Source organism: Chlorocebus sabaeus, chromosome 14, assembly GCF_047675955.1.
Source record: "Chlorocebus sabaeus isolate Y175 chromosome 14, mChlSab1.0.hap1, whole genome shotgun sequence".
NCBI lineage: Eukaryota > Metazoa > Chordata > Mammalia > Primates > Cercopithecidae > Chlorocebus > Chlorocebus sabaeus.
This window is the reverse complement of record NC_132917.1, coordinates 30,426,600-30,988,971: the sequence shown is the minus strand read 5'-3', so window position 1 is coordinate 30,988,971 and position 562,372 is coordinate 30,426,600. Positions and strand designations below refer to the sequence as shown.

The following is a 562,372-nucleotide window of genomic DNA, read 5'->3' as shown; positions in this document are numbered from 1 at the left end:
TTCCTTTTCACTTGCTCCATGGGCTAAACTATTGAAAGACTTACCAGGTCTGCTGGTATAGACTATGTCAGGTAACAGCTCCATGACTATCAATGGTTTAACAGTGAAATGATGGAGTTTATGTCTTATTCAAGGCATCTGTCCAGTGTAGGTTGGGAAGGGGTTTTGGCATGACCCAGGACTTAGGCTGCATTTTCACACTCACTCCCACACACATTCCTGGAGAGGCAGGAAAAGTAGAATGCGGCAAATTGCACATTTGTCTCTGCAAGGAAGAGACATGTTGCTCACACACCTACTTCATGAGCTAAAGCAAGTCACACAGCTCACTTACTTCAAAGGGAGAAAAGCACAGTCCTCCCAAGAGCCAGAGGACAGGAGAACCAACCTGTGGTAAACGGCACTAATTAGGAGTCTGTGCCCATGATGTGCCCCCAGTGTCCTCATCACTCGGCCGGGATAACTGACGTTCTTCCATCACCATTTTTCTTTCCCTCCAGGAACTTAACATTTCAACTTTAAAAATACTGATACAATTTTCACTTGAAAATGGCTTATGAAAAAACAGCACAGTCCCCAGAGGCAACATTCTAATCGTGCTTTTCCACAAATACTTCAGTGGTTCTCAGTCTGTCTTGATTTAGTGGGCTGAGAACGCTCTGTGTTGTGTTTTATGTAAAAATTCTGCCTGTCTTCCTTAGATTAGGAAGGAAGAAAACAGGCCCAAGAGGTTGGCCCCAGATGGTTTCTCAGTTCCAGTGCCCACCCTGCCACAGGCTTTCTCTGACCACCTTCTCCCCAGTTTGAAGCCATTTTTGACTTTCTTGAGCAGCCCCCTTTCATGTTCCCTCACCGTATTATCAATGTTTGCATAAATGCCTCATCCCCCCTACTAGGCTCTGAGCTCTTTGATCCATATAGAATAGTCTCTACTCTCAGGTGGACTTGATTGAGTGTTTTTGAATGACTCAGCAATTAATCTCTACATTCTCCTTCAGGATGTTTTCTGTAAGAGGTGCTCAGCATCTTTTGAGTGAAAAAAAGATGGACGGATGAATGGATGGACAAATTAAATAAAGGATTGAGGATGTATAGACTCCAGTCAGCATCGCATAGGGAGAATAAACAAGCCTATTCTCTTCAGGTCATTCAGCAGATTCTGATGAGTTGACTCATAAATACAGGTTTTAGAACCAAATGGAAGTGGGGATGACTCAGGGCAGCCTCTCATCACTCTGCAAACTAAGGCCCAAGCTCTGCTATGGTTCAGTGGTGTCATCTGGAAATATTCACGTAAATGAGCACCCCATTTTTCTAAGAGGTGTTTTCTTTTTCCCCCTCTCTTCTTTTCTCCATTTCCTGGATTCCCAACTTCCTACGTAGCCCTTTAGAAATGCAAGTATAGGCCTGGCGCAGTGGCTCTCGCCTAGGCCTGTAATCCAAGCGCTTTGGGAGGCTGAGGTGAGCAGATTACTTGAGGTCAGGAGTTCAAGACCAGCCTGGCCAACATGGTGAAACCCTGTTTTTACTAAAAGTAAACAAACAAAAAATTAGCCAGGCGTGGTGGTGGGTACCTGTAGTCCCAGCTACTTGAGAGGGTGAGGCAGAATGGTGTGAACCTGGGGGGCAGAGGTGACAGTGAGCCGAGATCGTACCACTGCACTCCAGCCTGCGCAACAGAGTGAGACTCTGTCTCAAAAAAAGGGGAATGCAAATATAACCTTTCATCTCCCCTTCATTAGACATTCCGTACAGGGCAAGTTCATCTCTCTGCTCCAAAATAGTCCTCCAGAATTGACTGCCAATTTGTAGACGAAATCATGCCCTTCTCGAGCTTTCACCTCCAGGGGTTACCTTGGAATTCTCACCTCCAGGGGCTGCCTCAGGACTTTCATTCGCCAGGAGGGTATATCTAAAGTATGCCTACTTGGCCACTTTTACAATTTATTTTTGCCCAGGAAGGCCCGACTCAGCTGTCCAGTCGATAAGGTACCATGCTATCAGGCGGACCCTTGCTCACTTGCTCCCTTACCTTATAAAAGTGTCTGCTTTCTGCCCCAAAGGGGAAGCGGCACATTGAAAGGCAGGACGTTGTGTGCCCCTCCTCCAAGCTAGCTTCGGAATACATTCACTTTATTGGTATCAGACCTCACTCTTGTCCATGGGACTTTGCGTACATTCAGCAACTAACCCACGTTTCGGTTACATTCGTGTCACACTTTGGTCATGGTTTAGCTCTCTGGTACCAGGGGCAGGCTTTGCTTGGTCAGTAGCATAGGGTGTTGCTGTGTTTATTGGATGGATTCCATGGCCCAGACTGAGTAAGGTGGGGGCAAGGAACAGGACAAGTGCTCTAGAAATTCCTGTCTGCGGGGCTGACATGGCATGTCTCTGCTCTCCTATTAAATGTTTCCTGGGTGAGGCATGAGAGCTCCCAGGCCCCTGAAACCTGAAAGGGGTCAGGAAGCCAAGGCAGCAAGGCCAGAGGGCACTGCCCGGGAAAGTGACCCACATCTGTCCCCTGAAACATCAGTTCCTCTTTCCAGGGAGATGGGAGTTGTGCAAACATGGAATTCCCACACCTCGCAGATCTCTCCTGGGTGGAGACTTCAAGAAGAGAGGGAAGAGAGGCAGTGTATGGAGAAGGTCAGGAAAGTGACATGTGTGTCCAAGTGGCGGTGAAGAAAGGGGCTAACAGATATCTCCCTTTCCTATAAAATAAAAAGACAGGAACTTTGCCTACCTCTGCTATTTCCTTCCCATTTCTCCTTCAGCTCAAAGAAAGGTGTGGAGCTGAGAAATGGTCCCTAACCTGCACTTGGCACTCAAGGGTTTTCTCCATAGCAGGAGAGACCCCTTTGCCTGGCCTTTGTCTGTCCTTCACTTCATGTGAAAGAGAAATGTGTGCTTGCAGAAGGAAGCCCAGGGGCTAGGGGAACATCTTCACTCCAGAGGGTCAGGGAGCTGTGGCTCCACCAGCTTCGCCTGGGTTGGTCACTGGGCCTAGAGAAACTCCAGCCCGCTGGGAAGCTGGTTGTACATGCTGGCCATTGGGTGGCACCAGTGAGCCCTTTCCAGCCAAAGATTCCACCAGGAACCCCAAGTAAGAACCCAGTCCCTCTCCCTCAGCCTCCATTGAATGATGCTCTGTGGCCAGGCAGGTACCAAAGAATAAATGTACTGTATTAACATGAAGACTAATGACAAATGCACTGCAGTAGTAAGCACATCATAGATACATAGAATATTCTCTATATAATCTGAATATGGATATAAAATAAGTTATAGTCATTTAGTTTTCCATCACAGTAGGAACATAGCATACAAAGTGACTGGTTCAATGGCCATGAAGCAAGCCAGGGGAGAGACCATAGAGGAGGCTGTAGGGCATGGAGTACAGTGGGGATTTGCGAAGGACACTGCAGAGTCCCTGGGGACCCTCTAGGGAACAAGGCCCCAGACCTCTCAAGTTAGCCTTCTGAGAATTAGCATGAGGTCCCACTTGACAAGAGACAGTGGCTGCATCTGAGCTGGGATGATTCAGGCAACTGGGTGGGAGGCAGAGCAGGGACAGGCACGAACAGCATCCAGCAGGCCAGCCCACTCTCCTGCTGGTGCTGTTGGATGTCTATGATGCTGGGAATATGGGGCGCAGAGCCAGAAGGCACGGTTTGCTTCTGTGACACGACAGATGGCCAGACTGATGGCCTACCAAGTGCTGGCCAGCCCTCCTCCCTTGCCAGCCTGTCCTGGGAGGCTGCCGGGGTCCTGCATGCTTTGTTGTTCTCCATAGTTTGTCACTGGGTATCAATGCTGGGATCCTGCACACGTCATAGCACAGAGAAGCGTGTGAGGGTCTGAGGCCCTGGCTTTAAATCCTCTCTCCATCACATGTGACTTCTGTGAGTTTCAATAGGTTGCCTAAACCCTTCTGAGGCTACTCAGCCTCTTCATCTGCAAACTGGGAAGGCTAATGCATACTTACCTGGGACATCAGTGAGGGCCACATAGAATAATGTATATAAAGTGCCTAACATAGCTCCTGGCACGCAGGAGGGGCTGGGTAAATGTGAGTCAAGTATGAACATCTAAACATCACAGGCCAGGTGGAAAGAACATCTAACAAAATCTATGGACTAAAACCACCTTGACTGGTTTCCAGGAGACTACAGGACAGTTTCCTCATTCTTTCTACCAATTTTTTTCTCTTTTCTCTCCTGCTCTGGGATTCTTTAAAATGAAATACTGGCAGAGTTCAAAGCAAGGTTTGCCAAAGAAGACAGAGGCTTAGATTAGGAAAGAACAGAGCTCCTGGGCCAATGTCTCTAGAAGACGCTTCCTCTTTCACCTCTCCTCCCTGCAGCTGTCCCCATGCCCTCAGATCTCCTGGCTCCTGAATGGATTTCTTATTAGGAAGCCAAAGCAGGTATGGGAAGCACAGAAAAAGAAGTGAATTGTCTACTAAACGAAAAGTCTTTTCCATCTGCTCAGAGCCCACATGTGGAGGCACTGGGGAATCTGGAGGTGGGTGGGCCATCTGCACAGGCAAGTGAATTGCCTCAGGTCTCATCTCTGGGGAGTGGCTGATGAGGGGGGTAAAGGGATGAAGACTCAGGCTTAGACTCTGGGGCCTGGGAGTGCTCTTGTCCTTCTACTAATCTCGAGAACTTGGAGGTGTGCCCAAACAAGTATCAGTTGCAAACGTGGGCATCATGGTCCTCTCTTACCTACAGAGCAATGTCAAGATCTGCGCATGTGTGTGTGCATGTGTGTTCATGTGTGTGCGTGTATGTGTGTGTGTAGTCACTGCTCCCATCTCCTCCTCTAACACTTGCCCATCTGAATGTCCCCCCACCCCCATCACTCGGCAAGTTTCCTCTTGGACGGGGGCAGGAGGTGGGCAGGCAGCTCGTTGGGCAGCTCGTGCCCCTCCAGCTTGACTTTGATGAGGTGGTTGGCCAGTGCAAACTCCTCATCATCCAGCATGCCATCCTTGTCAATGTCGGCCAGCTTCCAGATCTTGCCCAGCACACTGTTGGGCAGCTTGGAGCGCACCATCTCCTTCTTGGCATTAGCGCCTGTGATCTTGCCATCCACCGGTGACAGGGTGTAGAAGATCTCGTCGTACATGGGCTTGTCCCTGGCCACCACCCACTCAGCATCATCGATACCTTCTCCAGCCCCCTCCCCATAGCCATGCCCAAAGGGGCCGTGCAGGGTGCCCTCGAACGCTCCACCCTTCACCATCTGGATGGGCCGCTGTGACTCCTCCTGGCGCACTAGCACCATGAGCTGGGCAATGTCGTGGGCCAGCATGTCATCCACTACCTCCAGCAGCTTGCTCTTCAGCGGCTGGAACTTGCTAAAGTCCTGGGCCTGCAGCTGGTCCTGGGAAGAGGAGGAGAGAAGATGAAGATAGGATACAATGAAAGGAGAGCCCTCTACTTGTCACGTGCCTCCTATGAACACCAGAATGTTCACAGTCGATCCCTTTCTACAATGAAAGATGTGTGACCTAGAGGCTCAGCTGATGGACATCACGTGGTAATTGAAGGTATGAGAGAGGAGGGGAATAAAGGCCCACTGGGCTGATGAGGGGATTTTTCAGGAGGGAGCAGAAGAGTTGTAGGGGCTGGGGAAGAAAGGGAAATTTAACAAGTATTGGCATGATCTATTTATTTCAATCCCCTTTAATGTCATTCCAGAGAGGAAATCATTACATTTCTCTTTAAGTCAGTTTTGGCTATTGAATCTGTCTCTTGAATGCTGTACCTCTGAGACTGGGTCATGTGGGCCCCTACTTTAATAAGGGTTACACTGTACTTGAAAATCACTGCAAACACCTGCACTACATTACCTTGGTCACTCCCCCAGTGCCCTTCTGAGGTAGGAAAATCACATTCTATCCCCACTTAGTGAAAACAAAAACAAAAACAAAACAGGACACAGGCTACTAAAACCAAATCATAACAGAAGCCAAAGGTCATCCCCAAATTATGGTTCTTAATCAGGATGCTCATCGGAGTCACCTGAAGATAGTTTTCAACATACAGTCATGTGCTGCATTACAATGTTTCAGTCAATGAGGGACCACACATACGACGAGGGTCCCAGAAGATAATAAGGGAGCTGGGAAATTCCTGTTCCCTAGTGACATGGCAGCCACTGTACATAACACAACGCATTATGTGTTTGTGGTGATGCTGGTGTAAACAAACCCACCACGCTGCCAGTGGTATAAAAATCTAGCACACACATTTACATAGAGTAATACCGGATAATAACAACTATGTTACCAGTTTATGTAAATATTTACTATACTGTACTTTGTATTGTTATTTTAGAATGTATTCTTTCTACTTATTTAAAAACATGGTAACAGTAAAACAACCCCAGGCAGGCCCTTCAGGAGGAATTCCAGAAGAAGGCATTGTTAATATAGAGATGACAGCTCCATGTGTGCTACTGTCTCTGAAGACCTTCCAGTGGGACAAGATGTGGAGGCGAACACAGTGAAACTGATGATGTTGACCCTGTGTAGGCCTAGGCTAGCGTGGGTGTTTGTGTCTTAGTTTTTAGCATACGCAAAAATAAAAAAGTAAAAAATATATTTTTTTAAATAGAAAAAACTTATAGAAGAAGGATATAAAGAAAATATTTATGTATATAACATATGTTTTAAGCTAATTGTTACTACAAAAGTCAAAAAGTTTGTAGGCAGGGCACGGTGGCTCATGCCTGTAATCCCAGCACTTTGCAAACATTGTACAAACTTCCCAGAAGTTGCAAACATTGTACAGAGGGTAAGTGCTTTGTGCTCAGCACCCACCTCCCTCTGCCCACCTAGTGATTGCTACTGTGTATTAAGGGCATAGTCTGTCTGGCTTTGTGCTAAGGGCTTTGCAAATATTATCTCAGTGATGCTCACAACACCTGTATAAGGTGTGATTTTGTAGCTTCAGTTTACAGATGAGGAGATGGAGGCTCACAGAGGATCCAGTCAATGTGGTGGTGTGGTTTCCTGCTTGGACTTTTGGGCACAGCTCCTGGCTTTTCTTCTTGTGGTCTATGTGAATGCTACACTCAGAAAATACTGAGACCTCAGTTTCTTCTGTAAAAAGGCAGATTCAAAATGCCTCCCTCTGAGGAGCACTTTGGGGAAAACCGTAAGAAAGCATGTGTGATGGCCACTGGCCCAAGACAGGCACCTGCAATGTGACCCAAAGATGACGAGCTCCTGTGTGCACTTCTGCCTCCCTGAAGCTTGTGTCCCAAGTTGCTCATAAGGGGGACCTCGAATGTAAACTCAAGCACTTTAAGAGCCTGGAGAACCTTGGTCAGGTGACCCATCCCCCGCACCAGAGATAGTGGGGATGTCAAGTCTGTGGTGGCCGTGACTAGAGAAGGTCATTAATTGGAGGTGTCAGCCCCCCAATATCACCTAACACACCTGCATCACTGGGGTGGTGGGCTCTGTGTTTCTCCCCAGGCCCAGACATGGCCCCTGTTGGGCCAGTGACGGTCCAGCAGGGAGAGAAGATCCAGGGCCACCGCCTTGCCTACAGATTCTGGGCTGGGTTCTCCTTGGGGGGCTCCAAGAGTGGCCTCCTCCATACTCAGACTGCTCAGCCAGCTCTCAGGACACTGTCCCTTGTCTTAGAGCCCCCAACCCTCACTACCTGCATCCTCTTCAGGTTGGGGAAGTCCCCAGGTGAGATCTGGTGCTCCCGCTCGATCCGGCCATAGATTTCGGCCAGGTTGTTCACCAGCTCCTTCTTCTTGTTGTCCTTCCCGAACACTGAGGGCATCTCCTTCTTCAGAGAGCTGATGATGTAGGCGTGGACCTGACAAACAGGACAAGAGAGAAGCCTTCACGTCAAGACCCTGGATGGTCCCTTCCTTCTAGGATGGCTCTCACACCATTTGTTCCCCTGCATCCCTCCTGCCTCCTCCTGCTCTTACTTCTGAAATACTTTCCATCTCTACCCTCATGCCTCCACGGGGCTTGCAGGGCTGGGCTGTTTCTCCATGTTACACAGGCAAGGTGAGGCTGTGGGGAGCTACAGTCAAGGCAGGGTGAGGTGGTCATGTTGCTGCTGCTGAAGACAATACCAAGAGCTGACATTTGCTGAGCCTCTCTGAAAGTGCCAGACATTGTGATGAGAGCTTTGAGACTCTTTATTTCACTTTATCCTCTAACAACCCCTTCATTTTACAGATGCAGACAGAGGCACGGAGAGACTAAAGGCCTTGCCAAGGCTGGGAATCCCACAGACAGTAAACAATGGAGTCAGTTCCAATCTGGCCATCTGACCTCAGAGCTTGTAACCATGGCTCCCGCACTGTCCTGCCCCTTGGTGTCACACATATGATGCAGTGGCTGCAGGACACTCTCCAGCCCAGCTGCTGAAGGCAGCAACCCTCAACTCCTGCAGCTGACCCCGAACTCTCAGCCCCTGCCCAAGTTGCCCACCTCCCAGGGGGCTGCCTCACCTTGGCCAGCCTGGCCCTTTTGATGAGGTCATTGAGCTTGCGCAGGGCAGCATTTCGGGGCAGACTCTGGATGTCCCTGAATAGGTCCTGTTCCTCAGCCTCAAAGAGCTTCCGGTTGTCAGGGATGAGGAGGGGGTGGGACCAGAAGGAGCCGATGTAGACCCGGATCACCTCTGGGGTGTTCACGATCTTCCCCAAGGACCACATGAGGGCCCCATACACCCGCATGAGCTGCTGCGTCTCGATCTGGTCAGCTTTGTTCAGCACCACCCGCATCTTGTCCTCATGGTTCTTGAGGGCTTTGATGACTTCTGAGAACTCATCAGAGATGTCCAGTTTATGGGCATCGAAGAGCAGAATGATGCGGTCAACCCGCTCGGCAAACCACTCAAGGACAGCTGCAAAGTCATACCCTGCCGGCAGAGGGACAATCAGGGGCTGGGGCCTTTGGGGTATAGGGTAGGGGTTTGGAGAAGCAGTCGGGTGTGGTAGAAATAACACAGTCTTGGGAGTCAGATCTAAGTTTAAATCCTGGCTCCTCCACATTTTAACTGTTTGGACTCCAGCAAGTTACCCAATGTCTCATAGAATTTTTTTCATCTAAAAATACTATTAAATCCTAAAATAATATAAATACCTAATTAATAGAACTATAAAGGTTAAATACTCTTAGAATCCAGCACTTAGTAGGTGCTCAGTAAATGCTAGTCACTTTTTTTTTTTTTTTGAGACGGAGTCTCACTCTGTCACCCAGGCTGGAGTGCAGTGGCACCGTCTCTGCTCATTGCAACCTCTGCCTTGCGGGTTCAAGCAATTTTTCTGCCTCAGCCTCCTGAGTAGCTGGGATTACAGGAATGCGCCACCATGCCCATCTAATGTTTGTATTTTTAGTAGAGATGGGTTTAACCATGTTAGCCAGGCTGAGTCTTGAATTCCCGACCTCAGGTGATCCGCCTGTCTTGGCCTCCCAAAGTGCTGGGATTACAGGTGTGAGCTGCCGCCCCCAGCCAGCTACTGTGCCTGGCCTAGTAACTCTTATTAACCTCATTATTTCCACAGGACACAGCCACTATCCAGCTCCCCTATCCATGCTTCTGTATTTAGCAGCCTGCTGGAAAAGAAAGTCTGGACACCTAATCTGACACAGAGACTCAGAAATTCTTTCTAAGGTCTGGAAACAATGAAACAGTAAAAAGTAGATACTGATGATGGTTCAGACCATGCCTATCACTGGTCTGGAAGAAATCTGCAATTCTTGTCATAAAAACATCTTCTTCTCACTCAGGCTCTTTCCTTTGTAATCAGCTGCAGCACAAAATGCCCAACTCTTGAAACCACAAGAGGTTTCTTCCTTAGGATGTGACTGGAACTGTGGCCACCTGCACCTTGGTTATCTAGCACTAAGCTGCTTTAGGTCAGACTGGTTCCAGGAGCCCCAGAGGAGTTGTTCTGCTCAATCCGAAGTAGCTGTGGATTCAGTAGGGGCTGAAGCAGGAGGGTAGACCAACAGTGTGTCCATTCACTGACACCCAGAGCCCCAGTAGGTCTTACCTCTGTGTCTCAGGCTCCTCTCACATAAAATAGGAAGACAAGAGATAAGGAAGTGGGCTCAGAGAAGTCAAGTGATTTGTCTGAGGGCACACAGCCCATGAGCAGCAGCAGTGGCCTGAGGATGGAGGTGTCAGGCTTTCCCATTCTGAGTCTGAGCAGGGTTCTCAGCCTCTCCTCCTGCTACTCCCCCATGGCATACCTCTGGCACCGAGGTAGGAGCCCTTTCTTGGGCACTAAAGTGATCAACCGCCTTGGCTCCCCATAGCACAAGGGTTCCAAGGCCACACACACTAGGGACCCAAAGCTCATTGTCACCATCAAATGGGAAACCGAATCATTAGGACAAAGCCTGTCCTGCCTTACAGAGGGAGGCTAGAGACCAGGCAAGATCATTAGGCAACTGCCTTGTAAGTGAGTCAGACTTAAGAAGCTCTGATTGTCTGTAACAGGGGTCCTAACTTAGCCTGCATCAGAATCCCCCATAGGGCTTCTTAAAACCCAGATGGTTGGACTCCATCCCCAAAGTTTCTGATTCAGTAGGTCTGGCGCAGAGCATTTCTAACAAGCTCCCAGGAGATTCTGATGCTGTTGGTCCAAGGGCCACACTTTGAATACCACTGGTCCATAAAAATAACAATAGCATTCAAAAGGTGTTCAGCACTGACCTAAGTACTTTATAATCATTAATTCCTTTAATCCTCACGATGACTCTATACAGGGTCATTAGATGCTAATATCAGCCCCACTTCTCTGAGGAGTAACCAGAGATACAAATGGATAAAGGAACTTGTCTAAGGTCACCCAGCTGGTAAGCAATGGGCTGGGGACTCAAGTCCAGGAAGGCGGCCCTGGAGTCAGGGCTATGAACCACTGCACTGAGTTGGTTTTCAAAGGCTGTCGTTTCAGACTAAGTAGCAGGCATCGATGGGGTGGGGGATGAGAATAAATGGAGCCAACAGAGCTAGGTTTAAAAAGCCTTTCCCCCACCCTGTGGCATCTAGTGAATGCCCCAGTGGGGTACATATTTAGGACATGTGGAGGCACTGCCACAGGGGGTGGGGGGATGGCATCAGCATGGTCAGGAAAACTTGCTGCCCTAAAGCTTCCTGGAGGACCCCTGTAATGTTTTTCTGGGGTCTGTAAGAGAATTCTAACAAAGGAAGGTCAAACCCTCCTTTGGTTACCTGGATGCCAGCACGACTCCATGTTCAACTCCTCTGTCTTTGGGAAATGAAGTGCTTCTAAGCATTCCCGTTCCCATGTGATTTTCTCCAAGATCTGTCAGCTGCTCAATTAATATACATCTCAACTAACACACAAGTCTTCTTCCCCTGCTCCTGTGGGGGTAGATGAGGCTACGAGGAGCTTAGCAATCAATGGTCCTCCCTGATTTACAGATAGGGAAACTGAGGCTCAGGAAGGGGCAGAGCTGGCTGGGATTGTCCACCCTGAGGACAGTCCCTGCTTGGTGCATCATTGAGGGCTTGGTGTGAACTAGATGTTGCCTTCTCTCTCGAAGACAGGTGCCCTGTCTTGGCTCAGAGACAAGGCCCAGTGAAGTGCTTCAGAGGCTGCTCTGCCCAGTAGGCAGGGGCACCATCAACCCTCCCTCGGAGATGTTCACGCAAACTCTCTGAGGTTAAGTGACTCAGCCAATACCACCCGTGAGATACGACCCCTAGCTCTCCAACTCCAAGTTCAGTGCTTGCTGCGGACGGCAAGATGTTCATGTCATTATCTCATTTCACCCTCATGACACGCTCTGAGGCAGGCAGCGCAAGGAGTATCGTTCTCACTTCCAGGGGAGGAAACTGATGTTCCGAGAGGAGAGAGTCAAACAGCTGGCGAGTGGTGAGGCCAGATGACCCAGCTGTCAGCCATCCTGCCATTCTGCACCTGGCCGCTCCCTGCCTCCCTCTCTCCTTCCCTCCCTGGCACGCAGGCCCAACCAGCTCCTCACTGGAGCCTGGGAGGCCTTAGCATTCCCACTCCAGGTGAAGCCTGCAGCCTGCACTGCACTACTCCCCTCTTTCCTACATCCCTTTGTCCCTCCTCCCCAGGGATAGCTCCAGCCTATTTTTATCTTCCCTTCAGCACAGCCCATGGCAAGGCTGCTGTCACCTCCCAAAGGCAGTCCCTCAGAGCTGTGGGTGGGGAGGGGCAAGAGGGCTAAGAAAGTCAGGGCAGCCTGAGCCCCCTGCCCCAACCCCCACCTCTGCAAACAGCTCACCACAGGAGGGCAGCGGGGCCCCTCCACAACTCCCTGCCAGGCCTCTGGCCTTCTGCTGCTCCTTATTCCCCAATCTGGATTCCAGCTGTGGCAGCGCAGGCTGAAGGAGGGGCTGCTGGGAGGACTAAGACTGAGCTGCAGCTCCATCTCACCTGTCCAGCAAATCTCAGCCCCAACGCATTGGCTCAATGGCTCAGAACAAGCTAAGGCAGCCAGGCAGCCAGGCAGCCAGTGTTGAGTCCTATGCTGACAAGGTAATGGAGGTTTATAGAGGGTGAGAGACAGGCCCAAGGCCATGCAATGCTGGGGGGTCAGAGCCAAGACCTGAACTCTAAACTCAACTCTTACACTGTAGTCATGCCTGCACCAGGCTGGGGTAAACAAAGGCACCAGAGAAGCTGCAGAGAAGAGAAGAGGCTCTGTCCCTGCAACTTTGCTGTAATCCCTGGTGACATGAGCGATGTAAGAGAAGGCTGTGTCTGCAAAGGTTGAGGGGCAGCAACATGTCCATGCTGCCGGAACAGGATAGGCCCCTGCCCACCCCTGGCCCTGCCCTTGGTGGTCTTGTAGCATCATGCATGCTCCTGTTCTGCTCTTCAGCTCACTGAAATCATCCTCACTGCACCGGGAGCTGGGCAGGGCAAGGGCAGCACCTCACCCTTCTGGGCTTCCCCGGCACCCAGCACGGTGTGTGCCACACAGCAGGTGCACTATCAGTATTTGCCAAACAGAACTGAAATGGGAGGCCTGTTCCACGTTTTGCATCTGGGAGACAGTAAATGAGCAATCTCTGGGCCTCAGTTTTATGCTCGAGGAATCAGTGACTCAGTCGTAGGGTTATTGTGAGGATCTAAACAAATCAGAGGATGCAGGTGAAACTGCTGAGCTGTGACCTTGGCTGTTCTTATTGCCCTGCTGTTTTTTATAAAGCACTCCTTCTAAGCCCTAGTTTCTATGAGATGGGATGTGCTCTGCAGGGGTCATCAGAGGAGCACTGGCCTGGGTGAGCCCACCTCTCGTTTCTGCTTAGCCACTAACTCACTCTGTGTCCTTGGGCAAGCAATCTCCCCTCCTCTGTCTCTTTGCCTGTCAAATCAGGGGACTGAGCTGGACAACCTCCGAGCTCCCTTTCTCGGTTCCCAATTCTCTGCATCTGAGACCAGAGGTGTGAGGGTGCGGAGTACAGTAGGATGGATGGAGATTAGATACAAGGAACCCTTTACAGGCACAGCAAGAGAAAGAAGCTGCAGACTGCTGTCTTATAGTCCTCGGACACGCCTGTGTGAAGTCTGCCTCTGCCTGAGGACAGGCCAAGGGCTTCTGGGAACTCTTTCTATGATTTTTATAAGCAGAGGCCTCCTACTTGCTCTGGCAAGCTGCTATCCAATTACAGACTCAGTAATGCCAGAAGCTTCCAGCCAGGTGTGGCGGTGAAGACCATGATCATCAAGCAACGAATGACTCCATGGGTTCCTCTGAAGCTCAACCTCCCTGCTCCTGGTTAACCCTGAGACTGTGTCACCTGTAGGGTGGACATTTAGTTGTTCACTTGGCCTGGACTTAGGAGAAGATCTAGGAATGGTGGTATCTCAAAGGTATGGACTGGACCCAGTAAGAAAAAGGGTACGGTAGAGGATTAGCTTTCTCATTTATTTGGCAAATCTGAACCTCAGTTTTCTCAGCTGCAAAATGGGGATAACAAATGACTGAATGAGGGGTCTGTGGTAGAGCTGAATCAGGGCTCTGTGGTAGAGCCGTGGCAACATGATCTGACAGCAGAGACTCTGCCTCAGCAGCTGTGGTGAGTGCCATGGCCAGTGACAGGCCCCCTTCCCCTCTCTGGTCCCAGCAATGGCTCTGAGACCTACAACAGTAGCTCTTGAGCACCTGCAGCAGCCCAAGGGTTCATGAAATATGGACTAGTGAGTAGGGGGAGATTCAAGCACTGAGAGACAGAGCAGAGAAGCTGCCCTTCCTGGACTTCATAGCACAAGTCTGCTGGCTCTAAGAGGTCTAGTCAGCCAGCTCTGGGCCTAGAGACTGGGCAGCCTGCAGGGATCTGCGGTCTCCTCCAACCCGAGGCTCCAGAGGACTGGAAAGAAAGCACTTTGAAGTAATGCCAGGCAGGAGGAAATCGATCAGACAAACGCAGTAAAGAAAGCCACCCCTTCATCACCGTGGCTTCCTTCGTGGTCTGACATGCAGTGCCGGGGCCCTCACAGGGCAGCACACTTCTTTGGGTTTCCAGCCAAATGACCTCATTTGCTCTTCGTAATTCTCTGTATTCCAGGAGGTAAGTAGGGCATACACATCTTACAGGACAGAGAATCTGGACACAAAGAGATTAAGGGGCTTGCCCAAGCTCACACAGCCAGGTGGTGGCAAACTCAGGTCTGGAACCCAGCTCCTTGACTTGCAGCCCACGTTCTCTTTCTATAATAGCTCACAGCCATGTGAGCCTGAAACTCAGAGGCCGAGCCCTCAAACCGGGCACTTACTTGTGGTGGGTACATACAAAAACCCCATCCTTCCCCGCAAAAATCTCTGTCAAGATTTAAAGACATTTGAGCAAAAGAGGAATAACAAGGCATCAATTTCCAAAATGTGGGAAGAGTTTGGCTGACAATGGGGAAGAAATGTCACATTAGATGTTTCCCAGAAGGAACAGTGAAGAGCGGCCCAAGCAGATGGTTGGCAAGGCCATTTGAAGGGCGTCAGGACTTGGTCGCTCTGCTCAGGCACGGGAGCGCCCACACAGGTGTGACTGTACCGGCACGTAGTCTGGGAAGACCCAGAGGCCTTTCAGTGCAGGCTCTGCTCCAGTGAGGGTGCCCTGGATGGGCTAGGAATGTGAGGCTGCAAGGATGAGCCCAGATCTGCCAAGGTCTGAGTCCTAAAGACCCCTAGAGGAAACTTGGAGATGAGAGGTTTGCCCTCATTCCTGCCCGCTGCGCTCTTCCTGGGCAGGTGATGATAATGTGCTGAGAGTCCGCTGGACCAGGAATAGGGAGACCAGAGTTCCCAATCTAGGTGTGTGATCTGGGCAAATTTTCAAGCTGCTCTGGCCCTACTGAGCTCACCTGTGCGGGAAGGGGCCTGTGAGGAGGAGGTTCAAGCTGTGCAGTCTGTGATGTGAGCACAAAGCCCCGCCCTGCTTTCCTAAGGTGGCGCCTGTGGGGATTTCTAGCTGGGAAGCAGCCAGGAAATGTGGTTCCTAAGCTGAAGACACTCAGCCTTCTGGAGCCCTCCCACTCCTGCTGCATCCTCACTTCTTCCCAGTAATGAGCCAGGCCGGGGCACATCCTGCCACTTCCAGGAACCACCTCCCTGCCTGCCTCCCCTGCCCACCCCAACGCATCTGCATCCAGAGACAAGTGCTGGCCCAGGACCTCCTAGAATCAGCTTCCCGGGCACCCCACCCTTCTTCCTACGAGACACACCAGCCCCAGGCCCAGTAGAGGGTCCACACCCTGAGCAACGACGACCCTTTGCCACCCTAGTCCAGCCTGGGGCCCGAATGCTCCTTCCTGTGAAGCCTGAGGTCTTGGAGCCCTTAGAAGCAGCTCACTTTGCAGAACAGGCAGTCTAATGTGGCCAGTCGGGGCCTCTGTGCCGACTTGATAACCATGCCCCTTTTTATCTGCTGAGACACAGCCCTGCGCCAGGTATCAGGCTCAGTGAGCAGAAGGTGGGCTGAATTTCAGGCTCTAGACGCCCTGGTGCAGGACATAATTGGCAGGACTATCCCAGGGAGCAAGGGTGTCTGGTCCTGGCCTGAGCTGGCTGGAGTAAGACAAGAAGCACCCAGTTTTCTCTGTGGCCAAATCCAGAGCTCTTGGAGGCCCAGGCAAGAAGCCATGAGAAAGCAACTTTGGTTCTATGCACACATTTGTGTGTGTGTGTGTGTGCATTGCGAGGGGGGTGCTGTGGGGAAGACGGGAGTTGTGTATATGTGTGGGGTATGTGTGAAGAGTGTGTGTGCATGTGTGAGTGTGGGTGTGTGTGTAAATGGAGGGATGGGTAGGGGAGGGTCTATGTGTGTCAGTTTAAACTGGAACTATGTGTTCTAAGGCCAATTGTGAGAAAGAAAGAGGTGGGGCTCTGCACCCTGGAAACTTTCCTCATTTGGGGTACCACAGATAACTGAGGGTGTCTGACGCCCTTCCCCCAACTCTCCTGGTCTCCTCAGGGTGCTGAGGTCAGCACGGCTCCAGGCACCAGCAGCCCAGTTCCTAGTTCTTGTTTTTAACACAGGCTGCTTTTGCCAGCAGCTGCATTTACAGTCTGGACTCAGGAAAGCAGAAAACAAACTGGCCTGCAAAGCCACTCCTGGGCCCATCACTTCTCCCAGAGGTAGGGGGACCTGGCGCTTAGTCAATGTGGGGTGGGAGGCATCAGGAAGTGCAGGCAAGAACACCAAGGACCTAATTTGCTTAAGGCAGTCACTGAGGTCCAAAGACAAAGGCAGGAGAGAGGTAGTGAAACCCCGTCTCTACTAAAAATACAAAAATTAGCTGGGTGTGGTGGCGCACACCTGTAATCCCAGCTACTCAGGAGGCTGAGGCAGGAGAATCGCTTGAACTCGGTAGGCGGAGGTTGCAGTGAGCCAAGATTGCTCCACTGCACTCCAGCCTGGAGACACTCAAAAAAACAAAAACAAACAAACAAACAAAACACAAAAAAACAGAAATAGGAAAAGAAGGGAATAGGATAGGAACTGAGGAAGGCAGGAGTCCCTGGGAACCAGCCTGCCACAAACAAGCGCACAGGCTGTGGACTGCACAACTGCAAGGGGAACCATTCACACAGATTACTCTGGGACTGTATGATAGGTAGGGCCAACTGACAAGGAGGGAGGAAGGAAGGTAGCTCATGGTGATCCAGACCCAGGGCTATGGCCCATGTTTTCATATGGTCTATGGACCTCACAAAAAGGCTGTGGGATGCATATCATTACCCCTTGTTACTGAAAATGTGACCTGTTGAGACACACAGAGGTTCTGAAGCCCAGAACTCTGAACTCCTAGTACAGTGTCCTTGGAAACCGCAGAGGCTGGAGTCCTCTCTGGACCCGCCGGTCAGCCTGCACCGGCCTTGCAGGTGTACATGTGCACATCCACCAGGGAGTTCACCCTGGGGAGGGATGGCTTTCCTCAGCCTTCCTGGAGGAGTCCTGAGCTGCCTGAGTGAAACAGCAAATCCCTTTCAGTCCTAAACGCAGGGTGAACCCCAGATGAACCACTTGGGGATGGGAATAGGTGGGGTAGGAGAAGGGGGGTGCTCAGGGAAACAAACCAAAGCAAGACAGAGAAACTACCCGCGCTGTTCCTCCACAGGGCCCTGAACAGGGAGCCAGGTGCTTACAGCATGTGTGCGGGCTGGTAGGAGGGAGGCTCAGACATCCCTATTTTCCCAGACCAGGGGTTCCAGCTCCCTATCACCTCCACCATACAGCCCAAAGACAGGGAGCCAGGGGATCAAGTCTTCCAAGACCCCCTTCCCAGGGTGCACTGTGATGTCCCAGATTTCACAGGCCACCAATTACAGGAACTGCTAATACAGTTTCCCAAGTCCCTCCTGACTCAGCTGCTTCATTTCCCCTCTTCTTCCTAGGTCTTACCTCCTAAGCAAAGCAAGAGGTGGTGAGGAGGCAGGGCAGGGCTCTCCTGCTCAGGATGTTCAGCCTCCCCTCTCCCTCCCACCTGCGACAGGATGAGGACTCCAGGCTGTGTCTTCCCTGGAGGCCTGACTGGGGTTAACCTGGCCCTTGAGCAGGCTGCTGACCTGGATAGCCTCTCTCACTGTCTTCCCTCTGCACTCCCAGCCAGGGCAGGCTTGGTAGCTCACACACAGCCATAGTGTAGCCCCAAAGAGCCGAGCCTGGCCCTACATCACGTGCCTGCCCGCATCAGAAAAGAGCTGCTCTCTGCAGAGAGGACACCAAGGCAGCTCCCAAGGGCACTGGACAGAAGCCCAGGTCTGGCACTAGTGGCCTGCACCTGGGCCAAGGGCCTGCACCACTTGGGTCTCGTCAATACACAGCTGCAGGAGCACTGGCCTGTCACGCCATGAGGCTGTGACCTCTCCTCTGAGGAGTCTGGGGTGAGCAGTGCTGGCCTGGGCAGGCCATGCTCTTGCAGAAAGAGCAAAGGTTTCTGGGACCCACTATGGTGGCACAGACATGGGCAGGGTGGATCTGTGTCCCAGTCGGAGCCACAGAGCACAGAGGGTAAAGGCACATGCAGACAGTCACCTACCTAGGTCCATTCAGGCAAGAGTTCTAGCTGCTTCCCAGAGATCCCCAGCGGTTCAAAGCCCTCCCTTGCCCAGAGTCTGACTTCCGAGTGCAGATGTGGCGCCAGCCCTGGCAACTAGCTCCAATACTGGGGTGGACGTGGCATCATCTGATTTTCTTGTCGGAGATACAACACATGGCACAGAAAGGGTAGGGGGCTATGCAGGACACTCAGCAAACTGTGGCAGGACAGGCTGGGGGTGGCGGCCCAGAGCAGTTGTTTTTAGCTTTTGACAGCATCTGCGTAGCATTTTAGAGTTAGAGAAAAGAAAACAGGCCGGGTGCGGTGGTTCCTGACTGTAATCCCAGCACTTTGGGAGGCCAAGGTGGGCGGATCACAAGGTCAGATCGAGACCATTCTGGCCAACATGGTAAAATTCCGTCTCTACTAAAAATACAAAAAATTAGCTGGGTGTGGTGGCGCATGCCTGTAATCCCAGCTACTTGGGAGGTTGAGACAGGAGAATCGCTTGAACCCAGGAGGCAGAGGTTACGGTGAGCCAAGATCACGCCACTGCACTCCAGCCTGACAACAGAGTGAGACTCTGTTTCAAAAAAAAAAAAAAAAGAAAACAATGATAATGATGATGATCTATAATACCTCATGGTTACTAGGTGCTTGCTATGTGCCAGCCAGAAAAGGCTTTTCATCTAAAGCATTTCTTTTAATCTTCAAACAGCTCTATAAGATGGATAGTACTATTCCCACCCCACCCGCCCCCGCCACCCCACACCATTTTTCTGATAAAGTAACTGAAATAAAGAAACCTGCCGAGGATCACTGTGCTAGGAAGTGGCAGAGGCAGGCTTAGAACCCTGCCAGCCTGACTCCAGAGTTCTGTCTTCTAACCACCACACCAGGCAACCTCCTTTAATGAGCAATTACCCCGTGTTTTTCTGGAGTGAACAGTTTTCGAAGTGCTTTCACTACCTGATTCTCTCCTCTTATGACCCAGAGCACTGACACCATTGAGCTGAATTTCTCTGTATGCCTCTGGCTGCCCTGCAGAGCTGCAAGCTCCCCAGGAACTTAAGAAGCAAGCCAGGGTCAGGGCCATAGAAGGTGCCTCTTGTAGCATGAATAAACCCAATGAGGTGAGGCTGATATTGATGTCTTCATTTTACAGACAAGAAGACAGAGGCCAGCTGTCTCCTGAGCTACAGCGGACCTGAATTCCTCTCCCGACCCCTGCCTAGGACTGCCCCAGGTAAAATGATCCCATACAGCACAGGAGAAGTGCCGGCTCGCCAAGGTACAGCATAGCCCTGGGTGCTTCTCTTCTGGTATGTAAGAGAGTGAACATGTCAGAACCATGGAGCCAACACCCCTCAGGCAGGCTGCTTACCCCGGCTGATCCTCTGCTTCTCCCCGGAGAGGATCCCTGGTGTGTCGATGACGCTGATGCTCTCCAGCACAGGGTTGGGTAGCTGGGCACACACGAACCTGCACGGGCAGAGGAAACCTGAGTGAGTACTTGCCCGCCTTTTGTGACCCAGCCCCATGACTCCAACCACCTGTCTTGTCTCTCTCAGGTGAGCTGCAGGTGCATCCTGAAACGTTCAGTTCACCACGGGCTTGCCCAGCTCAGGGCGTGGCTGACAGCTGACCCAGGGCTGAACCCCTGCCTCTCCCCACATCCAGTGTTAGAGTGCCCTGCACCCGGGTGTGTTTGGTAAAATGCTTTGTGACTAGCAGGGCTATTCCATAGCGACATCCCATCTTCATGTGTGATCAAAGCCTGGGTCTAATTCTTATGGCCCCAAGTCCTTAGTTTGTCCTTGGTCAGCTATCTCCCTGCCTTGAGTAACTCCACTTAGCTTGGCCCTTTCTAGGAACCTCAGCTTTTTTAGATAAACAATGAGAAGACACCCTGCCTGGTCTTCATATGAGCCCCTAGGGACTAGCGGGGCAGGAGGGACTTCACGAATCTGTCCGAAGCCATCACTGCACAGAGTCAGGGTCTGAGGATCCTCCTTCTGATTTGATCCTCGTGGGCAAAGTGGCTGTGCTTCCCTGTATATGTCCTCATTTGTACATAGAGTATCATTCAACAGTAACTGAAGCCCTACTCTGTGCAAGAAAGCAGGCTGGGTGCCATGGCAAGAGGATGACAAGCCTGGCTGGCTTAAAATGCAGACTCCCAGGAGGCAGGCCAGAATCCCAGCCCCAAAAGTAGATCTCACTCAGGATCTATGCTTTGAGGAAGCTCCCTGGATGATTGTGAGGCAGCCATGGTTCATGCTTGCCAAGTCCTGCTGCGGGGGACACTAAGATGTCCAAACCTCGATCCCTGTCTCCAAGGAGCACAGCCTGGTGCAGGACAGGAGGCCTATACATGGACAACCAGAATACACAGTGCAATGGGACCAGCACCCTGAGAGAAGTCAGATGAAGTGTTTGGAAAATTCAAGGCAGAGAAATGGCTTCCAGGGAGGGCTTCCTGGAGGAGTAGGCACTGGAGCTGGCCTTGAAGAATGGGAACCACCCAGGAACATTTATCTGGATATCTAAAGGCCAAACATCTCTATTAGGATGGCAGTCAAGTGTCATTCAAGAGAAGCGAGGGAAGGGGAGCAAACAAGGGGTGTGAAATAAGACCACTCAGCAGCGCAGAGACAGGAACCTGGAAATCTAAAACGTGCAGCACCTTGTGCGGACTGCAGTGAAGCCGGTGGCACGTGCAACAGGGCTCCCATCATCCCTGCTGTCCTTTCAATGGACATGCCTAGCAGACCCCCAGCCAACCTAAACATCCACCACTTTAGCTGTTGTGTGCTCCTGGAGAAAATCTCAGAACCTCACGATTTCATAGGTGCCTGCAGGAAGCCACATTCTTTCATCATTCTTCTCTGGCGATGCATATTTTCTCTCTCTTCTCTCTTCAGTATTTTCTGCTGGGAATGTCCTCTTTTTTTACTACATTTTTGGTGTCACTTCACCCATTAACGTCAGGGTCAAATGGCAACTTTCCCACAAAGGCCTCGTCAGCCCTGCTCTTCCTCTTGCCTGGGTTTTCACTGGCTCTCTCCAAGCCTGTGTCCACTGGACTGGATCAGCCTTACATTCCCCCACAAAACAAAGCCCAAGGCCGCTAGGGGCCTGGTGTCTGTTGAAATAAAACATGAATTCTATCCCTTAGCAAGGCACCTGGGAGGGAGGCAGGAGACACAGCCCCTCCTGCGGCCACATTTCTTTCCTTGTCAATGTCTGCTCTCCAGGCCAGACACGAGGTCACTCTGGAAATGCAGGATCTTGCCTGAGTCACCTTCATTTTATTCACTGAAATCACAAATATAGAGAGAGATTCCTGACCCCTTACTAGTATCACCTTTTATGTGCATGTTATTTGTTTCACAACACCTTCCTACATATTTTCTTTATACTTTTTGTAAAATACATGCACATGGTAAAAAACAAACAAACAAACAAACAAACAAACAAAAAAACAACCAAAACATGGTCCAGCAAGGCATAAAATGAAATAGGAAGGTGTTCCTCTTCTCCATCTGTCTGCCCTGCTCACTTCCACTCCCTAAATGGAACCCCTGTAAGCCGGTTACAGGCTCACACCTGTAAACCCAGCACTTTGGGAGGCCAAGGTGGCTGGATCACTTGAGGCCAGGAGTTCGTGACCAGCCTGGCCAACATGGTGAAACCCTGTCTCTATTAAAAGTACAAAAATTAGCTAGGTGTGGTGGCACATGCCTGTAATCCCAGCTATTCAGGAGGCTGAGGTGGGCAAATTGCTTGAACCCAGGAGGCGGAGGCTACAGTGAGCTGAGATCACGCCACTGCACTTCAGCCTGGGCGACAGAAAAAAAAAAAAAAAGTAACCACTGTAAAGAATTATGTATTTTTTCCTTTCTCAAATTTTCTTCACACATTTGCAGGATTAGATTATGGCAATTTACATTTTATCACTTTCTAGATGAAGATAATAATATTGAAAGAGGTGTCTTTACTTAAAGTAAACCACCCCACCCAACCTCACCCACAACTCCTGGTTTCAATAAATTTAACAATGGAGTTAATGAGACTTGCTGGGTTTGATTAATGACATAAGGGCGCTCAGCTTTCAGGAATACACCCAGCATATGATGGCAATCTCTTAAATTCTGTTATCATAATAGGCTATACGCTATTACATATAATACAGTACACTATATCATTATAAGCACAATTATCCCAAAATGGCATTATTCACTAAACCTGTACTCCTCTCTTGTGATGAGCCCAGTTTCCTCTTGTCTCTCCCCGGCTTTTCCCTCCTCTCCCCTGGGGTCTAGCTCCTCCTCTCTGCCTTCAGATAGGATGATGCTCCTCAGCTGACTCACCAGCATTGCAAACTCAACCTGTCCAAAATCAAATTCATCGCCAACCCCCTTGCTCAGATATCCGTTTCTCTTCAGCTCTGGTGATTCATTCTCCTGAATCATGCTCATCCCACCCCCTCCATTTCTGCATTTTAGCATTTTGGGCATCCAGAACCTCCTTACTCAGTTCCAGGTATGAGAGACACCCCTGGACTCCAGGACGCCTGCCCCACTGCACCTTACCACCACGACCTCCTCATTCTTCCTAAACTGACCTCGGTTTCATTCCCAGGTATGAGAGACACCCCGGATTCCAGGACGCCTGCCCCACTGCACCTTACCACCACGACCTCCTCATTCTTCCTAAACTGACCTCGGTTTCATTCCCAGGTATGAGAGACACCCCGGATTCCAGGACGCCTGCCCCACTGCACCTTACCACCACGACCTCCTCATTCTTCCTAAATGGACCTTAGCTTCATTCCCAACATAAACCAAACCCCATGCCTGGGCCTCTCTACCAGGCCAAGTTCCTGAGATTTCTCAGCATGGCCCTTCCGCTGCTCCCTACTCTGGGTGCACACCTTGGCCACTCACAATTTCACATTTCATTCATGTGGTTGTTTCCCTGTCCCTGTCTCAGACTGTTATTGACTCCATGCCACTGTAAGAAAGGTCAGAAACAAGTTCATAGGTTTATAAAAAATATTATTTGGGGCTGGGCATGGTGGCTCACGCCTGTAATCCCAGCACTTTGGGAGGCCAAGGCAGGTGGATCACCTAAGGTTGGGAGTTTGAGACCAGCCTGACTAACATGGAGAAACCCTGTCTCTACTAACAAAAAAAAAATACAAAATTAGTCAGGTGTGGTGGCACATGCCTGTAATCCCAGCTACTTGGGAGGCTGAGGCAGGAGAATTGCTTGAACCTGGGAGGCAGAGGTTGCAATGAGCCGAGATCACACCATTGCACTCCAGCTTGGGCAACAAGAGTGAAACTCCATCCCACCAAAAACAACAACAACAACAAATATATATATAGATATAGATATATATATATATGTATGTATGTATATATATTTAGAATAAGAGACATCGAGAATCCTTTGAGCAATGAGCCTCACCTTCCACAACTGAAAAATGGCCACAGCAGATGCCTATTCCATTCACTAAACAATTAAGGAATCAAATGAAACAAGACATAACACTATCACTAACTAACCTGTTGGTTACTATGTGCCAGGCACGAAGTGTTTTCTGTTCACTGTCCCACTTATTTCTCCTTTAACTCCTATTATCCTATTTTACAGATGGGAAAAGTAAGAAACAAAGAAGGTTTGTAACTTGTTCAAGAGCCACAGTATTAGGCAGGATTTGAACCCAGGTCTCTCTGAAGGCAAAGCCCGTATTCATTACCTCTACTCTAAACACCTCCAAGTAGAAAAAGTAGTTTTAAAATTATTTTCAAAGTGTTTACCATGCACATGTGAAACTGGATTTATAAGTGTAATAAGTGTGAGCAGGGGATCAGCCTGCATTCTGGTTAAACAGAATAATTAATGCGAAGGCCCAGATTAGTTTGCCAAGCATTCCTAGAGCTTTCTCCATGCAAATCATCATGATGATCTTGGTATCTGCAGGGCTGAACTTGTCCTGGGGGAAGACAGGTGACCTGTGGATGCTCATTTAATTTAGTAGAAGAGTCAGTGCTCAAACCCAAGGCTTCCCTCTGAAGTCCGGGGTTCTTCCCACCAGGTAGAAACAATATCCGTGAACAGAAGAGAACCTTCGTCTGCCTCCTTCCAGTTGGATGCAAATCCCAGCCACTGCACGTTTAGGCAAATGCTGGGAACTACATGGAGCATCCTCCTCCACTTTTACTAGGGGTAGGTGCAGGGTAGGGGAATGTGACCTAAGTCAATGCTGTATCCTTCCTTGCTCCCTGAGAAGGAGGAATCGGCCCAGCATTTGTAGCTGCTGCATCTCACAACTGACTCAGTTACACTCTCAGCAAGCAAGGGACAATCTAGGTATGGAAAGATTGACAGGAGACTCTAGGCACCAAGCCTCCCAAGGCCCTGCCTATTGTTCTTTCACCCCCCATACTCGAAGAAGAAGAAAAGAGAGCACCCGAAAGTGCTGTGTTTGCCTCCACACTCACCTGTTCAAGAAGGCGTTGCCAAAGGCGTTGAGTTTCCTGAAGGGTTTCTTGGGATCCACCACCAGGGCGTTCCCAGGGATGATCCCCTCCATATCTCCCTGCATCACTGCAATGAAGGAGTCTGTGGTGGGCTCGGGCCCAATCCTCATGCCTGGGAAGTCCTGTTCCAGCAGGTACCTAGCAAGAAGGAGCACAGTCCTAACGCAGGCATTTTGCTCAAAGATCAACACGGCATGTCTACTATAAGGCAGACAACATGCGAGTCAGAGGGGAGGGCAGAGCCACAGCAGCAAGATCTCATGGCCGGGAGAAATGCCTGTTAGATAATGAGTCCAGAGAACTTTGTAGAGCAGGTGGAATTTCAGCTGAACTTAAAATATTCTGTTTTTTGGTCCTTATCTTTTTCCCTTTCTCAATCAGTTGGGGGCTCGTGGGCGGGCATGGAAGGAGCAAGGTTTAGGCTCAGAAACAAAGCATGGATTGAAATGATTCTTACACAGAGTATTACAGACTCCATAACCGAAGGTAACCTGCTGAAGTACCCACACCAAGGCATGGTTAGAACTAAACTTTCCATAGACTCTGCTGGCTTTTCATAGGTCTTTATTTAACTGGTTAGTTCTTTAATATAAAAATAGCTCATATGTGATACAAAACACAAACAATATAAAAGGTACACTATGAAAAATGAATCTCTGGCTAGGCACAGTGGCTCATGCCTGTAATCTCAGCACTTTGGGAGGCCGAGGCAGGCGGATCATAAGGTCAGGAGTTCAAGACCAGCCTGGCTAACATGGTGAAACCCCATCTCTAGGAAAAAGACAAAAATTAGCTGGGCGTGGTGGCAGGAGCTTGTAATCCCAGCTACTAGGGAAGCTGAGGCAGGAGAATCATTTGAACCCAGGAGGCAGAGGTCACAGTGAGCCAAGATCATGCCATTGCACTACAGCCTGGGCAACAAGAGTGAAACTCTATCTCCAAAAAAAAAAAAAAAAAGAAAGAAAGGAAAAGAAAGAATAATGAATCTCCATCCTATCCTACACCTCTAGTATCTGTATTTTGTATCCTGTATCCTTCCAGAAATGTCCCATGCTCACAAGTACTATGTTATTAAGTGTTCACACAGATCTACACATTTATGATCTTATTTATTTTGTTGAGATGGAGTGTTACTCTGTTGCCCAGGCTGGAGTGCAGTGGCGTGTTCTCAGCTCACTACAACCTCCACCTCCCAGGTTCAAATGAGTCACCTGCCTCAGCCTCCGGAGTAGCTAGAATTACAGGTGCCTGCCACCATGCTTGGCTAATTTTTTTGTATTTTTAGTAGAGATGGGGTTTCCCCATGTTGGCCAGGCTGGTCCTGAACTTCTGAACTCAGGTGATCCACCTGCTTTGGCCTATCCCAAAGTACTGGGATTATAGGCATGAGCCACTGTGCCTAGCCACCTGATCTTATTTTTTAGCACAGAAGCAACCTGCACACCTTTCATTCTATTTTTCTTGTCATTATCCATTTAATTCCAACTTTCAAAGAAGAGACTACATTCAAAATGCCTTGTATAGCACCTGGCAAAAACAGATATGTTCAACAAATGAGTCCTCCCTTGTGCCCTTGGGTATCCCAGATAGAGATTATAATTGTGCTATGTTTTAAAACATGTGTTTGGTTTTTTACCTGCACTACCTAAATAGGTGTCAAAAAGTTACCTTTTATCTGTCAATGCCTTCCTTCTGCACCCAACACCCACACACACACCCCTCCCCACAACGTGCGCATGCTTTGTAACCATGAAGGATGTTGTAATGTGCACAAGCAGGAATGTACAGATCCTGTGATGATGACACGGATATTATCAATGCACGTGTTTCTTTTTATGCTTAATATGTTTAGGACATAGCAGGACAGATCTATTGCTCCTAATGACAACGTAGAATTCCATTGTATGGGTTACTACTGGCTAATTTAACGGCCACATTGCTGACCATTTACAATTTTACAAATAACTTTCAACTGTTTCAATTCTTCCTAGCTGGAAGACAAATGGCAGTTTGTCTGACAAATGGGAGTTTACACATTATCCCAACCAGACAGGTGAAGAAGAGGAAGGGGGTTTGTTTATTTTTGTGGAATGGTTTTTAACATTCTCTTTCTCTTTCTGTCCTTCCGTGTGGGCCAGGAGGGGGCCAGAGGTCCAAGATCTGGTCCTGTTCACTCACTGTGCAGCCTCAGGCAGGCCCCCTTCCCTCTCTGGGCCCCATCCTCCGTTCCCTTTAAGAGGCTAAACAATGTGACAGAACAGGTGCCTCCTGTTCTAAAAGTCTGTCCCTGATCTGCTGCCTGAAGCATGCATTTCTGACACAGGTGGTGCCCATCTGTGTCACTCACACCCACACAGCTCTGCCCCTCGTTGGTGGCCACTCCTGAAAGGACAGGGGGATGGTGAGCGGACTATTCCTCTGAGCTTCTGGCTGTGGCCCGGGAAGGCAGGTGACTCTCTGCTCTTCTCCGAGCCTATGCGGTGAGAGCCCAAAGTCCCCTCTCTCTCTATCAGGAGTAGGGCCCTGGACACTGCTACTTCTCCAAGCTACCCAGCTGATTCTACGTCCAGCCAGTGTTGGTAACCTGCTCTGGACCCAGCCTTTCATTTGACTGAAATAACTGCTGACATCCCATAGCCTTTCCACGTGTCACACATTATGCTAAATGTTTTGACAACAGCATCTCCTTTGGTTCTCACAGGAGCCCTATAGATAGGCAGGCACTGAGGAAACTGAGGATTAGAAGGGTTACATGGCTTCTCAAAGTTAAACAGCTAGTAACAGAGCTGGAATCCACATGCACATCAGTCTGACCAAATCCTTCATTCTTCAACTGTCTTCTACCCTGAGGAAACCACTGCCCAGCGAGCTGATAAGGTCCCACAGGCCGACAGGGCAGAGCTAGTACCAGAGGCCACATCTCCAGGGCCCATGCCCTCGCTCTCTGCCCATCCTGTGACTCCCTAAGGCAGGCCAGCGCAGGTGGACTGCAGCAGCAGGCCTGGTCTGCACAGAGGGTGGTGGCCAGGGAGGCTCGCCAGGGCTTCCTCCCACTCATCAACATCCCATTTGTGCCTTTGAGCAGCGTTCTGAGCTGTGAATTCACTCTGCGGTTCCATGATAGTTAAAGTCAGGTTGCTATGGGCTCCGTCCCCAAGGGGGAGCCTCGGCAGCCAGCCCTGGAGGAAGCTGCTGATCCGCTGAGAGTTGGAGCCCTCCTGTCCAAAGGCCACCTGCCACACAGGGCACAGATGGCTTTCAGGTTGTCTTGGGAAGCCCCTCATCCCTCCAGATCTCAGCTCAGTGATCGGAGTGTGAAGGCAGGATTTCCTCTGGTCAGAGGATCCCTCTGAAAGCTGGCACCGAGGTTGTGATGAGAGTGAATCCTAACAGCTGTACCCTTGGCTAGCACTTCCTGCCTTCTCAGAATACCTTCTCCTTCAGGGCCTCCTGGGAGAAGCTGGGAATCTCAGTGGCCTGGGGCCAGTCAACCTGCTTCCTCTAACCTTGAGGGCTATGCTCTTCAGGGGGTACTTAACTCAGGGAACCTCAGTACCTCCCTCCATAACATGGCGGGTAATTGTTCAAACTGACTGAGCACCTGCGATGTCCTGGATGTTATTCTAAATTTTCCATGGATTATCTCATTTCACCTTCCCATATACTATGATGTCAGCACTATGCTCTTCCTCATCAAATGGACCTAATAAGAAAACCTATCTCACAGGGTGTTCTGAGGATTAAATTCATTGCAGAAGTTAAGCTTTTAACCAGTGCCTTAAATTACCTAGATTATCATTCCATTTGAAGGAAGAGATAAAGGCTTAATGATGTGCCCCAGGTGATGCACTCAGTAAATAGTAACAGGGCTAGGATTTGAACCTGGCACTTGGATTTGAGTTCATGCTCCTAACCACTACACTCATTCTCCTTTCCTGCCTTGACCAGGAAATGCAGCCCTCTTTAGGCACAGGCCAAAAGGGTTGAGCTCCCTTTTAGAACAATGAATGGGACAAGAAGGCCACAAAGAAATATGGTTTGGCAGGAGGTAGGCAGGGCCAGGCCTTGGAGGGGAGGTGAGGCTTTGAGGCCCACAAATGCAGGAGTGTACTCATCTCTATAAATATCAGCTGTGGAGTTCCCTGCTTGGCCTCAGTGACTGGGGTGTGGCATCCCAAAGCTGCTGCTCTCACGTGATCAGAGCAGGTCCCTGACCCCAAGGGCTCTAAAAGGACACTTTTGGATTTACAAACAGTCGGGCAAGATTACCCTTCATGAGAAAGATTCTACCCTGATTGGGAAACCCCATTTATCTTTGCTTGCCCGGGCAGCTGACCTAGTGAGTGTGTGGATGAGAAGCCCTAAGCGGGGCTCTGCAAGGGAGCAGCAACAGTGGATTGTGGGAAGTAGGGATCAACAAAGGCTCCAGGGACAGCTGAAACAGAGAGGGCTGAAAAGAACCATTCTGAGGCAGCCTCAAAAATGCCCAGAATGAACAGGGCCAAACAGCAGTGATGAAGGATCGTCCTCACACAGGCATCTCAAATTCCACCCCTGAGAGGGACATGGTGTTCTCAGCAGACGAGCGAAGGCTTCCTAGCCTAACCGGGTGGCTTCCGGAGAAGTTACAGGACCGCAGCCTGAGGTGGTCAGGCAAGGGCCTGGGGTTTGTCCTGCTAAACCCACATGACCCAAAACTTGCTGGCCACACATGGGTCTGGGGAAACACTGAGTCTAACGAGGCCACCAGCAAGTCCAGGCAGCACAGTCGGGTGGGGTAAATTCTCAGGGACATTTGGGTATGGCTTACAGCAGCGGGTGCCCCTGCAACAAAGCCACCACTGTGTCCAGAAAGGAAAAATCTATTGAGGAATCTCATGCACTGATTCTTTATGGGGAGCGATACAGATTGCCTCTGTTGCCAGGAGGAAACGTTCCCACAGCCGTGTAAAAAAAGAAAAGTTAATTCAGGCCAGGGTGGGAACAGCGGAGACAGGGACACACGAGAATGAGGGGAGACAGGACAGACTGAGTCCAGGATGATAATACTCGCCTTGTCGGCCTCGTGGGTTTGAGGGAGACTGTAACGCACCCCATAGACACAAGCGAGGAAGTGGATGGGAGACTCCACAGCAAAGTTGAGGCATGAGTCAGCTCCGTGTTCCCTGGAGCAGCTATAACTGGCCCTGTTGAAAGCACCCTCAGCCACGTGATGAAGGGATTCCAGCACGAAGGAGAATCTGGTGGCCAGACAGTCCAGCCTCCTTGCGACAGGCCAGCCCGCCCAGGGCACTACTCGGCAACATCCCCAGAGCTCAGCGATGTGCCTCTCCTCCAGCCCTCCCCTTCGTGCTGGAGAAGGGCCTTCCCGCACCTTCCTGAGAGCCTGCCTCTAAGCTCATATCAGAGTCAGCTCGAGAGAGGAGAGGAAATGATAAAGCCCCATGCGCAGGGCCTGGAGCACAGCTGGTGCTAAACTGGTTCTGCCTCCCCCTGAATCCGGTCAGTAATGCTGTGAGGCAGTTATTACTATTCGCATCTTATGGATAAGGAAACTGCGGGTCAGAAAGGGGAGGTGGCCTGACCTCTGTCAGACCTTCCTAACCAGGTCTCTGGGCAGGAAGTGGTGGAGCTGGATTCTGCTGACTTGGACTGTGTTCCATGGCCTTCGTCCCACTGTCAATGGGAATGGGAGGGAGACCTTTCCCCAAAGGTCTTTCTCCTCCCAGTAAATGTTTTTCCTGATGACTTCCAGGCACCTGACTTACAAGGCAGCCCCTAAGCCAGGCTGAGGCACGTAGACACAGTTCCTCTGGCTTAAGGCCTTCTGCTCCCTTGTGTAACACTTAGGCCTTGTAAGAAGCAGGTGGATTTTCACCCAGGCCCCTGTAGACAGTCAGCAGATCAGAACCCTGACAGACTAAGGACATCCCCTGGCCTCGGTGGGTGGACAGGGCTGAAGGCGATGCAGGGGCTGTGCCTGGCAGGATGGACTTTGCAGTGAGTGGGTCCACTGGGGTGGTGGTCCTCTTACTTTATCCCTTTGGCTTTCTGGAGAACCATCTTTCCCGGCGCGGTGGCGCTGTAATGTCTGGGGTGGGGATGTCAGGGTGGTGATGAGAGCTGGTGCAGCCACAGCAAATGCCAGGTCACCTTTGGGGTGGGAGGTCGCAGTCTCCTGAAGTGGGAGAAGCTGAAAGGGTCAGCTCAGTAGCCCTCAGGGTGGACTCCCAGCAGCCCCACCGTGTGCTCATGCCTCAGAGTCCAAGTCACATAATAGAAGGTCCGTGCAACCCTCGAGACCAGCTCAGCCTCCCTGTGGAGCCCAGGGCAGCCTAGCTCTGCAGCCCCAGGTCCCACAGCCAACCCGCTAGAGCCCCTATCTCAGCTCTGCCAAGGTCCTGGGAGGCCTCCCTCATGGCCCATGGAAGTACTCAGGCCTTTCTCAGCCCCTGGATCAGCCAGCTACTCACCTCCACTACCTGCAGAATAAGGGGCCACAGAAGTAGGCAGCGAGAAGGAGTGACCAGGGGCCAGAGGATCTAAGGAAGGAGGGATTCGAGGCTGCATGCCAGGCAGAGAAATAGCAAAGGGAGAAGAATAGCAGAGGCAGGAGGAAAGGCTGCCAGGGCCAGAGGACACAGAGCTACTGTACTCCAAAGAGGCAGCCTGTGTTGGAGAGGGCAGCCGCCAAGCCAATTTACTGTTTATTTTATTACTCTGTGTTGCCGGGCCTTAGGCCAGGGAAGTTATTTCAGGCAAAGATCACAGCACATTAATTAGTTATTAGAAGAATGTCCTTTTCTGTGTGTTCTTCCTGAGACAAGAAATAGACCCCGTGGCAAGCACATATAACAGAAAGTGGATGGACCCTCAGGGGCAAAACGCCAAGAACTGGGGGAATGAAGAGGCAAGTCTTTGTTTCTGAGGAAAAGGCCCCTCACAGGTTCAGGCCTGGGATAGAGACAAGAATCAAGGCGAGAAGCAGGGATGGGAGAAGGGAGGGGAGGAGGCCTTCTGAGACGTAGGCATGGACGCACTTATCCACCCCAGAGCAGCCTCACTCGCTCTGGGGAAGGGATGCAGTGTCAACTCACCCTCTTGGAAAACAACTGCCAAATATGACTCTTAATCCAAAAATTTTAAAGTTAAAAAATAATTTAAACAAAACTCTGCCCAACCTTTGGCCTAGCAATTCCACTTCTGGGAATCTCAAAAAACAAAAAACAAAAAACAAAAAACCACACATACAATATAGGAAAAAATATTATACACAGAGATATTCAGAATTATTCTACAATAACAAAAAATTAGAAATAGCCTAAAACATCCAAGAGAAGTAGATTAAGTAAATGAAGACTCGTATATACACACAATGAAATAGTATGTAGCTGTTAAAAACAATGCTATTCATTAGTTATTATTCATTAGTTAAATGAATAATTGTATATACAAACAGTGAAATAGTATACAGTTGTTAAAAATAATGCTTACAAATAATGCTTATAACATGGGAAATGTTCACGCTATAAGTAAGAAAAACTGGCCAGATGCAGTAGCTCACGTCTGTAATCTCCAGCACTTTGGGAGGCTGAGGTGGGTGGATACCCTGAGGTCAGGAGTTCGAGACCAGTCTGCCTAACATGGTGAAACCCCATCTCTACTGAAAATACAAAAATTAGCCAGGCGTGGTGGTGGGCGCCTGTAACCCCAGCTAGTTGGGAGGCTGAGGCAGGAGTCGCTTGAACACAGGAGGCGGAGGTTGCAGTGAGCCGAGATTGTGCCATTGTACTCCAGCCTGGGTGACACAGTGAGACTCCATCTCAAAAACAAAAACAAAACAAACAAGCCAGCACACAAAATTATATGTACAGCATGATCTCAACTGTGCTATAACATAGCTACAAATACTGGAAATATATTTTATATATAAATTATATGCTTTATATATAAATGTTTTATATGTAAATTAAAATAGCTTCTCCTAAGTCATGGGATTATGGGTGACTTTCTTTCTTCTTTAAATTTATTCTTTTCTATATTTTCCAATTAAAAACAACTGTTTATTGGATTTTATGAGAAAGAAGAAAAGTACACGATTTGGTTCTGGAGGGTTCCCTGTGGTACGACCCCTCCTACAGTGCTGGCTGACATTCCCCCAAGGGGAGACAGCTTTTGATGCATGAGCTAAATTCAGCTGCTGACATGAGTGGGGAGAGGGAACTATTGCACATGGAGGATAAGAAAGAAGAGAGATCTGTCTCTCCCGGTCTTGCTGTCTCCCTCAGATAAGGAATCATCTGTGGCAATTTGACTCTGCCACTTTCTTAGACCCAGTTAACAGCCAGCGATGACTCAGGCAAAGCCAGGAGAGTGTCTCAGACAAAAGGCACTTAAACCTGTCTGCTGCTTGGGGATCCTTGCCTCTCCCCATCTTCCCTTCCATTCTGCAAAATGTCTGCTGGGAACCTCCTATAGCTGAGACCCTGGAAGAGGCCCCGGAGATGCTAAGGCATGGATGTTGTCTTGTCAGTGATTGTACTCCAGGAAGGAGAAGCTACAAATAATGTAGGAAAGGTTATAAATACCATATGTGCAGAGAGCCAGGGAAGACTGAGAGGGGGCAAGGGACATCTGCAAATGGCCTGCATTTCCCTTGAGGCATGAATGGGCCAAGTGGAGGCCAGGGCTCACAAAGGAAACCCTGCACACAACCCAGGCAGCTCTGAAGTACCTTTGGCAGCAATGGGTGCTTAATAAAACAAGGGGCATGGCTTAGATCAGGGGTTCCCACCCTAAGTCCAAAGATGGCCCTTGCACCCCCAACATTATATGCAAATTTGAGATGTATATACATTTTTCTAAAGATAGAAAGTTCAGAAGCAATGGATTAGATTAATCTCAAAGGCCTCTTGCAGTTCTATCAATACAAAACATACAAGAGCCAACAGGCCCATCACCTCCCAAACTCCTTCAGAAATCACTTGGCCTCTCAAAGCTGCTGAGCCCTAGGCTGTGCACTCCACAAGGACAAACTGAATGTGGTGTTGTGTTTAGACATGACCTATTAGCATGGTGCTACTTCCAGAAGGCTTGCGTTACAAGGTCGATGTTAGAGAAAATTAGTACCTAGAAAATTAGTAACTAGACTGTTAACTTTTCTGCTCTCCGCACCAAACAAAGCACAGCATTTCGCATGCTGTGGATGCTCAGACAGCCAAGGAATAGGAACACGGATACCCCTGCTTTCCAAACCCTCTGCAGGAGATGAGCACGCTTGACTTTGGGGGGCCACCAAACTCCATTCTCAGTCTGTGGGAGCCTGACTCTTAAGACAGAGGGCCACAGCATTCTCAACAGCTTGGAATGGCTGTAAAAGAGGCCAAGAAAAATGGCCGGCCTTGAAGTTGGGAGGATTGACGACTGGAGAGAAGCCTGTTATCTAAAGATAGGAAGGGCCTCTGGTGGACCTCTCTGAATGCAGGGTGAACAAATTGACTTCTTGAGCTTCTCTCCAGCCCAAGGATTCTGTAATTGAAGGGAATGGATGACTCACTCTCAGAGTTACAGGCGTTTAGCCAACCATCTCCTCACATGCATCTAGGACTTAGATCCCAGGTCTGCTGCCCACTCTTTAGATGGCTCTGCACAATTCATTTAACTTCTCTGCGCCTCAGTTATCTCACCTGCAAAGTCAGGAACTGGATGAGACAATGCCAATATCCCTTCCACCTCTAAGAGTCTTTAATATTATTATTGAGCCATTAAGATCAAATAAGAGAAAGGAAAAAAAAAAAAGCATTCTGCTTCTGGACTCTGTCCAGTCTCCAAGATACATATATACACACACAGGAGCTCTGCTTTAGAGAAGGAAATGATAAAAGGAGGACAAGTAGCATCCCCAGGCAACCTCCGTCCCCAGGCCTGCACCCATCAGAGCTCAGCTGCAACTGTGAGGCCCCCACGTGAGTGCCAAGCCCCTTGAAAAGCAAGGGAAGAGCTTTTGCCCGTGAATGATGTTTCTAAAAAGTGAAGATGCAAGACATTCCCACCAGCATGAGGTGCTCCAGAGACCAGGAGCTCTTCCATTGTGCCTCCTGGGGCTCGATTTCATCATCTATAAGATGGGGAGACCAGGAATGGCTTTACACTTGAATACTTCAGGTTGACCACTAGAGCCAAGGGCCAAGTAGAGTGTACAGGTATTGGGTAGCATGGGAAGGGGGACCAGCAAAAATTATGGGGTAAGATTTTGACGCCTGCACACACACAGATCTCTTCAGAGCCCTCAACTGAAGGCTTCCCATTGGTCCCCTGTCAGGAGTGGAGCACCAGGAGTGACCAGAGGGACTAGGCGCTGGGCTCCGGGGTGGGCTGCTGGGACCCTGGGCCGGCTCACCTGATGAAGGTGGTCTTCCCAGTGGAGTACTGGCCCACCAGCAGAACCATGGGCTTGTTGTCGAAGTCGGCATCCTCCAGGGCGGGCGAGTGGAACTCGTGGAAGCGGTAATGCTCTTCCAAGGGCAGCAGCTTGCTCTTGTAGAGTTTCTTGAGCCCCTCACTCACCGTCTGGAAAACCTCGGGGTCCTTCCTCCGGCGGTCGTCCGTACCCAGCCAGCTGAACATCGCGGCCGCTGCTCGCCCCCGGCACGCAGCCCCAGGGGAAGACTCCTCCTCAGGGAAAGATGTCCCGTAGGACCGGTCCGCCGGGCTCCAAGCCGCGCCGCCGCCTCACCCAAGCGCGGAGCTCAGCCGCACCATGGCCCGGGCACGCGGCTAGGAGGGCCGGGAGCGCACTCTCCCTGCTCCTGGGACCAAGTCCAGCCGCCGCTGCATCCAGCAGCCCAGGCCGGAGGGAGGATAAATGATCTGGGCTAGAGGAGGAGGGGTGCAATCTTGGAAATTAAAGTCGAACCTGCAAGGAAACTGCCAGATGCCGGGGTCCCCGATCGGCCCCCAGCCCTCGCCTGCTCTGCCCTGCGTGCAGCAAGGGATGCTTCGGCTCCGCTCCTGCCGGACCGAGGCGGCTCAGGGGAGGCGGCGACGCTGCCCACCCCGCGGACAGCTCCGCATCCGCAGCAGCATCCTGCAGCCCCAGGCGCTGGTTTAAATGCCAGCTGGGCAGGAAGCCGGCGCGCGGAGGAAGTCCCCGAGTACTGGCAAGGCAGGGCCGGCCCCACGGTCCCGGCGACGCGAAGCCGCGCAGGGCGCCGCCATGTTTGTGGGCAGGCGCTCAGCTCCAGACCTGCGGCCGCGCGGGGAGAGGGATGCTGACCCAGTCTCGGAGGAGAGCGCCGGTGTCTCAGTCCCCGCCTCTGGGGCTTCGATTTGGGAACAGCGCCCTCTCAGGGACGGCTGCGAGGACAGAGTTGACCTGTTCATCACCCTCCCTGCATTGAATCGCCTCTCCTTCGGTTGCTGAGGTCAATTCCCTAGGAAAACAGGTACTCTACTATTTGGGATTTTTTTTTTTTTGGCATAGAAAGAAGGATCCACTATCAGGTTCCACAAAATAACCAAAACTGTCACTACCCAAACTTTTAGCTAGGCTTAGGGTGAAGGCATAATCGTTCCCTTTTATTTATTCATTCATTCCAGCAAAACAAAACAAGCCAACAAGCAAAATCCCTGCAAATATTGGGCATTTATTATGGGGCAGATACAATTTTGGTGACTGTGGATACAGAGATGAGTGCTGAACAGACTCTTCCTTCCAGGAACTCCAGTGAAGGCAGGCTTTAAAGAGGAGGCATGAGCAGAGGGCCATGGGAATACAGGGAGGATTCACTCCTTTTGTGTGGCTAATTTGAGGAAGGCTTCACGGAAAGCATGACTGTAAGCTGGATCCTAAATGATGAATTGACATTCATTATTCTAGCAGCATAAGGAGCATTTGCAAAGGCTTGAGGAACATGGGAGAACTTGGTGTGTCTAAGGCAGAGTAAACTGTTTGGCATAGCTGGAGTGTAAGGTTTAGGAAGGTGGAAGAGAGTGAGGGAGGCCAAGCGTGGAAGGCTTTGCCAGAGATGGGGAACCAATAACAATGCTATTACTAATCATTGTTACATTAACAAAATGCTCAGCATGTGCAGGGGCGTGGGCTGAGTTCTCAGTGAACATTGCTTTATTTAACCTTCATGGCGGATCATATTATCTCCAGCATCATACCAAGGAGAGTGAGTGGGAACACTGTTCAGGTGTAGGCAAAAGCAGAGCATTGTGTGTAGATAATTTAAACCCAATAATAAACTGGCTGAAAGTTGATGTGCTTTGTATTGGCACCATTCTAAACAGTATAGTGATAAAACACTCCTCCCTGCCCAGGCTGATGGCTCCCACTACCCTCCCTTCCACAGATGAAGAAGGAGTAGGCTATGGACCAGGCAGGGACTGGAATGCCAAGAGCAGTGTTGGGGGCAGGGACTGGAGGAGCAAGAAGTTGGAGATTGATATGGTTTTGCTCTGTGTCCCCACATAAATCTCATCTCTAATTGTAATCCCCGTAATCCCCACATGTCTAGGGACAGAGCTGGTGGGAGGAGATTGGAATATGGGAACAGTTTCCTTCATGCTGTTCTCATGATAGTGAGTGAGTTCTCGTGAGAGCTGATGGTTTTGTAAGGGGCTCTTCCTGCTTCGCTCCTCACACTTCTTTCTCCTGCTACCTTGTGAAGGACGTGTTTGCTTCCTCTTTTGCCATGATTGTAAGTTTCCTGAGGCCTCCCTAGCCATGCAGAGCTGCGAGTTAATTAAACCTTTTTCCTTTATAAATTACCCAGTCTTGGGTATTCTTCATAGCTGTGTGAAAACAGACTAACACAGAGGCCAAGAGACCATTTAGGAAATGATTTCAAAACTTGACAGCAGCAATGGGATTGGAGAAGAGGTCAGACTCAAAAGATTTTTTCATGGAATGGAATTGTCAGATCTTGGTACGTGATACAAAAGAGGACATAAGGGTGAGGCACAGTCTAGGATGATTTTGAATTTTCTACCATAGGGGATAGGATCGTCAGAGAAGCTCTTCTACTAATTAGGGGAGGCACAGAGAGAGCTGATTTAGCAGACACAGATAATGTATTTAATCTAAAACATGTTGCATTTGAAGTGCCTGCAGGAGCTTCAAGAAGAGTATGGTGAAGCTGCAGGGATTTCAGAGGAGGGGGGATTGATCAAAGGCCAGTGCTGAATAGAATCTCCTTAGTTACATCTCAGATCTCCCGATTCTGTCCTTGAAACCCAAAACTGATCACCTCTTGTTGAGAATTCACTCAGATTAATATTTCACCCTTGGTATTTAGTTACTACCAGCATACAAACCTAAGGAATAATATTAAAGATATTTAACAACTCACAAGGTATGAAAATCAAACACCCAGAACAGACACTGGCCTTCGCAGTGGAACAAGACTTGAGCCCTGTGCCATACCTGGTGTTAATACAGTGGTGTCTGGACCTTGGAGAGGTCTGGGCCCGTCCCTGGGGAGAGGTCAGGATGGCCAGCGTGACAGGAAAGAAATCAAGGGGCCCCATTATGGAAATATTTCAAGAATTTTGTAATCAGTACAACCATGCCATTGTCTGCTGAATGTCTGTTCTGAATATCTAATTTGCTGAGTGCCTGTTGACACATCTACTCCCGTCTGAATCTTGAGTAGTTGAAATCTATCTGTTTAAAAAAGGAACTAACGGAGCATTTCTGTAGACTAGCGATAAAAAGCCATAAAAGATAATATTTAAAAAAAATACCGTTTTCAAAAGAACAAAAACCTAGGGATAAACCTAACAAAAGATGTGCAAGATCTTTATGTGAAAAATGATAAAACTTTATAGAAAGATGTTAAAGAAGTTCTAAATAAATGGGAGAGACATGTCATGTTCCATCGTGGAAAGATTCCGTGTCACAAACATGTGAATTCTTTACAACATAATTGATAAATTCAATAGTTGAGAGATATGATTGAAATCAAAATCTAAATAAGGTTTTCCATGGAAATTGACAAGGTGATTCTAAAATGTATAGCATATAGAGCAATAGTAAAATATAGCTTAGATATTCCAGGAGAAGAAAGAAGATAAGAGGAACAAGGAGGAGGAGGAGGAGAGGGAGAGGTGGAAGGGGAAGGAGGGAAGAAAAAGGAGAACAGGGAAGAGAAGAAGACAACAGTAACATAGCAATGTCAACAACTAAGTGAGGAGAACTTGCCCTAGTGGACATTATTATAAAGTTGCAGTGGTTAAGATGGTTTTGGCACAGAGACCAAGAGAATAACGACACAGTAAATAGCCAGGAAATTTGGAAACCTGATATCTACAGAAGTTGCTTTAGAGATTGCATATATGTCACCACAAAGTCAGGAAGAATTCTTTAAACAAGATACCAGAAGTACAAACTGAAAATGAAAAAAACTAAGTTTAGCACTAGCAAAATTTTAAACTGTCATTCAACTAAAAATAAAAAAGTGAGTGAAAAGATATTTCCCATACACAAAAACCCACAAAAGCATATCCAGAATATAGAATTAATGCCTGTACATTGATAAAAAAAGACAAACATTCCAATAGACAAAAACTTGGCAAGAGCCACAAAAATGTCTTTTACAAGAGGCTACATGAATGTCCTATAAACACAAGAAAAGATGCTGCATCTCATTAGTAATTAGAGAAATGCCAAACCACACTAACACTCCATACCTACCAAAATGGCAAGAATGAAATAGTTGGATGATACCAAGGTTGGTGAGGATGTAGAGCCATGGGAGCTCTCATAAAATGCTGGTGGGTGTGCAGGCTGGCACAAACACTTTGGGAAACAATGTGGCATTGCTTCGTGAAGCTGAAGATGTGCATGACCTGCCATTCTATTTCAAGGCATGATCTAGAGAAACTCTTGCACATGTGCATAGGGAGATAAGTCTAAGAATGTTGATGGTAGCATTATTTGTAGCAGCAAAAATATATAAACAACTAAATGTCCTTCAACGAGTAAATGGATGAATTGTACTACATTCATGTAAAATATATAGCACACTGGGGTCTAGTTGAGGGTGGAGGATGGGAGGAGGGAGAGGAACAAAAAGCAAGACCTATTGGGTACTAGACTTAACACCTGGGTGATGAAATAATCTGTACAACAGACCGCCATGACACAAGTTTACCTATATAACAAACCTGAACCTGAACCTGAAATAAAAGTTACAAAAAATACATACTCTACAGATGAGAAAAATGAGGAAAGTGGTACTACCGATGCCAAAATATAGTGTTGAGGGAATAAAGCCAGAAGTAGGCTATTATGCATAGAATCATACAATTTCATTAATGTTTTCGGTCATGTGAAAACCACTATCTGTTGTTCATGGATGCATATGTGTGCATTGAAATTTTTTAAAAGAGAAGCAAAGGAACATAAAACACTAGTCAGGAATGAGGTGTTCTCTGGGGACTAAAATGGGAAATGGCATTGGGGATGGGTACACAAAACACAAGGAGCTTCAACTATATATACACTGTTTTCTTTCTTTTTCTTTTCTTTCTTTCTTTCTTTTTTTTTTTTTTTTTTTTGAGACAGGGTTTTCCTCTGTCGCCCAGGCTGGAGTGCGGTGGTGCCATCTCGGCCTACTGCAACCTCTACCTCCTGGATTCGAGAGTTTCTCCGCCTGCCTCAGCCTCCGAAGTAGCTGGGACTACAGGCATGAGCCACCACGCCTGGCTAATTTTTGTATTTTTGGTAGAGATGGGGTTTCACCATGTTGGCCAGGCAGTTCTCTCTCAAATTTGATAGTGAGTACTTGGCTATTCATTTCTTATTCCTTTTATTCTTTATTTTAAAAAAATCTGATCCTTGGATGCACAAAGTTGGAATTTTTTCATAATTGTGGTTCAAGACAAACTATACCTGGCTCTTTTATTGTATTTTTTAAAAACTTTAACACATATTTATGTAATGGACCCTTGATGAACCCATCATTCAAACCGAGGACTAGAAAAATTAGCAGTAATTTACATTTACGTATGTGCTCCTCCCCATCCTGTTTCCTGCCCCTTCTCCTTCTTTCTAGAGGAGCCTGCTATCCTGAATCTACTGTGTGTTGTTCCCTTACTTCTTAATTACTGTTACACACAAATGCAAACCGAAAGAACATATTGTTGAGGTTTAGTGTTTTTGGACTTTTTATAAAAAGCATATCCTGCTACATGTAGTGTCTCTGGAACTCAACTTTTCTCCCATTCAACATTTGTTTTCAGCCCCATCTGGCTCCACAGGGCTCTCTCCCACCAGGTGTCTCTTCCAAACCCAGCACATGCCTCCTATTTCTGTCACCTGCCAGGTGCATGGGGGTTCCCAGTCAGACAACCTGCAGTAGATGGAGTCCCGGTGTCCCCGTGTCTTTGCTGTGTGAGCTTGGGGAAAGTGGCTTCACTCTCAAGCCTCAGCACCCTGGTCTCTGAAATAAAGATCGCAATAACGTTCTTTTTCAGGATTAAAGGGACAATGCATGTAAAGTGCTTAGTGCAGGGCCTGGTCCATTGAGAGTGTTCAGTATATATTAGCTCTTAATATTATAATCATTATTACCTGTATCTACTACATGGCACTGCCTTACATCCTATTTAACAAGCTGTTGAATAAACTATTGAATAAGCTTAGTATTTAATAGCTGTAATATTTAATAACCTATTTAATAAGCTAGCACCTAATAAGTTAGTGAGCAACTTCTTTCAGTTCATTTGCGTCTTAACTGAGGATGGCTCATTAACTCAAAGGAATATAATTGTTAGTAGTGATGTCTGTGGCATTCACTATGGGTTCTTGGGGATGACACTATGAAACAGAGGACTTTTCCATCTCTTCCGTTTCTCCCACTCAGGCACTAACCCAGGCCAAACCCTCCTTAGCTTGCAAGATTAGATGAGATCGGGTGCATTCAGGGTGGTATGGATACAGACACTTCCCTTTCTCATCCACAACCCCAGAGTCTGGCCAGAAGTAAAGGGAGAAGATGGAAACTGTAGCAGCAACCTGGAATACAAGTTTGAGCCCTGGCTAGGGGAGTTAGTAGAATCAGGAAGTGGGGCCAAGTGTCCACAATCCTAGGAATCCATGGCCTCTTTCAACCTGGCCCAACTTTGATTGCATCCGAGTGACCTGCCTGCAACCACACAGGCATCCATGCCTTCACAGGTGCTTCCCACTCCTCATCACGTGGGCTCCTTTGCACACCCTGTCCTCAGCCTCAGTCTTCCCTTCCCCACCTTCTGCCTGGTAGGCACCCACTCATCCCTTAGGGCTCAGGGCCATGGTCCGCCCTCTGAAGAGCTGAGTCAGCAACTTTCCCATAAGAAGGCTGTGCCCCTCTCTCCACTTCCAAGCTACCCCACGTAAACCTCTGTTACTGCATTCATCATATTTTACTGTAATTACGTGTTTAAATTGTTTGCCTCTCAACTAGACAGGGCACATCTTCAGCCTGGTGCTGTGTTGTACTTGTTCTGTTTACTTCAGTTGGAGGCGAAAGTGCATCAGCTCAGCCAATTCCTACTGCTGAGATCAGGCCGAGTTCAAACCTCTGTTTATGATAAGGTCCTCATTGGTGAAACCACGGTAAGAGAAACACCAAAGGCAGAAAAGTGTCAGTGACACTTCACAATGTTGTTGTGGGGATAAAATGAAACAATGTAGGTCAAGGACTTGATACGTTTTTTATAAGTCTATAGTAAGCGCTCAATAAATAGTTCCCCTTCCCCTTGGATGAGTGAGTACTGAACGTGCACAAGGAAAGGGAAGTCTGGAATAAAAATACACAGGTGAGGGAACTGTGCTCAGGAAGTTTATAAGCCAAAAAAGAGGTGAAGAAAGAGGGTCTGGCTGAGTCTAGTTAATGGTTTGTCCAGGAATAACACTCCCCCTTCATACCATCGGTACCAATTGCTGGGATGCGGCTCTCTCATACATAGCAGCTCTCCTCGGCAGAAAGTCAGTTTCATCCCTAGGTGCAGCAGGAACAGAGCTAACCTGAGAAATCCAACATTACATAGAGGAAAGCCCACACCATGAGAGGCAGTGGTGTGTGTCTGGTTTTAATAAGTTGCCTGCTTGATGAACCTCCACAGCTCAGTTTCTAAGAACCTCAACTTCCAAAGGCAAGACATTTGCTACCTGCAAGATGTGAGCTATAATTAGAAAATCTCCCAATTATGGTCAGTGTCTGCTTTTGTAGCACATGTGTTTCCAGAGCATGGGCATCTGGTCCTCACGGCAATCCTGAAGAGGCTAGGGATGTTTCCCAGAGGGAAACCCAGGTGCAGAGAGGCAGGAAACTGCCCATACAGGCATCCTTGATTGAACTATCAATCATCCTACTCACTTTCCCCTCAGTCCACAAAAAGTGGGAGGCGCTGACCGAAATCTCTTGAATTCTAAAAAATAAATGAACCCTTGAGGCAGCTGATATGAGGGGAATGGGCAGGTGGGTGGTACAGAAATATCAGAGAGAGGTGAGCAAGAGGCCTCCACAGGTGAGCAGCCATCACATTGGGCTCTGAGCTGCTTGATCAAAGCAAAAACAGAAATAAGTTATTAGTTCCAAACCCAAATATATCAGTCTGTCCCTGCCAGCAGGATCTTGATTGCACCATCCCCCACAACAGCCTCGCTTGAGTAAGAGAAACACCCAAAGCAGAAAAATCCAGTGCTGAAGGACCCCAGGACCGAGACCAGTTCCTGAGCATCTTTCCTGGGCTTTAAATGTTGTTTATGTGTGTGTCTCTTTGCCAGGGGAGATAGAGGAAGTGCCTTGAGCAGAAAAGCTCTCTTTTAACCTTGCACAGGGCTGGTGCAGGCACTGACGTTGACTAGTTCCTGATGTGGCTTTTGACAAGCAAACAGAAGGATTAGAAATGTGAATTACCTGTAGTTGGCCAATTATTGTAACCTTATATGTTATAACAGATAAGTCTATGACTACAAAAATGTCTGTGAGCACAGAGAACCTGATAAAGGCAGAAGCTATGAGTGTGGGTTATTTAAAAATACACAGGCAGACAAAGTGGGGTATTAAAGTTTGGGGTGATAATCCATCAGGAATTATTTCCACATTCTTTACTAGTTCTTTTGGTTCAATGATCTTCTGTTCTCTTTTGATTTGTCACGTCTTCTTAAAGATAAATTATTATAAATTATTGGGTAACATAATCCTTATTTTAGAGTTATCTATTTTGTTTCCATGAGTTATTTGCCTAAATTAGAATTATGTCATTTAAATTACAGCAACTTTTGTTAAATTTTAATATCTGGTATGAATAGTCACCCTCCCTTACTAGTATATTTTTAAAATTTCTTAGATATTCTCACTTTCTTCTTGTTTTCGTCATTGTCTTCCTCCTCCTCTCCCTCTTTCTGTCTTTTGTTTTTTCCAATTGAAATTGAAAAGTAATTACGAAAATCTGGGGGTAATTTTACTTCAGTCTTTTCTCTTGTGCACATATATTTAACTTGCCGTCTGATATTTTCCCCCAGTCAACACCATACCACCAGTATTTTTACATATCCTGAAATATATTCCAATAATTAAATTGAAATGAATGCTAATATTCAGCTATATGGAAATTCTGTAATCTAATTAGCTATATTCAATGATGGACAGATAAGTCATTTGCAAAATTATTGTCAACAATAATAAAAGCTCTATTTCAGAGTTATCTATCCTGTTTCTGTGATCATCATTGAAAGATGAACATTTTTGTATGTAAACATTCATCCATGGTTTTATTTTCTTTGTACATATTTAATAAATGAAACTACTGAAAATATTACTAATACTTTTGATACTTATCACCAAATTGCTTTCCAAAAGAGGCACATCAATTTATACACTTACCACAATGATATCAGAGTTCCTACATTTTTTCTGTCTCTCCAGCCCTGTATGTTACTATTTTAAAATATTTTCATTTTATTAAATTGTAGTTATCTCTCATTTAATAATCTAAACCTTATTATTTTAAAATATCCATCAATTTGGGAAATGAGAAATGATAGACTTTTAAAAATCAGTATGTATTTTACTATGAAAAACTTTTGAAATTGTTTATTAACCATTTATATTTTTCTGATTGTCTATTTTTTCCCTCATTTTTCTAAAAGCATTTAGTGTTTTTCTTATTGTTTTGAAAGAGTTTTTAAGTTTTACAGTAAGGATATGATTAATCTTTTGTCTGTGTCTAATCCAAGTTAATTTTAATGTTTTGCCAATTACCTTGTCCTTGTCTCTTCTCTGTCTTACAAAACAGAATCATTGGGATCTCTTTATCAGAATCTCATTAAAACTGTGAATTAATTTTAGGAATGACATCCTTTTAATACTTAATCTTTCCCTCCAGGAATATGACATGACTGTCTGTTTATTCACCAATCTTTTATATCTCTATAAACTTTTTATAGTTCTCCTCAAATAGTCAAAAACCTTCCTTGATTGTTCTCAGATATTTTGTAGTTTATTATTATTGCAAATGAGATATTTCTATTATGGTAACTTCTAACAGCTTATTGTTATATATAGGAATCCCATTAATTTAAACAATATATATGGTTATTTTATTTACTACTTATTAATTTGATTTTAGTTTATTCTTTGTTTTTCAACTTATATAAAGATTATCAACTAGTGCTTTTCTTTTTTATTAATACTATGTTGGTTTGTAATGTATATTTCGTATTTTGGCTAGAATTTTCAGAACAATGTTGAAAATAACAAAGATGTCAGCTTTCTTGTTTTGTTCATGATTTCAATGACATCCTGGTACCTGTCTGGATTCTTTTTTCTCTCCTCACCTCAACTTCCCCACCCCTTGGCTTGGGTATGATGATCTCTTTCAACACTTATTTTTTCCTTTTGACTGGATAAAAAAACATTCTACTAAAGCAAAGCATCTGGTATGTAGTATCCTCTCAGCTTTAACAGGCATATGTATTTGTGGGTATATGGAAGCCTTCATACATAAATGTGTATGTGTGTTGTGTACTGAGTGTTCTTTCCTGGGAGCCTGGGTAGATGGTGGTGCCATCATTGGAAGACCATAGAGGAGTCTCAGGAGCAAGCAGTCAGTTTGAGGAGTTTTCTACTGATAGCCACAAGGATACTAAAGCAGTGCCCCAGGCTCTTCTCAAAAGGCTTTTCCTTTACAGGATGGGACAAAATTCGCATGTTAAACAGACAAGATATTTAACTGATGACACACTCAATGTGGATCAATACTGAGATGTAGTTGTGAAAAATGATGATGAGATTCAGGCTGTATGAAAACAAATATAGGAAAAAAAGACTATCAACATTGATGGAGAGCCTGTTATATGTCATGTGTTACGCTCAGTGTTCTTAAATAGATGACTTCATTTCATTTGCACGATGACAGCTCAAAATGTCATTATTCTCCCAGATAAAGAAACAGAAGTGGCCAGGCATGGTGGCTCATGCCTGTAATCTCAGTTCTTTGGGTGGCCAAGGCAGGTGGATCACGAGGTCAGGAGTTTGAGACCAGCCTGGCCAACACAGTGAAATCTCATCTCTACTAAAAATACAAAAAATCAGCTACGTGTGGTGGTGGGTGCCTGTAGTCCCAGCTACTTGGGAGGCTGAAGCAGGAGAATCACTTGAACCTGGGAGGCAGAGGTTGCAGTGAGCCGAGATTGCCCCACTGCACTCCAGCCTGGGCAACAGAGCAAGACTCCATCAAAAAAAAAAAAAAAAAAAAAAAAAGAAAGGAAAAGAAAAAGAAAGGAAAAGAAACAGAAGCTTAGTACTTGGAATGAGGCAGAGTAGAGGAGGTATCATTGTCTTTCTGAAGGGTTGGATGTTGAACTGACTTATGTGCTCCAGATGTGGTCTGATGGGACATATTTAACAGTGAGGGAACTGGTCACACTAAACTGTGTTGTGTGAATAATTTAAGGAGCTAAAAATTTTGAAGTTATATTTGAAGGGCTGTCACATGGGCTGGTGAAAACTCTGAATAGAGGGTGAGCCAAAGGTAATCAATTTACTACCATATTATCACCCACTTGCAAGATTTCCGCTTTTCTCTGCATCTGCATGCTGCTAACCTTAAACATTCCTGTCTCCCGTTTACACTTCTCCTTTTGTCTTAGTCAGTTTAGGCTGCTATGACAGAATGCTGTAGATTGGGTGGCTTGTAAACAATAGACATTTATTTCTCACTGCTCTGGAGGTTGGAAGCCCGAGATCAGGGCACCAGCATAGCTGGGTTCTGGTGAACCAGGTTCTTCCAGGTTGCATGTTGTCAACTTCTTGTTGTATCCTCACATGGTGGAAGGTTGGCAGGAGAGCTCTCTGGGGTCCCTTTTATAAGAGCCCTAAGCCCATTCATAACTCCCATTCGTAACTCCCATTCATTGCTCCACCTTCATGACCTAAGTACCTCCACAAGCCTCCACCTCCTAATATGATCACATTGGGGGTTAGGATTTCCACCTGTGAATTTTGGGAGGATGCAAACATTCACTCCATAACACTTTGAACTCCAGATCTATTTCTGACACTTTCACCTGGATATCCTATAGACCAATCACACTTAGTCCAAGGGGTTAAAAGGTTCTCAAAAACCTCTCAGTAAGCACCAATCATTAGTGAATAATCACAATTATGATTTTCAAAAAATGTATTGAGTGCATATTAAGTACCCATTTAGTCCAGCCCCTGGATTAAATGTTTTATATTCATTACAATACAAACAATTGAATTTTTCCACTAATCATGTAAAGTATCTATCATTCCCATTTTGTGGATGATAACACTGAGGCGCTTAGAGGTGAGTTGCTATCTTGAGGCTATCCGACTAGTAAGGAGTAGCGTCGGGGTCAAACCGCAGGTTGATCTGGCTCCAAACATAAGGTCTTTCCAGGATGCAAACTCCACATAATTCCAGAGAGGGCAGGTCAAAGTGGAGGGTGCTATGTGTTCGGGAGGCGCAGGTATGAAGGCCACCTAGGCGACTGATGTTTTCAGAGCTGCTTCCTCTTTCGAAAAAGCCCAGACTCAAAGACTTACCAGATATCATGCTTTTCAGTTGAGGGGAAGTTTGGTCTTTTATGCTTTGAAAGGCACAGATAAACCTTTCCATGGAACCATAGGAGGAAAATGCATTTCAACATAAGTCTCTTCCATGTTCTATTGAAAAGTTTTGCCCACTCAACTCCATAAAAGTGTGTTATTTTCTGTATATAGAGAATCCCTCTATTTTAAGATAATGCAAGCCTTAGGATGGCTATTTGACATAGTTGTTAAGGTAAGAAATTCCTTTGACTGACAGACCTGATGCCTCCATGCTAGATACATTGCTTCAGAGGGTTATGTGTGAAAAACTCCTAGGAATTGGGGCTGCTACATTGGGAACTGTGCTAGAGTCCTCACTCTGGCTGGGGTGCTGCTGACTTCGAGGCCCTTTGTACCTCTTTTCTTGCATCTCCTGGGCATCAGTTGCCATGTCTTATTCACTTTTGTATCCTTGAAATTAGTCATGATTTATTTACCATCAGGGCTTCTTTCCAACTATACCCCAATGACATGAAACAGAAACCTTGCAACCGTCTCTCGGGAGGAAATGCAGAAACCACGCTGTTCTCCCTGGCAATCAGATTTCCCTCTCATGAGCATCATAATGGCAAGTACAAATACTTTTCTGCCAAGAAAGATAGGTAGTTTACAGGTCAAAAGGAAAACAAAGCCAAAAATAAACCGAAAAAACCAAACCCCAAAAAGGCAGATAAACAAAGGTAAAACTGTGAGACACTTGGAGAAAATGGTATCAGGAACAAAGAAAGGGTCAAGAAGAGAATGGCTAGAAATATGTTCCTTAGTAGTGTATTGATTTGGACCCATTAAACAATGCCAAGTACACAATTAAAATAGAAGCAGAAAATAAAAAAAACGTGCACTGTACCTGCCTTGCCTCCCTGATGGGCATGACTCACGGCGCTGTCTCCAAGCCCTCCCCAGACAGAGCAGTCCTTGTCAATCAGAGTTCACTCAAATTATTTGTTATGAATAAATGTTATTGAAATTTTAATTAGTTCTCTGAGAACTTAGGAAAACACCCTTCTGTTGAGAAAATAGCTTGTCTGTGTTTATTTTCAAACTTCACAATGAATTTCTTAAAGAATATTTTCTATGACATTCTAAAAAGATTGTGAATGTGAAGGATTTAATAACTTAGGTCTTGGAATTTACTTTGAAACCTTGGCCATGACTTTTCATTTATGAGATACCCCACAAAGCCTCTTTTTATTATCTTGGTTCTTGGATAGATTTCTAATGCTTGAAAGTTATATATGGAATCATCAATTTTTCCTTTCATTCTTCTGAACTTGTTATTGCCCTTTCTCCCACTCACAAATCAAAGCCCTTCTCTTTTCCTTGTTGGATCCTGGTTTTGAAAATGTATAACCAAATGAACAAAAATCAGGTGGAAAAAAACATCAAGGAATAGCATGACTTGTCGGTTAGTGGCATGATCTTGGCTCACTGCAACCTCTGCCTCCCTGGTTCAAGTGATTCTCCCGCCTCAGCATCCTGAGTAGCTGGGATTACAGATGCATGCCACCATGCCCAGCTAATTTTTGTAGTTTTAGTAGAGTCGGGGTTTCACCATGTTGGTCAGCCTGGTCTCGAACTCCTGACCTCGTGATCCACCTGCCTCGGCCTCCCAAAGTGTTGGGATTACAGGCGTGAGCCACTGCACCCGGCTGTCAGTTAGTTTTATGAAGCTTTGGTGCTGCTGCAGCCACCACAGCCTGACATCCCTTGTCTGTGGGGCTGCCAGAAGTAACCCTGGCCAGGGTAATGATACCCCATGACTTTCTCGCTTTACTCTTATGTTGGCAAAACAGAGAATCAATGGTTAGAGCTTAGCCATAGGCGTTTCAGTAGTTTTTCTTATTTACAGTTGTGTTGGATACAAAACAGTGTTACTTGTTCCTTAATGTAAGTCTAATGAAGCCCCATAAATAACCTGCATGCCCATGAAAGGTCACCTTGGAGCAGTCACTATTTACTATCTCAGGTACTCTATTTTATTCCTCAACTGGATTTTTTTTTACTTCTTATTTCAATGCCCCAAATTCCAACAGTCAGGGATTCATTTGGAAAAGGAGTTTTCTATTTTAAAAAATGCAAATATTATGGTGAGGTTAAGGACTTATAAGCTATTCACACAGTAGTGAGACATCAGGAATTCAATTCAATTGCTTTCCCATGCCCTGAAGGAATGAGAATTTTGATTAGAGGGAAAGGAAGGAGAAACTTTAGAAAGCAATTAGGTTTGTGGGAGAGGCAGATTATTTAGGGCACTTGGACTCTTCTAGAAGAAATGGAAAGTAGGGCATTAGAAGGTGCCACAGACGCATTTGACCTCCTTTGAATGTTTGCTCAAGGCTGGTCCCAAACAGAATCATACATGTTGTAACAGAAAGTAGAGAGAGGACGAGCACAATTGTGTTTCATGTGATTGAGTCCCAGAAAGAGGAAATGGCTTGCCCAGCTTCACAAAGTTAGTGAACCTGCATCTGTGTTTCTGACTCTCGAGCTAACCCTTATTTTCCAGTACTCCACTGCAACACCAGCCAAGGAACACGTTTCCCTCTGCTTTGCCTCCAGGACTTAGGATTCCAGCAAGTGCTCCGGTTCTACTGCTCCTGAGCCTGTGAAGACCACCAAAGCCTTTCTGGGAAATTCACGACTCCTAAAATCTTGTTTCCACAGGAAAGTAAATTTCTGGTCATAAATCACAAACTTGCCAACCCACTTCTGGTCCACAGCCCACTGTGGGTCAGGACTGCGTGTGCCTTGCAGAGACAGAAGGCTCATCACCAGATGCACTTGAGTTCACTGCCTTTTTCTCAGGCATACTAGTCTGTCCTGGGTGACAGTCGGAAGCCTGGGGAAGGGATGTATGACCTCTGAGATGTCAAAAGGCCACAGTGCTGCTATGCAAGGCTGGTGAGCCTCCCTGGCCATCTGTTTCCTGTCACCCAGGACAATAACTTTCAAGAGTTGTCACGGGAGGAAATGGCCCTTGGGCCTTACCCTCTGCGTCTGGATGGCTCTGTGAATCCGCAACACAATTTATAATAAGCCCAGTGGTGACCATAGCAACAACTCAGACATAGAGTGAGCCTAGCCCTGTACCAGGTGCAGGGTGCTGTCCCAAGGGATGAATGGAAGCTCCTCACCTGGAGTCCCTGAAAAGATGATGAATAGAAGGGGGAAGATAACTAAGGGCCAGGATGAGGAGATGAAAATGAAAAGGTTATATCTGGGAGACAGATCAATAATAATAATGGTCTTCCTAAATCCACTTCTTCTACTATCCCCATAACACCTTCAGACCTGTGCGAGGAAGGGTGGCTATTTGGTGCATGAGGCAGGGGGAAGGCTCCAAAAAGTGTTGCACACAGGAAGAAAGCTTTGGATTTGATTTGGCAGTGGCAGGGAGACAATTCCTTGACAAAGATGAGAAAAAGTTAGTGCAACCTGACTCCCTGGGACTTTAGCCCCATCTCTGCTGTTTACCGGCTATGGTTATCTTGGGTGAGTTGCCGTGCTGTGCCTCCGTCTTCTTTTTGTAGAATGTGGATAATAATAGCACTGCCTCACAAAGTTGTGAAGATTCCATGAGATTCTGCATGCAATGTGCTTAGCATTGTGCTTGGCATGTCATAAGTGCTCAAAACATGTTGGCTGTTATTATCAATATTAGTTAATTTATCAGTACTAATAAAATGGGTGGAGTGATAATCACACAAAATGATTGAGTTGCAGAGATTAGAGTCAAGGCAAATGCCAAGAAGCAGGCGGGGTGGAAGAGGACAGAGGATTTCCATAGGGAAGGGACTCTGATTTCACTGACACATATTGAGCACCTCCTGGGTACTAGGTATGGGGATCCTAGGTGTGCAAACGTGGAGGCCGGCAAGCTGGAACCGACTAAGCTGCTATGATGAAAATCTGTGCAAGTGGTGGCGGAAGCCTAGGAGAAGAATTTGGGAGTGGTGGGGGGCGGGGAGTGAAGAAGTCTAGCGCAACCACAGGAGGGCCAGGAAAAACTTTAAGGGAAGAACAACCAGATTTGGAGCAATGGGATCCAGGGTGAACTGTGAGGAGACAACCAATGGGAGGCAAATGTTCTGAGTCCCAGATGGCCAAAATGGGGGATGTGGAAAGTAGATTGGGAAGGAAGAGGGAGCTATCTCAATAGCACAAATGAATCACAAATTTCCTCCTTAGCAGGAGACATCCCTAAGTGCTGCATCAGACTCTGACAGTCATAAAAGAAAACCCACAGCCACCTCTTGAAATACTTTCTAGGCTTCTGTCAATGTTAATTTAAACATAGGGATGTACAGGAATCTCTGTCTTGGTTCTTTGGTGTCCTGGGAGTGGTGGGGAGGTGAGCAAATGGGGTCATGTGCTCCTGCAGTGAGATGCTTTTCTAGGTCTCACCTGAAAATACCCTCCCCAGGGTTGAAAGTGAGAAGATGACTAACTCTCTCATCAAGACATTACTGGAACAGGTTCTCTCTGTATGGTGTTCTAAAGAAATAATTGGATTTGTGTAATCCAGTCACAAAGCCCTGGGTACTCCACACCCTTCCAGAGAACACACACTGGGGAGGAGCCAAGGTCCTGGGAGGTGGGGTTGCAAATTATTGGCCAAACACCATGTGTAGAAAGGACCCATATATAAGAGGTGGTCTCAGGCTACCGGCTTCTGACTGCACCAGGATTAGAGCCTACCCAGGTGCTTAAAGAAGCAAAATCTCCTGTGCAGGTAAGTTTCTTTAGTTCCAAGGGTGGGTCCAAGTTAGCCCAGAGGCCCTATGAGACTCTACAGGGTCTCAGTTTAGAAGGTGAGAGGAAGGTATTTGCTTCTCCTGGTTTGAGCTTTGTAGGTGAGTATATACAGAAAAAGCCCTGGAGTCTGGAGATTTCAATTTTGTCCTCAGTTTTGCCATCACTTATTAGTGTGACCTTGAGGAATAGACTTCAGCTCTTTGGCCCCAATCTCCTCATTAAAAAAAAAAAAAAAGGTGGGAGTATGTTTGGGCCTGGGTAATTTCTGAGGTCCCTCCAGCTCTGGTTTCTCTCGAAGTCATTTAGTAGAGTTATTGATGCGGCTAGGTGCTGTCATTTCCCAGAACACAGGCCATCCCAGTGGTCTCCTGAGCCTCCTGGTGAGAAGGAATCTGGAGGCAGCCAGTTCCTCACTGAGGCCTTATGGGATCCTCAGAGTCAAGGAGGCTGACTGCTCTCTGGTTCTAATAAGCAGTGGGGCTGGGCTGACTTCCTCTATGAAATTAGATGTGAAGAACATGCTGGAACAGTGACCACACTGTAAGAGTGAAATTGTGCCTCAAATGATAGCTGTCAGTGTGGTGCTTGGCACGGCCCTTGCCTAGACAAGAAATCTCAAAATTGCCCTTGTCTGGGTGGTCTGCTGGCCTATTGGCACTAGAAATCACTCATCAAGGCTCTGGAGGACTCCGGAGTGAGGCAGTCGGCTCTCAGTTCCGCTTATAACCCTCTTCTATGGAGGCATAGGATGATAATGTTTTGGTGGGTGGCACCTAGGTTTTTCAGCCTGGGTACATCTTTCAGGCCTGATAGGGTGAGGGGTACCTTTGATTTTCTAGGGGGAGAATTCTTGGATGAGTTAGGTACTGGCCATTTCACAGAGTGGGCACCTCATCCTGAAGAGTGAAGGCCCTTTCTAGAGTGTGAACCTGGTCGTTGGACTGTGACTTCCTCGGGGGCAGAAATTCTGTCTAATCCGTCCTGTACCCCTACCATCTAGGGCAATGCCTGGCCGACGGGGAAGCATGCAATGCAATAAAGCCTTGTTGAAATGAATTGATTCTCCCACTTTTCAAACTCCCTTGTAAATCTCTCTCCTGACCATCAAAACAAGCAGTAGAAAAGGAATGGAATTGATGTAACTATCAGTGGTATAATTGGTTTGGTGATAGATCGCTCGACCTCAAGGGTAGCCACTAAGCTAATTTATAACATATACATTGGTTTCATCACTTTAGAAAGTTATGTAAATGGAATCAAAGAGTTTTTGTGTCTGAATTTTTTCTACTCAGTATTGTTTGTGAATCTCATTCATATTGCAGTATGTAATTCTTGTTTGTTCAGAGCTGTGAAGTATTTCATTGTATAAATGGATGTGATATCCATTTATGTGGATATTATTAATATTTATCCATGTTCATGGACATTTGGGTAGTTTTCATTTGGGGATATTTTGCATATTTCTCTTGTGAGTATTCTTGCACATATCTTTTGGTGCATAAATTTAAGCATTTCTGTTGGGTAATAACTAGGAATGGAATTGTATCATATAGTTTGTAGGTGTTTAGTTGTAGTATTTACTGTCAAATAGTTTCTTTTCTTTTTTTGTTTTTTAAGATGTTTCTAATTGGCTTACTTTTTCCAAAAGTTCTCCTGGGTTTTTAACTGCATACCTTGATTTTCTGGAGTAGCGTTAATCAGAGCCTAAAATGACTGGCCGAGTCTTCCAGCCGGGGAGTGGGCTTGGTAGAAGAGGGGGCTGTTAACCAGCATCCTCTCCCCAGTTCATGAGTGTGAGCGAAGGGCAGGAAAGCCCCACAAGAAGAAGACAAGAGGTTTCCAGAGAAGGCTCTGGAGAGGAGGGGACATTTGCCCTGAGCTTTGAAGGATGAGGGAGATTTGAGGCAGAAGGGGTCAGGAGGAAGCGACATCTCCTTTGTAAGTCTGGACAGAGCAGAGGGTTTGTGGTGGGGGTTTGTGTAGACAGAAAGGAACTAACACACCAAGAGCCTGGCCATTTGGACTTGACGCCATGAGCTGTGTGGTTTTGAGGGTATGATGTGAAATGGCCAGTCATATGGCAAATGCAGGATCAGAGGAGGAGAAGAGCTACCTCAGTCTGACCGCTCATCTAGCTCAAATTCCATGACTCTCTGAAGATGCAAATGCCCCTGCAAAAAAATAAAAGGAATGAATTTACATCTGCTTTAAAACTCTTTCCTGTCCAAATGTGTTGTCAAATGTTCAGAATCATTTGATATTTTGTTTTGAAAAATCGGAAGGGTTGGCTCTTTGAAAGTGTGAGAATGGATAGAAAAAGAGTAGGGGATGACTCTCAGACTAGGGTCTCACTACCTCTTGGGGTGAGAAGTGTCAGAGCGGGCAGCTCGAGGGGAACAGAGTGACCCCACTGAAGTCATAGTTTAGGAGGAGGCTGTGCAAAGAGGATGTGCCTGTGCTGGAGAGAAGAGATGCCCCAGGGCTTCCCCCACAGTCAGGCTGAGCAGGCCATGCCTCCCTGGAACTGCTCCGAGGTCCTGTCTGTACATGGGGGCACTGAATGGGATGACCACTAAGTTCCTTCTAGCCTCGTATTTGATTCAGCTGCAGTGAGCGACGCCAGGGTGCAACTTCCACACAGGCTGAGTGGATGTTCCTGTGCTCAGGGAAAACTGTGTCCAGGTCATGGCAACTTGTGCTCCAGGGAGTCTTCTTCTCTGCAAAGATTTGTGGCTATGCCGTGTCTCATAAAGTCAAATGGAAGTGGGGTGGCTGTGGGTGAGTAGGGAGCTCCACCAGTCAAGTTCTTAGACCTCCATAGAGGCATGCAGTCAGCCCAGGGAATGCCCACCCTGGGATTGCCAGTTAAGGGACTTCCTGCGTCTTCTCCCCCACCTTCTCCCAAGGTGCATGTTCCCTTTGGAGACTCCTTTTTCTTCTAGGTCTGACCTTGGTTTTACTTCCCCGGGTTGCTTTGATGTGGATCCCACATACCACCCAGGAAAGGAGCCCTCAGGCAAGCCTGGATGAACCTTTCGGAGGGGAATGATGTTCAAGAGGCTCCCTCAACCTAAATCAGGCCCCAGCAATGTGATCAGACTCCAGAAGAGCAGTCAAGTGATTGACAGTTCACAGGAAGTCTTTAACTTCCCTTATCTCAGTTCGGCTTCATAAGAGGGGAGGGGAGGGCATGCTTTATTGTTCCTTACATTTTCCAAGTGAAGGAACATTCATCCCTTCCATCAGTGAGTCAGCTGGCCAGCATTTATCAAGCATCTGTTTATTCATGGTATTATGTGACTAGAGATTTAAAAAAAAAAAAAAAGCCTATACCATTCTTGCCTTCAAGAACTCATAGTTGGGCCACATTCGTCATTGTTTCCTGAAAGGCAAATGTCTGCTCTAATAAATGAAGAATCATGCTTGACGTTTTCTGTTAGAAACTTGATCTACATGCAGACAGATGTCTAAACAGCAAAAAAAAAAAAAAAAATAAAATAAAATAAAAAATTAAAGTCTTTCAAACCATTAATATTACAAAATCATTTCATCTTTTATGAACAGGTCATGATGTATACATAGAGATGCTGGTTTTCCTGTTCATAATCAGTAACCACAGAACCACCTGAAAACTGCCCAGGAATGCCTGATGTTATCACATCTAAATAAGGGATTAGATGCGAAACTTTAGCAGAGGGAAACTGCAGGCCACATTTGCAAGTGTTTTGAGACATGAATGCAACTGTAAATGTTAAGGGTCTATTAAAAAGTCAACGAATCAATTAGAGATAAAACTGTTGCATTAAGATAAATTCTTAATGATGGATTCAACCAAGCACATTTTAATCTGTGAGTTTCTACTTGGAGCTTACCCCTGTGCTTAGCCCTGCAGCAGCAATCTACCTGGTTAAATAGTGCTTTAGAGCGGTGCTCAGCAAACTTTGCCTGTAAAGGATGGCATAGTAAATATTTTAGGCTTGTGGCCCCTAAGAACTCGGTGGCAATGACTCAACTCCACTGTTGTAATGCAAAAGCAGCCACAGACAATACCAGACAGATAAGCATGGCTGTAGTTTCAGTAAAACTTTATTTATCCAGACTGTAGTTTGCCAACTCCTACTTTAGACTTTCATCAAGTCTTTTCACACGGTTACGTCTTTTGAGTTCTGAGAATAGGCACGGTACACGTCATTCCGTGTTGAGGGTGAGGCAGCCAGCTCAGAGAGGGTAAAGGAGTCAGCACACGGGCATACGGGAAGAGGCGGCAAACCCACTTGCCTTCTGGGTTTTCTAATTCCAAACCTAGCACTCCATGGCCACTGCACATCGCCTGTTACACAAAGAAGTACAATCCCTGCTCACGATAAATCAAGCAAAGCCTATAGTTAGTCTTGTTCTTTTGTTCCGACTGTCGAGAACAAGGAATTGATTGTTTTTCAATCTGGTGCTTTTTATCATGTAGACAGAGTCTTGTACAAAGAGCCTAGGTTTCGACTCCAATTTTGCCTGAGACAACTTAGTGGGTTGTGGCAAGATGCCAGAGTTCTCTGGAAATCCATCATCCCCCAGGAGGATTCTACAGGTTCATGTGAGTGAGTGCAAGGTACTTATTTCTTTAGCTTCGTTTCCAGAGACCTGACTCTACCCCTATAGGTTGATCAAAGGCCAAGTGTTATGTTCCCATCCTGAGACATACTGTCTAGCACATAGTAGGTGTTCAGTAAACATGTGAATGAACTGAACATCAGGGCAAGGACTCAAGACACTGTATGGACCCCTGGGAATTAGTTCCTATTTTTGTATTCTGGTGAAATTACTGGGAAGCTCCTTTCTATGTCTTACAGTCTCAGTTCTTCCCACTTTAAAATGGAGCCTACAATCCTCAACTGCTTCAGAGGTGGTTGAAAAAGTAGCCACCACCAAGGAAAGCCAGGATTTGGACAGATATTATTATTCCAAATCAAGGCAGTAGTTCAGCATGATGATGCCAACGGGACAGGAGTCAGGCTGATCCCCTGGTTTTTCTATATAAACTTAAAATTTTAATTTGAAACAACTATATTGAGGTATGATTATATATAATAAACATGTACCTTTTTTTATTTTTATTTTTGGAGACAGAGTCTTACTCTGTTACCCAGGCTGGAATGCAGTGGCGGGATCTCAGCTCACTGCAACCTCCACCTCCTGGGTTCAAGCAATTCTCCTGCTTTAGTGTCCTGAGTAGCTGGGATTATAGGTGCCTGCCACGATGCCCAGCTAATTCTTGTATTTTTAGTGGAGATGGGGTTTTGCCATGTTGGCCAAGCTGGTCTTGAACTCTTGACCTCAAGTGATCTGCCCACCTTGGTCTTCCAAGGTGCTGGGATTACAGACGTGAGCCACTGTGTCTGGACATGTTTTTAAGTGTGTTGTGCATAGTTCATTGAGTTCTGATGAAAAAATATACAGATGCAACCACTACAGTCAATATAGAACATTTCCATTACCCCAAAAGTTATTTTGCACTCCTTCCCAGGCAATTCCCTCTCCCAGTCCCAGGTAACCACTGACTTGCATTTTTTATGTTGTATTTTTATTAAACACATTTTTTTCCATGATAAAAGTAATACATACTAATCGAGGAGTCCAGAAAATATAGAAAAGTTTAACAAAGTAAAATAAAAGTCTTAGTCACATTATGCAGAGATAGTTCATATTCTTATTTATATGTATTTTCTTCCCATCGTGTGTGTGTGCACGCATGCGCGTACGTGCATGTGTTTAATAATATTGGGGCCATGATCTATACACAACTTCATTGGTGATTGCGTATGTGTCTATGATGATTGTATCTAAAATCATTCTGCTCACAGAACCTCTAATTGACTCCTGTATTTGATTAATGGCACCAGGTTACTCATACTGGTAACCTGAGTTGCTATGAAGAATAGATCTTTGTTTCCTAATACATTTTCTAGTTAGTTGTTGCTGTTATAAAAAGAACACCACTGAGTTTCTGTATAGTGTATTTAACTTTTATTCATTGACCTTCTTGAATTCTTTTATTTCCTATAGTTTTAAAAAAAATTTCTTAGATATTCTACACATAAAATAATCTCTTCTGTGAATAATAGTCATTTTTCTTTTTTGCTTTCTGATTTTTGTGTTCCTTCTTTCCTTCCTCCCTCCCTCCCCGCTCTTGCTCTCTTTCTTTCTTTCTTTCTTTCTTTCTTTCTTTCTTTCTTTCTTTCTTTCTTTCTTTCTTTCTTTCTTTCTCTCTCTCTCTCTCTCTCTCTCTCTCTCTTCTTTCTTTCTTTCTTTCTTTCTTTCTTTCTTTCTTTCTTTCTTTCTTTCTTTTCTTTCTTTCTGTTTTATTGGCTTAACTAGGAATTACAATTAAAAGTGATTAAGAATGGTAGTAATCAGCATTCTTATCTTCTGTTTATTTTAAGGAAATATCTTTTATCTTTCCTCAGAAAGTATGGTGTTCCTCTAGATTTTTTTAGTAAATATCTTTTCTTAGGTTAAATAAATTTCATTCTAGCCCTAATTTATCCTAGGAAAATAATTAGGATATGCTCAAAGACATAAACTCTAGTAATACCGTCACTGTTTAGTTAAAAAGAAGAAATAACATGAAATTCCAGAAACAGTAGATTTTAAAAATAAATTTGGGTTGACCTATGATTTGGCATACTTTGCAATAATTAAATGTGTTCTTGTATATTCAACTTATTGGCAAAGACAAGTATTCATTAGATATTGTCAAGTAAAAGTGTAAAACACAATGTATAATATTATATTCACTTTCATTAGAAAATAATTAAGCATAGAAAATTTTTTCTAAAAGTATACATTAAAATTTTAACTATGGCTATCATTGAGTAGTGGGAATATGGGTAATTTATATTTCCTTTCTTTCCCTTGATTTTTCCACAATCAATATATGTTATTTGGATTTTAAAATGAAAATAAGTCAACTCCTAGCTAAGTGAAAACTAATTCTTCTGACTTTAAAGTGATTAGAACAAATATATAAAAACCTGCAGTCTGACTGAACATTTAATAGCAGGGATATAGTATTAATTTCTCTCCAGTTTGTCAGAGTCAATGTTTTCACTGATATCAACCTCTCTTTCCAAATGAGTTGTAACACCACCCTTTGTAAAGCCTTCACAGATTCTCACCAGTGGCTATGGACTCTCTATATTCCTGGACAACAGGGAAACTTCCAAGTGGACAGTCCCATAGGACCAGGCAATCTGCTATCTTAAGGTTGACCAGTGCTGTGCTGGTAATATTCAACAACTAGCTCTCAATTTTTTTTTTTAAAGGCCAAGGAGCTCTGATTTGTAGCATTTACCAGTTCCATGGTATGGACACTCTCATGATGGCCAATTGCAAGGTACTAACATGGCATGATGGAATACAGACTTGGGAAGAGATGTGCACAGCTGGCTCCTGTCATCTTGCTCACACTGGCTACTGAAATACCACTGAGACCCACCTGAAGGAGTAAATTTTGACACAAGGTGTATCTAGAGTCTGTTCCTTCTCCCACATTTAAAATGTTCCCGTGTACCTTTTAATAAACACTAACATGTTAAATAGGCAGTGGGTTATCAGGAGAGATGAGGAAACCCTGCCTGCATACAGGGATTGGGGTTTGGAGTTTGCACTGCTGGCTGGTGTATTCCCAGGTGTCTTGTCTGGTGATGCTCCTGATGTTCATGAGCCAGTTAGCGTTCAAAGGCCTCCTCCTCTGGATCAAGACACTTAGGTGATCTGAGCACCAGGTTATTTGATACCTCTCACCATCATAATGCCCTCCCTAGCACCCAGCATCTATAGATAAGGGGAGAATAGCCAGCATGGAAGAAGTGAAGATTGAAGCCTGACTCTCTATTTACTTCCTGAGTATAAATAAATTTTGGACAGGCACGGTGGCTCATGCCTGTAATGCTAGCACTTTGGGAGGCTGAGGTGGAAGGATCACTTGAGGCCAGGAGTTAGAGACTAGCCTGGGCAACATAGCAAGACCTCATCTCTCCAAAAAAAAAAAAAAAAAAAAAAAAAAAAGGTTAGTTGGGCATGGTGGCATGAACCTGAACCTGTAGTCCTAACTACATAAGAGGCTGAGGCAGGAGGATCCTTTAAGCCCAGGAGTTCAAGGCTGTAGTAAGCTATGATCATGTCCTTGTACTCTAGTTTGGGTGACAGAGTGAGACCCTGTCTCTAATTTAAAAAAAAATAATAATCCTGACATGCAAAACACTGCAGAACAGCCTAGCAGCTTATGGGGAGCCAAGGAAAGAACTCTGAGGCCCAAGGAGGATGCTTTTAGGCTGCACATTCTTAAATAGCTTGAGCCCCATTGACCTTCACCAATCTATTTGCATAGTCTTATTTTGTGGACCTGCTCCAACGCTGCTCACTTACAGTAGTCAAAATGAATTTCCAAATGTGACCTAGACCCATCTGGCCCTTTGCAGAGAGCTGTGCCAATCTGAAAATGAGCCCATTTCATCCATGGTTTGTAATATATAGGAAACATGCAAGAACTGCCAACTGGTTTCATCTGGGCCTATATTCTCCCTAAGGTGACTTAGAAATATTTATTTAAAAATAAGGTGTGTGTGTGTGTGTGTGTGCGTGCACACGTGTGGCCTCTTTCTAAACTTTGGAGGGTGAGAAGAACCTTTGTCTCCTGAGCCCATGATGTACTGTGCTTGTCACGAGATGTAGTATTTAATCCAAGTGTGACCCAGCACTGGGTAAGGAGGGCATGAGCCTGAGTGAGGTTCTGAAGCCAGGGGACCCTCTATCATTTTTCACAGAACAAGCAGTAAAGGATTGTTGTAAAGGCTTGAAGGGGTAAAAAGGGAGACCTTGCCTTTGTGAGGTCTCAAGTTTGTTTATAAATGTACGGTGGTAGAAGAAACTTTTTGGGAAGAAAATGGGGTAAGCCTGGGGGAAGCTTTACTACTCATCCACATTAGGAAAAAAAAGAAACTCCAGGGTAAAACACAAGACCTGAGTAACAGCTTTTGAGTCTCTGTGACCTGGGTTAGAAGGGGGCTAGGTCTTCCTCCAGGAAGTACACAGGCACCCGTGACAAATAAGAATAGCCAGGAATGGACTGCCCTCAGGTCTCAGAGGTAAGGGTGTGAGACAAACAACATTCCAGCAGTGCTAATCCTGCAGGGGATTCAAAAGCCAGTATTAGGCAGAAGAGGCTTCTATGCATGCATCACTCAGAGCAGAACCACAGTGGGGCCACTCCACCAACCGGTCACCAGCAGTGCTTGGTGAGCCACCTACAAAACTGACAGCAAGTGTTTAGAAACTTTTATAGCAATTGATCAAATAATTTAAATTTAATTTAATTTTTGTTGGCGCTAATTTTTTCTTTTTTTTTGAAACAGAGTCTTGCTCTGTTGCCCAGGCTGGAGTGCAGTGCCGCCATCTCTGTTCACTGCAACCTCCACCTCCTGGCTCAAGTGATCCTCCGGTCTCAGCCTCCCAAGTAGCTAGGACCACAGTCATGCACCACCATACCCAGCTAATTTTTGTATTTTTACGTGGATGAAGCTTTGCCATGTTGCCCCAGCTGGTATTGAACTTCTGGGCTCAAGTGATTTGCCCACCTTGGCTTCCCAAAGTGCTGGGATTACAGATGTGAGCCCTTGCACCTGACCTGAAAAAATTGTAAAGGGGGGCTTGATTCTATACATCTTTTGAAATTGTGTGTTTCTATTTATTCATTTTCATTAAATTTCTATGACAAATTGGAAATAAAAGAACATAGGCCCTTCACTAGTGATAATTTGAGAAGCACCAAGACAGTAGGGTGCCCAATGGGGTAGACAGTGGGTCAATAGACAGAGGGGGTCTCAGTGAATGCCAGGCACTCAAGGAGGGCTTCCTGGGGAAAGGACTAGTTAGACTTTGGGGGATGGGCAGGACCTTGACAAATGGAGAGGACCCCAGGTCACTCCTACAGCCATGAGGGAGTACTCACACTCAGTATAAGCATGTTTGCGAGTTACTTTTAGTGCATGTACATTCTGTCCCAAACACTGTGCTGGGTGTAATAGGCAGTTTGTAGCACTGAGAGCTGAATATTGTTATGGGAGTCAGGGCTCTGGGTTCTGGATACAACCCTTATAAAATCTCCTTGTATAGCACCAGAAAGATATTTAACCCTTCCCGCTCTCCCAGCCTCTAATCTGTAAGAGCCATGAGGGCAGGGACTGTCTTTGGTGAGCAGTGCCTAGCTCAAGCCTGACAAATGGTAAGTTCCCAGTAAAATTTTTGATGAATGAATGGACAGGTTTCAGTTGTAACACCTGAAAAATGGAGGGGTGGGGGTGGGGGGTGGGGCTGGATAAGATTCATGGTTTTGCAACTGTAAAATGAAAAACTATATTGTGTAGCCAACCTGTCCTGCAAGAAGCTCCAGGAAATCAAGTTTTGTAGCCAGGTTATCAAAACAGGAAATTCTGTTAACAAGGAAAAAGGGAGAATGGGCATGTACCGGCAATTGTTGGTATTTGCCACAATATGTGTGTGTGATTTCTTTCCCCCTTTTACATTAGCAAGAAAGTCTTCAACGAAGGATTTCTTTTTAAAGAGAATGTAGGCTGGGCATGGTGGCTCATGCCTGTAATCCCAACAGTTTTGGAGGCCAAGGCGGGCTGATCACTTGAGGTCAGGAGTTCGAGACGAGCCTGGCCAACATGGCGAAACCCCATCTCTACTAAAAATACAAAAATTAGCTGGGTGTGGTGGCAGGCGTCTGTATCTGGTGCTCTGCTGGCCTGCCCACGCCAACCTGCAGCCCTGCCAGGGCCCGCAACTGCCCATGGGGGCCTTCCATGAGAGACCAACGCACCCTGTGCTGGAGCCTGGGGCTTTACCCCGACCCGGAGCGCACCCAGGGGCTCCTGGGATGGGAGAGACGTCCTTGGGAGGCCCCCGCGCAGAGGCTGCTGGCCCCCAGCATCTCCTGCGGCCTTGCTAATCCCAGCTACTTGGGAGGCTGAGGCAGGAGAATCGCTTGAACCTGGGAGGCAGAGGGTGCATTGAGCTGAGATCGCGCCACTGCACTCCAGCCTGGGCAACAGAATGAGACTCTGTCTCAAAAAACTAAAATTTTTTTTCTTAAAAAAAAGATAATGTAGGAGGAGGTTTTGCAGGGAAGAATAAGGAGGACGTTGAAGCAGGAGGAAGGCTGTGTGTCTGTAGCTGGGAGGCAGGAGCTGGCAGGCCTGGTGGAGGCCCTGAGCAGACAGCCACTACTCCCCACTACCTTGGCAGGCACAGGACCCTCCAGCCCAGGGGGCTGAGCTCCAGCTTCCTGCTTCTCTTCTCCTGCCTCCCCACTAAGCAGAAGGGACCCCTGTGACATTGGGGCAGTCAGGGGCCTAGGACTCAGCCCTGAGGCTTGAGAGACCTTTCCCTTCTGTAAGCTTTTGCCACAAGATCCCTGATCCCCCACCAGGTCCTCAAGCGCTTGAGCAAGTGCTCAAGGACCCCCACTGTCTGGGACAAAATCGAACCGCCTGCTTCTGTCTCTTTCTCACCAGCTGACTTCTCCGCTCCCATTCTCTCCATCCTTCCCCTCCTCTCTGTGGCAATGGCAAAGCACAAGCAGGAAAGGAGGAAACTGACCGTCCTCTGTCCATTTCAGGAGCAGGAGAGACTCCTCAGGAAGACTCACAGGACTGTACCCACTGCCTGCCATGTCTCTGTGGCCACCTTTCCGATGCGGATGGAAGCTGGGGCCAAGGTACTCTAGGAGGGCCTCTCCACAGCTCCCCCAACAGGACTTCGAGGCCCTGCTGGCAGAGTGCCTGAGGAATGGCTGCCTCTTTGAAGACACCAGCTTCCCGGCCACCCTGAGCTCCATCGGCAGCGACTCTCTGCTGCAGAAGCTGCCACCCCGCCTGCAGTGGAAGAGGCCCCCGGTGAGGCAAAATGTGTCAGCCCAGACCCTCCTGCCCCAGGGTTTAGGCTTTCAGATACTACACCTAAGTTATATGGGAGAAAAAAACCAGACTTTTTCCTACTCTCTCCTCTCCACTCAACACAACACACTCTTCTAACACCAGATGTGTGGGAGGTTTTCCCCATATGCCAAGCAATTCTCTGGTGGCCACCATCTGGGTATTCTGTAATGAAATTTAATTCCGACACTGTCTACCTAGAGACAGTGTCAGATCTCGCAGGTTGAGTGTTCATCCCATAAGACTGTCCCCACTTCAGATGCCAATCATAAGTCCCAGGTTGTGACCTGTACTTCTCATGACCGGCCATAAATCAGGACTGTGGTTCCCATGATCCCTTCCTTGGGTTTGATTAATTTGCTAGAGAGGGTCACAGGACTCAGGGAAATGCTTCGCTTACATTTAGTGATTTATTATAAAGGGTATTACAAGGATGCAGATGACAGCTAGGTGGAAGAGATGCATAGGGCAAGGCATGGGGAAGGGGTGTGGAGCTCTCATGCCCTCCCTGGGTGTGCCACCTTCCAGGGACCTCCATGTGTTCAGATATCCAGAGCTCCCTACACCCTGTCCTTTTGGGTTTTTATGGAGGCTTTATTACCTAGGTATGATTGATTACATCATTGGCCTTTGGTGATCAACTTAGCCTTCAGTTTCCCTCCCCTCCCCAGAGGTCAGGGGGTGGGGCCGAAAGTCCCAACCTTCTAAACCTGCCTTGGTCTTTCCAATGACCAGACCCTATCCTGAAGCTACCTAGGGACCACCAGTCACCAGTCAATCATTAGCATACAAAGGACACTCTTACCACTCTAGAGATTCCCAAGGTTTTAGGAGCTGAATGTCAGAAAACTGAGTAAATGAAGACCAAATATGTATTTCACGATATCACACCAGGTCTTACTGTCATTGATCTCCATGAGAAGGGAACTGGGTACATTCCCACATTCTCATTTTCCAGATGGAGAAAACCAGGGGTGATTTTGAGAGTGGTCTAAGATGTAGCCCTCCCTCAGTCCTGCCCAGAAATATGCAGAATAGCTATAGCCAAAAATATATCAAGGTATTGTTTAGCTTCATCTGAGATGGCAAGGCTTCCTGAGTCACAGCCAATACCATCTGGCAGAGAGATAAATTTTAACATCTCTCCAAATTACTCCCCCCTAAACAGGCTCATGAAACATGTAAATTAAGAAGCTATTAATCACTTTAGAAAAATATTCTTCACTCTATAAAATGCATCAATTCCTTTAAAAAGCAACTTCTTAATGTGTTCAAATGTAATCCATCTCCCTGAAACTTCACTTACATACAAGATTTCAGGAGCACGCCTAGCGAATAGGGTAAAGTTCAGCCTGTGCCACAGAGTTTCCTTTTCTCTTCCCTACTCACCCATCACCATCGATACCTGCAGCCCCAGACTTGTGAAGTCCCTACTGCGTGTAAAATCTGCAGTGAGCCTCCTAAACTACATGGCAGCCAAGATCCCACTTCTCTCAGAAAATCCTGGGAACTGCTGACATAGAGACTCTGTTCTACAACTGACTCTTGGGGAAACTGTGTCCACGCAAAGACTGAAGGATATAAATCTTGCCACGGAGCAGAAACCACCCCCCTACCACCCCACCCCAGGCTGCATCTCAGCAGGAAAAGCCAAAGAGACCATCTTATTAGAGGTCAGGAATAGGAAGGAGGAGTAGGGGAGAGTAAAGAGAAAGAGAAGATCTCTAGGAAAACTGAAAATGCCTCCTATAAAAGTGTTTCCATTTTTAATAGAAACTCTAAGAAAAGGCATTTTTGGTATAAGTGCTATTTCTCAATATCTACAGAGTCCAGGGCTCTGACTTACACAAGCTGTAAGAAGGAATGAGAAATAAAAAGGACAGAATTCTGTATCCCAGATCTTCTGGGACAGCACTGATTACACATATATTCTGTATCTTTGTCCCCATAAGTCCAGTTTGGGGGTGTGGGAAAACATGGTCACTGTAGCTCCAGGAGCTTTTTTGTTCCAGGTCAGAATGACAGTTCCGTTTGTCTCCCCCAGGAGCTGCACAGCAATCCCCAGTTTTATTTTGCCAAGACCAAAAGGCTGGATCTGTGCCAGGGCATGGTAGGTAAGTTTGCACAGCCCTGGGAGACAGACACTAGGCTGCCTGCTGGCCAGGCCTGGCCAAGACAGAGTGGATGATGAAGAAGAGAATCCAGAGATCCCCACTGGAGAGAGGCCCAAAGTGGCTATTCACTGGCAAACCCTGAAGGCTACCTGGACGTGCTCTGTTCTTTGCTGTGAAGTTTATAAAAACTGGTCCTCTGAGGATGCGTGGGAATGCATACCCTGCCTAAGTCCTCACATAATCCTCATTACCAGTTTACAGGTCTAAATTCTAAGTTTGGAAAATGTGCTCACTCTATTTTAGCTCCTACAGTGGGACCTTCTTAAGACAGCGTCATTAGCCTCCCCAGAATAGGATCAAAGCAGATCTATCCTCAACTCTACCTTTTTACAATAGTAAATTGGTCATCAGGGAAGGCCCAACCAAGTCCAGCGATATCCATTTCACAGACAGGGAAATAGGGTCCTGAAGGGTTGAGGCTTTCCCAGAAGAACGTAAATCAGTTTCAGAGGCAAGATTTGGAAAAAGTGGGTGGAGTTCAGGTCCAAATTCCTGAGGCTAGAGCATTCAGGAATCTAAAAGCTGGTCCAGGAACATGGCTCTGGTTTTGGTGTCAAGTTGGATTTCAGCCAGTGCTCCCAGCCTCCCGCTCTGCTCACTCATCATCTGCCTTCCCAGTATATAATTCCCTTCTCTGAAACTAGGCTACAAGCCCAGAGACGGTAGCCATAGGGACCGGGCATTTCCTGCAGGCATGAAGTCCCCAGTAGATTCATGCAGATGCTGTGTGCTGTCTGACTTAGGAGACTGCTGGTTCTTGGCTGCTTTGCAAGCTCTGACCTTGCACCAGGACATCCTGAGCAGGGTTGTTCCCCTGAATCAGAGTTTCACTGAGAAGTATGCTGGCATCTTCCTGTTCTGGGTGAGTGTCTTCCCGGGCCCTCGGCCTGGAGGGAGCCATAGGAAAGAGGGTTCCTAGAGGACCATGTCTTCACCTTCTGGGCTGATCACCACCTGTAGCAGTCCTCATTCACCCGGGGCCACTCTCTCCCTCCAGTTCTGGCACTACGGGAAGTGGGTTCCTGTGGTGATCGATGACCGCCTGCCCGTAAATGAGGCTGGCCAGCTGCTCTTTGTCTCCTCCACCTACAAGAACTTGTTCTGGGGAGCACTTCTGGAAAAGGCCTATGCCAAGTAAGAAACCAGCAGAAATATCCCCCTTCCTATCGCTTCTTTTTCTCTCTTTCAATGTTGAAGGAAGGGAGTGGAGTCAGGTAAAGTTTATGAAATGAGATCCTGAGGCATGTCTCAGTCGACATAGAAGTGACAACGTATTCAGAGTCTTTTAGGTAGGGGTCACCTCTTCTAAACCTGCATTCAAGAGTTTTGCCTTTCCCTAATGGATGGAATTAAGGGGGATAGGAGCTCTGAGTGTCTATTCTCTCCTTTGCTCCTGGGATGGAAGGTAGGAGTAGTAAGATACACCCAAAGAATACCTAAGCAAAGGTTTCACTTCTCATTCGGACCATCTAATCTACAGTTTAAATGCCCCTTCCTTTTGTTTTGAATGAAACTCTCAACCTAGAGATCACTGCTGTCCCCAGCAGCTAAGAGGCCTGGATGAAGGAGCAGCAGGAGGGGATCCACCTGCTTGGGTCCCTGTGGGGCAGCCTGATCATCAGCGGTCGGATTGTGGGCACAGCTTCAACCACACAACCGCAACATGAAAGTTTAAGAGTTTTTCATACCTACAGACCCTAGAGGGTACTTGGCATGCATGGAGGGCACATACACACACATGTATGCACACACAAATGCACATACACACGAACACAGATATGCATACACACACATGCATGCACACACAAATGCACATACACACGAACACAGATATGCATGTACACACATGCACACACATACACACACACAAACACACACACATGCACACCCACACATGCACACACACAAACACACACATGCACACACATATATGCACACATGCACGTGGAAGTCAGGGAGCCCAGGCAGAAAGAGGAAAAATGGACCCGTGGTGGACCCATGCCTTTTCTTGAGTCCAGGGTGTTGTCCAAAGAGGTTTCCCGTGAGCAGCTTTAATTGATAGGTTCAAAGCAAGCAGGCACTAGTTCCAGGAGATCTCGCTGTGTTGACAGGTGGTCACTAAGTTCTCAGGCAAACATCTGAGTGGTCCATTTAAAGGAAGTGGTGGGAAAGAGGGGTTCCCAGTCTTCTAGGCAGGAGAGATGCCTCTAAGTTTTGTCTGTGACCATCAGCTGAAGCCACTCAGGATAGGTATGGTATTGGAAACTATGTCGGGGTTGCCAGAGCTCTGCTTTTGGTATGAGAAAACTAAACTCCTGTTTAAAAGTGGATGCTGAGGCCACATAAAATGATAAATACTCATGATACTTTTTCCTTTCATGTTTATTTCTTCCCTGGCTAGGCTTTCTGGTTCCTATGAAGACTTGCAATCAGGACAGGTGTCTGAAGCACTTGTAGACTTCACTGGAGGGGTGACAATGACCATCAACCTGGCAGAAGCCCATGGCAACCTCTGGGACATCCTCACCAAAGCCACCTACAACAGAACCCTCATTGGCTGCCAGACCCACTCAGGGGTGAGACTGGGCTGCCACTGGCAGAATGTCCTCTTCTCCTGCACCTATTCCCTCCATCAGCCACCATTGCCCTCACCTGGGTGTGGGCTCAGGACCTCCACCCAGCTCCTACTGCTGAGGTCCTGGTGTTCAAGCCAGAGCAGCAAGGCCAGGTGCAGTGGCTCACGCCTGTAATCCCAGCACTCTGGGAGGCTGAGGCAGGCAAATCACCTGGGGTCAGGAGTTCGAGATCAGCCTGGCCAATATGGTGAAACCCCATCTCTACTGAAAATACAAAAATTAGCCAGGCATGGTGGTGGTCACCTGTAATCCCAGCTATTTGGGAGGCTGAGGCAGGAGAATCACTAAAACCTGGGAGGCGGAGATTGCAGTAAGCCAAGATCGCACCCTTGCACTCCAGCCTGGGCAACAAGAGAGAAATTCTGTTTTAAAAAACAAAACCAAAAAAAACCGGAGCAGTAGTGTTTGGGGCCTCAGGACAGGCGAGACACTAGGAAAAAGAACATGATGTGCAGAGAAGGAAGCTAACAATTATTAAGTGCCAGCTACATGCAAGACACTTTCCACATCCTATTTGATAACAACCAAAACCATGGAACAGGAATAGGAAGCCCTCAGTTCAGCCCTGCCTTCACTAATGGCCAGATGTGTCACCTCACACATTTACTCAGCAACTCTAAATAGAGTTTGTCCTCTGTAAAATGGAGGGTATGACATGATCACTGCAGAATGGCTCACTTATTGAGAGGGTGGAATGAGACTATGGATACCAAAGAGCTTTGAAAACTGCAATGTACCATACCATGATTATCTCCCACACTTCTCTCCATAAACCCCTGCTCCAGCCAAATACAGAGTTTTTCATACGTTACTAAAATAATAAGCGGTACATAACAGAAGACTGATCAGAACCTCTCTTGTCTCTGCAGAAGGAGAAGATTCTGGAGAATGGGCTGGTGGAAGGCCATGCCTATACTGTCACAGGAATCAGGAAGGTGGGTTGAGTTCGGCCGCTTGGTTTCCCTCTCAGCCTTGCCCTTCCCTCTCTGGGCCCTAGCTTATCTTGGTGGATTTAGTTTCTGCACCATCTGGAGAGTGAGTAAAGTCTTTGGTGGGTCCCTGTGCCTCTGCACCTATTTCCTGGGGTGAAGTGGTGGGTCCATCCTTTGCTAATGCCAGTGCATCATCCCAATCTCATCCCCTGGGGCAGCCCTCAGCCAACCATCCTCCCACCCTGCTGTACCTCACAACCCTTCCTTGAACTTTGCTTCACTCTGGTATGCCAAGAACAACCATTTCGTCTGGTTCTTCCTCCCAAATTTCTACTCCTCTCTCACATGCTTCTTTATGACCGTCTCCGCTGCTATCCATCTTTTGAGCTTTACTAGGCATTGAGAGGAAGATGCACCAGGCAGGACCTGCCTACAAAGGGCTTACAGTCAGGTATGGTCACAAACCATATCTGAAAATGAGGAGGAAGCAAAGTTGAAACTGAGAGAAGAAGGTGTAGATGAAAGACTTTAGGAATTCATGGATAAGAGAAAAGACCTCCATCGAGTTGGGTTGGGGAGAAGTCAGAAGAGTCTCTTACAGGGGAGGTGACATTGAGTTGGTCCTCGAAATAGGTAGATTTGTATGGGGCAAGAAGGGCATTCTGGTGGAGGGAGCAGTGTAAGCAAAGCATGGAGATAAGAAGTCAGCAGGTTTAAGTTAAAGAACCTCTGATAATCTCTAGAGGGCCCGACTCCTCCCAAGTCCTCCAATTTCCTTTAACTCTGTTTCAAATTTCTTGGATTCAGTTCACACTTAAATTCTTCCTTCTAGATCTCCAATAACCATATTGGTCTGTGTGCCCAGAGCTTTTAATTTATTTCCACATTTATTAACAAAATTTATACAACACTTACTGTGTGCTAAATGCTGTTTAACTGCCTTACAAATGTGGACTCATTTCACCCTCAGAGCAATACTCTGAGTAGGTTGTGAACCCCAAGTATCTGAGACATGTCTCAGTTAATTTAGAAAGTTTATTGTGCCAAGGTTGAGGATGCACGCCTTTAACACAGCCTCAGGAGGTCCTGACGACATGTGCCCAAGGTGGTCAGAGAACAGCTTGGTTTTATAACATGAGACATCAATCAACATATGTGAGGTGAACATTGGTTCCATCTGGAAAGGTGGGACAATTCGAAGCAGGGAGGGGGCTCCCAGGTCATAGGTAGATAAGAGACAAATGGTTGCATTCTTTCAAGTTCTGTTAGTCTTTCCAAAGGAGGCAACCAGATATGCATTTATCTCAGTGAGCAGAGGGGTGGCTTTGAGTAGAATGAGAGGCAGGTTTGCCCTAAGCAGTTCCCAACTTGACTTTTCCCTTTAGATTAGTGATTTTGGGGTCCCAAGATTTATTTTCCTTTCACAAGGTCTACTGGTTTCCTAAGGTTGCCACAACAAATTACCATAAAATGTCTGGCGGAGAGGAACTTGAAAACAACAGAAATTAATTTCCTCAGTTCCAAAGGCCTGAAGTCTGAAATCAAGGTGTGAGCAGGGGCATGCTCCCTCTGAAGGCTCTGGGGAAGAGTCGAATCCCTTCTTGCCTCCTCCACCTTCCAGTGGCTCTAGGTATTCCTTGACTTGGTCTACATAACTCCAGTCTCTGCCTCCATCTTCACGTGGCCTTCTCTGTGTCCTCTCCTCTTCTGACACTTGTCTTTGGATTCAGGGCCCACCCTAATCCATAATTACCTCATCTCCAGGTCCTTAATTTAATTACATTTGCAAAGATCCTTTTTCCAAATAGGGTCACGTTCACAGGTTCTGAGTGTACGTATCCTCTTTGGGGAGGGAAGATCACCATTCAACCCACTATCGTAGGTATGACTATTGACTTTATTTCACAGATCGGGAAATAGAGACACAGAGAGGTTAGGTGACTTGCCCTAGGTCTCACAGCTTGTAAGTACAAGAAGCAGAGCCACTTTCTCCTCTACTAGCTCTCTCTGGGCCTGTGATTTTCCACTGCAAGTGCTCAGCTCCAGGCCCGAGTCTCACTCAGCTCTCTGAAATGCTTGCACTCAGCCTGGCCACCTAAACTGCCTCTTGTTTTATGCAGGTGACCTGCAAACATAGACCTGAATATCTTGTCAAACTACGGAACCCGTGGGGACAGGTGGAATGGAAAGGAGACTGGAGTGACAGGTGAACTTTGGGGACATCTTGGAGGGGTGAGAACGGGTAGGTGTAGGCAAAGGAGGCTGCCATTCACGCGCAGATTCAAATGTGTGCTTCCTTTGATCTTAGGCAGGATCAGGAAGCCTTCAGACTGGGAGGCTCAATCCCTCACATTTATAAGATGTTTTATGGTATATAGACTGCTTTCTCTTTCATTATAATAATTAAAGCTAATGTTTATTTGAGGGCTTGCCAGCACTGTGCTAAACCTTTGAATTTTTATTATCTCATTTAATCCCCCAACAACGCTATTACAAAGTAGATAGTTTTATCCCCATTTTACTAATAGAGAAAACTTGGATTAATTGAATTGCCTAAGGTCATACAGCATGACTCAACCAAGGTCTTTGGTGCCTGGGTTCAGTGTCTTTCCCTGGCATGGTTCAGTACACTCCTGGGTTTGCTGAGTTAAAGGTAGACAGATTTGGATTGGACTCTACACTCTGATTACTGATTAGATACCTACATTTAGGTTGTTTCTGCCTAATGGCAGCCCTAAAGAAATGCAGGTTTTGCAGGCTAGACACTGGCTGTAGGGTACAGGCAGAAAGGGAGGTCAAGTCCTAAAGTCCTTTGTTCTGTCATTATGAAGATTTATAATACTTAATCCTTTACAGGTCTTTAGAGTCTACAAACATGTCCATATACACATTATCACTTAATCATTTTTACATTGAAAAAATGAAGGCTTAGAAACATAAGTCAAATATTCCTCTTGATAAAATATGCTGCATTTTATTTGTTACACATTAGTAAACAGAGTTGTTAGAGGAACTGGATCTATGTGGGAAAATGTCATCTAAGAAATACTTAAGTTTTAAAGTGTTACAGAAATCTAGCATCCTATTGTTGCTGGTGGCGGTTTCTTTCATAGAGGAACAAGCACTGAAATCAGAGATAGATGATGGGTAAAATTACAGTGTTGTCACTGCCTAGCTGTGTGATCTTAGTTCAGGCAAGCTTCTTAATTTCTTGGATCTAGAGGTATAGTGAATATCAAAATGATGAGCTTTTATTTTGTAGTGTATAATCTGCTGTTAATCCCATCCAGTATATTTTTCATTTTAAATATTATATTTTCAATTCTAGAAATTCCACTTGAGATTATCTTCCATTTCTCCCTTTTTTATGTCCATGTTTCTCTTGACATCCTTGAGAATATGGGGCCCTTTTGTAATAGCTGTTTTAATGTTCTTGTCTGCTAATTCCATCATCTCTCTCATTTCTATGGTGGTTTCTATGGACTATTTTTTTATACCTGGTCACGGATCATATTTCCTGCTTCTTCATAGGCTAATAACTTTTTATTGCATGCTGGGCATTGTAAATTTTAGTTTCAGAGTACTGAATTTTATCGTATTTCTTTAAAGAGTATTGGACTTTTCTTTTTAAAGTAGGTGGTTACATTGCTTAGGGATTGTTTTGATACTTTGAAGTTTTTAAGCACTTTTAGGGAAGGTCAAGACAAACCTTTATGTCAGGGATAATTTGATTCCACTACTAAATTGTAGACCCTCTGGGATCTCTAGTAAAGATTCCATGTATTCAATGAAGTCTTTTGGCTGGACACGGTGGCTCACGCCTGTAATCCCAGCACTTTGGGAGGCCAAGGAAGGCAGATCATTTGAGGTTAGGAGTTCAAGACCAGCCTGGCCGACATGGTGAAACCACATCTCTACTAATAATACAAAAATTAGCCAGGTGTGGTGGCATGTGCTTGTAATCCTAGCTGTTTGGGAGGCTGAGGCAGGAGAATTGCTTGAACCCGGGAGGTGGAGGTTGCAGTGAGCTGAGGTCGCACCACTGTACTCCAGCCTACGTGGCAGAGTGAGAGTCTGTCTCAAAAATAAGTAAATAAATAAATAAAGTCTTTTAACTTTGTCTGGTGGGAATGCCTGAGATTCCCAGCACTGTGTCCTGCTTATGGTCCAGTCTTCGGGAGTTTCACTTTAAGAAAGCACAGATTAAAGCTCAGCCAAAGACGCAAGGGAACACCTGTGAAGTTTCCTGGAACTCCTTTTTTTGTGTAGCCCCCTCTCAGATACTTTGTCCAGCAAATTCTGGCTATCTTGATCTCCCTGAACTCCAGATTCTGTCTCCTCCACTTAGCCCTACTGATAGGTTCTTTTTTGAGTCCCTCTCCCTGTAGCACTGGCCAGGAAATTACCTTCAGGAAGAAAGCCTAGGTGATGTTAGGGCTTGCCTCATTTGTTTCCAGCCTCCCAGGATCATGGACCCCTGTTGCCTGCTGTCCAATATCTGAAAACAATTTCAGATGTTACCTCTGACATTTAATAGATTTGTGACTTCAAGCAAATGACCTAATCTCTCTTAACTTCAATTTCCTAATCTCTAAAATGAGAACAACAAAGTCGTTGTTAGCCTTGAATGAAATAATGTATGTCAATAACCTAGCCCAGCGCTTGGCTCATAGTAAGCTATCAATTAATGCTCATGCTACTGTATGATATGAAATGGGAAATTTAGTTGTCTGAAGTAGTATGAAAATAATAATAAATAATGATACTATAGAGCTTTTACTAAAGAATTTCTAGCATGCCCCCCACAAGCTTTTCATTCCCTTTTCCATTTTCAGTTCAAGTAAATGGGAGCTGCTGAGCCCCAAGGAGAAGATTCTGCTTCTGAGGAAAGACAATGATGGAGAATTCTGGTATTGGACTTGGGGACTTGGACAAATGTCCTGGCCTACATTTGAAAACCCATCCAGCAGACATTTACTGGATGCCTCATGGGTGTCAGGAACCTCATGTACAGAGATCAGTAAGGCACCATCCCTTTAGGAGCTCACGGTCTAGCAGGACAAACAGCGACTATAAATAAATGGTCACTGTCTCTGTGATGAGAGTAGAGGCCACTGGGGTGGAGCTCAGCGAGGGCTCTGCCAGCCTGTTTCCTCCTCTCTGGCTTCCTCTCTGCTCTCTTGCTCAATATATTCAAAACAGGTTTTGCCTTTTTGTCCTGAAAAGGCCGTGAGGTAGGAAGAGACTGCAAAGTCTTGCCATAGGATAGGCCCCCAACCAGTGCCCTCTGGAGCAGAGTAACACTGCCACCCACTCTGGAGCTGCTCATCTCATTTTTTGAAAGGCCACCAAGACATCCTGAGCTGATGCTGCTTCTAGGTGTCTGAAACGGGCCCCATCAGTTCTCCTTTGCTTTTGCTCACCACTGTTACTATGAATGTCAACCCTCGTTCCGAGGACTCTCCCCATTAACCATCCAGTACAGCCTGCCGCAGCCCTCTCCCTTTGGAAGGTCTTTCACTGAACTCAAGCCCTGCAAATTCCTGTTTTTTCCACTTTATGGTTAAGTAAACTGAGCATCAGACAGCTTAAATAGAGTGTTGCAGGCCACAAGTTAGCAAGTAGGGGCAAAGATCTTCATTAATTAATGATTAAGAACTGATATGTAATTCTTACTGAACATTTATAGATAAAACAAACGACTAGTTAGCTTTGCCTTAATTCAGCTGCTATCACCGTGATTCCAGAAACAGGAACATCTCCCCCAGTCAGTCATGTGGCCAGCTCCTTCCAGCCAGAGGGTGGGGCTTCTCAGTAGCTCCAACTCCCCACGATGGACCCTCACAGGGATCCAGCCAGCCCCTGCTTATGTGCCCATGGCCAGCTCAGCTCTGCACAAGAGCTGGTGTCTTTGTCCATGAGATGGCTGGGATGCCCACTGCTTCGTCTCACCCTCCCCATGGGTCCTGATGACTAGGCGTTATCTGGTCCATCCTTTGTGCTTTTCCTTCTTCCTCTCCACAGGATGACGCTGCAGGACTTTAAAACACATTTCGTGCTCCTGGTTATCTGTAAACTGACCCCAGGCCTATTGAGCCAGGAGGCGGCCCAGAAGTGGACGTACACCATGAGGGAGGGGAGATGGGAGAAGGGGAGCACAGCTGGTGGCCAGAGACAATTGCTGCAGGGTGAGCATGCGCACAGGAACAGGGGTCTCAGAGTGAGGTTGTGGGCGGGGGTGTGAGGGTGACTGCATAGGTGGGTGCAGCGTGAATTCTGCACTGGCTGAGTGGGGAGGAGGCTTTGTTTGCCTCAGTGTGTGCTGGGGCGCTGGGCTATGACCACAGGGAAGACCACAGGGAAGACCTTTGATCCCAATGTGCACCAAGGCAGAGTCCTCTCAGTCAAGCTGCCAGCCTGTGGGGCTGCATCTTCCTGAAGGGTTGCCCTGTCCCTCAGCACTGGGGGATCACAGGCACACAGGCGTGGTAAAAGCAGGGGCAGGGGAGAATCTTTCTTTAGTTTTGGACAAGGCCACTGAAAAGACTGAAAGAACCACCCCCTAGCTGGGCAGGATTGAAATAGAAATTGTATCGGGTCCTTCTCACCTGGAGCCTGGGAGAAACACAAACCCAGGGCTTCCCAGGCTCCCTAGATATGGGAGACAAACCTGTGTGGACTCTCAAGACGGGGCAGGTTTGGTGACCCTGTCCCTTCCTCCACTTTGGAGATAATGAGCCATCCCTTTTGAAGGCAAGTCCTGTGGGGTGTGACCTCAGTAGGCCAGGGTGGCCTTAGCTCTGGAGTCCCCCTTTTGACACAGTATTTCCCCCCAAATCTGAAGCTGACCTTAAGCTAAGGTTTTGCCTCGATTAAAATGCAAAAGCCCCTAGGATCATGGTCACCTCCCCAGGGAGTGAATACGATTGCTTACTCAGGTAGCACATGCTGTGGGGTATAACACCTGGGCCAGGCACTGAGCAAGACAAAGAGGCTACAGTGATGGGACCAACTCCAGTCAGTGTGTCTGGAGAAGACCTCCAGATGGAAGAGCAAGGTGGGAGGGCATAGAGCCAAGGCTGAAGGGACCCCGACCCTGTCCCGATGGGCCTCAGGGTGGAAAAGGCCTCCAGGTGGAAGAGCAAGATGGGAGGACATAGAGTCAAGGTTGAGGGGACCCTGACTCTGTCCCAGTGGACCTCAGGGTGTCAATCCTGGCAGAGGCACCCTTGGACTGTTCACCTCTTAGTGGTTCGGTGAGCAGGATGCTTGGGGATCTGGGGCCCATTCTCACCTTGCTGTGTTCTGCCCCAGGCACATTTTGGAAGAACCCGCAGTTCCTGCTGTCTGTTTGGAGGCCCGAGGAGGGCAGGAGATCCCTGAGGCCCTGCAGCGTACTGGTGTCCCTGCTCCAGAAGCCCAGGCACAGGTGCCGCAAGCGGAAGCCTCACCTCGCCATTGGCTTCTACCTTTATAGGGTAGGTGGACCTCTGAACCACAGGGGCATGGGACCAAGCATGGGGGTCACCAACAGTTACCATGTCTTCCTGTTTCTTGTCTTCTTCACCATCTGTCTCTGTTCACAGACCTGGGTTTTCAAATCCAGGCTCTGTCCTTTAGGAACATGTGATTTAGAACAAGTCACCTTCTTGCACTAGGCCATCAGTTTCTACAGTGGCATTTAGGGAAAGGGGAGAATAAAAGAGGATTATGTGGTAGTGCTTGCTATTGTGCCTGGCACATAGTATAATCAATATTGGCTTCCTTTTTCTCTCCCCAAAAGCCAAGCATTCTTTCCCTCCCTCTTTTCCAGAAATTCCAATGATGGATTAAAATGTCACTGATAGAAGAGCAGGTCTTGTGGGAGGGGACAGGGCTTCTGGGTAGAGCCTTGTATGTCAGCTGCTATTCGGGTTTCGGCTTATGGAGGAGCCAGATTCCCTGCCTAATGAGATCTCTCTCTTTTTATTTTTGTTTTTGTTTTTGTTTTTTAGGTGAACAAGGTGAGTTCTGCACTTGACCGGGTGGCCCTAGTTTGGGGTGATATCACATGTGGCCAAGCCTCCACGGGATTTAGTTAGACTGGAGCAGGCTTATACTGTGTAAGAAGCTATGATAATGCCTGATAATGAGAATGTCTGCCAACGGCCTGTGTGTATATGAAAGTAAAGTGTATCTGTTAATCTTTTTTATCCGAAGACCCCCAAGAGATCCTCATGCATCTGTGGAAAATCTCAGCGCCTAGCATAGAACCAATACATTTTAGAATTTATTGAATTCCTACACAAATACCTACGGCTAATATTGAAGGCCACCACAGCATAGGAAAGATGATAAATTACAACCTTGACTGGGTTATGACACCCAAAATAAAATGGATTTAAAACATACAGGACATCAAAGACCATGCAGCCCGCCTCCCTAGGGAGAAGGGACAAAGGCTTGGGGACGTGTGGCAGGAGCGTGAGTAGAAGGACAAGAACACCTCCGTGCTTCAGCTGCTGTGGCAGCCAGGAGGGGTCAGGGAGGAAGGCCCAAGGAATCCCAGCTTCTGAGGGAGGCAGCTATTATTTTATTTCCCAGAGAAAACAGGAGCAAAATGCTTAAATTTCTCAGGTTGGATTGAATCGAGTAAAAGGATTATTGTAGAGAAACCATTTTACACCGGGTCTTTTTTTGTTGTTTTTCTCGCAGGAACACTGAGTACTCTTAAATTTGCCTATTAATTTCAAAAGACAAAATTATTTATGTCATGCCTACTTCTAAATAGAATTTGGGTCAACCTACAATAAAAAGGTGTGAACAGAGGAAACCTGCAAATCAGTTACAAAATTTAAAAGCCATTAAAAAATAACAAAGAGCTGAGGGTTAGGTAGGCAGTTGCTTCTACCAGGAAAACTAAACCCAGGACAGCTACTGTGGATCATTGTACAATTTAGCTCTGAGATTCCTAGTAGCCCATGGCAAAGAGGTCAATTGGATGATTCCCTAGTTCTCTTGTCTCATAAAAGAATGCCTACATTATCAGGATATGTATTTTATTTCCCAAATGTTAAGGAATTTGCTATATATCTGTTTATGTGGGTAGATGATGTCTTTGTTTGCAGTTGTATATAAACTGGAGAGAGGATCCTGGTGTGGGTCTCCTCTCCCTCTGTAGCCCTGAGTGAGAACAAAGGGGAGAGGAAGCACGAGAGAAAAATAGGGAGAGATGGAGAAACAAAGGAGGCAGAGAGAGAGAGAGAGAGAGAGGAGAGAGAATATGAATCAGATAAAACAAAGCAGATACCCAAGAAATGTCGGAACAAGAGCCCTGATTCGGGTCTTCCGAGCTCTTGCCCAGTTCTCTTTGTCCTTTACAAGGGTGTTTTCCCTGAGATGATGCAGAGTGCCAGCTTATCTATGTGTAGCTCTGTGCTGTAGGTGGGGAGGTGGTGGTGGTCCATCTGTATCTGACCATAAGTCATGCTACATCACATACATGGAGGCAGCATCAGGAAGGGTAAAGAACAGGAGCATTGGAACTCAGCTGTCCTGAATTCTGATGAGGCTGGGACTGTAACCAGCTGATGACGCTGGGCAGATAATCTCACCTCTCTAAGCCTCAGAGCCCTCAGCTGTAAAATGGAAATGGCAGGCACAGGGACATTCCTCACATCATTTAGTGCTGGTGTTGTTTTTAAGGTAAGTCTCAAATCAAATGACATGTGTTTATGTAACCCCTGATAGGTTCCAACAGCGGTGCAGCCCTCCACACACATATTCTGGTTTTTCCTTCCTTCCCCACTTGTTTCATCCTCCACTGGGGCACATTGGATTTGGCAGAGCAGGGGCCACTTTAGTCCTGGCTCAGAGCTTTGAGGGCCTCAGGCCTGGCCACAGCCCTGGGTCATCACCTCCCCTGCTGTTCTTCTGTCCTCTACCCACAGTACCATGATGACCAGAGGAGACTGCCCCCCGAGTTCTTCCAGAGAAACACTCCTCTGAGCCAGCCTGATAGGTTTCTCAAGGAGAAAGAAGTGAGTCAGGAGCTGTGTCTGGAACCAGGGACATACCTCATCGTGCCCTGTGCATCGGAGGCCAACCAAAAGTCAGAGTTCATCCTCAGGGTCTTCTCCAGGAAGCACACCTTTTAGTAAGGACACAAGGTCTCTCCTAGAGGGTGGGGACCACTTGGGTGAGAACAGGCAAGGAGGGCAAGGTTGGAAATGGCAGAGACCAGGGTCTCTGCTGCTGAGACAGAAGAGAGATGGGGAGAGCAGGAGACCAGGTGACTTTCTGCATGGAGAACATCCCTCCCATTCCTTCCCACCCTCTTTCCACTCACAAATTAATGCCATGCTAGACGTTAGAGAGAAAAAGATAAAACACGCATGGCTCCTGCCCCACTGAAGTTCAAGGTCTGGAAAAAACACAGATATATGAGCAGTTATTGATCTTCCAGTGCACCCAGTGTAAGCATTTTGTATGCACAGGGTGTTATTGTTACAAGATACTCAAGGAGGAGAATTTGAACCAACTCCCATGGTCCTGGGGGAAGCAGGAGTGGCTTCAGGGAGGGGGTGACTATTAAAAGATGCATAAGGGGTTGCTCAAATGAGGGGAGGCTTTCATGAACTAGCAGGGTTCCATTCTGCTACTGTATCCAGTTGAATTAATGTGCACATATCCCAACCAAACATATTATTTTGCCTATGATTGTTTTACCTGCCAGGTTTTGTGTTTTTTTTTGGTTTTGTTTGTTTGTTTGTTTGTTTTTTATGTTTCGGCTGCAGGTAGTTTGACTTGATCTCAGGCAGGCCCCAATGCCATGTCAGACCACTAAGTCTCATGCTCATCTGTTAAGACTAGTTAGATGAGGGTGCAGGGAATTACAAGCAGTGTGCTGTGCACATGGCTGGAATGTACACTTCAAGGGGAAGCAGGAGGTGAGGTGTGAGAGCTGGGTGGGCCCTTGTGGTGCCTCAGTGAAGGAACATGGAAGACAAGCTCCCAGGAGAGGGGGAAGATTGGCCAAGAAATTCCCAAGAGGAAACTCTGAGTTTTTTGTTTTTTTGTTCTCAGTGAAATTGGCAGCAATTCTGGTGTCGTCTTCTCGAAGGTGAGTAGTCTGGTAGAATTCCATGTGGCTGGGACTGCTTTCCAAGATGAGATGTTGAGTTTCTCTCTTCAAGTTAAGGAGTCAGGGGAGGAGATATGCAGATCCTTACAGACCCTGTTCTATGGCAAACATTACCCGTTGTATCCTAACAGTACCCGGGCTTTGCTGTTTTTGCACCAACAAAGAGTAGAGAACTACCCTTCTGATCAGGTCCTTGTCACTGAGGGTCCAGAGCCCCGGCTGTATGAGTTACATCTCTACTTTCTTCTGCTTCTCTTTATGTGGTATTTCTTTTGTCCATTTCACTGTTTGTGATTTCCCCAAAGTCAGGGAAAATTGGAGAAGCAAGAGCTGTTTGTAAATGCTATGGTGTAAAATTAAAGACAATGCAAAGTCAAGCTCATGGTTTTCAGAAGCCTGGAAGCCATGAGACATTAGGGTGTGCACGAAAGTCCATTTATACAGGTGAATAATTATGTCTTTCTATGTGTCTCTTCCTATAGGAGATAGAAGACCAAAATGAAGGGCAGGATGAATTCTTCACCAAATTCTTTGAAAAGGTTAGTTGAACAGGTATGGTGGGGGCAGGGGGTTGGGAAGAGCAGGGGAAAAAGTGGAGCATATAATTTTATAAAGTATAGGTTTGTATCTGCTTGAGGCTGCGTAGAAACTGTGATTTAAGGCTACCTATTCCCCAAACTGCCACTTTCTATTAAAGTCCTCAAGTTTTTAGACAAATGAGTAGAGCCATTGTCTAGAAGTCTCCTGCAAAATGATTCTCTGTTCTTGGAAGCTGCATTGATTAGTTGTAGGGAAAGCAACTGTAATCTTTCATCCCTGAAAACATGGGATATAGCAGAGTAGAGTGTCAGAGTTGGGAGTAGGATGGGGAGGAGGGTGCAGAGCATGACAATGACAAGCCCTGGGGGCCTTGGGGAGGGCCATTGGAGGGGAGCCCATGGAGAAGGGGCCCTTGAGTGGTCACCAGGAGAGGAGGTGGGACTGATAAGAAGGGGGAAGGCCTGGGACACACACTTGGTCTCTGCGGCTTCTTCCCTTGGGCTGACCCAGATGTGAGTCTAGCAAGGGCTGATAGTATGAGTGCAGGGCTCTGGAGGCCACGCTGTTCTAACCTGCAGGACACTTAGAAATAGGGTGAGAAACATACTGGAAATCTGGGGTCTGATATTTGAGCAATGTCACTAAAACAGAGAACATGAGCTCCTTATGTTAGTGACATTCCTGATTTAAAGTCACAATTTACCTGCCTTGCCCATCTGGAATTTTGTTTAATGTAGCTGGAGAGGATAAATCAGAATCTTATATGTATTGTTTATTAAAGTTTTCCTCCATACCAGTGGTTTCCAGACATTTGATGCTGCAATCCTTTTATCAAACGAAGTCGCATAGAGAATCCCAATATATATGAAATAACTAAAAATTGCATATTATGAATATGCTTCAGTTTTTAAAATTCAGATGTTTGATACTTATATTTCATTGATATATTTTAAAATCAAATGTTCATATAAAGAGTTTCTTTTAATAAACTCTAAGATTAAAATCTGGAGTTTTGACTGATGACGTTTTATTGAGAATGAAATTCAAACCAAATTGTTGACTAAACTTCAGAAGCATCTGGATAGCACCTTTGAGAATCACTATTCTCTATAAACCTACCGAAAAGTCATGCTCTGCCAGGATTCTCTGGGGTTGGCACCCAGTTAAAAAGCATTGTGAAGTTCTTAGGAAATCCCAGTTTAATTTCATAGCCAGTCATATGACCCTTCTGCTATCTAATGAGCCTTCAGTAACAGTTATTTTTTCTTGCCAATCTGCTTTCTATTCAGTATCCAGAAATTAATGCAGTTCAATTGCAGAACATCCTGAACCAGATGACCTGGTCACGTAAGTGTTTTAGAGCCATTCTGTAGGACTCAGAGGGGATGCAACTTTTCTAAACTCTGGCTTTGTTTCTCTTTCCCTTGGTAGGATGTATGAATTACTGAGCACTGGTCTTAACTGTGGCTGTATTTTACACAAGGGCGGATTATGTGATCTGAAAAAGCAGTAAGGAAATTTATGCAGCTTTGAAAATCATTATTATTTTGCTTACTTTGGGTATAGAGATATATGGCAGTGAAAATGAAGATTCCTGCCATTTTGCTAGTCAGAAAGGAATAACTGAGTACCTCTTTCTTGGCTTATCAGTTCTATGTGGCATATCAGTTCTCTGCACCCATTTCCTCAACCTGGGATATAAATATTAAGTATTAACTAGCTTACCCAGGGAACTGTCTGATGAACTCATGTTAAATTGATCAAGCTATAAAACTCTGGAAGGAGAGCACACACCACCTAGAAGAACTGCAAATGGGTAGCGTGGAGGCTTTCACATGAAGCCTGGGATAAATTATTAGAAAGGCTTAAAGTCCATATAAAATATTTTGTACATATATTTGGAGTGAGAAGAACACAGAAGAAATAGGCTGATTTCTCCAGGGAGACGAATGAACTTCAAAGTAAAAAATGTAAAACAACTAGAGTATTTGCTACCAAAGTTAGATGATTGCTTCTTCTTTCTATGAAGCCAAGATTTCAAATCCAGACAAATTACAGTCCTGGCTATTGTGTGATTCAGGGTTTGAAAGAATTTGCAGAAGGCTTCTCAAAGCCAAATTCAGTTATCAGTAAAACAGGCAGAGGGAAGACTCTAGGAATTGTAGAACGTAAGACTCCCCCTCCCGGCTGAAAATAAATTCTAGGTTCATTCTAGGGAAATTACCTAGAAGAAATGTCTTGTGCACATTTAAAAGTTTTTAAAGGCCTTGATTGCATATATACAAAATGGTTTTCCAAAGCATTTATGAACAAATTGCTTTCATTTAGTCATATGAGAGGGTTCTAGATGGATAGATCAGAGAAATACTGTAGATTTTGGCAAGATATTTGGTGAGTCTCCCATGATAAATGATAAAACGTGAATTGGAAAACAATAATAGTAGATGTATTTACAACAAATCTTATCACCATTCTCAAGAGTTATACAAATATAAAACTAGAGGGATAATTCTATCCAGTTACAGGCAAAAGTCTATATGCTTAGATGTTTAGATGAGAGTTCTTAAATTCCATCTGCCCTTGGTCCTGTTCATTTCCCCAATTTTTATTAATGTCTTGGAAGAAGACATGGAATATAGGCTTATTGGAGCTGCAGATGGCACAAAGCTGGGAGAAATCATTAATATAATAGATAGCAGAATTGAAATTCAGAATGTTTTCAACAAGCTGTGCCCAAACCAAAAAGATGAAATGCAGTCAGGAAGATAATAAACCACTGCCATTTTGATGTAGACCATTTTAAAATGGTAGCGCAAGTTCTTAACAGAAGAGACCTCATTTTTGTGGCAGTTTATGTGAAAGATATTTGGTTAATTTAGTTGACCTCTAGCTAACATGAACTAATTGTTTCAAGTTGCTGCTAAATAAGCTCATACAAATTCAGGCTGCATTTAATGGGAGCATTTAGATGAGTGTTTTTAAAATTGTGTTCCTGGAAACGTTAGAAACCAAGAGGTTAAGTAAGTGTTCCATGAAATAAAAGGGGTTAGCTTCTGTGGTCAATTGTACAATATGTACCTCACATACAGTAAAGTGCATGGCGAATGAAGAAAAGCATCAATAGATGCAAAGTATCCCACATTTCTTTGACCACAAAACTCTTTCTCTGCAGAAAATCTCCTTTGAAACATAATTTGGGAAATGCTGACTGAAAACTGGAAGTGATAGGTGTACTGTATTCTGTTCAATCAAATTGCATCTGGAAGACTGTGTTCAAATCTTGGTACCATATTTCAAAGAGATACTGGCAAAATATAGGGCTCAGAAAAGGGTGTCGAGGGTTTAGAAACCATTGCATCTGAGGAGTAGTTTGGGAAATATTCAGATGTTTAGAAGCAAAAGCAGAAGTCAAAGAAGAGACAAATACCTTTTATGCTTTTCTGGAGGTGAAACTAGGACCAGTGAGCCACTATTATAGGAGGTTCCTTTAGACTTAATGAAAGAAGTTTCTCCTAACTGAAGCTCTTCACCCATGTGAAAAAGTGAGCACCCGTAACTGACAGACCATCCATCAAGAAACCTGGGGAGGGCTGGGCGCTGTGGCTCACTCCTGTTATCCCAGAGGCTGAGATGGGCGGATTACTTGAGGTCAGGAGTTTGAGACCAGCCTGGCCAACATGGTGAAACCCTGTCTCTACCAAAAATATAAAAAATTAGCCGAATATGGTGACGCGCTCCCGTAATCCCAGCTACTCAGGAGGCTGAGGCAGGAGAATTGCTTGAACCTGGGAGGCGGAGGTTGCAGTGAGCCAAGATTCTGCCACTCCAACCTAGGCGACAGAATGAGGCTCCAAACAAAAAAAAAAAAAAGAAAGAAAGAGACAGAGAGAGAGAGAAGGAAAGAAGAAGAAGAAGAAGAAGAAGAAGAAGAAGAAGAAGAAGAAGAAGAAGAAGAAGAAGAAGAAGAAGGAGAAGAAGGAGAAGAAGGAGAAGAAGGAGAAGAAGGAGAAGAAGGAGAAGAAGGAGAAGAAGGAGAAGAAGGAGAAGAAGGAGAAGAAGGAGAAGAAGGAGAAGAAGGAGAAGGAGAAGGAGGAGAAGGAGGAGAAGGAGAAGGAGAGATAAAGAAAGAGAGAAGGAAAGAGAGAAAGAAAGAAAGAAAAAAAGAAAGAAAGAGGAAAAGAAAGAGAAAGAAGGAGGGAGGGAGGGAAGGAAGGAAGGAAAGAAGGAAGGAAGGAAGGAAGGAAGGAAGGAAGGAAGGAAGGAAGGAAGGAAGGAAGGAAGGAAGGAAGGAAGGAGAAAGAAGAAAGGAAAAGAAAAGAAAGAAAGGTTTACAAGAGCCTTTGCAAAAGCCTTGGGACCCTATGTTTTCCATTTAATAACTAGGTGGTGGCTGCCCCCATGCACAGATCAGGAAACCAGGGCTAAGGGAAGTTAAACAACATGCCACAAACTCAGCTGTCCTGTTTCTCAGCCCTGCAATTTTTCTAGCAAACGCACTCCCTTTCTAAGTGGCTAATTGTAATCAATGTTTGATCATCCATACTATAGAGAGGCATATTGAATAGATAGCCTAAGGGGGGTTGTTAAAACAAAAACAGTCTGCAGAAACCGAGAGACAGTGCAGGATTAGGTGTACAGGCATGGGACAGGTCCCAGCTCTGTCACCAGCTGTATGAACTTGAACAAAATCAGACCCTCTCAAAAGAAGGAAGGAAGGAAAGAAGGAAGGAAGGAAGGAAGGAAGGAAGGAAGGAAGGAAGGAAGGAAGGAAGGAAGGAAGGAAGGAAGGAAACCTGAGGAAAGAATCCCCCAATTCAGGTGGGAGCTTGAAAAAGTTGACCTCTTGGATCTCTTTGAGATTTGGGAGTTCGACTCTGTGATCCTGGCCCTCCCTAGGTACAAAGGGCATGTTCATTTGGCCCTCTGTGTAAGCAAACCCAAGCCATACCAGGCGTCCCCTACAGCATTTGACTTTCTCCATGGGTGTAGGAATGACCATCACCCCCTGTCTCTCTACTGCCTTCCGTTCTTACTCTTCCAAGCCCATGTACATTTTGGTCATCAGACCCCACAGCTGGCCCACGCAGCACTGCCTCCTCCTGCTCAGAAAAGGGGTGTGCAGACCTGGGGCCAGCCCCCATGTGAACTCTTTCTGCTCCTTCACAGATCTGGGGACCAGACAGCCCTTCTTCAGCCTGGAAGCCTGCCAGGGTATCCTGGCCTTACTGGACGTATCCTTTCAGGTCTGTGGGTGGATGCTTGCTGTCGGTTGAGAGCTTCACTCTGGAGCTAGACAGAGTGGATTTGAATCCCAACCCCACCCCTTGCTCATTGTGGGATCCTGGACAAGTCACTGAACTTCATTATGCATCCAGATGCTCATCTGAAGCATGGAGAGAGTGTTGAAACTTACTTGGTAGGATTAATGTGGGAATGCAAATGAGATAATACAGGTAAAATGCTGGGGTCAGAGTTATCGTCTAATAGGTGACCAATATTAGCCATCTATCACAATAATGTCATTTCCTGGGAATGAGGATGAGGCAGCTAGAAGGTGGTGGTTAGTAACAGCTCTCCAGGTTTACAAGAGCCTTTGCAAAAGACTTGGGACCCTATGTTTTCCATTTAATAACTAGGTGGTGGCTGCCCCCATGCACAGATCAGGAAACCAGGACTAAGGGAAGTTAAACAATATGCCACAAACTCAGCTGTCCTGTTTCTCAGCCCTGCAATTTTTCTAGTAAACGCACTCCTTTTCTAAGTGGCTAATTGTAATCAATGTTTGATCATCCATACTATGGAGAGGCATATTGAATAGATAGCCTAAGGGGGGTTGTAAAAACAAAAACAGTCTACAGAAACCGAGAGACAGTGCAGGATTAGGTGTACAGGCATGGGGCAGGGCCCAGCTCTGTCACCAGCTGTATGAACTTGAACAAGATCAGACCCTCTCCAAGTGCTCATTTCATCAACTAGAAGATGGGGGAGTTAATGCCGACCTCACCTGCTACAGGTGAAGTGTGTAACTCAGTGATGGATTCATGGTGAGGGCTCAAACAGAGATGGGGTGTGGTGGTACTTTGACCCAATGTCTCTGATGCTAGGGGCCTCTGGGCATGGTCTACAAAGCCAACCATTAAACTTAAAAAACATGTGAAAGGCATCCTTAGCGACCCTGTGCCTGACTCCTTCCATAAGCTGGTTTTTAAAACAATAATGAAAAAAGATTACTATTTTTAAAATTTAAATCACATCAAATTGGCCATGTCAAAATATTCTGCCTCAATACGAATGGACACTTCTCAAAAGAAGACATTTATGCAGCCAACAGACACATGAAAAAATGCTCGTCATCACTGGTCATCAGAGAAATGCTAATCAAAACCACAATGAGATACCATCTCACACCAGTTAGAATGGCAATCACTGAAAAATCAGGAAACAACAGATGCTGGAGAGGATATGGATAAATAGGAATGCTTTACACTGTTGGTGGGAGTATAAACTAGTTCAACCATTGTGGAAGACAGTGTGGCAATTCCTCAAGGATCTAGAACTAGAAATACCATTTGGTCCAGCCATCCCATTACTGGGTATATACCGAAAGGATTATAAATCATACTGCTATAAAGACACTTGCACATGTATGTTTATTGCAGCACTATTCACAATAGCAAAGACTTGGAACCCGAATGTCCATCAATGATAGACTGGATTAAGAAAATTAACATATATACACCATGGAATACTATGCAGCCATATAAAAGGATGAGTTCATGTCCTTTGCAGGGATATGGATGCAGTTGGAAACCATCATTCTGAGCAAACTATTGCAAGGACAGAAAACCAAACACCGCATGTTCTCACTCATAGATGGGAATTGAACAATGAGAATACTTGGGCACAGGGTGGGGAACATCACACACCAGGGCCTGTTGTGGGGTGGGGGTAGTGGGGAGGGATAGCATTAGGAGATATACCTTACGTACATGATGAGTTAACAGGTGCAGCACACCAACATGACACATGTGTGCATATGTAACAGACCTGCACGTTGTGCACATGTACCCTAGAACTTAAAGTATATATATTAAAAACTCAATAAAGGATGCTAAGAAGAAAAAGGTAGGAGTGAAAGGAAGAGGCAGTGGGATATGTCATATTTAATTTGTTTATGTTTAGATATAAAAGACTTCGTGTGTATTAAAAGTATGTCACTATCTATTAATACTACTGGTACTCTACCAATAATAACAAAAGGTAACATTTCATAGCATTAAAAAAATTCTGCCTCACTTAATGCTAGCTGTGATCATCACCATCATCACCTCCATCATCATCACTTCTCCCAGTGCTGCTGTGCTCTGGGCTCATTCTGTCTTTTCCTAGCAAGAGTGAGGGAGCCCTGGGCTGGACTGGCCAGCGAGGTGAGGCCAACTAGCAAAATCAGACACGATCAGACATTGAATGAGGCCATCCACAAATTGCACATCACTTTGTGGAGGGCTGATCACTGCCTCCAAAGCATGGATGAAACTCTCCCTGGCAGCTTTTACCTTAACCTATTAATCAGCTTAATGCGTCGGGTACTATGAGCATCCAGGAATTCAGGGATCTGTGGAAGCAGCTGAAGCTCTATCAGGTAAGAACAAGTCTTAACCACACCTCTTTGGAAGATGGTGTAGGAATGGCAGTTCTGCAAAGCTGTAGAAGATACTTCTCTCGCCTGCAGCCCTTTATATCCAACTCACCAAACCTCTATTCTCCCTTCAGTGAGCACTTTCTTCATCGTTCTCTTCCAAGCTCAGAGAGCTGGTTGCAGTGGTCTCCTGAAGTTTCAAAACACATATCTAATCATGCTGCTTCCTTACAAAAAGCTTTTTAAGACTGGACTTCAGAGAAAGTCCAAACTCCTTGGCACACTTGGAATTTAAAGTCTTTCATAAATTTGCTCCTTCTTGCTCTTCCAATCATTGCTCACAACTCTCCCACTTGTCTCCTAAGTCAGAAAGCTGGAATCACTTTGAAGTGTGGATAATGTGCTTACATTAAGCACATTTACCCACACCAAGACTGTCTATACCCCATGAGAAAAAGACTTTTCTGTTTTTCAGAAACCTTGCTCTGTAGGAAACATAAGGTGGTAGGATCCCAGCATGGACTCTGCCATATTCTTACCCTGGCAGCAGGCCCTGCATGTGGAGCCTCAGATATCTTCAACAGCCCCTCTGCAGTGCTGACAGGGGACACACAGGGGCTCTCACATGGTGCTTGGAAATGCCTGGCTTCCTGAACCTCTTATTTGGTTCTTTGCAGAAGGTTTTCCACAAGCAAGACAATGGGTCAGGATACCTGAACTGGGAACAGCTGCGTGCTGCCATGAAGGAGGCAGGTAGGCACAGGAAGAGCTGGAGCTGTGGGCACACATGGGCAGGGTGCACACTCACCAGGCAGAGGAGAGGAGATGCGTGGCGTGCTGAAGTAACTCTGACATGCAGTGTGGCTCTCAAAGATGTAGATCTGCAATCAACACCAACATTTTTTATCATTGTCACTGTGATCCTAGCCAACATTGATGGAGGGTTGGCACATTCAACTTCTCATTTAATCTTCAACACCACCTTGTTATAATCCCCACTTCGCAGAGGAGGAAATTGAAGCTCAGTTGCCTGGGGTTTAAATCCAGGACTACCGGGCCCCAAAGCAGGTACTTTTGAGCACTTAGCAGACTGCCTCCTTCCTTGAAGGCCAGTAACGTACTTGATGAAAAGAGCCTCATGCTGATTGCCTTAACAGGCAGGGGTGAGGAGTAGGGATTAAATAAAATAAATTGGTTAAACAATTAAACAATTCAAAATGAACCCTGTAAAAGATTTCCATGCTATCCGGATTCAGGTCCCTAAACTGGAGGGACAATTGAAGGGGCCTTGGGCAGGAGGGGAGCTGGGTGTAAGCCCCCAGCACCCACAGCAGGAACTTGTGCTTAATGCAGGAATCGTGCTCAGTGATGACGTCTGTCAGCTGATGCTCGTCCGCTACGGCTGCCCCCGCCTCCAGATGAGCTTTGTCAGCTTCGTCCACTTGATGCTGCGTGTAGAGAACATGGAGGGTGAGCTGGCAGGAAGTTGGGGAGGCCAGGTCTTCCTCTGCTGCCCCATGACTTCCCACCTGTCCCTAGTTTAAGCACGAGGGAGGACAGCTGCCATCCCAGAAACGGCAGACCAGGGAAGCTATGGGGACCTCCAGCCAAGTGCCTGTGATCCCTGGCTGCAGATACCCAAACTCATTCGTTCCCTGCCTTGTTCCAGAGACATAGGCTTGAAGTGGCTCACTTGTCATAGGTGTGGCTGCGTGTGGTCACATGTAGGCTGACATTGGGTTCCCTCACGTTTTCAGAATGGATGTGATTAAGGTGAGATATGTGGGAGGAACGAATTCATAATGTTTCCAATACACACATTAACTGTGTTCCTTTCTGCTGCATTTTCACAGATGTCTTCCAAAACTTAACCCAAGATGGCAAAGGGATATACCTCCAGAAGCCAGAGGTAAGACTTGCCCCAAGGAGGTGGCTCATGTCATCTTAGGTAGAGGTGGCCCTTGCAGGACCATGTGAAGGAGAAGGGCTCTGGTGACTTATTCTGCTGAATTTGAAATTGAGCACTACATTCATTGCACTCATTCATTCATTCATTCATCCATCAAATATTTTCTGAGCACCCACTTTGTGCCAGGCACATATGAAAGGTGTATCCAATAACTCTGATTGCAATAATGCCATGTGACAAATTTACAAAACGTCAGCAACATATATATGATAAGCACTTATTTAGCTTCTGAGTCACATGGCTGGGAGTCAGTGGATCTCAGCTGACTTGCTCATGTATCAATGGGTTAGCTGAGGGTTTTGCTGGGTACCTGAATTGAGGAAACTCTGCCTAGGTTTGTTCTTTCCAGGGAAATGGGAGAAACACAAGAAAGAGAGCTTAAACACACTAGGCCTCTGAAACCAAGGCTCCAGTCTGGCACACCTGCAAGTCATTCTGTTGTCCAAAGCAAGTCACACGGCCAAGCCATTTCCTCCTCTTTCATATCACTTTGCAGACACAGCAGGATGTGTTGAATGAATGAGGTGATATGCCTAGGAGAAGACAAATTCATGTATGAAACTGATTATCTTCCCTGATCATTCAAAATGCATTGATTCATTGAGCAGCTGCTAGGTGCCAGGTGTAGCGCTAGGTAATGTTCATTGTAAGGACATTGGAGTCTGGAGTTCAATCCTCTGCTCTTTTATTCTGCAACCCTTCCTCTGATATGGCCGCTTAGAAATGATTCAGTCAAAGCTGGAATGTCTTTCTTGATCTCAAATGTCCATTTTGTGGAATTGCTTTCCAAGCTGTAGGGACCTGCAGCCTGTGTCACCCCTCAATCCCTCCAAGATTCGGTGTGAAGTGGGATTCTACTGGAGGGCCAATGGCCAGAATTTTCAGAGCCTATCCCTGAACTGCTTAGTCCCACACTTGAGTGCTGGGGCATCACTCCTGATCCCAGGCAATCCTTCCATAGTGGCAGGCTCCGGTCTGGGAGAATAGGACAACACAAGTGTGGCACCCGAAATAGGACAGTCCAAAACTGAGCAGGGTCCAGTGGACAAAGAGCTATCACAGGAAGAGAACCGCACTGGGGTCTGAGAATGGGTTGAAGCCACAACACTTCTTGTAACTAGCTGCGGGACCTTAGGCAAATCACCTTAAATCTCTGGGCCTCAGCTGCCCACAGGTGAAATGAGTGGAACTAGGTGGTCTCTGAGATTGCCTCCAGCTCTGACCAGCTTTGGCTCAGTAAGGATCAGGACCACCCAAGGTCTGTAGGGAATGGCAGCCACCTCGTTGGATTTCACGCTGAGGCTTTCTCTGACACCGTTGGTAACTTCACTATTCTCAGCTTTATCATTCTGAGGGATTGGCCTGGGGAGTGGTTTCCCCAGAGATCCCCTCTATATGAGTTAGAGGGGTTGCTCATCACACCCACATAAAGCTGTCAGACCAAGGGGCCCATAAATGTAAACATGTAGAATATGCTTTAATGGATTTCTGCTACCCTGCCAGTTTGCACACCTGCCCAGAGCTGGCACGAGCATGCCAAATTGAATTCATGGGCAAAAAATTCATTGAGAATTGAATACAAAATCAGCCTGTATTTGGCTGTCATCATTCATAGGCACCGTGAGAAGTCAAGGCTGATTATATTTCAGATTGATTTATACTTCCTAATGGATGGTATAGTCCCTCTAGCTAAACCATCCATTAATGTTCTGTCTCCACGGCTCCCCAGGAGTGTGGGGTGGGGAGGCCCAGATGAGACATGGGTCTGAACTGACCATCATTTGCTTTCCCAACATGTCCAGTGGATGATGATGGCACTGTACTCCTGAGAAGGCTGAGTCTCGCCTGCCCTCACTGAAGACTCTGCTTGTGGCCCAAGAGCAGCCTTTGGCTGAGACCAACCCGTGCCCACCCTACTTACTGATCTTCAGGACTGCCTCACTAGTCGTCACCTTCTCAGCTGGGAATATTTCTCCTCTGCAGCCCTCCCCCTGCATGGCCAGCATGCAGAAAGGGAAGGGAGGAAGTAAAGATTGCATCAGATTTGTCAAAGCTAGCCATCCTTCCCTGAGGCCACAACCTTGTCACAAGCAGAGATATTACCTGACATGGCCTAAGCATTCTGACTCCAGAGCTAGTGTGCTTAGCCTCTATACAACACTGCCTCTGTGGCTGCAAACTCAAGTGACTTTAGACATGCCATATGTTCTCACATGTGGGGTAATCATCTAGGTTTTAAGGTCTGGAGAGGGAATGATATATCCTTAGACATTTAGTCCCAGCATTTGCAAATTAGTAGAGACATAGGCTAAGTTTCAGCTGTTTGGGGATGGAGTTAGGGATATAGTGGGTTTTCAGAAACACAGACAATAAGAGAATTGCCAGAGTCCAGATGGGGTGGGCTGGCTCTGGCATCTGAGATCATGGGGTAGTCTTCTGCCGACAATACCTCCATATGATTGGATTTGGGGGAACCCAGTAGGTTTAGAACACCTAAGTTCTCAAAGGGCTTCCTGCTTGTGACAGGTGTCAGTCTGTTCACTTGACCTATAGACTATCAGATCCATTTCAAATCCGTCCAGAAATTCTCTGACTATCTACTTCAAAGAACAAAAACAAACCCGTGCTAAATTATAGAGTCAATCAGCGGGTGGTTGGTATATCTGATTTTTTGAAGTACCACGATACACTTTGTTTGTTTCATCCCTCCGAACCCAGAATACAGGTGCAAAACCAGAACAATGGCCTTTTTCCAAAGTCAATGCAATTTATTCATAAGTTGGCACCTCAGAGCCATTTATTACTACAGGTTGAGCATCCCAGATCTGAAAACCCCAAATCTGAAATACTCCAAAATCTAAAATTTCTGAGAGTAGACATGAAACTCAAAGGAAATTGGGGCATTTTGGATTTTGAATTTTTGGGTTTGAGATGTTCAGCTGACAAATCTATAATGCAGATATCCTGAAATCTGAAACACTTCTGGTTCCAAGCATTTTAGTTAAGAGATACTCAACCTGTATTCTATTTAATCTTAACTTACAAACAATTGTAACCAACGTGGCTGTTTGATTTCCAAGTCCATAGCAGACTCAGGAAGGAAGCTGAATGAAGTGATAAAAGTGTGTCCGTTGGCAGAAGGACTAAAGGAGATTTGAGCACCTGTCACATGAGTACTGTACCGGAAGAAAGGAGCACTTTGAAAGCACAGTTTAAGAGGTAGGAAAGTATTTTATTTAGGGAAAAAACCCTTCATTTATTCCAAATGATAGAAGGTAAAACGGGTTTCCATAAAGTGCTAGATACATGAAATATTGTTGATTTTATAAAAGATGATCATGTATTTGTAACCTTTTACAGATTTTTATATCCATCTACTTATTTGTATCTTTGTCTTTAAAATCTGCCATTGTAAATAGCTGTTTTAATAAAACAATTTTGTCTTGGCCCATGAAGACAGTTTTGGAGATATTTTTGGGTGATGGGAGGGTGACACCGTGAACTTGTTCACAACATTTAGACTATAGTGTGCGGCTTGTGTTGGTGCAGATAGATCTATCTCCGTATTGTTTAAGCCTGAGAGCCTCTCTGCTGGCTTCTCAGTGGGTGGTTTGCATGGTCCTATGTCACTCAGGTGTTAGCCTCACTCTCCTGAGTCCAGTATCTGCACTGTGGCAACTCAAAGATGACCTGTCTTTGCTGACCCCCTTCCTGCAGATTCTCTCCTATACCCCCAAAGTTGAGTACTGAGTACTGAGTACTGAAGACCACGGGGCAGAGCCACCTCCCGACTCCCACCACACTTCCCCATCTTCTGTTGCTCCAGGGAAAGGGGGAGGAAATAGAGATCTGGGGCAGGAGAAACTGGGCAAGCACCAGGGTGATGTCAGCTGAAGGGCTGGGAGGTGAGCATCAGCAGTTCTGGAATATCGAAAGCAGAAAGTCTGCCATGAATAAGAACAAGTGGAAAGTGCAGCCAGGGAGGAGCGAGGAAATCACCTGCCAGTGCCAAGGAGGGTAAGGTCAAGGAATCCAGAGGTTGGGTTATCAAGTCCAGCCCACGCAGGGAGGGCATATCAAAGTGAGGCCTGTTCCAGGCTGTCACAATCTCAGGAAAACAGGACTCTACCTGGACAAGAGGGGATGAAAATAACTACCATTTATTTATCCCTGGTTTTGTTTCTTCTTTCATGTTTTGTATAAAACTTCAGTTATCCAAAGAGAACCTTTTAGATTGCAGATGGGGCCTGAAGCAAGGCAGTCCATGGCTGGCTGTAAATAGCACTGCTTTCCTGCCGTTGCTGTATTGAGTTAGAGAAATGATTTTGGCTTCCAGGATTTTCAACCTGATGTTTCCCCAATGAAGTATACGTATTTAGATTTATAATGAAGGAAAGGAGGAAATGAGTGTTGTGAGTGATGAGTAGGTAAAAGTGGGCATCGTGGAGGAGCAGGCTGTGTGTCGAGCTCTCGGGATCTCTGCAAAGATGGCCCTTTGGGGTTACTGGTCTCAGGTCCTGGGTTACCATCTTTTCTCCAGTGTCCTGAGGACAGAGAGTCTACAGAATCCAACAGAAATGAAAGAGAGGAGAGGTGGGAAGACACAGTCTAGCTGTGTGACATTGGACCTCAGTTTATCCATTTGTAAAATGGAACCCCAAATGCCTTCATCCCTGGGTCATTGTGAAGATTAGATAATGCCAGCAGGTTGTTGGAGCTTCAACCCAATGAATGAAGCTCCAATTTTTCCCCTTAGATACAATGAATAATTTCTACAGCTACTATTACTTATTGCTATTTTGGTTTTTAGAAGACATAGTGAAACACCCACGGTTTTATACTCTATTTCTCTTTTCCTCTTCTTCTTCCACATCCTCTTTCTGAATGCATCAAACCACTTCCTTGAAGTGGGGCACCAGGAGGGCCACTCCAGTCTCCAATGCAGGGACTCAGAGGCAGGGACCTCTGAGAAAGTGGCCATCTCATTATTAAAGCTCTGTCCTCTGCTTCCCTGTCACCTCAGAAGCAGCCCATTGATTCAACAGAGCTCCAGGTTGCCAGCTAGGGGTTTTCAGGACCATTGACCAAGCAACCCTGAGAGACTGAGTACTGACCAGCAGTTGTTCCAGAAACTGCTGGGAATTAGGTTGTGATCTAGAAGTGACCTGACACTAACAGTGAGAAGGCAGGATAAGAATGCAGTCTAGAACGCAACCTTTCTCCACTAGACTTGTAAGTAATTTAGGTGAATCCTGTCCCACTGGGGTTCTATCCTGATTGGCTCTGCTGATGAACTTGGCTGGCCAGCACGTGGCACTTGATGAGACCCTGGAATGCTGAGGCCAGTTGGGCAGCAAGCTTTCATCTCATCCTTCTGCCCCTCCATCCAGCCATTCAAACATTCATTTGCCTGAAGACATTTCTCAAGTTCCTGCAATGGGTCAGGCATCTGCTAGGCACTGGGGATACAGAGCTCACAGTCTCCTGGAGGGTGGGAGATGACTGACGCGTGGTCTGTGGTGCAGTGTGACGTGGGAATGCACACAGTGCTGTGGAAACACAGAGGAGAGGCATCTAGCACAACCTGAGAGGGCCAGGGGAGGCTTCCTGGCAGGTTTCCCTTTAACCATCTTAAGGGAAAGAGGCGCTAGATAGGAAAATAAAGGGACAGTGATGTTCCAGATGGAGGGCGCTCCACATGGGAAAAAAAAGACACTAAAGCAAGGGATGAAATGGAGTCCTTGGAACACAGCAAGAGATTCAGAGAAGCCGGAGCTTAACTCTGTTGTAAGAGAACCAAGGCCGCTGGGGCAGGCAAGGGCTGGTCCCTGCAGGATCTGCCATGGCATCCGGGTCCTATCCTGAGAAGCTGAACCATCATCCAATAATTCTAAGCCTGGTCATGAGACGTCCAATCCTTTCCCCTACACCAGAAAGGCTAGGAGGTTAACAGAGTACGGGGGAGGGAGGTTGAATTCCCTGCATTGGCCCTTAGTTCGGGGGAACTTGATCAAATAGCTAAACCTTTTTGAATCTCTGCAGCTTCATCAGTCACATGGTGATGACAATATCGACCTCATAGGCTGTAATGCAGGCTAGATGAGATAACATATGTGAGCATTTATGGCATTTGGCAGTGCACTTAAAAACGGTGAGCTCCACAAATTTCTTGGTGGGGCGGGCACCTTCCTTCCCACTTTTGTGGTATGTGCAGTGGCTTATGCCAACGCTAGGTGGTGCACGATCCCCACACCAGGGCATCTTCCAGACGCAGTACCACAGATGAGTTTCAGCACAAGCTAGTCTGGGAAACCCTTGCCAGCCTGACTCAGCCCAAAAGGCCAGCTTCAGCCTCACATGGATTCACTTGTCTCTCCTTGTCTCTTTTTTCTGACCAGTGTTTAATGTATGTACCGTACTCTATTTTATACATTGCATTTGTTTCTGAAATTTATTTCATTTACGTAAGCACTCAGCTTAAGTGCATCTCCTTGAGGGATATAGCAGCACCCAGCCCATACATCCTGGCATCACAGTGCCTGGTTTAGCACATAACTCATGTTTAATATTTACCAATTTAATGAATGAATGACTTTAAAGTAATTCAGGTGAATCCTGTCATTTAAAAAGTCAGTCTCTACTCAAATTGCTAACTGAAAATATCAATATATAAGGTTTGCCTAAAGAGACATGTGACTTCTCACTAAAGGGTCCCTTTCTGGTGGCCTGAAGTTTAAAGTCATTCTGATGCCAAATGGTAGTTCAAACTATCACAGATGCTGTCTGAACATGTTCTTCGTATCCTCAAATTCAAAATACTAAGGCATCACCTTCTCTTACCCGTTCAGAATTCCTTCTCCTGGGAAGATTAACCACTGGGTCAAGTTCCTGAACCTTTTGCTTTCAGGTCGCAAAACACAGAGTGAGTGGTGGGAGGTGGGTGGTCCTGGGCCAGAGCCAGGTCCCTGGTTATTAAGCCCCATGCTGACTCCTGTCTTCATCTTCATCTTAAGCCTGGGCTTGCATAGTTTCTCCTGCTTGCAGAAGAAAATTATGCCAGAAACTGCGTAGCTCAAGACAGGTAGGGTGGGGTGATGGAAAGGGCAGGCCTCACCTTGACCAAGGGTCTGGGTGTTTGTGGTTCTTAAAAGCTGTCCATGGAGGCTTCAACAAGTTCCCTAACTTCTGAATTCATCTCTTTTAAAAATCAATGTGTGGTATTAGAGGGGGTTGGACTGTATAACTTCTAAATCTGCATCTGGTCAGAGATAGCAAATTTGCCAAGAGCACAGGCTGGCCTTTACAAAGGTGCCCACTTAAGTCCAGCTGTGTCAGTTACCTTTGGCGAGTCACCAGTGTTTGACTCTATGGTCCAGAGGCCCCTGTGAGGATCTCGTGCCATCACACATATAAGCTGATTGGCATCATGCCGGGCCTCAATGTGTGGTTCACTGTTACCCTTCACAGCCATGTGAACTCCACAGGAGAGTCCCACCTCCACCCTGCAATGGTCTGGGAGGACCTTTCTTCAATAGGGGAGAAGCCAAGTGGTTTCTGAACCAGAGAAAACCGGAGGCTACCATCCTCTGGTGCCTGAAATCCAAGCTTCAGTTCTGCTTGAAAACATCTATTTGAGGCCTTTTGCACAAAGGAATCATTTCCCAGAAGGGATCTTTTGGCCAAATGAAATAATTAAAGTGATCCTTGTTTTTAGTTTGACTTCCACTAGCCTCATATCAAGTCTCACCTGAAGAGGAGCCTCACCAAGAGTGATATTCCTCCCATCCAGCTATCGAGACGCCTTGGGTCATCAGCAGCAAGAGCAAGAGGCAGCTCTGCAGAGGCTGTGCAGCCAGCTGCAGCAGCACACGCACAAGCAGCCCTGGCGGCCCAGGCTGCAGGACCCCAGGTCAGTCCCTTATACTCCTTCACCCTTAGTATTGCACACCCTTGGAGAAGTGGGCCCGTGTCAGTCCCTGCAGAAGGCTGCCTCATGCACAAACACTTACTCCTGTTTCAAGTGGCTTTGGGTTCCCTGGGTGCAGCTTTGCTGGTTGACTCATACAGAACATTCTTTCTCTGGTCCTTGACTTGCTTGACGAGGGAGGACTCAGGGATTGTTAGAGTGCCCTTGGCCTGGGGTTTAATGCTGAGAGGACTATGGTGTTCTCAGGGTGCAGATGCTCTTCTGTTCAAACTGCTGCCCTTCTGCCTGAGCAGATAAGCTTCCGGAGGGACTGGGCTGCAGGGAAGCCTCCTGAGGACTCCCTTTGTGGAATAATGACTATGCAATGAGGTCTGCAGGCATTGACTGGAATAGGCCCTGTGAGACTGCTGCTCAGGCCTGCTCATTGCTTCAGCTTCTTTATCTGTGATATGTGTGTGTGTGCATGTGTGCGTGTGTGTGCATGTGTGTGTGTGTGTCTGATACCCAGTATACCAGAAGTGAAGCTTCTTCAGATCCGACTTTACCAGGCTCAGGAGCCAGAAGCAAAAGAATTCTACAAGTTCTGCTACAAGAGTTGGGGGTCCTTAAGGGAGTGAAAATGACCCAGGGGTGGGCTGGTAAAACTGGAAACATGCTTGACCAGGGGCCAGAGGACTGGGGCTCATGTCCTGTCTGCCACCAAATGGATGTGTGCTTGTGGCCTGAGGAAAGTTATTTAACCTCTGAGTTTTAGTGTGCTCATCTTCTGAATTGGGATGTTAACTCTTACCTCATGGGACGGTGGCAAAGATGAAATAAGATTGTGAGTGTGAAAGACCTTTGCAGATTGCAATGTGGAGTTCAGAAATGGGGGTTATTATTCTAGTAGACAGACCTGGTGTAATGTGCACTGGCTGGGCTTAGAATGTTGGATTCTGCTCTGGCAAATAAAAAGAAAATCAAGGGGATAGTTGAAACTAAGAGTAGAAGCAAATGGCTTGTGAGCCATGTTAGGCATAGATAAAGGATGTGACGGGCGTGTGTGTATGCACAGATAGGAAGAGATGAAGGAGCTGAGTGGGCACTGAATATTCATGACATACACTAAATATACATGAGGCACGCAAAGCACCAAGTGTTCAGGATACATCAACCTCATGCGAGACCCATGAGGCACTCAGTATTCAGTGAGCCACCCATTGGCAACTCCATGAACCCCTAGAAATACAGATAAACACCCATGGCTTTCAGCAGATGAATTGATAAGTTACATCTGTGGCCAGTCATACTTGTCCCGTGTCTCTCTGATGGGATTGGGCCCCAGGCACTGTCCATCTTTTGGGCCCCTTGCTCAGACTTCAGCTCTGGTTCTTATAATTACACCATGAGCAGAAAGTGCTGGTGGAGTTTAGGACATGTGAGCACGGCATGACTCAGGTGACGTATGTTTTCCTTCTGTCCTCTAGTACAATGTTCTAAGTGCGTCGTCTTACCCTGTCCCTCTCCCCTTGCTTCTTGCTATGGTTTTAAATCGACCTATCACCCATGTGATCTCAGCTCCTTTGGTCTCTGAGCCCATCTGTTTGGTGACCAGAATAGCTCATTGGTAGTAGATTTGGAGGATACCATTACAGCAAGTTCATTTCCCCCCATGACACTTGGGGCCAGAACCTGGGAGCTGGAGCTTAGGGCAGTAGAGCTGTTTGCTTCCAATTGTCTGCCTTGGCTTCTGAGATGTGAGTGTTGTGTCTACAGGTGTGTGAGGGTGCAGGGGGAGGGGGTCCCTGCTGGTTCCTCTGATAAGGCCCATTAGTCCCCCTTCCCACCAGCCCTCATCACAATGGACCACCCTCCAAAGAGAACGCTGAGCAATGCCTACGACCACATGCCAAGGAGAGTTTCCCAGTGACCCTGGCTTTCCCTCCCTAGTCCTAAAAGGACAGACAGTGAAGTAATTTTAGCAACCACCTGACAGACTCTCATGCCCTCCTGGCCAGCCTAATCTATATTCCAAGAACATCACCCTCCTGTAGCTCCTCCAAATGTCATCCATGAGAAACCACCTGTTAGAGTCCAACCTCAATCTCACTTATTGGCTGTGTGACTTAAGCAGGTCACCTAAACATTTTGTGCCTTGCTTTCTTCATTAGTATTAATGACATTTAGCCAACCTCCATTAACGGAAGCAATGCACTGAACAACTTCAAGCACAGATAAGACAAGTAGTCCTTTATTTTATTTTATTTTATTTTTATTTATGTACTTTTTTCTTTAAAAAACATAGTCACAGAGGCACTGAGCTAGATCCTAGCATAGAGATGAAAGTTCATTTCCTGTCTTTAAGGAGATGGCAGTCTGGGTGCCCAGTTCATGGTGTGAGGAATACACCTGGGGTGCTCAGATCAACCTCAGAGTCCTGGAAGAGTTCCCAGAGGATGTGGTGCTGGACCTGAAGGCTTAGCCGTATCCAGGGAAAGGAGGATGCTCCAGGGAGGAGGAGCAGCATGGGAAAGGGACAGAGCATTATACTGGAACTCATCAGGAGAGTGATAGGTGGTTGTAAGACAAGTGGTTGTAATAGGACATAGGGCATTTTGGAGAAGTCGAGCTGGTAGTTTAGCAGAAGAAATGTTGGCACAAGTAGAAATAGGAAGAAGTTCAGAGAATGAATTAATAAGTGGCCTACTCTAGGTGCAGTGACAGGCCCTCATGACCTACTCTTCCTGGGCTTTCTCTGGTTTCTCAGAATCCCAGAAGGCCCTGGGATGTGTCTTTCCAATCAAGTCTGCCATCAATACCCATCCTCATGGCTGCAACACCTCATGCCGTCAGAGACCCAGATGAAGCCCGGGTAGAGAATGTGAAGGGAAGAGGGGCAGCTTGTAGTGTCGAAGTCAGCCAAGCTATCCCACTCCAACTATTCATCATCAGGAAGGACCTGAGAGAGGCAGGGGAAGAAAGAAGAAGCTTAGCCAGTTTCAGAGCTACTATTCAGGTTTGATTTTTTCCCACGTAGCTGGGAAGGCATTTTTGTTCCATCAATCTTGTGAGAAGAAATGGGCACAAGAGTTACAGCCCAAGAAGCAAATGGGGCCTTTGGTGAATGAGACAAGGTGTTCTCCACTCCGGTTCACACTATGCAAGACCAGGCCCTCGGGCAGGGGCTTTAAAAATCCCTTTTTTGCTACCACAGAATCTTAATGAACATTCAGGTCACTGCTGGACACAGGACAGGGATGGCCTGGAGGCTCCTTGTAGAGGAAACCACCTTATTGGTAGATGATAGATCTCCTTGTAGAGGAAACCATCTTATCAACCTGGTCCAATCAAGAGACAGAAACCACACAGGAAGTTGAACAACGGAGTTTAATATAAATATTTTAAAGTTACACAGAGCATTGGAGTAATGAGGGATCAGGTAGTAAAATGTAAGGGGGGTACTAAACAATATAATAGCAGATATAGGGGCATCCACTACCCTACAGCTGAGATAGAGTGACAAGGAAAGAGGTCCCTGCCCTTTACTTAGAGCTGATCCAGACTTGACTGCAGATGGCAGAGGTGTGGCTCATGGAATGGCAGGGAAGCCACTGTGGTGCCATGCTGCAGAACTTGCTGGAAATCTGTCCCCTAGGTGCTGAGGATAGCTGTTCCTGGAAGGGCTCTCAACAGAGGCACTCTGTTACAAAATTGCTCACTTTATGTGTAATTTCCTCACACAAAATATTGAAAAGATGTGTATTCAGGGGTTGAGATTTAATAAAATTAATCATTTTTACTGCATCATTGAAGACATTCTGAAATGAAATTGGCTTTTTTTTTCTCCTGTAAGTGAGTGGTGGTAGAGAACACAATGACTAGTATGGTGTGGTTCCACTGCCTCGATTTGCACACCATCAGCATAAATGCCAACAGACAAGAAAGGAAAATAACAGCTTAGAACTATTACTAAAACAGTTTTGACCTCACAGGCCCCCAAAAGGATCCTGGAATACCAGATCCAAAAACCACTCATGGAGAACTGCTGAGCTAAATGACTTGCCCAAGCTCCTAGACTAGGAAGTGATGGAGTCAGAATTCAAACATGGGACTCCTAGCTTCAAACCCTGAGATCTTTCCACAAAACCTGTTGGGCTCCTCAAGAAATCACATATCCCTTCCTGAGAGGGTGTGGTGGTAAAGAACACGTAATAAGTTGAGAAATAAAACTAAAGTCCAAATACTGTTTTTATTACCGATAGAACCAAGTTAGTGATATTACATTAGGTCTGTTAACCAAGTGGGCATGTGGACTTGATAATTCCAAACCCCGTCAGCCATGCAGCTCAGCCTGGAAAGAGGCCCTGGGGCAGTGGGAGGAGCATTCCTCCAGAGAGGCAGAGCAGAATAACGCTCTCTGTGGCTTCTCACTCCTGGGAGACAGGAAGGCAGAACTAGTCATGACCAGTTATTCCTAAATCAGTTAAGTCTCTCCACCTTCATAATATAGGGGAGAAAACTCAGCCATAGAATAGGATTCTCAGATGCTTACTGCACTCACATTTCATATTTGAAATTTTTTCCCTTCATCTCACGTTTGTATCCTCATCCTGCCCAGCCAAATAGTCTCAGTAGCCAATTTCCGGTCATTTCTTGGATGTGCTCAGCATTTCTTCTCTTGCCTTTGCAACTTTCTACAAAATAGGTTAAATGCACTCAAATGCTTTTTTAGACAGAGCATATTGGGAGTATAGAAATAACCCCACCCTTATTAAGAGACAGTGGGGAGGTGGGGAAGAGAAGCAGTCTAGTATCCCACTGAACCTCTGAGGGGCCATATTGTGATGGGGACTTCAGAGCTCAAGGCATAGGTGCTCACAAATGTCCAGATCAGGGCACCCAGAAGTGACCAGCCTCTGGAAAACTAGGTCCCCACTGGTCCTGTTCATGTCCTTGTAATATATCAATCAATCCTCAATGAAGGATGCCCCTTTAAAATGACCATATGTTTATGTCTGCTCTCCGAGAAGGGCCATTCCTGGGTACCTGGAAAAGCAATCAGATTGTTAAATGGCTAAACAGTGTTAAGGACCCAGGAGTGAGACAAGCCTGATCCCCTGCAGAACAGTGATGAAATATCCGTGCTGCCAGATGTGCACAGCCTTCCTCCCCTGGCCAGCCCTCCACAAGCTCAATGGGCTCTGCTTTCGAAGACTTCATAGTGACCAGCTGTCAGCTCCTTTCATCCATCTGCTTGTGCTTGTCATGACATCACCTTCTTCATTTCAACACATCTCCCTTTCATGGCAGTCCATGCTGTCTGGGTTTAAATATCATTTTATGTTGATTGCATTTCTCGAATGGTTGCTTCTGAGTAGCTCACTCCCAGTCACTCCCACAGCAGAATTTACTCCTGGGAAGATTTCCTTTTAGACAGTTAATCCCTATCAGGAGTGTGGATTCCCATTAGGCCTGATCTAAGTGCTTCCAGAAGACTGCCCTGCCCTTAAAGCACCACGTGTGTTGGTTTATTTAACTAATAGCTGCTGCCTTTAATGTTGCCAGGAGCCCATGGGGGCTTATGTAAATATACTTTAAGCCAGAAACAATAGAAAGTATGTATGGGGCTTAAGCAGAGCCATCCTTTGAGTTTAAGAGTTTGGGATTTTGAAACTGAAACATTTCCCCCATCTCCTTAGAAAGACTTTTTTTTTTTTTTTTTTAAAGTAAGCAAACAATTAAATGTTGTTAATAGGCATTTAAGAGCTAATCTTTAGAAGAAACAAAGCCTTAAAGATAACCCTAGGTCTTTCTGTTCAAGTGTGAATTCCCCCTTAAAACCCTGTATTTAAGAAGTTTCATTTGGAGATTATCTATTTGTTCACTGTAACTTGGTCTCTTAATTGTTTATAAGAGCTCTCACTACTAAAGCCCATTCCTAAGGAAAGTGGTCTACGAAGGAGCCAGTTTGCTTAAAAATCAGGCTCTTAACTTAATTGAGTACTTGGTTTAAAAGAGTTGACTCAATGCCCTTGGGTAAATTTACATGTTGTAAGATGCCTGGACACCTTTTTGTGTCCAATCAGCTTCCAGGATCCATAGATCCCTGGCTTCATTTGAACACATTGCACTTTCGTGTCATGTCATATTTCTCAGGTTTACAGATAACTTTGTGTTGGTTGCATTTTAGAACAGCTTGTCCCCTGGGCATGCAGGGAAGCACCTTAATTCAGCACTAAATCTGAAATTCTGGGGCCAAGATACGAAAATCCATGTTTTCACAAAAAGCTCTTTCAGTGATTCTGAAGTACATGAAAACTAGTGTTTCAGAACTTACCGGACAAATTCTGTCAGTTTTGGTTTGTTCTATCCTGCTCTAAGATGTGTGTTAGGTTTCCAGGACACATCAGACTCTTAAAAGATTTCCATCCGAAAGGCAGTGGCAACCTTGAGCTTCCAGCACAATGGAAAATGCCGAGTAGTTTGTATGAGTCTGCGTGCTTCCTCCTGCCCTGCTCCCTGGAACCTGGGCTTTCTTCAGGGGTTCCCCCAATCCTGAAAGTGGATCTGAAGATGCTGAATTCAACCTAAGGGCAATGTGTGTATGTTGTAGAGAAGAGGATAAAGAAGCGAGTGTTTGGTTTACTGGGGTTGGCATACACACATTAATTTAGGGTCTTCATCTGCTTTAGTAGACAAATCACAAACATTTCCATGAATAACCGCGTCTGTTATGCAAATTGGTTTCCGTCTGCTGGTCTGTTGAGAATAATCTTCCATAATTACAACAGCTATTTACTTACGGGCAAATCAGCTTTCTCACTACCTTCTCCATTCGAGAGAGGCCTCCAACTGCTTTCGGAGCCCATGTGATTGAAGGCTGATGGACTCTGATGTTGTGAGCCTGTTGTTTGAGTTTGTGGGTCTCAGGACAGAAGGATCCACAATACTGCCAGTCAACGAGTGGGGATTAGGCTCCCCCAGGCTTCTCTGCAATAAGATGTCCAGGACATAGTCCTCACGAGTTTTATAGTGAGTTGAGGAAACAAGGCATGTGGAACTAATGGAAGAGAATTAAGCCCTGAAATGTGTGGTTCTGCTTAGAATGGATGCAGTGAGCATTTAGCAAGGAAGATATTAGTGCGGGTTGAAGAATTAATACTGACACGGCTTCTGGAGAGAAACTTGCTCTGGGCTTATGAAGAGGGGAAGGATTCCTGGAGAAGTCTCAGATGGCAAGGACTTCCAGGCCCAGAGCAGAGGCTGGAGGAAGGAATTCATGGAATATGGCCTGAGTGCAGAGGAGGTAGGTTTTCCAACCTGGAAACAACTGACGTGCATTGAATAACTACCCTCTGACCTGTGTCATGTCAGGTTCACTTAGTTATCTGCTAACAATAGTGACATAGGTAGGGAAGCTGAGGCAGGGAAAATTAAAGTATATTGCTTAAGGTAACAAAACCAGGAAGATTGAGAGTCAATGTTGCAGATGGAGGCATGATCAGAAGACATGAAAGTTCTAGAAATCTGGGGGGAATCACTGGGGTATGACTCTGATGGATCTTGATCTATAGCAAAATGACAATGTTGGGAGCATAAATCATATTGGGATGCAGTGGGGTAGGGGGCTGGGTGGTTGGGCTTACTTTTCTGTATTTTTAAATCTTCCTTCCTCAACATGTTTTTTTCACAATGATTTTGTAAACTGAACCCAGTAAGAATATTCCCCAGTAGGACAGGACAGTATTTACTCTCCTGTTTTACAGGTAAGGGGAACGAGATTAAGAAAAATTGTTTTGCCAGCCATTTTTTATCTTTTTTACTAGTTAGTCCCAAGGTGCTGACTCTCTTGGGATGTGTTCTGTTACTCATAATTAATAATAATATTGATAACATAGGAAATAAACAAGGGAGATTCATTCCATACTTTCTTTACTATCCATAGTACCTGATAGGACACAGTTCTTGTCTCCAAACAGCTTTCATTCAAAGTTGGAAGAATTCAAAGTTTGTATTGGGCAGGAGCTTTAGGGGATGCTGCAGCACAAGCTGAAGAGCCCTCTTTGTTTTCCTGGCTTCCACCTGGGTGAGAAAGGGTCAGAAATCTGAAAGACTGAGTAAACTTCACACTGAAAGAGTGTGAAGTTATGTAAAGAGGCTGCTAATAGATAAACTAAAATTTGAATTGGATTCACTAAATATTGTCTTTCCCTGCACACTGTCTAACAGATGGAGGGCAGGATTGAGAAGAGGAGGGGAGGCTTGGAGGGAGATCAGATCAGTTGTTGAGAAAAATAAGGGGTAATGCTTTTTCTGCACAGCAGAATTGTAAGTATCAGTCACTTTGTGGCCTGATTGCACTTGAGCACAGGGAGTTTTATGGAAGGAGGGATCTGCATATTGTTCATTCACACATTTGGTCAATGAGTATTTATTGAGCACCTACTCTATGCCAGGAACTGTGCAAGACTGGCATTCAGGGATGAATAGACCCTGTCCTGGCTCTCTGTGGTTCACAGTCTAGTCAAGGAGCCTCAAGGAGCCCCAAATATCCAGGGAGTTAGAATTAGTGCAGTGATCTGATAAGGGGTGAGTATCAGGAGTCATGCAAACCCAAGGAAAGCTCACGACCCCGGGCCAGGAAAGCTTCCAGGAGGAGATGACATTTATTCACCATACTCCAGCCATGCTGCTCTTCTTGAAGTTGCACATTCCTCCCCACTCAAGGGTATCTGCCCTTGCTGTTCCCTCAGAATCAAATGCTGTTCCATCTCCTTTTGACAGTCCACTCCAATGCTTCTCCAGGTCTTGGCATAAACACCACTTTTTCAAGGAGGCTTTCCCTGACCTCCCTTAAATTTACACAATGACCGCTCTTTTATTTTTCATTCCTCATACCCCATTCCTTTCCATTACAACACAAGTATGTGTATATCTAAGTGAATTTGTAAATAACTGCTTACTTTTTTCACTAGTATAGAAGCTCCTCAAGGTAGACTTTACTCTGTGTAGTGCAGTGTCTGCCACAGAGAGAGCGCTCCATAAATATTAAAGGGGCACACGTATAAAATTACCCCAACACAGGCCACAAGGGTTCTTGACACAAGTTAAGAAGCCTACTGAATCTTAGTTTCTTCATCTGAAAAACTGGATTTATGCATCTACTTCATAGGATTTCTGTAGTGTTGTAGGCTGAACAATGGCCCCCAATGATGATTATGTTCTAATCCCTGGAACTTGTGGCTATGTCTTTGCAGATGTGATTAAGGTAAGGATGTTGAGATGGGAAGATTCTCCTGGATTACTCAGGTGGGTCTGGTGTCATCACAGGAGTCCTTATAAGAGGGAGGCAGATTAGAGGGGCAGAAGGTGAGGTGATAACAGAAACAGAGAGACTTGAAGATGTTATATTGTTGGCCTTGAAGATGGAGGAAGAGGCCAAAAGTAAAGGACTGCAAGTTGGATGAGGCAAAAAATACGTTCTTCCTTGGAGCCTTCAGAAGGAACCACTCTTGCTGACATTTTGATTTTGGCATGTAAGACTCATTTGGGACTTCTGACCTCTAGAACTATAAGAGAAAAATATTATATTATTTTAAGCCTCTAAATATGTAGTAATTTGTTGTAGCAGCAAAAGGAAACTGATACATATAGAGATCAAATAAGATTACGTGTGAGAAGACTCTTAGAAAAGCACAAAGCCAGGAATAATTATTAGTTTATGACAGCTCTCCTTTTGTTTATTCCATTTCTGCACAGTACTATGTAAGTTCCAGCTACCATAATGAGAGGAGATGCTTGAATAATAGCCCTAAACCCCAAGGAAGGATATTTTTTCATGGTTTATAATTGCCATAGAGCTTGAAAATCTTCCAGGTCTTATAGTTCTTAATTATGCTCTCATGCATATGCATCAATTACCCACATGCTCCTACCTAGTTTGTTAATGCAAAGATTGTTTAAAAAAAATTTGGAATGGTTTCCTCCGCATGCATTTCCCTCTGAAAATATCCTATGAAATATTTTATCTCCACTGCAATGATCTGCTTCAGCTGGGACTTGCTTGCCAATCTTCCCCAGCACAACGGAATTAAACCTCCGCTCTCTTCTGTTCCAGTCCTGGGGCCTGTTTATTCTACCTGGCAATCCTCTCCACAAAACTCCCAATGGCTTAATTGCAGATTTGGTTCTCTGGGTTTGTGTCTGCTTTGCTGGGTATGGTCTGCAATCCAGGAAAAACCAGGGAGCGCCTGACCTAGAAGTTTATATTTAAACGGCAGTGGAGGAGGAAGAAAGGGTGTTGATGTTTTTGCTTGCTGTTTCTCCCTGTTACAAGTGGCTTTGTTGGGTCCGTGATTCAAGCCCACTGAATTCCAGCTGAGTCTCTGAGATAGAGGGGTGGTTCCCCATGCAAATCAATGACTTTGCCACGTGAGCCCATGTAAATTTCTTGTGTGACTCTTCTGGTGACATTCAGTTCCACCTGGCTCAGTTGCCCAATCTGGAAATCAGTTCCTCCTCTTCTTTCTGCTCCATCTCTCCTTTCCTTTTCTCTTGTTCTAGAGACAACCATAGAAACTCTACCTAATTATTTGTGTTGGGGAAATCCAAATAGATCTCCCTGGGGAATTTTCATCATGTGGACCAATGTTGTTCTCTTGGTGAACTAAAGGATAGCAGTCTGCTCTCAGTTTTTGAGTGCTAGACCATATACTTTTTTAAAAATTTATTTTGTGAGAGAGGAGGTCTCACCTTTAAAATCTCTACTTTGTAATATTTGAGCTATATCATTAGGTAAACCCCTTAACTTCTCTGTATCAAGGTTTCTTTATCTGTCAAATAAAAATAATAATATAATCATTAGTCAGGGCACGGTGCCTCACACCTGTAATCCTAGCACTTTGGGAGACCCAAGCAGAAGAATCATTTGAGTTCAGCAGTTTGAGACCATCCTGGGCAACATAGCAAGACCCTGTCTCTACTAAAAATAAAAAAACTTAGCCAGGCATGGTGGCATGTGGCTGTAGTCTCAGCTACTTGAGTGACTGAGGCAGTAGGATGTCTCGAGCCCAGAAGATGGAGGCTGCAGTGACCCATGATTGTATTATTGAACTTCAGCCTGGACAACAGATTGAGACCCTGTCTCAAAATAGTAATAATAATAATAACAATAATAATAATATTATAAACATGGTATGTCATTGGGAGAATTAAAATAATATGTAAATGTATGTATTGAACATGGTTGTTCTTAGAATACTTGTTTCTTTCCCTGTCTCTCACTCTCGTTTTCAAGCTTGAGGAGGCATATGCACCCTCAAAGGAAGACTCTGGGCTTTTGGTCTACAGAGCCAGGTTCAGTTCGTCTTGGGAGAAGTCGGGGAATCTGTACTTTGAGCAAGTTTCCTAGGTGTCATTGATGCTGGTGGTTTTCAAATTCTGCTTTTAGAGACTGTTTCATGGGCTGCAAAAGCAATAAGCTTGGACCATAAGCATTTTTAGGGCATGGCCTCTGTGGTATCAACTTGTGTTTACTCACAATGCCTGTGGCAAAAGAGGTAACCAACACACACTGGCAGATATCAAATGAGTACCTCTGTACACTTTCAGTATTACCTGATTTATTTTTTTCAAGTTTTACTGCTCATGGCAATTAGAGGGCTATGTATAAAGTACACTACTGCAACAGTCTATCATCTGAGTCTTCAAACATATTCCTAAGGGAAGTTCGAAACTCCCATTCTCTCCCTGCATTCCAGCATGTCCAAATCTAACTGTCTTTCAACAAGTCTCAGTTCGAATGCCATGTTCTCTATGAAGCCTTCCCCAGTTGAAGCTAACACTGCCCTCTGTTCCAACTAGTTTCTCTATGTCATTTAAAGTGGATTAATTCTATCATTTCTTTTCTATTTGCCTTTGCTGTCTCAGCAGCTTAGAAGTTTTGATGGTTTTACCTGTAATATCTCACAAATCCATCCCCTTCTCCCATCTCAGCCACAATTGTTCCAGGCCCGGCTCCATTATCTTGCTTTTATTCACCAAAAAGCTAGTCTCTTGTTGGCCTGTCTACACCATTCTAGCCCCTTCTAGAAAATTGCTCTTTTTTGTAGCCAAAGGGGGCTTTTGAACACAGGAGTGTGATAACACCATGCCTCCTTACTTGCCTGCACTCCCACTTAAAACCCTTTAACGGCACTGCATCTCTGTGCTATTAGGGTAAAGCCTAGAGCTCCTAACATGACCTTCAGAGCTCTGTTGGGTCTGGCTGCCTCCCCTCCTTCTCCAGTCTCATCTTGCATTATGGCCTCTCACTCAGGTCTCCTTGCAATTTCTTGAATGCAACATGCCTCCTCTGGCCACTGGGCCTTTGCATATGCCTAGAATTCTCTTCCCATCCCAGCTGCTAGACTAGCTAACTCTGTTTTCAGCACTGAGTACACTTACTCAGGAAAGTCTCCTCTTGAGCTCAGTAGACAGATGGTGTAAAGTACTATGTCACTGTGAGATTTGGAGACAAATATTTTCCAGTGAGCAAGAAGGTGAGTGCTGTGACTAGGTAAGTGGAGTGTGAAGGGATAGGCGGAGTGAGAGGTATAGGGTCTCTGGATTGAGATCAGTAATACAGATATTTCATTAATGTTTATCTCCACAAGAGCAAGCCTTTGTCTGTTTTGTTCGCGCTGTCTTCTTCACCTTAGCTGGTAAGACTTAACACATACCAGGAGCTCAGTATACATTTGGTGAATGAATAAAGGAGTAATGATGGATAAAGAATGTGCAGTTTTTACTTTGAGTTGGGGCTCTCATTTTGGACCCACTGAGAAAGCATCTGGTTTCATTACATCCTGGGAATCAGAATTAGGCAACTGGTCTCTAGTTAGTAAGTCAGAATTGAAAATTTTGGGAACACTAATTCATGGCTTAACTTGGACTCAGGAACTATACTGATTAGTTGAAATACAACTATCTTCAGTAAATTTAGGTCCTCAAAATACTCTAAGAAAGTAAAATTTGTAAAGTCTGGAACAGACTTCAGGAGACAGATGGCTCTAGAGTACTATGTCGATGAGAATTTTGAAGACACAGTGTTTCAGAGAGCGAGATGGTGACTGCTGTGATTAGGTAAATGGAATGTGGAGGAACGGATGGGGTGAGAGATGTAGAGTTTCTTGATTGGGATCACATACCCTCCATCCAACACTGAAACCTAACAGTAGAATGTAAGAGTAGATCTGGCTTGGAGTGGGGAGGTGATGGGAAAATAAAGAACACATTCTGGAAAAGGATGTTCAAAAGGTGAAAAAAACATGGAAAAAGAAGGATTGAATGAAGGGCAGCAGTACCCAGAGACTACAGGAAATAAAAAGGGTCAAGAGAATGACTGGGCACAGTGGCTCATACCTGTAATCCTAGCACTTTGGGAGGCCGAGGTGGGCAGATCACCAGAGGTCAGGAGTTCGAGACCAGCCTGACCAACATGGAGAAACCCTGTCTCTACTAATAATACAAAAATTAGCCAGGCACAGTGGTGCACGCCTGTAATCCCAGCTACTTGGGAGGCTGAGGCATGAGATTCGCTTGAACCTGGGAGGCGGATTTTGCAGTGAGCTGAGATCGCACCATTGCACTCTAGCCTGGGCAAGAGTGAAACTCCATCTCAAAAAAAAAAAAAAAAAAAAAAAAAAAAAACAGGAAAGAAGGAAAGAAAGAAAGAAAGAAGAAAAGAAAGAAAGAAAGAAGAAAAAGAAAGAAAGAAAGAAAGAAAAAGAAAGAAAGAAAGAAAGAAGAAAGAAAGAAAGAAAAAGAAAGAAAGAAAGAAAGAAAGAAAGAAAGAAAGAAAGAAAGAAAGAAAGAAAGAAAGAAAGAAAGAAAGAAAGAAAAAGAAAGAAAGGAAGAAAGAAAGAAAGAAAGAAAGAAAGAGGCAAGAGATTCTAATCCCAGAAGCTGCCATTGACATAGGCGGGGTTTCCTGAACCCGCAACTAAGCTTCCTTCCCAGGTAATAGCCAGCAGCCCCAATTAAGGAGATTGTCCAAGGCAGTCATAAGTGCAATGTGCTCTTGTGCCTTATTTCTCATATGATTGCCTGGTCTAGAGCAGTTTCCTGAGCAGAAGTAAGCCATCCAGATTCTTCTCTTAATATCTGAAATTGGAATAGTGAGGAATTAGGAGTTATTTATCAGAATCTGAGCCTAAGGCATATATAGAAATGGGGCCAGAATTGGCTCTAAGGCAAGCCCAAGCTGAAGTTATGGGAGCAGAAATGAGGGGTGAGGAAACAGATCTGCAGAGAGAAGATAGCCCCGGACAGAGACAGGCAGAAATGCAGGACTGTTTGCATCAGGGAGAACAGCGGCTTGGGCCCTGTACCTGCCATTTTCTTGGATTCTGTTTCCAAGAGGCCTGCCTGACTGGGTCAAATAACTGTGAATTCTGTATCTGTTCAATAAACTCTTGTTTAAGTGGGCTAGCTTAGCTTAAGTATATCTCTCTCTCTGTTCTCTGTATTCAAAAGAAATTTGAGAAGCAATTGGTGATTGAACATGCAATGGGGCAAACCATTTCATCCTGAACTGGGGATATGCCTGAGAAGACCCAACTTTCCCAAAGGAACCAAGAACACAGCCTTGGAAGAAATAAACTGGAAATATCATGCTCATCTGTAAGTAAGCTGAAAGCTAGTTCTTGTGTGTGTGTATACAGTGGCATTCTCTATTATTCACACTTGACTTGGGGAGAGTCTCCTGATTGGACATCTGACCTAGTGTGAGTCAGGTTAATGCCCTGCAACGGAGGAACAATGCTATGGTGGAGCCCCCAACACCAAGCTCCCAAGTGGAGACTCTTCTTTGTGGCCTTGGGAGGTGGTAGTGGAAATGACCAGGAAATGAATTCGTTTGGTTTTCCTCCCCATGGCAGCCTGGCCTTGTCTAAGGGTTTGTAGGCCCTCTTTCCATGCTTTTCTAGATTATTTGTAAGGGATGGGTACCACACTGAGGCTCTTGTAAAATCACACTGGCTGCTATTCCCCTTGGACAGTGTCTCAGTCACCAGCTCTAAACGCCTTCAGATGTTCAAGGCTGCAGACTCAGCACCCACTTCGTCGGCCTACATGTTGTCAGCCAGTCAGCAAGTGTTTCTTAAGCATCCCCTGGGAGCCCATTTCTGTAGCAGGTGCTCTGTGCACTTGACTTCTACATGTGAAGAAAACAGTTAATTGACTGCTTGATGTGCTCTCCTGTTGGAAAGGTTCTGCTGCTTTGGTGGGCATTGCCAGGGCAACCAGACCAATAGTCTGTTAATTAATTAATGCAACAGTGATTGCACCCAACCTTAGCTTAACAGAAGAGAAAACTGATTAGAATAATTTGCTTCTTGGTGAGGAATGGGTCAAAGAGAAACGCAGAGTTTTACAGCAAAGTAGAAGCTTTGTCCCATTTTAAAGCTAACTGGAAAAAAAACACAGATAATGGGTGTGGAGGCAGTGATGGATGAAAATAGTTCATCTTATAATCAACCAGAAGACCAGCAGCTAAATACTGGAATGCTGCCTTCGGAAAAAAGGAAATCACAGCATCAGGAGTCAATCACAGGTAAGGCTCAAGTGCAGAGTTAGGGTTCAGACCCCTTGTAGAGGCTAGCCTTCTAATCGGGGATCCTGAAAAGATCCACTTAGAAGGGCTTTGATGGAAACAGTTGGGAATTCAGGAAGAAAGACACAGACATGTATGTTTTGTGTAATTTTTTTTTTTTTGCTTAATTGTGTGTATATGTGTGTCATAACAAAAATAATTTGTGATTGTCCAGGTTCTTCAAAGATTATTGATGGTTTATTAAGTTTATTTTATACAAAAAATAAACTACATAATGGTTTTTTACTTAAGGAAGCGAATTATTTTTCCCATAGTCCTGGCTGTCAAAGCACAAAAAGTGCTTTGAGCCTTATTCTTGAACCATAAGTTTTCTGGTGGACTCCAAAGGAACTCTTTTGTAGGCTGCACTAAGCCAATCAGATACTTTCTGTCTTCAAGATTTTTCACTAAAAAAGTAAATTAGTTAGTACTGAAAGCTTGGATAAGGTGAGAAAGGAAGTCACAGAGACTTGGTATTAGGCAGCCATTTTTTTTTTCCATGAGAACCCAGAAACAGAGAACAAGACTAGAAATAAGGAGAATTCATTCATTCATTCATTCATTCATTCATTCATTCCTTATTCAAAAGTTTTACTGAATCCCTTCTATAAGCCATACCCTCTTCTGGGCACAGATGATACAATAGTGAATAGAACAAAGTTCCTTTCCTCATGGAATTTACATGCTAGTGAGGCAAAGGAGAGACAAGAAATAAACAAACATATTTTATGCTTAGACAATAATAAGTGCTACGAAGGAAAATAAAGCTGCTAAGGCAATAGAGATTGATGGGATTGAGAGGCTGCTATTTCAGATAAAGAGGGCAGGAAGGTGAAAGAGGACAGTAATCCATGTGGACATCCAGGGGAAAGGGTGAAGTGGGTGGCTGAGAGGATTAGGGACAAGCTTCACGTAGTCCTAGGGAAATGGAGACAGGAAATCTCAAGATCTGGCCATCCTACTGCCCTTGGGTACTGTAAGATATTCTGTCATGCATCTAATGAATTGTCCCTTTTAGCATAAGCCAGTTTGAGGGTTTTTCCTTTTTTTGCAGCTAACAGATTCCATTTCTAAATCCAGAAGGTGAGTCTACAGCAGTTAGCTATGAGCTACCTAGAATTTCGGCCCAGGCTCCCTAGTCAGAGAGTGTGACTCTTCACCACCACCCGATAGCAATATCCTTGCAGCACAGGGGCCTTCACAAGGGCAAAACCCAGTTTGGGAGCCAAAGAGATGCCAAGAGATAATAACTCTGCAGCTGTTTCTTATTCCAGTGTTAGCAAATCTCAAAACTGGAAAGAATTGTATTCTTGAAAGCATTAAAAGAGCATTTATTTGTGCCAGGGTCATTCTGTTTCGGGTGGAGGGTTCAGGGAAATGTGGAGAGGTGAGCTGTGATTTTTTGAATTGAGGGCCAGAGCTGGTCCCCCTCTTGGATTCAGTTTATACAGATTACTCTTTGATGTTTCTGAATGATTCTACATGTAAACCTGGGGTATGATCTATTTCTGGCTTTCTGATTTCACTATAACTGAAAAACCAACCAATAAAATTGGAACTCTCTAGAATTACATGGATCCTTGAGGCATACATGTACTCAAATGTCAGCAAGGAATATATGCAGCAGTGTAATTGGGGGTTACGACTGCTGCTGTGCTTGTGTTCAAGGGAAATAATATGTATTGAGTACCCTGGTGCCAGACACTTGACCTACGTTATCTCCTATGCCCAAAGAATTTACCCCTTTCTAAAGATGAGGAAACTGAGCTTCAGAGAGATTCGGTATCTTGATGAATTAAAAAAAAAAAAAAATGCTGATTTGCAGCTGGGCGCGGTGGCTCATGCCTGTAATCCCAGTACTTTGGGAGGCTAAGGCGGGCAGATCATGAGGTCAGGAGTTTGAGACCAGCCTGGTCAACATGGTGAAACCCTGTCTCTACTAAAAATACAAAAATTAGCTGGGCGTGGTGGCAGGTGCTTGTAATCCCAGCTACTCAGAAGGCTGAGGCAGGAGAATTGCTTGAACCTGGGAGGCGGAGGTTGCAGTGAGCCGAGATCACCCTACTGCACCTCAGTCTGGGTGACAGAGCTAGACTCTGTCTTGAAAAAAAAAAAAAAGTTGATTTGCAAACAATTGAAGATGCGTCTGGCTGGTAAAGCAGGAACAGAATATTAAAAAGATTTTGGGGTGCTCACAGAGAACCAGGGCTAAGCTTCCAGAGGGGATCCTAACACCAGACAGCTGAACTGGTGTGATGAGGGAACCACGGCTACTCTCATAGAGAACTGCATGCCATATCTGCACCACTGCCACTTCCATTCTGGAACTCCACTGGACTGCTTCTGCTCTTGCTGCCGACACTGTGCTTCTTTTGCACCAGGAATTAGACCTTTACTCTGTCTCTAGTCCCACTTCTCTTTGGTCTCACCAGCTCTAAGGTAAAAAGTTTGGTGCCAAGGCTTGATTGGCAGAGTGTAAATCTGGGCTTTAGCCGCAAGGAAGGCTAGGAAAGGAAGTAGCTGGTATTTTTCAACTCTGTTGGCAAAGGCTGTTTCAGTCTCTCATCAAAGTGGGGAAATTCCCTCAAGATAGAAAGTGGCTCAGATGGAGGCAGCCAAACAAAAGTCACATGCCCACCAGAGCTGCAGCAGTGACATAGTCAGTGAGGAGTGGGTTTAGTGCTCTATTTCCAGAGCCCACTTCATATTTCCTCTTGCAGGGGTCCCAAAGTGGAAGGCAATGCTGACTTTTTAAGATGTTGTTGAAAAACCATAGTGTTGAGCATTTTCAATATGCCCAAAATTGTAAGTAAGATGTGAGGGTATAAAGGTGCAAAAGACGTGATATGATGGTTGCTCTGCAAGTGATAGCTTCATCTTCATCACATAGTCCTGAGCAACAGTAATGGATGACTAGTTTATTGATTACCTTCAGTACCAGGTGCTTTGTATACATTATCTCTAAAGCCTGACAACAACCCTGCAAAAAGATACTCTTAATGCCAGATGATGAAACTGAGACTAGAAAGGTTACATAATATGTTCAAGTCACACAATTAATGAGTAGCAAATCCCAGGGTAGAAAATGAGGTCTCGGCCGGGCGCGGTGGCTCAAGCCTGTAATCCCAGCACTTTGGGAGGCCGAGACGGGTGGATCACGAGGTCAGGAGATCGAGACCATCCTGGCTAACACGGTGAAACCCCGTCTCTACTAAAAAATACAAAAAACTAGCCGGGCGAGGTGGCGGGCGCCTGTAGTCCCAGCTACTCGGGAGGCTGAGGCAGGAGAATGGCGTGAACCCGGTTGGCGGAGATTGCAGTGAGCTGAGATCTGGCCACTGCACTCCAGCCTGGGCCTCAGAGCGAGACTCCGCTCAAAAAAAAAAAAAAAAAGAAAATGAGGTCTCTCTGGCCAACTGCAAACTGGGGAAACTGGGGCCAGAAAGATTCAGTCGTTTGGCAAAAGTCTGCTGTCAGTTGATAGCAGAGTTGGGATCAGAACACTAGCCTCTGACTCTAGTCCTTATGAGCTGAGCTGACTCCACACTGTGTTCAGCACCGCCTTGTCTGGCATTGCCTGGCCCCTCTTTACCTTCATTGTTCTGAATGCCTTTTGTTCAGTCCTGAGGTTTTCAAACATGTCCTTTCCAGCTCCATTGTTTTGAGGGACAGTGACCATCTCAGCTGATCCTGCCCGGGAGTGAGGAGATGTTACTGAAGCCAGACCACCCAGAGACCTCCTGAGGGCAGGCTGGAGAATCAGGGCATCAGCTAGGCAATCTGTAAGGTCACAGCCTGATCTGCTCTCCATGATGAGGGTTCCTCCCTAGGGAGCGTGACTCCTTCGTGGAGAGAAAGCTCTGGATCTTAACTCCCCTCTACGAGACTGCTGGGCTTTGTCTCAGGTGATCACCTTGACTGCTGGCAAGTTCTGTCCCTAAAGGACAAAGACAGTCAGCTGGTGATGGTGAACTTCCTAGTGAGAAAAGAGGTCTTCTGAAGAAGGAACCTGTTCAATGAGCACCATTATTGTCTCAGAGAACCTGTGGCAGGGGCATGTCATGAGTGAAGTTATGAGGGGGTTCCATGTCTGGTAGGGAGAGACGATATAAAAGAGGTCATGAGAGGCCAGGAGAAAGGAGAGATACACAGAGAAAGGAGAGAGAGAATATGAAGTAGGACAGTTGGTTCTTTATTCCACATCTTTCTTTCACACCTTGAACTACTGGCCCAGTTTCTACCATGATTTTCTAACCTTAGTTTTCATATTGCCTCTTAATGTAAACATGATCTATATCTAAGGGCTTACATATTATTATTGTTGCTGTATTAGCATCAATGGGCCATTTCCATTCAGTTTCTATAAATGGGATCTCATACCACCTCTCTGCCCCGAATTCCCCCCTCCCCTCTCTCTGTGTGTGTGTGTGTGTGTGTGTGTATGTGTGTGTATCTGTCTGTCTCTCTCTCTGTCACACACAACCCCACACACTAGTGAAAACTGCAGGGTCATTTGCTGCACCCTGGAGATTACTTCCTGTTTGAGAGTCCAAAGAAAAACCCATCAGCCGTCAAGGTTTTAATTATTTATTTTTAATCACACAAGCAATGCATGACTATGTTCTGGCTGTAAAAAATTCACACAATACATCTGAAATGAAAGTCTCCCCGAGGGAATAATTTTAAACAGCTCTGGTCCTCACCCACCAGCCCCCTGGTCTGTGGTGGACCAGTGCTGGGAGATGTCAGTGGACGTGGTAAAGGTTTAGGGAAACACTGAGCTCTTGTAATACAGGGAAGGCTAGGGAAGCAGAGATCACCTGTGAAATGAAACGGGAGTAGTTAATGGAACTTATCCTTTATGTTTAGGAGTTGTTGACTTTGCCAGGGATGTGCTCTTCGATTTTTGCAGTTTTCTTTTAAGGGAGTGAGGAAGAGGAGGCCTGGGCTCCTGTATCTCTGTAGGGACTCACTCTTTTCTCTAATGAGCTGCCTGAAGACAGCAAGCATCACAGGCAGACGCTCAGCATTCTGCTGTACTTGCCCATAGCAAGTGGTAAGATTTTTGTCAATTTCATGTGTTTCTCACCAATATACTAATATTGGGTATTTCCTTTATGACTTGATAAGCCCCTGTACAAATTTGCTATGGGGCCAAATGGAGATGAATGAAGAGTTTTAGTAAAGAAGTCAGAAATGTATTGAATGAAAGAAAGATCCAGATAGAAAGTCTCTTGGAGACCACTGATTTAGTTCTTCACTTTTTAGAAGAAGACATGAAAGTCCAGAGAGGTTTGGTCCAATGCCCCAAGTTACATAGGCAGAGTTGGGAGCACAGAGAAAACCAGAATTCCAGTTTCAGACTCCCAGCCTGGTGTTCCCTCCATTACGCCAACGTTGGAATCCAGCCACCACTGTTAGCTACCTAGAAAACCTGGACTGGTCTCAATAACCCTGGGCCCCAGTTTTATCATCACTCTATCTCCCTTAGGGTAGCATCGCTAACAGCATCCAATAAAATTGTGACTGTTAAGTACCATGCAAATAGCCAAGCAATTTTCAAGCACACACGAAAAAATGAACTTCTTTTCAGTTACTGGAAAGACACATTCTTCATTAGTTAGTTATGTACAGTAGCGTTTCGCGAAGCATTACCTAACTGGATCAAAGATTTTAGGAATCTGACCCTGGAAGCTTTGCTATTTTATTTTGTTTTGCCTTTTTAAGTTTCTTAAAAACTGGTGTTATGTGATCATAGGACATTATTTTAAATTCATTTAGGTGTGATAATGGTGCTGTGGTAATGTTGGCAGATGTTATTAATTTGAGGAATGCATGCTGAAGTACTTCTGGGTTGTTTAGGGTTATTATTTAAGTGTTGTATATTATGACATCTGTAATTTACCTTTTAATGTTTCAGCAATTATAAACCCATGCATATGTGGGCACATACATATATGGCAAAACATTAACATTTTTTGAATCTAGGTATATTACACGTGTGGGTGTCGAATATACTATTGTTCTATTTTTCCATATATTTGAAAATTTTTATAATAAAGTGGCCTAGAAAATAAATTCTTCCAATGACTCTGGTTCTCTCTAATGTTTTGAGAACCACTGATGTAGAGCTATAGAACATGTGACCAATGACAGTCTGTGAGTGGTCTCTCCACATGACTGATTATGACATGGGATTGTCTATGCTCCTGGTTCCAGATTAAGAAGAAAATAAAAGAAAATCTTTCAAATTTCCTCGTTGGTGTCTCATCAGAATTGGAACCACTTTTCCTCTGAAATAGTGGTGAGGTTCTATTTTCCCTTGCTTTTTTTGACAGTCTGATTTGTCCGTTAGTTTGAAATATTGAAACAGTACGCCATCTTTCCCATTTCCAGGAAGGCCTACAGGTGGAACTGATTGGACTTGAAGGTATTGATTAGATTGATTAGGTTCCCAAAGTTGGGTGCTTAAAGACATCATCCATAAAATTTCAGCAGGCTTAGGGTGAGGCAGTGGCATGTGACTCTCAGCAATAACAAGAGATAATTCTGATGTATATCTAGGTTTGAGACCCAGTGTTTTAAACTATGATGAAAACAGAGTCAAGGTCAGGGATTTGGTTCCCAATTTAAGAGATATTTAGCTTTTCATGAAGAAAAGTTCCATTCCATAGTTACATTCTATACACCATACTATGTTCTACCATTTTAAAATAGGGGTCCTGGTAGAAAAAAATGAACCAGGAAAAAGAAAAAGGTAAATGAATTAGGGCAATTTACAACAATGACAACAACAAATATATATATATGTATATATGTGCAAAATCATATTATATATAGATATCTATAGATAGATATCTGGTACAATAGAGCCTGGTACATTCTGTTATAGAGGTGGCTGCATGTTATTGATGAGTGAAAAGAGGTTTTTATTCGTTGTTCTTTGATTACCAAATGTATGAACTACCTCAGGAATTTTGGATGAAAAGGTAAAAATGTTTTGTCAGCATCAGTGAATCGTGATAAAAATGAGTGATGTTTTTTAATGAAGAACACTCAATGAACACTTACCAGGCAAGCATGAAAGGATAAACTGAACCTTAGGAAACAGAAAAATTAACCCCCACTCATCAAACCATTTTTATTATTATGAATTAACACTTTCTGGGGCCTCTAAAAGAAAGGAAATGCTGTAAAGGAAAACAAGAGCAGCTCTCTGGCATAGCCTTCGTTTCTGCAGTAGGAATCAGCAGGATCCTTCACCGGCACACCATAAAGCAGCTTCCCTTGTTCTTATGTAATACGTCTTTGCAGCTTAAACCTTTAATTAACCAGAGATGTCATCAAGAAAAGTTTGCCAAGGAAGAGGATGCCTGGTTTAATTAAAAAGATCTTTAATAGTTATTAAGGAAATCAATTTGGAATTCAGGCCTGAGAGCAGTGATGGGGGAAGAAATCACTGAGAGGAACTTTTCCATCTCTCTGGGTAATGGATTTTAACCCTATGATCTGCACTGCTTTAAAACCCCCAGGGCAATGGTCCAGGGCATGGAGAAGGATGCTTGTCACTCATCAGTTTTAAATCTACATCCCAGATCTAAGAGAGCAGTTCTGTCTTATACGGGAGAAGCCCAATCTTTTTGGAATGCAGTTATCCTGGCAATTGAAAGAAATAGGAAACCTTTATAAATTGAAAATCTCCTACCTCATAAGTGTAAGCTATTTTTTTCCCCAAAGAGATGCATTATTTCTCCCTGAGGATTTGCACTTGAACTGTACATCAGGCATTTTCACATTACTGCTCCAACTGGCCTTCCTCGGATCAAGCTAGAAAAAGGGATTTGGCTCTTTGGAGCATAAGAGAAATATTATTTTCACTTGTCTCATGAAAATGATGACACAAAAGGTGAAATAGCCAGAGGATGGGCAAAATAAATTGTCTGTATGGCAAAAACTGTAAAAAGAAAAGAGTTTTTATTTTAAAAAACAGCATTCTGCCAACAGGGGAATGATATTAATATCATCATCTGATGCAGCCCAGTTGAGTTCAAACGCTGAAAGCACTTCTCAAATAATCTATGTTTAATTAACATTTGCACAGCACTTAGAGAGGGAAACTGAAGACAGGTGCAGTGCATAGCTGCAAAAATGACTTTCCTGTTGCAATGTAGCTATTTCTCAGGTGGACTGAAGCGCCTCTATCTAAGACTCAACATTACTCAACAGAAACCCAAGAGGAAGGACCAGATCTTTTAACACTCAAGCCTTTGTTCAAATCACCAGCTTACAGAAGAGCTGGAATAGGCCTTATTTATTTGTATTCCTCACAGCAAATTGCCCAGAGTCTTGGTCACAGTGTCTTTGTTCATTGTTTTGCTCATTACCTAGAAACTTCTGGGCTTAGCAGCCTCCCCACCCCACCGTAGAAATGCCTCAGCTCCCTGATTCACTTGTCCTGTGAAACTTAGTGACGGATGTCACTTGGGAGCAGTGTTGGGTAATGCAGATATATTATAGCCCACAGTTTACCAATGAACTCATCCTGCTGTTGGCAGTTCATGCAATTTCTCTGGGCTCCACTTGTCTCATTTACCAAATGAGGAGGATTGAACTACATTAGAGTCCAAGGCCCCTCCTAATTTAATCTAGAGCACTCTTTCCCGTTCGTCCTGGCTGGGTAAATCTGTTCCCACATTAGAAAATGGAAACCAGGAAAACTTCAGTACTTATGGAAACACTGGTGGTTGGAGTAGAGGTTGCAAACTGGCAAGCAGCAGGCTGGATTCAGACTGCAGACCTGTTTATTTAGCCCATCCAATGTTTTGGTGGGCTGGTGGTGGGGGTGATTGAATTGGTTGATTACAGTTAAAATCCAGGAGGTTTCACATCGTTATCTGGACTTAGGCTTTTGCTGAGAGGTTGGAAAACTCTGGCAACACTTTACTTGCACTGGCAATGATGAGTTGGAGCTGATTCCTTGCTAGTCCAGTGTGGACCCCACTACTCCCTACTGTGTCCTCAACATGAAGGTTGAATAGCGGTTTCAATAATAGCAGTTGTTGTCATTGTGTTTATGTTGTTTTTCCCCTGACCCTATCCCATTTCACTCATTCATGTTACTTTCATGGCCTATGGAGGTATATGAGTGAGAGGAAGAGGTTGTTGGAAGAATGATTGGAGTCTGGTGTCAGGAATCCCTTGCCCTTCAAAGAGACAGTGTGCTGCTACTGACTGCTTTCATGAGCTGCAATGTGGGTAAAACATCTTCAGCTGGGTAGATAGGATAAGACTGTCATTGACTGATATGCGCAACCTAATTACTTCCTTAGTTACTTAAAGCTGGCTTCATTTGTCCAAATTGTCTGTTCTTTGGATAATCATCTTGCCTATTGTTTATTTAGAATAATGCCCCACATGAACATTTAGAGTATCCCAAGTTCAGCACACACGCAAAAGAACTTAAATAGCAAACCTACATTTTTACTCATCTAAGAAAAGCAAATTTCCTTCTAGAACCATCACCAGAAGTCCTTCTGTTCATTACAGTGGCCTCTAATTTATTGTCTAAAATAGAAATTTCTTGAAAGTAAAATGATGCAGTATTAATAATTATGCCAGGAAAATCAGAATAAACCAGGATTTTCCCAAGCAAACTGGGGCATAAAGCCACCCTGCTCAGTGTGCAATATCTAGTAGTGACTTGATGACAAAATCTGCCATTGGTCACTAGAGGTTATACTGGATTGTCCCACATCCACTCCTGGGGTATGCTTGGCTCCTCTTGCTGTTGAAGTCCTATCCAGACTGGAGAGGCCCCATCACAGTTCTCTATTCCTTCTTGGATCTGAGCTCTCCTGCCCACTTCTACCTTTCACTCATGCCTCTCAGCTTAAGCTTAACAGGAAAGACTGTCTTTGTCAGAGATAATGCAGGTGGCTCTCAGATTTGGCTGTCTGAAATTGGGGACCTGGGGAGTGACATCTGTCCTTAGATCCTTCTATTTCTTCGCCTGTGCTGCCCTCTTTCAGAGTCTCCTCTAGATAATTCAAGGGAAATAATTTTCTTTTTCTTTTCTTTTCTTTCTTTTTTTCTTTTCGTTTCTTTTCTTTTTTGAGATGGAACTTCACTCTTGTTGCCCAGGCTGGAGTGCAATGGCGCAATTTCAGCTCACTGCAACCTCCGCCTCCCAGATTCAAGCCATCCTCCTGCCACAGCCCCCTGAGTAGCTAGTAACTGGGATTACATGTGCCTGACACCATGCCCGGCTAATTTTTGTATTTTTTAGAAGAGACAGGGTTTCACCATGTTGGCCAGGCTGGTCTCAAACTCTTGACCTCAGGTGATTCGCCTGCCTCGGCCTCCCAAAGTTCTGGGATTACAGGTGTGAGCCACCGCGCAGGTCTCTTTTACTTGTCTTTAGGCAAACTTGGTCATACCTTCATGCTAGAACTTTGCATATTCTATGGGGGCGGGGGGATGTGGGGGAAATTTCTCAGATCGCCACAGGGCACCATCACTGAAGATCAAACCACTTTACACAACCAGCAAAGACATATCATTGTAGCAGTATTAAGTTTTACACTTGGCATTTGGGTGAGGAACAAAGAAAGTTTGGGGCATTTCAAACAGTAAAAGAAGCGGGCTTTTGAAATGCAAAGATACAGATCCCTTTCAAGGAATCGAATATAAGAATAAAAGGGAGAGGAGTTGAGGGTAGTGGGCTGGTGAAAGGAGTTGTTTAACGGAAAGAGAAAGATCCAGAAAGGTGACTGTCAGATCCCTTAGATAAAGCCACCCATCTACCCGTCAAAGATGAGAGGAAAATCCAGCTGGCTTTATTTTTTTGACAAAGATGCACCGACGTGGCAGAAAGATGAGGTAAGGGGTTGGTAATAGCTCATCCTCATTGACCACGTGGTTTAAACTATTCCATCACTCACTCTATAAGAAAGCCTTGCAGGAGACCCGGGACATGCGGTTTTGACAGGATCTACAGTGGCAAGGAAAATGGAGAGGAACACAGAGGAAAGGGGGGTTGACGTATTATTTACAGTGGAGAACTTGAACAGAGTCAACTGCAGGAGTCAGCCCAAAGACCTGTATCTGTATAACTGTGGAATAAAGACAGACAGATCTTTGAATTTTCACTGCTGCTCTTTTTGCTGCTGGGGAACCCTGCCAGGGCTGGGCCAGCATGTGTGCAGCTCATCTTCTCATTGTGCTGCAATCTGCCCTGCTACTGCTTACCTTTCCCTATGGCCCAGAAGAGGTAAAGACCTCAACAGAAAACTGTCTGGGCCTCTGTGGGCGAAATTTCATTAGGTTGGCACAGAGGGTGTCTCGCTGGTTGTGACAGGTCTAATAAGTGTGCAGATGGCAAGACGCAAACACACAGTCACTAGCGCACACACAGCCTCCCTGAAGTCACTCAGTGGGCAGAGAGGAGGGACTTGGAGAATCTGATGCAAAAGGAACAAAGGCTGCAACCTCTGCAGCGGGCTGAGCGAGAATGACAGGGAGACGGCTACAGGAAATGAGAAGCGAAGTGTGAGAATCCACAGCAAAAGCCGCCGCAGAGCATATGCATCGGACTTCACAGCTTCCTCCTGCTTCCAGCTTGCATTTGCTCCATATGCTGCTTTACACTGCTTTCCGGGCCGTAATGGGTTTCATTCCATAGTTTTTATACCAACATGAATGACTCACATCTGCTCCAGCACCCAATTTGCTCTCTAATGTCTCCGGCTGTGAGGAGAGAACAGCTTACACAGAACTCGCCAACAACAGGAGTGATAAAGAAGGTCCTGATCCAAGACAAGAAAGGTCAGAACCCTAAATGCGTCAGCTGGGAGGGTCTTTGAGAGAACATGACATTGCAGATGGGAAACCACAGACCCAGAGAAACGTGGAGCTTGGCTCCACAATATCAAGACTGAGGAGGTAGATCTGTTTTAGGGCACCAGGAGAGTCCTAGTTCAGAGTGTATTTATTTTTTTCATTTCCTGCCATGTTAAATCTTTTGCTAGGAGCTTTTCTTCCCCATATTGGCTGTGATAAGAAAAAAGTAACTTGGATTAATCGCCAATGATAGCTAATCCCCCACTGGGATCAGCCATACTCTGCATTACTTAAGCTTGTTATTTTATTTATTCATTTTTTGAGACAGGGTCTCGCTCCATCACCCAGGCTGGAGTGCAGTGGTGAGATCATAGCTCACTGCAGCCTCAAAATCCTGGGCTCAAGTAATCCTCCTATCTTAGCCTCCCAAGTGGCTGGGACTACAGACACATGCCACTTTGCCTGGCTATTTGTTGTTGTTGTTTTTAGAGGCAGGGTCTCGCTATGTTGCCCAGGCTTAAAGCTGGTTATTAAAGAGTTTCAAGTCTATTCCTGAGCATGGGGGACCCCTGGATAGACTGGGTGCCTGGAGAGACCTACAGAACTGGGCCCCACACATGGACACTCACTTCACTTCCAGATGTTTGAAGCCCCACTTGAAATCTACTTCAGTCCTAATGACATTTACTGGTTTGACAACCTAAACTGATACGATCTCAGGCTGGATCAGCTAATGACACCTAGCAAAACTGGATTCCCTTGACAGCTTCCATAGGCCCAGGAAGTCTTCCTCACTTGAGTAGAGGACAAAATAACGATTTGAGAAGAAAGTCATTCCTGGAAGGAAATTCCCACCTCTGAGACATTGCAGGCCCTGCATGGAGCTGCCTTCACCCCAGGGCCTCAGTTTCCCCATATGCCAAACAGTCAGAATGAGGCACCTCAGCATCTCAGCAGTGTGGTGGTGCTGCACCATCTCAAAAGCTTGGCGGCCATCTGTTACTCAGAAGTGGTATTACAAAGCACTGAGCAATGGACTCCTGTGCTGCAGCTTCTGCCTGGAGCCAACAGCAGCTCAGCAGCTTGCCTGGGGGGGGTCCCCTGCAGAGCCTGCAGCAAAACGCTTTGTAGGCCCAAACCTGCAGCTCCAGGGTGAGGCTCCTGAAAGAGGTCCAAGGTGCCTGGGATGCTGCAGAGGTGAGTTCTCTTGCTGCTCCCCCTACTCCTCCCACGATGGTCATTTATCTGGGCCCTTTACTGGGCCAAAGCGTTGGCTGGGGAGCCTGCTCCCATCTTTCAGTGTGCAGAGTTCTGATAAAGGCAAATGCTAGATCAACCCCAGGGTTCTGTGTGATGGTCTTAGAGCGCAGGTAAATCTTGAAAGGGCTGGCAACAGTGCTCACCTTTTCTGGGCTGTTTAATTTCAACTGCAGTTCTCAACCCCAAACTTCTTATCTACAGCTCAGTCAAGAACTCTCTGGGGTTGCGAGGCAGGACTTCCCTGTGGCTGAAAGATAAGGTACCCAAAACAGGAGGCTTTGAGTAGATGCCTCCATTTCTCAGTACATGTCTTTGGGGAGACATCTTATTGGAGAAGGAATTCCGGAGCCCTGATTTACAGCTGTCTCACCTGCACAGAGGTATGGGAGCTTCCTCTACACTGAGCTCTGTGGGGAGACAGGGGCAGGGAGGATGGTGGCTGCCACAGTGGGTGTATCATTTTCACCTCTCCAAGAAACTGGATGAAGCAAGCAACCCTCCAACAAAAATGGCATGGTTCCTGCTGCCTCTGCTCCCTAGACAGAGCAAGGTTTTCTCCCTTTGAGTGCTCAGATAACACCAGCACCTTGCATTCAGCTTTCACCACTACTCACTCATTTGCTTGTCAGAGGAGGTATTTTCTCTCCATTTTACAGATGAGGAATCGAAGGCTGGGGGAAGGTAAATGACTCACCCAAGACTCACACAGTGAGTATGACAGCTAGGTCAGTACTCTCTGGTCAATGATCTGGCCATGATTCCAGCCTACTTGAGCCTACATGGGAACTGGAGTCAGAATTTGCTCTGCTTCTAGATCCAAGCGGTTTTAATCTGCAAGTGGGAGGGGGATGCACTTCCCAAAGGACCTTGGGAAAAGGGGCTTTTGAAAGATCACCCTGTGCACCCAGTATCCCCCTGCCCAGGGTCACTTTCCAAGAATCCCAAGTGGTTGCTCCAACTTTGGACCTCTTTTTTTGAAAGCACAAAGCCCTGATGCTTACAGGGAGAGAAAACCTTCATGGGAGATAATTGCGCCTTAATTTTTTAAAGGATATCTTTAAAGTTAAATTTAGACCAGCTCAGCTTTCCTTCCATTAAGCAGTAAAAGTTACCAGGCACCTGCAGGCAGGCATAGAAACACCCTGCAGGGTTGGCTGAACGCGGCCTTGGCCCTCAATGGCCAGGCAGATGAACCGCGGGGTTGGGGCAGCAGCACTGACGGCACCCTGGGATCCCAGCGCTGGCTGTAGTAGGACAAGTACCTTGAGGGTGGGACCTCGGCTTGAGCGCCACGTGCAGCCCCCGCGATGAGCGGGAAAGTCCTGCCAGGCACAGCGCCGCCTGGCGCGAGCCGGCTCTTGGGTCCCAGCTGGCAGCTGGGGGTGGCGGGCATCCCAAGCGCACCGCTCCCCCCACGCCTTGCCCCAACCCACGATGGTCTGGGAGCTGCACCCAGGGCTCGGCGCGGGCAGTCCCGCAACAGCACCGAGCGCTTCGGTCGCCGGGCGGCAGTAGCGCCCCCTCTCAGAGCCCCGCTCACTCCCACCTGGGCTCGCTCCGAGTCGGCCTGTCTGTCGGGCCCGCCCTCCCGGCTCACTCCCTCCGCCCTCGTGCTCCTCCCGGGGTGCTTGGCACAGCCTCGGATTCCTCCCTCTCGCTGCTCGAGTCAGTTTCCCTATCGGCGGCGGCGGCAGCAGCCGCGGTGGCGGCGTGGGGGAACATCTCGGCAGCCACCGCGCTTCTCGCGCTGGAGCGGGTGTCCAGCTTGGCTGCCCTCGGTCCTTCCCTGCCACGTTTCGGGTCGCCCCGCGCCCCCCACCCAGGCTAGCTTCTCTTCAAAGTGGGAAGGGCGCCTTGTAGGATCCCGCTGCCCCTCCACCTGGATCCTAGGTCTGGCACTCCCCAGAGCGAGGCGCTCGCCAGGACTCCTGCCCCGCCAACCCTGACCGCCGGGGGGTGCCCCAGGGACGTAGCGCCGCGGAGAGGAAGAGGCAAAGGGGACCATGCGGCGCCTGACTCGTCGCCTGGTTCTGCCAGTCTTCGGGGTGCTCTGGATCACGGTGCTGCTGTTCTTCTGGGTAACCAAGAGGAAGTTGGAGGTGCCGACGGGACCTGAGGTGCAGACCCCCAAGGTAGGCGGCTTGGCAGCTCTCTGGCGCGGAGCCCGCGTGCAGGGTTTCCGGGCTCCCGGGAAACCAGGGCGAGGGTCTGGGTGCTAAGAGCAGGTAACAGCCGCCGGATGTGACTACCATGTGATGCCTCTGAATTTTAAAACGCTCGGGGGCATCTCCGGACCCGCGGTGTGCGTAAGTGGCAATGGGGTGTGGGTGGTGGGCGCGCGCTCGCCTGCGGAGCGGAGCTCCCAACTTGAGCTGCGCGCGAGGGTCCCGGGGCGGAGAGGGCGCTGCCGACTGGCGGCCCAGGGGCTGGCGGTCTCTGGGCGCTGCCAGAGAGTCGCCGGCGGTTGGGTCGGGCGGCACGGCCGGCCGGTGCTAGCGCCCGGGCGAAGTGTGGCGGCTGCGCTGACCTCCTTCCCGCAGCTGCCAGGCCCGACCTGGGGAGGCCGGAGGCCGGGTGCGCCGCGCGCGCCTGTGCGTTGTGGGCGAGCGCCTTGCAGCCTCCCGGGCGGCTGCCACCCCTGTTCTCTAACTGTTTCGACCGTCTCAGTGGCAGTGGAAGTTGAATGTGCCCAGAACACCACGAAAGAGCCTGTAAAAACAGACGCCTTAGTATTGGCGGGGAGTTGAGGAAATGGCAATCCAAATGGGTTTTCCAACTCCTGCCCAGTCAGTTCCTGTGAGGGAGCCAGAAGGTTCCCCCTATAGGTTCACTCTTACCTTCGGATTCAGAGCCCTGTAGGGGCAAAAGAAAAACTTCCCCACGGCTCTCTGAAGATTCACTGGAAATCAGTTGACAAAAGGCAGATCAATAGGCGGAAAGGCATAGTAATTTATTTGATCATAGTTTTTCGTGACATGGGAGCCTTCAGTTTTCTCTTCACAGATTTGGCCTGGGGACACCGAAGGGGGATTTCCTGGCCAGCCAGGCAATCTTTATAAACTGGGTCCAGTACAGTCGTCTAGGGGTCTGGGCAAAAGCCTTGGAGGAGCTTACGGTCGGAAATGGGAGACTGAAAAACAGGAAGATGTGGGCGGGAGGTGGAGTCTCCCCAGTTAAGTACAGTACAGAGCGCCTACTGTGTGCCAGGTGCATAGTAGGTGCCTTCCTCGTAAGTAGTTGTAGGAGTTGGGTGGTAATATGCTTGTTTCATAGATCAGGAAAACAGGTTCAGGGTCTTTAAGTCACTTACCTTAAGTCGTTCTACTGGTTTGAACGCTAACCTCCACGCTCAGGGTTTCCAGTATATCAAGTTGCCTCTTGGTTTCCCATTTTTAACAAAGTCTTTTAGCACTTAAGTTCTGGAATCTTGCCAATGCTCAGTCGATTTCAACAAGCATTTATTTAGCACCTATTGTGTGCTCAGGCAGTGTGTTAGGTGCTATGGGTAGAGAGAGAGAGAATTTATTCTCCAGGGGGAGAGGAGTTCATTGCACCAGGATGTGAGGTGTGCACAGGGCTAAGATGGTTCAGTGCACTGGGTGTCATGGGAGCCTGAGGGCTCCTTGGAGGAGGAGGACATAACAGAGCTGAGTTGAGGATAAACAGGTTTGTCAGTAGATAGAAAGGGCATTCCAGGTAGAGGTTAACTGCACGAAACAGGCTCAGAGGAATGACACAGCACGTTGTATGAGTGTGGCATAATTTGAGCACCAAGTGTGTGGAGGTTGGAGGGATAAAGTCTAGAGAGGTGTGTAGGGGTTGGGTGGGGTAGGATCTTGTGGGTGTGAGGACCCCTAGAGAGGGTCAGGCAGGGAGGTGGAGAGGCCAGATCGATGACTTCAAACTGCCTTTATAGCACCAGATCACTTTTCTCACTCAGCCCCTGACCATAGATCTGGAGAGCTTTTCTTCTTTTTCCCTAGGTGGTTCTGCTCCCTGTGATGTAGTTAATGATGCCTGCAGAGACATGAACTTTCTCTGTTTTGCTTTGACCCTCATTACCTTAAGCTTGCTTATTCTTAGTTTACACCAGGGATCTGGGATGAGAGATCTGTTTCCTTCTTTGTGCACTCTTTGTCCCTCCTCCTCTCCTGCCTCTTCTTATCCTGGCATGTGCTCAGCACACATTTATCACAGGCAGCTGTATGCCAGGCTCTGTGCTGGGTTTGGGGGCTGCTATGCTGAGCACGCTGTGTCCCTGTCCTTTGACGTGGAGATAGGGGGCCACTTAAGTTCCTGGACGAGGCAGAATTACAAACAAATGAGTGGTACTTTGAGGTGGAGAGTGGTTTAGTAGCAGGATTCAGGACATCATACTGTGCAGTCACAAAAGAGGAGGTTCTCTAGTTTTGAACCGGTTGCCCTTTTTCTTAGCATCTTATTCCTTCTTTTCCTCATTTTCTGTATCCTTCTATAACCATGAATTTTTATAGACTTAGAAAATCTTGACGCCTTTTACTATCAGGTGTCTTCTTTTTTTGTTGTTGTTGGTGTTTTTCTCTTTCCTGTTTTCCCCCTGTATGTGTGGCTTTGTGCGTCTACATATATGTATTGTGCATATTTGTGGATGTATTTTGTGTCTGGTGGATGAACGTCACTCTGTATCTTATAGTGTGTATGTACCTGAGAAGACAGGAAGAAAGACAGAGACTCCTTAGGTAACGCCAGAACAGTTTTATTTCCTGTGACTGATGTAGACAGGAAATGTGTATGACATGTCCAAAGGAGCACAGTGGTACCAAAACCCGACTGCATGTCAGAATCACCTGGAGAGCTCCATAAACATGCATATTTTGGGGCTTACTGCGGAGATTATGACTCTCTGAGTTTGGGAGAAGGTTCTAGAATTACTGTTTTTAGCAGGGCTGCATGTGATTCTGAAGCAGCCTATTGATGGTTGGCATTTGGAAGCTAGATGAAGAATAACAAGTCTGTTGACTGTGGTTGGTTGGCTCCATGTAAATATAGTCAAATGATTTTCTTCTTGAGTGTGCTCATGAACCTAACCCATGTGAGCCTATGTGCGCATATTAAATAACAGCCCTGAGCATTTCTCTTTACAAAGTCACAGACTCCATTTACATATATTAATTCATTTAATACTCACAACAACTACACAAGGGAGACAAGAGAGTACTTTTATGCAGATGACATTAAGGAGGTGAAAAATTTGGCCCAAGCTAACCAGGCTGTCCAAGTGGCAGCATCAGGACAAGAATGGAATGGGATCCCTCCTGAAACTGCCCGCTGCTTGCTTTTTCCATGCCGGTAAACCCAGAGACTGCCTGAATTGACAGAAGGAACTCCCCCACCCACTTCCCAGAGCTCCCATGGCTCATCCCTAGATCCTCACCCTTAGAGAGCTCCAACGGGGGTTGTGTAAGGGAGGTTCTAAGGCAGGAGTTACTGTAGAGGGACATCACCCTGCCCTTGGAAGGCACCATGTGGGGCACAGGAAGCTCCCCTCACTGGAGGGAGCACACCCTGATGAGGAGAGTCCCTGTGATGGGGGGTTGCAGAGGCGTAGGTTTAGGAGGCATTTGCCAGTGCAGAGATTGTTTCTTCAACAGTAGGAATTCGGATGGGACTTCTATCCATCATAGGGGAAAAAAATGGTTTTTGAGCGAGTTCTGTGCTCTAGGTTTTCCTAGCGTGTAATCATGGGGACAGGTCTTTGCCTTGGACATGCTGAAGCCTTGGAGAGGTTTTCTTCCTGCTCAGGCCTCTAGGCATCTTCCCAGCGTGGGTGAGGGAGTCAGCTTTTCTTCCAAAGCAGAGGAGTGGGCTCCTTTCCCTTGAATATACTCAGAGAAGTCTGGAAAGGTATAGAGATGGGAGAGAGCTGTATTAAGGGCTCCTGGCCTGGGGACCACCTGACCCTTAGATTCTGTGGAGCAGATTGCTTTCAGAGAAGCAAGTTCTGGTTCTGGGCCATCAGGCCATTGTTCTCTTTTCCTCATGGTCTTAGAAAATGTCTCCATTCACCTAATGACAGGATCTCCAAAGTGGGCAGGATGAAATGAAATCTCTGGTTGCTGGGCCCCAGAGCAGGTGAAGTGAAGAAGGCATGCTACACTCCTGGTTTAAGGAAATTTATTAGATTTTTTTCTTAGTTTCAAGAAGGGCTCGTTCTTTCTATTAATAGCTCAAGTAAAGAGTTCTTTAAATTTGACTTTTTAATGTTAATTTCATTCTTTTACTGCCTCCCCCCCCAATTATCCAGCAAAGCTCTAATTTCTAACTGAAAAATCACGTAACAAATTCAGTGTTTTAATTCAGACTGTATTTGAATGGTAAATAGTATGCCACTTAAAAGTAGCTGAAAAATGTTTTAATTTCTTCTCCCCCTATCATTCATTTGCCATTTGGAGAATCATACTATAACTGACTAAAATTTTTAAAATATCAGCAAATTTGTCTCTTATTTCCAAGAAACTAAATATAGTCCAGGTGCTTAGGGCTTAGTAAAAGCAAAAGAATTGTAGGCCTGAGGGTAATTTTCGAGGAAGGTATTGGAAATGTAAAGGCTTTGAATAAAATGCCTCTGGCCCATGTAAGTGTATTGGTGCTGTACTAGAAATATAACAAACACCATTAAAAAATAGCTTGTCTTTCTGTAACATTTGCATCCCACCAATGCCTTAAGTATATGACACTGTTATTTTATTCCTCATTTAGTAGATAATTTCTTCCATTAAAAAAAGTCATGAATTTTAGAGAGAGACCTTATTAATCTACTGATGCTCGGTATGTGCATATTGGACTCTGTCCAGGGAATTTTGTAACCATCCAAGGGGTTCTTGTTGCCCACTTCCTAGACAGAGCCAATGTATCAAGACAGGGGAATTGCAATAAAGAGTTTAATTCACGCAGAGTGGCTGAATGGAAGACTGGAGTTTTATTATTACTCAAATCAGTCTCCCCGAAAATTCAGAGACTTGTTTTTTTTTTTTTTTAAGGATAATTTGGGGCCAGAGAGTGGGAAGTATTGATTGGTAGGGTTGGAGATGAAATCATAGGGAGTCGAAGCCGTCCTCTTCTTCTGAGTCAGTTCCTGGGTGGGGGCCACAAGACCAGATGGGCCAGGGTGGCGCTAGCTTGATCCACCCAGTGTAGGATCTGAAAAATATCTCAAGCACCAATCTTAGGTTTCGCAATAGTGATGTTATCCCTAGGAGCAACTGGGGAGGTTTAGAATTTTGTGGCCTCCAGCTGCATGGCTCCTAAACCATCATTTCTAATCTTGTGGCTAATTTGTTAGTCCTGCAAAGGCAGTCTGGCCCCCAGGCAGGATGGGGGTTTATTTTGGCAAAGGGCTGTTTTCATTTTTGTTTCAGTGTTCTTCCCAAAGTTAGTGCAGCCTACAACCAGGATTGAACAAAGACAGCTTGGAAGTTAGAAGCAAGATGGAGTCGGTTAGGTCAGCTCTCTTTCGCTGTCCTAATTTTCTCATTGTTATAATTTTTGCAAAGGCAGTTTTGGTGTGACTCTGGCATGACCAGAAGTAGCCCGTGATTAGATGCATGCTCATCCTTTCAGTTGCTGTGCAGGTGCCTGTACAAGGCGCTGTGCTTTTTTTGCATTCTAAGGCAGTTCCCTGGAGCAGGCGTCTGGGCGGTGTTACACAGCTGGCTCCTGCAGAGGCTGTTGTGAGTGACTGAGAAACATGGAGATAGCAGGTTGGAATCCCAGGCAGTCAAGAAATTGTATGTGGTCACTTTCTAGATGTCAAGAAGCTTTTTCTAAAACAAAAACAAAAACACTGAGCCTCTATCCCGTGGGTCTGGTGTGAAATTCACTCTGGGTCATTTTTGGCCTGATTCTGGGTTGTCCCAAGGCCCAGGGGCTTGTGCAGAGTCCAGGCCTCTGGTGGTCAGCACTGAGTCAGTGGTGGCTGTGCCATGTCCCAGCTCCCTTTCACTCTCCTAGCCCACTCTCTCCCCCAGGTCCCTGCAGGAGGCCCTATCCCAGGGACCTACAGATGTCTGTTCTAGGGTAATCTCTTTTAGTCAGACTGGGGAGCTCTATGTCTCCCTAACCTTTGTTTCCCAAAGTGACCTGATGTTTTTGGAAAGAAATACCAGGAATTCCTGTCTCAAACTTCCCCAGAGGTACAGAATGATATCTACTCAAATCAGAGAAGACAGAGGGGTGAAGCAGGAAGGGAAGATCCATTAATGGCCCTGTCACAAGCCTCCCCAATCTGTCCAGAGACTAACCTTTTTCAGGGCTGCCCGTCTGGATGTATCATTTAAAAGCGCTAATTTCCACTCATCAGAGGTCATTTATAAACTAAACAGGGACAGAATAAGGCTGCCGTGGGCTAATGCCTGAAGCCCAGTATTCCTGCACAGCCCGGTTTTCATGCCCTCTGATTTTGCCTCCTGTGCCTACATCCTTCACCATGCCTCCCCATCCCAACTTTCTAAAGTGGCCTTGAGACCCAGGAACCAATTTTTGAAGACCTTCATTGCTTGAGCCCTTGTTTCATTTCTAATGTTTGCAGTATTGTCACTCTTCTATAGCATCCCAAAGTCCCCAATGCATTTTTTGGAAAATAATCTGAATTGGAAAGCAGGGCCAGATCCCCAGCTCCTCTCCTGGGGGAGTCTGTGAACCCTGCCGTGGCTTTTGAACATTCTACCCCAGAGACCCAGAATCGTAGACTCACCATCTGTTTGGGGAAGGGAGTCTGGACGTGCCCGGGCCCTCTACCACTGGCTGCAGACCCCTGCCACTTGCCTGCATTTATCCTGGGCTGGGTGTGAGCCTTTTTCCTCGCAGGGTCCTCAGAGACTCATGCTGCACGCAAGTGGCAGGAGATAGAAAGAGTCCCACCTTCTCTTGGTAGCTCCCATCTTGTCAAGATCAAGTGTGTTTTACTCTCTGAGTTTTCTGATAGACATGGCAGCTGGTGCGGCCAGTGGCAGCGCCAGGGATGATTCCTCTCTTCCTGGCTCAGTCTCCTTGACTGTGAAATGGGAGCAGCCCACTCTAGAACTGTCTGACCCCCACTTCCTTGCCAGCAGTCTGAGTCTTTTCAGGTTAGTTGTGAATAACTCTGAAGTGAGACCTTACGGCTATAAATAATTATACCTCGGATACTCTGTGCCTATTACTTATCTTTTAATTATTTTACCAGAAATGCTAGATTAACCAAAAAATAAATCAGTCTCAGTCCTCAGATGTTGAGCTGATTAAGAAAGAACCCCTTTGGGATACTGAAGAACATGAACACACACATATATACCCACAGGCACACACACACAGAGGTACCCTGGGGAATTCTGCAGGAGCTCCTGCAATGTGCTGGCTCTGGTATTTTGGTATTTCAGAATAAATGGCCTGATGTGACCTTCTGGGGTGACAGTCTTTGCATTTGGCAGTGGCTGCTGTCATCCCAGGGCCTAATGAGCACTAGAGGCTGACAGAGGGACAGAAAAGGGGACATCTCTGTGGTGTGGGAAGTGTGTGCCACCCAGCGCATCCTCTTTCCTCCTGCTGTTCGGTCCATGCTCCATCCTCCCCTTCACATTCTTCCTCTGTCCCCTGAAAAGCCAGCCTGGCTATACAGCCCCAGGGTCCTGGGACAGGGGCTCCAGTGGTGGCCAGCCCTCTGCCCTCTGCCCTCTGTTCTGTAGGAGCCCAACACTTCCCTGCAGGCCCCAAGGTCAGGAGCAGCCTCCTCTGAGAGCACTGCTCTGGACACAAAGCTAGTTCTTTCCTGAAGGAAGGAGGTTGCCACTCTGGCCCTTCTATCAGCAGGAGCCCTTATCGCTGGGAATACAGAGCTATGTGATCCCCTGCATCCCGGACAATGCTGGTTTCAAGTACAGAGCCTCTTCTGCATACCATTTCCTGGAGACAAGATGAGGTTCTTAAAAAATAATTAAATTCGCCTCATGTCACTTGTCTTCTTAACTGTAAGCACTACAGAGATCTTTCAAGGAAATGCAGGAGAGCAGGGCACACTCACCATGTCCCTGCCCTGGGATTTGAATGCCCAGATGAAGAGAACGACTACCCTGGCTGCCTTCTTCCTAACGATCCTGCAATTGCAACCTGATCTGCATGCCTGCTAGGCCAGGAGAGAGCCTGAAACATCTATAGAACTAGTAGGACCACTCTCTTGACAAGCTCTCTCCAAAGAGGTTAGCTGTCTCTTTTCTCTGTTTGCACTATGGTTTGGAAATAAGGATTTTCTTCCTTAGTTGTCTGGGCTGAAGATTTATGTAGCTTCTCTTATTCCTCAGAGAACAGTAATCATTCATGTCCCTCCCACCTCCCACCTCCCAGCCATAGAGACTGGTCCAATCAATATTTATGTGCCCATCTCTCGCAGCTGCAACATGCAGGCATAATAGATGCCAGATTCCTTGATGGCCATTGAAAAATTAACTGGTGCCTGTATTTCAGGCTCATTGTTTCCCAGGATCTCAGGGAGATCAGGCCACGTGGTCTGTGGATTAATTAAGGCACCCAGATAATTGGCTATTAATAGATGGCCAATTGATGGCTGCCAGCTGGGTGCTGAATTGACTAATGTCCTTATGGTGGGCAGGTGGTCTTTATCAGAAGAGGAACTAGCTGAAAGACTCGACTAATTAAAGGGTGAATCAGGAAAAGAAGATAAGAGGTAGGTTCTTTCCCCACCACTTGGTGTGATGTTTTACAGCTTACAAAGCATTTATATTCACAAATGCCTCATTTGATCCTTACTGTGACCTTGCAAGGTAAGTGTTACTATTATTCTTGTTTTCTGAAGTGTGATGAATCTGAGGGTATAGCGGGGTGGGGACTTGGGCAAGCTAGCCTAGCCAGGAAGTGGGCTTGAACTTGCTCTTTTGACTGTCATGCATATGCTATTTCTGTTAGAGCCACGCTCAACTTCAGGTGAGGTTCCTTTGCCAGGGAAAATGAAATATATACATGTATGTTATATATTTGTTTTCATATGGACAAAAAACTAGTACACTTGCTGAGAAAAGATGCCCTCCCTCTGTGAAAATACTAGCATTGCTTTTTTTTTTTTTTCCCCCTCTTTTTTCAGTTTTATTTTTTAACTTACAGAAGGGAACTGGAAAAGGGATTAAGGGAAATACAGAGCTTGTCTCTGGAAGGCCAACAGAGGGTCTGGAGGACTTTGGGTTTTCTTCTAGGAAAGGCCAGGTTTAACCCATGTTTGGGCCAGTTAGGGCCAGTCCACAGGATCACTGCTTTCTGGAGTGGGAAGAGCTGGGTCTGTAACAGCAGACTCGGTGGTGCGAGAAGTGGAGAGAGGCTCTCCACCCTTCCCCCTCCCCACAAGTCCCACTATCAGGTACTGACTCTGGCCTCACCCAGGAGCCCACTCTGCCCTGCTACCACCTCCCTCCTGGGCCTGCAGGGTTTGCTGGCAGGACAGGAGGCTGTGCTGTTCATTCCTAGGCTGCTCCAAGTTAGAAATCAGCAGGGTTGTGGAGTTAAGACGCAAACTGTTTGAGTCCCTTTCTTAATGAATGTGGTCCTTAAACCACTGGAAGCAATTCCCTTCCAAGAGGAAAAATGTAATTTGAAAGAACCTAACACATCCTATTTGAAATGTAAGACAAGTGCCTGGGGAAATGACTCCAGGAAGTGACTTTAGAAGATACCCAACGTCACCTTAATGTAGGGTGTCCTGCCTGCATCCCTAATGCCGGGGTGTCCTGCCCACGCCTCTAATGTGGGGGGCACCCTGCCATGTCTTGCTGGTTAGCCTTGAAAATTGATGGACGACTCCTCAGTTCTGTCTGGTTGGTGGCCTGCTGGTTCTACCCAGTACAGAGACCAGACTCTTTGTGGAGGATTTGGAGGTTGGGTTTGAGTTATGTAGTTGCTGCCCACGTATATGTTTAAACTTAGGAAAGCATAAGATCAGGAGGCTGCTGATGTCTTCCTGGATATTTTGTCTGCCGTTCCAGTAAGTTCCTGGGCCCATGGTGGTGTTTTTGTGCATGGCCTAAACAATAAAGTTGGTGCTCTGCTCTAAGATCCCAAGCAGAAACATGACTTTTTTACTCTTGTCCTTTTTCCCCAAGCGTGGCAACGTTAAAGGACACTGCATTTTTAAAAACTATGTGTGGAATAAGAATGAAAAGAAATGTAAACCTAGATGACCCTGATATTTTCCCTCTCCACTTGGAAGCCCTGATGGTTTTCTAATCATTTGCTCAGATCAACTCTCTATAATTCTCCCTGCCTGTCTTAAAACTGAAATTATGATTTCTGCTCCAGATTTTAGCTTTTCTCCTAAAATTGAGTGTATATTTTGGTAAACTTCTTGGCAGTGTCTACTAAAGCTAAACATATGTGTACATCTATGACCCTGCAATTCAACTCCTACATATAAACCCAACAGAAATGCTGTGTATTTTAGGGAATGTCATGCACTTGAATTAGAGTAGGCGAAGTTTTTCTGTCAAGGGCCAGTAAGTATTTTTGTTTTGTTTTGTTTTTTAGGTTAAATGGTCTCTGATGTGACTATTCAACTCTGCAGTTGTAGTTTGAAATACAATATGTAAATGAATTAGTGTCACTGTGTTCCAATAAAACTTTATTTATGGAAGCAGATATTTGAATTTCATATATTTTTCACATCTCATGAAGTATTCTTCTTTTGGTATTATTTTGAAAGATTTATAAATGTAAAATCCATTCTTAGTTTGTAGGATGTACTAGGACAGGTGGCAGGCCAGATTTGACCCACAGCCTGTGTGATTCCATATATATAAAGTACAAGAACAGGCGAAACTCATCTCTGGCATTGTAAGTCAGTTCGTGGTTACCTTGGTTGGGGTTACTGACTGGATGGGGACAGGACATTTTGGAGCACTGGCACTGTTCAGTTTCTTGATTGTGGGGCTGGTTACACAGGTGCATTCACCTTGTGAAATTCCTTGAGTACATGTTATTTTCTCTTTGTGCATTCTACTTCAGTAAAAAGTTCAAAAAGCAAGATCTGAACTGAGTGTGTGGCTCCTGACTCCAAGTTTTAGCACCTCATTTAGGGTTAGAGCCTAGCAGTTTCCATTCTTTCTATCGCCATTGGCTTCTGTTTCCCAAATAAGTCTTTGGAAAAGGTCTTGGTTTGAAAGTTACCCACGTCTTAGTCCCTTTTATAGACAGAGAGACATTTAACAACTGCTATGGCACAGGCACTAGCTAACCAAAGTATGTGCTGGATCATAGGAAGATGATGGGTCCTAGAGTGGAGAGACATTCAGGACAATGGGAACTGTGAGTAGAACTTTGGCTGGTATAGTAGCCCCATGGTACATCTGGGATGAAATCTACCTAGAGTTATAGGTAAGAGATGAAGGTGTGATTGCAGAGAATAGAATTATGTGATGTGAGCTATTGGCTTGTAGAAAACTAGCATCTTGTTTCTGTACCCAGAAGAACAGGCACAGAACTGACAAACTGAGCCTGTAGTGTTGGGTGCTGAGTTAGTCATCTATTCTTTTTAACAACCCTGCATGGCCGGCATTCTTAGCTTGGTTTGTCATGTGACGAACACCAAGGCTTAGGGAAGTTATGTGACATATCCAAGATCATGCTGTTTATAAGCAAGTCAGGGATCTGGATTCCATACCAGGTCTGTCTGGCTCCAGAGCACCCAGCCTCTTTCCACTTCCATATGCTCACCCCAAGCTTCCTTCCCTCCCCTCACAGCCACGTTGAGTCTGTAAAAGGCAGGACTTGAATATATTTTTTCCTTTGCAACTTGCCTTTAGAGCTGGGTTCACTGTGCTTGCCAGAGTGAACAGTTTAGATCAGAAAAATGTTGAATGAAATAGTCTTACATCAGAAGCTATCTCTTTCGGGATGAGTCATTTTAAAACAATGTTTAAAGAGAAAACTTTACAGTATTTTCAGAGAAATATGTTGTGCTTTCACTGCTATCTGACATCCTCTTATGAATGCTGTCCTGCCACAGATGACTGGGAATGTGTCTGGTCCTAGGGTTAAACTTTAAAAAAGGAAGTCTCCAAAGTATCACATTTTTGAGAGTGTGAAGGTGCTTTAGGAATACCTCAAGACGGATTAAAGAGAGGACAGTGAGGAATTAACCAACAGATGCTGAAAATACAAAGGCCATTGTGGATGGCTAAAAACTGCAGCATCACCCCTCAGAGAGGACTCGTCCTGTGTTTAGCATAACAACACCAATTATTTGGTTGTTTATGCTGAGGAGTTGAAAGCTATCATGTGCCGGGAAAATACTCAGCATGGAGCAGTAATTATGGATCAGCAATTATGGATCAGCTGATAATAAAGGATGTATTGGATTGACTGCTAATTAGATTATTAGCTGCAAAACAAATACCTGCTATTAACCATAAATAAGCTGCACTTATGATATTTTCTACGTTTTACGCTTACTCCTTTTTATAATGTGCATTTCTTTTCTTTCTGTGCCAAGGCTTCCCATTTTCCCCAGTCATACTGAGCGTATTTGTGGGTCAATAAACATTGAGCCACAATTAAAGTGTTCTTTTTTCCTTCCACTCTCCTGGAGAATGGGGTGGAGAAAGCTGACATGCACGAGCGTCACGTGTAAGGTCCTTGGTGAAGTGTAGTCTGTTTTCTCAGGGAAGAAATAAGGGCTCTTTCAAGGCTGGATCCAGGTCTTTCCTATGGGCACAGAGTGTTTGTGAGGGGTAAGATCTCTGTGAAATCAATGCTGCAGTTAATTGCCAAAGAAATGACCATGTTGCTCTTCCTTCTTGTGGCACTTTGAGGTTTGGTCCTTGTTTTTCAAGGTGGCTGGGATGAGTCCTTGGGAGCCTCAGGTGCCTGTATCCCCCACTCCTCACTACCAAAGAGGGCCTCTTCCTATAAGTAGGTTGACTGTGTGTCCCCAGCAGTGTGAGGTGCCAGCTGCTTTTCTGCCCAAGCAGGCCCTGAGTTCTGTGGGTAGGATGATCTGCCAGAGCTCCTGGGCGCACAACAGGATGTCTGGAGAGAGAAGTTGCATCCAGCAGGAGGCTCTGGCTGTGCTCTCAATAAGTGGCGCAAGTGACCGTCAAGTGTCCTGCATTCAGTGCTAGCAGAAGACCTGGTTTGTGGCCTCCGTTATTCGCCAGGAGTCCATGTAGAAAGAAGAGGCTTCCAGGGGAGAGGTGAGTGTGAGTGCCTTTTAGGAGAAATGCTAGGGGCTTTATCTGTATCAGTTATTTATTCCTCACAAGCACCCCACAAAGTGGGCAGGCTAAGATTCAGCTACTGCTACCAGTACAGTCATACTCGTTATTTAAGGCCGGTGCCTTTCTCATTAAACAGTGCCTGGGAGGTTGCAGTGAGCCGAGATTGTGCCACTGCACTCCATCCTGGGCAATAGAGGGAGACTCTGTCTCAAAAACAAACAAACAAACAAACAAAAACAAAAAAACAGTGCCTGAACCATGCTAATTGTTAACATTTTCTTTTTTCAATATTATCTCTGGATGGTGTATCGATTACCTTTATTTTTACCAGTGAGGGACTTGAGCTTCCTAAAGGTCCAATATATTGCCCAACACAACAAGGGTGACATGATTGGGGGAGGAAATCCAACCTTACAGAACAACGCCTGGTAAATATAAATGCAATTGTCAAACGTTTATCCCCATGTATCCCTGCAAAGATTCTCTTCTTTCCCTCAGCCTCACTTTCCACTTTGACTCAAAAGAGAAAACACAGCTATCCATTTTGCAGTTCCTCCCATCATGAATAAGTGGTGGAACTAAGACAGGGCATAGGATGCTAGAGCCTTGGCGGGAGTACCACTGGGGCAGTTGGCAAGCGAGAAAGATGGGTGAACTCCTTGGTTTCCTCCTTTGAGTGCCTATCAAGCGTGGGGAGACAGAGTGGGCAAAATCACCTGTCCTAGGCCACTGGATCAAGTTCATCTGAACATCCTGCAAACCCATATAGGGCGTTGCTGTGTGGGAAGCCCTGTGTAGGAAGCAGGGGTGAATCCTGAGGGAGTGTGGAGTGTGTAGCAGCAGCTCTCTGCGGGCCCCTCCCTCACCACTTCTGATTCCCGAACACTGTGTTCCTCTTAGATGTATCGCTGTATTACTGGAAAGATACAACTGTGTCTCTGGGGAGGCTGTTTAATGGAAGGAACTGCAAGCTGGATAGCTGTCTTTTCTCTCTTTTGAGTCAAAGTGGAATGTGAGGCCAAGGGGAAGAAGAGAATCTTTACCGGGGTACATGGGGATAAAAGTTTGAGACAATTGCTTTAGCTCAGAAAACTGTGTTCAGCCACAGTTTAATCTCATCCTTAAAGCTGTTTCACTAAAATAGGAACCTGTTATTCCACAGGGCTGCTTATTAGAAGAAGAAGGATTTAGGGAGGTCTTTTAAAGTCATTTTAGTGATTTTTTTGAAAGAAGCATTTGCCGGAATCCTCTCGTCCCCAAAGCATCTGCTGTTTTAGGAGCATAACACTAGTGGAAGCATAACAGGAAGGGAAAGGCAGTGTCAGGATAGGAGATAGGCTAACTGAGCAACCCACTTTTATTTAGTCAGTATAGGATGCCTGTCGTGGGTTCTATGCTGTTTTGGGCACCATAGACCAGGTAGCCCATGGGTCAAATGCAACCCCCACTTTCTCCACTGTTTTTGTATGGCATCTGAGTTAAGAATGGTTTTTAAGTTTTTAAATGGTCAGAGAAAAACTCCAAAGAAAAATAATATTTCATGACACATGAAAATTATTAATACGTGAAATTCAGACTCCATGGTTCATCAATAAAGTTTTATTGGCACACAGTAACACTCATTCCTTCACGAATTGTCTATGGTTGCTTTTATGCCACAATGGCCAAGTTGAATAGTTGTGATGGAGACTGTGTGGCCCACAAAACTTAGATCTTTACAATGGAAATAGAAAATATTTTGTGTATTTTTTATAGAAAACAAAAATTTATAGAAAATGTTTGCACACCCCTGACCTTTTGTTTCTCAGTGTGGCTCAAGGGCCAGAAGGGTTAGTGTCCCTTATAATTCATTAGAAATGCAGAATCTCACTCCATTTCAGACCTACTGATTCAAAGTCTGCATTTAGTAAGATCCCCAGGTGATGTGTGTGCAATTAAAGTTTGAGAAGCCTGCATTAGATGATGTGCTTGCTCGTGAAAAGCCTGTGTAAATCGTACTCCACAAGACCAGCTCTACATTTGATGCCACTTGTCCTTATTTTCTTGGAGTTACATGCGATTCCAGGCTCCCATTCCCCCATGTGAGGATGGGGATTCCTCTTCTACTCATGGCTTCACAGCGATTCCGGAAGCTTCCTCCATGCCAGGTAATGTGGGAAGAGCTTGTAGTCTTCCAGCTATCAGCATCACGACTGTTTCGTCATTGACTGTGCCCTTCACATTCTGCTGATCCCGGGCTAGTGGCTTCCCTGTGGTACCCGGAGCCCCCTGTGTCCAGCAGCCAGCCTTCCCAGGAGCATCACACAGCCATTTTAATTGGGCTCTGCTACCTTCTGGGACACCCACCACTCTCAGGACTGGTTGTGTTCCATTCTCCTTCCAAGCTGGAGGAATTCCCTCTCTCTCTAGTCCTCAAAGGCATTGCCCTTTTTTTTTTTTTATCACCCCCTGGGCTATTCATTCTTTCAAATAACACTGGCTTTTGTAAATGATAGAAGATGGACTATTTCCTGATATCTCTGCTTTGGGCTTAGGAATACGATCTTCCTGGAAGCCAGGGAGCATTTGGATCTTGGTTATCTGCTGAGGTCAGGGGTTGGGGCAGGGCCGAGGCAGGAGTGGGAGGTAGATGGAAGTGAGAACAAGTGCAAACAAATATCCTATTATCCTAGCACCTCTACACCATGTTATGATGCAGTTGAGGGGACACAACTAACACCATCTAGGACAGTACTGAATCTGGGATATCTTCCTGTAGAACAGGAGACAGGTTCTGTGGGAGCTTAGAGAAAGAGAGATTATTGGGTGGCAGTGGACAGGGAGGTGTCTTCCTAAGGTGGCAGGACTCAGCATGAGTGACTAGAGATGAATGGAAACCAGGAGTGGGCCAGATTGAGGAAAAGTTCAAAAATAAAGCCATTTGCTTATTTTTGTTCTAAGACCAGAGGGTGTCAGATTTCCCCAGTTGGGAATATTATACTCCACTCAGTGGGGACTTTTTCAGTAAATGTTTTGGGTTTAAGGATTTTAATTGTCTATAGTATGTTCATTGTCTTAAAGAGGCAATTCAGTGAAATTTGAACTTGGCATTCCCTTTCTCTTACCCTTCTGGCCTAAATGAGAGTAGTTGTGTATGTTCTGTATTTCTCACCAGGCTTGAGTCTGGCTTTTCTTGACCACCTGTTTTCAATTTTAATTTGTTTAGCTGCTCTTAGAGAAATTACCTGTGGGGAAGTCATCTTGCCTGTCTAGATTCCTTACAGATGAAGCCTTGGCAGGGCCATGGCCAAAGTCACTTAGAATGCCCTTGGACGGGCATGCTGGGCATCCCGAGTTCAGAAGGTCTGAGTCCATGCACATTGGTTGGAGAAAGCAAACCGTGAAGACATCCCTGCTAGTGTGACCAGGTCCTGGAAGAATTGTTTCTTGTGTGTACCAAACACAGAGGCTGGCAGATCCGCAGAGGTTATTTGAGATGTGTGCTGATCCACTGCACCTCTTTCCAAATTGCTCTCTTAGGAAGCTGAAGCAGGAAGGGTCCTAACACAGTGGACATGGAAATATACTCATCATATACCAAGTATAAAAAAAAGGGGATTCAAAATTGTGTCCATGGCCAGGCGTGGTGGCTCATGCCTGTAATCCCAACACTTTGGAAGCTGAGGTGGGTGGATCACCTGAAGTCAGGAGTAAAACCCTGTCTCTACTAAAAATACGAAAATTAGCCGGGCATGGTGGCACACGCCTGTGGTCCCAGCTACTCGGGAGGCTGAGGCAGGAGAATCACTTGAACCCAGGAGGCAGAGGTTTCAGTGAGCCAAGATCATGGCACTGCACTCCAGCCTGGGCAACAGAGTGAGACTCTGTCTAAAAAAAAAAAAAATTGTGTTCATGGTAGGATACTAATTTGTTTAAAACAAGATATATTATTGAAAAAAGTTGTAGAGAGAAAATCAAAATGGATGATTTACATAAATAGGCTATTGTCTATGTGATATTTCTCACTGCAACTTATTTATCTATCTTCTCCTTTTACTCACCATCCTCTCCTTCACCCCTTTGAGATAAGCAACATAAGAATCTGGATATGTGAACTTCAATAGCTTTCTCTCTGCATTGTGTAACCAGTTTGTAAACATGTATAAACATTTACAGATCTGTTTTGGTTGTTATTAAAAAGGAGAGTGAGAGATTGATCACATTATATATACGTTGCATCTTCTCCACTTAAGTGTATGTTCTAGAAATCCTACTGGTCAGCTAGCTCATTATTTTTAATGACTGCGTAATATTCTGCAGTGTGGATATAACTTATTTCCATTTGATGGGTATACACCTTATCTCTCATCTCTAGTTGCTACAGACAGAGCTGAAATAATCTATGTACACATATTCTTACATGTTAGAGCTTTTGCTTCTAAAGTATAACTTTTGAGAAGTGGGAATTCTGAATCAAAAGGGGTCTGTAATTTTTATATTATGTATATTTTAAGATTGCTTTGTGAAACAATCTACATTTCCATTAGCAAAGTATGCGAGTACTCTTTCCCTAGCATCCTCTTTGGTATAAATGTTGTCATTTTCATTTTGCCAACCTAAAGAGTATGAAATGGGATCCAATTATAATTTTATATGCCTCTGATTACCAGAGAGGTTGAGTATGTTCCCATATGTTTATTGCAGGTAAGGATCTGCCCTTCTATGTAGGGTCTATTCATATCCTCTGCCTATTTTTCTACTGTACTGTTTATCTTTTTGTTGCCAATTAAAAGAGCTCTTTGCCTGTTATTGATAACTCTTTATTGGTCATATATGTTGCAGATTTTTTTTTCTGATTAATTTATTAATACCACTGACTTAATGGTATATATTGCCATATAACTTTTTGGCTTTGAAAAATATAATCAACTATGTCTTTTCAAAGAATAGCTCATGAATGCCCTGTCTTGATTGAAAAGATTATCCTAAGTCCTAGATTGTACATAGAATATCCCAAATTTCTTCTTTTAAATGATTAAAAAAAAAAAACTTTTAAATCTTAGGTCCATCTGGGATTTATTTTTATGTCAGGTTTGAGGTAGGGATTCAACTCTTTTTCTTCCAAAACGAATAGTCATTTGTGTCAACATCATTAATTAAATAAGCCATCGCTTCCCCCACTAACTAAAAGACCATTTTGTCATATAATTTCCCATAAACATTGGGTTCTAGCTCTGGGAACTCCATTCTTTTCTACGGACCTATTTGTCTTTTACTATGGCAATATCATACTTTTTTACCAGAATTTTCTTATTAAATCCAGTAGTTACTTCTCAGTCTATTGAATTTCCTAAGTATAAAAATCACATCATTATCAAAATAAGTAAAATTTGTCTCTCCTTTTTGAGATTATCTTGACTATTTTATTGTCTTATTTTGTTACATTCATGAGAACTTTCAAAATTAAATATCATGGCAGTATAGGATTCTCTTGATTTTGATGCAAATGGCTTTAGTGTTCATTATTTACTGCTCACCTTCATTAGATATTCTGTATCACATTTTAACTTGCCTTTTGATTTACTTTGAGTTTTTATTAGTTTTTTTTATTTTTATCTTTTGATTGAATCATATTTCTCTTTTATTGATGCAGTGATTTATTTTGATTTTCTTGTTTTGAATCATCCTTGAATTCCTGGAATAAACCATATTTAGTTACAGTTTATTTTTATTTATACTACTGGGTTGTGCAATTCATTTGGAATTTTAACATCTATTTTCATGAGTTGGATTTGTTTATAGTTTTTTTTGGTACTTTGGTTTTAGATTTAAGTGTATATTGCTTTGATAAAATGAATTAGGGAATTTTTTAGCAGATGAGAATAGTTTAAATAACTTTCACTGATTTATTCTTTAATGATCATATAGAACTCAGCTGTGAAATTATCTAGTTCTATTGACTTCTTCAATGGTAACCCTTTAGTCACCTTCTTTGTCTCTGCCATGATACCTCTAATTGCTCACCAAATTCTGGTGTCTCGTTGTTTGGGCACACAGCAAGATTGCATTTCACATTCTCCCTTGCTTTAACTAGCATGTAACTAACTTGGGTCCAATAAAATGGAGTAGAAATGATGGGTTCTATTTATAGGCCACACCATAAAACCTCCCATGCACGCTCTACCATATTCTTCTCCTTCTGCCAGATAATGTAGGGCCACATGATGTAAGATGCTTTGGTCTCTAAACAACTGAATGGGAGAAAACTCCCCTATTGTCCAGAACACCTACCCAAGACTACTATGTAAGCAAGAACTTCTACTTGTTAGCATAACCTATCTTCCACTATTGCATATGGTAGCTGGTCTTTTCACGTTTTCTACTTCTTCTTTGGTCAGTTTGGGTAGTATCCATTTTGTTAGTAAATTCACCCATGTCTTTTAGGTTTTCAAATTTTACCAGAGTTGCACATAGTATTCTCTTCTAATTCTCTATTCTACACCTATGGTCAAATCTCCATTCACGTTTCCAATCATATATATTTTATCCTTTCTTAAACCTACTCCATCTTATAAGATGTTTTCAAAGAGCCAGTTTTTGCATTTATGTACCTTCCTATTACATTTCGTTTTTATTCATTAATTTTAACTTTTCTTGCTAGTAGTTTTCTCTATTTTTGAATATTCCTGTTTTAGAAATAATTAGGGCATGTAAGGTTGTACATTTCTTTTGCATGCAGCCTTTGCTGTGTCCCATATATTTTGACTGTCTTCCTCTTCAGTTCTTACTAGATGATTTATATTTTTAATTTTGATTTTCTATTTGTCTGAAGAGCTACTCAGGTAGGAGCATGTCTCTCAATTTCAAAATCCTTAGGATTTTTGATACTTTTAATTTTGGATTGTATCGAATTATGAGATGAGAATGTGGCCTATCAAATCTTTACTTTTCAAAATTTTTAAGTTTTTATTAATGACCAATTACATAATCAATATTTAAAGTGTCTTTTGGACATAGGAAAGAAAGCCCCTGAATATTCTTTTTTTTTTTTTTTTTCCTGAGATGGAGTTTTGCTCTTGTTGCCCAGGCTGGAGTGCAATGGCGTGATGAGTACTTTTACTTCCTTACACTTGCATACACTGTAGGCAGATAGGCTTTTAGAAGACTTTTATTCACCCTACCTTCCACTACCCCTAATTACTGGGCTTTGCTGAGATAATTAAACACTTCTAAAACTAAATGTTAAATTTTTCTTTGCAGAATCTCTCCACTTTTTCAAGTATTCTTATTTGTCACTTCCATTACTTGTTTCCAGTCACTTTAATACTACCTAATTAGATTTAACTGTACAAATTGCAAGGTTCATCACACCACTGTTTTCTCTTCTTTTTATCTCACCCATCTTGAGATTTCTGTTTGAGTTCATTTATTTTTTGATCAGAATATCTTCTTGAGATAGGGTATGTGGGTTATGTTTTCTATGAACTCTTGCATATGCAAATATTCTACAAATTAGACAGGTGAATAACATCTGCATTGGACACTCGGCAATGTATGGATGGTTTTGTGGTTTGTTTGGGTTTTTTTTTTTTTTTGTAATTTTTTTGAAACAGGGTCTTGCTCTGTCACCCAGTCTGGAGTGTAATGGCATACTGACAGCTCGTTGCAACCTCAACCTCCTGGGCTCAAGTGATCTTTCCTGCCTCAGCCTCCCAAGTAGTTAGGACTACAGGCATGTGGCACTGCACCTGGCTAATTTTATTATTATTTTATTATTTAGTAGAGATGGGGTCTTGCTAGGTTGCCCAGGCTGGTCTTGAACTCCTGGGCTCAAGTGGTCCTCCTGCCTCGGCCTCCTAAAGTATTGGGATTACAGGCATGAGCCACCGTACCTGGCCTGGATGGTTTTCCATTGTCTTCTGGATTCCAGTTTTGCAGATGGCATATGATTGAAGTCACATAGTTTTTCTTTGTTAGTTACCTGTTCTCTCTGTTTGGAGCTTGTGACATTTTCTCCTTATCTTTGGGACTTAGGAGGACACCTTGGTGTATGTCCTTTCCCATGTCTCTTGCAAGAAGCTCAGTTCCATTTGCAGACTCAGGTCTTTCTTCAAGTCAGGTAAATTCTTTACTTCCATTTGTTTAATTCTTGTCTCTTCTGTATTTGTTCCTTTTTCCCCTTCTGGGATTATTGTTATTCATAAGGTGGGTCTTTAGAGTCTGTTCTCCAAATATCTTTTTGCCCCTGATTTTTATTTCTTTGTAGTTTTGCTCGTGTGTGTGTGTGTGTGTGTGTGTGTGTTTCTACTTCTAAGCCTCTAATTTAGGTCTCTACAGCAACTATCCTTTTTATCAACTACTCTGCTGAGCTTTATAGTTTGAAAAATCATGATTTTTATTCCCAGAAAGTCTTTCTTGTTCATGTGCTGTAATTGAATACCATTAAGTGCTGCTGTTATTTTTTGTTTGAGTTGCCCTTTGTCTCCTTTAGCAGCTCTGCTTCATCAACAGCTTCCCCTTCTAAGTGTTTTGTTTGCTCATGTGTCCAGCTTCTGGTCCTCTTTGTGGGTGGCTTTTTTTTTTTTTTTTTTTTTTTGGTCCACTTTTTTCAGCTTAGGACCAGCTGCCTTCAGTCAAAGTCGACAGAGAATGGTGGTGTGTGAAAGAATTAAAGAAAGAGGAAAGAAACACGAAAGGTGGCTCACCAGTCAAGACAGGTTTGTTTTCTCTAAAACAAACCTGATAAGAGCTTCTGGCCCAGTTAGGTCAGAGGCATACTCTTTTACAGACTAAGAGTTTTTAAGGATTCCGGGTGGGGGAGTTTATTAGAGGCTTGGACTGCTTCTGTGTCTCTTTGCTGTGCTTATCTGGGAGGGAGAGTTGTGTGTCTGTTCCCATACATTGTTCTGCAGCTGCAGGCATACCCCCGCTGCTTTTAGCTTCCCTATCTTAGTGCACCTGAAGGGAAAGGAATGTGATTATTAAGGCCCACTGTTGTACTGGGGCCCATTGTATGAGGGTGAAGTTTGGCAGTTACCCAAGAGACTTTTCCCCAACCTCCCTCTGTGCCGAACTGTCTTACTTGTGTTTTACTGTCTGCTCTTTTCGGCTGCTTGTAGTTAGAAGAAAAGTGATTTCCTTGAAATGCATGAGGCTAGAAAAGGAGCTGGAACTGAAAGTGGTGGTGTTTGTCCAAGATGATGATGCTCCTGCTCTGTCAGTGTGTTGGAGTCTCAGCTCCTATTACCTTGTAGGAGCGGTACTACCAGGCAGGGTGTCGGTTCCTTGCAGCACCAAAAGGAATCCCCTGAGCTACCCTAGCTCCAGGCTACAGAGGACTCAGTAGGCCTGTTCAGCTTCCCATCCCTTCCTCTGGGCCACAGAGACAGGAGGTCCTCTCAGAACATTCTTGACAGCTGGAGTTGCCTTCCTCCCAGGGGCCTCTCCCACTCTGGGCCAAGCTTTCCCCAGGATTCAGGGACATCTGATCTTGCTCCTGTGTCTGTTCTTAGATGTCGTCCTCCAGGCTCTCTCTCAACCCTGCAATGACCTTTTCCACCCAGCCCTGCAGATCCTGAGGTCTCAGGATCTCCACACCTGAGGAGGTCTCAGACTCCTGAGGTCTCAGACTCCACACCTGTGTGCTGCCCTCAGTGGCTCCCTGCAGTTGAATTGGTGCTGAGAGACACACCACTATCTATCAGCAGGGGCACATTCAAGCCACCATTATCCAGAATTGCTTCATCGATTTCTGAAATTTCAACAGCAAATGATAGAAACTTCCAAGCAAATATTCTTTTAAAATTTAGATTTCTTTGAAATCTAAGGAAAATGAGGTTTCTACCTTGCATTTACTTCTCTATCCTGCCACAGTCTAAGAAAGGGATTTCAGTGTTAGTTTGAAAGGATTTTTATTCACTCGGAAGTGTTCCTAGAATTTTATTAGTAGCTGCATACAACACCACTGCTGCAGAGGCCTAATTCATCTAGACTGGAATTACTTCTTTACTAGGATCACTTGGGGACTTCTAGGTTTAATCTATCACAAAGTAAGAGTTCCAGAATCACATGGGGATGAGATTCCATAACCAGAGAATGGAGGACTTGGTGAAGCATGAGGATCAAAGTGAGAAGCTGGAGATGGCAAGGAGGTTTGAAGTGACGTCAGGGCAGGCTGCAGGGGGCTGTGGGCCCACCACAATGATAGTGGATCTTTGCCATTCAGGGGATAGGGGACAAAGTGGATCCTGATTCACTGGGAAATCAGTTAGCCAATATATTATCATCAGATATCCTTTCCAATGAGAAGAACTGGAATGTGACCTAGGTCATGGATGTTGGTCTTTTTCTTTGACGATCGTGACATCTAACAATAATTAGATCATGAAGAGGGATTCGAGAGATCCTCGTTTTTTAGCATGTGTTTCATACCAAACAATGTGCCTGGTGCTGTCCCATACATCCTGTAATCTTAGCCAAGACTCTTTGTTAGGTAGCATTTTCCCAGTTTACCATGAGGAACGAGCCTCTGAGAAGCTAAGGATCTGTGAGTACGAGGTCACAGATCAGTAAATGCTATAGGACATCTCACAAGCTGATCAGGAGGTTGGCTCCGATGTGCCAGTGTTGTTGGAAAGCACAGGTTTTTGTTCAGGACTGATTCACACAGTGCTTAGGCTGAGAAAGCAGCCACTGGCTGTTTGCTCTCCTGTGCCTGGAGCTGGGCTCATTGCTCTTTGGGAGGGGCATTTTGGAAGACACTTCTGCTGCACGGGCAGTAGCAGGAAGACAGGTGTGACCACCAGCCCTTCCCAGAGGACAGTTTTCTATGGCATTGGCAGTTGAAATGGGAGCTCAGTTCCCAGACTTTGGAGGGTCCTCAATGGAACAAGGAGGGATACAAAGAAAAAAAAAGCAAATACACAGTTTTTTAGTGGGAGAAGGCATCCAGCCCCATCACTAGAGGCAACAGCTGTCTGTAGGACTGTCCTGTTGGTGACCATGCTTCTGACGGCCTATTTAAGACATCAAAAAATGAATAACATATGAAAAAGAAGAAAGCAAGATGTAGTAAAAGGAGGAAAGTATCAAATTGAAATTCATCTTGCATAGAAAAATATGACTAACGCCGGATAAGGACCTTTGTCTGAAAAAAAAAAAAAAAATGTTTTAAGCAAATGTCTATTTACCTGCAGCATCTCACTTTATTTTAAAAGGTAAAAAGCTTTAAAAGGCTGAAAAGGGATGGTGCATGTCAGACTGTCACAGCGATGAAGCCAGGACTCCCTATAGGGGTGGGTTCAGGGCTGAGCTTTTTTTGCAATTTGTGGTGGTTTGTTATAGTTTATTTTCTGCTTAATGGGTTGTAGTTTAAAGCAATGGGTAAAAGCCACACAGAGGGCTTATAGGAAAGTATCCCTAGTCAAGCCAGCCCGGTAAATAAGCAGTTAGTCCTCCCTGCCTCTGCCTTTTGGCTTTCCTGTTGTTGATTCAGTGAACAAATTAAATTTCACAAATGTTTAGCAAACATCTACTGTGTGTCCAGTGCTGTGCTCAGCATTATGGCATCGAAGCCTAAGCCCTGGCCCTTTTCCCTGGAGACTTGCGAAGTCCTGCAGGCTAGCCACCCTGGAAGGTCCCTGTCCTGGTGTCCTTGGAACCTGCTGATGAAGAATCCCTGGGTCTTTGTCATTGATCCCTGCAGGCTTGTGCCCTGCAGGCTGGGCAGCTCAACAAGGTGGCAGTCCCCATCTGCATCCTCGGTAGTCCGCTGGAGCTTCACAGCTGCAGCGGGGAGGAGAATTGTGTTCTCTGCCTCAATCCAGCTGCTGTCTTTGAGAGGCCAGAGTGCCTGTTGTTTTAAATCCTCTAGCTCTGCTGAACAACCATAGGGGTAGGAGACAGTGTGTCTAACTCTGTCTTACAAATGGGGTACCTGAATGAGGGAAGACCAAAGTACTTGACTCCCAAGTCATTCAGGGATTTGGAGTTAGAGTTCAAGTTCCCACCATTTTTCTCAGACCATCTGAGTCAGGATGAGTCATATCTTTAAAAAAAAAATCTGACTTTTAAGAATGGTTTTGCATGAATCTAGTGCCTATGTGAGAGTTGATAATACGTGTCACAGGGTCATTTTCTCCCACTCAGAGAAAAAGACCAATCAGCTTTACATTAATTCCCCCCAATTTTAGAACAGATGGTTTTCTGAGCACTTAGAAAAAAAAATATGGTGATTGCTACAGGGCAAGTATGGCTTGCCCAAGAACCAAGCATGCCGTGTGAACCTTGGTTCTTCTTTCCTGTGGTTGTTTCCCTCAGAGGTCAGGAAAGGATATAGGAAGGCTGACATCTTGCCCATATGCTGCCATTCTCTTTCCCTAGTGATCTAAGTGGCTGCTGTGCCAGGATATGGCCACAGTCTTCATTGCAAGCTGGCATCATGCTTGGTATTTCTTGTTAGGCTCTGATTTTTCTCACTGGAGGTTGCCTTCTGGGTAAAAAAGGTGGTTCTTTTCTTTCTGTGACTTTTAAAATCTTTGGCATATTCAGTTTCTAAGTTGCCTAGTGTTTGGAAGGCATGGCCTTTGGAATCACTCACTGTCTACAGGTGGGACAACCACTGATATGCTTAGCCAGAGAACAGTGAACAGAGTGCCTAGAAACAAGGGTCAGGAGGAAGCTGTGTGCTCTCTGCATTTAGGGATTTAGGAGGTAAGAAAGGGAGAAGGAAGGATCTGCTGTGGCTATTTGGAGGCCTGGAATATTTTTTCAAAGAAAGGCAGTACAGAAATTAAACAAGTTTTTGAAAGATGAGGCTCAAAGACAAGGAAAGAATGGATTTGTTTTTAACGATTTCAAGTAGAATTGAGGCTGTTCCTGCGATTGTTGGAAATAAAATTGGTTAGAAAATGATGTCAGCAGAGAGTGGAGACTGTGAACCAGGAAAATAAATGAGCTCTGAAATCACCTTCTATTTTATAAATATTGTTTCTGGAGCTGAGAAAATTGAGACAGATTATTCCTTTTTCTCTCTCCCAAGCTATGGGTGGAAGAAGCCCTGAGTTTCCCATTTGGACCTTGTGAGGAGCATCTCATCTTGTCCTGGCGCGCTAAGTAGCTTTGTCTGCATTTAGACACACTCCATTTCCCTTTCAAGGACCACTATCAGCAGTAGCCAATTACAAACACACCTCATAACACATTATTGAGACACACTGCACGCAAATAAGCTGGAGAGATGTTTAATGATTGTACCACATTGCGTCCATTACAATCTGTCCGCACTGCCGCAGGACGGAGGGGCCAGTTCCTGTGTGAGTGTCTCTGTGTCTGTGTGTTTATGTATATTTCATTTTCACTGCATCCTAATTAGATATAACTCGAGCCAAGCCAGTTTATACTCTCAAGGAAGGAAAGGGAGAATCATTTCACATTCTGACAGGCTCCTTTTAAGCCAGACACTCCTTGTCTTTAGTTTTCTAAAAGTATCAGTGCTATTAGCAGCCTGAATTCATCTGAGAACAAGGGATGATGCATTTTCCGACTCAATGGGTGGCTTCCTTCTGTTATCTGTTTCTCATGGAGAAGTAAAAGGTGGGCAATTCAGAGAAATGTTACATAGGCAGTCACTTCCTCCACTCTTTCATCTGCTGGCTTGGTTTTGCAGTGAGAGTTTGCTGAATTTTATTTTCTCTGCCATTTGCCATTGCTGTTGGTTTTGAAGTAATGGCTGCATTTGGCCACAGTAACTAACAGCTGCATTCCAGGCCTGTGTGAAGTGGCAGCTGATTCACCAAGCACAAGGCCTCCCTTTATGGTGTTAGGGGTTGGAATCTGGGAATGAGATAACAGCTGGGCTGAGCGGGGGGTTTAACCAGAATCCTCACATGTTGAGGTTAGAAGCCTTTGAGTTGATCAGGTCTACTTGGCCTCTCCGTAGTTGATGTTGAGACTAGGGAGAGGAAGTTACTTTCTCAGGAGTATCAGCTGGTTAATGGCAGAACTTACCTAGAACCTGGCCTTTATGCCCCTAGTCCAAGCTCTTTTCAGTCTGCCTGTTCCAAGCTGTGCTGTGCTTGCCTCTGTAAAATCCAAAGCTCAGTAGGGAGCAGGGAGCTGCCGACAGGAATGCTGGGTACCTGCTAGACCCTCCAGCCATGACAACTATCACAGAGCATGCATATGATTAATGCTTATATAGTCCTCATTCCCCAAGGACACTATTTGTGTGCTGTAGAGGCTTCTGAAAAAGGGCATATGATTTCAAAGGATTATTTTATCAAAGGATTGTTTTTATCCTCATTCTTTTAGAAAAACCGAATGCCCAATGCTCCAACCGGTGTTGCCTTTCTTGCGTTTTGCTCTTGGAGATCTGGGCCTTCCTTGAAGGAGTAGTGTAGGGAAGAGAGAACAAACCCTGTGTTTGCCTTTAAGTCAGCTAGAGATGTTTGCAGCCTGATGGAAAACTAAACTGGGTTAGGTCTTCTAGAGCCTGCCTGTGTAGTTGAGCGGGTGACGTGTCCAGCCTCCCTAACTTGGAAAAAACTTACTGTTCACACTTCATTCATACGTTCCTTAGTCCTTGGCAAGCAAATTGCTTTTGAAGAATGTATGTCCCCATCTGCCACTTCTATTAGTAAGGGCAGTATTTGTGACTGATGTAGTGATGATGGAGTCCTGGGGCCCTGGTGATTTGATGTTGTCCATCTGTAGCCTGAAACTTCAGGGTTCATGTGGGGTCAGAGGCAGGAGTCTGGCCTTGGTATTTCCTGAATCACACTGCCTGGCTGGGGAGCCTATGTTTGCTCACAGCCAGGCAGATGGTGCCAAGTAGTGGCGTGTTCCTACTGCTACTTTTGCAGCCAGCCAGAGATATGAGACAGGACAGCTAGCTAATTGGTATTTTGAAGAATCTGCTGTGTGTTTCAGCGTGAGTGTGTGGGTTGTTGGGGAAGTGGTGAGAGTCTGAGGTGTGGGGTAAGATCCTAGTCCTAAAGAATCAGCTGTTTTTTGGCTAATGGTCTATGGGAGAGCAGGCTTCAAGCTTTAGAGGAAAGTTAAAGGAGAAACAGGACTGAGGTGAAATGATCAGCACCATGGAAAGCACCCTGTTGCTTGAAGTTTAGGAAACCCTTCCTAATGGCAGAGACTTGGCCTCACGTCTGTGCCTTCCCTACTATTCTTTGATAACAGAAGGAGATAATGAGAAGGACAGCGTTTTGTTTTGTTTTGTTTTGTTTTGTTTTTTTCCTTCCCATTCTGCTAATAGAGAGACTGAGTCTCAAGAGGTGACTCGTTTGAGATGTAGTGGTGAGTCAGTGGAACAGGCAAATAGGACTTCCTGTATAATGTGGCTGCTGCACCAGACAACCTCTTCTGGCTATTCCTCCTGGATACCATTACAGTCTCCTTATTGCTGGACACAGCAGCAAAGAGAACAATAGAAAACTCCAAAATGCTATTTTCAGTGGAATTAGAGGATAGATAACATCTGTGGAATGTGCAATGTGTGCAGGGGCTGTCCTGAGCAGGAGGGTTTGGGAGAGGCCATGAAGGGGAAGTAGAGGTTTAGGAGAGTAGCTGGTGGGCTCAGGAATAGCAGGTGGCAAAGAGTGCCAGAAAAATACGCATCCTGGATATGAGGAGCATCCTGAAGAGCCACAGCAACATCTCTTATTTGTAATCAATGCAAGTAAGGACTAGGGTGAGCAGAACTGAAGAAACGTACCTCCTGGGCCTACTTTGATTCGGAGAAGCAGAGGCAGTGCATTTATACAAAGGACCATCCAGAAGACACCTATCTGCAAGAAACAATGTTTCTGGCAGCAAATAAAAGAGCCTTCCTTCTTTCCTTCTTTAACGTGTTTGAGATACAACATACATACAGGAAAGCACACAAATATTTTTCAGTTTGATAAACTTTTGTGTAACCACCATTTAGATCAAGGTACAGAATCTTTTCAGCAGCCCAGAAATCTCCATGTGCCTCTTTCTAGTCATTAGCCCTACCCCACAAAGAAAGCTTACTTTAGTAATGAAAGTCTACTCTGGGCCCTCCTTCCATCCTCAGAACTTCCTGCAAAGAAATGGTCCGAGAAAGCCTATCTCATACAACAATAAGTAATAAAAAAGTAATTAGGGTCATTGGTAGATTAGAAGCAACGTTATTAGAGGGAAGAATGTCAGCAAGAGCCATGAAAATTACCGCCAAATAAGGAACATTCCCAGAAAAATAATTTTAGGAGCAGATGAAAATTCTAATCACGGATTTCACAGTGAATTTAAATAACTCAACAAAGCAATCATTTCTATGAAGAAAGACCCACCAAGCAGAGATAAATGTTCAGGAAAGGATGACAAAATGGCAAGAGGTGGTGAAATGTGAGCTGGCAGAACTCAAGGAGGAAATAAAAGAAAAAAGGCAAATTTGTCTCAGAAATGAAGATGAAGTTGGAAGAATCTCAAGGGAAAATAGACACTGTGGAAAATGCAGTGTGGAACATAGATGAAAGGTGAATAAATGAAACATAAATCAGGGAAGCATTAATAAAGATTAGAGAGAAAATGATTGACATAGAAGACAGGCAGTGGAGAGCCAATGTAAGCATAATTTGAGTTCTTAAAAGAAAACAAAAAATAACAGATTAAAAAAATAGACACAGAAAACACAAATAATAGAACAAATATTTAAAATATTAGGAAGGCTTTCATGACATAAAAGAAGACTTAAATCTAAATGTTGAAAGAGCACAAATTTGGGTGTTGGGCAAAATTACCCAGAATAGTTCACACCAAGATTATAGCCTTGGGAAGTTTTAGACAAGAAAGATCGGGAATAACCCCTCCCCTCCCCTTGCCTCCCTTTCCTTCTGTGAAAGCAGGATAGAAACGTGGGTGTGGAGGTGGTGGGCAGGGGACATGGCTAGAATGGTTGGACGATTGGTTAAGAGAAAGAATAATTTATTGAGCAAGTAAATAAATATAAAGAGGATAATAGGAACTGTGTTTTTTACTGTTTGAAAGGGGATTTCTAAACATGGAAAGAAGGAAGCCTAGAAAAAACCTAGCATGCTGGATTGGAATTAGAAGTGTCAGTATGTACATATATACATACATATTTTTCTTAGCTCCTTCATCTGAAAGCAATGGAACTCCAGTAGCAATGAGTGCATGCTGAGTACTCAGATCTTGGTTTCTTTTTTTCTTTTTTGAGACAGGGTCTTGCTCTGTCACTCAGACTGGAGTGCAGTGGTATGATCTTGGCTCACTGTAACCTCTGACTCTGGGTTCAAGCAATTCTTTTGCCTCAGCCTCCTAAGTAGGTGGGATTACAGGCATGGGCCACTATACCTGGCCAATTTTTGTGTTTTTAGTAGAGATGGGGTTTTGCCATGTTGGCCAGGCTGGTCTCGAACTCCTGACCTCAAGTGATCAGCCTGCCTTGGCCTCCCAAAGTGCTGGGATTACAGAGATCTTGGTTTCTAAATAGTGCCCTACACTGCAAGTTACCAGGGCGCCTCAGAGAAGTGGTTAACTTAAGGGATAGGGCAGAAAAAGTATAAAATGAACCTGAAAGACCTTGTCTTTCCAGAAAGTCAGGAAATGCTCAAGAAAAGATGGAGATGTGTCAAAAGGACACAGAAACCGGCTTCAAGGACTTTCCACTGACCAGTTGAGAACAATATGAGCATCAAGGTAAATATCAAATAATCAGAGTATTAGATTACAACCTCTTGAATAAAATAGGAATCTGTAAATCCGTACTGTTAAAAATAAGTGAATGAATAGATACATAGACAGTAAATAAATAAGTGCAGGAGAAGAGACTCTTCCTTACAAAAGGATGACAACTGAAAAATGTAGAGAGAATGATGGAGGTACATATTCACCACTTGGTCACCATAACTGTGGTGATTGGCAGAGATTGGTAGTTGCTGATGGATGCTCTCTTGTGGGTGGAGGTTTCATAAGAAATAGCATATTGGCACAATATCAGTAAATCTTCCCACAAAAGTGTAATCAAATAACATGGAAACATGGTGAAATTTCAGTGGCAAAATTTGGCAGACACCACCTTGGCCAGATGATGACGGTTAACATCACTAGCGGTGGGACAGGTTGAGCTAGTGTGCTCCTGGATGTGATGGGCTGAGAAGAACATATTGTCATTTCCACTGTGCCAAGAATGCGTAGCTTGTATTTGGTTGTGAGGAAACATCAGGTGGACATAGCCTCTACAGAAGGAAAGGCCTGTACTGTTTCAGACTTTCAAAGATTTCAGAAACAGAGAAAGACTGAGGAATTCCTCCAGACCAGATGAGACTGATGAGACATGACAACTAAATGCAACACGTGTTGGTAGATAGGATCCTGGACCTGGAAGTGAAAAAGAGACATTGTTGGGATATTTGGGAAATTCACATAGGATCTGTGGACTGGGTCTGTGCTATATCATTGTTGAGTTTTTGACAAGGAGTGCTATACGGTGATGATATAGGAGAAGGGTCCTAGTCTTTGGGAGGCATGCACTGGAGTATTTAGAGATGATGGGAACATGTGAAAAAAATCTATATCTGTTTCTATCTTCTGTCTCTGCAAAAATGGGGAAAATATAGCAAAATATAAAATGTCACCATCTAGAGGATTTGTGTGGAGGAGGTGTAAGAATTTGTACTGTTCTTGCAACTTTTCTTTAGGTTTGAAATGACTTCAAAATTAATAAAGAATGGTGAAGTAAACAATAAATAAAAAGAAAGACAGAAAGAAAGACTCCATTGGGAATCCAGGCAAAGAGATCAAGTCACTTATGAGGAGAAAAATATCAGGTTGGCCCTAGTTTTTTCTGCAGCAACTTCCAAATGCCCAGAAGACAGCGAAACAACATCTACGAGATAAGCAAAGACAGAAAGTGTGAGCCAATGATTTATATCCATTCGAGCCATCTTTTAAGTATAAAGACAATTTTTGGACATGCAATAACTCTGGGAATATTGTTCCCATGAACCCTTCCTGAACAAACTAGTAGAGGGTGAACTTCAGCCAACAAAGTGAAGATGGAGGGTGAGCACTGAATATTTTTAACTGTAAAACTAAACTAAAACTGAGTAAGACAAATATGAGGATTAGGAAAACAGAGGAGAATATAAATGTTCTGTGCCCTGGTGATGTAGAAATGACACAACCAACAAACACTGAAAGGCAAAGGGGGAAAAAGGAAGTTCTCTGAATGCCTCATTCTATAATAGCAGGGAGTCAAAAGATATAATTGAGAACTGACAAATGAAGTAATATAAGCATAATTATACTTAATAAATGGTAGACACTTAGAAAGAGGATATTATTGACTAAAATCAGGTGGTGGGACTGAGACAACAGCATTGCCGGAGTAAATTGTGCCTAGGGGCTATGTAATGTGTGTGTGTGTGTGTGTGTGTGTGTGTGTGTGTTCTTCTCTATACGCAGCTGCCATTGCATTAACATCTCTGTGCACTTTCACAACTGGCTGTCAGGATGTACGTGTCTTTCTCTCTCCACCCCAATCATGCCTTTGCTATGCTTCTGTGGGAAGAACAGTGAAAGGGAATATACCAACTTTATCTTTGCTTGTAATGTAGAGTTAATAAGTCTTGTCTAAAGACATAGGTTAATGTTGTAGTTATGAATGTTACCACTAGAATAAAAACACAAACCTTCCTGGAAGAATCACACCAGAAGAACAATCACAGAAAGATGAAAAATAATGCCAAGAAACCCAGAAGACATAATATAAAATGAGATCTAGAAATAAGCCTATTTGCCATATCACTAAATATAAATGAATTTAACTTACCTTTTAAGAAAAATTTCAGAAAGGATCACAAACCACAACCCAATTCTAAGTTGTTTATAGAGATGCCCCTAAAGGAAAGTGATACAGGAAGGTTGAAAATAAAAGGATGAGTAAAGGAACACCAGGCAAATGCTTTAAAATGTTAATTTAAAATAGAGATGTAAAAAGTAGTAGTTAGAACTTGCATTAGACAAAGTGGAATTCAGATTAAAATGCATTAAATAAGATAAAGAAAGGAACTATGTAATGATAAAAGGTATGTCTCACATTAAAAAAACACTTAACAACAGTATTGAAAACACAGAAATTTTAGGAGATACAAGGAGAAATAGACAAAAACATGCTAGTAACAGATCACTTTAATTTACATGTCTCAGTCTCCAGATACCTGGACAAAGATTAAAAATCAATATGGAAGCTCTAATTAAATAAGTAATAAAGTAGATCTGATTGATAAATAGCAAACCCTGTAGATTAAATGAAGAGAATATATCTTTCAAGGGTCTATGAAACATTCACAAATATTGACCATCTATTAGGGAACGTAGATAACCTCAATAAATCCCAAAAGGTAGAAAAAATACAGACAATATTCTCTGATTACAATGCAATTAAACTAGAAATTAATACTAAATCAGAAAAGCAAAAGGCCATTTAACTGAAAGTAAAATCCAGACAAAACAAAAAACACTCAATGCATGACTGAAAGAGGAAAAGAAAAACTGAAATTGCAGATTTTCTGGAAAACAACAATTAATGAAATCACTAAATAACAGAACAAAGGTTATATAGCTAAAGCAGTACTCAGAGGAAAACTGATGGCCTTAAATATTTACACAAAAGAATGATCAAACATGAATTAATCATCTAAGTCAAGAAGCTATATCAGAATAAAATGAAATATTGCAGAAGGAAAGCAGAAGGAAGAAATAAATAAAAGTAGAGAGTAATGAGTTAGAAAACAAAGCAGTTAAAATAAATTTCAAAGCTGGTTTGGGGGTGTATTCGTCCATTTTCAGGCTGCTAATAAAGACATACTCGAGACTAATTTATAAAGGAAAGAGGTTTAATTGACTCACAGTTCAGCATGGCTGGGGAGGCCTCAGGAAACTTACAATCTTGGGGGAAGGGGAAGCAAACATGTCCTTCTTCACATGACAGCAGCAAGGAGAAGTATGAGTGCCCAGCGAAAGGGGAAGCCCCTTATAAAACCATCAGATCTCATGAGAACTAACTCGCTGCCACAAGAACAGCAGCATGGGGGAAACCACCCCCATGACTCAATTATCTCCACCTGGTCCCTCCCACAACATGTGGGGATTATGGGAACTACAATTCAAGATGAAATTTGGGTAGGAACACAGCCAAACCATATCATGGGGGAAAAAAACAACAATAAAATAAACTACTAGTTAATCCAGTCAAGAAAATGTGGGAGCAAGTGCAGATGCATAAAATAAGGAATGATATGTGAAGAACAGTGACATAAACAGGAAACTAAAGGAATCAGGTGACTACTTTGTTCAGCTCTATGCAAATAGATTTGAAAAGTGGATTTTTTTTCAAGAAAATAAAAATTACTCAAATGGGCCCAGAAAGGAATCCAAAATTTCTAAGTCAGAAATTTTTTTAAAAATTTAAACAGGTATACACTCTTCAAAGAAAAATGCACTAGTCCAGATGGTTTTACAGAGGAAATTCTACCAAACTTCCAAGGAACAAACATTCCAGTATATTCTAGAGCACAGAAAAAGAAGAGAAACAAGCATAACTTTTACCAAAACCTGACAAAGCAGGCACACATAGAAATCCAAAGACTAATCCCACTTAAGAATATCAATTCAAAGATCATTTAAAAAGTAGCAAAATAATTTCAGCAGTATGTTTGAAGACTAATCCATCATAATCAAGACGATTTTATTCTTGGAATGCATATATGGTTTTATATCAGTGAACATTAGGAGAAAAAAAGATATTATCTTCATAGATGCTGAAAAGACCTTTGAGAAACTTCAGTGGTCATTTTTAAATTGAAAAATACACCCAAGAAAGCTTGACTGGCTAAGGTTATACTGGTGGTCCCTGACTCATGATGCTTTGATACAATCTTTTGACTTATTATGGTGAAAAAAATAATATACATTCTATAGAAGCCATACTTTGAGTACCCATGCAACCGCTCTGTTTTTCACTTTCAGTACAGTGGTTAATAAATTATCAGAGATATTTAACACTCCATTATAAAATAGGTTTTGTGTTAGGTGATTTTGCCTAATCATAGGCTAATGTAAGTGTCCTCAGCTCACTTAAGGTAGGCTTGGCTAAGTTATGATGTTCAGTAGGTTAGGTGTATTAAATGCATTTTTGGCTTATGATATTTTCAACTTATGATGGGTTTATCAGGACATAACTCTACCATAAGTCTAGGAGCATCTGTATAGTTAAGTTACTTTTTGTAAACATGCTAAAACACATTCATCTCAGGCTATAAGCCAGCATTATGCTTATTGAGGAAACACTAACGGAATTCTCACTAAAGAACAGGGATTTATGCTATTAGTACTGTTACTCATCATTGCACTGGTGATACTTACCAATGCAATTAGACAAGCAAAAACAATAAAAAAGAGAGATAGGGAGGAGACAGTGGTTGCTATATGCAGACGCTATGGTTGCGTGGCTGGAAAACAAAAGATTATTCACTGAAAAACTGTTTCAAACAATAAAAGAATTCCATAAACTAACAATGTGCAATAATTAGTAAACATAAATTAATACTTTTCATATATGCAGACACCAAACAGAATACAGTAAGTCCTCAACATTGAGGATAGGTTCTTGGAAACTGCAACTTTAAGCAAAATGGCATGTAACGAAACCAGTTTTTTTCTCATCAAAGTTATAACAAAAAGATATTGAAGGAAATGTTATTCAAGGACCTATTTTAAATCATTTTGCTTAAAGTCACAGTTTCCAAGAACCTGTCAATGATGTTAAGTAAGGACTTACTGTATATTGTCAGAGGAAGAGCCACCACTTACAATAATAAGAAATGTAAAAGAGCTAATAATAAATTTAAACAAAAAATATTCAGGATCTATATGAAGATTTAAAAACCCTACTGAAGGATATAAAAGGATCCTGAAGCAAATGGAAAGATTGCTCTTGGATGGAAAAACAATAGACATCATTATATTTAAGTTAATTTATAAATCAAACACAATCTAAATAAAAGTACCAATAGATCATTTTTAAAAAACTAGTTAAGTTTGTTTTAAAATTCAAATAAAAAAGTAAATAAAAATAGAAAAATTCTGAAAAAAATAATATGGGGGGACTGGTCTTACTAGATATTAAATTTATTATAGTGTATCATTTATTGAAACTGTGTGCTACAGAGACATACACATATAGTTAAAAGGAACCAAGTGGTTAGTCCAGAAATAGACCCAAATGCATATGATCATTTAGTATTTGATAAAGGTAGCATCTTAAATCATTGGAGGAAAAGATTAAATATGTTACACTGGGATATCTGGTAGCCCTGTGGGGGAAAATAAAATTGCATCTATGCCTCATATCATGTATACACCAAGATAAGATTCAAAATGAAAATGAAATGTAAAGGTAAAAGCCAGACTATAAAAGTACCAGAAGAAAACACACAAGGTGCCTTTCTAATGAAGACTTAAATCTTGAAACCATAAAATAAAAATCTGATATATCTGACTAAATAAAAATTGGAGGAAAAAATCTTCTAAGTAGCAAAAAGAATCTGCATAAGTAAACTGAAAAGACACACAACAAAGGCCTAATCAACTTAAATAAAGAGTTCCAAAGGGTCAATAAAAATGAATTCCAATCCAATAGAAAATAATAGGCAAAGGATATAAACAGGCAATGCACAGAAAAAGAAATATGAATAGCCCTAAATTTGTTAAAAGATGTACTTACCCTTACTTCATCAAAATTCAGTTATATAGGAATAGCATATTTTATCTATTGGATTGCAAAATGAAGAAAAAAGGGCAGGCTGCACAACAGTGTGTATTCTATACTAACTTCTATATAAAAAGTGGAGTCATTGTAGTAGAATTAGAATAAATTCAGAAAAACATGGGTTTGAACTATGCAGATTCACTTATGTACAGATTTTCTTCTGCGTCTGCCACCCCTGAGACAGCAAGACCAACCCCTCCTCTTCCTCCTCCACCTCAGCCTACTCTATGTGATGATGAGGATGAAGACCTTGATGATGATCCTGTTCCATTTACTAAATAGTAAATGCATTTTATCTTCCTTATGATTTTCTTAGTAGCATTTTCTCTTCTCTAGCTTACTAATTATAAGAATACAGTATATAATACATATAACATACAAAACATACATATGATTACAAAATAATTGTTAATCAGCTGTTTATGTTATTGGTAAGGCTTCTGGTAAACAATGGGCTATCAGTAGTTAAGTTTGGGGAAATCAAAAGTTATGTGCAGATTTTCAACAGGGCAGGGGATTGATGCCCCTAACCCCCACATTGCCCAAGGGTCAACCGCATTTATACTTACATCTATATGTATAAGAAATTCTGGAGATAATAAAACACACTAACAATGGTTTCCCTTAAGGGTTGGATTCTGACATAGTCACTGAGGTATTCATGTCAGAAAATGATGCACATCCTCTTGTCCTCCACATACAGAAAAGTATGTAAATACTTCTATTTCAACCCAGTGAAATTGCCCAAAGGTCTTCCCCCTCTAATAAGCCATGAAGGATAGAGGCAGAACTCGTTAGAGCCCATAGTGAGTTTGGCAGGTAAAATCAGCCTCATCTTGAATCACTAACCTTTATTAGGCACTGGAGTGTTTGTTTGCGGAATGTAGTGCATTTGCTGAATATGCAGTTTGGATCTCCCCTGATAATATGTATGGATCTGGATCAAGTGTTAAATGCTTGTTCTGCAGCTTTTTGAGATGTAGAATGTGATTGAGGCCAGCTTGAGATTACTCAGTTCCCAATTATAATGTAAGTTTGAGAAGCTCTGATCACGTAGAGCATAGGGCACAAAATGGTGGAGGTGGAACAGATCATGGAGATTAACTAGGCAAATATCCCCATTTCAGCAGTTAGTAAATACTCCAGCCTGGGTAGAAGGTACTCAGCTAGTTAGTGCTGAGCTTGAACTAGAAGTTGAGGTTCTGAGTACCAGTTCTGGGCTCTTTCCCATCTGTCCATTTCCCATGACACAAAGGTCTTGGCCAGTCAGTACAGTCTTGCTCTACAAACAGGACAGGGAGCTTCAGCATCAGCAGAGCAAAGGCCACCTGTGTTAGGAAGTCTGTTGGGTGTGAACAACAGGAAGTGTGACCCAAATAGGCTTAAACAAAATAAGAATTAGTGAACATAACTGAAAAGTCCAGATAATAATACTCCTGGCCCTTCTCTGTAACAAAAACCCTATTTTATTTTCTTATAGGCCACAGCACTCTCAAAAGTATTTCATTCAATTTTTTTTTTTTTTTTTTTTTTTTTGCTTGTTTGTTTATTTGGTAGCTCCATGACTGCAGGGGACTTGTCTGCCTTGCCTTCATATCTCCCATGCCTAGAGCACATCTTAGGTGCTCAAAAAATACTTGTGGAAAGAGTTAATTCTCTGCCCTTGGAGTGGAGAGTGGAGGATGGAGCAAGCATATGGTCTGAGAGTGGGGAGAGGGATTGTTTCCCAAAAGGCATTGAGATGTAGCAGTGGATACTAGGAACCAAAAGATAACAAATGTCCACTGCACCTTAAAGACTTTCAGGTAATCTCCTTTAGCTCTTTTCTCCTTCCTGTTTCCCAGAAAATGTCTTCACTGTTCTTGTATTTTCCTTTATACTGAACTTAACTCTGGAGGATGGGAAGAAGCTTCCATCACTGTATCTAGTTATCCTATCTCACACAAGCAGGAGCACCTTGGGACTACCTGCCACTGTACAGAGACCTTCTCCCTCTTCCACAGCTAGAGGCTCATGACTGTTTTTCCTTGATTTAGAACCAGGACTATGCTGATCATGTGTGGTCTCAAAGCAAGGAAAGAGGAATATGGTTGTAGGAAGGCACTTTTAATGGGACACAATTAGAGGATGGGAATCCACAGAAAGTGGGGACCTAGATTCCTGAGTTATCTTCAGGGATCAGCATCTGCCATTGCTGTGCCTCTTCATTTAGATGAGTTGTGATATGGCTGGATGGTGGTGGTGGTGCTGGTGGTAGTGTGTTGGTGGTTACCATCTTCCTCATGTGTACATTTCCAAGGTATTCAGAAAAGGTTTTCACATAGGGCACGTATTATCAGAAGACTCCAATATTAAACCAGGACTGTCATGTCTGGTTATTGGTTATTGGCAAGGCTTCTGGTGAACAACAGGCTGTCGGTAGTTAAGTTTTGGGGAAATCAAAAGTTATGTGCAGATTTTCAACTGGGCAGGGGATTGGTGCCCTTAACCCCCACATTGCTCAAGGGTCAACCGCATTTCTACTTACATCTATATGTATGTATAACAACGTATATCAAATAAATATCATTTGATAATGTATATCAAAAACATTAGAAGATAATGGCAGCATCTTCCCTATATATTTCCCAGGATTGGTGCAGGGATCAAATGAGACAAGGCATGGACAAGTGCTTTGAAGATTGTAATGCACAAGACAGAGGCTAATCTTTTAATGACTCTGTTTTATCCTCATAAACTTATACATCTTAAAGACTGTCTTAGATTAAAGCCCTCAACTTCATAGGAGGAAACTGAAGTAACAAGAGGTTTAGCCAGGGCCATATACTTAGCTAGTAGAGGAAAACTTTTCCTAGCCACTGTGAGAAGACATATACTGTAATAGGCAGAATAATATGCCCCCAAAGTTGTGCACATCCTAATTCCCAGAAACTGAATATGTTAGGTTACATGACAAGAGGAAGCTAAGGTTGCAGGTGGAATTAAGTTGCTATTAGCTGACCTTAAAATGAGAGTATCCTGGACTACCCAGGTGAGTCTCATGTAATCACAAGAGTCCTTAAAAGTGGAAGAAGGCGGCAGAAAAGGAAGTCAGTGATTCCATGTTAGAATGACTCGACTCATTGTTGCTGGCTTTGAAGATGGAGATGAAGGAAAGAGCCCATGAGTCAAGGAATGTGGGTGACCTAGAAGCTGGAAAAGAGAAGGAAACAGAATCTCTCCGAAGAGCCTCTAGAAGGAACGTACCCTTGCTGACACCTTGATTTTAGCTCGGGGAGGCCCATGTTGGACTTCTAATCTAGGCAGGATAATAAATTTGTCTCGCTTTAAGCTACCAAGTTTGAGGTGATTTGCTATAGCAGTGATGGAAAACTAATACAGGTACCATTTCTCAGATTTTACACATGAGAAAACTAGGCACAAAAAGGTAGAGAGACTTTTCTTGTCGTATGTCATAGCTACTTTGAGAACTTTTTCTAGGGAAAGTAATTGATTTGTTGAATGCAGTATATTCAATAACCGTTCTATGGGAATAGCCTGGGAAAGATTACGACATCAAATAGCTGGCCTTGGAAATAAAATTTCCTCTCTTTGTAGCCAGCCTGCAGTACCCTCATGGAGGGTCAAAAGCTTCAAAATTTCTTTTTCAGTGATCTAGTGTCCTGATGAGTAGGAAGTGACTTTTTATAGGACCCAAGAACATCTTAGGGGCAAGTAAAAAGTAGAAAGTCAAGACAGGGATCGCTTTTATTAAATGGAGTTGGAGACTGGCATATGCCCCTTTGAGGGATGATTTCTTCCATGTCCAATTATTGCTGAGTGGGAAAAAAGTGGCTTAATACAGAACCCACGCTATGTCAGATACTTAGCTTGCAATCGCTCCTTTGTTAGGGTTAATGCACATTTGGTAGCACAACTGGAGCAAGGTTGAAGTTTGTAGACTGTGAGAGCTGGGTGGGATCCTGCTGGTCACCCCATGTTGTCTTTGTGTTAGTGACATTAAGATATCCAACAACAAATCTCTATCAAGACTAATTCACCTCTGTGTTGTCTTCTCTGGGTTGTTGCCACCTGGTTTACTTTTTCCACTCCCACTGTTGTTTCTATGACTTGACTCTGCTTCTGGTACCTCTTTAACTCAGCTCATCACTGGTACTCTTAGTGCTCTGCTAGAATATGTTCATTGACTCCACTCCAGACTTGACATTTTTGTGGTTATTCTTGGGTGTCAACTCCTAGCCTCTTCCTGATTTTGATCTTGATATTTCTATCTTGTAGCTGTGACCTGGCTCCTGGTCCAATCTGTTCATTGGATAGAGGAGTTACTGTGGTCAGGGAAGGGAGATGACTTGCCTGGATCCCAATATCACTGGGGCAGCAATGGGTCCAGAGCTCAGTTTCTCCTACTCTATTCCCTGCCCCTCATCTGGCATTCCCCTTACAGTGAGTGTCTGTATGGGTCAGAAACAGCCTATGCCTTCCAATCTCAAGACCAGCCTCATGTTCTTTGTGAAAATTACTTAATAGTGTATGTCCATTCTCCATGTGCAAAATGGGAAGAGTAGAGAAGAAGCAGAGCAACACTTGGTGAGTGGTGAAGTCCGGCATGTGGAATAAACTGGATCAAAGGAGGCCCAAGGCTATCCTATTGCTGAAGCAAAAAGAGTGATCAAGAGCCTCTGGCTACATATTGCCCATGTCTGTTTCCTGTGGTTCTCTGATCACACAAACAGTTATGGCCTCCAAATGGGGCTAGGTCTGTCATGCGTGTCCATGTGAAGAGACCACCAAACAGGCTTTGTGTGAGCAGTAAAGCTGTTTAATCACCTGGGTGCAGGCAGGCTGAGTCTGAAAAGAGAGTCAGCAAAGGGTGGTGGGATTATCATTAGTTCTTATAGGTTTGGGATAGGCGGTGGAGTTAGGAGCAATGTTTTTCAGGCCGGGGGTGGATCTCACAAAGTACATTCTGAAGGGTGGGAAGAATTACAAAGAACCTTCTTAAGGGTGGGGGAGATTTCCAAAGTACATTGATCAGTTAGGGTGGGGCAGAAACAAATCACAATGGTGGAATGTCATCAGTTAAGGCTATTTTCACTTCTTTTGTGGATCTTCAGTTGCTTCAGGCCATCTGGATGTATACATACAGGTCACAGGGGATATAATGGCTTAGCTTGGGCTCAGAGGCCTGACAGGGTCAAAGCTTGGAGCTAGGGTAGATCTTATTGCACTAAAATGAATATGAATCACCTGGATATAATGGCTTTCCAGTGAATCAGCATGATTGAGAAGGGCTTCTCATGTCCTGCTTGGGGTACTTCAGTGCAGGACTTGGAAGAGTATGGCAGCTCTACTGTTCCATGCTCACAAATGTTTTTCTTAATGGGAGACTGCAAGTCTGCAAAAGTGCTTTCAGTCCATTTGCATTCAACACCTGCTGGATGCTACAGAAATAAAGTGATGTATACATGATAGATAATAATAAGAAATGTAGCACTTGTCATTTGTTAACGGTGCTATTCATTATTCTTCACAACAGAGTGGCATGATAGATTCACGTTATCTTCCTAAAGAGGAGAGAAGCAAGTGCGATGTGTACAAGTTGACATGCCATGCCTGTGGTCTGTTCTGTGGATGTGCAGTCCCAGGCTCCTCAGACCCTGCTTCTCAAGGGGGCATGGCCTCTCCTCTAGATAGCTAATAGAACCTTAGATTCCCAAGACTGGAAGAGAATGAGGACACTGACCAGGTTGTCAAGATCTGAGGCTTGTTCCTCCATAATGACATTACTTCAAGCTCTTTGAGCTGTAAGAGAATCCATCTCAAGCTAGCTTCTGCAAAATGAGACTAATCTGTAGTAACCCAGAGGTGTGATCATGGAAACGAGACCTCATGAAGAGTTTGGAGCCAGGGAATAGAAGGCTGTTGGGAGCCCAGGACTAACTCTTTCTCCATCCCATCTCTCTCCTTCTCTCCATAAATCTGCTTCGTGCTTCTTTCCTAGCAATCCAGGTTTCCCTGCTCCTGAGCCTACATGGTGGGCAGAGATATTACACTTTCAGGCATACACAGAGCACCCTGACCTGCTCTGAAGTTCTTAGGTAAAAGACCCTGATTGGACCAACCTCAGACAGGAGCCACTTCTGGTTCAGTAAACTGTGTTAGAATCATATTGTACAAACATAGCATCCAGGAGCCTACCCTTGTGGATTTTCATGGTGTAGTTAAGGAGATCTTTGCAAAATGAGCAATCGATTAGGTTGGTGCAAAAGTAATTGCAATTTTTGGCATTAAAAGTAATGGCCCAAACCACAATTACTTTTGCACCGACCTAATAAAAGGTACCCATGTCACTGACCCAATGGTCATCTCGTCATTGATCACTACATTGTCTATTCACTACACTGTACATTTGTATTTTTATGACTACATGTAATGACCAGGAACTCATCCCCTGAAACAGCTCAGACAGCTGAGGATGCTTCTTTGTATTGACTGAAATGGGTCTCCCATCCCAGGTCAACTTTTCGAAGCCATAGAGAAGGAGCCTTATCTCCTTTCATCATGACAGATCTTTGGATAATTGAAGACACCCTGGAATTATTGACCCATTCTTCCCGTGACACATGTCTAAGTCCCAGCATGTTCCTGGTTGTTCTTCAGAATATGATCTGTTTTGTCTATATCCTTCTGCTGTAGATTGAATGTTTGTATCTCCACAAAATTGTTATACTGAAGCTAACCCCAGCTGTGATGATTTAGGAGGTAGGGCCTCTGGTAGGTGATGAGTCATGAGGGTGGAACCCTCATGAATAGATTAGTGCTTTTATACAAGATATCTGTATTAGTCAGGGTTCTCTAAAGGGACAGAACTAATAGGATATATGTATATATGAAGGAGAGTTTATTAAGGAAAATTGGCTCACATGATCACAGGTGAGGTCCCACAATAGGCTGTCTGCAAGCTGAGGAGCAAGGAAGCCAGTCCAAGTCTCAAAACCTCAAAAGTAGGGAAGCCAGCGGTGTAGCCTTCAGTCTGTGACCAAAGGCCTGAGAGCTCCAGGCAAACCACTGGTGTAAGTCCAAGAGTCCAAAAGCTGAGCGTCTGATGTTTGAGGGCAGGAGGCATCCAGCACGGCAGAAAGACGAAGGGCGGAAGACTCAGGAAGTCAGCTCCTTCCACCTTCTTCTGCCTGGTTTATTCTAGCTGCACTGGCAGCTGATTGGATGATGCCCACCCACCTTGAGGGTGGGTCTGCCTCACCCAATGCATTGACTCAAATGTTAATGTCATTGGCAACACCCTCACAGACACACCCAGGAACAATACTTGGGATCCTTCAATCCAATGAAGTTGACTGACACTAAGTATTAACCATCACAAGACTCCAGAGGGCTCTCTTATTCCTTCCACCCCATTAGGCAACAGCGAGAAGATGGCTATCTATGAACCAGAGAGAGCAGACCCTCACCACACACTGAATCTGCTGGTGCTTTGATCTAGGACTTTTCAGGTTCCAGAACTGTGAGAATAAATTAGTTATTTGTAGGCACCTAGTTTATAGTATTTTATTATAGTAGCCTGGATGGACTAAAGTGGAATTCCCAGAATAATATCTTGACTCATTCTAGATCCTTTGACAGGAGTGGCCTTGGGGCAAGTACAGAGATGATCTCTGTCAGGAGTTGGCAAACTATTCTGTTAAAAAACTAATTAGTAAATATTTGTAGCTTTACAGGCCATATGGTCTCTGTCACAACTATTCAGCTCTCCTGGTATGGCATAAAAGTATCCACAGACAATATGTAAACAAATGAGCATGGCTGTGTTCCAATAAAACTTTATTTATAGATACTGTAAATTGAATTTCATATAATTTTTATGTATCACAAAATATTATCCTTTTGACTTTTTTTTCAACCATTTAAAAATGCAAAAGCTCTTCTAGCTCACCTGTCCTGCAGAAATGGAGGGTGGGTGGGATTTGGGCCTCAGGCCATAGTTTGCTGATTTCTGGTCCACATGCTGTCGTTAAAGGTCCTGATTACCTCCGCCAGTCAAAGCAAACCCAGTTTCTTTCACTCATGCCTGAAATACCTTCACTGCTGAAGGAGGAAGGCATTGTCCTTCATAAAAGAGGAAAAGGACACATCAGAGGGTCTGTTTAAAAGTGAAAATATTTTTGAGGGAGATAATACAGCCTCTAAAACTGAAGTGTGAATTAGTACTCACTTTGTAAAACACTCGCCAGTTTGTAAAACGTGCATTACTTACTTCTCTTCTCACGGTAACAGTGAAGTAGATATTTTTAATGTTTTCTTCACAGATGAGGAAAAAGTCCCTTAAAGGTGAAGGGACTGCCTTCCCTTCATCTTTAGGGATGTGGTGGCTCATGCCTGTTTTGGGAAGCCGAGGCGGGTGGATCACCTGAGGTCAGGAGTTCGAGACCAGCTTGGCCAACATGGTGAAATCCCGTCCCTACTAAAAATACAAAAATTAGCTGGGTGTGCGCCTGTAATCCCAGCTACTCGGGAGGCTGAGGCAGGAGAATGACTTGAACCCAGGAGGCAGAGGCTGCAGTGAGCTGAGACCACGCCATTGCACTCCAGCCTGGGCAACAAGAGTGAAACTCTGTCCAAAAAAAAAAAAAAAAAGATGAAGGGACTGTCTTAGGCAGTGCAAGCAGGCTGGAAGTTTCTCCAGGTGGGTCAGATGCGCTGCCTACCTATGCTGTTAGAATCTAACAAGCCATTCATTGGCCATCCACGTGTGCCTGGCTAGAGAAGAAAAATACAGGTGAATCAGATACAGCTCCAGTCCCAGGGAGCTCTGAGGGCAGTGGGGGAAGTACCTACTATTATCGTCAGAGCTTGGCTAGGTGAGAGTAGGGTGGTCTGGGGATTTCAGAAGAGAGGGCCCTCACCAAACCTGGCTGTGAACTGGGGGCCTTCTTCAGGGACACTCTGCTCCATCAGTGGAGGAGGGGTGGGTTGGCCTGATACTTTTGGTGTCTGGAAATGATGGGAACTTGGGAGGGTGGATCGGAGCCCTTGAGGGGATGGAGGAGTGGATACCCACTCTTGCCTTACAAGTTAGTCCATGGTGGCCCAGTTGCCAGGCAACAGAGTTCTCTGGATCAGCTCTGTTTCCTCTGCGTATAACTTGGATGAGTGTTGAAGGTAGCACACAGAACCTTGTGAAACTGTCAGACTGAGACTCTAAGGTCCGTTCAGCCAGTTTGACTGAGGCTGGGGAGGCCTTTGAGAACAAGCTCCCTCTGCTATCTTTCAGGTGTAAACAAAGTCTGCATGGTAGCTTTGGAGTGAGCACACCAGCTGCTTGGTATTTCTGGGATCCCTTGCATGAAATATGGGCTCCCTAGCATCACCTGTCAGATCTGGTGCTTTTTGTTTCATTAAAAATAAAACAGAAAACCCTCTAACCAATGGCATTAAAGAACCTCTAGAAAATAACCCTCTGCTTTCTCAGGAAAGATGTCAGTATGTCCATGGCAGGATTGATGAAAGAATTCTTGAAGCAGTGAAGAAAACGGGCCAAGCTTAAGGGAGTTGGCATAAGAAGTGAGAAAAAAATAAATCCAAACCAGAAAACGTGTCTGTCTCCAGAAACAATAGTTCTGCTGGCTAACCCCTTAACAGCTAGTCTTGCCTGATTTTCTTTGGCCCGAGTCAGCTAGTCTATAAGAGGAAACAGTGACAATCACATACTTTTTCTTCTTGAGCCAGTTAACAAGTAATTATTAAGCCTCCTCAGCATGACCATCACTGTGTCATTGGTACTGTGGGGGACTCAAAAGAAGCAAACAACATGATCCAAATGTTTCATCAAGCTCAAGTTCAGCAGAAGGGAAAGGATGCCTAAGTCCTGCTTTAAACAATGAGATGAGCTAATCAGATGTCCCACTCAAGTTGAGATTGCAAATGCTATAGGAAGGAGAAGGGTCATGGTAGGCTAGGATTTCAAGGAGAAGGAGGGGTTTACTGTTTAGATCTGCAGAGAAAATTAGAAAGGCATTTAAGGAAAGGCAAACAGCAGACAACAGGACACCTCCTCCCCAGGCTAAAGACATTCTCCATTGATGGTCATGCTTCATCATTCACTGAGAAATTAGTCATCCAATCTAAGCTGCTCATCTTTCCTTACCAAACCTTTAAACCTTCTTGTATCTGCATCTGCTATTTCCCCTCTTGTTACAACGGAGGATGCAGCCCTCCTCTTATCTAAAGCCAGCCCCTCCCCTCATCCTCAGGATCTTATCCCCTCTTGTTCTTCTCATGGGCATTGCCCTGCCAAAGCTATCTCATCCCTTTCAGGCAGCAAAATCCTCTTTCACCTCAGTACATCATTCCCATTAATATACGCACATACTGTAGCATCACCCATCCTAAACATAACCCCACCTGACTGCATATTTTCCCTTGTATTAGTCAGCTTTATCCACAATAATACTACACAATCAATAACCACAGCATCTTAGTGACATACAACTAGCATATGTTTTTGCTTACAGGTTTGTGGGTTGGCTAGAGTTCCACAGATCTAAGCTGGGCTGCAAGTTGTGGGTTGTGTCCCAAGCCTGTGCCACACATCGCTCCTTCTCCTTCATCCAGAGGCTACCCAAGACATGTTCTCACAAAGAAAGGAAGGACCACAAGACGCCAAGCCCCATCAGGCAAGCACACTTCAAAGTCCTGCTCAGGGCATATCTGCATATCCCATTGGCTAAGCTTAACATCAGTGAGATGAGACATACACTCCTCCCATGGAGATTGAGGGAGACGGAGTACTTGCTGAATAGTAATATAACCTGTTCTTCCATCTTGTGTCCCTTTTTTTCTGTTTCTGTTGATAGCCAGACTTCTAGAAGCGGTTGCCAACACATCATGTCCCCATCATGTTCCTTACCCTTCAATCTCTTTTCATCCCACTTCAGTGGCCTCTGCCGCAATCGCTACACCTGTGCCCCTCTTTTTTCTCTGAGTTTGTTTGGGCTGCTCTAACAGAATACCATAGACTGGGTGGATTATCAACAACAGAAATGTATTTCTCACAGTTCTAGAGGCTGGGAAGTCCTAGATCAAAGCGCCAGTGGATTCTGTATCTGGTCAAAGGTCCACTCTCTGGTTCATAGACCGCTATCATTGTGCTATGTCCTCACATTGCAGAAAAGGGGCGAGGGTGCTCTCTGGAGTCTCTTTTATACAGGCACTAATCAATCCGTAAGGGGTCCACCATCATGACCTTATCATCTCCCAGAACTGTGCCTTCAAATGCCGTCACATTGGGGTTTAGGTTTCAAAATACGGATTTGGATGGGACACAAACATTCAGTCTATAGCATCATCTGTATTGCCAAATCCAATGGATGTGTTTTCATCCGAATTTTACCTTCTCCGTCTCTCAATAGCATTCCACACAGTTGGCTGCTCCCTCCTTCTTGAATTATTTTCTCTTGGACTTTATTACTTCACCAGGTCTGGTTTTTCTCTTTCTTCTCTGGCTTCTCCCAGTCTCTTTCCTTCTCTCCCCAGCTCAGTGGTGGTGTTTCTAAGGACTTGGTCTAGAAGTCTTCCTCTCCTCTCCTCTCCCCTCCCCTTCCCTTCCCTCCCCTCCCCTCCTCTCCTCTCCTCTCCTCTCCCTTTCCCTCCCCTCCCTTCCCCTCTCCTCTTTTGTCTCCTCCTGTCCCCTGCCCTCCCCTCAGTAGATCCCCTTACTTTTCAGAATTTGGAATATCTTCTCTCGGTTGACTCCTAAATGTGTATTTCTAGCACAGTTATCTCTGAATTTTAGCCTCCTCTTATATTCAGCTGTGTCAACATTCCCACTTGGATGTCATGCATACTCCTAAACTTAATACTTCCAGACAGAATTGCTGTTTTTCCTTGTATAATTTTCCCCCTATGTCTTCATCCTTACCCATAAATGTCCTTCAACAGCCCACACTGGCACCCTTCTCAGAGCATTTGTGAAGTTGTGTCTTCTGCCTGGAATGCTTTTTGCCTTCTTCTCCCCACCTGTCCCTTTCTTATGGCTGATGCCTTTTTATCTTCTGGGTCATATGGTCAAATGTTACTAACCAGAGAAGCCTTCTACCATTCTGTCTAAAAGGCCACATTCCCCCATGGTGCCTCATTTTTTAGATTGGTCTTGGGTTTTTACCAGTTACCATAATTAAGTGGTTACTTTAAAATTTGTTCTCTTGGATTTTATCTGTCTCCCTAATTAGAATGTATCCATCCTAGCAGGTGCTTGGTAAGTCTTTGTTGAATTTATGACCTTGAAAGTCTTTGTTGAATTTATGACCCCTTGGAGGTTGTCTAGTCTGCTGTTTGCCAATCTGCAGGCTATGAACCCATGGGGGAGTGGTGGAATTATTACCCTGGGTCCAAGAGTCCATAGTACACCAATCATTCCTTAGGTTCAGGAGGACTAAATAATAAATCTCACTCATATGTGTACCACTTTTCAAATGATGGGGTTGTAATAAATAAAATATAGATTTATTTGAAGATATTACTAAGTTCACAGGTCCTCTTTATCTTCATGCATTTTCTTAGTTAATGTATGTAAAAGTATACCCTTTTATGGGGTTTTTTCACACTGAAAGGTTGAAAAACTGCTAACATCATTCATATGACTTCTATCTTTACGGTTGTGAAAACCGAGATCCAGGGATGAAGTTACTTGCTCAAGGTCACATTCTTCTGCAGTAGAAATGCCTGGAGCGGGAGGGAAAGGAAAAGGTCAGGGGCCCAGGGAGCTATAAGCTATACAGCCTGGTGAAGAGGAGCATGGCTGAGACCAGGCACTGCAGGGACCTGCTCAGCAGGACGGTCCCAAGGCTGGGTGCCTGTGCTGACTTGTGTAATTAAAGGTAGTGACTTGAAATGATATGGCTTGACTTTGTCCCCACCCAAATCTCACCTTGAATTGTAGCTCCCATAATCCCCACATGTCATAGGAGGGACCTGGTGGGAGGTGATTGAATCATGGGGTCAGGTTTTCTGGTGCTGTTCTTGTGATAGTGAATATGTCTCATGAGATCTGATGGGTATGATAAGGGGCAGTTCCCCTGCACACACTCTCTTGCCTGCCACCATGTAAGTCCTGTCCTTGCTCCTCCTTGCCTTCTGCCATGATTGTGAGGCCTCCCCAGTCATGTGGAACTGTGAGTCCAGCAAACCTTTTTCTTTATAAATTACCCAGTGTCTGGTATTTCTTTATAGCAGTATGAAAATGGACTAATACAGGAGGTGATGGTGGCAGAGCACGTGTCACATGTGGAAAATATCTGGGCATCAGTTCAAGAAAGCACAGAGGAGCTGAGGGGTCCCTGCAGTGCACCAAAAGGAAATGAAGAGACTTCTCATGAGCCTGCGAGGGTGGAGGGAGATACCGGAGGAGATAGAGGTGGTGGAAGTCAGGGATGATAGAGGGGACCGGGTGATAGAGGTGGTGGAAGTCAGGGGACTGAGTTTTCCTAGGTGCTGTGGCATGGAACACATCAGTGCCCAGGCCAGGGTGCAGCAGAAGCTGACTTCCCTGCCTACCCCATGTACCTCCTGCCCTGTGGCCCTGTGCCTTCCTGTGATTAACCTTCCCTTGTTGTCATTGACTTGGAGTTGAACTCTTCTTCAGCCATTCTTGGGAGCATCTTTTTGAGGCCCTGAAGGTCATGCTTTAGTACCAGCTCCTCCCTCTCTCTGGAGGCCCTTCTCATTATCCTGATAGCTCTGGGGTGCCCTGATGTCCCTGGTAGTAAATGTGCAAAGGAGATCCAAGCCTGCCTTTCGGAATGCCTGGAAGATGAGGGAGTGGCGCATGGAGATTTCGGGTCAGATTTCTAGTTAGACAAATTAGTCTGGCATGGTTAAATGCCACTAATGGGAGAGTCAGATAGCTTTCATTTGGCTTTACCTGGCAGCTTAGCAAGTGTGTTTGAATGATGTTCCCCTGCATGGAGTACTACACTGTATCCCATGCAGTACAAAGCATGCCACACCCGTTACTTTTTTTTTTTTTTTTTTAAGATGGAGTCTCACTCTGTCACCCTGGCTGGAGTACAATGGTGCGATCTCGGCACTCACTGCAGCCTCTGCCTCCCAGGTTCAAGCAATTCTCCTGCCTTAGCCTCCTGAGTAGCTGGGATTACAGGTGCATGCCATCATGTCTGGTTAATTTTTGTATTTTTAGTAGAGATGGGGTTTCACCATGTTGGCCAGGCTGGTCTTGAACTCCTGACCTCAAGCAATCCACCTGCCTCGGCCTCCCAAAGTGCTGGGATTACAGGCGTGAAGCCACTGCTCTCGGCCACACACATTACCTTTAATTCTGACACCAGCTATGGGTGAGCCAGGTTAGATGAAGAGACTGAGGTTCAGGGAGGTTAAATGACTTGCATTAGGCTGCTCAGCTACCAAGGAGCAGAGAAACCCATTATTCATCTTGTTTGAGATGTTTGCACCCATGCTTCCCGTTAGCAGTGTTTCCAAGAATATAGCCCCACTCCATGGCCCAAGCAAACTGAGTATCAGCTCAGGGCACTGAAGTGCTTTATAAACATCTGGAGCTAGACACATGAACTGTAGTGCTTTACATGCCATGCTGGCTGCCTGGTCCAAAAAAGGCTTTCCTCTGGCCTTGAGATCCTTTGTTTCCTGAATCAGCCATCATCACTTCAGTACATGTTCCCAGTCCCTGTCCTGCCCCACGTCTTCAAGATTCCAGCATTACCTCTTAGAGCTTCAGCCAACACACCGAACCATGTATGTAGTATGTTGTCTTGACCAGCTTACCTCTCTTAGCCTCAGTTTCCACCTCTTTGAGACTGTTTCCTTATCAATAAAATGGGTGATAATAATGCATTGTGTTGAGGATAAAAGGATAAAATTGAAGGAAGTATCCCACACAGTGGCCAGTCCTGCTGCTTGTTCAGTATGTGTTAGCTGAGCTGCATTTGTGGAGTGGCTGAGCTGAGATAAACATCCAGGTTCTGACTTTGAATCCAGTGCTCTTTCTCCCCTACTGGGCTATATACAAGCAACCTCTAGACATTGTGTTCCTAAATCCACCCCCAAATCCCTGAGGAAACTGCGGGATCCCCAGCAGCTCACCAACCACCCAGCCTTTCACCAGGACTTCTCCGGCTTCTCCTTGCTTTTGCTGTTTTAAGACTCAGCAGCAGCAGCCTGAGCGGGAGCAGATGCAAGGTTGTGTAACTGCCCTGTCCTCAGATCACACATAGGGAAGGACTTGGACCTCGGGCTGCCTAGCACAGGGCAGCAGTGCCTGCCCACTGAACCATGGCTTCGTCACAGTAATTCCTAGCCAGGCACCTACACCTTTCCACAAAGACACATCCAAGGAGGCAGCAGATCTGATCCCAACCCCACCGCTCAGCTTTCTCGGATACTGTGCATATAGATTGAGTGCTTGCCTTGTGCCAGACTCATGCAGTGGGGCATAGGATGGAGGTTAAAACTGGGTGAAAGATGGGACCTTTGAGATCAGCTGAAACTCAGTGAACCCAGACATGGCCAGATCCTGCTTCCTCACCCTCCTCCTCCTCCTCCTTGTTCTGTTTTCTTATTAACTGGAACTAATGGGAGAAAATGATTAGACCAGACAGCTCGTTAATGATTATCGATTCACTACATTCCTTTCACCAGGTGCCTTGAAGGGAAAAGCCAGACCATGATCCTCATACGACAAACTCAGTTATACCTCCAAGAAGGTGTGGTGCTTGGCTCCCTGCTTCCACCCTTCTCTGATCCCCACAGCTAAAGGCACTTAAGGCCATCTGCAGGTTCTGACCCAACCCATGCCCTATCGATCAGGCTGGGTGCATGGCAGGGACAGAATTGTCAACCATTCCAGTTTGCCTGGCTCTTTCTAGTGATAGCACTGGATACCCCATATCCTGGGAAGCCCTCCAATCCTGGGCAAACTGGACCACTGGATACCCTAGCAGGCTACATTATTATTATTATTATTATCATTATTAATAGTAGTAGATTTCTTTTCTTTTTCTTTTTCTTTTTCTTTTTTTTGAGACGGAGTCATGCTCTGTCACCAGGCTGGAGTGCAGTGGCGTGATCTCGGCTCACTGCAACCTCCGCCTCCCAGGTTCAAGTGATTCTCCTGCCTCAGCCTCCCGAGTAGCTGGAACTACAGGCGTGTGCCACCACGCCCAGCTAATTTTTGTCTTTTTAGTAAAGACAGGGTTTCACCGTGTTGGCCAGGATGGTCTCAGTCTCTTGACCTCATGATCCACCCACCTTGGCCTCCCAAGGTGCTGGGATTATAGGCGTGAGCCACCGTGCCCAGTCGATTGCTTTTTTATTATTATTTCTTCCTTTTTATCATCATCATTATCATCAGTAACTAACATTGAACACTTTCCATATGCCAAGACTTATGCCACACACTTACAATTTTTTATGAGGTAGATAATACGCTTCAGGCAGCAGAGGCAGAGGTTACAGTTAGTTCACCCGATCAACCCTTGCATGATTGCCCTGAGTACCTAATTCATGTTTTCAGCTTCCGGTCAGCCTCCCAGTCCTTTGGTTCTAGAAGCTGGCTTTCTCCAAGCGTCTGTCTTGTCCTGATCTCTGGCTTTCAGCTCTATCTGTGACTGAGACCTGCTGACTATTATAGCCTTGGTGATTGAGGCCAGCCTTGTTCCTCACCTCCCACATCTCAGAGTTCTGCAGGAGACAAGAGTTGCCCTTGAACTGTTTGTAGAGACTTGGCCTTTCTGTCTGCTTTCTGGATCCTGAGGCTGCCTTGGCCCCTGCCTGAGGCCAAGTGCCCTGCTTTTTGTGTGTTATCTGTAGGTCAGGAAGCATTCTTCTTCCCTGTTGCTGGGACTGTCTGCAGTCCACTGACTGTCCCAGGACTCTGCCTGATTTCAGGTCCTGGCATCCTTGAGACTGTTGGTCAGTCCCTTATTACGTGTAGTTGGTGCGTGGTTGACCTTACTGGGATTATTTGCAACTAGGTAAGTTTGTAGGAGCCTCTGCTCCCTGCCCTGTTGATGTGACATAGACAGTACCACTCTTTTTATATCAGTCTGAATATCCTATAACTAGGAAGATAAATAGGCTGCTGAAAATAACATCTTGCACTCCAAAGGCACATATAAATGACTTTTCGATAGGGTGGGCTCGATTAAAATCAAATTGATTCAAATCATGATTTGAATCACTAGTCAGGAAGAGTCGATTAAATCAATATTTTTCCTTCAAAACTGCATTCATTTTTGATATAATTTTAAGGCACAGTCTTCACAACTCTGACAGAGATAGATGTGGTTTTCATTTTTAGAAGTTACATACCATGCATTTTTAAGCTATGATTTATTTTGACATTTCATTGAATCAATTTTGCAGCCACGTCTGAGTCTTGAGTGATGACTTGGTTATTTTATTTACCAAAGCTAATCAAACAAATGTGTATAATTTTCCCAACAAAATAAGCATGTGCACTTTGGAATGTTTAACTATTTTTTGCTATAAGTGTAAAAATGTGTTTTTTGCTGAGATAAATTGGACTGTTTGAGGCAGGTCCAACCCAAAACACTTGTAATATTATATTTTGGAGTTAATTCAGTCTTTACCCTTTCCTTCCTGCTTATTTTTATGTTAGAAAAGAAAGGTAAGCTTTTCAACTTTTGTAGTTCCCAAATTATTTTCAAGTTTAGACTGAATCAATCTCCTTTGGAAAACATTCTTGTTATGTGTAGAGAAGAAATAGCTGTAATGACAAACTTGATACTTGTCTTCATTATTACCACGAATCCATATACTTGACTTCTGCCGGCTATTGGAGTGACCTTCACGAGGCCTTATCAGTATCGTTCATGATTAACTGAGCTTTACCATATCTGAAAAGATTCTCTTCACTAGGATCCACTGGGTTTTATTTTCGGAAAGTATTCTCACAGCAACAACGCATTTGGAATGAGATATCGTCTTAGATAGGGCTGTGTTAGGGAGGGGCATGCTTCTCTTCCATCATATTAGCCTCAGCATATTTGGGAGGAACGCCTTACATCTTAAGGCCAAATAACAATCTTGAGTTTATGGTTTTATCTCCATCCTTTCTGAGCATGTTTCTGGCTCAGCCCCATGATATCATTTCTTAGAACGTGGCCACATATATTCTGTATCTGCCAGAAAATTAAGTATCTGCATCTTTCAAGCTGAAACAGGTGTCTTCCAGTTTTGTTTTCCTAGGATCTAGAACATAAATGCATTTCCCCCATTCACATAGTTCTAATTGGATAGAATCATAACATTAGGGTTTAATAGAACCCAGTGATTTCCTAGTTCCATCCTCAAACTAACTCTTTCATGTAAAAATGAAGTGACTTGCACAGGTCACAAAGTCTGGGATGAGAAACCATGTCATCTGAGACTCCCAAGACAGGGGGTTTTCTTTAATAAGTCATTCCTGAATTTAGACAATTTCTTCTCTTCATCTTCCTCTCTGCAAAGTAGTGATTTGTTTTTAAAGAAAACAGTTCTCTATATACAAACATCTAACTATTACTCATTTACAGCTGACCTTTGCTGGACTTGTATAGGGCTGCACTTAAGAGTCTGAGAATGGAATGGACACCACTTAGTTCTAGCAGGGATGTTAGATTTAGCAAATAAAAATAGAGTATACACAGTTGAATTGAAATTTCAACCAAACAACAAATAAGTTTAGTATGACTTGTAGTATTTGGGACACACTAAAAAATTATCGTATATCTAAAATAGAAACTTAACCAATGTCCTATAGTTTATCTGATAATCTTATTCTCCCCATTATTCAGCATAATGTGTTTGGTTTGGTTTTTCATCCTTACCTAAGGTGCTGAGTATCATAGTCCAATTTTCAGGTGGCCAGACCCACTTGAGTTAAGGTTTTCACTGCATATTCTGCTTTTCTTTGACCTGTTTCATTTAAACTCTTTTTGGTCAGCTCTGATTTTGCTCCATGCACTGTTTTCATTGATGTGTTTCACTGCATCCCTTTGAGTGGGCATCCTGATGCCTAAAGGGCTCATGCCTGCCTAAACCAACCTATTTGGGCACCAGGTTGCAGGGAACTGGCCAAATGCAGGACTGCTGGAAGCCAGAGCAGTTCCCTGAATGTCCAGCTCTTGCCTTCCCTGGGAGCAGCAGGAGGGCCCAGTGCCTGGGAAGTGACCACCAGAGGGAGTAGCTGCAGTAGGGGCTGAGCTACATGAGCCTTCTCTCTGCCCAGAATGGGGGACCAGTGTTGTGTTGCGGGACTGTACCTCACTAAGGAAGCCCGTGGGGTGCTCTTATCTGATACCGCCACTTTGTTAGTGTTGTGCCGGACCCCTTTTAACCTCAACAGGGGTGACACCATGTCCAAGAGGCTGAAGAAGAGACCCAGAGCCAACACATAAGACGTATGGTTTTATTAACAGGAGGGTACCTTACAGGGAGGTCTGGTGGCAGCAGGCTGGGCAGGAGAATCACAACCACTTACAAAAAGCATGCTGTTCATCTACCGTTTTGACTTAGCACCCTTCCCTTAACAACCTCCACCTGGCAGCCTTCATTTAACCCCGAACACAGGGCCTTGATCATCTGTATAGCCAGAGTTCCTCAGGACAGTCCGAGGGCGCAGCTCTTCCTCTTAGGTAAGGAATGACTCTCCGGGTTGGTCACCCCCAGATTTCTTAGCTCAGAACTGTGAACACACATTCAGGTGCATCTTCCAAACAGGGTCATTCTCAGGGTATGTCCTGATGCTGTCAGGTGCATCTGCCATGTAACCAGTGAACGGAAGCCTCACCCAGAAGCCATCATCCCTAGAAGTGTGGCTTCCTAATTGGGAGAGAATCCTTCCTGTCCATCCAACTTCCACACTGATGTGGAGCCTGGGCAATGGCACTGCGTTCAGATAAGCTGGTGGCCCAAAGGTGTGGTCACCTGTGCCAAATATTGTAATACGTGTTTTCATGTATTTATGTTTTCTAGAATTGAAAATACTTTGCAGCTGACCCGAGCCTACCCATTTCATTCTGAATGCAATTTCAGCACCCCAGTGTAGCTCCCCTGCTCTCCCTCCCAGGCATGGAACAGCCATGGCCCAAGATGAGGCATGTCCAGTGAGTCAGAACTGAATTTGTAGTCCTTTGCTTTCCTGGTCCCCAAACCCTGCTTTGCCCTGCTTTCCCCTGCTCTCCTGTGCCTGGGTTCTCCCAGGCCTGTATCTCGCCCCTTGCCTTCATCTTGTGTGCCTGTGCTGTTCTCGGATGCTGCCTGCTTGCCTGCTTTTCAGCCTGTAGTCTCACCATGCAATTCAGCTTCTGAATGTTTGCCTTGCCCTGTCCTGAGCATGTGGTGTGGCCCCAGGGCCTGAGAGCCCCCTGGTTTTGGTACTTCTGTAGGGCTAGCCTCAAGACAGCTCACATCAGCCAGGCATAGCGCAGGGTGAATGGGATTGATTTGATCTGGCTCCAGGGAGTGGGAAGAGAAACCTTTAGAAGGCCAAATCTACCTAGGATTGCTTTGATGAAAAATTCAGGCTTAGATCCTTTATTCTATAAGCCGCTTAGTTGGCTTTAACTCTGAGGACAATTTTCTGGTAGCCTTTGAAACAATAATAGGGTTTTCTTATCAATCTGTGTTCCTTTGATAAGGGGAAGGCCCATTAAGACGGGGTCGGGGGTCTGACCAGGTGAACTTATGATCGTCTAATGTTATCCAACCTCATTAACATTTTCACAGCCTTGCTAAAACTTGAAAGTTGGCCAGGAGGATCATTACCATTCAAGTTTTCTCCTCCTAATGAGCCTGAACTTTCCCTGCCGTAGCTTACGCCTGATACTTTTCCGCTGTTGTCCCTATTGACTAATGAACATAATCGGTCCTGGGCTATTTTCCAGCCTACTCCTTTTAGAACCAGCACTGTCTCCACTAGAGCCAGTCTCTTCTCAAGTTCACCTTTCCCTCTTTCCATTTTGTCCTGCATTTTCACCTCTGGCACATAGCAATGTCCTCAACTTCTGACTTGAGCTGTTTTCTTCCAACTTGCTCCAGCCTCTTGGCCTGGCCTGGTCTCACTCTTTCATTAAGCTAGGCTCCACAACTCCATTTTGTAACCTACTATACATTCCTCTGTGAACACAACATGATAAATCTTGATCAGGTGCCTCAGCCAACACAGAATAGCCTTTTAACCTAGACTGTAACTGAAAAGCTATGCACACGCAATGGAAACTGGGAAGTGAGGTGGCTATCTTGCTAATTAAGGAATGACACCCAAAGGTGATAGAATTGAGTGAGAAATGTGTGTATTTTCCTGGTGGTCAGGGAAAAGTTGGTTTAATTAAAGAAAGATAAGGAGGTAAATGAAGATTTCTGGGGATTCTGAAGGGGACTTCTGCATACTTTCAATGTCATTATTGAATGATAAAGCTGTTTATCATTTAAAATTTCATTTTGCAACCTAAGCTTTCATTTGCCCTGATAAAGAGACTCATAGACTTATCAGACAAGACTAATATCTTTGGAGGTTTGCAGCAGCAATGAAGATGGGGAAAGAAATATTTAGAGAGAGGATAAAATATTTCCTGAGGTAACTGGAGGGAAAAGGATAGAAGTTAAAGAGGGAGACAGATGTTAAAATGGAGAGAAGGAAATTGCTGGAGATGATAGAAGTTGAGTTGTGAATGTCAAAAGATGAGTGTGTATATTAGATTTCATAAGTTTCTTGAGGAATGTAGGTAAAAAGAAATAATGGGAAGACCTGTAGCTTGTAATTAAGATGAGATCCTTTAAAATCAGACTGTCCTGCATTGGAATACTCACTTCTGTGACCTTGGGGTTGTCATTTATCCTAACCTCTTTGTACCTGTTTTACTTGTCTGTAAAGTGAGTCTAAAAATGCCCACTGCTTATCACTGTGAGAAACAAATGAGGTGATGTTTGTAATAGCATGGCACATTTTCTGCAGAGTGTAATAAACAGAAGCTGCAATTATTACAAGGATTGTTACTATACTAATATAAATAGCAACAATAATCATTTCTCTTTCTCTACAACATCTACAATCAGTGCTGTTGTCATGAGGGATGGAGTGGCATTGTACAAAATTCAGCACTTGTATAAGGCACTGGAAAGCTGAGTGTCCCTCACTTTGGGACTTATGATCATCTAGCTATGGTGATCTTAAGTCCTGGTTCATCTTGGCTAGTATGAATTTACACCTGTTGTCCAAGAGCAGTGCCTTTCTTTATTCTTAAAAGTGTTCCAGTTTGGGTGACAAACCATATCATTTCCTACCTTTGATATTTACTGTCCAAATCAATAAGACAGTATTATTGCATTATTCATAGTTTCCAATTTTTTCAAATGGATGGAGTTTCTTGAGGCCACTAAATGTATACATACATGTAAAAATATATGTATGTATACACACCCGTATCTAGTGCTCCTTTTGCATTTGCAACAAAGATTAAATGGGACTTACCCCATGGAAATGTTGGTGACCTCATCCTCCAGTGGCCATTTCTGTAGGACCTGTGCCTTGCCACTGTATGCTGATTGATACAGGCTTTTCACAGAAAAGGGATCTCCAGAGGATGGGGGTCTCAGAGGGGGAGTGGAGACAGGAGCAGAGTGGGTTCTGAAGTGTGGTGCTGTGGATGAGACATTGGGTAGCATCCTTGCCTGGCACTTAGGGCTACGTCCTCTTGGGCCAGTCACTGAACTTCTCGGAGCCTTAGTTTCTTCATGCAGAGAATACGAGTCATAGAATAGACCTTGAAGACTTGTTAGAAGGATTGTATTGTGCGGTGCATGGTGGGTACTCAATAAATGGGAGGAGACTTGAGTAGGACTACTCACTGAATATTTGTGGGCAGCATCACGTCCTGGCCTCCTTCCTACTCAACTCTTGTCTCCAGTTCTTCTAGCTGTTATCTATACACAGTGGTTTCCAAGTCTGCTGGTGATCTGTGTCTGCTCGAGTTAAGACAGTTTCTGAACCAGGTAGATGGATAGGTCGAATCATTCAGTCTAGAAGTATTCATTAAAGTAGGTGTCAGGCACCGTGCTCAGGGAATTCTCTGCCAAACCACCAGATGCAGCCCCTGCTCTTATGGGACTTGGGGCTGTCAGAGTTGTTTGTGGGGTGCTTTAGAGAGATTTATTTCCCTCACTCACAAATGTGTCTGTAGAACTTGCCAGAGTTGCAGAACCCAGCATGGGGGAAGGGTCTTCTGACAGTGGGCTTTGAACTTCCTGCCTGCCTCGAAGTGAAATCATGTTATTGAAATTGAATATGTGTGATTCAGTCATCAATTCAGCAGTGAAAGGAAAAGCAGCAGCCGGGCAGTCCTGGTGGAGTAAATCATCCCGTGAGCACAGAGGAGCAGCAGCCCCTAATAGCTCTTGTAAACACGCTGTCACTCTCAGGGCTGGGCGCGGGCCAGCTGAGCCTCTCCCTGCCGTGCCTCTCTATTTCTCGGAAATGCTGCCATATCCAGCTGTGACACACATTCTGCATCATTCAAGAAACACTTTTCAAGCCGATCTCCAGGACGCAGAGATTGTTTCTGATTGCTTCCAGATCAATCAACAAACGTTTTAGGAGCAGCTTCTAGGTGGGTGGAGGCTCAAAGATGCATGAGACACATTTGCATATAAAAGATGTGTGCTAGTTTGCTTTTGCTTTGCTCTAAAGGAATACCTGAGACTGGGCACTTTATAAAGGAAAGAGGTTTAATTGGCTCAAGGTTCTGCAGGCTGTACAGGAAGCGTGGTGCTGGCATCTACTTCAGGCAAGGACCTCAGGAAACTTCCAATCATGGCGGAAGGCAAAGGGGAAGCAGGCATCTCACATGGCCAGAGCAGGAGCAAGAGAAGGAAGGGTGTGCCACACGCTTTTAAACAACCAGATCTTGTGTGAACTCAGAGCGAGAACTCACTCTCATTATCACAGGGACAGCACCAAGCCATTCGTGAGGGATCCGCTCCCACGACCTAAACACCTCCCACCAGGCCCCACCTCCAACCTTGGGGATTACATTTCAACATGAGATTTGGAGGGGACAAATATCCCAACCATATTAAGACACATGGGCAAAACCACAGTTACATCCTAGATCCTGTTGCCATAGGTTGAGGACAGCATGGCCCCCGTTTTCCTATTCTTCTCAGTATCCACAGCCTTTACAATCTGAATCAAGAGAATCAGTGTCTCTACCTCTTGAGTCTGGGCTGGCTGTGATTTACTTCGGCCAATAGAATATTGTAGAAGTGATAATAAGAAAATTCTGAGTCTGTGCTCCAAGAGGGCTTGCATGTGTGTTCTCTCTCCCCCTCCTTCTCTCTTTTTTCTCTCTGTCTCCCTCTTAGACCTCTACCACTGCCTAAGAACAAGTATAGTAGCCGCTACTGCAGGATGAAGGATCGTGTGTAGCAGGGCCTAGACTTCCCAGTTGAGACCATCCTGAACCGGTTAGCCCCAGGCAGACCTGTAAGCTGCCCATAGACAGCATGAGTGAGCCCAGCCTGGATCAACTCGCCCAGCCCAGGTCAGCAGAATCCCAAGCTTACCCAGAGATGTGAGAAATAAAAAACAGTGGTGGTTTTAAGCCAAAAAAAAAACCAAAAAAAACCCAAAGATGCACAGGGGCTGTCAAACCCCGGTTGTGTGCCCGGCTCTGCATACGGACTGTCACGGGCACTCACAGCAGCTGCCCCTTGTTATCTCCATTTCACAGATGAGGAAGCCAAAGCTTGGGATGTCAAGCGACTTCTCCAAGGTCAGGCAGCTCAGAGTTGGACCCATCAGGGCTGGATCTGTAGGCTGTGTGCTTTGCTTGGCACTGCCTGCTTGGCGCCGTCTCCCGTCACTCTGTGTCCTCTCGTGGGCAGTGAGCTGTAGTCCTCTATTTCCTACTTCCTCTGCACCGTGGGGCCATTTCTCATCCACATTTACCTCTTCTGGGTCCTCAACTCACAGGCAGCTGTTGTAAAACCCCATTTAATTATTACTATGCACAGAGAACTCAGGGCCCAAATAAATATGCAGGTAGACAAGTGGCCAGCATGGTCTAAGGCAGAGGCCCTGTGTGGTAATGGAAGGAGAGGGTTCTGCTCCTCCCCTTAGCACAGCTGCCACCATCTTCTCTCACCTGGACCATCCAGCAGTCTGTAATGGTGTCCTTTTAGTCTTTTGCCCACACAGGCTAATGGTATTTGAAAATGTGAATCCAAGTCAAACCCCAAGTCACAACCCTCTAGTGGCTGTTTGCCACACTTAGAATAAAATGTACCGTCCTCATCAAGGACTCCAAAGCCACATATGAACTGGCACCTCCTTCCCTGCCACCCTGACCTTATCTCTTTTCTTCTCTCTTTCACTTTCCTGCCCCAGTCCCGCCGGCCCCTAGCTGGTCCTTAAACTTTACACGGCATGTCTCGGGCCTTTGCAGTTGTTTTCCCTCTGGGAAGCTGCATGATTACCCTATTTAGAGGAGGCTTCCCTTGCATCCTTCCCCAATGCTGCTCCCTCTTCCTCTTTATTCCCCAAATTTATTTTTCATCATAGTAGAGATAATTTATTGACTGATATGTCCTTCTCTTCCACTAGAATGCAAGCTCCACAAGGGCAAAACCTTTGTTTTTTTGACTACTCTGTTTCCCATGTCTAGAACAATATCTGCGTATAGCCAACATGCAACAAATATTTATATTTAAGTCCCATGTTTATAACTAACATGTTTTGAGCGCATATCATATGCCAGGCATAGGGCAAAGTTATTTCTAATATCTAAACCTCGCAAAAATCCCATAGAGTGAGTCCCTATTCATCATATTCCCATTTTGTAGACAGGGACCCTGGAGCACTGACCCTGCATATCTTGCTGAAGATCATGCAGCTGGTTAGTGTTGGAGCTGGGGGTGGTTTGATTCCAGATTGGAAGCCCTTACATACTATCCCAGATGACCAATTGCTGCCATCACTCAAGCAGTCCGTGGAGGAATTCTCCCTGTAAAGATTGCCTGTGCCCTGAAGCTCCTAGTATTTTCCCTGAACTTCGGTTCTTTGCCTGTTGACATCTTCCGTGCATCTAACACTCAACTGTTTGAGAGCAAAAACCAATTTATTATTATGTGTAAAAAATATAAGGCTCAAAGAAGGCACAAGTAGACAATCAGCAAGCCCAGAGCAAGGCAGAGACGTCACATGTCACAGAAGGAGTACTGGGGTAGGAGTCCTTTTGGACTGAGCCACCCTGTCTGGCACATCTCTGCTTGGTGGCCCAGTCTGCACAGCTCTCGTCTCTTGCCTCCTGTCTAGAAGGCTTCGAGGGAAGTCACTTTGTCCCTGTCCACTGAAATGAGGGATCCTGTAGGAGAGATGCCTATGTCACATTTGGAATTGGACTTAGTTATCCTCTAGGGCTCCTTCAGCTCCAGGAGTTCCAGATTGTAAGGCAGTAAGTCCAGTAAGAGAAAGGCAAAGGAAGGCAGAATTTTCCAAGCAAAACGCAGTAAGGGGCCGTGAAACGGAAAGGAAATGAGAGAAGGAAAGACATAGGGCAGAAAGAGGATGAAAGAGAGGAGAGGTCAGGCGAAGGTGCGAATGAAAGAGAGGAAGAAAGCAATGAGGGAACAAAAGCAAAAAAAGAGAGTAAGAGGGAGAAAAATTTTGACCTGTGTATCTCTGCATGTGTGCATGTGTGTGTGTGTGTGGGAGAGAGAGAGGAGACATACACACAGTGGAGGAAGTTGATTGGACGCCAGGAAGACAACCAAGCTCCTTCTGCCCTCGCCCTCCACCTCTGTACCCCACAGCAGAGGGAAGATCATGCCTCCAGCCCTTCCATCTTGAAATGCTCCTTTTTGCTCTGGGTTCTGCATGTTCTTCCACGTGTCTCTAGCACATCTCCCTTTCTGACTCCTCCCCATCCTTTCTTCTCCTTTCTCCCACATGTGAGCGGCCCCCACCCTGCAGCCTCACTGTCTCCTGGACACCATCTCCACTGGTGGTTGCTAAGTCAGCATCTCCAGGCTGCTTTCTGGGTGTGTGTCTGCTCATTTGCACGGGGGCCTGCTCTTGGTTTCATGCTCTGTTGTTGCTGTCTTGAAATTCTTAATGACTTTTGAGCAAGAAGCCTACATTTTCATTTTGCACTCAGCCTTATAAACTCTGCAGTCCATCCCGCCCCAGAGCCCAGAAACCCACTGTTGGGTCTGAAGGAACAGAGAGCTGTCAGAATCCAAAGGCAGGGGGTGGTCAGAGGAAGGGAGGCTCAGATGAGAAGGAGGAGCCGCAGAGCAACTTAGAGACAGGGGAGCAGATTCCTGGGACCTGGTGAGCCAGGTCATCAGGCAAGGCAGGAGAGGTAGGCCCAGGACATGCAGTGACAGAACTCACAGTGCCTCCACCACTTTGGGTCTGGCTGTGTGGAGCCCTCTCTGTCTAGGTGGGCAGGGAAAGGGGCTGGGACAGTTGGAGCTGATGTTACTTGACACCAGTTTCTGAATGAAGCTTTTCCGTCCACCGTTGATTTCAGCTCCTAATTGCTCTCCTCAAAGTCACTGGCTCTCCATTATCCTCTGGATGTTCTGATGTCCTCTGGACTTTGTTCAAAAAAGAGCTGGAAAAGGTCAAGTCCAGGAGGAACTCAGACTCATATCGGGCGCATTCTTGGTTGACCCTGGTTCTACTTTCTTTTTTAAAAAAAATTTTTATTTCCATAAGTTTTGGGGGAACTGGTGGTATCTGGTTACATGAATAAGTTCTTTAGTGGTGACTTGTGAGCTGTTGGTGCACCCATCACCCAAGCAGTATACACTGAACCCAATTTGTAGTCTTTTATCCCTTCCCCTCTTCCCGGTCTTTCCCCGAGTCCCCAAAGTCCATTGTGTCGTTCTTCTGCCTTTGCATCCTCATAGCTTAGCTCCCATTTATGAGTGAGAATATATGATATTTGGTTTTCCATTCCTGAATTACTTCACTTAGAATGATCCCATGTAATCTACAATTCCATGACCCTGGTTCTACTTTCATTTTCTCCAAGCCTGAGGAGGCCCTGGTCCCTGTTTGCTAATAGAGACCAGACAGCGCTTACTGCTCCTGCAAGCACAGTGCCTGTCCCTGGGTAGGGCCAGTCTCTCTGCATCCTTTAAACATCAAGTTACTCAAACTTCCAAATTTTCCATTTTGCAATTGGACAAAGGATTTTGGATCATCCCACCAACGCAATGATTTGGGCATGTGACTGACTACACGCTGGAATTTGGATGAACCTGAAAAAAAATTCAGACTTCAGGAGGCAAGATTTTGCATTAAAATTGGAAATGCGGTTCGCAGCATTGCCCTTGTTTGTTTCAGCTGCGCTGGCTCCTGGCTGTCAGCTGCCTCCCCTTGGGCATGCTGATAAATTGCTGCCGAGCACTTTTCAGGCTGGTAGAAAATGGATGAGTCACAGGGTTTGGGGAGCCTAACTGCAAGCTTGTAAAATGGGCAGCTTTCAGAGGGAGGTGGCGTTCGGGTGAGGGGCACACCCAGCGGTCTCTCAGCATCTCTGTTCCTGAGTACAAGACAGCCTGGGCAAGACCCAGATAGTGTGACAATATCTAGGTTTCTTCCAGAGGAACAATGGGACCTAAGTGGTCCCCTTTCTAACACCAGAACTGATCCCTTATGTTTATGGGCTCCTTTTGGGAAGCTGGGTGAGTGCCAGGTCCTGACTGAATTTAGGAAGGTACTTTGTGAATGAGTGGATGGCGGAATAGCCCGTGGTCAACCTGGGAAGAAGTCCTTGGTTGAGGGATCCTGCTGTATGCCCTGCCACGGGGTAGTGAGCTTCCTGGGACATCACTCCAGTGGTGGCTTCTGGCCTCGTCTCTTTTCTCCCAGAGGTACTTGGAAGATGCTTTGTGGGACTCGGAGGGTGGGGGTTAGCGGACGCAGGAAGGATTGCAACTTTGCCCCTGGTTGATTAAGCCATCCTCCTCCTCTTCTCTTGGTCCAGGCCAGCTTTGATACATTTCTTTCCTTCCTGTCTCAGTGCCTGCTTCTCACTGAGCCTGACGGTTCATCACCCCATCGGGATGGAGGAGACAAATGACAGCAGTAACGTGAACTGAGCAGGATTAGATAAAACCAAAGAGCTATCACACACAACAGTGGACAGTCGTTTAAAAGGAAATCCATCTCATTGTTGCCCAAGGCCTCTCGGGAAGAAAAAGATGTCTTCCTGTTGAGAGTTCAGCTTTTACTTTTGGGTGTCAAGCCTCCAGGAAGCTCAGGCCCTGCTGCTCCAGGGAGGTTGTGATCCTGGGTTGCCATAAATGAAGGCTCCTGGGGCCTTCATTTAAGCACACTGCGTGTGCTTAAATCCCAGCGTCGGCACTCAGGGTCTGCCCATCCCGGGGTAAGGTATCACATTCAACCTCACAGAGACTCCATTTCTTCATTTGTAAAATGGGGATTATAACAGTGTTTCCTTCATAGGGCTATTGTGAAGAAGAACTGAGGGAATATAAGCAAAGTGCTTACTACATAACGGGGATGCAATAAGTGATAAATACGGTGATTAGAGGGCAGATTCAGACTGTCTAACCTCTGTGTAGACAAGTACACTCTCACAAACACAGAATGTCACCTTCCTTAAGTGGCCTTGTGGTAAATAACAAGAATGTTTAATGCTGTTTCTGAGATCTTGGCCTCCTCCCTGTCCGTCTCTATAGAAGGAAGATAAAGGTGGCAATCGCATCTTTTTATTTTTTAGAACAGCTTTTTTTGGGATATAATCTACATACCATACCATCTACCCATATGACATGTAAAGATCAATGGTTTTAGTGTATTCTCAGGGTTATACAACCAGCACCATAATCTAATTTTAGAACATCTTTGACCTCCAAAAGAAACCCTATACCATTAGCATTCAATTCCCATGCCCCACTCAGCTCCAGGTGACCACTAATCTGCTTTCTGTCTCCACACATTTGCCTATTCTGGACATTTCATATAAATAGAATCATACAATACGTGGCCTCTTGCGGCTGGCCTCTTTCATTTACCATGATGTTCTCAAGGTTGGTCTATGCCATAGCATGTGCCAGTACTTTGTTCCTTTTTATTAGCAAACAATATTCCATTGTATGGATATGCTGCCTTTGCTTACCCATGCATCAGCTGAGGGACGTTTGTTTTGTTTCTGCTTTATTATTCGTCCTCCAGCCTCACCTTAACCTAGGGGCCCCATTGTTGCCCTGTCTGCTGGGGGCAGTGGTAAGCTGCTGAGTTCAGAAACGTTGTCCCAGAACTGTCTCTAGTGTGGCTTCTTCGCAGGGGGAGGTAGAACAGGAGTAGCTCTGTACTATTCAAAGTGCATTTGCTATTAGTTATGGACCTTTCTTTTTTTTTTTTTTTGGAGACGGAGTCTTGCTTTGCCACCCAGGCTACAGTAGAGTGGCATGATTTCTGGAGTGCAGTGGTGCAATCTGGGCTCACTGCAACCTTCGCCTGCTGGGTTTGAGCTATTCTGGTGCCTCAGCCTCCCGAGTAGCTGGGATTACAGGCATGTACCACCCCACATGGCTAATTTTTGTATTTTTAGTAGAGACGGGATTCCACCATGTTGGCCAGGCTGGTCTCAAACTCCTGACCTCAAGTGATCCACCTACCTTGGCCTCCCAAAGTGCTGGGATTACAGGTGTGAGCCATCACGCCCGGCCAATTATGGCCTTTTTTTAGTGTACAGCCTTTGCCTTCTCTCAGAAGCAACTGGAACATGGGGGCCTGCTGGTCTGGGCTCCAGGGTTCTGACCAGTTTCCAGTTTGGGGAGTGGACTTGGAATCCCTTTCTGGGCAGAAGTTGGGGAAAGGAAAAGAATCAGTCTTGAGGCAGGAGGAAGGGGAGGCTCCTGAACTTTGTTTCAGGTACAGAGAAGGAGAGTCAAGGCCCATAGGAAGGAAAAGCAGGTTCCAGAATCAGGGGCCTGTGTCCGCAGCCTTCCTGCCTGCTCCTCCCCGAGATTGTAGGTCACAGGAAGAGTAACAGTGTGCATGCCCAGACTACCTGACTCACCTTCGCCACTGAGTAACATAAGTCCCTGAGCACTTCTGAGCCTTAATCCTTGCCTGGAAAATGGGGTGAGACATGCCCATTTTATAACATTTTAATGAAAATTAAGTGAGCTGATAGTGGTCAAAGCAGAGCACTGTATGGAAGTGGCAAAGGTTTACTTTTTGCTGTGCAAGTTGGCTCCAACTCTTAAGTCCTCCCTCTGCTAGAGGGGTAGGCTCTCCTGTCTTTGAAACTGGGTAAACTGAGGCATGGAAAGCCACCTCAGTCACAGAGCTACCATGGGCAGAGCCAGGGACCCTGTTTTATAGCAGGCCCGATGCCCTGAGCAGACCCTGCTTTTCTGAGCGAGTGCACCTCTGCCCGCACAAAACCGGCTCAGAAGAGGATGCTCTAAGTCTGCAAAGTCCGGGGATGTCGTGAAGACAGCCTGAGTGTCTCGGTGACCCCTGTGCCTCTGCACTCAGCACGGCATTCCCACACTCTCAGGGCTTCTCTAGGGGCTCTCATCTTCTCTTTGGCCCCTGTGAGGACATGGATCCCTTGCTCCTGGGCTCACTGCATGGCTGGAAGTTCAGAGGTGCCTACAGCCGTTCCTCTCTGCAGCACGGAGCACTGAGACTGACTATGGCAATCTCCCGTTAGGCCCCCTGCCCTTGCCTATGTGACAAATAAGGGGACTAAGGCCAGGGAGGCTGGGTGATGGGGTGAGGGGGCCCGGGGCTGGTGGGAGGTAATGGCAGGGCAGATACGATAGTCACCGACAGATGATGGTGCCAAGACTGCTAGGGGAAGGAAAAGGAGACTTTTGGCTGAGGAAGGCTGTCCTGGTCCCACTGTGTCACTGGTGTTACAGAGGGTAGGGAAAGGCTGATGTCCAGGCCCCTGGGCAACATCGGGGTGAGGTAGGTGGGTGTGCAGCAGCCTGCCCCATCCCAGCTTGGCTGGGTCTGGAAATTGCATTTTCCACAGCCTGGGCAGCTTTCCATGTGACTAGATTTCTCCTTTCTATTTCTGGAGGGCAGCCCAGCTCAGGAGGCTGGCATTGTGTGGCACTGTGGGGGCAGGCTGGCCTTGGTTGGGGGTGGGGGGCTCCCAGTGGTGGCAGTGGCGGCCCGGGCAGGCATCTCTGTGCACTTGCAGCTGAGCCCTGGGGGCTGCCTGCTCTGTGCTCCGGCTCTTCACAGAAACCAATATTTGCAGCTGGGTTTATCTTTCCACTGGGATCCCGGGGATGATGATGTTCTGGCCGAGATGTACTTCATGTCCAACTCCTGTCAGCATTTCTGAGGGAAGAGTGCTCATTAAAGTCTTCCCTGCACAGCCCCTCCCTGCTCACTCGGCCTGAGTGACATAAATAAGCCCCTTGTTTCTTTTTCACGAGCAAACCCAGACCCTTAAAGATAGCTGGACACCACCGCCCCCCCCACGCCCTTTCACAGCTGCTGGAGTCCCCAGCGGAGCCGAAGAGTAACGGCCCTGGCGAGGCCCAGCCTTGCTCCTCTGGCTTCTGACAGGCACCTGGGTGCTCTACAACTGGGAGGCTGCTAGGAATTCTTCAACGGTCTCCCTTAAGGGAAATGCCCTGGCCTCTGGGGGCGCCTAAAACCAGCTCAGCTGAGGAGCCAATGCAAAGCATAGAACAGCAGACACATGCAGAATGGAACCTCCATGGGTTGGAAAGGGGCAACAGAGCCATGAAAAAGGGCCCTGCCATGTGTGCCTCCTCCTCTAGGCACCTACAACTATGATCTCCTCTCTCCCGCATATCAACCCTGCAGGCAAGGTAAGGTAAGAATCAAATAAGAATCAGAGAAGTTGAGTCACTTGCTCTAGGTCACACAGCTAGGAAGAGGGTGGGGCAGGGAGTGGAATCCTGACTTGAAGGCTCGTACTGTTGTTACTGTGCCCTACTGTCCTCCCATGGATTAAGTTTTTGGATGGTCTCTGGGGGATACTTAGGTAAGTCACCAGGCATGAATATATTCCGAGCTGGAACTCAAACCCAGGTGTGCCTCTTGACTTCTGCCGGGCTCTTCATTCTCCTCGAACACCCAGCAGGAGGGATTTGTAGGAGGGTTAGTTATGGTCTGTCTCAAGGTCAGAGGCTCCCCAGCACGATTTGAATGTGATGCTTTCCATAGTGCTTCAAGTCACACATAACTTTTTCAGTACAGTCTGCAAATCTCAGGCCCTGCCGTACCGTCATCAAGTTGACTGGGCAGGAAGGTGTGCAGCAGCATCCGCCCATTCCAAGGCCCTCCTCTTGGCCTCTTGCTGGCCCTGACTCCCTTCCTCAGCACGATGCCATCTGCTCATCATCTTGTCTGCTCATCTTTACCAGGCACTAAGCTGCACGCTGTACCTGTAGCATTTAATTTGCCTTAATTCTTACCACTTTCCTGAAAAGTATTCTCCTCATTTTTCTGATGCAGAAAATGGATCTCTGAGAGCGCTACTGACTTGTCCAAATTCACATCACTGTTCCATCAGTGGAGGGACTGGGACAGACCCGCAGGAGTGCTTTTCTCACCGTCATCTCAGCCCTCAGTAGAGCAGGAGTGAGGAAGTGGGAGGCTTGAAGCAAGAGTGTGAAACATCAGACATCACCTCTGCCCTCAGGGCTTTGGAGACCTCAAGCATCCACATAATGTTTAAAATAATAAAACCAGAGAGTAGACAATACAGGACCAAGATGGATATCTGGGCTGTATATTCTGTGGGTGAACAGAGCTGGGAGGTCTTCTGGGCTGATCTGGAGAGGAGAGACCAGTTTCGGGCCTGTTTCCAGCCACTCCTCCATCTCCCCCACTTTTCATCACCCGAGGAGAAGCTCAGCCAGCCTGAAAGTGTGAGTGCTTCATCTGCCTGCAAGGAGGGAAGAGACAAATCACTTTAAATGTGCAAAGAGATTTTTTACTACTCTTTCCCTTCTTATCTTTGTTTATTCTGGAGATCAATACAGACAATGGGAAAGTTATTCCCAGGAGAAGACCTGGCTATGTAGTTTTAAAATATACTTATTTCTTCTTCCCCAGTCTCCCTCACCTTCCTCTATTGCATTTATTGAGAGCAGAGCCATTTCTGAGAAGCGACATCATGTAGGAACCTAGTTTTTAGATTCCTTCCTGGGCAGGGGTCGTCGCGAGAGACCACTCGACACGGAAGTCACAGCGGAGAGATTTATTGCTAGCGCGCTAGGGTCCTATGTCCGAAGTTGGCCACAGGACCCCGAATGCCTAGTACAGACAGTTTATAAAGGCAAAAACCACAAAAATTCACAAAGCTTGAGGCACAAGATGATTGGAGCAGGTTATGGCCTGAGCAAGGTGTCTTACTCTGATTGGTTGGTTTGAACCTGGTTTGAACCCGCGCGGGGTATTTCCCGAACTTGTTCTTCTGTTTGAGTTCCAGGAATTTGGGTGGGTGTTTTAGATAGCCACACGGACATCGGGCGGGTGCTTTAGATGGCCACCTGGTCATTGGGCGGGTGCTTTAGATGGCCACCTGGTCATTGGGGGGGTGCTTTTAGATGGCCACCTGGTCATTGGGTGGGTGCTTTTAGATGGCCACCTGGTGTGGCTTTTCTAAGCTTCTAAGTTTCTAAGTCTCTAAGTCTCTCAGTTTCTAAGTCTATAAGTTTCTAAGCTTCTAAGTTTCTAAGTCTCTAAGTTTCTAAGTCTAAAAGTCTAAAGGTTTCTAAGTTTCTAAGTCTATAGGTCTCTAAGTTTCTAAAGGTTTCTAAGTTTCTAAATCTATAGGTCTCTAAGTTTCTAAAGGTTTCTAAGTTTCTAAATCTATTTTCATTTCCTCCTCTTTTTGTGACCAAGAGGCTCAATCTTGAGCCTCCTCTTCTGTCCTGAGGGCTTGGTACTGTTGGGTCAGGACCATAGCCTGCACAATGTTTAATTTATCTTTAATAAAGGTGAGCAAGCGGTTAAGTATACACGGCCCGAGAGTCAGGACGAGCATGAGTAGGATAAGGGGGCCTAAGATGGTGGAGACTAAGGTGCTGAACCAAGGTTGTACCAGCTTTCAAACCAATTTTGTTGAGACTCTCTTTTCTTTTTTCGTTTGTCTAATCTTTTTTTTAGTTTTGCCATAGAATCTTTAACCACTCCTGAATGGTCTGCGTAAAAGCAACATTGTTCTTTGAGGGCTGCACAGAGCCCACCTTTCTTTAAGAAGACAATTTCTAGTCCTCGCCGGTTTTGCAATACAACTTCAGACAGAGAGGTTAGAGATTCTTCAAGTTTTGAAATAGTGTTCTATGGCTCTAAGGTCCTCATTCATGGCTGCCTTAAGTTGTTGCAGATGGTAGCTACCAGGTACTAAAGCTGCTGTTCCGGTCCCAACCCCAGCTGCTACCCCCACTCCTAGCGTTACAGCGAGGGTGAGTGAGACAGGTTCCCTTTTGGGTCTACTATAAGCTTTCTGTTCATACCGGAGGTCAAAGGAGTCTCCAGAGTGATAGTATACTCGGGGAACAACCTGTACTAACACGCAGTAGTCTGTGCTGTGGTTAAACGCTGCTGTGGATACACAGGGAGTGAGTCCAGTGTTGCAAGCCCACCAGTCTGTCCCGGAAGGGACCAAATAGTGATTGGAGCTAGGCACTGTCAGAGTCTTGTCACAGAGATGCTGATGGCTAGTGGGCACCTTTCCTATACAGATTCCTGACCCGGAAACTTCAGCCAGGGTCAGATTTTTATGCTGATCCCATGCACATCCAGTAGGATTAGTGGAGTTGGTGAAATTATTAGTGGAGGCAATGCCCTCATAACAAGGGGGGGCTGTCGCTAGGCACAGCCAACAAGAGGAGGTGGATTCTGGCCTGGTCTGGTTCAAGGCAAAGTAAGAGCCCTTTATGAGATTAAGGAGCCTGTCACCTAAGCCCGGAGAACTCAAGGGCAGGGTAGTGCCTTGAGGGGCCTTTGGCTGAGGGCCCTGAGGGGCCTCCGGCTGAGGAGGCCTTGCTTCTGGTAAAACTGGGTTTTGCCCTATTGAGACAGGAGCTGAGGCAGGGCTGACTGCTAGCCTAATTTGGATGGGGATCCTAAACAGTGGCTTTTGGTGTAAATATAGGCCCCATATTAACCCTGACATTCAGCGGCCATCAGATTTCGCCGCTTTTTTGAATTTGATGCAGACCAGATTACAATTGGCCGAATACCGGGTTCTGGTGCAGGGCTTAACAAAGGACATGGTTATGTACTATGGTGTTGTGGCCCATTTCCATTTTTTATCATTAGTAGTTACACAAGTCCAGCTAGCGCAATACAGGGAAGTTATATCCCCGCAAGTTTGTTTCATTTTTCCTGTCTGGAATCCGGGGCAGGCATAGAACCCGTTCCGGCTTATGGACACCCTTCTAGCCTGTTTTCTCCATGCTCCCCCTTCCATGTTATCTACACCTGCTACTTTATCTAGGTTGAGATAGAGGTCAGGGAACCAAGTTCCCACAGGGGCAATTTGTGAAGTTTTATATAGGACTTTATGGGTATTAAAATTAGTTACTCTCCAGGTTAGGTTAAAAGGTTGGTGGGGGTTTTTGGTGTCAGCGACACAGGGAAGGAGGGCTAGTAGTAAGCAAAGGGTTAGGTACGAGAGAGTCTTATCTTGAGGGGGTCCTCGGAGCGACGGAGTCTCCATGTCTCAGGTGGTCCGGGCGTCTCTGGAGCAGCCTTGGCGTGGGATGTGTGGATCCAAGTGGCGATTCTGTCAACCTTTATGGCTGTGGGTGTGGTCAGGAGAACAATGTAGGGTCCTTTCCACTGAGGCTCCAGCCCTTGAGAACGGTGTCGTCTAACGTAGACGGAGTCCCCCACCTGGAAGGGGTGGCTTGTCTGCGAATGTCCTGGCCGGTACAGTTCTGCCAAGGGGGCCCAGATCTGGGCCTGTACTGCTTGTAGTCCTTTTAGCCGGGCCTGCAGGTCAGTCTTAGAGTTGGAGGGAGAAAAGGAGTCAAGCAGGGTTGACAAAGGGGGAGGTCCTCCATAGAGGATTTTATATGGAGTGAGCCCAAAGCGGTTAGGCGTATTTCGGGCTCTTAAAAGAGCTAGAGATAGGAGGCGTCTCCAATTTTTTAAGCCAGTCTCTAAGGTCAATTTAGTAAGGGTCTCTTTTATTGTTCTATTCATTTTTTTTACCTGTCCTGAGTTCTGGGGTTTATAAGCACAATGCAATTTTCAATTAATTTCCAGTATCCTGGCTAGCCCCTGACTTACCTGGGAAACGAAGGCCGGCCCGTTGTCTGACCTAATTACCTTGGGAAGTCCAAATCTAGGAAAGATTTTTTCCAGAATCTTTTTGGCTACTATGTGTGCCGTTTCTTGCTGGGTGGGGTAGGCTTCTACCCATCCTGAAAAGGTATCTACAAACACTAGTAAGTACTTATACCCAGCATAGTGAGGTTTTACTTCAGTGAAGTCTACCTCCCAATAAGCCCCCGGGCGGCTGCCACGGGTTCATATTCCTGCTGGCACTTGAGTAGCCCCAGCATTCACCTGCTGACAGACCTTGCAGGCAGAAGTCACCTGTTCTATTAGAGTACTTGCCTTAGGAATTAGAAAGTCAGTTTTTTAAATCAACATTTTTAACTTCCGGCTACCTAAGTGTGTCCAGGCCTGCATCTGCTGGATCATAGCCACGGCTTCTTTTTGTGGGAGGACTGTCTTCCTTTCTTTTTTCCAGTTCTTGGTGTCCTTGTTTTCTATAGCTCCTATGGCTCTTGTCTCTTCCTGTTTTTTTTGGGGTGTAGGTGTGTCCATCGTGGTCGGTTTTGTCGGGTTCTGAGGCTAAGGTTAGTACTTCTGCCATGGCTGCCTGCTTGGCCACGTGGTCCGCCTGTCTGTTTTTCACTGCAACTGGATCCTGTCCTTTCTGATGTCCGGGACAGTGGATTATGGCTACTTCTCGTGGGAGGAAGAGGGCTTTTAATAAGGCAATTATTTCAGCTTTGCTCTTGATTTCTTTCCCCTCTGATGTTAGGAGACCTCTTCTTTCATAAATACTTCCAGGGGTATGAGCCGTTGCAAAAGCATATCGGCTATCTGTATAAATATTAGCCTTTTTCCCCTTGGACAGCTCTAGGGCCTTTGTTAGTGCTATTAGCTCAGCCTTTTGTGCAGACGTGCCAGGGGGCAGTGACTGTGCCTAAATGGTGGTGTGGCCATCTACCACTGCCACTCCCGCCCTCCGGGTACCTGAGTCAAGATAGCTGCTGCCATCTGTATACCATGTGTGGTCCGCGTCTGGGAGTTCTGTGTCCTTGAGGTCTTCCCGCGTTCCGTGGGTTTCTGCCAACACCTGCCGACAGTCGTGATGGCTCAGTTGGTCTTCTGGTAGCGGCAGCAGCGTTGCAGGGTTCAGGGTGACCGGAGGGCCAAACCGAACGCGGTTTGTGTCCAATAGGAGGGCCTGGTAGTGGGTCAAGCGTGCGTTGGTAATCCACCGGTCCGGGGGCTGTCGCACTATGGCCTCTAGAGCATGTGGAGTAATAACAGTCAATGGCTGCCCAAGGGTTAACTTAGCAGAGTCTTTGACTAACATGGCGGTGGCTGCCATGATGCGGAGACATGGGGGCCAACCGCCTGCTACAGGATCTAGCTTTTTAGACAGATACGCTACCGGTCTCTTCCAGGGCCCCAATTTCTGGGTTAAGACTCCTTTTGCAATTCCTTGCCTCTCATCTAAGAAGAGGGTGAAAGGTTTTGAGGTATCCAGTAACCCAAGGGCTGGGGCAGAGAGGAGTGCTTTTTTTAGAGTCTCAAAAGCCAATTGATGTTCCTCCTGCCAGGTAAAAGGGGTGCTTCCCTTGGTGAGGGTATAAAGGGGGGCGGCCAGTTCAGCAAAACCAGGTATCCACAAGTGACAGAACCCAGCAGTTCCCAGGAATTCACGCACCTCTCTGGGATTCCGGGGCGGTGGAATGCGAGCCACAGTCTCTATGCGCCCAGGGGTGAGCCACCTTTTCTCTTCACTCAGTATGTACCCCAGGTAGGTTACCTTGGTCTGACAAATTTGTGCCTTCTTGGCAGATGCCCGGTATCCTTTCTCACCCAGTTCCTGGAGTAGATGCCTAGTACCTTGCATGCAGGCTTCCTTTGTGGGGGCCGCCAGGAGGAGGTCATCTACATACTGGAGCAAGGTCACTCCTGGATGCTGGGTCTGGAAGTTGGTTAGGTCCCAGTGGAGAGCCTCATCGAAGAGAGTGGGAGAGTTCTTGAACCCTTGGGGAAGTCGGGTCCAGGTCAATTGGCCTGAGATTCCTCTCTCAGGGTCTTTCCACTCAAAGGCAAAGAGTTCCTGGCTTTGGGGGGCCAGGGGTAAACAAAAGAAGGCATCTTTTAAGTCCAGTACTGTATACCAGCTGTAGTCTGGTTTTAAGGTACTGAGCAAGTTGTAAGGATTGGGGACCGTGGGATGGATATCCACAGTTCTTTTGTTAATTTCTCTTAAATCTTGGACGGGCCTGTAATCCTGGGTACCAGGCTTTTTTACTGGCAGAAGAGGAGTATTCCAGGGTGAGCGACAAGGTCGCAAAACTCCAAGTTCTAGAAATTTGATAATGTGCTGCCGAATACCCATATGAGCCTCTAGGCTCATGGGATATTGTTTGATAGACACAGGCACCGCCGTGGGCTTTAGATCAATTATAATTGGGGCTTGACACTTGGCCCGCCCAAGTCCTCCCGTTTCCGCCCAAGCTTGGGGAAAATTTTGTAACCAAACATCAGGGAGGCTGGTGGTGACCGGGGTGTCAAAAAGCCGGTGTTCATCTTGCAGAGACACAGTCAAAATTTGGATGGGCTGGCCGTCCCGGTTTAACACTTGGGCCCCTTCCTCGGAGAAGTGAATTTGAGCTCCGAGTTTGGTCAAAAGATCTCGCCCTAGAAGGGGGTATGGGCATTCGGGCACCACCAAGAAGGAATGTGTTACCATCCCTTGTCCAAGATTAACTGTCCGGTGGTTGGTCCACTTGTGCAGCTTTCCCCCTGTTGCCCCTTGAACCCAAGAAGTACGAGAAGACAGGGGCCCGTTTGACTTAGTCAACACCGAATGCTGGGCCCCTGTGTCCACCAGGAAGGTGGTGGGGTGCCCCCCTACAGAGAGAGTTAGCCGGGGCTCGGGGGGGGCTCCAGAGCCTTGACACCCCTATTCGCTGTCCTCACCTAAGGTGAGGACAGGGGCAGGTTTCTTCTGGTCTCTAGGACGCTTGGGGCAGTCCTTGATCCAATGCCCTCGTTCTTTGCAGTAGGCGCACTGGTCCTTGTCTACTTTTGGCTGCCTCCGCTTCTCCCCCTGTCTCCTTGGCCCTTTCTCTGTTACTACTGCCGCCAGGATTTTTATCAAGTGCTTATCTCTCTTTCGGTCTCTTCGATCCTCCCGTTCCTCTTGTTCTTTCGCTAGCCTGGCCTCCCTTTCCTCGGGGGTTTCTCTCTTATTATACACTTTTTCTGCCTCTCTGACTAATTCCTGTAATCCATAGGTCTGGATCCCATTTAATCTTTGGAGTTTCCCTTTAATATCTGGTGCTGCTTGGTCTATGAACGACATGGCCACGGTAGCCTTATGTTCTAGAGCCTCTGGATCAAATGGGGTAAACATTAGGAACTCTTCCAGAAGTCTTTCCATAAAGGCTGCCGGGTTTTCGTCCTTTCCCTGAATTATGGTCCTTACCTTGGCCAAATTGGTGGGGCGTTTCCCTGCCCCCTTGAGACCCGCCAACAGAGCCTGGCGATAGATTCGGAGACTCTCCCTACCTGGTGCTGTCTCATAATCCCAGTCCGGGCGGGTGAGGGGAAATCCCTCGTCTATTTCGTTGGGGAGCTGGGTTGGAAGGCCTCCTGGCCCCGGCACATTTTTCCGGGCCTCCAGGAGGACTCGTTGCCTTTCTTCGGTGGTCAGAAGGACCTGCAAAAGCTGTTGACAATCATCCCAGGTAGGCTGGTGGGTGTGGAGAATGGATTCTATCAATGAGTTTAAGGCCTGAGGGTCTTGGGAAAAGGGGGGGTTGTGAGTTTTCCAATTGTAGAGGTCGGAGGCAGAAAAGGGCCAATACTGGATCGCGCGGTTGACCGTGCGAAGGGGGAAAAGGGAGGACTGCCAGGTGGGAGTGCCATCTGGGTCTTCAGTCCGCTGCAAGCGGAGACGAGGTGTTGGTGGTGGCGTTCTAGGGGTTAATTCGGGCGGGGTTGGAGAGGGAGGCGAGGTCGAGGAAGGGACCGATGAGGGGGCTGGAGAAAGAGTAGGGGCCGAGGGAGTAGTGGGAGGGATTGGGGATAGGGTAAGGGACGAGGGTGAAGTGTAAGGTGGAGGCCTCAGGAGGGGGTTGTGAGGAGGAGGAGGAGGTGGGGGGTTGAAAAGGAGGAGGTCTTGCTGAGTTCCATCAGGGAGGACTGGCTTAGGAGGATCCGGAGTCTGATTCTTTGGGGCTTCCACGGCAAGGAGGGTAGATTGGGACGGGGAGGGGGAATGGAAGAAGGGTTTCACCCAGGAAGGGGGGTTTCAGACCAAATCTTCCCAGGTGATTATGTAGGCCACTTGGTCCTGGTGTCCTTGTGGCCCAGGATTCATCACTTTTGCTTTAACCTGTAAGATAATGGAGAGGTCAAATGTTCCATCTTGGGGCCACCCTACATGGAGGGTTGGCCATTCAGACGAACAGAAAGTTTGCCATCGTCCTTTACGGACTTCCACGGAGAGATCGCGGGCTCACGCCCGGATGTCAGGGAAGTGGGTCAAAGTCAAGGCTAAAGGAGTTGTTAGTGTCTGTCCCATAGTTTCGTCCAGAAAGTCACGCACACACAAGGACGAAATGACAACAATATACACAGTGACCAAACAAACACAGAGGAGCCGCGCGGCTGGAGAGTGGCGCCACAAGTTTACAAAAGATTCAGACGGCAGGGGCGACCTGCCTACCGATTTGAGGAGGCCAACAGAGTCGTCAGCTTTCCTCCCGACAACCGCCAGGGCGTCCCCCGGGGCGCAAGGGGGAAGGTGCCGGACACGTCTGTCCCCCTTCCCCACTTGATTATTCAGACGGAGTACTCCTCAGAGCTAGCCGGCAAGACAAACAGAGCACAGAGCGAAACGAAAGTACCTGACAGAGTCCGTTCGTCCAGTCAGCAGTCGGTGGCCTGGGCCAACTGGGTCTCCACCGGAGGGGTCAAGGTTCCTTGGGTGACCCCCATTCCCGGCCAATGCACCAAATGTAGGAACCTAGTTTTTAGATTCCTTCCTGGGCAGGGGTCGTTGCGAGAGACCACTCAACACGGAAGTCACAGCGGAGAGATTTATTGCTAGCGCGCTAGGGTCCTATGTCCGAAGTTGGCCACAGGACCCCGAATGCCTAGTACAGACAGTTTATAAAGGCAAAAACCACAAAAATTCACAAAGCTTGAGGCGCAAGATGATTGGAGCAGGTTATGGCCTGAGCAAGGTGTCTTACTCTGATTGGTTGGTTTGAACCTGGTTTGAACCCGCGCGGGGTATTTCCCGAACTTGTTCTTCTGTTTGAGTTCCAGGAATTTGGGTGGGTGTTTTAGATAGCCACACGGACATCGGGCGGGTGCTTTAGATGGCCACCTGGTCATTGGGCGGGTGCTTTAGATGGCCACCTGGTCATTGGGTGGGTGCTTTTAGATGGCCACCTGGTGTGACTTTTCTAAGCTTCTAAGTCTCTAAGTCTCTAAGTTTCTAAGTCTATACGTTTCTAAGCTTCTAAGTTTCTAAGTCTCTAAGTTTCTAAGTCTATAAGTTTCTAAGCTTCTAAGTTTCTAAGTCTCTAAGTTTCTAAGTCTATAAGTTTCTAAGTCTAAAAGTCTAAAGGTTTCTAAGTTTCTAAGTCTATAGGTCTCTAAGTTTCTAAAGGTTTCTAAGTTTCTAAATCTATAGGTCTCTAAGTTTCTAAAGGTTTCTAAGTTTCTAAATCTATTTTCAATCACGTAGTAGTGTTCGGATGGTAAGCTATGACTGCTGGTGTCTATCTCCAGGTGCACTTGTGTCTGGTGAGGTCCAATAGGATGATCTCACTTCTGCCAGCCCAGCCGAAAATCAGCGATATATTTGTGTCATATATTTTGGCCTGTGAACATCCAGTCTTGGGTATTCCATAAATTGAATAATCTAAGAGAATTACAATAGATGTTCATTTTCAAATGTTTCCTCCAGTGGAATCCCTTGAGTTAAATTTAGTCCCCAGATATGAACTGGGTAAAAGTGGAGTTCCTTTGATTTTTGGGGACAGGGTTTGGGACAACAAAACCATAGACTCCAGGCCTCTGAGGGAGGTCTGGAAAGCACTGGGGTAGTTGACCAGAAGTCAGTTTCTAGATCTAATATTTTAAAAATTTACCATCTTATATTATTCTCCTCTGTTTTGTGCCTGTGACTGGACTTTCCTGGGAGCCAGTGACAGCTGTGTGGACAGGGACATTCTTTTACATTTAAGTTGTGTCCCTGCACACAGGAGGAACACAACAGCAGATTTATACCCAGTTGAATTTCAGTCTCTATCCCTACTCAAATCAAGTGTTTGCAGCAGTTTGTCTGGGAGAGAGAGCCAATAGCCACCAGTCTAGATGTGATGTCTACTCTGCATGCTCATGGAGCCGGCCATGAGCCTTGCTGTCTCTCCTTCTTTGACATCTGTAAAAGCAAACTGTTTGCCCAACAGGATGAAATCAAAATGAAATCCTCAATTGGAAGTCCCCTCTGTAGGGCTGTCTTCTTAAATCTTTTCCATCCAGGCAAAATTGTACCTCCATACTACCAGGAAGAAATGCAATTAATTTTCAAGAATTTATTGAAACTTACACAAATAATAGACAAGCAGAGAGCCAAATCGTGAGTGAACTCCCATTCAGAATTGTTACAAAGAGAATAAAATACCTCAGAATACAACTTACAAGGGACATTAAGGACCTCTTCTAGGAGAACTACAAACCACTGCTCAAGGAAATAAGAGGACACAAACAAATGGAAAAACATTCCATGCTCATAGATAGGAAGAATCAATATTGTGAAAATGGCAATACTGCCCAAAGTAATTTATAGATTCAATGCAATTCCCATCAAGCTACTATTGATTTTCTTCACAGAATTAGAAAAACTACTTTAAATTTCATACGGAACCAAAAAAGAGCCCATATAGCCAAATCAATCCTAAGCAAAAAGAACAAAGCTGGAGGCATCACACTACCTGACTTCAAACTATACTACAAGGTTACAGTAACCAAAACAGCATGGTACTGGTACCAAAACAAATATATAGACAAATGGAACAGAATAGAGGCCACATAAATAACACCAGACATCCACAACCATCTGATCTTTGACAAACCTGACAAAAACAAGCAATGGGGAAAGGATTCCCTATTTGATAAATGGTGCTGGGAAAACTGGCTAGCCATATACAGAAAACAGAAACTAGACCCTTTCCTTATACCTTATACAAAAATTAACTCAAGATGGATTAAAGACTTAAACATAAAACCCCAAACCATAAAAACCCTAGAAGAAAATCTAGGCAATACCATTCAGGACATAGGCATGGGCCAAGACTTCATGACTAAAACACCAAAAGCAATTGCAACAAAAGCCAAAATTAACAAATGGGATCTAATCGAACTAAAGAGCTTCTGCACAGCAAAAGAAACTATCATCAGAGTGAACAGGCATCCTACAGAATGGGAGAAAATTTTTCCAATCTATCCATTTGACAAAGGTCTAATATCGAGAATCTACAAGGAACGTAAGCAAATTTACAAGAGTGAAACAAAACAACCCCATCAAAAAGTGGGTGAAAGATATGAACAGACACTTCTCAAAAGAAGACATTTATGTGGCCAATAGACACATGAAAAAAAGCTCATCATCACTGGTCATTAGAGAAATGCAAATCAAAACCACCATGAGATACCATCTCATTCCAGTTAGAATGGCAATCATTAAAAAGTCATGAAACAACAGATGCTGGAGAGGATGTGGAGAAATAGGAACACTTTACACTGTTGGTGGGAGTGTAAATTAGTTCAACCATTGTGGAAGACAGTGTGACGATTCCTCAAGGATCTAGAACTAGAAATACCATTTGACCCAGCAATCCCATTACTGGGTATATACCCAAAGGATTATAAATCATTTTTCTATAAAGACACATGCACATGTATGTTTATTGCAGCACTATTTACAATAGCAAAGACTTGGAACCAACCCAAATGCCCATCAATGATAGACTGGATAAAGAAAATGTGGCACATATACACCACAGAATACTATTAAGCCATAAAATGAATCAGTTCATGTCCTTTGCAAGAACATTGATGAAGCTGGAAACCATGATTCTCAGCAAACTAACACAGGAACAGAAAACCAAACACCACATGTTCTGAGTCATAAGTGGGAGTTGAACAATGAGAACACATGGACACAGGGAGGGGAACCTCACACATTGGGGCCTGTCAGGAGGCGTGGGGCAAAGAGAGGGAGAGCATTGGGACAAATACCTAATGCATGCGGGGCTTGAAACCTAGATGATGGGTTGATAGGTGCAGCAAACCACCATGCCACATGTATACCTATGTAACAAACCTGCATGCTCTGTACATGTATCCCAGAACTGAAAGTAAAATTAAAAAAAAAATTAGTATGATTTGATAACAACAACAACAAGAAGAATTTATTGAAACTATCTGTTTTAGGCACTATATTAAATGCCAGGGTATGAATACATGTAAACTGTGATCCTGTCTTCAAGGGCTGTTCAGTGCTCATGGTAGCAGTAGGCACCTGGGGGAGGATGAGAGGGTTAGAAGATGTGCTAATGCATTCTCAGCAGGTGGAGAATAGGCTGCAAGGACTTTATTCTGAAAAGGTCAAGGAACTAAGTTTAAAAGATAAGGAATAAAGGAAAGAACATACTAGGCAGGGGAGATATCATGAGCCAACACTTGCAGGCATTGCTGCGCCTGCCTTTTTTCTTGAGGTTGCACAGTGGTCTGGGGTACTTGGAGTATCAGGTTTCTTAGGGGAAGTACCTGAAGGTGATAGTGGCCAGAGAGTTTGAAAACCAAGTGGGAAAGGCCATATGAGCTACAGGATGATGAGTTTGTTTCCACGAAATTTATGGTCATTGTTCAGTTTTAGGAAGATCACTCTGATGGTATTTTAGAGAGTGCATGTTGGAGTGAGGAAAAAGGGGGCTCAGGTGTCTTTGGGAGTGACCATGGGAAGCCAGATGGAGGTGGCATGATTTTATTTTAAATGAGAGAGAGGAAGAGGGTGGATGCCAGAGGTTTTGGAAGTAAAATTAATAAACCTATAACGGATTTGATGGTTGTGAAAGAGAAATTAAGGAAGAGGCCACATTTCTGGTTTGAGAAACTGAATGGAGACAGGAACTTGCTATTGAAATTGGAGTTGGGTGGAGAATGAGCATCTTGGTTATGGGAGGTGGAGATGAGGCTGTAGATGAGTTGAGTTTGAGGCATCTGTAGGTCATCCAAATGGGATGTCTGATAAGGAGTTGAGCTCAGGAAGAAGGCCAGGTTCATGGGTGGTAGCTGACTGCCTGGCTGTGGCTGGACAACCCAGGGATCACTTGAATGGCAGAAGAGAAACACCAACAATGAAAAAGGAAAGAGAAGGGAAGATCAGGAATGCAGAAGGAAGAACTGGAGGAAGTCCTGCCTTCTCTTCAAAGCCTCCTAGGAAGAAAGTCTGCCAATCAGAAAGCAGCCTCCGTCAGTCCTGTGGCCATAGAAGCCCATCACACTGCTGTGTCCTGGGGCTTCCCTAGAAAAGTCCTGGCTGGGTGGAGCACTGGCGAGATGAAGGACAATGCAAAAGAGAGCCAGGTGGTTCTGCAGAATTGGCTGTCTTCGGGCCCCTCACTGGCTTCCCTTGGCGAGAGGTGACCTGCTAGGCCCCAAGCACCGGAACTAATTGAGAGAGCTGTTTAACTTAAACACATCACCCCAACTGTGCCGTGGCTGGGCCCCTGGTGTCATGTTGACAGCCGCTAGGCGATTAAAGGTGCAGCTAGACTGGCGATGCACCGTTGTGAGGAGCTGCTATTACAGCATTTAATAGCAGGACTGTAGTTAATGGTTAGCAAATGTTTTATGAACAGGTTCCCCATGCTCTGTGAAGGCCGATTCAGTCTCTTCAGAATGGAATTGCCTTCCCCTATTAAGCTTAGGAGTGTATAATCAATTCTTTCCCTCCGCTGAAGGATTTTCCCTGTGGCAGGAGTGGGACATTGGCCCTGTTTAAGTTAAATAGGGCTTGTTCTAAAGAAAAGTCCTTGGTGGTGGGCTCGTGTGTGTCCAGGGATCTTGTGTGGATTTTTGGCAAAGTGGAGACCAGAGTGACTTGTTTCTTTTGGGTGGAGATAGACAGTCTGGAAAAGCTGAATGGTCACAATAAATTCTGCTCAGCCTGGCAGAGAGAACCCTGACCTGAGACCTCCTTGGTTCTGCTCCTGGCTGGGGTACTGGTTTCCTTTTCACCCTGGGCAGGCCATGTAACCTTCCTGCCTTTGGTCTCATCACCTGTCAAGTACAGCTAATAACATATTTCTTCCTCTCAGCTGATTGTAGGAATTAATGATTGTGAAACATATCTAGTGCAGGGAGCAGAAAGGGATTGGGATGGTTAAATACTAAACCTTCAAGGAGAGTTGGGAATTCCCATTGAAAGAGTAGGGGAAATGTAATTTGGCATTGTTTTAGTCTGCTTGGGCTGCTATAACAAAATGTATAAACTAGGTGGGTTCTAAGCAGCAGAAGTATTGCTCACAGTTATGAAGGCTGGGAAGTCCGAGATCAAGCAGTCAGTGTCTGGTGAGGACCTGCTTTCTGGCTCGTACACAGAGCCTTCTTGCTGTGTCTTCACATGGCAGAAGGGGTGAGGGACCTCTCTTGGGTCTCTTTATCATTTTTATTTTTTACTTTTTTAAATACAGTGTCTTGCTCTGTTGCCTAGCTGGAGTGCAGTGGCACAATCATGGCTCACTGTAGCCTCAAACTCCTGGGCTCAAGCAATCCTCCCACTCAGCCTCTCAAGTAGCTGGACTCAAGGCATGTGCCACCATGCCCAGCTCTCTTGGGCCTCTCTTATAAGGGCACTAATCTCTTTCATAATGTTCTTCCCCCATGACCTAAGGCCCCACCTCCTCATACCATCACTTTGGGGGTTAGGATTTCTATATATGAATTTTAGGGGGACACAGATGTTCAGATCATAGTGTCCATTATTCATAAATTTGATATCAAATTGAATTCCTGAGAGTATTTATTCCGGATAAGTAACAGTTTAGGGCGGACACATAAAGCATTAGACTGTTTCTATTTAAAATAGAAATGGGCTGTGATTTCTGTTTTTAATTCAAAGAGAACTAATACTGTTTTTTCATTAATGACAAATGGGCAAGGAGGGTGGAGCCACAAGGCTGGCTTACTTTCCCCTGTAAAACCAAGGCTTAAGAAATATTGTCCCTGGGGAAATCAGGAGGTTCAGATTTTCAATCCTCCGACTTGTACTTAAACAGTTGTTTCTTTTATTTGTGTGCTTTTTACTGAAATTATTTTCACTAAATTACACATTAAGACCACAGACACTCAATGGCTGGTAGGCAGATGACCGTATCTCTTCAGTTACTTTTCTGTTTCTCCATGGAAGGGCCTCTCTAGCCCAAAACTACTGAAGGACAGGGTTTTGATCGAGCCATTTGTATCTGCTATCTTACATCTTCTATTGAAAAAGAATTTGAGATATTGCTTAGAAAACTTGAGAACTCAGCCTGGTTCTGGTATTTGGCAGATAATTGACTTTAAACAAGTCTCTTAATATCTCTGAATTTTGTCTCATCCAAAAAAAAAATAAGTAGTGTAATAAGGCCCACATTATAATGTTGTAGAGATCTCATGGGACATTGTATATGAAAGCTCTGTGCATGTGCCAGATGTGGAGATTCTTAGCCAGAGTGGAAAAGGAGGTAAAGGAGGAGGAAATCTAGCAGTACTATCTAGTGCCCTGAGCCCACATGGCTTGTCTCTCTCTCCCAAGGCCAACCTGACGTCTTCCTTTCTCCTTCTAGGGAGTGGCCCACTGACTGCTGAGTACTTCTGTGGGCAGAGGTCTTGGAGCCCTTAGTCCACTCAGAGGCCTTCCCTAGATGATTCTGACCCTGCTGGTCAAAGAATGCCCTAGATGTGTTTACTAAGAATAAACTGCAGAGCAGCCTGTCCTCAGAGCCCAGTATCAGCCTGCAATGAAAGCAGACTCACCAAGAACGCCCTCGCCAGGCACCCTGCTCCCTGCTTGATGCACACTGTCCCAGGTAATCCTTCCAGCCCAGCCTGCTGGGAGGTGGGTGCCGTGGCTTGCTTTCCATGCATGGGTCAGGAGCTGAGGCTCAGAGAGGTGAAATGACTTGCTCAATGTCATATAGCTAGTGAAGGGTTGTGCCAGTGGGAGCCCTGGCAGGAAACAGCTGGTGCAGGCAGTGGGTGTGAAAGTCTATGGAAGGGAATTTGAAAAGCTCTGTGACGGAGATAAGGGAATATGCTCAGGTACTAACACCAGCAGGAAGCAGTTACCACCTAGGACTGGGGAGCAGGGCAGGGAATGGTGTTACTGGTGGAGGGAGCCATCCTGGAGCCCTGGCAGAGGGCCCGGACAGGAGCTGTAACTACTGGGGTGTGGTGCTGAGAAGAAGGAGGTGAGGAGTAAATGCCTAGTCTTTCTTTCCTCCCTCCTGAAGGTTTCCTGCAGGTGCGTCCAACCAGCTGAGGCTCAACCCAACCCTAAGCCAGAGAGAGGGCTGAGAGCCCAGGGGATGGGTTGATAGTGCTCAGCTTCCCAGGCTCAGGGAGGGGTGGAAAAAGTCAGAGACAATCTATGGGGGAAGGGGCCAAGGGAGCATAGCCATCATGCAGACCTAAGCCTGACAGCAGACAACATCGGGCCCATTGCCATCTCACTAAGCTGAGTTAGCGTTATCCACTTTCAGATAGAGTGTAGTTGCCACGTAGTGATTTCAGGCTGGATGAATAAAAACAGAAACGCACCCGATGATTGTTCCGCCTGGCGACTGTGAGAAGGGCCATTGCCTCTCATGTGGTCCTGGAGCTAGGCCTGGTGCCTCAGCTGCTAAGCTGGGTCTCCCAGGCTTGGCCTAGCTTTACATTTACACAATGTGGCTGTTGCAAGTATATATATATAATTTCAACTTTTTAGATTCATGGGGCACATGTGCAGGTTTGCTGCATGGAGTGTATTGTGTGATAGTGAGGTTTGGGATACAAATGATCCCATCACCCAGGTAGTGAGCATAGTACTGAATAGTTAGTTTTTCAACCCTTCTCCCTCTCCCTCCCTCTTCTGTCTAGTAGTCCCCAGTGTCTATTGTTGCCATCTTTATATCTGTGAGTACCCAATGTTTAGCTCTCACTTATAAGTGAGAACATGCAAATTTGGTTTTCTGTTCCTGTGTTAATTCACTGAGGTTAATGGCCTCCAGCTGCATCCATGTGGCTGCAAAGGACATGATTTCATTCTTTTTTATGGCTGCATAGTATTCCATAGTATATGTGTACCACATTTTCTTTATCCAATCCATTGTTGATGGGCACCTAAGTTGACTCCATGTGTTTGCTACTGTGTGTAGTGTTGCAAGTATTTTGAAATGTTGTTTTTATTGTCACTACCTTGAACCTGCAGCAGTTATTGGACCTGCTGCTAGATCTTGTTTAATGCATCAGTGAAGAAACACTTGTATTACTATATCACAAGTTTAAAAAATATGTTGAAATACCCGATTTCAATATGATTTGTTTCCTTTGTAACACTATGCATTTTATTTTTTGCATTTATAAGTGCTATTCTGAGAATGGATGCCTAGGCCTCCCCATGGCAGGCACACACAAGACTCAGAACCCCTGGGCTGGATGACTTTTAGACCCTGGTACATTGGCCTGAATCATAGGTACTAGATTGTGGTGAGTGATGGCTCAGTGATCTGGGGCAGAATGTCTGGCCAGGGGCTCCCCATGCCCAGAGGCCAAGGGTCTTGGACCAACCTTCAGGAGTATACCTGCAATGTTTTTTGGCTCTTTCTGCATCTGGATTCACTGATCTAAACACTGATCCTTTCTCATGACCACACTTCTGAGGCAAGTGTCCTGAGAAAGGAGAGTGGGGACAGATGAACCCAAACCTACCAAACGGACAATGGTAAATCAGAAGATGATCACCTTCAACTTGGCATTTTCTCAAAGTGGGATCCACTCATCACCTGCCTACTTCATTATCACTTGGGAAGCTTCTTAGAATGTAGGCTCCCACAGTGTCACCCTCCGTCCTGCTGAGTCAGCAATTTGGGAACAGGGCCTGGGGATCTGCATTTCATGAGCCTCTTGGGTGATTTGGGGCACACTGATGTTTGAGAACCAGAACCACTGCTGCAGATTCCCTGTGCCCCTGGGACTTTTAATTTGACTCAAAGTCCAAAGTTTTAATTGAATTTTAAACAACATACCTAACTTTCCAAACCAAGTTGCACGCTGGTTGGATTGAAAGAATGCAAGTGTGGAGAATCGTTGCTTTTAGCACTGTCTAGGTCTCTTCTTGCCCTGTCCAGCATAACTAGAGGTCCTATTGTCAGGCTAAGCTGTGGCTGCTGTCCTCTCTGGCTGGGCTACTTTTCATAAGAGAAATAAAACAGCCAGTCACCATACTAGCAGGGTCTTTCTCCCACTGCCCTGGAAGGCAGGAGAAGTAACATTTCCACTGGTCAGTCCTTTTCAAGTGGTTACTCTAGGGATCCGTTGCCAAGGACTGGCCAATGGGGATCCTCTCTCCTTTCAGTGAGCCTGCTCAAAGCCCTCTCCTTGTAACAGGGGGCTCCTGCCAGGACCCAGTACCCTAGCTGGATCAGTGGCACAGACACTCAGTAGCAGGGGCACACCAGAGCTCAGAAATTAGATAATAGCATAACAGCCCCTTTGGCCTCTGGTAACTGGAGTCTCAGTTGACCTGGACTGTTCTATTTTTCCTCTGAAGTTTTGCATTCCAAGGCCAGTCATTTGATCAAGTGAAATGACGAGGCTGTGGTTTTATATAGCGCCTTTAATTCAAGCGTTTAAAGTGCTATTCAAAGGTCAGAACTTCCAAAGGGATAAGTGCCCATGCCATTTATGTTCTTTAAAATATTAGGATAAATGAGAAAGCAGTATACTGGCACCCCACTGATGGGTTTACGCTTTCCAGATCTTCATTAGTGCTTCTGAAGATTGCCAGCGTTATATGGATGATCCGTTTGAGAGCAACGAGCCTGCAGATACACAGTATCTGTGCTGCGAATAATAATTCCAGCTTTCGTTTAAATTGCTCCTTCTCTAGAGCATGATTTCTTTTATGAGGAATATTTTTATGGCCTAGTCTCATCCTCCTTTGCTCAGATGGTTTAGTGGGCTGAACTCTGGCCCGGGTTTCCTCTGTATGACCTCAAGACTCAGCCTAGCCACCCAGAAAATAGGAGGCTATTCCCAGTCTCTTCTCTCCCATGAGAACTCTTTAGTTCTTTATATATTTTGCTGCATAGTCTCTTGTGTTGAAAGATGTTACCCACTAAATAAATGGCTCTGATGTTATGATGCTTTTGTTTTTCCACTTTTAAGAATGAAAATATATTTTCTAATTAGAGTTTCTGATTAGCATGGGACCGGTAATGCTGAGTTGATATCATTCTAGTCAAAGGCAAAGAAATGTGACATTTTGTTTCTCCTGTGGGACTTTATCAAGGGTAAGCAAACAAATGAAGCCTGTTAGGCTTTGGAATATATGGAAAATAGCTTGCAGTGACCTGTTATGACATTCAAGGGCCCCTAGAATTTGGGAACTACAGGGTTTGTGTTCTTTCTGTTCATTCACTTGTTTATTCATTTGTGCAACAAACTTGAATGGGGTAGACGCTATGCTGGGTGCTGGAGTTGAATGGGACGGACAAGAATCTGCTGTAAGTGGAGGACAGATGAATAATCAAGAAAAGACCAGGCATGGACAAATGCCATAGTAACAGTAAAACAGGATGTGAGGATGGAGGGACAGGCCACTTTAGATCAGACAGTTGGGGAAAGAGTCTCAGAGGAAGGGACATTTATGATGAGACTGGAATGACAGGTAGCAGTCAGCCACGCTAAGATCATCCTTGATGCCACTGACAGAATGGCCAGAGTAAGCTCACACATATGTAAATGTGATTTCAGTCTTATCGCAAACCACTTTGGAAAAAAATCAGTACAGCCATTAAGCAGACAGCTCACCCCAGGTGATCAAAGCATGCGCTGGACTTCCTCGAAGTGGCCTGTTTACTTTCACTGTCTCCGTAAGTAACGTGTGATCTCCTTGCAGGCAGGGATGCTGACTTGCTCTCCCTGATAGCCACAGAGCCTAATGCAGTGCCTGGCACACAGGAGGCATGCCTGAATGAATGACTGAATCAATAAACTATATGGATTTTCACTTTCCTTGGGTTTTGCATAACTACACTATAGTGGAGTTCTTACCAAACAATGGCAGGGGCTCAAGGGTGTGTAAGATCTGGTAAGAGAAGCCCAGAAGGGTCTTACCAGCCTTGATCAGACCTAAATGCCATGATTTAAAGACCAGCATAAGAAGAAAATATTTAGTCCTCAGTAAAATATGAATGTCCTGCTATGTCTCTGGTTAGAAAGCATGGATGCCAAGGTAGTGAAGAAGCCCATGTAATCAGAAGCTAAGTATTTGTGGGCTTTGAGCTCCTGGGAAGCAGCAATAGGAGAATCTAGTAATGGAAGCAGGAAACTGCTTTTTAGTGGTGGCGGGACTGTCCTGGGATTCAGGCTAAAAAATGGAGCAGATGCCTCAGGGGAAGTGCTGGGATTTCTGGTGTGGCATAGTCCCTGGTTGCATTTTTCTTGGCCTTATTTTGAAGAGTGGTTTTGATCAAAAACCAGACTTAGCTAAGATCTGAACCACGGCTATCAGGGTTGGAGCTGGGCAGGACAGGAGGGCATGACAGGGCAGGTGGGGAAAGACTGCGATTTGAGAAGAGTCCCAGTTACTTGGGTGGGGAGTTCACCCAGCTGCAGGTGCTAGTGGGTGAGTTGGCACCTCTAAGTTCAGGCATTATAATTGTCTTTAGTCCCAGATCTACCAAATGAAGTGACTGACTACCCCCCAGAGTCAGGGTTCTCTACCTATTATGTTGGGGTACAGACAGTGGATGTGAGGACAGGCAAAGAACCTAGTATTATCAGGCAGGTCCTGGGCCTTGAAGAAGTGCCCAGTGGAACACTAGCACAGGCATATAGGTCCAAAAAATGCCACCCAAGACTAGGGCTTGGGGGCAAGTGAGCTCTTTGGGAGCCTGGGGCTCTGCTTTCGTGTGGGGCCAGAGCTGGTTAAACCCTTTCTGCCTCAGCTTAGGGTTAGGCCGGGCTGAGTGACTGACTCCAGCTGTGAGGAACTGGGACTAGGTACTCAGAGGATGGTGACAAGCAAGGACTGATGCTGTAGCCCTCACCGCTGTCCTCCTTTTGAAGGAGGAGGGACGCCAGATGAGATATTGGACACCCAGTTCTATTTCGGTTTCAGAGAAACAAATAATTTTTATTACATATCTCAAATATTGCCTGAGATGTTTTGTGGTTGATCTGAAATTCAAATTAATTGGGCGTCCTTATTTTTATTTGCTAAATCTGGCAGTCCTCACTTGAAGGCAAAAGAAGCTCCCAAAGAGGCCCTGGATTTCTAAAGCGCCTGCTGCCAGTGCCGTCCTGTGCAGTGGAGGCTGATTGAGGCTGGAGTTGCTCTCCCACCTCCCTGAGGATATGTCCCTCCTGGGTCAGTGGTGAGCTGAGGGCAGGAGCTGGAGTGCTGGGCTGCTGCAGTGGGAAGGGGTCTCTTGGCCGAGCAGAGGAAGGATGCTCTGGTATCCTGCAGGAGGCCAGGCTTCCGTGGGGAGCAGGCCGCTGCTTTTTGAAAAAGTGTCCCGAGTGTGGGTGGTATCAGCCCTGGACAATACCCAGCTTCCCACTCTGTTTTTTGACTTCTAGGGTATGTTCTAGTGACCCCTAGGATGTGACATCTCAGCTATCATCCACCCAGTTGTAAGAGTCATACATTTTCTGCCAGGTAAAGGTTCTGTGCTTTGCAGAGCGGGAACGTTGAGGCTCACAGAAGTACAGGGAGACAAGGACTTGGTGCCATGTGGAGCGCTGAGGCTGCAGCTCAGATCTCTGGACCCCTAGGTCAGCTTAGAGTCCACAGGGCGGGGCAGTGTCCTGGGTGCTACTTCTGACTTTGCTGCCAAGGACATACAGGTGAAGAGATGCCTCAGGATTATCAGCCTATTCCCGCGGGATGGTCCCGTGGAGCGACGTCGGGTGGCTCAGCACTCAGTGGGGTATCTCCTTGGCAGGTGGAACATTTGGGTCACCACGAGGAAATGCTGTCAGCCCAGGGGTCACACAACTGGGGCAGGAAGTTGAGCAACATGTTGTTTTTAAGTTAAAAATGAGAGTTGGGTGGGCGGAGGGGAGGGGGAATGTCCACCAAGCTATTTCCGAAATCTTTGTCATTTGCTGTCACTTCTGAGTACACGGAAAGACATCCTCTAAGACAGCCAATGTGAAGTCTTCATTTCAGTGATTAAGAGAGGAAGCAGTGGAAGCCCCAGTAAAGGGTGTCCCAGTCCCTGAACCCACAGAGGCAGTTGCAGCAGGGCAGCAGAGAAGGGGCCTCTGACGCCTGCCCATGATCACCGGGCCCTCTGCTTCCGTCGTATTAGTCAGGGTTCTTCCAAGAAACAGAGCCAGTATGAGAGAGAGCTGGACTGATTTTAAGGCATTAGCTCATGCAATTGTGGGGACTGGCAACTCTGAAATCTGAAGATCTGGCCAGCAGGCTGGAAGGGCAGGTGAGAGTTGGTGCAGTTTTGAGCTTGAGATCTGTAAGGCAGGTCCAGCAAGCTGGAAACTCAGACAGGGGTTCTGTGTTGCAGCCTTGAGGCAAAATTCCTTCTTTGGGAAACCTGACTTTGCTCTTAAGTCTTTAACTGATTGGGTGAGGCCCACCCATATTATGGAGGGTAATCTGCTTGACTCAAAGTCTGCTAATTGCAAATGTTAATCACAACTAAGAATGCCTTCACAGCAACATCTAGACTGGTGCTTCACCAAGCAACTGGGCACTGCAGCCTAACCTGGTGGATGCATAACATTCACTACTGTCATGCCTTCCCTCTTCCCTCTGCACCATCTTGATCCGCTGGATCCGTTACTCCCTGACTATTGCCTTAAGTGAGGAGAGGGCCAAGGAAGGGTGTGATCACATGTGCCCAGAGACAGAAATCTGGGGGCGTTGCAGTGGCCAGAAGGTTTTCCACCCTGTTCATTTCATTGCCTCCATCCAGCGGACTTTCTTGCCCCAAAGGTGGTTTCTCTGAGGTGGCGCAGCATCTCCTGGCCTGATTCCTTGGCTTCGTCTCTGTGGGAAGAGCACCTCTCTCTGTCTCCTGCCCCTTTCCTCTTTAATTATAATTTGGTTGTGACTCGCAGGCTGTCTCTCCAGTGAGGTCCCACACAGGGAAGTTCCCTGTGGGGTGTTGGGCTATCCCCAAATGCCAACAGCTGTCATGGAGAATCCCTCACCTCCAAGAAGGCTGCACATTCACCATTTGAAAAAAATAAACTTTTTACTTTATAATAATTTTAGAGTTACAGAAACGTTGTAAAGAGACTGGGGAGTTTCCACATACCCCTCACCCAGTTGCCCCTGAAGGTGTCATCTTAGTTTACTGCAGCACATGGTCACAAGTAAAACACGAGCACAGGTGCCTCGCTGTTAACTGAACTCCAGACTTTATTCAGATTTTACTAGTTTTCCTCCCGATGTCCCTTTCTGTCCCAGAGACTGATCCAGGTCCCCACGTTGCATTTAGTGCTCCTTCCCTTTCGAGGCAGGCTTTGTCTGCCTGCCACTTGCTCCTTCTCACTCTGCCCCTTTCCAGTCCTCCCCCATCTACGTGATACTGACTGGAAGTTCCTGGTCATGCCTGTCCATCTGTGTTCCGAGGCCTCACCGAAGGCCCTCTTCCTTCTTACATGCTGGGAAGAAGGGAGCTGCCTCTGCCGCTTGGTAAATATTTTACAACACCTAATGGAATCAAGTTGTTTGCTCTGCAGGAAACAGAAAGACGTTAGTTGAGGAAAGTAACAAGCTGTCTGTTGCTGATGCTTCAGGTTTATCGAGAGGCCTGGGAGCTTGAATGATTTCCGCGTAAGGAGTAGTCATGCTGGCCCACAGCTAGAACATGCCAGAAGTGGTTCACTTCTGCTTTTTCTTGGGGCAGGACTCTGGCCACCAAAGCCCTGAGAGGCCAGGACATGGGAGCCAAGCTCTTCGTGGTAAGAGAGTCTGGGAACCCATGTGTCCCCATTCCTGCCCATTGTATTTATTTTCTGTTCATTTGGCCCTCCCACCCCTACCTCCTGGTCCCATACTTTTCCATACTTTGCCCCCCAAGAATTTCATTTCACAGAAGAGTGAAATAAAAATGTTTATTATTTAAACCGAGGCACATAAAGGCTGCCGTAAATTGTTTTGATGCCGTTTACAAGCTGTGTGTTGTAGTAAAGTTTAATGCGAAGTCAGAAGGGAATCAGTGAGGGAGGGCTGAGCAGAAGCCCCAATGAAGGGGAGATGGATTTTATAGACCACAAGTTTGTGGTCGGGTCCCCTCCTTCCAGCCAGGCTGCTTGTCTGCTGCTCTGAGAAGAGCTGCCTGCCTTGGCCCTTCCTGCTTTTCCCTGTGGCTGCTTCTTCCACCTCCCAGCCTGACATCTCCTCCAACCTCTGACCTCCACTCTCACCCCCTGCCACACACATCATGAGTCTTGGGATTCTCCATGACCTGAGGGCCAGAAAGTGAGCTTCCAGGATGGTTCCATGCCCTGGCTCAGCAGGCACACTGGCCACTTGCTCCTTCTCTGAGACTGCTAGTGTCCCCTGGTGACCAGGGTGCTAAGCAGCTGAGCCAGCTCAGCTCTGGCTGGGAGCGTTCAGGAGCCCTGAACACTGGACTGGACTTTGGAGATGGCTGAGGAGCCTCGGGTCATCTTTCTGGATAGTCTTGAGCAGAAATCATTCCTGTTTTGGGCATTTAGTAAGTGTGAGCTTGCATGGGATAGCATAGAATGAGCTGAAGACATAGAGCGCCCCCCTCTGAGAAGGGGAGTCCAAGACAGATGACACCAAAGACAGACAGACAGCCACATCTGTAGTAGAGCAGATGAGGACTGCAAAGAAAGCATGCAAATGGGTCAAGGTGTTAGGCTATAGAGAATTGCTAGATAATATATACGTTACAGGAACTTGAGGGACTTGCAAGGCAAGAAAGGGACGTTTCTGAAGGCAGCGTGCTCTCTCCTTTCTCATTCACGAGGGAAAGCTGGCTGGACAGGGCAAGGGTGAAGGAACAGAGATGGAACTGAAGGTTGGAGGGAGCATTTGGCCAGTGACGGGCCCCTGTTGGAATGAGCGTCAGGCACAGGGCACTGGTTTGAATCCTGATGAGTGGTAGGGAAGTCAAGTTCAGTCCCTGTTCTCAAGGATGCGGGTACTTCTCTGGGATTTGGGATAGGGAGTTGACCTGGCCTACAATGAAGAGAGAAATGTCAGCAACACAGATCTAGGGGGTCACATAGAGCTCCTGGCACATCATGTGGGCAGGGGAGAGAGGTGAGACGTGGTTCTGATGGGCAGCTCAGCCCAGAGGGGTGATGGCAGAACTCCACAGAAGGATGCTGACATTGCTGCTGCAGGGAGGCAGGGGAGGCAGGAGTAGGGGTGGGGAGGCAGTCCCAGGCCTAGTTATCTCCAGCACTCTGTTATTTTTGCTCCTAAGAATCTATCCATTCAGTGCTTTAGCTTCCAGGGAGAGGTCTTTCCCAGCCTTAGGCTTCTAGGCTGGGTCTTGCAACCCCGCCACCATTAGGGCTCTCTGCTAATAAAGAAGTAGATCCCTGCCTTCCTTTTGCTGAACTCCCTGATCAGGCTCCTCATGGGGAGAAGTGGCTGGTGCACATTTAGGCATTTCTGTGTCCCCTATTCAAAAGTCATAGAGCCAGCAGGGCCCCAAGTCTTCAGTTCCTAACAGAAAGTAAGCAAAAAGATCAATATGGGCTTCCTGTCCCCATACCCCCAATCCTGGTATGGGCAAAACATATACCTGGCGGTCCTTGCAGGTGATGAGGTTATCCCTGATTCTGCACATCCCCCTCTGGCCTCAGGGCAAATGGTTTCATGGCCCTCGGGGCTGGCCCTTTACACTCAGAGTGGTGGGAGCTGGCTCTTGGGCATTTGGAGGCATCTCACATGCTCAGCAGCTTTGGATTAAAATGTTCTAAATCTTATGGACCCTAAGCTGGAGCCCCAGGGGGTTGGTGCTTGCCTGCCAGCCGATGCTGTTCAGGACAGGCTGGGTACCGGCATTGAAATGAGCTGGAGTTGAAGGAAGGTGGGCCAGCTTCGGTGCCCACCCCATAGCTCCTGGTGTGTGCCATTCCCTTTGTGGTTGTGGCTGGGAAGAAGACTCCATCACAACCTGTCCCTTTAGGCACAGGACTCACTTGCAGAGCTGGTGAAAATGCAGATTCCAGGACCTGCTTGCAGAGTTTATGATTCAGTACATCCTGGGTATGGCTCAGGAATCCACGTCCTGAAAATACTCTCCTGGGCCATCCCGATGTGCAGCTACCTTTGAGAAACCTTGTTCCAGTATACCTCCTTTTCTAGAAAGGAACCCCTCAAGCTCACTAGCTCAAGGTCTCATGACTTTGGGTCTGAAAGGGAGACTAGGGAATGCCTTGGGGCCTAAGAAATGTTGCTTGTAGTGTCCATCATCTCTCAGAGTACAGGGTCCTCAGAAAGAACCAATTCTGAAGCTGTTCAGGGCCTAGAGAGTAGCTCCAAATGGGAATCTGTGGCCCTGGCATGCCCTGTGTTTTGGTAAAGTTGTAAGGTAGGCAGCCACGTGAGGATGATGAGAGCATCTGGGGCTTGGGATGAATTAGGATTCTCCCAGCAGGAAAACCCACTTCCCCAGGGAATGATGCCACATCACAGAAAAGCCTGGCACACAGGCCACTTGCAGATATCATGTCAGGGGTTTCCTACTTCCCTTCCCACCATACCTTGCTGGGTCTGATTGGAAGTGGGGGCAGGGCTACAGGTGAGGCTTCCTGGACCCCCTGTTCTCAACCAACTGCTGTCAAGCCCTGCTCTGTGTTCTCCTAGAGGAGCATGCATTCCCCTACTAATCACTGCTGTTAGGAAACCTATGTTCTTCAGGGTTCTGCGGGGAAGGTGATCTATGCTGTGAGATTGCACCCCACACAAAGAAGGTTCTACTTCCAGCCAAGTCACTTCTTGGCATTTGAGCCCATGTGAGGAGTTCAACTGCCTGGAACCTTAGTTTCTCCACCTGTAAAAGGAGATTTTGATTTCTGTGTTGCCTCGGTTGTAGGAACATTTCAAAGACTGAATGAGCTGATAGATGCAAGAATATCTTGCAAATGCTAAAGCAAGGTCCATGAACTTGAACTGAGTGATATAAATGAGTGAGCCAGCCAGTGAAGAATGGTGGGCACTGGGGAGACCTGGAAAACAAAATTAGGTTTGATTTAAAAAAATACTGCAGGTTCCTGATAACTCACACCTATGGGCCAAATTTGGCTGGTAGGTCATTAACCTCTACTGCAAACTATGGTTCAAAAGCCAGGTAGTTATAAGTTTCCATACTACGTTCATCAACTATAATATAGCAATGTGTTATATTATAGTATTTTGTGCCTGGATATATATATGTGTGCAGTACTTTAAGAATATGGGTTCCAGGCCAGGTGCGGTGGCTTACGCCTGTAATCCCAGCACTTTGGGAGGCCGAGGCAGGCGGATCATGAGTTCAGGAGATCGAGACCATTCTGGCTAACACAGTGAAACCCCATCTCTACTAAAAAAGAATTAGCTGGGCATGGTGGCACGCACCTGTAGTCCCAGCTACTCGGGAGGCTGAGGCAGGATAATCGCTTGAACCCAGGAGGTGGAGGTTGCAGTGAGCCGAGACTGCGCCACTGCACTCCAACCTGGGTGACAGAGTGGGACTCTGTCTCAAAAAAAAAAAAAAGAATATGGGTTCCAGAGTCAGCCTACTTAGGTTCAAACCCCATCTCTGATACTTGGGCACATTTAAACTTCTATTCTCATTTTTTTTCTTTCTTATGTGTAAAATATGGATAGTAACAGCACCTACCTCATTGGAATCCTGTGAGGACTGAATGAGATAATCCAAGAAAAGTGATTAGCACAATGGCTGCTCATAACTTAATTTGTTCAATGAAAGTTTAATATTATTATTTTTGTTGTTACTCTTCTCTACTTTATTCCACAAAGGATTGGAGTGGCCTATGCCGCAGTGGAAACAGGATGATAGTTTAGAATAAAAGATACAGGTAAAAAAGAGTAGGAACTTAAGAGTAGATGGAGATGACCACAGAGGTTTCATGTGGTTCCTGTTGTAAAATTTTACATTTTACTTTAAGCTTCCTGATAACCTCAGGAGACAGGAAGAAATGGCCAGTTAAAATCGGCTTATCAAGGCCAGGCACAGTGGCTCACGCCTGTAATCCCAGCACTTTGGGAGGCTGAGGCGGGCAGATCACTTGAGGTCAGGAGTTCAGGACCAGCCTGGCCAACATGGCAAAACCCTGTCTCTACAAAAAAATACAAAAATTAGCCAGGTGTGCTGGCAGATGCCTGTAATCCCAGCTATTCGGGAGGCTGAAGCAGGAGAATTGCTTGAACCCAGGAGGTGGAGGTTGCAGTGAGCCGAGGTCGCGCCACTGAACTCCAGCGTGGGCGACAGAGCGAGACTCTCTCTCAAATAAATAAATAAATAAATAAAAGTAAAATAAAATCAGCATATGAAAATGGGGGAGGGGTCATGGAAGTTCCTCCTGGGTCCATCCTTATCTTTTGTCCAAGAAAAGAAGTCAAAAAGACTTTGATCCTTGATTAATGGGCAGTGAGTGTACCTGGATACCTCAGTGTGTGGATGTTAAAGACCAGTGTTTCCTCATTTGGCATGTCTGAGCTCAGCTTGGCACCATAATTACTAAACCTCAGCTGGTCTCTTGATTCTGGGACACGTAGAAATTGCTAGGCCTCTGAAGTTCAAGGTTTGGGCCAGTTTTCTCATCTTCCTGAACACCCCAGATCATGGATGCTGCTCACATCTTTCAGTAGTCTCATCCCTGCCTGCACCTTATACCTAACACCCTCCCTGAGCAGCCTGGTCATTCTTCTCTACCTCTCATGCACGTGTCTCCTGACATCTGACCTCTGCCTCCACCTCCCCTCTTGAAGTCTTTTCTGAAGGGTTCCCAGACAGTGCTTTCCTGTGAACGTAGCTGGTTTGAATTCCCAATACCTGATGGATCTGCTACCCTGTATATATATATTATATATATGTATATATAAAATATATATATATATATTATATATATGTATATATAAAATATATATATATATATATGTTTTTTTTTTTTTTTCTTTTTGAGATGGAGTCTCACTCTGTTGCCTAGGCTGGAGTGCAGTCGTGCAATCTTGGCTTGCTGCAACCTCCACCTCCCATGCCCAAGTGATCCTCCCACCTCAGCCTCCTGAGTAGCTGGGACTACAGGTGTGCACCACTAATGTTTATATTTTTGTAGAGATGGAATTTCGCCATGTTGCCCAGGCTAGTTCTGAACTCCTGGACGCAAGCCATCCACCCACTTCGGCCTCCCAAAGTGCTGGGGTTATAGGCATGAGTCACCGCACCAGTAGTATAGCTGCTACCCTATACTTCTGTCTATCCAAAAGCACTTGGAATCAAGTGTAACCAGTATGTAATTTCTAGAAGAATCTTTTCTAGTCTGTGCTCTGTTAATAGGGAGTATTGAAGTACAAGTTTCTAGAGTGGAGAGACTTCACATCTGTTTATCTTGCTCTGAATTACATCCTAGGCACAGAGGACACTTAATAAATCAATGTCCCCGTGAAGATGGTGGTGGTGTCAGTAAATGATAATAATTGAGAATCCAAGAGGAAAACATTACTTGCTTTGAGTGCGAACCTTGGTTTTCAGGGAAAGAAAGTTCTATCCTACGTGTTTATTTTAAGAGGGCAGTGTGTTGAGTTTGCAAACACAATGAGACTGCATGGGTGAGATGAGTGGTGTATTATTTTACTGTGTGTCCTTCCAAATGTTTCTGGGAACTCTGATGTGTCAGGACGAAAGGCCTGTCTTTCTGTAACAACCTGTGGCTTTAAAAGGCTTACTAATGGGAACATGAAGAAACAATTACATGAAAAAGTTGATCTTTGGATGATTAAAGGGTCTTCTAGTAAAATATGTTGCTAGTCCTTCACTGTGCCTTGACAGTACGGTCCATGAAGTTGGCAGTCTGCAAACTTGACAACAGCACAGAGGGTGGGGCCTTCCAGTGCTGCTTTCTGGGATGCAGGGAGCACTGTGTAACTGCACGGCCATTCCCTGGTCATCCTTTATTCTTGCTCACCCCACCACTGATTCCATCACTGTTGTATCTATGATTCCACTGTACCTTGTATAGATATCTGCTGTCATATTGTATTTTCATTATTTACAGATTGTCCTGTCTGGACTGTGGGAAGGACCAGTATGGTGTGCTATCTTAATCATCTTTATATGCACAGGACCTAGTAGGTAACAGGCCCTCAATATATACTTGTTGAATGAATTGAATAATCTATGGAAAAGCACTAAAAAAAATCACCTGATCCATCCCGTCCTTGTAATGTGGAGGATCCTAGAGAGTTTTAGTATCTTGTCTGGAGCTGCACAGCCAGACCGTGGCGCCTGCAGGGACCAGATCCATTGCCTCCCATGTTCAAGCACAGTGTTTCTGGCTGGAGTCCTTGAGCTGTGGATTTTCCCTTGTTGTTTGTCTACACTGTTTCTTCTTCACTTATTCATTAATTCATTCCTATCTTACTTATTGAGGAACTACTATGGATAATACGAAGTAAAACAAATTTTAAAACCCCACTCATTTTTATTTTAGCAAGGGAGGATAGCCAATAAATAAGCATAGTTAATAAGGTAAGTCAGAAAAAGGTAAATGTAAAAAAGAAAGAAAGAAAAAGAGCATGGACTGGGGGAATATTGAGGCAGGAGCAGGCTGCAGCATTACAGGGGGTGAGTGAGAAAGTGAGATTTGAGCACTTACTTAAGGAGGTGAGGGACTTAGTCTTGCAGGTATCTGGGAGATATATGCTCCAGGCAGAGGAAACTAAAGCAGAGGCTCCAAGGTAAGAGTGTTTGGAGCATCTGATGAACAGCAAGGGTCAAGTATAGCCAGAGTGGAGTGTCTGGGATTAGGAGAAAGGGGAGAAGTAGGAGGTGAGGTGAGACAGGTGACCGTGGCCATATCCAGCATGGCTTTGTAAGCTGTAAAAGGGACTTTGGCTTAGGTTCAGAAGGAAATGGGGAGCCATTCAAGGGTTTTGAGGAAAGGAATGACATGATCTGAGTTGTTTTAGAAAGGACCATTCTAACTGTTGTATTGCAAATAGACTTTGGGAGAGCACAGGAGGAAGGAGGGATACCTATTAGGAGGCTATTAAATAATCCAGTCCTGAGATGATGGAGGCTGGAACCAAGGTGGTAGCAAAGGTGGAGGTGGCGGGAAGAGTCAGATACTGGATATGCTTTGAAACAAGAACGAGTGCGATTTCCTGATGGATTGGATACAGAGAGTAAGGAGGAGGAAGGGAGTGAAGACTACCCCAAGGTTTTCATCCCAACAGATGGATGGATGGAGTTGCCATCAATGGAGATGGACCAGGCTGTGAGTGGGGCTGGATTCCCCACCTCCCATCCAGGTATAGTTTCATCCCAGGAATGAAAGAGGAGCAGGGAGTCTACGGGAGGCTTCCCATCCCAGGGAGACTGCAGACCCCACACTATGTCTGAGCCTCCTTTTTTCTTCACCAATTCAGACATCATCCTGTCAGTATTCCCTTTATGATTCATCACTTCCTTCATGGCACCCACCTCAATTAACTTTACCTGGCTCAGGTCTCCCAGTTCATTCCATATTCATACACAGATATGCTTTACTTAACACAATAGATGAGTTTTTGAAAAGAGAGGTGTAAGTCACCTTTAAAAAAAATAGTAAAGCCTATTTTATATTCACCAGGGGAGCTAACTATTTAAAGTACCCTATTATTAATCCTTTTTTCAGGTGAAGAATCCTTTTGCTGGGTGACTAAGGATCTCCACTAATTTATCAGTTTTGAAAGATCAGGTTAGAATGGATAAAACTGAGTGCACACTTATATAACATGTCTCTCTGTATATGATATCTGCTAAGCATCTCATCAGAGTTCAGGACATTAGGTTCAGGACATTTTATCCTGAGCTCATCATTTTTTCCCTAAATCCTCTTCTTCCTGTGCTCTCTGTTTTACCCAGGCCTCAAACGTCAGGTTTCTGTCTTGATATTTGCCCTCTTCATTGTCCCCTCAACTTGGCTCTGCTTCGCATCTGTGAATGTTCTCACATCTCCAGTATTCGCTCTGAGACCCTCTGCCTCTATTATAGTTCAGGTGCCCAGGACATTGCAATGGGCTTCTTATATTTTCTCCCATGACTATTTTTCCATCTTTTCAAATGCATATTCCCACATTCAGCAATTCAAGGAAACCCCCAAGAGCATGGTTCTTATCATTCCCCTCCCTGCTCACCTTCTTCCCATCATCTTGCCTATAGTTCACAATCTGAATGCCGTAGCACGGGATCTTAAGCCCTGCCTGCGACCAGTGCATGCACCTCTCTGACGTCATCATCACTAGGAGGATTCATGCACCATGAATGGATACATGGATACATCCTCATGCACCATGAGGGACAGCCGTGATGAAACTTTTACTCTACCCCTGCAGCCCTGAGTGTGACAGATAGGACCCCGTATCTTCATCTCTCCTGGCCTGCAGTGCCCTTTAGACCACCTCATTCTGCTCAAATTCTGTCCATCTTTCCAAGACCAACACAAGCACCTCATCTTCTTTGGAGCCTTCTCTTTCTTCAGGAAGAAATAAACTCTCCTTCTATAGTACTTTAGGCAAATCATTTTTATAACACATATCCCTTTTCTGACATATTATTATTCCCCTTCTCATATCTCCCTCACCAATCTGTACTCTTCTTGCCCCTGGGTGCTATCTTAATCCTCTCCTTTATCTTTTTGCTTTCTAGCATCTGCAGTGAGTACTTAATAAAAATGTACCAATGGCTGTATGAATGTCCCTGTTCTTATTGATGTTTTATTATTGACACATGCTACGCTGAATTGTTAGCTTTGTGAGGTCTGGAGCTGTCTCTTTGGCTTTCTTACCTCCATTCCTTCCCATACAGTCCCCACAGATGGTGTCTATTGTGCTAATGCTGAATTCTCCAGTAGCCCTTGTGTGTTCAAGGTTACAGGACCCTGATGTTGGATACACAGCAAATTGAGAATTCATCCCAGGCACTCTGGCTTTGGGTTTGTTTATTGTTTCATTCATTTATTTATAGCCCATGTGGTGGGCATGAATTTCAGGCCACAACGGTAGGGTGCAAGAAATGTCACATTTCTTGATTTCTCTAAATCAGATTAATCGGTGCCAAGCATCCACCTGCAGGGCTGGCAGGAAATTCAGCCTGTATTTTGAGAGTCCTCCCATTCACCTAGGATTTTACAAAAGCCTCAGGGATTCTTATCAGTTCTGAAGAGCTGAGGAAGAGTTCTTTGAGTTGAGGATCACACTGGTCATCTCCTAGCCCATGTGGTCTGCAAGCCAGTGGTTTCCTCTGTTTCCATGTTAAGAGAGCTTGAGAGCTGAGGCTGGGAGCATCTAGTCCCTTCTGAAATCCCGCAGAGTTCCAGAGCACTGTGAGAAGAGCCCCAGCCTCCACCACTCACGGTACCTACCCCTTCGCAGTCTCAGGAACCCTTCTCAAGACCTACTCCCTCCTTGAGTTGTTTTCTTCCCCCTTCGAGGCTGGATGAAGCTGTCTTTTAGCATCCAGCAGCTTTTGCCTTTAGCCAGACAAACTGGTGATAACCTCTGAGGCTAAAAGATATACAGTTCTGTAGACAAGGGAAGGAAAATACCTCTTGTTCCTTTTAGCCTCTTTCAGTAATGTAAAACAAAAACAAAACCCAAGAACAAAAAAACCCCAAAACATTATCTGAATTGTTTCTCTGTCATATATCTCAATAAAGTGATTTATACTGAGTACATCTGTCATAAATTTATGACAGTATAGCAATAGAAATAAACAGTTTGTTCTAAGAAAAAGTATGGCTAGTTTTGGGTTTGGAAAAGAACCCAAAATTCCATTAACTATACTTGCTGTAGTTAAGCTTTATATTTGTCTCTAAGCTTCCTGGTAGCCAAAGTGAAAAGGGAGACGTGGTTTCATGACTCTCTTATTAGAAAGGGAGAAACAATCCATTTCTCAAAATAAGCACAGTTTTCTTATTACTTGGTTCTAAATACATTTCTCATGTGAGGTTTATAAAGTAGATTAGAAGCATAATGTCTTCTGCAAAATCCTTAGACTATTGCATGAAGATCTCTGCTTCTTATGGCTTGTGCCTTCTGATAACACCTTAGGAGGGTAAGTGTGCCTGTGGGCCTGCACATTCTTTTAAGTTACCCTCCTATGTTTCATGAATAATGTAGAACTAAAGAAAAAAAAGAGATCTAATATGGACTCTTCTCCCTTCATAGATGACAGGACTGGGAAAATAGGCCTGAGGTTCTATCAGTGGTTGAGGGAACATATGAGGAAGAGTGTATTGGACCCTCAGTGAGGACAGTGAGAACTGATTGGCCACTGTATGGAAAATATGAGATTGTGGGAAATAGAGGAATATGAGATTGGTAAGCAGGCCCGATTCAAGTCTTAGAGTGAGTCTTTACTGACTGTGAGAACTTGGACAAGTCATTAGTTTCCTCATCTGTAAAATTAGGACAGTATTATCTACCTCAATGGTTTTTTTTGTGCACTAAAAAGGTTCTCTGCAAACTGAGAATTGCTAAGGAAATGCTTCTCATTATCATTGTTGTTACTGGTTGTAGTTGTAAAAATTAAGCATTCCAGGCAGGAAAACAGCATGAAAGGAATCTTGGCAAAGAATGAACAAAACATATTCAAAAGTCAGTGATTGAAACACTTCCAGAATGACAGAGTAGGTACCTCCAAAAAACCATGTCTCCATAAAAGTAACGAGAACACTGGCAAAAATTGTCAAAATCAATTTTTTTTCTTTTCTTTTTTTTAGAAATTAACCAAAGACTTGAAACAATCTGAGGAGCATTTGTTTAAGAAAGATGGCTGAATTGGCCGGGCATGGTGGCTCACGCCTGTAATCCCAGCACTCGAAGGCTGAGGCGGGTGGATTGCTTGAGGCCAGGAGTTCGATACTAGCCTGGCCAACATGACAAAACCCCATCTCTACAAAAAAATACAAAAAATTGGTGGGGCATAGTGGCACACGCCTGTAGCCCCAACCACTTGGGAGGCCGAGGCATGAGAATCTCTTGAACCCAGTAGGCAGAGGTTGCAGTGAGCCGAGATTGCCCCACTGCACTCCAGCCTGGGCAACACAGTGAGATTTTGTCTCAAAAAAAAAAACAATGCTGAATCTCACTAAGAATAAAGAGCTTCATGGGATTTTAAAACTTGCCCTATTCCCATTCACCTCTCCTCAGCTCTGCAGTAGTCTTAAAAACCAACAGCTTCACAACCACAATAACTGTGAAAATCAGCAGGCTAGTAGCCACTAGAGGGGGCAGAATGGAGTTGGAACACCCACCCTCCCCCTCCCCGCCGCCAACCCCAAACTCCATCTCCAGAGAGTTATTACTCTATGGCCTGTCTGGTAACTGCCTGGAGATGCCCCATTCTTAGGGCTTCTTTTTATTTTACCAGGCTCAAGGCTTACTGAGTTCATACAGCCCTATCACTATGGCATTTGTCAAAAATATCAATGGTAATGCTGGATGCAGTGGCTCACACCTGTAAGCTCAGCACTTTGAGAGGCTGAGGCAGGTGGATTACTAGAGGTCAGGCATTTGAGACCAGCCTGGCCAATATCGGAAAACCCTGTCTCTACTAAAAATACAAAAATTAGCTGGGCATGGTGCATGTGCCTGTAATCTCAGCTCCTTGGGAGGCTGAGGCAGGAGAATTGCTTGAACCTGGGAGGCGGGGGTTGCAGGAAGCTGAGATCATGCCACTGCCCTCCAGCCTGGGTGACAGAGAGCGAGACTCCATCTCAAATATATATATGTGTGTGTGTGTGTGTGTGTGTGTGTGTGTGTGTGTGTGTATGGCAAATAAAGGACTGACCAAAATAATTAAAAGAAAAATCTGGAGAATGAGATGCCACAGGGGCTTTTAAAAGCTTTGAAAAATTTCTAAGCATCTAGAATGCCATGTGCACAAGTAGGACGGTGCACATACCCAGGAAAACCCTAAGAAGGATCTAATATTTAACCTTTGGCTGATTTTGAGGCTATGAAAACAGGAAGTGAAGAATGAGGCAGAGTTGTAAACAGCTAGTGTCGAAGGTGTGCTCCAACACACACACACAGAGCCTCTCAGCGAAGTCTGGGAGACATATGGATTCAAAACATTTATGGAAATCCCTGTTCAATCAAGGCTTCAGTGATTGCACTGATGAAGAATATAGACTTTATAGAATTAGTTCAGGAGAGTCACTAAACCACAAGCAGCAGTAACAGCAGCAGCAACCACAAATAGTAGCAAAAACACACCCTGGGGAAAGACTTCCATAGTTTCCACATTATATCCATTGAAATGTTTAATTTTAAACAACAACAAATGGAATTAAGAGATATGCAAAAGTATGGGAAAGCATGACTCCTACAAAGAGGGGAACAACGCAGTCAATAGAAACTGTCCATGTAGAAGCTTACACGTTCGACTTACTAAACACAGACTTTAAAATCTGCTACTTAACATATGTTCAAATAACTAAAGGAAGTCATGTGTAGAAAACCAAAAGTGAGTATGAGAACATTGTCTCATTAATTAAAGAATACCAATAAATAGGTAAAATTATTGTTTTAAAAGAACTAAATAGACATTCTGGAGTTGAAAAGTACAATAACTGAAATGAAAAGTTCACTAGAGGGACTTGACAGCAGATTTAAATTGACAGAAGAAGGAGTCAATAAACTTGCGAATAGGTTAACTAAGATTATCCAGTCTGAGGAACGGGATGAAAAAAGAATGAATGTAAATGGACAGAACATCAGAGATCTAAGGAACACCATAAAGCATGCCAATATATGCATAATGGGCATACCAGAAGGAAAGGGGAGAGAGAGCATGCTTGAAGAAATAATATCCAAACACTCCTCAAATTTATGAAAAACATTAATCTACATATAGAAGAAGTTCAACAGACTCCAGACAGGATAAACTCAGAGAAATTTTCACCTAGACACGTCGTAATAAAAATGTCTGAAGTCAAAGATAAAGACAGAATCTTGAAAGCAGGAAGAGAAAAGAGATTTGTAAGTGATTCTCAATAAGATTAACAGCTGTCTCCTCATTGGAAACCTTGGAGGCCAGAAAGCAGTGTTATTTACATTTTCAAAATGCTGAAAGAAAAAGACTGTCAACTAAGAATTTCATATTCAGTAAAGACTATTTCTCAGAAGTGAAGGAGAAATTAAAACATTCTCAAATAAACAAAAATGGAGACAAATTGTTTTAGAACTGCCCCACAAGAACTACTAAAGAGAGATTTTCAGGTTGCAGTGAAAGAACAGTAGGCAGTAATTCAAATTCACATGAAGAAATAAGAAGAGTAGTAAAGGTAACTACAGAAGTAAACGAAAAAGGTAATATAAATGTATTTTTGTCTGTAACGCTTTTCCTATCTAACTTAAAAGACAGCCACATAAAGCAATAATTATAAAACTGTGTTGATAGGCTTATAATGCATGAAGATATAATTTGTATGACAGTTCTCTACATAAAGTGGGGAGAAGGGAACAGAGGTATGAGGAAAGTTTTTGTATACTGTTGACATTAAGTTGGCATTAATTCAAACTATACTGTTTTAAATTAAGGTGTTAATTTGTAATCTCCAGGGAACTACTAAGAAAATAAGTAAAAAAAATAGCAACGAGGGAACAAAAACAGTATGCTAGAAGATATCCACCTAATATAAGATAAGGCAGTAATGGAGAAATAGAGGAACAAAGACTTAAGGCATACAGAAACCAAAAGCAAAATGGCAGAGATAAATCCTACCTTTTTACTAATTACATTGAATATAAATGGAATAAACACTTCAGTCAAAAAACAGAGCATGGCAAAATGGATTGAAAAATAAGATCTAACTATTTGCTATCTGTAAGAGATACACTTTATTATGTTTTTAAATTTAACTTCTAAGTTTAGGGTTACATGTGCAGATTCATTATGTAGGTAAAGTTGTATCATAGGAGTTTGTTGAACAGGTTATTTCATCACTCAGGTATTAAGCCTAGTACCCATTAGTTATTTTTCCTGATCCTGTCCCCTATTCTACCATCTATCCTACAGTAGTCCCCAGTGTCTGTTGTTACCCTCTTCATGTCCGTGTGTTCTCATCATTTAGCTCCCACTTGTGAGTGAGAACGTAAAGTATTTGGTTTTCTGTTCATGTGTTAGTTTGCTAAGGATAATAGCCTCTGGCTCCACCCGTGTTCCTGCAAAGGACATGATCTTATTATTTTTATGGTTGCATAGTATTCCATAGTGTGTGTTTGTATATATATATATAGTGTGTGTGTGTATATATATATGTATATTTTCTTTATCCAGTCTACCATTGATGGGAATTGATTGATTCTATGTCTTTGCTATTGGGAGATACGCTTGAGATTGAAAAACACAAATAGCTTGGGATAAATGGATAAATGTTGAAGATATAACATCCACACAGTAAACAAAAGAGAACCATATGAATATTGAACAGAATAGACTTTAAAACAAAATTTTTACTAGAAACAAGAACACTTTATAATTAAGGGTCAATCTATCAAGAAGACATAACAAATGTGAACATATATGCATCTAATGGCAGAGCCCCAAAATGCTGAAGCAAAAATTGACTGAATTTAAGGAAAAAAATACACCATTCAATAATTATAGGTAGAAACTTCAATACCTCACTTTTGATAATAGATAGAATGGCTAGACAGAAGAACAAGGAAATAGTAATACTACAAACTACTTGAACAACACCATAAACTAACTCGGCCTAATAGATACCCATAGAACAGTCCACACAGTAAGAGCAAACTGTATCTTCTGAAGTGTACATGGAACATTCTCTAGGACAGGCCATATGTTAGACCATAACACAACCTGAATATGTTTAAAAGTATTGAAATCATACAAAGTAGATTTTCCAACCACAATGGAGTGAACTTGGAAATCAATGACAAAAGGATATTTGGGAAATTCACAAATAAATGGAAATTAAGTGACACACTCCTAAATAACTAACAGGTTAAAGAAGAAATCACAAGGGAAATTAGAAAACAGTCTGAGACAAATAAAAACAAAAACACAACATATACAAATTTATGAGATGCAGCTAAAGTAAAGCACTGCTTAAAGGGAAATGTAAGCTTATACATGCCTTGCTTTAGAAAGAAGAAAGATCTGAAATCAAGAACCTAAATTTCTACCTTAAGAAATTAGAAAAAGAAGAGCAAACTAAACCTAAAACAACAGAAGGAGAAAATTAATAAAGATTAGAGCAGACATAAATCAAACAGAGAATCAAAAAAACAAACAACTAGAAAAAGATCAAAAGTCAGTGACTGGAATAGCCACTAGGAGCCAGAGGGTCTAGTCAGGTAAAGCTGCAAAGGACAGTGAGTGAGGCTGTTTTGTGAAGGGCTCTGGTGCTAGGCTGCATTCTATTTTTAAGTGTGAGCTGGAAGGAGACATTGAAACTTTCTCCTGAAAAAGAAATAAAATAAAATAAGTATTATAAAGGATTATTTTGGTAGCAGTGTTCCAGATACACTATAAGTAGCTAAAGAATAAAATTAGTAAGGTGAAACAAGAGGCCGTGTAATAATCCAGGCAGCTAGGGACAGAAGCCTAGAGTGGAATAGTGGCATAGAGGGTCAGGGTCGGTGCAAGGGAGATTAAGAAGGAAGAGCGATGTCACAGGATTTGATGGCTATTTGGACCTTTGGTCTGAGAAGTCAGAAAGAAGAACAACTGAGTTAAGTCCTGGCTCCATAATTTTCTGCCATTTGATCTTAGGCAATTTCTCTGAGCCTTGTGTCCCCTCAACTATGAAATGAGAATAGCAATGCTTGCCTGGTCTACAGCACAGGATTTTGTATGGTTTAAATGAAATATTGTGTATAAACTAGGCATAATGGCCAGTTGTGAACTCTCAGACGCTTGATAAATGTGAGGGTTTGTTTGCTGTTATCATCATGAGTTCAGTTTTTGACATGCTTTTTCAATAGTGAGAACATTGAAGTGGAAATTTTGAATGGGCAGCTGAAAACATGGGAGGGCGTTCTGGAGAGAAATTAGTGCCAGAACTAACGTGTGGGCATCACCTGCCTATCTCGGGGAAAGGAGAGGAGGCTGGAGTGGGCTGGGGATAGGATAGACAAAGACTCACTCACTGGAGAAATGAAAACGGTTAGGGATACAGGCAGGCCAGGGTGGGAAGGAGCCAAAGGCTCAGGACAGGCTTCACAGTGTCGCAGGTCGCCAGTACCTGAGACATGAAAGAGAGAAGACAGTCGTCTTGGTATGAAGAGGTATATGTCAGCTACATACAGGAGTTTCCTTAGGAAGTGAAGGAAGCAAAAATAGCACTATCAGAATTTAGCTGGAGGATCACGAGGAAGGAAAGGTAGCCAACAGGGTAGACTCCACATGTTAAACAATTGGCTTTGAAGAAGAATTGGGACAATTTCAGAGTCTTGTGTTGAGATTTCAGAGTTCTTTATTTGTGTGGTTCTGCTGTTAGTAGAAGTGCCAGGGCCGTGAGGGAAGCCACTAGGAAGACAAGGATCTCATATTATGTCTGCTGTGAGTTTTGCAAAGGGGAAGCTATACCACATGTGAAAGATAGGTGGGAGCCCTTGTCCATGGAAGCAGGAGAGAGATGCCCAGCAAATCAGAGAAACCCTGGGGTGTCTGTCAGTCACTTTTCAATGACTTGAGCCTGAGTATTGGGAGAAGCAGCCCACTCAAGCCAACAGAGCTCATTTTGGAGGCTTGATTCTTCTCCAGCATCTGCCCTCTCCCCTGTGGTGCCAGCCAGAGTGTGTGTGCCCAGTCAGTTTCAGGACCTTAGGATATTCACTGATGACAGTATGGTGCTAAACTTGGCTGGGTGTGATTCCCGATCAGGGCTGCTCTGGGAGCTGACTGTTCCAGTGGGCCCCCTTAGGGCATGGCATGCAACCTTCCCAGCTCCTTCTTCTACAGAGTCCAGCTGTTTCTCCAGCATTGAGCGAAGTATAGCCTGAGGCAGAGCAAGAGCTTCCTGGCATCTGTGTGCACATCATACCTTCTGCTCTTCATGGCAGACCCGTGATCACTTAGCAGTACTGCGCGGTTGACCTTGATCGCTCAGCAATGCTGTGGAGTTGTGCTGAGGAGAGACTTCCTGTGCTGGGAAAGAGGGAGTGTGTGGGGGTTGGGAAACAATCTCAGCAGCTTCCCTGGAAGGAAGACTGCGGAATCAAGTTGTGCACTTGCTTACATGGACTTCTGCGCTGCTCAGTCATTCCGCAGCCTCAGGATGCTTCTTAACATGCTTGACCTCAGAAAACACCAGTAAAGTAAAACAGCAACAACTGAGCCCAGCTACTCTGCCTACTTCATCTGTTTCTTGCAGCCTGGAAATGAAAAATACCCTGCCTTTCATTGCAGTTCAGTGACATTCAGGAGCTCTGTGCTGTAGCCCTTGTGGCCACTCTTGTTCTCCCTCCTGACAACTCTCCCATCTTTCTCATTCCCAACCTTGGGCTTAGGTGGAGATGAAAGTGCTGGGATGTCAGTGGCTGGGCGGTATCTTGAGTGAGTGGATCCTCAACCAGCCACCCTCACCAGTTCCCCAGGGATCATGGGCAAAGAGGACCACTGGAGAAAAATCACTGTTTTGTAGGTTAGGTCTTTGCCCTCGGCCCCTGGCTGGTCCGCTACATCAGGGAGCTGGCCTCATTACCATAGGCCTCAAGGACCCATTTTGTACCCATGAGAGTCTGCTGCCTGGGTATTCCTTTCAAAACCCCACCATGTTCATCATGGCCTTCCATAAGGACAAATATGCCTCCTTCCAAGTGGAGGCAGGTCCTCTGCAGCTGAATGTGGCAGCCATGAGAAGTTCCCAGAGGAGAGGGAGCAGGCACAGCTCAGTAATTCCAGAGACAGAGCTCTTCAAAACAGGAAGATTCTTGCTAGAGAGAGAATACTGTACCCCAGCATTTTGTGTCCAGCCATGCTCTTGCCCCTCTTTGGAGGGTGGAGGGGAAGTGGGAGCCTCTGCCCCTCCATGGAAGTTGGAATGTATAGCCAAGAGCCTACACTCAAAGTCACATTTCCTTCTAGGATCCCAAGGATGGTAGCTATTTTCAAGACTTAAGCAGAACACTTAAAGGCTCTTATTTTTTTCTCCATATTGATCTTGTTTAGATGGATCAGTGTTGTGAATGTGTCAATAAACTGTAACAGTTTGGGGACTAGGTTTCTTCAACTTGGTGAGTTGGAGGTGGGAGAAAGTGGTGAGCAAAGTAAGCAGAGGTACCAGTGGCACTGGTGCATGAGAGGGAGTCTTGTCAAAGGATTTGCAGGGCAATGCAAAGATAGACTGTACCAAAAGTAAGATTTTAGTCATCTTAGTGAGCCTAGATATCATTTCCTCATGACTAATGACTAATAACCTGTGAGGTTAGAATCATATCTAATAGTAATTGTTTGGAAATGATGGTCCAGTAACCTCAGAGTTGAAATGTGACCAAGTCATGTGCTTTCTTTTGTAAAGTTTCCCTGCCACCTGCTTGAAGGTTTGTTAGGACAGAGAGTTATGGCACTTTCTCCCCAACCTCTGGGGCTACCTGTTCTCTGGAGTGACCTGACAGGACTCCTAAGACAATTCAGAGGTTCGCCCCTTCAGTGATCACATGACATCCAAATAGGACTTGATATGTCTACCGTTTTGAGAAATAACTTGTGGCCTTTTAAAGGTTATGACACTAAATTATCTGAGCACAGAGCGATCGCCATTACAGGAAACCCCATTCTCATATTAGAATCGTACAATTGGAGCTTGCTGGTTTGAGAAGGGTGTGTGACTACACACATGCACTTTCTCATGATGCTTGAATATTAGTGGCTTTCTGGCCTTCAACTGGGGCTATCAAAATCCTTCAGCCCCCAGTGAATGCAAAATACACAGATAAATAGGCATCCCAAGAAAAAGAGTTGCTGATGGATCTGAGCCTTAACCCGTGTCTAAATCTAGGTTGTGAGAGATGCTGACAGTTGGTGATCAGTACTGTCTCTGTCCTTCTTGGCTGTCTCTTATATTCCAGGGTCTGGAAGCCTGCAAACATTTCTCAGACTTCCTCACTATAAAGAATCCACCAGGGAGAAGTCTGTGCCTGAGATTTGGAAGGTAGGAGAGAAGCAGAAGTCATTGTTGCACCAGCAGGTCAGTGGGAAGGCTCACAGGCTTCAGCAGATGGCAGACATGAGGGTTTGAGGTTTTGCCAGTGCTTCTGGGTATCCTCCTGTGAATGGTGATAGAAGCGCCACCCACTTCTTTGCTGTATGTAGCTGAGACCATTTGTGACAGTCTCCTGCAATTCCTGTATTTTTCTTAAACACTAGCAGTGAACTTTCTTGACTTTTGCTTCCTTAGTTTTTTCAACAATTTTATAAGCCTCTAAATGCCTCTATTAAGTCCCTTTTGCTAAACATACCAAGAGTGGTATGTTTAGCAAACATACCTAGAGTGGTATGTTTAGCAAAATCAAATGCCTTGATTTTTCTTTTCTGTCCAGCCCTGGACTTGTGTAATTTCCATGAGAGGAGTGGACAGATACTGCTGACATTTCTTACACCAGCAATTAAGAATGGCACCAGTCCCACAGATCTTGTTGGGCTTCATCCCTAACCTGTCAGTTTAGGGAGGCCCCACTGTTTTCCTCTTGTGCTTTTCTGAAAACTCAAAATGGTCAGGCTACTGGAGCTTTATCCAAATGGTGAAGGCACAAGTTCTGTTCCCCAGCTGCTCACAGTCCACAAGACACAAGAGTAATAACCAAATAGTTCTGTATAATGTACACAATGCTGTCATAGAAATGATGTTCTGTGCCTGTGCAGACCAGAGAAGGACTCACTCATTCCCAAGGACGATGGAAAACTTATTCTCCAACTCAAATTCTCCAACTCAGCCAAGGTAGTATTTCATTGGCATGATAGCTAGTAGGGATATGGGTTAATCTGTTGTAACAAATATACAAAAAAATTAGAGTAGTCAACCAAGATAGAAGCTGTTGCTTTTGTCTCTAAACAGTTTGAAGGTGGTGCAGGGTGAGTAGCACTCTGCAACAGGAGGTCACGTGGAAAACTAGGGATTGCTGCTCCTCCGGGATGTAGAGTGTTGTTCTTGTCCACATGATTGAGACTGGTCGTCAGCATCACATCCGTTTCCTAGACCAGGGGAAGGGGAAAGAGAGGGGTGGAGGACAGTTCATTTTCATTTTAAAGGTTGTGACCGGTGTGTTGTACATATAACTTCCACTAACCTTCCATTAGTTATGTGGTTCAATCTGGTTGCAAGGCAGGCTGAGAAATACAACTATGTTATATTGTATTACAAATAAAATAAGTAAGTCTTCATGTGAGATTGGCTCTGTGGAGGACCAGATGGTCAGATGCTAGTGGAGATGATGAAGTGTGTGAAGGTGATGGTGGTGGAGGCAGTGAGACGATGTTGGTTGCAGACGTGATGACATGGCCTCTGTGACAGGGAATGTAGAGGTGGCAGGGTCTGTTTAATAGTCTCTCTGACTATTCCTGACTTTAGTTCCTTATATTCCTCCACTTTAAATAAGAGTCATAGAGCTTGTCCATCCCTTCCTTTTACAAATGACAAAATAGATCCCGTGAATGACTTGCTCACGGTCACCCCACTAATAAGTTGTAGAACAGAAACTCAAACTCAAGCCTCTTGTCTTCTGGGCCAGTCCTCTTCCCTCTGCACACATTAGAGTTCTTGTTGGGTGGGGCAGTTTGAGAAATGCGGGCTCAGGGAGCAACCCCCAGAGAACTGAGGGTAGGGAAGAACACCTGAGAACTGCTAATAAATCATCCCTAGCCCTCATTCTTCATTCTAGAAAGCAGCTTTTTTGGTTTTTGAACATGGCCAATCCCTCAACTATAAGCTACTCTCAGCCATTGCTGCTTAGCATGGGAGCCGTCCTTCCCTTCTCCTCACCTTCGCTTCCCCACTAGATATCATGCCAATGAAATACCACCTTGGCTGAGTTGGAGAATTTGTCATTTTTACATCTCCACATCCTAGTGTCTTCTGCTCCCAGTGACAAATAAATCCCTGGGCTGATGGCTGGCCCCAGCCATTCATTAAGCAAATAAAGCCCAGCATGGGAGTCGGAGGCTCATAAATAACCCCTGGTGTTTCACTGCCCCCCACCTCCTGCTGCCTCGTAGGCTTTACATATTGATAATAAAGCAGCAGTGTTTCTGACACACCGTTATGTGTGGGAGCACCCCGTGGGGAAGGGCAGGCAGCGGCGGCTCTAGCTGAGATGGAGGGGGCCCCACTAATTGGACCTGGTGGATGGCAGTTGCCCTGAAACCCTGAATCTTGATGCCCTCATCCCAGCCAGGCTGCATTAGGGTCTCTTTCTAGTTCAGCACAGAGCTGACCCTAGATGGACTGAGAGTTCTGATCTGGCTTTCCGCCATGGTGGGAGGAGGGAGATCTGGGGTGAGTAGCAGCTCCTGCCTGTCATGTCCTGGGAGAGAGGCTCGTCATCATCTCAGAGGAAGGAAATGGCTGGGAGACTTGTGGAGTCCCTCAGAGAGGCCAGACATTCTCACACCTGGACAACAGCCGACCAACCTCACCTGAGCAACCACATGGGCGAGGAGCTCGACTTCCTGCACTGAGGAACAGGCAGAAGAGGAGAAAAAGTGTATGTCTGTAGCAATGAGAACAATGGGAATTATTAACAGGGATATTTAGCCTTAAAGATGGGGTTAAGCTTTACAAGCACACTTACCTGCATTATACACCTCACTACATACGCTCATTAGCTACGGACTAAGTCAGCCTCTTACCTGATGAAGATGCCACTGGTGAAGGCTCCCCTACCCCAAGCACGTGCACATGACACACACACACACACACACACACACACACAGAGAACACACCTTGGCCCTCTTAGAGTATCATATCCCCCAGGCAGTAATTGTTGCTTAAAGCTTTCCAGAGGCAAAAACTGTTGTTTATAGAGTTGCGCAGTCTACATGAGTACACTGTAGTGGATGTGAATTTAATTTACATTCCCATTTCACCATATAGGGTGGGGACATAAATTGTGATGATAAACATAAATGCAAATAATGAGCAACTATTACTCTATACTAATCCTGAAAGCAATTCTTGGAACATGCTAATATCACTCCACTGGCCTCCACGTACCAGGTTTCTTCCTAAAGTTGCCAAGGTTGGCTGATCTCAGACATGACCCCTTTTGTCCAGGATCTTTTGCACTATGCTAAGACCCTTGAGGTTGAAGGTGTATGGTCTGTGAAGAGGCGCCTTGGCTTCTCAGATTAAGAAAATGCTGAGCATGGGGACTGTTTTTTTTGTTTTGTTTTGTTTTCGTTTCTGCTTTGTTTTGTTTTGTTTTGTTTTGAGATGGAGTTTCACTCTTGTTTTCCAGGCTGGAGTGCAATGGCGTGATCTCGGCTCACTGCAACCTCCGCCTCCCAGGTACAAGCGATTCTCCTGTCTCAGCTTCCCAAGTAGCTTGGATTACACGGATGCACCACCATTGCTGGCTAATTTTTTTGGCATTTAATAGATATGGGGTTTCACCATGTTAGTCAGGCTGGTCTCAAACTCCTGACCTCAGGTGATCCACCCGCCTTGGCCTCCCAAAGTGTTGGGGTTACAGGTGTGAGCCACCGCACCTGGCGAGGGCCTGTCTTTAACGCTCATGCAAGGGCCTATGTTTCCTGGTTTCTCACCATACCTGGATACAGTGCCAGATGGACCAGCATTTGTTTGTTTTAATATAGATTATGATGCATCAGTGAATTATACCTTTTAAAGGCATGAGACAGAAGGGGAAAGCATTACAAGTGAAAAAGGAGTTTCATTCATAAAATGTTGGTCTCCATTGCACTTGTAGGGTGTGCATGCTGTGTAGTATACTGGATGCAGTGTGAAATGTATTTCTTACCTTGGGTTGCACTCAAAAAAGTGGGCAGCCCTGGGAAGACTGAGGAAGAAAGGACTGTGGACTTGGAGCAGAGTCCCTTTTCTTTGTATATGAGCGGGACATCAATGACCTGCTGTGATGGCATGGGAGAACATCAGACTGGAAGAAACCTTGGAGATTACCCAGGTCAGTGGGGAAACTAAAGGCCAGAGATTGGAAAAGACTGGTCCACAGTCTCCCAGCACATTAGTGGCAGAGGCAGGACTAGACCCTTGTGATTCTTGGTGCAGCACCTCCTCCCTATAAGTGATAAGCACAAGAGCCTCAGGAATCTCTTTAGAAGCAAACGTCTTCATGTGGCTGCCAGAATGACTTGGTGTCACCCCAACCGAGGGCTAACTCATCTCTGAGCCAGGGCAGGGCAGCCACTTAAACTATCACAGGCCACGATCCTTGTCTATCTGGGGAGAGAAAACAAGACACTCTGCATCCAATTAAAAGCAACAGGAGGGTGTAAGGGAGACAGAAAGTAATTCTCCTTCTTGGAATCCAGCCAGAGCATCCTCGTGCTAAGATTAAGAAGGATAATAACAACAGCCATAATCATGGGAAGAGTAAAGGCTTCTACAAGGCCTCAGAGACTTGGCAAAGTAATATAAGAAAAAGGAAATCAACATGGACACTCTGACCTTTGCAGATCTCCTGTAAAAAAGAAGCCAGTGATCCCGCCCCTTACTGGAAGCAATATCCTTCTGAAAGTACCTGATATTCAACAGGGCTCTCTGGCAGACTTGGCATGTCTGAGGATGAGCTCTCTGTGATGGTCAATGTTATGTGGCAGCTCAGGTAGGCTGTGGTCTGGTCAAACACCAGTGTGCTATGAAGATATTTTTTAAGATGTATTTAACATTTAAATCAGTAGACTTGCATCAAGCAGATTGCTCTTCATAATGTAGATGGGCCTCATCCAATCCACCAAAGGTCTTAAGAACAAAGACTGAGCTTTCCTGAAGAAGAAAGAAATTGCAGTTCTCAAGACTGTAACATAGAAAACATGCCTGAGTTACCAGCCTTTGCTCTCAACTCTGGTTGAAGTTGGCCTAACCTGCAGATTTTGGACTTGCCAGACCCCACAATAGCATGAGCCACTTTGTTTAAATCTCTCTTTTGTACCTATACACACATACTCTGTTGGTTCTGTTTCTCCAGAGAACTCAAATGCACTCGCCCTCTCATTGCCACCTTTCTTTCGTGTTACAGATGCCTTCCACCTTGTCCTTACCCAGCTTAGAACTCTCGGACTCTGGTCTTTTCCACCTCCTTCCACCTATATCTGGTTGGCTGACAAGCCTGCCAGTGTTTTCTCTGCTCCCTGTCTCGCATCCAGCCCTGTCTTGTCATTCTCCAGTCAGTTTCTTTTAACCCACATCTAGACAATTCCAATGGCCTCCTTAGCTCGTCACTCTTGTGCTCTCTCCCCGTCCATCTCCCTATGCCTGCCTCTACCCATCTCTCTCCATAATATAAAGTGTTGGTGATGGGTGGGCGCCTTGCAGGTCATGAGATCCAGACCCTGCTTATGGGTCTGGATCAACAAGGTGGGAGGGACACCGGCTCTGGGGTCAGGTCTTCTGCAATGGGATCGAGGCCTATCAATTTCCTAGTGTTAATATAAACCTTTGTGCCTCGGTTTTCCCACCTCTGAGATAGGAATAATAATGATAACTACATCTTAGAGAGTTATGGCAAGGGTGAAATGAGATGATCTATGTGAAGTACTTAACCCAATACAAGTACTCAAATCAGTCTTAACTGTCTTAATAACTACTATCACAGAATATTTAGGAAGTTGGCCCAAAGAGATGAAGTGATTGGGCTGCTGCACACAGCAGTCCATGGTAGAGTGGAGTCACATATCAGGTATTTCGACTTTTGGTCTAGGCCTCCCTCTATGCCATCCCACTAGCCTACCATTGCTGCCAGCTCATGGTTCCAGAGCCCTGCTGTGTGGGGTCACACTTAGAATTTTTCAGTGGTTCCCCATTACTTCTCTAATAAAATTCATACTTTGGGCCTGATATTTGTTCAGCAAATATTTATGGAGTAGAACCATTTGCCAGGGTCTGGACTGGGTGTTAGGGATACCCAGTGGAATTTCCTGTCCTCATGAGGCCAACGTTCTAGCTAGAGGAGACAGAAAGCAAAGAGATATATACAACTTCTACGGTGGTGACAAATGCTATGAAGAAAAAACAAGCGAATAAGGGGAAGGTGGTCCAGACAAATCTCGAAAGAGGTGAGGTTGAGGAGGGAGTGAGCCATGCAGAATCGAATGCATTCCAGGTAGAAGGAGCAGCAGGTGCGAAGGCCCTGAGGTGGCAGCTCGACTGGCCTGGGGAGGAGCCCGATGTGGCTAGAGTAGAGTGAGTGAGGGGAAAGCAGTAGGAGGCAAAGCATGTGGGGCCTTTGGGCCACCGTGAAGACTTGTCCGTGAGTGAGTTGTGCAGCCAGGAGAAGGTTTTGAGCCAAGATGTGACATGATCTGACTTGTACTCTTCTTGGCTGCTGTGTGGGGAATAATCTCTAAGGGGAAAGGGGAGAAACCAGGGAGATCAGAGTTCAGGTAAGCGATGGACTCAGATGGCAGTGGTGCAGGTGCTGGGAGATGGCATGGGGTATATTTCAAGAAGTCCACAGGGTTTGCTGACAGTAGGGATTGAGATAGAGGAGTCAAGGGTGATGCCTTTGTTCAAGGCTGGGGAAATGGGAAGCATGAATTTGCCTCTACTAAGACAGGGAAGCTCAGTAGGAGCAGGTCCAGAGGGAAACCAAGACTGGGTTGGGGCCACACACTCAGGATATATTTTAGACCTTAAAGTGGAGGTGGGGGGCAAGTTGTTGGATATGAGAGGGTTGGAGGCAAAGATATAAATTTGGGAGTCACCTCGGAGTCTGAATCCTTGGGACTAAATGAAGTCAGGTAGGGTGCTGGGTGCAGAACTGGAATGCTTCAGTGTTTAGCTGGAGGAGGAGAGTGAGGAGGGGCTGCCAGAGAGGTGGGAGGGAAAGCAGGAGTGAGTGGCATCTGGAGGCAGAGGAGGGAAGTGTCCCAGGGGAGGGATGGGGCTACTGTGCCAACCATGGATGCTGCTAGATCAAGCAGGATGCGAGTCAGGAATGCCGATTGGATTTAACCATGTGTAAGTCATGATGATTCTTAGGAAGGCAATTTCAACTGGGATAAAAGCCTAATGGGGTTGGGGCTCAAGAAAGGAAGGGCAGAAAGTGCAAACAGGATTCCCTTTCTGTAAGGGAAACTGAGAAAGGAGATGACTGCTGGAAAGGGTTCTGGGGCTGAGGGGAGGGAGGGTATTTTAAAGGTGGGAAATTCGTGCATGCTAATGGGAGTGGTCCAGCAGAGAGGGGAGCTTTGACGATGTAAGGAAGGAGGCACAGTTACAGGAAAGAGTTCCTTGAAGAGGTAAAAGGAGGTAAGACCCAAATCACACAATGGGTGATGAAGGCCATCCATGATGTGGTCTTAACCTAACTTACTAGGATTATTTTTCATCCACTGGAAACTTTACTCCAGAGAAAATTGAGATATTCACCATTCTCAGTTTTGGTTTGAACCTTCAAATATACCTTTTGTTGTTATTGTTATTTTGTTTTTCCCCCACTATAGCTTTATTGGACCAGTCCATTAGCTATCTTAGAAAACTCTCCCATGTCTCAGTCTGTCAAGGCCTCTCTGAAATGCACCCTTCCTCACCCCCTGCTGAATTCCCACAACAGCCCTGCTGGAAGCAGTGCCTCCTGAGCTGCTGGGCCCTTTGCTTGGGGTCTCCAGACTGTCAGTGCTGAGTTCCTGGATAAGCAGACAGAGCACATGCTGATAGCAGTAGCCTGGCAGGGCCCCCATGGGCGGGGAGTAATTGAATTAAGCTCCCGTGAACTTACCCAGAATTTTGGCATTAGAAAATCTACAGAGAACCTCTGTCCGTTTCAGCATACTCATAAGTCGTGTTTAATGTTGCCTATTGTTTTTATTTAGAATTACATATTAGGGAGCACCATAATTTATTTTGTGTTTAAGGCCCCCAATGATCCTTACCTGGCCTTGTTTGCCCTCCCCAGTTCCCTAGGAAGCTCTATGCTTCTTGAGCAGGAATTTCATCCCACCAGTCTTGGGCCCCCTGAAGCACCCCCTTAGCTCCAAATATACATGCGCTAAGTGGGAAGACATTGTTTTGTGACAGTGTTACATGGCAACTGGAGGCCCTTTGTGGGATGGGATTCTGACTTGGGGAAAGGTAGAGTGTTGGGGAGAAAAAAGGCCTTATTCCAGAACTGGGAGGAGGAGAATGTAGGCCTGCATAATGGGTCCATAATACTTAGCCCAAGGGAAGGCTGACTCCCAAGCCAGTTATTGAGAAAGGGCCCAGCATCCCACCATCCCCTACTGAGGGGAACCCCCCTGAGGGGTACACAGCCATATTTGGGGTATGACAGTGTCTATGTTTTAAAAGGAGGCAGGCTTCGATCTGCCTGTCATTATTTCTTCTGAGAAAATCAAGTCTGTGCCAACTCTTCCTTCTTCCCTCCCTTCCTACCCTTTCCGACGCCCACTTCCCATCCATACACACCTTTGCAAAACACATGCAGGGTCTCTGACACTATTCTAGCCTACAAAGAATAGAAGACCAGGAGGCAGTATTTCAGAACCACAGGGAAGACGGAATCTTTCTTCTGTCTATCTAATTATGTATTGGTGTGTCTGTCTTTAAGGCTGTCACTCCATACACAACTTACCACCTTTTTATTGATTATGACAACATCCCTATAGGGTAGTTATTACATCCCCACTTTATAGATGAGAAAAACTAATTTCTGGAGAAGTGAAAGGACCTATCCATGTTACATGGCCAGGACGGGACAGAATGCATGTTTAACTTCAAGTCCTCTGACTTCCGGCCTCCCATGCCAGTGCTCTTTCTGCTACACCAGGACTCAACAAACCTTTTCCGTAAAGGGCCGGATAGTAAATACTGTGGGCTTCGTGGGCCAGATGGTCTGCAGAGTGATTGCAACTACTCAGCTCTGCTGTTGTAGTGAGAAAGTGGTCCTAGAGAGTATGCAAGCAAATGGGCGTGGCTATGTTTTCATAAAACTTCTATTTATAAAAGCAGTTGGCCGGCCACGGTGGCTGACTCCTGTAATCCCAGCACTTTGGGAGGCCGAGGCGGGTGGATCACCTGGGGTGAGGAGTTCAAGACCAGCCTGACCAACATGGTGAAACCCTGTCTCTACTAAACATACAAAAAATTAGCCAGGTGTGGTGGTGGGCACCTGTAATCCCAGCTACTCGGGAGGCTGAGGCAGGAGAATCACTTGAACCCAGGAGGCGGAGGTTGCAGTGAGCCGAGATCACACCACTGCACTCCAGCCTGGGCGAAAAGAGAAAAACTCTGTCTCAAAAAAATAAATAAAAATAAAAACGCAGCTGGCAGGCCAGACTTAACCCACAGGTCTGAGGGAGAAGACCCTAGACTGTCTCCAAAGTTGCCTTCTACCTTGCTCCCCTTTGGTGACCACAGCTCCACATGGCCCTTGGAAACATCCCTTCCACATCTCTAAGATGGCCCATCTGTGCAGCACCTGCTGGCTATTCAAGCTCTTGTGTGAGTCTCTCTTGGCTCCAAGATGGGCATTTGTGCTCCTGCCTTCCCTCCAGTCCCACTGGCAAGTGATTAAGATCCCACCTATACTTTTCTGACAGCAGTGGCTGGCAGAAGGGGCCACATGGCTGAGATAAGCCAGGGTGTGCTGGAGAAGGGGCTGGCCACGTGGGATGTGGGTTTCATTCCTGGAGAGGCGTAATAAGCATGTAATTGGCATTATAGAAATGTGCCCGCTGCTGGAAAGCCTATTTCTCCCGCACACCATACTCCCTTCAGAGCAGCTAAAGCTTGCTCACCAAGAGAGAGGATCAGCTAGATGGATTTTTCATGAGCAGGTGGAAACGCACTTGTCCTAAATGATCATAAGCCATATGATGTATGGGAGCCAAGAGGCTGATTAGGGCAAGACAGAAGGTGGGTTGATCCTACCAACAACACACTTTCCCTCCCAGAGGGGAAAGGGAGACTGCGCCTGGGGAGGCCATTCCCAGGCTGAGCATGAAAGTTGAGGAGTAGAAGATTAAAAATAGCTTCCCTGGGGTGGCAGGTGTCTTGGGTGTATAGATAAGCCCATCCTTATGTGATCTTGGAGGCCATCTTGAATTTTAGGCATAGGTGGGCCCCCCCCCCCCCCCGCTTTGTGCTACTCAGAGAGGGCGCTCTGACTTTCCTGAGGGGGACCAGGGACTGCTCGAGGTATTTTGCTTCTTTCTAAACCTATCTGTTCCCTGGGGTGTCGTTTACCCACGTGAAAATACTATAAACTATAGCTTATAAAAATATTATAGCTTATAAAAAAAACTATAGCTTATATAAACTATAGCTGTTTGCATGAAAAGTTCTAGCAAAATCAGCTTTCCATTTAGCTTCATTTTTGGTTCAATCCCCTTTTAATGAACACTGTTAAAAAATACAGTTCTGTGGATTGAGTGTATTTTCATATCCTGGATAATCATCCAACACTTTTCCTGTGTGATAGCTGCAAAACACACTTCTCTAACATGCGTGTTCCCAAGTCCCTGACTGACTCGCTCATTTCTGACAGCAGTGGCTGGCAGAAGGGGCCGCATGGCTGAGATAAGCCAGGGTGTGCTGGGGAAGGGGCTGGCCATGTGGAAAGTGGGTTTTATTCCTGGAGAGGAGTAATAAGCATGTAATCGGCTTTCACAGAGATATATTCATAGAGTAGACTGAGCCATCGCTCACCCCTTACTCTAGTGCAATTTCATACTTAAATTCTGACCCAAGAGTAAGCCTTTCTATTGTAGAAAGCTCTTAGGTTGTTAAGGCACTTTCACAGGTATCCTTTCACTTAATTCCCGCAATGACCCTGTGACCTAGGCAGGCCAGGAATCATGATGCCCATTTTACAGAAAGACCGTCTGAGGCTCCAAATAGGTCTTCTGGGGTCACACAGCGAGTGAGTGCAGAGCTGGGACTAGAATCTAGTATTCATTCTTTCCTCTGCCTCAAGCTGCCACTCCTAGGAAGGTCCAGTCTCCAGGCTGAACCCCGAGTGCCCGCCTCTGGAAAGACAGCGATATCCGCTTAACCTCTATGAGAAACCCTGGTTTCCCCTGGGACTATCCCGTCATAATCCTCATGACTGCAGGCTCCTTGAGTGCAGGACTGTGTTGTGGGGCTGTGTGGTGGACCTGCGTTTTTCTGCTTAGCCTAGGCCCTGCACAGCACAGTTAGCTTCTCAGAGAGTGGTCGTTAGACAAGAGAATGAATGAGCCCAAGTCCCCTCAAAATGACAGCATGGCTGGGGCAGGTGAGTTAAGTGCCAGGCACTAGGCTCTGCAGTTCTGGAAGGAAGGCTTCCTTTCAAATGAATATTAAAGCGAAACCCACTCGAAATAAACTCTGACATCAACAAATTATCAACCCAAGTTAGAATTGAAATTAAGACGACATATTTCGAGTTGAAATAGACTTTTAGCAGAAGGGCTGAGTGGAGGCATCACAGCTGTGTCCTCTCTGAAAGGTGCCTACTCTGGGGCTTCTGTCTCCACCCTCGAGACAGTGAGGCATGTGGAGTGGTGGTTTAGGAGCCCTGAGTTGAAGTCTAGCTGCCTTATACTAGGTTGTGGCCCTGGGGACATACTTAATCTCTCCTGCCTCATGGAGTTGTTCTCAGGATGATGTGAGATGATGCCCAATAAAGCACTGAGCATAGTACCTGGAAACAACTGAGTCCCCATCACCAGCCCCCTTCATGCTGTCATTTGTGAGGGGGCCTGGGGTCACTCATTCATTCTTTTGTCTAATGACCACTCACTGAGAAACTGTCTGTGTCCTGCAGGGCCTGAGCTAAGTAGAGGTCACAGGCCCCACCACACAGCTACTGAGCCTGCAGTCCACAATGAAAAGTCATGAGGGCTGTGTGCTGAGCAAAATTAGTTGTGCGTTTTGGTTGTTGTCATCCCAAAGAACCTGCACAAATTTCCTCACCAACTTATTTCCATCCTTCTATCCCCAGAAGCCCTCACTGTTCTAGATGTCATTTGTAAACTACCTTAAAAATAATAAAATAAAAAAAGCAACCCCCATCCCTTCTGGACTCTTGACATGGTTTGGCTTTGTGTCCCCACCCAAATCTCATCTCTAGTTTTAATTCCCCCGTGTCAAGGGAGAGACCTGATGGGAGGTGACTGGATCATAAGGGCAGTGTTCATGTGATAGTGAGTTCTGATGACATCTGGTGGTTTTATAAGGAGCTTTTCCTCATTTGCCCACCACTCTCTCTCACGTGCTGCCATGTAAGACATGCCTCTTCCCTTTCACTATAATTGTAAGTTTCCTGAGGCCTCCCTAGCCCTGCAGAACTGTGAATCAATTAAACCTTTTTCTTTATAAATTACCCAGTCTCAGGTATGTCTTTATAGCAGTGTGAAAACAAACTAATACAACTCTTTAGCAAGAATCAATAATACATGGTAGTCATTCCTCTCAAGTCCTTTCGGAGCTGACTCTTTCTTGGCCTGGGCTGGGGGTACCTGGAGGGTCCTGCTGCCCTGTTTGTGTTAAATCTGTGAGCCTCTGTTGCACCCTTCCTGCCACTTGCTCTCCAAGGATTTCTTCTGCTTACATATCTCCAGGCCCCTTTCTTGTCATGAAAATTGTTTCTCCTGAGGCTGGGAAGCGCTGAGTGGCTGACCCTGACCCTACTCAGAAAATGAGTGGAGTACGGCCCCCAAGGCCAAGGCCCTGTGGCAAGGGTAATTTTACCCTTGTCACCATAACTACAGGTGCCCTTATTACTCACACAGACATCTCACCTTTGTTGAACAACATATTAAACTATTAGTCTCCATGCCAGTGGGTTCAGTTAGTTCACAGTGGCAAAAGCTGATCATTAAATCCCCTTTTCCCTGCTTAATCTCTTTTAAATTGGTTGCCTTTTAATTTCATCGAGCGCCCTCTTTCTCAGCCATTCCATTGTGCCCCATGCAGCGGTGCTGGCATCTCTCCAAGTGAGAGATGCTGGGCTTTCTAGGCCTTCTCAGGTGGTCTCTGCGGACTGCAAGATTTGGGCAGAGGCTAAAGAGGATTTCCTTGCAAAGTGGGTCCCCAGGGAGTAGTGAAGGAGTGACAGAGTTTGCTCCCGTCTAACTCTCCCCTGACTCAGTACTTGGAGCAGAGGGTCCCAGTCTTTAAACCCTTTTCTTCACCAATCTATTCAAGAACCTGGATCCCCTGTGGGTAAAGATAAAAATCTTGTGTTTTCTCAGTAGGAAAATTAAATATTTACACAAATGGATATTCTGTTATATGTATTATTTACAGTAAATTTAGCTGTCATTAAGATCATAGTAGGGTTAGGAGAATTCATATTGCAAGAGCCCATCAGCAATGCCTACTATGGGCAAGGGAACAGGAGATGGCAGGCATATGCTGGGTGGCCACAGTTGCTACTAGCAGGCCTGATGGCTTACAGGAGGGACATCCTGGCTTGCAAGGGGCCAGGGGCCAAGTCATATCTGTTGAAGGCCATGGACATGGAGGAAGATTAGAGTCTTAGGAACCTTTCTGAAAATGCGGGAACAAAATTTATATATGAAGCAGAAATGGCATTAATAGAAAGAGCATGGGCCAGACAGACTGGGGTCCAAATTAGAAGTCTGCCATAACTAGCTTTAGGACCCTTGCTCAATCATAAAATGATCATCACATTATTGGTCTTGCAGTGTTTTTGAGGATTCAGTGAATAATGTGTATGGTGCGCCCAGCACAGAGCCTAAGCATGTTGTAAGGATGATGGCTAACGCCTCATGATCCCTTTTGTGTGCCAGGCACTATCCTAAGCTTTGTAGATAGTGCTTTGCATCTTGAGTCAGATTCCACAAAAGCAGAGCCTTGTAAATTTAATGAGAGCACTCCCAGCGGGAGGGGAGTGAGGGAAGCAAGACAGGGCAGGCAGGGGAAGATGCTCCGCAAGGATGTATCTCATAGTAGGAGATTAGATTCAGCCTGGTTCCAAGGGGAGCCTTGGAGAAGAGATTGCTTAGCCACTGGTACCAGTTGCTCCCTGGAGTTGGGGATATAACCTCCCAGGAAAAGCAGGTCTTGTTCAGGGGGGCAGGTATCTGTAGAAGTTTGCAGCCAGCACTCCTAGTAGCTGAGGGATGGGTGTGCAGGCCCAGTGGAAGGAGTTCATGTGGGGCACAGTGCCACCCACTGTGGTTCACCCCTCTATCCTAGTACAGCTTCTCTGGGATTCTGGTTAGTCCCAATTTCTAGGAAGTCCTGGAAGGCAAGGTGTGATCGCCTGAACTGCGTCCCTTCTCTATCCACCACCATTCATATGTTGGAGCTGTAACCCCCATGTGACTGTATTTGGAGAGATGGCCTATAAGGAGGTAAGCAAGGTTGGCATAATACAATCTGATTGGTGTCCTTACAGGAAGGGAAGATTAGAAATCCAGAAAGAGACACTGGGGATGTGCACACACAGAAAAAAACCACGTGAGGACTCAGCCAGAAGACGGCCATCTGTGGGCCAAGGGGAGAGGCCTCAGGAGAAACAACCCTGTTCACACATTGATCTTGGACTGACAGCCTCCAGAGCTGTGAGAAAATAAATTTCTGTTGTTTAAGCCCCGTGGTCTATGGTATTTTGTGATGGCAGCCTGAGCAGACCCATGCAGAAGGACTAGTAGCGCAAACTCTAGGCCTGTTGCTGCAATTGTTTATGACTCTCACCATCTCCCTCCTCCTCTACCCATTCTAGATTTCCTGCGCCCTCAGCCTGCTTCAAGGTCTAGTCTAGGCAGCTTGTCTGGTGGGATGATCCCAGCGGCTCTGGTTACCAAGCCAGGATCCACCTTGCATTTAATTGTAATAGTCTCTTCCAGTCTGTGACTGTCTTTCCTTGTCTTGCATGACCTTGACACTCTGAAGAGTTCTAGTCAGTTATTTTGTAGAATGTCTCTCCATTGGGTTTGTCTGATGTTTTCTCCAGATTAGATTAAAGTACATTTTTTTTGGCAAAAATACTACAGACGTGGTGTTGAGCCCCTGTCAATACATCCTTGCAGAGGATACGAGATATTGATATGTCTTATTACTGGTGATGCTAACCTTGATTGCTTGGATAAGGTGGTACTGGCCAGCAGTCTCCATCATAAAATCACTTTTTTCCCTTTTGCCGTTAGTACATTGGAGGATGTACTTTGAGACTTTGCAGACATTCTGATTCATCTCAAGTGTTAGCCCATCAATGTTAGGATAGATGGAGGCAGATTTTCCTGGACCCTTTTTATAAGGTGGAGTTGCCTTCTTTCTGCAATTCTCCTGTCAGGAGTAGATTTGGGGTGCCCTGCAGAGGCTGCAGGCACTAACTCTTAACTCTCACTGGCAGGGAGCCAGTTTCCACCTCTTTTTTTTTTTCCTTTAAGATGGATGTTAGCTCTTGTCACCCAGGCTGGAGTGCAATGGCGGACTCTCGGCTCACTGCAATCTCTGCCTCCCAGGTTCAAGTGATTCTCCTGCCTCAGCCTCCCAAGTAGCTGGGATTACAGGCATGCATCACTATGCCCGGCTAATTTGTTTGTATTTTTAGTAGAGATGAGGTTTCACCGAGTTGGTCAGGCTGGTCTCGAACTCCTGACCTCAGGTGATCCACCCACCTCGGCCTCCCAAAGTGCTGGGATTAAAGGCATGAGCCAGCGTGCCTGGCCAAGCTTCTGCCTCTTTAAAGCTAGCCAGTGGTTGGTTCTTCAGAGGACACGGAGCTTTAACCCTTCCCTGCCTCCTTTTTGCATCCCCTCACCTGCTAATTTACACTTCTGTCTCATGTTTCCTTCTCCTTCCTCTTCCTTTCTCTGGGGTGCTTGTTGAATTAATTTTGGCAGGAAAGACTGGTGTGAGGGTACAACTCACACAGAACTTTGCACTCTATAGACATGGTAAATCCAGGGGCGCTTTAGGGATCACTGACTCCAACCCTCTTATTCTACAATGAGGAAATAGGGAGAGTTCAGGTGGTTTGCTCAAGGTCACACGCTAGTGGGTGGCAGATAGATTGGGTCTAGAATCTGGCTTGCTGACCTACGTGTGCCGTGTATCCCAGCATGCTACATTCCTCAGGGCTGGTCATACGGAGACCCGTCCAGGCTTCAGAAGAGGGCATTCATTGGCAAGCAGCTGGATCCACACTGCTTCTCACCATGCCCCTGCCAGGAGGTGAAGTCTTGCTTTTCCTTCAGTCTTCAGTTTCTCTGTCTCAGTCCTGCGGAAAGGAGTTTGCCCTCTGTGTGGTTGGAAACTGGGGGCCCAATGCCTCTCTGTCAGAGGGGCTTCTCCCTGCAATGAGTTGGAACATTGGGAATTGATACAGGAACCTACTGGAGAGCCCAGAGTCTCGCTAGCTATCCAGATCCAGAGCTGATGGGTCCCCCCTTGCCTTTTTTGGGGAGGAAGGGGGAAGGGAGATGTTCACTTTTATTATCACCTTTGGTCAGCTTCAACTCTTAGTGGACATTTACTATGTGCAAGCCACTGCTTTTTACATACAGTATTTTCATTTAATTCTTAAAACCCTGTGAAGTAGGCATTATTCTCCCCGTTTTACAGGTGACGGAACTGAGGTTAAAACAGGTTAAGTAGCTTCCTCCAAATCACGTAGATAGTTAAGTAGTAGAGTCAGTGTCAGAGCATAGGTCTTGAGAACATGTAGGTTCATCTGTTTTCATTTCTTAAGTGCAGCTTTCCTGAAATCTTACAGGGATAGAAGCTTAAAGCCATTGTCTGCACAATCATTACTTTTTGATTGTTAGAGTCTACAACATTTTTGTAGTGTTTCACAACCATTCCCATAGCTGTTTACTTTTAATTTTGTAATTACATAGATTCAGTGCTCTACTGGTTCTTCTGCTCCTTTCCTGGGTTTTTTATTTTGAATCACCTCTTCATTGACTGCGTGTGGGAACAAAATTCATATGTAAAGCAGAAATGGCATTTATAGAAAGAGCATGGGCCAGACAGACTGGGGTCCAAATTAGAAGTCTGCCATAGTGGATTCTAGTGGATTCTTCAAAATGGGCTCATAGGTGCTGTCATCCCTGAGCCTGGATGTGAGAACGTCACACTCCTGCCGTCCGTAGTTGAACAGCACCCCAGCAGGTTAAAATGCTCCTGGTCGCACTTGGACTCAGCCCTGTGGGTGTTGCTTCATTATCCGCTGACATGGAAAGCTGCCGCGGGGAAGTCTGAGGTCAGCTGAACATTTCCCCTTCTGTAGGTAACTTGTTGGTTCTGCCTGGTGCTTGATAATTTCTTTCTTGCATTTCGTAGTTCAATACCTAAACCAGGAAATGTCTTGATGTCAATCATTTTGTATCAATTTTTTATGGAACGTGGTGCGCAATTTGGATGTGCAGACTCAGTTCTTTATTCATCTCAGGAGCTTTTTATTTTAAAAGGTGAAGACCGTTTTGTGTGTTCCATCTGTTTCTCTGCTTCAGGTTCATCAGTTTTCTGATGTTGAATCACCTTTGCTCTTTCTATACATTTTATTCTCTCCTCTAGTTGCTTTAATAATTTAAATCTTTCTCCTCTGAGTCCCAGTGACTTGCCCAAGGTCCCTTTGCTCATGGGTGGCAGAGCCAGGACTGGAACCCTTTAGTTGGTCTCAGTAATTAGATTTCCTGCTGTGCCTGTACTGCTTCTTGGAGTTTCGATATGTATTTATTGGTTCTGCAAGAGTGTTTTGTGGTTCTCAGTGTTATCATTCTTTCTTCCATTGCTTTATTTAATCATCTAATCCTTTAGCTCTTATTTTATTAAATTCATGCTCTTAAGCTATTCCATAGCATGAAGCACGTTTGGGTAATTTCCTTCCATTCCTTTAGTTGTTTTTATTTAGACTGGGGTTTTTGTTCTGTGTGTGTGGGTGGTGGTGTTTTTGGACTTTTTCATGCTGTGTTCCATTTTGTTGGTTTGTTTGGTTTGGGTTTGGGCCCCACCCCCACAGGGGCATGTTTGCGTCATTGCCATGCAGTTCCTTTTCATCTTGCCTGACCTATGTACCTTGATTCAGGGTGAGTTCATTCTTAACACTTTTCTCACCATGTCTGAGCCTGTTCATTTCCTCCACAAGGCACAGTTTGAGGGCTGTGAGTTCTGTGTCTGTCCCCTTGTCTGTAGCCTGAGGGCCTTGGCGGAGTGAGGTGGGGAGGGAGAGCTGCCCTGAGGCTGTGAGCAGTCTTTATTACCAACCTCTCAGAGAGAAAAGCCACACTCCTGCCTCCAGGACACGTGCTGTTTTGGGGAAAAGACCCAATAAACAGTTAACTGTAGGCCCTGCCATAAGAAGAGGGGACACTATTAGGTTGCAGGGACCAGATTTACTTGACTTCCTTCAAGTCATCGTGGTGGCAGTTTAATGGAAGGATGCCAGTGTATGGGAACCAGGGTTAAGCCAGACCGAAAGTCCAGGACAGCACTTGCAGGCCACGGCAAAGAACTTGGCCTTTACTCTGTGAGTGGGCTCCAGCTGTGTCTCAGAAGAGCCATTCCAGCAGCAGTATGAAAAATTAAATATAGGTTTTAAGACATAAATCCCCAGCGCTTATCTGTTGGTCAGCTCTGCAAATAGGATGAGGAAATACCTTCTTTACTGGAAACTGTCACCAAGGAGTAGAGAATTTCCTGAGCAGATTGGCATTCCCCACCCTTCTTTGCCCCTGCCCGTTTCAAACACCTTCAGCTCCTGGGCATCAGCTGAAGAATGCCCAGTTTTCCCCAGCGCTGTGGATCTCTGGAGATGTGTTTCCTGGCTGAGCATTATGGCAGCCAGGGCCAGGCAGCACGTCCAGAGAACACATCTCAAGGTTGTTGTTTGAAGCACAAACAGAGCAGGGACCAATTATGGAGTCCCTCTGCACAGCATGCCTCCTGACTGTGCTCGGCATGGGGTGGGCAGAGACTGGCAGAGCTGAGGAACCAGCTTTGGCCCCCTGAGGGGTAGCTGGGAGGGAGAAGGGAGAGGAGCTTAGATTTCTTTGCTGCCAGACAGGTCTGCTGGTGTGAGCTCATCTTTTCAGAGAGGCGCCTTCTCCTCTTAACAGCCAGGTGCCTCCTGTGGCCCCAGGGTAGCACTGGATACTAGATCCTGTGAGCAGAATGTTGCATCTATTTCTGGGGAAGAAAAGACCATGGCTTCTATCACCCTGAAAATAGGGCCCTGTCTCCTCAAATAGTTAAGAATGCCTGTTCTATCTAACCCCTATATTTTATAGGTGGCAAAAGTAACCAGAGACCCAGTGAGCAGAAATGGTTTACCCGAGGATTCAAGGTCGTGGAGGCCAGATCTAAATGTCACCTCTTACTGCCCCATGGACATACAACATTGTCTTCGCTTTGCTACCAAAGCGGTAGCTATTCTTTTTTTGAGTGCTAAAAGTATGCCTGGCACAGAGCTTAGTGCTTTACTTATTTTAGTCCATTAGATCCATAAAATGGCATCACAGTTTTGCAGAATAGACAGCCAGACAGCCAACTCTCAGTTGAGGGAGAGAGGTTAGGTCAATTCCCAAAGTCACAGAGACAGTAACCGGAGGAGAGACTGCAGACCCAGCTCTCGTGGGTGTCCACCCTGCCTGTTTCTTCCTTCCCTCCTTCCTGTGCTTCTGTCTCAGTCCGGTTCATTCCTGTAGGCCTAGGCCAAGGCTTGCCTCCCCCCGAACCTCTCCTTGATGGCCCCAGCCCTTGCTGGTCTTCTCTTTTCTGAAAAGCCAGGGCCATTGAAAGTTTTTTGTAGGCAAATGGTTCTGGTTTCCCATCTTGCCACTTCCTTGCTGCCCACCATTGATCAGATGAAGAGTATTCCAGGCAGAAAGCCCTGCGAGATGGGATGAGATGGATGGGCAAGGGAAGAAAGGCCAGTGTGTCTGGAACATAATGAGCTAAGAGGGATGGGGAGGGCTAAGTGTGCAGAGTTTGCAGGTTCTGATCAGGCAGGGCCTTGGGAGCTGCAGGAGGAAGTGAGGACAGCATTCTGAGTGCAGTGGGAGCCACTGGAGGGCTTCTGAGCCAGAATGGGAGAGATGGGAACGAATGTCATTTTGAGATGGAGTCTCACTCTGTCGCCCAGGCTGGAGTGTAGTGGCACAGTCTCAACTCACTGCAAGCTCCGCCTCCTGAGTTAACACCATTCTCCTGCCTCAACACCATTTTCCTGCCTCAGCTGCACAAGTAGCTGGTACTATAGGCACCCCCCACCACGCCCGGCTAATTTTTTTTTTTTTTTTTTTTTTTTTTTTTTTTTGTATTTTTAGTAGAGACAGGGTTTCATCGTGTTAGCCAGGATGGTCTTGATCTCCTGACGTCGTGATCCACCCACCTCGGCCTCCCAAAGTGTTGGGATTACAGGCATGAACCACCGTGCCTAGCCACAGGTGTCATTTTTAAGAAGGTGACTTTGGGCCAGGTGCAGTGGTTCATACCTGTAATCCCAGCACTTTGGGAGGCCAAAGCGGGTGGATCACCTGAGGTCAGGAGTTTGAGACCAGGCTGACCAACATGGTGAAATCCCATCTCTACTTAAAAAAATGCAAAAATTAGGCGGGCATGGTGGTGGACGCCTGTAATCCCAGCTACTCAGGAGGCTGAGGCATGAGAACCACTTGAATTCAGGAAGCGGAGGTTGCAATGTGCTGAGATTGTGCCATTGCACTGCAGCCTGGGTGACACAGCAAGACTCTATCTAAAAACGAAACAAAACAAAACAAGGCGACTTTGGAAAATGAATTGGAGGGGCCAAATGCAGTATTCCAGAATGCAGTTGGTGGTGGTTGGGTATAGTTGTAGAGATAGGAAAAGGTGGGTGGATGGGTGGAGGCATGCTTTGCAGATAGAACCAACAGGACATGGGGATGGGTTAGGTATGTGTGGGTTCAAGCGATTAGAGTGAGGTTTAGAATGAGGAAGAAGGAATTGTCAAGGTGACTCTCAGATTCCTGACTTGTGCAGCTATGTGGCTGGTGGTGCCATTTCTTTACTTGGGAAAGCCTGGAAGAGGCACCAGTTCCGACGGGCAAATCAAGAGTTCCATTTGAAATCCATGCAAGGTGAGATGCTTGTGAGACCTTAAGTGGGCATGTCCAGTAGGCATTTGTTTGATATTGTTCTGGAGCTCAGAAAAGAGATCTGGGCTGGAAAAGTATATTGGAATTCTCCACCTGTAGAAGGTTGTCAAGGCACAGGAATGGAGGAAGTCACCTGCAGGGAGAGTGTAATGAGCGGAGAGGAGGGACCAGGGCTAAATCCATGCACACTTCCAACAGTGAGAAACCAGGGGAAGGGAGGAGCCAGAGAAGGAGATGAAGAAGACACCAAAGTCTGAGAAGCCCAGGAGAAAGGATTGTGAAATAGACAAGGGCACTTGAAGCGGGGCTTTTCCAGGGGGTAGGATGTTGCTGAGGGACCAAGGAAGATGAATGTGCCAAATTGTGGCTCACTGCTGAGCACCCAGTAGGTGCCCAGTAAATGTGAGCTCCTCTTCCTTGCCCTCCACCTCCTTCTTCATTTGTTCTTCATTCTTTCTTTTTGCATGTCTGTTGGCCTTTTCCCTCAGCTTACAGTAAGAACTCAAGAAATAATGAATAAATAAATGAACGCATGAAGTGAATGAATGAAGTGAATTGCAAGTTCTTCTGTCATTATCTCCCCTCTGGTAGCCCGGGGCATTGATTTTGTTCAAGGGCTAAGCCAGATGCAAGTTTCCTGGGAACCTATGGCCCTTGTCTAGCAGAGGGCCCTCCAGGGAGCCATTTCTCATGCTTTTCTGGCATCCTGGCCTGAGCAGTGCCACATGGTCCCCGGCCACCCATATAGGGAGCCGCCTCCCCCAGCAGGAAGCTAGAGTCCCTGTCGCCTTTCCTCCCGGAGAGGTGACGACTGCACTGTAATCACACAATTATGATGCCATTAAAATGTCACATTTGAAGAAATCCATATAAACAGAGCATTAACAACCGCTTGAAAATTGTAGTCTTTTCCACTAATGACCTACTTTCTCTATGCACCACGCCCTCCCACCACCCATACCGGCTGCCTCTCTTCCAGCCTTGATTTTGGAGGCAGGCGAGAAGGTACAGTCATCTTTTCTGCCTGGAAAGCCTTAATGTTTAATGTGCTGAGAGTGACTCTTTGACAGGGCTGGAGACAGCAAGGCCAGGGGGAGGCGTTTAGTGAGTGAGACAAGGATGTCGCACCCATGCAGATCTAAGGTTCTGAAGGAAGGGGCCTCGGAGAGAATCTGGTCCTTGGAAACGAAAGAGAGCTGATGGTGTTGAAAAATCTGAGGGTTGGCAGGGCACAGTCGTTCATGCCGGTATTCCCAGCACTTTGGGAAGCTAAGATGGGAGGATTGCTTGAGGCCAGGGATTTGAGACCAACCTGGGCAACATAGTGAGACCTCATCTCTACAAAAACATAAAAAATAAAGAAATTAGCCAGGCATGGTGTCGCGTGCCTGTAGTCCCAGCCAGCCTACTCAGGAGGCTGAGTCGGGAGGATTGTTTGAGTCCAGGAGTTTGTGGCTGCAGCGAGCAATCATTGCACTACTGAAGTCCAGCTGAGTGACAAAGCAAGACCCTGTCTCCGAAAAAATAAATAAGTAGATCTGAGGGTTGGGTTCATCCCATTGGTTTTGACTTCCTCTTCTTGGGAAGAAGAGATTTATTTTGAGACCTTGGCGACTCTCACAGCATAACAAAATTGCAGGAGGGAAATGTCCTGCTCAGAGGTTGTGGGCCAGAGAACTTTGGATCCCTGCCACTGCGAGTTGAGGGCAAGGGCATAGGAAGGCAGAGGCAAGGGGGTGACAGGGGTTTTGACAATTTTAATCTCATTTCCAGAATATGGCTCTGGAAAAGTTGTTTGGATACTAAATTTTCTTTGTCTCCAAAATCTGATCTTAATGCACTAAGGAAATGGATAACTTAAGGGAATCTTGCAGTGAGTACTTTTATGAAGTAAAACGTAAACCAAAGCAGCTCTGGTGAAGTGATTAATCTGTTCCCAATGCATCTGAATTGCAAATCTGGATTCCCATCCAGTCACCAGATTTGATCAAAGAGCACACCTAATTCTGAAAAAGCGAAAAGAAGGCCACTGTGGATGTAAAGAAGTTGAATTCGTGTGGGAGACATTCGAAATGTCACTCTAACACCTTACATTCTTCCAACAGTTCAGGATGCACCTGCAGAAAGGATCATGCCACCAGTGCTTTGATGAATGGACAAGACTGATTGGGGACATGCATGTCACTTGGGGAGCAATTACTTATGCTTCCTGAGGTCAGGGAAATGTCCCTGTAGGTCTTATTTACATAAGCAAGTGCATCATAAATCCCGTTCTGATAATTCATCTAAGATTCCCTGGGCAAGGTTCCTGCTGCGTTTTGGAGATGGCTAGTGTTGAGTTCAGGTACGTAGGATTTCTCGCAGCTTCTCAGCCCATTGCCGTGATCACTTGCCAGTCTCCTGTGGCGCTAAAATCACCCTTGGTTGAGGCAGGTATCCTGCCCTATCCATATTCAGCAGGCACAGCGTCTGGGTACTTGGGGTCTGCTTTTGATATAAAAAGAGCCCATTCTATTAAAAGCCAGCCAGCAGCCTCCATAGAGTCCCACGAGATAAAGTCGTTTCAAAGTCATTCGCTCCCATCCCACACCTACATATTCAGCAGCTGACCTAGTTTTGAGAGAGCTAGAGGGTATCTGAATGTCACCTTATTTATGAGAAGACAGAAAATGCGCTAAGCTCTGGGCCCTTGCTGCACACACTATCTGGGGAGATCTATCCTCCCCCTAGTAGGCATAGAAGAGCAGGGAACAAATTCTGCTCAACTGAAAGCTGGAAGCTTCTTGCTAATGTCACCTTTGGCGATTGAGTGGCAGGGCTTAGGGGCACTTGACTCTGAAACTGTCTTCCTAGCAATATTCCAGTTTAACATCTTTGGGCATGTGGATTAGGGAAGGGGTTTCCAGAATGACCTTGGCAGAAAATGTACAACTGTGCTTCCTGCCATGCCTCCTCCTTCATCCTTCCTGGGTCTGTGTCCAGGCAGGCGCTAGTTTTGGAAGCCTCACTCTATGAATGATCCTCTGTCATGGCAGGGACTTTGCAAGGGTGTGCACGGAGTCTGCCTGCCTGGGTTTCATCCCCGCACCTCCACTGACTTGCTGTGTGACCTTGGCCAAGTCCTATTAGCACCATGAAACTCAGTTTCCTCTTCAGTAAAATGGGATTAATAGGAGCACCTGCCTTGGGTTCATTCTGAGTATAGAACGAGGGACATTTTTAGGATAGAGCCTGGTGTGTAGTAAACGCTACACCACTATTAGTTGCAGTAGTTGTTGTCATTATTCTGGGTGATTGTGTCCAGTGTGAGAAGTAGTCACTTTTTAAAGCCAATTCTTTTGCCTGGCTTCCCACAGCTTCCCATCTTGATTTCTCTCAAGGTTATCTTTGCATGGCAAGAACCTAGAGGGAGATTTGAGGAAGCTGCCAACCATGCTAAACACATACTCATGAGTGTGGCTGTTGGACCGGCCATTCCAGCCCATGGAGCCAAAGTCCTGGGAGGCATGGAGAAGTCCCTTCGGGGCTAAGTTCAGAGAAGCAGAAGGGATCAGAAGTCAAGCAGGAAGCTCTGAAGTCCAGGTTCCTCAGGGTATGGGGTCTCAGGCAGGTCCAGGCTTCTAATCTCACCCGAGTCTCTCTCCAGAATCACCCTGCACAGCTTCTGTGCTGGCTCCAGCCCCCACTCTCCACGTGCATAAAAAGCAAGTTAGCACAAAGCTCAATTTCTAGCCTTCTAAGCTGATAATAACCTTATGTATTATGCTTCTTAAAATAGTTTTCTTGTCTTATCATTTGCATGGCACTGTGCTCAAACTTGTGTGAGATGGAGCTTTAGGTAGAAAACACATATTGAGTCCCAGGAAGCTTTGGCATTGATAATGACCAATTCTCACAGATGGACAGTGAGGTGAGGCACCTGGTCATCCGTGAATGCTGTCAGAGACCCCATTTCTGCTACAGGGAAGGGAGAAGCAGCTCAACTTAAATTGGCTGACTGTAAATTGGCTTTTCCCTCCATTAGCGTTCAGTCACCAAAAGAAATAATAGTAACCACAGCTATGTTGTAATAATAATATGTATGCGTTATGTTTTACCAAGCAATTTTTCATGTCTCATCTCATTTCTGAAGCCTAATGTGGGCTATGAAGCTGGGTGAGGGTGAAGATTAGTATTGTCCTTGCCGGGAGGAGGAAACTGACCATGAGGTTCTGAAACTGACCAGAAAGGAAATGTTTAGCTGACCCAAGCTCAGGACCCAGCTTTCTGGAATTAGAGAGGTCATCCCCGGGGCTGTGCTTCCCTTTTTAGCCCATCTCCACTCCCTACCTCCACACACAGACACTCTTGGGGCTGCATTTCTGTCCAGGTAAAATTGGGTTGAAAACAAAAAAGGATCCCTTGAAGGAGAAAAATCACAAATGCATAATGTTTACTATGATCACTTTTCCATTGTTTGATTCTTCCCTCCTTTTGCTTTCTTTACCCTTTTCCTTGTATTCCCTTACTGTCCCAGGGATCACAATTTGGTGACTGGCAGGCCAAAGTCAGCCCATAGGCATGTTTTGTTTTGCCCAAGAGCAGGTTTAAAGCAGTGTAACCAGGCAGGTATTGTGCGGTACCTACAAGCCATCCACTCTTGCTCACATTTCTCAGTGACTCCAAGTCTGCTCATTTGTGACCCCTGCTAGATACCTTGGCTCAGAGGACCTCTTGAAAATTGCTTGGCCCCGTAGCTATTTCTTCTGGCTAGAGAGCTTTCTAGTGGTGCCTTATGATATTTTCTAGTCCTTTACAGTGAGCTAAGGAGGGGAGAGAAGCCTGACCTTTGGAGGGAGAACTGCTCTGCTCCTGAGAAATCCAAAACTTATTTTTAGGGTTATTTTCCTCTGAGTGGTTTTCAGTGGGGTGGGCATCTGACTCGGCCTGTCTCTGTCCTGTTGGAGGCTGTTCTGGCCACATTGTGGGGCTACCCTGGGAGGATTTGGCCTCCTTTCTCTCCTATTGCTGTCTCTGAGATGGCTGCAGCCTCACCCTTGCAGACCTGCCCTCTATCTGATGAGGTGACCCTGAATCCAAGATGGCTCAACTGTGCACACCAGAGACAGCGTGTTTCAGCATCCAGCTCCATCCGGCTCCATCCAGCTGAAGCCACCCTCTCTGAGTCACTTCCAGCTTTGCTCTACCTATATCCAGTCCCTCCCCGTGGACTCTCCTGGGTACTGGTTCCTATTCTCAGTGCCTGTTCTCTTCTAATGTTAGCCTCCTGGTTATAGGCAAATTCACCCTCCTGTGCTTCCACCCAGTCCACCAAATCCTTTTTTCCTGAGTCCCCTGTGAATACCTGGCTCTCTCCCGCCTTGATCTCATGCTCCCTGGGTACCAGAGCTGGAGGATACGGAGTCTTCTCCCCAGTGACCAGCTTGCTGCTCTGGTCTCTGAATACAAACAGAAGGAGATGCAGAAATAAAGGGTGTGGTGGGACTGGGCACAGTGGCTTATGCCTGTAATCCCAGCACTTTGGGAGGCCAAGGTGGGCAGATCATGAGGTCAGGAGATGGAGACCATCCTGGCTAACATGGTGAAACCCCATCTGTACTGAAAAAATACGGGTGTGGTGACAGGTGCCTGTAGTCCCAGCTACTCGGGAGGCTGAGGCAGGAGAATGACGTGAACGTGGGAGGCGGAGCTTGCAGTGAACCGAGATCGCACCACTGCACTCCAGCCTCTGCAACAGAGCAAGACTCTATCTCAAAGAAAAAATAAAAATAAAACAATTAAAAAATTAAAAATAAATAAAGGGTGTGGGTAGGACCAGCTCTGTCAGTCCTCATGTCCCCCAGCAATTGGGATGTGTTCTTCAGACAAGTGACTAGCAATCCAGGATGCCCGTCGACATAAGGGAGTTTTGGGATAAGTCTTTGGTGGTAGAATTTACAGGGTGTTGACAGGAAGGAAGCAGATACATCAGCATTAGAGCTCACACTTCCTGGCACATGCCTGGGAGCCAGGCCCGCTTCCCCAGTCATGCTGACTTAGACTTTCCTGGCACCTCCTTCTCGTGCTAATTTGTAAGTAAATTAATCTCTGTAGAAGGTCCAAATGTGTGAGGTTTTTTTTTTTTTTTTTTTTTTTTTCCTATTCCAGAAACAAAAACCGGGCTTCTGTCCATTCAGTTAATCATATTATGTTTCACTGTTAGAATTTTTAGGCAATTATAATAATTATTGGAACTTTTCATCTTCCAGAAAGCTGGAAGCTTCCCCCAAAGTTGTAATGCATGTGGAGTGCAATTGAGATGTGGGTGGTGAGTGTTTATGGGCGAAGTGGTGGGGAGGAGAGAGCTGGGCAGTGGTTGCTTTTGTTGTCAGAGACTAAATGAGACAGAAATCAAATGGAAAAAGACTCCCACACTAAAGAGGGATCCGGGCTTGGTGTCCTGGCTGGCAGACCCTCCAGGGGCTCAGAGATGCCACAGCAGAGCAACTCTTAGCAGACATATTTTCTAGGCACCTGGCTGTTGAGGGAGGAGGGTGAGGAGGAAAGTGGGGAAAGGGGCAGGAGGAGGTAGAACAGAAAAGTAAACTCATCCCTGCTGAATTATGTGCTACCTCATTTGGTGTGAGAAATGGCCCTTTCTTCCTCTATTATATGTCCATTCTATCTATCAAACTATTTAAGGAGTGCCTTTCATATAATTAATACCAACCATTAAACGACAACATTGAAGGAGCAATTGCTTAATTCTGAGGAAAATTTAAATTTATTACCAGCACCCGAGATAAAAATGAATACTAAAGAGAAGGAGAGAAACCCCCACAGAAGATAAATAGAAAGCCAAGTGGGATATTGACTTGATCCTTCTCCAGTGCAGGGTAATTTGGCTTCTAAAGTGAGTTAGATCATAATAAATTAAATTTAGATTTCTGCACATCAGTTAAATAACTCCCAAGACAGAATTCCAGTGAGAGGAAGAGGTGATAATACATGGAGGAAATATTAAAATGAAGATCTTATCTAATAATCCATAATTGATGTGCAGTCCCTCGGTGAGGGAAAAGGATTTTCCAGCTCTTTCCTTTGCATGAGCCCAGGCAAGCGAAGGACTGGGTGCCCCTCCTTCCTCACTGGAACTTGTTCTATACGCTGTGGGGAATGTCTGCCACTGACAATCATCCTCTTCCCAGACCATCCATTCTCTGCAGGTAGGAGTTATATTAGCAGTATGAGATGGGAGCATATGCTGATATGTTAGTATTTCACTGGGGATTATGTTGTACCATCTTCCTCTCTTGGCTGGCCCTTGGAAAAATAAAGTCACTCCCTAACTGGCTGGACAACAGAAAGGCATAGGGGTAAGCAGATACTTTTGTATTTTATGACTAGCTGACAGTGGGTCCTGTGGATGACTGGAACATCTGGTGATATGGAAGGAACACAGTTTTGAAATGAAAAGTCTTGGATTAGAGTCTCAGTAGTGAATTCACTTCTTCTTCTTTTTTTTTTTTTAAATGGAGTCTCACTCTGTCAAACAGGTTGGAGTGCAGTGGCATGACCTTGGCTCACTTCAACCTCCGCCTCCCCACTTCAAGCAATTCTTGTGCCTCAGCCTCCCAAGTGCTGACCACAGGTGCACACCACCACGCCTGGGTAATTTTTGTATTTTTAGTAGAAATGGGGTTTTACCGTGCTGGCCAGGCTGGTCTGAAATTCCTGGCCTCAAGTGATCTGCCAACCTCAGCCTCCCAAAGTGCTGGAATTACAGGCGTTAGCCACTGTGCCTGGCCTGAATTCACTGTTTATATGATTTGAAGAAGCCTCTTTGCTTCTTTGAGCCTCAGTGTTTTCATCTGTGAAGTGGTAACAGTATAACCAGCCTGGCTACTTCATAGGGGTAATAAAAACGAGATATTCAAGTGAAAATGCTTTGCAGATTATTAACAATTTTCTTGGGCCTGTTTGGTATTGACTTTTCATCATTATTCTTTTATTTCTGAAAGTTTGGTTTGGTTCTTTTTCAAATCTACCCAGCCATTTTTTGTCTTTTGTTCTTTACTAATTTTTATTCCATACTTTATTTTACTTATTTTTATTTGTATAAATTTGGGGAGTACAAGTATAGTTTTGTTACATTATACCATATTTTAAACATTTTATCTACAATTATGGCTTATTCTGTATCTAGTATTCCTGTATCCAAAGTCCTTGGAGTATCTAAATCTGTTTATAGTTTCTACTGATTCTTTTTTTTTTTTTTTTTTTTTTTTGAGACGGAGTCTCGATCTGTCTCCCAGGCTGGAGTGCAGTGGTCGGATCTCGGCTCACTGCAAGCTCCACCTCCCGGGTTTACGCCATTCTCCTGCCTCAGACTCCCGAGTAGCTGGGACTACAGGCGCCCGCCACCTCGCCCGGCTAGTTTTTTGTATTTTTTTTTAGTAGAGACGGGGTTTCACCGTGTTAGCCAGGATGGTCTCGATCTCCTGACCTCGTGATCCGCCCGTCTCGGCCTCCCAAAGTGCTGGGATTACAGGCTTGAGCCACCGCACCCGGCCTCTACTGATTCTTACACAGTAGACTTGCCTTGTCTTGTCGTACAGTGACTTGTTTCCTTGTGTGTCTGGTAATTTATTATTGTATTATTATTGTATTATTGTATTGTGATCACAGTAGACTTGCCTTGTCTTGTCGTACAGTGACTTGTTTCCTTGTGTGTCTGGTAATTTATTATTGTATTATTATTGTATTATTGTATTGTGATTTCGTCTTTTGATGAGCTTTGTGGGAATTCTGGGGTCCTAAATTGGAGATGTTTTCCTCCACATAGGACTTACATTTGCTTCTTCTGGGAGCCAGGGTACAACTGATCTGGACCCCTTTGTCCTCTTCTTGGGCTTAATTTCAGAAGACTCAGGTTCAGCTTTTTTACCTTTTGGGAGCCAAGGTTTATTTTCTCAGTGACTTTTACCCTGAGGGCAGCCTCACATCTTACCTCTGCTTATCATTCAACTACCCTACCTCTAGTTTCAGCATCCTGTATTTTTTTCCTGGCTTTACTACTCCTTTCATGTTGAAGATTTTCCTTCTAGAAAGACCAGAAGTGCATCAGAACCCTTGTAGAATCTAGTTATGGTTTAGCATGAAGAGTCCCCTGGGAGCATCTGGTTTTCCGTGGTGCTGGATAACAGAAGCTTCCAGCTAGTGGAAAGCAAGGGCACTCTGAGGGGTATCAGGTAGCCAGAGGCTGTGGTCCTGGAAGTAGACTGGCTACATGGAGATGAGAACTCCAGGGCCCCACAGCTGCTTCAAACTGGGTCTGTTGAAAAGAGGGAAGACAGTACAGACTTTGAGATAGACATCAGTTGTGTGAACTTGGGCAAATCGTTTATCCTCCCTGTGCCTCAGTTTCCTCATTTGAAAATTGGGGATATAGTTTCTTACTATATATTAAGTTTGTGGGGGCTAGAATTCATTTGAGGTACCCCTCACTCACTACTTCCCTCTGAGGTTCTGATAAGGGGAGATGTGATGGTTAATTTTATATGTCAACTTGGCCAAACTACAATGTCCAGGTATTTGGTCAAATATTATTCTGGCTGTTTCTGTGAAGGTGTCTTTTGGATGAGATTAACATTTATATTGGCAGACTTTGCATAAAGCAGGCTACCCTCCATAATGTGGGTAGGCCTCATCCAATCAGTTGAAGGTCTTAAAAGAACAAAACTGACCTCCCCAAGCAAGAAGGAATTCTGCCAGCAGACCACCTTAGGACTTCGACTGCAGCTGCTCCCTGGGTCTCCAGGCTACTTTGAGGATTTTGGATTTGTACCTCCATAATCACATGAGCCAATTTCCTAGAAATCAATCAGCCAATCAATCTGTCCTCTCAATTTACGTGTAAACACACACACACACACACACACACACACACACACACAATTGGTGATAATTTCTGTAGAACCCTGAACAATACAGAGGCACATATAAGAATCGGCAAACAAATGGGAAACAAATAATAATTTTATTAATTTCATGACCTGAGACAAGCAAGCTCCTCTAACCCTAAGGAAAGGTTTTGGGTAAAAGCTGAGATGGACAATGTGGAATTGCCTGAGGATGAAGTGGAGCTTCCTATATCCCCACTTCGACTCTAAACCGAGGGACCAGAACACTCAGGGTTTAGGGAGAGATGGTGGCACAGACCCCAAATCTACATATTCAAACAGCCGCTTGGGTGAGATAGAAGGCTTGCTTCTAGAAGGCAAGCCTAGTGCGTGCTTTCTAGCTAGGGACAAATAGAACAGGACAACCTGCTCTACCTGGACAGTGGAAGTGCATGCTAGAGGGCTAGGCCGTGGCTGTACCACACAGGAGTCCTGCCCACCAGCAAAATATGTGTGGCTCCAACCGGTGAGATTAGTTTTGCCTCCCTTGGAGAGGAGCACGAAAGGATGGAAAGAAACACTGGAAGTGTTTACAATACTCACAGCAATGCCCTAGATAGGGTTTTACATGTTCTCCTGCACTGACTATGCCAGGCTCCACACCATATTTTATTTTCTTGGGAGATAACTCTTCCATGGAAATATGATTGGGTGGGTGAGGAGAAAAGGGTTCTCTTCCTGATAAAATATGGTATAGAGCCTAGTGCATAATAAGTGCCCATTGAATGGCAGGCATTATCATAGGCACAGCATTTTCACAGAACAACATCTCTCCATGAAACATTGATATAAAAGGCAGCCTCTATGCTAGGCAATATCTCCCTTTTCGTAGCACACATATGGGAGAGTCTCCACCGTGTTTGAATTCCTTGATGAACCCATCTGACTTCAGTTGGTCTAGGACCCTTTGTTACCTGTTTCACACTCCTCTGTGTTAATTTTTCTGAGGTACAAGTCTCAGTGATGGTACCACAGGTTGGAAGATCTGGGAAATATAATAGCTGCCACTAAATATTTGAAGACTATGAAAGACAAAGATAAGACTAGTACCAAGTGGCCATGGGGGCATAACCAGATCCAAAAGGGAGATATTACCAGGAGACAGATTCTTGATCAATATAAGAAGGACATATCTAGAAGTTACAGTTCTTTAAGGTTGGAGTAGGCTATTTGGTACCTCTGTGTCACTGACTGAACCCAAGAGGGATGTCCATGGGGCAGTGGCATGTTATGCTGAAGCTTCCAACATTGGATGGATAGATGCATGATATCTTCTTTAAATAAGGAGTTACATCACTGTTTTCTACTCTGACCTTCTATGTTAACCCAGCAGCACATCCCCACCTTCCTGCAGGAATCCAGCTGCAGAATACCTCCTTTTTTGGCCCTGGCTGTTAGTAATAAGCTCACTGCTGGGAGCAGGAGGGTTTCTCAGCAAGGAGAGTGAAGAGTAGAGGGGCTGATGGTGAAGGGTGTGCAGACATCCTGTGAAGGAGGAATAGCCCGAAGCAAAGAAAGAAGTCAGCTGAGGAAAATGACAGGAAATGCACAGATAGTGAGTCTTTGAAGATGGTCCAAGAAAATGGCACTGAGGCTGTGATAAGGCTGTGCTGCCTAATGGCAAAGAGCATGCAGGCTGGAGCCGGCTGCCGGGGTTCTAATCCCAGCTCCAGCACTGACAAGCTGTGTGATACTGGGCACAGGACTTGGGACCTGTTATTTCTGTGCCTACATACCCATAATTATGGAAAGGTAACATTGGAACCTATTATTGTGAATATCAAATATAAATGGTTATGACACATAGTAAGTACTCTTCCTGGGTGTTAGCTGATTTATTACAGGGTAAATTTGAGACGTTCTCTTCAGGATCAGACACAGGTCATGGTAGGATAGAAGCTGTATCAAAGGGATAAAGAGTTTCTCATTTTCAAGGTGAAAAAGAAGACAACTGGGACAGTAAGAGAGAACTACTAGTACCAAGCTCAGGAAAGAAGGGAGAGAGACAAAAGCATGAGTGGGAATGTAGAACAGCTTTAAATCCTAACAGAAGGGAGGGATACCAGGATTTCAGAGCCAGATAATCTGCTTGAAGTGAGAGGGAGAAAAACGGTCCCAGGGAAGGAAGGAGAAAAGGAAATTCAAGATTTCTCCTTGAAGCATGGTGGGAGGAGAGAAATTAAGCAACTTAACGGATGTGCCATCAAGCTTTAGTTTTTGATGCCAGATTATTTAAGCAATGGTCTTGGCCAGGGGTTTGGCAGACTTAATGAGACAGTTTCTATTGAAAAGATTATGTCTTAGTCTTTCTGTGCCTGGTTTATTTCACTTAGCATAATATACATCCATGTTGTCACAAATCACAGAATTTCCTGCTCCTTTAAGGCAGAATAATGATCTTGCTTATATGTGAAGCCTAAAAAAAGTCAAACTCAGAGAAGTAGGGAGTAGAATGATGGTTACCAGAGGCTGGGGGAGATGTTGGTCAAAGAGTACAAAGTCAGTTAGACAGGAAGAATAACTATAGTTAGTAATAATAGTGTATTGCATATTTCAAAATAGCCAGAATAGAGACTTTTAAGTGTTCTCACTATAAATAAATATTTAAGGAAATAGAAATGTTAGTTAGCCTGATTCGATCATTCCACAATGTCTACATGTAACAAAATATCACATTGTACCCCATAAATATGTACAGGTATTATTTGTTAATTAAAAATAAAACTTTGAACAAGATAATGTTTGTGTTTTCTGTTTGTGGCATCATACTTTTGAAACACATTCCCTCTAGATTGAATACATTCAGGTCAGAAGTGAAGCGGGGGCTTGCTTGGGGGCCATGGGTGCTGTTGAGGGCCCCATAGGAATGGACCCAGTTCTGAGTGGAGCCCTTTGGGAGCTCCTGGGTGTTTGTTCTTGTTTTCCAGGGATGTATCACTTCCTGCACCAGGGAAGTGTGGGAAGGTGAACATGTGTGTTCAGAAGCTTTCACAGATATTCGTATGAGCCAGGAAATGGAATTCACAGTATAGATACAATGTACTGCAAGGGCCCCATGCAGAGTCAGGGAGGAGGCTGGTGTCCTGGGATGGTGCGGCCAGAACACCCCACACTGTGCCCTCCTGTGGCACTTTGGAAGCTGGATGTGGGGACTCATGAATGGAAGAGCCTGGAAGCCAACTCTCAGGGTCTTTCTCTGCCCACGGACCCTTAGTAGAGGAGATGCTGCTGCTTCTTGTTTCTGTCTTTGGTGTTGGGAGGTTTAAATCAGTGGTTCCATGATTTAACAGCTGGTGACCTTGGATCAGCCACCTAACCTCTCTAAACTGATCCCGCCCTGCACAAATAGGGGTTGGGTGAGGATTCTGTGATGATATACATGCAAGCTGCTTTATAAAATGTAAAGTGCTATTGAAATAGTGATATTTTATTTTATTTATTCTTTATATAGCGGTATTATTTTAAACACACCTTCACCATTATTTAATACATTCAGATATTGTTGTAGAAAAGCCCAGCTCCCAGTATGGGCTGTTCTCCTTCAGGGGATCTCAGTGCAGCAAACTATGACTGCGCTTTGTGCATGTGACAATCTGAGGGGAACAGGCCCCTCCGAGGGCACCTTCCATGACGTCTTTCAATTTCTCATGCCAGCCTGGCTGCTGCTCTGGCTTGCTAGGGGCCAGAATTCCAGAGTTCCAAAATTCTGGAGAGCTCACAGCACATGGTGCTCCCAGAAGGCACTGCAGCCAGGGATGCTGGGATGTTCAGCTGCCCCGTAGGGAAACCAGCAGCCTCGGGCTCTCTTGGGCCCATGCCTCTATCTGGTATGAATAGAGAGTAGAGGTGGGGTGAGGCCAAGAGGTCAGTTGCACCCACCCTTCCTGGTGTTGTCATGCATGCCCGCCCCTCCACCTGCCTCTCCAGCACAAGGAGGCAATGACCGACTAGGCACCCAGCAAGGCCCCAGTTCCAGTGTCCCTTCCCACCTGGCTACATGGCTGAGGCCACTTCCCAGACTCACTAGGCACCCAGCAAGGCCCCAGTTCCAGTGTCCCTTCCCACCTGGCTACACGGCTGAGGCCACTTCCCTGCTGGTCTCCCTGTCCTCCACGTGTGGCCAGAGACGTTTTCTCCATGACCTGCTTCAGGCAGACTCAGCTGCATTCTGGAGTTTTCTTTCACTCATGTCCTCTTTGCATTCTGGAGTTTTCTTTGCACTCATGTCCTCCACATTCTGGCCTTGCCATTCCTGAGCTAGCCATTCCCTGAACAGATTTTTTTTTCTCTGGGCCTTCCTGCCTGTGATGGTTCATTTTATTTGTCAATTTGACTGGGCCACAGGGTGCCCAGACATTTGGTCAAACGTTATTCTGGGTGTGTCTGTGAGGGTGTTTCTGGATGAGATTAACGTTTGAATCAGTAGACTGAAGAAAGCAGATTGCCCTGCCCAGTGTTGGTGGCCCCGTCCAATTCAATGAAGGCCTATATAGAACAAAGGCTAAGAGGGAATTCCTCCTGCAGATGTCTTTGAGCTGCGACATGGCTTTTCTTGCATTCAGACCCCACTGGAAACATCAGCGCTTTCTGGATCTCCAGTATGAGCACCACAGATCCTGGGGCTTGTCAGCCTCCATAATCACATAAGCCAATTCCTATTTATAATAAATTTTTTCTATGTCAACTTAAACTATATATATATAACATCATAGAGAAATATGCAGTGGCCAGGTATGGCAGTCCCTGTAATCCCAACACTTTGGGAGGCCAAGGTGGAAGGATTGCTTGAAGTTAGGAGTGTGAGACCGGCCAGGGCAACATAGTGAGACCCCGTCTCCACAAAAAATAAAATGTAAAAAAAATGAGCTGGGCATGGTGGTGCACACTTGTGGTCCCAACTACTTGGGAGCTGAGGTAGGAGGATCTCTGGAGCCCAGGTGTTTGAGGCTGCAGTAAGCTATGGTTGAGCCACTGTACTCCAGCCTGGGTGACAGAGTGAGACCCCATCTCTAAAAAAAGAAACATTAGGCAATTTCATCCTTGTGTGTGAATGTCATAGGATGTACTGACACAAACCTAGATGGTAGAGCCTACCACACACCTAGGCTGTAAGGTATAGCCTGTTGTTCCTAGGCTATCATACAAATTTGTACAGCTGTTTCTATACTGAATACTGTAGACATTTGTAACACAATGGTAAGTATGTGTGTATGTAAACATATCAAAACAGAAGAGGTATAGCGAACATACAGTATTATAATCGTATGGGACCACTGTCATATATGCTGTCTGTCATTGACTGAAATGTTGTTATGCGTATGTGGCTATATACATATGCACATGCACACACACACACACACACCATTGGTTCTGCTTGTCTAGAGGACCCTGACTAATATACTGCCTTTTATCTAGCTTTTTGCTACATACTTATTTCCCCTCTCTATCCTCCCTTAAGCAAAGTAAGATCCCTACTCATCCTTCAAGATCTAACTCATTTGACACCTGACTCAAGAAGCTGTCCCCAGTTCCCCTCACTCCTCTGCTCTCACAGCCTTGTCATCGCGCTCATGTAATTGAACTCACTTTGCGGTGTGTTGCAGGCATCTCCATGTGTGTCTCTCTGCAACGTTGCAATCCCCTCGAGAGCAGAGGCCTTCCAGCTCCACATCGCTCCTCCCCAGCTCGGAGCACCGTCAGGGCTCACAACTTATTTAGAAAATTGCGATGAATTAAATTGGAAGCAAGCCAGTGGGAGACAGTTCTATGGCCCTTCCCATGAGGATGGGATTTCAAGGTCACCGTGGGGTGATGTTCCAAGCAGAGATGATAGCTATCAGGCTGTGACATTGCCAAGCACAGGCTGGGGGTTTCACACCCCCACCGATTTCCTCTGGAATATTCTGTAGCCACAGTATCACAGGACATTAATAAAATCAATTATTGGATAAAAATCTCTGGTCTCCAAAGCTTCATTTTATGCTATTAGCAGGAGAATGCTGTTTTAAAAGGAGATAACAGAGAGAGAGAGAGATCAATTACTGGATAAGCTCACCATGGTGCCCCAGATGAACACCGACACTGGCCAGCAGCCCCTCTTACCTGCCACATGGGCCAAGCCCCTGCACTGCTGTCTGTGGATCCTGCCCTGGGCCACCCTGTTCAGGTTTCCCAAGCGCAGGAGGTGCATTCTACTCAGTAATGGGATGGGCAGCTCTCAGCTCAGTGCCCTTAGTACCCAGGCAGCTTGAGACACTTGCACGGCCACCGGGGTCAGTAATACATGAATGAGCACCCCACCCTCGGGGACAGTGTCAGCCCCAGGACACCAACCCTCATGTTCCAGATCAGAACCTGATCAGCACATTCTTCCTGGAAACACAGAGTCTTATGTTTTATGAACTTGAAAGGTCTGAGCTGTTTTAGATACAGACCAGCTCCTCCCCAGGGCTGAGAGTGCTAACATGCATTGGGAAGTGACCACCAAATTTAGGTGTCCAGCTTCTCAAGGTCTTGAAGTCCACACCTCCTGCTGGCTATGTGGACAGTCTCTGTTGGCTGTGGAGCTGGTGTGGGCAGGGCAGACCCACACTAGGCAGCCTGGGCTGTGGCTAGGAGGCATTCCCTTGCCTCCTCTGCTGGAGGGGCCCAAGAAACTGAGCTCTGCTTTGAGCTCTGCCACTTTCCACCTGTGTGACCTCAGACAAGCCAGTAAACCTTTTGGAACTTCATCTTCCCTACTCAGTTCAGAGGGTTTTGGTGAAGATGAAACGAGATCATAAATACAGAAGCCACCTTACACATTCTAAGGTGCTCTCCACATACAGTGAGGGTTATTACTCACTACCCCATTGATGCTTCTTAAAAATACCAGATTCCTGGGTAGGAGGAAGAAAGGAACAGATAGGGTGGCGGTGAGTAGCACACCACTGTAGATGGAACTCCTCCTTCCTTCCCATCACTGCCTCTTCTACAGCCAAGGAAGAATGACAGTCATTCATGAAACTCTGTGCCAGCCGTGGGGCCAGCACTTTCACGCCAGGTATTCTCAGATTGCCCTGGAGAGATGTCCTCTGGGGTTGGGATACTAGAATTCAAGTTCCAGTTCTGCCATTTCCTAACTGTGGGATCTTGGGCAAGGTCCTTACCTCTCCAGGCTGTTATCTCATCTGTATAATAAGGGGATGCACAGTATCCCTCTCATAGAATTGCTCTGAGAACTACATGAAGTAATGTGAGTCAAGATCCTAGAACAGCACCCAGTATATAGAAGTGCTCAGAAAATGGTGGCAGCCATTGTTGTCATTGTTCTGTTTTTATTGTTGCTGATGGTTTGTTGCTGTTCTGCCTCTGACCCCATCTTTGAGCCAGACCTTGCCACTATAAGCCTGGTCTCTGGGGTTGGGTACTGATAAGCCGACCGGGGCTAGTGGAGGACAGGGAGCCGTTCTCACAGACTTCCCATTCGTGTTGCACAGCCTTCGGACGCTGACTGGGACGACCTGTGGGACCAGTTTGATGAGCGGCGGTATCTGAATGCCAAAAAGTGGCGCGTTGGTGACGACCCCTATAAGCTGTATGCTTTCAACCAGCGGGAGAGTGAGCGGATCTCCAGCAATCGGGCCATCCCAGACACTCGCCATCTGAGGTACCTCCTCCTTCTCCCACTCTGTTACCCCCGCAGTCAAGAGATCAACAGCAGGCTTGATTTGGGGCCTACTGTGTGCAGCACCCAGTGCTAAGAACTGGGTTGGCCCATCTGCTGCTGGTTGGACACTAAAGGGATTTGGATTTGGTGATTGACCCTGTCTTTGTTGCCTATTGCTTACTGCTGAGAGCCATCCCAAACCCTCCAATTCCCACCAGGAGGTTGGGGGCGGGGTGGCCTCTTTCACTTTAACCTGCTCCTCACCCTAGGGATCATCTGACACGAACCCATAGAGCACCAAAAACACTACAGCCAAGGCCTGTTTTTCCCTGGCAGATTCCCACACCCAGGCCTGGGTTCCAAAGTAGGGGAAGGCAGGATGATCGGACCCTGGGGCAGGTAGGTGGGTGGTGTCTTCTGTGACTGGGAGAGAGCCTTCCTGTGCCAGCCCTTGGACATTTTGCCATGTGAGAAGAGGAGCCAGCTTGCCATTGGTTCTTCTGTCTGCCTGTGGAGGGGCTCGTTCACACAGCTCCATCCTGCCAGCCTTTAGTCAGGCCATGCCTTCAGTAGGTTGCAGAGATCAGGCCTGGAGCTACGTAGAAAGCTTTGTTTCCCAGCGAGAAGAGGCTTTGTGAAGACTTTCTGCCTCACGACCAACCCTTTTTAGAGTCATAGCACCCCTTATGCACCCTGGTGAGAGCTGGTAATCAAGTTCAATCTCAATCCCAGCTCCTCCACTCATGGGCTCCTGGCCTCCAAACTGGGGGCCCAGAAATGCCAAAGGCCTGTGTTGGCCTTTCTTGTCTGCTGCAGGAACTTGACTTTGCATCAGCCTTAAATACCAGACTGGCATGCTGAGAGGCTGTGGTGCTGTTGTTAGCTTCTTAGCCTCTTACATTTGTCTGGGTCCATGGGTACTCACATTGTGGAAACGGGTTTATGAGCAGAAGAGCAAGAATTTTCATGACTTATGAGGCTGATTGCTCTGGCAGTTCTTAAGTTGGTACCCTGTGAAGGCTGGCGGACTCCATGTCCCCAACTAGGTTGCACTACTCAGAAACCTTGTCTTCTACAGCATGTATGCTTTGGAGTGACTCAGCCAGTCCTTGTTAATCACTATCATTGCCAAAAGCAGCTGAAGTCTTGGTTTCCCTATGAATATAGCAAGGGGGATGAACTAGATGATATTACAGCTTCTTCTAACTCTGACTTTCTGTGAATTTAACTCTCCCCTCGAGGGACCCATGAGACTTTGCCTTAGCAGCAGTTCCTGGTAGTCCCCTACGGCCAGAGACCCAGGGCGTGGGCTATACCTGCTTACTCCCTTCTGCTGGCCTGAAAGCGTCTGAAAGTCACAGTCTTGTATTATTCCTGTTTAAATTCCTGGGCACTTGTCCTACTCCTTGGCATCTGAGAGAATTTTATTTAAATATTAGGTTATTGTATTTCCCCCGAGCAGAAACTGCATGTAGGAGAGATGGGAAGAGGGAGCAGACAGGAGACAGGAGCCTGAGAAGCTCCACTGGGTCTTAGGCAGGTGGACCCTTGTCCTGAGTCCAGAGGCCAGGGCTTTTTTGAGGGACAAAGGGAGGTCTCCTAGCCAGGAAAGTTGCTGGCGCATCTGGATGACAGCCCCCTGAGAGACACCTGTGACTGCTCCCACCTGCAGAAAGAAGGCAACAAGTAATTCACTGAGTAGGCAGGTACTTGGGGATTCTCTGAGCAGGACTAGTTTCTGCACTTTCCTTCTTCTACCATGTAGAGGCAGAAACTAACATTTTGCAAGGGCTGGGCATATGTGGTGATAGGTGATGAAGAACTGAGCCTGTTTCCAAGGAGCCCAGCTCACGATGTCCAGTTCCAGGCTTTGCACCTAGCCCAGTGTGTTCCATCTGTTAAGAAAGTGTGATCTGCTGGGATTACAGCAAGAAGGGAAGAGAGGATTTAGACAGAATTTAGACTCCCTTTGGGAAGACAAAAAGGGAAAGTGTATCAGCCATATATCTGCCTCAGGGCACCAGCCTTGCCCTGTGGGAGCTGGGATTGTGTAACTCAGAGAATTTCAGACTTAAAGAGCTTACTCTGAATGTGCATGAAAAGGAAAGGTCAGGCAATTGAGAATGAGGGCAAGCACATGGGACCAGCAGCCATCTAGGGGTATAGATCACCTACTATGTGCAAATCCCCCGGCTAGCACTGTGAGGGGCCACCAATTGGATCAGCCATCTCCAAGCCAAGTTTAGTCACCACACTGGTGTCACCCTTGTGGTGATGAGAGCTCCAAAGACTGCCAGCAAAGCCCTGTTTTCTTCTTTCAACTGCGCCCTTCTGTCTACGGGATCTCCCACTTCCAGCTCTTGGTTCTCAGGGAAACTTTGACTGTAGGTTGGAGTCATCAGCTATGTCTCTTAATCCTTCTGTGACTCCAGTCTCCCCGTCGTGTCCCAGCTTCATTCTGATGCAATTCCTGGAGTTTGCCTGGCCTTTTGGGCCCTGTCTGCCTCAGATCTGACCAGCTGATGCTGCCGGTGACCTGTGTTCTGGGGACCAGGGATTCTCTGCAGCACTACTGACATTTGGGGGTAGATCATACTTTGTCGCAGGGTGTCCTGTACATTGTAGGTTGTTTAGCAGCATCCCTGGCTTCTACCTACCAGATGCCAGTAGCACACTCCCCAGGTTGTGACAACGAACTATGTCTCCATACTTTGCCATAGACATCCCCTTGGGGACGAAATTGCAGTGAAGATCTCTGCTGTAAATCCAGCCCTGCTTTTTACCTAAGTTCTCAAAAATGAAATGTAAACATGTATTATCAACCCCATCACCAGCAACAGGACAAGGCCAAGCCTTCTTTGTAAAAGCAGAGCTGAATGGAAGGCAGTAACAGCCCAGGGGCTAAGGATACTGATCCTGGGATCAGATTGCCCTGTTTACAGTCCTGGTTGTGCTGCTGACTAGGAGTAAACTTAAAGTTGCCTAGCTTCTCTGTACCTCAGTTTCCTCTTTTGGAAAATAGGGGTAAAAATCACAAAAATGATCCTACCTAATTCAGTTTTTATAAAAAGCAAATAAAATATATATAAGGTATTTACCTACCTAATAGTCAATATTTTTCAAATTCTAGTAGTTGCTATTATTACAGGGTATGTGGGCAGGCTGATACTGAAGGGCCAGGAATGGAAGGAGAGGTCTCTGCCAGAAAACTCAAGATGATCAGGCAAGAGACGCAACTAAACCCCCAAAGTGAGCACACATCTATACCCCGAGTACCAGGAAAGAGCATTAAGATCACTAAGTTGTCAGGGATGGTGAGGGGGGCAGAGGAGAACAGAGGTGGGTTTCAAGGTCAGGTTCAATTCCAGAGAAATGGGAGTGAGTGGTGTCAAATCCCCATAAGTGTGGAGTGCTGGTCCTTAGCATCTGTCATAGCATTTCTCAATCCAGGATTCTTACCAGAATTACCTGGGGTGCTTTATTTCAGTGCTGATACCCAGACTCCAACCAGCTGAAGTACCTCTTTTCTAAGCTCCCCAGCTAGGGTTAAGAACTACTACTCTAGGTAAGCACTTCTTAAACTTAAATAGGCAAACAAAGAACCCCTCTGAGGATCTTGTTAAAATCTGATTTAGTACATCTGAGATGGGGCCTGAGCGTCCGCATTTCTAACAAGCTCCCAGGTCATATCAACCCTGCTGGTCCATGAATCACACTTTGATTAGCAGGGACTTAGAACAACCATTCTCAAATTCTGGTTCCCCAAACCAGCAGGCCACCAGCATCAGCATCACTTGGGAACTTGTTAGAAACACAGACTCTTAGGTTTCACCCAGAACTACGGGGTCAGAAACTCTGGGGGTGGAGTGTAGCGATCTGAACTGATTGCGTCTCGGCAAGAGCTACAGGTGATTCTAATGCTGGCTCGAGTTTAGAAACCACAGAGCACCAGCTTGTACCTGTGGCTTATTTTTGTAACCCAGGTGAAGTTCATAGGTGGGATTGGTGCAGCCAAAAGGCTGAGGGTCTGAGTAGAGAGTAGAGGCCCTGGAATAAGGCCACCACCTCCCCACACACTACAGCCCTCTCCATTTCTCCACTGACGTGACTTCTGTCTCTGGCCCTGCAGAGACTTTGGCCTCTCTGGTTCCTTCTTGCCTCTCCCTCCTTTCCCAGTTCCTTCATTCACAGGCTCCATGTCCTGCCATCCTCCTAGCAATTGGTGTCACCTCTACCGAGAAGCTCCTATAGTGGGGTCACTCCTGGCCCCATAGCCATTGGCCCACTCTGGACTTCTGGTTCCTTGAGGACATCCAATCACATTGATACAGTCTTTGCCCCTGCTGGGCCTCCTTTGTGTTCCCATCATGCCTTGCAGCTAAGGTCCTACTGATATCAGTTGCCCTCTGGGGTAACACGCTGAGCTTCTCCTACAGTGCTTTCCTTGTGTGTGATAGGAATTCAATAAATGTTGAACAAATGAAAGGGAGGATAAGACTGGAAAGGCAATTGACCACCCTCTCCCACCTGCTTTATGTATAGCGAGGAAAAGAGGAGCTAAAGGAAGGCCCTTCTCATCACCCTTCAATCCTCAGGGGCCTCGTAGAAGGAATCAGAACAGACTCCGAGTTAAAGGAAAAATGCTTTTCCCTTAAAGAGTTCTCATTACTGAAAAAAGAAGGGTGAAGAAACCGCATGTGGGAGGGGTCTGAGCTTATTAAATTTGCTTCCAATTTTCTTACCACAGTAATTGGATTCTGATTTATAGGATGCGTTTGGACAGCGCCTGAAACAGAGAACTATTAGCTGAGCATTAGAGCAAGTGCTGCCAGGAGGGCGGGTGTTGGGGTGAGCAGCTCAGAAATCTGAAGATGCCGCATGATGGAGGAGGCAGCAGGTGGGTGAGGAGGGGGAGAAAGGAGGAAGGCTGTAGAAGTTTTGCCCAGCAGGCAGCTGTGCTGATTGAATCCCCGGATGCACCAGCGGTGTGGACCCCTTATAAGCAAGCCATGCAGGGCACCATGTGATTTTAAAAAGCCCAGAGAGGCCTGGGGGCTTAATTTCCCTATATCTGGAATGGAAGCGAGTAGCCATTTTTCTTTTAGTTCTTTGCCCATGAAGTCCATGATATTTTACAAGACACAGTCCATGATATTTTACAAGAGATGTGGAATGTGAGATAGCAGAAAGCAGGAGTAGAAGGAGTTAAGACAGGGACAGGCTTTGAGCCTTTCCCAGGATTTCCAGGGTCCTTGGCGGTGGGCACTGAGTGACGCCACATCCAGTATAGTTCAAAAGGTAAGTTCTACAGCTTCGCAGGCATGCCCTGCTCCTTCGTGCCCTGCTCCTTCCTTCCCAAGGGGAAGCTTGGGGTTAACGGCCTTCCCATGCCCACCACACCCCTTACACGCGTTTGATGTGATCTTCACTGCTGAGATGGAAACCTCTATCATCAGCCTGTAGACATGCACGTCTCTGCTGCAGCCTGGTTCTCTCATCCCTAGTCTCAGGCTAGGTGACAAGGTGAGAACAGGGTACCCCTCAATGGCTTTCATTCTCACCCCTAGTCTCAGGCTAGGTGACAAGGCAAGAACAAGGTACCCCTCAGTGGCTTTCAGCATATCCCTGCTCCTCTCAGCCTCGTTTCTCAGCTGTGAAATAAAGGTGTTGGACTGGCTAACCTCAAAGCTTCATCATTCCTCAAGTCTCCATACCATTATAGATGAATGCATTCTTCCATTTATAGTCTCTTCATTCCAGAGATATACACATACGCTGGTCCCCACTCACCTCAGTTGAACAAAACATGGAGCTTGCCTGGGGACATCCTAGCTCCAACTTCCCCTCATGAGGTCGAGAATTGTGCTAACACAGAGGAGAGCCTTCATTGCCAGGTCACTGCTTAAGTCCTGTGAGATCATGAAGATGAATAAAATGGGGCTACATGTACTGGGGGTGAGAGGTAGGTGATGTGCTTTAACTATCGAATTCACTGTAAGGAACAGACAACTTCTAGCTGAAGTGAGTCTGAGATGATTGTCCAGAGGAGTTCTGCTAGTTATATATTAGGTTGGTGCAAAAGTAATTGCGTTTTTTGCCATTACCTTTAGTGGCAAAAACCACAATTGCATTTTAATACGATGGAGAACTATTAGCCACAATTACATTTCAATACATAAAGCATTGACTGGTCCAACAAGTAGTCCTCATTTTCCAGTCGTCCCACTTCCATCCCATCACCCATTCTGGTGACAACAGCTGGATTTGCCATTATCCAAGTGGTACATAAAACATCTGGCAGACAAGTAGCCACAAATAGAGACACACCCCTCCAGGAGGGAAGGAATATTTTGATAAAGCATATGTGTGTTCTTACTAGCAGTGCCTGTTATGGGGTTGCTTTGATTGCAGAGAGCAGGCGTCAGGGTGGACTGAGCTCGTGAGCTATGGGCTAAAAGCTCTAGCTGGGGAAGCCTCATTGGGTCACCTCTGCCTGGCTTGGCTGGGTCTCTGTGTTTTCTTCCGCATATTCTCCCAGCCTTTGTCCAGTGCGGTGCTAAATGACTCAGACAGTGGGGCGCCCATCACTTGCCTGGAGGGAAAATTCCACACTTTGATACATCCCACCAGGAAGACATTTTTCCTTGGCTCCTTTTCCTCCTGGGAAATGAGGGGGCAGTGGCCCAGCCTCTCGTAGCATTTCTCCCTCCTTCTATTTACTCAGTTGGAATGGCTGCCAAAGATCATCATTTCTCTCCTTGTACTCGTCACTTAGCAGTAATAGGATAAAAATCTTTACAGCTGGAATGGCAAAGCATAAAAAATGTTCATATTGCCTCAGAGTCGAGGCTATTCCACTAGCTCAGCACAGCGTTAGTGATTCCACACCATGCAGCCATGGGGAGGGGAGGGAGAGCCCATCACAGATACTTAGCTTTTGCAAACAAGCTAGCCCCCTGTGACATTCTGGTCCCCCCGTGCGCCACTTTTCAATACAGGATGTGAGCCTGTTGATAGTGGGCCTAAGTGCCTTCACTCCAGAGCATCTCTGAGTTTGATCTCTGAGTCACTCCAGAGCATCTCCTCCTCTGGGGGAGGAAGGGAACAGCAGGAAGAGTTGCAGGACATCCTGGAAGTGGCTCTGCAGCAGAACTGTGTCCACAGCCTGCGGCAGTTTGCAGTACCATCTTGCCAGGGTAAGAGGGGAGGAACGACCACAGGGGCTCCTGCCATGTCTGTTTTCTGTGTAGTTAGTTTTGTCTTGGCCACATAGCAAAGCATAGGAGTTAGCAAGGGCCTCTGGGTCAGGATTCCTCCCCAGTCTTGGTCCCCTGATTTCCTTGAATCCTGAGCCTGCAGGCCCCTCCTGCTGTTCTTTGAGTGCCTGTTTTTTTGAGTTTCTGGGAGATTTCCCAAAGGGGTAACTCCTCAGACTTCAAAGGGGACCAGTCAACAACACGGATGAGAATTCATCTAAACTGCCTTAGCTTAATTTATTTTCTTGCACCTTGTTTCTTAGTGAATTCCTGCTAACGTTGACCTTGCATTGTACATTTCATTCATTCATTCACTCACTCATTTGCTCATACCTTTATTTCACTCACTCATTTGCTCATACCTTTACTCCACACATTTATTGAGCAATTGCCGTATGCCAAGTCCTGTGTTAGGAACTAGTGTGCACTCCCCAGGGGCTCATGGCCTAGTGGGAGAAATGGACATGGGACCAATTCCTGATGTTCAAATGTGGATTATGTTAAGGCCATACCCTTGCTCTTGGAATTAATACATGAATTTCCTGCCCTCAGTGTTCAAGCACCCAGCTCCTGCCCTGTCCCTGGTTTGGGTTTAGTTATTTCCATCTTGGCCATGTAGCACAGCACAGGAGTTAGGAGCTGTCCTGTGAAAAAGACAAAATAGCATTAGGCTGGTCTGTGAAGGAGAAGGAATTTACACGTGGCTGGGAGGCCTCTAGAGGCTTTTGGAAGGAGATGGCGTGGGCTGCAGTTAGTGTGCTGGTGAGTGGGGCACGTAGGATTTTACCAGGTAGTAGGCATTTCAAGTTGAGGGAAAAGCATAAGGAAATGTAAGGAGATAGAAGAGCCAGTGTTTTATAGGAGTAAGCCCAGTTACTTAGGGTGTGCAATGATGGAGGGGAGGAATGGGGGAGAATATTCTGGAAGATAACCTGGGGACATGTTGTGGCAAAGTCTTGAATTCAGGATAAGGAGATTAGAGTTTATTCAGTAAACCCTGGAATGCTTCCATGTTCACGCTGTCACTGCCTCATTGTCACAGCAACCCTGGGAGATGCCCTAAGTAACACATTCCTGGCCAGCACCACAGCCAGGAGGAAGGAAGCTAAAGTGTGACGGAGCAAAGCAGTACCAGGCAGGAGTGGTGCCCCCGCCCCTGGACAACTGTCCCAAACAAAGTGCAGGCTGAACAGGCGGCTGGCCCAGGAGCTAGAACCTGATGTGAGAACTTGGCCTGAAAGCATTTTCATCCTCAGGGTGGGGGTATTGGATCTTCCACTAGGGAGTTCGTTCTGAAGCAAGGCAGGAACAGTGAGAAGCAGGAGCTAGTCTTAGGGGAGAAGGAGCTGGTGGGGCCTGGAAAAGGAGTCTGTCCTTCATCCCCAGACTCACTGCTGAGTTTCCAGACTGAGCACCAGTGTGGGCTGCACAGACTTGAGCAGAACAGCAAGACTAGCAGATTAACTGCACACCTAGGTCAGGGGACCCGGGCTCAGAGAGGTTAGGGGGCTTGTCCAGGGTCACACAGCTAGTCCATGCTTGGCTGAAGTGCAAAATCAATTTTTCAGATTGTGGGTCCATATATTTTATTTTATTTTGTCACATAGAACTTATTATTATGTCTAAAGTTCACTGAGTTAGAGAGAGAGAAAGAGTGTGTGTGTGTGTGTGTGTGTGTGTGTGTGTGTGTGTGTTTGACTTGTGATTTGGGGCGAAAAGAAGAGGTGATAGATGAGGATTCTGGGTTTCCTAATTAAGATAGTTTGATTATTATATTTTAGGTTTGCCCGGAGGTACTAAAATAATACATTTCAGCCATGTAATTCAATAAATAGTGTCATCTGGTGTTCTGCTATCTGGGCCAAATGCCTGTGGGCAGGTAACCCAAGAAGAACCTTGTATGACTTTGAAAGTTACCAAGTGGTCTTTGTTCTGGAGACAGATTTCCCTTCTCCCTCCTTAAGTTTGCCTGCTACATTTCACATTACCTGGGGAACGAGGCAGGGAAAAGAGATGTGGAAAGAGATGTAGAGATATTTTCAATGCCCAGGATGGAAAACTGATTTGGATTGAATATTTGCGAGGAATAATTCATTCTACAAGTTATTGAGTCTAAGACTATTAGGTATAGATCAGTTAAAAACAACAACAACAACAACAAACAACAACAACAACAACAACAAGCCAGACTGAAAGTTTGCCCTCATGGAACTTGAATGCCCCCAGTGAATAAATCCCCCAGGTGGACAAGTGGGAGCTACCTTACTACCCTCCCCAGGCCACTAGTACCTCCCCACCTTACAGATCACTTTCCACAGGAGGCATGACCCCTTAAGCTAGCCTTGAAAATAAGCCCTGGCCCATGAACTCAGGGTTTCAGTAACACCAAGGGCAATGTGGTATCAGTTCTCTCTCCACTGAATTATCTATCTTTAAAGTACAGAGGAAGAAGGGTGAAGAAGATTCCCTGGATTTGCACTCTGCATTCCGGGGGTGCTCTCCTCCATGTTATGGGGAACACAGGAGGAGTGGAAAAGACAACACTGTTGAGTTTGGCTGCAGCTTTTGTCTATTTCATGAGCTTTCCATGTTCCAGTTCAGTGGCTTTTGAAATCTTCCAGCACAATCAAAATCTGCCCCAACACCAGAAACTCTCTTCATCTTTTCTCAAGGAAATCTTTTATTGAAATATAACATACATATGGAAAAGTACACACCTCCTGCAGGCACATCTTGAAGAATTTTTCCAAAGAGAACACACCTATTTCCTGCATCAAGTGTCTACATCAGGTTAAAGAATATTCTCAGTTTGCCAGGAGCCACTCTTTTGCCTGTGCCCCATCAGAATCCTTCATGGCTACCTTGTCCTCAAAAGCTGTAGATTAATGTTACTTGGTTTTGAACTTTATGTAAATGGGATTACACAGTATATACTCTTGTGTATCTGGCTTCCCTCAAAGTTCTGTGCATGAAACTCAGCCACATTTTGCAAGACACAGTTTGTTCATTCTCACTGCTGTGTAGTATTCCTTTATATGAATATATTACAATTTCTATATCTACTCAACTATCAATGCTCCTTTGGGGTTTTTCTAGCTTGGCTTTTATGACTAGAGCTCCTATGATTAAGCTTCTACTTGTCTTTTGGTGAACAGGCATATGTGTTTCTGTAGGCTGTATCCCTAGAAGCTTTTGTAGATATCATTAAATATTTAATGAAGTGCTTATAGCAGAGTCCCTGTTGCTCCAAGTCCTCATTATCAATCACTTGCTATCGTCTGTCCCTTTCATTTTTGCCTACTGGGAGGCTGAGTAGTGGTGTCTTATTGTGGTTTAAATTTGCCTCTCCCTGCTGATCAATGAAGTGGCACACATTTTCCTGTTTCTGAACCATTTGCATGCCCGAGCAAGCATTGTGCCCCTTCTCTCTGCATCTGTCTATGCCTTTTGCTCAAGAAGCAAGCACAGAGGGCCTGGTTCTCAGTCCCCCCTCAGTAACCTGCCTTTCTTCTGGTTTTTTTTTTTTTTTGCCATTTTGTCCAGTATTTTGAGGCAGCATGATAAAGTAAGGGGAAAAAATAACTGGCCTGAGCCTGAGAGGATGCATACCCTTTCTAAGATACTGCCCAACAATGCCTTCAGCTCTCTGGGTGTCTGTTTCCTCCCACGTAAGATGAGAGAAGTAAGCCGGAGACACTTATTAAGGTCATTTCCAGCTCTGTCTGCTGGTTTGAAAAGACTTCTGCCAGTAAGAGCATGCAGGAACTGGCTTAGGAACTAAGTAAGTTGGACGCTATTTCCAGAAACATGAAGCCCTCCTGCTCGGCAGTGCCGCCCCTCCCCCTGCCCTGGATCGCTCTTTCCAACTCACATACTTCCCTTCCTAACAGGACTCCAGGGCCCTGCAGAGCATCAGAGCCCTTTTTATTGCCACCTTGTCCATTTCTTCATGCGGGCTTTCTCCACCCTCTCATGCCTTCCACACAGTGCAGGTCACCAGACCTCTCCCAGCCTGAGGTGCACATGTAGGCTGGTTTGACATGTCTTCTCACTTATCTGAAAGCCCCAGACCTATTAAACACAGCAATAGCAGAGCTGCTTGCTCCTGGAGTTGGCACATCATGTAGAAGGCAGCTTGACTGCAAACATTGGTGACCTGCCCACATTTTTCAGTCTAGAATAAGGAGCTGGAACACACAGATGTCTTCTCTTTAAAACCTGGATCACTGTCAAGTTCCATTACCATTTGCCCCCAAGTGCTTCAAAGACCCACTGGCTCTTATGATATAACACATGTGCCTCTACTGCCAGGAAGAAGCAGGGCTGGTAGGATTGGCCTGAGGAAATTTCAAGGAGGCTCTGTGCCGGGACCAAGGTCCTGGGCCAATTCCTACAGGAGAGGATGAACCATGCAGGAAGCCCTTAGAGTAAGACTCTTCATGCCTTTTATTTCTTTCTCCCAGCCTGGAGTGAAGTGGCCTGATCTCAGCTCACTGCAACCTCCACCCCGCCAGGTTCAAGCAGTTTTCCTGCCTCAGCCTCCTGAGTAGCTGGGATTTTAGACACCTGTCATCAAGCCCAGCTAATTTTTGTATTTTTAGTAGAGATGGGGTGTCACCATGTTGGCCAGGCTGGTCTCGAACTCCTGACCTCAGGTGATCTGCCCGCCTCGGCCTCCCAGAGTGCTGGGATTACAGGCTTGAGCCACCGTGCCCGGCCCATGCCTTGTATTTCTATAGGACTTCACAAAGTGCTTTCCCATCTCTTTCTCATGTCCTCGGTAGCCCTTTGGGTGAAGAGGTCATTGCCATTTCACAGAGAAGGAAGCTGAGACCCAGGCAACATAACTGGTTGACTAAGTGGCTGGGCTAGGTCTCCTAGTGCTGTGAACTTTGACATACAACATCTCTGTCACTTACTACCTGGACCATGGGTGAGTTACTCAAACTCCTAGAGACTCCATTTCTTCATCTGTAAAATGGGAATAATAATGGCCCTCAGGGTGAGGTGAAATGATTGATGTCAAATGCCGAGCCTCATCTTTAACCTCTAGTAAGCACTTGGTGACTGTTTGCTAGCTGTGGGCCTGAGTAGTCAAGTTAGTACTGGCATCAGGAGGGCAGCTGGGGCCTGCCGCAGTCACCCAGGCAAGAGGGGTCATCAGGACCAGCAATAGTTCTGGCTTCATCATCTTTCCCACTGCTCCGCAGCTGTGAGCCAAAGCAGGTCTGGAAGGCAGGGCAGACAGGTAACAGGTCCAGGGGTGGAAAAATGGGTGACATGGATGAATGTGGAGAGGTCCTGGCTCTGCACCCTGCTCCCCAGCTCTGAGTCGGGGTGCTGTGGCTCATGTGAATCACAGTGGAGCTGAGAACAAGGTGGGCTGGGTGCAGGGCATGTAGGCAGGGAAGTCCTTGGAGAGCTCTGGGCCTCAGCCTTGGCTCCTGGTGCTGAACGTCCCATTTGCCTGAATGTCAGACTTACTTTAAAAACTGGAAAGCAAAATTAGCAAAGAGGCGACTACAATGTCACATCTGGTAAAATTTGTGCTTGCACGATACTGGGGATGGAAGCCAAGGCCAGCAGAGGGAGTGATTTAGAGCCAGGGGTCAGCAACTGCAAAATGTGTTTGACAAGAGATGAAAAGAGCAGGAGAGATGACAGCTGGGTGGGGGCTGCTGTGGGAGGGAGACCTCTGAGCCGAGGGTGGTAGATGCGGGATGGAGCGCTGAGGGCCACATGAGGCCCTAGGCAGCTGGCAAAGTAAGCGGAGACCGTAGGATGTGATGGAAGTAGGACCCAGCTGGGGACCCTGTGGATCACAGAGCAGTGAGGGTCCCACTGGGCTAGTGAGGGGCAAGATCAGTAAATGTCCTTGAGCTTATCTTTGCTGTCCCTGAGGCAACAAGAGGAACCCCTGATCTCCATGGAAACTTTATTGTATTATCCAGACTGCTCTCCCCTCCTGACCTGTCTGACCCTCATGATAACTGTGGCCTGGCCAGAGCAGGCCTGGTGGTTGAGTCTTCTGCCTCCCTGCTCCTCCCTGTCTCTCCTCCTCGATTCCTCATAAGGTCGCATCATGTATTCCTTGTGCCACACCTGCCTGCCCTGCCTCTCAAGATAGCAAGCACCCTCTTTGCTCCCGTCTGCTTCATCTCAGGCCGGTGCCACCACCCTTCAGACTTTCACCCAAGCCGTGATCTGTAGCATCATCCTGCTCTCCCCCCACCCTCATTTTGTGGTCTCTTCTGATATATCTCTTGCTCCGTAAGATATCTTGCTGCCAAACTCAGCCACTGCCCCCTCTCACCTGGGTGACTGCGGTAGGCCCCAGCTGCCCTCCTCATTGGCTCTGGCTTTCTAAATGCAGAAGGATCACTCCTCACCTGAAACTCTTCACATGCTGTGGGCACAGGGCGCCTGTCTCCACCCCCACCCTGAAGCCAAGGCCACCCCCATCAGGCCATGGCCTGTGCCGACTGTGCTGTGAGGATTCAGGCCTCCTCATCATTGCTGCTTTCTCTGTTCAGGATGCCCTTTTGTGTTTTGGGAGTCTGTGTGGAGGGTCTCCTCTTCGGGAAGACCGCTTGCCTCTCGGACTGAGTTTGGCAGCCCCTCTGTCCTCCATGCTCACCCTGAGCAGCACCCGTTGCTGTGCATTGCAGACATCTTACTGTCTATCTCCCTTCCAAGCCCCTGAGCAGCTAGGGCAGGGATGTTGACTTATCTTTGCATCTCCCAAGCCTAGCACGGTGACTTATCTTTGCATCTCCCAAGCCTAGCACGGTGACTTATCTTTGCATCTCCCAAGCCTAGCACGGTGTCCATCAGTATCAGCTGAGTGAATAGGGGCCTGAAGAGCACCTCGTGATTCCTTCTCAAGCTACTGAGAATATCAGGGATTGGGAGTGCAGGTGCAGGTGAGCGAGTGAATCCTCAGAACAGAGGGAGAAAATCAAACCACAGGAAATTTAAAACCATCCTCGCTCAGCAAAGAATTCTCCGTGTTCACACATAAATCCAGCGCCGCAATTGGCAAACACGTATTGATCATACCATTCCCTTGATGTGTGGGAGGCACCATATATATGTTCTCTCGGTTCAGCCTCACAACTTTGCTATGACCCTGGTTTTAGAGATGAAGAAACTGACTCCAGTAGCTTGAATAACTTGTCCATAGGAATTTAAAGAAGTGGAAAAGTGGCCCCTGCCTGCAAGAAGGCAGCAGTTACCTAGGAAGATGGTACAGTGATTTAGACAGGGGAACAGTCATACCAGGAGGCCACGTGGAGTGTGGTGGAGGAAGTGATTTCAGCGAAACTGCAGAACAGTGACAGTTTGGGCAGCTGGAGGAGGGAAGGTAACAGAATCTAGGGAGGTTTGTGGAGGTTGTGACTCAGGTACAGTCAAGGGCAGTGACTGGGCTGGTTTAGCAGGGCCAGGAGGCTCCTGCAAGGGAACATGGGGGCAGGGTGCTGAAGAGCTAACACAAGGATGGAGGCCTTGGGATGCTGGTGAAGTTTTAACTCCAGGTGGCTCTGAAGGTTGGGGGAGGCTCCTACAGGAGCAGTGTGTTAGGAAGATGGAACAGAGAAGGGCTGTGGAGAGGGTGGGAGGAGTGGTTGGAAGTGATTCTTCACAGGTGGGAAGAATAGTCAGGCAGCTGTTGCAGGAGGACAAACTAGGGGGTGTAGATCAGGCTTGAGGATATAAAAAAGAGGCAGATTTGACTGCAGGATTGGCTCAGGGGTGGATTGACTGTAGGAAGGTGCAGGAAGGTATGGGAAGCCTTTGCTTTTTCCCTCCCTGCTTCAGACCAGAATGGCACACGGATGTGAGTCCCCTGGGGAAGAGGCATAGACCGCTGGCCCTCAGACCATTCCTGAGCTCAGGGTGCTGAGTCTGGCATATTCCTGGAGTTCCTTGGCTGTGGGCCTTACCTTTGCTCTTTATAGCTGTTGCAATTGGAGGAACGTTCCCCTTTCAGGTGAAAGGAGGGAATGATGCTTCTCTGATCCTTTAGGTGGAAAGTCTGAGAAATATCAAGAAATAGCTCTAGGAATATCAAGGGGAGATACTATGCTTTAGCAACTGAGGGATGACCCAGACCCATGATTTTCCATCTTTCCAGAATCTTTAGCATGCAGCATTCAAGATAAAAGACAGAAGGGCTGGGTATGGTGGCTCACGCCTGTAACTCCAGCCCTCTGGGAGGCCAAGGTGGGTGGATCACCTGAGGTCAGGAGTTTGAGACCAGCCTGGCCAACATGGTGAAACGCTGTCTCTACTAAAAATACAAAAAACTTAGCTGGGCATAGTGGCGCGTGCCTGTAGTCCCAACTACTCTGGAGGCTGAGGCATGAGAATCGCTTGAACGCGGGAGGCAGAGGTTGCAGTGAGCCGAGATTGCAGTGCCACTGCTCTCCAGCCTGGGCAACAGAGTGAGACCCTGTCTCAAAAAAAAAAAAAAAGAAAAGCCAATATGGAATAAAGGTTTCAGAGGCAGTGAGTCTGGATAATCTTCACAGGGCATTCTCGTAGAGCTCGTGAGGGCACCGACTGGGGAGCCAGACCATCTGGGTTTATGTTGAGGCCCCACCACTCGCTGACTGTGACTTGCCCTCTCCACCACCATGAGAGGAAGAATTGCAGCACCCACCTCGGGGAGTTACTGTGCAGGCTGAAAGCTCTGGAAAGAATACCTGAGACAGAGTGAGGATTCAATTGTGTCATCTATTATTACTGTTGTATGATGTGATTTGAGCAGGGCTAAAATAAGACATGAAGGAGCTCTGGTCCCAGACACCAAGGTATCTTTTTTAGGAAACGTTTCAAAAATAAGTCTTGGCCCAACTCCGCACTTTCTGTCCCAGCTAGGCTCCGCATTTGCCTTTTGAGAAGATTCTTCTTTGCACACACACAGACATGCACATGCACACACAGCTGCTATCTGGGTGGTACTTGGTACCGGCTAACACAGGTCCTGGCAGTGTTCCAAGAGAAACCTCTTTGCAGCCTCCATAGATCTGCTGATCTTCCTGGAGAGCAGAAGCTGCCGCTTGCCTCAGGGTTTCCACCAAAGCTCAGGGTTCCACTCACTTGGAAGGGGCTAGGCAGTGTAAAAGATCAAGATTAGTTGTTTGGAAAAACAGAAGGATCCTGGTGCATTGGAGTAATGGTCATTTCTAGGAGGTCTCTAAATGCAGCCAGAGGAGTCTACATTCTTTAAGTCAGGTGGTCCTTCTGAGCCCGGATTGCATGAGTCAGCACAGGCAGCAGAACTGCTTGATGAGGTAGATTGGGGCCAGAGATTGAAAAACCCTGTCAGCTTGCTATCCTGAGCGCGCTGAGAACTGAGATGGATCTGCTGGTTCCAGAACAAAGAGTGGGAGATGTCCAGCCTTCTGTGTTCAGTAATTATGTTTTTTGCTGAGGGTGGTCAAAGGCTTGTCATAATTCAGTGGAACAGACCCTTAAACAGTTCTTTCAGATGCCAGTTGGTAAATGAATGCAGGTGTGATCTATGGAATTGGGGAAGAGAGGAGATAGGAGAGAGATTTTCTTAAAGCTACATTTACAATTGAAAGAGCTATTAATTATTTTGAGATTGTGGCCTTTTCTGGTGTTTAAGTACTGTTTCTTTTTGAAATGATGGTGATGGTAAATGATGGGATTTTAAAAATATATACTTTCCCACAAAGTAAAATGTCATGAACCTAATTATTGTCTCTATAATGTTTTTATTTTACTTTACTCATACCAGAAAACCAAGACCTAGAAACAATTATCTGGCACTAACGTTGAAATTTTAATTTGTATTATATACCAATTAAAGTTCAGGGACAACTTAGGACAATGATGTCCAATAGAAATAGATGTGAGCCACATATTATTTAAAATTTTCCAGTAGTCACATTTAAAAAGGTAAAAGAAGTGAAATTAATTTTAGTAATATATTTGATTTACTCCAATGTATCTAGATACTAACATTTTGACATGTGATCAATGTAAAAAATATAAGTAAAATATTTCACTTTTTTTCATACTAAGTGCTTGAAATCTTGGGCATATTTTACATTTACAGTATATCTCCATTCAGACCAGACACATTTCCAGTGTTCAGTAACTGTGTGTGGCTCGTGGCTGCCCTACTGGATAATGCATGTCTAGGAGAAGAGGGTGTCTGGGCCATTCTGTCGAAGGCTTCAGTCTTTCCCCTCTTGCTTCATCATTGGCATTGTTCATCATTCTTGGAACTTTGGTAAACAAGGACATCCCAGCCTTTTAAACACAGTTGAGTATTTCCAGCATGACAGACAAAACTTGAGACCTCTCCACAGACACCAGATGCCACCTGATATTCCCCAGGACACCCTTAGCCCAAGGCTTCTTATCACCAGCCCCCTCCCCGACTCATGGCTCCATACTTCAGCTTCCAGACTCTTCTTCAGTTTGGGCAACTTCTTTGGTCTCTCTTTGCTGTATCACTGACCTTGGCCTTTGCTTAGCTTTTACTGCTCTGGAGCTCCCTGTTAGGGTGTCACCCATAGCTTGGCAAAGGACATTTTCCTCTCCGGCTTGACCCCGTGTAAGCCTAACCTGCCTCCCACCTTCACTTATCCCTCCACTCATTCTTCAGACATTTATCGTATGTCTAGTATGTTTAGTCACCATCCTGGGTACTGAGGTTACAACTACAAATAAGTCCTTTCCTTCACGGTAGCAACAGTCAGTAGAGGAGACAGAAAAGTAATTTCACAGTGCTTGGTAATAAATTACAGCAATGGGGTGAACACAGGGTCCTAGAGAGGCACATTGGAAAAGCCTTGGGAGATTGAAATGCTTCCCAGGGGAAGTAACTTCCAAGCCAAGATTAGAAGAGGAAAAAATAGCCAGGCCTTGGAAGCGAGGAGAGTGCATTTCAGATATATAGGAGAGAGATAGCACCTGCAAAGTTCCAGAGGTGACAAAGAGCAAATGAAGTGGAATGTGGCTAGAACTTTGAGAGTGCAGAGGGCAGGAATCAGAAGTGGTGCCAGGCCACTAAGGATGGCGAGCCACGATTAAGAGTCTTGATTTGATTTTGTGAGCAGTTAGGCAGCATTGAAAGATGTTAAAGACGCAGTTCTGGATGATCTTCTAGAAGATCATTCTAGCTGCAGCATGCAGGGTAGATTGAAAAGGGATACAGCCAGAGAGGAAGTTGCTGCAGTAATCTAGAAAAGACAGAATGGAAATGGAGAGAAACAGCCAGATGGAGAGATAAATAAGACAAATGCCCAAGACTACATTTGATTACATTGGGTCTGGGGCAGAAAGAGGCAGGATTAGAGAATATCTTGTGGTTTTGGCACATAGTGCATAGTGAGCTGTGGAACTCAGGAGGGTCAGCAGGCTTGGCTGAGGTGTGGGAAGCAGAGGAATGACAAGGTCATCTCATGGGGTCAAGAGAAGATGCTCATCAGGGTTAGAGTTAGAGGTTAAAGGAGGTAGACACTGGTAACTCTTTGAAAGCTGCCCACCAGAGCACCCAACCAAGTTCCTAAGCAGTTCACTTCTCTGTTCTGACCCACTTATTCCCTTCCTAGACCACTAGAATTAATAACACGTTCAGCAATTCAAAGGTGGCGATATAGTGGAATAGCATATCTCACTGTTATGTTAAGTGTCTTTTCTGAAACACAGGATTTCTGTAACCAAAGTGAGGGTGGCTATTGAGGCAAGAAGTAAGAGCAGTATATGTTTATGTGAATGAACAAATTAATCTGCATGTGAAATCCCAGCAAAATTGACATGAAATAAAAATTTCATGCCTTTACAGTGTATCAGTGTTGCCCATGAAATGTGATTAAAAGGAATTTTTGATTTTACAGTTGTCATGCTTTTTATACTGCTTGCATTTTTCTCTTCTAAAGAGTTCAGTTTGAACCAAGGGGCCAGCCACAGATTCGGCATTTTATATTTTTCCTCATAGCTGAGAGCAGGCTTCCTTACATAGATCTGAGCTGGGGAGGTGTTAGATGTTCTCAGATCTAAAAATGAAATCTGTGATTCTAAAAGCCAGTAGCAAGATCACTGCCCTGAGTCCTGAGAGAACTGACATTCTGGAAAGGTCATTTGGCCAAGAGCTTTTCTCCTCTCATTCTTTCTTCCTCACACACATTGGCTCTGCGTTGGGGCTGGTGGTGAGGAAAGGAAGGGATGAACCATTGTCCATGAAGCCATCTGTGCTAGCACTGGTGATGGAGTGACAGAGGGATGTGGGGGAGGGAAAGATGTGCCCACGCCACCTGCAACTGGGATCCATAGATTGTCACCTCCTTGGGGACAGAGAGCTCTCTCCCAGGAAGTTGGTCCCATTCCCACTTTATGTCTTATGCTTGTGTCTCTCTTCGCCTTTCTGGCCCTGGAAATTAGGGAAATGGAACATGATGAAAATGACCCATTCATTTTCTCTGTCTGGGTCTGACCTCTGCAATGTGTGCTGCAAGTGCAGGACTTGGGAGGAAATCCTTATTTCTAGTTAGATCAACATAGCTTTTTGTTTAGTAATAGACGTGCATGAACCACCTCACCCAGTGCCTTGCTGAGGTCACATCTTCACCCACCTGGTCAGACTGCAGTGGAAGTCCCTGGCTAGGATGTGCCTGTGGCAGCCCAGCCAGCGGTTTCCCATCTTCCTGTTACCGAGGAGCAGCAGCCAGTCCCTCCCTCCTGGACAGGTCACTGCACCTGCTGGTTTCCAGAGCTCAGTAGAAACTGCCTCTTCGGGTGGTCATTCAAGAGTGGGTACGTGAGTATACACAGTGTACAAGGCCACAGAATAGACCTGGGTCACAGCTGGAACAGTCCTGGTACAGAGGTATTACAACATGTGACAAGGACGCTGGGTCCAGCAGGCCTGATTCAAATTCCCTTCGCTAGTCGGAGTGAGTTCCTTAGCCTTTCTGTGCCTCAGTTTCCTCATTAGTGAATCTGTAAACCAGTAGCAGCCTCATAGAGTTACTGTGAGCAGTAAAGATGTGAGGTGCTCTGTATGGTGCCTGTTGGGAAGGGTTCAATGAGCAGTAGTTTAACAGCTTTCCAGGAGGTGGATACCATCATCACTGTAAACTGGGAACTCCAAGCAGCGAAGGTTCAGTCCCAGTGTGTCTCACGCCAGGCCTGTTTGATTTCTGTTTCATTGTGCTGTGTAGTTGCCTGACCTTTTCCCATTCTCTAACTGTCTTCAGACTCCCGTCTGGGATGCCAGAGCCCACCTTTAGGATTCAGAGCTGTTGTCAATTCCAGAGAAGCCAGAGCAGCTTCTGTTTGGCACCGACATTTCAGTAATAATAATTATGCTCTCCACTCTGCTTCAGAGTTAGTGGATCTGCCTCTCCATCACTCCCTCCTGGTTTCATGCTGGAGAATAAAATCTTGAATGTTTCTAATTTATGACCAAGTCTTTTCTCCCACCAAGGCAGCATGCCACAGGAGGAAAAGCGTGTGTCTGGGTGTCCCAGGGCTTGGGTCCTGGCCCTGGCAGGCAAGCCACGGAAGCACTGGGAGCTCTGACTGCTCATCGATGAAACGGGCGTGACGATGATCATCGTCAGGCTCTCTGTTATAGGCTGCTGCCAGGATGTAACGAGCTTGTGGGATAAAATAAAAGGCATCGAACGCATCATGACATGACTGTGATGACTGACAGCGACCATCACTGAGCATGTTTCTGACATGCCAACTTGTCACATATTCAGATGCAGGGTGGAGGGTGTTGTGGGGTGAGCAGGAGGCAGTGACTGTGCAGAGGCAAGAGGGGTCACTCTTCCCTAGACCCTGGGATTAACATCTCAGAGCACCGCCCTGGAAGCATTTTCGGACAGTAAGTGGCACTGAATGCTCCAGAGGTTGGCAGTCCAGGAAGCCCTTGGAGCCCCAGTTTAAGTTGGGGGAAATAGAGAGTCTTCGCTGAGTCATTCATTAAAAATAGAAGAGAAAGAAACGGCATGTCAGCGATCAGCTCAGAGAAGCATGCCTTCATCATGTGCTGCTGTGGCCATCGGGTCTAGAGACCCCGGGAGTCTGTTTCCCCAGGAGGTGAGGCTGAGACCGGAGTCTCCTCCTGGCTCATGGAGACTCTACAGTGTCTCCCACCCCACCCCCAATCTTTCCTGCTCACTGGCTCTTCTTCCAGTAAAACACCGCGTCTTTAATAAATTATCAACATACTTTCTCGTCTGTCTGCCGGCGCCAGAGCTCGATGTTGGCAGGGTTTTCCATTCCTTCATGCCCCTAATAGATCTCACTGTTTGATTAATCTTTTAGATCTCTCCCACAGAAACCCTGCTCTCTGGGCCAACTCTCCTCACCATGTCCGGCTCTCTGGATTTTTTTCTCGGACTCTCAACCTTGTTGCTGCCCATCCCCATGCTCATCCCTTGGTCCTTGGACCACAGACGACTCATGTGTAGGGCTCCAAGGCAGATGCCTTTAGCCCCGGCAAGTTCACAGGGAGACTGTAGGGACGAGCACCAGATTAGGAGTCATAAGATGTGGATTTCCCTCACCCCAGTTACTCACCAGGTGTGCCACCTTGAGCGAGATTCTGAGCCTTAGTTCGGCTCATCTGTGGAGTGGGGGCGGTTGTCAGGGTCACCTGAGGCAAGGGGAGAGTCCAGGCTCCTGAGCTGTGAGCAGGGGCAGGAGGGGGGTCCTGTGAAGCTGTTCGAGCCTGTGAGGTATGGGATGGCGCCACACTACCTGCTCTCCCTGGGCTTGTGCGTGCTGGAGGAGCTCGTAGGGTATAGCCCTGTTCTTTACTCTGCAGGGACAGAGGCTCGGGGTCTCAGAGACCAGGAGGACAACGGCTCAGGCTCCAGCCCACGCCCGCTGTGTCAGTAAGGTGGACCCAGTTTAGGAGGTTAAACAGTGTCGTCTCCATGGTCCTTTCCTTTTCTAAACCATGAGCTTGTGATTCTAGTCAATGAACTGAACCTGGCATGCAGGCCGGCTCAGCCACTCTCTGGGCGTGATGCTAGCAATTCTAGCTACCATTTCCTCAGCACCCTTTAAACACCAGGAGCTCACATGCATCATCTGCAGTCTTCACAACAAAAATGTGTATTTATCCTCATTTTACAGGGAACAATCTTGAAGCTCAGAGAGGGTAAATGACGTGTCCAAGGGCACACAGCCTGTTCTCGACATGTCCAGACTCAAATCCAGGCATCAGAGCCCAGGTTCTTTTCACTCACATTGACACTGCATTCTTTGATCTCTCCTCCTCCTCTTGCCTCTCAGTGCCCCTTACCTGCTTGAGGGACATGACAGAACCCCTCACCAAAGATGCCTTTCCAGCCCCTGTGAGATCTGGCTCCACCCAGCAGGCAGTCGTCTGCAGATTTGGGCTGATGCTAAAAATAATAATAGTTACTATCTGTCAAGCATCTGTAATCACCTAACATAATAATAGTCTGAGAGAAAAAATCTTCCAGAATTGTTATCTCCATTTTCCAGATGAAGAAACTGAGGCTTGGGAAAGTATCATCGGATGCCCATTGACAATTGAGCCTCAGTTACAAAATGGCATTTGTGACATTCCATTCAAATTAAACATGCGTATTGAATGTTGGCTACAGTCAGAGCTTCTGACAGCTGATGCTGTGAGAGCGTTTAGCAAGAGAGCCTTGGGTCCATTCTGTGTTACAGAGGAGCAGATGGAAAGCTGGAGAGGTGGGTGATTGGCTCATGGTCCCACAGCTGGCCAGTGGTAGCCTGATCCCCCAACCCAGGATTCTGGGAACTGCCTCACATGGTCTGCAGGTCTAGATCTGTGCCCATAACTGGGATTCTGTGCCCCATTTCTGTCTGTCCCTCCCTACTTCACCCCCATGAGATCCAGCACCTCCTCCTCCATGAAGCCATCTTTGCCACCCCAGGCAGAGTTATGCCTCTGCATAGCTGTGTGTGTGCATGCATCTGTGTCACTGTGGTCAATATACCTGCCTCCTCAGCCGGTCCTCCAAGGCAGGACAAATGGCCCCTGTCCTCAAAAGCTCTCTAAGGAGATAATTCTCAGTACCACCCTCCCTCTCCAACTTGCCCCTGAGTAACTTGCACCGCAAAAGCTGGGGTGTGGGGTCTCCCTGCCTCCCAGCATGTGGAAGAGGAAGCATCCCCAAGGCAGTGCCTTCGTCCTAACCCCATGAGGGGTTTCCGAGCATCTTCCCCCATGGCAGGGACCACAGCAGCCTGGAGCAGCTTCAGGCCTGGCCATTGGACACACCCTGTCCTGATGGTGGCAGCCTACTGAGTCGCTCTGCTTGGGCTCTTTTTCCTCCGCTGTCTCTTATGGAGGCACCAGGAGGCTCTGCCGAGCTCTGTGACTTGTTTTCTTCTGTTAGACATGACCTCCTCCCTGACATCTGCCTTGTTCCTCTTGGGGCTGACCATGCTGGCTCCCTCCCCTCTGCCTGGGCCTCTCCAAGCCCCTCCATGCTCTCACAGACCTGCCACCTGCCAACTAAGACTCCCTCCAGGTCTCCCTCAACCCTGGTTCCGCCTCAACCACCTACGAGCAATGCCCTCCCTCTCCTCCGCTCCTAAGTGAGTCAGGTCTGTGTCCAAAGATAAGCAAGGCCAAGGTCTCTTCTCACTGGGAGCTGTTTCAACGCATTCTCCTTCCCTTTTTGTACTGGTTATCTAATGTACAACAAATCACTCCTGATTAAACTTTGTGGTGTAAAACAACAAGAATCATTGATTATCTTCACAGTGTCTGTGGGTCGGGAATTCAGAGCATCTTGGCTGGGTGGTTCTGGCTTGGAGCCTCATTGAACTGCAGTTGGAAGTCTGCTGTAACCACTGTCATCTGAAGGCTTGACTGGAGCTGCAGACCCACTTCCAAGGTGGCTCATTCATATAGCTGGCAAGTTGGTGCCAGCCTTCAGCAGGTGGCAACAGTTCCTCTCCACCTGGACATCTCTCCATAGACAGGGCGCTCGAGTGTCCCCGCAGCATGGCAGCTGGCTTCCCTCCAAGTGGCCAAGGCAGAGCCTGCAATGTTTTTGTGATTTAACCTTGTGAGTCACACACTGTCACTTCTACCATATTCTATAGGTCATATGAGCTGCCCTGCTTCATTGAGGCAGGGGCTACACAAAGACATAAAACCCAGTTGGTAAAATCAGTGGCAGCCATCCGGGGGGCTGGCTGTCACACCTTAGAAAGCTGGAAGAGGCTGTCTTCAGCTGACCTAGGAACGTACTTCCTGACTTACTTTCTCCCTTTCTCCATCAGTGGACAACTGGTGTACTTAAATCCTGTTCTAGTGATGTAAAGATGGACAAGGCCATGGGCCTTCCCTGGAGGAACTCACAAATTGAGGAGAGTCTCATCAAAAGAACTGCTAGAAAAGAGTTATGTACAGAATGATGGCAACACAAAGGACAGGTTCTTACCTATTTGGGGGAGTATGGAACACCTTCACAGCAGAGGGGACATTTGCTCTGGGTCTTGAAGGTTGAGTAAGAGTCCTCAGGTAGAGGAAGGAGAAAGGATATGGCTCCATGCAGAGGTAATAGCATGAGCCATGGTGGAGAGTCATGGCAGCATACAAGACTGTGATTTTGAAGGGTCTAGAAGGCTGTGATAGGGAGTTTGGACTTCATACATCAAGAACTGCTGGAGGGAGTCAAACCAGAGGAAGCTCTGGCAGAGCTATGTGGTGGACAGGACATGACTGGCAGGGGCAGAGGCTGAAGACAGAAAGTCAGGTCAGGAAACTGCTGCAATGCTCCTCTGAGAAAAAAGGGCTGTCTGAGAGACCATGGGCATGAGAGGAGGGGTGAATTCGGAGGTGGGGCAGAAAGGACATGGTGAGAAATTGTCTCTGGCGAAGAGGACAGGCTTGAAGGACAAGACTTACCTTTTCCACCATCTCTGCCCCTGGGGCCTTCCTTCCTTAACTTTTGGCTCCTCCCAGATGACCCACACCCAGCCCATGCTTGAGTCCTGAACAGAGCTACCTGGCTTTTTCTAAATAAGTTCTCTGGACCAACACCATGAGCCTTCAGTGTATGCCCCTGTAGAAAAAACTGATTAGAGTTATCTGAGAGGCCAACATGACATCAGGACCATTAGCCTAGGACTAAGTATCTTAAATGTTTTAGGCCACAGACTTTCTTGAGACTAGTGAAAATTATGAACTATCTTTCCAGGAAAAAAAATGCACATTTGTACACACAGTTTGCAAACAATTTCAGAGGCTCACATGTCCCTCGAAGTCTATCCCTGGGTCTCTGAACCCTACATTAAAAGCCCCAGGTCCAGGAAAAAAATAGAAAATGAAAAAAGCAAATATTTGACTCCCTAAAGTCTGTTATTTACTTCCTCTTTTAATATCCCCCAGCCCCTTGCAATAATGGAACATCCCCCGAAATAGCAAGAAACAGGAGGAAGCATTTACCCAGTGATAGCCCCTGGTGCCACCAGCCTCACTTGGCGGGTTTATTTTCATTATTATAGTAATTTTCAAGCTGCAGGCTACAATTTTCACTTGCAGCGAGGTATTAAATTGAAATTACCCCAGATGTAATTGTCATAGGAAATAATCCTGGATACATGGAAGTGAATGCCTTTTCAAGATGCGGTTTTATCACTCATACCAGGGTTTGGGGCTCTGCCTCTTTTACGTGCCAGATTTAGGTGTGTGTTGCAGGGGCCAGGCGTCAGCACAATATGGTAGCCTGAAGCTGTTAACCCAGAACAGAGTGAAGCCTCTGCCGACTGCAATCTACCCACTGGCCAGTGGCGTGGGCAGATGGGCTGAAAGGGCACAGAGTGGGGAGCAGAGCCGAAGACTTGGGGTTGTGTTCATGCAGCTACCAGGAGCCACCGTACGCTAGCTCAGGCAGGCAAGAAACACCACACTTATTTTCCGTGTATCAACTCAATTTGTCTCCAAGCCCAGGTTCCCCCAAGGTGGAAGTAAATTCAGATTTAGTTATTCTTGGAGCTCCCCAGCCCCTCTTAGGGCCCGGTGAAGCCATGGGGTCTCATCTAGTGCTTTGCAGTTGGGGAAGCCCCTCTAGATATCAAGCATCTGGCATAGCGCTGCCCACCCAGATGCCTTTGGTTCTACCCCTGCAGATATGCTCTGTCCCTGAAGGTCTCACTTGTCCTGTGCCTTTCCTTCCCTAGATGCACGCTGCTGGTGTATTGCACGGACCTTCCACCCACTAGCATCATCATCACCTTCCACAATGAGGCCCGCTCCACGCTGCTCAGGACCATCCGCAGGTGAGGCATCCTTGCTCGTCCGTTGGCCAGCTCTGGGCCAGCAATTGGTGACAGTGTGTCTGCTCCCCAGGTGCCCGGCCCTGTCCTAGGAACACCAGATACATCTAACTACATGCCAGGCACTATTGTATATGTCACATGTGTCCACTCAGTCACTCCTCACATTCCTGTAAGGGAGGTTATTATCTCATTTTATAGAAAGACAGACGCCTGTGGTGTCAGGTAATGTGCAGAAGGTCAAAGAGAGTAAGTAGAAGCAGCAACCTCAGAGCCTTCGGCCTCCCCACTCTGCCAGGCTGCCCCTAGAGCAGGGGCTCTGACTTCCACAAATGAGGAACGGGCTGAGGCCCTGAGAGGCTGAGTGCACACCCCAGCCCCAGCATCAGGCTGGGGTCAGCACCCAGCACCCTGACTCTCTGCCCTCCCACACACTTGCCAGGGGCCATGCAAATCAGAACGGCCTGCAGCAATCACTAAGGCTTGCCTTCCTGACCATCTACCTGCAGTTCCATCCCTGTTGCCCTCGGGCTTCAGTCCACTCATCCTCTGGGTCATGTTCTTGCTCTAATAGGTATATCCTGCTACAAATGGCCTCTGGCCTGTGTGGGTTTTTGATATGCCCAAGTCCCAGTGCCAGGCCCTAGCAGAACTCCTCTCAGAACGTAGAACTGCACCCAGAAGACTTACCCAGGAATTCCTCCCCCAGATTCTCCAAAGACTCTGGCTATTTCACCCTCCTTCCCCCATACCCACCCTCCTCTCCGGAAGTCATCTGTCCTCCTCTCCCTCCCGCAGGCCACCAGCAGCATCTACCTCTCAGATGGCAATGACAGCAGCCGCCCTCACTCCAGCTCCTGTGCACACATATTCTGTGCACCTCAGCTGCAGAGGTGAGGAGGCCACTGCCACGCCCACTTCACAGCTGAGGAAACTGACATTGGAGATACTAAATCAAGGTCCCGTGTCACCTAGCCAATGATAGTGAGTCAGGATTCCAGGTCTTGCACTCTGATCTCAGAGTCCTCCTTCTTGGCAGCCTGAGCAGGGAGAGGCTAGTCCCAGTGGTGGCATTCAGCATCCTTCAGGGCCAGGAGTGCCACAGCCATGTCCCGCAGCTGAACAAGAACCCACAGTACCTCCATGTCCCCATGACACACGGCTCATTAGACCCTTCCTGTCCTGCTGAGCAGCACATCAGCTGGTGCCGATGCCACAAAGAAGGAAATATGATGAAACATGGGTCAGAGAGCACCAAACAGCAAAATCTCTTACTGTTTCCATCATGCAGGCCACACTTTTCCTGTCTCTCCCACCCCCGCATGGCTGTGGGCAGTGGGAAGTTCTAGGTGATTGGGAGGTAAGTCCTGCAGTAGGGTCACCCTGAGGGAAGGCACCACATCTTCAGCTCCATCTGTCACGAATGATGAATGTCCATGTACAGGGTCACCAAATCCCTTAGAGACATAGGGAGGGACCTTCCCAGACACACAGTTTTTAGCCCAGTGCTTCCACCCATCCAAGGGGACAGCCCTGTCTGCTGTTAAGACATCCTCGGCAATGACAGGCTGGCTTCTTCCTCCAGCCACGTGCCCATCCTGGCTTCTGCAATCACCCCAAGAGCCACCTGATTCAAACTTGATTTCCCAACAAGGCAACAGCTCTTGACAAGAAAATGTGCCAAGTCACTGTCAGGTGTCACCGGTAGTCTCAGGGTAGATTAACAATAACAAAGTGCCTGGCTGGTTAAGTGTGGGGACAACAGGGATGGAGGAGGCCCAATTCTCCTGCGTCTCCTGTGGTGAGGGGAAGAGCGTCTGGGGCATCCAGGCTGAGACGACACACGGGGAAGTGGAGGTGGCTGGTTCTGAAGTGCCAGACCACAGCCCCGCCACTGTGATCTGCTGGGGCACCAGGGTGGGTTCGTGGAGCAGGCCAACTGCAACCTCTGCCTTCCCCACCACTATGGTGGCTACTAAACTGGTCATGACTGGGCATGCCTGCCAGATGTTTCCATGAGAACAGCGTTAGCATCTGAGAGAGGCCCCTCGCTTTCCAGGCCGGCCTCTCCCTGCCCATCCTGCAAGAAGCTCTCTGATGCCGGGTGCCTCCATCCCCTGACACAGTGACACACATGCAACCAATCAGGGGCTTCCTCTGGGCCCTTCTCTGCATATCACTACTGCAGTACTTGCTGCATTTTTCCGGCCTGTAACCTTCAGTAAGCTCCTTTAGGGCAAGGGCTTATCTTATCCATCTCTTAACCTCCCAGTGGCTCAGTTTCCTAACCAAGGAAATGAGAATACTAATCCTACTTAGTGCATAGGGTTGATAGGGTTGCTATGGGTTAATTCGGCTAAAGGACTGAGAACTGTGCCTGGCATGGAGTAAGTGCTTGATCAAAGAGAAGAGGCTATGGGATACTTAAAAGGGTGCCACACTTGGAGTCAGAAGACCTGGAGTCAAATCCAAACCCTACCACTGTCTAGCCGTGTGACCCTGGGGCATGTTATTAACTACATCTGCAGAAAATGATGATAAAAATATCTTTCATGTTTCTAATTCTATCACATTTCTCACAGTAAACTTTCCTCTTGGGAATGTCTCAGACATTTGGGGGCATTACAGTGTATGTAATGTGGGGGCTTCTAGGCCCCCCAGGCCTCCCTAACAGTGTTTATGTCCTCGAGGGTATTTTAGCTGCTGTGCTCAGACTCTAAGACATGTTTCTCCTCTTCCTGCCACTCCTCCACCTCTATATGGTATTAATGATACTTAATAATAATAAGATTACTATGTTAAATATATCCTGAGCTTTGTGGCCTGCAAAACACCTTCCTTTTCTCACTCCAGTTGGAGCCTCATCCTGAGCCTATGGGGCAGGTGGTGCACATAGTGAGAGCAGAGGCATCAGGCCTCAGGTTTCCTGGCTTTCCTGGAGGTACAGCCTAGCTCCTCTGTATGCCTGCCTGACGGAGGGCTACCCTGAGGCCCTGGAACCCTGCACTCTGGGAGGGTTCTTGGGGCCCATCAGCCCTGTACTTTTCAGAAGACACTCATGACGTGCCAGATGAGTTAGCTGAGAGAGCCCATTTCCTGCCTCTTAGGAACTTCAGATGTCAGCCAGCCTCCAGCTCAGACCCAAGCGTGACACACACAAACAGCAAATCGGGGACCTGAGAGCCATGTGTGGACAACCAGGAGCTTATATCAAAAGCAGGCAGGGCAGAAATGAATGTTAGGGGTGGAGGCAGGAAAGATTACTTCTAGAAACTTCCATGCCTTAAGATTCTATACCTCCCTTTCACTCCCTATCCTGTTGCACAAATGGATCACTAGCCACTGAGAGGGGACTGACTGAAGGGCATGTCCTGTCTCAGAGGTCTTCAATAAAGGGATCTTCTCTAAGGTACCTTTCATTGTTAACTTTCTGGAATTCTGGACAGGCTTTGTTGTCAGGCTCTTTGCAACCCCCTGCCCGGACCCTCTGGTGCCCTAAGCTCTTGAGTTAGCTGGGGACTAGATAGGCTCACGTGGGGCACTCAGAGGCAGGTGGAAGCTCAGTGGGGTACACAGATGACGGGATGGGAGTAGAGAAGCATGACTTTGATGCATTAGGGGACATTCTCACTTAGAGAGGAAACAAGCCCTGAAGAGTGGTTTATGTTGACTCCTGCTGCAGTGAGTCCTCATGTTTATGGGAGACCCAGCGCTGTCCCCTTCCTCTTGGGGCATCCTTTACCGCCACCCCTCCCATCGGGGCTCCGAGGCATGTGTTGAATCTTCTCACTGTTGCTTTTTTATAATATCCTAGATCTAGGGGAGCCATTTCTCCGACTAAGGTGTTTAAGAATTTGGACTCTGGGGACAGATTTTCATGGCTCTGCCCCTAACAGCTATGTGACCATAAGTAAGCAAGTTAGTCTTTCTGCCTCAGTTTCCTTTTCTACAAAACAGAGACTGCTAATAATTACCTGACATTATTGTGGAGAAGGTCAAATAATTTCAGATAGGGAAAGGACTTGGAGCAGTGCCTGGCATATAGTGAGCCTAAGCGGTGACAACAGGTGTACATTGTGAGCCTCCAGCCCTGGCAGACAGCCAAGTTCTAATGCAGTGGCTCTCAAGCTTGAGCAGGCATCAGAAGCTCCTGGAGGGCTTATTAAAACACAGTTTCTTGGGCCCCATCTATAGAAAGTCTAACCCAGGCCGGGCGCGGGGGCTCACGTCTGTAATCCCAACACTTTGGGAGGCTGAGGCGCGCAGATCACCTGACATCAGGAGGTTAAGACCAGCCTGGCCAACATGGTGAAAACCCGTCTCTACTGAAAAAATACAAAACATTAGCTGGGCGTGGTGGCAGGTGCCTGTCATCCAAGCTACTCAGGAGGCTGAGGCAGGAGAATCACTTGAACCTGGGAGGCAGAGATTGCAGTGAGCCGAGATTGTGCCATTGCAGTCTTGACAACAACAGTGAAACTTCATTTCAAAAAAACAAAAAAGTCTAACCCAGTAAGCCTAGAGTGGGGCCCAAGAATTTGCATTTCTAACAAGTATCTAGGTGACGGTGATGCTGCTGGCTCCAGGATCCCACTTGGGAAAGTTATGCATATTGCTATTATTAGTCTCAATATTATTAATATCAATACCCCCATTCAGAGAGCAGCTGCTGTGTGCCAGGCATGGTGAGCTCTTTTCACACAGCTGAGGAAATTATAGTGCTGAAGGTTCAGTACTTACTGAAGCTCTCCCTGCTAGCGAATGGTGGATACAAAGAAACAGTACTTGAACCCAAGTTAGTCGCACTCTAGAATGACTAAACTCAACTGTCAGCCGGGCTTGGGTCTTCATTCTACTGATATTTATGGAGCGTTTGATAAAACCTGCCTGCATAGAGCACCGTGGAGTTCACAAAGCAATTTCAAATACATTTCCTCATTTCACACGCACAAAAGCCTGTGAAGTAGGTCAAGTATTAATATCGCCTGCTTTTACAAGGAAAATGTAATTACAGGAGGAAATGAAGGCCGGGAGCGAACCAGCATCTATCTGGTTCAGGATTGCACAGTTAGTGGGTGGTGCAGCCCACCTGGCCGCTGAGCCCACACTGCCCACGCTGCCCTGCGGCCTCTGGGGGCTCCTTGAGGGCCCATAGTTAGGGCGCAGCAGGTGTAGAAGCCGCCTGTGTACCTGCCCTCTGGCAGAGAGATGAGCTGCATGTAGAAGACTGTTCTAGAACAATTCCAGGCAGAGTGAGGAGAGCACTTATTCCCATGCTGAGGCAGAGTAAGGAAGGGTGTGGGGAAGGCAGCTGGAGTGGGAGTGAGGCTGAGAAGAGCTATCCTGTGCTGGGCCTGGACGAAAGAATGAATTTGCTTTGCTGTAGAGGCAGTGGTGAGAGCAAGTGGGGGAGACCTGAGCAACCATTCCCTCCCTGGGTAGAGGGAATGAGAATGGGTGTGCACGAGGGAGGGCCCTGGAGGACCACCTAGGCCAGGCCAGGTCCCTTGGACTGGACTTGACCTTCTCCTCTGACCACCCAGAGCACATGCCCACCTCAGGCCCTCCCAGCCTCAGGCCATGTTTAAGGGGACTCCACCATCGCTCCAACTGTTCTGATTAGAGAAGCAAAAACAAGCCAGGTGTTACCAGGAAATGGTCTAATTAGCACTCACTGCTGACTATTTCTTTTTTTTTTTTCTTTTCTGTTTTAAACCCTGGACATTTTTTATTCACTAATCATCTCTCAGTTCAACCAGTGCAGAGCCGCACGCGATTTACCTTTTGATGTTCTCAGAAGAGAACTCTTGAATTTCAAAGAGCTGGCAGGGATTTAGCGGAATCGAATGCAGAATCTACAGCCGTAATCAAACCTCATTAGGAGTTATTCTTCCAGCAAGTTTTCCGCTGTCTCTTTCCTCCCTCCCTGATTAGAGGGCTGGTTGTTGTTTGTATGTGTTTTCTTTGGGACGATCATAGTGAACAGTCCCCTTCCATCATCCTCTGGCAGAGGCTGCAGCCTTTCTTTCCTCTCCCCGACCCCGAGCTCCGGAAGACAGAGACAGTGGGCTCAGGACTTTGTGTTGGGGTTCCTCTCTCCACCTGATACTAGTTGCCATGGTGAGAACCAAGGCTTCATAAATATGGGAGCTCCAGGCTAAGTTCTCTTCCCCGGAGAGTCTGCATCCTGCATAGAAGGGGTGGTGCACTCCAATGAGGGCTCAGAAGGGCCCTCCTGGGAGGAGGGCTGCACACAGCGCCTCCACCTGCATCCATTCTGAAGCCCCTCTCCAACATACATGCGGCTCTGGGAATCCCGTGGTGGCTGGTGTGGCCCATGCATGTTTCTGAGAAGTCACGTGGTTTGGGGTGTTCAGGAGAAACAGGATCCAGTCATCTCAGTCAGGCCTAAGATCCAGAGTTAACCTTGCCCCTGGGTAGAGATCCACAGCACAGGAGGGGTAAGTGAGTCAGTTAGATCCAAAAATCATTAATGATGCACCAAATTAAGTGATAACGAACAATTGCAACCATTTGTTATCACTAAGTGCCAAATATCATGCTAAATGCTTTTTATACACTTTCTCCTTTAATTTGCTCAACTGCACTGTGAAATAAGTACTCTCCTATTATTATCCCTGTTTTCTAGATGGGATCCTTTGCTACACAGAGCAGTAAAGTAACTTGCCCAAGATTACACAGCTTGCAGTAAGTAGCTGCTACACCACAAGCTTCTGGAGGGTAGAATCATCATATGCCCAGTGCTGAGCACATAGTAGGTGTTCAGTAAATATCCCTCAAGGGAATAGTTATGGACCAAGGTGCTATGCTGGACTCTGGCAATAAAGAGAGCAATAGGTCAAGGGTCTTACCCTGGGATATTTCCCTCCAGAGGGGACTACAGGCAGGCGAGGTACAAAACCAAACTGCAGGGCTGGGAAGTGAAAAAAGCCGTAGGATCAGATACAAACTGCTAGGAGATCTCAGAGGAGGAAGCAATTAATTCTCACTAAGTGGCTTGGAAAGCTGTTAGGGAGGAAGTGACATTCAAACTGGTCCTTGTGGGCAGCACAGGGGCATTTCCAGCAGCGGCGGCGGCAGCAGCAGCAGGAGAGAGGCTCTCAGTTATGAATGAGCAGGACAGCTTCAGACAGCGGCACTGAGCATGGGAGGTGCGAAAAGGTGGGCCAGCTTCCGATGGCAAAGGCCTTAGGAACGTGCTGAGGATTTGGGATGTCAATAGTGAGGAGCCCCTGGGGGGTTGTCAGTTTATTTATTTGCATTGGTGAGGAGAATCACACAATCAAAGCTCCGCGTCAGAAAGTTCACTCTGGGCCGGGCGCGGTGGCTCAAGCCTGTAATCCCAGCACTTTGGGAGGCCGAGATGGGCGGATCACGAGGTCAGGAGATCGAGACCATCCTGGTTAACATGGTGAAACCCCGTCTCTACTAAAAAATACAAAAAACTAGCCGAGCGAGGTGGCGGGCGCCTGTAGTCCCAGCTACTCAGGAGGCTGAGGCAGGAGAATGGCGTGAACCCGGGAGGCGGAGCTTGCAGTGAGCTGAGATCCGGCCACTGCACTCCAGCCTGGGTGACAGAGCGAGACTCCGTCTCAAAAAAAAAAAAAAAAAAAAAAAAAAAAAAAAAAAAAAAAGAAAGTTCACTCTGGAGACCACGAGCAAGATGGCCTGGGAGAGGCTGGAACAAGTTGAGGCTATAAACCAGACAGAATAGGTTAAATCAGGGTAGAGCTATAAGAAGTGAAAGTGATTTGAGTGACATTTTCCAGTCAAACCAGCCAGTCTTTACTGATTTGCTGTGGGGTTTCAGGGAGTAGGAGGGTTGCCGAGGTTAACTCCTGGGCTTCTGTCTGGATGGCTTTGCGGGTGGTGGAGGTATTCATTAAGATGGTGAAGGCAGCATTACATTCCTGCTGGCTCACAGATAAGCAATATGACTGGACAAGCCCTTTGGTGCTCTGATTTTTCATTCCTCAAATGCAATGGTGTTTATTAAAACTCAGATTAATTACATATATTTCACCACTAGAAGTCACAATGATTTTTTTTCTCTTTCCATCTTGCAGTGTATTAAACCGCACCCCTATGCATCTGATCCGGGAAATCATATTAGTGGATGACTTCAGCAATGACCGTAAGTCTTGTCGCTCACTTGCTCTTTAAACACCAATGTCTGTTCCCTGGTAACAGCCACTCTGTAACAGGCAGAGGTGAGTCCACTGGTTTTCTGGGAATGCGGAAAAGCCCAGGTTTGAAATAGGTATGGAAGTCTTTGAGTGTCCGTGGCTAGGCTCAGAAGGAGAGAAGCTTTATATCCAAAAAAGCAGTTTCTTGGGTTCTCTGCAATAATCTGCAGTCTGAGCTAAGGCCCTCTTCCTATCACTCCCTGGGAGGTCTGGGTGGGCCCTGTCTTTGCGACTACCCCCCTCCCCCTGCTGCCGTGGGACATCCTGTCACCTGGCCATGACACAGTGAGGGCTGCCTTCCAACCTTTCGGCACACTTGCTCATCACCATTGCCTACCTTGTGTCCTCCAGTTATCCTGTCAAAGAACCTGGGTCCCATTCAAATTCACAGCAAATCCACTCTCCCCAAGAAAAACATGGGTGTCTTTCCAGACACTGTGCATCAAATTTGAAAGGTACAATCATAGTCGAAGCATTGTCAGAATTAATGTACTGGTAGTGCCAACACCTCCCGTGAAAGCCATCCTCCCAGGAGCCTGGGTACAGTTCTGTGCAGTCAGTCATAACCAAGCAGAACATCCTCTTCCTGGTGATGAACTGAGGGAAATGGAGTGACCACTGTGGACAGCTCCGAGTCCGAGCAGAGTGGAGCCCACCCACACCAGCTGTGAGGCTGGGAGATGGGCATGGGGAGCCACCCCCACACTGGGGTCTGCTGTATGAAGGCTGAAAACCCACACCCATTGGTGCAGCCTCGGAACCTCTGGAGGTGATGCGGAAGTGGGCTGTACACGAGGCCCAGAGCAATGAGATCAAGATTCTGAGTTCTGGAACGTGAGGATCTGCTCTCCCTTCCCTAATGAGGAAGAGCTTGGAGGTGGGCAGACACTGGCCCTGCCGAGGGGTAGCCTGGCACTGAGGCAAGAGAAGAGAGTGCTGCTGGATTCACTTGCAAGCAGAATACAGCATGGACTCTGGAGCCAGACTGCCTAGGTTCAAATCCTAGACCTGTAAATCACTCACTAGCTATGTGCCTTAGGCAAATAATCAACCTTGTGCACGTCAGTTTCCTTGTTATAAAACAGAGATAATCATAGTATATATGGTTTATGTAAGGAAAAAAAATATGTTAACATGTTTGAAGTGTTTAGAACAGTACCTAGCCCAGAAGCCTGTGTAGTTCAGAGCCAAGCAGGGAGGCCAAGGTCAATAAACTAATAAAGCAAAACCAAGATATGGAGTTCAGAGCCAGGGAGCTGGTGAACCAAAGGAGTGAGGAGCAGCAGGCAGGCCAAGGAGTGACAGGGACAGATGCCTCAGATGGGGTTTCCTGTATGGTGGAGAGGTGAACCAGTCTGTGTAATGGGAGGCATGCTGAGTGGGACCCTTCCAAAAGCAGGTCTGTGAGCTGAAAGGAAAGTCGAAACTCATCTATTCTTGGCCTTCCAGCAGTTTTTACCAGACCTACTAAAATGACCAGGACTCTAATCTTTTGCTTTGAATGGCCTATAAGAAAAGAAAAATGGGGACAGGCGCAGTGGCTCGTGCCTGTAATTCCAGCACTTTGGGAGGCCAAGGTGGGAGGATCATCTGAGGTCAGGAGTTCAGGACCAACCTGGGTAACATGGTGAAACCTTGTCTTTACTAAAAATACATAAATTAGCCAGGCGTGGTGGTGGTGCATGCCTGTGGTCCCAGCTATTCGGGAGGCTGAGGCAGGAGAATCGCTTGAACCCAGGTGGTGGAAGTTGCCGTGAGCCAAGATCGTGCCACTGAACTCCAACCTGGGTGACAGAGCGAAACTCCATCTGAAAAGAAAAAAGAGAAATGAGATTGTTTGTATTAATAACAAGGATAAATGCTTGAGGGGATGGATACCCCATTCTCCATGATGTGATTATTACACATTGCATGCCTGGGTCAAAATATTTCCTGTGCCCCTTAAGTGTATATACGTACCATGTGCCCATAAGAATTAAAGATTTAAAAATTAAATTAAAAATTGTTTAAAGAGAAAAATCACTAAAAAGAAAAGAGAAATGTCCCCAGGTGACTAGGCCAGGATTTTCCACCTGGAACATTTTCAAGCAAGTATACAGGTGCCACTGTGTACTGACCTGTTCCAAAGTGGCCCAGTTGAGGCCTCTTTGCCCTAGACTGGCCACCTTGTAGGACAGCAGTGACTTGTCAGCCCCTCACAGCCTGGAAACACCCTGGAGTCAGAACTGCGCTCTGCAGTTAGGGGACAGTGGGCAGGGCTGCCTCACCTACCCTTCAGGTTCACCTGCAATGCACACAGTTGTAACATGTAGGTCCATCCCCAGGCGCTCAATTGGCTTAACCTTTTGTCTTTGCAGCTGATGACTGTAAACAGCTCATCAAGTTGCCCAAGGTGAAATGCTTGCGCAATAATGAACGGCAAGGTAGGTCTGAGCTGCTGTGCTGGAGCCTCCAGGGTCAGTGTGTGGGGGTGGAAGGTGTGATGGTGTGTGTGTGTTGGGATGTGAGTGGGGAATGCTGGGTGGCTTCTCCCTAGTCTCGCTGGACAATGGAGTGACAGTGGCACCCACTTCGTCATTTGTTCCTGACTGCAGGTCTGGTCCGGTCCCGGATTCGGGGCGCTGACATTGCCCAGGGCACCACTCTGACTTTCCTCGACAGCCACTGTGAGGTGAACAGGGACTGGCTCCAGCCTCTGTTGCACAGGGTCAAAGAGGTGAGTGAGGCTGAGGAGCAGGGCTGGGCCTTATGCCCCAGCTTTCTCCAGGCTCTCTCTCAAGCTCATTACTTCACATATGCACCCCCAGTTCTTCTGGGAGGTGGGCAGAACAGATCGCAGTCCTGATTTTATGGATGAAGGAACTGAGGTAGAGCAGCCTGTGTGAGGTCACACAGCATCAGTGGTGGAGCAAGGACCGGGATGTGTTGTGACTGGGACTGTCACCCAGAGCAGGCTTGCACTTGGGACAGCTGGGACATAACGTATGCAGTTTCTTGGGCAGGAATGAACTGCCCAGAACTGGTTCTACCGGAGAGCAGAAGGTTCCAGAGTGGGAACCCTTATGGGCGTCTTTTATAGAAAGGAGGCAGCAAACCTAACCAGGGTTCATCCCCTAATTCCTGGGGCCTCTGTCTTATTTCTACCCTCACCCAAAGGCTACACCAAGCAGGCAGGCTAGATGCTAAGAGACCTGACTTCCTTGCCCCTGTTTGCCCTTAAATTACTCTACAATTCTGGATGCTTCATTCCTCCAGTGTCTCAGTTACTCCCCAAAAAGTGAAAGGAAATTTAATTTTTCTTATTATTTTATATTCCCTGAAGTCTATCCACTTCCCTACTGACTACAGAATGTGTGGCAATTGCAGATGGCAGTATCAATTCAATGACTAGCATTTGTACTGTACGTTCCTCTTCCTGAGTTATTGACTCCTATAGCCATTCTGTGAAGTAGGAGGTCAGGTATTTTGAATATACCCACTTCACTGAAGAGGAAACAGGGCAATTACATCACTAGGTCTGATGTTTTCTGGTTGGTACCACCAGCACCAGATCCCTGGCGTTGCCTCAACAGCATCTTCCCTGTGCTGTGGTTATTTCCTGCTCACTCTTCATGGTAGCTCCTAAACTCCTACCTGCATAATGACAGTGTTAAGAGGACTGAAGAATAAGCTATGTCGTCTGCTCAGAAGAAAACAAGGAAATCCTTCCCAACATTGTTCATTCCAAAGAGAGAACCTCAGTGGGTTTACAAAGTTCTGTCACATGGGCCTAGATGTTAAGGCCCATCAGTAACCATTTTCTCTGAGATTGGGATGGCTCGTCGTCCACTTAGTGTTGTTTAGAAAAATCTCCTCTCCAGAATCACTTGAACCCAGGAGGCAGACGTTGCAGTGAGCTGAGATTGCACTGAGATTGCACCATTGCACTCCAGCCTGGGCGACAAGAGTGAAACTCTGTCTCAAAAACAAAAAAGAGGAAAAAGAAAAATCTCCTTTCCTACTCTTTTTTGATGTCTCCTAGGCAAAGAGGTCTCGATTGGGAAATGTTGCCATGAACAGATACCTGTTGAAGGGCCTCTCCTGGCACTGAAGTCCCTTCCAAATGCACCCCTCCCTCTATGCTCTCTTCTACAGCCCCTTGTCCCTGGACATGCCCCGACATTCCCATTGCTCCAGCTCTGTCCAAACCCTTCCTGTCCCTGGATGCCTTTCCCCTCCTCTCCACAAACCCCCTTGCTCTGTGGGGCCTTGTCCATGGCTCCCTTCCTCTAGGCAGTCTTTTCTGACTTCGTGGCCAGCTAGGGTCATTCCTGGCAGTCATTGCTCCCTTGACCCACCATTTCCTCTTCTGGGTTAGTCCTTTGCCTCCCCTAATAGCTTACAAATCCAATGGGGGCACCAATGCCTCCTTGTGGCCACGCTGCCTGTCATAGAGTAGGTGCTCAGTGTTCGGAAATGATAATAAAAAACCAGATGCCATGGGGAGGTGTTATGGTTGGAAGAGGAGAAAATCAAGCTTGCTTCCTACCCATAAATGAATCAACAGACATTTCCTGAGCACCTATTTTGAGCAGAGTCCCAAGGGTTGGAATGGGCTGTGTAAAGGAATCCATACCCTGCTTAGTAAAGTCCGCTGGGTTCCTTATGCACTGGTGCCACACTGGTTCACAAATGACCTCCAGTAAAGGGAAGCACAGTTTAAGTGACCGCAAGTAGAAGCAACCACAAAAACTCTAGAAAGAAGGAAATTCGGCCAGTGCGGTGACTCATGACTGTAATCCCAGCACTTTGGGAGGCCGAGGCGGGCAGATCACAAGGTCAGGAGATCGAGACCATCCTGGCCAACGTGCTGAAACCCTGTCTCTACTAAAAATATAAAAAGTTAGCTGGGCGTGGTGGTGTGGCACCTATAGTCCCAGCTACTCGGGAGGCTGAGGCAGGAGAATCACTTGAACCAGGGGGGCAGAGGTTGCAGTGAGTCGAGATCGTGCCACTTCACTCCAGCCTGGGTGACAGAGCAAGACTCCATCTCAAAAAAAAGAAAAAAAAAGAAGGAATTTATTTGTGAGGAAGAAATATGGAAAACATTTGCGCACCTCCTGTTTATGGAAGTAGAGGAACTCTACCCCCCAGCAGGAACCTTTGCCTCCCCAAAAAAGTCTTTCTGCCCGTGAGTTGTTGACACTACCCTAGGGCCAGCTATGTCATCCTGCTGCCCTTCATGCCTGGAGTTAAAAGGAAACTGGAGTATAGTAAACAAAAACTAAAGGTTAAGGTTGCAGAATCAGAACTAAGTCTAGGAGTGCTTAGCTGGGAAGAAACTGCTGGGAGTTGGAGATAGTGTGTCTGTTTACAGGGGATTTTACACAAAAGAGACAAGGTATTCCTCACTTAAACTAAGGTCATATTTTTAAAGTGGATTTCAAACTCAGGGACTGCGGTATAATGAAAAACTCCTTGGCAGAGGATGGAGGAGGCTGCGACCTCTCGTTTTCCATTACAACAGTAACCCATGGTCATTGCAGACATTTTGGAAAACATGGAATCGTAGAATGAAGACAAATTAACCAAAACTCTATCATGCAAAGACTTCCACTGTTAACATTTCCATTCGGGATCTTTTTGCCTTTGCAGAAAGTGTCTTTTAAAATAGTTATTATAATACTGTATTTATATGATTTTTGTATTCTGCTTTTTTCCCTTAATGTTATACATAAGCATTTTCCGAGCAATGTTTCTAAGGCAGCTTGCTCCTTGCCAAGAAAATGGCAGATGTGTTGTAGTGTACACTTGCAGTCAAGAAGTTCACCTCTGAGAAGAAAATGAGGGGCTGAGGTCCAGGGCATGGTGCAGTGCACCCTTGGCACTTCTGTCTGTCCTCAGGCTGTTCACCCCTCAGGACCTCTGCCTCTGACCAGACCCCTTCCCCTCTCAGTTTGCTGGCCATGTACCCTGGAACTGAAGTTCTTGGGACCCCAGGTCTCCTTGGATGTTGGGGGCTGCTAGGTGAGGTCATGGTAAAGACTCAGACCTGAACCCAGGAGCTCTCTGCCCAGAGCTGTGCCCAGGCCTCTCTGGGTGCAGCCGTCATAGCAGTGGACTCAGTCCCCATGGCCACTGCCCCCAAACTGATTTCATATGAATGTGCATGTGTGTATGTGTGTGCGTGTGCATGTGCACATGTGTGCGCGTTTTGTGTGTTGTGTTGTAAAATACATATAATGAAAGTTACCATTTTAACGTTTTGAAAGTGGGCAATTCAATGATTTTAATATATTCACAGGGTTGTGTAATCTTCACCACTATTTAATTTTAAAAGTTTTCACCACCCCAAAAGGAAAAGTTTTTATTACTCCAAAAGGAAACCTCATACCCATTGGCAGTCACTCACTCCTCATTCTCCTCTTCCCCCTGCTCCTGGTCACTGCTAATCCGCTCTCTGTCTCAATGGATTTGCCAGTTGTGCACATTTCATATAAATGGAATCACACAACATGTGGCCTTTTGATCCTGGTTCCTTTCACTTAGCGTGTCTTTGGGTTTTATCCGTGTTGTATGGATATTGACATACTGTTTCAAGTACGAATGCATGTATTGGCATTCATTTTCATGGCTAATAATATTCCATAGCCTGTGTATGCCACATTTTGTTTATCCGTCCATCCATTGATGAACACCTGGGTTGTTTCCACCTTTTCACTTTTGTGAATAGCGCTGTTATAAATATTTATGTACAAGGTTTCGTTTGGGTTCCTGTTTTCAATTATTTGGGGTGCCTATGTGAATTGCTGCTGGCTCATATGGTAATTTGATGCTTAACCTGCAGGGATCCCCAGGCTGATTTTGTCCCTGCGGAATGTGTTAAGGGAGCCTTGCTTTCCTTGGGCAGTGAATGAACCTGTGAAGCCCTTTCTGTCCCAGTGGCCCCACATTCATCTCAGAAACCCTCTCTGAAAAGTGCTATCCTTTCTACATCCATGGCCAGCCTTACCTGCTGGTCAGGCAAAGCCTTCATTTCTTCCTTTCAGAATGTGAGCGATGTCTGCCTGCTGCCAACGCTCCTTCTCCTCCTAAGCTAAGCTCCTGGGGTCCTCACCCCCATCTGAGCTAAAGCTTTTGTAGCAAAGAGATTAGCGAAGAGACAAACCCAGGAGCCATGGTCCAGCTCTCACCCTCCCAGGTCTGCAGAGGCCTTGTGGACCGCAGAGGTTTTTGCTAAGACTCTGACTCTTTTAATGACCTGGAACAGTTCCTCTGGGCCAGCCCTTTGGGGACAGGGAGGGGGGGCATGCGTCAGCCTGTGTTTCCTGGTGTCTTTGGATGTGTCTTGTCTCAGAGTAGGACATGATTTGATCCTGTGAGTGGAAGTGGAAATTTTAAGCTGTAATTGGAGTTTGGGATTTTCAAAAATAGAAAGAGATAAGAAAGAGGCTGGGCTTCAGCTGTCATCCGCTGTCCTCAGCTGGTGTTTTCCACATTGAAAACCTCCCCAATTTTCCTTCTTTTCCTTTCAATTACATGATGATACTTGAAACAAGTACCAAGTTGGGGTTTTTTTTAAACATAAGCTTATTTTTTTTTCACTCTCCTTATCCACATAATTCTTTAGTAGGAAAAAAAGATTTTAAGAAACTCCAATCTCTGCAAAGCATTTGGTAAATTTATATAAATCATAGCTTACACATTCTTCAAAGCCTTCTCACATGCCTTTCTCTCTTGTTTCCTCACAAAAGCCCAGTTAGAGAGGCAGGATAGTTTTGCAAATAATAGTTTGTCTTTCTTTTATAGATGAAGAAAAAGAGTCCCCAGAGCTGGCTGATTTACTTAAGGTCACACATATTCTAGATGGCAGAATCAGAATGGGAACCCAGGGGTCCTGTCAACCCAGGTGTCCTTGTCTTTGCCCCACAATGTCACCTCCTTGAGGACTCCTCCCTGTGTTCCCCGGCCCTCCCTTCAGGCCAGTTTAGAGGCCCCCACGCTGTGTGTCTATACCCACATCAGAACCATCTACTCACATGTCCTCACCTTCCCTAGACTGTGAGGTCTTACCCATCCTCGTACCTGCCACGATTCCTAAACCACAGTAGGTCCTCGGGAGTGCTGGTTGATCACAAGAGTGGACGTCTCTAGGAGCTTTTGGATTGCCCATTCACAATATGGTTTTAATTACATGACTCAGTGGAGAAATGAGAGGCCTGATGGCAGGGGTGATAGATGGCCATGGGCTGATGCATTCAGCCTCTTGTAGTCGCTCCTGGTGAGGGTTGGATAGGAGTCGGGTGGAGAGTAGGGGCTTGAATTTGCTTGGAGGAGGGGAGAGGAGGGAGTGTGGTCCAGGATCTGCGAGGGTTCCACCAGCTGCCTGCTTGAGCCTAAGCATGGACCTTGCTTTAAAGATACATCCTGCTGGGGCATGCACACAGAGAGCTCAGTGTGCCTCGGTGCTTTAATTGAGAGTCCCTCCATCACCCAGCCTACAGGAGGAGAAGCCATCTTGTTCAGCTGTGATTGACCCACCTGCTTGCTGGCAGCGTCCTTAGAGGGAGCTAATAGATGCCCTCTTTTAGCCAGCACAGATTGAACACCTGCTGCCCACCAGGCTTTGGGCCAGGGCTGAGGCATACAAAAGCGGAGCAGGTACTGACCTCCCAGGGCACTCAGAGAGGTCGTGTCCTGGCTTTGGTGACTCATTTATAAAGCCTCTTGCAGGCCTATTCAAGGTCATAGCTTTATGTGTACTTAGCCCCAAATATCCCTCAGTACCTATCTGGCCTCCAAGACTCTCAGCCAAGCAGATGCCACAACTGAGCTATGACAAGAATAATAGAAGGACAGAAACCCTCAGAGCTTATAGGACGAGTGCACCAGAGCCTGTTGCAGCCCTGGAGGCAGAGCCCATGCATGGCTTCTGGGGAAGTCTGTGACCAAAGTAAGCAACCAGCATTTTATTTTCCGTTGCAGTTTTTAAATACTGAGGAAAGATTTTTTTTTTAAGTCAAAGCAAAACAGGATTGCAATCTGGGGGTCCCCAAGACTACCCTCAGGTTTAATAATTTGCTACAAGGACTGAGGACTCAGCAAAACTGTTAGAATCATGGTTATGGCTTAACTACAGTGAAAGGATACAGATTAAAACTAGCAATGGGTAAAGGTGCACAGGAAGAGTCCAGGCACAAGCTTCCAGTTGTCCTTTCCCAGTAGGTTGTACAGATACCACTTACTTCTCCTAGCAAGGTTGTGAGGCAACATCACAGAATATTGCCAAAGGGGAAAGCTCCCCCAAGCCTCATTATCCAGCGTTTTTATTGGGGGTCAGTAAATAGACATGGCTGACTACCTCATGGTCTCCATGCCTTTCCAGAGGTCAAGTTGACTTGGTACCAAGGTCTTCACTATAAACCACATTGTTAGCATAGATTATCTGGTGTAACCCACAGCCCTGAGTAAACAAAGACACTCTTCTAGGCAGGACATTCCAAGGGGTTACAGGTTACCTGCCAGGAGCTGGGTAAGGGCCAAACGTATCTTTGGGCATGGTTAATTCTTTACTGCATAAGAGTCACAGAAGGACCTAGTACAGCTGCAGAGGCCCCAAAGCTCAAAGCGAAGGCAAAATCAAGACTTTGGCAGACATACAGAAGATATCTCTGAATTTCTGAGGTCATTTCAGAATTCAAGGAACAATTGTGTGTGTATTTGTGTGTGCATGTCCAGGTATTTGTGTGGATGGTGGTGTGTGTGCCTGCAGTGTGTATCCATATGGATCCTGTGGACATATCCACAGACACACAATGACAGTGGCCCAAGAGCCCCAGAGGAACTGTGGCAGCTGGGCAGGTGCAGTGCTGACTGTGAATGAACCATCTGTGACATCCCAGAGGTAGAAGTAATGCATTGAAAATGAGCATTTCTTTCCATGTGGGCCAATTGGTTTTCAGAGGCACCTTGTTACTGTCAGAATGAGTCACATGTGGGAGGCTGAGGGCCAGATTAAGTCTGTGAACTTAAAATCAGGCACTCAGTGAATCTAGAGTTTAAAATAAGAAGACAACCTCATTTGGCGGAAAAATTGAACCAGGAAATTAAATGGCTTCAAGCAGAAACAGAGGTTCCTGCCTGTGCTGGCCAAAGGGTTGTTGGTGCAGAGGATTGGAAAAGCAGTCCTGCCTGGTTCCCGGCGACCTGCTGGTTTTGATGGGCTGTCTGATTCCCATTTAGCTGTCCAAAAGTTTCGGTGTTCACAGCTCGTTGACACCTCTCTGAGCAATGTGGGGAGTTTTCCTCACTGCACATCGGGTACAGGGCTACTCACCCAGAAATGAGAATTTTGAAAAATACATATACAGTGGCTTGATGGCTCCAAGAAGCTGGTGACTTAGACTTGCACATTTTGAAAATGTTTCCCACTATATGATTTTGATGCTATAGATGGGGTGGCCTGAGGGACGTAGCAAGTAATGAGGCTGGAAAGCTAGAGACAGGCCTGTTCTTGATGGTCTGGGATGCTGTGCTAAGGAGTTTGTACTTATCTTAGAGGCAGTTAAAGTTTTTAGCAGCTGAGTGGCAGAGTCAGAATTGCAAATCGGAAAGACAACTTTGGCAGCCATAGGTGGAATAAAAGGGGAAGAGCAGGAGATAGAGTGGGGTTGGGTTTAGGAGTCCACTGTAGTACTCCAGGCTTGAGCGGATGGAGGAGAAGCAGGCTGAACTCAAAGAGCAGTTTTGGAGTTAGAACCAGCAGGATTTGGTCTGGTTGATGGGCTGGGTGAAGTTTCTTCATTTAGTGCTGTGGGGAGGGGAGACAGGTGATGATTCTGTTAACAGAAATAGGGGAACTTAAGGAAGGGAGCATGTTTGGGGAGAAGACAATGAATCCAACCTTTGAAGGGTGAGTGAAATTCACATGGAGGTGGCCAATGGCATATTGTATCTGAGTCTGGAAGCTAAGAGGAAAGTCGGGGCCGGGTACAAATTTGTGACTATTCATCTGCAGGGGACAATTAAAACTAGGACTCTGGGAGATGCTATTCATCAACTTATCCATGAACCACAGGCCTAGAATGAAGCACCATGGGTGTACGGTTTTGCTTCTTGGGGCTGCAGTCTTGGGGTCACCTTCCCAGCTGTATTAGTCCATTCTCACATTGCTATAAAGAAATACCAGAGACTGGGGTAATTTATAAAAGAAATGAGGTTTAATTGGCTCATGGTTCCACAAGCTGTATAGGAAGCATGATGCTGGCATCTGTTCAGCTTTGGGGGAGACCTCAGGAAACTTACAGTTGTGGCAGAAGGGGAAGGGGAACAGGCTGGTCACATGGCCAGAGCAGGATCAACAGAGCAAATGAGTGGGGAGGTGCCACACACTTCTAAACAACCAGATCTCACAAGAAGAACATACTCTCTATCACCAGAACAGCACCAAGAGGATGGTGCTAAACCGTTCATGAGAAATCCACCCCCATGATCCAGTCACCTCCCACCAGGCCCCATGTCCAACACTGGGGACTGCAGTTTAACATGAGATTTGACTGGGGACGCAGATCCAAACCGTATTACCACCTGACTATGTCCTCTGCCTCCTAGAGCCCCACTCATGGTGAAGGCCTTCTGGACCCCCTTCTTCTCGATTTCCCCTTTCTGGGTGTGCAGTACTCCCCAGCCAGCCTCCATCATGTCCACCTTTCTTAGATGGCCACTGTGGCAGGGAGGTCCCAGTGGTCAAGGAAAACGTCTTAGCATTTTAGGCATCAGAACTGGAAAGGTCCCAGTGCCCAGTACTCCCTTTTATAGATGGAAAAATTAAGATCCAGAGATGAAAGGACTCTATGAAGGCCACAAAACTCACCTCTGGCACTACCCTCCCGAGGCCATCCCAAGCTCCCTGACTCCCAGCTGGGCTCCTCTCTATAAGCTGAGTGCGGGTCTGTTGTCTTACAGGACTACACGCGGGTGGTGTGCCCTGTGATCGATATCATTAACCTGGACACCTTCACCTACATCGAGTCTGCCTCGGAGCTCAGAGGGGGTGAGTCGGGCTGACACCTCCTCCCCAGTAAGGATTTTCTTTTCCTCCCAGTCACTGCTTTTAAGTGGGGAGAGTAAAGGAAAAGCTTAGTGGCTTGTCGAGAAAGCTCAGCCTGCAACCTGCACTGTAATTACCTTAGCTTGGCCCTTACCACCAGGACTGTGGATGGAAGGGCTAGGGAGTAGGCAAGATGCTCCCAGCACCCAGAGCTCCAGCTCTAAGACTGGACTCACCTCAGGGCCCAAGAACGTGATGGGAGCAAGGATTTCCCAGCTACACGCGGCCTGCATTGTTCTGATGCCAGCAGCGAGTACCACCCTCTCCTAGAGACATGTGATTATTCTGTTAACAGGAGTAGGGACCTTAGGGAGGGGAGCATGTTTGGGGAGACCCACCCCAGCTCTCCACACAGGGCCCACTGTTGCCCCCACTGCAAGAATGACTTTTAGGTGGCTCAGGTAGGCTAGGAGCCTCTCGCCAGCCTCCTGTTCACACCTTCCTGAGACTCAGTGCCGAGGCCCACATTCCATGACTATCCATCCTGTCATCCTTGGGCCCCACCCCTAGCTCTTTATCCTCTGCCCTTTATTTCTAACCCTACACAGCAGGGAAGGCTCAGAGAGGCAGTAGTGGGTAAAGGAAGAGCAGGAAACTGTGAACGGAGCTTTGACAGCCATGCTGCTGGTCAGCCTAAGGAAACCTGTAATCCCAGGCACCGGCCTCTTTGAGACCTGCCTCTCCAGGGCCTGGGTGCATTCATGACCTTCTGGAGAAGGTGCAGAATGAGCAAGTGCTTTTGAGAGACCAAAACAAGTGGGTTGGTGCTGTGTTGTAGGGTTTGACTGGAGCCTCCACTTCCAGTGGGAGCAGCTCTCCCCAGAGCAGAAGGCTCGGCGCCTGGACCCCACAGAGCCCATCAGGTAAGTGGGAAGGGTCTGTGCAGGGGTGGATGGACCATCGCCACTGAATCCTGTCGAGTGTAGGGAGGTGCCCAATATCAGATGTCAAAGCATCAAGCAGACAAAGGGAGCCCTTTGCCAGGCTATCTCCACTTTTGCCTTTATTTTAGGAGGTTTCTATCCTCTTGGGGACTTCTCACTAAGGGGATGGGGGCCGGCAGAGGCTGGTGCTGAGGTGTGCTGCCCACTTTCACACATGCCGTGATGTCCTTGTGCCTCCTGCTAATGTCGGAGCCCAACATTGGTTGAGTGGTCCCATTGGGCCTCTAATGAGGGGAAAGATGGTCCTTTAGGGCCAGGAGCAAAGTCCCAGGGTCTTGGATGTCAGGATTCAGCCCAGGAAGGTTGAGTCAGCCGCTGCTATAAGTGGAGGGCAATATGAAGGCCACTGTGACGTGTTCATAAGCACAGCTGCCCTGTTCTCTGCAGGAACATGGCAGTGGCTTGAACTCTGGAAGCTTTGCCGGGCTGTGGATGGCTTTGTCCTGACCCACATTCTCTTTTCCAGGCCCCACTGTGACCCACAGCATAGGGTGGCTAGGACTTTGCATGGGGCCCAGGGGCCAGCTGAGGACTTGAGATAGAATAGAGCAATTGGCCACTACACAGGGGAACCTGTGGTCTCAGCAAGTGGCCACCACACAGGGGAGCCTGTGGTCTCAGCAAGTGGCCACCACACAGGGGAGCCTGTGGTCTCAGCATCAAGAGTGATGGTCTTGGTGTCCTACCTACTGGACAGTAAACCCGTCCCAGGCCTCTTGGGAATACTTAAGCTAAAACAAACCTGCCTCAGGCGGAGCAGCAGGAGAATAAGAAGTGCATGGATAGAAACAGAGGCCACTGGATTTCTCAGTCCAGATTAGGGATGCCCAGGACTAACCAAAGGCATCTCTGTGTCTCTGGTGTTGGCACATAGCAAATATTTAATCAGTTTCGGTGCATTGGCTTAAGTCAAATTGAGGACAAAGGGACTAGCAAGAGCCAAAAATGGGAATATGAATGGTGACCTTCCAGATGGGAGTGGGGACTCTGAGAATTCTACTGTGGGGCAGGACCTTGGTCTCATCTACCTGACGGCCCCCCCTTGCTCCTCCAGGCTTCTCTATTTGGACAGATACCAAGAGGGAGATTGGAGCCAGATGGCACCGGGGATAAAGTCCTTCATTTCTAAAGGGAGAGGGACGAGGAGCTTCTTCTTATGCTGAGCATCACACAGCTCTTATCAACTCCTCACCAGGGGCAGTGCATGGTGTGGGCGCGGGAAGAGCAAAGGGTCAAGGTGATGCTGTGCAACTCCCATGGGGTTTTGCTGCCTCTGTCCCAGGGGTGTCGTTCTCAGGACAGGTTCTCTTCTTGTGGGACAGCTCTGCTCATCACTTGGTTCCCAGGATGAAGTCAGTTCTCAAGGAACAGCAGGATGTGGCAGCATCAGGAGACCTGGGCTTCTGACCAGCTGTCCATCAATTCCTTGTTTGATATGGAAGAAAACTCCCTTCACCCTCTGGATCCACTGAATGGGGGCCAGGTCTTTGAGGGCTTGCCCACCTATCCCACCACTGATTATTAGCTTGGAATCTGTTCCCCTCCTGCCTTCCTTGGTAGCCCCTTTTCAGGCATTTCTCTGGCATCTCTCCAGGGAAGGTTGGCAACTGGGGCCAAGAAAAGGAAAAAAAATATGAGGGTGTGTGAGTTTGCTAGGGCTGCTGTAACAGCATACCACACACGGGGCTCCCTTAAACACCTGAAATGCATCGTCCCACAGTTCTGGAGGAGAGCTCTGAGATCAGGTGTCCACAGGGTTGCTTCCTTCTGAGGGCTGTTCTAAGCCTCTCTCCTTGGCCAATAGATGGCCGTGTCTTCCCTGTATCTCTTCACATCCTCTTCCTTCTGTGTGTCTGTCTCTGAGTCCAAATTTCCCCTTTATATAAGGACACCAGTTATATTGGGCTCATCACCTCATTTTAACTTGATTACCTCTGTAAAGACCTTGTCTCCAATTACAGTCACATTCTAAGAGACTGGGAGTTAGGACTCCAGCATATCTTTTTAAGAAGGAATTCAACCCATAACAGAGGCATAAAGAGGAAAGAAAAGGAGAGAGAGTCCAGTTTCAGGAAGCAGATGTGCTGCTACCAAGTGCTGCCTCAGCCCTTCTCCTCTGCATGGTCGGTAGCCCACTGTCCCTTCTCCCAGTAACAGAGCTCCCAAGAGAGCCCTGCTGTGCAGATCCTGTGGAAGAGGCTGGGGGAAGCTCCCTGGGTCATCGGAATAGCTGGGGTCCAGAGTGAGCCCTGTGTCCCCATGGGAGGTATGCTAATGAGTGAATTTGCCGGGCTGCAAGGTCAGGAGATTGATAATCACAGGGAAAAACCCTGGAGCTTGTTCTCATTTTAGGTAACTGGAAAATGTACTGGCCCTTCTCGAGAGGAACAGAAATGGGAAGGAAATGAGAGTTTTCTTCCCCCAGTGGGGTCTTCTTTCCCCAAATGGGAAATGGGTATTTCAGACTCAAGGGGCTGAAGAGTTTGAGAGTGATCCCCTCGCTAGAACTGATCCCCTCTCTTTTTCTCCCAAATGCACAGGACTCCTATCATAGCTGGAGGGCTCTTCGTGATCGACAAAGCTTGGTTTGATTACCTGGGGAAATATGATATGGACATGGACATCTGGGGTGGGGAGAACTTTGGTGAGTCCCTGCCTCTGCATCCTGACCTATGCTGTTCTATACACCCTGGGGGCTGGGGCGGGGACCTCTGTGGTTTTGGATCCAGCACCAAACTGTCAGAGAGTCACACGTGCTTGGGATGAGGTCTTGGGAGATGGTGAGTTACTCTTTTGGGGTAAAGCCAGTAGGGTGCCAAAGGAATAGTTGTTGGAAGGCGTTGATAACAAGGGAATCTCTCCATGGGGCTGCATGGATGTTGAGGACCGGGAAACATGCTCTGACAGACTGTTAGGGGAAAGCTGAGATGCAACAGCCAGGAAGACCAAGGAAGAACACCATGTGTGAGGGGTCAAGTACCGGCTTGAGCTAGGAGTGATACACTTGAAAATTTGGAGTTGGAAGGAGCTTGAGGAGAAAGAATGAGGAACAGGAACAACAGTGATATCCATTAACATCCATTAAAGTCTGTTGGCTTCTTTGATTGCAGCACTCAGTTTTGGATAATAAGGAGGGTCTGGGGATATTTCGCCCTTATCTTATAGTGGGAGAGGAAGGGGTGAGAAAGGGGGCTGGGTTACAGGAGCCAAAACTGTACAAACAGATGATTGAGTCCGGTCATGGTGGTATAGAGCTGAGGCTTGCAGCCACAGGAGAAACAGCACAGTCAGAAAGACCCATTCCATCTAGCTAGTGATACTTAATACCTCATTTCCCTTGGTATTAAAGGTGTTACTTCAGGATACTACCTCTACTTCTTGGGGTTGTTAAAAGCCATTGAAGTAAGTGTGTAAAATCTTGACACCATGCAGGCATAATACATGTCAGTTCCCTCCAGCAGGTGAGACCTAGGAGATCACTAGGATAGAAGCTGCAGGAGGGCAGGGGTTGGGGTCCATTTTGTTCCTGGCTGTCTCCAGTGTTTAGCATAGTGGCTGCCAGGTAGGAGGCCCTCTGTAACTATTTGTTGAATGAACACATCATGGTAGAGTAAAAGGAAGCATCCCAAAGTGTCGGGACCTTCCCCTGTCTGGGCACTGCGGCACATGTCTGGCACAGGCTCTCTGAGCAGGGGTGCAGGCCAAGAGAATGATCCATGGGGCACATCCCAACAGTTAGCAGTAATCCATGCATTGTCTGCTGCCATTGTTTTCTCCTGTTTCTGCCTCCAGGGTGTTTTATGGCTTTCCCCCTCAGTCACTGAGAGTTATTTCCTGGAAATTTATGGCTTCTGGCCTGACCCACAGCATCTGTTCTCCCAAACTGGGCAGTGTAGCAAAATGCATCAGAAAAGTCAGTCTCCTGCCATACAGGGTCCAGACTGGATGCCCAGCAAACAAAACAGAAAAACAGCCCAACACCCGCACAAAATCGAATCCCTTCCCTGGGACCCAGCCCACGAAGGCCTTCTGGAATGTGATGGGGTGCCGTTGGTGTGGGGTTCGAGGCTGGGTCTGCCTGCACCAGCCCAGGAGAACTTGGAGCTGGTGAACCTTTGGTGTTCTCAGTGGGGCAGGGATTTCTGTCTTATGGGGCGGAGCCCACTTTTATGTCTTGACGACCTCGGTATTTCTTATAGTTAGTGATTTGTTCCAGCCTTTCTCTCAGCCATCAGATGAATCTTCTCTACAGCATTTCTTATAGACAGCAGCCATCCAATCTCTGCTGAAATGCTTCTTATTATGATGCATTCACCACTTCACAGTTTGGCATATTCTGTTGTAGATAAATGTTTTGTTGAACTATTAGAGAATTCTTCTAAGTCAAAGCCCAGCTACCCCATCTTCTGTCTGTCGGGGCTTGTTCTGCCCTCTTGAACTGCACAAAGTGAGTATGATTCTTCTTCCACATGAAAGTTCTATTTGGATTCAGGCAGCATGAATTTCAAGGATGGCACAGTCTGGTCCATTTTGGTATCGGTAGCAATACCTTTCCTTGTAGCAATGTTAACACACATCTGCTCAAATCAAGTAGCAATCTCATCTAGCTGGCTTCCGACTCTTTTGGCATCAACAAGGGCTGATTGGAATAGAGAAGTTGGAAAGGGTGCGGGGAGGTGTGGGGGAGACATTTACAATCCATCACAAAATTTTTAAACCACAAAAAAAGCACTGCCAACAGCTATCACAGGAAACACTTCGTTTTTCCCCACCCCAACGTTCCATTATGTTATAGCCAGCTAACAGCACTTTGAAAGCCATTTCTGGATTTTGTTTTTGGCATTTTATATGCCAGAAAATGCAGTGCTTTTCCAGTGGTGGCTGTATCACGTGGACAGTGTTACATCTGCAGGTGGGGTTAACAAGGCACCTGAGTACGTGAAGGAGGAATTTGAAAGAGGGTCTCCGTGAAGATCAGGGATTTGGATGGGGTGTGCGAGTGATACTCCAGCTGCGAAGGGGAGGTGGCACTCACTAAGGGGTGAAGAAAGGAGTCCCGGCTCCAGAGGGTGGCAGGATGGGCCTCCTACCCACCAAGTCACCAAGTCCTACAGATCAGCTGCCCTCAGCATCACTCACATCCATCGCTTTCTCTCCATCTGCCCCAATACTCTCCCCAGTGGTCCTTCATCTCTATTGTACTATGGAATCTGAGCTCTCACACCCCAGCCAAAGTGCTTGTTTTGAAATGTAAACCTCCCCGCTCCTTCCTGCCTGGCATTCTCAGTGGCTCCCTCTTGTGCTAAGGGGACACCCACACTCCTCAGCTGGATCCCTCCCTCCCATGGCCTCGCCTGCCTCTCCAGCCTCATCAGCCTGCTCCTGCCTCAGCCTTAGGCCCAGAGGTACCAACAGAACCTCCCACCCTTCCCAGAGTGAGCCCAACCCGCTATTAGGCCTAGCTTCCCTTTTCTACCAAACTCACTCTGCTGCGGAAGCTGACCTTCTGCAGGACTCAGCCCTGGGGCCACCTCCTCTAGAACCAGGAAGCTTTCCCTGCCCTACCTCTGGCCCACCCTCTCCCTCACTGTGCACCCTTCAGCACCGGGTTCTCTTCTCCGTCACTGCACAGAGCCCTTGTATGTGTTTGTCTCTTTCTTCGTCTGTGCCTGCCGCCCAGTCTTCTACCAAACCTGGGGCTCCTTACAGGCAAGATCATCCACCTAACTTCTCATTCTTGAGCCAGCAATGGTAGAAACTGCTCACTAAATGTGGGTTCAAAAAGCCAGAGACTGAATGGGAAAGGGCTTCAAGATGGGAAGGGCAATATATATGAGGCTCCATTTAAAACAAGTTTCACTGGATTAAATGGAACCCTACAGAGACATGTTTAAGGATTCCCTTTAAACACAATAGCAGCTGGTAGAGACCTCTTTCCTTTCTAAGTAATAGAATTTCTGTGTGTTCTAGACATGTTTGCGTATGTCGTGTTGTCTTTATTTCACAGCACAAAGATGCATGAGATGATTGGGACAGGTTCTGGCCAGAGTGACTGTGACCTACTCAATAGCATGTTGCCCATACCCTACCCCATCTTGGTTTTCATGAGTTAGAAGCAGCCACTGATGGATTGGCTGCCGTGGCCATGTGAAAGCCGTGTCTCACACACTCACATGCCCTGACCTCAGTGCCACCATTTCCAAAGTATTTCTAAGGTGAGCTGGATAGTTTTGATCATTACATGTGCATTTCAGCCTATGAGCAGATGTTAGGGAAATGTGGCTTTTAGATTTTTTTTTTTCAGAAGTTGATTTGCATTAAAATTGGATGCTTAAACTGCAATTTACATAACACAGTGTACATGTAATGTATCTACTTTGAGCTGCATCCTACTTTTAGCTTTTGGTCTTTAGAGATAAAAGGAATCTGTTAGAGAGAGTACGTGCGTGTGTGTGTGTGTGTGTGTGTGTGTGTGTGTATGTGTACAAGGAATCTGTTGCCCTAGTGTAAAGTCTGTGTGTGTGTGTGTAGGGTTGTGTGTAGGGGTGTGTGTGTGTAGGTATGTAAGCGGTACATATTTCCAAAAGGAGCCCTTGGCACATATATGAAGGGCAAATATGGGATTCCTGAATTTAGAATGGGGGATTTCCAAAGCACAGCAGGCACAAAAGACTGCTGAGAAAAGAGGGTGAGTTGGGGCCCAGAGAGGAACTACCACCACCTGCTGTCCCAGAATGTAGTCAGGGACCCCAGGCTATGTCAGGCTCGGCTCTCCTGAGTGTGTGAGTATGTGTGTGGTGGGGGGTGGGTGGGTGGGTGAGTGTTATGGGAAGAATGTGGGCTGTAGAACCAGGTAGGCCTCAGTTTAAATCCTATAAACATCATTAAGCATTCGTAGGCCTAAGTTTAAATCCTGTAACCATTGCTAGGCATCCTTGGGAAAGTTACTTCACCTCACTGAGCCTGTTTCTAAGTCTTTAAAGTGGAGATTGATCCCTGTAATGGGGACAACAGCCGCCTCCAAAGATATCCACACCCTAATCCCTGAAACCTGTCAGGATGTTACCTTACATAGTAAAGGGATTTCCCAGATGTGTTTGGGGTCATTAATCAGTGACCTGAAGGTAGGAGATTATCCTGGCGTTTCTGAGTGGACCCAATTTAAACACTTGAGCCCTTCAAAGCAGAGAACTTTCTCAGGCTGGAGGCAGAAGAGAAGTAGCAAATGAAACTAGAGAAATGTGATGCCCAAGAGGGACCAACCAAGCTGCTGGAGGGGGCAACATGGAAGTAGCCGAGAGAGGCCCCAAGGGTGACAGCCACGTGGAAAAGGGAACCTCAGTCCTGCAACCCCAAGGAAAACTGAGTTCTGCAAACAACCTGAATGAGCTTGAAAGTGTATTCACCTTCAGAGCCTTCAGAAAGAAGCCATCCTGTTGACACCTTGATTTCAGCCTGAGACCCTAAGCAGAGGGCTCCGCCAAACCCACCCACTAAGTTTGTGGGGATTTGTTATTGCAGCAATGGAAAATGGTAGTAGGCCCCACGTCACAGGGCTGTTGCAAAGATTAACTAGTTAATGAAAGTGCCTGTGCTCCACCAGGGTGAGCTGCCTTCTCTTTCAGAGAGCAAGGTTTGTTAAACGAGGATTATGTGTGACCTGCTGGAGTAGTTTATTCCTTGACTTTCAGCCTCACCCTTTCCATGATTGGTGGCTCAAGATTAGGGGCATGGTCTCATTTGAGAAGAGCACCCAAGTGTGATAGAAAGTCAGCTTTTCCCCCAGATGGAGAGTAAAGCTAATACAGCCAGCACTCTGTTCCTTGCCTGGGCTACTGGCTAAAGCCCCATGCCCAAGGGAGACCCCTTGAAGCTGTCCTTTCCTGCTGCTTCTCAACTTCCCTAAGTGTAATTTAGTCCCATCAGACACTGGTTGCTCTGTTTGAATAGAGAATATGGAAAGATAAAGGTGTCACCTGGCATTTGCAATCATATGGCCATTGCAGATCGTGGCATGTCTGTGGTCAATACTTGTCTAGAGTAAGAGGTGTGGATGGAGACTTGATTGTCCCAGCCATGGGTGAAATGTAATTTTGCTCAAAGATTCAAGGCGATGTTTTGTGGGCCAATAAGATTATCTCTACTCAAGTCCATTCGTTCATTAAAGAGTAATAACAGAGCTTGCTTTCGAGCCCAGCAGATGCTGGGAACTTAAAAATTACTGAAAGGCAAGGTTCCCCATTGTACATAAATATGTGTGGACTTATGAATGACAATAGCCAGGTGAGTGTCTGTTTCTCAGACAGAGGTTTAAACTTGGCCAAAAGTAGAATGGACAATGCTATTGTATATACAATACACACACATATATATTATATGAGGCTCCATGTAAAATGTGGTACCCACGTGTAATAATTCCCTTTGCCTTTGTTTAGAAACCAGGCTATAAAAACGAAATTAGAACCTTGACCAGTATGGCCAAGCAGTGGCATGTGAATAGTCGTGGTTTGCTTCCTGGAGAGAAAGCTGCCCCTTCTCCCCTGAATTCCTGTCCACCATTCATGGGCTTGCCAGGTAGAAGTTGGTTCTGGTGAAGGGCTAGGACCCTGGGAGGAGTGGTAAGAACTACTGATCAGCTGATGGAGAGACAGAAGGAAAGAGGGGGGAATGAAGGGCGGGGGGGCAATTTACTCTCAAATATTTACCTGACGCTTAAAGAAAGTAAGATTATAACAGTGCCCCCGATGAGGATGGAATAATTACACATCTCCATGCCTGGAATTCAAAGTGGATTTGGGTCTCCGTGAGGCGGCATTCATCACCAGGGAGATTATGTGGGCGCTGACTCAGCAAGAACCCCCTGCAAACTCCCTACACAAATTTTTTTTTTGTTCCCTTCTCCTTCACTTCAGAAATGATGACTCTGCAGGTGCTGCAGCCTCGAAGATCAGAGGCCCTAAGCTGTACCTGGAAGGTCCGCCGCCTCACACATGAATCTACAGCATTTCTGATAGCACTTGTGCAAGCCCCTTCACAAGACCTCACGACTGCAAGACTGTCCCAAAGGTCTCAGCAGATATCTGTGAACCACCAGGTCTGGCCTGCAGTCCTGAGAGCATACACATCATTTCCTTGAAGTCAGTGATGTAGATAAGGGTAGAGCACCTGTATAGCCTAGGTTTTAAATATCCCGCATTGTCATCCCTATAAATCATCACACTAATCTGAAAACTCCAAGCCGCATCCCTCAGACTGCCTCTTGACTCTGGCAGCAGCACAGCGATCCATGTCAAGACACGTGCCTCCAATAATTCCAGGCATAACAATCTGAACTCCAGAGTAGAGACACTCTTAACTCATCTTGGCTGCAAGTTCCTCTGGGCGGCAGCAGCTGGCCCGAAGGAGACCTGAGACGGACATCCTTCAGGACTGGATGAGTGAGTTGACAGGGTAGGCATGTGACAGCTAACTATATATTTGTCACTCTTGTTAATTTGTGAGTGCCTTGAAGTCGGTATCTTTGCATCCACAGCTGTACTGGCTGGTGGAGGATGTTCAGTATGGAGGCAGGGTGGTGTTGGGGGAAGAGCATGGATTTTGGAGTTGGGGAGATGTGCTTTCATGCTTTTGAATGTCACCAGCTCCTCGCTCTCAGTTGTCCTATCAGAGCTGCTTCTGCATCGCAAAATAGGAACATTAATAACAATGGAGCAGGGTTGTTAGGACTAATCAGCTACTGCCTGCCTGGCCCAGAAGTAAATGAAGGGGTCATTTTCCTCCCATGGCTAATGCTTGCAGAATTGCAATACTCAATTTTTGTACTAAGGCAACAGACATAAGAAAATTAGAAGGAGGAGGAATGTCTTTAGAGGAGGCAGTGCTGCAGCGGGCTGTGGGAAGATGCCGAGGGCATAGGAGATGTCTTGGGTGTGATAATGTCCCGTGCACCTCAATAGATGCCTCAGCCAATCGTGGGAAGTTGGTGCCAGAGCCTGGGGCAGTGTTGGGGCTGGTAGGATGGAGGTGAGTCCTCAGCATAGGGCAAACTCTGGGAGCAGAGGCGACAGCAGTGTCAGGAAAATGCTTGGAGGCAGAGCGTTGAGGGGATGTAGGAGAAGAACATAGGGAGACCAGAAGGAAGGTAGAGAAGGGTCAGGGCCAGGTGCTGGCCTAGCTGGGGACCTGTGCATGCCTGTGGCAGAAGGGAGGGGTCAGTAGATTCAGAGAGAAAGAAAGAGCTGGGACAAGGGATCATAGGCAAAGAAACAGCTAGTGGGGAATGGGGGTGGGGCATGGGGTGGAGGCACAGGTTGGAAGGATTCACTTTGCAAAGGCAAAGGGACATATGTCTCATTTGAATACAAGGAAAGGAAGAGACTGTAGATGAAACCCATACATATCTTTAGAAGAAAGCTGGCACAAGATGTGTAAGTTAAATCTAGCGAGCAAGGACTCCATCTCTAGTGTTGAGGAATTGGAGGGTTTTCCATTTTGGGAACTGGAGCAGGCCCTGTTTTGAGTCTCTGGAGAGGAGTTGATTGGAGCACAGACAGGAGACTGAAATTCACACGTGCTGACACAACTCCACGCACCGACCTCCAGGTTCCTCTGTGTGCTACTGCAAGATGGGGATGTGGGTGCCAGGCAGTTGGCTGAGCTCACTCTTTGCTCAATGACTCATGTGAAAAACGATTCAAATAGTGCCCCAGCCAAATGCCAACTCCCGCTATACCATGGGACTTTATGGAGAGTCGAAATCTCAAATGTGAAGTGCAGACATTTCAGGTATCTCGTGCAGTGTGGCAGAAGATGGGAAGAAGCATCTGTAAGTCATCTAAGAAATGAAAAGGGGGCACAGGTGGGTGATGTCCATGTTTTAACGAGATTGGCTTCAGAGGGATGTCTCATAATAACTGCTGCTGATCTTTCAATCACACTTAGCGTTTACACAGTTGTTCTCAAAATTCTGTTTCATTTGATGCTGACGGCAGTCCAGTGGAGTATTTTTATGACATTTGTTTGACATAAGAGTAAATCAGGCCTCCGCGAGCTTAAGCAGGTTACCCAAGGTTGCAGCTAGCCAGTTACTGCAGACTTGGGCCTGCTGACTGTGAAGCTAAGTTCTTCCTATTCCTTTCCCCCATGTCATTGCCATGATTCAGTAGCAGTCACGAGAATTCCTCTCTTCCTCCTTGAGTCTTACATGGTCCCCACCCTTAGGGGAATCCAGGCTTCCCGGGAGTGAACAGCAGTAGGCAGAGGGGCAGGTGCAGAGAAGGTGATGGAGTAGGGCTAATGAAGGAAGTCTTACCTCAGTCCAGGGGCCTTTCCAAGGAAACGTGGGAGGAGACAGGTAGATGACAGGTAAGAGTGGCTGGGGACAGGTGAATGAGAGCAGGGTGCAGGACACGCATGTGATATGAAGGCCCCAGAATACCTGCCTTCTTGTTCCCTGCCCCTAAACACCCAGCCTGCTTCCCCATGGCCCCTCACATGGGCAGCCACACACCTGGGCTTGACTTCAGAAGCACTAGCCAGACCAGAATACCTACAGATCAGGAGCTGCCTTTTCTACCAGCGACAGGCCCAGTGGGATGCAGGAAGTAGGCTGCCCTCGCCGTGGTCAGTTAGGGGGTACATTATCTGTAGAAAATTTAAGAGCAATATTAACACTAACAGTCATTCTGCTTTTGAATGTCACCATGCACTGGCAATTTTAACCAATGGCAGTGATAAAATCCCCTCCCTCCCTCCTTGGTATGCCACCGCTTCCTTCTCAGGGCAGAAGCACTACTTCAAGCCAGCTCGGGTGTAGTCCCGGGGAGAAATACACTCATCACAACTGCCTCTGCTAACTCCATCCCACCCACCTCTCTGAGGGCCCATAGCAGCAGCCAACCAGGAAGAAACGGGTGTGTGTACAAACCTAGGGGACACCAACAACAACAGCTTTGAGGCTTCCAGCATTTTCTAGAGCTGCTTTCAGCTCTAATTAACTGCACAGACTTTCTCCTCCTGGTTTATGATTCAGGTGGCTCTTCCCTAGTGGTAGAATTGCATTCACAGTGGAAGGAACTTTTGTGGACACCTTACCCTGAGGCTTTCTGGGGACTCAGTTGCATCTGTTGCATCCTTGCTGTGGTTTTCTAGCCTGTCCCGAGTCTTCTCACAATGGTCGCCTGGTCCCTGATTGTTAGAAAATTCTCCTGTATTCTCGACTGAAATTTCTTTCTCTTTGGTCCTGACTCTAACCCTCTGGGATCACAGGGAGTGCATCTAACCAGAATTCCACAGTGAATTCTTCTGCAGGTTAGAAGGCAATTCTCTTGGTGCCCCAAAGCTCCTCCTTTCCAGGCTGAGACATTGCAGCAGAGCACCTGCCCCGCCATGCTGGCCCCTGAATATGCTCCAGAAGCCGGCGTGCTGGTTGGTAGTTTCCCTGCTCACTTATACCACCCTCCGAAGTGGTAGGACTATTCCCATTTATGGATGGAGAAACTGAGGTCTCTCAGCCAGTGGAGCCTACAGACTGGCTGCAGAGTCTGTTCTTTGGCCTCTGTGGGGTCCTCACCATTTCATTAGACCTGGGGCCTCAAAGCTGGAGCAGCAGTAATAAGAGGTCATAGGAGGGGCGTGACTGTCTTGCAGAAATCTCCTTCCGAGTGTGGATGTGCGGGGGCAGCCTAGAGATCGTCCCCTGCAGCCGAGTGGGGCATGTCTTCCGGAAGAAGCACCCGTACGTTTTCCCTGATGGAAATGCCAACACGTATATAAAGTAAGTGCCCAGGGGCTCAGTGCGGGTGGGCAGCAGCACAGGCAGCCATGGCTGGGCGGCTGCTGGTAAGGGTTGCAGCCGTCCCTGGTGCTCTGTTAGGCTGCCTGTGTGATTTGGACTGGCTGGGGCTGCACCTCGTACTACCCAGACTCTGCTTGGGTAGGGAGGGCAGGCCTGTCATATCCAGCATTAGGGCCAGAGACTTCCCTAATACTTCTGAGGCTTTGGAAGGCCCCACATGAGGCCTTGTGGGCTTCAAGTTACCCATCAGTGCCCTCCTACAGGGCATGGGCTCCCGATATTTGGGATTTTGTGGGATGGAAGAAGGCAGCCCTTTTTACCTTGGAGTTCTAGAAGAGCCGCTGCCCCACCTTCAGGCTGGGTCACTAGGGGAGAGGTCTTTGGGCAGATGCAGGGGAATGGGAAGGCCCAAGGGATGTAGCTTAGGTGCCTGCTCCAGGGCCTAGTCAGCACAGTCAAAGGGTCCAGGCTGGAGCAGGGCCTGAGACCCTGGGCTCCTGTCTGCTGTTTCGCTCTCTTCTCCTGTCTAGGGGTGGTTCTTACCGGGACTCAGAGACCCAAGGGTGCCCACTTGGCTGTTCCCTGCTTCCTCCCTTCATCCACTCTTTTTCCTCGATTTCTCCTCTTTCGATCTTTCTCTTCTCCTTTCAGAATAATTTGTTCCATCTTTGCCTCTTTTCCTCTTGATTCTCTCTCTTTCCTCCACCCTCTGTCTCTTGTCATCTGATAGCTTCACTCCTCCACTTGGTCCCCTCTTCCTTTTTTTCTGTCATTTGATCCATTGGGGTAGGGGGAGCTGTGTCATCACATCCTGACACAGCCACCCCAACACAGCTGTCCTGGAGGAGACATGGGTTTGGCAATAGGAAAATTGGCCACACCTTTTGCAAAAATGTGAAGGGCAAGGCTAGGGCAATGAGAAAATCAGCAGGCCAGGAAGCAGTGGGGAACAAAGGCAGGGTTTCCTCAGCTCTCAGGTTTTAAAAAGTAAAGGTGAACTGGGGACATCTGGCACAGGGAGGTGGTGGCTGTGCAGGAGCCATGTGGCCGCCTGGAGAGGGGCCGGCCTGGGAATGAGGGGCAGAGCCTGGGGCTCCAGACAGTCATTGTCATTGAGACTGGGTCCTGGCCAGTGGACATCCTGCATGCCACTGGTAAGTCATTCAGTTTCTACAGGATTGTGGCACGGATGTCTGAAAAGCAGCTTCCAATATGCTGATGGCTCGGCAGTGGAAGGGGCCAGGGAGGTGCTGTTAACTGCCTCTGGTGCCCCATGACAAGGCTGTGTGTGCATAAACTGTCATTGCAGGTCCCAGCTTAGAAGGGCTTGCCACCCTCTTCTCTTGAATGCTTATGCGCTAGAATTAGCATCTGAAAGAGCACACCCTTTTCAGTTAGGCCCCAAGTTCCCTTACTTGACCTCAGCAGATACCACTGCTGCCCAGGCCACGAGCCACCTGACTTTTTCTGACATCTTTTCTCTCTTTTCTGGGGCTCTTTCTAGTGCCTCTGATGGCTGAGGGATGTCATCCTTAGTGTCTGTCTCTCTGTCTGTCTCCTTTTCTGTGATTTGTGGGGTCAGAGTCAGGGCAGATAACCTGATTTTAAAAACTAGAGTGCTAGCAAAAAGTCTGGAAAGAGAAGCCTGATTACTTAGTTATTTACACCTGCAGCAGGCTAACTGCACAGCCTGCAGGAAGACCTGTATGTGCCAACTTTCCCCTTGGAGAGCTGGGACCTGAGCACTTCCACTATGGTAAAGGACAGAATCCAGGACAAGAGCCCGAGGACAGCCAGAGGCTAGATGCCCGCGCAGGCCTTGCCTTTGTGCTCTTGGTTACTGGCAGTGAAGGGATGTCGGGTTCCTGAGCCTTTTCTCCCTATTTCTTTGAGAGCCACAGAAGTTCAGTTTCTGGCATGATTTCCCTGGTCTGTATCTTTTGGGGGAAAGGTGTGTTGTTATTGAAGGTGGGCATCCCTAATCCAAAAATCTAAAATCCAAAATGCTCAAAGATCTGAAACTTTCTGAGCACCCACGTGATGCGGTAGGTGGAAAATTCCACACCTGACCTCATGTGACGGGTGGCAGTCAAAATGCAGACAGACAACCCACAGTTTATTCAGCATCCCCAAGGGAAAAATATAATTACCTTCAGGCTATGTGTATAAGGTGTATGTGAAACATGAATGAATTTCATGTTTAGATTAGATGTGAATCCCATCCCCAAGATATCTCATTATGTGTATGCAAATATTCCAAAAGCAAAACAAAACAAAACAAAAACACCCGAATCCAAAACACTTCTGGTTCCAAGCATTTCTTGTAAAGGATACTCAACCTGTACTAAAATCTTGTGTCTTCGGGTAAAGACCCCTTTGGAGATTGGGTGGGGCTTGGCTAGGCTCAGTGCCCTGGGAACAGGAATGATAGTGGGTTGACCATAGTGGAACCTAGGTGGTGCTGCCACCTCAGCCCACACATGTGTATTTTAACTGACACTCACAGGGCCTCTCAGACAGCCCCTTACTGACACTCCTTGTCACTCCTTGTCTTTCCAGGAACACCAAGCGGACAGCTGAAGTGTGGATGGATGAATACAAGCAATACTATTACGCTGCCCGGCCATTCGCCCTGGAGAGGCCCTTCGGGAAGTAAGTGTTCCTTCAGGTTGAGGAGGGCAGAGAGTGCAAAAGAGCCCAGCTCATAGGACCGATGTAAATGGGTGCTGATAGGCCAGTCAGCTTAGCTGCCCTGTGCTCCCGCAGGGCCCAAGGCTGTGGCTTCGTTCCTGTTCCTCAGAGCTTCTGCCCAGCTCTGGATGTGCAGGGCTTAGGCAGCTCTTGTGGAATGACTCCTGGCAACCTGGACTGCCAGCTCTAGGGGAGCTGAGCTGTGCCTTGTGCAATGGACCAATATTTCCTGCTTTTTGCAGAGAGGAAGGATGCAGGACTAGACAGCCTTAGTCCCTCTAGGTGGGACTTCCTCCCTCCAAGTTCTACATCATCCAAGCCTAAGTTCTCTCCTTCTTTGGAGGAACAGCGTGTGTACAGATGTCCTCTACAGCAGTGCTCAAGTTTCATGGGAGGAGAGGACAGAGAAAGGAATGTTTATTAAAAGCTAGATACCAGGCTGGGCGCGATGGCTCACGCCTGTAATCCCAGCACTTTGGGAGGCTGAGGTGGGTGAATCACAAGGTCAGGAGTTCGAGACGAGCCTGGCCAATATGGTGAAACCCCGTCTCTACTAAAAATACAAAAATTAGCCAGACGTGGTGGTGGGTACTTGTAGTCCCAACTATTTGGGAGGCTGAGGCAGGAGAATCGCTTGAACCTGGGAGACGGAGGTTGCAGTGAGCCGAGATCATGCCACTGCACCCCAGCCTGGGCGACAAAGTGAGACCCCATCTCAAAAAAATTAATTAATTAATTAAAAATAAATAAATAAATAAAAGCTAGATACCATTACATAAGGCATCTCATTAATCCTCCCAACTCGGAGGAATGGGCATAATGACTTCTGGTTTACAGATGAGGAGACTGAGGCTTCTACAGGTTAAGCTTCTTGCCCTAGATGACACCATGGCAGAGGGGGATGGTGGCTCAAACCACACCTGTCTGATTTCAAAACTTGGAATGACCTTGCATTCCCCAGCCGGGAGCTGATTAGAGTAGAGAAAAATAGCACCTTCACTAATGCTATCATTTATGTTTCTTTGGGGGCAACCAATGGCTTTTTGTCATGCTAACATCACCCACTCATCATACGAAGGCTGTTGAGCAGATGGGTTTTTTTTGCAGCCTAAACTTCATAGGTTGAACCCATCACTGAGTGGGAGGATTAAATCAGAACCCACCAAAATGGTTTGCACCTCTGAAACCATAAATCCATGCCGCCCCTCAGGTTCTCTCACTCCAAACCTCCAAGGCATTCATTTTCAGTCCTCATCAGAACTTCCAATCTGTTGGCCATATCAACCACATCCCCCTCACTGCCTTCCCTCTCTAGCTTGGATTCTACTCTTTTAAAAACTGAACTAAAAGGTCTTGTCCTCAGACCTTCTGTGCTATTGTCCATCTAGCAGCACCATCCCCACAGTTCTTCCAGGTTCAACCTTGGATGAATCTGACTTTGCACCCTGTCCTCCAGTGCACACAGGCTGCTGAACAGAACTGGGAATGCCAGCTGGTGCTACTAATAATACACCGTGGTCGTCAGTCTCAGCAAGGCCTGCAGTCTGCCCACTGGCCCTGCTGCCTCTCCTAGCTAGCATTCTCCCTCGATCTTCATTAAATCTCCACTCTTCCCAGCCCCTGGTCCACCCCCCTCTTTCGCTGGCAGCAGATGACACCTTCTGTTTTACAGATGAAATAGATGACATCAACTTCCCAAAACAAACCAACCCATTAACTTCACTGCATCTGCAGCATCCTTCTCTGTCTCTTGTCTCAAAGGACAGGCTGTGCTTCCTGCTGTGGTCTCCATCCCTCCACCTGTACTCCGGATGCACCATTCATCGCTGCATTCATTCATAAATCAACATTTATCGAGTTCCCACTGCCTGGATTCATCTCCTCTTGCCTCCTGGCGCAGGGCCTCTCAAACATTAATGGGCAAGCAGATTTCCTGGGGATCTTGTTAAAATGAAAATTCTGACTCTGGAGGTCTGTATTTCTAATAAGCTGCGGGTGATGCAATGCTCCCGGCCTGAGTGCCACAATTCAAGAAGCAAGGTTCTACCAAGGAGGTTCCCAAACTAGTCTGCATATAGGAGTCCCCTGGGGAGTTTCAAACTGACTGCAGTCTGTGCCCTTCCTCCAGAGAGTTGGTTTACTTGCTCTGGGGTGTGGCCTGGGATGTAGAATTTTTCTAAAGACCCCACACCAGGTGATTCTAACATGGGGACAAGTTTGGGAACCACTCTCCTTAGGGGGCTTTGCCCTCTGGGTGCCTGCACTCTCTCCCTGATCCCTAGTCTCTCCTCTGCTGTATTATTCCCGTCACCATTTAAACTTATTAAATGTCTTACATCTTTAAGAAAAATAGGAGGGGAAGGAAAGAAAGCAAACTACAAAAACCCTCCTTCAGTCCAACATTGCTTGTCATCCACGCTCTGTCTTTTCCACTCCTCCAGTGCCCAGCTTCATGAAGCAGTGGTCTGCTTTCCTCTCTCCACTCCCCTCCTCGCTCCTGGCCCACAAGCCCTGAGACTGCTCCCACCTGGCTCCCTCATGACTTCCTTGCACCCTGTGCTGTCCTTTTACGCTGCCCCATCAGCATGAATCTGCTCCCTCCCCCGGCCCCTCTGCTGTCCCCCGGTCCCTAGGCTTCCAGAACTCTGCAGGCATGGCATTTCTTCTGCTGCTAGGCACTGCTTGCTTGATCCCATTTGCAGGCTGTTTCCTCTTCCTACTCCTTGTATGGTGGTCTTGCCGGAAGGTCCGTTAGAAAGCCTCTTCTGACGACATATTCTCCCTGGCATTAAGCACTATATCTATGCTGCTGATATTTGCATCTCTATTTGTCAGCCAAACCTATCCTTTGAGCTCCAATCCCTTCTATCCAATTATCCACTGGACACCTCCACCAGGATATCTCCCTGGCGCCTCCAACTCAACAAGTCCTAAACTGAACTCATGACGTTTGCTCCTAAACTTACTCCTCATCCGATATTTCCCATCCCCGTGAAGAGTTTTCCTTGCACCTGTTGCCCAAGTCAGAAATCTAGGTGTCAGCCTTGAATCCCTCTCCTTCTCTTTCCCATCCAAATGATCACCAAGTCTTGGTAACACTGCACCATCATGCAGTGAGCACGCAGGCCCTTGCTAAACACCCAATATTCAGCATTTTAGAAACCTGACATCCTTCCCATCCCGATGGAGCTTAGAGTCTGGTGATGAGCTGTGGTTGGTGCTCTATGAGAAGTTCTAGTGCAGTCTTGAGGTGGGGAGTGGAAGGAAGTGAGCTGGACAGGAAGCAAGGCCAGCTCTATGTGTCTGCCCAGGAAGAACAAGACATGGATGTAACTTAGTTGGGTGCCGAGAGGTGTGGAGGCACTCAGCCTGTCGTTCTTCATTCCCCCCCCCCCCACTTCCCTATTTGAAAGCATGATCAGCACCTGAGTTTCCACAGCTGCCTCCTCACTACCCTCCCTGGCCCCAGCTTTTCCCATCAGACCTATTTATGGACCAGCAGTGAGATGCTGTCAAAGTACAAACCACCTCTTGCCCTGCTTAGAACCCATCAGTTTCATCCCAGTGCCCTTTAAACAAGTCCAAACTCCTTGGCAGTGCCTCACAGGACCCTTTATGGTCTGTCTTTGCTTTCAACTCGCCCATTTCTGCTCTTCCAAATCACCACCCCTACATTCACATACACATCTATTTTAAGACCCGGCAGCACTCTTCCTGCCCGCAGAGCTTCCTTCGTGTCTTCACATGTGCTCATCTCACTCTCCCCACTGCCTCTAGCGGGGCCCCTACCTCTGGTTTGTCTAGATAATGTCCCCTTTTCCTTCCAGATACCAGCATCACCATTACTACCTTGACCACCATGGACCCGACAAGCAAGGGACCCCCTCTGAGTTGTTCCCATAGATCCCTCCTGCTCATCCCATGTCACCTGGGCTGTGATGGGTTATTTCATTATCTTTGCCTATTGTTCAAAAGTTTTCCATAGTATCCCACATTGGGTATAATGCCTGACACACAGTAGGTGCTCAATGAATATCTGATGAACAAACACATGACCAGGCCCAGAAACAGTGAAATAAAAGGGTTTTCTGAGGCTGGGGCAGTGGGAAGTGGTGTTTCGGCTGCAGAATCCAAAGAGAAATTGTGACTAAGCAAGCCCAGAGCCCCAGCGGTGAATTATTGACAACACACTGAATGTTCTTGCAGCTTTGTTTCGAATGAAAAGGAAAAACACCCCCAAATTCCATCTTCAAGTAAAAGCACCAGTCCTCGCTGTCATTACTGCACCATTGTGAGACATTGCTAAGTGTTTCCATAGCTCTGTCTGCAGTTATAGAAATCTGTTCTTGCTTAATTTCCCCAGCACCCTCCAGAGAGATGTGAGCACAGAGCATGGCTATGAGTTGCGCTTTGTGCTCTCAGTCTGGACTGGCGTTGCTGGCGCCTGCCTCTGACAGCTGTGTTTTGTCTTTGTGTGTGTCCACAACCCCGTTGCCCCCAGTGTTGAGAGCAGATTGGACCTGAGGAAGAATCTGCGCTGCCAGAGCTTCAAGTGGTACCTGGAGAATGTCTACCCTGAACTCAGGTATCCGTCCTACCTGTTGGAGCTTTGGCTGGCTGAAAGGAGAGGCCCTCAGCTGGCTTGGTCTGGAGAAGAGGCAGACAGTGACCAACTAGATGAGAGCTTTTATGTATATCGGAGGTCTAAGAAGACCAGTTGGCTCCCTTCACCCCTAAAACCAGGAGGGACCTTATACTGAATCAGTAGCATGAGGGGTTACTGTTAGCCAGTGGCAGTATTTCTCACCTGCTTGCGTTTGAGCCCTGGCTTATGGACTCACTGACACTAGCTCCATTGCAGGCACTCATCCCCATCTGTGGCTCCTGGGTCTTTCCTTGCCACCTCATTCTTAGTGGCACCCTGCCCTTCTCTGAGCTGTGCAGATCTTTTGTAACAACCCAGCCCTGCCATTCTCAGAACGCTGCCCACCCTCTCCAGCTGGTAGTCTTGCTAATCCAATGAGCAGTGGACTCTCCTCTCTCCCTGTGACTCTCCTCTAGCATCCCCAAGGAGTCCTCCATCCAGAAGGGCAATATCCGACAGAGACAGAAGTGCCTGGAATCTCAAAGGCAGAACAACCAAGAAACCCCAAACCTAAAGTTGAGCCCCTGTGCCAAGGTCAAAGGCGAAGATGCAAAGTCCCAGGTAAAGTAACTGGCTGGGCATACAGGACCGCGTGTCACAGTAGAGGGAGGCGGCCAGATGACTCTGCCTCCATCACCTGCTCTTACATGACATCAGATGCCCACTTATTCCCAGAGATCAGTAGTGGAGCATGAGAGGTGTCGTCCCCCGACTCTGCCACTGTGCTTACACTGCTTGCTTTCCAAGTGCATAGAGTTCCTCTGAAAGACAGCTTAACAGGCAGCATCCTGCCTGCAGGAAATTGCCCATTAAGTTAGCAGGAGCTTAATGAGTTTGTTGTAGTTGGTGCCCTACCTGCTGGCAGCAACCGTGGGCAGGGTCAGGCAAGGCCAATGGCACAGCTAGTTTGCAGATGTGAAATGCAAAGGGGGAGAAGGCTGCCGCTGGGTGACACTGCCTCCTGGGACAGGACAGAATGCCTGCTCTGTGAGTCTCCCAGCTGATTTAGCTCTGACTGGCAGGTAATCACATCAGATTTCGTAAAATCATCACTGTCCGCCACCCTGTCTCTGGGCAGCATCCTTCTTCATCCCCAGCTTCACCTCTGCATCTCCTGCCTCCCCTAAGTCTGCAGGACCATTTGTGGTCCCTTCTCTGAAAGGTTTCCTGTGCTTTACTTGATTCATCGACAGAGTACCTTCCCCTCCCTGCCATGTTTTTCCGGACAGTCTTCTCCCATCTGAGGCTAGAACTGTTATTTTAAAGGTCATGGACAAATTCACAGCCTGTCTTGTAGCACTCAGCCTGTTGACTGCATTAAAGCACAGTGGCACACACCTGTAATCCCAGCACTTTGGGAGGTCAAGGCAGGTGGATCACCTAAAGCCAGGAGTTCACAACCAGCCTGGCCAACATGGCGAAACCCCATTTCTACTAAAAATACAAAAAATTAGCCGGGCAGGGTGGCACGTGCCTGTAATCCCAGCTACTTGGGGGGCTGAGGCAGTAGAATCGTTTGAACCCTGGAGGCAGAGGTTGCAGTGAGCTGAGATCACACCATTGCACTCCAGCCCAGGCAACAATAGTGAAACTCCTCAAAAAAAAAAAAAAAAAAGCACATTTGTCTATGACTTCTCACCTGGCTCTGTGGCTCAGTGCGATCCCCCTTCTCCTACATTCCTGTTCCTTTCATCTGTTTTCCTTGCTAACTCCTCACCCCCACTCTCATACCCTTCTGGCAGGTATTCACCAAGATTCTCAGCTCACTGTTCTTTTCTCTACAAACCATTTCCTGGAGACTTTTTTCATGCTTCCAGCTTTGACAGTTTCCTGTTTGTTGATTCACAAATTCCGTATCTTTATCTATCCATGAATTCATTTATTTATTCAACAGCTACTTGCCTGTTAACTATGAAGATGCAGAGATGAAAGACTAGGTTGCAGGCCTGAAGGACCCCTCAAAGGGCCTAAAGTAAAAATAAGCTAGAAAGTAGCCATTATGATGTAATCTCTGTCCTGGATGGAGTTTTGTCCGGGGTACCATAGAAGTTGCAAGAGATGGCATCCAAGTTAGGTGTGAGGCTCAGCGAAGGTTTCCAACCAGACTTGGAAATGAGTTGTATTCTCAGTGATGAGTAGAAATAGGCCAGGTTGGGAAGGGAAGAAAGGGTGGCCCAGGAAAGACCTGGAGCTGAGCAAGGACGCTGGCGAGGATGCTGCCTTTACAGGGCTGTGGGAGAGTAGGGTTGGAGAATGGGATGTGAGGGGAGGGAGCAGCAGATGGTGTGGCTGGAGAGGAAGCAGGAGCCAAATCCTGGTCTCTCTTCCCATGCTGAAGAGGTTATGTTTTGTTCTGGGGAACAGGATTCTATGAGATTTCAGGAGAGGGTTGGGAATTGCAGATTTGCAGGTGCTGAAGAGGTTGCATTTTGTGCTGGGGAACAGGATGCTATGAGATCTCAGGAGAGGGTTTGGGAATTGCAGACCTGCAGGTGTAGATCTCCCACCTGGACTCTCTCTCAACACTGGCTGATTGAGTGAGTCCATGGCCACACTGAACTCACTTGTGACTCAAGTCAACAGATGGCCATGAGCACCTGTCAGGCACCCTGGCTGCCTCCTTTGTCCCACTAGCTCTCTCCACGTGACCCCCTTCTTCCAGGACCCCCAGTTCCAGCCTGGTCCAGCTCCTGCAACTCTTCTTTCTCCTGCACCCTTCATTGTCTTGTTTCTCAGAAGGGCTGCTCTTAGATCCCATGTTCACTTCTTTATGCTAGATCAGCATTCCTCAATCTCAGCACTCTTGACATTTGAGCTGGACATTTCTTTGTTGTAGGGGCTGCCCTGTGTGTTGTGGGTGGTCTAGCAGCATCCCTAGCCTCTGCCCACTCTTGCCAGCAGCACCTCCCCCAACACAAGTCAACACAAGTCACGGCCATCAAAAGTGTCTCAGACATGACCCAATGCCCCCTGAGGGAAAAACCACCCCAGTTGGGAGCCACTGGGTTAGATTATGGCAACAGCCTCCACTTGCTTCTCCTGCCCTGGCTGCAGCCCTGCCCCCACCCTGATGTTGCATGTGGTCACTAATCCATTGTTTTCAGTCTCAGCACAGACATCGATGGCTCCTAGTGTCTACCACAAAAGCCAGACTCTTGGCCTTGGTACTTGAGGCATCTCAACCCAGCTCCAACTTGCGGTGGCTTTTCCAGGAACCATATCTCTGCTCCAGCAGGGCAGGGGAGGGAGCTGCTTGAGTCAGACAGGAAAAGGGGAAGGAAACTGAGGTGTTGATTTTGCTTTAGGCGTGACTGCTTGGCTGAGAATGACATAATTTACCCAAGTGGCATTTTGCAAAACGTTGTGAGTAGGTGACACACATCCCTCTCTTCTGAATCTGTGTGTGGGCAGTGCTGGTAGGCAGCAGCCAGAGTGTTGTCTTCCTCCTTTCCCTGGGGCAGGAGTGTGCTTGGTCTGTTTCCAGCAGAATAGGGGGCTTTTCTGGTACATGACGCCTTTGGCTGCATAAGGAAGTGGGAGGAAAGGAGCCAGGTCTCTATGGGCCTCAGAGAGGGGCCTGCAATGCCCTGGCCCCAAGGAGAGTTGTCAGGCCATTATTTGACCAGAGGGTAATCGTGCCCATCCCAGATGACTCTCCTGTCATGTGAAAAAGGAGAGGGACAACAGTCATCTTCGGGCAACTCACACTCATCCTGGGCATGGCCTACGCGTGAGCAAAGCATCTTCTCTGGAAGATGGTATTGAGCTGCTCTGCCTTGGAGAGAACAACTGGGTTGGTGTCACCACAGTGTGAATGTGGGGTGCTAGGGGAATACTCCACGACAGGACAATGCTCAGTCCACTTCACAGAGTGTACCATGGTCCAGGGACCACTCCTGCTGAGATGCAAGGTGGCCTGATGCTGGGTGAGACACAGCCCCTGCCCTCCAGGGCTCACAGCATGACTCAGATACATTTCCAAGTAATCTGGAGGTGTTAAACCCACATGGGACTGATAGAAATCCACATGACCAGGCCAGCTAAGATAATCTCCCTGAGTATGTGTGCCTGTGTGTATGTGTGTGTAGTATACACTGACTTATATGGCCTTTCTCTTCAGTGTCCACTCCTCCTTCCCATATAAACTACTATTCCTGTCTTCCCGCTTCCCAACCCCTTCTGCTAACATTGGGCTTTGTTGCATTCTCTCCTCTTACAGCTGCTTTGCCCCCATCACCTCTTCCCACCTCTGTCCTCCTACTTGTCCTGCCTGCTGGCCTGTCCAGAGGGAGTCACATCTGCCCCTCAAGCCCCTAAACATGGTTTGTTCGGTCTTCTCTGCTCCCACTTCTTTTGTCTCTGACAGGCCATATCAGGGAAGTGACATAAAAGCCTGTTAAGTAGATGTTGCTATTATCCCATCGTACAGATAGGGGCCGAGGTCAAAATGATGAAACCAAGGTTTGGAGAGGTTACCCAAAGTCATATCCTACCAATATGTGTGAAGATGGATTTGGAGAATCTGGCCACATGTCATAGCTCTGCTCTTGCTGATGCTGGAGAGTCAGGGCTGGCTCTGAGCTCTTTTAGACAAGTTTAATCAGGGGAGAAGACAGCTGCCCCTGAAATTCCTCTTCTAGGTTGTAAACATTAAAACCATACATCAGCTCCACCTTGACAGGGGAGAGTGGCAAGAGATTCTTCTTCTTGGCCAGTTTCCAATGACAACCTTTATGAAAAGATGAACGAAGGTTGTACCCCCATGTCAGGGTCTAGGCTAGAGGACCATGCCAGAGAGTAGTCCCCTTCCTGATGTTGTGGGCACTGGGAAGAGCATGAATGGAGGCTCCTACTCCTGATTCCACACCAGAATGTGGGACACACACCGTGCTGGCTTCCTGTCTTGGCTGCCCCGATTTCTTCATACCCTGGCTACATATCCAAGCTGGGTCACTCACCACTAAATGGTCCCCCTTGGGCCTAGGGGTGTGTACTAGGAATATAGTCTACCCTCAGAAGACAAGGTCAAAGGTGAAGAAGCGAAGTCTCAGGTAAAGTAACTGGCTGGGGATACAGGACCATGTGTGAACCCAGGGATGAAATCTACATAGGTTTTCTAAATAAGACTTGGTCCTTTTGGCCTGGAGACTCTAGGGTCCTCAATTGTAGAGTAAAAGCACCAGAGAATGGGAACCAAGGGCTGAGTTCAGCTTTAGCTGCCCACACTACCTGCAGGCCTGTGAGCCCCAGGCTCTGGGGCGTCCTCATCGTTGAAAGGAGACTGTTTTGTCCTCTGGTTCTGACACTGGCTCCCGATGCTGCTCCACCCCCAGCCCTATCCATTCCTCACCCTGCCTTCCCTCCCTCTCTTGGCTGGCTTGTCAACCTTGGGAGCAAAATGTTTAATCTGAGTGTGTATTGAAGATGTCGGAAAACTGATGCCTTAGGTGAAATGCGAGAGAAATACATCATCCGTTTGTAAACATGTGAAGCCCGAGAAGTCTCCAGGTTAACAAGTTTCCTCTTAACTTTATTGGACTCTAGAAAAATATTTGTGAAAGGTAGAAAGAATATAGGTGCACAAATCTAGTTGCCATCCCAATTTAAAAAAAGGGGGAAAACATAAAACATATTTTTAGCTCGTCATTTTACCTGTCTCCCAGTGTGTGGGCTACTGGTTGTGGAGCATGCAAGGTGGGTACCCTGGGTGGGCAGGTGAAGATAAAGTCTCCCCCTAACCTGGACTGGCACTGGTGCCTCGAGGTATGTGAGCCTGAGTCTGCTGGCGGGACAGGCTGCCCGCATACTACCCTTCCTGCCTGATGCCACCCTCCCTGCCCACACACCACCCTCTCTGCCCGATGCCACCCTCCCTACCCGATGCCACCTTCCCTGCCTGATACCATCTTTCCTGCCCAATGCCACCCTCCCTGCCCACATGCCACCTTCCCTGCCCAATGCCACCCTCCCTGCCCACATGCCACCTTCTGCCCGATGCCACCCTCCCTGCCCGATGCTGCCCTCCCTGCCCACATGCCACCCTCCCTGCCCACATGCCACCTTCTGCCCGATGCCACCCTCCCTGCCCACATGCCACCTTCTGCCCGATGCCACCCTCCCTGCCCGATGCTGCCCTCCCTGCCCACATGCCACCTTCTGCCCGATGCCACCCTCCCTGCCCAATGCCGCCCTCCCTGCCCACATGCCACCTTCTGCCCAGTGCCACCCTCCCTGCCCAATGCCACCCTCCCTGCCCACATGCCACCTTCTGCCCGATGCCACCCTCCCTGCCCGATGCTGCCCTCCCTGCCCACATGCCACCTTCTGCCCGATGCCACCCTCCCTGCCCGATGCCGCCCTCCCTGCCCGATGCCGCCCTCCCTGTCTGATGCCACCCTCCCTGCCCGATGCCACCGCCCCTGCCTGATGCCACCCTTCCTTCCTGTGCTTTCTCAACACAGCCTTGGGAATGGCTCCATCCCCGCCTCCAGCATAGCTCCTGGGCAGGATTCCAAAGGAAGGCCTGTAAGGTCGTCTCTCTTCCTCTTGGCTCCCCCTGGTCACCATCGTCAACACAGCAGACAGCAATTGAGCATTTGCTAATGGAAAGCATCACTCTGGGATAGGTATTAACCCATTTGTTTCTTGCAGTGACCCTCTTAGAGACTGATGTCATTCTCATTTTACATACAAGGGAACTGTGGTAGAGTTGAGTAACTCGCTCAAATTCACAGGTTAATAGGCAGCTCTGTGGGGATTCTAGCCCTGGTATCACCCCAGGGTCCAACAACATGACCCAACAAAAATGTACTGAGTGTGGGCTTTAATCATACATATAAGTATAATCTTGCCACATGGGAGGAAAGGACAGAATGGGCTGGAAATAAAGAAAGACTGCAGAAGTGGATCCATCAAAGTTTCCAATGGAAGGAGGTGTGTCTAGGACCCCACCAGGTCATCCCGCTGCCTCTGGCGAGAAAGCCTCCACCAGGGAGGGGCGGAGGCAGACCCCAGCATGACCATAGGTACACTTGTGCTGTTGTCACAGTTGGTACAGTCACTACGGCTGATGCTTCAGAGAGCCAGAGGCATCGTGAGGTCAGTTCATTTGAATGCAGGCTCATCCATTCTAGATGCCTTGTTTGAAGGGAGAACTTCGAGGCTATGTTTCAGGGACCGTGGAGGTACCCAGTATGGACTAAGAGGTTCAAGGCCCTGGATGCGTGGCTCAGGTCCTACCTCACCAAGGAGAGACCAAGTTCAGAATCAACCCTGGGGTCTGCTTCTGGCATTGCCTGGAGTAACCACTGGCCCCTTTGATCCTCAGTCTCCCCTTCTACAAAATGGGAACCATTGTGATTATGAGCATTAAATAGACAATGAATGTGAAGCACCTAGCACCAGGCCTGGCCCTTGAAAGAGTCTCTTACAAGCAGGCATCACTTTGGCTGTCTAACTACAGCAAAACCAGCAGTGCTGCCCTGCCCATGCCTGGTGGTGTCAACCCTCCTAGAGAGAGTATTGACAGATGGGCTAAGTGAGGCTTGGAGAGACTGCCCAGGTGGTATGTGAGTAATGCCAGGGCATGGTTCAGATACAGGCGTACCACCTGCAGAGTCCAAGCCCTTAAGGTGACACTAGGGCTTCTAACCCTCAGCACTACTGGTATTAGGGCCAGATCCTTCTTTGTTGAGAGGCTGTCCTGTGCAGCATAGGATGTTTAGCAGCATCCCTGACCCCACCCGCTGGCAGCTAGTAACACCCCTTCGCCCAGCCATAGAACCAAAAAATGTCTGCAGACACTGCCAGAGGTCCACTGAGTGGGGAGAGTTGAGAGCTGCTGCTCCAGGCTGATTGCTTCTTGCCTACCAGAGTTGGGGGCCCTGGGCTGTTCCAAGACCAGCTCCTCTGCTGGGGCCTCTCGTCCTCACTCCTGCATTTTTTGTTTGTTTGTTTGTTTGTTTTTTGTTTTTTGCTTTTGTTTTTTTGAGAAGGAGTCTTGCTTTTTTGCCCAGGCTGGAGTACAATGGCATGATCTCAGCTCACTGCAACCTCTGTCTCCCGGGCTCCAGCAATTCTTCTTCAGCCTCCCGAATAGCTGGGATTACAGGCACGTGCCACCATATCTGGCTAATTTTTGTATCTTTAGTAGAGATGGGGTTTCACCATGTTAGCCAGGCTAGTCTCGAACTCTTGACCTCGTGATCTGCCCACCTCAGCCTCCCAAAGTGCTGGGATTACAGGCAAGAGCCACCGCACCCAGCCCTCTTTTAGTTACCTCTTAAGACAATATTTCATCCCTGCTTCGCCATCCTGTGCAAGACCACAAGCCCCAGGCTGGGTGCTGTGGCCCTCTGCATCCCAGCTTCCACAGCTGTGGCCAGACTGGCATCTGCTAGAGAGAGAAGGTTTCTGACCCCCTGCCCGTCCCGTCCCTGCTCCCACCAGCAGTGGCTGTCTCCAGAGATGTCCTCCAAGCACAGAAGGTTTTAAGACTGTCTGGCCCAGTCGATCCCCTCCTCATTCACTGGTGACTCCCCTCCTCCTCAGCCCCCAGCTGGCCTATCCCAGTGGAGGGGGCAGGGCCACCCACACCAACCCCCAGGACGGTCTCTGGGTTGCCCTTCTATGGCTACAGCTTTGGGATAGCAGGGACAGTTACTGGACCAAACCGAGGGTTGGGCTGCTTATTCTCATGGCTCAATAACGAGATGCAGATGAACTGGGAAAGAAGAGAGTTTATTTCTGTAACCGGGTACAGAGAGAAGACCTGGAAATTACCGCCAGACCAACTCAAAATTACAAAGTTTTTCAGAGCTTATATGCCTTCTAAGCTATTTGTCTAAGTGTAAGTTTACATTCATCTCAAGACATAAGTGATTAACTTCTTTTAATATAACTAAGGCCTGAGTCCTGAAGACCTTCTCCTGGAGCCTCAGTAAATTTACTTAATCTAGATGGGTCCCGATGCCAGGGGTGATTATCTTGTCTCTTGCTAAATCATGGAGGTTTGGGGAGTTCCTTCAGACCCCAATAAAACTTGTTTGTGGAGGTCTGGGGAGTTTCTTCATAACCCAAATAAAATTTGTTTAATCCTAAACGGGTCCTGTGAAGAATTCCTTCATTATCTTGTCATGCTTCAAGGCCCAGGAAAAGCCTTGACAAACTCTTGGTGGGCTTTTGTGACATTCCAGCCTGTGTAAGAGCACTGGCCCTTTCAGCCTTTAACATTTAACCTACCCACTCAGGGCTGAAACAGTGGTCGTGGAGGCCTGCCTGTTCAGCTGTTAGGGAGACCTGGCCTGCCACAGGACCTCCATCATGGGCTAGGCTTTTGCCAGGCCCCCAAACGAAGCCACCGGCAGAGGGCCCAGCACTCAGCGATCCAGGCCAGACCTGCTGAGCAACCTCTGCTGCTTTCCTGGAGTCTGTTTCTGACTGCGGGATTCTTTTAATAAACCCATTCATCACGGCCCTTCTGGGAAGTCTGACAGGCTGCAGAATGGAAATCTGAAAATGCTCTCCTTGCTTCCTGCCTGCGTGCTCCTCTCTCCTGCTTCTCCTCCCTCCTCTCCTCTTTCAGATGTGGCCAGACATCAGCCTTCCTCTGGGACATGACGAGGCTAAATTATTGAAATGCCAGGAAATACCAGCTAATGGAAAGTCCACTTAGCATGAGGGCTTCATTATCTGTGCATGTTCACACATTCTCCTTGGGGTTCTTTGAGATGTTTTCATCAGGCCCTAGCCTGGAGAGGCACCACATGCTCAAATGCATTTCTTCCTGAAAGGCATCTGTGGACAACAAGGGTCGAGGATGTCAAAAGAACTGCCCACCCACCCACCCATCCAGCACTTCCAGTTTTGAGACCCCTGGGATATTAAAAAAGAAGAACTGCAAAGTGAGCTATCACAAGAGGCTTTTATATTTGATCAGTTAATGCTTTTAATACAAAAACACAATGTCATTGTATGATGGTGACTGTAAGATAATGGCAGGATTTATTTTTGAAATACTAATCTGTGGTTCCCTACAGACTCTATAGTCAGGTAACGGGTCAGAAGGAATGAACTTCGTCTTCCCCTGTCAGTGACTGTTTCTTTAGCCTCATTCCAGAGAATGGTGAGAAGTCTAAATCTGAGGTCAGTTGTACTGACCTCAGGGCATATGGCTTCCTGGTCCAGGAAGTTGCATTTGACCTTTTGGCCCTTCTCTCTCCTCCCCACAGGCCAAGGAATATTCTAGGCCCACACCCAGGTGCCCACCTTCTAGATCACATTCTGGATATTTAGGACTTCAGAATCCCCCACTCAAATGGCCCCAGCCTAATTCAAAGCCCTGCGTGGGTCTCATCCCTGGGTTTGTCCTCTGAGGGTGGACTGTGTCTCAGTACACATCCCCAGGTCCAAGGGAGACCATTTAGAGGGGAATGACTCAGCTTGGATATGCAGCCAAGGTGGGGGAAGACAAGGGGAGCTACTCAGGCTAGAAGCCAGCACTGTGTGTATCCTATGGTCTGGCGTAGAATCAGGAGTGTGGGCCTCCATTCATACTCATGGCCCAATTATCTGGCCTGCCCCACCCCAGACCTTGGCAAGGGAGTACAACCTTTGTTCATCTTTTCATAAAGGTTGTCACTGGAAACTGGCCAAGAAGAAGAATCTCTTGCCACTCTCCCCTGTCAAGGTGGAGCTGATCTTTGGTTTTAACGTTTACAACCTGGAAGAAGAATCTCAGGGGCAGGCATCTTCTCCCCAGTTAAAGTTATCTAAAAGAGCTCAGAGCCAGCCCTGACTCTCCAGCATCAGCAAGAGCAGAGCTGCTGGAGAAAGTTGGTGTGGGGGCCACTGGCTGCTGTATGACATTGGATAGCCTCTCCGAACCTTGGTTTCATCATCTATAAAATGAGGATAATAGTAACACCTACTTAATAGGATTCTTATGAAAATTAATCAATCTGTGTAAAGTCAGGATAATACTGGGCACATCACAAGCACTCAATAAATGTCAGCTCTTATTAGCAGCAGCAGCAGCAGCCTGGTCATTGCACCACCTCTGTGTGGACAGACTTCTTTCCCCTTTCAGCTTATCTTGGAGAAAGGCAAATGGGATGTGTAGAATGTGATGTTCATAAGGCCAGAGAAGAACTTCTTGATATGTCCCAAGGAATGTATCTCATGACTTTATTATAGAAAATTTCAAGTATCTATAGATACAGAAGTCGAAGAGTATAAGGAACTATATAATAGTATAAAGAACACCCTTCTCTCTCCTCCTCACAAGCCAAGGAATATTCTAGGCCCACACCCAGGGGCCCACCTTCTAGACATGGACACCCATTGCCCTGCTGTAAGAACAAGACTCATGGATAGTCTTGTTTCATCTATATTTGCATCCCTCCCCAGCGAGTACTTTCTGATCTAGGTCTTCTCCCAACACCAGCAGTTTGAAAAGGGATAAAAGAATCCTTACACAGGAGCCATTCTCCCGCTAGGCTGGTGAGTTGCAGATCAAGAGAGCCAGGCGTCATTGTTCAGCAAGTCAGGTTGACTCAAGGTGGACGTATTCAGGACAGCAGAAGGTCCTGAGCCTATGGGAGTGGTTCCTCTGAACCACCCAGGTCCCAGAAAACAATAAAGTCTTTCAGCAGCCTGTGGAGGTCAGGAGAGGACCGGGGACCAGGAGGGAAGGTGCAGAACAAGAGGCAGATGACCACCACGTCTGCCTGGGAGACACCTTGTCCTAGAGTAGGGGGCTGGCCTGCTAAGTGGACTTTTTTCATTCTTGGGCCAAGGGGAAGTAGCCAATGAGTAACCTGGTCCAGAGGTTCAGGGTCAACGTGTTTCAGGGATGTAGTGAAAATAGATACAGCCCTCAAAGGATCCTCTGCAGTTTCCCCGGGGGACCCAATTCAGGAATCATCTTCCTTGCCCCCAGATGGAGGCAAGGGGTAAATGTTATCCTTATTTACAACCTGGGAATAAAACTGCTTCCACCAGCACTTTCTGCCCCACTGACTTAAGAACTGGGAAGTGCTTGTGGCTTCATAAGCCACAGTTACTCTGTGATCTCTGGCACTTTGGAGGGAAAATGTTGGAATCATTTCTCATAATGAACGACACAGCATGCCCTTCTTCCTGATGCCAACAGAACTCTGCTTGTCAATCCGATTTCTCAGTTTTTCTCCCTGCAAGAGCTCAGGGTCCAAAAGATCTATTATTCTGGCACATGCACTCTCCTGAAACAATTTTAATCCTCATAACATTCTTCATTCCCTCAACCCTTCTTCATTCATTCCCTTGGAACACTTGTTCCATTTGTCCTTCCATCTGCCTCTTGTCGTACCTCTCATGTGCTCTAGACACTGACTCAGACTCCCTTTCAAAGAACAGGGGACAGCCTAAAGGTATCTGGTATGGAGGGGCTGGGAGTTGACCTGCTAGTTGGCTGCTTGAAATGCCAAGTGCTGGGAACATACCCCCTCAAGACGTTTTCTCCAGACAGAAACTGTGGAGCACACAGCTCAACTGGGGTTATTGTTCAGGCTCTTGCCCAAAGGCCAGAATTGTTCAGGACTCCCAGAGGCAGCCCGAATGGCCCAGGCCCAGGCCCCTTCGTGGGGTATGGGATGGAGATTTCCATGGAGATATGACCTCTGAGTCTGTGGCACTTGAGTAGCATTTTCCAATGTAACCTTGGTGATCATTGCCTACTGGGACCCTTGGTGCTTCTTATCAACCTGTGCTAATCACACCCATAGGTGTGGTTGTATCCCTTGAGTGGTGGCTTCCTAGATCCTGAACAAACCTTCCTGGTCTCTTTTCCCCCAGGTGTGGGCCTTCACGTACACCCAGCAGATCCTCCAGGAGGAGCTGTGCCTGTCAGTCATCACCTTGTTCCCTGGCGCCCCAGTGGTTCTTGTCCTTTGCAAGAATGGAGATGACAGACAGGTAAGTGCTCAGCAGGTCCCTGGGATGTGGCCATCTCCATAATGTGACTGCCTGTTTAGGGCTTAGTCTCATGAGCAGGAAAAGAGAGAAATTGTTAGAAGAGGAAGAGTTGATAAGAGAGGTCGGGAGAGGGAGGTAAAGTGCTGCCTGGGACCCCCTCTGTGTTACTAGCAGCAATGGCAACGTCCACCCTCACTGGTCAGCCTGCCCCATGAAAGCCTATTGATTTCCACTGACCACACCATGCCCATTCATCTTCTACTTTCCTGTCATTGCTCTGTTCCCCACCTGGGATCCCAAACAAGGATCTCAGGGTCACAAGGATGAGCAAGACTTGACCCTTGCCTTCAGGGCCCTGGGCTCTGGCAGTGTGTCCCCCAAACTTCCTAGCATTCTGGGCGCATCAAATACCCAGTTCCTCTAGCAGCAAAGTGATGTCTCCATTCAGTTTCTTGCCAACTGGGTATTGGTGTTAGAGAGAACAAGATTAAAATGCCTGTTTTATGATTTACTGGCTGTGTGACCCATGGCAAGTTACTGGACCTCTCTGGGTGGCCATTTCCTCCTCTCGGAAATGGGGTTGAGGACGTCCACTACGCAGGGCAGCTGTGACTGTCTCTTGGCAGTAATGTGCTTAGTGCCTGCTCCAGGGTGCTTCCCCTGATGTGTCCAGTCCCTCCTTTGTCGTGCGAGGTCAAGTGTGAGAACCTGCTGCATGAGACGTGCCTCTCTGCGAGACGTGCCTCTCTGCTCTGGCCCCTCATGTGCTGACACATTTTGAAGAAGCCCCCAGCCCCTCCTGCCATCACACTCACTGCTCCCACCACCCCAGCTCTTCCCCACTTCCCTGCCATCATGCAGATGCTGAATGTAGACCATTTCTTAGGTTGCTCCTGTGACTAACTCACTTCACATTTTCTGGGCTACTGCTTGGAAAGTTACTGCCTCCTAATGAGTTTTCCTAGTAAACATATTGATTTTGCTTTTAACTTTTTTTAATCCAATTTTAAAAAAGAAACCAACAATAATACCTGGCAGAGCAATTAGTTACAGTTTTAGTGCTTATGAAACCATGAAATCAAGTCTCTGAGTGACCCTAGACATGAGGCACCTACCTTTCTGATAATGCCAGAACTCATTCATTCACTCTCCTCTCTGTCTTACTAGCGATGGACCAGAACTGGTTCCCACATCGAGCACATAGCATCCCACCTCTGCCTCGATACAGATATGTTCGGTGATGGCACCGAGAACGGCAAGGAAATCGTCGTCAACCCATGTGAGTCTTCACTCATGAGCCAGCACTGGGACATGGTGAGCTCTTGAGGACCCCTGCCAGAAGCAGCGAGGGCCACGGGGTGGTGCTTCCCTGGACCAGAACAGACTGGAAACTGGGCAGCAAGCAGCCCGCAACCACCTCGGACATCCTGGACTGGGAGGTGGAGGCAGAGCCCCCCCCAGGATAGGAGTAACTGTCTCAGGGAGGACAGAGGAAAATACCACAAGCCAATGGGGCTCAGAGACAAATCCCACATGTTCTCAAGGCCGTTAAGTTCCAGTCCTGGCTAGTCTTTTCCTGATTGGTATCTGGAGACAGAAACCTAATGGGAAGTGTTTGTCGTTCCTTTTCTTACAAAGGAAGCACTCTCTGGAGGCCAGAGAGAAAAGCCTTCTTTGTCACTAGGCCAGGACTACATTGAGAGACGAAGAATGGAGGTTGTTTTCAAAACAAATAAAGAAAACCTTAGAAGTTGTCTCTGGACATCTCTTGCTCTTTTCTTCTTATGTTGGTTCAGGGCTAAGCTGAGCTATTCACGGAATAGGGGTAGGGGGTGGGGAGCACCTGTGGCAGAGTGGACAAAGATAGGGAGACGGGAGACCTGTGCCCTTATCCTGGGCTGCCACCAACTAGCTGTGGGATCTTAAAATGACATGTAACTTCTTTGGCCCACCATTTCCTGTTATGTCAAAGTGGGAGAGTGGGACCAGATCAGGGGTTTCTATTGATGATGCACACACACCTGTCTCATTCTGGGGAATTGTCTAACTTGGAGGCTCTAGGCTCCCCTGTGGAGATCCTGGTTCAGTAGGTGTGGGGTAGGGTCCAGACATCTCAGCTGATTCTGACACCACTCCTTGGTTGAAAACACTACCCTACCTAGATGGTCTCTCTGGCTGCTAGGGCTTTATGGCCTATGGCCTTTGGCATAGAAGCTTCTTACTCTAATAAATCCCCAGCTTACTGGTGTGCCCTGGGAATGGGTTATGGTTGTTGTCCATTATTATTAACTAGGGTTTAACAGAAGAACCAATCCATATGAAGTTCCCAAAATATGCCCATACCTTCTCTGCCCAGGTGAGTTTCCTACATGCTGTTTGGTAACTGACTTTGTTATCCACTGCTGCATAACAAATGACCCCGAAATTTAGCAGCCTAAAGCAACACACATCTATTCTCACATGGCTTTTGTGGGTCAAGGATACAGGCGTATCTTAGTGAGAGCCTCTGCTTCAGGGTGTCTTACAGGGCTGCCATTAAAGTGTTGGCCAGGGCCACAGTCATCTCAAGGTTCAACTGGATGGAGCTGGATCTGTTCCAAGCTCACTCAGCAGTTGCTGTCAGGATTTGGTTCCTCACAGGCTGTCGGCCAGAGGCTGCCCTCAGTCCTCTGCCATGTGGGCCTCTCCAGCATCACCGCTTGCTTCACCCAGGTAAGCAAGCCAGGATGGCAAGCGTGTCACCAAGATGGTCTTTTATAAACTCATCTCAGTTAGAAGTTACTTGCCCTCGCTTTTGGCATATTTTATTTTAGAGAAGCAAGGTATCAGGTGTAGCCCACACTCAAAAGAAAGAATTAATGTCAGGAGGCAGCGATTGCTGGGAGCCATTTTAGAATCTGCCAACCACAGGAACTATTATATTCTAAGCAGGTATCCGTTTCCCCTTCATCCAGAAAGCCCTTCAGTGATGGGAATTAGTTCAAGCTCATCATTATAAAATCCATTACTGCAGACTGCTATAGACTTGGAAAGTAAAGAGTCGAGTGTGTGCAGCCCCAGAAGCTCCTTCGGTGTTGGATCTGTTTGTTTCTGCAATGCCCTGGTGGCCTCCCATAGTTAGGATGTGGCTCTTTTGTTGAAGCAGTTTCGCTCCACAAAGGGAAAAGGAAGGGAGGTCATGGGTAAATACAGCTATCTATAGAAGACATTCTGATGACTCCTAAGCTCTGTGTCCACATAGTTGAAACCAGGCCTGCAGAGAAGAATGAGAACAGACACATTCACCAGCAACCTCTCCCCTATGTAGTGAAACAGGTACTGCACTGGAATAAATATAAGAGAGTCTAGGATTGTCCTCATCTGTCCTCTGTTGCCCTCAGTGTATGTGCCTGTCTTTGAGCTCCCTGGTGGCAAGAAAGTTATCTCTTCTTTATCCCCGCCGCTGGGCTGGGCACTTCAGCCTCTCAGTGGGTGTTCTCCTAAATGGATGATTGAAAAACTATTCCTACTTTGGGAGGCCGAGACGGGCGGATCACAAGGTCAGGAGATTGAGACCATCCTGGCTAACACAGTGAAACCCCGTCTCTACTAAAAATAACAAAAAACTAGCCGGGCGAGGTGGCGGGTGCCTGTAGTCCCAGCTACTTGGGAGGCTGAGGCAGGAGAATGGCGTGAACCCAGGAGGCAGAGCTTGTAGTGAGCCGAGATCGCGCCACTGCACTCCAGCCTGGGCGACAGAGCGAGACTCCGTCTCAAAAAAAAAAAAAAAGAAAAAGAAAAACTACTTGTCTGAGACAAGTGACATTATTTACGTTTTACTACCCCTATAAAGTCACAGAATGCAGGTGGCGTCGGGTGTTTCTCAAACACCCAAAGGAATGGGGGCAGAGGAATAAAGGCCTCGGCCTCAGAGGGGCAAATGCACCTTATCTCAGCCTATTTTGATGTGGCTCAGTTGGCTCCCTGGCCTCCCTCTTACAGCCAAAGCCCTTGGGATGATAAGAGTCACCTTAAAGGATGTGGAGGGTAATCTGCTAAAGGAGGTAGGATGGCTCTCACGTGAGCTGCCATGCCTGCATCTTAAAAAGCCTCCTTAGTGGAAAATGGAGGTTCAAAACTCTGATGGTGCAAATAGGAATCTCTACAACTGTGCAGAGATATCCAAATGCTCTCCAGCCACTAACCTGAAGGTGATGCAGCCAAAGCAAGACGAGTTGGGGATTTAAAAGCAAGCAAAGCAGCCATTCTGAACCTCTATCAATTCAAGGCAAAGCTGACAATCACTGGATGGGATAGTAACATTCTCCAGTCCCAGGGATGCCTTTGCCTGCAAGTGTGCAGCAGAGAATGTGCATGGCCAAGCTTTACCTGGCTGGCTGGTGTTTTGGTGGATGCTGAATGAGAGCCCTCAGTCAACTCCGCATAGTGAGTTTGAATGCCAAAATGTAGTAACCGGGACTAGCCCACTTAGTAGGTCACCAGTAGCTGTGAGTGAAGGTGAAAGTTTGTCAAATGATATCAGCCTGTACAATAAAAAGGACCGACACTCAAAGGATCTTAAGGGTTCACAAGATTTAGACCTCAAACCACGCTTGGAGAGTCATCACCTTAGAGCGGTCTCACCATACTGCCAGGTGAGGAAGTGGCCAGGTGTAGCAGAAGCCCCTTCCCCCAAGGTTGTATCTGGTAGTGGAAACAGTATGGACATCTGAGGATTTTATTGGTGTGATGTGTGTATTAAAGGAAATTGAATTTATATATATATAAAATATTTATTTATTATTTGAATATATATTATATATTATACATATTAAAGGACAAGGAATTTATACATTTATACATATATATGAATATATATTATATATATGTTGTATGTGTGTGTGTACACATGTGGGCATATATATGTTTTTGTGTGTGTGTGTGTGTACACATATGGGCATAGCAGGCATGCTCTGTTATTTGGATTAGAGTTGAAGTCATGATGGTGTTGAGTGAATGTGGAGAAATGGGAGTTTTCAGGTCAATCTGCGCTCAGTATGGGTGGCTGAGCCTGGTGCCATATTGCATCTGAGACTCACTCTCTTGAGTGATCTGAGACTCACTCACAGTGTTCTTCTGTGCTTTGTAATTTCTCCCTGTGAGCTCATTTTCAGCAGGAGTTTCTGCCTCTAGGTGTCCCAGGTGCCCCACTTGTGGAGGCATGCCTCCGGGAAGGTCTGCCTTGGCCTCTGCTGGGGTCCTACCGGGTTTCATAGACTCCAAATGGACTTGTACATTGATTTCTCTGTTGGTGGTTTCCACACTGTGAGTGATGAGAATTTGGACCCCACCTCTATTACTTGGCACAAGCTTGGATTTTGATCTTTCCCGGATTGTCATTTTTCTACCCAAAATCGTAGTCCTGCTCCATGCCATCACCACTCATCCAGCTGGTGGGTGGGGTGTGTCTAGCCTCTCTAAGCATACAACAATAGTAGGGCCCCATTTCTGGCCTCTACCACCCAAGAGGCTGTGGTTTTCACATCTGCCCCTGCCTGGGTGTTAAAGCCCCAGCCCTGTTGATATGCACCTGGCTTCAATTCCCCTTCAGTGCTCATTCATGACTGACTCTGAATTCCCATTTGTTTTTAGAATCTGGAATTTCTCCCTTTTTCCTTTCAAATGCAGCTGTGATTTCAAATTGTTTTATCCAATATTTACATATGTGGGGGAAAGGGAGCTCCCCGCACCAGCTCAGACCAAAGTCCCTTAGTGCTATAATTAGCTGTCACCACTGTCTTTCCCACTGACTGTGGGACCATATCTTATTGTAGACACTCAATAAATTTCTATGAATGAGTGAGAGAATAAGCCTGTGATTCTTTAGTACCACTTTCTAATTACCTCCTGGCTACAGTTATCAAACGTTAGAGTTTTAAAAAGACAGCAAAAGCAGAAACAGAGGACCAAGAAGACAAATTTATAACAATAAAAATCTTGTTATAATACACATAGATTTAGGGATCCTGCATATTTTACTTCATAATGACAGAGTTTAATACTGAAAATGCTAACTGGAAAGAACTATCAGTAATGGAAGTCTTTAACACTTCAGTAGAGCCCAAAAAGAGAGAATTTGTTCTTATAAACTCTGGGGGATGGTGATGGAAGGGTTGAGGGGAAGCCCTGTATTTCATCTGCATGAATCTCAGGCAGATTCACTCACATCTGGCAACCGAGTCCTGGCTGGCCTTCAAAGAGGGGTCCACCTTGTACCTGCGGTCCACCATAGTTTACCCATAGTAGAGTTAAGTACCCTGTTTTCCCCGACTCCTCACGCTGAGCCATCATCCTGCCCTTACCCATCCATTCTCTTAGTACCCAGGACAGCATCTGGCACATAAGGGTATGGTGAAGGTTTGTGGGTTATATGAAAAGTCTAGCAGCTGTGCAGACGTGGCCTCTGCGATGCCCCACGCGACAGATAGAAGCCTCTTCTCCCGCACCATCCAGAGCTAACCACCCGAGCTCCCTCGTGGTCTGTGGACTCTGGCAGCCCAACTCGGATTAGCAGACTCCAAAGCTCTGAGCACTTTTCCATTTGCCATGGAGCCGACTAATTTAATGAAGCCGTCACAGTGCAAACCTCAGGGCTTATTGGAAAAGGACTTGAGCACGACATTATTTCACAGCAGTAGATTGCATCATTTTCATTTCACAGCTTTCCAATGGGAAATAATAAAACAAAATTACAAACATAATGAAGAAAGAAAGAAGGAGAAAAAAAGTCTTGGGTGAGAGACGCATCTTCTGTGCTGTGACAGGGCTGGTTACCTTATTCATCTGAGCCAGTAAATATTACCTGGCCTCACTCTGCAGGAAGGAGCATCCCAGAATGCCTGCACCTGCTACTGAAGATAACGGGCTGCAATAACTCACTGTCCAGATGCAGCAAGGAGCGGTGAGTGCCCCTAGAGATGGCTAGCTGGATGGCCCTCCGAGAAATTCCATCCTCCAAGAGCGGAGCCTTCCCTGGGCCAGCCACAGTACTGGGGCGAAGGGCTACCATTGGTGAGGGGGTGGTGGGTCCTTCCCTCTGGAAGACAAAGCAGCTTCCATAGTGGAGCTTCACCCATTCCTGGGATGAAGGAAGGAAAATGGGTTCCCGCCTCCATTCATCCTGCAGGATGCTTTTGGTGTGACCGTGTGTGACCTGGCAGCCAGAGGCTAGATAGGAATCAACAGAGAGATGAAGCTCTTTCCAAAAGCTGTTCTCATTAATAGCACTGAGGTGTGCAGATGGAGGGCGGCAACAGAACTTGACTGGGCCTTCTATTTTATTCTGCAAGCCTGCACCTCAGCTCAAGAGATGCCCCAGGCCTGTCCCTACAGCAAGAAGGTGGTGCCCCTCCATTCCACCCAGGCCCCAAATTCATTTCCTTTCACTGAAAATAGCTTTTCTCCTCCAATAGTGGAAGAGTTTGAGGACATCCAGGATGAGCTCCCTCTTCTTTGCCTCCAGAGTCTCCTCCAAGGCTGCCTCTCACCTCGATTCCCCCTCCCTTCTTGATCCCTCACTCTGCCTCCCCCTCTGCCAACCTCTCCCCAGCAACTGAGTGGCAGAAACATCCCTCCTCCCCTGACTTAAAGCAAAAAGCCTTTCTGTGAGCCGTAGCTTCTCTTTCACTTTGATTGACATGCCCTGCTAAAGCATAAAGGCTAGTCCTATGGGCTCTGGTGGTAGATAATACAGGTTCAAACCCTGGCTCCTCTAGTTCTCAGCTGTGTGACTAAGAGCAAGTTACTTAACCTGAGAACTCAATTTTTCTCCTCTGTCAAGGAGCTAATAATCACACCTGCCTCATAATTTCACCGTGAGATTGATTGAAATGATTCATATGAGGTTCTCAGTACAGAGGCAGGCACGTATATATGTCCTCAGAAATGTTTGTCATCCTTGTAGTTCATCATAAGGATTAAACATCAGGTCCCAGAGTGGAGGGCAGTGCCTGTGAGTGTCGAGGGATGACCCCTTGTCTGAGTCTGTGCAAGCTGCTATAACATGTCACACCCTGGGTGGTTTAAACAAAGAAACATTTATGTCTCATAGTGCTGGAGGCTGGGGGGTCCAAGATTAAGGTCCTAACACATCGGTGTCTGATGAGGGCCCACTTTCTCCCTGTGTCCTCACTTGGCAAAATGAGGACGAGAGAGCTCATTCTCTGCGGGTCCCTTTTATAAGGGCACTAATCCCACCCACAGGGCCTCCACCCTTGTGACCTAATCATCTCCCTAAGGCTGCACTCCTTAACACCCTCACCTTGGGGGTTAGGATTTTAACCTATGAGTTTGGGGGGACAAAAACTTTCAGTTCATTGCACTCTTCAATCCTCAGACGTCCATTAGAGGCCAGGCTGAGACTCCCCTGTGCAGTTGCCTGGGGCATGGAATCCTGGAGAAGACTCAGACATCCTGCAAGCACCACTCATTGGTCCCAAACGGGATGAGATCAGGAGGGCAAGTAAACAGAAAAGGGCAGTGGGGATCAGCTCTGGGAATGGTGCCCCCTGCTGGTTTGCGCCCTTTCATTGCATGCAGTTCTTAGGCAGTCCTAGTGCTCTGTGTTCCTTTCCCGCCTCTACACAGGAAACAGGTCCCTGCCTCCTCTGCTGAGCCCTGTGGAGAAGCTACGCCACGGGCAGTGTCTGTGTGTTGCCAAAGAAAAGGGCGGGAGACACCACAAAAGAACCTGGAGGCGGGGCCCAGCACCCCCAGATGCTCCCTTCTCATGGGGAGGCCATGCCTCTCACCAACATTTAGGGAATATCGCTAGCTCCAGTTCTCCTTCTTACCCTTAGTTAGAAACTTCTGGTCTGACCCATGAGTTCAGCTCTCACGCCTTACTTCTGCCTCTCTTCAGCCTGGCACCTGCATGATTTTCAGTTTGGGAGCTACCCAAGATGTGCCAGAGTCCAGCCTGGGCTTCTACTGCCTACCCAGGGGGCATCTGTTCCAGGTGTAGGGTCTGCTCCATCTTGCTAAACCGGGGGCAGGAGTCTCAGACCCACTGAAGCTTTTGTCCCCTTGCTCTGGACAGCTGGTCCAGATGTGTCCTAGGAGGTAAGAACAACGGGAACACAAGCATAGAAACAAGAAAGGGCCAGCCTTTTCTCAGGGAATGGAGGACAAGTCAACAAGCCTCTGGTGAAGGAGACATGGAAAAAAGTAGGGGGCAGGTAAGGCTGGGAAGGTGACCTTGAATGCAAGGCAGAGGATTCTGCACTTAATCGAGTAAAGTAGCTGTGAGCCACTGAAGGTTTTGGAGCAAGGGAGTGGCATTGTAAGAAGGACATAAGAAGAGGAAGATTGACTGAGTAGCATGGAGGAAGGTGTTTTACAGGTGAGATTCTGTGAAGGCAGGGCCTGTTAAAGACTCCAGAGATGTGAGACCTGAACTATGTTACTGACAGTCAAAGCAGAAAATAGACAATGGCTATTTTTCCAATTGTGGGGGTGGATGTAGGAGACAGAGAAGAGGGAGGAGGAAAGGTGGAGCAAAGTGAGAGAATGGCCTTCATGCCAAGTAGATTCTGCTGAGCTTACTGGGTAAATTCCTTCATGGCAGCCACATTTAATTGATCCATTTGAGTATCCAATAACCAGGCTTAATTTCTTAATTGCAAAACACACACACACAAGAGAAATACTAGTAGCATAGCAACCACTTATACAGTGCTTGCTTGGTGCCCGGCATTGTTCTTAGAGTTTTAAGGAATTTACCTTAGTCAATGCACATAAAAATAGTAGCTCTATAATAATAGCTACTCTTATTATCTCCATCTTAGAAGTGAGTAACCTGAGAACCAAGCAGGTTAACTAACTTGTCCAAAGTCACAACTTGTAGTAGAAGTGAAATTCAAGTCCAAGAAGTCCACTCTTGAGTTCTGGATTCTGGTTCTAGGCTCTGCTGCCTCTCACACTGAAGATAAAATAACAAAGAACTCATCTTCTTATCAGAAAGAAAATGCTACAAATACAGTTGAAGTCCCTTGTGGAAAACTCTTTCATGAGCTGACTTTTAAACTTGAGTAGTTCTACGTTGCTTACAACTGGTTAGCCCCACTGACTCAGAGTCATTCACTCACGGACCATTTGCTAGGTAGGGAAGGGAGAGGGGATGAAGCATTTAGTGAGCTGCTATTACGTGCCAATGCTATGTTTATGTGTTTTATGTTCACTCTTTTATTTACTGCAGGCAGTATTCCAGATAGATATCATCATCAGCTTTACAGATGAGGAACTTGAGCCTCAGAGAAGTTAAACAACTGGTTGAGTTTGCCCAGGTGATATATGGCAGAGCAGGAGCCTCTTCTCAATGGCCATGCCTCCCAATTGACGTGGCATCAGCCCCCCAAATGTATATGTAAATCACCGAGCAATAAATATTTACCAGACACCTGCTATATAACAGGCACTATGCCAGAAAGTGGCCACCGGTCCTTGCCTTCAAGGACAACAAGCATGGGAGAGGAGGTTTTATTTGAGAGAGAGAGCAGGGAAAGAGAAGGTGGGAGGGAGGATGTGCTTGGTGAGATCACTGCTGTCCCAGAGGTTGCTTGAGTCCAAGGGGCACAGAGGAGGGAAAGGAAAAGCTTTGCAGAGAATTGGAGGGCTGAGTTGTGAGGTTGACAGGACAAGAGGAAGAAAGGGCAGAATTCTAGATACAGGAGCCCACATTTGCTTCCCCACACTGCCTTTGAGTAGCATGATTAATCCCCTTCCTGTCCCCATAGCACCCTTGTGTCCTCATGGAACACTGTTGTCTCCATGTCCTTCTGTGTTCCCAGGGGACTCTCTGCACAGCCCATCTTAAGATTTACTCCATTACCTGCATGTCCTCTGTTCATGTGTTGGTTCCCCCACCCCTACTGTGTGTAAGCTCCTCAGAGAATGGGACCCACACTGCCTCTGGCAGGGTCTGGCTCTCAAGGGTGCTTGTCAAACTGAACCTGAATAGACCCAGCCAGGTCTTCCAGATGCAGCTGCTTCTTCATCTGCTTCCATGTCTAATCAAACAGGTCAAGATTATTTCTCGGTCCAGAATAGGTCCTTGCAACTTGGATAGCACAAAGAGGTTGCAGTGCATTCTAACTACCAAGAACTCTCTGTGGAGTCATGAAGCTGATGAAAAACTCTCAGACCCAGCCTCTGCCAATGGACAATCAGATGCTCCTGTGCTGCTGCTCTGGGGAACTGATAGTACAAACCCCGCAGAAGCCTCAGAACATTCCGAAGCTGCCTGGAGGGAGCGGGGTCAGAGAGGACTCCCCCACTGTCCTCAGGGTTCCCCGGGATCCCTGAGAGGGCTGGCCATCTAAGAATGGGGGGCCATAGGCTAAGAGTCCAGAGGGATGACCACTCACCACCCTCCCCTGTGACAGCTGGCTTCGAGACATACAGACCGAGGCAGCTTCGGGGTAACAGCCAACCAGAGCTGGCCATAGGCAGACATGTTCCAACCACGGGAAGTAATTCAGCTTTCAGAGCCAGAAGCTACAATGTCAGGAGCATGACTTGAAGATTTCATCCCTTCAGCTGCTGGGAATTCTCCATTATAAAACAAGCCATTCCTGTAAAAAACAAGTATGATGATCTCTGCCTCTTCTCTCTTGAGTCTTTCTAACTTCAACAGCCCAACTGTATTGCCTTGAATTCTGTATTTCTATGGCAGAATGAAAAAAAAAGTATAGAATACTGAGCATGAACAGAACTTTGAAAAGAGGATCTCTAGTCCAATTCCGACTTCATGCAGCCCTGTCCCCAAACTATAGCAACTACTTGCTTCCATTTTTAAAACAACTTGAGAAGTCATTCTTAATTTACTCAAATCGAATCAATAATTAGTGGACACCTACTAAGTGCAAGTAACCAGGTCTACTGAGGCGACAGTGAGCTAAGATCCTCAGGCCCTGCCTGTAACTGCTGTGAGAGGGAGGTGGTGTTATCCTGATCCACAGGGCAAGAAACAGTGCTCAGAGAAGTGCAATAACTTATCCAAGGCCACACAGCAAGTAAGGGGGCAGGCAGAGCTGGAACCCACTTAGCTACAGATTCCAGGTCCCTGTTCTCTTTCCTTTTCGGCCCCTGTTCTCTTTCCTTTTCATCTAGAAAGCTGCACTTTTAGAAAAATCTAATTTAAAAAACCTTGAGAATAATATTATATATAGTGTAACTGAGATGCTCAAGATGTAACATATTTTTCAAATTGTCTTTTCCAATCATGACAAGAAAAGTCGAGGTTGTGAGATGACAATACCTTGGCCAGTTTGATTGAATAAAAGGATATTCAGCCCACTAAAGGGCCATGCCAGCTAGCTTTGTCTCTTTAAAAAGCTCAAGTTTGTCTTTTTTTTAATCAAGGTAATAGTTGTTTGAAGTGATGCTTACACTTCAACAAAGGGAGTCCACAATGACTCCCTTTCCCCAGAGACAGCTATCCTTCACACTTCTAGGTCCTGCCCCTGGCATTTACCTTGACAATTTAAAAATTATTCTGCTATTTCTTGAAATATGAGTTTTAGACATTATCTATTGACTTCATGCCGTGGTAGATAAGGACTTAGTTTTTCCACACCACTGCTCACATTTTTCTCCTTTTATCCTTGTGACATGTTTATAAAATAATTTTTGGCAAAATCAATAATCAGCGTTTATGTGCTAAGCCAAATAGTGAATTACAATAAACCTCCTTTCTTGTACAAGCTTTTGTTTTTCCTGGAATTAATAACGGCCTCAGTATTTTTTAGCTTCCCTAGTTTTCTATCTTTCATGCTTTTCTCCAAATTTTCCAACATGTCATAATAACACTTTCCATAATCTCAAGCAAATCATCATTTCCTTTTTTTTCTTTTCCATAAGAGCCTTCACACAGGAGGCTCTCTGATCAAATGTTCCAGTATTAGTTGCTTTCTACATGTGCTGCATAGCAAACATCCTAGGAATTTTCTTCTCCAAATCTCTAATTTTGGTTTCCCTCTTTCCTGAATCATAAAACCATGTAGCTTCTTATTTCATAACTTACTTCTTTTTCGTTTCTTTGTGGTTTTTTGTTTGTTTGTTTGTTTTCTATAAAACGTTCTCATGTACATTTCTAAGAATGGATGCATCAGAGGTCCATTTTTTGAATTTGATTTTGTAGAGGTATTACATTTGAATTTGAAAAATGTCTTTATTCAACTTCACATTTGTTTTCTACTTTGATTGTATATTAAATTCTAAGATGAAAATCATTTTTCTTCCGAATCCTGAAGGCATTGTTGTCAAGTTCTATGAAGAGTCCTGAGATTTCACCCTATGTGTAAGCTAACAAGTTAGCCTGCCACAGTTTCATGGAGACTGATAGAAGACACAAGACTCCTGGGTCAGAGATAAAGGCAGTTTAATACTCATAGCAGTGGGACAAGTCAGGATATCAGCATTGTTTGCACTGATTCCCCTAACGAGGGCCAAATGATGCCATAAACATACAATAGGTAGCATTACAAGAAAGGAACCCTGAGCTCAGGGAGGCCAAACCTTTATAATGGGCAGGCTTGCCTTTTGCTCTGGAGGGAAACATTGTTTCTACCTTCCAAGGCTGTTCATTATACCAACATGCTGGAAAAGGTAGTCCAGACAAAGGGCAGTCAGTGCCACTCTCCTGAGACATTGAGAAATGAACAAGACATAATAAATTTCTTAAAATTGTTTTATTGTCCTCTGGTTTCCACTACTGCCCCCAAGCAGTCTGATATCAATGTAATCATTTTTAGCTTGTTACTGTTTCCCCACCGGCCCTGGAAGCTTTTAAACCATCTCTTTATATTGGTTTTCTGATCTCTCCAAATTTCAATTTGGAAACCCTACATCCCATATTTTTGGAGTTTTATTCTTATGCTATTGCTTTGATTGTTAGATGGCATCCTTCCCTTCATACACCCTTATAGAATTCTCTCATTTTCTTTGGATTTGTTTCTTTGCTTTGTTCTCTGTCTTTCAGCTTGGAAGATTTTCTCAAATTTCTAATCTTCTATGACTTTAAGAGTATTTCTAAGAACAAGACACTAAAACAGCTGCAAATGCTGTGTCCTTATTAGGCAGCACATACTGTCTGGTGAGCTGAACCATAGGGTGATCTAAGGTGATCTGGCCTTTTCATTGGTGGAATCGCAATAGTCAACATTCATAGGTGTTCGCTCTTGGTTTCTCCAGTTTCTCTAGCAAACAATCCATTGGTTTCCTGCCTAGGAGATTTATGCAAGGCTTGACTTTCTGGACATAATGCAGAGGAATAGAGTGAGGTTACCACATTAGAGAAACCACATTTTTGTGGAAGAGAACAAATAAATGCTTTTGACAAACCAAAGCCTCTTTACACTGGTGTCCTCACTGTGCTCTACCCTCATTCTCGGGGAGAACCTCAGACTTCTCTCATAATGCAGCCGGAAATCACTTAAAAATAGATTGAATCAACAAGGTACATGATTCAAAACCTTACCCATCCTCACTGACTGTGTCATGCAGACACTGCTATTCTTTGAGGGTCTATCTGAGGGGGCAACACTGATGCAGGACAGCCTGAAGAGAGAACTAGGGTTCATGACTGCATTTTCACATGAAGCTTTCTTTGGACAATGCTGCTTCCCTTTTTCTTTTTATGTAAGCTGACCTTGGTTTCTTGAGCCTCAAGGTGTCACTTGCTTTGCTTTTTAATTTTTTTCTTCACCAAGTGTTCATTTTATCACATTCAGTTTCCGAGCATCTGTTTCATGAAGACCTTGAAGACCCCCCACCTGTTAGTAAACCTTTATGAAGTCTCTAATTAAGTTTCAAGGCCACTGCTATGATGAAGCCTTCTTCAGTCATCACCTGGCAAGCATAGGCACTCACACAGCAAGAAAGCCCGTAATCTCTTCTGACAGCGCATCTGAATCTCAGAATCTCAGTGGCTGGAGCCTGGGAATCTGTATTTTGAGAAAATCCTCTAGGTGATTCTGGTGACCTACTAATTGACAAGGGTCTATTTGCCTTTTCCTCCCATGTCTCATGCCTGAATTTGGGGTTCTAATATTGTAGGCCATATGTTCCTGGTACCAACTACCTGCCCACTTGAACCTGGGCTGATCCACTGCCCTGGCTAGACAAAGCCTAAATGCCAGACTTTGACTTTTGCATGATCCCTCAGCTATGGTCCTCCCAGCATGACTTTTCTCTGTCCTTCCACCCTGAGACCTCCTGGTCTCAGGCTGGCTTTATGGACTTACCTGCCCTTGCCAGGCATCATGTCCTGACCTCTCACCCACTACTCCCCCAACCACCCACACACTCAAGTCCTGATACCTCTCCTCACTCTGCCTGGACCATACTGATGCCTTCTTTGTATCCTGATGCCTCCAGGTCCAGTGAATAGAAAGGATGCTATTGGTAGGTATACTTTCTCTAATGAGAGATGCAGACAAGGAACACTGAGGAAGAAGTGATGGCTTCAAACTGGCATCTCAGGGAGGTTTCACACTGAAATAGGATTTCAGTCGGAGTTTTAGTGGAAGAGCATTTTTGCATATTCATAGAAGGGGAAGTCAAATCTAGGAAATACTTCATAAATGCCTCCTACAATTACAATACAAGTACTACTATTACTATTTCTACTAATAATCATGTATCTCATCATTGAATCTCTACCATTGGATAAGCACAGCATATATATTCATTTACATATTTTGAGACTTTTCAACAACCCTACAAGGGAGGCATGATTATCCCCATTTCAGAGATACAGAAAATGAGATACAGAGAAGAATGGTTTTCTCAAGACCTCAAGAGTACTAAGTGTTAAAAGGAAGACTAGCAGCTCAGTCTTCTGACTGATTTCTTTGCATTTCTCACTATGTCCCGCTGCTTCCCTGAAATTGAAGAATGCAGCTCTCTCCCCTGGGAGGAACAGTCTCCTCTCTATCTTCCCAGTGAGAAATCTGCAAATAAAACTCAAATCAAATCATCCTGTGAGTCCCCGCCCTCAGCATGTAGACCACCGGGCTCCTCCTTCACTGGTGGCCATTACTGTGGTGGGTGAAATGTGGCAAATTGTGATACTGAGGATTCCATGGCCAGGAGAGTTGTCTGAAAGGCAGGGTGGCATGGGGAGACCATGGACTCATTTCCTTCTACAACCCTCTTTTTCATTCCCCAAAGCTTTCTGAGACATTTGCTCCAAGACTAAAAATACTCATGGTTCAATGCAGCTCTAGATCCAAATTATTTTGTAAAACTTGTTAAGTGCTTTTAGAGTTAGGCAAGCAAGAAAATACTTGACTTTTGTTCTAATGAAAACCATTTTTAACATTTAAAATTATAGAAAGCAGCCATACTCCTGCCCTTCAGACTCCAGTATTTGCCAGCATGCTGTAGTACAAAGGCCTTTAAGTATATAATACATGAAAATCTAGGTTTACAGAAAAACTAAATTAGAGGAGATTATTTGTTCTGTGCAGGATGCCTTTGTACAGGAATTCCAGAAATTGAAACACTTGAGTCCCAGGTCTGCCACTGGCTGGCATAACCTCTCTGCACCTCAGTGTACACCTCTGTAAAATGGAGAGATGTAGGATGAAGCTGCTTCCCCTCTCCCACAAGGTGGTAATGAGAATCTAATGAGATATGGATTGTAAGCAGTGGGGTTCTATACAAAGGTAAAGCATCTTTGATGAGAGAAGTGGAGGGCTAGTGTAAGGGAAGAAGTCCCTGTCCAGGGTGGTACCCCTGGGTTAGGCTGGCCTCCTATCTAGTCAAGCTTGTGAACAGTCTAACCTGGGTTCCCACAGCAATGGGAGGAGGAGCCGTTCCAAGTTCCATTATCCTGCACAGTATACCCCGCAGCCCTGCTATTCAGTTAAACACCGCAGCTCCTGAGTACATTTTAATTTCTGATCATTAGTTACAAGATTTTCTTGTTAATTCTGATTCAGCAGATTTTGCTGAGACAGCTCTATTTTTCTCGCCCTTTATTTTGGTCGTGTTGCACAGAGCCTATCTAGACAGACAATAAATCCGGGTGGCTAACCTCCCTCCCAGGAATGAATCATCTCCAACTCTGAAAAGGACACAGATGCAGGGGTGGTGACAGGGAGGTGTCCTACTCCCAGGCTTCTTTACAGACAACTCTGGGGGATCTTTGTGAATTCTGGCCCCAGGACACAATCCTGTAAGTAGATAACAAGATTCACCCAGAACTCAACAGCAGGCAAATTGGGAGGTGGGGGTTATGGGGGGACAGTACGACTCATGACAATTCAACAAAATAAGGCTCCTGCGTTCTGCCTCTTTTATTAGATCACAGGTATCATGTGACTGAATTTGCTGTAGATTTAGATACCTGGGAGACCTCACCAGAATTTTGCAACCAGCAAGATTAGTTTGGGGCCCTGCTCCCTCCTCTTCTTCTTCTTTCCTTGTGCCTAGTTACCTGCCAATGGCCATTGGTAGGAGCAAGTTTATTCTCCTCCTTTCAGGTAGGCAACTTCCATCCCCACCCCATGCCTCCCAGCCTTACAGCTAGGAAAACAATGAGTTTATCCATGCTAAATTGTTGTTCCAGTTGTAATACCCTTTCCAGCGACCAGTGGTATTTGTAAACATTATTAACAAGAGCTAACACTCACGCAGCATTTGCCACATGCTGGCCACTCTTCTTAACCCTGTTTTGATATTAACTATCTTCACTGCCACATCAGCTCTGTGAAGTAGGGGTAATAATTACAGTATCCCCATTTTACAGATGAGGAAACTGAGGCACAAAACATTAACTATTCTCTGTAGTCACCCATGTAGTAAGCAGCAGAGCTGGTATTGGGTCCCCAGTTGCAGAGTCCATGCCCTCAGTCCACTGTACTTTATTGATGCAATCTGTTTTTGTCACAAGATACTGCTGGAATGGCCTGGTGCAGCAGCAAGCTAGCTGAGTCTTAGAGGAGACAGAGAGCTAGGCTCAGACCTGTGACAGGAATGGGGCTGGAATGGAAGGAACAGACCTAGCAGGTTGACTCAGAGGAAGCCCTATCTAGGGGAGTCCAATCCAATTAAGTAGCAGTACAGGCAAGCAATTCATGTCATAGAGGCTGACAAAGGGCAAAAGGGTGTCCCAGACCAATGGGTCATGCAGGGAAAGAAACAGCAGTACAGGCATCAAGGACAAGTGCCAGCAGGCCACAGGTCCCAGGTTGCACCTCCAGCTGAGGTAGGCATGGGAGCAGGAGTCATGAGTAAGTTAGAAAACCCTACCTCGGGCCGGGTGCGGTGGCTCACACCTGTGATCCCAGCACTTTGGGAGGCCGAGGCGGGCAGATCACAAGGTCAGGAGATGGAGACCATCCTGGCTAACACCGTGAAACCCCGCCTCTACTAAAAATACAAAAAATTTGCCGGGCGTGGTGGCAGGCGCCTGTAGTCCCAGCTACTCAGGAGGCTGAGGCAGGAGAATGGCGTGAACCCGGGAGGTGGAGCTTGCAGTGAGCTGAGATCACGCCACTGCACTCCAGCCTGGGTGACAGAGTGAGACCCCATCTCAATAAAAGAATTAAAAAAAAAAAAAAAAGAAAACCCTACCTCACACTGTAAACACAAATTAGCTCAAAGGGTATCAATGGCCTAAGTGTAAAATCCAAAACCAAAAACCCTTGGAAGAAAACATAGGAGTAAATCTTCATGACCTCAGATTTTGCAGTGCTTTCTTAGGTATGACATCAAAAGCATGAGCAACAAGAGAAAAAATAGATAAATTGGACTTCATCAAATGTAAAATTTTGTGTGTCAAAAGACATTATCAAGCAAGTGAAAATACAATCCACAGATATTGCAAATCATATATCTGGTGAGAATTTAGTATCCAGAATATATAAAGAACTTTTACAACTCAACAACAAAAAGACAACTTAATTGGAATAAAATTGGTATTAAATAGACATTTCTCCAAAGAAGACATACAAATGGCCAAAAAGCACACAGAAAGATGCTCAACATTATTAATCACTAGAAAAACGCAAGGCAAACTACCATGAGATACCATGGACTAGGATGGCTATCATATGAAAAATTAATTTAAAAAAAGAAAAGAATTATTAGCAAAGATGTGAAGAAATTGAAACCCTTATACATTGCTGATAGGAGTGTAAAATGTCAGCTGCTGTGAAAAACAGTTCGATGGTTTCTCAAAAAGTTAACCATAGAGTTACCATTTGACTTAGGAATTTCACCCCCAGATAAACTGAAAAGAGCTACTTAAATACACATTCATAGAATCACTATTCACAGTAGCCAAAAGTGGAAACAATTCAAATGTCCATCAATGGATGAATGGATAAACAAATTGTGGTGTACACATAAAATGAAATATTATTCAGACATGAAAAGAAGTAAAGTACTGACACATGCTACAATGTGGATGAACCTCAAAAACATTTTGCTAAGGTCTCATATTGTGTGATTCCATTTATATGAAACATCCAAAATAGGTCAATCCATGAAGACAGAAGGCAAACTGGCAGTTGCCAGGGGCTTGGGGAAATGGAAAGTAAATGCTTAATGTTACGGGGTTTTCTTTGGGGGTGATGAAAATGTTTTGGGACAAGATCAAGGTGGTGGTTGAACAAGATTATGAATGTACTAAAGGCCATTAAATTGCTCACCTTAAAATGGTTAATTCTTTTGTTTTGTGGATTCCACCTCACTCTAAAAAGAAAAATAAAAGAGTAACTTAGGACTTTAGAACACAACATCCATGGCATCAGGGAGGGACCAACACAGACTCCCTGTTACTTAAATGGAGGTATAAGCAAGGTGGGAAGCAAATCTTTCGTACCTGGTGGTAGCACAGTTACGTGGTACAAGGGGGGACCTCATGCTAAGTCTCATCCTATAGGGCCAATGCTCCTGGAACAGGTTTAACCCTGGAAGAGAGGCAGGGTCGGAGCCAGCAGGGAAAATGATCTGTGTCCAACCGGGCAGAGAGGAACCTGAGATCCACTTTTCAAGTGGTTACTAACAGCTGTTCCATGTGGGCAGCGAGGGGAGGCAAAAACGAGTGGCCACAGGACACAGCGCAGCTTCCTGGAATTCAGGCATTTCTGGCCTCTCTCTTTCAATTGTTGTATAAGCCTGGGGGTTTAGACCAAAGCATTTGGTGATGATGAATCTCAAACACAAAGGAACAAGCAGAGGGGGTGGGGAAGTAGGGAATGTTCTGTTGTTTAGAAAATGAGCAAAACAGCTGGAGGTAAAGCTTTTGTTACAGGCTGCCATCTCTGATTCATGCGTCTTTATAATCCTGACTACGGTTTGAGGCAGCCAGGAAGAGCGAATATTACCTCTCATGCTGCACCCACCAGCATGGGGTTTATTAGAAGTAGACAACCATTTAGCAATGTCAGGAGTGTGCTTATCATTGTGCAGAGTAGGCCACTGTCTGAAAGGGGAGCCACTTCTCCTTGGATGTCCAAGGGAATGTGTTCAGAAAGTCTAAGGCCCAGCAGAGGAATTCTGGGGCTCAGAGGGGAAGCTCTGGCTACTAGAAAGGACTGGGTGTCCAGCCTGAAACAGGCATGGAGGCCTCAGCCTGGAGTGAGCAGAGCCAAGCTTTGACGACAGAGAGTTGAGGGCCTTCCAACTTCCTCTTCACCATAAGTTGGGAGTAGAAGCAAAGGAGAAATTGTGAAAAGGAAGAAGAGGGTTTTGACATCCCCATTCTATGTGCCCACCCTCTCCCTACCTCCTTCCTGAGGCCATTCCTCTTCATTTCCCTTCAGTCTGCCTTTTGCTCACAATCTCTCCAAATCCATCAATTACTTCCCTACCCAAATTCTAATGCCATGGCCAAACAGAACCGCTGCTGGTGTCTGAGATAGCCTGCCACCTGGGCTGTTTCCAGGGTGTTCTCCCTGCCTCTTCCTGTAACTGCTTCTGGTCCTGCATGGTGGGTCCTTCCCCTCCACCCCACCTTTCGCCATCTTACCCCACCTGAAAGGCCAGTTTGCATAGTCTCCTTTTTGAAGTCTTTCTTGGTTGCCCAACCAGACGTGCCCTCCCTACGACTGAACAAGCTCTCTTGAAAGCTTATCTTGTTCTGTTTCATGCTATGGCTATTTCTGGACTTCTCTTAACCCGCATTACATATGCCTACTTTATGCGTTCACCCCTGGATCATTCACACCAGCACAGGGGAGACAATAGGTATTTGTTGGATGGACAGATAAAGGAATGAATAAATTCTCCCAACCTGCATCAGGTGGAAGAGTCTGCAGGACACTGTTGAACCATACAAAAATCCCTGTTCCACCAACTGCGCCTCAGCCTGCAGAAAGCCCATCTACGGACTCACTTAGAAAATGTGGGAGGAGGAAGTAAGGCAGGGGCTCAGAGACCAGGCCCTCCACCTCCCTGGGGAACGTGCTGGCCCTCCCGATGGCATCAAAAGGGACCAGACCCGGAAAGCAAAGACAAAGGAAGTGGATGGATTTCTTTTTATCAAAACTAAGATGAGTCAGTCCTAGGCATACTGGGACATTAGCTAGTGGGGAAGGGCAGAGAACCTGGGCTGGCGGGAGAGGACCGGCAGCAGGAGTGTTTAGGGCTCAGCAGCTTCCCAATTCCCATGATCTGTCCAGGTGACAGGAACATGTCAGGCAGGCCTGGGAGGCTGGGGGTAGGGGCAGGCCCAGCCAAGCGAGCTGGACCTCTCGACGAGGTCCTCTCCCAGCACAGCCCCTGGGAGTCCATTCAGGAGAGATGGCAGATGCTCGCCTTCCTCATGGTCTGATCATCACAGCAGGCCAGGGAGGGGAAGACCCTACCAGATGAGCCGCAGGCACACCTGATAAGGGTAGACCACTGAACCCCTGACCCTGGGGTCTAAGCTAGAGGCTACCACTGTGTGCCTGGCTGGGTGTCACGACCGGCTGGTGCCAGACAGGGCCAGGCCTGTGCCCACGGGACCCACAGCTCTACAGGGCTGGCAAAGGAGGCGCTACTCCCGGCACCCACCCTAAGACCTCTCTTCACTTGAGCCCTTTCCTCCAACCCTGAATTCCAAGAAACGAGGCAGGAAAGGGGAGAAGTGAGCCAGCAAAGGACGAAGCAAAGGAAGGAAAGAGGAGAGGAAACCAAGGGAGAGCAGTAGGGATGATGGAGGCTTTTAGGGACCTAAAACATAACTTATGAGGCCTCACTTAAAAATTACAAATGCAAAACTGAGTATTGATTGAGCCTTGGAAGAGATCCAGGCCGGAGAGTGGCCCTAAACCTAAGCTTTATTACCTTCCAGGTAATGAGCCTCTGTCCAGGAATAATTTGTGTACAAGAGAGGTGGGCTGGGGGTGGGTGGAGGAGGGAAACTGAAGTATCCCGTGGAAGTGTGTGAGCGCCCTCCTCCCACCTGCCCTGCCTGCCTCCTCTGTGGAATACCTGGCTGGGCTGCCCAAGCTGCTCCCTCCCATCCTTCCCTCTCCTCCCTCCTCCCAATTAAAAACATCTATTTTGTATTTCCTGCGTGCAGTACCCTTAATATTAGGTCTGAAAACAATTTGCAATCAGTTGTACTAATTAATCTAATTGAATTTAATTTCCCTTTCTTGGCGTTAGGGGTGAGTGAACTCCATATGCTGACTTATGTAAAGCAATATGCAAATTTGTATCTTGAGCCCAGAGCCCTGCAAATGCTTTTGATTACAAAAAAGGCTACGCAGCCTAGATAAATGAAACACTCACTGCGGTTTCTGGCCTGACACTCCTCTCTTCCAGCAGCGAGATACATTATACCTCTGTTATTCCACCTGTGGCTTGGTTGCCTGTTCCTGCCCCGAAACTGCACTGTTGAGTCCCTGCAACAGGTCCCCATGTAGCTGGGTAGCATATTTTCTACTGAAACTCTCAAGAATCTGGGTTCCTCCCCTTTGTTCTGCTGCTGATTCTTTTCCCTGGGCCCCTCATTAAGCTCAGGAGTGGATCCTAGCATTTGCTGGGAAGGCTGTCTGATGAGCACCCTAGTGGTTTGGAGAGGTGGTGGGCGGTACTGGTTGCTCCAGCTCCTCCAGCAGAGGGCAGCTAGAGGCCTTGGGTGGAGGAATCTGGCTAAGTGCAGGCATACCAGGCATGTAGCCCCCAACTACTTCCCTCATCTCCCAGGGAGACGGGTGTGGTGTCACCCATGGATGGCATGAGCCACTATTAGCCACAGGCTGAGTCAAGGGTCCCTCGTACAGCCCTGTTCCCAAGAGCTGCCAGCTGGGGAGGTGCTAAGAAGAGACACTGGGCACCATGGCTGTGACACACAAAAGGCTTATGCCCCTGGTCTTTCAGCTCAGTTAAAACCCAATGTTTTCGTTTTGTATTTGCTTCCAAATACCACAAAGTAGGGGAGGGGAGTTGCACCAGTGCAGAGAAGAAACAAGATTGGCCATGAGTTAAAAATTGTTGAAGCTGGGTGATGGTTCACTGGGGGCATATTATGCTTTTCTATTTCCATATGTTTGTAATTTTCCTTAATACAAGATTTTTAAAGTCCTAATTCTAAAGCTGGAACTAAAAACTGAATTTATGTCCAACTGAATGGGAGCTACAAAGAGAATGAGAAAAATCAAAGGAGGCTTTCTTGTCACCTTCTGCCATATCTAGGTCAGTGTGAACAAAGGCCACACTCTCATCCCACCTCCCCAGGCAGGGTAAGGGAGGTGCCATCTGAGGTGCAGAGGGGCAAGGGTGGAGGTGTTGTCCCAGCCACCTACCAGTCCTGTGGCTCTCTGAGTCCACTTATTTGGAAGGACAACAATCCTAAAAGCAGGTGCAGCCAGTAAAACAATAATGAAATGGACCACAGTATGGCAGAGAGATTGGAGAGAAAGAAGGAAGACCCAGCTGGGTTTTTGTAATGTTCTTGCAAGAGAAAAAAAGTGAGGGTTTGAATTAGGGCAGGGATAATGGATATGGGGAGGAAGGCACAAATTAGAAACATTCCCAAGTGTAATTCATAGGATTTAACTTTACCTAGAGATGAGATATTGGTGGGCAGGCAGCCTTGGAGACTGCTCCAGAATGCCTGAGTTGGTGGCAAAACCATTCACTGAGACAAGAAACACAGGTAAGGGAGGAGGTTAGGGTGGTTGAGAAGAAAACCAAATATTTTTTTCTTGTCCAAATTTAATTTCAAGCAACAACAAGAATCCAACTGGAGCTATCCAAGGAGGTTAGGAATTTGAACGTGGAGCTGCAGAAAGAGGTAAGAGCTAGAAAGATGTGGAGGTCACTGGCATGTCAAGTCCGAGCAGTGCATAGGGGAGTGAGGTCATCCTGGGAGAGAAGAGGGCCAAGGAAGGAATCCCAGCATTTAGGGGGCAGGAGGAGGAAATGGACACAGCAAAGAGCAACTGAGATAGAAAATAAAAGAAGCAATTCAATTGGGAGAAGTAGAATCAGATAAACAGTCATGGAAGCCACAGGAGGAAGGAATTCCGGGAAGAGTGTTTAATGAGCTCATATGCTGCAGAAATGTAAAGTGAAGAGTGCATAAGATTTCATACAAAGGCATCACCATGGACCATGGCAAAAGCTTAAAGAATTTGTGTAAATACATCTCTTTTGCACTCAAAAATTATATAATAATTTAGGAACCATTTAAAAAAATAAAAGTAATTTCCAAGTCTAGGTCTGCTATGCATAAAATTCATCTTCTCCAAATACACCTTTCCCTCTAGTGTATTAAATATACTTGAAACATTATTCAAAAGTGTTCACGAACAATGAACAACTTTCCAATTTAGCCTCTGATGGAAGGAGGAGTGTATTAGTAAGAACAAATGCAGCTGAAAAGGGAGAGGGTGGAAGATAAGAATGGATTCATTAGGGATGACTTAAAGGAGCCCCAAAGGCATATCCGGCCCCTCCCTCCTTAGTGTAGGACTTCACTTTACCATTTTTATTTTAAAAAATCTTAACCTTCTTCCCACATTTTATCTAACCAAAATTTATTAAGGAAGTAGTGCCAGGCACATACAACACGTTGGAGATTTTAAAGAGAGAGAGAGAGAGAGAGAGAGAGAGAGAGATTAAGACAAATCCCAGCCATTGAAGAGTCAGTTCAGGTGGGGAATTACGAAGCTCTCAGAGGCATTTTATGACAGAGGCTTGCCTGAGGTCATGCCCATCAGACAGAGCTGAGCACCATGCCCCTGACCTAACTGGGGGCTTCTCCCACAAAGCCGTGACTGCCTCACATGGTCATTCAGACCTCTTCCTATCGACATCTGGGCATCTCGGTTGGTCTTGCATCAGGAGGTGGGCCGGGGCTTCAGAGGAAGCCAGACAAAGGCAGTAAAGTCAGAGATCAGCCTTCGAGCCCACCAAGGCCCTTGACTAGCACTTTGCATTGTTTTCTGTCGTCCTCCACACCCTGTGGGGTCCCTTATCTCTTTCAGGTGCAGAGCAAAGTCTGCTTTAAGATGGCTGTATGGGACCAGGGACAGCCAGATGCTGTGACTCTTCAGCCAAAGAGCACAGCTTTGTTTCCAAGTGGCTGAGAGTCTGGGCTCTCACTCTGTCTGCCCTGAAGCCTTCCTGGTTACTAGTCTCAGGGGAAGACTGTGATTACCCTGCTTCTGGTGGAGAGAGGGGAAGATGGTGGAGAAAAGTCATGTTTCTATGCTCACCTGATAACACACCAGAGTCAAGTTTGGGGGCAGGAGAGATATTAACACTCCCAGTAGGAAAATAAATCTGAGGAATGTCCAACTCCCTTCTTGTGGAGCAGCCTCCTAAGGAAGAGGGCTAAGGACTTGGGGGCTCAGGGCCTGATCATTACTCACTTCCATATTCTTGTGCCTAGCATAAGACCCAGAATGGCACCTGACAACAAGAGATCCCAAATAAATGTGAGGAAATGAAATTGACATCAAGCCAGCATAGCTAGATTCACATTAAGTGTGTTCTGGAAAAGTTGGATCTAATTAAAATTTTGCACATCAAATAATATTTTAATGGCAGCAAGGGAGCTCAGTGCTTATAGGAACCCTATGAGGAATCTTACTATAGACAGAATTACCCCCTTCCTCATCTTTTAGTTTTTAATTTTCTATTTTCATAAACTAGGTTATGTTCATCCTAAGCCTGTGCACATTCTTTAGTGCTTTCAGATGTAATATCTCCTCTGCTTCGCAAACATTATTAGACCCTGAGATCTTTGGAGACTCTCAAGATGATCTTTAACTCCTTTTTTTCCTTTGTCTGAGAAAACACATGTTTATGGCCCTCTGGTCCATAGAGGAGCCTTGTTTGATCTCCACTCAGCAGGAATGGGTGGGTGGCATCTTGGAACCAACCAAACACCTATGGGATGTGAACTGATGAGCACAGTGCCAGGATAACTATGCACACATCAGGCTGCCATACTTATCAGGACCCATGGTTGGCTGTGCTCTTCCTCAAGGAGCCTTTCCTTTGTGGATTGGCCCTCTCTGAACCTCTCCTATTCATTTTGTGGCTCTGACTTTCTCATCTCACACAGGCCTCCCCAGGGCCTTGTAGTTCAGACAGCTGGGCAAATGGGAAGAAAATCTGTGCCTAGGGTTCCAGCCCCTAATGATTTACTGCCCAGCACCCCAGGGACCAGCCCCACTCTGGGTGCAAAGAAACATGGTGGCCTCATGACTAGATTGTCCTCCAGAGTCCCCAGTCTCACTCTGTGTGGCTCATTGGAAGATACTTGTAAAGCAAGTTGGATTCAGATTCAGATATTAGGATATATTGAGCTCCTTTTATAAGCCAGGTTCTCTGTTAGGTGCATTTGTGTAAGTAAAAATGTGTGGTATCATGGGTAACACAGGCCAGAAATGGAATCCAACATTCACCTTTCTAGCTGTGTTACATTAAGCAAGTCACCTGTATTTGTTTTCTACTTCCGTAATATTTCTGTATGACAGACCATCTGAAGTTCAGCAGTAAATTTTAGTTAAAGCAGTAACTTTGTTATTGGTCCAGAGAGCAAATACAAACTCTAGTGGTTAGAGAAATTCAGCCCCAAGCTCTCTGCTTCCTCTTCTGTCTCATATATCTGTGCAGGGCTGCTACCTCCACCCATAGTCACATCTCTTCCCCTGGCATAATGTGCAGCACCTAAAGCCAAGAATCCTTCACCTCTGTTCTCCACTTTTGGATAGGTCAGAACTTGAGAAAGGATTCAGATTCAACATTTTTTGAGCTCTTCCTCTGTGCCACATGTTGTGCTAGACATTTCATTCCCTTCATTCGATCCACAGAACAATACTCTGTTATTGTGACTATTTTAAAGCTGGAGAAACTGATTCCTATAGATTGACTATGATGTGGAAGAGCCTAGACTAAAATCCAGGCCTCCCAATGTGTAGTCAGTGATCCTTGTTCTATATACACCATGGTGAGTATGTTTGGGCTAAAATAGTGGGTACAACATTGCAGTCAGAAAAATAGCCTAAGCAAACTGCTCTGGAGACAGGGATGGTGGTGTCATGTATACCCATCCACAAGAACATTACAAGTTCTAAATACAGAGGTTTACACAACAGTGTATAGGTAGATACCACCTTAAAGTGATTTTTAACTCCATATTTATGTTCATGATTTATTTGCAAAAGTTCTCTTAGGCTATCCTCTATGTTCTGTTTCAAGCATGAAATAGAAGCTATTTTACTAGCTAGTTTAAATAGGCTGTGATCAGAACAGATGCAGAAATGAGCTCATCAGCTACAGTTTATAGATTGATAAGAAAATATGAATAGAAAAGGTGAATAGAAAGGGTGGAGGATATAAAACAGGCAATTCACAAAAGAAGAAAAAATGCTAATGGTGTTACTGAAAGGTATTTGCTTTCCATGGTAGGGTAGCTTGTTTTAGACTAACCATTCTGCAGGTAGCATTATAACCTCTGGGCAAGCAGACAAAAAAACACCCGAAAGCACTGAAAAGTGATTAAAAGCAGGCAGAAACTGGAAAAGAAGTAACCCTTGGGAGAAGGAAGCTAGGCAGGTGAGATTCACATTTATACAGCTTTTCACCTAATAGCACCTGTTTTTTATCCCCAGTCTAGAATACACAACATAGAGAGGCTAAAACTCAACCAGAAAGCCACAATTTTATAAGCTTGAGGAGTTAAAGAACAGATTTCAGGCCTGCCAAGAAAATGGAAATTGAGAAGGTAAATCTTGGAAAAGAGGAAGCCAAAAAAGGGCAGAGACACAAAATATTCTTACAAATCCTGTCCACATTCTTAATTGACGAGGAGTGTACATGTGTGAGGGAGACTCCAAGCAGCCCAGGTGCAAAGTTTAAAAAACTAGCAGTGAAACCGGTTGATATCCACTTCAGGAAAGAGAGTTTGGAATTTGAGTTGAATCATATTAACTACCTGCTGCAACAAAATTCAATACATGAAAGAGCAAGATAATAAACCAGAGTTTCTGCAGCATGCCATCCACAGTATCTGGGGTAAAATTAAAAGGTATTAGACATGAAGAAACAGGTATGGGGAAACATAGTCAATAGAAAAAAATAAAATAAAACAGGCAAAGGAAACTGATTCCAGTTGTTGGAATAGCAAAAAACAACTTAAAACAGTTTTTGTAAATCTGTACAGGAATGTAAAAGAAAACATACAGATAATGAATGAAAAAATATGAAACCTCAGCAGAGATAAGAAGACTATCTAAAAAAAAAAAAAAAGAACCAAATGGAATATCAGAATAAAAACAGAATAATTGAAATGAAAAACTTACTGGCTGGACTTAATAGAATATTGTAGATGAATTAAGAAAGGGTTAGTAAATTTGAAGTTAGATCAGTATAAATAATCCATGTTAAAGAATAGGGAGAAAAAGATTGAAAAATAAGAACAGAGCCTCAGAAATCTGTAGAATAATATAAAGCAGTGAAACAACATAACACAGTATGTGCAAACGAAACGCAGAAAAGGAGAAAAAGAATGAAACAAAAAATATTTGAAGAAATAATGGCTGAATATTTTCTAAATTTGATAGAAACATAAATTTACAGATCCACAAAGCTCAGTGAATTTCAAGCAGACTAAATAAAAAGGAAAATAAAAACTACATCTAGTCATATTATGGTAAAACAAAGATAAAAAGAAAATTTTGAAAGCAGCCAGAGGAAAGTGAAACATTACATACGGGGGAACAAATGTTATGAATGAAGGCTGACTCCTCTGCAGAAACAATGGAGGCCAGAAGACAAATAAACAGCATCTTAAAAGTGTTGAAAGGTAAAATTATCAAACCAAAATTCTCTACCAGCAACATAGTCCCTCAAAAATTAAGATGTAAAAATAGTTTCGGATCAATGGAAATGAGAGAATTTATCATGAACAAACATGCTACAAAATATGCTAAAGGAAGTGCTGAAGGACAGTGACTCCTGATGGCAACTTAACTCTAAAGAGGAATAAAAAACACCAGAGACAGTACATTGGAGGATAAAGACTTTTTTCCCCATATTGATTCTTCCTATCCATGAGCATGGAATATATTTCCATTTGTGTGCGGCCTCTCTAGTTTCTTTGAGCAGAGGTTTGTAGTTCTCCTTGAACAGATCTTTCATTTCCATTGTTAACTGTATTCCTAGGTGTTTTATTCTTGTTGTAGCAATTGTGATAGGAATTCATTCATGATTTGGCTCTCCACTTGCCTGTTGTTGGTGTATAGGAATGCTTGTGACTTCTGCACATTGATTTTGTATCCTGATACTTTGCTGAAGTTGCTAATCAGCTTAAGAAGCTTTTGGGCTGAGATAATGGGGTTTTCCAGATAAAGGATCATGTTATCTGCAAACAAAGACATTTTGACTTTCTTCCTTCCTATTTGAATACCCTTTATTTCTTTCTCTTGCCTAATCGCCCTGGACAGAGCTTCCAATACTAAGTTGAATAAAAGTGGTGAGAGAGGGCATCTTTGTCTTGTGCCAGTTTTCAAGGGGAATTCTTCCAGCTTTTGCCCATTCCATATGATATTGGCTGTGGGTTTGTCATAAATGGCTCTTCTTATTTTGAGGTATGTTCCTTCAATACCTATTTTATTGAGAGTTTTTAAGGTGAAGGGATGTCAAATTTTATCAAAGGCCTTTTCTGTGTCTATTGAGATAATCCTGTGGTTTTTGTCGTTGGATCTGTTTATGTGATGAATTACATTTACTGATTTGAGTATGTTGAACCACCCTTGCATCCCGGGAATGAAGCCATCTTGAACATGGCAGATAAGCTTTTTGATGTGCTACTGGATTCAGTCTGCCAGTATTTTATTGAGAATTTTTGCATCAATGTTCAAGAGATATTGGCCTGAAGTTTTCTTTTTTTGTTGTATCTGCCAGGTTTTGGTTTCAGGATGATGCTGGCCTCATAGAATGAGTTAGGGAGGAGTCCCTCCTTTTCAATTGTTTGGAACAGTTTTGGAAGAAATGATATCAGCTCTTCTTTGTTTTTCTGATAGAATTTAGCTGTAAATCCATCTGGTCCTGGGCTTTTTTTGGTTGGTAGGCTATTTATTACTGCCTTAATTTCAGAGCTTGTTATTCAGCTATTCAGGGATTCAACCTCTTCCTGGTTCAGTCTTGGGAGGGTGTATGTGTCCAGGAATTTATGCATTTCTTCTAGATTTTCTAATTTATTTGCATAGAGCTGTTTAAAGTATAAAGTATTCTCTGATGGTTGTTTGCTTCTGTGTGGTCAGTGGTGATATCCCCTCTAACATCTTTGATTGTGTCTATTTGATTCTTCTCTCTTTTCTTCTTTATTAGTCTAGCTAGTGGCCTATTTTATTAATTTTTTCAAAAAAACAGCTCCTGGATTCATTGATATTTTGACAGGTTATTTGTGTCTCTGTCTCCTTCAGTTCCCCTCTGATCTTGGTTATTCCTTGTCTTCTGCTAGCTTTGGGGTTTGTTTGCTCTTGGTTCTCTAGTTCTTTTACTTGGGATGCTAGGGTTTCAATTCGAGATATTTCCAGCTCTTTGATGTGGGCATTTAGTGCTACAAATTTCCCTGTTAACACTCTTCCAGACTTCAAACTACACTATAAGGTTACTATAACCAAAACAGCATGGTACTGATACAAAGAAAGACATACAGACTAATGGAACAGAATAGAGAATGCAGAAATAAGATCATACATCCACAACCATCTGATCTTTGACAAATCTGACAAAAACAATCAATGGAGAAAGGATTCCCTATTCAACAAATGGTGCTGGGATAACTGGCTATCCATTCACAGAAAATTGAAACTGGACGCCTTTCTCCCACCTTATATAAAAATTAACTCAAGATGGATTAAATACTTAAATGTAAACCCAAAACTATAAAAACCCTAGAAGAAAATGTAAGCCAATACCATTCAGGACATAGGCATGGGCAAAGATTTCATGATGAAATTGCCAAAAGCAATTGCAACAGAAGCAAAAATTGACAAATAGGATCTAATTAAACTAAAGAGCTTCTGCACAGCAAAAGAAACTATCATCAGAGTGAACAGGCAACCTACAGAGTGGGATAAAGTTTCTGCAATCTATCCATCCAACAAAGGTCTAATATCTAGAATCTACGAGGAACTCAAACAAATTTACCAGAAAAAAAGAAACCCCATTAAAAAGTGGGCAAAAGTCATGAACAGACCCTTCTCAAAAGAAAATATTCATGCAGCCAACAAGCATGGAAAAAAAGTTCAACATCACAGATCATTAGAGAAATGTAAATCAAAACCACAATGAGATACCATCTCACCCCAGTCAGAATGGCCATTATTAAAAAGTCAAGAAACAACAGATGCTGGCGAGGCTGTAGAGAAACAGGAACACTTTTACAGTATGGTGGGAATGTAAATTAGTTCAACCATTGTGAAAGAGGATGTGGCAATTCTTCAAAGAGATAGAACCAGAAATACCATTTGACCCAGCAATCTCATTACTGGGTATATACCCAAAGGAATAGAAATCATCCTACTACAAAGTTACATGCCCACATATGTTCATTGCAGCACTATTCACAATAGCAAGGATATGGAATCAATAGACATGCCCATCAATGATAGACTGGATAAATAAAATGTGGTACATGTACACTATGGAATATTATGCAGCCACAAAAAGGAATGAGATCATGTCCTTTGCAAGGACATGGATGAAGCTGGAAGTCATTATCCTCAGCAAACTAATGCAGAAACAGAAAACCAAACACCATATGTTTTCACTTATAAGTGGGAGCTGAATGAGGGGATCACATGGACACAGGGAGGAGAACGACACACCCTGGGGCCTGTTGGGGGAGGGAGAATATTAGAAAGGATGGCTAATGCATGCTGGGCTTAATACCTAGGTAATGGGTTGATAGGTGCAGTAAACCACTATGGCACACATTGACCTTTGTAACAAAACTGTACATCCCACACGTGTACCCCAAAACCAAAAATAATAATAATAAATAATAATAAAAAATAAATTTAAAAAGACTTTTTTCCTTTCATGATGTTTTTAAAAGACATAATTATTAAAGAAAAAAATATATAATCTAAGGGATTTATGACATATGTAAGTGTGAAATATATTACAATAATAACACAAAGGATGTTGTATAACATTTATAACTAAAAGATTGGGAATGGTGCTGAATGAAACTACTGCTGCAAGGTTCTTACCTTTTATGTGAAATGGCAGATCAGTTGCTCTAATCTCTGTAACAAGGTAAGGATTCACACTGCAGTCCCTAGAAAATTAATGAATGCAAGGAGTTATGTCTAAAAATTCAGTAGAGAACTTAAAATGAATAGTAAGAAATATTAAACTAACCCCAAAGAAGACAGAAAGAAGACCAAAAACCAGATTGGACCAACAAAAAGTAAAAATCAAAATAGTACCCTACATTCAATAATATTAATAATTATATTAAAGTTGTATGATTTAACTCTTCAATTAAAAGGAAGAGATTATGAAAATGGATAAAAAACAATACTCAATTATATGCTGTTTACCAAGAGGCCCATTTTAGACACAAAGAAACAGAAAAGTTGAAAGTAAACACTGGAAAAAGATACAGCATGAAAACACTAATCAAAGAAAACTGGAGTGGCTTTATTAATATTAGACAAAGTAGAGTTCAAGATAAATAATACTACATTTTATAATGATAAAAAGGTTGATTCACCAAGAAGCTATAACAATCATAAATATGTATGTACCTAATTAGAGACTTTCAAAGTATATGAAACAAAGATCCAACATATCAAAATTAAAGGGAGAAATAGACAAATTCAGTATCACTTCTCCTGATAATTGGTGGATACTGAGACAAAAATCAGCAAGAGCATAGCACATCTAAACAACACTAGCATCTACTTTGATCTAAATAAAATTTATAGAACACTATACTCAACAACTACAATATATATTCTTTTCAAGTGCACATGAAACAGACACCAAGATAAAACATGCTGGACTACAAAATAAATCTCAATACATTTTAAAAGACTAAACCCTTTTAGAGTATGTTATCTGATGACAACAGAATTAAATTAGAAATCCAGTTTAAGATTTATATGAAAGCCTCAAATAGTTAAAAATTAAACAATACACTTATAAATAAGTCATGAGTCATCAAGGAAATCACAAGGAAAATTAGAAGATTTTTAAACAAACTAATAAAAATACAATATATCAAAATTGTGGGATGCAGCTAAAGCAGCACTTAGAAGGAAATTCATTGCTAATGTCTGTATTGGAAAAGAATAAAGGTTTAAAATTAATGATCTAAGTTTCTACCATAAGTAAAATGAGCAAATTAAACCCTAAGGACATAGAAAATAAAGAAAATCATAAAGATTTGGCAGAAGTTAAATATGGAACAAAAAAACAAAGACAACCAACAAAGCCAAAATTTAGTCCTTTGAAAAGATTAATAAAATCAATGAACTCCCAGAAAATTGATCAAGGAAAAAAAAGAGAAAACACAAGTTACTATATTAGGAAAACATAAATAACCTATATTATTACTACAGATGCCACAGACATTAAAATAATCAGCACATATTATAAACACATTTATGCCAACAAACAATAAATTAGATGAAATGGATGAGTTTGTTTGAAAAATATAACTTACCAAAACTGACATCAATGAAATAGAAAATCTGAATAGTTCTATATCTATTGGAGACATTGAATTTATCAAAAACCTTTCCACAAAAAGTTCAATGCAGATGGTTTCACTGTTGAATTTTATCAAAATTAAGACACACATAAAGCCAATCTTACACAGAGAAGGAGGAACACGCACCACTATAATTTTTGAGATCACCGTAAGCCTGATACAAAAATCTGACAGAAGAATTGACAAGAAAATAAAATTACAAACCAATATCCCTCGTGAACACATATACAAAAATCAAAAACAAATATTAGCAAGTCAAATCCTGCACAAAAGATAATCCATCATGAGTAAGTAGAGTTTATCCCAGGAATTCAAGATCGTTTGAACATTTGAAAATCAATGTAATTCACCACATTAACAGAATAAAGAAGAAAAGTAACATGATCATTCTGATAGATGCAGAAAAAATATTTGACAAAACGAAATGCCCATGATTAACTTCCTCAATTGAATAAAAGACATGATTCAAAAACTTATGATTCACCTTGTACTTAATTGGATGCTTATTAAGCAAGTTGCTTACAAAGGGTGCTTTCTCAGTAAAATCCCAGTGGGTCATGGGACAGTTGTTAGGTTAATTATTTAAGATTATGGGGAAAATGTTCTAAACTTATGTTCTCGGGCTACAATGTTTGTGTTATCCTCAAACTGAAGAAAAATATGGTACAGAAAAATTCCACATAGATGTTATTGGAGAGAAACATTATTCATTGACCCAGTTAATTTCTGGGAACCACTACAGACAATGAGATTCCTTAACCAGAATATAAAACATGGATGCTTTTTATTCCAGAACATCCACCTCTAGGTTTCTATCACACAGAAATAGTAATATTTTATACAAAGATGATCATTGCAGCATTATCTGTAATGTCGAAAAACTGGAGATAAACTTTTTTTTTTTTTTTTGAGACGGAGTCTCGCTCTGTCGCCCAGGCTGGAGTGCAGTGGCGTGATCTCGGCTCACTGCAAACTCCGCCTCCCGGGTTCACGCCATTCTCCTGCCTCAGCCTCCCGAGTAGCTGGGATTACAGGCGCCCGCCAACTCACCCGGCTAGTTTTTTTGTATTTTTAGTAGAGACGGGGTTTTGCCGTTTTAGCCAGGATGGTCTCGATCTCCTGACCTCGTGATCCACCCGTCTCGGCCTCCCAATGTGCTGGGATTACAGGCTTGAGCCACCGCGCCCGTCCGAGATAAACTTAATTTTATCTATTGAAGGTTGGCAATCCTCCCACCTCAGCCTCCCTAGTAGCTGGGAATACAGGTGCACACCACCACGCCTGGCTAGTTTTGTACTTTTTGTAGAGACAGGGTTTTGTAGCAACTCCTGGGCTCAAGCAATACACCTGCCTCAGCCTCTCAAAGTGCTGAGATTACAGTGTGAGCCGCCGTGCCTGACCTTAATTTTCAAAAGGATGGTGAGGGTAGGCTTCCTTAAGAAGACATTTGAGCAAACATTTGAAAGAGATGAGGGTGTGAGCTCTGCAAACATGTGGACAAAGAGTGTTCTAAGCAGAAAAAAACAGTCCAAGCAAAGACTCTGAGCTCTAGGGAGAGGGCCACAAGCCTGAGGGGAATATGCAGAGTAGAAGACGAGGTCAGAGTAGAAGACGAGGTCAGAGAGGGACCAAGGGACCGGGTCTTGGGAGGTCTTTTAAGCCATTGCAAGCTTTGGCTTTTACTCTATGAAATGGGAAGCAATTGAGGGTTGAAGTGTAGGAGTGTCATGATCTGACCTGCATTGTAGGAGGCTCACTCCGGCTCTGACTGAAGACAGGTTAAGGGGAAAGCAGACGCCAATTAGGAGGATATTGCAATAATTCACACGTGGACAGAGTCACATTCCCATTTTAAAACCAGGAAATTGAAACTCAACAAGATTATCTGGATTATAATCACATAGCTAATAGGTAGCTGAGTGGGATTTTAATCTACATCTATCTGACTCCAAATCCAGTGCTCTTTTGCCCAGAAAGGAAAATTGATCTCAGAGTTATGTTGGGGGTTACTTTATCATTGCTGTTCTCACACCTGGGAAGCCCTCACCTCTGGCTTCAGGTCATGCCCCAGTCAGCCCTCTCCTTTTGTCTTAGTGTATTTGTGTTGCCATAAAGGAATGCCCAAGGTTGGGTAATGTATAAAGAAAAGAGGTTTATTTAGCTCATGTTCTGTCTGCAGATTGTAGGAGAAGCATGGCACCCACATTTGCTTCTGGAGAGGGCCTCAGGCTGTCTGCACTCACAGAGGAAGGCAAAGGAGAGCCAGTGTTTGCAGATCACACGGTGAGAGAGGAGGCAAGAAAGACAGGAGGGAGGTGCCAGGCTCTTTTTAACAATCAGTTCTGGCAGGAACTAAAAGAGCAAGAACCCAGTCGTGGAAAACGCCGCAAAGCCATTCATGAGGGATTCACCCTCGTGACTCAAACAACTCCCATTAGGTCCTACCTACAAAACTGGGGATCCAATTTCAACATGAGAGTTGGAAGGGTCAAGTATCCAAACCATAGCACCCTGCAACCCTCCTGCCCCCACTGTTAGCCCAGTTGTGTAAACAGAACTGAGGTAGGCACTTTGCCAGTGTTAGAAATGCCATTTGGCATCCTAATGTTGGTTTCAAGTATTTTCCAAGCCCTTAAAACATCCTGGGGTTGTTGTAACAACCATTGTAGTATAGGCTGGAGAAACTGAGGCACTGTCAAGTCAAGAAGTCACTCCAGAGTCATGCAAGTTGGAGGTGGCTCCTCCTTTTTACCTTCCCCTGACCCATTTAGCATCTCCCACCTCCTGGTCTGCGCACAAGGTGTTAAACCAAGGCTGCACTGAGTCCCAAGTAGCTCAATTCCCAAAAGGGTGTCTGGGCCCCCTAGCAAGGGTGAATACCGCAGCAATCCAACAAAGCTACATTGAGTAATTGTTATTTTCCTGCACAACATCCATCAGGAGACAAGCCCTGGCATTTATCTAGCAGCAAGTGATCATTATCTGGTGGCAATGTTCTTCCCACTGACAGTATCTTCTAAATAAGGGTCAGCCATCCAGCAGTCTGTCTGCTGCTGATTTCTTCCTATAGGATAAACCCCATTTAAACTAAGGCAGTGTAGGGGGGACACTGTGGGGAGGGGCGCCAGGGGGACAGAGACAGTGGTTAGGGAAGGTGGTTGTTCCACAGTTGAGCCAGAGAATTGGCCTGAGCTTTGATTACGACAAATATTTGTTGAATTAATGTTTGAGAGTATATGAAAGATGCAATACCAAGGAGAATCCACATTTCCACTTTAGCAAACCTTCCTACATTAATAAAATACATCGCGCAGTAAATTAACTGGATGGTGAAGTTTTGAGCATTCTGGAGGTAAAAGAAAAGGCTCTTATGTCTCTTGGTCTCTGTTGCTTGTCTTCCTACCCTTAGACCAGAATCTGGAATGGGTTCGAGTTAAGATGCTCAAAATGAACTGTCATCAAAGTAGCCAAAGGTCCTGGCACCAGGAGACCCAGGTGCAAGTTTAGGCCCCACCACTTACTGGATTCTGGACCTCAGGCAAGTCTCTGACCTTCCCTGAACGTTGATATGCTCATCTGTGAATGAGAATGATAATAATCCCTTTCTCACAGTGTTATTTGAGGATGAGTGGAAAAAATATATAAGAAAATGCTATTTGGACCATACTCTCCACATGTAAGTTACTAATGTTCTTGTTCAAGTTTTGGGCACTTTGTTGACGTTGTTAAGGCCATTTGCTCTGTATTATCTCCCCTAGTCTTGCTGACTTAGAGTCTGACCTTCTTTCTGTTGCTTTGCCTCTTTTGGTCTTAGATTAAAAACTATAGTTTGAGTGAGGAGTCCATGCATTAATAGAGTCCTATATGGCCAAGACTATCCTGGGCTACTGGGGACTCAAGGGGGAATATATAATTTGGCCTATGTGGCCTCATGGGGTTTATAAGGTGCACACTTAGAAAAATCAAGCCCAAGAAAAGTCAACGGACAATTCCAAGCAACTCTGTAGCTGGACCATATTTATTGAGGGCCTCATGTGCTGAACTGTGCCAGCAGCTTCCACATCATCATGTTATTTAACAATTCCGAGTAGAGCGTGCTCCTATTTTGCAGCTGAAAAAACTAAAATCTGGAGAGGCTGAATGACTGACTCAAGATCACAAGATAGTGACGAGGGCCACATCTGTTTATTTCCAAATCCAGGGTCCTCTCCCCTATTCCAATTAGACTATAACTTGCTGCTTTCACCTGTCAAGAAGTGAATATCTCTGGCTCATATCCTAGGCAGCTGAGGCTCTGGGAGGTTCCTGATCATTAGACTTCACTCTGCCCTTAGAGGTCTTGGTACCACTGGGTATTAGGACTATAGACTCCACTTGAGAGACTTGGCTATTTAAAACCCAGGGGAAAATGTAAATCAAAACCACAAGGTCATCAGGATGTCTATTGAATAAAAAAGAAAGAAAAAATAACAAATGTTGGTGAGGGATGTGGAGAAATTAGAACCCTGGTTCACTGCTGATAGGAATGTAAAATGTTGCAGCCCCTATGGAAAAGTTTGGGATTCCTCAGAGTTAAACTTAGTTAACATATGATCTAGCAATTTCACTTCTGGGTATATACCCAAAAGAATTAAGAGCAGGGACTTGAACAGACTTTTATATACCCATGTTCAGAGCAGCATTATTCAACATAACCAAAAAGTGAAAACAATCTAAGTGCCTATTGATGGATGAATAAATAAGCAAAATGTAGTATTACATACAGTGGAATATTATTCAGCCTTGAAAAGGAAGGACATTTTGACACATTCCACAGTATGGATGAACCTTGAGGACATTATGCTCAGTGTAATAAATTAGACAAAAGAACAGATGTTGCATGATTTCACTTATGTGAAGTCACATGAATACTACTACCTAGAGTAGTTAAATTCATAGAGACAGAAAGCAGAATGGAGGTTACCAGGATATTAAGGAAGGGAAAAATGGGAGTTATTGTTTAATGAATACAGAGTCCTGTTTGGAATGATGAAAAGTTCTGGAAATGAATAGTGGTGAGGTTTGCAGAACATTGTGAGTGTACTTCACGCCATTAAATTGAACATTCAAAATGTCTAATTTTACATTATGCATATTTTACTACAATTAAAAATAAATATAAAACCCAAAAAATCTCAGAGAAATTTTTCACTTGAAGAAAAGGAATGGTATGCTAGAGAAAGGTTTCTTTCTCTAGTGACTCCTGGAAAATTATAATGTTTGTTTAGAAATAATTAACTGCTCATCAAAGAAGGGGGCAGTCAGAGATGCTCAGGAGACATCAAGCAAAGAGAAACAGTATGGCAATGTCTTTCTCTCTGTCTCTCTATCTCTCTCTCTCTTTCTTTCTTTCTTTCTTATTTTTTGAGATGGAGTTTTGCTCTTGCTGTCCAGGCTGTAGTGCAATGGTGTGATCTCGGCTCACTGCAACCTCCACCTGTCAGGTTCAAGCGATTCTCCTGCCTCAGTCTCCCAAGTAGCTGGGATTACAGGTGCCCACCACCACACCTGGCTAATTTTTGTATTTTTAGTACAGGTGGGGTTTTGCCATGTTGGCCAAGCTGGTCTTGAACTCCTGACCTCAGGTGATCTACCCGCCTCGGCCTTTCAAAGTACTGGGATTACAGGCATGAGCCACCGCTCCCAGCCAATATTAATGTAAGTCAATAAGAAATGAGGATTTGACATATAAAAACTTGGTTTCCATGCAACTTTATTTGGAGCCCACCTATTGCCCGATGCAAACAAATCCTTCAGTATTCAAGGGAGCTAAAAGAAAACAGTAGAAGTTGACCATAGGTCCTTTAAGTCATTCAATGATGAACATTCATGCCACATGTTTCGTAGACTTTTAAAAGGCAACGTTCTGTGCTGATGGTCCCCCTGGCTGTATAGATAATTGCAAAACCAACTCCATATTCCACTGACACCCTTTCTAATTACATCTCACCTTCATTAGGCTATTAAAGTGATAGATGATAGCAATTACATTGAACCCCACTGAAAACTCTCTATCTGTGACGCACAGTGACGAGACCATGAGTTATTTATCCAGAAGCCAGGGAAGAGAGGCAGCCAGGCTGAGGCTGCCTCAGCCAAGCTGAAGAAACAGAAACCCCATGAGACCATCCAGGTGCCTACAGCAATGTCAGGACGCAGAGCGGCAGGGTACACACATGGTGTTGCGTTCCTACTGGCCTCGCCAGATGCCTAGATGTGAAACACAGAAACTGTTATCAGGTGTTATATCAACTGACTTAAAACAAGTTTACATATACTCAGAAGAGAGCCTCCAAAATACTGAATTACTCCCAGCCATTTCATATGAGGAATAGTTGAAGGAGTCAAAGAAGTTGAACCTGGAGAAGATAAGACAGGGCAGCAGAGGGTGGCATCTATAGACACTCCAAGATGAATTACACTTGTTATGGCCCAAGGGGAAATGAGTCAATTACTGCAGACAACAGAAAACCCCACTCTAATTGGTTTAAACAACTAGAACATTTACTAATTTGCATAACTGGAGGTCCAGATGTAGATGGTTGATTCAGGAACTCAATGATATACTCTAGGTCTCAGGTTCTTTTCGTTCCTCTACTATGCATAATACTGGCCTTTTCCTAAATTGGTTACTCCAGAATGCTTATGGTGACTGCCAGCAGCCATAAGGGTCACACATTCTCTTGTTCACTTCCAGTAGGAAAGCAGGAACTGTCTTTCCATGACTCTCAAAAGAATGAGGGAAGATCTTTCAAGCTCTCGGCAAACATCTCTGATCACATCTGACTGACTGGAATTGGGTCACATGCCCGTTTCTGAGGTAATCATTGTAGTTAGGAGGATGGGATAACTCTGGTTGGTTAAGACTAATCATGACCCAACATGGAGTTGCTTCAGGTCAGCTTCTGATGAGATCTTTTGGGGAAACAGTGGCAGTGGTAACCTGAGCAATACTGGGCTCTGCTGGGAAGGAAGAAAAGGGAAACAATATTTGGCAAGACCATCAACAATGGCCACTATAGGGAAAAACAAGAACCAGTAAGTGGGAGCAGATCTGACTCACAGGAAGAGGAGCCTCTAGCAACTAGAGGGCAGATATGCTGGGTCTGTTCCACAGAAGCCCCTTGGATACCAATGGCAGACTTAGGGATACCAAGGGCAGACATACTAATTAATCACTCTCTACCACTGACCCTGGATGCAGCCTCAGAATCCACCTTAGTCTTCTAGGCAGTCAGTAACAATAAATTAGAGACAGGTCTCAAACGAACCCCTTTCATCCTGCTTTTCTAACAGCTAGGACTGCTCAAACCATAGAATGGGTAGATTTAGAAGGCAGTAGATAGAATGGGTAGATTTAGAAGGCAGTAGGAGTTCGGTCACCAGTGGTGTCCAAGCACAGGCTACAGGACCTGTGCACAGAGATGCTGTCATGCGGATTTGGTCGTAGGTGAAGGTTGGGACCAAACTAACTGTCTATGAGAGTCTGTGGTTATAGATGGCTTGGGAAGAAAGCTGAGGTTTAAAGCAAGCTTCAGGTTCACAATAGAGGAAGTTTTGAGAGCCCCATCCTAGTCCTTTGCTTTTTCTCCAGGGTCCTGAAAACGCAGATTCCTCACATGGGATAAAACACCCTAGGCATTTCCAGTTATCTGCAGCCCTTCTAGTCTCAAAATATCAATGCTTTTGCCTGGGTTTTCATTTGTGCAAACACTTTCATTTTAGATTTAAAAATTTGATTCTCATTAAAACACAGACACAAGAAATAGAGACCATGGTCATTTTATGGATGCATGAACCTGAAAAGCTGGCTATCTTGCCTAAGATCACACAGCTAAGTGGATGCCAGGGCTGACACAGGAACTCAGATCTAATCTGCTGTAGCCCAGAACCCTGCTCTGGAAGCACAGGGCTGCGGCACCGAGGTGTCCTCCCTTGGGCATGCACATGACAGAGACACACCCAGCACTGATACGGGCAAGAAGGGCCAAACAGGCCCCAGCATATGAAACACAGTCCTCATAAGCCATGGACCATGCTGACTCCTGCAGGAGGCCTGAGCACCGGGATCTCTTGCTGTGGGAAAGTCTTCTATCCTTCCTGGACTTCCCTTGCTCCATCCCCTGCCTCACCTACATGGTCTAAATATGAGATGCTAGTATGGCTAAGATGTTATAGGGCTAAGATAAAATGTGGAGGCAGTTCCTCCAGCTTCTCCCTTCAGAGTAGACACTCCAGGTTCACCTGAGCAGACTGGGAGCCTCTGTGGCTGCTTCTCTCTGGTTCCTGGAGCCAGGAACCTCACTGGGCCAGAGTGAGAGTAGGGAGTGGCCTGGGATTAGAGCCACATCTCCTGGACCCATCTACTGGGTGTGCTTCCAGCTTATTGCCTGGACACACGGCTTCTATCTCCCTGCTCTGTTTATTCTCTAAGCCATTTTCAGCTTGTAAAAATGTATAAAAGACCAGCAAAGTGTGAAGGAAGCACTTGAAAGGAGTTCTCTGAAAGGAGTTTTTTATCCCCAGTGGCTTCTGACAGCCCAGTTAGCACATTAAGTACCTTCTCTTTGCCAGGCCCAGTGGAAAGCACTGAATGTACATTATCTGGGTGGTTCTTGCTGGCAGCACTGTGCACATTGGTGTGTTTCTATCAACTCTGAGGGATGCTGCTAGAAATTTGGCAGAACCTGTTTTTGTTGTTCACAATGTACAGCACAATCTAAACTTAGTAGATATTCACAAAATAGTTAGAAGACAGACCAAATGAATGATTGAACCCATTTTTATACTTGAGTAAACCAAGGCTTGTGATCCTTACTGGACAGACCAAGGTATTTAGGAGTTACAGCAGAGGTGGGACCGGAGCTTAGTTCTTCTGCATCCCAGTGTGCAGAAGGGAAAGACTGCAGATCCCAGGTTTGGGGACAAGACCAGACAATCTCAAAGAGCCCTCTGTGCTCTCTAAAATTCGGAGACTCAGATTCTGAATTAGCAAATTAGTCTATAGGCCAGCACTGTCCAGCAAGGCTGTCTGTGATGATGGAAACATTGCATACCTGCACTGTCCAGTACAGTAGCCACTAGCCACATGTGGCTAACAAGCACTTGGCCCATGGCTAGTGTGATCAAAGAGTTGAATTTCCACCATATTGGACAGCACAGCTCTGGCGTTTTCCCTCTCCCAAGGCTCAGCACTGCAACCTCTGCCATGCATTGATACATTGAAGTTTGCAGTCAGCAATGGCACCTGAGAACGCTTTCCTATATCCCTTGGCAAAACACACCAGGTCCCCTCACCACTTACTCTTCAGTGAAGTTCTACAGAAGGGGGAGGAAAACAAAATTGAAAGAGTTGAAGCAGAAAGCCTATTGATTTTTAATCCTTTTTTATCATCCAAGAATTTCAAGGTGTATTCCTCATGTCATTCCATTTCTCTCCTGGGAGCTGGGAGAAACTGACCCAGAGGCTTGGATAGCATCTAGTTGTGAATTAAACACATTTTGAAGAAAACCTCTCTAGTCAACATCATTTTTTCTCAGTGAAATGTTTGAGTCTTTAATAACTATTATTTTCCTTTGGGTTCTTGCCAGGAGACGATTTTTTAAAATAGATTAAACCATTAATCTATTAACTAGTAATTTAATTTTTAGGCCTTCATTCTTCTAAATTGTTTTCTCATCACATAATAGAACCATGGCACATCTGAGCTGGAAGAGAGCTTAGGCAATTTCTAGGCCATAAAATTGATGGGGATGAAACACTTACTGCTTATTTAAACATGTGCCAACCACTGGAGCATGTTCTTTATAATCATAATTGCAGTTATTACCATAATCCTATGGAGTAGGTAAAATTCCCCCCATCATACAGATGGAAAAGTAGCTGAACTAGAATTTATATGGAGGTGTATCTGGCTGTGAAGCTAAGAAGACTCTTTTGTTTTCTAAGCTTACTAATTATTTCACAGACAAGGAAACAGAGACCCACAAAGCTGTAATTGCTACAGCAGCCAGGCTTGACTTCTGTCCCTGCCTCATATTTCTGCTCCATTAAATTCTTTTTTTTTCTTTTTCTTTCTTTTCTTTTTCTTTTTTTTTTTTTGAGATGGAGTTTCGCTCTCGTTGCCCAGGCTGGAGTGCAACGGCACAATCTCAGCTCACTGCTGCAACCTCCACCTCCTGGGTTCAAGCGATTCTCCTGCCTCAGCCTCCTGAGTAGCTGGGATTACAGGCACGTGCCACCACACCCGGCTAATTATTTGTATTTTTAGTAGAAATGGGGTTTCACCATGTTAGCCAGGCTGGTCTCGAACTCCTGACCTCAGGTGATCCACCTTCCTCGGCCTCCTGAAGTGCTGGGATTATAGGCGTGAGCCACCGCTCCCGGCCTTTGCTCCATTAAATTCTATCTTTCGACCTCAGATATTTACAGTCCCACACTTGGCTCATACATCACCTTCCTTTCCTCTTTAGCGACACCTTACTCCCTAAGAAAACAAACAAACAAAAAAGCCTGCACTTGTCATTCAAGCCCCTGCATGATTTGGTACTGACCTTCCCCAAACCACTCCTCCTCCCTTGGGGGCATTCTCAGCAAGTCCAATGTTTGTTTGTATTCTATGTTTTTAGAATTTAGTTTTTTCTGGGGGGGGCTGTGATTTAAAAATATATACATACAAATAAACTGTATTCCTGTATACCAACAAAGGTGCTTTGGCATTAAACACAAAGATGTTTATTTCACCAACATACCTTACAGTGAAAAGTAAAACCAAGCTATATGGTCAACCACGACGGAAGTGTTAAGAATAAAGCAGTTCTATTCTTTAAGTTAGTATTATATAAAACTACTAAAATGGGGTAAGAACCCATGACATGGGAACGTATGACTCCCCACAGTAGGAATAGCGAAAGGAAAATAGAGTCTATTTCCCTAAGACCCCCTGGGCAAAAATAATAATAATGTAGATTAATCAAGCTTCACATTAATTTATAAAGTTTCCAGTTCTTGACAGCTCTTCCTTGAAGCAGTCCCTGATAGCAGCTGACAGAGTGAAAAACATAATGGGCATGGAATCAGAAACCATTAATTCAAAGCCCAGCTGGGCCACTGGGACTTCATTGTGCCCACCTGTGAAGTGGAGAGGATTCTGTTCGCTGTAGGGAGCTGTGCCGAACATAACTGGTAGCTGGTAGCATCCCCGCTGCTGAGTCTCTCCTGATGATGTTTTGATGAGGGACCAGCAGCATTAGGGGCTTTTTTGCAAGCATAGAGGGAGTGAGGGCAGCTTCACTCTGATGCCCTGGCAGAAAAGGGGGCGAATCACCACCATGTTTGAGCTTGTAGACTCACCAGCTTCTTCCTTGAATCAAACTGATCTGCAGGCCAGATGCGGTACCTCACACCTGTAAGCCCAGAGCGTTGGGAGGCCAAGGCATGAGGATCAGGTGAGGCTAGGAACTCAAGACCAACCTGGGCAACATAGCAAAACCCTGTCTCTACAAAAATAAAAATTTAAAAAAAAACCAAAAAACTAGCTAGGTGTGGTGGCATACACCTGCAGTCCCAGCTACTCAGGAGGCTGAGGTGGAAGAATTGCTTGGGCTCAGGAGGTTGAGGCTGCAGTGACTCATGATTGCATCACTGCACTCCAGCCTGGGCAACAGAACAAGACTCTGCCTAAAAAGAAATAAATAAATAAAATTTAAAAATGTATCTATATATTGATTTGCAACAATCTGTCCACACGGTGGCAGGAGTGAAGAGGCAGAAACCTACTACCATGGGCTCCCCCTGGAGTCCTGCCATATTCATGGCTTCTGCTGAAACAAAATAGAATTAGGCCTAATAGCAATGATGGTAACATCCACATGCACCTCTGGGGCTTCTCATGCTTTAGCAACCATTTAAAGGACCATTTTCGGCTCTGGTAAACGAACAAGACAATTACTATTTCCACAGGAAGTTGCTACCACCAAATGCTCTTACAATGATTTAGTTGAACTGGACGTGCTGGTGGAAACCACTGTGGAAAGACTTCAGCTCTGTGTTGAAACATTCAACCTGGGAATTTGTCCTCCAGGGCCACATAGAAGATGGGTAAGTATCTGAGTATCTGAGTTTATTTTTTTAAGCCCTTCACTTAGAATCATGTAAAATGGCTAAGAACAGTGGCTCTCAAAATTTTTAAGCAGCAGAATGTTTTTCTCTCAAATGAAATCTCATCTGGAAATTGATACACATCAAACAGATAAATGGTAATTACTTTTTATGCATTTAAAAAGTAATTTCTAATGAATAGAAATTTTTACAGAGTCAATCAAGTGACAATGAGGTTGTTTTAACAGAAAACGTTAAGTCAGGGATCGTGGATGACAGTTGCATTTTTTTGGCATACACGTCAGCATCTGACTTCTATCTGTATTTTATTTTGGTTGCAGTACATTAATAATGGACAATCATATCTCAACACTGCTCTGAGTGCTTCAAACATGTTAACTCATTTAACTCTTAACTCTCTAAGATACTATTATTCCCAATAATAGTATCTGGTCTATGAGTTCCTAGCTTCACCACTCTCTGAAGCGAGTAAATGGAGGCCCAAATAGCTAGATACGTGGCCCAAAGTAGCAAGCTAGAGCTGGGCTTCAAACCTAGGCAGCCTAGTCCCATCGTCTACGAACTGAATAACGATTTCCTTTTGCTGCTTCAATTAAAAGCCTACTATATATATATATATAGTTGTAATTAATAACTTTTTAATTGCCTGCCTTGTACGCTCAGACTATTCTTTAATTAAACTTGGAAAGCAGAAGAGGTTTCATTTCAAGCTCTAAACAAAAAAATAAATTTAAAAAAACAACTTAACATCAAAAGCACCCGCATTAGGGTTTCAGGGAACAATTTGAAAATTCCTGACCTAGAGCATGAGGAGCCTCTTGAAGGGCCAATCAGCCTGTCAAAACCCACGTGCAAAGGATCCTCAGGGGGTAGTAGAGACAAAAAACATTGGCTGGCATTTTACCAAATGGAAATCTCTAGTCTCTGGCACTACCAATATTCCCCATTACAAATCTTCCAGCTGGTAAACAGAATGATGCCACTGACATTTAATTGAAATGTCAGCACATTTAGAAAGAGCCCTGATGAAACTGCCAAGTTAAAGTTATCGCTGATGACTTAAGCTAAATAGAAACAGAAAATCACCACGAATACCCGCCACTTCCCACCCCCGCACTATAATATCAGACGGAGAGAAAGCAGAGAGCTCAGTTGTCCAAGAAAAATTTACAGATAGTTTTTAAATGGAGTTTTATTCTAGCGATGAAAAACTATGGGGTAATTGGAAAACACTTGTGAAAGCAATCAGGTCTGAGACAGGCCAATGCCCATGTAAATCAATTCAACAAGCATATATTGATTAAATTGCCTTTGGATAGTAATATTGCCTTACATTTATTTGCATAGTTTACAGTTTATAGAGGCTGTGGTAGATGGCAGAAACGACCCAATTCTTTAGCACTCTCTGATCCTCACCTTATGCCACTGTAACTTTATCACACCATCTCTCTCTGTTGCTGGGCTTAACCATGTGACTTGTTTTAGCCAATGAGATGTTAGGAGATGTGCCATCGCAGAGGCTAAAAGAGCACTTCTGTGTTTCCACTCATCCTTGCCCTATATTTCGCCATTAGAAAACATGCCCATGGAATAGAACCAAGGTATCCCATTGTTCCAGCCAACAGCCATCCTAGGTCAGCAATAGATGGGTAGCTCACTTCTAGTCATGCACGCGAGCCCAGCCCATGTCAGCAGACACATTTCATTGACCTGCAGCGGAACACAATCACACATGCAAGCAGAGTTAGGAGCAGCCAAGCTCAGATCAGCTGAAGCCCAGGCTCATGAGTGAATTCAGTGAGTTCTCTTGTATGACACTGTGGTTTTGAGGGTTTTGTCCAGCATCATGAATGTGACAACAGATGTCTGGTGAAGAGACTTGCCTTGAACAGTCTCCTTTGTCCCCTCCTTGGGAAGGAATGTGGGACAGGGCTTTCTTCTCCCATCTTATAGATGAGAACACTGGTTCATACAGGTTCAGTGGACAGCCTTGATTCCCACAGCTGCTGCCGCTTCCCAGGCCCATTCTTTGCTCATGTGTAAGTCATGAAGCGTCTCTGAAAGACTTAGCCAACAACATTAACCTAGCAGCTGAATCCTCTTTTTCTTTTAGATCAAAACGGCAGGTTTTATAAGTTGAAAGCACAGAGGGAGAGCACAAGTCTCAGAAGTCTCTGGGCCCAAAAGGCGGGAACTTCACAGCATTTGGCTCTGCAAACTCCCTCCCGTGCACGCTCACCCTGGGACACCTCTCTCCTGGCCGGTTCCACTCTGCTTTGAAGAGATAGGTGATCCAGGCCATGTCAGACATGGATTTCTCTTGCCGTCTCTCTGGCTGATTCCACGCGCAGGCATTCTTCAAATGCTGCTAGGTAGGAAAACCACGGGGAAGTTATGATGGAATGATCAAAAATAAATTTTCTGTTCTTGCAACAACTCACCTTAAAAATCCACTTACCTTTTAATTTCCTTTACTGAAGCCCAGACTCACATAAGATCCTTTACAATCTGGATTGACCTACATTTCAGTGTCACCACGGCCACCTGCCCCTGCAACGTTCTCTGTTTCAAAATCAGAAACATTTATATCTTCCTGGAGCATTTTGAATTTTTGTTCCTACTCATACTCCTTATTCTATTTAGCATTCTCTTCTCTTCCTTTTCCTCACCTGGTGAACCCCTATTCTTTCCTATATGATTACACTCACTTCTCTAAAACGCTTTAAAGAGACACTTGCTTTGAGTGTTTGTTCATGCGTTTGTTATGTCAGTCTGAGTGGGGAAAGCGTCGTGCAGCTGGCCTGGCTGCCAAGACCTGGGGTAGCCTAGTTCATGAGCACCCTTGGAAATCTGTGGGGAAAGACTGGACTTTTTTCTACTCTCGGGTTGTGCCCAAGTTAAGTGTGAAACACAATGGGTCCCAAAGAAGTATGCTTTAGAAGTTGAGAGGGAAGGCCAGGTGCGGTGGCTCACACTTGTAATCCCAGCACTTTGGGAGGCTGAGGCGGGCAGATCACTTGAGGTCAGGAGTTCAAGACCAGTCTGGCCAACATAGTGAAATCCCATCTCTACTAAAGTACAAAAATTAGTCCGGTATGGTGATGTGCACCTGTAATCCCAGCTACTCTGTAGGCTGAGGCACGAGAATCTCTTGAACCCAGGAGATGCTGGTTGCAGCGAGCTGAGATCATGCCACTGTACTCCAGCCTAGGTGACAAAGTGAGATACTGTCTCAAAAAAAAAAAAAAAAAAAGTTTAGAAGGAGACACAGGGTCACTTCCTTTTAGAAACAGGTAGGTCTGAACAGACATATTCACTTTAAGTGAGTCTTTCCTTTCAATGTCGGTTTTTCTTTTCTTTAAAAAAATTTTATTGATATATAGTAGGTGTATATATATCTATGGGGTACAGAGCTATTTTGATACAGGCATGCAATGTGTAAGAATCACATCAGGATAAATGGGGTATCCATCACCTCAAGCATTTATCATGTCTTTGCATTATAAACATTCAATTATACTCTGTTAGTTATTTTTGAAGATACAATAAAGTGTTGCCTGTAAGCACCTTGTTGTGCAATCAAATACTAGATCTTATTCATTCTATCTAACTATAGTTTTGTACCCATTAACCAACCCCATTCCCCCCCAGCTACCCTTCCCAGCCTCTGATAACCATCACTCTACTCTCTCTCTGTCTCGAGTTCATTTGTTTTAATTTTTAGCTCCCACAAATAATGAGAACATGTGAAGTTTGTCTTCCTATATCTGGCTTATTTCACATAACATAATGTCCTCCAGTCCCATCCATATTGTTGCAAATGACAGAATATCATTCTTTTTTATGGCTGAATAGTACTCCATTGTGCATATGTACCACATTTTCTTTATCCATTCATCTATTGATATGGACCCTTAGGTTGCTTCCAAATCCTGGCACTGTGATAAATATGGGAGTGCAGATATCTCTTCAATATACTAATTTCCTTTCTTTGGGGTATATACCTAGCAGTGGGATTGCAGAATCCTATGGTAATTCTATTTTTAGGTGTCTGAGGAACCTCCATACTGTTCTCCATAGTGGCTGTACTAATTTACGTTCTGACCAACAGTGTATGGGGGTCTGCTTTTCTCCATATCCTTGCCAGATTCATTGTTACCTGCCTTTTGGATGAAAGCCATTTCAACTGGAGTGAGATGATATCTCATTGTAGTTTTGATCTGCATTTCTCTGATGATCAATGATGTTGGGCACCTTTTCATATGTCTGTTTGCCATTTGTATGTCTTCGTTTAAGAAATGTCACTAGGCACAGTGGCTCACACCTGTAATCCCAGCACTTTGGGAGGCCGAGGTGGGTGGATCACCTGAAGTCAGGAGTTCGAGACCAGCCTGGCAAACATGGTGAAACCCCATCTCTACTAAAAACACAAAAATTAGCTGGGTGTGGTGGCAGGTGCCTGTAATCCCAGCTACTCAGAAGACTGAGGCAGGAGAATCACTTGAACTCAGGAGGCAGAGGCTGCAGTGAGCTGAGGTTGCATCACTGTACTCCAGCCTGGGTGACAGAGTGAGACATCATCTCAAAAAAAAAAAAAAAAAAAGAAAAGAAAAGAAATGTCTATTCAGATATGTTACCCATGTTTTAATCAGATTATTAGATTTTTTTTTCTGTTGAATTGAGTTCCAACCAAAATAAATATTTTGGTTATTAATCTTTTGTCAGATGGACAGTTTGCAAATATTTTGTCCCATTCTGTGGATTGTCTCTCCATTTTGTTGTTTTCTTCTTTCGCTGTGCAGAAGCTTTTTAATTTAATGTGATCTCATTTGTCCATTTTTGCTTTGGTTGCCTGTGCTTGTGGGGTATTACTCAAGAAATCTTTACCCAGACCAATGTCCTGGAGAGTTTCCCCAATGTTTTCTTTTGGTAATTTTATAGTTTGAGATTACAGGTTTAAGTCTTTAATCCATTATGATTTGATTTTTGTATATGATGAGAGATAGTCTAGTTTCATTCTCCTGCATATGGATATCCAGTTTTCCTGGCATTGTTTACTGATGAGACTGTGTTTTTCCCAGTGTATATTCTTGGTATGTTTGTCAAAAATTAATTCACTGTAGATATATGGATTTATTTCTGGGTTCTCTGTTATGTTCTATTGGTCTATGTGTCTGTTTTTATGCTAGTACCATGCTGGGTTTTGGTTACAATGGCTCTGTAGTATCATTTGAAGTCAGGTAATGTGATTCCTCCAGTTTTGTTCTTTTTGCTCAGGAATACTTTGGCAATTCTGGGTCTTTTGTGCTTCCATATATATTTTAGGATTTTTTTTTTTTTATTTTTGTAAAGAATGTCATTAGTATTTCGATAGGGATTGCTTTGAATCTGTAGATTGCTTTGGGTAGTATGAACATTTTAAGAATATTAATTCTTCTCATCCATGAACATAGAATATCTTTTCATTTTTTTCTGTCTTCTACAATTCCTTGCATCAATGTTTTATAGTTTTTATTATGGACATCTTTCACTTCTTTGATTAAATTTATTCCTGGGTATTTTATTTTGTTTGTAGCTACTGTAAATGGGATTACTTTCTTGATTTCTTTTTCAGAGTCTTCACTGTTGGCATGTAAAAATGCTGCTGGTTTTCAATATGTTGATTTTGTATCCTGTAATGTTACCAAATTTGTTTATCAGCTCTAATAATTTTTAGTAGAGTTTTTAAGTTTTTCTAGATAAAAGATCATATTATCTGCAAACAAAAATAATTTGACTTTTTACTTTCCATTTGGATGCTCTTTATTATTTTCTCTTATATGATTGCTCTAGCTAGGACATTCAGCACTATGTTTAATAAACAGTGGTATAAATGGGCATCCTTGTCTTGTTCCAGATATTGGAGGAAAGGTTTTTCTTCATTCAGTGTGATACTAGCTGTAGGTCTTCTTTTTAGAAACAGGTAGGTCTAAACAGACCCATTCACTTTAAGTGAGTGTTTTTTAAGGCTTTTATTGTGTTGAGGTATATTCCTACTATACCCAGTTTTTTGAGGATTTTTATCATGAGAGGATGTTGAATTTTATTACATGCTCTTTCAGCATCAGTTAAAATGGTCGTATGGTTTTTGCTCTTCATTCTTTTGATATAATGTATCACAGTAATTGATTTGCGTATGTTTAGCCATCCTTGCATCTCTGAGATAAATCCCACTTGATCATGACAAATGATCTTTTTAATATGTTGTTGAATTCCGTTTGCTAGCATTTTGTTGATAATTTTTGCATCAGTGTTCATCGGGGATATTGATCTGTAGTTTTCTTTTTTTGATGTGTCTTTGTCTGGTTTTAGTATCAGGGTAATACCTCATAGAATGAGTTTGGAAGCATTCCTTCCCCATCTGTTATTCAGAATAATTTGGGTAGAATTGGTATTAGTTCTTCTTTAAGTATTTGGTAAAATTCAGCAGGGAAGCCATTGAGTCTGGGGCTTTTCTTTGCTGGAGGACTTTTTATTGTGGCTTTGATCTATTACCTGTTATTGGGCTATTTAGGTTTTGAATTTCTTCATGGTTTAATCTTGGTAGGTTGCATGTGTTTAGGAATTTATCCATTTCTTCAAGATTTAATGATGTATTGGCATATAGTTGTTCACAGTAGTCTCTAATGATCCTTTGATTTTCTGTGTTATCAGTTGTAATATTGTATTGTCTCCTTTTTCATCTTGGAATTTATTTATTTGGGTATTCTCTCTTTATTCTCAGCCTGGCTAAAGGTTTGTCAATTTTATCTTTTAAAAAAATCAATTTTTCATTTACTGGATCTTTTGAACTTTTCATTTCAGTTTCAGTTATTTCTGCTCTGATCTTTATTATTTTTTCTCCTAATTTTGGGTTTGGTTTGCTCTTGCTTTTCTACTTCCTCAAGATGCATGATTAGGTTGTTTATTTGAAATTTTTCTACTCTTCTCATATAGGTACTTATTGCTATACACTTTCCACTTAGTACTGCTTTTGCTGCATCCCATAGGTTTTGGTATATTGTATTACCGTTTTCATTTGTTTGAAGAAATTTTTTAATGTCCTTATTAATTTCTTCATTGACTCACTGGTCATTCAGGAGCAAGCATATTGTTTAATCTCCATGTGTTTTTATAGTTTCCAAAGTTCCTCTTGTTACTGATTTCTAGTTTTATTCTATTATGTTCAGATAAGATATTTGATCTGATTTCAATTTTTAAAAATAGTTTGAGACTTGTTTTGTGACCTGACATATGGTCTATCCTTGAGAGTGATTCATGTGCTGAGGAGAAGAATGTGTATTCTGTAGCCATTGGATGAACTGTTCTGTAAATATATATTAGGTCCATTTTGTGTGTAGGGCAGATTAAGTCCAATGTTTCTTCATTTATTTTCTTTCTGGATGATCTGTCCAATGCTGAAAGTGGAGTGTTGACTTCTCCACCTATTATTATATTGGGGTCTTTCTCTCTCTTTAGTTCTGCTAATATTTGCCTTATATATCTGAGTGTTCCAGTGTTGAGTGCATACTTACAATTGCTATATCCTCTTGCTAAATTGATCCCTTTATCATTATATAATGACCCTCTCTGTCTCTTCTTCTAATTTTTGTCTTAAAATCTATTTTGTCCAATATAAGTGTAGTTATTCCTGCTCTTTTTTGGTTTCCACTTGCATGGAATATCTTTTTCCATCCCTTTATTTTCAGTCTATGTGTGTCTTCATAGGTGAGGTGTGTTTCTTGCAGTCAATAGATTGTTGGGTCTTTTAAATTTTTTTTAAAAATTCATTTAGCCACTCTGTGTCTCTTGATTGGAGAATTTAGTCCATTTACATTTAATGTTACTATTGGAAAGTAAGCACTTATTACTGCCATTTTCTTGTTTGTTTTCTGGTTGTTTTGTGGTCTTCTCTTCCCTCTCTCCTTCTCTCCCTCAAATCTCCCTTCCTCCCTCTTTCCATCCATCCTTAACTCCCTCCCCTCCTCTGCCCTCCCCTCCCCCTTTCCTCCCTCCCTGCCTCCCTCCTTCCTTCCTTCTATCTATCCTTCTTTTCCTTCTTCCATACTTCCTTCCTTTTAATGAAGGTGATTTCCCTGGTGGTATGTTTTAATTTCTTACTTTTTATTTTTTGTGTATCTGTTTTAAATTTTTTGATTTGAGGTTGTCATGAGGCTTGCAAATGACATCTTATAACCCACAATTTTAAACTGATGATAACACTTATTGCAAAAACAAATACACTAACAAGTAACTACAAAACTAATAAAAACTCAATACTAATTTTTTCCTGCTTTTTAACTTTTTGTTGTTTCTATGTATGTCTTACTATACTATGTCTTGAAAAGTTATTTTTGATAGGTTCATCTTTTAGTCTTTATATTTATTATATGAGTAGTTTACACACCACAATTACAGTGAAATAATATTCTGTGTTTGTCTGTGTACTTACTATTACCAGTGAGTGCTGTACCTTCAGATGATTTCTTATGGCTCATCAACATCTTTTTCTTTCAGACTGAAGAACTCCCTTTAGCATTTCTTATAGGATAGGTCTGGCATTGATGAAATCTCACAGCTTCTATTTGTCTGAGAAAGTCTATTTCTCCTTTGTGTTTGAAAGCTATACTATTCTAAGATAAAAGTTTTTCTTTTCAGCACTAAATGTCATGCTACTCCTGAACTGTATAGTTTCCACTGAGAAGTTTGTTGTCTGGTGTATTGGAACTCCTTTGTATGTTATTTCTTTCTTTTCTCTTGCTGCTTTTAGGATCTTTTCTTTATCCCTGACCTCTATGAGTTTGATTATTGAATGTCTTGAGACAGTCTTATTTGGGTAAATCTGCTTGATGTTCTAAATCCTTCTTGTACTTGAATGTTGATATCTTTCTCAAGGTTTGAAACGTTCTCTGTTACTAACCCTTTAAATAAACTTTCTACCCTAGTCTCTCTAATTCCTCTTTAAATTCAATATCTTTTAGATTTGTTCTTTTAAGTTTATTTTCTAGATCTTGTGGGCATGCTTTATTTCTTTTTATTCTTTTTCCTTCTGTTTCTTTTGACTGTATTTTCAAATAGACTGTCTTGAAGCTCACTAATTCTTTCTTCTGCTTGATCAATTCTGCTTTTGAGAGACTCTGGGGTATTCTTCAGTATTTCAATTGGATTTTTCAGCTCCAGAATTTCTGCTTGATTTTGTAAAAACTATCTCACCTCTTTTTTAAAGTTTTCTGTTAGGATTCTGAGTTCCTTCTTTGTGTTGTCTTGAATTTCTTTGAGTTTCCTCAGATGGCTATTTTAAATTATCTTTCTGAAAGATCACATATCTCTGTCGCTCCAGAATTAGTTGCTTGTGCCTTATTTATTTTGTTTGGTGAAGTCATATTTTATTGGATGGTCTTGATGCTTGTGGATGTTCATCAATGTCTGGGCATTGAAGACTTAGATATTTATTGTAGTCTTTGAACTCTGAGCATGTTTGTGACCATCCTTCTTGGGAAGGCTTTGAATACAAATTCCCTTTGTATTCAAAGGGAATTGAATGTTGTCTTTGGTCATTGTAGCTGTATTTACATTAAGGGGCACTCCAAGACCAATGCTGTGACTCTTTAAGACTTACAGAGGCACAACCTTAGTGGTCTTGAGGAAGATCTCAGATAATTCTCTGGATTACCAGGCAGAGACCCTTGTTCTCTTCCCTTACCTTCCCCCAAACACAGTCTCTCTCTATCTGTGCTAAGCTGCCTGGAGCTGGGGGAGGAGTGACACAAGCACCCTTTGGCCACCATCATTGGGACTGTGCTGAGTCAGATCTGAAACTGGCACAGTGCTGGGTGTCACTCAAGGCCTGTGGCAACCAATGCCTGGCTACTGTCAGGCCCAAGGCCTTTTCAGTCATCAGGTGGTGAATCCAGCTAGGCTTGTTTCCTTTCCTTCAGGGTGACAAGCTCCCTGCCGGCCCATGGTAAGTCCAGAAATGCCACATGAGAGTCAGTGCTGAATCTACTTGGTGTTCTATTCCCCTGCAGCTGATCTGGCACTCACAGAGCAAGACAAAGTCCTTCCCACTCTTTCCTCTCCTTTTCTCAACCAGAGGAGTCTTTTCACCATGGCCACCACTGCCCCAACCCTGCAGCAAGTACTGCCTGCCTACTACTGATGTTCACTCAAGGCTAGAGGGCTCTTCCATCAGCTTGTGGTGAATGCTGCCAGGCCTGAGTCTCTCCCCTGGGGGCAGCAGACTCCCCTGTGGCCCAGGGTGAATCCAGAAATGCCATCCAGGAGCAAGAGAGAAGTCAGCGGGGGAGGTGCTACATGCTTTTAAACAACCAGATCTCATGAGAACTCACTTGCTTTTGTGAGGACAGTGTCAAGGGGATGGTGCTAAGCCGTTTATGAGAAACCACCCTCATGATCCAATCACCTCCCACCAGGCCCCACCTCCAACACTGGGGATTACAATTGAACATGAACTTTGGGTGACAACACAGATTCAAACCATATCATAAGTCCTAAATACCTACTCCCTGGAAGCCTTAGGTACTCCTAGGTAAGATAAATTACAAATTCTAGCCAGGCATAGTGGCACATGCCCATAGTCCCAACTACACAGAAGGCTGAGTAGGAGGATTGCTTGAGCCCCTGAGTTAGAGGCTGCAGTGAGCTATGATTGTACCACTGCACTCCAGCCTGAGTGACAGAGTGAGACCCTGTTAAAAAAAAAAAAAAAAAAAAAAAAAATCCAAATTCCTTCAGCCTCTAAAGGTACCCATTACCTTGATTGTAAGTGCCTCTTTTTACTGATCTAGCTCCTTCACTTGCTGTGAGCTCATCAAAGGCACATGTCCTGTTTTGTTTACCTGTGTATTTCCACATCTTGCCACCAACCTCCTCATCCCCCACTCTGAGTGCATCCTACAGAGCCTGGCACATATTTGAAGCTCAATGATTGCTTGCAGAATAAGGGTATACTAAAACAAGCTATTGGACATTAGACTCCCAGAGGTCCCTATGAGAAGTGAAGGTACCTCCTCAGAGTCTTTAGTGAGTTCTACTGACAAGCTGGGAGTGCAGTAGAAATAGTATAAGTTCTGCAGTCAGAAGATCCTAGGAATGTCATTCAATGTCATTGGTACTTAGTTTCCTAATCTGTAAAATGGAGATAGTATATAGTAATATCCTAATATTAGAATTAAAAAAGAGTTTATTTTTCCCATAATCTGTGACACATGCAGGAGAGTTCAGCCATGTATAATTTGAAAAGCTTTCACCATAGAATTCTGATGTACTAACCCATCCCCTATATGAGACTCTCTGGTCTAGGTCTGAAGGAAAGACAGTTGGGTTGGAATGGAGGAGTATATGAAGTTCTGGGAGAACTCAGAATCTCTAGACAGTGAATGTAAGTAGTGGAGTTGACTTCCAGAAGAAAGATGAAGACAGAAAACATGAGAGGACAGGGTAGTGGTGAAGGAAGGTCACAGCTGGGTCTCATTATTGTTCCTAAAGACCAAAGATAAATACGAGGAAAAAGCCAGAAGATCTCATTTTGGTTGTCTTATGGATCCTGTCTGTTTCTGTGGGGTTCCATAGTCCAAATTCATGGAGAATGTCAGAAGAATGTGAAAGCATGCCTAAGATGACAACTTGGGCAGGGTTTGGGGTAGGAAGAAGCTGTGCAGGTGCTTTTATTCTGTACTGTCCTGGGAAAAAGAGAATCCAAAACTGAAAAGTGAGGGTGACAGTGAAGCAGGAGACTAGCAGGCCTATCACCTACTGTGCAGGAGGACAGGCATGTGAGTACTTCTGACAACCAAAAGAAAGCCCCAGAGAGGGGTCCCAGTAAGATTTTCAGGAGATGCTCTGTCTCCTGGCCTCCCACACTGATTTAGCCAAGGTCTTCATCGTATCTTTCCTGGACTGCTACAGCAGTCTCCCCACTGATCTCTGTACTAGATATTATTGCTTCCCTTAAGCATCTACCACCAACGTTATTTTTTCCCCCTCTGTTGTTATAGATATATTAAAAAGTGTATCTCATATATATTTACACATACATATATATGCACATATACATATATTGCTCCTAATTCTTTTATTTAAAAGGGATTGGATTATACATAGTTTTCTGTATCTCTCTTTTCTCATCCAATAAAATCTATGAAGTTCTCTCCTAGTCTTCTGGAAATTCTCCAATTCATACTTTTTTATAGTTACATAATATTCTGCAGTGTATTACATAATATTCTGCCACAATGTATTCAGTTTGGGGCCTCTATAAACATCAATAACCAGATCAGCAATACATATGTGTGTATATATATGTGTGTATATATATATTTCTATCTTTAGAAATTGCTATTTTTATTTATATAAGATAAATTCACAGAAGTATGTTTGCTAGATCAAAGGATATATTACTTTGAATATTATTAATAATAGATGTCATTGGCTAGCTTTCAAAATAGCTAAGTACGTGACTATTCCAACCAGCAGTGTATGAGAGTAGTCTTTATTCCCCCACATCCCTGCCAGCAAAAGATATGATAGTTCGTTTTTTATTTTTGTCAGTCTTGTGGGTGCATAAAGATGTTTCATTGTTATTTTAATTTGGATTTATATGACTGTCAGTGAGTTGAGCATATTTGATGCCATTTGCATATGCCCTTCTATGAACTGCATTTTGATGTAATTTGTTCTATGTTTTGTGATTTAGTCATTTTGTTAATTTATAATTTATTTCCATAGTAGAATTAACTCTTTAGCTACAATCAGAATAAACATTTTAATAAAACTATTGTTTATTATCTTTGTTATATCCTTTTTGCAAAAATATATAAACTAAATTTTTATTGAGACATAATTCACATACCATAAAATTTACCTTTTTAAGTATACGAATTCATTGGTTTTTAGTATATTCACAAAGTTGTACAACCATCACTACAATCTAATTCCAGAATATATTCATTACCCCGAAGGAACCCTGTACCTATTAGCTGTCACTTCCATTTTCCTGTTCCCCCAGCCATTGACAACTGCAAATATGCTGCCTGTATGGATTTGCCTATTTTTGACATTTACAATATGTGGCCTTTTTTGTCTCCTTCATTCACTTATCATAGTGTTTCCAAGATTCATCCATGTATCAAAGCTTTATTCCTATTTATAGCTGAATAATGCTCCATTGTATGGCTATATCATAGTTTATCTATTCATCAATTGATAGACAGTTATGTGCTTCCATCTTTGGCCTGTTAGGAATAGTGCTGCTACAAACATTTGTATACAAGTTTTTGTACAAACATGTTTTAAATTCTCTTGGATATACAGCTAGAGTTGGAATTACCAGGTCACACAGTAAGTCAGTGTTTCACTTTTGAGAAACTGTCAAACTAATTGTTTTCCAAAAAAGTTGTACCATTTTGCACTTTCGTCAGCAGTGTATGAGGATTCAAATTTTTCCATGCTTGTCATTGTCTATCTTTTTTAGTATAACTGCATTAGTGGGCATGAAGCAGTATCTCATTGTGATTTTGATTTGTCTATTAATTTTCCTACACTGATGTTGAAATAATACTATCCATTCGTATATCTTATTTGAAGAAATGTCTGTTCAAATCTTTTGCTCATTTTTACATTGGGTTGTCTTTTAATTGTTGAGTTGTAATAGTTATTTATATATTATGGACACAAGACTCATCATTTATATAATTGCAAATATTTTCTCTCATTCTGTGTGTTATCTATTCACTTTCTTGATAGTGTCCTTTGGAGCACCAAAGTTTATAATTCAGTGAAGTCTAACATATCTATTTTTTCTTTGATTGATTGTGCTTTTGGTGTCATAGCTAAAAAAACCTGCTAAATCCAGCATTATGAAGACTTATACCTATTTTTTTTTCTAAGACGTTCATGGTTTTAGCTTTTTAGGTCTCTGATACATTGTGAGTTAATTTTTATGTAAATAGTGTTATGTGGAGTTGCAACTTAATTCTTTCATATGTGGATAGCCAGGATCATTTGCTATCGCAGGATCATTTGTTGAAAAGACTATTCTTTCCACACTTTATTGTACTGACACCCTTGTTGACAATCAATTGACCAAAAACATACGTGTTTATTTCTGATAAACACGTATCTGATCTTTATGTCTATGCTTATACTAGTACTACAGAGTCTTGATCACTGTAGTTTTGTAGTTAACTTTGAAATTATGAAATGTAAGTCTTCCAATCACATTTTTTAAAAGATTATTTTGGCTATTCTGGGTAATTTGCATTTTCATATTAATTTTAGTACAAACTTATAAATTTGCACACAAAGAGCAACTGAGATCTCACCTAACCTATAGGTCAACTTGAGTAGTATTGCCATCTTAACAAGATTAAGTCTTCCAATACATGAACATGGGATGTGTTTTCATTTTTTAGATCTTTAATTTCTTTCAAGGATATTTTGTAGTTTTTGGGGTGCAAGTCTTACACTACTTTTGTTAAAATTATTCGTAAGTATTTTATTCTCTTTGATATTATAAATGTAATTATTTTCTTAGTCTCATTTTCAGATTGTTCATCACCAGTATGTACTATTCTTTAGATCATTGACAGATTCTATTTGCTAATATTTCATTTAGAACTTTGCATCTATATTAATAAGTCATCTTAACTTATAGTTTTCCTTCATTGTTGTCTATATCAGATTTTGTTATTAGAGTTATATGGCAGGTTTTGTTTCTTTGTATCATCTGGAATAGTTTAATTGCATTGGAATTACCTGTGCTTAACTTATATAAGAGCTCAGCTTTGAGGACTGGTGACTTTTACAACAATAGATCACTAATCAGTTTTTCTATTTCTTCTCTAATAATTGATTGAGTCAAGATTTCCATTTCTTCTTAACCAGTTTTAGTAGAGTGTGTTATATTTGGAATTAATTTATTTTGTGTAGGTTTTAAATTTTGTTGCTACACAATTCAAGCATGTAACTCTGGAACTTGTGTCTCCTTTTTTGTTTTTAATCTTGTCTACTTTTATGCTCTTTTTTCCCCACTTAATTAGGCTTGTAAGAGGCATGTCTGTTTTATTGGTTTTCTCAAAGACTCAATTTATTTATTTATTTATTCTTTCTATTTTTTGCTTTGTTTTTAAAAACTGATTTCAAACAGGAACTTTAAAAAGAAGCTATTTATTACCTAGATACCAGTGAAAAATACAACACTTCATACAAAAATAATATAAGATACTATGAAAGCAGTACTTAATTATTAAAGAAAGACAATGAAAAATTAAGGGACCAAGTGCTGATTTTAAACTAGGAAAATAACAGTGACATAAACCAATCAGGAAAAATGAATCAATAAAGAGTAAAGCTAAAATCAAACCTCCTTCAAAACCCCAAGTTTTTCTTGCTTATACTTTTTTTTCTCTACCTACAAGGTAGAGACCAAGTTCTTAGCCTAAAGCATGGCACCTGAAGCAATTTATGTTCTAGTGCCTGTCTGCCTTTTAGCTACATTAGTTGACACTCCCCATCTCACTTCATGATCCAACAATGCCACATTGTTTGAGGTTGCCAAAATATATTCTTTTCTTGCCTTCATTTAATTTTATGTACTACTATTCCCACTCGTTGGAATAAATTTCATCTTCTTGCAGCTGGTAAACTCTTTTTAATCTTTTAAGACACAGCTTTATGGCACCTATGTAGGAAGTTTCTTGACTTCTTCACCAGATAGAACAAATTTTTCTTTCTCTGAGCTACATACACCTGTATCTTTATACATCTTCACTATTGCTTTCATTGCAGCTTGCATCTGCCTCTCTTACAAGACTCTGAACACCTTGGAGGCAGGAATTATACCTTACTGGTCTCTATAATGACCCCTAGCTCAGTGTTTAGAATGTATTAGTAAAGCAATATTTATTCAACGAGTGAATGAATGTCATGACTGTAATATTCAATTATCCCTAGACCTTCTTTGCTGGAATACTCTCGGAGTCATTTCTATGCTTGCTTTCTCTACTTTCTGGACTTTTGGCACCTCATAACCTTTTATTTAATGCCTTCTGCTCCTGGCAAATCAATAAAATTACTTGAACCGAAGTCTCTAATACCCTTCTGAGTGATGAGTCATTAAATGGTTCTTTGTTTTCCCCCTGGTTTTAGTTGGCCTTCAGGTATCATTTCCCACATTAAGTCCCTTTATCTTTTTACTTCCTTCATTGATTCTAGGACATCATTCTCCCTGAGTACTCATTCTAAATTTCTTCACTTATCCTCTTCTGCATGACTTACATTGGGGAGGCATAGTCATCTTCTCCATTCTTTCTCTAAGTGTTCTCATGCATCCCCATGGCTTCTGTGTCTATTTCTACATTGAAGATTCTCAAATCAATCACTAACTCCAGCCTGAAATTCCAAGATAACGTTTCTATCAACTTACGTGATGTCCCATAACCTCCTCAAATTCAATTGCATGCTTTTCCTTTAAGCACCTCTTCCTTTTGTATTTCTTATCTTCAGAAATGGTGGAAATATTTCCCAAGTCACTTGATCTGTAAATGGTATTGTCTTTGCCTCTCTCTTGCTCACTGCTCATGTCATCAAATTTTATTCATTCCTCTGCAAATGCTTTTTGAATCTCTCCCTTGTCTTCATTCCCATGGATAGGGTCCAATCTCATCATCTTTTTCTTAGACTGTAGTAGTAACATTCTAATTGCTTTCTCAGCATCCAGTCTCTTTCCATCTAATGTATTCCTTCCTCAGTTTTTGTTTTTGTTTTATTTCTAAAACACAAGTCAGCTAATGTTTCACCACTAACAAAATCTTTGTTAGTGCCCTACTACCCAAGGGATAAAATACACTGCAGTCAAGACACTCCACAACCTTTTGTATATTTTTAAGTTTATGCCCAGTTTCTCCCCACCACATACCTTACACTTCAGGCACACAGACATCTCCATTTCCTAAGACCACTGTGTTCATGTATAGGAATACTTGTTTAATACCTGTTGCCACCCACTTGACTGTAAACTCCATGAGATCAGAGACTGTCTTATTTACTATTGCATCCATAGTGATCACAAACATACCTGGCATATACCAAGTAAATAAATGTTCTTCCATTCTTCCTTGCCTTTGCTGTTCCATTTACGTGTGGTGCTCTTCTCCTATTTTCTCAGTTGGGGGATGTCTATTCATCCATCCTTGAAGGCCTAGGCTAAATATCAGTTTCTCCATGAAGGATGACCTAAACACATCCTTCTCCAATTCAAACAAGTAACTTTCCTTCTCTGTACACCTAAAACATTTTCTTCAGAATATCAATTTGCATTTACCTCCTTGTGCCATAATTACCTGTGTATGCATCTCCTACTTTGCTAGATTCAAACTCTTAGGGAGGGAGAGAATGAGCCTTACTCATGTGTAGTTTCAAACATTGCACTTCACAGTGGAGAAGTTGTTTCTCAATCAACAGTTGAGCTGGAAGAAGGTAGAGTCAGACTTCTATCTTTGGTGATGTAAAGTCTTGTCTCCAATTTGGACAGGACTCCTCCTCTGCGAACCACTGCTTTTGGCTGTCTCTAATTCACCTGCTGTTCCCTTTCATTGAATCACAGAACCACAGAATGTCAGCACTGAAAGGGGACACTGAGATGCAGCAGTAGAATTGACTTGTTCAAGGCACACAGTAAGGATAACAGCCCAGGCTGGGGCCAGGTCGGCTGATTCTTTTAGTCCCTTGCCTTTTCTACTTCTCTCTCTCTCTCTTTCTCTCTCTCTCTCTCTCTCTCTCTCTCTCTCTCTCTCTCTCTCTCTGTCTCTCTCTCTCTCTGTCTCTCTCTGTCTCTCCCACCCACCCCTCTTGTTGCATCACCTTCAACCAATTGCCTCCCTAATAGGCAACAATGAAAGAAAGGCAAAGTATCAGGAGTAAGAGAAAATGCATGGATCAAGAGGTAAGTAATACCATTAAGTTTGTTGGGCAGGGGGTGGGGGCGGCGGTGGGGGTTGTCTTCTTTCTGATTCTACCTACAAACCTGTATTGTAGGCTGCATTGAACTCCTGGCAGTGATCAGAGAAGTCCATGACCTTGAAAGGAGATGTGAGGAGAGAAATCATTGCTTCTGGCCCATCCCAAATCATTCACCTTCTAGAAAATGCCCAACACCTACCCAACCTGAGGGATGGAATACTCTACCACAGCAGGGTCCAAGGCAAGCCTTGAAATGTCATGACCACCAGGAACCTAGATCCTTAAACATGATGGCAAATGACAACCTGTATCTCACTCCATCTCCTTGGCAGACAACAACTCAAAGACAGCCTCTGATTGCTGTCCTGCCCCTACCTCCGGGCCCAGACATGGAGCAAAGACCAGCTCAAGGGGATGTCAAGTCTCAGCCATCCTCCAGTATCAAATTTAAAAAATAACAAAACTGCTCTTCCCTCAATAGATGTGTTTTTATTGTAATTGCTTGAAATTTGAATAGAATGCCATAACCATCCCCATAAATTGGACTTGTTTAGATTTATTAAGCTATTTATGAAATGGTGGGTAATAAACATTCAGGATTAACAACTCTGCAAATGCTCTGCACCAGTTACGTATAGAGTTGCTAAACTCCCATAACATAATTATGAATCAGTTACCATGCTGACAAACCATAACTGTCAAAAGTTCAATGCAGACTTAGGGCCTTATTTAAAAGTTTGTTCTTGTTTGCAGCTTTGACTCTTATCCTGTCTGCTGACTCTCTCTCTCTTTATTCTTGTTTCCTTTCTTTCCATTCTCTCCATCATCTTCTCCTCTCCCACCACTTTCCCCGCTTTGTTTTCCTTTATAATACATGGAGGTAGGATAGTATGAAGGAAAGAGCAGGAATATGGGGTCATATCCATCTGAAGCTCAGGACAGGCCTCTGGCACCTGCTAGTGCTAGTACATGGGGCAAACCACTTCTCTTAGTCTGTGTCTCCCTAGTCATAAACATGGAGACATAGGCAGAGCATCCAGGACATAATGCTTGGGATAACGTTTGGCTCCCTCCCTCTCGCCTGCTAATCCTACCCAACTCATCCTAAGCATGGTGGCCAGATTGGTCCTCCCCAGCCCACCTCTCCATATCTCCTCCCACAGCTCTGACGTCACAAATCAGCTGGGAGCTCAAGGCTCTTCGTGATTTGGCACACCATTTTCCAACTTCATCACCAACTTTATCATTTTATCTGGGTTCCTAGTGTTATCTGAATTTGAATTCAAATTGAATTAAAATATTTTAATTGTGGTAAGATATACATAACATGAAGTTTACCGTGTTAACCGTTATTAAGTGTACAGTTCAGTGATATTAAATACATTCACAGTATTGTGCAACCAGCATCATTGTTCATTCCAGAGCTCTTTTCATTTTGCAAAAGTGAAACTCTATACCCACTAAATGTTAACTCCCCAATATCTCTTCTCTGGTTCCTGGGCAACTACCATTCTACTTTTTGTCTCTATTATTTTGGCTACTCTAAATATCTCATATAAGTGAAATCGTAGAGTATTTGCCTTTTGTGACTGGCTTATTTCACTTAGCATTATGTCTCCAAGGTTCATCGCTACTGGAGCAGGTGTCAGACTTTCCTTTCTTTTTAGGGCTGAATAATATTCCACTGTGTATACATGCTACATATCATTTGTTTGTGCCTTTATAGACAAACACTTGTGTGCTTTACACCATTGGCTATTGAGAGCAATGCTGCTATGAACATGAGTGCACAGATATTTCTTTGAGTCCCTGCTTTTAAATATTTTGGGTTTATATCTGCAGAAGTGAAATTGTTGGGTCATATGGTAATTCTATATTTAATTTTTTGAGGAATCAACATACTGCTTTTCATAGTGACAAAAAAATTTGCTGAAAGGTATTTTCAGTAATTTTAAGAGTAATATACATGCTTTATGAACAACTTGGAAAATATAGAAATGTCCATAGATGAAAATAAGTTGCTGATAACACTGTCATTCAGAGGTAAACTGAATTTTGAAATATTTCCATCTAATCTTTTTTCTCCACATCTTTACATTTATGAATTTACCTGAATTTATTTTCATTTTTCAAAAAATTATTTAGTAGTACTGCCTATGTATTCCCATATAAATTTACTATTATTTTTAGGATATGGCTAATTTAGAGCAAGTGTTTATTAAAATTTATTCTTCTACAAAATTATCTTTCCTTTTTATAAAAGTTGTGTGACAACTCTAAGAATAGAAAATTAATCAAATATCTAAATTTTTAAAAACGGTGGGTTCTCTCAAACTCAAAGCACCTGCCCTGCACCTCGATCCCCTACCTCTTTAATTTGAAAACAAGTCAAATCGTTATTTTTATCTTGAAGAAATAGGTAACAAAAATGTAAAAACCAATAGGGATTTTTTTAAAAACCTATTATCCTATGATTAAGGAAAAAAGTATAGGTTTTGTTTTGCAAGTCCTAGGTTCTTTTTCCATTTTGCATAATTGTTATAAAACTGCATTTGCCTAGTTATTAAACTGCATGAACAACTGCTATACTCCAGTCTTAATGAAATTAATTGTAATGGCTTCACACTATTATCCCAAAGTCATGTATCATAATTTACCTACCTTCAGATCTTGTTTGATTCAGGGTCTGTTTGACACAGGTGAATGGATTTACTACCCACCATCCATGGGCTTCACACTTTCTTTTATTTTCTTTTTCTTTTTTTTGAGGTGGAGTCTCACTCTGTCGTTCCGGCTGGAGTACAGTGGCGCGATCTCAGTTCACTGCAACCTCCGCCTCCCGGGTTCAAGTAATTCTCTGCCTCAGTCTCCCAAATAGCTGGGATTATAGGCACCCGCCACCATGCCCGGCTAATTTTTTTGTATTTTTAGTAGAGATGGGAATTCACCATCTTGGCCAGGCTGGTCTTGAACTCCTGACCACATGATCCACCTACCTTGGCCTCCCAAAGTGCTGGGATTACGAGAGTGAGCCACTGCGCTCAGCCAGGCTTCATACTTTCTAAAAAGCCCTTCTTTCCCGGTTCTTCACTGCTGAACTGTGTCTCTCTGCTCCTGAAATCACTGCCTATGTGTCTTCCCTCCTCTTGGAAGCTTTCCTTGATTTCATTTTACTCCGCTTACCTAAATACCTTTCAATCCAGTTAGCATTTAAATGTATGTACAGAGAAAGACACATTATAACCAGAGAGAAACTAATTTCAGGAAGAATTTTATGAATAGTGCTGAGTTTACATCCCTGGAATGCAAGCTCCCTTCAAATTAATGTTCTCCAAAACAAGTTATCATTGATAGAATTTCCATTTAAGGAATTATGTATGTGGACAACTCTCTAAGCACCTGGCATCATCACCAAAGAAGAGTGTCTAACATTGAGAAGAGGACAGCCCTGAATGTTAACCAGTGCTGTAGCATGTTATCTGCATGTGATTCTTCATAAGACCCAACTAGATTCAAAAACGTATTTTTAAAGAAGTTTCAGAAATGTAACATTGCCCATTGGGAAATCTGAATATTATATCTCTATCAAAACATAATGGGCCAGATTCTCAGCTGCTTCCAAATTCACTCTAGAAAAATCTTACAAAATCTCTTCAGACAAAATAAAAAAAAAAAAATTCCCCTCCAAAGGATTTACATGAATAGATCGCAGGTCTTTGTATCATCAAGTTTAGATTCACACCTTTTGTTTAAAAAAAAATCTATAATATGAAAACTTGGAGAGGTTTATTTCTCACATACAATTTTGAAATCAAGAGAAATCCCCTATTTCCCATAATCCTTAGCCAATTTATCTCAGGAACAACCAGAAAATACCATAGCTTTAAATCATGCCAGTCCCGAAAGGGTAAAGATCAAACTATTTGCAGGTCCTGCTGCAATTAACCCAGTAATCTGACACAGGAGCATTTGTCTATACAGGGGGAGCAGACTCAAAAAGAAATGTAACTCTACTAATCAGATAAGTATTTCTCAGGAATAGGGTGTACCTACTTAAAAGATTTAAGCTATTTTCATTCTAAGGTGAGTTTTATGGTAGACTTTAAATTCATTTTATATGGTGATTTTCTTAAGAATTCTTTCTTTATAACTGTTTTATTGTTTTGTATTTGGAAAAATAAAACATTGCATTTAGTAATTATAAAAGGTGAAGGGAAGGACAGGGGTAAGAACGGAAGTTCCTGGTTACAGTGTTTAATGACATATCTCAGGGGCAAAAATGCCCTAGCCAGGAAAAGCTCTGCTGAAGGTCTTGAACTTCTCTGAGATCAGAATGTGAATTAACTTCTGGATCCGGGAGTCCAGGGGCTTGAAAGCTATAGAGCCTGACTTCCTTCAGCTTCTTCTGAGGTGTTTTAGGGCCATGTGTCTAGGGTAGGTGAGAAATGTGGAGAAATCTTATTTAAAAGATCAAATACATAAAAATACAGATTTAAAAATTCAAAGAGAGCGGCTCTTTTTTTCAAAATTGTGGTAACATGTATATAACATAAAACTGACTACTCCAGGCACCTCCTATAAATGGAATCATACAGTATTTGTCCTTTCGTGAAAGGTTGACTTTATTTAGCACTGTGTCTTCAAGGTTTATCCATGTTGGAGCATACGTCAGAATTTCCTTCCTTTTTAAGGCTGAATAATATTCCATTGTATATGTCTGCCTCCTTGTATTTATCCATTTACCCACCCATGGACACTAGTGTTGCTTTCATCCTTTGGGTTTGGTTAATAATGCTGCTATGAACATGGGTTGTACAAATATTTGACTAAGTCTTTCCTTTCAATTCTTTCGGGTGTACCCAGAAGTAAAATTGCTAGATCATATGGTATTTATATTTCCATTTTGCGGTGGGGGAACTGCCTAGTGCTATCCACTGTGTCTTCACCATCTTATAGGCCCACCAACAGTACACAAATGTTTTCATTTCTCCAGATCCTCACTAACATTTGTTGTTTTCTGGGTTTTGTTTGTTTTTATTTTTGTTTTGTTTTGAGGAATAGTCATATTAATGGGTGTAAAGTGGGATGTAGCTGTTTTGATTTGCATTTCTCCAGTGGCTTATGAAGTGATATAAAGAAAAACTTCAGCCAAATTACATTTAAAGGAGTTTATTAAGCAATGAACCATTCGCAAATCAGGCAGCCTTCTGAGCCAGGATAGGCTCAGACTCCAGCACAGCCATGTGGTGGAAGAAGATTCAAAGGAAAGTGACATACAGAAAACAGAAGTGAGGTACAGAAAACAAAATCAGCTAGATTGGTTACAGCTCAGCGTTTGCCTTATTTGAACATGGTTCAAACAGCTGGCTACATTTGATTGGTCAAAACTCAGTGATTGGCTTAAGTGTAAGCTATGGTCCGTTTATACCTCTACTTGTTATAGTTAAGGACGTATAGAAAAACCTTTAGGCCAAGCTTAAAATAGGTAAGGAGGCAGCTTTAGGCTAAGCTTGATTTAACAATTCCCCTCGTTTGATCGTCATCTCAATTTTGAGAGACTGGCCAAAACTTTAGTCATTAATGTCACTCTCACCGTCGTAAACATACTTATTTGGTCTTGAAACTCATTGGGAAACAGTAGAACAGTGGGTTTTGCAAAGTGGGGACAAGGACTGACTGAAGAGACGGTACCTCCTTATACTGGAACATCCCGTTTAGAGGAGAAAAACAAAACCTGGTCTATTCTTTCCTTAAAGTTTCCTTAAAGTCTTAGTTTGATTATGTCACATTTAGCACAAGTGACTACGTTTTGGTTTGTTTTGGTCTGTTGGGGCCTAGTGTATAAGCTCAGTCCAAAACAATGGCCTCTCATAATTTTGTTTAAAAAAATTCCCTTTTCTTCAGGGTCTGTTAGGTGAGAGTGTAACCAAAAGTTAGGACCTTAGCACCACTCTCAGTTACCATGATTTTGAGTTTCCAGTCTCAGCATGTTATTCATAGGTTATGGTGTCCTCATGATCACACTTTTCTTTCAGCTCTTGTCATGCCAGTTGAAGTCAGACCATTTGACCTTTTAGAGATGGCTGCATGCAAACATTTAAAACCTTTGAGGGAATACAGCACACCAGGGAGACTACTATGATGACTATCGGGAGGATAATACCAAAAGTTTAGAGTATTTGACTTACCCAGGGTCCCCATAAACCAAACCACATAAAAACAAATAGATCAAAGACTGAGCTAGATAAAGAGTCTACCTACTTAACTAAGCAGTCTCTTGGCTACAACTGAATCTCTATAATACCTGATGTGATCTATTTCTCCACAGGCCACAAGTGCCAGCAGCTGCACACATACTTCTGTTTGGCCAGTAAATAATCTAGAGCAATTTGATTAGTTAGCATAACTTTCACAAGAGAATTTAAATTCTGCTGTATAGCTATAGCCTTTACAGTAGAATCTGCTATAGAGTTTATCATGGGGGATACATTTTTAATCATTGCTTCTTTTACCCCAAACCATGGAAAAAGGACCTAACAAATGATGCCCTTCTAGAAGAATGAAGGCCTCCTGGCAATATTCTCTTTAACTTATGATGTGAATTAAGAGGAGTGAACCAATGTTTTATTTCTGACTGATTAGGAGGCAACATATGTACCATTAAAGTTTATCACCTACATTGCTCCCTCATCTTTCATCCATCAAGGTGTAAAGTTATCCATGTATAAGGCTGGCTGCAAAATCCTTCACAAATAAAAGTATACCCCATAAGTGTACACGACAGACCCCTCTTTTCACTCCTAGTGTTTATAGAGGCGTAAGGAAGGGAAAAATATTCAAAGATAAGAGTCTTATGACAGTAGAGAAATCTTGATCTGTGATATTGGGAAAAGCTGCTCACATTAAGGATCCCATCTTCTGGGGAGAAACTTTCCTGGTTAGCTTTACCTTAAGAGTTCCAGCGGGTGTACAGCTCCAAGAATGTGGAGGGACCCTTCTTTGTTGTGAGATTATGAACCCAAGGTTCAAGGTTCTGAAGTTTTGTTGCAGTATGGATGGCAAGGGCAGTCTTTCTCTGATGTTCTCAGAAGATCCAATCTTTGGGTTCTAAATTATGAAGGGGTTGATTGTCCTCAGTCAGGGAACCATAAAAAGCTTTCTTTATTGGGTGAAATTAATTATACTGTGGCATAAAAATCTACTGTTATAACATCAGCCCTCTTGCATGGGAAAGCTTTTATACAACCAGAAAACATGCATTGAAAATGATAATTGAATGAAATTCCTCTGTAAATGTTTAAACGGCCCATCAGATAGCAAAATGTACCTGAAGCTTTGATTGTTTTCCCAGGAATATGGGTCTGATAAACTAAACGTTAGTCATAAACTACTCCGTTTAGAAGTCACCACACCAATATATATTTAATTTAAATTATTTTATTTTCCATGATGAGTCGGAGAATGTAGACCTTTAAAAACAAAAACTTCAAGAATTCAGGAAGAACAAGGCAGCTGTCCTGGTTCTGCATGAGTCTATGCTTAATTAACATTGGACTTATGTCTTCTTGAATACCAGATATTTCTCCAATTTAGGTGCATAGCACTGATGACTTATGGTTTATCATAGGTAATTTAACCTAGATCATGGAGTTCATTTAAACTGTATATCTAAACAATTTCAGTATCGGCTGATTTAGCATAAAAATCTGGCAAAGTGTTTTCTTGGTATTCAATTAATTTTTGTTCTACTTGGGTTAGCAGTTTTATAAACCAGTCAGTCTTCTCATTAAAGTTCTAGGAATTCTTACCCAGTTCAAATGATATGATTTTAAAGTTATCAGAAACTTGTGGTTTTCAGGGTCCTTTCCATTCTTTCATGAACCTCCTAAAAGATACCATATTCCAGGATTTTGTGTGCTTGTGAAGTTTTCAGAAACTGAATCGGTATTAAGCAATTAACTGTGGAATTGACTTCAAGTAGTCACAGTTAAAGACACAACTGATAAGGAAATTTGGTTATTTCTGTGGTTTACAATAACTTAATAACCATAATTATGATTGATAGCATATACTTGGACATATTAAAATTTTAGAAATCCCATATAATTTTGGAACATATATTAATATCATTCACTAAAGTATAACCTGAAGAGGGTTAAACGTTTTTTATTTTGACAATGCTTCCCATGTAACTTAACATGTTGAATAATCCTATTTACCTCTCTTTTGAATGCTTCGGGGACCCTCTATAGCATCTCAAAGTAAGAGGTCAGAAAACACAATTTTGAAGCTGAAATTTGATTTTGGGAAGCCTATCCAACATGTTAAAGGTTTAAAACACTTGATATTATAAAATAAAATTCCAGGTTACTATAAGTCATTCACTTAGCCAAAATGAAGACTCAAAAATTTTAGAAAGGCAAAAACATTTACTCATTGATAGAAGACAGTTTTCCAAACAGTCTGTCTCTTATCTTCCCCTTCTTTTTTTAGTATTCAAAAGGCAAACAAAAATATTTCATTATCCTTTAATACTACTTGAAACTCTTGTTTAAGACAGAAGAGAAAGCCAAATTTTACCCTTGCAGTAGTGTACTTTTTCTTTTTTTAGACGGAGTCTCACTCTGTTGCCCAGGCTAGAGTACAGTGGTGTGATCTCAGCTCACTGCAACCTCTGCCTCCTGGGCTGAAGCAATTCTCCTGCCTCATCAGCCTCCTGAGTAGGTGGGACTATAGGCAAGCACACCACACTTGGCTAATTTTTGTATTTAGTAGAGATGGGGTTTCTCCATGTTGTCCAGGCTAGTCTTGAACTACTGACCTCAGGTGATCTGCCTGCCTCAGCCTCCCAAAGTGCTGGGATTACAGGCATGAGCCACTGTGCCCCGCCATTAGTGTATTATTAATGTTAACCCCAATCTTTAATAAAATCTTATAGACAAATTTATCAATCTTAATCAGTTTGACTATAAGGTGAGATTTTCATAAACTTTCGATAACTCTTGACAAATTTTTGTTAAAGAGCATATCAATGCTCCAAGAAAACCCTGGTGTGCTTTCATTCCAATGTTCAATTTACAGAAAAAACTGCATAGTACCCCTTTAAATTTAGCCAATGTGTTCATACACAGAATCTTTTACAATTCATTTCTCGCAAATCTTTCACAACTTGTTCAAACCTTTAGCTTTATCCTATCTCATTTAAAACAATTCTTTAACCCTCTAAACTAGGCAAAAATTTACATCCCATGCCTTCTTATAATCTTTTACTAAAAACACATTTTATTTTCCTTATATAACTTGCATGTTTTTCAGCAGTTTTAATTACCTATTACAATGTTAAATCTTAGCAATTTTTATTTTTGGTGAAAAACTTGCTGAGTAAGTGATTTTAATTATGTACTAGGTTTGGAGTCTAGGACACCAGACAGAAGTACAGATAAGATCTGTCTCTTTCTGGAATAGCTAGGGGCATGGTTAACTCCCAATGTCCTCAGGCCTTACCTAGCTGTAAGACAGGAGAGTTGAACAATTTTCAAAACTCAAAGAAGCAGTTTATGACCTTAAAGCATTTAGCAAACCTAGTATCTGACCTGCCTAATTTAGACTAAATGTCGTTAGTGATTTAAGTGCTTGTTTTTCTTTAAGCCAATTAATTAGAGCTCTTTTATATAAACATCACACAAAAAACACATATATAACTATACACAGAAGAAGATCCAGTAGTTGTAAGATTTTTTCATTTGGCAGTTTTTAAGTGTCTTAATTAGATTACTGACTTTAGGATGGAGCCCTTCAAGGAATAGGGCCATGAAAGCATTCAGTTTCTAGGGCCTAATAAGCAGACACAGCTGGAAGTAAAAAACAGATCTCCAAAATTAAGCGTCCCACTTTTATATCACATCCTGGATCCCCCCAAAGAGAGAAATGCTATGGGAGAAGACATTGCAATGCTTTTACTGTGCATTTCATTTCGTGGCAACCTAAAGCCAATGAGCCCATTTTACAATCAGCACATACCCCACAGGAGTCTTATCTCTCAGTTTGGGGTGGGGATATCTCCATCCTTCTAGGTGGCCAAGAGCATGCTTCTCTGATCCAAGGGTACAAAGAGCCGAGTATCCCCCATAAATGCCATTAGCCATCCCTAAAGTATATTTCCTACCTACACACCAAACCTCTCTCATAATGCAAAGTAATTTCTGATACCCCTAAAACTCAAAACTGTCAAATAACAAAGTGTGAAACAGAACAGAGCCTTAGATTTTGAGAGGAATCTATCCACTTTCAATTCCTAGGGTTCCATGAGGAAAACAGAGGTTTTTTACCAAAATGGGCTCTATGGCAACTCCTCTGTTTTTCTTAAGGAGTCCCAGGCTATTAGAAGTTACCTTAGGTCTTCTTATATGTGCATTAAGAATGACAAGAAGACAAAATGGAGAAAAATAATTAAGTCAACTGAGAAGAAATGAAAAACTCTTTTTCTTCAGAAAAATAAGATCCAAGAGAAGAAAAACCATAAAGGCCTTTTAAATATACATATAGCTTGGATATCAACTTTTAATTAAGCTGACTTTTAACCATAGCGCTCTCTAAAAAAAATGTCCTTTTAAATTTCTTATTACCCTACTTTAGCCAGGCCAAATGGCCAATATTTCTGGCTTTTAAACTTTACCAAAGTAACCTCACAAGTGAAGCCAACAAGCCTCAACTATGCTTATGACTTAACCACAAGTGTATGAGGTATTTTCAAAGAGGCGGTAAGCAGTTTTTAAAACATTTAGAATCTTCAGAAGTAGCTCAGAGAAAGGAAAATTTAAGGGAAGCTAGAAGTTTTTCGTGGAGGGAAAGAGAATCAACAAATTATAAAAGCCACACAGCTATCAAACCAGAAAGCACTCATTCCCTAAGTCAGGATTGAGCCCAGGGCCACCATGGTAAATTGGCAAAGCCTTAGTTGCTGAGCTGCGGCATTGGGCAGCTTCCATTGCTCTTTCCAGAAGAGTCCAGAGCAGTCAATTTTGAGCTTGCACTACTTTTAACTAAAGATAATTTTTAGAGCTAACTGTGACATGTACCCCCAAATTCCTGTTCCCTAGATGGCAGAGACCAAGAGAAAGTACTGCCACGTGGTTACAAGGTCAAGGTCCCAAGGACATACACTGAGATGAAAACTCATTCAGTTCTTTGTTCATTTCAGGGACCTGCAGCAAAGTTTGTTACTGACCAGCTTGCTGTGCCATCTTGAATAGCGAGCTTATGGGGTCCTAAGTCCGTGTTCTATCCTAATGTACTCCTCTTTGTGACAGAACCATACAGAATGACACACAAACCACACGAGATTCGCTACAACTTAAGACTAGCCTCAGAATCCTTTTATGCATTAATCAAAACTTTACAGAGGAGAGAAGCAGTGATTTTTACCATTCATTCAGCCAATTTACACACAGAGAGAGAGGCCAGAGTCTGGTAAGAAATTCTTACCCTTTTTCTAGCATGTCAGGTTTCTGGGTTTCCCCTCCCTGAGCGGCCCTAGTGACTCAGCTCACTGTACCATTGCTCTGGAGGCCAAGCCATAACACAAAATACTTTTTTTATTTGTTTCACAGAACCACAAGCAAAAGCCTGTCAATTTTGTAAGATGCTGTCCAAAGGGTTGCATGGGGTAACCAAATTAACATTTTCCATTTTGGCCATTGCAAAATATGTGTGACAAAACATAGACATTAGCCACTCTGCTTAGCACCCAATATCGAACTGGTGAAGCTCAAACTTGCCCTTGGTTTGGCCCTGTCATCTTTAATCCAACCTCCCACCAGGAGTTTCATCATGTGGTCTCTGAGCAAGGTGGTTGTCCTGAGTAACAGAAAAGACAGGCACGGGAAAGGAGAAAAAGAAAGAAAAGCATTGCCTGTGGCAGGGTGGGGAAGGCAAGGAGCTCAGGGAGGCCAGAGAAAGACCCACCCATTGCAGCGTCACTGAAACAAAAGTTCAGGCGGCCACTTGTTGGTCATGAAGGGATCTTTTCCGGCAATCCTATCAGCTCTCAAGTTTTCCTCTTTGGGGAGAAAAAGTTCCCCACGTTCCTTTGTCCTGTACATGCCTAATCCTGTCATCCACCGCTATCAGCAAAGAGTACAATGCAGATTAATTCAAAGAGAATAGGAGTAAACATCCCATAGTGCCAAATCAATTTTTAACCAAGAGGGACTTTCCTGAGGGGAGGACCTCTAACACAATCCCATTCTTTACCCAGGTAAAATCTACCCATTGCTTACCGAAAGCCAGTCAATTGGTGCTGCGGTCTATTTCCTTTGGATTGGGATAGTAACTAAGCTGAAAGGTTAGCAGATTTAATTTTTTTTAAAACTAATTGCCACTTAGGATTTTAATTTGCCTTTTGTAAAGTTTTTAAATAAAAATATTAAAGTTTTTATAGAAGCTTCTGCATATCAATAGGCATCCCTGGATGAGACTAATTTGGGAGTCCTCATTTTTAAATGCACTTCAGTGCAGTTTTGTTCATTTGGAACGTTCCACTCTAAGTTATCTTTAGTAAGATTTCACCATTTCTCTAAGACTTCACTGTTTCTGGGGCATAACACTTATGCATGTGTAAGCCAGGAGGAACTCAGTTCTTCAGAAATTAAGGATCCCATTTTTACCTAAGATACTGACTTTGCACTCAGGTCTCCTTGATCAACTTAGCCAATCCTTTTTTTTTTTTTTTTTCCTAACAAGAAAAATGAGACAAAGTGATAGAACACAAAAATCCCTGCGAATTTTCAAAAGCCAAATTTTACACCCCCTGCAATATTACCATTTACTGCCAGTTTCTTTCTGACCCAGTCAGACATAAGAGGCCTCTGACTGGATCCAAGCCAGTCAGATCCAATCCTGGATCCAGTCCAGTTTCTGTGGCAACTTCCAAGCCCAGTTTGGATCAAAAATTTGCTCAAATTCAGAGAGCTCTGCGGGTACCTCACTTTGGTCACTCAGCACTCCTGGAGGGTCGTTAGAAGCTCTACTTCTGATCCCACTTCTGACACCATCTAATAAAAGAAAAACTTCAGCTGAATTAAACGTAAAGGAATTTAATTAAGCAATGAATGATCTGCGAGTCAGGCAGCCTTCTGAGCGAGCCAGCACAGCCACGTGGTAGAAGATTTATGGACAGAAAAAGGAAAGCAACTGTACAGAAAACAGAAGTGAGGTACAGAAACAGCTGGATTGGTTACAGCTCAGCATTTGCCTTATTTGAACACAGTTTGAATGGTTGGCTACATTTAATTGGCCAAAATTCAGTGATTGGCGCAAGTGTGGGCTACAGTCTGTTTACACCTCCACTTGTTATAGTTCAGGATGTACAGAAAAACATTTAGACCAAACGTAAAATATGTAAGGAGGCAGCTTTAAGCTAAACTTGATGTAACAGATGTTAGGTACCTTTTCATGTGCTTATAGGCCATTTGTATACCTTTTTTGGAAAAAAATGTCTACTCAAGTCCTTTGCCCATTTTTTAAACAAAGCAACTCATTTAAACATTTATTATTTTTTATTTATTTGAGCTTCCAGTTAAGATTTGAAGAAACAATTCCACTGATGTAAAAAGGGAGAAGAAACACATTTAAATATGACTAATCTATTCCATCTCCCATTTTACATGCCAGGGCCCCTCAGCTGGTCTCAGAAGCCAGCTCTGAGAGCTCTGCATCACCGTATCCACACGTGCGCCTTCATGAGATAAACTCTCAAGCTCCACGTTGCTTTTCAATCATCAGAGCTAATTTTTTTCCACAGTTGTGATACGGCATTTTGCCAGCCAAATCACAGTGCTTGGCAATGTGTCAATAGATTAGAGCTTCAGACCCCTTTCCTGGAGACAAAGGGATCTGGGAAAAAGGTAGTTCTAATCCAGGAGCCCCTTGCTGCTTTGTGAACTACAGATGCAATGTCCAAGCTTAAGAAGGAAAGGAGTGAAAGCAAACGTGGTCTGAACCCCTTGTCTCCAAGATTGGTTCCAGCCAGATAGCATCTCTGACAGCAAGGTGTCCCTAAACCTCACTTCTTACTAATAAAAAGAATCCAAATATTGGACTGAAGGGATTTAAGAAAAACTTCAATTGAAAATAAGAAAGTAACTGTATTTATTGCATTTGATCTGTCACCTGCCTTCCATAAGCTCCTCTCCTGTGTCTCATGCTAACATACCCAGTTACTGAGTCAAACTGGTTCAGTTTGATTTCTTGGTCAATGGCACCGGAATCATTGTTAGGACTCTGAATGACACCTGTCTTTGAGATTCAACAAGGAACAGAAAAAGAATGCAATCTTACTCTTTTTTTTGGCAGGGGTGGAGGGTGGGCACGGTCTCACTCTGTCGCCAGGCTGGACTGCAGTGGTACAATCTCGACTCACTGTAAACTCTGCCTCTCAGGTTCAAGTGATTCTCCTGCCTCAGCCTCCCAAGTAGCTGGGACTACAGGCATGCACCACCACACCCAGCTAATGGTCTCTATCTCTTGACCTTGTGATCCACCCGCCTTGGCCTCCCAAAGTGCTGGATTACAGGCATGAGCCACAGCACCCAACCACAATCCTACTTTTAGGTCTCTACCTTGGCCTGAGTTCTTCTCTCCTGGCCCAGAGGCAGCCACTTTCTAGGGAACAGGGCAGCCTCCCAAGAGATCTGCTCTGCCCAGCTTGTACTGAATCACAATTTTTGGTTTCTCAGGTCCTTGGGTATCAGCTAAGTTTCCAAATGTGCTTCAAGTTTGATCTAGTTTGACTGCAAGTTGTTCATTCTCAGTTATTAATAATCATAAGACACAGGGTTGGCATAGATTATTAGAATTCATAGATGTACTTTATCCTATATGGCCAAGGTTGTAAATCCTTCCTTTGATGAAGTTTTCTATACTAACTTCATAGGGCTGCCATAACAAAGTACCATATATGGAGTGGCTTAAACAACAGTAATTATGCCATAATTCTGGAGGCTGGAAGTCTGAGATCAGGATGTTGCCAGGCAGGACCATGCTCCCTCCAAAGGTGCCAGGGAAGGATCAGTTTCAGGCCTCTTTCCTCCATTCAATAGGAGGCCTCTGGAAGCATTAACTTCAGTCTTCACATGACGTTCTCCCTGTGTACATGCCTATCTTCGTGTCTAAATTAGAAATCCCCTAAGACACCAATCATGTTGATTTAGGGCTTACCTGGATCATCTTATATTTTTGATTACCTCTGTAAAGACCCTCTCTCCAAATTAGGTCACATTCTGAGGTACTGGGTGTTAGGACTCCAACATAATCTTTGGGGTGGGGAAGGAATGCAATTCAACCCATAAAACAAGCAGAATCTTGGTTTGGACTCAAAGGGGTCAAATCAAGGCTTAGTATGAACCTGTCTAGAACTCAACTCCTCCCTACAAAACAAAGGGCTAGGACAAGGTGATCTTAAGACTATCTTCCAGGCCAGGCGTAGTGGCTCACACCTGTAATCCCAGCTATTTGGGAGGCCAAGGTGGGCGGATCACAAAGTCAGGAGTTCGAGACCTGCCTGACCAACATGGTGAAACCCCATCTCTACTAAAAATACAAAAAATCAGCCAGGCGTGGTGGTACACACCTGTAGTCCCAGCTACTCAGGAGGCTGAGGCAGGAGAATTGCTTGAACCCAGGAGGTGGAGGTTGCAGTGAGCCAAGATCACGCCACTGCACTCCAGCCTGGGTGACAGAGTGAGACTCCGTCCCAAAAAAAAAAAAAAAAGACTGTCTTCCAGCTCTAAAATCTCCTAGTCTTAACATTTCTTTTCCCTGTAATGAAAACTCATCCATTTGATGTCCATTCCCCATAGGCTTGGCTCTCTACTAAGGATTCTCTCAATAATGGGTTAAATGTTTGAAAACCGTGGCAACCAGTGGCATGACATGTGCCCCACAGGTTCCAAGGCAAGGCTCATAGGCACTGAAGGGGCAGGGGGCCCTCAGAGGAGGAGTATGTTTTGAAGACAGACAGGACTTACCAGGACCCGTCAAGCCCCTCCTTCACCACCACAGGTCTCTGTGTGTCCCTCTGTGCTATTTACAGCTTCCGATCCCTGAAGACATCACATATGCCAGCCTTCTCAGCCTCAGCCTCAGCTCACTGTCTCCTCTTTATCTCACCAGGAGAGCCGCTCATGCAGAACTACAAATGTTGTCCTCCGTGATAAAATTATCCTGTGAGGGCTGGGGAATCCACCCCACGCAGCGGGCAGCCCTCAACTGACAATGCAGCTCCCAGAAAACACTCAGCAGCCAAGCTCTGAACAGCGATCAGCGCAAGTGTCTGTTTTGCTTACGCTTCTTCACATAGACATTTTCAGGCTGGGTAAGTGAGATGGACACCCAGCCTCACGCCCCTCCGCAGGCATCATCTGCTGTGTGAGAGACCAGTGGGAAACACTGCCATGCCCTCTCCCACTGCTGGGAGTGCATTTTCCATTTTCTTTTTCCTTTTCTTTCCCCAGCTCCTGCTCATTGTAGGAAGATTCAAAACGATAGAAATGTGTAAAGAAGGCATGAAAAAAAATCAGCCACTCTTACTATACAGAGGTAATTATTGTGACATCTTGGCATTTTTGTTTCCAGAATTTTTCTAAACCACTGTGTAACACAGCTGAGATCATATTGAATACATTATTTTGAGTCCCACTTTTTTTTTTTTTTTTTTTTTTTTTTTTTTGCATTTGATATTCTCACAGCATTTTGCCAAGGCTGGTTGTTAATCAACCTTCTAATACAATTTATTTGGGAGACTGGCAACACTACTGATGATGCAGAAGCCCCATTCAGGGTTGTTCTCCACATTGACTTTGGAATTTCTTCAGGCCCAAGAGGGGTCTTCTTTACCCTTACAACATTTTTCTCAAGTTGCAAAACTCCCTGCCTGGCCACTGCTTAAAGGAAAATTGGGCAAGGCACTTCTTGGCACTATAGTGGGAGAAGTGGAAATCTGAGAATCCAGTCCAGGACAAACATCCTCCCAGGGACATTTCCAGCATTCTCTCAGCACCTCGGCTACCAGGAGAGGAGCATGAATTGGAGAGAAGTGGCTCAGTCTTGTCCTAAGTGTCCTGTGGGGTCCAATGGGGACAGACCCCAGGTGGGCAGCGCCCAGTCTAGGAGGAGCCTGCATTCACACACATTCCCATGTCTCAGATACTGCCCACACTACTGCATTTAATCCTTAGCAACTCTGCTATGTACCAATTCTTCAGTCCCATTTTAAAGACAAATTAACTGAGGCTTAAAGATTTTAGCAACTTGCCTAAGATAATAATTTCAGTAAAGGCCAAACTGAGATTCTAATCCAACCCCAAAAGTTTTTAGATCGCACCCAAGCTGCCTCTCAAGGTCCTAAGAAGCCTCCCTTTCTCAAGGTAACTAAGTTGACGTTTGTTCATTTTGGCAAGCTCGTCTCAAAAAATAAGGAAACCAGGGTGGGTTGGTGTGGATGATGGGGAGTGATGGGGAGTGACAGGAAGAGCTGCATGCAGGACCGAGGTAGCTGATGCCCCACAGGTTCCGCATGCTGACAACTGACACTCTCAGCTGAGTCCTTGCCCTACCGTAGTCCTTAATTTCCCTGAACTGTAAAGAACTGCCTCGTCCAGGGTCGGCTTCCTCCCCAGAGGCAGCAGGAATACAATTACCCATCCATGTTGGGGATATAAACGACCTGCCCCCTAGCCTGAAAGCACAGAGATTCTGAGGGGTCATCCAAGCTAACCATGGGATCAGCCAAGGGCTCTGTTGCAACAGCCTGTATTGCAAGGTCTACCCAGTTCATCCCTCTATCCAGCGCTTCTGTCTTCCTTCCCTCCTACATGCTGATGCCACTGGCACTCCCCAATAAGCCTGCTGCACATAAACCTCCTTCTCAGAGTTTGTTTCTCAGGGAACTTGACTTAAGACCATTTAGTCATTTACACGGGGTGAAAGGAGGGTATGGCAATTCACATCTTCCCTCAAAGACTCCTGCGCATCAGTGCACTCCCCTCGCACTAACGGCACTGAGGGAAGAGGGTTGTATTTGAAGAAGAGGAGGGACCAGGGAGCACTCCCAGAACAGGCCTCAACGGGGTGGCAGAGTAGGGGCCTCTAGGCAGCCAGAGGGTGCAGTGTGAGCATGGAGCTCCTGGAGGTGTCCCCACCAAAGAGGGACAGGAAAGAAGGGACCCAGGAGGTAAGAAATAGACGAAACCAGGGGTTCTCAATCCTGACTGCACGTTAGCTTCACCTAAGCATCTTTGAAACATATTGCCAGAAGCACACTGGCTTCAGCCCTAAGATTCTGATTTGACTGATCTGGGGTAGGTCCCAGGCATAAGCATTTTTAAAAACTCTTTCCAGGTGATTCCACTATGGAGCCAGACCTGAGGATCACATGGCTAACAGAGATGGGCAGGCAGAGAAAGCTAATATCTTCCCTAGAATCTATCCCCTCTGGTGCTCAGGTCCTGACTTAACATTGAGGCCCACAGCCTGGGCCCCAAAGCCCATGCTCACAGAGGGGAGCCCTGGCTCCTGAGCGTTTGAAGGCCAGATGACCCCCTGACAGTGTATGTAGAGAGGGTTGCCCTTTCTAAATAGTGAGCCAGCCACAACCAGGGCAAGCCTGTGGAGCCTCAAGACAGGATCCCTGGGAAGCTTAAACCTGTGGATTCTCTGGGCCCAACCTCAATTTACTAAATCAGAATTTCTAGGGAGAGACCCGGGAATCTGCACTGTTTAACAAACTCCCCAAGTGAACCTTATGCATGGAAGTTTGAAACCGCTTAGTGATCCCTGCCAGGGCCTTTCTCAGATGAACCACATCACTTATATGAAAACTTTGCTTCACATGTAGCCAAGGAGCCCTCGCTGCTCCTACGTTTTCCGAGGCACTCAAGCAGAGGTCATTGAAAATTCTTGGATGGTCAAATCAGCTGTCGATGAAGATCTGGGAAGATTACAAGAATTCTCTTCAGTACGTTCTTTCTGGTGAGTTTTTTCCTTTTAGCAGGTATGGTAAACATTGCTTGTGAATTGTTCCAAATATATTTTTTCTCATTGTGCAATTGAATTGGCAGTTTTGCGTAATAAAAAGTTAACATAATGAGCCAAACAAGAAATGAATAAAGCTTGATTGTTCAGTTCAGAGGCAATGCTTGCACTGAGCTCTCGGTCCTTATCCTTATGCGTGGCCCATTGTCTAATGATCGTCCTCTCAAAATGTAAGTATGACTCTAAAAAGGATAAAAATTGATATGAATAGACTTGTACGGACCTCCGCAGTAGCATCGTCTTATCGAGGAAGCACAACTGTTTCTTTGACCACTCATCTTGGCTCTTTGTAATCATAACTGAGCTTGACTGAAGCCTGACCTTTACGAGGCAGCTCTGTATATTTCTCATACACAGTGGTACTTGGCAGTTTTAACTTCCTCATTTAATTACTTTGTGATGGCACCGGCATCCATATTAATGAAATTATTTTGAACATATTTCATAGATAATGTGTCAGTGGGCAGTTAGCAACCCCGTACGGAGCCCCATGTGGTTTCTCGCTGGCTCAGACGCGTGGCTTCTTCCTTCTTCCCTCTCTGGAGTCCCAGCCTCCCTTCCTCTTTTCTTCAGGGGATTCATCTATCTACCTTGTTAGAGTTCCTTTTGTCACCCCCAAAACTGGCTATCGATGGAGACAGTCTTCTCAGGACATCTCTTTCTTTCTGTCCCCCAATATGAGCACAGGCATCCTTTAAATTAGTTTTCTTGCCCATCACCATAGGGAACAGATGGAGGAGCCAAGGAGTCCACAGAAAAAGGTGCACTTGTCCAAGCTGGTTCTCCAAGGTCATTTTGTTAGATGGTACCTGGAGGTCTCTCTCATAGGGATGGAAAGCCTTTTTTCAGGTGACTGACTCCAAAATGAGACTGTCATACCGTAGTCCCCACGGATTGGGGTTGGCATAGCCACCTGCCTCTGCTAGAGCCTGCTTGCCAATCCTTTGTACCAATCCTTTGTGCCTGCCTTTTCTTCCGCAAGATCCACTCACCCCTACATAGGGCACTTTGGCTTTTCTAAGTAAATGAAATGTGTCCCCACCTGTTTACCAAATGTCCCTCCTCTGTCTACAAGCTGTTCTGCACCAACTCTGAACATTTCTGGTCTGTACCTGTCCCCATGCCACCCCATTCCACCGATTTATTACCTTTTAGGAAGAAGGAAGGGTTTTTTATGAGGTCCTTGAGTTAGCTAGATAACGATAACAGGTAGCTTATTCCAGCTCCCTTACACCACCCACGTGCATTGGTTGACCTGAGCCCTCTTACCTCATATTCCTGAGAATTTATCAGGAGATACAATCAAAGAAGGGTTTAGCAAGAACAATTCATATCCTGACCTTTTCTTCCTACCTTCGGGTTTCTAGTCCCAAGACAGAATCTAGTTCTTGTTCTGGTCCATGAGTCTTCTCAGGCTGCAGTGACAGTGACCACCCTTAGGCTGTGCTTTCATGGATCTGGTGACCACCAAAGGAGCTCACCCTGAGAGGCGCCAAGATGCAGAAAGGGGCAGAGCCAGCACCTGCTCAACCCTGCCCAATGCAAGGCTTCCTGCTTCTCCAGCACGGGCAGGAACTTGGGTTCCTCAAGGCCTCCTCCACCATGGCCACCACATGAGAAAGAAAGAAGAGAGGTTCATTTCCTTTCAGTCCTCCCATTGCTAAGGTTTCCACACCAGTAGCAGAGCTAATTTCTTCTGTGCAACAACCTGTGGCAACACCAGAGATGATCCTATTTTGCCAGCCTCTTTCTGTGTCTTCAGACAATGCTTACAGCATACAGACTTACTTATTTTTGAAACAGAACCTTTAAGGAGCAAATAAAAATGAGTTCTTTCTCCCGCTCTGGATTTTCTCCTGGTCAGTATCAGTTCTTACCTCCCTGGCCTCGGTTCTCTCCTTCATCCTTCCCAGAAATGTCCTTGGTTTCTACCTGAGAAGTCCCAGCCTCCCCCTAACCTGGTTCTCATAAACTTCCACCAGCCAGATACTCAGTCAAATTTTACTAAAGAATAGCCATCATCTACTGCACGCTTACTACATACCAGGCTCAGTATTCAACATTTTATCTGCCTTTGCTTCTTCCATTCTCACAATGCCCAGTGAGTTAGATTCTATTATAATCAGCATTTTGGGAGTCGAGGAAATAGGCTTAAAGTTAAGTAATGTGTCCAAAATTCCAGAATAAGTAAGTGGTGGGGCCAGAACAGTTGTATTGAAAGATTGAGTGTTTATAATGCTTCTCTTAAAGATAATATTAGATTTACCACCTATTGCTCTGAACCTAGGAGCATGACAAGACCTATCTTTCCCAGAACCCCTGTGTGTCCACAAGAATCATCCTTCTAGAGGTCAAATGACTGATGCCCCTTCCCTCCAGTGCTTTCCTCTTGGGCCTTCTCTGCCAGTTCCAGATTCTAGTCTGAGGACTCCCTCTAACTGTAGTTCATTCATCTAGGTAAAATAATTATTATAGGCCAAGAGAAATTAATGGTCTCCTGCTTCAACACTCGAGTAATCCACTTGGTTTATCAACTGACTGAATTCCACGCAAATTTATTGAGCACCTACTATGTGCCGTGTATCTGATAGGAGTTGGAAATAGAAAGGATACATGATCGATTTCCTGTAAGGGGCTCATGAACCAGTTGGGAAATGATCAAGTATACCATAGTTTAAGTGAGAGAATAGTATAGTATAGTATAGTATAGTATAGTATAGTATAGTATAGTATGGAGAGGTGAGGGTAGCTGTAAGATTAGGGAAATTTCCGTAGTGGATAGGAACCCAAGCTTTGGAGCCAGGTTGGACTGGGTTCAAATCTGAGTGATTATGGACAAGTTATTTAACCTTTCAATGTCATAGCCCTTGTGTATAAAATGGGAACAATGATGCCTCTCTTGTAGGGTTATGAGGAGTAGTACTCCAGAAAGAAGCTATAGTTATAGTGGCAATTGCTAATATTTACCAAACATATTTGCTCCTGGTAAATAGAAAGATTAGCAATAATATTTGAACTAGGATTTTAAAGATGAGTTAGGGTTTGATTGGGCAGAGAAGAGATGATAAGAAATTATAGATATAAAAGTATCACACTTGAAGTCATAGAAACATGGAAGTGTATAGTATGTCTCAGGATTTTCAAGTACTCTGCTGGCTGGGCCATGGGCTCATGGCATAGCGGAGAAGGAGAAATGATAGCTACATGGCATGAGAACTCACAGCCTTCACTGAGGGTTTGGAGTTCATTTTCTATCCGCCAGTGCCCCATCTTCCCACCCTAGGGAAGTAACACCATTTTATAATATAAAAATACTCTAAAGATGGGAAAAAGGTCACATATGCTGCTGGCCAGCTATACGCTGAAGCAGTCTTTTGGAAGAATATTTAATAATAGGAATCAAAATCCTTTATAGTGCTCATAGCTCTTGACGTTTTCATTTCACTTTTAGGAATTTATTGTAAGAAATTCACTGGAAGCATTTGGAACAATTTGTATGCCAGGATTTGTAATGGCCAAAGGTGAGAAATAATCTAAATGTCCAAAACCACAGGATTGGCTAATATTCTATTTATTCTATTCTATTATGTATTGGTTAATATTACATTCAAGCATTGGAATAGTATACAGTTATTAAGAATCATAGTTTTAAAGAGGATTTAATGACATAATGTTCATGATCTAATTTAAAATGAAAAAAGCAGGCTTCAAAACACTATATAGTTTAACCTCAATCTTGTGGGGGAAAAAAGGAAAGGATGTATGTGGGAGAGAGAGAAAGAACAAGAGAGAAATAGGGTGATCCTATTGAGAATAAGTTTAGATTAACGACTTGATATTCTTTGTTTTAAGTTATGGTTGAATTTATTTATTTTCTTTAATTTTTAATTTTTATTTTTATTGAGACAAGGTCTTGCTATGTTGCCCAGGCTGGTCTCAAATTTGTGGGCTTAAGTGATCCTTCTGCCTTAGCCACCCAAGGAGCTGGGACAACAGGCATCCCCCACCACTCCCAGCTGAGACTTGGTATTCTAAACACTCGCTTTGGGGGCACATACTTGCTCAAGTGATTTGCATGGGAGAAGGACCTTAAGAAGCTATTTGGGAGTGGAAGAACTAGGGCTAGAGACAATAGAGACAGGTCAATCAAGAGTTTATAACCCTAGGGAGGGCAGAGCTTCCTTAGAGAAGGTATAGTGTCCCCCAGAGACCACAATGCCTAATGGAACGCAGAAGATGTTCTGTGGACAACCAGCAGACACTCCCTGGGCTTCCCAGAAATTCCCACGGGTAGACGTTGCATTTGCAGGGAAAAAGCTCCAAGTCAGTGCATTCAGAATGTGAGCACTGAGTCGACATCTCCCACAAGCATTTTAGGTGCCAGTGACTGAAATGTCTGCATTATGTGTGGCTATGTCTAGAAAAAGGAAGACAAAAGAAAAATAGTCATTTTCTCTGGGTATAAGATTATTGCTGTTATTTTTTAACTTTTAAATAATTTTTCAAATGTTTCTGTGATGAGTGTTTTGTTTCATTTTATTTTATTTTTTTGAGACAGTCTTGATCTGTCACCCAGGCTGGAGTACAGTGGTGCGATCTTAGCTCACTGCAACCTCCGCCTCTCAGATTCAAGCGATTCTCCTGCCTCAGCCTCCTGAGTAGCTGGGATTACAGGCCTGCACCACCATGCCTGGCTAATTTTTGTGTTTTTAGTAGAGACGGGGTTTCACCATGTTGCCCAGGCTGGTCTTGAACACCTGACTTCAAGTGATCCACTAGCCTTAGCCTCTCAAACTGCTGGAATTACAGGCATGAGCTACTGCACCCAGCCTGTGATGAGTATTTTATAATAAGGAACATCACTCATTTTTAACCCATCTCTGGCTTCCTTATGTTCCTCTTGCCTCCATGCCTCCTGCTGGCCCCACCATGCACACACACTCTGTGTTCTCACCTACCCATAAGAATGGAAACTCTGGCTTTTGCTGGGGTTCTGTCCCCCAGGGCACAAGAAGGAACTGGGGTGCAATAGGCCTGGGCTTGACTAGGTAGTTCGTAATCTGCCTAGCTGGCAGCCATGGCACAGCAAACTTGAGCTGGGTGACCTCCACTTCATACTTTTTGTCATTGATAGAAATCACCGCACTTTGTTGACTTTGCTATTTCTACCCACAGAGGAATGTAGAAATGCATGAAATCTGCTAAATGATCCATTTAACTATGTGGTAAACACTCTGTAAACCTGTTTACCCTGCCAAAACAGTCCCCTTTGTCATATTTTACAGGGGCATTTGATTTAATTCCCTAAGTCAACACAGGGTTTATTTTCTTATAAAGGAAAAGAGGATAAGGCTTATCAAAATTAATTGACTCAGGACAGTTTCCCTTGAGGGTAAACCAAAGGACAGTATGAGAAAGGGTGCAAAGGAGCTTCTGGGTTCCAGTAATGGTGTTTCTTAATCTGGATGCTGGTAACTTGGGTTTCCCTTTGCGAACATTTATCAAGCTGTACACAGGATTTGCACATTCTCAGCAGCCTCCCCCTAGACCCTCTCCTCCTGGCTGGCTCCCCACATCCTTCACTGATTGCAAGAGAAATAATCTGGCTGCTTTGTGGTTATTGGTTTCATGTGTGTCTCTCACTAGACTCTAAGTCCACTGGGCTTGTGTGTCCCCTGGACCTGCTGCTGTGGACCCTGAGTCTGGTGCAGTGCCTGGCAAGATGGCATGAGAAACGGTTTGTAAGGGAATGATGGAGAGGCAAAGAGGGAGACAGAACAGCGGGGCTGGGGGAAGAAGACAGAAAGGAGAAGGGGAAGGAAGGAGAGAGGAAGAGTTATGTCTCTCAAGATCTAGGTATTTCGAGGCATGGCTAGAGGTGGGTGAGTGGGAGCACTCAGGAGTGTGCTGACATGATCGAGTAAGGAGTCTCTGGAGAAAGAAGTCTCTGAGAGAAGGTGGTCTCTCTGTGGGCAAGACTGGTTCAAGCACTGTAGCCTAGGTCCTTGAGGAGGGAGGATGGGGACCCTGAGCCTAGTTTGGCTCTAAGCAATTTCTCCTGGCTCAAAGCAATTGCAGAAAAAAAGAGCTATTTCTTTGCATTTCATTAGGACACTGAACACTAAATGTCAGCAGCATGAGTGCGGGGGCCAGTCGCATGAGGGGCAGCCGTGGCGTGGCAGAGGAAGTGCGGGTATAGCCACTGCACAATGGCAATGACACATTTGCTACACCCACAGTTGCACTGGAAGAACAGCCCTCACAGGCCAGGCTTGGGCAGCCACAGCAGGATCAGTGTATTTAGTAGACACAGGTGGTGGCAGGGGAGGCCCCAGTGGGGCTCCGTGACACAGAGGCCTTCATATACAGTAAAGGATGCATGCCCCAAAGGGCTGCATCTCAGGGCAGCTATGCAGTGCTCAGCAGGGAATGCCAGAAAGGCATTGGAAGGATTTAAGGGGCATGCCACATGGTCTGCAGAGTTGGAGCAAGTCCAGCTAAGAACTTACTGTTAGGTGTTGCCCAGTTTATAGCCCTTGGCTGGAATTCTCTGGAAAACACAAATCACTGAGAGTTGGCTTCTAAAGAGCACCTATAAATGGGAGGAAGAACACCAAAGAATCAAAGATGCCAGAAAAGAAAACAGCCCCTGGGATTTGTGAACAGGTGTTCTTGACAGGGTCCCTCACCTAAGCCATTCTTCCGGCACAATTATCACCCAGAGCTGCTTGTTTCTTCGCACCTAGAACACTCCATCGGGAGCTGTTTCCTTTTTTAACTCAATACTCCCAAAGACTGCTCTGGGAATAACAGCTCCCACTCTCAGGGGGAAAAATATCTTTTTAGAGATGGGAGATGACAAAACCATCATCAATAAGCAAGAAAACTCCCAATTATTTTTCTTGAGACACTGTCTTGTGATACATCCTTGTGGGTAGGGCTTCCTGAAGCATTCTCACCATTTTTTCTGAAACTATGACTTTCCAACATTTTTCATTGCATACCCTATTAGTACAATCATTTTGAACATGCACCACAAATATCTGCATATTTATTCTCTGATTATATTTATGCAATAGTGTGTGTGTGTGTTGTTTACTGTATTTATAGTGAAAGTTCTAATAGAAGGTGTCCGCTGGGGTGCAGGCATCCCACTAAACAAACAAAAGGCAGACAGGGCAAGCATCATAATCCTCAGCTCATGGATTAGTAGACTAAGCCTTGGAAGGAAATAGACTTGACTAGGTCACATAGCCAAAAGTTGCAACACTGGGGTTAAAACTGACTTCCATACTTTCCAGCTTCTCAGATTTTTCATTCATATGCCTGTAATACCTACCCTTGTTTTTGTTACTAACTTTGTTTTTAGACTCTCCTTTTCTCCCTTAATCGCCTAGCCTTGTTTCCACATGAATAAGCTCTCCCTTAGCTGAGAAAGCCAGACGAACTCCATTAAGCTCCGTCATTTGCAAGGCTTCAGGGACTCCTTGCCCACCCCCTTCCTCAAGGAGTTAACTTGTGTAGGCAGACTCTCAACATATCAGAGTCAAATTAACTGATAAGATACTGAAGCAAGCAATGTACAAAGTTCCCAAGATTTTGCTCAAAAGATAACACCATAAAGCCTTGAGTTTGTGTCCGGCAGAGCCCACATACCTAACATCTTATGAAAGATTTAGAGCCCCTGCACGTGGAAATTGTTTGTTTCTCTGTAATCATTTGTCTTTTTAACTGTTTACATGTTTTTACTTCTGTAGAATTGTTGCAACTGAGCTCCCCTCCCCTTCCTAACCCGAAGTATAAAAGAAAATCAAGCCCCTTCCTCCAGGCGGAGAGAATTTTGAGTGTTAGCCGTCTCTCCATCGCCGGCTAATAAAGGACTCTTAAATTCGTCTCAAAGTGTAGCGTTTCTCTAACTCGTTCAGGTACAGCATGCCAAATATCCCTTTCTAATCATCAGAGTTTGGGAATGGACCAGTCATATCAGTTTTTGGTAATTTCCACATTGTTTCCCTGCTTTACCTATTTTATCGTTATTGCCTATAGCATAAGGTACGCTATGCCATCAGGGTTCTGGAATTGGCTTCTAAAGAGCACCTATGAATGGGGAGGAAGAACATCAAGGAATTAAAGATGCCAGAAAAGCAAACAGCCCCTTGGATTTGAGAACAGGAAACATGCACTTTACACGCCTCATCTCTTTCTGCCCCATCCAGTAAGCAGGGATGATGCAGAGACCTTCCCTGGGTCTCGCCTTGCCCAGGAGTTAACGTGTTCTACGATGTGTTTGTAGAAAGAAGATGGTCTGTCTAGTAGAAAGAGATGTGATGTGATTGACATGGAGTGGCCACTCTTGACACGGGAGACATGGCAATTGTACTTCCCTATATGAGAATGAGGCTGGAAGGAAGGTTGCTTCCCTCAGTCTTTTCTCAGCAGAGGTGTTTTGTAAAACAAAACCAAACAAAACACCAATTCCCTGAAGCAGAATAAAGATAAAGAAACTTAAATATCTGGAAACAAGAAAACCACAAGAGCCAAGAAATGGGCAGCTCAGGGGCCCCAGGAAGTGAGGTGGGATCAGGCATTGCTGTTTACAGCCAATGTCCTCTCTCTCTCCAACAAGTGGTAGGCCACTGCCCAGTGCTGAAGTCACTGTTTAACGAAGGTGGAGCCTGCCTTTACCTGGTACACCCATATAAGGAAAAGCCTGAGGGCAGGAGCAAGCAGACACCAGCACTGCTCTTTCTCCAAGACGGCCAGCCGGCCGGCCATGCTCTCCTCTGCCAGTCTCCTCCACCACTCTCTATCCCGAGAGCCTGTGGAACCTGCCTGTCTCCCCTCCTCCATCAGACGCACCTGTCTAGGAAACAGGTAAGATGTGAGTGGTCATCTCCCAGAGCTGTGGACCAAGGCAGCCCTCTAAACATTAGTGAGCATGTACAATTTTCTAGAGAGCTTTATGATGTCAATTCTGAGTTCCCACCTCCCAAGGTACACATTTAATAGCTCTGGAAACTGGGTGTTTTTGATGCAAGTGGTCCAAGGATATGCTTTAAGAAAAACTAGGGCAAAGGGGGATTTCTAAGAGAAGCTAATCCAAACTTTGCATAGTTCATGCAAAGACAGTATTTCTTAATCATTCTGTCACCTTTGATTTCTGCTCATTCTAAGTTGTGACCTTGAGGGCTGTGTTTGTCATAAGGACACATTAATGGCAGAAATCATGCCTTCTTTGCGCACTGATGTATAGTTTCTGATAGATAGTAGGTACTTAATAAACATTTGCTAAAGGGAAGAAGGGGACCTGGGCCCTTTGTTTTCTAATCATCTAGTTTATTAGTTATAGGAATGAAGTTGACAACTCTGGGTAAATCACAAAAGACAGATCATTACAACTTCAGAGATTCAGGAGGTTCCTACATGCCTCTAGTGGTGTCATGGTCACACATGTGTGTCTCTGTAACTGCTAAAGTTGTGTAATCTTTGAGATGTGATGCTGTTCTCAGGGAGACAGTTCCAGCTGCTCCGCTTGGACCCAAGTCAACCAGATTAGAATACATGCAGATATTTTCCCTCTATAGTTATAGTTGGGGCATGAACTATACTGACTGTCCCATTTGTCCTGGATCACAAGCACAACTTTGTTTACCCCCAAGTGGCATTAACTTGACTTTCAGTCAGATTATCGTCTTGAATTGTCTCACCTTTGTACCCACCTTGACACAAGTGTTGTGGGTTTTTTGTTGTTATTGTTGTTTTGAAGTTTGGAGGAGTGACAGCTGCAGGAAGGCTTACTTATTAGTAGATTGGTTGATGGAAATGTAATAACCTACCAACTGTGTAATAGGCAAAAGGTTTATGTAGCATAAGTTCATTATCCCAATTTGTAGATGGAAAAAGTGAGGGACCTGGTGAGTGACTTGCTGCTAAAGTTTATTCCAGATGCACATGACAGAGCTTGAGTTCTGTTGTGCCTGGTAGGTACCCTGTCTTGTCCTCTAGTTATTTGGTTGTATTCAGTTACCGTCTTGAAAGGACACCTTAGAAGAAAAAGTACTATGAAGAAATGCACACATAAGGCCAAGCACTGTGGCTCACACTTGTAATCTCAACACTTTGGGAGGCCGAGGGGGACAGATTGCTTGATCCCAGGAGTTCAAGACCAGTCTGGGCAACATGGCAAAACCCTCTCTACAAAAATAAATTTAAAATTTGGGATCTGGGAAAAAAATATTAGCTACATGTGGTGGTGCACACCTGTAGTCTCAGCTACTGGGGGCAGGGGGAGGGGTGCCATGGTTGAGGTGAAAGGATCGCTTGAGCTTAGGAGATTGAGGCTTCAGTGAGCTACAATCATGCCACTGCACTCCAGCCTGAGTGACAGAACAAGACCTTGTCTCAAAAAAAAAAAAAACCAAACAAACAAAAATCACCAACCTGCTGGCCCGGAGGCTCACTCCGTATCAAGCATTGTGCCTGATACTTCCACCCAGTGAGCTGTGTGATTTGGGGCATGCTCCTTAACCTCTTGGGGGGGTCTCAGTTTCCTCATCGCTAAAACATGGTAGCAACAGTAATCTACCCCAAAAGATCAGTGAAAGGATCAAATGAGATCGTATATGGAAAGCACTTAGCAGTACTTGAGCACATGGCAAGTGCTGAAGACATTTTAGTCATTATTGTTGACATTATTTTAGCCCGGGTTCTCTACAAAACAAAGCCTGAGGCAAAGCTTAAGTGCTACTTAGCGCTTAAGGTAAGACACCAGGGGAGTGAGAATCAGGGAAGTGGGAAATGAGAGGAGAAAGGGGGAAGCAGTGAGGGATAATGTGCCACCACCTGGCCTCTCTTCACAAAGAGACATGGCCAGCCACTTGGCCAAAGCAGGACCCCTCTGGACTGGCACTGCAGATGCATTGTGCCTTGGAAGAGTCCATCCAAGCGAGGGTAAAGAGGACATTTATCTGTTGGCTCACTCTCTCTCCTCTATTATTGTTCAAAGCTTGCCCTATGGGGAGTTAATTGTCCTGCACTTCCAGCTTGTGTCTTCTGATCCCCATGACAGCCAGTGGGAAAACTAGATCTAATTGCTAGAGGCTTGGCACCTCATCTGAGTCCAGAAGTGGTCAGAAGAGCCACTTCCTTGGATGGAGTAAAAAAGGGACCAAGAGTCCTAGAGACAGGTTGAGGCTAAGAGAACCTGAGATGGCACCTAAGAAAGGTTTGATAAAGACTGAATTATCATTAATATCTGCCGAGCACTGTGTACGGCACCAGTGTTCCTGCCTAGATGTCACCTCTTTCTCCCATGAGAAAAACCATAAAGGGAACCTTGGATAGGCTGGTCCATTCCATCTCTCCTCAGTGTTTGGAAGAAGTCAGGTTGAGGGCATCCTAACTCTCTCAGAATTGTCCGTGGTGTAGCATGCCACTGATAGACAGCAAGAAAGTCCACAGCCATGGAAAACATCAGAGCAGAATCAAGAGGAGGTGTTGATTTTCTACCCCCCTTGGGACTCTAGCTTTTGGACAAGTGTTTCCTAAAGTATGGTTTACATACAACACTAATTTTGGGGGCTGTTGCTGGGGGCTCCTTGATATAAAGCATTTATGATCAAATATTTGGAGGAATGTTGCCTCCTACTCTTCCCTCCTCAGAGAGTTATGATTCCAATTTACTTAAAAAGGCTCGGTTCCCACCTGTAATCCAGACTTTGTAAGTCCAAGGCAGGCAGATTGCCTGAGGTCGAGAGTTCAAGGCCAGTCTGGCCAACACGGTGAAACGCCATCTCTACTAAAAATACAAAAAAATTAGCCGGGCACGGTGGCATGCGCCTGTAATCCCAGCTACTTGGGAGGCTGAGGCAGGGGAATTGCTTGAACCAGGGAGGTGGAGGTTGCAGTGAGCTGAGGTCGTGCCACTGCACTCCAGCCTGGGTGACAGAGTGAGACTCTGTCTCAAAAAAAAAGGCTCTGAGAAGGCCAAAACAAAGGAACCAGTTGAACTGAGTGTACCAGAACTTCCCATACTGAACTCCAGTTGAAAACGCAGCTTTGGACCATGTGTTCATGGGCTCAGTCTCTTTTGTCTTGATTCCTGAATTATCAGGGGACTCTTCTCCACTATGCACTACCTTTTGCTTTGCACAAACCCTGTTGAATAAAAAACTCTGCAGTATAAGGGAAGGCTGTGTGGTGCATGAGAAGCTTTTACCAATCTGCAGAGCTCATTCTCCTAGGAAACAACCAGGAAAGCTCAGCCAAGCCTTGTTTCCTCATCTGAATAATAGAGAGTGAACCAGGCAATCCCCAAGGGGTCTCCCAGCCTCTTGTAATCCATGATACTCATGTTGAAAGGCAGCTAAAGGTCACCTCGTCTACCTCTTGCATTGCCTCAGAGATAGACTAGCAAATAAAGAGATCCAAATTGTTAAGACAAGTTGTAGGGGTATGAAGTGGAGGTTTGCCCACTGCCGCCCTCTCTGGTGAGTTGAACATGAGATGGGACGTGTACCATGTCCCACAGTAGTGGCCGGAGCGATGAGCTGCCTCTAAGGACTTGGGCTGGAGGACAGCCAGGACTCGGGGGTTAATATCCTCACTTCAGCCAAGTAAGTCCCGAGGGACATTTAAAACTGGGAGTAGCCAGGAGGTTTATTTCCTTTCCCTCTGAAATAATGGTCCCTCAGGCAGCACTCGGCCCTCTGATCTCCACTGGACAGCCCTGCCATGTCCACCTCCCATGCCTGTGGACCAGGGTCTGACCAGCACCTCCCACACAGCTCAGAGAATGAGCCAGACCCCGTCCCAGCCTGCAGACCAGAGACACGAGGGGCGCTGTCGCCATCAGAGCCACACACCTGCCTTCAGGAGATGCACCCAGTGGCCCACTAGAGACCGACCACTGGTTCTCAAGGGCCTGAGGCTGGAGAGGTGATGGAGAGATGACAGGAAACTTTGCCCCCATTCTTCTCACCAAACATTCTCTCTTCTCCCCAGTCTAATCCTTAACCAGATGTGGCTGTCAATCAGCCGAACTACATATACCATTAAGCCCCATCTCAGAAAGCTCTAGCTTTCTTGCAGGAACTTAAGATACTGTCAGACGGCATGACCCTGGTGGGAGATGAGGGCAGAGGCTTTCTGCAGGGGCTGGCTCCTGGGACTCCAGCCAGAAGACCACCCCAAGCATGTTCCATCAACCCAGGGGCTGTCCTGAGCCAGTGCTACCATCCCCTCAGACCTGTCCTCAAACTGTCTTCCTCCTCAGCCAGGTCATCTTCCCTAGGTGGGCACGGGGATTCCCCACAGCTCCCTGCCTGTTCTGGAACATAGGCCAGACAGCAAGAGGGACGGAGGTCTCCCGGGACTGCGTCTCCCTCTCTTCTCAGGCAGAGTCTCCCAGGCCTGTACCCCCTGCCCCAGGTCCTATCCTTCCCACCATCTCCCCAGTGGGCCCTGCACGAGCTGGTTTTTAGGTCGTTTATGCTCCTCTCTCTTTCCTGTCTTTCCTTCTTGCCTTCAGCCCTTGCTTTCAGAAGCTCTGGCTCTCCCCGTTTCTTAGGGTTGGAGAAGGAAAGAATGACAGAAGGAACAAGGGAAACCTCAGGGGCCTAACCACCACCCTCCCCAGCCTGCCTTTCTCTGCTTCACTCACTCACTTAGACACGTTTACATTCGCATTTACACACACACACACACACACACGCATGCACATACACATTCTAAGCTCCTTCTTTCTCTTGTTGCCTTTTAACATATTTAATATAGAAAGCTCTTATTTTTGAAAAACATTTCTCCTCCCACTGGTCCACACCCTGACCCCAGAGATGGGACCCCACCTGCTTGGATGGAAGCTTGCTCCAGAACAAGAAGGTTGGCCTGGGCCTCCATGGGGACCTTCATCGTGTGTCTCTGAGCACCAGGTCTGAAAAGGGAATGGCTCCTTTAGCCAAAGTGCTTGGTCACTGGTACTACTGGATCTGTCTCCAACCCCCCGCCACCCCTCCACCAGAGCTCCCAGTCCAGGGCTCAGCCCACTTGCCTCTGCGGCCTCCACAGGTCAGGCCTGAGAGACCCAGAATGACCAGGCACAGACTGGGATGCCCAGGTATCCGGGCCAGGGGTCCAACAGCTGGCTTCACTGTCCTTTCTCTCTCCACCATGTTGTGGCTAGAGGCAGTGCACGGGGGTGGTGGTCTTTAAAAAGCTCCATCCGAGAGTCACAGCATCTGCTTTCCTTGTTTTCCAGCCATGCCTTGAGAATTCACATCTTGAGGGATAAGAAAACAGGGCGATATATGGACACAATTCTGGCGCCCTCGATGCTGGACTGGGTTGAGAATCCCTTCCCCTGGTGGACTTTGTCCTCTCTGCGTCTGGGCCATCTCATTCCTCCCACTCTCTTCCTCAGTCTCCATCCCTGGCTGGAGACTGACAGCTGATTGGCTGTCCCTGGCTTCCTTTCTGTCACCCAGCCAGTCTTTGGCTTTCTCTTTGTGCGGTTGCTCTGTCTTGGCCTCTGCCTCATTCATTTTCTTTTTATTTTATTTTATTTTATTTTTTATTTATTTAGGGGGATGGAGTCTCCCTCTGTCACCCAGGCTGGAGTGCAATGTCACAATCTTGGTTTACTTCAACCTCTGCCTCCTGGGTCAAGCGATTCTTCAGCCTCAGCCTCCTGAGTAGCTGGGATTACAGGTGTGCACCACCATGCCCAGCTAGTTTTTGTATTTTTAGGGTTTTACCATGTTGGTAAGGTTGGTCTCAAACTCCTGACTTCGTGATCCACCCGCCTCACCCTCCCAAAGTGCTGGGATTACAGTCGTGAGCCCCCATGCCCGGCACTCATCCATTTTCTGTTTCTCTTTGTCCATTTAAATGAAAAAGCCTAAGGAGATAGGCCCAGGGAAATCCTTTAAGAATAAACGGATTATATAAGTGTGGCCTCGGCTTCCAAAGAACCTTAAAAAAAAGAAAGGAAAAAGACCCCAAACCTAGCCTTCTGCAGTTCAAGCCTTTGGGAAGTGAGCAGGCCCGGAGCCGAGGGTCTGCCTGGGGAGTACTGGTCTGAAACAGTGGCTCTCAAGACCCTGCATTTTAACTTGGTATATGGCAGGCCCCAACCTCCTAAGTCCACCAAATTTGTATTTGTTTCAGAAAAAATTTGAATTAGCTAAATGAGAAGTGCATCTCTTCTTCAAGGTTGAAAAAAGAAGAAAACTGTGCTGAGAAATCTAAGCACAGATGAAATATTACACAGTGTATCCGAGACTCATATAGTTTTAGTTCCCAGAAAAAAGAATGCTCTACCTCATCCTTAGACTATAGTTGAGTCTACTCAACCCTATCATGATTGAATGATACCTATCAAATACCTCTAGGGAGGGGAAAGGAGGAGATTTCCATGCCAAGACAAGTTTGTTTTTTGTGTGTGTTGGCACAAACCTAAACTTAATTGAAAGGAATAATACATTCTGTGGGTTCCCGTTTTATTGTCTAACAGTATCATTGAGGCTACATAAAACCTGTCATCTCAGTTCCAGAAATACAGAATGTTACAGCAGAAAAGCACTTAGAAGAGTGGGACCAACCTTCTTAGTGTTCCAAGTGAGGAGACCGAGGCTAGGGGAGGGAGCAACGTGCCCAAGGCCCACAGAGTTTAGTGGAGCTACACAGATCCTTTCTGTCAGGCAAACCTTCTCTTGGTTACCTCCAGGGTCTCCTGAGAAGGGCCCATCAGCAGAGCTCTCCAAGCTCCCTTGTGCTATGATTTAGGAAGAGGCTGGGTCCGCACAGCAAGGGCAGTAGGGAGAGAAGAGACTGGGGTTGCCTTGCCTATGGAACCTCAGAAAGTCGCTTCTGCTTTCTGCCTCTCTTGTGCCAAGCTGATGATCTCCTTGGCAGTCAGCTCCAGTGCTGAACCCAGAGTCACTGGCAGGCAATAGAGAGGTCTATTCTGAGCACTTATTCTCTGGCACCTGTTCCAGGTCTATGTAGCTTTCTACATCTGAAGACACGAGAGAGGCTTCTTTCATTTCATTTCATAGCCTCTTCCCTGGCCCTTGGTGGATTAGAGGTTATCTCAGGATGAGAAACACTAGCTTGCCCGTGCGCCTCTCAGACCTGATTAGGCACAAAGTAGGATGCCTTTGGCAGGGACAGAGGCATGCTTTGCTCACAGGCCAGATCACCCCAGCTTTGAAGCTGGAGGTGGGATAGGAGTCAAGCCCAAGCGCTGCCCAAACTTCTCCTGTTTCACCTTGAGCCCCACTTTCCCCTTCTGCAAAGTGAGCCCTGCATAGTCTTCCTCTGAGGTCCACCTTTCTGGGGGCCACTAATCCCACTGTGGTCTTCAGGCCACACATGCATGGAAGAAACTTGCTGAGATGATTCTGAAGTACAGAGTGGCTCAGGGACAGCACTGGTCTGGCAGTTAAGTTCCATTTTCAAACCCGATGTTTAAGCTCATTCTCACACTTAGACCATCTCATATAAGCTCTCTGAGAAGTAGTCACATGATCTCCCAACTTGCTGTAGATTTGTATCCACACAAAATTCTGTCTTCTTCCCTCTCTCTCCCACCCCCTCTCTCTTCTTCTTCCTTTTCCCCTTCTCTGTCTTCCTTCCTCCTTCCTTCTACCCCCTTCCCTTGCTCTCTTCTCTCTCTGCTTCACTCTCTCTCTGTCTCCCTCTCTCTCCTCAAAGCCCTGAGGTATGCCAAGAAGGTATATAACTGAAAGTGGTTTGCACATCTTTTTCCCACCAGAGAGCAGTTAAGTGCCTATTTTCTCCACTTGGGTAGCTAAATTATTCTCGATGTGTTAAACAGTGTAATTAAACACACACATACACACACAAGTGCGCAGACCCCTTCCCCCACCCTTGTTCCTTGTCAGCAGAGAGAGCGTCAGCTCCAGCCTTCAAGCTCTGTTAGTTTTAATTTGAGTTGTGGAATTAGTAATGGGTTTTGCTGGAACACTGTTGTGGGAAATAGATTGCTCCTCGTGCAGGGTTTGGGCACCATTTCAAATGAGTATTTGTTAAGGGGAAAACCGTCCCCTGTCGTGTTCTGCTACATTACATCAGATTTATTTCCATTGTTCTGAAAAACACCAGCCAGGAGAGGGCCGCATGCAGCACTCCTGGGCAGGGAACCATTGAATGCAGCTTCCTGTTTCACAGCTGATTGAAAACAAAATGCAAGCAAAATTACCCTTTGTTGCTGGGATATGCTAGGAGCATCCTGCGGACAGGGACACCAGGGCAACCTGTCACTGAGGCAGGGAGGTGGTCCCATCACTGGCAGAAAGTCGCTGAGTGGTTTAGTATCCAAAATATGACGCTGACGAAAAGAGAGAGCCCAGCAGGTTGAAGTTGGAAGGGATCTGCCCAATCCAAGGGCTCTTCTGGGCCGCCGTGTAGAGTCATCCAGCCTCTGCTCAACCATTTCTACCCAAGATTGCTCATGGCCTTCCTTGTTCTGTGGTAATTCATGTCATTAGCAGTTCTCTTCTTCAATACCATCCAATAAGGCTGCATGCGAATATTTACACTTAAAAGTAAATGATTTAAAATTGAATAAAAATTAAAATCCAGCCCCTGAATTGCATTAGCCATCTTTCAAGTGCCCGATAGCTACATATAGCCAGTGGCCACTGTCTTAGACAGCACAGATATAGAACACTTCCATCATTGCAGAAAGTCTAATCAAAATCACACTTCCCCAAATTTCTGACTCCTTCCACCCTCTGAACTGTACAGATCACGTGTTCTTCCTTTGCATTCCTATCCTTTCCACTGGACATGTGTTTGGCCCCAGGGACACCTGGCTGTCATGTAGGACAGGGTAAGCAGAGGAGGAGAAAGCCCCCTGGGACAGGGTAGAGGCTGTGGGACACTGGCCCAGCTGGAGATGCAGACAGCGTGGTCTACAGCATGGCTCAGGGCCAGAGGTAAATGTGCACCCAGTGTTTCTGCCAGGCAGGTGGAGGAGGTGACAGTCTCAACACATGGAAAGAACACAACTCTGGAACCTGGAGAGACCTGAGGTTGGGAGTTCAGAGGTGACTGGCAGGTGCCTGGCATGCCCATCAGCTGGTACAGGGTTGTAGTCACTGGGCTCAAGTTCAGGGCCAGGCAGGACTCTCAAGGAGTTTCTGATAGCGTAATGGACACAAGCTTTTACTATGTGCCACACCAAGCCCTTAACAAGAATCTTCTCATTTAATATCTATCTGCTGCTACAAGGCTAGTTTTATTACCTCCACCTCCCATCCACTTTATACGTAAGGAAAGGAGGCTCAGAGATATTAAGAGTATTGGCCAAGATCATTCAGTCAGTAAGTGACAGCTGGATTCAAACCCAAGTTTCAACTTGATTCTATGTGCCTGTGAGCACTGTTCCATGCTGTCTCTTTTTCCTTTTTCCTTAAGACACAAGGCAGAGTTCAGTTTCCTGAACTGGAGCATAACCTTGGCGGTATGGAAACTCAGGGGTTGGAAGTACGGTTGTGGGGCCAGAGGTGGTTAAATATCTGCTCTCTTAGAGCAGGATTATTCTGGAGGGAGGGGGACCTGGGCTGCAGGGGCTGTGTCTGAGCGTCACTGAAGGCCCCTCAGTCAGCCTTCTTCCCAGTAAACCTCTCTAGATCTCCAACTCTTCCTCCCAGGAAGGGATTTCCAGGCTTCCTATCTATTTAGCTGGACTGCCTCCTGCCCGTATGGCACATTTTTGCCAATATGAAAATTTGCCACCTCTTTCAGGTGGATATAACTGCATGCCAGGAGCCCATGCTTGCAAGCAATGGGCTTGCCTCCCTGCCAGGCACCCTTATGTTACTCAAACACTCATTTTCAGATACCATTGAGAGTACCGATGAGCCTCTTGGAATGTGGCCTCTAGAGCTGAACACAGATGTCCACGTGGAGTCAAGAGCAGCTTTGTACAAGGTCCTGGGGCTAGCCTGTTCTAGAGCAATGCCTTACTGCTGTTGAAGCTGGTCAGAGCCTGCCACATCTTTCATAGTTTTGTCTCATTTTAAATAGGAAGTCAAGTGAGCCATACAAAATATTTCCAAAATGAAATTTACCCAAGACAGATCCTGCTCACTATTTACTTGCATAGTTAACTTTTTAAACGTAAAGACAGATTTGCAGTTTCCTTAGTTAATTTCATCTTCTTGGTTTTGAAGTCATTTAGAATTTTGATTCTGCTATCTGCTTGGTTAATTGTTCTTGATTTCCACTATTAAAAATGATGAAAGAGTTGAAAAGGATCTTCATTTTTATTTCAACATCTTCTTTAAGGATTAAGATAAAAATGTAGAATAGGACAGGACACGGGACAGAACTCTGTGACTATTACAATGCAATGATTCTTAGCTATTCCAGACCATTCATCCATAATCTCTGGGTCAAACTGCGAATTCTATTTACTACACTGTATTCTACTTTACTGTGTTAATCTAGTCGACACACAGGGAATAGGTGGAGATTTTATCAAATACATTTTAAAAATCAAGGTATTTATATATATATCTTCCTTCAAAGTAAGGACTCTATTTTGGGGAAGAAAGGAAAAGGGAGGGAAAATTAAGTAATTGGCTTTGGCAAAGCTATATTTGCCAGTACAGATACCAGCATTATTTCCTAAGTACTCAAAGTATTTCTCTGCAAGTCTATTTCAGAATTTTGATATATATGTTGGACTTCTTAAAAATATTATTATAGAGCAACAAGAAAATTTTAAATCAGTGTTTCGGAAGAATGTGTTGATTACAAATTTTCTATTTTAAAAAGAGAATCTCTTACAAAGTTTCTTATATTAAATTCCCATAAGAATTAATATTGGGTCAATTTATAAAAATTAAACTTATAAGCAAATATTTGTAGTACATTTGTATTAGTGTAAAGAATATTGATGTTCATCAAAAGACACTGTAAAGGAGTTAAGAAGATAAGACACAAACTGGGAGAAGATATTTACAAGACATATGACCAACGAAAGACGAATATGCAGAGTGAGTAGTGAATTCCTACAAATCAATAAGAAAAAGACAACTCAATAGACAAATGGGCGCAAAATATGAATATTCATTCCTCAAGAGAGGGAACATGAATGGAGAATAAACATAGTGAGAGATGCTCAATCTTACCAGTAATCAGAGAAACAAATAAAAACCATAGGAGTTGCCACTTACTCCCACGAGATGGGTACAAATAAAAAGCCTGCCAATACCAAGAGTTAGTGAGGATATATAGCAATGGCAACTCTTTTACACTGTTGGTGAACTTATAAATTGGTACAACCTTGGAAAATAATTTGGCATACTTAATGAGGTTGAGTATGTGTGCTCCCTAAACCCAAAAGTTCTACTTGTAATGTAAACTAGAGAAACTCTTGCATGTTTATCAGGAGATACGTATAATAACATTTATAGCATAATTTTTCATTAAAACAAAGAGAAGAGCATTAAACGTCCATTGAGAGAAGAAGTACAAATAAATCATAGGATAACATACAGCAGTGAGATAAATGAAATCCTGCTGCTTTTTAACCATCGGGTGCAGGGGGAAGCAAATTACTGAAGACTATATAAACTATATACAGCATTTAATTTTTGAAACAACTCTACTTAGAATATATAAAAACTGCATATATTTAATGTGTAAACTTTGATGAGTTTTGACACCCCCAAAAGTTTTCTCATAACCCATTCCTCCCTCTACCCCCATTTCTGAGCAACCACTGAACTTCTTTCTATCACGGTACATTAGTTTGCATTTCTAGGATTTTATATAAATGGAGTCATATAATATGTGTTCTACTTTGACTGGCTTTCACATAGCATAATGATTTTAGAGATTTATTCATGTTGTTGCATGTATCAATAATTCATTTCTTTTTATTGCTGAGTAGTACCTTATTTTATGGGTACATCACAATTTATTCATTCACTTTTGACGGACATTGGGTTGTTTCCAACTTTTGGCTATTAAATATAAGTCTGTTTTGATTATGCACAAGTCTTTGTATGAACATATGCTTTCACTTTTCTTGGGTAAATTCTTAGGACCAGAATGACTGAATCATTTTGTAAGTGTATGTTTTAACATTTTAGGAAACTGCCACACTGTTTTCTAATGTAGTCATACCAGCTTACATATCTACCGAGAGTATATGAAAGTTCCAGTTTTCCATCTCCTCATAAACAGTGTGATCAGTCTTTTTAAATTTTAGGCCATTAGAAAACAGTCTATAGTGAGCTTTCGCTGTGGTATGAATTTGCATTTCACTGATAACTTATGATGTGGAACATCTTTTCATGTTGGGTTATTGCCTGTTTTTATATATTATTTGGTGATGTGTCTATTCAAATCTTTTAGCCATTTTAATGGGTTTTTTTCTTATTATTGATTTGTCAGAGTTCTTTATATGTTGTGGATTCAAGTCCTTTGTCTGATATATGTGCTGCAAATATTTTCACCTAGTCTGAAATATGTATTTGTGTTTTTTTAATGGTGTCTTTTAAACTTTTAATGAAGTCTAATTTATCAATTTTTTTTCTTGTATGACTCATATTTTTTTGTATTCTATCAAAAACACATTTACCTATCCCAAGTTTGCAAATGTTTTCTTCTGAAAGTATTATAATTTAAGTTTTACCTTTAGGTCTATGATCATTTTGACTTGGTTTTTGTGTATGGTGTAATGGTTGATCCAGCACCATTTTTTTGGAAAGACTTTTATTTCCCCCATTGAATTGCCATTGAATTGCCTTGAAACCTTTCTCAAATTAATTGGCCATGTATGTGTTGATTTATTCTAGATTCTCCACCCTTCTCCATTGATCTGTTTGTCTATATTTTTGCCAGTACAGTAGCTTTTTAACATGTGTTGAAGTCAGATTGGGTAAGTCCTTCAGTTTTTTCTTCTTCTTAAAAATTGCTTTGGTTATTCTAGGTTCCTCACATTTAGATGTAAATCTTAGAATCTGCTTATCAATTTCTTTTTTTTTTTTTTTTTTTTTTCTGAGACAGAGTCTCGCTCTGTCGCCCAGGCTGGAGTGCAGTGGCCGGATCTCAGCTCACTGCAAGCTCCGCCTCCCGGGTTTCCACCATTCTCCTGCCTCAGCCTCCCGAGTAGCTGGGACTACAGGCGCCCGCCACCTCGCCCGGCTAGTGTTTTTTTTTTGTTTTTTTTGTTTTTTTTTTGTATTTTTTAGTAGAGACGGGGTTTCACCGTGTTAGCCAGGATGATCTTGATCTTGTGACCTCGTGATCCACCCGTCTCGGCCTCCCAAAGTGCTGGGATTACAGGCTTGAGCCACCGCGCCCGGCCAATCAATTTCTAACAAAAAAAAAGCATGCTAGAATTTTGGTTGGGATTGTATTGAACCTATAGATAAATTTGGAAAAAACTGCCATCTTGGCAGTATTGAGCCTTCCAATAAATGAACCGGATATATTTCCCCATTTATTTAGTTCTTCTTTAATTTTTCTCAGCAATGTTTTATAGTTTTTTGTAGATATCTTTAATATTTTTAATGTTAGATTTTTTTCCCAAGTATTTTGTATTTTAGATGTTACTATTCTGCTATTTTTTGTTGCTATTATATAATAATACAATTTTTAAATATTAACCTTGTATCTTGTGACCTTACTAAATTTAAATATTAGTTCTAGTAGTTGTTTTGTAGATTTCCTACAATCAAAACACCAAAATAGGACCAGTTCTCTTCTTGTTTCTGATCTTTTTGCCTTTAATTTTCTTGTTGCATTGACTAGGACCTTCACAACAGTGGTACATAGAACTATAACAGTGGGCATGGATTCTGATCATAAAGGAAAGAAAATGCACTTTCCATCATTAAATATTATGTTAGCTATAAATTTTTCACAGATACCCTCCTGAGGATGTTACCTACTATTTCTAGTTTTCTGAGAGTTTTTATCATAAATTATGTCTTTGTAGCTTTTTACTGTGGTAGATTGCAGGTGGATTTTTAAAAATATAAATCAATGTAACATTCCTGGAATAAACCCAACTTATGATGTGGTATCTTCTTTTTTTTTTTTTTTTTTTTAACATTATTGGATTTGATTTGCTAAAATTTTAAGGCTCTTTGCTTCTCTATTCATGAGAATATTTGTCTGTAATTTTTTTTTGAGGAAGAAGATTTCTTTATGAGGTTTTGTTTTTAGTATTTTGCTGAGCTGATAAATATAAGTTCAGCCATATTTCCCTTCTTGTCTATTTTCTGAGGAAGTTCATGTAAGATTAGTGTTACTCTGTCCTTGAAGGTGTAAGAGAATTCACTGGTGAAACTATCTGAGCCTGGGGGTTTCTTCTGGAGAAAGCTTTTGATAGTAAATTCAATTTCTTTACTATATATGGCATTATTCAGATTTTCTGTTTCTTCTGTGTCAACTTTGATAAATTGTATTTTTCAAGAAATTAATCCATTGTATGCAACTTAGCAGATTTGTTGGCATTGGGTTGTTCGTAGTATTCTCTTATTAGCCCTTTAATGTCTATAGGACGTGTGATGATAACCCCTTTATCATATGATAATATGGGCAATTTACATTTTCTCTCTTTAACTCTTGATCAAGTTGACTAGGGGTTTATTAATGTTGTTGATCTTTTCGAAGAAGCAGATTTTTGCTTTGCTCATTTTATCTGTTGTCTGTCTTCTGCTTGATTAATTTCTGCTCTTATCTGTCTTCTGTTTTACTAATTTCTGCTCTTATCTTTCTTGTTTATGTCCTCTGCTTATGTCAGGTCTTCCTAACTCTCTTATGATATTATCTGACTCATAAATTATTTAAAAGTGTGTTTAATTCCGGATATTTGAGGTTTACCTAAATATTCTATTGTTATTGAATTCCTGCTGTGAATTTTCATGTAGAAAAACAACACATAGTTCAGGGAAAAAAGAGAAACTGGGACAATAAATGCCCTTTTCATGTTTCTGGGCAGATGTAATTTAGGTAATTTATCTGTGTATTCTTACAACTATTTATTTCTGAGACAGAGAAATACAAGCAGGTTAGGACAAGATTAGTCAGATAAATAAATAGTAATGAATATCTTTTCATAAAATATTTCATGGTTTAAATCTCCTTCCATATATTTTCTCATTTGATTCTTCAACAAAGTATCATGTGTCCATTTGACAGATGAAGAAACTGAGGTGCTTAGTGTGTACGGGGTAGAATGAGGACTTGAGTCAGGATGTTCTGAAGTCACTTAATTCTTGTGCATCTTTTCCATGAAATATTTATAAAAGTTCTCCAATAAAAGGACTTATTGGTTATATGTGTAAAACACTGGGAGCAAACTTAAGTTTCTTTATCAGAGGGCTTCTTGGAGCTTTTTGTGAATTTCCATAAAAAGACTATTCAGTATCAGATATTTTCCAAAATAATTTCACCTCATAATTTGTTATTTGTGGAGGGTTTCATGAAGCAACTGCATCATAGAACACACCCAAGAATAGCTGATATGTAATATTTAATCTGCTGACACTCAGGAGATTTTTTTGAATACCTACTATGTGCAAGGCCTGGCGCTATGTGCTGGCAAATCAAGATACTGCTAAGACATAGTTGTACGGCTCAGCAGTATGTAAGACATATCTCCCATTAAGGAGCCCTCATCATGTTTCCATTAATTCAAATAATGTTTACATACTTATCACTGTTGCTGCTCTGTCATTTGTTCTTGTGTTCACTGGCATCCTCCGTCTATTCTCTGAGAACCTTACCAACATGACCCAATTCCCCTTTGATCTGCACACTCCCTGAAGTATGCAGCCAGGGATAGGAGAGTTGTTGGATCAGGCTGGGGTTAGTCACTGCCTTGGCCTGAATTGTACTGCCCGCCTCCCCCAACAAATTCATATGAAACCCTAACCCCCAACATGATTGTAACTAGAGATAAGGTCTTTAAGAGGCAATTAAGCTTAAAAGAGATCGTAAGAGTGGGGAATAATCTGATAGAACTGTGATCTTATAAGAAGAGGATGAGGAAAAGATCTCTTCCCTACCCTCCACCACATACTGGCACTCTGATCTCTGACTTCCAGCCTCCATAACTGTGAGAAATAAATCCTGTTGTTAACCCATTTATGCCTAGTGTTCCATTATTGGAACACTAAGCATGTGGGAGTTATTTATATCATACTGCTCAAGGTCATCGCCAAGGTCTGATTGCAAAAATTCAAAAAATTGCAACCTCAGGCATAAATGCGGTTAAGCCTCGCAGTCAGTGGTATTTTGCTATGGCAACCTGAGCTCACTAAGTCACCCAACTCAGCAGAGGACACAGGGAAGCTCCTTTCATAGACAGCAAGGGGAGCTAAAGAGGCTTTGTAACTCCCAGCTGCAGCTCCTGCTTGCTTCTCTGAAGCAAGCTTCAGATTCATGAAGCTTGATTCATGAGCTTACACAAGCTTCTCATGTGAAGAACTTTATATCAATTATTTTTGTGATGTTTCTAGCTCCTCTTGTGTGACTTTTCTTGCAACACCCAAGAGCTGCCCCAGCAGCAAGATAAACTTTGTCTTGAACATCACGTAGGCCTTTCAGCAATCTCTTTTTTCCCCTGAAATTAACAAAGCTGAGTCTTCTTCTGCCTTTAGCTACCCTGCAAAGTGAGACAAATGGGGTAGAGAAGAGAGGAAAGAACCAGAAAGCCCTCCCCAAAAGTGACAGCAGGAAAATCAGGTGATCCTCTTCTGCTGTGCACAAAAGTGAAATGTTGTCAGGTACTGTGGGCCCTTCCTGAGAACATGAGCCTACAGGCTGTTCCCTGGTGAAGCTATGAGCAACTCAGAGAGAAAGAAAACTATGTGTGTGGAGGTGGAACAAGCTTCCGCTGCCTGCTTCTCCCTTCCCCATCAAGAGTCTCCTCCCAGAGCAGTCCACCTCCTCAGCAGCAGACACCCAGCCTGCTGCCTGTCCCCAAGCCTTCCCTTCCCCCAGGCCTGGGCAGCCCGTGTAGTGAATACAGAGCAGTAACAGAGCCCAGGGCCCAGGTCTGACTGCACATCCTGGCCCTCACCCTGCAGGCCCCTCTGAGCCTAGCCTGTCCTGAGTATGAGCAAGTCCTCGTCTTAGACAGTGTTGGGCCTCTGCACAGTCCTTTCCTGCTCAAAATAGCAATGATCATCATCCTAATAACCACCATGCATTGGCTGCTTTCTACTTACCAGTCACTGTGCTGTGTGTTCTAGAAGCATGGTTTCATCTGAGTCTCACAACAACCCTATAACATGTGTAATAGTATCATCTCCATTTCACAAACGAGGCAAGTGAATCTTAGAATGTGAATTCCTACAGTGTGGCCAGTCCCCTACCCAATAGTGGACAGTGGCGGACCCCGGACGGACTAGGAACCGATCCTCACATGTAAGACCTTTGTATGATTCCAAAGGAGAAATGAAACAATGTTATTTAAAATTTCATTTTATATGCAATTAAGGGCTACTTACAGGCAATCCCATAATTGTATTATTAAAGGTAACTATAATTTGGTTTTCATAAACCAAAATTAGCTCATTGCTAGAGTTCATCACACATTGTAATTCAATATTTTCCTGAGAGGTAGGAGGCTTGGCAATGCTATACAGGTTCCACTGTCCCCAAGCACACACAGAGAACTGGTAGACCCATGATTTTCACAACTCTTCATTATCGAGTGCCATTGCCTTTTGTCTTGAACTGACAATCGATTTCTATCACTGTTTTCTTACTCTGAATGATACTTTGACATTTTAGCTTTATCACTATTTAATTTGTTGTGGGCCCTCTTTTTAACCCTATTGTGAGTGGTGAGACATACTGAATATTTTGTGCCCTTATTCTCCAAAAACTCGATTGAAGAAATGGACATGTGTATTAGGTTAAACTAAATGGAACTGTTTGTATTTAACCATTTCTTATCCTAGGTTAAACCCTATGAAACTGACTATATTCAACCATTTTTGACCTACAAAAATGACAGTTTGTATGGTCCGATCTAATTGTTCAAATGTAAATGTAAATTATTCATATCTTGTTTTTGAGACAGTTGTACGCACAATTCTCCTCAAACATGCTTGCACAATGACACTTCACTGGTGATATTCTGTCTATGAATTTGTGCTATCTAAATAACTTGCCACATGGTATTACAAGGTAATTGTAAGAAAATTGCTAAGTTAGGTTAAGTTTACATACATTTTTCTAGGATTCAAAATTTTGATTATGAGTTCATATTCTTTCCTGAGAATTTATTCCCTTCCAGTCCTAGCTCCTTCATTATCACCTGCTTCCTTTTCCACTGTGAGGTGAAAATGGGTAGAACACACGGACCTTGGGATTTTTTTGTGCCATCTGCACTGACCCTGGTCCAAGAAGCTTGAAAAGTCCTACTTAAGGACCAGAAAGGTTTTTCAATTCCCATAACTAGGAAGTATGGATTCAGGATTCCCATCCAGGCCAACCTCACAGATGGAGGACGTGGTACATTTTTGGTAAATGGCACCAGTTACATTCCTGTGGCTGCCTGAACAAGAAACCTCAGCCTTCCTTGTCAACTCGAGGAAAGCTAGGATGCTAACATTTATTAAGGGACTACTGCATGCCTGTCACTCTGCTCAGTTAGGTCAAAACTTATTTAATATCATAACAAACCTATGAGATTGATAGCTTCAATCCACACAGGTGGAAAAATGGGTTCACAGGCTTGAATATTCGCTCCAAGTTGCAGAAGCGGTATGGAGCTGATGAAAACAGAAAGCACACTTCAAAACCCATGTGATATTCACTGTACTATCTTTTCTTTGTTTTCTTTTTTCCTTCCCTATCCCCTATATTGAATTCTTCACCTATAAAATTACACCTAATCTGTCCATCTTCCCTTCTGAGGCTCTACCACTGTCTCTCCTGTGGACAAGTGCAGCAGCTCCTGGCTTCCTTCCTGCATCCAGTCCCTGCCCACACCCTCTCTCTGGTCCCCAGATTGCTCCTAGCAGCCCCATTCTATGTACAGATCTGATCATGCCCCATCTCTTCAACAGCTCTGCAGAGCTTATGGGGTATAAAACATTTTCTCACCCAGCTTTCCAACCTACCTTTCTGGCAATCTCTTCCAACACTTCCTACCCACCCCCTCTGCCCCCCACCCCACCAAACCTTCCAACACCCCGTGACCTTTCCAGTGCAACTCGTGGGTCTCTGTGCACTTGCTACTCAGGGAAGCTGTGGGCAATTTTTTTAAACCTATCTGCCAGTTCTTCACCTGGTAGTGCTCAATAAATGGTCATGAGATGTACTAGTACCCCATAGCCTCTTGTGCACGTGAGAGCATACTGGAAAGCTGTTTTGTACAGCAGATTGAAAGGTTGGCTGGGAGTAAGGATGCTTGAATCCTAGTTCAGTCTCACTGACTGTGCCACCATGGACACCGCAGACTTAGTCTCAGTCCCCTACCTGTAAAGGGTGGTATATCAGAGTGCCCATCTGGGGCTCACATCTGATGGTGCAAAGGACTTGATGGCTTACCCCAAAGGTATCCCTTTTTCTCACCAACAGGAAAGGACCTCGGAAGTCTTCTAAGGAGAGTCATGGCGTATAACCAGGAGCCTTCAGTGGAGACCTCCATCATCAAGTTCAAAGACCAGGACTTTACCACCTTGCGGGATCACTGCCTGAGCGTGGGCCAGATGTTTAAGGATGAGACATTCCCTGCAGCAGATTCTTCCATAGGCCAGAAGCTGCTCCAGGAAAAACGCCTCTCCAATGTGATATGGAAGCGGCCACAGGTGAGTGAGCCCCACAGGAGCATACCAGCCCCAGGGTCCACGGAGTCACCTGCCATGGCACCTCCAGCCGAAAGGAGGTTGGGCCAAACCAAACCGGAAGGAGAATGAAATTCACTGGGTATCTCTGCTCCAGTGTTGCAGCTATTCAGCAGGATGGGAAGATGCTATAGCAGGAACCAGGAGCCCAGACTCCTGAGTTCTAACCCAGTTCTAACACTAAGTACATCACTAAATTAAAATGCCTCCATTTTTCATCTAAAGATGGGAAACCATGGGTATGAAAATTGTAGTTGTTGGAGTCTCCTCCACCCCATAATTGACCCCATCTATCACTCTGTCACCCTTTCTTCTCTTCAGGTGTCAGTATCTTTATATTCTTTTTTCCTTCCCGTTTAGAATTTGCTCAAAGGGAAGATATCAGGTCAGTCATTTACACGATAGGATGAATTTAAATAATCACCTCCCCTCTCTCTTTTATATTCACATTCTCGATCTTAGAGAGGCTTGACCACCTGCAAGAGAATTTTAGACATCAGCTTTAAAATTAGGGAGATATTGTAGGACAACACTCAGATCTCCCTGACTCCACAACCCCAGCAGATGGCCACTACTTCTACCTCGCAGCCAGGTGAGCCCTCCTGGTTTTTCTAGAACTATCTCAATTTTAGGGCATGACACCTCCACGGAAAATGTCTCAGCTGACTCAACATTCTGATAATCTCATCAGGACTACTGTTGATGCAAAGCACCCGGATAAGGACCACTCTAAGGACCCTCCTGCCCAAACCTCTATTCATGCTTCTGTAGGCTGCCAGTATAACCTAGAATGAGATAAAACAATATAGTGTCTAGTAAGCTAATCATTATAATATCTGCAACCATTATTGAGCACTGATTAAATGCCAAGCACTGTCCAAACACTTCCCATAAAGCCAAGGTAGGTTACAGAGTAAAGTTATTTTCTAATGGTGGCTACTAAGAGTCTGTGAGGCTATGAGACAAAAGTATTTGTCTGGTCTGTGGATCTCTAATTCGGTTCTGCACATGGGAAGGAGAACTGAAGACATCAGGCTCTGGGAGGCGACACCTCTTGCCCTACATTGGGGCAGATTTGAAGTTTTGGTGAAGGGAAGGGTTAGGGATCAGGTAGGGTTTGGGATGCTGCTTAGAGAAAAGTGCGGTGTTTCAGCGTTCTAGGATCCTCTTATCAGCCATTGGCAGTAAGTCCTCAACAATGACTCTCTTCTTCTAGTCTTTACCTCCTAAGGAGAGATGAAGCAGAGAATTCTATTTAAAGAAGTTCCAAGAGGTCATTTTTTTCCCATTGCTATTTTCAGAAGCTGAGATTATTTTAGAAAGTGGTGGGATTTTTTTCTCACAAGGTGCTGAGCAATAGATGTGAGACCATATTTATAGTGTTGAAGAATTTATAACACTTCTCTTTAGAAAGGATTGAGAGATTCTAATTATCTGATTCTCACAACAATTCAACTTGTGATGTCTTTTGGGGGCAAGGAGAAACTGAGGCAAACGGAAGTGAAATCACTTATAAAGAATAATGCCAGGAACCCAAAATAGAGGCAGCCAGGGGCCGAATCTGCTTTTCCCATTACTACTTTCCTCATCCAAAAGCTTACCTGAGCTCTACTGGGCGGATTGGGGGCATTTTTCATTCTGGCACTTCTTTTTAAATGTCATATTTCTTTGTCTTTCTTATCACAGTTGGCAAGACTTACCTTTGTATAGTACTTTCCAGAGCTTTCCATGTGTCTTCTCATACTTTATCTTCTTCGTTTTCTCCTAACTTTATAGAAAACTGACGTTCAGACAAGTGATGTGACATGCCAAGGTGACATGATTAGCGAGGGAAGGATCCAGAATTTAAATGAAGATTCCTTCCACCTGCTGCACTTTCCCCCCACTGACTTAAGTGCCTAATAGGGTCTCTGTTAGAATTTGGATGAACAAGTACATGAGAGAATGGATGAATGAAGAACCCTATCTACAGGTGCTTGATGCATGTTTCAGGTTCACACGTGCAAGAAAGAAACCTTGAGTTGACCTATTTTCCAGGTAGGACAGTAAAGGAAAAAGCCAATGTACTCACCCCTTCGACACTGTGATGTCCTTGACCCACAATGTACAGCTGTGACTGCAGAGAGCACTGGAAGAGAAGCCACGCCAGCCTGGCCCATTCCTAATAGTAACGGCCACACCCACAGAGTGCTGACCATATGGCAGGCCTGGCTTTAGGGGCTTTGACTTGTCAATCCTCACAGTAACTCTATAAGATACTATTATTAGCCTCATTTTGCAGCTGAGAAGCAGAATCAGAGAGTAGGGGTACCTCTGCCCAAAGTCATATAATTAGATGATAGTAGAGCTGGAATTTGAACCCAGGAGTCTGGTTTCAAGACCTGAGCTCCTGACACCATGCTAAATGGCCCCTGTAAGTCCTCATCGTAAGCTCATGTCCTATTCTGGGTTCCTGCCTGTCACTAGTAATGTTTTTTGCACTAGTAGAATCTTCTACCTCATGTGAATAAAACAGGAATCAATCCCTCTCTAAAGTTCATCTGTCTATGTTCTGCCCTTTTTTCCCTTTTTAGGGATAAAAATGGCACCTGTACCACATATAATTACTTTAAGGACTAAATGAGTACAATACTTAGAACAGTGTCTAGCACAGTGTAAACACTAAGTACGCACTAGTTATTGTTACTGTGATTAATTTGGGAGAATGTCATAAGGTAGCAGCCTCAGGCCTATTCCCTGGGATTCTTGGGCTTTCACGGTCCAGCCATCTCAGCTTCAGCCCTTGGCCAGTTTAAGAAACTCTTTCAGGGAAAAATGTGGGTCAGAGGAAACTATGTAGGGGCTGAAGGAAGGTTGGCAGGGAGTGTAGAAAGTGCCTTTCTTCTCATGTTCTGCTTTTTTTTTCTTTTTCTTTTTTTGAGATGGAGTCTTACTCTGTTGCCCAGGCTAGAGTGCAGTGGCACAATCTCGGCTTACTGCAACCTCCACTGCCTGGGTTCAAGTTATTCTCCTGCCTCAGCCTCCTGAGTAGCCAGGATTACAGGCATGAGTCACCATGCCTGGCTAATTTTTGTATTTTAGAAGAGACAGGGTTTCACCATGTTGGTCAGGTTGGTCTCAAACTCCTGACCTCAAGTGATCCACCTACCTTAGCCTCCCAAAGTGCTGGGATTACAGGCATGAGCCACCATAGCCGGCCTCATGTTCTGCTTTCTATCACTATTTTTAGAAGGTTGACTCCCAAGCTATAGAACTTGCTGAGTGCCTGACCAGAGGTCTGACCAGTGGCCCTTAAACTTCAACTATATAATGGCTGAGGTAGCACCAAGGTATTTTAGGCCCTCTCTACATTCTAAGTTTTTCCAGACAATGAGAAATCTCCTCCTATAGGCAACTGGTAAACCACAAGGGACATCATTCTGTTTTGAGTATTTATCCCAGCTGGGCAGGTTCAACACTAGCCCAAGAGTCAGGGGCATGAGAACCAGGCTTAGCTTTCTATACCTGATGCAGAAAAGTTGTTTTGTGTCATACACCTTTCTTTCTCTCTCCTCCCCAACATCGTACCTACCCTTTCCTTCTTCTGGCTCTTGTCCTTCCTTCCTCTAACAATTAACCCAATAATCTCATCCATTTTGCCGCTGAAACTTTTTCTGAAGTAGAAGGAAGCCCTGTTCACATCCTGCTTCATTCTGTTCCCAAGCCCTCCCCATCCCCCAGTCAGGCTCCACAACAGCCCATGATGGTTCCCTGTGCAAATGGCACTGAGAGGACCCGACTCCTCATCAGTCTCAATGCTTCCTACAGCCCCAGTCTCAGCAAGGGACAGTGCTAAGAAATTACACTTACACATGAGGTATCTACGTGATATTTCCCTGAGCTAAATTTGGTACTTAAAGTGGACCCCTTTTAGCAGAATTTTTATTTCATGGATAATTTATCAAGCATGTACATGTGTAAAGTATTATGCTAAGCACTTTACATGCAATATTTCATTTAATTGGCCTCACAGTCCTGTGAGGTAGATAATATTATCATCCTCATTAAATAGATCAGCACCATCCAATAGAACATTCTGTGATAATGGGAATGTTCTTCTTGCACTGTTCAATACAGTAGCCACTAGTCACATGTGGCTATTGAGCACTTGAAATGTGACCGATGCAACTGAGGGATTAAAGGTTTAAATTGTATTGAATTTAAATTAATTTAAATGTAAGTATCCACATATGGCTTGTGGCTACCATATTGGACAGTACACAATGGTAAACAGTAGATCTTCACAACAATAACCAGTGTTGTCAGATAAACTGAAATTTCATCTTTGTACCCATTTTATAGTAAAGCACACTTTACTTTTCAACTGAAAAATGAGCTGTGTGCCCCAAGCACGTTGCTTAACAGGTGTTCAAAGCTCAGCACAGCCCCATTGTGGCTTCCTGCCTGTGGCCATCCTAGAGTGAGGCACTGCCTATCCAGGTGACACCTCTCCTTCCATGCAGCCAGAGCAGTTTCTGAAAGGATCATTCACTAGAAACGATTCACCTTGGGACTAAAATGTGTTCTTCAGGAAAGGAAGAGGTTAAAAAGCAGAGTTGTAAGTGCCGGTTAGGTTATGAAAACATTCCGTAAGGCAATAGGTAACAAAAAATGGCAGAAAGTGACTCTGCCAACAGCCAAGTGTCATTCAGCCAGAGAACTTGGATGCCAATAAATCAAAGTCCTCTAGCAAAAATAGGAAAGGGAGTGACGCTGCCACTTGTCCCAGACTGAACTCTGGCCACCATGTGAAAGAGCCAAATACCAAGAGGCTAAACACAGGGCTCTCTTACCCAAAAGCAGCATGCCATGTGAAGATGTGGAAGTCTTTAGAGAGAATGCAGAAATATGCCGGGTGCTGTCACATTATTTCTTGGCATATTTCTCCATCTACCTCTGGAGATGATTAGGGGAGAGCAGCTGGCTTGGGACCACATCAGAGAGGGTATTTTCTAAGATGCCAGGAGCCCTTGCATTACAAGAGCTCTGACATACCTAATATAACAGAGATTATCCCCAAGCATTGCCTGGAGAAAGGTCTCCACAATCCAGAATTAAGTTCCTAAGATTACTTAGCTTGACTATTGCTGCTGGCTTCTGTATTACTCAGGGCTCTCCAGAGAACAAGAATCATTAATATATATCCTGTTGACATATTTATTGCTAGTAAATATATCAATATATCTTATATAAATATATCCCATTAACATATTGACATATATCCTAATAGATATCCTGTTGATATATTTATAATGAGAGATTTACTAGGAGGGATTGGCTCACATGCTTATAGAGGCTGAGAAGTAGTCCCACGATATGCCACCTGCAATCTGGAGACCCAGGAAAGCCAGTGATGTAGTTAAATCTGAGTGGGAGGCCAGAGAACCAGAGACTGGATGATGTAATTCCCTGTCCAAGGACAGGAAAAGACCAGTGTCTCAGCTCCAGGAGTCAGGCAGAGAAAGGTCAAATTCTCCCTTCCTTTATCTTTTGTTCTATTTAAGCCCTGAATAGACTGGATGGTGCCCACCCACCCTGGGAAGGGAATCTGCTTTGCTAAATCCACCAATTCAAATGTTAATGTCATGTGGAAGCACTCTCATGGACATGCCCAGAAGTAATGTTTAGCCAAGTATCTGGGCGCTCTGTGATCCAGTTAGGATGCTATATAAAATTAACCATCCCAGCTTTCTTCTGTACTAATAATGTTTCATAGCCCTCAAAGCTCAAGTCCATCTCACAGGATCCAAAAACAAAAAGGTTGAGAAGATGCTGACTGCTGGTGTGGTCAGAATGAAGAACAAGACACTATGGAGGCAGACACCTGATTCAGAGCCTGTTTCTTGTGTAACCTGGGACAAATCGCTCAACTTCTCTGAACCTGCTCCCTGGCCCTGGCTGGGTCTCAGAATCCCCTGAGAAGCTATGCAAATCCTGAACGCTATCTCTGAATGACCTATGAAATCACAGCAGTGGGAGGTGGGGCACAGCAGTCTCCCTGTCTGTGAAGCTGCTAGGTGATTCACTGGAGACTGCCCATTGCTGCCAGTTCAGGGTGAATCTAATCTAGGTTCTCATCACACTGGCTTCACTGCCCTGATGTGCCTGGCCCATCTGGTAACAGGTGGCCTTCCCAGAGTCAGCACATTTTCAGTTTCCCAGCCATCTTTACCTATTTTCTTAATGGGCCTTGTCTCAGGAAGTCAGCCTGGCAGACTAAAATGCTCCTGGGTATCATTTCTATCCCTTCCTACCATCTCTCTTTTTGGATTATTGGTCATAGCTCTAAAGTCCAGGGTCCAGGAGGAACAAGCAGCTTAGAAGACAGGAGACATAGAAGCTGCTTTTGTGCCCACCTTTGATGCAAATGATTCGTATGTTTTCCCATAAACTTGAAGTTGACTATTGATTTGTGGTTTGAAATCATCACCATTTAATTTTCAACACATTAAAATATCTTTTTGTTCCTAATTAGCTAAAATTTTTGTTTTTAACTTTTATTATTCTAGTAAATCATAAAAACTTGTGTGTTTATCAAATGCCTTCATAGCATTTATTGAAAGGATACAAATTTTTTTCCCTTTGGCCCATGTAAGTGCTACTTCATATTAGTAGATGTCCTGATGTGAAACCATCCTTGCATTCTGCATTTCTACAGCAAATCCTACACGATAACAAATTATCCAAAATCAGTCTGGTATGTATGTGAGTTTTCTCTCAGGTTGGGCATCAAGGCTATGCTGGCTTCTTAAATGGTGGCAGGATTCTTTTTTAATGTTTATTTTTACACTGAAACTGTAAATGACACTGGAATTTTCTATTCTCTGAAAGTTTGAGGGAACTCAGAGGAAAAATTGCATGTACCTGTAAGCCTTTACAGGACATTTAGGCGATACTCTTTGGTAACTTTAAAATACTATCCAAAAGCTGTTAGTCTTTTCAGCTTATTTACTAACATGAGTCAATTTTAGCCAAGTTAATTTTTGTCAGAAAATCATCGGATTTTTTTAATTGATTGGCATAGAGTTCTACATCATTATTTTATATTTCTAAAGTCCAATTTTTAATTCTACTTTTATTTGGGTTTCTCTACCATATTTGCCAAAGGTTGAGTCTATGTAACCCTCCCCCAGATATTAGGTTGGTGCAAAAGTAATTGTGGTTTTTGCCATTGAAAGTAATAGCAGAAATCATTATTAGCCATTACTTTCAATGGCAAATAATAGAACAATTTATTTATTAAATCTTGCTGTTTTTCTGGTTTATAATTCACTAATGTTCTTTTCAGTTCTTCCTTCTATTTTTGTGAGGCTCTTTTTGTCTTTTTCTTCCTAAGATCTACTGCTAAATTCATGTTTTTATTCTATCTTTTTAAATAATGAATGCATCTGAGGCTATGGGTTTGTCTGAGTATAGCCTTTTTAATTTTGCAAATATTTCAAAAGAGGGGGATCAATATTTGTTGAACATGTACTATGTCAGACACTGTGCTAAGTATTTCACATCCTTCCTCATTTGTAAATGTAAGGACTGGTCCAGCTTTGCAAGACTGTCGGGAACCTACCAGAGAGAATCCTGGAGCAAGGTACCCTCCCTCAACAAGGATTTAATGAATGACAACCATTGCCTTGATTGCATCGTCATTAGATTCTCTCAACTGTCCTTACATTTTGTATTATTGTTCCCATTTTACACAAGAGAAAACAGGCACAGCAAAGTAAAGGGAATTGTTCAAGGTCTCAAGGTCACCCAGGAAGAAATGTTAGAGTAGGATTCCACACCAGGTCTGTCTGAATAGGTTATCCAAGCACCCCTACCCTTGCTCTAGGGATCCCTGGAGGGGAACTAGCAGGACCACAGTGAAAAAGAGCTGTGGCCAAAGTCAAGAAAATGGACCAAAGCCATCTTTGTTCTGGGTCTGAAAATGCCACAGCCTCCATCCCTGCTTTACTTCCCATGAGTAGAGGATCTTTGACAGCAGGCCTCCTTTGAGACCTTAAGTCCCCTTTTCCAGTAGAGAGAGGAAACAAGTAAAGGTTACTGAAATGCCCTACACCATTTTAAAACTGGCTCCACTTGGAACCCTGCATGAACCTGAAGGCCCTCTGGATGTCCTTCCCTCTTTCTTGCGTTGAGGGAGATGCCAAAGTTCTGCCCACCATGGCTCTGGCAGAGGGTCAGACCTTGTGCCACCCCAGAGTCCCCCTCACCCGGAAGGGCCTGGGCCTGAGTTCCCCTCCCAGCATATGACGGAGTCAGTTAGTTGTAGAGAAAGCAGCAGGAGGAGTTTTGTAAAATGATGCCCTCAGCCAGGACCCTGTGTTTGCAGGCAGGCACACCTTCGTTTTCCCCTAAGTGTGCGTCTCTTCCAGAAATCTGGGCAGTTTATGAAGAGCTGGCAGGTTCTACAAGGCACGTGACTCTGTACATGAATATCTACTGAGCAAATAAATCCAATTCCAGCTTGCAGGCCTGCTCTCTGTGGACTTATTGGTCAATGTGAAAAGAAATGATACAAGGACCAATTACTAAATTATGCAAATCCAGAAAGAGCTGCACAGAGAGGAGGCTGAGGTCATCCTGGCCAAGTCTGAGGGCTGGCTGGTGCGGGTCAGGAGCCAGACCTGTGGCCCAGTGTTCTCCCAAAGTGCCTGGAGGATCCCCTTTGGGAACTCTCACAATTTCGGTGCCTGCTGACAGTTCCTCATGTTCTTCCCAGATGTGGTAGCACTGGGGGAATCCTCTGTAACCACTTTCTTTGGCTGGCAGGCACTATGTGTGTTAGAAGTTAGGGAAGGACTGGGCACTGAGTACCAGCTCCTCACACAAGGGGACTGGGGCCTTCCAGACCCAGTCTGTGAGTTACCCAGGGAGTGGGTAAAGAGCTGACTTGTGTGCACTGTGTATCCCTTATAGCACATGGCTAGACTTCAACCTGGGGTCCAGAATACCCATGCTCATTTCTGAAAGATACCATTTCCCAACAAAAGCTTCATTATGAAAGCGATAGTACTTTATTACATTTATAAACGTCTCCTCTCATAAACGTATTCCATTCATTTTTTATGGTTTATTTACAACCTCTTATTAAAACCCTGGCTTGTCGAGATGGAATGGCTATTTGATCCAAGGATTCCAAGTCCTTATTTATGTTCTCTCTTCGTGTAGTATGCTAATGCATTTATGGCCTGTCTTTTCAGTTACATTTACACCCTATGATACCTGCTGCCTTCCTGGTAGCAATAAAGGCCAAAGAACCCAGCAAACTTTCCTAACTCGGATTTTAAGCACCTTTTTAAGAATTAACCTCGACCCTTGAAAGACAAAGTGAATGATGTCACTTTGCGATACAAAGCAATAAATGATGCTCATAGCTTTTCTCCCTCTTTCCTAAAGGATTTACCAGGGGGTCCTCCTCACTTCATCCTGGATGGTATAAGCAGATTTGACATCCAACAAGGAGGCGCAGGTAAGAGTGCAACATCTTCTCTCCCTGCCTTGGATAGGAAGTGGTGGAGGGTAGTGCCTACCCACAGAGTCCTACCCCACTTCTGAGGGAGAAAGGCCAATTCCCTTGGTGCAGATGTGGACAAACTGCTCACACCCAGTCCTGCAGCCTACAATGAGCAGAAGAAAAGGAGACAGGAAAAATGAAAGCAAACATACACTGAGTTTCTGCAATGACAGTGCAAGACACCTTGTGTGTGCAACAACCTCATTTTATATATGTGACAGTGGAGAGTCCAAGAGGTAAAATAATTTGCTTAATGTCACACACTCAGTTGGTAACAGAGTTAAGAATCCAGCACTCTCTGACTGCTTCCCACCCCACCAGACAGCCCCAGAGCAAAGGAGCTACTGAGAGCTGGAGGGTATGGACAGGGCAACAGGAGGGGCTGCCTAAGAGGAGGTACCTGGGCTGTTCCAGGTGTGGCCAAGAGAACCCTCAGAAAGAGAAGCATTGGAGTGAAAGGGCAAAGCTGGCTGGAAAGTGGATAGGAGTTGGAGACAGCAAAGACAACAACCTTTCTGAGAACACATTCTAAGCTTTCAAAATGTCAGCTTGCAGATGATAGGTCCTGTAATTGAACTTCGCCTGGTGAAATCACCGTGCCTTGGACCAAGTCAATAGAGCCTGCCTGGCCACCAGCCGATGGTTCCCCTATTAGGGTTTCACCTAACTGGAGAAAGGACCTTTCTGAGGCCGTCTTTGTGGCTTCTGTACTGAACCCAGTGCCTGGCATGAAATGGCATTCAAAGACAAATTGATCATGTCAGGGGTGAAGGAGAAAGGACTCAGGGAGGGGAGGGGAGGACTCAAAAGGGCTTACAAGGACATCCAAGGAGAAACTCAAGGCCATGCATTCCTCAAGGAGGAAAAGGAGAGAACACCCCCCTACTTCTGCACAGGGAGAGGCTGACCTAATAGGAAAGAAAAACATGAATCAGTTTTCCTCAATTGTACAGAGCATCATTGCCAACATTTGCTGTAACTGAGCACCTCTGGCAAAAAGAGAATCAGAGGCTGGACATGCTGGCTCACACCTGTAATCCCAGCACTTTGAGAGGCTGAGGTGGGTGGATCACTTGAGGTCAGGAGTTTGAGACCAGCCTGGCCAACACGGTGAAACCCTGTCTCTACTAAAAAAATACAAAAAATTAGCCGGGCTTGGTGGTGCGTGCCTGTAGTCCCAGTTGTGGAGGCTGTGGCAGGAGAATCGCTTGAACCTAGGAGGCGGAGGTTGCAGTGAGCCGAGAGCACGCCTCTGCACTCCAGCCTAGGCAACAGAGCGAGACTCCATGAACACCACCACCACCACCACTACCCCTTCTTTATCTGGCTTGGAGCCAGTCCCTGTGACTCCCTCCCCTGATTCTCCTCAGAGGAAAAAAAAATGCATCATTTAGAAGGAAGTGCGTGGCCTCTGGTGGTAAGGACCTTTTACATTATGGGACGGGGTTTCCAAGTGTGTCCAGTCAGCCTTTCCTGGCTTATCTCCCCTCACAGCTGACTGCTGGTTCCTGGCAGCACTGGGCTCCTTGACTCAGAACCCACAGTACGGGCAGAAGATCCTGAGGGTCCAAAGCTTTTCACACCAGTATGCCGGGATTTTCCGTTTCCGGGTACGTGTGCCCTTGCAACACTCATTATACTACGGGGTTCTCTGTGAGTACAGGGAAGGTGAGAGTCTTAAGTTTTCTCATGACCTGGAAGCCTGAGATGAAAGTGACAGTTGTGTTAGTTACCCTCCCTACCTCCAAAAAAAGGATTCAAGCTTATAGTCTGACAACACACAGGGAAGATGAGAGTTGAAATGTTTTTGTGTGAATAAAAAGAAATGACAGAAACGATTAGCAAAAGAGTCATTGATCGAGAACCCTGTAACTAACATCGAATTTTTGTCTCTGTTTATTCCTGTGCCATATTGTGCTATTTTGATTACAGTAGCTTTATAGGAAGTGGTAACATCTGGTAGGATAAGTGCTCCTTCATTATTCATTACCATTTTCTCAAAAATATCTTGGTAATTCTTTCACATTTATTCTTCCATGAGAATTTTAAAATTATTTTGTCTATTTTTTTAAAGCCACTGTGATACAGAATGCAGCAGCATTTATGTATTAATTTAGAAAAATTACATTTTTTTTTAATTTTAAGTTTTCCTTTCCAGAAACACGGGATACCTTTCTATTTATTCAGAACTAGTTTTATGCCCTTCAATAAAGTGTAATATTCATATTGGTGCTGTATCTTTCTTGATAAATTCATTCTCAAACATTTTATAATTTTGTGGCTCATGCAATTGAGGTCTTTTTCCCTCATTTTGAACTTGGTGCTGCTAAAAAAGAGAAAAGCTACTGCTTATCATATATTAAACTGTATCTAGGCTCCTTAACAAATTCTTTTATTAGTTCTTAATTCTTTCTTTAACAGAATCTGGAATGGTTTAGTTATCTAATAATATTATCTGCAAATAGATAATTTTGTCTCTCCTTTTAATATCTATAGAACTTATTTTGCTCTCTTGCCTTGTCACATAAGCTAGAACCTCACAATTTTGAATGAGTGACAAGAGCCAAATCCTGCCTTCTCTTGATTTCAGTAATGTGCTCTCTTGATTCACTCTTCTTTCAGTACATTCAAGTTGTTAAAAAATTGTATTGGAATTTTTGTACCTATATCATGCATAAAAGTGGTTTCTAGTTGATATTATTTTTGTCATGTTTAAGTTCTGCTAGCTTTTTAAAACAAGCTGATTGAGCTTTACATACCTTGATTTGAAATAAGTAGAATAATGGAAGCTAATCATTGATTAACTGTTCTTTGAAAGTAAAATAGACAATAGTGAAATTACCTGGGCCTGCCTCCCTTTTAAATGTGATTTCTTTAATTCTTCCAGTGTACTCAATAGCTATTGATCTGTTCAGGTCTCTTACTTCTACCGAAGTTAATTCTTGAAATTTATACTCGACTAGAAAAATCAACTGTTTCTTTGGTATTTTCAAATATATTGCCACTGAGTTGCTTATATGAATCTCTGACAATTCATTTAACTTCTTGTAATCTGTGACTAAATCTACTTTCTCAATCTGTGCTGTATTTTTACTTTTCCTTTTTTTCTTAATTCTGCTTTTCTTTATCCAATGAATCTGTTATGTGGGTGTTGTGTGTGTATTTTTTTTTTTTAACTAATCAACTTTTGATTTTCATTAGTCTTTCTATTCTTTTCCTTTTGAGGTTTTGTTTTCTATATAACTAATTATTTCAATCCTATCTTTATTAATTCCTTTATACTTTCTCCTGATTGTATTGTTTTTTGTGATTTTCTGAAACTTCACACTTAATATTTGTAGTCTTTTTAATTTCCTCTGAGATGTGTATCTATAGGTTTTGATATAAAAAGTCTTACTTTTATTAATTTTTAAGATAATACAATTTTAGATTTTGTATCTTTTATCATAGAGGGATTGTTTCTTTAAAGTTTATTTGATTTTCAAGTGATTAAGTTTTGCAAGGGGTAATCTTTTAGTTACTGAGTTTCTGTTTTATTATAATTAGAGAATATAATTCATAACTGTCTGCATTTGGGGAGATTAATAAAGTAGTTTTATTTCTAGCCAAGCCCACAGCAGTTTTTATAAATGGCTCATGGACACACAAGAAGAATCTACATTATCCAATGGTTGTGAGTTTTACATACTGAATCGAGCTCTATGATTTCCAATTGTGTTATCTGTCATTATGTCTTTTATCTTTACTTATTTTTTGTCTGCTTGATTTGTTAGATCATAACAAAGAGGAGAAGTTCCTCCCATAGTTATTGTTAGGAGAATTCTTCTTATGTTTTCAGGTGCTCTGGCTTTACACTTTTCCTGCTATGTTCTTTGGTGCCCAAAGGTTTTTGATCTTGCTATCTTCTTCTTGCAACAAAATTTGTACAATATCCCTATTTGTTGCATTTAATGCTCTGGCCTTGGATTCCTCTTTACCTGATATTCCTATTGCCACTTTAGCTTCCTGTTATGTACATTTCCCTGTTATATTTTTGTTCATTTCTTTACTGTTAATTTCATGCTCACTTTGTTATAAGTGTGTTTCTTATAAAAAGCACATTTGAAACTCATTGCCTACCACTGTTTCTCCCACCCTTCATTTCTCCTTAAGATTTTTGTTCTAATTAAATCTTTATTAGATAGAATTTTCTTGAATAATTTCCTCAGAATATGTGAGAGTTTTTCCTTTTCTCTCATTTAAAAATGATATTTCAGTTAGGTTTACGATTCTTGGATCATGTTTCATTTCCTGAAAAGTCTGTAAACATTGTTTCGTCGTCTTGCAGCTTCCAGTGCTGCAGAAGAAACATCTCATGTTAATCTATTCTCTGGACTTTGACTTTGTATGCAATGTGTTCTGTCCAACTGAGAGTCTGTAAGAAGTGCTGGCCAGGCGTGGTGGCTCACACCTGTAATCCCTGCACTTTGGGAGCTTGAGGTGGGTAGATCACAAAGTCAGGAGATTGAAGCCATTCCTGGCCAACATGATGAAATCCCGTCTCTCCTAAAAATACAAAAATTAATTGGGCATGGTGGTACATGCCTGTAGTCCCAGCTACTCGGGAGGCTGAGGCAGGAGAATCCTTGAACCAGGAAGTCAGAGGTTACAGTGAGCTGAGATCGTGCCACTGCACTAATGCACTCCAGGCTGGCAACAGAGCGAGACTATATCTCAAAAAAAAAAAAAAAAGGGGGGGCTCTCTCCTTGGAGTTCAGAAATTTCTCTGGAATATATCTATATATATACACCTGCTAAAAATTCATCTTGTCTGGGAATTCAGTGATATTTTTCAATCTGAAGACCTGTATCCTTCCAGTCAACTAAGTTTCCCTTTATTATTTCTGGGCCCTTCCTTTATCTTGCTCTTGCCTCCTTACATTCAGCTATTTGCATATTAGGTCTTCTGTCAGGCAGGTGATGATACTGCTGCTGGTCCAAGGACCACACCAGCGAGTGAGCTAGAGGATCCAGGATTGAGCTGTGTCTGGACTTGTCCCCAGCATTGGTGGAGCTACTTAGGTGGTTAGGACAACTCAAGGCCCAGGCAAGACACGCTCTGCCCTTTTGGGTGGTGAAGAAAGTCACACAGTTCCCCAAAAGCAGCTGCAGTGCCCTGACCTCTGTAGATTTCCTCTCATTGCTGCGAGCTTGTGTACTGCTCTCCAAAAGTTATCAAGTGCCCAGGTCACCTCAGATGCTTTGCCTAAAACACTCTGGTTTCCCTGTCAGACCACTGGGTGTTGGCAAAATGACCTCCAACATGGTTCTTGGAAGGTATAGACATGATCCAAATGCCAGCCCTCCCCACCCAGAGGCATGAACCAGGAAATACAGGTGGTGGCCTCATTCTTTACCACCGGTCAGGCCCTTTGCATCATCTCTGAGAGTGGCAAATTTATCTGATGTCCCCTTTGTATAGGGAGAGCAAGTTTGGTCAGCATTACTGGTGTGGGAAGATAGGGCTAAGAGTTGTTTTTAAGATGAACTAGGCTGGGCACTAGTGCCTATAATCCCAGCACTTTGGGAGGCCAAGGCGGGCGGATCACGAAGTCAGGAGATGGACACCATCCCGGCTAACACAGTGAAATCCCGTCTCTACTAAAAATACAAAAATTTAGCTGGGCGTGGTGGCAGGTGCCTGTAGTCCCAGCTACTCAGGAGGCTGAGGCAGGATTATGCCGTGAACCTGGGAGGTGGAGTTTGCAGTGAGCTGAGATTGTGCCACTGCACTCCAGCCTGGGTGACAGCGAGACTCTGTCTCAAAAAAAAAAAAGAAAAAAAGAAAGAAAGAAAAAAAGAAAGAAAGAAAGATGAACTAACCAGAGGAGCTCATTCTAGCCAGGACTTACTCATTCTTAACGTCCTACTGTGTGCCAGGCATTGTCCTAGGTGCTGAACCAAATGGCCACTGAAAAGGAGTCTCTACTCTCATAACTACAATCTTGTTTTCATAATCTCACCTTTTATGATCTCATCTGATCCTAATCACAACCTATGAGGCAGTTCTTACTCCTACTGCCATTTGACAGATGAGAAAACTGAGTCCCAGAGAATTATCTTGTCCAACATCTGTTGCTAAAGTAATAAGAGGCAAGACCAGCATTCAACTGCATTTCCACTGACTGACTGCTATCTACTATATGCTGCCACCCAATTAAGCACAAAATCCAGATTGTCCTTTTGGTACTCCCTTCTAGGGACTGGGATTAGCTTCCCTTGGTGCTTCGGATGCATTTTGTAATCACCCTCCCAAAGCCATCCCTGTTGCCTCTCATCCTCACTGCTGACACATCTTGCTGCTCACTGCAATAGGAACACAAGTCCACAGCTATGCAGAACCCGCCACAGTGCACTGGCTCATTAGCAACTATTAAAACATGTCTCCACTGACATATCTGTCTCAATCTCTAGCTCTGCTCTGAAATTGCATCCGCGGCTGGATGCAACAGCCTGACATCTGGGACATCCAGATGTGGAAAAGGCCATGTGGATGAGCGATCCCATCCACCCAGCTTTCCATGGAGTCCACCCAGTGGAAATTGGCCTTCACCAAAGCTCAGGGCTGAAGCCGGAAGCCCTGCTGCTTCTCCTACACAGGGGAGGCCAGCAAAGAGAATCCAAAAAGCTGGTTCTGTTATGAATTTTCCTCATTTGGCCATGTCCCCGGGTGAACCATTTAGAGTTGAATGCTAAAGATTCAAACAGTCTGTTTTGGAGAGGAACATCTGGTTCATTTGCACTCTTAGCAGTAGCAACACCAGCCAGTATCCTTTCTGCTGCTATAATGGCAGGGCAGCTTGACAGGAGAAGAGAGGGGCCAGAGGGAGGCTGCCACTGCTCAGTCCTCCTGAGCCATCCATGTCATCTGTCTCCAGGCCTTTGGCCACAGTGTGCCTCCTGTCTGGGATACCTTCCCTGTATCCCTGCCACGTGCTTAAATCCTGCCTCCTCCTTCAAGCCCTCAGCTCCTGCAGGCTCTGCCTCTGTCATGCTAGCCCTGCCCCCACCACTCTCCTCTGTTGGTAGCATTGCTTCCCTATTGCCATTTTGTGCACAAGAAGTACCTGGAGAGTCTCATTTGTGTCACTAAAGCTCACAAAGGACTTACCAAAGAGAGGCAATGCTTAGGAGCAAAGTGAAGCTAGAACCCAGGTCTGCTTCTTCCCTGCCTATATCTTCCTGGACTAAGTTGGTCTGTGACTCATTTTCTCCATCTGCCGGTGGAGATGACATGCCTGTCTCCTGCCCGGCAACCTGGGCTGGGATTTTGTTCTGGATAGAGTTTGTTATTACATTGTAGAGGTCATGTTGCAACTTTTGGCTTAAGTTGGAGGACCCAGGAGCTCCCTCCTGCCTCAACTCTGTCAGAAAGCATATGCTTGGCTCTATTCCAGTTCTGGCAATGTGGCCAGTGGGTGGAAGTGGTGATTGATGACCACCTACCTGTCCAGGGAGATAAGTGCCTCTTTGTGCGTCCTCGCCACAGAAACCAAGAGTTCTGGCCCTGCCTGCTGGAGAAAGCCTATGCCAAGTAAGTACAACCCCGCCGCCCATCAGCCCAGAGTCTCAGTGCTGGTCCTGCCTACCTGGAATGCAAACAGTCCCCGTTGGAGCATTGCAGCCTTTGCCACCTGGCTGGGCGTCTCCATAAACAGTCACCATGTGCAAAGGTCAGTGTTGGGGCCATCAGGAGGATCCCACAGGCACATGGTGAAGAGTGGGCAGGGCAGGGGCTGGACAGAGATATGTATTGACAATATTATTGCAAGGCTGGTATCAGGGCCCAAAGAAATATATTTAATAATATCACGGTCAAAGTCTGACGAGAGGGCAGAGGAGAGAGTAAACAATTCTGACTCTCTGACTCACAGAAAGTCAGGCTGAGGCTGTGTGGAAGTGGTGGCATTTGAGTGAGGCCTCAAAGGATGGGCAGGATTTCAGCAAGGGGAGAGGGGATAGGTGGGAGGAGGTATCTCTAACAATGGGAGTGATTCAAATAAAGCCATCCTTGGGGTGGTCCAGGCAGTTGGGCACCCGGTGTGGCTGCTATGAGGTGGCATTTATGTGTGGATGTGGGGCAGGACATGCTCATTCTCATATGGTCAAAATACCATGACTTAGGGACTGCCTTTCGGTGCTGACAAGCTTAAGAACTTATAAACATCCCAATTCACATGTTGTGCTTAGATTCTTTGGGTTGCTTTTATTCAACAGATGTTTATTGAGCATTTAACCATATGCCAGGCACTGTGCTTGGCACTGGGACAGACGCTCTCAGACTGACTCAAGTGGATGTGTGCAGGCCTGTGGATGGGGGAGGTGCATGTGTGTGTGTGAGGAAGAGGGCCCTGTCCTAAACACCCACACAGGTGATGAAGATACGCTCAAACTTTCCATCATCAACACAATGTAAACACGAAGAGTAATGACACATCCGTCTCCTTCTATGAGACTGCAACAGCTGGAGAATGCCAAGTGCTCGCCAGCATGTGGGGATCCAGGACCCTCCAGCAGCACGGGAGGGAGTATGCACCCAGGCAGCCTCTGAAGGACAACCCGACAATACTTCACTTCGCTACACGCACTTCTCACACCCAATAGGGACACTCCTGGGGGCCCTTAAGGGGACACATCTGAGGACGTTCTTGACTGCCACGAGGATAGTATGGAATGTCCATCACTGAGGTCAATGGGTACAATGGGTGGACACACTTCATGGAGAGCCATGCAGCAGTCAGAAGTCACAGATCCCATCTGTGCATGGTGACCGGGACGGTTCTTAGAGGCAGGGTCCTCGAGGCCCCCTAGAAGTGTCCTTAGTGGGTGTAAGACGTGCATGGAGCCAAGATAAGTATTGTCAGGTTGCCCTTCAGAGGCTGCCTGTATGCACACTCCCTCCTGTGCTATTTGGGGGTTCCTGGATCCCCACATCCCGGCAAACACTTGGCACTCTCCAGCTTTCTGGCTTTTGCAAATGAGGTAAGAGGCACTGAGCAATCCCATGCACTGTTATTTATGGAAATGGAAACTCTGTGCCCTGCAATTCTCATTTCACAAGAACACGTACGAACAAAAGGTGCACATTCCACATCCTGAAATGCTTGTCTTGGGGTGGAGGAGAAAAAGAATGGATAGAAGGAAGGAAGAAAAGAAAAAAGAGAGAAAATTCATGAAATGAAATGAAACAAATAAATTTAAAAAAAAAAGAGCAAGACCTCGCAGTGATAATATTATGAAGGGGGAAGGCGGCACACCTGGAAATAGGACAGGAAGGTACGCAGAGTCCCAAGGGCCGGGACTCTCATGGGGCCGGTCCCCAGGGCCTGGAGAAAGGCTCTGGCATTGGTTTGGCTGCAGCTGCTGTGGCTTCTGCTTTGCTCTGCTCCTCTCTGCAGCTGGCCCGCTCCTCCTCCTTCCACCCAGGTGCCTGTCTTTGCTGTGCATCTTCCTCTGCTGCCTCCTTGCGCCGACTTTCTGAGGACCCCCGCTTCCTCTGAACTCCTCATCAGGCCACCTAGCCTCGTGCCTCTGTCTTTACCTTCTGCCGCCACCCGATTCCCCGCCCAGTACCTGATTCCAGTCCAGAGAGTTGGAGTCTTATTGGTCAAGCCTGAGTCAGGACCCCATCAGTCCAATCGGCCATGACCCTGGGTCAAGTGGCTACAAAGGGGCACGAGCTGGGGAGGGGACACTTGCCCTTAGAAGAGGCTGTGTGTGAGGCAGGCACCGTGAAGAGGCGAGGGAAGTATCAGAGCTGGGTATCACTGCTAGCAGATGAAAGCAGAGAGGACCACACCCTTGAGGAGAAAATGAGTGGACAGCATTATAGATCCAGAAAATTCTGGAGATCATCCTAACCAGCCTCTTGGCCCACACATGGAGAAGCTGAGTCTCCGAATTGTGATGGGATGGCAAGTGCACGTAATTAAGCTGGGCCTGCCGGGTCTCTACTCACCTGGCCAGGGGACATCATTATCTTCCCCATCCGTTCTGCACCCTTGCTGAGTGCAGTCCTGGGCCCTAGAGGTGGTGATAGCACCACGGTCCACCCCAGTCCCGGTCCTTCTGGAAGTCACAGTCCAAACAGCGAGGTGCCTCAAGACCTCTTTTTGTGCATTCTTTCTTTTTGAGGCAAACTTGTGAAAAACTATAGTTTTTGTTATTTGCAGTGTCAGAAAGAGCTGCTCATTAGCATTTGAGAATGAAGCCCAGATAACAGCCAAGGTTGTTGAACCAATCCACATGTTTGGGAGGTTAATTCACTTCTAAGCTACTTATGAAAACACTGCCATTATCTTTTCAATACGGATTCAGCCCTCAACTCTTCAGGGCCTCGTTTTATCCTTATGTAAAAACAGGGAGACCAGTGGTTCCCTGTGAGAATTAGAAAGCTTGCAGAAGGAAATGATGACTTTGACCCCATTTTGTTAACAGATGACCTAAAGCAATCATTCAGCTTGAAAACAAATAGGAACGTGGACATGGCATCCGCATTCCACTGCTTAAAGAAATCTAGCAGAGGATAAAATGTCTCAAACTATTAAAGCTGTTTAAAAGCTCCCCCACCCCTCACTATCCAGAAAAGGAAGCTCCAAAATGCAGGGGTGAATCACATACTTACAGTGTTTCAGAGCCAGAAAGGACGTCTGTCAGCATCAAACCCCACCTTCTTTGAAAGATGAGGAAACTGAGGCTCAGTGAGGTGAAATGACTGGCCCAAGATCACACTCAGATGAGGATGGAGTGAGCACGCTTTTCCCTAGTCACTACTTCCCATGCCTTCCCACCATCCCTGACATTGTCAGTCCTACAGGAAAATGATTTGTCTTTTTGCTGCTTGTGGAGCTCAGTGTCTGGCACACGAGGACCACAGCCCAAACGTAGAGAGCCCATCTGTCCAGATGGAGATGGACCTCTTCCCTCCAAGGGTGCAGACAACAGCCCAGTGAACACATGGACTCCAAACTTTCTATTCTCCTTGCAGCTGGGGAGTCTGGAAACTAATTGGTCAAGTCAAATGAAAACCATAGTTAGGGTTTTGTTTTCCCCAGAGGTTGTGAAATAAGAGGAGACTGATGGACGAGAGCTGGTAGGCTGCTTATCATCCTTTATAGAATCTCTACAGCATTTCAGCATCTGCTCCGGCTCTCTCTGAATTCTTTCCTCTTTCATATGATTGCCGGGCAGAAAGACATTTCCCCCAAATGAGGCTGAAGCAGAGGAATGGGGACAAGGTTGTCTCAGAATTCCTGGTTCAGGTGATGAGGAATAGTGGTGGCTGCGGTGAACACAGTTCTCTCTCTCTCTCCTTTCTACTTCCTGTCAGCAAAGTGGGCTAAGAATAGTTGCCATGTTCCTGAACATCAGCAAGATCCATGAGCTCATGTTTAGAAAGCAGAGAGATAGTTCCTTGTCAAAACACCCAGCTGCTGCTGGGACAGGGCTCATGGGCATTGTGGATGCGTAGTAAGAAAAAGCTTCAGAAGACACCAAGGGCTCTGGCCGTGAGTGGCAGGGGGTGCCTTTGGTTGTCTTGGGTGACTCCGAGGTGACTGCTGGATGCTATGGGTGCAGGACATCAGATACGGCCCAGAGGCAGTGAGACAGTGAAGTGAGGGAGGGGCCAGGCCCCACCATGGCTTTTCTGGAGTGCTGTTCTTTAGCACAGCCCTGTTTGAAGCCAGGAAAGGTGCTGTGAGCATATGACCAGGAAAGGTCTGTTGCAAAGAGCAGGAGGTCGCACTGGTGGGGAACGGATTCCCAAACCCCAGTCCTTGTGAGTTTCCAGCACACTCAGCCATGCCCTGGTCAATGGAACAGGAGCCAGAACCCACGTGGGACAGCGAGGGATTCCAGAGCTCAGCCCCAACCAGGCACGCTTACCACCAAAGAAAACTCTACAGTTGACTGAGCAAATGCTCCAGAAAGAAGAATCTAGACCCTGGGTCAGAGAGAGGGAGAGAAGGAGGATAAGGTTTAGAACCAGTTTTAAAACAAGATTAATCTGTCACATGGGGGCTCCTGTAGAGACGCCCCTTCATTCTGGAAATCCTCAGCTTTCTTTAATAAAAGGCTGTCTAAGCCATTCCTTCTAAGCATTCGTGCCTGGGGCAGTGTCCTGCTGATAGTGACTGCTTGATACATATGTATTTGCTGAAGTGAATCTACTACAATTCTGTGTGATCCCCAGGAGGAGGGAATGTCAGAGGTGGAAACAGTGAGAAAGGAGTGTTGAGGGCTGATCCAGTCCACCCTGCAGCTTCCAGATGAAAAGCCAAGGACAGGGAGGGGAAGGGTCTTGTCCAGGGTGGAAGACCCAATTGGAGGGGGCAGCAGGACGGACCCAGGCCCTGATCCATGTGTGATTTTGCATTACCAGAACAAAAGCTGCAGCAAGGACTTCCTCCACTGCCTACCACCCTTCGAAGGGCTCTGCCTCTATCTGCCACTGGGGACAGGAACACGTAGGTCCCTGGCGAGAGTGACAGAGGCAGCAGTGAGTGTGGCTCCTGCTGGGCGTCTTTGATGCCAGAGTCTCCTGCCCGATCTGGCCTCAGTTCCACATCCTTTGTGAGCTTGCCCTGCCTAAATTTCAAGATTCCATGGAACCCTTCCAATTCACCCCATGGATGGGAGCTGAAGTTCTCAAAACACATCTGACTGTCTGGCCGCTGCATGAGAGGTTCCATTGTGACTGATTAGGCCACCCTCTCTCCTGGGGAACAGTAGGCCTCTTGGGTCTGGCCCTGCCCATCTCCCAGAAACAGAAACGCCATGGGTGGGGGTGGAGGTGGCGTGGCAGGAAGAGATGCTTTGGAGAAGGGGGTGAGGGTTTTAAGCTTTTGGGTTATGTTACGTAAGACTCATCCTTACCTATGTTACCTTTAGTTAAGCCAGTGATCTCCCTCATAATCTGGGGGTGAGTGGGTAATTCTGGGCATGCGAATTCTGGATCAGGGTTTGCAGAGTGAGAACAGCGGCTCCCAATGACCACTGCCAGCATCAGGGTATAGCTGTGAGCTCTTAGAGGGCAAGAACGGGGTTTTTAAACACATGCCTCTCATAGTCCCTGGCCCACAGTCAGTACTTCACACTGCTGTTAAACTGAATGGGAAGCAGGAGATACTCAACATAGTAATATCCAGTACTCGTTAAGGGATGACCACGTGCCAGGCACTATGTGGAACATAGCCCCATGAGGCTCCTTAATGTGTCCAAGGTCAAGCAGTCAAATTTGTGGCAAAGGTAGGGTTCAACCCCTGGCCTGTGGCTCTAGCACAGGCACACCCAGCCTGTCATCAGTGCTGCCACTTATGGGACCGTGCAGGCCTAGGGGACCAGGGCAGGAAGGTACAGAGGACGGTAGGAGCCCCTGGAGCAGCAGACAGTGCTAGAATCTCCATCCAGGCAAATGGGAGGTAGATGGCCATGGTCAGGAGTGGACCAGGCAGCCTCTCACCTGGGAAATAGGCAGAGGGTCAGTGCACAAGTTCCCCTCCCGGAGCATCTCACCAAAGGCACCATGATGGTTCATCCCCCGTTCCCCTCCCAGGCTGCTCGGATCCTATTCCGATCTGCACTATGGCTTCCTCGAGGATGCCCTGGTGGACCTCACGGGAGGCGTGATCACCAACATCCATCTGCACTCCTCCCCTATGGACCTGGTGAAGGCAGTGAAGACAGCGATCAAGGCAGGCTCCCTGATTACCTGTGCCACTCCAAGTGGGGTAAGTCAACGGGGAGCCCTTTTGCACCAGTTCAAGCCTTTCCTCAGCCAGGAATGGTCAGCCAGGGGCCCATTCAGCTAAAAAGCGTATGGCAAGCTGCCACCATTAACGAACACTTATAGTATGCTTTACCCGGGTCACCTCATTGAACCCTGCAGTAGCCTGCCTTTAAGACAGAAATTGCAAAATTCACTTCACAGAACAGAAAGCAGGCTCAGAGAGGCTACCTAAGGTGCTCACCATCACACAGCTCATAAGTGGCTGGAAAAGACTTCCAATGCTGCTGCCCCAGAACCTGGACCTACTGCTACAGCTCCCAGGCAACCAGTGGGTTTTACCATGCACTGGAGAAGGCAGCTGCAGCTCCTGCTACTGTGGACCACTCCTTTGTATTTTGCCTTAAGTTTACGCGGAGTCCCCCGGGGCCCTCTGATGCTCACTGGCTCTAGTGGCAGCACCCAAAGGCAGCATGACTCATTTTGAAAAGCTTGAGTGACCCTCCAAATTATTTGAGTCTGTTCTGAGACATCTGGTTTCTATCCGCGGGGATGCTTCCTTCATCTTGAAACATACGGGCTTTGAGTCACACTTCGCTAATCCAAAATGCCACCAGAAGCTCAAGATGCACTTTAAACCCCAGTTACTCCCAATGTGGGGGTCAAGTGATTCCTGCCTCCTGCAAATGTCCCAGCAGACATATCTGTGCCGTGTCTCACTGATGACATGTGGTTGGTGGAGAGAGTAACCCAGGCCCTCAGGACTCCATGGGGTTCCTTCCATCACTCATGGGGGTGGTTCCCTGAGGCATGAAATCCCTGGGGCCTCAGACACCCAACTCTGCCACTCCAGAAAAGAGTTCCAGGCCATCTATCAGTCCCAAGTGAGTCAGTGGGACCCAGATGGCTCAGCGGCTGTTTGGACTGTGTTTTTCTATTTCTTTGAAGAACCTGTAGATGTCTAATGCTTGGTCTGCTTTTCTGCTTTGAAGTCAACAGATACAGCACAGGCGATGGAGAATGGGCTGGTGAGTCTGCACGCCTACACCGTGACTGGGGCTGAGCAGGTAAGGCTGGCTGCTGGCCTGAACAGCTCTCCCCTGGCCTCTGCCCCAGCATTCCTGTTCCTTTCAATAGGGGCCAGAATCACATGAAAGGCCAACAAAGATGAAATGAGGATTTATCACCCTTGCCCGCATGGTGACATGCACCATGGACAGCCTCAGCTCCTTCTGTTCATCCAGAAGTTCTGACTCCCACTGTCTTCCTTTCCGGGAATCCACCAGAGACCTTGCTGTCCTGTTGCTGATCTCAGACAGCTCTGAGTGTCTATCTAAACTGGGAGATTAGCCCCAAAGGAGGTAGAATGAACTACCCAGTTGACTCCAGGGGGGAAGTTTTGCCCTGAAAGGGGTTTTATTTGTTACATGCAAGCTAAATTGCTATAACAAAGACACTCCAAAATACAGGGTCTTAAGACAAAGTACATTTCTGTCTCAGGTAAGCAGGTGATGCCAGGACTAGTAGGTGGCTCTGGCATCCTCCATATGGAGCTTCCACCCATGAGCCCAAGACAGCTGCTCTAATCCCTCATCTCCCAGCCAGAGGAGAGAAAGAGGCCAAGGGACACTCATATATCCATACAGAAGGCATGAATTGGAAGAGGCATGCATCATTTCTCTCACATCCCATTAGTCTAAGCTTAATTATGTGACCACACCAAGGCCAAGGGAGGCTGGGACATACACTGTCTAGCTGGGCCCCATAGGCCCAGATAAAACTTTATTCTCATGGAAGAGGGGGAGGTTGGCGCTGGAGGACAATCGTGCTCCTCAATGGAAAAATTGACTCTGGCTGGACAAAAATGTATGTAATCACTGTGTGCAGTATAATTTGGCCTGGAAAACACTACTGAAGTCCAACTTTCTCCGTTCATAAAGAAAGAAGCTGGGGCCTGATAGGAGAGATGTCTTTCACGAGGTTAGACGGATGGCACCTGGGAGATAGCTGGCCTGGACACTCTGTCTCTTTAGTGTCTGTCTACACTTGTCACCACACTTGCGGTGACAGCACTTCCTGGCCATGGGATGGTTTCCTGCAAGTGTTCCTCAGTCTCTGTAGTTCCCACAACACTTGAGGTCTAATAATGTCTTCTAAGCCCTAAGAGACCGAGTTCCAAACTCTAGGGCACATCATTTCTCCCAGGACTTTGTGGACCGAGGACTGCAGAGCATCAGGCTCTATGTGTGGCTTTCTCATACTTGCCTGGCCTCTCCTCCTTTCCCACATGTCCTTCCTCTCTCTATCTGTCTGTCTCTCTTGTCCATGGACCTGAGGCCAGTTGTTCCATTGTTTCACATTTTGATCATTGTCCCAATCACAAAACCAAGACAATATCTCCTGTCTCTAATGAATGCTTTTTGTACAATAGGTAATTGTCCAAAATTGACCTCGGCACTTCCAGATTCATGGAAAGAGAGCTATTATCAATTAGTAATATATATTTGGGGCATGAGATGAGGAAGTCAGGTACCTTTGCAATGTATTTGCCATTCTTGGACAAGATCCTTTTTATACATTGAAATAGCCTTTGTTTCTGCTCTGAACACAGGGGAGAAGGGACTCGTGTACCCAGAGGTCCAGATGACCTCAGAGCATGAGTCCCCGCAGAGGCTGGCTGTGGAGACGGCAGTGACTGCTGGGTTGCAGAGCAGCTATGTGAACATCTAGGGTGACAGAGGGGAACTCAGGAGTCCAAGTGCTGGCTCAGCTGCAGTTTGGGCTCCTGATCATGACACCCACAGCTCGAACATTTGTGCCCCATAGTGTACACTTGGAATTGTTTTAATAATATCCTGAGTGGTCTAAACAGAACACCTCCCCTGGGAAGACAGGTGATCAAGACCGCATGTCCTGCGTAATCCATCCCTGCTCCACCATTCCATGCTGCTGACACTTCACAGAATGTGTTCTAAGAAGCACTAGCCTCTGTGAAAATGGGTTTCCAAATACATTTGGAAAATGCCACTCACCATATCCCCTCCTTGGCGATTCAGAGTGTACATTTGCATTTTAAAGACTCCAAGAGGCCTGTATGAGCAGCGCAAGTCCTGCTGGTTTTTATTGCACCATTAGCTACAAAACCATTTTTGCTAGGAATAACTATTATGGCCAATGGAACTGGCATGCAGGATAATTCATTTGAGGAAGTACTACTGCAGGGTAGATAACTTGGGTCACCTCCTGCCCAGTAGCACCTTTCCTGAGTGCTGAGCAGGGTCAGAGGCAGAGTCAGCGGCCAGGGAGTGAAGAAGCACGTGGCCAGCCCATTCTTAGGTGTAGCCATGGCCTTAGCCTCGAGTGTGACCCCTGCACCCCCAGACCAAGGCCCATGCCAGCATGAATAGGTCACTGCCATAAAGGAGGGACACAACCAAGAACTTGAGTTGGTTAAAGACTCCTTCTCCAGAGAGAGGAGGTTATAACTCTGAACCACAAGTGCTAAGATTAAAGCAGCCCATAAATGTGGCATGCTTTTTAATCTGCTCATCCTCCCTCTAGGCAGGACACAGACAGGAAGATAAATGAAATTGGCATTTTTTATTATGCACCTAGCTCAGTAGGCCATTCCCCTGGGCAAAGGGGTGAGTGTTTATCTGCATGCCTCACTTAGCCCTGCTTCCAGCCCCTTTGAATCGCAGGTTGCTTTTCTCCCCCATGCCCTCTGGAGCCCCTGAGTATCCGTGAGGCACTGAGCATGGCTCATTAAGCTATTTGGGGCACCAGGTGACCATTTCTTGTGTCCTTGCTCCATGGGCTCTGTCAGGTGCTGGCAGTTAACAGTAAACTGTGTGCAAGGCTTGGGGTGCCTCAGGGTAGGGCAGACAGGGGTAGGAAAGCTGGGTTTGTGCTTCTTGAAGGCATTGAAAGTGAGAGCCCCTTCTGCTGAGGTACTGGCCAGGGAGCAGGGCAGACAAGGGAAGCAACAGAAAACAGCCTTTTCCGAGCCACGCTCCTGGGCCCGTGTGTGACTGTGCGGCTCCTGCACAGCAATGCCCCACTGGTGAGCCAGGCTCCTGGGCCCGTGTGTGACTGTACGGCTCCTGCACAGCAATGCCCCACTGGCGAGTATGGCCATTGACCAGGTGGCTCAAGGGTCACAGTCGAGGCCAAGGTCACAGCCACATCCAAGAATGGATGTTTACTCTTGCCCAATTCCAAAACTAGGAGCCGGGACTTTGGAAACTGACCATGGCTAGATTGGAATTCTGCCTCCGCCGCTGTCTTAGCGATCTTGAGAAAGGTGCTTAGCTTCCCCCGTGCTGTTTCCTTAGCGCATGTTAGCCGGCGCCTAGCTCTGAGCCCTGCCTCAACCTGCGGCTTCTCTTCCACACAGCGATAGTCTGTTCTATCCAGAGTGTTGTCCTTCTTCTCTGACCAAGAATCAGGGAGCAAGTTCGCCCCTTTCGTCACCCCTCTGGGCCTCTGTCTCCTCAGACAACATTAGCACAGATCGATATCACAGCTACAGCTCAATCATATTTTAATTCCTCTCGCCACGCTGAGGGCTGCCAGCTCCCGGGGATGCAGGTTCAAGGGTTGGCTGCTGTGTTGTCATTTTCTCACAGTTCTGCCCTCTGGATTAAGTGGTGTGAGGGAGCAAAGGGGTAGACCTCCTTATCTGAAGTGCGGTGAGGATGAGTAACCCCAGACAGGGGGCAAGGAGAGAAGAAAGGAAGGAGGAAAGGAGGGAGGGAGAGATGAGGGAAGGCAGGGGGTAAAGAAGGAAGGGAGGGACCAAGGGAGGAGAAAAATGAGGGAGGGAGGAAACAAGATAAGAAGGAAGGGGAAGAGAGAGGAAGGAAGAGACAGACGGAGGAAGAGAGGGAGGGAGGGAGGGAGGAAGGGAGGGAGAGAGAAAAAGAAGGAAGGAAGGAAGGAAAGAAGGAAGGAAGGAAGGAAGAGAGGGAGGGAGGGAAAGAGGGAGGGAGGGAGGGAGGGAAAAATAGGAGCGGGGAAGGGTAAAAGGATAGGAGCAAGGGAGGGAGAAAGGAAAGAAACAGAAGGAGGGAAGAAAGAAAGGGAGGGAGGGAGGGAGGAAAAGGAAGGAAAGAAGGGAAGATGAGAGGGAGTAAGGGAAAGAAGGAGGGTAGTAAGGGAGTGAAGGAAGGAGGGAGGGAGAAAGGGAAAGAAGGAAGGAAGGGAGGGAAGAAGGAAAGGGGAGCGAGGGAGGGAGGGAGGAAAGGAAAGGGAGGGAGGAAAGGAAATGGAGGGAGTAAAGGAGGGAGGGAGGGAGGAAGGAAGGAAGGAAGAGAGGGAGGGAGGGAAGGAGGGAAAGTTCAGGCCATTGTTGGCCATCTTCTCTCAGACCGAGGTATCTCATCAGCTCCGGGATGCAGGATGAGGTAGCCCCGGCTATCTTGGTTCACAGGCCATCTCAGTCTTGCTCAAATCTGCCTCCTCTACCCTCCTCACTCGCGACAGTGCTGTTGAGACTGCTCCATAGCTCCCACTGGGCTGCCAGCAGAGAATGAGGCTGTGTCTGTGGAACAGAGATGCCATCCATGACAGGGCTTGGAGGAGGCTGGGGACCCATAAAGTTGTCCTCTGCAGCCCGAAGCAACATCCCCTGCTGTTTATCTGCTATTAAATCTCAACTCACTCAGGTTCTGGGATGCAGTCTTAAGGAATGATAAAGTTGCATCTGCCCTTGCGAGGGGCTGAGCGGAATGAGGGGCCATTTCCTCTTCTATCTCCTTCCAACGCCATGCAGGCAGTAGAGAGACATTGATTTTTTTTCCCCTTTCAATTTTTTTTGGTTGCAGCCAAATGAGGTCAGAAGTTAAATTGGTCCTTGGAGGTAAAAAGCAGCTGCATTCATCCCCCTTTCTGCTGACTTTTGCTGTAGAGCACTGACAGTTTCCTTTTCTATTTTCTTTACAGATTCAATACAGAAGGGGCTGGGAAGAAATTATCTCCCTGTGGAACCCCTGGGGCTGGGGCGAGACTGAATGGAGAGGGCGCTGGAGTGATGGGTATGGCTTCAGGAAACCTCTCTCCATCCTTCACAGAGCATTTGGTGTTGGTAGAGCCTCCTGCCCATGAGAGCAGGGGTTGTCTCGCCGCTGTGCATCTCACTGCAGGCCTGTCCAGCTCATACCTACATGTGGTTATCTGTCCATCTCACGCTTCTGTGATGCCATCTGCCAAGCAACTATGAGGCACCTACTGTGTACACCCTGTACTAAGTGCACTGTGTTAAGCGGGTGCTGTGAGGTGTATATGGATGACAAGACCCAGTGCCCACCCTCCAGAAGGTTACAGTCCACAGCAGGGAATGCACATGCCCAGAATTAGTAAAAGAGGCGGGAGGCAGGGCAGGCAGGAGCCAAGCCCCGACTTGGCAAGACAGAGATGGAGAGAAGGAACTGCCTCCCTTAGAGGGACCCATGGGATTCTGATCCTGAGCATGTCACATTATCAGGGTGGAAAAGGCGTCCTAACCGGGGGCAGTTGGGGAAAGTGATGCAAAGATCTGGATGATGTTTTTGTCCAATCTACTCAGCTCTCCAGTCTTGCCCTGCTGCTCCGGATGCCTATGAGTACTCGGTGCCTGGGATGTAAATGATAAAGCTGCGCCTCTCCACACTTAAATCAGGAGGCACAGGAGCTAAGACATCCCATGGGGGGCCCAGCTGTGTGGTCAGTGCTTTCCCCAGGGAACTGGGCTGGCATTTCCCAGCTGCCAGAGGAGTGGACCCCTAGGCCGCCAGCCCCTTGCTGACTGTGAAGGAGACAGTGGTCCTGAGAGGACAGAGGGGCCGCAACAGGTTACTTGCTCCTCTGGGCAGCCAGCAAGGCTCAGCCTGGTCGCACTCCTCCAGGGGTCTGTGTCCATCCGTGAAAAGTGTGGTGACACAGCAGCTGCTGCATCGTCGCCAGTGGGGCTGGGGGTGGGGAACTTGATCTGAAAGGAAGTGCAATCCATTCAGACAAACAGGAACTGGCCCAGCACACAGTGAAATCAATACAGTGAGGACGGTGCATCCTGGAGGCGAATGCAGAGTCAGCCAGTTCTAGACCTGATGCCCCAGGCTTAGCTGTGGCAAGACCGCTCCAATCTCCCATGACCTTGGCACCCTTGGGCACTCAACCCGTGTGGGATGAAAGTATGATTGGGATGGAGGGCGAGGTAAGCAGAGATGGAAGGTGGGAGGAAACAGCACAATGAATTCCTAGAATAAACCTACCTGTGACTTCAGACGCCCCTGGGAGAATCGGGCAGTCAAACCCCCCCAGTTTCTCCTCTCTCACCTCTATTCTTTCTTCCTTCACAGGTGTATCCTTTGCGCTTTCCAATATAAATCCTAATAACCTCTGTCCTTTTCCAGTTCTCCTTCCCAGTCATTACTCCAAGTTGCCAAATATGGCCCAGAGTGTGACAGGATCAGCCAGCACCCCTGATTTGAGGCTGCCTGTTGGGATAGAAGTAGAGGGAAGGCAAATGACAATGACAGATTCCCTAGGGTAGAAGAAGAGGCAATATATTCGCAATTGATATTTTGCCCATGTTTCCCATGCTAAATATCAAATGACTAGTCAAGGCAACAGGGGACACCAGGGTTTGGGGGAGAGAAGCGTCCCGTGAGCTGGCATGTTCAGGGAAAGCTTCATGGGTGGGACCGAACTTGAGTTGGCCTTGTGGTGGAGGAAGTATGACTCACTTCAGAAGAGATCACTAGATAGGAAGGGAACACATAGGCTATGGCACCCCTCTGGGAACATCGATAGTCTGTTCTGGGCCAACAAACTGGCCTGAGGCAGAGGAAGCTGAGAGAGAGAGTGCTGGGAGCCGACACCAGACAGCCTGATGCTGGAAGTCTGGATTTATCCCATATAGGCATGGGCATAAATGAAGGCTTTTGACCATGGCTGTGATGTGTGCAGAGCAGGGACTGGGGGAGACGGATCTAGCAGCACCTGCTCTGTCGGATCACATATTGTATCTTGGCTGACTGCTGAGGGTCACCACTTTGCACCAGAAACCAGGCTGGAAGGAAGTGATGGGGACTGCATAATCACTGTCTCCAAGCAGGTGGTTGATTTCTTCCCTACTTTTTAGGAATGGAGATGGATGGAGAGAACCAGATGGTCTAATCTCAGCCATAATTGAAATTTCAGTCGCACACACTTAAAGGCAAACTTGCATGAATCGATAGTGTATTGATTTACACTACAATTATTCTCCCTTACACACTGCAGAAAATGTAATTATCGCTTAATTATAAAATTGCCATTTTACAATACCACATCTGACTGATTCAGCCTGCAGCCGGAAGCCTGAGTGGTGGCCCCTGCCTTGCTGTCCTAGCACAGAGGGGACCCAGGCTCCCCATGCAACCTCATCCATGAGAAAGGTCTCATTGAGCTTTTGTGCCCCTGAAACCCATTGCCTACAAGCATGCCTCCCCTCTAAGGAGTGGGCTGAAGAACGGGCGGCTGCTGCCTTCTGCTTGTGAGGGTCTCTTGCTCGCCAGAGACCCAAGGACTGGCTTCTGGAACATATCGTTCCAACGAAGTGGGCAGCATTAATTAATTAAACAAACAAAAAATCACTGTGTGCTATTAGGCATGCAATTACTTTTGCACCCACCTAATACATGCCAAGACATGGGCGAAACACCTGCGATGATAGGATGGCCAGCCAGGCTCAGCAATCTCACGGCTCTGGGAGTCTAGTGAGACATAGCAACCAATACACAAAGTAACAGTAACACAGCAGACTATGGAAGCTCAAAAGACCTGGAACAGAGGGCAGTTGGGGGCCAAGCAGGGCTTCCCAGAGGCAATGCCCTTTAAGAGGAAAGATGAGTAAGGGCAGGTTACAGAATTGAGAAGAGGAAGAGGGCGCCAGGTGCAGCGAGCACCGGGGTGAAAGTTGGGGGTGCAGAGGGTGTTTTAAGGAAATGAAGGCACTATTGCTGGAGAATAGAATTCAAGAGTGGAGGTAAGGTGAGGAAGCAAGAAACTGGTAACATCAGAGAGGGTGGCAGAGGCCAAGGTTCTATTTAAGGAGTGTGAACTTTACCTTGAGAATAATATGGAACCACTGATAGCTTTTAAGCAGGGAAATAATATAATCAAGTTTACATTTTAGAAAGATCATTTCAATGGCAGTGTGGGGAATGGATGGGAAAGTGGACAGAACTGAGTTCAGCGAGACCAGGTGGACATCCAGAGGGAAGGGCAGGGAGCCTGAACTGGGGTAACAGCAGGAGGGATGGAAATAAGTCCCTGGCTTTGAGAGGGGTTTAAGAGGTAGGATCAATTAATGAATGCTATTTGATGATTGTTTGGATGTGTGGGTGTGAGAGAGGGACTCCTCACGTTCTCGCTCAGGCAATAGGAGGTGGCAGAGGATGGGTACGGTCAGGGACAGGTTGATTTGAGGTCACTATGGGACTCTATTGGAGATGTGGGGTGAACTGCAACATAAATCCATCTAGACCTCAGGAAAGACCAGGCTGGGGACAGATGTTCGGAAGTCGTCAATAGGTAGAGAATAACTGGGTCCTGTCCTAGGTGGAATGACACTTGCCATGTGCTCCCCAGGAACTAATGGTGGCATGTACACAGGATCCCTGTTGACTCACACATGGTTGAGAAAAAATGCACTGGAAAATCTCACCCTGTGGTTGGTTTGTCCCTGTTCAGGTCTCAGGAGTGGGAGGAAACCCGTGACCCGCGGAAAAGCCAGCTACATAAGAAACAGGAAGATGGAGAGTTTTGGTATTTACCCTTCTTATATAATGGTGTTTTAAATCTTTAACTATTGCCCAAGTCTTCAATCCCTACCCTTTTCCCTAAACATTTATGAAGATGGAAAATAGCTTTGCAGAGACCTGTTTAGAGGGAGCCTATTTTCTCTACCAAGACACAAAAACTTTGGATGAAAAATTATTGTAGGCTCCCTCTTGGTGGGAAAGTTATTTCAGTTATGAAATGCTGAACTTTCCAGGACATTTTAATAGTAAAAGAGAATACTGGCACCAAAGGCTTGAAATCTGTGGTTTCCTGGAAGCTAGGATGCATGGTTGTCATGCCCATCTCTTCTGTACCATCTTGCTGAGACCCTCGAGCTCCCCAGTTTCCTCTAGTGTGACCTCAAAAACAGCAGCAGGATGCAGACTCTGTAGCTCTGAGTGAGACATTGGCTTCATCACCCAGAAGTCACGCAGGACTAGATGTTTTGAGAACACATTCTTGGCCATATGCTCACATCTCGGAGCATGACCTGTATATTCCTCAGAGGGTTGTCTGTTTTACTGAGTGATGTATTTCAATGAAAATTAGCATGTGTGGAAAGGAGCATGGATCTAAATAATTAAGAATCAGAGGGACAAATATAGATTAGAAGGAAATCTTTCCCAGTGTCTCTGGTTTAATCACAGTAGGAGATGGGATTTTAGGTGTGGAATCCAATTTTAGGCTGATAAAGACCTCAACAATAAATTTGGCAAAACACCCTAGGGTAAAAACAATTTTCCTAGCAGCTTAGAGAACCCAGAGCAGAGAGAGACTGGCAGTCATCCCACTGACCATGAAAGGGCTCACCATTGGATCAATGCGTTAAGGAGATGGCAGTTAATGATAAAGCTTCCGCCTGGTGACAGACAGACCCCAGAAGTTGACTGTGTCCTTGCTCTCCCAGCCACTGGAGCAGAAGGACTGAAAACACAGAAGGGTGCTTGATGGTGAATGAGCCAGGTTCAGACATTGGTCTCTGGGCAGGACAGTGGCTATGCTGTAAAGTCATAGGAACCCCCACCCTGGGGACACAACCACTAGTCACTGAGTGATGTATATCTGTTTTTAACAGGATGTCATGTCAAGATTTCCAACAGAAATTCGTCTCCATGTTTATATGTAGCCAAATTCCAATTACCCTGGACCATGGAAACACACTCCACGAAGGATGGTCCCAAATAATGTTTAGGAAGCAAGTGATTCTAGGAAACACTACAGGTAATGATGACACGGGTGGTCACACTGCCCAGCTGGAAGCTGGCTGCCCCAGCCCAGCCCTTCCATGGCTTCAGCTCTCTCTGGCCCTTGATTCTGGGCCATGAGCCTGAAGCTGAAAGGAGGGGAGTTTGCCAGCATGAAGAGACTGTGACTGCTCCTCCAAGTAAAATGATTGCTGGTAGGGGCCAAGCAGGAGAATCGCTGATGTGATTCTCCTACAGCCCTCCATGCTGTGCCACTATCCTTCCACTAACCCCCTCCCGCTTCCTGGGAGGAGAGCAGGCTCACCACCCTCCAGTAAACATCCAGGACAAGGGGGAGGGCTGCAGAAAGAACACAGGAAAAGAGTTGGGGCCTAGGTTGGACCCTTGTCTTTGCCACATGCTGGCCTTGTGATGTTGGAAACATAATTGGTCACCCTGTCCTCAGCCTCCCCAACACTCAGCAGTGGAATTAGTCATACCTGTCTGTCCTTGAGCCTAGAGAGCACCACCCAGACACAAGGGAGACTATCCCTGCCCTGTCTTGGCAGGTGTGTCCCTGCTGAAGTCCCACAGATAGGCGCCTCTGAGCCCATCTTTGAGCTCCCCTGAGATGAATCTTGTTGATCATGGCCTTGGGAAAGTCACATTCCCTCCCTGTACCTCCCATTCCCTATTTGTGGCATTGATGAGTGAAAGAGCTCCCTGTGAAGAGGAACCAGAGTGTGCTTATACATCCTTGATAAAAGAGGCTGCGTAAACAATGCATTTGTGTGTGAGAGTGTGTTTGTTGTGTGTTTACACCCAGGGATGTGTATGCATCCCTTCCTCTGGGCACCTGCCTGTCGAGATGGTTTGTTTGAATGAGCCCATACCCCAGGGTGTCCCTCTTCTTGACCTCCAGGCTCTAGTGATCTACAGGACTGCTGCTCAGAGAACCTTGTCACCAGGAGGTCTTGGGCAGAACCTCAGGAGCTGCTGAGTCACTGTTGGGCAGCAAATTTACTGATTCCTCTTCCTGAGCTACGCCTCTCTGATTATAGGGCCAAGGCCCTCTCCCCTGGATACAGTGCTTATCAATGAACTAACAAAACCTGTACATCAGGGCCGTTTTCAGTAATACCTTACAATGGAAAAAGAAAAGGGAGCCAGTGATCGAGTACCTGCATTTTAATGCACCGTCTTATCCAGTCCTCATGGCACGTCCATGCTATGATGGTCCTCTACGCCTCCCCACTCCCTTGCAGAGCTCCCCCATTGTCAGTCCAATCTTCTGATGTGTATCAATTCATCTCTATCTTGATTTATCTTCATTCTTCCATGTATTTGAATCTAATGGTTTTCACATTAGCTCGCTCTCTCTTGTTCTGGCTTTGATAAGCATGCTTGGTTAGAAGAGTACAGCAATTGCCATCTCTCTGCCTATTTTCCTGTCTCTAGTTGTGCTTGGGTGGTTCATGCCATTTCAAGGCTCTGATGGTTACCACCAATGCAAAAGCTCACATGTAGCTGGGAACTCTGGAATTTCACTTGTCATTATAAAATAGACTTTGACTTTACAGTTTAAGAAACATTTTTCACACAGTGGGGACTATACAACCTTTCCTGTGTTTAAGAGGAGGAAGCCAAGGTTTAGAAAATCAACTTGTATCTCAAGTAGTAACTGTGAGGATTAGGACCCAGGCCTTAGGTCTCCAATCCAGAGTTCACAACACAACCCCACAGAGCTCTCTGCACTGGACGTGGTCCCGCCCAGGATTCCCAGTAGTGAAGCTGAGCTCTAGTAACAGCTCTATCTGATGCAGGAGGACCTCGGAATGATGCTCAATTCAACTTTTCTGTGCAAGAGCCAATGGAAGGCACCAATGTTGTCATCTGCATCACAATTGCTGTCACGCCACCAAATTTGAAGGCAGAAGATGAGAAACTTCCACTCAATTTCCAAGTGATTCCGGTAAGGCAGCCTGCTTCAGGGCTTTCCCTTTTAGAAATTCAGTGTAAACCTTGAGTTGGGGAGAACAGCTTTGGCCATGCTGGGAGATTTGACTATACCACAGCCTTGGAGACAAAGCCCAAAGAGGCTGTAGCATTCATCCAGTCCAAGGCTAAGTGTGCAAGAAATCTGAGGCCAGAGAGATGACAATCGACCATAATTACAGTGGGACTCACCTCCTGCCTGTGTCGCTTGTCAGCGTTTTCTGGGACGCTGTAGAATCTAATGCTTGCTACTCAGAAAGTGGTCTGGGCCAAGACTAGCTGTTCTAACAAAGCAGATTCTGGGCTTATTCCAGACCTTCTATATCAGAATGTTTAAGGACAGAGCCTGAAAATCTGCATTTTCATAAGCTCTCCAGAGGCTTATGCACATTAAAGTTTGAGACTCATTGGCTAAACTTTGGAAGTTGTTTAGGGGGGGAAAAAAAGCTGTCTAAACTGTTCTGAGTATAAATCCAAGAGGTGTGTTTTTCTCTTATGTTTAGACCAAAGTCGAGTCATAGTTTGGTGGTTGGCATGCAAACTTCTGCTTGGCTGTTCTGAGGCTAGGTTTCCCCTCCACCTAGGCTCTCTCTCCTTTCATGGTTTTGGTTTTATGAAACTTTTATTTTAGGTTTGGGGGTACATGTGAAGGTTTCTTACATAGGTAAACACGTGTCATGGGGGTTTGTTTTATAGATTATTTCATTACCCAGGTATTAAGCTCAGTACCCAGTAATCATCTTTTCCGCTCCGCTCCCTCCTCCCTCCCTCCCCCCTCAAGTAGATCCCAGTGTCTGTTGTTTCCTTCTTTGTGTTCATAAGTTCTCATTATTTAGCTCCCACTTATAAATGAGAACTTGCAGTATTCGGTTTTCTGTTCCTGTGTTAGTTTGCTAAGGATAATAGCTTCCCGCTCCATCCATTTTCCCAGAAAAAAAACATGATCTCACTCTTTTGGTGGCTGCATAGTATTCCATGGTGTATATGTACCACATTTTCTTTATCCAATCTGTCACTGATGGGCATTTAGGTTGATTCCATGTCTTTGCTATTGTGAATAGTACTGCAGTGCACATTCACATGCATATGCCTTTATCGTAGAATGCTTTATATTCCTCTGGGTATGTACTCACTAATGCGATAGCTGGGGGAATTCATTTTTTAAAAATAGCACTTAAAAGAAAAAAGCTACAAAAGATCATCTGATATCTCTACTCCCTGCTATTCCCCCAAACAATTTGGTGCATCCCCCAAGTCAAGTGAAGGTTCTCAAATCATATACCCCATGGCTTCTTTGCACTAATGTGGATAATTAAGATCATGCACTCATCACATGCTGGGATCCTCTCTCCTCATAATAGAGTTGAAGAAAATGAGGCCCCAAAAGGTGAAGTGACATGGTCAGAGTTAATGGCAGAGCTGAGATTGGCTTTCAGAGGTTCCCTAAGCCTTCAGTCAAACACACAAGTCACCTTTCTGAGCACCAGGGATATCAGAGGTCCTTTAACAGACTGGGCTGGAGCTTGAATTACAGTGTCTCTAGGAATGATTTCAGTTTCTGTTCACTGAGGTGAAGGCAAAATTCACAGCCTTGAGTGTCAGTGCATTTATGGACAGACAGGGGCTCCTGGGTACCCAGACATGGCTGAACAGTCCTGTGCGTTGGCTGTGGTTCACACTAATAAGAGGGCCTCACGGTGAGAGAATACAGATCGTGTCTCTCTTATCAGAAATGCTTTGGACCAGAAGTATTTCACATTTGAGATTTGGAGGATTTTGGAATATTTGCATTATATACTTACTGATTCAACATCTCTAGTGCAAAAGCTCAAAATCCAAAATGCTCCAATGAGCACTTCCTTTGAGTATTATGTCGGTGTTCAAAAGTTTTGGATTTTGGAGCATTTTGGATTTCAGATGTTCAGATTAAGGATGCTCAACCTGTACTTCAGAAGTACAAGCATGTTCACATTCATTGTCTCAAAAACCCAATTAGCCCCACTTTTGTAGGTGTGGAAGCTAAAGCTCAGAGAGGAATGACCTATCCAAGGTGCACCTTGGAGGTGACAGGGGCGTTTGATCCCAGGACTTAGGGTCTCAGGTTCAGGGCTCTCGGTAGGGCTTAGGAGCATGCCTTTCTGATGATACTCATGGCTCCAAAAACCACAAAGAGCAGGAAAGCTTTTGTGTTCTGCTCTCCTTGACCATATTTCCATTTCCCAATTTCAGGAATTTGGTGGAGAGACATTGCTGGGGTTTAGCAGAGTAGTTTTGAGGGGGCTCAAACCCTCTGATGTTATCAAAGAATATCTCTTAAGGATTCAGTAGTACACGGTTGTCATTTTCATCACCACCTGGTACCTGAACACTTTTTCTATCTTAGGAGAATCCTGGTGGGAGGCAGGGCCCAGCCTCCTACTGCAAGCAGCTAGAGGCCAAGTATTTCCTCAACCAAGCCCTTGGATGCAAAAGTTGTAGACTTGTGACCCAGGCTTGCCCAATTAGATGCTCCCTTCCTCTCCCCCTCACCCCTCATACACACACACAGTCACTCAGAGCCTTGGCACTCGAGGAAATAAGTAAAACAGGTGGGAACAACTGAGGATTATTTGCTGTGTATCCTTCTTGTCTGGCCCCTGCCCACCTCTGGGCTGCATTTTCTAGCATCCCATCGACTCTGTGAGCTTTCCTTCCAAGAAGCACCTTTCAGCCCACCCCAACCTGCGTTAGTTTCCAGGGCTTTCAGACAAGAATTCCTGCTGACTCAGGTGCCTTCTAAGAGGACCCTCATCCTCAGATTCTCCAGCTCTCACCTCTGGGAAGAAAAGGCTGGAGGCAGAGGGAAAGATTTGGGAAAGGCTGAGAAGGAACTGAGGCCCCTGGTCTGCCCAGCCAGGATTGACCAGGTCAAGCACCAAAGAGGCCTACTGGAAACATCTCAGCCAACTCTTCCTTCTTCTGAGCCAAGACAGAAGCCCAGAAAAAGATCACAGCTGCCCTAGCACACATACAACTTCCGAGGCTCTGTTCACACGGGTGACCATGGGCCTTGTGTTGATTCACCCAAAGTCTTCACAGTTCAGGAACCCTACTGAGACTGTAACCATACCACTTTTTAAATGATATCAAACCCACTTCCCTACTTTTCTGCCAGAGATGTGTTACTTCTCACCATTCCCCAATTTGCTGAAGGAACACTCAGACCCAAGAGCTCCTCAGGCTTCCTGGAGATCCCAGCAGATCTTGCAAGATCCTGATTGAGTTAAACACCAAAGAACAGTTCAGACCTGGACAACTCAAATGATATGGGTTGCTTTCACAGTTCAGCTGAGAAACAGCAATGTACCTGCCAGCAGCCAGACTCTCAGAGGGCTCCAGGGCTCACATGGTGTCTGTGGCTCCAGTGCTGCCCTGCTGATATGATGATGCTCCAGCCCTGGCATGGGCCTGTGACTCCCCAGTTGCTGTGGGAGCACTGCTCTGCTTTACATCCAACTAGACCCTGATGGGGTATGAATAGGCAGGGAGAAGACAGGACAGTGAAAAGGATGAGGGTGAATGAGCCAATTCATCCTCACCTCCCTCAGAGTTCCTCCCCAAGGCCTGGACTTTCCACCTTCCTCTCAGCTCACCCTTGGCCTCCAGATAAGTTGGCCTGGGAAAACTGAGAGGTCTGTAAACATGGGTGGGGCCCAGGGTCAACAGTGGAAAAGAATCAAGCCAACTAAGGAAGACATCACCTGGTGGTGACAGGGCTTGATTGCAAAGCAAGCAGCACAGCTTGCCCTGTTCCCAACTCTGCTACTTAAACTGCTCAGCCTCAATTTCTACACCCATAAAATAGGGAGCCCAGCATCGGCTTGCAGGATTATTGTGAGTATCCAACACATTACATACAAGTGCTTTGCAAACTGTAGAGAGGCTTTTAATGGAACCGCATCCTCAGGTATTCCTTCTACTACATGAAGACTGGAACATGGGTATCTCCCCATTCATAGGCACACAGACATTCCTATAAGCATTGGGGGTGGGGGTGCAAGAACAAATTCCCATCTATTTACAGTGGTCTGATGGACTAAAAGAAGTTGACTTCTTAAGGAAGCTCCCGATGTTAGGGAGTTTACATTTGCACCAGGTTCTGTGCCATCTGCAATCATCATTGCCGTGAAGAGTAACCACACCTTGCTGGGCTGACCAAAGAATACCTCCTCCTCTCAGACACCTCCTTTTCTGCCTCAGTTTCCTTCCTCTTGCCGTTCTCTGCAACTGAGTGGGTTTCATTTCTTACAACCTCACACAGAGAATGGGTAACCAGGCATCCCAGTTCACCTCTAGGTGTGCCAAGGAACAGGCAGGCCACACAAGGAAGAGGAACATGTTCCACTTACACATTTTTTGAGGTTATCCCCATTGATCCATTCCATAAAGCTATCAGAGGAAATCGTGACACCTAGTGGATCACCAAATCAGTCCACAAGCATGGGGAGATGTGTGGGCTCACATCTTCAGGCTGCAAGAGCCACGGCCTTGGAAAGGGCCATAAGTTCTACCACACTATTGGTGGTTCTCACCATGCAACTTGGAGAAGGTGCAATATTCTCCAACTCCAATGTTATTACAGATATAAGTAACGTTTGTAAAATTCATACCTAATAAATTTAGGAAGTCATGTCTGCTTACAGCTATTATGTGTCTGTTAAAACTAGTTTGTAGATTGGTCCATGGATGCTTTGTCGGATCATGAAAGTTAGAGTGCAACAGTGTTTGAAGACTCTAAGTGATGGTGTATCTTGTTTCTAGTAAGAAAAATTTCTTTTGTCTTTACTTCATCTTATTAGAAAGTGATATGTCAGTATTTAAAACAGGCTTTGTGGCAGATGGGCATGGTGGTTCATGCCTGTAATCCCAGCATTTTGGGAGGCCAAGGCAGGCGGATCACAAAGTCGGGAGTTCGAGACCAGCCTGGCCAACATGGTGAAACCTCGTCTCTACTAAAAATACAAAAGTTAGCCAGGCATGGTGGCATGTGCCTATAATCCCAGCTACTCAGGAGGCTGAGGCAGGAGAATCGCTTGAACCCAGGAGGCAGAGCTTGCAGTGAGCAGAGATCACGCCACTACACTCCAGCCTGGGTGACAGAGCGAGACTCTGTCTCAAAAAAAAAAATGCTTTATGGCAGGCATAATAGGTATAAAATAAATTCTTTAAAAGAGAGGAAGAAAAGGTGGAGGAATGCAGGGATGAAACCAATGAGCCATGCTGTTCAGTTCTGCTTGCCTTTTTGTTTGGGTCTGAGTTCCTAAAACTGCCTTTCTCCCTGTTTCCAACAGGCTGGCTCACAGGTATGGCGCAGCATCGTCCTTGCCCTGCACCTCTGCTGCTGCCCACCAGTGAAGTGTTAGGCCACTTCCAATGCCCGTGGCCTCCACGTGTTCAGTGGCTGCAAATTCAGTCTAAGTCTTACGTCAGACACAGGCCTAGAATCCCCAAACAGGTTCACAAAGCAGGAGAATATTTAGCTGTCCTGGTTTGAAGCTTTGACCCTTTGAGCTGTTCTCTTGTTAACATTCAAGTGAAACCATCCTGAGGACCATGGCCTCTGTTAGAGAAGATTGATGAAGCTGGTTCCTTTTAAGATGAGAGCAGCACTAAGGGGCACCTTGGAAAAGATCTTCAGCCTCCTAAGGTAGTCAGTCCCCAAATCCTCCGTAAGTAGGATGCATGCTCTCCAAATGCGGCTTCAAGGTACATCCTTGAGCCCGTCTTGCGAGAAACTGCCACCATCCTAAACAGATCATCTGGCTCAGGATTGGTGAAAGGCAACTTGCCCATATGAGGAAGGATGGAGAAGGACAGGTGGGGTTTGGAATACCTATCCTCACAGGCACTCAGACCCACCCCTCTGCCCATGGCTGAGAGCTCTGAGCCCCCAAGAGGGAGGTGCATCTGCCTGGGGGCCACAGATGAAAGGGGGGAGCAGGATGTGGCCACAGACAACAAAGAGTGATTACAGCACCTCCAGACCTTCCAGGGGAGCCTGCCTGTGACAGTGGTGGCCCAGCCACAGAGCTGGGGTCAGGATCTCACTCTGGTCCCTGACACCCCAGCTAGGAAGTGGAGGGTTGGGATGGGCATTGAGAGAAGCACTCAGGTGCAAGGAGCCATCAGCATCTCAGGCCCCAGAGCTAGAGAACAAAGTGGCACTTAATCCAGGAAAAAGTACAGGACCCATCCCTACAAGCTCAGAGTCGGGTCTGTGCATGACCAGTCCTGGGTTTGTGGTTTGTTGATGCTGGGTACTCTGAGCAATGGACCAAGAACCCCCACGTTGTTCCCCCACACTCACACTTCTCACTGCCACTGAGCAAGTCTGTTCTGTAGGATCAGGAGCCTGGACAGGGCTATGAGGGGCCAACAGAGGGAACAGGACAAGATAATGGGTAAGTAGGGAGACCCTTGCCTTCTAATTGTAGGAGGCACACTGCCCACACACCTCTGCATGCCCACTGCCTCCCCTTGCACCCACACATGCATGCACCCTCGCCCATACCCAGAGCCAGGGGACACTGCTGACCCTCTGGAGAAGAACTGATTCCATCATTGCTTTTGACATAAGGGCCCAAGCAAGTCAGGCTCCCAAACCTGCTGAGGCTATTGTTAATGTCAGCAGAATTTCATTGGAGATGCCACCCAGCCATGCCCCTGGGGCAGTGGCCTATCTCCTGTTTCACCTTGGAGCCCAACCCTGTGTCTACTCCTGAAAAGAAACTTTCCCCTTTCCCGTGTTCCCCACAAGGCTTAGCTCATAAATAATCATTTCCTACTGCATAACCATTCGAAATGGAATCCCTATGCTTGACTGTAGTGAGGAAAATTTGTTTAGCAAGGGGTTTTTACTACATTATATGTATGTGACATCTGGTAATAGGAACTGCATTATATTTATTGTTTTATCTCTGAGAAAATATTGAAATAAAAGGAAAATGATCAGGGCCCATTATTCTCCAATGAGAAGGAATCTCGGGGCTTCGCTGGAGAGATGAAACAGAGGAAGTGAAAAGAATTCAATTCTGTAATAGTATAGCAGTCCAAAGTATTCTGCTAAACATTCAGGAGAGAAGGGGCTTCAGGGGCCCCGGAAGAAAATCAGTGTTGAAATGATGTCACTAGTTTCCATGGAGGTTTGCTTTCTATATAAGCAGGGAGAGAAAACTCAGAAACTCAGGATGCTGTTAGACTCCGTGAGATAAAACTGTGTGTAGTATTTCTTTGTACCCATTGTAGTGTCCAGGGTCTAGATGAAACAACAGTCTAAATGCTACTACTTTTTGAGAGTTCAGCTGAGCACCGTCTCCATTTATAGAACCTGTAATGTTATCCTGGTAAATGGAAAGGGTCTAGAAGGTGGCGGGTCTTTCTTGGTGCCTGGGGTCCATGCACAGAGCAGGCTTTCTCACAATAATTGTATTTCTTGTATTTCTTCTAATTCCAGAGGTTCCAGGAGAAATTTCCACCCGTGTTTTCTTCCCCGGTTGGAAACGTTGTCCAAAGCTCCAATAATAAATTCCGCCGCAACTTCACTGTGACCTACCATCTGAGCCCTGGGAACTATGTTGTGGTTGCACAGACACGGAGAAAATCAGTGGAGTTCTTGCTCCGAATCTTCCTGAAAACGCCAGACAATGACAGGTACGCAACCCTCTGGGATTCTAAATGTTTTATTCTATTTAACTTTATAAAAACGCGTTGTGTCGTTATGGGCTGTGCTCTGTGTATTCATGCAGCATGTCACTGGGGACACAATATTGGCCCCACTCTAGAGCAGCTTACCATAAAGGGGGAGCGAGAAAGTCTGTGAACCAAGAACCAGACCACAAACAGGGTGGGGCCATTGCCAGATGGAAATGCAAAGTGGCACGGGAGGACTGAGTGGCATGAGGGACTGAGAGAAATGGCACTTGAGCTGGCCTTTGAAGAAAAACACAATTTAATAGCTTAAAAGGGAAGGCGATGGTGGCCATGGGAAGGTGGGTAGAAGAAAAAAGCATGAATGGCGGCAGGGAAGTGACTGTGCACAGGGCTGCTTGGAGAGTAAGTAGCATCGGCATCTATACAGGAAGGTGGCATATCGCCAGCATGTCACATGTCCTGAAATGTGGGGTACAGCAGGGAGACAGTGAAAGATAGGCCTGAAAGAAAGACTCCATCAAAGAGGGTCTTCCATGCCAACTTGATCATTCAAGACTGCGAGCAGCAAGTGCTCACCCCGCTGGGTCCCTTGTCTCCTCTTGGGCCCAAGGCAGACATTGCCATCATTATGGCAGTCTTTGCAGTTGAGCGTGGGTGAGACCTTCCAAGTCCAGCATGGCAGGCCGCCATCACACCACCAATCAGAGATGGAGCCTAAGGCAGAGCCTATCTGCCATCCTGACAATGGGGGTTGCTGGAAGTATCTGGTTGTGGAAGGAGCCATTTACTAAACAGTTAAAGGACCAGACCATGTCCAGCCAAAAGGCTGGGCTCGTGGCCACAGTGCTGTAGCTGCTCACTTCATGTCCTGCGGTGCTGAGGGTGCCCCATTCAGGAACTTGGCATCAATATCCAGTGCCAGCTGGGTGCCCTGTATATGCAGACCCCCTTTGAGTGGTGAGCTGGTCATCCTTGTCACACTGTCCTCTGATTTTCTAGGCACCTGAGCCACCATTTCAACCTCAGAATGGAGGTAGGTATGCAGCAAGGTTTGGCTGACAAGCCTCATTGGCCCCATCCCATCCCCAAGAGCTTCTGTCTCCTCCTTTGTGCCTTCCCCTGCCCCCAACCAATGAAAAGAGAGACACCATGATAGGCTGATGATGGCCCAAAGGGGCGGGCGGGGTAGGGGGAGAAGACCAGACCTCCAAGGCCAGGCTCAACGCAGTCCTCTTCCTTCCGCAAACTTCAGTTTTCTCATTCCCCAGAAGGCTTTTTCCAACTTCCCAATAAAGCCTCTTTCTCAGATCTTGGCAGGGGTTGTTGTGCCTTTGCTGAACCAGATAGGTGGCCTCCTTCCCCAGAAGTCTGACAGTGGCTATTTTCCCTTTGATCCAGGGAAGCCCCTCCGAACATGGCTCCCAACAAAGCGTTTTCAACAGATATGCTCAGCAGGTATGGTACCCCAGGGGCCTTATGTGGGAGCAGAGAAAGGGGATCTGAGGGAGGGACAGCTCTTACAGGCCCTTATTGGGATGCAGAGAGGAGAAGTGACTTGATGGATTATTCTACCTGCCTCTCTTTCTGGATCATCTCCAGAACTGCTCTGGCTGCCAAGCTCGGTAGAGACACGACGCCCCACCCAGTGTCATCTGGGTGACATCAAGATGGAATGTAGAGCTTAGAAAGGGAGGGGATAATTATGGGTTGTGAGGTGTATTGCCTTCTAAATCTTTAAACAAGCAATTGGCAGTACCCCTGGAAACCTTTCCTTCTCCTACTCGGCCACCTCCCACCAACCTGGCATCGTTCCTCCCGGGAGCTAGCCAGCTTCAGAAAGCACATACAGCATCCTTGCTGCCAAGCCACCTATGTGCACACAGGATTTCCCTAATGGCTTAATAAACCATTATAAAGAACTCCTTGACTTGTCAGAATAAAATAGCTGCCAGGGGCTCGGCACAATGGGCCACTTACCGTTAATAATTGTGTTGGTGTGGAAAGTGGACAGTGATACCGATGTGCGTCTCTACCCTGCCGCCTTGAACCAGGAAGGGGCCAAGGACAGGAGGGAGGGCAGGCCCTGCCTCTGCATTCATAGGGTCACTGGGGCAGTGGTCACCCAGAAGCAGCCTGGGCCAAAGTAGGAAAACTTAGGGGAAAAAAAAAAGAATGTGGCTGGAATGAGGGGCATGTGTTGCAAAGAGCAGCTGAACACAGGAACACAGACCTCCATGAAGTCAGTACCAGCCCAGGATCCAGGTCCACTATCTGGGCTGATTCAGGAGGCACTTCACTCACTGCATGACAAGGCCAGCCAAGATGACTGTTCTCAGTCTGCAAGCTCCCAAAGGCAGGGATGATATTATATGCATTCCTTGTCCCCAACACTGATCACTGTCCTTGGCCAAGGAGGTGCTCAATCATTTCTATTGAATTAAGGCAGATCACCTCCCCCAGAGCAGATGCCTGAGTGAAGGTTAGCCCCCAAGGTGGTTAGCAGGCGTAATTAGGATGCCTGAGACCAAGCTTCCTTCAGTGGCAGGTGGCAAATTCTCACACACGGCCCATGCACCTGCACCTCTAAAATAAAAATGTCTGCCATATGTGAAGATGGGACAGATTTTCTAATCAGGACTTTTCCAAACAACAGCCAAATCCCTCCTCATAGAGAGTGATTAGTGGCCCATAGGGGGCCTTTGTGGGAATTAGAGTGAGACCCCAGTGTGGCACTCTGCCAGATACATGGCTGGGAAGTAGAAAAGAGACAGGATTCCAGCCCCCTTTCACCTCTCGGCCAGGCACTCTTGAGCAGGACCCACCTGGCAGTATTCTGTAATCCTGCAAGCTGTCCTCAGGGTCTGTGTCCTCCAAAGAAAGTTTAAAGCAAAATATTCCTCCATGCACTCACTGTGTCCTCTTTTCTGACCTTTTCTATCACTTTAACTAGATTTAAACTAATACAATGGTTGTCGGGCGCAGTGGCTCACGCCTGTAATCCCAGCACTTTGGGAGGCCACGGCAGGCAGATCAGGAGGTCAGGAATTCGAGACCAGCCTGGCCAACATGGTGAAACTCCCTACTAAAAACACAAACATTAGCTGGGCATGGTAGCACATGCCTGGAGTCCCAGCTACTCAGGAGGCTGAGACAGGAGAATTGCCTGAACCCAGGAGGCAGAGGTTGCAGTGAGCCAAGATCGTGCCATTGTGCTGCAGCCTGGACAACAGAGCAAGACTCCATCTCAAAACAAACAAACAAACAAACTAATACAATGACTTGATGCTACCACCAGTTCTTCATTCACTATACCAGCTCTATAACCCAGGGTCTGCCTGTGGGAAAGGAAGGATCCACTTAGACTCTGGGATGAGCTAGGTCTATCCACCAAGCAGCCAGCATTTACTGAGCACCCAGTCATTACAAGTCCCACACTAAGCTTTGGGAATCCCAAGGAATAGCTTTTGGGCATCTTGCATTATGGTGGTCGAGGCAAACATGCAATTTTTTTAGGAGATTGTTTAAGCATCCCTCACCTCCATTCCTACCCTCATCTCCTCAGACTCTTTTGGTTGGTTATGGAGTGCGGGACCCGGGGCAGGCTCTGTCCTCACGTGGGAATATGGAGGAAAAAGACATGGTCCATGCCCCAAAGCTGCTTTATAGTGGATGATTCCATGGAAGTCGGAACTCCTCATTAGCATGCTGACTGCGGCTCAAAGCGAGGTGTCCTGAGTCTCTGGAAGAGAAACTCAGTTGATAGTGGGCACCCAACATCAACTTTCCTAATAAAACCCAAAGTGAGATGTGGGAGAAATGACCTGAGGACCATTTTCAGGCACCGGCAAGATGTTTTCCTCAGGGGCATCCTGAGGGGTCATCCTTCTGGGTGAGGACCCCGTCAGGACGGGCTCTGGGGCTGTTTGTGCTTCCAGTTCAAGGTAGTAAGACCAACCCTGGGAGATGGAAGGTGCTGATTCTCAGAAGACCCCCAGGAGGCACCCTCTTCTACCTGACCAGTGCCACTCCACAGGGCCACCTGCTGATAAATCTTTCCAGCACCACCTCCCCATGAAAATGCTTTCCCAGGGCAATACCAGCATAGCATCCCCTCTGCCCTTCCCAGGCTGGACGTGAGGAACAGCCACATACAGAACAGCTCCATGTCTCTGTGAAATTGTCATCAAAGACACTGCCTGTCAACCTGCTGGATGCCTCCAGTATAAAATCAAATGCAGTTAACTGTCCCAGAAGTTGAGGCCAGGAAGAATTCCTCCCTCACTAACCTCAATTGCTTCCCACTCTTAATCCAAAGAAAACCATGATGTCTCCCTTTTTCCTTCGGTGGCTGGGAAAATTAATGCTAAGTAATGTGCTCAATGATAGCAGTTTCTCTTAGCCCACATTTCTAGTATTTTTAACTCCCATTATCACACACGTGCATACACACACATGTACACAGTAGTCATTATTTTTTCCTAAGTCTCTTCCTGGAAGCAGATGGGGAACACATCTGAAGGGCTGAGTTGATTCATTCAACAATACTTACCCTGAGGGGTTCCCAAGTGCCAGAGACGGTGGGAAGGACTAAACTGCTTTCAGTCCAGTAATGGATAAAGAGAGAAATGCAAGGTCACCTACACCAGGGGCCAAGCATCAGGAGTGACCAACACGACAGATGTGCAGGGGAGGGAGTCACTACTATGACTGGGAGCCATCAGGTAAGGCTTCATGACGAGGGCAAGATGGGTACATTGTGGGGACTAAGTGCTTGGAAATCTGAGTGTTTTTACAGAGCAGACAGATGTGCCTCTGAGATCCTGGAACTCACATAATTCCTGCATTCCTTATTTGGTTCAGAGGCTGGACATTGATGCCACCCAGCTTCACAGCCTTCTCAACCAGGAGCTTCTGACAGGTACGAGCAGCCCAAGGGCAAGCTGGCCCCACCCTCCTCCCTGCTGGCAACCCCCACCCCACACCCCGTTGTCAACACTTCAGTCCTTCCTGTCCTTCTCTCCTCAGGACCTCCAGGGGACATGTTCTCCTTAGATGAGTGCCGCAGCTTAGTGGCTCTGATGGAAGTATCCTTTGCGGTCGTCCCTCCCATGCTCTGAGCGCCCCCCTGCTCTGTGGGCTTCCCCAGAGACCTCATTAGGACAGTAGGGAACCCTTTTCTCACTCTTAGTATTTTCCCTTCTTTCCTGTCCCTGAGTTTCTGGGGATTCTCTACTAACTCACTAATGTGCCACAGCAACAATGATAATAGTTACCATCTATTAAGCACCTACTATGTGCTGATCAGTGTACTTGTGTGTGTGTGTGTGTGTGTGTGTGTCCTTATAATTCTTGAAGCAACCCCTCTGATACAAAATGTATCATCTCATCATACAGTGGAAGAAACAGGAGTTCAGAGAGGTTGAGTAATTTGCCCAGATCACACAGCTAGTCAGGACTTGTGCCCACATTTGAAGTTGGAGCTTTCAGCCTCCAAAGTCTATGCTCCAACCTTATCCTAAACCGCCCTTTGTAGCACCGTTGGGAACTATTTTCTCTTTCACCTGTTCCCTTCCCACTGGAGGAGTCTCCATTATTTAAATTTCTTACTCAACAAGTCCCCAATTCAATCAAGATAACTACCACCAAAACATGGAAAACTGCCTGGTCTACACAGCAGTTGCACCCCAGCATTGTTACCATACTGCGTTTGCAGCGGGAGAGGCTGGGCAGATGCAGTTCAGGGGCTCACTCCAGGCCCATGGCTACAAGTGTAGGACCAAGAATTGAACCCCAGGTTCCTGCCCCTCCTCCTGATTTCCATTGCCCAGTGAGCCATCCTCCTCCTGTGTACCCCTCATTTGGCAGGCAGGAGAGGCTGACTCCATGAGTGTAGACCCCCAGATGCTGCCCTGCCAGCCCCTCACTCGGCAGCGTGCTGTCTCATGAGACGCTGTGTCCCTCTCCCACACCATTGACAAGGCTCAATTGGGACTGTGAAGCTGGCCATTGTAAAACAAGAGGGGTTTTTTGATGAAATCATAAATCAGGCCCTGTCTCTGCTGGCCTTGCTTTGGAATCTGTCAGAGACACTGCCCATCTCCCACAGAGGAATCCAAATGGTCCTCACAGCCCCACGGCCCAGGGTGAGTAACCCTAGGGGAGGTCACCTTTGCTGGACCCCTGCAAAGCAGACAGGTCTCTTTCAGCCTTCTTCCTACTCACTCGCTGGCTCCCCTTCCAGTTCTCAGAAGTTAATGCTTTTCCCTTCATTAGTCATCACTGAACCCATCATATGGCGCAGCCAGGGCTGGCTTTAACATGCCCACGGGATGCATTCCCTCTATACTTATGTGCACAGGGCTCTACGTGCTTTCCTGTGGCTGCTGCTTCTGGGGTTGCCATGACCCCTTCGTGCTCCTCCCTAATTTCCGGAGCCAAAGCGCCCACTCCAACTGGTGGAGGCTGTGTTCTAGACCCCTCTCTTCCCTCAGATGCAAGTGATATTGGCCTCTTTTCCTCAGAGGTTCCTTCTTCCAATTGCCCATTTTTCTTTGTGAAGCAAATCTAAGCCAGGTCCCTTTCAGACGCAGCAGGAGCCAGCTGGCATGCGGCCACATCTAGGTGACAATGGACCAGCTGGCATCAGGCCACATCTAGGTGACAGTGGACCAACTGTGTTGCTAGTGATGGATGGACCTGCTCCGGCTTCACTGGCAGGACGGCAGCCCCTCTGCACCTTGCACACTGACTGGTTCACGCTTAACTCCATACCCAGCTGAAAGTGGATGGGCGGCTAGACCAAGAGGAGTTTGCGCGACTGTGGAAGCGCCTTGTTCACTGCCAGGTACGGGCACATTCTCTGTGACTAGCACGCTCATTCCGTCCAGTTAGCAAGGATTTACTGGGAGTCTAACCCTGCACCAGGGTTCAGGGGTATGAAAGAGGAGGAAATCTCACCCCTGCCCTCAAGGAGAGCTCGCATGTTGTTTGGGGAGATGTAGTGCAACTCTAGAAGGCAAAGGCAATGCCCAGTTAGGTGGCGGAATGAGGGATGCCTTGGAGGAATGAGGGATGCATTGGAGGTGGGAGGAGAATGCTGTCCCTGTAAGCTAAAGCTGCCCGCTAGCATCTCCCCCAACCCCCACCCCTCCATCCACTGCAACACCTGCTAGCTTATCTCATCCCCGTCCAGTCCATCTGCCAGAGGATCTGTTGAAAACAGTGATGCGGCCTGAGGCCTCAGTGTGGCCTCCCCATTTTTCCCAGGACAAAGTCTAAACCCTCAGAGTGGCACACAAGACCCTCTAAGTGGGTCCCCATTTGAGGCCCAGGAGAAGCCCTTTCCACTCATCCCACTCTCTCCTTTAGACTCCAATACAAGTCTAAAGGAGACTCACTATTTCCTGTAAATGTCACACCTGTGCCCCTTCACCCTGCCCCTCCTGTCTCTCCCCTCCCTGCACACTCAGACTGGTCAGTGCCCACCTACCCTGAGAGTCCAACCTCTACCACTACTTCCCTGCAGAACCTTCCCTGGGGACTCTGCTGGCCCCCATGACCCCTCTGGCCCCTAACACTTGAACCCACATCTGTCAGGGCCAGCCACACTGTGTTGTCTTATCATATTGTACTTTACTTACAAATAACATCTCCTTATTAGGAAAGCAATACCTATCATAGTAGAAAAACAGAAAATATAGATGGGCAAAAATAAACTTAGAAAACATGATCTTCCAACCAAAGGGAAACTATTAACACCTAGTGAACATACTTCAGAATTTTTCTTGTAATATGTATACCCACACATGCCAAATAGAAGTATAATCTGTTTTTAAAAACTAATAAATGCCAATAAATACATCAAATGTCTAGCCATGTCACTAAATATTTTCATAACATGTTTAAAGGCTGGGAAAAAAAAAAGCATTCCTGTGTGGCTATTTCATTATATATCCCCAGATCCCCAACCAGGGGCCACTTGGTTTCTAATTTCATTGCAGGGCACTGCGACGGCCAGCATGTCCACTCCCCTGGTCCCCCAGGGCAAGGGTTCCCTCATATCCATCTTTCCCCAGCACCTCCATAGTGTCTAAAACACAGCAGGGGTTCAAAATGCTGAATAAATGACCGAAGGAATTCCGAATGAACGAGTGAATGCCTGAGATCATTCTAGGTCTGTCCTTGCACTCCCCAAAAGCCGAATAACGCCCCCAAAAAGCTGTCCAGCTGCTATTTTGCAAAGGCAGTTGTCTCCCACGGTTGCCTCAGTCATGTGCCGGTGTGTGGGTACTTTGCTTTGGAGTAGCTCCTGGGGACAGCTAGGCGTAGACCCAGATTAGGGTCCTGAGTTCAGTCCTGCAGCACTTACACACCTAATCCAAGGCAAAATGTTCCCTGCCTGAGCATCGGTGTCCTCATCTGTGAAGTACGATGTTGACCAGGATTATAGGGAGAATTGGGTAGAAGTAGAAAAGGCCTGGGTAGGTGCAAGAACCACCCCATACAAAAGTGATATGTTCCGGGTGCCACCTCTGCCCCCGTGCTGGGCTCCAGGATGCAATTCCAACCTGCTTTCAATGTTTTCTATAGAGCATTCACTCATGTGCAAAGCACTCCCCCAAGCACTTTATATTTAGTCATTGACTCCCTGCAACGAACCTATGAGGTAGGCACTGTAATTAACCCTATGCTACAGATGAGGAAACTGAGGCCTAGGAAGACTAAGTCATCACTAAAGGTAATACCGCTGGTAAATAATCCACGATTTAAACCCTAGCAGTTTGGTTGTAAAGCCTGAGCTCCTCTTAACCACTACCCCATGCAAAATCTCTAGAGAGCCCTACGCTCCCCTCAAAAGCAGAAAACGGCCCTATGTGTCAGGGCTCAGCCTGGGGGCGCAGAAGAGGAAAGAGCCTGGCTGAGGAGAGAAGCAGCCACAGCCCCTCAGCAGGCAGCCAGGATGGTCAGTTCACCAGGTGTGGCCACTCTGTCCTCCCAGTCCTCAGTGCTGGGACCATGCCTGCCTCTGAGGTTTAGGGAAGTGACCTTCCAGGACGGAAAAGGAGCATCCAGGACCTCCCCCATCTTCACAGACTTCTTACTTCTCTTCCCCTATTAGCATGTTTTCCAGAAGCTTCAGACAAGCCCTGGAGTCCTCCTGAGCTCGGACTTGTGGAAGGCCATAGAGAATACAGGTACAATGGGGACTTTGGAGCTGTGGTGCCTGGGGTCCGGGGGTGGGTGTGATGCCCACACCCCTAGTAGCAAAGCTGGCACAGCAATGCCAGGCAATCAGGAGAGAGAAGCACTGGAGATCTGGTGTCCTCCCCAGTTCACGCTGACCCTGGGGGGCCTCCAGGGCTGCAGACTCAGACATAGTTGCCCCGTCCGAGTTCTTACATGCCAGTCAATTTTCCCAGAGGCCTTTCCTCCCCAGCACAGCTCTAATTGTGAGAAAATAGCTGCCGCATGATTGATACCCTACCAGGAATCGAGCTCGCCTCGGAGACGCGCTTCCAGCTCAGTATCTGGGCCATCAGGGTTAAATACCCACAGGCTGGCTGATGATCACTCTGTCTTCACAGAGAGTTTGGGGCTAAATTAAATCAAATGGCATCTGTCTGCTTCAAGTAGGCAAAGGCTTTCAGCCCTGGGATAATGATAATAATACCTTAGGGTGCGTAAGTGCTCCATGGTTCACCAAGCACTTCTGTTGGCGTCATCTCATTTGACTGTCTGGACTACCCTGCGAACTGGGAAGGGCAGGAATCATTACCTCCACCGTCCCGATGGGGAAAATGGATCACAAAAAAAGTTGCACAAGGAAATGGCCACCTTCCTTTAATAAAATGTAAAATCACATTTTCCTGGGTTAACACCGGAAGGAGAGTCTCCATCATCCTCCCTCCCATGGCTCCCGGCCTGGAGACAGGGCAGAAAGATCAGGCTGCTGCCCCCAGCTGTAGCCTGGATCCTCCCCTTAATGCTTCATAACGTAGAGCTGGGACTCTCAAACCCCAGCTGCCTCCGAATCCCCTTCAGGGCTTGTTAAAGCCCAGATTGCTGCACCTCTGATCAGGAGACCTGGGTGGGGCTCAGGAATTTGCATTTCTAACAAACTCCCAGGGTATGCTCATGCCCCTGGTCTGGGGACCACACTTTAAGAATCCATTAAAGATGAAATCTTTTAAAAAGACCTCACACATGACTTCAGAATAATAAAAGAGAAAAAAGTAGAAAATTGTTCGAATTCAACTCAATAAGACTTCAGCAGCCAGGCAGGTAAGTGAAAGGGGCAATAGAGCTCACAGTCAGAAAACAGGTGACTGAGAAGGTGGCAAGCAGGAGAGGACCTGGCTTATCTAAAGGCATTCAAGTTCATGTTTTATTAACTCTGCCAGAGAAAGCATGTGTGTCTCTGGCTGCCAGAGGCTCACGGGCCACCAGGCTTGTCCCCACGATGGATGGTTGGGTTTGCAGGGTTCTACTGGCTCTCTAAATCTTGCAAAGCCTGACTGTGCGCCAGTATGTACTTGGCGCTGTGAGGTTGGTGCCTCCCTAGAGCTTAAAACTGGAAGCACAGGATGACAAGGCACTGAGCTCCTGCCTGCCTGAGGCCACCTCCTACATTCTGCTGTCCCGCCAAGGGTCAGTCTTTTCCCTGGATGGAATTAGGACTGCATCTCCTTGTGCCAGGGGCCACTCCCACCTACACTAGCGGCATCCATAAACAACCTACCTACAGTCATGGGTCGGGGGGAAGGTTGTCAAGGTCATCAGCAGAGAGAAGTTTGACAGAGGCAGGGCTAGAAGCACCCCCCAGGTGTCCCAGCAGCTCTCCCATTACGTGGGAATGATCAGATGATTGCGAAGACTGATGTGTCCCCAGTGTCTTCAGTATCTTCACCTGGTCTCTGACCAGACTCCAGAACTAGGTTCCTGGGGCCCAATAACCAATGAGAAAGAGAAGACACTGAAGGGAGGGGGCTGAGTGGGAGGAGGAGTTGGTGGGAGGTTGCCGGGACCTCTGAACAGGTCTCTCAGACCCTGAGAAGCAGAGGAACCCCCAGCCCTAGCCTCCTCTCACTCACTCGCTTACCTGTGGCCCCAGACTTCCTCAGAGGGATCTTTGTCAGTCGTGAGCTGCTGCATCTGGTGACCCTCAGGTACAGCGACAGCGTCGGCAGGGTCAGCTTCCCCAGCCTGGTCTGCTTCCTGATGCGGCTTGAAGCCATGGCAAGTAAGTGTCATCGAGGGGCATCCCAGAGACCTTGGCAGTGACTGGAGAACACAGGAGAGGACCGGCCACCCCTTACCCCACCCCAGGCCTGCGTGAGGCCTCAGCAGCAGGGTGGGCTGGCAGCCTGCGTGAGGCACCAACCAAGGCTGTAGATGGCATGACCAGCTCCCTCTGCACCCCCCTCTCCCCTGTAGTTCCCCATCCCAGGTCTCTTTTCCTCATCATCCTGCCCAGCCCCTCTCTCAGGAACAAGGTTAATTGAAATCATGCTGTCCCCCTCTCCAGGTTGTGTTTATCATTGAAACCTGCTCTTCAGTTATGTAATGAAGGATTTTGGTCCTCGCTGAAGGAATTTCACACACAAGTGAATAAGTGGGTGTAGGAAGCCCCTCCCCAGGCTTCAGAAATTCAACTGTGTGGGCCGAAGTTTCCACACCTTTTAGCAGCATGACCCTTTGGTTTAATGAAATCTAGTGTGAAACCCCGGGCTACAGTGGGGCGGCTGTGATTGCGGGAGAGAGGCCAGACCCCTCCCCACTCATAATCCTCTCACCACCCTGCCATGAGGCACCGCTACAAAGCCTGCAGCTGTGAGCTGGGCAGAAACGATTGAGGGACTAAGGTTCTGGGACGGTAAAAAAGAAGCCCGAGGTTCAACCCCCATACAGTTCTCAGTTGGTTGCACAAGGGAGGTCCCCAAATCGTATCACTGCAAGAATAACAAGCCCTCACATCCCCTCAGCCTAGTGTGGATGGATGCAGGGGCAGGGAGTGCAAGGAAGCTGGGAGAGGGAGAGGCGAGCGGGAAGAGCAGGCACAGAGTCCCTCTGAGGTGGCGAGCCCTGAGCCACTCGCCCTGTGCAGAGCTCGGCTGGACAGAGAAGAGGACAGGTGACAGGCACACCCCATGGGGCAGGAGGGGTTGCTTTACAGAATCACCTCCTGTGCTTCTTATGGGCCCAGGTCTGCCTCCCCTGAACTGCCTGGATTCCTCCCTCCTCAGTCAGTCAAAACCTTCCCTTCTTTATCCTAGAGACTTTCCGCAACCTCTCTAAGGATGGAAAAGGACTCTACCTGACAGAAATGGAGGTGAGGTACCTTCCCCTCCCTGGGGCAGGCACAGTCCTAGGCTGCCTCCCCTGACTTGATTCCAGGGGACATTTTTTTCCCTGAGGATATTGAACGGTCTGTCAAAGGCCAGCCAAGCTGTCCCCTCAACCTCCAATTACTGCCTTATATATCGCTGGCCGCCAGGCTGCTTTAGGATCTTGGCAGACAGATTTTATTTTTTTTCCAATAGCTTAATAAAGCAGAGGATTATGTGGGAGTCATAAATCCAGGAGGGAACAGAAGGACAGCCCGCTGAGCTCACTGTACATTAAACTTACTCCCATTGAGTTTTAGAGTCTCCTGACCAGCCAACTGGTCGACCTAAGATATACGTCTCACTGCCTGGTTATTCAGGGAGTAGCAGAAGATGTGCTGTGAGACAACCCCACCCTGTACCTGGCTTGGGTTGGAATTAGCTGGAAGGGGTGATGAGACTGGCCTGAGGTCTTTCAAGGGAGGAGGATGGCATTTGCCCTGCTCTGTATTAAGCTAACAAGTGTAAAGAATTGTTGTAATGATGATGCTTATTTTTCAGTGGATGAACCTGGTCATGTACAACTGAAGCAAAGAGGAAAGCAGATCCCACAGCTCAGGTAAGACATGGTAGCTTTGGAGTCCTTCACTCCTGGGAGCATGAGTCCCCCTTCTCCTCCAGGAACTGCATATAAGACTCTTTCCTTGGGAGAGCCTCCCCAGGGATGACAGACCCTTACCGAAGTGAACCAAGGCTTAGCTGCTCAAGGCCCTTGAGTTTCAAGGCCAATGCTGCAGATTTCATGCAGACAATGTAGATCAATGGACCTTTATGGAAAGGCGTGGCTTGAAAGGCATGAATGAGAGTTTAGAATTCTTTACTGAAGTTCCAAAGGAAAAAAGTGATCTCTCATCACAGGAAAGGCAAGAGAAATATTGGAAATTGAACGGTGTAGAGTAACAGAAATGGTAGAAATGGTCAGGCCTTGGGGAGAGAAGAGCGGGCTCTAGCCCCAGCTGTACCATTGTCTCACTGTGCAGCTTTGGACAGATGATGAATATCTATAGGCATCAGTGTTTATCCCTCTAGCATGAGTGTGCTGAAGAATTAACACTCATGTCATTTCCTCTACATTCTTTTTCATGGAACAGACCCTAGCGTTACATAGTCCACATCCCAACACTGCTGTAGCAGAAGCCCCATCGGTCCTCTAGAATCCTTTAGGACTGGGGAGCTCAAGATGTTGTGGTTCCCGTTGTTGGACATCTCCAAGTGTTAAGTATTCCTTAGCTAGAGGCAATCATCTACTTCCCTGAAACTTTCTACTCATGCTGCTGGCTCCACTCTCTGGACCACTGTAGAAAAAAATACTGGACATGCACGACCTACAAAGGAGGATACCTTTGCTGTTTTGCCCCAAAGCCCATCTTCTTTAATTATTCCTGTTGGTTTTCATCCAGACCTCCTGGTGACCATTCTCTATGTGCCAATGTACCTTTGAAGTATACAGCTCTCCACGCAGCCGACCTGTGATCAATATCGCCTAAAACTCGATTGTTTTTGTAAACAGTATTTAATCTCCCATTCATGTACCTTGAAGTCAAGAGACAGACACTGTCTCCATAAATAATGTTTTAGCATAAATATTTCCTGATGAACATTTGATGCTTTCTAATGATCACAAATTAATACTACAGAGATCATAGTTAATTTGACCCAACCATATTTCCTTGAGTTCTCCTTTCACTCCTTTTTAAAAACAGAACATTTGATTATTTTCAGTTTTATTGTGCCTGTTCCAATCTGCATGATTTCTAATATCAAAAATGATTTGTCAATTGTATATTTAAGCTAATTTGATATACAGGGCCTAAAGGCTTAAACTTTCAAAATAACTGGATTCTCTCTTATTATCTTTTCTCCTGTACAGGGTCCCAATTCTCTCTTAACTAATCTTTCCACCCTTCCTATTTTTAAAAAATGTGTCAGAAGGAAGTATAATATTAGAGACATTGTTGTGTTTACTTCAGTTTCTTTCATTAATGCCTATCATCACCCCCAGGAGTGCTTCCCTAGCTTCCTCATTGATCACCACCCTCTGGCATCACATCATTAAAGCACATCCACTCACTCTTGGCTTGTGGTTTGCTTTACAGAATTGGAGGCAGGAAGGTGAAGTTGTTCTGCCTCTAAATCTACAAATCCACCTTCCTCTGTAACTATTTCCCTCCTTCTTCCTGTTAAGTTAAAGGGCACGTCCCTTTAAGGACATTCTGTTTCTCATTACCCTTCACCTTCTCAAGGGCCTGATTGAATGAATTCTCTCTTCTGTCTTCTGAATACTAAACCTGTCTTTGTCTTCTGGAGTCATTTAACTCCCATTTAAAAATGTGTATCTTTTAAATTTCTTTATCTCCTACCCCTTCCAGCTGAACTCCACCTCTTTCCTCTCATTACAACCAAATTTCACAGAAGAGCTCTTCGTCCACATATTCTCACTTCCTACTCTCCCTGCTAACTGCTTCAGTTGAGATTTCTTAGACATCATCTTTCTCCCTGACTTTGGCATGGCCTCCCTATCTGGTTTTCCTATATCCACTCGTATCCCTCAAATCAATTTCCTGCAGCTGGACTACACTTTTAAAAATTCAAATCCAATCATTACATTCTCCAGGCTTAAAAACCCTTCAATGTCTTCCCATTGCTCAAAGGAAAAATCTACCATCATTAACATGGACCACAAGAGCCTGCCTCCTCTGGCCCCTGCCCACCATCTAACCACAACTCGTGCCTCTTTTTCCTGCTCTCTACTCCCACCACACCATCACACCTTTACTTCCTTCTATTTTCCATGCTTTTCCCAGCCTCAAGCCTTTGGCCTTACTGTCTGCTCTGTCTTGGCTATTAGTCACCAAACTCCTGATCCTTTATGTCTTAGCCCAGTTGGGTTCCCATGTTATGGGTTCCCATATTATTCACTCACATATCACCCCTCCCCAGTCATAACATTCAACACACTTGGTTGTAGTCCATTCCTTCTTTTAAAGAAATGTATTGAGATATAATTCACACATTGTACAGTTTGCTTATTAAAAGTATAGAGTTCCGTGGTTTTTAGCATAGTCAGAGTTGTGCAACAATCACCACAACATGATTGTTAGAACATTTTTATCACCGCAAAGAAGAAACCCCATGCCCATCTAGCATGCCCACAGCAGTTGCTTCCCAATTGTGTCCCACCCTCTAGCTGGAGGCAACCACTGATCTATCTTCTGAATCTAAGTTTACCTATTCTGGATATTTCATATGAGTGATTCATACAACATGTGGTCCTTTATGACTGGCTTCTTTCACTTAGCATAATGTTGTCAGGATTCATCCATGTTGTAGCATGTATCAGTACGTCATTCCTTTTAAGTGCCAAATAACATTTCATTGTGGCTATACCCCATTTTTTTCATCTATTCCTCAGTTGATAGACATGTGGGTCGTTTCTAGTTTTGCCTATTATTAATAATCCTGCTATGAATGTTTGTGCACAGATTTTTGGGGGGACATATGTTTTTATTTCAATTGGGTGTATAGTTACGAGTGGAACTGCTGGATCATATGGAAATTCTATTTGTAACTTTTTGAGGAACCACCAAACCGTTTTCCAAAGCAGCTACACCATTTTACATTCCCACCATCTAGCTGCAAATGAGAATTCCAGTTTCTTCACATCCTCAGCAACCCTTGTCATTGTCTTTTATAGCAATCCTAGACAGTGTGAAGTGATATCTCACTGTGGTTTTGATTTGCATTTTCATGATGACTAATGATTTTGAGCATCTTTTCAGTGCTTATGGATTATTTGTAGATCTTTGGAGAAATGTTCATTTAGTTCTTTGTCTATTTTTAAGCTGCGTTATTTATATTTTTACTACCGAGGAGTTGTAGATGTTCTTTGTATATTGTAGACACGAATTCCTTATATACGTGATTTGCAAAAATTTTCTCCCCTTCTGCAGGTTGTCTTTGCAGTTTTTTTGATACTATCATCTGTAGCATATGAGTCTTTAATTTTGATGGAGTCTAATTTATCTATTGTTTTCTTTTGTCACATATTTGTGGTGGTATAGCTGAGAAATCATTGCCCAACCCAAGGTCAAACTATTCTGGTTTTTCTTCAAAAAGTTTTATAGTTTAGCTCTTACATTTAGGTCTTTGATCCATTTTGAGGTCATTTTTTATATGGTATGAAGTCGGGTTCTAATTTCATTCTTTTGCATTCATTCATTTGTCCCAGCACCAGTTGCTGAAAAAAACTATTCATTCTCCTGTTTCTTTGTCTTGGAACCCTTTTCAAAAATCAGTTGAATATAAGAATTTATTTATGAACTTTCTGTTCCATTGATTTATATGTGTATCTTATGCCAGTATCACACTGTGTTGATTGCTACAATTTTATCGTAAGTTTTGAAATCAGGAAGTGTGAGTTTTCCAACTTTATTTTACTTTTCAAGACTATTTTGGCTATTCTGGGTTCCTTGCATTTACATATAAATTTTAGAATCAACATATCAGTTTCTGGGATTTTGATAGACAGTAAATTAAATCTAAAGGTCAATCTGGGAAATATTGGTATCTTCACAATATAAAATATTTTGTTCCATGTGTCTCTTCATTTTTATAGATCTTCTTTAATTTTTTTGAGCAATGATTTACAGTTTTCAGTGTAGAAGTCTTACACTTTCCTTGTTAAATTTATTCCTAACTATTGTAGTTTGGGATGCAATTTTAAATAAAATTGTTAATATTATTTTCAGATTTTCATTGCAAGTGTACAGCAATAAAAATGATTTTATATTGATCTTATATCCTGCAACCTTGCTAAACTTGTTTATTAGTTCCAATATTTTTAAAGAGTTTCCTTAGAACTTTATATATTCAAAAATCATGTAATCTGCAAGTAAAGATAGTTTTATTTTTCCACACCAATATAGAGCTTTTTATTTCTTTTTCTTGCCTAATTGTCCTGGCTAGAACCTCTAATACAATGCCAAATAGAAGTGAACAAAGCCGACAACCTTGTGTTCCTAACCTTGGGAGAAAACACCCAGTTCTTTGCTATTAAATATGATGATCACTGTGTGTTTTTCATAGATACCATTTGCCAGGTTGAGGAAGTTCACTTCTATTTGTAGCTAGCTGAGTTAACACACTTTTCATTACTTGCTTAATGTCAGTATTCTCTGCTAGACTATAAGCCTGGGTATGTCTTGTTTGTTGCTATTTCCTTAGCACAAAGCGAAACACCTGTCAAAGAGAAACTAGTTGGTAACTTTCTCCCAAATAACTGAAAGAAATTGTTCTTTCAGGTTTATACCTTCCTTTGTTTTGTTCTCATCCCAACATTTTTTGCTATTAATTTACACCCTAGTCTTCCTGCTATTTTAGCTATTTTCTATTTTATTCCCCTTTGGTGTACTGGGAGGCAGATAGTTAATATCATCTTGTTATTATCTCTAACATATCATGACCCATATTATCTTATGAAGCCCTATTTTTCCCTCACTTTTTTGAAAAATTTGAAAATTTCCCTCACTTTTTTGAAAAAGTTGAAAGTGTCCTGGTCACTTCAACTCTATCCAATATTCCCTTATTTTGCTATTACAAAGTTTCTTTCTTCTAGGAGTTCCAACATTCCGAGGTCAGCAAAGAGACTTTCATTGTTAGCCAGGATTCAATCCAGTGAGTCCCTCTCCTTGCTCACTTGATCCTCTGTGTTACAAAGTGTCACTGGAGCAAGCAAAGGCTTTGTCCTGAGTTAAGCGAGCTTCTCCCAGAGATGAGGGTTTTTGGAGCTCCATCACCAGTCTACTTTTTTTCCAGGTCACTCCCTACAAACTGTGTACAAGACGTCTTTTATCTGCCCTTGGACTCACTGGGCAAGTCGAGGTATACTTTCGTTGTGAGAATACTTCTGTTCTCATCTTCAACCCATCTGCTCTCCTCTGACCTAGCAGATTGGGTTATAGGTATACGCAACTGGGCTGAACCCCTCCTCCCCTCTTCCCTTCAAAAATATTTCTTTTAAACGAAGTGTATGCCTTGTTGTCACATTGCAGGCAATACCTATATTAAAATATGTTAAAATATGAAGTTCATACTTGAAAGAATGCTAATACTTAGTTCATTGCTCTGTGCTCCTTGGACACTTGAGGCTGTATTGATTTTAATTGATTTCACAGTCTAGAGGTTTAATACATGGCAAATCACACCCTGCTGAGAGTTTGTCTAGCTAATGTCATCTACATCTGTGTTGATCTACTGTCAATATGCCAGTAAAATGCCTTATTCTAACAAAATTGGTATTTATAACAATTTCCCACTGTATAAAAATACAGTTTCTTGAGGAAAGGGACACCTTCTCCTAGTCTGCAGGATTTAGGTGAAATATGACAACAGTGACCCTGGTCTTACTGATGACCAACAACCATTTTCTGCAGGATGAGTCTGCTTCTAGCCTAGTAAATCCATCTCTCCCATCTCATTCTGTTCATCAAAAGAAATTCTTTTTGAGAGATCTGACTAGATGCTGGGTTGAAGACTGACACCCCGGGGCAGATGGAACTGTCTGAGTTTAAGTTAAACTCTCCTATACTTGTGAGTTGAGAGTTGTGAGTCTGGATGTGCCTCTGGTGACGTGAAAATGCTCAACACCATTGGCAAGCATACACCTGGTGGTTACCAGGCACCTTGAGATGCCAGGGTGTCCAGCCTTCTGGAGCTGGCTTCGGAAGAAAAATGTATCCAATGGGAAACTGACATGTACACTCCAAGGGGATAAACCAAGGAGGAGGAAGAGTTGGAATCCAGGTAACAGAAGATCCAACACTAGACAGAGGCAGGGAAGTCCAAGGACCAGCGCTGTGCAGCAGAGCAAGAGAGTGAGCCATCCCAAGGGAAGCTGGAGGGCAGCCTTTGGGGAAAATGGGAGCAATCGTTGATCAGATTGCTTAATTATAGAAAAAATAATGTTCAGAGGGATTTTGAAATTCTGCTAGAGAGCTTTGGAAGAATTAGTAGGATAACGACTTAAACTAAGCAGACAAAAAAGTGAGGCAGTTATTAACTCCTGGAAGAATAAAGAGTTACAGAAGAAAGAAAATGTGATCCTAAAGTATTTTTTCATTCAGCAGTGAACAGTACACATACAATTGTAATAAAATCAAAATGGAATATTGATTTAACAAAAATGTGACATAAATATATTAGAAGGATGGAAGGAGGGAAGTTGTAGATATGAAAGGGGGCTAGAAGCAACCTCGCCCCATCTTCCATCATAAGAAGTCAATAGGCATTTAAAATTGACAAATCAAGAATTAACGGCATAAGCATATTACCTAGAAATATGGAGGTAAACATCAGAAGAAAGAGTTTAGGGAGGGGAATTTGGATAGAAATGGGACAAGAAGCTGCTATTTTCCTTCGTGCCTTGTAGCACTCCTTGAATTTTTAAATTATGTATCTTGGACTGAATTTTTATGAAAAAAAAAATAGGCAAACTAGCAAGTAGTCTGTGAGACAAGAGAGAAGGAAGGAGGCAGGGAAGAAGAGTTGAGGCCTCTTTACCCAATGGGTAGGGCAGCTGACTGATCATTGCAGAAAACGTGTCTATGCACGAATGTCACTTTAATCCAAACCCCCTGCACTTGAGAAAAACCACTTTCCTGAAGAAGCCCAAAGTCTGGAGCTTGCACGGGACAGAGCTCAGGGCTCTTGTTACCATAGCAGCCCCTGGCCTCAGCCCTTCCAACCTGCCTGGAGATGGGAAGAACATCTCTTCCCCAAGTTTCCCTCCACTCCAGTGCCAGCGCTCAAGGTGCTAAAATGGGCTATGATATGAACTCAAGCTTGGGGCAGGACAGGTGTGGGGGTGCCCTTTAAGGAATTTTGAAGAATGGGGTAGGAACATCCATTAAGGGGCCATGGGCATGTTGGGGTCTGTCAGCCTTGCCAGCAGGAAGCACCAGTGCTTCCTCTACTGTAGGATGATCCAGAACCGCATCTTTGGAATGGGGACCCTCTTCTGTGGTCACTCAAAGGAAGAAGTTTCTTTACTCACCCTTGGCCTTCTGCATTTGCGCCTCCGTGTCTTTCTCTAGGACAAGCTCCCAGTGATCACTCAAGAATCTGTCTCTCATTCTAAGAGGCTGTTCTGCCCACTGTGGTTGTGATACATCTAAACTGGCCCTGTGTGAAACGGAGTCCAAGCTGTCTTCCAACAGCCTGGGTTCGGTCCTTGGCTGGCCCAGGCCCTGGTAAGCCTGTGGCCACCAAGCAGCTTATCCGAGCACTTTGGGATGTGCTCAGCCTACATTGCCCTGGAAAATGAAGCAGGAGATGTCTCCCTGTGGGAAAGGAGAAGAGAAGTTGCCTCTGAGTCACCTGTCACCAGTTGGATTCACTTCTTGGAAGAGCTAAAATGAGCCAGTTTGCCCACCCTCGGGTGCTATGGGTGACACGGGAGCTGTCCACTGGGTGTTTGCAGAATAATTACACTATCTTATGTCTGAATCCCGATGATTTCACAGCTAAATGGCAAAAATAAAACATGTTTCCCATAAAGGTCTCTCATTCAAGTTCTGTCTCAAATACACTTGGAAAAGAGGAAAGGTACCCAGCAAGGCAGATGCTTCCCTCGCTCCCTCCTCATCCACGGTGTGGTCACCAGGTGTCTCAAAAAGGCAAGGCCCACAGAGGATGGAAGAGATTCCACAGCATAACTGAGTCAGAATCCACTCGAAAGAATTTGCAGTTGGAAAGCTCATTTCCGGATGCATCAACCCAGCAGGGGAATCGTTGCAAATGGGTGTGTCAAAAGGACAGGAAGGTGGGAAGCTTGCTGAGTGTATCTTTCTGAGTGGCACGGTCAGAGGACAGGATAGTGTGGGCAGGGCTGCATCATCATGCACAAACCCATGCCAGGAGCAAGGGCAGTGCTCAGCAGTGATTGCAGGCTGTATACAAGAACCAAACACGCAGCCAAGTGACCTCATCCACGGGGACTGTTGTAAAGCCTTCATAGTCATTTCAAGTCGAATAGCTGCCTGCTTAAGGAGTTGAGCCCCTCTTGCTAATGCTTTTGAATAGCGAGAGGGTCAGACACACAGCAAAATTTGGGACAGGTCACTTTGCCTCCCAGTCTGCTGCTTGGTTAGCCAGGATAGATGCCCATGGTTGTGAGCATGGACTTTGGAGTTAAAGCTAATGTCTAAAGATCCTGAATCCTGGGCTGTCAGACTGCCCTGCTACATAAGATTTTCTGCATGCAAAAAAAAACTGGGACTGGCAGGTCAACAGAGACTCTGATAAGTGGGAAAATCCAGAAGAATGAATAAGCCATTTCCTGCAGGATTCAAAGATGACCTTCACCCAGGCATCCAGGTAGAAAGTCTAACGCACCTGCACAGTTTGCTGCCACAACCACGTGTCATCCCAAGCTCCTTTTGGGCCTCCTTGCATCCTGGAGGACAAGTAGAAATGGATGATTCTGCAGGCCTAGGGTTGGTGGCGAGCAGCCCTGGGGGTCTGCACAGGCTGGACTGGTGTCCTCAGGAAGCAGGGCAATTTCCTCCCTCATAGGGCTTTGCTCAGGGACCAGTCATTAATTTTCTCTTTAAACTAACAGAATTTAAAGGGGCAGGGTCCTCAATTGCTTAATTAAAAAACTGACTCTCCCTGTCATGCTGGGGCTCCAGAAGGCTCAGAAAGGCTCCAGGTGGCCATGGTAGAGGGGCCCTGGCTTCCAGTCTCCCCAGGAAAGGGCAGGGTCTTGATCCTTAGCCCCAGCACAGGGCAGACCAGCCAGTTCACCCCAAGGCTGCACCTCCTTGGGACTCCCCATGTCCTTCAGCCAGGGTTGAGAAAGGGCTCCAGAGCAGGGTGGGCTTGACAGGCTGATGATCTCAGACAAACCCTGGCCCTGCCAGCCTCTTACCCATGGGTCCTGGGATGGGTTGCTTTGTCTCTGCAAGATGAGGAGGTGGGCAAGGACCATGGCTGGTGCCCAGATGGAGGGGTGGGATGCCTCATGGAGCAAATGACAAAGGCTCAGGCACAAAAATCCCACCTGCCCCCCAGGCTCCCTAGAGCTTCTGCCGCTACAGCCGCCCTGTGATGGAAGCAAGGTATCCAGGCTCTTGTCCATTTTACAGATGAGATCCCTGAGGCCCTGAGAAGAGGTGGCCATGCCATTAGAAGTGGCAGATATAATGTGTCTCTGGGACACATTTAAAGCAGTGTGAAGAGGGAAATTTATAGCACTAAATGCCCACAAGAGAAAGCAGGAAAGATCTAAAATTGACACCCTAATATCACCATTAAAAGAACTAGAGAAGCAAGAGAAAACACATTCAAAACGTAGCAGAAGGCAAGACATAACTAATATCAGAGCAGAACTGAAGGAGAGAGAGACACAAAAAGACCCTTCAAAGAATCAATAAATCCAGGAGCTGGTTTTTTGAAAAGATCAACAAAATTGATACACTGCTAGCAAGACTAATAAAGAAGAAGAGAGAGAAGAATCAAATAGATGCAATAAAAAATGATAAAGGGGATGTCACCACAGATCCCACAGAAATACAAACTACCATCAAAGAATACTATAAACATCTCTACGCAAATAAACTAGAAAATCTAGAAGAAAGTGATAAATTCCTGGACACATACACCCTCCCAAGACTAAACCAGGAAGAAGTTGAATCCCTGAATAGACCAATAACAGGCTCTGAAATTGAGGCAACAATTAATAGCCTACCAACCAAAAAAGGTCCAGGACCAGACGGATTCACAGCTGAATTCTACCAGAGGTACAAAAAGGAGCTGCTACCATTCCTTCTGGAACTATTCTAATCAATAGAAAAAGAGGGAATCCTCCCTAACTCGTTTTATGAGGCCAGCATCATCCTGATACCAAAGCCTGGCAGAGACACAACAAAAAAAAAGAAATCCCTGATTAACATCGACGCAAAAATTCTCAATAAAATACTGGCAAACTGAATCCAGCAACACATCAAAAAGCTTATCCACCATAATCAAGTTGGCTTCATTCCTGGGATGCAAGCCTGGTTCAACATACGCAAATCAATAAATGTAATCCATCATATAAACAGAACCAAAGACAAAAACCATATGATTATCTCAATAGATGCAGAAAAGGCCTTCGACAAAATTCAGCAGCCCTTCAGGCTAAAAACTCTCAATAAACTAGGTATTGATGGGATGTATCTCAGAATAATAAGAGCTATTTATGACAAGCCCACAGCCAGTATCATACTGAATGGGAAAAAACTGGAAGTATTCCCTTTGAAAACTGGCACAAGATAAGGATGCCCTCTCTCACCACTCCTGTTCAACATAGTGTTGGAAGTTCTGGCTAGGGCAATCAGGCAGGAGAAACAAATAACGGGTATTCAGTTAGGAAAAGAGGAAGTCAAATTGTCCCTGTTTGCAGATGACATAATTGTATATTTAGAAAACCCCATCATCTCAGCCCAAAATCTCCTTAAGCTGATAAGCAACTTCAGCAATGTCTCAGGATACAAAATCAATGTGCAAAAATCACAAGCATTCCTATACACGAATAACAGAGAGCCAAATCATAAGTGAAATCCCATTCACAATTGCTTCAAAGAATAAAATGCCTAGGAATCCAACTTAAAAGGGATGTAAAGGACCTCTTCAAGGAGAACTACAAACCACTGCTCAATGAAATAAAAGAGGACACAAACAAATGGAAGAACATTCCATGCTCATGGATAGGAAGAATCAATATCATGAAATGGCCATACTGCCCAAGGTAATTTATAGATTCAATGTCATCTCCAACAAGCTACCAATGACTTTCTTCACAGAATTAGGAAAAACTACCTTAAAGTTCATATGGAACCAGAAAAGAGCCCACATTGCCAAGACAATCCTAAGCCAAAAGAAAAAAGCTGGAGGCATCACGCTACCTGACTTCAAACTATACTACAAGGCTACAGTAACCAAAACAGCATAGTATTGGTACCAAAACAGAGACATAGACCAATGAAACACAACATAGCCCTCAGAAATAATACCACACATCTACAACCATCTGATCTTTGACAAACCTGACAAAAACAAGAAATGGGGAAAGGATTCCCTATTTAATAAATGGTGCTGGGAAAACTGGCTAGCCATATGTAGAAAGCTGAAACTGGATCCCTTCCTTACACCTTATACAAAAATTAATTCAAGATGGATTAAAGACTTAAATATTAGACCTAAAACCATAAAAACCCTAGAAGAAAACCTAGGCAATACCATTCAGGACATAGGCATGGGCAAGGACTTCATGACTAAAACACCAAAAGCAGTGGCAACAAAAGCCAAAATTGACAAATGGGATCTAGTTAAACTAAAGAGCTTCTGCACAGCAAAAGAAACTACCATCAGAATGAACAGGCAACCTACAGAATGGGAGAAAATTTTTACAATCTACTCATCTGACAAAGGGCTAATATGCAGAATCTGCAAAGAACTTAAATTTACAAGAAAAAAAATCAAACAACCCCATCAAAAAGTGGGCAAAGGATATGAACAGACACTTCTCAAAAGAAGACATTTATGCAGCCAACAGACACTTGAAAAATGCTCATCATCACTGGTCATCAGAGAAATGCAAACCAAAACCACAATGAGATGCCATCTCACACCAGTTAGTATGGCAATCATTAAAAAGTCAGGAAACAACAGGTGCTGGAGAGGATGTGGAGAAATAGGAACACTTTTGCACTGTTGGTGGGACTGTAAACTAGTTCAACCATTGTGGAAGACAGTGTGGCGATTCCTCAAGGATCTAGAACTAGAAATACCATATGACCCAGCCATCCCACTACTGGGCATATACCCAAAGGATTATAAATCATGCTGCTATAAAGACACATGCACACGTATGTTTATTGCAGCACTATTCACAATAGCAAAGACTTGGAACCAACCCAAATGTCCACCAGTGATAGACTGGATTAAGAAAATGTGGCACATATACACCATGGAATACTATGCAGCCATAGAAAAGGATGAGTTCATGTCCTTTGTAGGGACATGGATGCAGCTGGAAACCATCATTCTGAGCAAACTATCACAAGGTCAGAAAACCAAACACCACATGTTCTCACTCATAGGTGGGAATTGAACAATGAGAACACTTGGACACAGGAAGGGGAACATCACACACCGGGGCCTGTCATAGGGTGGGGGAAGAGGGGAGGGATAGCATTAGGAGAAATACCTAATGTACATGATGAGTTAATGGGTACAGCACACCAACAGGGCACATGTATACCTATGTAACAAACCTGCACATTGTGCACATGTACCCTAGAACTTAAAGTAAAAAAAAAAAAAAAAAGAAGTGGCAGATACAAGATTGAAGCATAAGTCCCCTGATTCAGTGATTGTGGCCTCTGCAGCAGCTAGGCTTTAGGCTGGTCCCTGGTGGAGCAGAGGAAAGGACTGGCGGGCTTCCCTGGAGCTGGCGGTTACCCCAGTGAGGTAGCCATCTGATAGCACGTGTGCACACACACGCTCACTCCAGGGCAACTGGGTTCCAGACAGCAGCTACGTGTGCATAGCCAGTGGTTTGGGGGCTAGGGGGTAGAGGTGCGACTTTAGCTTGGCTTTTCCCTGGGACAAAAGTGGATCTTTTGCCCCCCTTGATTCTCAGCATCTCCAGGCCCAAAGATGATGAAGGCAGGATTTACAGTAGGAAGTCACAGGGGACTTATCATACCCGGGCTTTCTCCTTCCTCCCAACCCCCTAGGATAGAATCCATAAGGGGCCTCACTATAGGCAACTAAATTTGTGGAGAGATTTTCCAACTTTAAAAAGCATTCAGTTCACCTATGTTTTCAATCAAGAACTAAGACAATATAACACCTAAAATTCAACATTTAGAACTTGTAATTCTATTTAACAACCAGTTAGGAGGAAAGGATGGGAATAAGAAAGGGGAGAGAATACGGACTAGAGAAAGAGTTTAAATGGTGAGGAGGGAAAAGAGTGTATCAGCCAGGTCTAGCCAGGAAAAAACAAAACAAAACAAAACAAAAACAATAAAAACACTCAAGGTATTTCAAGAAGGAAGGGATCTAGTCTAAGGAATGAGGCACTTACAAAGCTGTTGGATTGGATAAAGGAGCAAAGGCCAGGAAGGTCACCACTAACTCCCAGGCTCACCACTAGCCTTAAGAGAACCAAGAAACTGCTACTGCTACCCAAGCCAGACACTACAGGGAGCTGCCAGGAATGCTCCTGACCTCCTGCAGCCTAACGCCAGTGACTTGCAGGACAAAACCTCACATCTGCTGAAACACACCTGACTGCACGCCCTGCTGGAGGCAGAATCATATGCCTTCTGCCTCTCTTCTGCCTTCCAAACGTCACCCACATGCATCTCGCGGGTGGGACTTAAAATGTACCTGGATCTGTCCTGGCAAGGGTATTTCTCAGGCTTCCAGTCCCTGCCAAATAGGAGAGAATATAGAAAAGGGTGTAAAAGCTGCCGGGTGCCAAGAGACAACAGCCAGCACAGAGAGAAGAGGAAAATGGAAGGAGAGAGAGAAAGATGAAAAGATGGAGATGGGGACCTGAGGGAGGGAGGAAACTTTAGACAGATAAGGAACAGATAGATGAGGCATGGCCCGGAGCGATACAGACAAATTAGATGGGAGAGACAGAAGATACGACAGAAATAGGAAGATTAAAACAGAAGGAAGAAGACTGGGGCCACAGGTGCTGGTGGGAGTATTGGAGCTAGAGCCCAGCCACGTGAAATCCATTCCCAGCGGAAATGTTGAGTTGCCCAAAGCTCATCAGAGTTGTTTAACTCTGGTCATCTCAGACTTCTGGGGCTATGAGTTTCAACATTTATGTATGTAGGAATCGCCTTGAGTAGCTTGTTTACAATTTTTTCTGAGATCCTAATCCAGGTCTGGGACTGGCCCTGGGGATCTGTGATTTTTAAAGCCCCCAGCTGACGCACATGGTTCTTGGGTGACATTTCAGGAACCACTGCTTTTGCAACTTGGCTGAATGGTGGCAATTCTCTCGAGTGTGGCAACCAGGGTGACTGTGAGATCCCTAATGAATGCAAGCTGAAGGCCTACTGTGTTCAGAGGCTTCCTACCCATCCCACCCCAACCACACTCTGCTCCTTGGGATGTCACCAAGATCCCTTTCTACTACCTCCCAGTTCCCAGAGAACTGATGTCCTTGTTGATTTTTACCTCTAAACAAGCTAATTAAGCAATAATCTTAAAAGAATCCATCACTCTGACAAGGTTGTTGATTAACAATTCCCCAGCCAAGCCAAAGTGCTTAATATCTCAGCAGAAAGGTCAATAATGAGTACAGCAGTGGCACCTGGCTGCGGCAAAGCAGGTGATAGCTGTATCTGAGAAGACGGGTGCAGACTGGGTAATGGGCGCGACCTTGCTGCCTGGTGGAGGACAGAGGAGGGGAGGGTGGACGGGCTCAGGGCTGCACAGATGGGACATCTCTAACCAGACTCTACACTATCCTTTCTGAGGCCACCAAATGCCCTCAGAGGGCCTCTAAATCTCAGAGAAACTCTGGATCATAGGAGAATGGTCATGTGAAAGGTGGTTAGACACATGGACAATTTTGTTTTTGTTTTGTTTTTGTTTTCCGAGACAGAGTTTTGCTCTCATTGCCCAGGCTGGCATACAGTGGTGCGATCTCAGTTCACTGCAACCTCCACCTCCCAGGTTCAAGTGATTCTCCTGCCTCAGCCTCCCGAGTAGCTGGGATTACAGGTGCCTGCCACCACGCCCGGCTAAGTTTTGTATTTTTAGTGGAGACGGGGGTTTCGCCATGTTGGCCAGGCTAGTCTCGAACTCCCGACCTCAGGTGATCCGCCCGCCTCGGCCTCCCAAAGTGCTGGGATTACAGGCATGAGCCACCGCGCCAGGCCGACACGGAAAATTTTGCAGTTGTGTCAGCGATATACCTACTCAAGTTAGAGAAGAGACAGGCAAAACGATAAAATGACTGCCTTTGAGAGAACAGGGTTAAGTCCAGGCTAATGTATCTTTCTCTTTTCTACACTTAAACACTCTTATTTTAAACACCTCTCTGTTCCCTTAAAAAACATTTTCTTTCTTCCGCCTTGGAGGATAGGCTCTTTGACCAAGCGGAATGTGGTAAAACACTGTCCCCTGATGGTCAGAATTGTTGCACCTTCAAATCCTCCACGGTCCGAAGATTCCTGCCCATTCAATCAATATCCAGTGTGGGCCACGGAGGGTGGAGCCTCCAGGCAGCCCGGCTGGAGCACGCACCGTCCAAGCTGCCACAGCTGTGGAATTGCTCTATCATCTTCACCTGACTTCACCTTGGTCTGAATCCTATTCTCACTTTTGCTGTTGTTTGCATAAAGATTGGATGAGCCTGACAAGCACTCTGGACCAAAAGGAAGGAAACTGGCCCCACCTGTGATCTGTGGTCACTGACCTGCCATGTCATCTTGCCTCTTTAAGAGTTCCCAATTCCGTTCAACCACAAAGTCAGGCCCTCCCTATGGCTAAATTGGCAACATTAACCCGCAGTGTGAGAAGGGCAGGGCCTGGGTTATAATCTCAGTCTTGCAACTGCCTGTCTGACCTTAGTCAGATTCTCCAGTTGGGGGTTTTGCCTGGCCCCCAAATTCTTTCCTTCCAACTCCCTTGTTCTCTGAGATTCTGCCATGGTTTATGCCTAAAGGGCTTTCCTAGAGCCCAGTTCTCCCATTTCCCAGCCTGACACATAAAATCAATTTCGTCTCTGCTAGAGCCATTGCATTCACCACCCGTGTATTGAGCCTGTAGTAAGTGCTCAATAGATGCTAAGGGAGAGAATGAATGAGCACATGTGGTGTAAAGATAGGCACCACGGGGGAGTGGACAGAGCACTGGGTGAGGACTCTGGAGTCTAAGGTTCAAGTCCCGGTTCTGCTTCCATCCAGCTGTGTGCCTCAGGGAAATGGCCTTCTCTTCTGGGCTTCCTTCTCCAAAAATGAAGGGGCTGGACTTGCAGATTTCTAAGGTTCCTTCCATGTCACAAACGTGGGGATCCAGGTCCTAACAGATTCTACTCCGCAATCATCAGCAAGGGGCAGCAATTAACAGTCAGAAAAAAAAAGAGCCCCTCCAATCCAGCAACAGCAGCTCTGCTGAGACCCACGCTCTCCAGGGCAATAAGTCAAAACAGTCCTCTCCTTCCTCAGCCTTGGAGTTGCTGCTTCTCTTACGATGCTTGTGACAATGAAAATTAAAAACCTTTTCACCCACCTGAGGTTGGCGGTTAAGCCAGTATTCACATTGCTTTGAGGAGGTTTTTAAAAAAAAAAAAAAAAAAAAAAAAAAAAAAAAAATCAGGCCACCGTGCAGTCGCAGATAATGGTGAGACAGTGACACCTAGTGGTGTTCTCCACTAATCACTGCTCAGCCCTGCCGCTCAGCACTGCAAGCCAGGAGTTTGCCAGAAGTCAGGCCCTCCCTATGGCTACATTGGCAACATTAACCCGTAGTGTGAGTAGGGCAGGGCCTCGGTTGTAACCTTAGTCTTGCAACTGCCTCTCTGTCTGACCTTAGTCAGTTTCTCCAATTGTGGGTTTGGCCTGACCCCTAAAGTCCTTCCTTCTAATTCCCTTGTTCTCTGAGACCCTGCCGTGGCTTATAACTTAACAGTTGGGAGTCCTAGGCCTGCGTGGAGAGCAGGATATCCCTACAGGCAGGAGCAGCTCTGGGACCCTGGGGTTCAGTACTGGGACCCTGGGGTTCCACCCACACAATCATGCACATGCCTGTCCACACATTTAGTTCCACGCAGCCGCAAGGCAGGACCACACAGCCAGGCCATCAACCATGGATGTTACAGCCAAGGACTGCCTCCGTTCCAGCTGCCAAGATAGGAGAAAGTAACAAAACCAGCCAGAGAGAAGCCTGGGGGAGCTGACTGTCTGTTGGTGGCAGGGGCCAGTTCACCTCGTGTTGCCCACTTTGTGCAACAGAATCTTGCCCTATTGCTGGGTTCTGTAGGGTTCAGATATCCCTAAAGAACAGTGCAGATGGGTTCTTCTTAGCACATTTTACTGCCTATATGTACACCCCACAAACTACAAAGGGTGGAAAGGGGAGCTGTGGGTTGAGGCTTTAGCACCTCCCCCACAGTCACAAGTGCTCACAATTTAGCATGGCTGGGGACACAGTGGCTAAGCTTGTTGGGTCTTTCCTGAGTTCCATATTACTCTTAACCTAGAAGAGCTGGGCTTTCTGCTGCTTGAACCCTGTTTCTTATCACCAGTGTTTGGTCTGAGTTTATGAGTCTTTCTCCAGATGTCATCTGTCAGTACTGCATGGCTTCTACAGAAGACCTCGGTGCCTTCCAATATGCCCACCACCAGAATGCTGGGTGAGGCTGTGCTGATTTCCTTACCTTATTCCTCACGGTTTTCCCCAGACCATGACCAGGAGGTATGGCGTGGCCACACTCTGCGAGCCCTCAAAGGAGGAAGTCATTTGTTCAGGCTGGGGTTGCAGACTCCAGAGCTGCCATCGTTTCTGGCGGTGTGTGGTAATTTTCCCTTGTCATTCAATGACATGTGTAAAAATGCTTTTCTGGGCCAGGCGCAGTGGCTCACACCTGTAATCCCAGCACTTTGGGAGGCTGAGGCAGGCAGATCACTTGAGGTCAGGAGTTTAAGACCAGCCTGATCAACATGGTGAAACCCTGTCTCTACTAAAATACAAAAATTATCTAGATGTGGTAACATAGCTTGTAATCCCAGTTACTTGGGAAGCTGAGCCAAGACAATTGCTTGAAACCAGGAGGTTTCAAGATCGCACCACTGTACTCCAGCCTGGGCAACAGAGCAAGACTCAAAAAAAGAAAAAAAAAAAAAAAAAAAAAAAAAAGCTTTCCTGGAAGTGGAGAGAAGGTGAACTACTATTTTAAAACACCTACTATATAACAGGGTCCAGCAGTCAGGAGACAAAAATCACACCCAATTTGAATAAGGAAAATTTAATATAAAAAGTTATAGACCGGGCATAGTATCTCCTGCTGTAATCCCAGCACTTTGGGAGGCTGAGGCGGGTGGATCACCTGAGGTCAGGAGTTCAAGACTAGCCTGCCCAATATGGTGAAACCCTGTTTCTACTAAAATTACAAAGATTAGCCAGGCGTGGTAGTGGGTCCCTGTAATCCCAACTACTCGGGAGGCTGAGGCAGGACAATCACTTGAACCCAGGAGGCGGAGGTTGCAGTGAGCCAAGATCACACTACCGCACTCCAGCCGGGCAACAAGAGCAAAAGTCTATCTCATGGGGAAAAAAAATATATGTATATATGTGTGTGTGTGTGTGTGTATGAAGTAGTAAAAGGTGTTAACTTCCTTTTAAAAGGGGCAAAAGAAGACTCTAAGGAATACAGGAATAGTAAGTGCAGAAAGCAGCTGCTACCTCTAGGGCTGGGAAGATTACCCAGAGAAAGAGGTGAGAGCATGGATAAGAGTCCCACCTTGAGGGAGACAGCGTGGCTGCAGACCACTGGGCAGTGGAGAAGGTCCAGGGTGCTAGTGAACTGGAGCTGGAGTACAAGAGCTTCCTCTGCTGGATGCTGGAGAAAATCACTGGAGAAAGCACCATTGGATTTCCCCGTGCTGGGACAATCACACTGTGGGTGAAAAAAGGCACACCAGAGCCAAGAGGAGGAGCTGGTCCTCTGCTGTGTCTTGCAGTTTCCCTCTAGCACCCTCTACTGACACAATGTAACATTGCAACAGCTGACGAAAGAGAAATATTAACAGGGTCCAGCTCCATCCAGTATTACAAAGTAGGGCAAAGAGGAGTGGATTTGCAGTTGAGAGGCAATAAATTGACAACAGGCACACGTACTTTGTGCCAAGCCCTATGTTATGCATTTCCAGCACGAATCTCATATAATCCCATTGATAATTTTTTGAAATAAATATTATTCTCATTTTAATGTTGAGAAGACACTAAAAACTAGGAGAAGTAATCTGAGAAAAATATGCAGCTAGTATACTTTAAAATATGCAATGGGGCTGAGCTGATGGTTTCACTGATGGGAGTGTGAATCTAGAGTATGTGTTTCTGGCCGGGCCCGGTGGCTCACGCCTGAAATCCCAGCACTTGGGGAGGCCAAGGCAGGCAGATCACCTGAGGTCAGGAGTTCGAGACCAGCCTGGCCAACATGATGAAACCCCATCTCCACTAAAAATACAAAAGTTAGCTGGGCATGGTGGCAGGCACCTGTAATCCCAGCTACTTGGGAGGCTAAGGCAGGAGAATCACTTGAATCCAGGAGGTGAAGGTTGCAGTGAACAGATATCATGCCACTGTACTCCAGCCTAGACAATAGAGTGAGACTACCAGAAAAAAAAAGAGTAAAGAGTATGTGTTTCTACATCAAGCTAGCAGTACCTGTCACTGTAAAGGGTTAAGGACAGTAAAATTTAGTTCTCCCTCTTCCAACCTCTTCTCTATTAAATCACAGAAGCCTTCCCAGCATTGGTTCTTGGACTCTGCCTTGGACAGGCAGTGAGGCAGATGCCCTATAGGTGTCCTGAGGTCATGACACCTGGGAAAGTTGGTGAAAATACTTTCCTGGGCCTACCTCTGCAGAGTCCAATTTAGTAAATTTAGGGGGACTTAGACTCTGCATTTAATAAACTCCCCAGAGGACTCTAGTATACTGCAGGAGAAGAGCACCAATCTCCACTGGGCTAGGAGTGGAAAGTGAGGCGCTGCCGAGTCTTTGATGGGTGGAGGAGGGGCTTCATGCTAACAAGCTCTGTTGGCCCCAGCGCCCCATGGGAAGGTCAATATTGTACCTGGTTTTCCAAATGAAAATCAAATAAGGCACATGGATCTGCTTTATGGGTGATAAAGTTGCCATGGCTGTAACAGAGGCGAAACTGATTCATCTTTGTCAGACTGGGAAATGGGAGAACGAGGCTTCAGGATCCCTTGGCCTCTTGCCTGGCAGCCCCCGTAGGCATATTTTGGGACAGGAGGTATTTCAGAGTGAGAGCATGCCAGAGGTAACTTCACTTAGCTCAGAATGGGAGCCACCAGCTTTTGAGTACCTGTCATGTGACAGGAATTAGGCTCCATTATCTCCAGCTCTTAAACCCCCTAACAAGGATTAATACCAGAATGGTCAGATGAGGAAATGGAGGGTCTTGCCCCAGGCCATGAAGACACAAGGGGCAGAGCATGGGTTGGTTGTACTCCAAAGCCATGCTGTTTCCATTGGTCCACACAGCCCTAGGAGAGGAAGACAGCTCCTGGCCCAGGCTTGCCTGCTCAAAGGAGAGCCGGCCAGTCGCAAGAGGGGCTAAGAATCTGCTGCCCTGGGCTGGGGAGGGCTATGTTAGCACCACCTGCTGGGAGGGCCTAGAAGTCTAGAGATGAGAGTGAGAGAGATTGACAGGAAACCTGGGTGGTGCCTTTGTAAGGTACAGTGATCCAGCTCAATAATAACTATCACCCCATCAATATTAAAATATCTGATCAGCCTTCACGAGTCACTGTAGGAATGGCCAGCTATAAACTCACATCTAGAAAAGGGGAAAATTCAGAAATGTCTCAAGTGCCAGCCTATTCAGTCCTATAAACTCTTCCACGCCATGCTGCCCAACCAGTGCAGAAAACTCGGTGAGTGTGGGCTGACTCCAGGCCAAAACGAGCTCAGATGTGTCTGTGACTCCATGAGGCTACAAGCACCTCAAGAGCAGCAGCTCTGCCTTGCCCAGGGTCATCTCCAGGGGCCAGCTTGCCTGGCGAGTCCTCAATAGGAAGCTGTGTGGCCTGTCCAAAAATATGCCTAAAGGAGCTGCCAGGCAAGAGGCCAGGAGGTCCTGAAGCCTAGTTCTCCCGTTTCCCAACCTGATAAATATGAATCAATTTTACCTCTGTTGGAGCCATTGCAACTTCATCACCCATAAAGCAGACCCATTTGCCCTACTTGATTTTCACTGGGGAAACCAGGTACAATGTTGACATTTCCATGGGGTGCTGGGGCTGAGAGAGCTTGTTAGCATGAAGCCCCTCCTCCACCCATCAAAGGCTCCATCGCTGCCACCTACCTCCCGGCTGTTCAACCGTGGCCCTAACCTCTGGGCCTAGCTGCTGTCCTGTGTCAAGTGGGCATTTTAAAATACTACTACTTGTCCAAACCCACAGAATGTATGTCACCAAGAGTGAAGGAAAACCTCCGGGCTGCGAGCGATCACGCTGTGCAGAGACTCATTGATTGTGTCACACGTGCCGCTCTGGTGTGGGATGCTGGCCGCAGGGAGGCTGTGCATATGTGGGGGCAGAGGGTCTACAGGAACTCTCTGTACTTTCTGCTCAGCCTTGCTGTGAACCTAAAACCGCTTTGAAAAAATCAAGTGTATTTAAAAGGCAGGGAGTTGGGAATACTGCCTCTTGAGGTTGCTGTGAGAATTGAATAAGATAACGTTGTCGATGCACCCTGCGCAGTCTTTGGTGCACGGTGGGTCCATGGTAGCCGAATGAGGGGCTATTACCATCCTGAGACCCAGGAGGAGGCTGAGGACAGTGACAGATGCTCACCTCTAGCACATCTCATCTCCTACCGGGAGCCCTCCGGGGTGGGGACAGGTGAAAGAATTGAGAACCAGATGATCTTGCTAGTACTCAGGAGATACGGCGGCAAAGATGACTCAAGAGAGAATAACACGCCCAGGCCTAGGATCAGCCCCTCCCTCCCTCTCTAGCAGGCAGATCTTCTCAGAGCCAACACAAGGAATGGGAGAGGACTTGGCTATTTGGCAAAAGAGGGCACAAATCTGGCTGGGCTACGCCCCGGTTCTCAAGTCCTCGCTTGCTCCACAATGACCTCACCGGGCACACTGGCCTCTCCTCTCACTGGATGGACCCTGCAGCCATTATGGGTGCCATTCAGACGAGCAGGAAGAGAACAGGCTGGTGTCTGCAGACCTGCATTTCAGGCCCGATTCTGTGGCTGTGTGACTTTGAGAACATCTCTCTCCTCTCTGTGCCTCCATTTCCCCAGGCAAGTTTTTCTCCCTTCCTTCTTTCACTGAATACGTTGCTGAGTGCTATCCTTGAGCCAGATAATCCCTGAGGGTCCTTTCAATGTGATATGATTTTTAAAATAATGCTTTTTGTTTTATTTTGGTTTTGAGACGGAGTCTTGCTCTGTTGCCCAGGCTGGAGTGCAGTGGCGCCATCTCGGCTCACTGCAAGCTCTGCCTCCTGGGTTCACACCATTCTCCTGCCTCAGCCTCCTGTGTAGCTGGGACTACAGGTGCCCGCCACCACCCCCGGCTAATTTTTTGTATTTTTGGTAGAGACGGGGTTTCACCGTGTTAGCCAGGATGGTCTCCATCTCCTGACCTTGTGATCCGCCCGTCTCGGCCTCCCAAAGTGCCGGGATTACAGGCGTGAGCCCCTGCACCCAGCTAAAATAATGTATTTTAAATGCATTGGAGAAATATAAAACAGGCAGACACAAAATATACAGATAAAAAAGGAAATGTTTTCTTAATCACGGGAGATGGCACTTTTCCTCCTGAGTTCTGCCTTCGAATCTACATTTCTGTAGACTTTGTGAACATGAATGCTTGCTTGGAAAGTTCCTGGATAGCTTTGAAGTCTACAAGACTGTGATCTTGCCCTCAGGATCTGGCTGGTGTTGGTCAATCGCCTGTCTCCTTGCAAAAGGATGGTAATGTGAAGCCAGAACAAACATGGATACTTCCTGGACCACAGCTCTTGAGTTCCCTTGAAGTTCCCTCCACAGCCACACCTGTTCTCCCTGCCAGACCCGTCCCCTGGCCCAGAGCCTGTAGAGGAACCAGATCTCTGGGGGAGCCACAGGATGTGGAGGAACATGTATGAGCTTTGGCTTCAAACAGATATAATTTCAATCTTAGCTCTGCCAGTGACTTGCTGTGTGACCTTGGGAAGTAAGTTACCATTTCTGAACCTTGTTGTCCCGTATCTATTTAACCGAGAGAGTAAATCTCTACCTGACAGGGTCGTTGTATAAAATGACACAGGTCACGTCTCTAGCTACGTAAATAGCTGAATCACTTTATTTAATGAGATAGTAGGAATCTTGTCCTTAGATGAGATAAACCATATGAAGTGTTAGGTCAGTGCTTAGGTAAGAACTCGCCTCTAATGGCTACTATCATCATCATCATGTTGCTCATTTTCATCCCCATCTCAATCATTTTATTCCCTTCCCTGTGACCTCCAGGTGGCAGCATGGGGCCATGGAACCATAGCCCTCCTCAGGCTGTCTGTCACTTCAAAACTGTGAGCGGGCAGGACCCTTGGGTGACACTCCTTGGGTGACACTAACCTGAGCTGTCATCATGCTAGCCAAGTGGGGAGCACATAAACCCCTTATTTTCATCCTTAGGACCTTCTGCAGGAAGCAGTTATCCACATCGTATATGGATGAAAGGTGGGCTCGGGTGGGAGGAGCCACTAGGGGGCATGGAGCCAGGAATCAAAGCCCGTCTCCACTGCCTGCCGGCTGGGGCACTTGCCCACTATGCTGGAGCCTCCGAGTGGGTTCCAGCATCTCACCTGGCAGGTAGTGAAGTGAGGCCAAGGAGCGAGGGGACTAGCCCCAGGATTGGGCCCCTAGAAAGGGCTCCCTCCCACAGAGCCCAGTCTCCGGGAGTGGCCCGTCCTCCCCAGACCTGGCTTGAGGCTCCGCCTGGGCTCCCTGGAGGGTCTTGGCAACCTCAGGGAAGCATCCCATGACTCATCTCTTTCTGCCTTGCCCAATGGGACCTCTTCTGATCTCCAAGTAATCTTTGCTACCAGGAGCCAAAGTGATTTGTGGAAACTTCCTCCAAATCCCCAGCTAATCCTCTTCTTTTAGTGAAGTCCTTTAGCAATTACATTTGCTGCTTGGTGGCCTCTAATCCCCTTATTCCCAAATGTCCCTGGGGAGGCACATGTACAGATGTGTGTCCCTGCTGGGGCCTCTTAAGCTGGTCCAGGCCAGAGCAGCATGTCTGTGACCACCAGCTTGTCCCACTCAACTTCGATCTGCGTTCCTCCCTCCTAGGGGTCTCGCTTTAAAGTTGGCCAGGGAGAGGCCTTAGGTCTGTGCCAGTGGTCTCTGGATAGGACTTGCTGGCCATCAGCCAAGAAGCCCCAGTCCCCTGGCCTCTCCACGCTGATTGACTCTCAGAGGGATCCTCATGTTTGAAGTTAGGGCCTCAGTTTCCTCCTCTCTTAAACAGGGATAATATTAGTTGTACTTCGAAGGCATGAAATGAGGAGTTACCAAGGTAATGTATCCAATGAGGTTAAAGAAATCAGAATCAGTTAGCTATGGTTACCTAGAGTATCTGCCTGCCACCCCCACGCCTCAAGGGCTCCGATCTCTCCTACCTCTAAAGGGGTGGGTCCTGGGGGACGCAGCTGCTCACAAAGGCTGAGAGATGCAATGTGGGGCAGTTATTCAGCAAGCTGAGCCCACTATGGGCTTTGCAGGTTCTGGGGACTCCCTGTCCCTCAACAATTCTGGCTGGGAAGGGGTCCAAGAACCTGCAGCTGTAAGAAGGTGTGCTAAACAGAGGAGAGATTCGAGATGTGGCTACACAGGGCCAGGGAGGCAGGAGCTGGGGAGGGGGGCATCTGCCTCCCAGCCAGAACAGAGAGAGGGGTCCCAGCAGTGCCCAGGCAGTGGGGGAAGCCACAGGCTCAGGCGGGCGGCAGGGGAGATGCAGAGGGGCTGGGCAAGGCAACTCTGTGACCTGGGATAATTTATTTAATCTTTGAGCACAGTTACAGTATATATTTTGTGACCCACAAATCAGCAGGGTTCCCACTGCCCCCAAGAATGAGATAAGATTGGCTCTAGCTCCCTATGAGAGTTCAAGTTCAGGTCCCTCCCCGGGATTTATGCTGGCGCCCTGGCCTCCTGCCCCTGAGCTCTCTCCCCTCCCCTCTGAACTCTGCAGCTGCTCTCTTATCTCTTCCTAGGTGTCCGCCTGATCATGGAATCCTTTTTCCTTTCCCTGTGGCCGTGCAACACTGGGAAAACACGAAAACCAAACTCACCCTCTCCAGGAGAGAAGGTTCCAGGCCTTTTCTGGGATCATGCCTTGCTTAGAACAAAGCTTAGGACCTCATCCCGGTCATCGAGGAGCTGCCCCCTCCCAGGGACACACAAGCACGTCCTTCTCCACATTCTTCTGCCTGTGTGTCTTGGCAGCTCGTGTGTCAGATACACAAGACCGCGGCTTCAATTTCCTCAGAAATGTGGCATAACGAATGTGACTGAAATCTTTCTCCTCTCTCAGCCTAGAAATCCCCAACACACCCTATTCCCTGGATTTCCTCTAAGGAAACTGACATGCAAGGAGGCAAGGAGTAGGGGTCTTGCTCCCTCATCAGCCATCAAAAGTGATTAAAACATGCATTGCCTTCCATCAATAATTTTCTATTTAACTATAACAGAAACATTCTGCTCACAATAAAACTTTATGCAGGAACTCCAATGCATATTTAAAAAGTGAAAACAGAACTGCTTGGCTGAATCTGGGAGAGGCAGAGGGAATGATAATGCCTGCTCCTGGGCTCGTCTCTCCCAAACCCCATGGGAATCTCTGAGGCACTCTGGGCTCTGGAGAACAGAAAGAGAAATAAAAACTGTGTCTTTAGCCAGTGTAAAGTCATCCAGCTTAACTCTTAGTAAGATAAATGTAAATTAAAACTGCACTGAGATACTATTTTTGCCCTATCAGATTGGCAAAGATCCAAAAGTTTGGGAATGTTCTATTTTGGCAAAGGTATAGGAAACAGGCACTCCTATGCATTTTAGAGGAGACTCTAAATTAGTGCAGTGCCTGGAAAGGGCAATACGGCAATATACATAATAGAAATGCACATACCCTTAGGCCTAGAAATTTCATGAGCAAGAATTTATGCTACAGATTATCTCTGCACATAAGGGAAGTAAGCTTATAGTACTGTTTGTGAACAATGTCAAGGGCAATAAACAACCTAAATGTCCATCAATGGGTAGTTAAATAAATAGTATGTGATTAAACTAATGTACCCATACCATGGAATACTACAGAGTCATTAAAATTAGAAAGTTCTTTGTGTTGATCAGGAAAGGTCTTCGAACCATATTGCTAAGTGAATTTAAAAAAAAAACAAGAAAACAGAACAGCATGCAAAGTATGCTACCATTTAGTGTAAAAATAAGTAGGGAGAGGATATGGAGGTATTTTCTTGTAATTGCACAAGATATTTCTGAGAGGATAGTAAGAAACAAGTAACGCTGGCTTCCTAGAACCAGGTGGCTCGAGAATAGGGATGGGATGGAGACGTTTATTGCATACTCTTTTGAATTTTGAACAATGTAATTGTGCATTCCTATTCAAAACTTAAATTTAAAAATGTTTAAGAACAAACAACATAAAGAAAATTAGTGCATGAGAGAAAACAAAAGTGTACATTATTCTTCCGCTTTATACATAGAATAATCTGTACTCTCAAAGAATCCAAAAAGTAAAAATACAAATAACATTTTTAAAGATTACCTAACAAGTAAGCCCAAGACTCTTAAACTCCAAAGCCATGGATTTCTGGCTCCTGGTTAGGGTGTAGAAAGCTGCAAAGGGCGTTGCTCTCATCCTTTTACCAAAACAAAAAGCGAACAATCTGCAAAATGACTTTTCTTGATCTCATCAGAGAACTGGGATTGCAAGTAACAAACTAACCCAGAATGTGAGAAAAAACAGGCACCTCCAAAGGCAGACAGAACACAGGTACTTGCTTACATGTCGGACTCCATACCAATTGGAAAGAATTCAGCCAAACTTCCTAATATGTGGGGGCTGTATAATCGTCTAGACCCCTTGGGAGCTGTAGACATAAGAGGAATCCACACTCCATTGCAATCTCTTCTCCATGGACCACACTGGATGCTCACAAGAGAGGAGGAGGGTGAGAGACATGATCAGACCTCTCTCTGGGCTCAAGAGAACAGTGCTGCAGGAAAGCTCAGAGTTCCACACAGACCCTTCTCCCTATATCCCCCCCCCCAAAAAAAAAAAAAAAAAAAACTATTGGAGAAAAGACAGCAAACTTTGTTGTCCTTAGGGAACAAGTGAAAATCTATCACAGCTGGGAGAAGAGAATAATAAAAACCCTCTGCCCTGGGTGAGGGGAAAAAATATAAGCAGACCAGTAGAGTCTGCTACAGAGAGGGAAGGGACAGGATCACTGAAATATCTCCACCCCAAGACACAGGGCCATAGCTTCTGCGTAAGACTGAAGCTGAAGCAGAATAGCAGACATTGCCCTGAACCCTGCCCTGTTCTCCAAGTTCAGGCTAAAAGGGTTAAGTAACAAGTAACAGCAATTTATTGCTGGAGGAGGATCAAGAGTTATAAAGAAAAATTTTCTTGAAGGTGTAGCCACAAAGGGAAGTTCTGAAGCTGATGGTGAAACAGACATTAAGCAACACCCTCTGGCAAACCAGCTACCACCCTAAACACAAGGCACTTCAAGAGAAATTTAAAGCCTATGATGCACTAACAGTAGCCATAGTAACAGTAAAACCCAAACACAGCTCAATTCCTGACTAGTTTGCTCAAACCTCTATAACAAAGGCCCAGAAAACGACAAGGCATGCCCATTTCCAGCCATAAAGTACTATTTACCTCAGTCTGTACTGTTCTGCACAGTATGTCTGACCTTCAACAAAGAAGTTACAAAGAACACAAAGAAGCAAGAAAAAAATAACACCCTATAAAGAGATAAGACAATCAGCAGAACTAGACTCAAACATGCCAAAGATGTTGAAATTATCATACAAGAAACATAAAAGCACTCCAGCTAGTATGTTGAAAGTTTTAGTGAAAAGGTGGGCAACATGTATAGTCAAGTCAGTAATTCCAGCAAAGAGAGCAAAACTAGAAATAAAAAACAAATGGAAATGCTAGAAATGGAAAACAAGGAGCTGGAGAATGCTATTGAAAGATTCATCCTGGCCGGGCGCGGTGGCTCAAGCCTGTAATCCCAGCACTTTGGGAGGCCGAGACTGGCGGATCATGAGGTCAGGAGATGGAGACCATCCTGGCTAACACGGCGAAACCCCGTCTCTACTAAAAAAAATACAAAAAACTAGCCGGGCGAGGTGGCGGGCGCCTGTAGTCCCAGCTACTCGGGAGGCTGAGGCAGGAGAATGGCGTAAACCCGGGAGGCGGAGCTTGTGGTGAGCTGAGATCCAGCCACTGCACTCCAGCCTGGGCGACAGAGTGAGACTCCATCTCAAAAAAAAAAAAAAAAAAAAAAAAAAGAAAGATTCATCCATAGAGTTGATACAGCTAAGAAAAGAAACAGTGGATTAGAAGTCAAGTCAATAGAAATTATTCAAACAGAAACACAAAGAGAAAAACAAGTGAAAAATGGAACAGAATTGAAGACCTGTGGGACAATATGAAACAGTGTAACATGGATGGAAGTGAAATCCCAGAAG

At 45.5% G+C, this 562,372-nt stretch overlaps 4 protein-coding genes across 5 annotated transcripts; 3 read left to right on the top strand and 1 right to left on the bottom strand.

Moving 5' to 3' along the window:
* Positions 1-3,162: 3,162 nt before the first annotated feature.
* On the bottom strand, positions 3,163-36,229 carry EHD3 (EH domain containing 3). Its single transcript, XM_007971037.3, has 6 exons — positions 35,482-36,229; positions 25,044-25,220; positions 19,916-20,013; positions 8,494-8,906; positions 7,680-7,844; positions 3,163-5,388 (listed from the first exon to the last, which is right to left on the bottom strand). The coding sequence occupies exons 1-6, from the start codon at positions 35,706-35,708 to the stop codon at positions 4,861-4,863; spliced, it is 1,608 nt and encodes a 535-aa protein (XP_007969228.1). The 5' UTR covers positions 35,709-36,229; the 3' UTR covers positions 3,163-4,860.
* Positions 36,230-36,346: 117 nt separating this feature from the next.
* On the top strand, positions 36,347-95,391 carry CAPN14 (calpain 14). The gene is made up of 22 exons (XM_038006750.2): positions 36,347-36,526; positions 64,623-64,899; positions 66,983-67,052; positions 67,856-67,974; positions 68,110-68,246; positions 69,514-69,688; positions 70,618-70,683; positions 72,801-72,886; positions 75,516-75,590; positions 76,705-76,868; positions 77,995-78,158; positions 78,675-78,683; positions 80,610-80,815; positions 81,745-81,781; positions 82,285-82,341; positions 83,632-83,689; positions 87,509-87,573; positions 89,916-89,984; positions 90,659-90,734; positions 91,335-91,451; positions 91,835-91,890; positions 93,753-95,391. Exons 2-22 carry the CDS (start codon positions 64,675-64,677, stop codon positions 93,777-93,779), a joined length of 2,058 nt encoding a protein of 685 aa, XP_037862678.1. The 5' UTR covers positions 36,347-36,526; positions 64,623-64,674; the 3' UTR covers positions 93,780-95,391.
* A 34,833-nt stretch (positions 95,392-130,224) lies between these two features.
* GALNT14 (polypeptide N-acetylgalactosaminyltransferase 14) lies at positions 130,225-365,886 on the top strand. 2 transcript variants are annotated; one of them, XM_007971039.3, is made up of 15 exons: positions 130,231-130,717; positions 283,093-283,262; positions 309,707-309,805; positions 317,890-317,957; positions 320,367-320,432; positions 320,604-320,725; positions 329,953-330,040; positions 330,876-330,960; positions 333,582-333,685; positions 343,690-343,816; positions 346,397-346,489; positions 351,030-351,113; positions 351,590-351,734; positions 364,005-364,124; positions 365,292-365,886. In XM_007971039.3, exons 1-15 carry the CDS (start codon positions 130,589-130,591, stop codon positions 365,448-365,450), a joined length of 1,659 nt encoding a protein of 552 aa, XP_007969230.1. In that variant the 5' UTR covers positions 130,231-130,588; the 3' UTR covers positions 365,451-365,886. The 2 variants fall into 2 exon arrangements, with proteins under 2 accessions (XP_037862677.1, XP_007969230.1); XM_038006749.2 differs by lacking the exons at positions 351,030-351,113; positions 351,590-351,734 and having other exon boundaries at positions 130,225-130,717; positions 365,292-365,432.
* Positions 365,887-456,322: 90,436 nt separating this feature from the next.
* On the top strand, positions 456,323-541,374 carry CAPN13 (calpain 13). Its single transcript, XM_007971045.3, has 23 exons — positions 456,323-456,472; positions 476,183-476,412; positions 485,884-485,956; positions 487,496-487,611; positions 493,438-493,574; positions 499,596-499,770; positions 500,759-500,833; positions 505,710-505,801; positions 509,481-509,555; positions 510,646-510,791; positions 512,578-512,726; positions 518,080-518,091; positions 520,242-520,438; positions 521,438-521,471; positions 521,837-521,893; positions 525,299-525,356; positions 525,464-525,522; positions 527,214-527,282; positions 529,557-529,632; positions 531,549-531,677; positions 532,711-532,766; positions 533,323-533,380; positions 540,912-541,374. Exons 2-22 carry the CDS (start codon positions 476,215-476,217, stop codon positions 533,347-533,349), a joined length of 2,010 nt encoding a protein of 669 aa, XP_007969236.3. The 5' UTR covers positions 456,323-456,472; positions 476,183-476,214; the 3' UTR covers positions 533,350-533,380; positions 540,912-541,374.
* The last annotated feature ends 20,998 nt before the right edge of the window (positions 541,375-562,372 follow it).

What these genes read in the sequence shown, in the direction of transcription:
- EHD3 (XM_007971037.3), bottom strand. Translation starts at nt 35,708, where the DNA reads ATGTTCAGCTGGCTGGGTACGGACGACCGCCGGAGGAAGGACCCCGAG. An exon ending in GGGAAGACCACCTTCATCAG is followed by an intron (nt 25,221 to 35,481) that starts GTGAGCCGGCCC and finishes CCTTCTTGCTAG; the next exon opens with GTACCTGCTGGAACAGGACT. An exon ending in CCAACCTGAAGAGGATGCAG is followed by an intron (nt 5,389 to 7,679) that starts GTAGTGAGGGTT and finishes TCCTCTTCCCAG; the next exon opens with GACCAGCTGCAGGCCCAGGA.
- CAPN14 (XM_038006750.2), top strand. Translation starts at nt 64,675, where the DNA reads ATGTCTCTGTGGCCACCTTTCCGATGCGGATGGAAGCTGGGGCCAAGG. An exon ending in CTGGAAAAGGCCTATGCCAA is followed by an intron (nt 68,247 to 69,513) that starts GTAAGAAACCAG and finishes TTCCCTGGCTAG; the next exon opens with GCTTTCTGGTTCCTATGAAG. An exon ending in GTATCCTGGCCTTACTGGAC is followed by an intron (nt 87,574 to 89,915) that starts GTATCCTTTCAG and finishes CCTATTAATCAG; the next exon opens with CTTAATGCGTCGGGTACTAT.
- GALNT14 (XM_007971039.3), top strand. Translation starts at nt 130,589, where the DNA reads ATGCGGCGCCTGACTCGTCGCCTGGTTCTGCCAGTCTTCGGGGTGCTC. An exon ending in AATGCCAACACGTATATAAA is followed by an intron (nt 343,817 to 346,396) that starts GTAAGTGCCCAG and finishes TTGTCTTTCCAG; the next exon opens with GAACACCAAGCGGACAGCTG. An exon ending in CTGGAGAGGCCCTTCGGGAA is followed by an intron (nt 346,490 to 351,029) that starts GTAAGTGTTCCT and finishes CGTTGCCCCCAG; the next exon opens with TGTTGAGAGCAGATTGGACC.
- CAPN13 (XM_007971045.3), top strand. Translation starts at nt 476,215, where the DNA reads ATGGCGTATAACCAGGAGCCTTCAGTGGAGACCTCCATCATCAAGTTC. An exon ending in GCTTAGTGGCTCTGATGGAA is followed by an intron (nt 525,523 to 527,213) that starts GTATCCTTTGCG and finishes CTCCATACCCAG; the next exon opens with CTGAAAGTGGATGGGCGGCT. An exon ending in TCTACCTGACAGAAATGGAG is followed by an intron (nt 532,767 to 533,322) that starts GTGAGGTACCTT and finishes CTTATTTTTCAG; the next exon opens with TGGATGAACCTGGTCATGTA.